This window comes from Canis lupus, chromosome 6 (assembly GCF_011100685.1).
Source record: "Canis lupus familiaris isolate Mischka breed German Shepherd chromosome 6, alternate assembly UU_Cfam_GSD_1.0, whole genome shotgun sequence".
Lineage (NCBI taxonomy): Eukaryota > Metazoa > Chordata > Mammalia > Carnivora > Canidae > Canis > Canis lupus.
Genome location: NC_049227.1, coordinates 21,968,595 through 22,389,966, shown reverse-complemented (window position 1 = coordinate 22,389,966; position 421,372 = coordinate 21,968,595). Strand labels below are relative to the sequence as shown.

Genomic DNA, 421,372 nt, shown 5'->3' with positions numbered 1-421,372 from the left:
GCTTACATTTAGTGGTGGTGGTGGTGGTGGGTAGATTCTTATGCAATAAAAAAATATATAGAACTATAAAAGAGAAAAAAACAGATATATTTGAAATACATAAAAAACTTTTAGAAGGGCAAAAGATACTATAAACAAATATCAGATTAAAAAAATACTGGCAAGGGATCCCTGGGTGGGGCAGCAGTTTGGCGCCTGCCTTTGGCCCAGGGCGCAATCCTGGAGACCTGGGATCGAATCCCACATCGGGCTCCCGGTGCATGGAGCCTGCTTCTCCCTCTGCCTGTGTCTCTGCCTCTCTCTCTCTCTCTGTGTGTGACTATCATGAATAAATAAATTTAAAAAAATACTGGCAGGACAGAAAACAAACAAGGACTAAGATCTATAACACAAACTGCTCCTATAAATTGGCAAGAAAAAGACAACCAAAAAATACACAAAGGCTATGAATAAGAACTTATGTAAGATCAACTCCAAAGGGGTACCTGGGTGGCTCAGTCGGTTAGGGGTCTGCCTTCAGCTCAGGTCAGGATCCCAGAGACCTGGGATGGAGCCCCCCACCCATAGGCTCCTTGCTCAGCGGGGAGTCTGTTTCTCCCTTTCCCTCTGCCCCCCCATGCACTCTTGCTCTCTCTCACTCATTCCCTCTCTCAAATAAATAAATAAAATATTTAAAAAGATCAACTCTAGGGGATCCCTGGGTGGCGCAGCGGTTTGGCGCCTGCCTTTGGCCCCGGGCGCGATCCTGGAGACCCGGGATCGAATCCCACATCGGGCTCCCGGTGCATGGAGCCTGCTTCTCCTTCTGCCTATGTCTCTGCCTCTCTCTCTCTCTCTGTGGGACTATCATAAATAAAAATAAAAAAAATTAATTAAAAAAAAGATCAACTCTAAACATGTGAAATGTGCTCAAAATCACGAGCAGAGAAATGTAAAAACAAGATTTTTAAAAAGTAACAAGTATATCGCTTTATGCCCATAAATTTACAAAAATTAAAAAGAAGGCCAAATAATGGCAGAATGTTGATAATTGCTGAAGCTGAGTTGTGAGTATCTGGGTGCTCATTATACTATTCTATTTGCTTTCAAGATGTTTTAAAATGTCCATAAAAAAAAAGTAAAAAGTCTAAACAAAGAAAAGTAAGAAGACTAAGCCTATTGCTGCCAGGGATCTGGGGAAAAGCACACTTTCATATGGGGTTGCTAGAAATGGAAATTGTTACAGACTTTTGTGAATGAATGCAATTTAAAAAATAATTTATTTAGCATAAAACCACATAACCCCCTTGACCTGGAAAACCCAGTCTTGGGGATCTTTCCCATAACAATAAAAGATTTTATATTAAAAAACATATTAAAATATATTTTAAAAGATTTAAAATGGTAGAGGTATAAGGGTGCTTACTGCAGCATTGTTCTTTGTGCAAACAAGGAGAAACAAAGCAAGTACTCTTCAGCTGAGAAACAGCTGACCTAGTTACAGAACATCTGCACTTCCGAGTATTATGCAGCCACTAAAAATAATAGAGTAGGTTCATTAATTCAGAATGATTTTTATGTTATATTAAGAATAGCAAAATGCAGAAAAGAGCATTATAGGAACCTATTTTTGTAAAACCATGTGTATGTATATATGTGTAAATTATTTTATTTATTTGAGAGAGAGTGAGCATGAGTGGGAAGGAGGGGCAGAAGGAGAGGGAGAAGCAGGATTCCCCTCCAAGGAGGGAGCCTGATGTGGGGCTCAATCCCAGGACTCTGAGACCACAACCTGAACTGAAGGCAGATGCTTAACTGAGCCATCCAGGTGCCCCTATATGTAAATAATTTTATACAAACATGGATAAAAATACAGAATGCAATGTATTGGTTTGTTGACAAAGATTCTATGGTACGTCAATGGGGGTATATTATACCAACAAAGAGATAGAAGTGGAAAAAAACAAATTTGAAAGCTGCTCCAAAAAATCATGTATCTATTCTCTTCACGAAATAGTCAATGTACATATGTGTGTGGGGGTGTGTGCATTCGTGTGCATATAAGTCCTTGTCCAAACAAAGCATCTGTTTATATACTATGCAGAGCGGTGTTAATCTCCATGTTTCCGTACCCTCTCAGTTCTGTCTGCAATAATTCAGCTCACTAGGATGCCTTTACAAACAAAGTAGAAGTCCTCCTTTCATCCTCTGAGTATAAAGATAATCACCATTAAAAACAGATATGACTTGGAACACTTGGGTTCCAAGTTTGGGTGGCTCAGCGGTTGAGCCTCTGCCTTCCACTCAGGTAGTGATCCTGGGGTCTGGGAATCGAGTCCTGCATCGGGCTTCCCCACAGCCATCCTGCTTCTCCCTCTGCCTTTGTCTCTCCCTCTCTGTGTCTCTCATGAACAAATAAATAAAATCTTTAAAGAAAATAGAGATGACTTCTTGCTTCCCATATTTGACCTTACTTCGTTAACCAGCCTGCAAGGAGAGTTTTATTGTTCCCATTCTACAGATGACTAAACTAAGTCCCAGAGAAGTTAATCAATTTGTCCAAGTTTACAAGGCTAGTAAGTGAAGAGGGAGTGTGATTCAAAGCTTGCTCTGCTTGACTCCTGAGTCCCAGAACTTCACCTCCGTGTTACATTTTCTTTGCCTCTGTTCTTCCCTCCATGGGTTTTTCAGAGGTTTCGCCTTGTCTAGATAAAGGAGGCCCTGGGGCAGCCGGGCCTGTTAGGAGGCGGGCAGAAGCAATCCTCATTGCTCAATGCCCAGGGAGCTCACCGACACACCACACTGAGGTTTGAGGTCAAATACCCAGCTGGGATTCTTCTGCCCAAACGTGGTCCCCAGATCTCCCCCGGGGACTCACCCACGCTCAGACTGCGTGCCCAGTTATTTCTCTATCTCTTACCCCCTTGGGTGGTGAGTAACAAACGGCCTCCCTACAGCGAAATGAGTAAGCTCCCGGCACCGGGTTTGGGAGTCGGCTGGAGCCTCCTGTCTTTGCCTCACGAGAGGCCTCTAGCGGTAGCACTGCAAACTGCAGGTTTACGATTTCACTTGTGTCACCTGCTGAAGTCAGGGGATGGGTCACCCACCAAGGGGCAGAGGAGAGGAGCCTCGTGACAGTGGGGAGAGCTGGCCCCGTTGTGCTTCTCGATATGCATGCTGATTGTGTGGCACTTCTCTGTGTATGTTTCACAGGTGTGCTGGAGTCCGTTTCTGAGAGCCGAGCGTCACATTTTTCAGAATTTTGTGAGTTGTCCATTAGTCACAACCATCGTCAAAAATTAAATTACAGGGCAGCCTGGGTGGCTCAGAGGTTTAGCGCCGTCTTCGGCCCAGGGCCTGATCTTGGATATCGAGTCCCACGTCAGGCTCCCTGCATGGAGCCTGCTTCTCCCTCTGCACCCCCCCCCACCTCTCTCATGAATAAATAAAATCTTTTTTAAAATTACATAAACCTCCAGTTAAATATGTTTAAAACAAATGTAGTAAATACTCAAAATGCATCACTTCCTATTTTACTGTCCTCTCTGTTCTGGAGATGATTCGCCTCCATGGATGGTATCTGCATGGTGGGAGTACTCTAGAATGATCGCGACTATGCATCGCCTTCCGGCTGCAAGCTGGGCAACATCACATCAGCAACTTGAAACCAGCAGGAGCAGGAGAATTTACACCACAGAAGTCAGCAGATGCTGCAAAACGGGGCTTGATTTATTGTTTCGTTGACTGCCTAGATCTAAGAAAGTGCAGAAAACACTACAGATTAAATTTCAAAGTGCTTTATGGGGCACCTGGGTGGCTCAGTTGGTTAAGCGACAGACTCTTGATCTCAGCTCAGGTCTTGATCTCAGGATCATAAATTCAAACCTTATGTTGGGCTCCACATTGAGCATGGAGCCTACTTTAAATAAATAGATAAAACTGTTTTGTGCCTGGGAATGCCATAAAAGAAGTGGGGAAATATTCTTCTGGTCTTGGAAACCTCTTTTCCGGTTTAGCAAAGATGTTCATGTCACTGAAGAACAGTGAAGTTCCAGAATATGTCTTTGCTGTGTTACTTTTCACTTCCTTGTTGTTAATGTAAATAAAAATATCAACCAATGTGCACTTCAGAACTACATTTGGAAAGGCGATTTTTGAAAATATACCAGGTCATGCAGCTGATTATACTTCCATGAAAGGTTAAAAGCAAGCAGAGAAGCAGACCTATGGATTTGTGCTCTTCTGGTCAAAGTGTGGTGGGTCTCATACATAGTAGTTGTGTGTCAAATAAAATATAAGCACATTGTAAAAGAACACTTAATTTCCCCCCAAACCCAAACCTAGCAATGGGCTCACCCACCTTTTAAGTCCTTGAAAACCACAGTGAAGAGGCACCTGTCAGGTCCTCTTCTGAGCATCAGCTTCTCTCAGAGCTCACTGGGAAGTAAGTAGTTCTTGGCCAGGACAGTTCTTAGAGTTAACTTTTCACATCCCCTGGCTGACCAGAGGTTTGGTTTTAAGTCTTTGAGTTACCGTGAGAAAGGATGAAGAATGCTGGCCTGGAGGGGAGTCCAAGACCCCTTTGTGCACCAGCCCTCCTAGTGAAAAGGTTTAGAAGTTCCAGCTTTGGCCACATCATTTTGCTTTTGTTTTTTCTCATTCGGGGCTTTGAATTGTTCCTCTGATCTCCGTTGAGGCTGTGTGGTAGTAAGAGATCTGAAGCTGCTTCCTGCTGTGCATGTGCGTAAGAGTGTATATGCATGTGAGTATGTATATGCGTGTGTGTGCACGTGTGTGTGTGGTATATGTACAGATGTGTGTGTATGCATGTGGGCAATATGTGTGTGAATGGCTGTGTAAATGCATGTGTGTATGCATGAGTGTGCGTGTGCGTGCATGAGTGTGGTTTAGAAGAATTTGTTTCTAGATAGGTCTCTGATACAAGTCCTTTGCCCCTGGAGTCATCCTTCCTCATCATGAAGATCCTGACTACAAACCTACTTGCAGCAGGAGGCAGTAGAGTGCAGCGGGCAAAAGTGTGGTTTGCCACTGGCTTCAACCAGTCCTTCCCATGCCCTCGTGATTACACACCTCTCTGAGCCAGAAGGTTTTCCAACATGCACCCTCAAGTATATGTCAAATTATTGATAAATTACATACATAACTCCCATTCTAAATTATAGATATATATGTAATAAAATATAATAAAACTGAAATTAAAAATACAGGAAATGGTGCATTAATTTACAAAATGCTTTATTGGGGATCCCTGGGTGGCTCAGCGGTTCAGCGCCTGCCTTTGGCCCAGGGTGTGATCCTGGAGTCCTGGGATCGAGTCCCATATCGGACTCCCTGCGTGGAGCCTGCTTCTCCCTCTGCCTATCTCTACCTCTCTGTCTGTGTTTTTCATGAATAAATAGATAAAATCTTTTTTAAAAAATGCTTTGTTAAAAAAACACTTTGTAGGGGGACCTGAGTGGCTCAGTGGGTAGAAAGCCTGCCTTTGGCTTAGGTCATGATCCCAGGGTCCTGGGATCAAGTCTTGCATCAGGTTCCCTGCTCCACAGGGAGCCTGCTTCTTCTCCCTCTCCCTCTGCCCGCCACTCCCCCTACTTGTGCTCTCTCACTCTCTGCCAAATAAATAAATAAAATCTTTGAAAAAAAAAAAAACAGTTTGTTGAGGTGTGATCAACCATGAGCTGCACATATGAAAAGTGCACAATTTAATACATTTTGACATATGTGAACGCCCATAAAACCCTCACGCAATCAAGAGAGCAAACATACCCATTATACACAAAAGCTTCCTGGTATCCCTTTCTTTGTTTCTCCCTACACTTCCTGCCCACCCCTCCCCAGCAACCACCGATCTGCTTTCTGTCACCATAGATTAGTTTGTATTTTGAAGAGTTTTATATAAATGGCATCAGACAGGATGTACTTTTCGCGGGGAAGGAGAGTCTGGCGTCTTTCACTCCACGTAATTATTTTGATATGATACCCATACATAGATAGTCGTGGGTGAAAAGCATTAGGGATGAAATACACTTTTTAAATTTTATTTATTTATATATTTATTGAGAGGGAGAGGGGAGGGGGAGGAGCAGAGAGACAGACAGACAGACAATCTTAAGCAGACTCCATGGCCAGCTGGGAGCCTGACGAGGGGCTTGGTTTCACGACTGTGAGATCATGACCTGAGCCAAAATCAAGAGTCAGATGCTCAACAGACTGAGCCACCCAGGCGCCTTGAAATACACTTTTAAAATCAGATTTTGTGTATTTAATGGTATAAAATACATTTTGCTCTCAGATTACAGAGATTTGATCTTAGGTTCTGGATGCTGGATTTATTTCCTTCTGCATTGAACTAATAAACAGTTTTTGTAACTCAATTTTTATTTTTTTTATTTTTTGTAACTCAATTTTTAAATTGGGAATACATTCGCCTGGTTTAAAATCTAACCAGATGCAAAACTATAAAGTGAAAAGTCCCCCTTCACCTACTGTGACCCATCCACCTAAGTTGCACTCTGCCCTCCAGTCTTTATAGGTTTCTTAGGTATCTTCAAGGTTTAGTTATGTAAATATGAGTACATAGGTACATATATATTTTTTTTTGTTTTCCTCAACTTATTATGGAAAAGATAGCATATTTGTTCACAATGATACACACTGTACTGCACTTTGCTTTTCTCATTTGATATATCTTGGAGATCTCTCCATATCAGTTTGTAGGAATGTTCTTTTTCTTTTTGTTTACAGCATCATTGTATTTCAAGTTTCGGACTTTGTTTAACCTAATGGATACTTGAGTGGTTTCCTTTTTTTTTTTTTTCTGGAAAAAAAAACACTGCATCAAATAGCTTTGTGTCTACGTCATTTCATAAGTGTGCAAGTGTATCTGTAAGGTGAATTCTCAGAAGTTGAATTGGAGAATCAGGGTATACACATTTATAATTTTGATAGTGCCCGTGTGACCTCTACAGGGGTTATGCCAATTAACACACCGTCTTACAAGAGATGAATATACCTATATCCCTATAGTCTCAACAGTGTTTATCCAACTTTTGGTTATTTTCCAATTTCAAAAATGAAAAATGATATCAGAGTGTAGTTTTAAGTTGCTTGTGTCTTCATAAGACTACAGTTAGATTGGATGTTTAGTTTTTAAATGTCTTGCTAATTGTGATGGTTTCATAACCTCATTGTCTAGTATCTCAAGGCATGAAACGTGCCAGCTGCCTGGCTTATGTAGTTTTCTTGAACTTTCTATGAGAATGGAGAAGTTGATGTGTTTCAATTTTGACCCACTGCTTACATCAAACGTGTGTTTTCTTAACTTACTTGAATCCAATTATATACCCAGAAAAGAGGAAAATTAATAGTTTAAATTGTGTTGTCACTAGATGAGGAAGATTATCCATCAAAAGGTGTACAGTACTTTTTCTTCCACTATCTCATTATCTGACAAACATTATTCAGTTAGATGTATGGGTTAACATACAAGTTCATAGACACAAAACCAATACTGTGTTTCATGGTAATGAGTAACTTTCCCTGCAGTTGCTTTTTGAATTACATGTTGACTTAGGAACTCAATTTCCTGTCTAAGAGCTGTCTATTGTCCTGGATAAGAGTGCTAAATCCTTTGCCTCATGCTTTCCAGTGTGAAGGGGGAATTGCTAGTTTATTTGCATGAGGCCAGCTGGCCATGTATATCTGCTGTGGCCTCCTCTAGTTTAGGGAGAGCAGAGGTAGGCATGGAAAACACTTTGGGGATGCATGTCTCACCTGCAGTTCTTCTTTTGGAAAAGCCTTCACAATCCCTGCAAAAGGTGAGGGATTTGGCTCAGGTCATGATCCCAGGGTCCCTGGGATCACATTTGATTCAAAGTGACCATGACTCCTTGGCCTCAGAGTAGACTAGGCAGGGATATCTGACCCCAGCTAAACCAAGTAGATCTATTCCCCTTAAAATCTGAATTAATGGAAGGAGAATTTAGGAAGCATCGGAACTGTGAGATACCATGGGATTGGGGCCAGAGCTCATGCTTTGGAACCCAAAGTCAAGGACAGTTCTAAATTATCCTTCTGGGGATGCCTGGGTGGCTCAACAATTGAGGGTCTGCCTTGGGCTCAGGTCATAAACTTGGGGTCCTGGGATTGAGTCCTTGGGCTCCCCGCAGGGATCCTGCTTTACCCTCTGTCCCATGTCTCTGCCTCTCTTTCTGTGTCTCTCATGAACAAATAAATAAAATGTTTTTTAAAAAATAAATTATCTTTTTTTCTAAAACCTCCCAGTGCTTGAGTTCCAAAGTATGGGCTTGGAAACTGATCTGCCCCTAGAGGGAGTCGGGTGGCTGGGAACCGCCTACTCCATGTTTCCATGAGATTCCTCTGATCCTGGCACTAATACACCTTTTCTTTAATTATTTAATGTCATTCAACAAATCCAGAGCATTTGGGTTATAAATATATGGGATGCTTATACATTGGTGATGGAAATGTAAAATCGTATACAACTGTGTAAGCAACACAGTCTATGGAACCCAGTTTGTCTCTATCTCCTTGGGTTAAATATTCACATATTCTGTGACAGAGTGATTTTAGTCCTTCTTCACCAAGAAAAATGCCTTCCACCCAAGAAAAACTCCTGAATATGGACAGGCATGTTCATACCAGCATTGTTCACAAGAACCGAAATCTGGATGCTCAGCAGTGGGGCAGTGGAATGAATCAATTGTGCTGTAGTCACACGATAAATAATGGTCAAGCCAAAACTATGAATGACAAGGACCTGGCACGATCCAGCTGCACATCAGTGGCATAATGTGGAGTGAAAAAGCACGCAGCTGGGACCATGTTTGTTGAGTTCAGGGCTCCGACCCCCTCACCCAGCACATGCCAGCACAGTAACTATTTCTCACATGAATGAGCACAAGGAACAGAGCATGCGTTGGGAACTGTTGATTAAACTGACCAGAGAGTGGAGACACAGTGGCTTCTTCTCCCCCATCCTGTCACTTTTCCCACCCATTTTGTCCTTTCTTTCTGCTCCCCATCCCTACTTGTTTGTTGTTGTTGTTGTTGTTTGTTTGTTTTCAGCAGATGACCCAGTCCTAGTTTTTAGATTTACTCTCATTTTTCACCGACTCTGGACCCTTTGACTCAGCCTCTGATTTGAATGGCCTGAAGTTGTGCCCCTGGCATCTGGCATTTTTAAAAATGCCAGGTGATTCTAATGTGCAACCAGGGTTGCGCATTTCCTTTGCTGGTTGGTTCTGCTTGTTTGTTTTTATATGAGTATGTGACATAACCTCAGCAAATGTGAACTAAGGGGAAGTCTGCTGCGAAAGCCTTCTGAGAGAGATTCCCTTCTCTTCGGAGGCACCCTTATATCTATATCTATATCTATATCTATATCTATATCTATATCTATATCTATAATCTATATATCTATATCCATATCTATATCTATCTATATATTTAATCTATATCTATCAATGGAATCACACAACATGTTGTCTTTTTTTTTTAAAGATTGTATTTATTTATTCATGAGAGACACAAGAAGAGAGGCAGAGACAAAGGCAGACAAAGGCAGAGACAAAGGCAGAGGAGCGGCAGTCTTCCCGTGGGGAGCCCAATGAGGGACTCGATCCCAGGCCCCAGGATGACCTGAGCCAAAGTAAGATGCTCAATCACTGAGCCACTCAGGTGCCCCGCATGTAGCCTTTTGTGTTTGGCGTCTTGCACTTAGCATATTTCCGAGGTCCATCCATGTCCTACATGTACTGATACTTCCTTTATTTTTATTGCTGAGTACTATATTCCATGTGTGGATACACCATGTTTTATTTCTCTGTTCATTAGCTGTTTCTCCCTTTAGGTTTTGTGTGAACATAGATCTTCACCTCTCTTCCATATACCCAGGAGAGGCATTGCTGGGTGGGCTAGATCATTCTTGCACTGTCCTGTGATAACTCCTGATGGCAAGCTCTCCAGATCTGTACTACACTAGGCCCTTGTCCAAACTTGATTTAGTTTTCTCCCCCAGTAAACCAGTCTGGCTTTACTTCTGAGATTCCCTCCTCATATGGAGGAACTTGCCCTAATGGTCTAAGAGAATGATGGCTTGGCACTGACGGGTTAAACCAGTTGTTCCCTTTGCTCTCCATGGGCTTCGAGATACTCTAGACTATATGGCGCACTGGGTTCTGGTGTATGCTAGTCATCTTGCCAAATTCTACTTTTCCCGAAGAACTCTGAAGAGAAAGCATATTGTTCTTTTAGTGAACACAGATTTGTAGAGAATGCAGAAGTCATAGTTTAGAGCAGATCCAGTCTGCTGCTTGTGACTCTACGGCCCACAAGCCAAGAATAGTTTTCACATTTTTAGATGATTGGGAAAAAAAAGAATAATACTTTGTGACCGACGGAAATTATATGAGTTTCAAATTTTAGTGTCCATAAGTAAAGTTTTATAGGAACACAGCCAGGTTTATTTAAGTATGGTCTATGGCTGCTTTTGCACTACAACAGCAGACTTGTGGGGGTGCCTGGTTGGCTCAGTCCTCTGAGCATCCGACTCTTGGTTTGGGCTCAGGTCATGATTTCGGGGTTGTGGGATGGAGCCCTGTGCTCAGAGGGGAGTCTGCTTCTCTCTGGCTGCCCTTCCCACCACTCTCTCTCTCTCAAATAAATAAATCTGTAAAAAACCTCCTGTTTTAATTTGGACTTGAAAACTTTGTGATGTTGAAGCACCTTTGTAGACTTCTTTACCATTTTTATTTTGTATCTTATCAGGTTTTTTTTTCCTAGTGAATAAAAGGTGGGTTTTTTTGTTTTCCTTTTTTTTTTGTTTTTTGTTTTTTGTTTTTGTTTTTTTTTTACTTTTTAAGGAGATCGTTGTATCCTAAGGGATTTTTTTTGTAAAGATTTCATTTATTTGATAGAGACAGAAGAGACAGAGACAGAAACAGAACATGAGTGGGGGGCAGAGGGAGACCGAAGAAGCAGACACCCTGCTGAACAGGCAGCTTGAAGTGGAGCTCAATGCGGGGCTTGATCCCAGAACCCTAAGATATGACCTGAGCCAAAGGCAGTTGTTTAACTGACTGAGCCACTCAGGTACCTCAAGGAAATTATCTTTTGGCCTTCTCTCTGGCGGTTAGTGCTGAGAGTATGGAGTGTGTGCTCTGGGATTGGAACACATATCTGTTATTTTAAAAAAATATATACGCAAAAAAAAAATCTAAAAAAATCACTATTTTTTAAAGATTTATTTATTCATGAGAGACAGAGAGAGAGGCAGAGACACAGGCAGAAGGAGAAGCAGGCTCCTCATAGGGAGCCCAGGACCCTGGGATCACACCCCCAGCTGAAGGCAGATGCTCAACCGCTGAGCCACCCAGGTGTCCCTAAAACAATCTTTTAAAGGAAATTATCTTTTATCTTTGATATAGACTGTGAAGGTTTTCCCCAGTTTGTCTTTCTGACCATATAGAAGTTTTAACTTCACGTCGTAAATTAGCCAATCTTTTCTCTATGGTTTCTGTGCTTTATTTCACGCTTAAAAAGACCTCCAGTTCAAGATTATGACAAAATCTATTTGAGATTTCTTTGAGTTTTGTACAATTACATTTTGCATTTAAACCTTTGTTCTCAACAAAATAAATAAATAAATAAATAAATAAATAAATAAATAAATAAATAAACCTTTGTTCTCTCTGGAGTCAATTTTGGTGTAAGGAGGTAGGGGTACAGCCTTATTTTCCCCCCAAAAGACAGATGTCCCAAATGACATTTATCAAGTAATCCACATTTCCCCCACTGATTTGAAATACCACTTATATCAAGTGCAAAATTCATGTATGTATTTGGGTCTATTCCTGACTTTCCTGTCTGTTTCATATCTGTCTACTCCTGCACTGTTACCACAGGGGTTATTGTACTTTTATAGTCTATTTAAAAATCTGTTAGTTAGCTTACTCCCCTTACTTTTACTTTCCAGAGCTTTCCTGGATATTCTTGTTTTGTTTTGAACGGCTTTATTGAGATATAACTCACATAATGTACAAGTTACCTTTTTTTTTAAGGTTATTTATTTATTTATTTATTTATTATTTATGATAGAGAGATAGAGGGAGAGAGAGAGAGAGAGAGAGAGAGAGGCAGAGACACAAGGCAGAGGGAGAAGCAGGCTCCATGCCAGGAGCCTGACCCGGGACTCAATCCCAGGACTCCAGGATCGCGCCCCCGGCCAAAGGCAGGCGCTAAACCGCTGAGCCACCCAGGGATCCCCACAAGTTACCTTTTAAAGTATCCAGTGCGATGGGCTCAGTATACTCACAGTGCAACCATCATCACAGCCAATTTTCAAACATTTTCATCACATCAAAAAATAAACCTCATACCCTTTAGCTTAATTCCCTTATACCCTGGTTCCTCTGGCCCTAAGTAATTTACTTTATACTAATTTACTTTTCATCTCTTTAGATTTTCCTATTCTTAATGTTTCATAGTAAAAGAGATTGTAGAATATGTGGTCTTTTATAACTGGTTTGTTTTACTTAGTGTAGTGGCTTCAAGGGTCATCCGTGCTGTGGCATGCATAAGTACTTTATTCTTTTCTATGGCTGAATAATACGCCATTTCATGGACAGACCACATTTTGTTTATCCAGTCATCAGTGGACATTTGGGTTGTTTCCATCTGGGAGCTACTGCGAATAATGCCGCTATGAACATTCATGTTCAAGTGTTTGTGTGCCTGTATGTTTTCAATTCTTTAGGGTATGTCTAGGAGTGGGATTGCTCATATGGTAATTCTGTTTAACTTACTGAGAAAACTCCAAACTGTTTCCCACAGCGGCTGCACCATTTTACATTTCTACCAGCAATGCACGAGAATTCCAATTTTTCCACATCCCGGCCAAGACTTGTTATCTGTTATTTGTGGGCTTTTTTTTGTTTTGCTTTGGGTTCTTTTTAGGGGGGAGGGTTGTTTTTGTTTTAATTTTAGCCAGTCTAGTGAGTGTGAAATGATTATATCATTGTAGTTTTATTTGTATTTCCCTGATGACTAATGATGTTGAGCAATTTTTTTATGTGGTTATTGGCCGTTTGTATATCTTCGTAGGAGAAATGTGTATTCAAGTTCTTTTGCTCACTTAAAAATTGGCTGTCTTTTTGTTATTGAGTTGTAAGAGTTCCATATTTTCTTGACTACTCTTTTTTCAAAGATTTTTAAAAATTATTTATTTTTAAATTTTTATTCATTTATTTATTTCAGAGAGAGAGAGAGAGAGAGAGGGCACACAAGCATGGGCAGGGGGAGGGGCAAAAGGAGAAGTAGACTCCCTGCTGAGCACAGGCCTGGGGCTCCATCTCAGGGTTCTAGGATCATGACCTGAGCTGAAGGCAGCCACCTACCTACCCACCTGAGCCACGAAGGAGCCCCATTTAAAAAAATTTTAAGTATCTCTACACCCAAAGTGGGGCTCAAACTCACCCCCAAGATCAAGAGTCACAAAGTTCACCAACTGAGCCCGCCAGGTGCCCCCTGGCTCCTCTTACAGCTGCGCTTTTCTATTTGAACTTCAGTATACTGTCTCATCAAAAATGGCCAGCAGCATTTATGTGGCTTAGCAGCAAAAACAAAACCAACCAAACAAAAACAGATGTTCAGTCTGAATCCAGGCCAACAGGTTCTGCAGATGAAATTCTTGCCAAAGCCTCTCCCCTTTTAAATGACCCCAAATAATGTGGCCAGGTAATCTATCAAGTTGATTTAAACCCTACTTGTGTGCATAAAGCAGGAATAGATTTTAGCATCGTGTTTTCCTCTTGGCTTGTGATGCTGGTGTGTGGATGGGAGTTGTTAATTACTCTCTGGCCTAATTTACTTTGGCGCTGACTCAGATTAAGGTTGGAGTAGCTCTTTCCGAGATCAGCATCCCAAAAGGGCCTGAGGTGATTACTGCTCCATCCCAGGGAGTCCTGGCTCTCCCTGGGTTCAGAACCTAACTCACACTACACCCACAGCCTGACTCACAGCAGTGGACAGGAGTGGTCGCTGGGCTTCATTAGGGAGCCATGTGGTTTCCCACACACTTCAGTCCTTGGAGGCATCTGAAAGGGAATCAAGCTTTCCTTATGCCAGTTGTCTGGTCCTTGGGGTATCTGAAAGAGAAGTAAGCACTTCTTAGATCAATATTTTCAAGGCTGATCTGTTTCAAGCCTCTGCATGGAGGCTTCGGCTGGAGAGCGACCGTTTTTTCCAGTTTCTCTGTCTCCGGGGTGGCTATGAACTTGAACTCCTGTAATAAATGGCATATATATATATATATATATCCCCGGCCCCCACTAGGACATTTGTGTAAATGTGTGATTATGATAGAGGAAGATGGAATAATGAGAGATTTAAAACTGGATACTTCTGTTACTTGTTCCTTTGCAACTGAGTTTCTTAACACTTTTTTCATTACAGCCTGCCCTTAAGGAGTGTTTTTACACTATTTTTCCTAATCATGATATTTTAATACTATGAAATTTTAATACCCCAGATATGCTATATGCTATTTATGCACTATATGTGTATCTGTGTTTTATACACAAAAAGAATATGAGTTGTGGCCCCTCTTGGGGAGATATGTCCCCCACTGGGGATACGTGCTTTTTTTTTTTTATTTGTATTTTATTTATTTATTCATGAGAAACACAGAGAGAGACAGAGGCAGAGACACATGCAGAGGGAGAAGCAGGCTCCATGCAGGGAGCCTGATGTGGGACTCGATCCCGGGACTCCAGGATCAGGCCCTGGACTGAAGGTGGTGTTAAGCCGCTGAGCCACCCGGGCTGCCTGGATACGTGCTTTTCAATAGTTCACAACAGGCTCCCCTGGCAGCCTCCACCACTTAAAAAAGCAGGCAGTCTAGCAGGTGGTTTGAGGAGTGTGAGTTAATCATGCACATTGTGTTTCACAGAAGTGGTTGGTGCATGGTGAGCGGGAAATGAGAGGCCCTGTTGTTGCCACTATCACCATATTAAGCTTGGTCACAGTGATGTTTGTAACCCCCTCTCAGACTGGGGGTTCCTGTGGTGCTTGAGGGCTGGCCTGAGGCTCAAGGCATTCCAACTTGAGCTTCTACCGGAGGTCCCACGGGGCACAGAAGGAAGGGAACTGAGCTGGGTGGAGACTGTGGCCAGGGGACAGGCCGCGATGCCGCATTTACACACGGCACGTGTTCCCCGGGTGTAGCTCCGTGTGCCAGGCAGGAACTGGTGGCGTCTGAACTTTTGATTTCTCGGAAGCTGGCAACTGGATTTCTCGTTAATCTCCTGCATTTTAGCACCGGCTCAATTGGCCATCAACAATCAGGCTATGTGGAAGGAACAAAAGAGATGAAGGCAAGTCCTACAGACTTGTCCAGGGTTAACTGCGTAGCTGGGGGTTGCATCCACATCCTTCCAAATCCAGGGGCCCTTCGGGTCACCCCAGCTCCCCTGTACGGCTCACGACCCTCCCCGCCCCACCCTTCCTGGGGGGTCCTTCAATGCCTCTTCTTCTGCTCCTGCAGCCTGAGGAAGGGGCCCCAGGCTGGGCCCCCGGGGGCTGGGGACAAGTGGGTCCATCCAGCTCCCCGCCCCGCCCCCCGGGGCCCCTGCGCGGGGGACGTGGATTGTGTCCCTGGGTGACAAGGTCGGCGGGCCCGGCCGTCCTGCCCGGGAGCCGCGAGCGGGGACGCGGCTGGGAGTCCCGAGGGTGAGATGGCGCGGCCGGGGGGCGGGGGGGCGGGCGGGCGGGCGACCTCGCGGCGGGCTCCGGCTCGGCTCGGCTCGGCTCCGCATGAAACGCCCCGTTGTCCGCGCCGCCCCTCTGACCCCGCCACGCTGGGCATTGTTCTCCGTCCGCCCGGGTCGCGGGTGGGAGGCGAGGCACGCAGGGGTTCCCGAGCCTGGCTCCGCGCCAGGCCTGCGGCCTTCGGCCCCGGGGCCAGCGGGCGGCCGCGCCCGGGCGCGGGGGGCGGGGGCGGGGCGGGGCGGGGCCGGGGCCGGGGCCGGGGCCGGGGCCGGGCGGCTCAGCAGGCGCAGCCATGGGCTCCCGCGGCTCCCACGCGGCGCGCATTCCCGACGCGGACAGCATCCGCCGGGAGACCGGCTGTGAGCGGCCGCGGGGCTCGGAGCCGGGGCGGGGGGCGTCGGGAGGGGCTCCCCGCGGGGCCGCGGACGGGGGCGGGGGCACGGGGGGGCCTCCGGGCCTCGGGCCCCGCGGGAGCGCGTCGACACGCCCCCCGCAGCCCGGCCGCGCGGCCCGGGTCCCGGGGGGCTGGGGGGCGGGGGAGGTCCCGCCCGGGGGGTGGGGAGGTCCCGGGGAGGGACCCCGGGGAAGCGGGTAGTGGGGAGCGCCCGCGGCCGTGTCACCCTCCGCCTCCGGTCCCGCAGTCTCGCAGGCCAGTCTGCTCCGCCTCTACCACCGGTTTCGGGCACTGGACAGGAACAAGAAGGGCTACCTGAGGTGAGGGACCCGGCCCCAGGACCTGCCACCTGCCCCTCTGGACCCGGTCCCCTCCTTAACCCTCCGTCCCTCTGAACTTTGACTTGACAGCCGCATGGATCTGCAGCAGATCGGGGCGCTGGCCGTGAACCCCCTGGGAGATCGCATCATAGACAGCTTCTTCCCCGACGGGTGAGGTCCCGCTGGGGGTGTGGTGGGGGAGGGCTTGGGGGAGAGTTAAGGGGAGAGGCAGGCGGAGGGCCAAGGTCACCTCCACTCCATTGTCCCCAGGAATCTGCGAGTGGATTTCCCAGGCTTTGTCAGAGTCCTGGCTCACTTTCGACCTGTCGATGATGACGACTCGAGCATGCGAGACCCCAAGGAACCTGAACCCCTCAACAGCCGAATGAACAAACTTCGCTGTGAGTTCGTGGGGACCCCTCCCCAAGCGATGCACCGCACCTCTTAGCGAGCCTGTAGATGACCTCCCCCAAGCCTCCAGCAGGGTGACCTGCTGGAAAAGAACGAGGGAACACTCAGCTTTCCCTCCTCCTCCCCTCCCTCTCTATTCTCTTCCAGTTGCATTTCAGCTCTATGACCTGGATAGAGATGGAAAGATCTCCAGGCACGAGATGCTACAGGTTGGAAGGATGCAAGAACAAGAGATGTGATATCTGACAAATGGGTTGTTGAAGGGAAGGGTTGCGGGGGGATGGGGTGGGTGACTGGGCAATGGAGGTGCAGGTCACTGGGGCATTTTTTTTTAAGATTATTTATTTATTTATTAGACACACACACACACACACACACAGACACAGGCAGAGGGAGAAGCAGGCTCCATGCAGGGAGCCTGATGTGGGGTTTGATCCAGGGTCTCCAGGATCACACCCTGGGCTGAAGGTGGCACCAAACTGCTAAGCCACCGGGGCTGCCCAGGTCACTGGGGTATTAAGTGGGAATCCAGCATTGGGTGGGGTTTAGTTGGGAAATGGATGGGGAACAGTTGGTTATGAGGTTGGAAATAGACTGGTGGTTCTTTTTTTTTTTTTTTAAGATTTTTATTTATTTATTCATGAGAGACACAGAGAGAGGGAGAGAAGCAGAGACACAGGCAGAGGGAGAAGCAGGCTCCATGCAAGGAGTCCGATATGGGATTTGATACTGGGACTCAGGATCATGCCCTGGGCCGCAGGCAGGCGCTAAACCACTGAGCAACCCAGGGATCCCTAGACCAGTGGTTCTTAACTGGAGGTGATTTTACCTCCTGAATGAGTTGGCAATATCTAGAGACATTTTTGGTTGCCACAACTGAGGGAGTGGAGTGGGCAGCACTGCTGGCATCTAGTAGGTAGAAGTCAAAAACGCTGCTAAACATCTTTCGATACACACGATAGCCCCCATTCTCCCACAACAAGGCCCCAAATGTCAACAGTATTGAGATTCAGAAACTCTGTGATAGATTTGATGAAGTGGGGGTGGTGGTGGTGGTGGAATTGGGAATAGTGGAAGGATGAGGAGGGGGATGGGGTGGAGAATGGAGGGAGGTTGAGTTGTAAGACTTAGGTTTGGGTAATGAGTTTGGGCATACTGTTGAGGTGAACGTGAGATAGAGAGACAGGTGGGGGTTTGAATGGAGAAGCAGTAGGGGAAATTATTGGGATATGGTGGGAAGTGAAAAAAAATGGTTGAGAGATAGATTACAAAAGGGGTAATAACATTTAGGATGATGTGGGCAAGGTTTGGGGGATGGGGCGAGTGTCTCCTCTTTATGGCTGTCCCCTGTATGCCTCCCAGGTCCTCCGGCTGATGGTTGGGGTGCAGGTGACAGAAGAGCAGTTGGAGAGCATCGCCGACCGCACGGTACAGGAAGCGGATGAAGATGGGGACGGGGCTGTGTCCTTCCTGGAGTTCACCAAGGTCAGAATGCCCTGAGGCCTGGGGAGTTGACTTCAGGAGTCCCTAGGACAGATGGACATGGGAAAGGAATTTGGGCAGAGGGATGGGGATCGCTAAGGAAAGGTGGGGCTTTGGGGATAGGAGAGGAGGTGGGAAGCCTAGAGGATTGAGCTCTTGACTACCACCCATCTGCCCCTGCCAGTCATTAGAGAAGATGGACATCGAGCAGAAAATGAGCATCCGGATCCTGAAGTGACCCTCTTTGTGCCGTTGGCTAGCTTACACAGACCAGCTCAGCGTGGAATTTATCTTCAGCCCCTACAGAGGCAGGGCCCGCAAAACTGTATTCATGTGTCTATGCTAAACTCTATTTAGGGCCAAGGAGAGAAAGCTGGAAGGGTGTGTACTAAATAAAGTGTAGCTTATTTGATCTCAGATTCATAAATCAGCCAGCAATCTTCTGGTTGCAAGCAACTGAAAACCCAATTTACAGTGACTTAAGTGAAAAGGGGATTTTTATGGGCTCATGTAATTAAAAAGTTTGAAAGTATCTTCAGAATATAGGAAAAGCCTGGAAGTGTCTTCAGGCACAGTTAAATTCAAAGGACTCAGTTATTAATTTCTCAATCGACTGTGTGTGTGTGTGTGTGTGTGTGTGTGTTGGGAGGAGGGCTCTTTCCTCATGGTGGATGGCCACCAGCAGCTCTCGGTTTATATCCTAGTAATCCAATGGGAAGGGATTACCTGGGCAGCCCAGGTGGCTCAGCGGTTTAGCGCTGCCTTCAGTCCAGGGTGTGATCCTGAAGACCCGGGATCGAGTCCCACATCGGGCTCCCTGCATGGATCCTGCTTCTCCCTCTGCCTGTGTCTCTGTCTCTCGTGAATAAATAAATAAAGATTTTTTTAAAAAGGAAGGGAGTACCTTCTTTCAGTAATTCCAAGCGAAGAGCCTGAGTGGGTTCTTGTCCCTAGCTCCAGGAGGCCTCGTTGCTCTCATTGACCTGGCCTGTGTCATGTGCTAACTGTTAAAGCCAAGAAATAAAGCCTGAGGACTCACGGTGGGGTAAGGAGTAGCTGTTGACAGGAAAATGAAGTGTCATTATCAGAAGAAGGGGGAATGATGCCAGTCAGGCAAAACAAGAGATATCCATTACTGTGAAGTTGACCAACTGGAGGAATTCTTGAAGTCTGACTTTTTAAATGGGTTTTCACTGATCCTGTGGGTGCATGCCAGTGTGATGGGGATGGGCAGGTGGGGACAGAGATGATCTAAAACTAATAAATAAAGACATCTGTTCCTAAGGTAGGAAACTATTCAAAGATTTGGGAATAGTTCCATTTCTTTCACCATAAGATGCTCAAGCATTGATCTATCACAGAATAGAGGGTAAAAGACACATGAAGTTGTGAGATCCTAGGTCTATAGCAAAATGCTTTGGCTCTACCAATAGGAGATGCTGTGGTGCCCTGCCTGTATCTTCTCTCTGGGCTGTGCGGGAGTTGTCTGCTCTCAACACATGGGAGTCAACTGCACCGAGGGCTTCCATCTATGTTTTCAGTGATGTCACGTGGGTAGCTTGAATCAGCTGTGGTGGGAGTATTTACACCATGGACATTGGCAAATGCAATAGGCCAGGGCTGTTCTGCTTAGGAGAGCCCGTCATTAAACATTTAGCAGCACACCGCCTGCTCGGCATTCATCATCACTATATGTGTCAGTGGCTTCTATTTTAGCCCAGCTTTATTGTATTGTAATTGGTGTACAGAAAACTGCACAGAATTGATGTGTATAATTTGATGAGTTTGGACATAGGTATATACTCATGTTCCCGTCACCACAACCAAGGTAATAAACATTTATCATCTCCAAAAATGTCCTCGTATCACTTTGATATTTGTGTGTGTGTGTGTGTGTGTGTGTGATTAGAACACTTAACATGAGATCTACTGACGTAACGAATTTTTTTTAAAGACTATATTTATTTGAGAGAGTGAGAGTGTGTGCATGAGCGGGGGAGGGGGAGGTAGAGGAAGAAGCAGACTCTCTGTTGAGCAAGGAGCCCCATGCAGGACTTGATTCCAGGATTCCGAGATCATGACCCCAGCCGAAGGGAGACATTTAATCAACTGGGCCACCCGGCACCCAACAAATTTTTGTTAAGATTTTATTTATTTATTTGAGAGAGAGAGCACAAGTGGGGAGGGGCAGAGGGCAAGGGAGAAACAAGACATCCAACTCAGCAGGGAGACTGATTCAGGGCTCGATCCCAGGACTTCAAGATCATGACCTGAGCCGAAGGCAGACGCCTAACCGACTGAGCCTCTCAGGCACCCCTGGCTTAACAAATGTTAAGTGTACAACATCAAATTGTTGACTATGGGCACAGTGCTGTGCAGATCTCTGCAATGTACTCATCTTGGATAACTGTGACTTTATCCCCGTTGAACAAGAGCTTCTCTTATGCTCTCTCCCTTCCCCTTGCTAAAGACCATTCTATTGTCTACTTCCATGGATTTGACTCTTTTAGGTGCATCACATAAGAGTCACACGGTACTCACACAGTATTTGTCTTTCTGTGACTGAAGTGTTTTGCTTAGCATAACGTCTCCCAGGCCCATTCACGGTGTAACAAATGGTAGAGTTTCCTTCTTCTTTTTTAAGACTAATATTCCAATATATGCATATACCACATTTTCTTTATTCATTCATCTAATGCCAATGGACATTTGGGTTGTGAATAATCCTGCAGTGAACACGGGAGCCCAGATATCTCTTTAAGATGGTGATTTCATTTCCTTCGGATAGATACCCAAAAGTGGGACTGCTAGATCAGATGGCAGCTCTGTTTTTTAAAATTTTTTAGGAACCCCAATGGCTTCTTTCTACAAGCACAGATGATATTCTATCCATGAGCTTTGCCTGGCATAGGCATGTACTTAGCTTATGTGAAGGACAAGTTGAAGTGTTGGGGAGTCAATGGCCATTGGGATGACAGATGGGAGATTGCTAGACAAATACCCAGTTTATTGACCCCTCAGTTTGGACAAGTTAGAGGCATGTTTTCTTACCTCTTGAAATCTCCAGCAGGTCTGAGCAACCTCCATCCCACCCCGGTTATTCACAGCACGGGGCTGCTTATTAAAGCACCCTGCACTGCACCTCCCCACCCCCTTATCTCATCCCCACTCTCCTACCACTGCTTCCTGGATCACTTCACAGATAAGCAACTGGCTCTCTGATCTTCGGCTCAGGACATTTCTGAGGAAGCCTACCTGAAGATGTACCAGACGGTCCGGAACACACGTTCACACTGCGGTTGTGGGCACTCAGAGGGGACCCTTTGAGGAAGGACTGTGTCAGATAATTTCATGGCTCCAGGCATTTGGAAGTCATGTAGAGACTACACCCTTTTGGGGGCTCTCAGAGTGTGGAATTGCCTGGGGTGGCAGATCAACCCCATTTCAACCTGATGCTTTGATATGATTCTGACAGATGAGTCTCAAAGTTGAAGGGAAGGGGGGTGGCAAAGAGAATATTTGACTCCATTGGGAGTTTTGCGATTTTTGTTAGAAGATGGCCACGTAAACAAAGACTTTCCTATTGAGGGATGTCTGTTTAGTCTTTGGCCCCGGATTAAAGATGAGAAGCAGAGGAAGGGGGGTATAAACCTCACTGAGTGGCAATTTTTTTCCAGGCACTGTGGGAGAAGATTTGTATGCAATTGACCCTTGAATGACACAGGGGTTCAGCGTATTGACCTTTACACAGTCGAATATCCACATGTAACTTTTTTTTTTTAAGATTCTATTTATTTATTCATGAGAGACACAAAGGGAGAGGCAGAGACACAGGCAGAGGGAGAAGCAGGCTCCATGCAGGGAGCCCAATGTGCGACTTTATCCCAGGACCCCAGGATCACGCCCTGAGCCAAAGGCAGACGCTCAACTACTGAGCCACCCAGGTGTTCCTCCACATGTAACTTTTGACACCTCCTCCCAAACTTAACTCATAGCCTCCTCCTGTTGACCAGAAGCCTAACTGATAACCTAAACAGTCGGATCATGCATATTTGTATGTTACATGTACTCTATACTGCATTTTTACAATAAAGTAAGCTGTAGAAAAGAAAATGTTATTGGGGCGCCTGGGTGGCTCAGTGGTTGAACATCTACCTTTGGCTCAGGTAGTGATTCCAGGGTCCTGGGATCGAGTCCCACATTAGACTCCCCGCAGGGAGCCTGCTTCTCCCTCTGCCTTTCTCTCTGTGTATCTCATGAATAAATAAATCAAATCTTAAAAAAATAAAATGTTAAGAAAATCATAAGGAAGAGAAAGTACATTTACACTACTATACTGTAAAAAAAAAATCCACATGTAAATGGACCCACGCAGTTCAAACCCATGCTGTTCGAGGACCAACTGTATGGATAGAAATAGAGGGGAGACAGGCAGAGAGCGAGAGAGAGAGAGAGAGAGAGAGAGAGAGAGAGAGGGAGGGAGAGGTGTCTTTCTTTATAGTTGGTCTTTTTTCCATTATAGTTCCTCAAATTTTCCTGATGATATATATATCTGATTAAAGTTTAGACCTTAAATTAAAACAACAACAAAAAAAAAGAATGCTTGGCTGCCTCTCTCAAGTACAGCAGGTGACTCTTGGTCTCCAGGTTGTGAGTTCAAGCCCCATGTTGGGCATAGAGATTACTTTAAAAAAAAAAGTTTTGATTCTTTGGTCCCGTTTGAGGGCTCCTGAGTCTAAGAGAAATCTAGATTTTTAGTACGTGATTTTTAAAAAAAGATTTTATTTATTCATTCATGAGAGACACAGAGAGAGAGAGGCAGAGGCAGAGGCAGAAGCAGGCTCCATGCAGGGAGCCCGATGTGGGACTCGATCCCAGGACTGTGGGATCACACCCTGAGCTGAAGGCAGACGCTCAATTGCTGAGCCACCCAGGCATCCCTTAGTACATGATTTTTATGTTGGAGGTTGAAGGACCAAACTTTTAAAACACTGAAAGCTTCTGGCCAGACTCCTAGTGACGGCTCTCTATGAGAAGTTCTCCAACATCCATTAAAAAACACTGAGCACTCCCCTGACCCACAGGCTTTCGAGAAGGCCTTCCAACCATTCCTGCCCACACCTGCTCTGTGCCAATGGTCAGTGCTTCCAGTACCAGGGGTTCCCCAACACTCTACTCCTTATTCTGGTGGATGGAGGAGTAAACTGCCCCCCTCCCTAGTATGAAAGCCCCCTAGGGATCCCTGGGTGGCGCAGCGGTTTGGCGCCTGCCTTTGGCCCGGGGCGTGATCCTGGAGACCCGGGATCGAATCCCACATCAGGCTCCCGGTGCATGGAGCCTGCTTCTCCCTCTGCCTGTGTCTCTGCCTCTCTGTCTCTCTCTGTGTGACTATCATGAATAAATAAATAAAATCTTAAAAAAAAAAAAGAAAGCCCCCTGATCCAGCCTAAGCTCAGGAGGTTGGAGACTTCTGTCATGCAGGAAGGAGGGGCATCAGGCTGCCCAGGGGAGCACAAGCTGTGTGTACCTCACTCTCTGGATACCAACTCTGGCACCGTTGCCTGGGGATATGTTTGCTGAAGTGTGTGGGGGGAACCTGGTGACACCTTTAAGGAGCCCCTGTGCTGTGAGCAGGAGTTGCTGAATTTAAGTGATTTGTTACCATCCTCAGTCTTTTTGCTACAGTACCTAGGCTCTGTGTCTTATCCACTTATTATTTGCTTATAAACAGATTCACTTAAAGTGGATACATTTGAGCTTATAAAGGAAACTGAATATCACTACTGTACATTAGGAATCAGCCCCAAGGGGCACCTGGGTGGCTCAGTGGTTGAGGGACTTGGGCTCAGGTCATGATCCTGGGGTCCTGGGATCAAGTCCCACATTGTGCTCCCCACAGGGACCCCGCTTCTCCCTCTGCCTATGTCTCTGCCTCTCTCTCTGTGTCTCTTAGGAATAAATAAATAGAATCTAATAGAAATAAAAAATAAAATTTCTATAAAAATAGAAATAAATAGAATTTAATAGAAAAAAAAAACAGCCCCAATTGCCATAAATAACTGTACAAAAGCAGCAATACATACAAAGACCCCTCCCCAAAGTGTCAAAAGGGAGATTAGCAATTGTTGGAGAGTTGTAAAAACAAATCTGCACCAAACAGAGCTTCTCTTTGGTGATCTGAAGGATGGAAGGAGGACTGAGAAAGAAATGACCTTTTCACCATGTGATTCAAGGATGTTATTTAAAGCTGAGAGGTTACTTCCAGAAATCATCCTGCGTACATGGGTTGTGTGTTCCCTCCACTGTGGGGACCCCCAGCTAAGGACCCTATAACAAAGAAGTCCTGGGCAGAGCTTGCCTCCTGTGGGGACGGTTTGGAGGCAGTCATCAGTGAGCTAGACACCCTGGCTGCTGCTCAGATTGGATTTGGTAGAGGTTGGCCATGGAAACGGAGTCCACTCGCTAGGTCAGGTCCAGGGAAATGTAGCAGGGCTTTATGACAGATAACTCATTATAGAGCTGGAGAGGTGACAAGCAATAGCTTTCTGCTGGCAGACTCTTCAGGGAGGGGCTGGAGGCAGCTCTAGCTTGTGCTTGGAAGCCTCACTTGAGAAGGGTCTCCCAGAGGGGTGTGGGGCAGGCACTGGAGCTGTCCCACTTGGGCCACCAGGGATGCTTTGAAGGGGTGTAGCCGACCTGGAATCTTCTGGACCCATGTGCATAACCATCTACATATCCTGAAGAAAAGATGGAAGTTTCTGAGCGAGCCCCTTTCCTTGCCATGGTAACTGAAACTGAGACAGTGTGTAGGGAGCTCCGAGGAGGGAAGCAAGCAGAAAGAATGAGCTAGTGGTGTTGGATAGATCTGATGATGGCTACCATCGCCTCTTTGTAACTGATCAAGAAAACAGTTAAGAAAAGAATCCCGGGGGGATGTCTGGGTGGCTCAATAGTTGTGTGTCTGCATCTCAGGTCGTGATCTCAAGGTCCCGGGATCGGGCTCCCCGCAAGGAACCTGCTTCTCCCTCTGCCTGTGTCTCTGCCTCTCTCTATATGTCTCATGAATAAATAAATAAAATCTTAAAAAAAAAAAAAATCCTGAACATGGCTCTCAAATACAAGGAAGCTCTGGGTTGTCCTCAGCCTCGCCCAGCCAACATCAATAAAACTCTCTTGATGTCTGAGAGGCAATATACGGGCTTGGTTTCTGGTCAGAGACCTACCCTACAAATCAGTGTGGCTCAGTAGAAATGACTTGAGTTTTGGAGTTTTATTAGGCCTGAGATCAAATCTGCAACCTTCTAGTTAATTACTCACTGAATGACCTTGGCTAAGTTGCTTTGCCCTTCAAGGCCTCAGCTTCTATTATCTCTGAAACAGATGATAGCAGCCACCTAGTGGAGTTGTCACATCTTGTCCTTCCCGTAACTTGCTGCCCTCCCTCACCACCAATGTCCCCCCCCACCCGCCCCAACCCCACCAACCTGCTTTACTTCACCTGAGGCCTTTTGGCCTCATCTGTAAACTAGGACCCTGATCTGTAGCAGTCAGGATTCTTCCCATTGTTAACTGGTTTATGAAGGAATAGGAATTTATTGGTTCATATAACCGAAGGAAAAGTCCAAAGGTAGACCAGACAAAGGAGAGTCTCAAATGCTCAATAATATGATCAGAAATTAATCTTTCCACTTCTTAACTCTGCTTTCCTCTGTGTTGGCTTAATTCCTAAGCAGTAATCCCAATGAAAAGAGAGCCTCTTTCTTTTTTTAAGATTTTATTTATTTATTCATAAGAGACAGACGGGGGGGGGGGGGCAGAGACACAGGCAGAGGGAGAAGCAGGCTCCATACAGGGAACCCGATGTGGGACTCAATCCTGGGACTCCAGGATCACTCCCTGGGCTAAGGCAGGTGCTAAGTCCCTGAGCCATCCAGGAATCTCCGAGAGCCTCTTTTTCTCGACAGTTGGGCCCAATGTCCCAGAAGGGAGCCTCAGTTTACTCACTGTACCCAGGTGGATGGGCCACTATGAATATCCAGGCTGGGTCACGTGCTCACTTCAGGAACTGGAGATTTTGATCTCACTTGAACCAATTGCAGCGCATGTGTGTGTTGTAGTGTGTTGATTCCCTAAAGAAAAATCATAATGCAGGTGCATGTTTGACGAATAACTATATATAAGTGGGATTTTTTTTTTTTTGGCTACAAATAACAGAATTTCCAACTAACAGTGCCTTAAACAATTAAGACTATTATCTCACATTATAAGATGTTTCTCATGGTAGGCCGTCCTAGATTGTTGAGTGGCTCAACAATTTTATCAAGAATCCAAGATCTCTTATCCTTCCATTCTTCAGTACATTGGCTTTTAATTCCCCAGTTTGTTGCCTCATGATTACAAGATGGCTGCTGTGGCTGTAGCCATCACATCCTCACAGAGGCAGTGTCTAGAACAGGTGTCTGAGTGGATGGCAAAGGCAGTTAGAGATAACCCCTTTCATGTCCTTCTCCTGGTCATTGAGGACAATCCTTCCCGGAAGTATACTCCCCTCATAGACTACCTTTCACTTGTGAGTGGTCAGCACAAGAATACCTCTAGCTGTAAGGGAGGCTGCAGAAGTGAATATCTGACATTTCAGACTCAATCATGGGAAGTGGGTTTTCCTAATAATGTGAAAAGGAGTGAATGTAATAATTTATCATCCTAATAATGTAAAAGGAGTGAAACAACAGCCATGCAGTGAGTTAGACTCTAAGTGTGACTGTGGTAGTGAACACCCCCTGGATGGCTCGTAACATCAAGAGTCTATCTGTTGCTTATGTTCCACGTTGTTAGACCTCTGCTCCACATGGCCACACGCTGCAGGGCCCGGGCTGAAGGGGCAGCCCTGTCGGGGACATGCCATTCTCATGGTAGAAGCAAAGCAGCTGCAGGACACCTGGATAAGTTTTGGCGTTGATCTGCTATACTTGGAAACTGCTATACTTGCCTACTTGGAAACCAGTGGCCGAAGGAAACCACGTTCCAACCTGAGGTTGATGGGGCAGGAACGTTTATTCCTTTCACATGGAGCCACTGCCTATCACGTGATACTCTGGTTCTCTGCTGCGTGTCAGCAAATCACCCTCAACTCAGCAGCTTAACGCAACCACCATTTTATTATAACCAGTGATTTTGTGGATCAGGGAATCGGGCAGGGTTCAGCTGGGCAACTCTTCTGCTGCGTGTGGTGTTAACTGAGGCTATTCTGTAGTATTCAGCTGGCAGATGGCCTGTAGGGGCTGATTTGACTTTACTTAAAGGTCTGGGACCTTGGTAGGGATACCTTGAAGGCTGGACTCTCCAGGTGACAACATGAAGACTCCTCCCCCGACAGGTCAGAGCTCCCACAGGCAGTGTCCCAACAGATAAGAAGTGGGAAAGCCCAGGCCTGACTCTGCCACATTACTTCTGCCAAAACGTGTCAAGAAAGAACAGTCAGAGAGCCTACAAGAGGAGGGAATACAGACTCCTTCTCTGGAGCAGAGAAGTATGAAAAAAATTACGGTCATCTTTTACTTGCCATGCATGGCTACAGGTACGGATGCAGAATCTTACAGGGAAGAGAAGGTGACTTTTTAAGGATTTTTTTGAAAAGATTATTTATACATTTATTTATTCATAAGAGACATACAGAGAGAGGCAGAGGCATAGGCAGAGGGAGAAGCAGGCTCCCTGCGGGGAGCCCGATGTGGGACTCGATCCCAGGACCTCGGGATCACACCCTGAGCCAAAGACGCTCAACCACTGAGCCACTCAGGCATCTATTTTTTTAAGGATTTAAAAAAATATTTATTTGAAAAAAAAAATTTTTTTTTTTTTGAAAAAAAATTTATTTATTTGAGACAGAGAGAGAGCTGGGGGAGGTGTAGAGGGGGAGAGGGAGAGTCCTCAAGCCACTCCCTGCTGAGCACAAAGCCCAAGGTGGCTCTATGCCGGGATCCAATGACCATGACCCGAGTGGAAATCAAGAGACCACTGCTTAACCAACTGAGCCACCCAGGAGCCCAGAAGTAGACTTTTTAAAAAAGGAATTTTGGGAGGCAGGCAAGGAGATGGGCTAGATGGATGATGGGCATTAAGGAAGGCACTTACTGTGATGGGCCCTGGGTGTTGTATGGAATCACTAAATTCTACACCTGAAACTAATACTACACTGTGTGTTAACTAACTGGAATTAAAAAAAAAAAAAACCTGAAAAAGAAAAAGAAATGGATTTTAAGATGGGCCTCACCTTAGCAATTCACATTTATGAAACGATTTATTTCTCCTGCAAAAAGCTTTGCTTCCCTTGGGTGCCCAGCTGGGGAGAGGGCTCCACGCTCATTAAAAGGCTGCCAGAGGGGCCCCTCAAAGGCTGCTGGGCTTCAGAGGCTCCTAGTCGGCTCCAGGGTGCTTGAGTCCACCCTGGGAGCCAGCCACCCGGTGGAGGTGATTCAGGGGGTCACCATCTCCTTGGTGAGTGGCTTCTCCTCACCCAGGAAGTCACGGAGCTGGGGGTGTGCGCCAGCAGAACCCGGGAGCGCAGATCCCAAAGCACCTGCTTCCAGTTCTTCTCCGGAACCAGGGCAGGTCCCTGGGGTCCGGGGCTTTACCCCTCATCCTGGGAAGGCTCCTGCGCCCAGGGACGGGGTTTGCATCATCAAGAGATGCTTGGGCCTCCTGTCACCAGCTCTGGAACTGGGGCCCGCGCCCTGCAGATCCACCCCGGCCCGGCGTGGGAACAGAAGCCCAGGGGCAAGTAGGGTGCAGGGGGCCCGCGGGTGCAGGTCCACCAGGCGGTGGAGGCAGCCTCCGCCTCATGTCGTGATGCTGATGAGTCTGGGAGCTCAGGGATGATTCCTCGGTAATAAGGAGCTCAGCTCAAAGGAGGGTGTTGGCTGGTCCAGGCAGGCAGAGGGTGGCCGGCGACGTGGCTCAATGTTTGCAACTGGAAACAAGGTTGGAGGGGGTCCCTGGGTGGCTCAGTGGTTTAGCATTTGCCTTCAGCCCAGGGCCTGATCCTGGAGACCCAGGATCGAGTCCCACGTTGGGCTCCCTGCATGGAGCCTGCTTCTCCCTCTGCCTGTGTCTCTGCTTCTCTCTGTCTATCATGAATGAATAAATAAAAATCTTAAAAAAAAAAAAAGAAAGAAAGAAACAAGGTTGGAGGGCGGTCGGAGGCTAGCAGCAGGGGCTTCCCCGGGGGCTGTTCATCCAAACACTGCAGAACAAGACACGTATCCGCAGGGCCACGGGGCGTGCTGCCATGAGACACAAATTATTAAAACATAGTTATGTTAAGTAGTTACATATTAGTACTTATCATGAAATCAAAATAATGAAAACATAGTTACGTTGAATAGTAAACTATTAAATATGACAAACGTAACTATGCTTTCATCATGTTAACATATAACTATTGAAGCTATATGTTAAGCATATAGGTTAGTTAATATTTATCATGAAACCAAAAGGATCACAACGATTGGGATACTGTTACAGAAAGATGAATGGAACAAAAAAAAGAAGTAAAAAGAAAGTACAAGGGTGCCTGGGTGGTACAGTCCGTTAAGCCTCTGGCTCTTGGTTTCTGCTCAGGTGATCCCTGTGATCTGGGGTGATGAGATGGAGCCCTGCCTTGGGCTCTGTGCTCAGCCGGGAGTCTGCTTGAGACTCTCTCTCTCGGCCCTTCCCCCCGTGCTCTCTCTCTTTCTCTCAGTTTAAATAAATAAATCTTTTAAAAAGTAAAAATATACACAAACACCTAGTACAGTACAATATCATATTACATGTTTATATATCAGACTCCCGAGTCATATCATAAAATGAAATAATAAACGGCTTAGAAAAAAAGATAAATGAATACTAATATAATCTTGAGATATCCAAGGCTTTTCTAAGAATAATCACCAAGGAAAATATTAATAGTGTTAATTATGTAGAAATTTAAAATTTCTGTATCTCCCAAGCAGCACTGAAAAGTATAAAGATGGGGTGCCTGGGTGGCTCAGTCGGTTAAGCCTCCAACTCTTTTTTTTTGAAAGATTTGATTTATTTATTCATGAGAGACACACAGAGAGAAGCAGAAACATGGGTAGAGAGAAAAACAGGCTCCCTGAACCAGAAATTTTAAAAAAGAAGTATCCACAAGGGGCGCCTGGGTGGCTCAGTTGGTTTAGTGTCTGCCTTTGGCTCAGGTCACAACCTGCTGAGCAGGGAGCCTGCTTCTTCTCCCTCTACCGTTCCTCCTGCTTGTGCTCTCTGGTATGCTCTCTCTTTCTCTGTTAAACAAACAAATAAAATCTTAAAAAAAAAAAAAGAAATATCCACAAGCATGTAAAGATGTCCAGGCTCGATGCTGATTAAATTCTACTTGAAACCATGATTCTTCTTAAAGATCAGATTTGATTTTATTAATTAAAAGCCTTAAAAACGGCTATATTCTTTGATCTAGAACTCTCATTTCTAGGAATTTATCCTAAGTAGATAATTTGAATGTGCAAAAAGGTTGACCTACCAGATTGTTCACCTAAGTATTATTTATAGCAAAGGGAAAAACCCGAGTTATTTAGTCCACTGCGCAACTGTGTAGGTGGTGCAGTGCTAGGGTGCAGCGCTAGGGGTCTCCATTTAGGAAGGGACTTGATCTTCACCTGCCTGGAGTGCTGGAGTTGACAGATTGTAGCCAGGCGGATTTTGCTTATTTGTGGGGCCCCTTTAGTGGGAAGTCTTGCTCCAGAATGCCCCCCCCCCCCGCCCCCTGCGGCTGCCAGATACATCACAGTCTGGGCTTTCCCCTGGCGGATGCTTCCTCACATTTTATGTTCTCAGGTGTTAGTCCCAGGAAACCTGTGTGCTCCTAACTCCATCTCCGTGTCTGCTTACCAGACAGCCTAGTGAGTGGGTCAGAGTTCAGTTAGAAGCAGAACCACCAAGGGTGACGCGGAGTAAGAGATCTCTTGTGGTAACTAGGAGGCAAGGTGGTGGCTTTCCTGAATCTGGTGTTGGGTGTGAAGTCAGCAGGGTTGGCATTTGGGAAGGGAAGATACACATGAAGTGGGGAAAATGCCAAGATGAATGGGAGCTCGTGAAGACAGCATGGAACCCTACAAGGACAAACTGGAATCTGCATCTGTTCCTGCCTCCCACCTTGATGATGTGGGGTAACTGATGGGAGAAGCTGGTGCCCATCACATGCACATGACCCAGGGTTTGGAGAAGTCAAAGGACACCCACAGTTGCTAGGGCAGCTGCAGGCCTGGCTGGTGCTCCACGGCAAGGGGGTGAACCAGCAGGTCAGCTTCCAGATGTGTGACTGACAACACCTCTGTACACTGACCTTCAGAGCATAATAATGGCTGCTTCTTCACTTCCAGTTGCCCACATTTTGCTCATGGCCAACGAGGGAAGGGAACTCTTAGAAATGCAGTCCCAGCTTAGCTAAGATGAAGCAGAAGGAAGCCACACAATGAGATTGGTTAAAATTAATATGATGTATTCATAAAAAAGATGGTATTTATGTATTTAAAATTATGTTGTACAGACTATTTATTGTCCTTGAGAGTTGGTATGTACAGCATGACCCTATTTGTAAAAATCTATATAAAAACAAGTGTTCTAAGGGGTTAAACTTTTAAAACAAAAAACAAAAGGCAAATTGAGTCAATTCCTCTCCTTTAAAGCCTTTAAATAGTTTCCCACTATGAAGTTTAAGTATTTCTGTATTGTTTTAAAATGATCTCTCTTTTTTTTAAAAAAAGCTTTATTTATTTAACAGAAGAAGAGAGAGAGAGAAAGCAGAGGGAGAGGGACAAGCAGACTCCCCACTGAGGGTGGAGCCAGACCTGCAGTGTAGGCGGGTAGAGAGTGAGACTCCATCCCAGGGCCCTGAGATCATGACCTGAGCTGAAATCAAGAGCTGGATGGTTAACTGATTGAGCCACCCAAGTACCCCTTAAAATTTCTCTTTAAGTGATGACCAAAGTTTTCTAATAGTTACTTTGCTCTAAACTACACCATTTGAAATGTTATATATATATTTTTTGCTAAATTGTAACTATAAAGGCATAATAGTTATGGCTACTTTTTATTGAACTAAGCCATCCACAAACATCCTGTCATTTAATTCTTACACTAAATCTAGGAGTTATATTTTTTGTTTTAGATTTTTATTTATTTATTCACAAGAGACACAGAGAGGCAGAGACATAGGCAGAGGGAGAAGTGGGCTCCCTGTAGGGAGCTCCATGTGGGATTTGATCCTAGGACCCTGGGATCATGCCCTGAGCTGAAGGCAGATGCTCAACTACTGAGCCACCCAGGCACTCCTCTATGACTTAGGTATTTTTATTAACCCCACATTATGAGTGTGAAATACTATTCCTGTAGCTAGTAAGTGGTGAAATCCATGGTCCTTGCCCTTAATCATTAAGCCATTCTGTCTATTGAGAAATTGTTGGTTTCTAATCATATAGGTGTTTCTTTTAACATTCTCAATTTTCTTCCAGTTTTATATATGAATTCTCATAATTACACTTCAGTGTAATTATGATACTGATGAGGTTCAGGGGAGGCTGCCCCCAAGTATATAAGTTTGGCATATTAATTATTTTGAATTAAACTTATTTAGGAAATAGCCAGTGCCACATCAGTCAGAATGGCTAAAATTAACAAATCAGGAAACCACAGATATTGGTGAGGATGCAGAGAAAGGGGAACCCTCTTACACTGCTGGTGGGAATGCAAACTGGTCACCTACTCTGGAAAGCAGTATGGGGATTCCTCGAAAACTTGAAAATAGAGCTACCCTACGACCCAGCAATTGCACTATTAGGTATTTACCCCAAAGATACAAATGTAGTGTTCGGAAGAGTCACCTGCACCCCAATATGTATAGCAGCAAAGTACACAATAGCCAAAATAGACCTCAGGTGTCCACTAACAGATGGGTGGATAAAGAAGATGTGGTATATATACATATACAATGGAATAGTACTCAGCCATCAAAAAATTGAAATCTTGTCATTTGCAATGACATGGAACTAGAGGGTGTTATGCTAAGTGAGATAATCAGAGAAAGACAGTTATCATATGACCTCACTCATATGTGGAATTTAAGAAACAAAACAGAGGATCATAGGGAAAGAGAGGAAAAGATAAAACAAGACAAAATCAGGGATGGCTGGGTAGCTCAGCGGTTGAGCATCTGCCTTCAGCCCAGGGTGTGATCCCAGGGTCCTGGGTTGGAGTCCCACATTGGGCTCCCCACAGGGAGCCTGCTTTTCCCTCGGCCTCTGTCTCTGCCTCTCTCTCTCTCTCTCTCTCTCTGTGTCTTTCATGAATAAATAAACGAATAAATAAATAAATCTTAAGAAAAAAAAACAAGACAAAATCAAAGGAGGGAGACAAACCATAAGAGATTCTTAATCATAGGAAACAAACTGAGGGTTTGCTGGAGGGGAAAGGGTCTGGGGATGGGGTAACCGGGTAATGGGCATTAAGGAGGGCAGGTGATGGAATGAGCACTGGGTGTGATATAAGACTGATAAATCACTGACCTCTTCCCCTGGAACTAATAATACATTATATGGTAATTAAGTGAATTTAAATTTTAAAAAATCTTTAAAAATTACACATACACACACAAAGAAACAGCCAGTGCCAGAAGGACACTCTGACCCTTGTCTGTCCCCCTGAGAGCAGGAGTAGATTCCCCATGTGGAGAGTGCCTTCCCTGCGCCTGGAGGGGAGAGACATCCGTATTGCCAGAGATGGGGCGAGAAGGCTGTAGAAACAACTCTTGTTATGTCTTGATTAATTTCCTGACCCTGAGCACAAACTGTTTTGTGTTGTCGTCTTGACAAACTCTTTGTTTCTTTGTCTGAAAGGTACCAAATTGCCCATTTTGGTAATTTCTTTGAATCTTATATTTTTATGCTCTCTCATCAGTACAAAATTAAATTTGTTTTTCTCCTGTTAATCTGTCTATGTCAATGTAATTATTAGACCAGCCAAAGAACTTAAGAGAAGAAAGGAAAAGTACTCCTGCCCTACAACACTTAAGATATCTGCTTGTCACTTCCCAGCACAAAGATAACTGACACAGGTTGTGTAATACTGAAATCTGAACTTCTTATCGAAACCCTTACCAATCTCTTTCCTGACTCTGAGCATTTTTTTCGGACTCCGTCTCAAGCAAATGACTACTTAATTAACTATTAATATTCATTAACACTGTCAGGCCAAGCAGGTGTTACAGAGATTAGCAAGACGAGCCCAATATCATGGAGCTCCTACTCTGGCAGACAATACCAAGAGTAAATACACACAAAATACAGATAAGTGCTGTACAGAAAGTAAAACAGGGTGATTTTATAGGCAGTGATTGAGGCTGGGGTGAGGCTAGTTTAGATAAGATGGTTGGTGAAGGCCTTTCCGAGGAGGTGATATTTGAGGTAGGGCCTGAAGGCTGACAACAAGTCTGTCATGGAGTGGTCAGGAGGAAGAATATTCCAGCCAAAAAGAAAAGCAAGTACAAAGGTCCTGAGGTGGGAACAGAAAGTGTTCAAGTAAGTGAGGAGAGAGGGTTGAGATATATTGAAAGAGGTGGAGGCTATATTACAGAGGCCAGTATAAAGTTTGGATTTTATTCTAAGAGACACAGGAAGCCACTGGAGAGTTTTAGGTGGGGCTGAAATAGAATGCATCATAAATTTTAAATTCGTCACCTTGGTTGCTGCGTAGAGAATGGATTAGAAGGGAGCAGAGTAAAAGTGGGTTTGATGGTTCTTCAGTACTAAAACAGAATTGCCATATGACCTGTCAATTCCAGTCCTAGGTAATAGTGACCTTAAAAATAAGAGTTTATATAGGGGTGCCTGGCTAGCTTAGTGAGTAGAGCATGAAACTCTTGGTCTCGGGGTTGTGAGTTCAAGCCCCACGTTGGGTTTGAGATTACTTCAATCAATCAACCAATCTTTAAAGAAATGAAAGTTTAGGGATGTCTGGGTGGCTCAGCGGTTGAGTGTCTGCCTTCGGCTCAAGGCGTGATCCCGGGGTCCCGGGATCGAGTCCCACATCGGGTTCCTTGCAGGGAGCCTGCTTCTCCCTCTACCTATGTCTCTGCCTCTCTGTCTGTGTCTCTCATGAATAAATAAATGAAATCTTTGAAAAAAAAAGTTTATTTTACCAGAAAAAATGGGTTTATTCGGGAATAGGAGGTACAATTCAGGACAAGCAAGCTTTGGCAAAAAACATAGGCTAGTCCAACAAATGGAGCAGAGGAATGTTATTTTTATGAAGGAGGAGGAGGAAGTTGGGTGAGGTTCTTCTGGAGGGAGGTCGCTTGGAGAAAAGCAGGAGTTCAGGGTGAAGACAGTTTCTCACTGGCTGTGTTGCAAGGGGTGGTTGATTTCTTTTAGGAGATGCGCGGTCCATCTTTTCCTGTTGGGGACTGAAACTGCTGATTCTTTGCTGGCAAGGGTTCTTCTATTGGGGCCTATAATTGACCCTCCTTCCTGTGATTGGTGGTGTGTGGTATGGTGTGAAAGCTCCCCCTTCTGGTCTCCTCGCTTTAAAGGTGAGAAGAATGGATGCGCCTACAGCATGGATGACCTTGAAAAAACTATGGCCAGTGAAAGAAGCCATCTGGAAAAGGCCACAGGTTGTGTAATTCGTTCTACAAAATGTCCAGAACAGGTAAATGCATGGGAATAAGAAAGCAGAGTTGTCGCTAGGGGCAGGAGGGAATGTATTTTGTTGATTTTTAAAAAATATTTTATTTATCTATTTGAGAGAGAGAGATTGAGTAGAGCAGGAATAGGGGGAAGGCTAAGGGAGAATGAGAGGCAGACTCCCCACTGAACAGGGAGCCTGACCTGGGGCTCAATCCCAGGACCCTGGGATCATGACCTGAGTTGAAGGTGGACACTTAACAGACTGAGCCACCCAGGCACCCCTAGGGAATGAGTTTTGATTGCTTAGTGGGTATGAGGTTTCCATTTCCATTCCATCATTCCATGATGAAAAAGTTCTGAAACTAGTTGGTGACAGTTCCACAACATTGCAAATGCATATAATGCCATTGAATTGTAAACTTTACAGTGGCTAAAATGGCAAATTATCTGTTATGTGTATTTTACCACCACAGTGATGATGATGATGATAAATTACAGAAAGTTTTATGAAAAAATGCATCTTCTCAGATCTTCTTTAGAGATTATGATTCCCCAGGTCTGGGGAATCTTATGGACATTCCATTAAAAAAAAAAGAAGAAGAAGAAGAAGAAGAGGGGCATCTGGGTGGCTCAGTGGTTGAGTATCTACCTTCAGCTCAGGTTGTGAATCTGGGGTCCTGGGATAAAGTCCTCCATCAGGCACCCCACGGGGAGCCTGTTTTTCCCTCTGCCTATGTCTCTGTGTATCTATGTTTCTCATGAGTAAGTAGATAAAATCTTAAAAAAAAAAAAAAAAGAAATAAAAGAGGGGTCACTTAGACTAGGAGAGGACAATGCAAGTTAGGCTGAGAAAGGCATGAGACCAGGGCACCTGGCTGTCTCAGTTGGTAGAGCATGCAACTCTTCATCTCAGGGTCTTGAGTTTGAGTCCACACTCAGTGTAGGGACTACAAAAGAGAGAGAGAGAGAGAGAGGGAGACATGTAACATATTTTAAGGGTAGAGACAACAAAACAGCTTAAGGTTTGAATGGGGGGGCAGTAAGGTAAAAAAAGAATAAAAAATTGTTCATAAGTTTTTGGCTTGAGCACCGGTTGGAGAATGGTGCCATTTATAGAGTTGAGAGATTCTAGAGAGGCAATAAGTTTGGAAAATGAAGTTTTGTGCAAAGTGATATCTTTTCTTGGAGAGAGTGCCCATGGCAGAGACTGCTAGATGCCTATTATAGCCCATCAATTCTCCCTTTCTTTAATCATGGAAAACTGATTTTATTTGGAGCAGCAGAATGCTTAGCTAAGTTTCCTTTGCAGTTAAGGATGGCCAATGAATAATAAGCAGGTCTTTAAAGATTTTTAGAGAGGAATATTCAGTGGAGAAGAACATCCCTCTCATCTCTTCCTTTTCTGCCTGCTTAGGATATGAGCTTCATAGCCATAATGTGAACCCGGACAACCTTGATCTTGAGGTTTGAAGTTACATGCTAAGAATCCGAGAAGGAGCCTGAATCCCAAATAACTTTGTAGAGGTGCCACACCTGTTCCAGCCTTTTACATCAGAGAGTAAACCCTAAATTGTTTAATCTGTGGTGATTGGATCTCTTACTAGAAGCTGAATATAATTTCATTTTGATACTACACCAATTATAGAAAAATATATTTCCCTAGAGTTTCCAAAGTTCGCACTTTAATTCCCAGCCTCCTTGAAACACATTGAAGAAGTGCCTAGAACTAGTTTATTCATAGTATGTAAATGAAGTACCTTAAAAAATATTTTCTGAACCTGCTTTTGGCCCAATTATCCCTAACCAACATGTGTCAGCAATATAAAACAAGCGTTTGCATTTTTAAAAAAAGAATTTATTTATTCATGAGACAGAGAGAGAGAGAGAGGCAGAGACATAGGCAGAGGGAGAAGCAGGCTCCACGCAGGGAGCCGGACGTGGGACTCGATCCCGGGACTCCAGGACCACACTCTGGGCTGGAGGCAGGCACCAAACCACTGAGCTACCCAAGGATCCCCAACGTTTGCATTTTTAATGTGTCATTTTGGTGCAATCTCCTAAATTTTGGCATTTTAAGCATCATGCTTTGGGCATTATTTAAAGATGATAACATTGAAGAGGTTGATCGCAGTTCTCTGGGTACCAAGAATTATCCTGGTTTCTGTCCCACAGTTGAGAACATAAGGCCTTCAGTGCATATGGAAACATTGTTGAGTTCTCCAGATATACTCCTTACACCCATAACAGAGAGTCTGGTACAGACTGGACATTGAGTTATTATTATTTTTTTGAACCTCTAAAAATAGTCATTTGAAAAAGTACCAGGGATACATGCAGATACTTTTATGGAGAACACCCAAAAAACTGTTGATGATGATTACTTCTGAGCAGTGGGAATGGAGGTCAGGGAAGGGGATGAGAAACTTTTGCTTTCCAAATTATACCTTTAAAAATGTTTTTTTTTGGGGGGGGGGACGCCTGAGTGGCTCAGCAGTTGAGCATCTTCCGTTGGCTCAGGGCGTGATCCCGGGATCTGAGATCGAGTCCCACATCAGGCTCCTTGTGAGGAGCCTACTTCTCCCTCTGCCTATGTCTCTGCCTCTCTCTCTGTGCCTCTCATAAATAAATAAAATCCTTTAGAAAACAAAACAACAACAACAAAAAAAGTTTTTTTTTTGTTTTTTGTTTTTTTTTTTTGTTTTTTTTTTTTTTTTTTACCATCATGGTTTTCATAGTGAGTGGGTAAGAGTGACAGTTCTAGGGGCACCTGGGTGGCTCAGTCTTTTAAGAGTCTGCCTTCGGGATCCCTGGGTGGCGCAGCGGTTTGGCGCCTGCCTTTGGCCCAGGGCGCGATCCTGGAGACCCAGGATCGAATCCCACGTCGGGCTCCCGGTGCATGGAGCCTGCTTCTCCCTCTGCCTGTGTCTCTGCCTCATTCTCTCTCTGTGACTATCACAAATAAATAAATAAAAAAAAAAAAAAAAAAAAAAGTCTGCCTTCGTCTCAGATCATGGTCCCAGGTTCCTGGGATCAAGCCCCACATTGGGCTCTGTGCCCAGCAGGGAGTCTGCTTCTCCCTCTCCCTCTGTGCTCTCTCTCTCAAATAAATAAATAAAATCTGAAAAAAAAGAAGAAAAAAAGAAAAAAGAGTGACAGTTCTAAGAGCCCAGACTGTGATGATTCAAATCCTGTTTTACCACTTATTAGCTCAGTGTCCCTGGGAAAGTTCATTTACTTTGTTTACCAAACACTTATATTACAATTAATATGTGCCACTGTTCTGGGCACTTTTGAATTTATTATTATTAAAATATAAGTGACTTAAAATGTTATAGTAGTTTCAGGTGTGCAGCATAGTGTTCCAAGCACTTTTTTTTTTTCTCTGATCCAAGCACTTTAAAAACCCATATGCAGGGCAGCCCTGGTGGCCCAGTGGTTTGGCACTGCCTTCGGCCCGGATGGGATCCTGGAGATCCAGGGTCAAGTCCCATGTCGGGCTCCCTGCATGGAGCCTGCTGCTCCCTCTGCCTGTGTCTCTGCCTCTCTCTCTCTGTGTCTCTCATAAATAAATAAAATCTTAAAAAAAAAAAAAAAAGCCATATGGAGAGCCATTTCCCTCCACCCCCATAGAAAGTAACTGAGAGCTGTTGCCAGCAGTGGGGTGAATGAACATGTCCCTTGGCTCCTGGCAAGCGTTCAGATGCCTGCAGCCACAGTTTGAGTACAACCTCATAAAAGCCTCAACCAGAAGCAGCTCCCTGATTTTTGACCCTTAGAAACCATGTAAAATGATAAATGTTTGTTGTTTTGAGCTGCTAACCTTACAGTAATTTGTTACACAGCAGTGGCTAACAAATACAACCTCCCACCTGGGAGGCTGCCTGTCTTCTTGCTTCAGTTTGAACAATGCTGCCTCAGTCTGCTTCACACTGTGGATTTCCTTCCATCCTAGGAATTCTCTTTCCTCTTTCCTGGTTCCACCATTTATTTATACACCAGACCCCTGCTTTTCTCTTTATACTTTTCATTTCTCATTTGGGTAGAGCACTTGCAGAATCCTTAAGAAAGAGTACATGGGTGATAAATTTTTTTGAGAGCTTAAATGATTGATAATGTCTTTATTCTGCTCTTGTACTTGAATGTAAGATATCAGGGCCTCTAATTTTAGGTTGAAAATATTTTTTACTCAAAAAATTTGAAAATATTGTTTCATTTTCTTCCTGGGTTCCCATGTTGCTAGTGGAGAGTATGAATCTTTGTGTGTGGCTGTTTTTTTTTTTTTTTTAACTGAAATATAGTTGCCACACAATAATACACTAGTTTCAGGTGTACAACATAGTGATTCAGCAGGTTATGCTATGTTCCTAGGTGTAGCTACCATCTGTCAAGTGTACATCATGACAAAGCCATTGACTGTATTCCCTATGCTGTGGATTTCTTAGAAGCTTGGGTCTCCCAGTCCCTTTCATGCATTTTGCCCATCCCCCCACTCTCCTCCCCACTGGCAACTGGCTGTTTTTGGTTTTGTTTTCCCTTTCTGAGAACTTTTACGAAGCATTGTAGGTTGTGATTAAGCATGTAGATTCTAGAACCAGACTCCCTGGATTCAACTCTGAATTTCCCAATCTGTTAAACCTCTCCAGGTCTCAGTTTCTTCATCTTTAGGGATAACAATAATACCTACTCATAGAGTTTGGTGAAACTGCCCTACCCCACTGATGTCACTCCTTCTTAAATGGTTTGGTGCTCTAGACCATTTCTGGAGGAGGGTCTAGAACAGGGGTCAGAAAGCTTTATCTGTAAAGAAACAGTAGGGGCACCTGGGTGGCTCAGTGGTTGAGTGTCTGCCTTTGGCTTGGGTTGTGATCCCAGGGTTCTGGGATCAAGTCTTGCATCAGGATCCCCACAGGAGCCTGCTTCTCCCTCTGCCTATGTCTCTGCCTCTCTCTCTGTGTCTCTTATGAATAAATAAAATCATAAAAAGATAAACAGATAGCAAATATTTCTGGCTTTGTGGGCTATGACAACTACTCAGCTTTTCTACTATGGTGCAAAAGCCACTACAGACAAAATGTAAATGAATGAGCGCTGATGTGTTCCAGTAAAACTATAATTACACAGTGGCGGTTAGCTTTGGCCCACTGACCACAAAGGCGGAGGAGATGGAGAAGATACCATAAAAATTAATAAAGGGAAGCCCTCATTACAGTCAAGAGGCTAGAGGGGGAAGCCATACCACTTAATGTCAATCCCAGGAAGAATTGTCAGTTACAGACCCCAATAGAAGAATATCTACCAAAGAATCATCAATTTCAGGTCCTTGTAGGGAAAAGATGCACATTGTATCTCCTGTAAGAAATGGATCACCCCTACAACTCAGCCAATGAGAAAATTGATGTCAACCTGAATTCTTGTTTTTCTCCATTGGAATTTATCTTTTATTTTTTTATTTTTTTAAAATTTTATTTATTCATGAGAGACACACAGAGAGAAGCGGAGACATAGGCAGAGGGAGAAGCGGGCTCCTGGCAGGAAGCCTGATGTGGGACTCAATCCCTGGACTGGGATCATGCCCTTAGCCAAAGGCAGACACTCAACCGCTGCCCAGCTCAACCGCTGGGCCACCCATGCATCCTCGTTGAGATTTATTTTAAAGGAACCCAAGGGTTCTTGTCAGTCAGTTAAGCATCCTACTCTTGAGCTCAGGTTTGGGAGTTCAAGCCCTCGTTGGGCCCATGCTGGGCATGGAGCCTACATAAACGACGACAACAACAACCCATCAACTTCCTCCTCCTTCTGCATAAAATAATGTTCCTCGCCTTTGCCTGTTGGACTTGCCTAAGTCTTGCTGTGGCTTGTATGTCCCCAGTTGTAATTCTGTTATCCCCAAACCCATTTTCATTGGTAAAATAACTGACAGTCATATTTTTAAGGTGAACATTATAATTATTCTCTCCCTTCTGTGCTCATTCTATTAGACCCCACAGATGTAGAGACGCCCCCTAGTGGAAGCATCTCAGACTAGGAAGTCCGACTGCCTTGTAACGGGTCTACACGGCTGTAAGTGGGTCCAACCATTCAACTGTATAAAATGCAGGGTTGAGTATTGCAATGTTAATGAGATAACTTGGATTAATCTTCTGCGATGATGGGAGCACATTGGCAATCATGTTATACCTGAATTTGCATTACGATGGGTCACGTATTCACAACATTTTACTGTACTTACACCCATGGGGAAAATACTTAGCTCTTTATATTATTTTACTATAAAGAAACAACAGCACCATGGCATTTTTATTCATTAGTTCTAGGTCTGATGACCTTCCCAGGATGCAAAGATGAAAGTTACAGTCTCATCCTGGAGGATCTGAGGAAGCAAGCAATTGATCTGCAACCTTACCTGCGTCACAACAAAGTCCTTTTTGCCAGGGGAGCTAGCAAAGACTGAAAAACAAAACGAAAGATACAATCACTTCTTGTTAAGAGGTGACGAAAAGGGCACTATATAGATTTCTGAGGGCTGGTAAATTTTATACTGTTTGGCTAAATTAACCCTTTGTAGTTACCTCCATCTGGCCTCTGTTTTCTGCTCTGGGTTCTTTCTTGGACCTGTATGTCTTGCCTGGGGGTAGGTATAGGTGAGTGGGGAGCAGCTTCCTCCTTATCTCTCATTGCCTCTTGGGGAAGGTGCCTCGAAGTGAGCTCAACACAAGTGCATCCCAAGCCTTGTCCCTCAGGAGCCAGTGAGAACCCAAATATCGTCACCATCTCCCTTTGCCGGTATCTCCATCTTTACAAGACCAGCTGCATTGGAGGAGCCTCCTAAAAACTCTTGATGGGGCATCGCTCTTGCTATTGTAGTTCCACCTGCATGAAGACCACACCTCCTGTGCAGTTACTGGGACAAGTCCTCTTCCACTGCCTGTTCTTATGACATTCTCCATCCTGGGTCCTCAGCCTGCTGGATCCCCCATCTGCCATCAACAATGTCCAGCTGATTCTTTCCTCCTTCCATTGTCAGGGACTACTGGTCCCTTCTTCCAACATTATGCTAGTATTAGTTAACATATAGCTTATTTTATTTTATTTTATTTTATTTTATTTTATTATTTTATTTTATTTTCCTTATTGAAAATTTCAGATGTGTTAAACCTTCTTGTAAAAATTTAAAATACTTCAGGGCTCCTGGGTGGCTCAATGGTTGAATGTCTGCCTTCAGCTCAGGGGGTGATCCCAGGGTCCAGGGATCGAATTCTGTATTGGGCTCCCCACAGGGAGTCTGCTTCTTCCTCTGCCTATGTCTCTGCCTCTCTCTGTGTCTCTCATGAATAAATAAATAACATTAAAATTTTTTTTTTAAATCATCCAGAAGCATGTATAGGAAAATGGTAAGAGCTCTTCCTTCACTCAACTCATTCTGGTCCCTAGAGATAACCACCATGAGTAGTTCTGTGTTCATCATTCTGGAACTATTTTTCAAAATGCAATTCAGACTAATGGATTTTTAGTACAAATATGCATAATTTAGAAAATGGTGGATTAAGGAGATCACAGCTCTGGGAATTGGGCTGACTCCATCTGCGCCTTGTATGACTTGGCAGCATGTGAACGTGACCACACTTGTTGAAACTTCACTCCTTAGGCTTCCCAATGACCACAGTCTAACTACTGTTTTTTTGTTTCCTTTGGGGGTCTTCTCTCATCTGCCCCTCCCCTAAAGGCTGGTGTTCTCTGGGGGCTCTGATCGATGGAGCACAGAATTATAGCTTCTCTTCTTCAGACTTACAAACCCACACCTACTATTGAAATGTGTGCTGAGTTAGAGCTGAGCAGGAACCAACTGTTACTGGAAGTCGAAGTAGGATGGACTAGCAGATTCTAGCCTTGTTCCAATCAGGGTCAATAGCCATGCAGAACACTACCAGTCCAAGGATTATTGCAGCCACTATTACCATTGGCATTCTGGTTGGTTAAAAAGGAGCTCAGATCTTGTTGCAGAAATAAACACCATCCACCCCAATCCCAATCACTGCTATTACCAATATCCATTAGCATCTGTGGATGGTCATGGGGCTGTTATTATATAACTGGCATGGGGAGGGGGTATTAGGAGTCTGGGTCTGAGGCAGTGGGGAAACAGGAGTGATAGGAATGAGCAAAGGATGACATGGCATCTGTGCCTGCTGGACCACTTGGAATAGATTGCAGTCTTTGTCATTAAGAGTGTAAAGGACAGGTGCTACTGAATTTTTTTTAAGTTCTTTTTTTTTTTTGCGGGGGTAAGTAGGGTGTATAAAACGCATAGAGACAGATGCATAAAGCAAGTGGACAGACAGCACAAGGAATTGTGATAAAGCAAACACCCACATAAGTAACCACCACCTAGATGAAGAGATAAATAGAACCAGCCGCCAGGAGCCCCTAGATGCTTCCTCACTTTCAAAACCCTCTCCTTCCCACCCTGTTCCTGAGTTTTTGGTAATCACTCCATTGCTTTTATTCATATATGAATCACCTTAGAGTGCATCCCTGGACCATACCATTTGATTTTGCCTGCTTTTCAACTTTATGTAGATTTATTCAAGATACATTTTTTGGAGAATGTTCTTTCACTTAACTTTACATTTATGACATTCATGCTCATTATTGAATGGGACGTTTGTGCATTCTCACTGTTCTAAAGCATTCCATTCCATTGTGTGAATCACTAACACTTATTTGTTGTTTTTTTAACCCACTCCACTGTTGAAGGACATGTGGGTTGTTTCCAGTATTTGGCTTTAGGAATATGCAGAACAGCCTTTTTTTTTTTTTTTAACTTTCTTTATGAGAGCCCTTGTGATTGTCAGGAAAACAAGCAGGGTTGCCATGAGGTAGTGATGTGGCGTAGCTCGTTCTTGCAGAGTCTACTCTCCCTGGGCAGCTTTGTGAGTATGGGGTGCTGGTACCTCAATAGACCTCATGAGGGACACTCTCAGTTCTTCCTTGATGAGGCATCCTGTGCCTTAACCTGAGGCCAAAGAGAAAAGGGACTTTGGGATTTTATACTGCAGTGGAAAACTGGTACATGAGTACATATGAGGTGCTCTTCAGACATAGGAGTAGGGTCCAGATAGGCTCAGAGGTATTGACATTTGGGCATAAGAGGGAATGTTCTAGACCTGAATCCACTCTGTCAAGATTTTCCCCGGACCTGCTAACTAGTGAGGGGGGAAGGGCTCTCATCATACCATCTGGGTGGGTGATGTGTTTCTCAGTGGGTCAGGGATAGGCAGTGACAGGTTTCCATTGGTGGTATTGGAGTAAAAGGACTTGTCCCCTTCTCAGCTGTAGCAGATGTGGCTTACCAAGATGGTCTTGGAATGGGGTACTTACAATCCATGCAGATCAGCAATGATTAGTGGTGCTTTTGCAGGGTCTGGAAGAGCCTCCCTGTGGGCAAGAACCAGGTCTGACCCTATGCATTGGCTAAATAAAACCAACTTTCCTTCCTCTTCCTCTGTGTTTCAATGGAGATTGCCTCAGGAGCTTTCCAGTATCCTGGCTTCACAGATCGAATGATGCAACCAATAGTGATTAAATGCTTATTATGTGTCAGGCACTAATTGAAGCATTTTACATGCATATGCATTTAAGGCTCAGATATCATTAGGAGTGAGATGATGTGTATCACTTAACTTTTGCTGTTTAACAAATCTCCCCAAAAGGTAGTGTCCTTTTTTTTTAAAAGATTTATTTACTTATTTGAAAGAGAGAAAGAGGGAGAGCAGGTGGAGAGGGGCAGAGAAACTAGTGCAGATCCGCAGGGGCATGAAGTGCAATGTGAGGCTCCATCTCACACCCCTGAGATTATGACCTGAGTCAAAATCAAGAGTCAGATGCTCAACAAACTGAGCCACTCAAGTGGCCCCAAAATGCAGTGCCTTAAAGCAACACACATTTATTATTTCTCATAGTTCTGTGGTTTTGCTGTGTTAAAAATAAGACAACAGGCCCCAAATGGAGTCTCTTATGCTCAGCCCCACATTACCAAATGGAGATTTAATACTTAATTTAATTATGTTTCGGCTCTCCCAGAAATGGAATTTTAAACCAGTCAGTTGGGAATTATATGGTTAGTAATAGTTAGGTAATCTGTCTGATAGACTCCTGCCCTCCTCTAAAGGAAAGTGACTTTGCTACAACCAATCTACTTTTTGTCACATAACTTCCTTGCTCTTTCTCCCTTGTGCCTATAAAAGTCTTTATGTTGTACAGCTACTCAGAGCTCCTTTCTATCTGCTAGCTGGGATAAATAAAACCAGTAAGATTAAAATTTACTCAGTTGGATTTTGTTTTTTTAAACAGCTGGGAGTTTATTCTGATTTGGGCTGGCTCAGCTGGAGGCTAGTCTAGGATAACCTTACCCACATACCTGGCAATTGGCCCAATGTCAGCTGGGGTGACAGCCACATGCTTCTCATCTACTAGCCCACATTTGTTCAACATGGTGGTGGGAAGGTTCTCAGCAGCAAGAGAGAGTAAGCCCTAATGTGCAAACACATCTTTAGCCTCTTCCTGTGTCACATTGGCTAATGTCCCATTGGTCAAAGCAAGTCACCAATTAATCTAAAACTAGATTATGTATAGAAATGACCTACTCAGTGTATGGATACGGGGTGGAAGAGAATTACAGTAGCTGTCTTTCAAACAACTTACTGTGTACTCGTATCACCCTCATTTTACTAATGAAAAAAACAGATGCTTGGAGAAGCTAAGGAAGTTGGTCATACAGCTGCTATTGGGCAGAGCTCAGTCACAAACCTAGGACAAGCAATTGCAAAATTTGTGCCTTAAGTCTTATGCTGTGTGTACTGCCTCCTTTCTCAGACCTGAGCCGTTGTATCCCAGTACACCAGCTCAGGAGAGGAGAGAGAGGAACTCACTTAAGCAGCCTCCCCCAGAGGCCACTCAGCCATAGAGCCTGGTGGGTGCCTGTCTAGCCAGATAGGCTTAGCAACTTCTCCAGCTCTGAAGAAAATAATCCTCATAAACCTGACTAGTAGTTCAGCTATTGCACTGGATGCTGTACCCTTGGACTAATCTTAGCTATGTGGGAAATAGATGGAAAGAATAAAAGATGGTTGTAGAAATGGGCCATCGTGCTACACATAAATGTGTTAGCCCAATGGGCAGTCATTAAACACCTACCACATCTGAGCTAGATCCCGATTGTTTAGGAGAAGTACAGGCAAGGGAACAGTTGTTCTCTAAAGCACATTTTCAACAATGTGTGTTAAGGGAACTTATTGACACGATGGCGTTGAATACAAGACAACAGATTTAAAATGGAATTGCTTATGCTCAGCCCACATCGCCAAACCGAGACTTCATTGAAATACAATTTTGGGCCTTCTGGAAATGGAATCTTGAAACAGTCAGTTAGAAGCCACCAGATCAGCATTCGTGAGGTCATTTGCCTGACAGACCTCTGCCCTCCCCTATGAGGAAAGTAACCTTGCAATAACCAGTCTGCATTTTGCATTGTTCTGCTCCCTTCTGCTTATATAATCTCTTGCTTATATACCTCTTCAGAGCCCCTTTCTATCTACTAGATTGGGTGCTGCTCGTTCATGATTTTTCAGTTGAATTTTGTTTTTTTTTTTAACTATGGATATTTAGGGATGCCTGGGTGGCTCAGTGGTTGAGTGTCTACCTTTGGCCTGGGTCGTGATCCTGGGGTCCTGATATCGAGTCCCGCATGAGGCTCCCCTCAAAGAGCCTGCTTCTCCCTCTGCCTGTGTCTCTGCCTATCTCCCTATGTGTCTCATGGATAAATAAATAAAATCTTAAAACACAAACAAACAATGGATATTTAGACTAGGATGAGAGACTGTCAGACTCAGAAGCTGCAAGATAGACCTTGAGATTCACAGAGGTGTGGACCCAGGAGGGCATCTTTCCATAAGACTGGTGCTACTGCCTCTTACTAGGTTGTTAGAACCTGCACCAACTTCCATCCAGTTTTGAGCACCCCCCTCTCTTTTAAATGTAAGGTCTACTCTGAAGAATGTTCTTGATGACTCTGGGAAAATGGGGTGAGCAGGCAGATTTGGGATAGAAATTAAAGGAATAAAATCCCCAAGCCCCATTTTAGATTTGCAATCAAGCCGAGAAACTCTCAGTCTCCCAGGGCTGGGGTTTAAAGGCAGGGAATAAAAGGTATTTGCAAGAAACAAAGACCCAAATTTGCATTTGAATGTGGTGCCAATCAAGGCTCATTAGCTGGAACACAACACGGCACCATTAGCGGGAAGGTAGCTTCGGCAACTGCTCATTAGTTTTGTAGATTCAAATAAGCATTCTAAGAGAGCTCCAGTGTTTGATGGGATACAGCAGCATCAATGATAGGCCACCTTTCTTCCCAGAGAAAGGCAATGTTCCCCAAGAGTAACTATAATCTCCTTTACTCTCTCTCACAGACACACACACACACACACACCCAGCCCCTCTGTATCCCCCAGGGTCTCAGGATGTCAAAATTGGAAGGACGGTAGAAACTTCTAGGTCAGGACATCACTTATGGGAGAACTGTGGTTGCAGGAGAGTAGGAACACAAAACTGGTCATCGGAGGAGTTGGGAGAGAATCTATTTATGACACATAACACCTTTCTTCATGGAAAGGAAGGACTCTTGATGGGTTGAAGACAGAATGGAAACACACAACGAGGTGAAGAGCCCTTCATGAAAACTTCAAAGGAGAGCAGACCTCTGTCTGTAGGACTGAAAACCAGGGGCCCGGTACAACTTATACTAGAAGAAACACACAGAGAAGTGGACAGGTCACAGGGACAATGTAAAGAGAAAATTCTCAGGCTTAACCCATTCTAGGCATTAAGAGAGCTCCGAGAACAATACCTGACACACTATAGGAGCTCAATAGCACAGTGGTTAACAGCCCAGGTGTCAGAATGAGGTAGATTTAGGTGCAAGTTCCGACTGTCTCATAAAGCTGCCTCCTTACCAGTCTCCTTTTTGTGCACATTAATGTCTGAGAACTGCTGAGCTAGACTGCCCTGTTTCTGATCAGTAATGCTGGTCTTCAGGAGATTGTGCCTATGGAAGGCTGACTCCCAGGGTGAGGTCCATGCCTGTGAGTGGTCTGTGACATTGTTCTTGCTAGGCAACGAGCATGTGGGCATTTCCTTTTCTTCTTTTGTAATTGAACTTTTTTTTTTCCTGGCTACCTCTGTCTTCCATGTGGTCATGTTCTTCAGGGGAGGTAGTCTCTACCCTCAAGAAGTGGCATAGTTGGTCTAAATCAACCTTGTTTTCTTGTTCCCCTTGCTTAATGGTTGCCTTTCTGACAAAGGAGACATGAGTGGAGAGTGGGCTAGGGCTCCTGGGAAGGGTTTTTCTTGTGGATCACAAGGAGCAAAAGAGGGAAGATAACCCCTCTACTGTCTCTGGATACTGTTGTGAGAAAAATGCTGCCTGGGGCTTGAGCAGCCATCTTGTGGCCAAGAGGAAGCTGATAGGTCAGCTGTGGCAGAATGGAAAAGCAGAGAGAAGCTAGACTTTACTGAATTTAATTGAGCTGCTGAATCAACCAACTCTGAGGCCTCATTTTATTATGTGAGATAATAACATTTCTTCAGTTTATTTATTTATAAGGATTTTAATCATTCATTCATGAGAGACACAGAGAAAGAGGCAGAGACACAGGCAGAGGGAGAAGCAGGCTCCTGATGTGGGACTCTATCCCAGGACCCTGGGATCACACCCTGGGATGAAGGCAGATGCTCAACCGCTGAGCCACCCAGGCATCCCCATTTCTTCAGAGTTTAAAGTTAGATTAATTGACAGGGTCTGTTTCTTGCTGCTGAATGTTCCATAGAAAGAGAGATGAAGGGGCTCCTCGGTGGCTCAGTCAGTTAAGCATCTGCCTTTGGCTCAGGTCATGATATCAGTGTCCCTTGATCAAGCCCCAGGTCAGGCTCCCTGCTTAGCAGGAAGTCTGCTTCTCCCTTTGGCTCTCATCCCACTTGTGCTCTCTCTCTCTCAAATAAATAAATAAATAAATAAATAAATAAATAAAATCTTAGAGAGAGAAAGAGGGAGCTATATACTCTGGAGGGCTGAGAAAGGGAAGAGGCTGAGGCCAGAACAGTAAGGCTAGAAACAGGAATGTCTCTCTAGGAAGAGCCCCTGTGAGTGGCCTGACCTTTAGCAGAGCTACTGACTAAAACCACAGATCATAGGAGCAAATTGTCTGCATTCCGATTCCATATCCACCACTTACTGGTCATTTCACCTTGGGCTCCTTACCTGTCAAACAAGAGCATAATAGTACTACTTTATAGGATTTAAGGAAATTAATAATGTGAAGTACCTAGCAGTGCCTATGGGTGGTATGTAACCCATGGTAAGTAGTACACAGGTATTGGCCAGGAGGTGAGTAACATCATATAACACCAGTGCCAATTTTTCCCCTTCATATGTTGTAGTTCCCCTTTGTAAAGAAACTGAACTTTTGTTTTGAGATGATTGTAGATCTATATGCAGAAAGAAAAAAAAATAGAGATCCCAAATATCATTTATTGGGTTTCTCCCAATTACAACATCTTGCAACACTATTTTTTAAGAAAATATTTATTTATTTATTTATTTATTTATTTATTTATTTATTTATTTATTTGAGAGAGAGAGAGAGAGAGAGAAAACGGTGTGGGGAGGAGAGGGGCAGAGAGAGAGAGTCAAGCAGACTCCCTACTGAGCATGGAGCCCAACTAGGGTTTGATCCCATGACCTCCTGAGATCATGACCTCAGCCAAAATCAAGAGTCAGATGTTTAACTGACTGACTTATCCAGGCACCTGCAACACGATTATACGATATCATAATCACAATATTGGTAGTTATAGTCAAGATACAGAATATTCCCATAACCACATGGATCTCTCATGTTGCCTTTTTATGGACGTACCTTACTTTCCTCCTATCTTCTCTTATTTCTCCTTAATTCCAAGCAACCACTAACGCCTTGTCCATTTCTATAATTTTGTCCTTTCAACAATATTATATAAATGGAGCCATGTAGTGTGTGACCTTTTGGGATTGGCTTTTTTCCCCTCAGCATCATTCTTTGGAGTTTTTGCCTGTATCAATAGTTCATTCTTTTTTATTGCTGACTAGTATTCCATGGTATGTTCCTGAGTTTGTTTATCCATTTATCCAGTGAAAGACATTTGGGTTATTTCCAGGTTTTGACTAACATGAATAAAGCTGCTGTAAACATTTGTGTAGAGATTTTTGTGTGAGGATAAATTTTCATTTCTCTGGGATGAATGCCCAAAGTGCAATTGCTGGGGTCATATAGCTGGTGCATGTTTAGTTTTTAAAGAAACGGCCAAACTGTTTCCAGAATGGCTGTAACATTTTACATTCTCACTAGCAATGTATATTTATTCATATCCTTGCCAACATTTGGTGTTGTCACTATTTTTTATTTTAGTCATTCTCATAGGTGTGTGATGATATCTTACTGTGGTTTTAATTTGCATTTCCCTCATGGTGAATGATATTAAACATATTTTCATGTGCTTATTTGCCATCTGTACATTCTCTTCATATAAGATGTCTCCATATCTTTTGCTGATTTTCTGATTGGATCGATTTTTGTTTGTTTCCTTTTTTTTACTATTGAGTTTTGAGAGTTCTTTATGTATTCTGGATACTAGTCCTTCACTGGATACGTGGTTTGCAAATATTTTCTTTTAATCCATTGGTACTCAGTCTATCGTTCATCCATTTAACAAGATCTCAAGACTCTACTCCAATATTTCAGAAACTGATTCTTGAAAGGGAAGAGAGGAAACTGGAACTTGGGTTTTGGATAATGAGCACTTGATAAATGCAGGTTGTTCATAAAAACAGATGGGAGCCAGGGATGCAAGGTGGAAAGGGAGAATGGAGTGAGACAGGCATCTGCATCCTCCCAGGCCCTAAGGACAGGGAATTGGGGATTATTCCTAGTGAGAGCTCCCACTTGAGGGTGCTAAGATGGACTATACTTGGGAAAACCATCTCCTGGCAGCAGCCAAGGAGAGGGGGAAAAAGTAGTAGCAGGAGTCAAAGGAAGGACCAAAACATTTCAGAAGTAGAAAAGCTACCAGGAGAAAAGCAGGCTATTCCCCTTACCTCTCAACAATAGGAACATTTATAAATCAAATACTAAGAAATACAGAAGTAGTATGTTCGGAGAAGAGTTAGATGGTTGCATTAAGCATCAAAGTTGCTTGGCCAGTTGCCTGCTTATCAGGATGGAAAACCAAGCTTGGGAAAATGGATTCTGTCCCTCATATTCTCTCAGTACAAGTGTTTCTGGGACAGAGAGAGATAGGACAGATTCTGGAACATGTTGAGAAGGAGAAATTAAAAAGCTTAAAATAGAGCCTGCAGAAGTGAGGGAAGAAAGAAATGTTGAGAAAGATCTAGCAACATGGGGGATCATCACAGCAGACTTGAAAATGTAACCTCTTGGTGGTGATGTTGGAGATGTTTCTCTCTGGAAAATGAGGGTTTCTGTAAAGTGGGGAGAGTGATTATTCAGCTGCATATGAAGAACTTCTAAAGGGGAAATAATGTCACATGTAAGGTCTTTCCTTTCCTTTCCTTTCCTTTCCTTTCCTTTCCTTTCCTTTCCTTTCCTTTCCTTTCCTTTCCTTTCCTTTCCTTCTTTCCTTTCCTTTCCTTTCCTTTCCTTTCCTTTCCTTTCCTTTCCTTTCCTTTCCTTTCCTTTCCTTTCCTTTCCTTTCCTTTCCTTTCCTCTTTCTTTCAATGATCTTTTCTTCTTGTAAAAGTCAGGCATGTTCCTACTGAGGAACAGTAGCATTGTTGAATCACTATATTGCAGACCTGAAACTAAGATAGCACTATGTGGAACTATAATTTAAAACTTAAAAAAAAAAAAAAAACTTAAAATCAGGGGCACCTGGGTGGCTCTGTGGTTGAGCATCTGCCTTTGGCTCAGGTCATGATCCTGAGGTCCTGGGATTGAGTCCTACATCAGGCTCCCCACAGGGAGCCTGCTTCTCCCTCTGCCTAAGTCTCTGCCTCTCTATGTCTCTCATGAATTTAAAAAAAAAAAATTATAAATAAATAAATAAATAAAAACTTAAAATCAAATAAGCAAAAAATTTTAAAAGTGCCAAAAAAGTGGGGAATGTTTCTTTCCTTAATAAAAACATGGAAACTACTAACAGATGTAGAAAAACAGAAGGAAGAAAAAAAATCACTCATAATTCTACTACACTAGCAAAGCTGCTTTTACACATTATTTTAGATTTTTTTTTAAAGATTTTATTTATTCATGAGAGAGAGAGAGAGAGAGGCAGAGGGAGAAGCAGGCCCCATGCAGGGAGCCCGATGCGGGACCCGATCCTGGGACTCCAGGACCATGCCCTGGACTGAAGGCAGGCACTAAACCGCTGAGCCACCCAGGGAGCCCCTATTTTAGATTACTTTTTAAACCATGCTACAAAGCTTGAATTTTATGTCCTGCTTTTTATTTTCCCTTTTCTATTATTTGACAATTTTCCTTGTTATTATGGACTTTTGGTCATTGATATTGTTAATGCTACTTCATAATCTATCAAGCGGCTGAACTGTAATTTCCTGAATAAATCTTTCCCATTAGTTGGACAATTAGCTTGTTTCCAGTTTCTGTCTATTAAAATTAATGTTTCGATGAAAGCTGCAATGAGAATATCCACAGTCACTATTCATTGAGCAGTTACCGCGCCAAGTGGTTCACATCCCTCATTTATTTCATTCTCTAAACAACCTTGCCAGGCAGACATGATTGTGGCTTGTTCCCCTTTCTTTTTATTATTAAATTATAAAAATAAAATGTGCCTCCGTAAAAGCAATTCAGGCAGAACTAAAGAGATCTAATGGGAAAGGCTTGTAATGCGTGTACAAGCCAACAAGCACCAAGGGTTGCTGGAAAACCTCTTGAAACTAGGAAGAGGCCAGAAAAGATTCCCTCCTCCCGGATTTCAGAGGGAGTATAGTCCTGCCAACACCCTGATTTCAGACTTCCAGCTTCGAGAGCTGTTAAACAATACATTCCTGGTTTTTAAGAAATATATATGTATAACGCCACCCAGCTTGTTGTACTCTGTGACAGCAGTCCTCGGAAACTAAAACACATGCAAACTTCCAAACTAGTATGGGCCAGAGCTGGAATTTAAACTCAGGTAGGTGTTACCCCAAAGCCAATGCTATTTTTAATTAATTAAGTTAAGTTAATTAATTAATTTTAAAGATTTTATTTATTTATTCATGAGAGACACACAGAAAGAGGCAGAGACATAGGCAGAGGGAGAAATGGGCTCTCTGCAGGGACTCCACCCTAGGACCCCAGGACCATGCCCTGACCCAAAGGCAGAGGTCAACCACTGAGCTACCCAGGCACCCTTATTTATTTTTTTAAGATTTTATTTATTTATTTATTTGACAGAGACAGAGAGAAAGCACAAGCAGGGGAGCGGCAGGCAGAGGGAGAGGGAGAAGCCGGCTCCCCAAGGAGCAGAGATGATTGATGCAGGACTCAATCCCAGGTTACTGGGATCAGGACCTGAGCTGAAGGCAGACGCTTAACCGACTGAGCCACCCGCGTGCCCCAGCCAGTCCTGTTTAATCAAACAGGATTTTTATTTATTTTTATTTATTTTTAATTTTTAATTTTTTTGCTTTTGAGCAAACACCTATATAGTGTAGACCCTGTGCCAGGCTCTGTCTGAAGCGCTTACCATGTATTTCTCTGAAGCAGGCAGGAGTGATTTCCTCCCGGAGTTATCTAGCAGCTTCCACCAGGGGGCAGGCCTGCACCTTTGTGTACAGAAAGGACAAGAACCCACAAGGCAGGAGGCCTGGCTTTCAGGCAGTTCCCTCTGGCCAAATTGCCCAGAGCTTTAGTTCACCAAAGCAGGGACACCACAGCCAAGGAAGGGGATGGTTATCCTAGGAGCACAGAACCTTCTGGATTCCTGAAGGAGGGAGAACCGAGCACCTGGGGGCATGGGCAGTCTGGTCTCTAGAAAGTTCTTGTTGTTAGGGTAAGGTATAACATCATGGGTTTCTCCTACAAACAGATCCTGAATCCATTCTCACTCAACGATGATGAATAAAGAGGTTAATGTTTGTGTGACAGGGACCATTTGGGGGGATGGTGGTCCAACTGTTCCCCTTTCTCTGGAATTGACTCAGCAGCCACATCTGTACCACACCGCCCCAACAGCCCTGTCCCACGTGGAGCTTGAGGTTCTGACTGTGGTGCTGTGAAGGCTGCTGTGAGGAGGAAGTTCCCCCTCCCCCTTCATTCTGCTGAGTCTGTCCTGGTCATTCAGCCCTTCCTTGGCCTCTGTAATACACCCCAGTCCCCAGCCTATACCTTTGACTTTTTACAACTCCCCTGCCCCTTTTAGGCTCAGCAGAGCTAGCATGTACTACTTACAAGAGGATAAACCTGAATTAAAAATATGAATCAAGGGGGATCCCTGGGTGGCTCAGCAGTTGAGCATCTGTCTTCGGCCCAGGGCGTGATCCTGGAGACCTGGGATCAAGTCCCACATCGGGGTCTCTGCGTGGAGCCTGCTTCTCCCTCTGCCTGTGTCTCTGCCTCTCTCTCTCTCTCTCTCTCTCTGTCTCATGAATAAATAAATAAAATCTTTAAAATATATATATATATAAATCAAGGGGCACCTGGCTGGCTCAGTCAGAGGAGCAGGTGACCCTTGAGCTCAGGCTGGTGAGTTTGAACTTGACGTTGGGTGTACAGATTACTTATATCAATAAAACTTTGAAAAAATAAAGTGAATCGAGATGGCTTCTGTGGCTAGCAGAAATAAAGGATTAAGTCTATTATTTAAAATCAAGGGAGCAAATAAAATGAAATAAAATAAAATAAATAATAAAATAAAATCAAGGGAGCAAGAAATTGGGGGTACCTGGGAGGCTCAGTGGTGGAGCATCTGCCTTTGGCTCAGATTGTGATCCCGGGGTCCTGGAATCGAGTCCTACATCGGGGTTCCTCCATGGAACCTGCTTCTCCCTCTGCTCATGTCTCTGCCTCTCTCTCTCTGTGTCTCTCATGAATAAATAAATAGAATCTTAGAAAAAAGAGAGAGCAAGAATTGGAAAATATAATAAATTCATAAGAACAACCACACATAGAAAAGAGCCTACTGCATGTGGGTTCTTCATCAATTTTTGTCAGACTGGAGGAATTAACTAGAAATAGTATCATACAAAAGTGGGGGAACAGGAAAGAGGGAGAGTGACACTGAGCTGAACTTCACCTCTTTCATAGCAACGGAGACAATACAGCTTCAGGTGGATAATTCAAGATAGAGGCATAATCTACATTATTTCGAATTACAGCATTAACGCCACTGCTAAAACAAGAAAAGGTTATCTGAGAAGTGAGAAGGGCTTGTCTACATTTTTCTATGTGTTTCTTTTTTTTTAAGGTTTTAAAAAAATTTTTATTTTTTAAAAGTTAATATGTGCATAAAAGGAAACTGAAAAACACAAAAAGCAAAGAACAAAGTCATCCATAGTCACAAGCAGTTTACAGTTTGACTTCTGGGTCCTGTGTGTGTATCTACACACACAGGTAAGTGTTTTCATGTAAGATGGTACAGTTATGTATCATGCCCTTTTTTACACACCATGAATATTTATCATGTCAAAGTCCCCAAATTACGAGTATTTTGATAACTAAGAATACACTACACCAACTCCATCTGGTTGGCAGCAGAGGGGCAGAAGGAAGTATACAGGGAGAGTTGCATGTGGATGTTTTCATATTTACATTTTTAAAAAACATTTTATTTATTTATTCATGAGAGACACACAGAGAGAGGCAGAGACACAGGCAGAGGGAGAGGCAGGCTCCATGCAGGGAGCCCGCCGTGGGACTGGATCCCAGGTCTCCAGGATCACACCCCAGGCAGACACTCAACCGCTGAGCACCCGGTCCCCCTCCCAGGCGTCCCTATATTTGCATTTAATGATAACTGTTAACGTGTATTAGTCTCTCTGTTCTATAGGAAAACATTAAGTGATTCAATGGAAACATACCTCCTTGCTAATCGAATAGTATAGATTGGATGATGAATTCTTTTAGAAGCATTATAGGTTGTGGACTCTGTTACTTTAGGTCTCCGTTTTAATTGAACATTGAGGGACTGCAGTATTTTAATTGTACTCTGCCAATAGCTTTATCTAGAGGCCTGTTGTCATTTTTGTCTTTTATATTTTTGTCACCAAGAAAGGCAGGATCACATTTTTTTTCCTATGTGTGTTGTCGCATGTTTTGCTCCCAGTCGCGTTTGCAAAAGGTCCAGGCTGGGGGCAGGTAGGCCAGGATCCAGGGGGCACGTCCTGTCCCTGGCGCCTCTGCCCGGCAGGGGGCGCGCTTCTCCAACGGGCTCCGGGCACCTGCTGCTCCCCTGCGGGTAGGATGGGAGGGGGGCGGGGGATAGCATCTCCTCGCTGTTTTAATTTGCATTCCCTCAATTGTGTGCCAGAGCGCGTGTTTTCTCCCCTGTTTCTAAGCCATTTGTATCTCTTTTCCTGCAAATTGCCTTTTTATGGAAATTCTAGCTCCTCCCGCTCAGTAATTTCTTTTTCTTAATCTGATCGCATTATTACTCAGCTCCCTCCTGCGGGCTATTTTTGGCATCCTCGATCTGCTTTAAGTTCTCCTTTCTCCTTCCTCCTGCTTCTGTACTCCCCTCTTCCTCCTCTACCTATTTGAATTTCTTGACCCCCGCGTTTTGTGCTCTGTCTCAGGGAGGCGGCGAAGGGTGCATCTCCCTGTCCTCCTGTATCTTCTCTCAGTGTGAAATAGGAAATAGCCAGTGTTGGCTCATGTGGGGCCTTTTATTCCTGAAAACTTTCTTCTCCCTTTGGGCCTTCTGCAGACCCTCTGCAGTCTCCGGTGTGGGCTTAGATTTTTGGAGCAAACGCCAAGAAAATCTGGGTGGAGGTGTCCTGCTTTTGACATAGGCCACTAAGCCTCCTCTGGTGCCAGGACTTTCAAAGCTGGCTCTCTGCTTGGGTGGAAGAAAGGTAGTGGGAGAGGAAAAGTGTATACAAATCCATAAGTAAAAGTCAAAATCAAATTTGACCATATTTGTGTGATAAACACAAATGGTTCTGGAAGGATCTGCCCCCAATACTTGTCAGTAGTTGCCTTGGGAGAGGGAGTATTCTTTCTTTGTAAAATTGTGGGTTTTTGTTGTTGTTGTTGTTGAGAGAGAGAGAGAGAGCAAGGCTAGGGACAGAGGGAGAGAGAGTCGCCAGCAGACTCCTCACTAAGCAGGGAGCCCCCTGTGGGCCTTGATCTTACCACCCTGAAATCAGGATCTGAACCAAAACCAAGAGTCTGAGGCTTAACCAACTGTGCCACCCAGGTGCCCTTGTAACACTGTTTTTCAAAATTAGGATTATGGGTGAATTTTACTTTCTCTCCCTCCTCTCAGGCATCCCCATCCTCTTAATATGTTGTTTAAATATTTTATAGAAAACATAATATGGTGAAATTCCAAGAGTAACAAAGTATGCATAATGAAAATGAAGTTTCTCTTTTAGCAGTATCCCCAAAGGCAGCTACTTTTATCACTTTTTAAAAAAGATTTTATTTATTCATGAGAGACACAGAGATACTTTTATCACTTTTTAATGTAACTTTCCAGACATATTATATGTATAATCTCTCTTCCCATCTCTCTCATCTGTGTCTGTGTCTATCTCTGTCTCTCATTATTCTTTTTATACTAGCGGGTTTATCACGTATAGACTTTTATGCCTCTAAGAGTGTATCTTCGAAATTGTTTAACATTGGAGCCCATAAAGATCCATCTCATTTAAAAAAATGGCTTTGTGGGGGCACCTGGATGGCTCAGCCATTAAGCCTTCGACTGTTGATTTCAGCTCAAGTCATGATCTCAGGGTTGTGAGACAGAGTCTTACATTAGGCCTGTGCTCAGTGGGGAGTCTGTTTGAGATTCTCTCCCTCTCCCTGTGCCCCTGACTGCCACTTGCACTCTGTCTCTAAAATAAATAAATCTTTTTAAAAAAATGGCTTTGTAATATTCTTTTACTTCTTCTTCTTCTTTTTTTTTTAGGTAGGCTCCACAACCAGCATGAACCTCACATGAACCCAACATGGGGCTTGAACTTACAACCCTGAGATCAAGACCTGAGCTGAGATCAAGAGTTGGATTCTTGTCTGACTAAGCCACCCACATGCCCCTTTTTTATACATTCCTTTTTTAAAAATATAATAATATTCTTATATAGAAACTCTGTAGCATAATGAACTTCTCTTCCCGTTGGCTGGGAAAGACTATTTTCTTTTTCTTTCTTTCTGTTTTTTTTTTTTTTTTTTTGCTATTGTAAACAATAACCCCAAAAATACCCTGAAGCAAACATCTTCACTCAGATTTGAGAGTATGTCTAGGGTAAACTTTTGAAACTGGAATTCCTGGGTCAAAAGTGTTTTTGTTTTGTTTTTGACACTTCTAATTTTTAATAGCTTATAATTTCCTTCCAAAGGAGTTGTACCAACATGCACTCATACCAGCAATGTGTGAAGGTGTCTGTGTTTATACTTCCTTTTAAAACTAGTCTTCTGTCAAGCTTTTTAATCTTGTCTATCTGGTGGGTGACACTGGTATCTCACTATGTTTCTTTAATCAGTGGCAAGGCTGACCATCTTTTTTTTTTTTTTTTCTTTTCTTTTTTCTTTTTTTAAAGTAAAATGCCCAGTGTGGAGCCCAACATGAGATTTGAACTCTTGATCCTGAGACCAAGACCTAAGCTGAGATCAAGAGTCAGATGCTTAATCCACTAAGCCACCCAGGCACCCCTCATCTTTTTACATGTTTATAACCATGTGGATTTCTTTTCTTGTGAACTACCACTCTTGGCCTTTGTCAACATTGTTTTGATGTTGTGTTGTTGGTCGTCCTCTAATTAATTTCTATTATTTATCATTTATTAGTTTATTTTAACAAGAGGGAGAGGGGAGGGGCAGAGCAGACTTCTCAACCAGTGCAGAGCTTAACGCAGTGCTTGCTCCCATGACCCTGAGATCATGACCCTGAGGTCATGACCTGAGCTGAAATCAAGAGTCAGATGCTTAACTGACTGAGCCACCCAGGTGCCCCTCCCTCTTATTAATTTTTAAAAGTCTTTTTATATTAGAAAAATTAGCTCAGGCTTTGTGAATATTTTTCCTAATTTGCAGTTTGTTTTTTGATTTTGTTTAGTATCTTTCTTTTTTTGTCCTATGGAAATTTACTTTTTTTTTTTTTTTAATTTACTGATGCTTATCGATCTTTTCTCAGGTTTGTGTCTTTCTTGGAAAGGTCTTTCTTCCAAGACTATAAAAAATTTTCCTTTCTCTCTGTATTCTAGTAGTTTCTTTTTTTTTTTAGTTTCATTTTTTTTAATTTTAATTTTTTTAGTTTTAATACTTTTGCTCTATCTTGAAATAATTTGGTATTAAGAATGAAGTAAGAACCCAGCCAACTTCCTGCCATTTTTTCTTAAAGATTTTATCTATTTATTCATGAGAGACACAGAGAGAAAGAGTGAGAGAGAGACAGAGGCAGAGACTTAGGCAGAGGGATAAGCAGGCTCCCTACAAGGAGCCTGATGCGGGACTTGATCCCAGGACCCCGGGATCATGCCCTGAGCAGAAGGCAGATGCTCAGCCACTGAGCCACCCAGGCATCCCCCCTCACTTTATTTATTTATTTATTTATTTATTTATTTATTTATTTATTTATTTTTAAAGATTTATTTATTTACTCATGAGAGACAGAAAAAGAAAGGCAGAGACATAGGCAGAGGGTGAAGCAGGCTCCCTGTAGGGAGCCTGATGCGAGATGCGATCCTGGAGCCTGGGATCATTTCCTGAGCCAAAGGCAGATGCTTGGCCGCTGAGCTACCCAGGTGACCCTCCCTCCCACCATTTTTAATCTGGATAGCTATCCAGATCTGAAACTATTTTTTGGTGACTCCATCTTTTTCCCCGAAATATCTGAAATGCCTCTTTTATCCTATATAGAGGCTCAGTGGTATGGATACCAGCAGAAACTCTTGGTGGACTAAATTCTGAGATGTTGGCCAGTTCTTCATTTTTCTTGTTGATGTTGTTGTCTTTCAAGAAGGTAGAGGAAGTATCTAGAGGAACCGTTGCCTTGGGCCAAATTCTGGCCAACCAGGCGGAACAAACTGGTGAGGGGAAGTGACAAGAGCCCTGGCAGAAAGTGTCTGTGTCATTCTAGATACTCTGTCTGCCTCCTACCACTTTGGTTAACCTCCTGGCTTCAACCAACCCAGTTGGGAACATCCCTTGTGGTCAGCATCCCTGACAACTTGGTTCTATCTCTAGCAACAGCAAGACTGACAACCAAGTTCCCCAAACACAGCCTCCTCTTTCTTGCCTTCATTTCTTTGCATATGCTCTTCCCTTCATCTGCAACACTTTCTCCCACTTTGCCTAGCTAACTCTTTACCCCCCATGTGTCAGTTCAAAGGTTGCCTCCATTGTGAAGTCTTCCCTGATATTCTAAGTTAGATGCTCCATAGTATCTCCTATCCCTTCTTAGTCTTTATTCAAGACTGAATGGAGTAGGGATTGGACAGCCATACCTTCCAGAGGCCTGATAGTCTGGAAAGTGGTCTAGGGTAGATCCCTAGTAAAGATTTCTCATAGTCTATCTACCTAGGACCAGGATAAGCTACATAATTTGTAGGGAGGGTGCAGAATGAAACTGCAGGGCCCTGTTCACCAATTACAAACTTCAACATAGTGACAGTAGAATCACTTAAACCAAATCCAGACCCTTCTGAGAGCAGAATTCTTGGAGATTGCATGGATCATATTCACGTTGCAGTGCATGGAATGTTGGGTCTCAAAAGAGTATGTATCCCTGTCCAAATGTTCGTTGAAGACAATGCTATCCTTGCAGGTTTTAGTTACACAAGCCTAAAAATCCTAAAAATTCAACTTTTGTCATTTGCAACTGAGAGTCTTAATTAATACTTAGATTTCAGACAATTGAGAAAAACAAGCTATCCAGGATTTCATGAATTAAGACTTAGGAAGGAAGCTAGCTCGAGAAAGTTGGGAAATGCTTCACAAAAGCTGATAAGAATAAAGAGGAGGAGGAAGAGGCACTCACTGAAGAAGTGTAACTACAAAAGGAGCCCTCTAACACGGTTAAATCTTAAAGCCTATTTAGTTACTTATAGTAATCTCTATACCCAATGCAGGGCTCAAACTCACAACCCTGAGATCAAGAGTCACATATTCCTCCGACTGAGCCAGGCAGGTGCCCCTAGTGAGGTGAAACATTAGAGGCCTTATCTGAAGGATGGAAAGAAGGATGAGCAACCAATGAAACAGATGAGGCAGTAAGTAACTCACTGGCAGGAGTGCTTGCCATGGATTCTGGAGGTGAAGCTACAAACAGCCAAGGACCACAAGGAGAATCCTTTGTCTATGTCAGAGTGTAATACCAAGGCAGAGGGGGGCTCCCTGATGTTGGGTTGTATAGATGGAGGAAGGAAATGAGTTTGATTGCTCTAGATACCTCACATGGGTGGAATTTATTTATTTATTTATTTATTTATTTATTTATTTATGGCAGTTGTTGTTTTGTGACTGGCTTATGTCACTTAGCATAATATCTTGGAGGTTCATCCGTACTGTAGCATGTGATAGGATTTCCTTCCTTTCTAAGGCTGAATAATATTCCATTGTATGCATGTCACACATTCGCCTATTTTTTAAAAGATTATTTATTTATTTATTTATTGAACAGAGAAAGGGAGAGAGAGAGAGAGAGAGAAAGAGAGAGAGCACGTATAACCAGAGGGAGAGGAAGAAGCAGACTGACTCTCTGCTGAGCAGAGAGCCCGATGCAGAACTGGATTCCAGTACCCTGAGATCATGACCTGAGCTGAAGGCAGTCACTTAACCAACTGAGCCACCCAGGTGCCCCCACACATTCATCTATAGATGGACATTTGGGTTGCCTCTGCTTCTTAGCTTGGTGAATACGGCTGCTATAAATATGGATGGCCAACCAGGCGGAACAAACTGGTGAGGGGAAGTGACAAGAACCCTGGCAGAAAGTGTCTGTGTCATTCTAGATACTCTGTCTGCCTCCTACCACTTTGGTTAACCTCCTGGCTTCAACCAACCCAGTTGGGAACATCCCTTGTGGTCAGCATCCCTGACAACTTGGTTCTATCTCTAGCAACAGCAAGACTGACAACCAAGTTCCCCAAACACAGCCTCCTCTTTCTTGCCTTCATTTCTTTGCATATGCTCTTCCCTTCATCTGCAACACTTTCTCCCACTTTGCTTAGCTAACTCTTTATCCCCCAAGCAGGGCAACAAAATATCACTTTGATGCCCTGCTTTCAATTCTTTTGGATATGTACTTACAAGTGGGATTTCTGGATCATAGACTAATTTTGTTTTTAATTTTTAAAGGAAGCTTCATGCTCTTTTCCATTGCAGCTGCACTATTTTAGAATCCCACCAAACAGTGCACAAGGGTTCCAATTTCTCCACATCCTCACCAACACTTGTTATTTTCTTTTTTTTTTTTTTTAATAGTAACTATCCTAATGGGTGTAAAGTAATATCTCCTTATGGCTTTGATCTGCATTTGGCTGATGATTGGTGATTTGAACATCTTTTCATATGCTTATTGGCCATTTGTGTATCCTCTTTAGAGAAATGTCTATTAGAGTCCTCACTCATTTTTAAATTGGGCATTTTATTTGTTGTTGAGCTGTATGACTTGTTTATATATGCTGAATATTAACCCCCTATCAGATATATGATTTACAAATGCTTTCTACCATTTTGTAGGGTGCGTTTTCATTCTATTTGTTATGCCCTTTGATGTACCAAAGTTTTCAAGTTTTTTTTAAGAATTTATTTATATGAGAGAGAGAGATAGCAAGAGAGAGCCTGAGTGGGGGTGGGGGAGGCAGAGGGAGAGGGAGAAGCAGACTCCCTGCTGATCAGGGAGCCCGACATGAGGCTCTATCCCAGGACCCTGGGATCATGATCTGAGCCCAAGGCAGATGCTTAACCTACTGAGCCACCCAGACACCCTGAAAATTTTCAAGTTTGATGTAGTCCCAAGCATATTTTGTTTTCTAAGAAACTGCCATAGTCATTTCCATAGTGGATGTACCATTTTAAAGTCCCACCAGCTATGTATGAGTAACCGTTGTTGTTTTTTTCTGGACTCCACATAATATTTTTTAAAGATTTTATTTATTTATTTATTTATTTATTTATTTATTTATTTGAGAAACAGAGAAACAGAGAAGGAGAGCATGCGTGAGTAGGGGCGGGAGGAGGAACAGAGGGAGAGGGACAAACTCCACGCTGAGCCCAGAACCCATCAAGGGGCTTGATCTCATGACCCAAGATTATGACCTGAGCCAAAATCAAGAGTTAGATGTTCAACCAACTGAGCTACCCAAACACTCCCGTTATCTACATTTTAGATGTGAGAAAACTAAGCTGTGGCACCTTTCTAGTGTTTAAAAAAAATCACTGGTTCAATGTCAAGGTTGAGAATCCTTCTCATCTTCTTATCTGTCATCCTGAAGCACCCCTAGCCCCTTGGTTCCAAGATGGCTAGAGTTCTAGTCATCACAGTGATAGATTGCAAAAATGGCCATTCTACTTTTTAGCTACTGCTGTCAAGAGATACAGCCTATTTCTTGACCAATCAGCATTTAGCCATGCAACTTAGTTTGGTTAATGGACAATAATAATGTTATGCATGAAGACACTTGAAAAGTGCTTGCATACGGGAGCTTTTTTTTTTTTTTTTTTTTATCCTCTTGCTGCACTCTAGATCAAACAACTTATCAATGATCAGACATATGAATGAGGCCATTCAGGATCACCCAGCCCCAGCTGACTAGCCCAGACCGGAAGAGCCAGCTGACTAGCCCACAAAATCATGATAAATGATTCTGCATTAAGTCACTAGATTTTGAGGGCCATTTACTGTGTAGCACAAACTGATTGATAGAATCACCTACAGAGAGAACAACATACAGTCCAAGGGAAAGGGACCATCTTGACACTGTTTTAAGCAGTGAGGAATGAATGTTTCCTTATGTATCATTGGCTAGGACTTCGTCCCCTGTCTACTCCTTACTAGCAATGAGAATGGAAGTACCATGATTGGCTTGGAAAAGCACTGGGACCATGCAGGGAAGAGTAGACTATCCTCCAAGTGGGATTCTGCCAAAGAACATAGAAGCCTTCTGTCTTTTCGGCAGAGCTCCACATGGAGGAGGGACAATGAGAGAAGGGGCAATGGATTTCTTGTAGGCATGCAATAAACATCTACTATAGATAGGCCCCCAGCAATTGTGTTTTCAGATTCAAACATCTACTATAGATAGGCCCCCAGCAATTGTGTTTTCAGATTCTCTTCATCCTCCCCCACCTCCAACTATGGCTGATTAGAGCAGTTATGCCCTAGGGAAGAAAGATGAGTCAATGAGAATCTCATTCCTGGAGTATTTGGAAATGACACTATTGATAGCACCTGCGAGGGATGGGAATGGTATTGGGTACACTGGGGAGATGTGAAGAGGCCATATTTCACCAGCGGGAGTTGAAAGACAGAGAAAGAGAGAAAAATGTGGTTAACATTTAAACATTTTTCTAGTTCATCATTCCTGGGGCTTGGCTAGAATGCTGGTCTTGGCTTCATGAGACACCTCTATAATTCTTATAGTAATTTCCCCTGCATTTGCTAGAGCTACCCCTAATGAGCTTCTGTCATTCACAGTAAAAGTGTTTTTAACACACTGTTCTTATGAAAAGATGCCCAACCTTACTCATAATAAGATAAATGCAAATTAAAATTACACTTAGCTACCATTTATCACTCATCGATCGGATTGGCAAAAAGAGAAAGGTCTCACTTTTTGGTAAGACTGTGAGGAAATAGGCACTGTCATCATGATTGGTGTGGGTGCAAAAGGTGGTAGCCACTGTGCAGGGCAGGCTGGCAACATCCATCAGCCAGGAAAATGCACTTACCCTTTGACTTAGCAATCCTTAGCACTGGGATTTATTGTACAGATGCATAGCCGGGAGGAAATGATGTATGTACAAGGTCATTTATTTTAAGTTTGTTTATTTATTTATTTTAAGTAATCTTTATGCCCAACGTGGGGCTCGAACACATGCCTGAGATCATAAGTCCCATGCTCTTCCAACTGAGCTGGCCAGCCACCCCTGTACAAGGTCATTTATTATAGCACCATTTGTAATAAAAAAGGTTTGGAAACAACCCAAGTATTCACCCACGAAGGACTGGTTAAACTAACTAGAAGCATCCTTACATGGAGTAAAATATAGCTGCAATAATTAATACAGGAAGGCCTGATATAGGAAGGCCTCCAGAGAGATTGTTAAGTAAAAAACAAACTGCAGAATATTGTACATAGTTGAATTCCTTTTGGATAAGGAAGGGGAGAAAGAAGAATATGTAAGAATATGTGTTCTCATTTTCTTATATTGAAATGGGGAAATCTGATAAAGGAAGTATGGACAGAAGAACAAGAAACTAAGAAATGAATAAATACGGTTTTTAATTTAATTTAATTTAATTTAATTTAATTTAATTTATTTATTCATAGAGACACACACACATACACACACACACACACACACACAGAGGCAGAGACACAGGCAGAGGGAGAAGCAGACTCCATGCAGGGAGTCCGACGTGGGACTTGATCCCGGGTCTCTAGGATCAGGCCCTGGACTGAAGGCAGTGCTAAACCGCTAAGCCACCCACATAAAGGAAGTGTGGACAGATGAACAAGAAACTAAGAAATGAATAAACACGTTTTTTAAAGAAACATGGTTATTGGGCAGCCCGGGTGGCTCAGTGGTTTAGTGCCATCTTCAGTCCAGGGCATGATCCTGGAGACCCGGGATCGAGTCCTATGTCAGACTCCCTGAATGGAGCCTGCTTCTCCCTCTGCCTGTGTCTCTCAGAAATAAATAAATAAAATCTTAAAAAAAGAAAAAAGAAACATGGTTATTTCTAAAGGGGCAAAGGGAATAGCTGGGGTAGGAGGATTACCACTTCTCAATGATAATCTTTTTTTTTTTTTAAATCATTTTGACTTTTGAAAATGTGAACACATTAACTCTTCTAAAAATGACCAGAAGGAGGGACATCTGGGTGGCTCAGTCAGTTAAGTGTCTTCCTTTAGCTCAGGTTGTGATCCCAGGGTCCTTGGATGGAGTCCTGTGTTGGGCTCTCTGCTCAGTGGGAGCCTGCTTCTTCCTCTCCTTCTGTTCCACCCCTGCTCATGCTCTCTTTCTCTCTCTCTCTCAAAAAAAAAATAAAAAATAAAAAATAAAAAATAAATAAATAAAATCTTAAAAAAAATAAAAATGAGCAGAATGAAAAGGTCATTTTTCAATGAAAATATTACATTATTTTATTCTAGTCTATCCTGCTGTCTGAAGAATTCAGGGTAGTGGGAAGAAAATGTGCACTGTAGATGCCTTGACACTTGTTTAAAAAAAAACAACACCCGAACCTGGAATGAAAAATCCCAAAGCGGAGAAGGTGTGCAATAAATATCCCTTTGACAGAATAGTTTCTTTTGTGCTTTCTACATTTGGCACTGTGGCTGCTTATGAAAACCTCCCTTCTCCAGGCTGTCCTGCATCTAAAAGCACAGTTTTTATGGATGGGCATTCTGCTTGGCCAGCTCAAGACTAAGCTGACCGGCCAAGCATTTAAAAGAATTCTAGGACAAAGAGAGATGTTATATTAAAGATTTCTTTTTAACCTGCAGGAATCAGGTGGCCTCTTACAGAAATGACAAAATCTATTTTCTCTTCCTCATATGTTCCTCCCGTTGGCACTCTCTTGGTTCTAAGAAGGAGTAAGTAAAGATTGCTGGGGAGGGGGGGACTGAGCTGGCAACTTCTCACAAATGTGGGTGGCAGGTTCTGTTAGCCTGGGGAGCTGAGTCTCATTTAGAGCTCAGTAGCACAGACTCTGGGGTCAGAATGAGCATTTGGAGTGTAGCTCTTCCCCTTGGCAACTGAGTGATCTTGAGTGCCCACTGGACTTCTCCGGGCCTCAGTTTCTATAAAAAAAAAAAGAGGGGGGTAATGATGTCACCTATCTATATCGTTATTATGAGGATTAAATGAGTCAATCCATGAAAAAAGTAACAAGGCTTAGCACGTATGAAGTCCCCAGTAAATATTAACACTAAAAGAAACTGTAATGATAGTTTTTTATTACCATGTGGCTTCAGTCAGGCTCACTAAGACAGTTGACAGGTATGGAAAAGACTGCTATTCTCCTATCTTCAACTGATTCAGTGTAATTCCACTGAAAAAAAAATTGAGGAGAGGTCTCTGGACACCAATTCAGAGTCATCTCAGATGATAAATGTAGTTCCAGTGGCTGTAGGGTGGCAGGCACTGGACTCAGCCCTGAGCAGGGTAAATTGGTGAGCGAGACAGGACTGCTTCTGTACTGTACTTGGGGGGATGGACAGGTACACAAAGTACACAATACAGGGTAAGTGCAAGGATCCGGTAGGTTCTGGATGGCAGAGGGTCATAGGTGCAGGATACCTACCTGAAAACCCAGGAATCAAGAGAGACTTCTTAGAGGCAGGATGGGAAGCAGATCCCCTCTAACCCCCCAGTGACAAAACCTCTCTCTACTAGAACAAAAATGCTACTAGTAGTGGAACTACTGTTACCAGTAACAATGACAATGATTAAGTAATGATGTCATGATGATAATAATTATGGTAATAGGATATTCAACATGATTGTGTGAAATAATAATAATTTCAGTAATTGAAATATATTTATGGTTTTTGCAAGCACATTTCAGGCATCAGCTCATTTGATCCTAACAGCTTCTTTTTGGGTCTGCTCTGGACTTGTAGGGCTTGGGCTCCCTCACCTCCCCAGAGTCCTGGACCTGCTGAGGAATGGCAAGTGAGGAAGGCATAAGACAGAGCTGTCTATCCCCACCCAGCTCAGGCTCTCTGGGGAGAAGGCATTCCCATTTTCCCTCTTCCAGACAGTGTCATGGAGGAAAGAGAAAGAGAAAATCCTCCCTTTCTAGACTTAGTCATCCCTCAGCATCCCGATTCCCCAAATGAGGAACCTGTAATGACTTTTACTGTTGCTTTAACATGGCACCAGATCACGCTGGATCTCATGATGAGACTCTTTCCTGATTTAACTTGTTCTCAGTTATTCTGGAAATATTGAAGAGACAGTCTCAGATTAATGCTAGTGGGTTCGCAGTGCTTCTCCATCACCCGATGACCCTCTTTTAACAAAGAATGAGCAGGCCTCTAACTTTCCTCCTGTGGCCCCTTGAATGAGGACGAGGACAGGACCAGAGTGGGGACCCCAAAGCCCCAAGTCTGCCTTTGGATCTGAGCCATGGTTACTGTGCCATTACTGCAGGGAGCCCCCGAGGGCCCTAATGGGGACCAAGCACCACTCTACCTGATTGCTGCCTTTGTGTACACCCTCACGCTTCATTTTCTGTTTCCTTTTCTATAACTTAGTAAACCAAACAAGAACTTTCCCTGACCTGAGTATTGGGTTTAATTGTGCTGCGTTCATTATTACACAGCGTTTTACCCACAATTACTTCCTGTTCGAGATCCTGTTTGTTACTGGGCTCCAAGAACCCACCCAGGTACTGCAGGCCTTGAGAGAAGTGAGAAGGAACCTGGAGAGGCAGCCTCCTCCCTGAGAGCAGGGCTGGACATGGGACTATGTGATGTCACAGCTACAAGCAACCTCAGCTGGTGGGAGGCTGGCCAGAGGGCTGAGAGTAAGTAGCTGGTTTGAAGAAGGTCTGCTTCTGGGCATTTATCCAAGAGAAGTGGGTGCATATGTTCACATTAGACACAACAAGGATGTTCGTAATGGAGTTTCCCAAAGTAGTCCCAAACTGGAAACATCCCAAATGGTGATTGACATTGGCTGGACAGGCAAATTGTTGGTATACTCATGCAGATTAACAACAACAACAACAAAAGAATGGATACTGACATCATAAAATGTGGACGAATCTTACAGACATGATATAGTGTGGAAAAATCCAGAAACTATGTGATTCCCATGGACATGAAGTTCAAAAATAGACAAGACTAATCTATGATCTCAGCCTTAAAAAGGAAGGAAATTCTGTACCGTGCTCCAGCATGGGTAAACTTTGAGAACATTATGCCTAGTGTAATAAGCCAGTACTATGCACTGAATGTTTGTGTACCCTGCCCCCCAATTCATCTACCGATGCCCTAATCCTCAATGTGATGGTAGATGGAAGTGGGGCCTGGGGAAGGTACTTAGGTGTAGATAACATCATAAGGATGGAGCCCCCAGTATGAGATTAATGCCTTTATAAAAAAAAGAGACATGAGATCCTTCTTTCTTTCTCTCTCTCTGTCTCTGCATGCATGCACCAAGGAAAGGCCATGTGAGGACACGACCAGAAAGAGAGCTCTCACCAAGAACTTCAACATGCTGGCATTCTCCTCTTGGATTTTTGGCTTCCAGAACCATGAGAAATAAATGTTGGTTAAGCCATTCAGTCTAAGGTAAGTTACAGCAGCCTGCAATAAGACCACCAATTACACACAGATAAATACTGTCTGATTCAACCTATGTGAATTTCTGAGAGTATTCAAAATCAGAGGCAGAAAGTTGAAATATGGTTGCCAGGAGCTGGGGCAGAGGGGAATGGGGTGCTGTTTAGTGGGTACAGAGTTTCAGTTTTGCAAGATGAAAGAAGTTCTGGAGATGGGTTGCATGACAGTGTGAATGTACTTAACACCACTGCACACTTAGAGATGGTTAATCAAAACCACAATGAGATGCCACCTCACACCTGTTAGAATGGCTGTCATCAAAAAGACAAGAGATAGGGTGGAAGGTTGGGGTGACTGGGTGATGGGCACTGAGGGGGACACTTGGCGGGATGAGCACTGGGTGTTATGCTATATGTTGGCAAATTGAACTCCAATAAAAAAAATAAATAGATTCCATTAAAAAAAAAAAAAGACCAGAGATAACAAGTATTGGTAAGGATGTGCAGAAAGGCAACCCTTGTGCACTGTTGGGAGGAATGTAAATTGGTGCAGTTATTTTGAAAAACAGTATGGAAGGTTCTCAAAAAGTTAAAAATAGAAACACCATATGATCCAGCAATTCCTTCTGGATATATATCTGAAGGAAACAAAATCAGTATCTCAAGGAGATATCTGCACCCCCATGTTCATTGCAGCATTATCTACAAGAAGGACATGGAAACAAACCAGGTGGCCGTCAATGGCTGAATACGGATGAGTGGAAAAAAACATAGTATAAATACTCACACGCACACACATGCACGCACATCCCACAATGGAATATTACTTACCCATAAAAAGAAGGAAATCCTATCCTTTGTGACAACTTGGGTGGACCTTGAGGGCATTATGCTAGATGAAATAAATCAGAGAAAGACAAATGCTAGTTGTTCTTACTTCTATGTGGAATCATGGAAAAAATGAACTGATGGAAACAGAACAGATTGGTGGTTGCCAGAAGCAAAGGATGGGGGTGATGAGGGTATGTGGTCAAAAGATACAACATTCTAGTTACAAGATAAATAAGGGGTGCCTGGGTGGCTCAGTGGTTGAGCGTCTGCTTTGGCTCAGGTCATGGTCCCAAGGTTCTGGAATTGAGTCCTGTATCAGGCTCCCCTTGGGGAGCTTGCTTCTCCCTCTGCCTATGTCTCTGCCTCTCTCTCTCTGTACCACTCATGAATAAATAAATTAAATCTTAAAAAAAAGATAAATTCGGGGGATGTAATATACATCATGATGTTATAGTTGACAGTACTATATTGTATATTTAAAAATTGCTAAGAGAGTAGATCTTAAAAAGTTCTCATCACAAGGAAAAAATTGTGCAGCTGTGTGAGATGAGTGATGTGAACTAAACTTCTTGTGGTAATCATTTTGTAATAAATGTTAAGTAATTATGTTGTATACCTAAACTAATAACTATTTTATGCCAATTATATCTCAATAAAACCGAGGAAATGCTAAAAATGGTAAGTTTATATTTCATATATTAAAACCACAATTTAAAAAAGTTCTTAGGGATCCCTGGGTGGCTCAGCGGTTTAGTGCCTGCCTTTGGCCCAGGGCATGATCCTGGAGTCCCAGGATTGAGTCCCACATCGGGCTCCCTGTATGGAGCCTGCTTCTCTCTCTGTCTGTGTCTCTCATGAATAAGTAAATAAAGTTTAAAAAATAAAGATAAAAACGTTCTTAAAATAAAATAAACCTAATTTATGATAATAGAAGTCAGACAGTGGATTTCTCTGGAGGGAATATCTCCTGAGAAAGGGCACAAGAGTTTTCTTGGGAGCTAGAACTTTTCTGTATTTTGATCTGGTGAGGTTACAATGTATACATGTATGTAACATTGGTGCAGTTTTACATACAATGCATACATGTATGTAAAAATATTTTCTGCTGCAGGCTTAAAATTAATGTACCTTGTTGTATATATGCTATACTGCAACAAAAGGTCTTTTGTTACAGGTATGTTTTCTTGGGGTTCCTGGGTGGCTCAGTCGGTTATGCAGCCGACTCTTGACTTGGACTCAGGTCATGATCTCGGGGTCATGCGCTCAGTGTGGAGTCTGCTCATCCTCTCCTTCCCTCTCTGCTCCTCCCACCCCGCTTGCCTGCATGCATGTGCTCTCTCTCAAATAAATAAATGAATAAAATATTTTTATTAAAGATTTTATTTATTTTTCTAAATGATTTTATTCCTTTATTTATTATAGAGATAGGGAAAGAGAGTACAAGCAGGGAGAAGAGCAGAAGGAGAGGGACAGGTGCATTCTGAGCTGAGTACAGAGCTGGACGTGGACGCAGGACTCTATCCCATGACCCGTGAGGCCATGACCTGAGCTGAAACCAAGAATTAGATGCTTAACCGACCGAGCCACTCAGGTACCCCATAAATAAATAAAATCTTAAAAAAGGTATCTTTTCTGGTACAGTTTTCCTATGCAGAAGCACCCCATCCTTATGAGATACGTTTCCCAGGGAATGTAAAAAAACAGCCATAGTGGTTAAAGCTCTGGAGTCAGAAGACCTGGAATCAAGCCTTAGTGCCACTTGGAAGAGTTATATAACTCTTTATAACTTAGTTTCATCTGTTTATAATGTAGGAATCATACAATGGAGCCATCAGTGCTGTAAAGTGCTTAGCACAGGATCTGATTTTATGTTAGCGTCCAAGCCACAGTAGTTTTTGTTCCTATTTGCTTTTTTATTGTGTCAAAGTAGACAAAACTGAAAATGTACCATTCTAACACCCATTGTAAGTTTACAGTGAAATATATTCACATTGTTGTGCATCACCACTATCCATCTCTAGAACTTTTTCATCTCAAGTTGAAATTCTGTATTCATTAATCCATTCACTTCCCCCTCCCCACCATTTTTTTTGTGGTGGTAAAATACATGTAATGTAACATTTATCATCTTAAGCATCTTAAGTGTATAGTTCAGTGGTATAGAGTACACTCATATCATTCTGCAACCATCCCTACCATCCCTCTCCAGAACTCTTTCCACCTTGCAGAACTGAAGCTCTATATCCCATTAAACAATAACTCTCCATTCTTTCCAACCACCATTCTACTTTCTGTGTCTCTAGGATCTTGACTACTGTAGATGCCTCATCTAAGTCAAAGCATATGGTCTTTGTCTTTTTGTAACTGGCTTGTTTCACTTAGCAAAATGTCTTCAAAGTTCATCCATGTTGTAGCAATTTTCTTCCTTTTTAAGGATGCATAATATTCCATTGTTTGTATAGACGACATTTCTTTTTTTTTTTAAGATTTTATTTATTTATTCATGAGAGAGAGAGAGAGAGACTGAGACACAGGCAGGGAGGACTTGATCCTGGGACTCCGGGATCACTCCCTGAGCCAAAGGCAGATGCTCAACCACTGAGCCACTCAGGCATCCCATATTTTTATATTTTAAAAAAGATTTTATTTTTAAGTAATCCCTATACCCAATGCGGGGCTCTAGTCTACAACCTCGAGATCAAGTGTTGTGCACTCCACTGACCAAACCAGTAGGTGCCCTTGGAGAATTTACATTTAAAGTAATTACTGATAAGAAGGGACTTAACTTTTCTCATTTTGTTTTTTGTTTTCTATATGCCTTATGACTTCTTTATTCCTTATTTCTTACATTACTGTCTTCATTTGCATTTAGCTGATTTTTTGTAGTGAAACATTTTAATTCTCTTCTCATTTCCTTTGTATATGTTCTAGAACTATTTTCTTTGTGGCTACTATGGGGATTACATTTAATATCCTAAAGTTGAAGCACTCTAATTTGAATTTGTACTAGTTTAACTTCACATACAGAACTCTGCTCCTATACAGTATCATTGCCACCTCCAATTATTGATATTGCAAAATGACATCATTATACATTGTGTGTCCAAAAATATAAAGGAATAATGTTTTTTTATGATGCATCAATCTCTTAAATTATGTAAAAAAACAAAATGTGAAGTTACAAACCAGAGTTATAATGATACTAGCCTTTAGGACTAATAATTCTTTTGTAAACAAAATGTATTAGTATTTTAAATCATGTACAAAACAAGTGGACTTATAAACCATTTATATGATAACACTAGATTTTATAATTGCCCATATATTCACTTTTTCAGAGATCTTTAGTTCTTCATTTGGCTATGAGTTACTGTCTAGTGTCCTATCATTTCAATCTACATGACTCCCTTCAGCATTTCTTGCAATGCAAGTTTAGTGATGAAGAAGACCCCAAGTTTGTTTGTTTGTTTGTTTTATGTAGGAATGTCTTAATTTCTCCCTCACAGTTGGATAGACAGTTTTGCTGATTTTAGGATGCCTGGTTGTCAGGTTGTTGTTGTTTTGTTTTGTGTTTTTCCTTCTATCACTTTGAGTATATCATTTCACTGTCTTCTGGCCTCCAAAGTTTCTGATGAGAAATCTGGTCCTAATCTTATTGAGGATTCCTTGTTTGTGATGTGTCACATCTGTCTTGCTGCTTTCAAGAATCTTTGTCTTTTGACAGTTTGATTACCATCTGTGCCAGTGTGAGTCTCGGAATTTATCTCACTTAAAGTAATTTAAGCTCGTTGGATGTCTATATTCATGAGTTTCATGAAACTTGGGAAGTTTTTAGCTGTTATTCTTCAAATAATCTTTCTGTCCTTCCTGTCTCCTTTCCCCTTTGGAGACTCCCACAATGAGTATGTTCATTTACTTATGGCACTCCACAGGTCCCTTTAGGCTTTATTCACTCTAAAAATTTTTTTTTCTTTCTGTTCCTTGATAATTTCAATTGTCCTGTCTTCAAGTTCACTGATTCTTTCATTTGTTTAATCAGATCTGTCTTTGAATCCCTTTACTGAATTTTAAAAATTTCAATGATTGTACTCTTCAGTTCTAAATTTCTTTTGGGTTCTTTTTAGGTTTCCAATTTGTCCATCATTTTATTGACTTTCTCTATGTCTTCCTTTAGTTTCTTGAACATATTTGAGATAGTTGTTTTAAAATATTTGTTTAAAAAATATTGTTTAGTAGGTTCTCCATGTGATTTTTCACTGAGATAATTTCTGTTGGTTTATATTTTTCCTTTGAATGGGCCATACTATCCCGTTTCTTAATATTAGTTTTTAATTATTATTAGTAGCAGTTCTTTTTCTTTTAAGATTTTATTTTTTGTTTTATTTTTCTAAAGGTTTTATTTATTTATTCATTAGACACACACAGAGAGAGGCAGAGACATAGGCAGAGGGAGAAGCAGGCTCCCTGCAGGGAGCCCCAGTTTGGGACTCAATCCTGGGATTTGGGGATCATGGCCTGAGCCAAAGGCAGATGCTCAACTGTTGAGCAACCCAGGCTTCCCTTAAGATTTTATTTTTAGGGCAGCCTCGGTGGCCCAGAGGTGTAGTGCCGCCTTCAGCCTGGGGCATGATCCTGGAGACCCGGGATGGAGTCTCATGTTGGGCTCCCTGCATGGAGCCTGCTTCTCCCTCTGCCTGTGTCTCTGCCTCTCTCTCTCTCTCTCTCTCTCTGTGTGTCTCTCATGAATAAATAAAATCTTTCAAAAAAATTTTTTTTTCAAAAAAAAGATTTTATTTTTAAGTAATCTCTACACACAAGGTGGAGCTCAAACCTACAGCCTCAAAATCAAGAGTCACATGTTCTACCAACTAAGCCAGTCAGGCACCCTATTATTAATAGAAGTTCTAAAGTGACCTTGAGAATTGCTTCACTTTTTCAAATTTCTGTTTTCTCACATGTCAGATGGCAATTGTGACATTTTGTCAGTTCAATAAATATTCATTGAGCTCCTCTTGTGTGGCTCCCCCAATTTTTGACACTCTTTCTAGTGAGACATGGTATCTTTTTAATGAGACACTATTTTTCTTTTTCTAAAGATTTTATTTATTTGAGAGAGAGAACGAGTAGTGGGGAGAAGCTGAGGGAGAGAGAGAGAGAGAGAGAGAGAGAGAGAGAGAGAGGCAGACTCCCTGCTGAGCGGGAAGCCCTATGTGGGGCTCAATCCCAGGACCTGGGGATCATGACCTGAGCTGAGGGCAGATGCTCAACTGCCTAAACCACACTAGTGCCCCAATGAGACACTCTTTTTTTTTTTTTTTTAAAGATTCTATTGATTTATTTGACAGACAGAGAGAGAGAGAGCATGAGAGAGCACAAGGAGGGGGAGCAATAGACAGAGGGAGAGGGAGAAGCAATCTCCCCATGGAGGAGGAAGCCTGATGCAGGGCTCAATCCAAGGACCCTGGGACATGACCTGAGCTGAAGGCAGATGCTTAACCAAATGAACCACTCCAGGTGCCTCTGAGATACTCTTTTTTGAGCCATGAATATAGGCTCTGATATTGCTTGACCACTAGCATATGCCAGAAATGACATTGTATCAGTTTCCAGGTCAGGCTTTGAAGAACCATTATCTTCCATTTTTTAAAATTTTTATTTATTTATGATAGTCACAGAGAGAGAGAGAGAGGCAGAGACACAGGCAGAGGGAGAAGCAGGCTCCATGCACCGGGAGCCCGACGTGGGATTCGATCCCGGGTCTCCAGGATCGCGCCCTGGGCCAAAGGCAGGCGCCAAACCGCTGAGCCACCCAGGGATCCCCATTATCTTCCATTTTTAATCTCTTGGAACACTCACTCTTGGAATTCAACCACCATGCTATGAGGAAGCTCAAACTGCCATGGAGAGACAAGGACCCAAGTCCCCAGTTCAAAGCCCTGGGTGAGCTCTCAACTGACAATCAACACCAACTTATCAGCCATGTGAGTGAGCATCTTGAAAGCAGTCTCTGGTCAGGCTATTACTGCTGATCCCATATAGAATAGAGATGTACTTTATTTATATTACCCAGTTTTAATGATTAATTTATTTAATGTGGAACTGTGTAAGGAAATATAATCTGCACCACATATATAATTTTGTATTTTATAGTAGCCACATTAAAAAAGTGAAAAAAAATTAAACAGGGGAAATTAATTTTAGAAATCTGCTTTAACCCAATATATCTAAAATGCTATAATTTCAACATGCAATAAAGATAAAAGTTATTTATGAAATATTTTACTTTTCATTTTAAATACTTGATATTTTGGGATGTATTTTACACCTACAATCACATCTAGTTCAGACTAGCTACATTCCAAATGCTTACTAGCCACATGTGGCTGGTGACTACTATACTGGAGAATGCAATCTTGGAATGAAAGATTTGGAAGGCAAACTACTACATCTCTGCCCCATTTTACAGAGAAGGAAAGTAAGGCACAGAAGGAGGAAGTGACTTGTCCAGGGTTATTTACTGTTGTGGATTGAGTAATAATGCCTCCCACCCCCAAAAAAACCATGTCCATGTCCTAATTCCTGGGACTTGTGAATGTTATCTTATTTGGAAAATAGTTTCTTTGCAGATGTAATTAAGTCAAGGATTTTGAGATGAAGAGATCATCCCAGATTATCTGGCTGAGCTCTAAATCCCATGACCTGTGTCCTTGTAAGGGATACACAGAGGTGATTAGACAGAGGACTTGAAGAGAGACATAGCGAGAGAAGTTCATGTGAAGATGGGGGCAAGGATGGGGTTGATGAGGCCAGAAGCCAAGGAATGCTGACAGCCACAGGAACTTGAAAGAGGCAAGGAAGAAGTCTTCTCTGAGGCCTCCAGAGGGAGTGGGGCCCTGTAGACATCTTGATTTCAGCTTTCTGGCCTCCAGAATTGTGAAAGAATAAATTTCTGTTGTTTTGAGCCTACCTGGTTTGTGATAATTCATTAAGGTACCCCCAGGAAACTAACAACAAAGGTGAAACTTGGATTTAAGAGATCTTGGACTCCATTCCTGGCCAGAGCAACATGCCTCCCCACTGCCTCTGAAATCTTTCAACTGGCCAGAATTCATTCCTTTATTAGCAGAGTTGATGGTGCAGGGGTCTGGTCACCTAGAGAGCCCCTGACAAATCTATAGGGAGCTACTGTCCTTTAGAACCATGTGGCACCATGCTGTGTTGTCACCATCTCTTACTTCATCTACTTCAATGATCTCAACCGCTTCTCCTGCTTCTACTCTATTCCCTCTTTAATCTATTTTCCATACAGTATCTGGAGTAATCTTAAAAACAACGACAACAAAAACAAACAAAAAAACCCCAAGCAAGTCATCAGGCCACTTCTCTATTCTCAACTGTCCAATAGCCTCCCATTCACTGGAATGAAATCCAAACTCCTTCCAAGTCTACGATGACCTGCTACCTAATTGATCTTGTCTTGTACCCTTTGTCTCTCCTCTTTCCACTCCAGTCACAGAGGCCTCCTTGCTACTTCTCCAACATGCCAAGCCCTCCTTCTCCTGATCCTTTTGCATTTGCTTGTTTTCTCTGTCTGGAACACTCTACCTTCAGGCAGCCCCATGGCTCACCCTCTCATTTCATTCAGGTCTTTTCCCTTTATGAGAAAGGATATCCCTGTCTGCTGTCACTTTTCATTCCTTTATCATGCTTCATTGTTCTTTATGGCATCAATTTCTACACCACCTGGTACAGATTTGTTAGTTTATTTATTAGGTTATTGTCTATCCTCCCTATTAGACTGTAAGTTCCATGAAGGCCAGACCTTCTGTCTGTTTTATTTAACAATGTGTGGAATAGCATATTGCAGGTGCTCAATAAATTTATTGCTACATGAATGAGTGAATGCATGAGTGAGAGGAGGAATGTAGATTCCGTGTAACCATATCCTGCTTCCTAGAGAAGTCAGAATCTCAAAATTTAGGTGAAATTCTACCGAATATGAACCAAAAAAGTATTTGCTTGGCTGGCTAAAAAAAAAAAAAAAAAATGCATCCAAGGGCCACCAATTTGAGACTCCTGCTCTAAGGGATCTGGGTCCAATGGCAACTATGTTTCCTCATGCTCAGATGGTATAGACCCTCCAAGAATCCAGTATTTCTTTGGGATCCACCAGCCCTTGCATCTCTAGGCTCTGGCCCCATGAGGTGCTGTTTGTTGTTACAGAGCAAAGTCAACCAGTGCACTTCGTTCAAAAGGCAGGATGTGGGCTGCAAGCTTCCAGCTCATCGGTTCAAAGGAAATCTACTTCAGCAGAGATGTCTCCTGGGATGTTTCCCCAAGCCTCCCAGATTGGCAATGGGGCCTCTTAAAGGACTAATAATAGACAGGCACGTCCAGTTTCCAAAACATGTCAACCTTAAAAGTGAAGGCTATTTTTTCCTCCTTACCTTTGAATTACTATGCAGCAGAGGGACATTCTATTATCACAGCTGCTGCTCTCCACATGCAGCCTAATAATGACTTACCACTCAGGGGCTTCCAGGTGAAATCGTCATAGTGGGACCTGAGCTTCATTAGGCAGAAGTTCTGTGTAGCTGCTTCAACTCCACCCTGCTCTCCTTCACGCCTTCATCACGAACGTACTTTGTAGTTTAGGCTGCCCTAATCTCCATTCGACAACACTGGGACTCTGGGTGCACATATTAATCACTCTGAGCCTCACTGTCTTTATCCATAATGAAAATTCTGGACTTACATGGGGTTGTTGTGGCAAGGACTAAGTAATGCAGTGGAGGTACCGAGCGCTTGATGTTTATTATTACCGAACACCTACAGGACATGGTGAGAGGCAAGGGGCAATGTCCTTTAAGCTTTCATTCACTCACTTATTCACACAGTCACTTACTCATTCAACAAACATTTACTGAGCTTCGAGGAGGTGTCAGGCATGGAGCTTGGCTCTGATGACACAATGGTGAGCAGTGCCTGCTCTCAGAAAGTAGATCTAGTGAAGGAGTTTATAGTCTAATGTAGTGCTGTGTTCCCAGACGGTGGGGTATGGGGGGTGCAGATATTGAGACACAGTAGGGCGCTACATCACACTGCGTTATCTACTCATCTACACAATTATCATTCTTTTGGTTACCTTTCCATCCTCCCGATTCCATCCAGGAGAGCGTCCCGGTGGATATGAGTGTGCCGTTAGCATCTTTCTAATATTTGTTAATGTCAGTCTCTAACAGATAAAAGAAGGCTTCAGATGCAGATGCTTTGGGCAGGTGGCAGCATCTGGAGAGATTGTACTACTACGGATATCTTTTGCCATTCAAACTAAGAAACCAGAAAGACTTTTTTTTTTTCTTTCCTTTCAGATGGTGCACAAATACGACCAGCGTTTGTGAAGATGGGTCCCCTCACCAGCCCCATTTTACAGTTGAGGAAAGTGAGTCTCTTTGGGGATGGGATGGACAGACGGTATAGGGAGCTCTCTTTTAAATGTTGGGCAAGCAAAGCCAAGAATGGCCTTTGTGGCGGAGATGTATACCTACCGATATATAAACTAAGATTGCTCCTCCCCTACCTCTGCAGTACGTGTGTGCGTCTGTGTGTGTAAGTGTGTGGAGCCACAGGCCTTTCCGAATGAGTGACAGCGGGAGCCCATCCCTCCAGGAGACGCGTGCGGAATGACCAATGGGATGGATGCGGGGTGGACGGGCACCGGTCTCTGCAGAGGCCGGGTGGAATCCGTGGCGCCCACCCTCGCCACCGCGCACCCCCACCCCGAGTCCCCGCCGGTCCTTCCGCGGGGGGCGCCCTCAAGGTGCCCGTCCCGCCCTCCGCCCCTAGTGCAACCCCGGCGCCCCGCAGCGGGGAGGCGGCGGGCTCAGGTCCGGGCATCGCAGGCTGCGGGCCCCGCGCCGCAGCGCTGCGGCTCGGAGCGCTTCGCCTCGGGGTGCCAATATGCAAAGCAGCTGGCGGCGCTGGGCGGGGCCCGGGCGCCATGCAAATGAAGGGGGCGGGGCCCGCCGTGGCCCCGCCTCCCTCCCCCGCAGCTGGGGCCAGCGGTGCCTCGCGCAGCTGGACGAGCGGCGGCAGCTGGGCGAGTGACAGCCCCAGCTCCGCGCGCCGCGGCGGCCAGAGCGGCGCAGGGGAAGCGCCCGCGGCCCCGGGCGGCAGCAGCGGCCGCCTCCTCGCGCGCCTCCCGGGCCCGCCGCCCGCGGCCCCGCGGCCCCGGGGCCGGCACCTCTCGGCTCCCGCTCCCCGCGCGCAAGATGGCTGACCCGGCTGCGGGGCCGCCGCCGAGCGAGGGCGAGGAGAGCACCGTGCGCTTCGCCCGCAAAGGCGCCCTCCGGCAGAAGAACGTGCACGAGGTGAAGAACCACAAATTCACCGCCCGCTTCTTCAAGCAGCCCACCTTCTGCAGCCACTGCACCGACTTCATCTGGTGAGAGCGCGCGGCGCAGGGCACCCTCCCGGGGCCCCGGACGCCCGGGTGCCCAGTCCTGCGCCCCCCCTCCCCCCCCCCCCCCCCCCCCCCCGGCCCCCGCCCCGGCCCCCGCCCCGGCCGCGGGGCGCCTCCTTGCCCGGTCTCCCCCCCAGCCCCCTCGGGAGCGCCCCGGGGCCGTGGCGCGGGCGCCGGCTCTGCACCTGCTCGGAGCGCGGGGTGGCCGTCCCTGGCCCCTGGGGGGGCAGCGCCTCGAGTGCCCGCTCGCCGGGCTTCCCCGTCTCCCCGCCTCCTTCCGGGCCCGCGGCGCCTGTACCCCCTCCCCTGCTTTCCGGGGGCAGCGCCCTGGGTGTCCTCTCTCTGCCTTCCCGCGGGCGCGGGGCATCCTCTGCTCCCCTCCCGTGTCTCCCGCCTGGCGCCCTGGGTTATCGATGGTTGCGCTTCCCTGCGGGCCACGGGTCCCCTTCGCGCTCCTCAGTGTCCCCTTCGCGTTTCCCCTTCGCGTCCCTGCGGGGACTTTTCTCCCCCGTCGCCCTGGGCTGGGGGAGCCTTTTCTGTCTCCCCAGTTCCCCCAGGGAACTCCACCGCCTCGGGGTCTCTCTCTCCTCCTCCGTCTGGATCCGTCTGGATGCGTCTTTATCGCTTCTCGTTCCCCGAAGGTCCTCGGGCATCTCTGTGGGCAGACCTCCCGCCTGCCCCCCACTTCCCGCGACGGAACCGCTCCCCCCATCCCGCCACCTGGTGGTCGCAGCCTCCTTTCTTCTGCCTTCCGAGGGGAGGTGGGGGTTACCGCTCAGCTGCCCCCTTCCCCCAAAGGCGGAAGACTCTTGGGCACCCGCCTGCGGCTAGGAGGTTGCACCTGGGGTAGAGAGGCCGGGGAAGGGGGGAACTAGCCGGTGGCTGGGCCCCTAGGGCTGCCTGACGTGCCTCTTTCTGCCTTTGCAGGGGCTTCGGGAAGCAAGGATTCCAGTGCCAAGGTAGGCTGTGGGGCTCCGGGAATGCCTTTTGTGGAAGAGATGGTGAAAACACTTTCTAGAAGTGACTGAGTTAGGCAGAAGGCGAAGGACAGAGTGACCTGCCAAGCTGGGACTGTACCACCGCAAAAGGGCCCTTTGAAGGGCTGTGTGTGCAGGCAGTGATGCTCCATCCAGGAAAGGCGGGTGGAGCCAGAGGCCCTACCTGCCAAGGAAGAGCGTGCACCCTTTCTCCCTTCCTGGCAGCAAAGCGTCCAGTTCTGTCTCCTGAACCTATCCCGCTTGGTCAGTCTTGCTTCTGGAGCAAGGGTCCCCAGGGGCCATTTCTGGGAGGACGCCCTCCTCTCCCTAATTCCTGCTCACTCGCCCTTGCTCATCTCGCAGAGTGAGGTTCTGTCCCTTCCCCTGCTTCACAGAAGTCTCCACAGGTGGCTGCTGCCTCTGCATATGGTGCATCCCCTGGAAGGGTGACTGTGGGTGTCCCCTGGGCCTCCTCTCTCCCAAAAAAAGGTCACTCCAGATGGGGTGCTTCTCAGACATGGGTTTAAATCGCCCTTTCTATCTTCTGGCTGCATACAGGAAGGACTCCAAGTGACTGGCAACCTGGGTCCTTGCACCTGGTTCGAGGTCCTTGACCCTAGCCAGGGATGCTCAACCTCGTGGTGACTTTTAACCGTGTGCAAGGTGGCCTTGGCCGTCTCTGGTTGTAAATTCACCCTCCAGGGTCAAGTTGCCTATGGACCTATTTAGCCTTTGGGCTGTCGAACATTTTTTGAATTTGATGTCAACCTTTAGAACCGGGAGATTTTACCCAGATACTTGAATTTTCAGCTTCCAGTTTGCGAAGATTTGGTCCCACTTTCTTGTTGGAACAGTCATTTGGAGCTATTTTCATAGACGGGGCGTACATTCACCATTTCATCCCAGTCCTTCCCAGCTGGGCTTGTTTCACCAGTTTCTGGCTCCTGTAGACATTTGAGTTTGCAACTAATGTTCTGGAAATTTTTTTTCCCTCCCCAATTTTTGGCCAGATGTGGTTGAGTTTGGGGAGAACTGTCTCATTTCTGGAGTGTGTCGTAGGGGTACATTGACTGCCCTGGGGAACTGGGTTTGATCAGAAGAAAGCATTAAGCCTTCAAGAGTCAGAGATGTGACTTAGCTGTGTCTGTGGTGTTGTAGCACTCCACCCTCCAGGGAAAAGTCAAGTGATCCCTGGTGAGTGTGGGTGGCATTGTCAGTTGTACAGGATGCTGGCAGCATGGCACTGCCGTCTCAGAAGACTTGTAGGTTCCCTCCCTCACCTGAGATCCAGGGAAGAGCTGGCTCATCCAGTGAACCTTGCAGACCTGCCCAGCCTCTCTTACCAAGGAGTAGAACCCCAGTCTCACGCTCTGCACCAGAGGACTTCCCAAATCCCTTTATTATTTTTTTCAGCTTTATATACTCTTTTTAAAATTTTATTATTATTTTAAAAATATTTATTTATTTATTTGACAGAGAGAGAGAGAGAGAGAGCACAAGCAGGGGGAACAGCAGAGGGGGAGGGAGAAGCAGGCTCCCTGCTAAGCAGGGAGCCTGATGTGGGGACTCCATCTCAGGACCCCGGGGTCATGACCAGAGCTGGAGGCAGATGCTTAATGGACTAAGCCACCCAGGCGCCCCTATTGTATTATTATTTTAATCGAAGTACAATTAATTTACAATGTTATATTAGTTTCACATCTTCCCAAATCCCTTTAAAGTAGCAATAGCTTAGAATCTGTTGCAAACAGTTAGATTGTTTCCTAGAACTTTGGCCCCTAAAGCACAATACCAGTGGCATCTTAGTGCTGGAATGTGTAGATGATCTTTGAGGTTACCTTTCACTTTCATGAATGAGTTTCTGTCTTTGTCGCTTGCTGGGATTGGGGGTGAATTTTGAACATTTTTACTGCTACTTTTCCACCTGCTCTGTAGTTACTGATGCTTGGGGCAGGCACTCTGGAATGTGTAGGTGATAACAGGAGATCCTGTTTTTCAAAACCTGGAAAGTGGTAGGAATTTTCTGGTGTAGTGAGAGTACAGCGGAATTAAACTTTCTAATCAAATATGGCAACTTTAGAGGTAGACAGTACTTACTATTTTATCAGCTTTCTTTTTCTCTTCTCCCTGAGAGGCAGTGTAGGGTAGCGGGTGTATGTACAGGCCATCAGGCAGGTCACTGTGGTTTTGAATCTTGGCTTTTGGGACTTCCCAACCATCTTATTTAGCTCAGATTCCTTGTCTATAAAATGGGTCCAATAAATAGTACTTACTTTAAAAAGTTGCTGTGTAGGGGCACTTGGGTGTTTCAATTGGTTAAACATCTGACCCTTGATTTTGGCTCAGGTCATGATCTCAGGGTCCTGAGATCGAACCCGGATGTTGGGCTCCACACTGGGTGTGGAGCCTGCTTGAAATTCTCTCTTCCTCCCCTATCCCTCCCCTGCTGCATGCACATGTACTCTCTGTTTCCCCAAAAAAAAAAAAAAAAATCTTTTAGAAAAAGTACACCTGATTAAAATGAGTTCCACATTTTATAGAGAATATGTATGGTTTTATTCCTTCAGTTAAGTCAGCAGTCCAGAGCCCAGGGTGGGTCCTAGTTTCTTCCAGTTTTCAGTTCCACCATCCAGAAGTGACACTTATCCCATAGTCCAAGATGCTAGACTATCTAGTCATCACATCTTTATTTCAGCTAGCAGGAAGGAGGAAAGCGTAAAAGAAAGGCAAAGGCCATATGCTCACTGTCACTTATGGAAGTTGCTGCAAGATACTTCTGCCTATATGCTGTTAGCTAGGACTTAAGCTTAATCACACACCACACCTAACTACAAATCACACACCCACACCTAACTACATGAATGGACAATGTAATGTTAATTTCAGGTAGCCCTCTTTTGGGCTACAAGTTAGGGCAGGGAGTTCTTCCATTTCAAAAATAGAAGGGGAGGGGCATCTGGGTGGCAAAGTCCCTTGATCATCAGACTCTTGGTTTTGGCTCAGGTCGTTGATTGCAGGATCATGGGATTGAGCTCCGTGTTTGGTTTGTGCTCAACGTGGAGTCTGCTTAAGACTCCCTCTTCCTCTGCCCCTACCTTTTTAAAAAACAAAACAAAACATTTCTTTCAATTTATTTATTCATAGAGGCACACACACAGAGAGAGAGAGGCAGAGACACAGGCAGAGGGAGATGCAGACACCACGCAGAGAGCCTGATGTGGGACTCGATCCAGGGTCTCCAGGATCACGCCCTAGGCTGCAGGCAGCGCCAAACCGCTGCGCCACCAGGGCTGCCCTTTTTTTTTTGTTTTAAGATTTTATTTATTTATTCATGAGAGACACAGAGAGAGAAGCAGAAACATAGGCAGAGGGAGAAGCAGGCTCCCTGTGGGGAGCCCAATGTGGGACTCGATCTCAAGACCCTGGGATCATGAACTGAGTCAAAGGCAGATGCTCAACCACTGAGCCACCCAGGCATCCCCTGCCCCTACCTTCTGTGCTCTCTCGCACTTTCTCTCAAATAAATCTTTAAAAAAGTAGAAGGGGAGAGGGGGTATAATTTGCACTATCTTTGGGTAGGAGGTATGTAGGATAATCCTCAGGCGGGGAACCCACAGAGTCTCCATGCTCCCTTGTGCTGTCATGGAAATTGGGGGTGCTGGGATGGGTTGAGGGAGGAAAGATGGAAAGTCTATCAACCATGGGAAATTAGGGATTTCTGTGTGCCCAGGGGAGCTTTAGACTTCCTTGTTTTTGTACTGCTAGAGGATAGAATTCTAGATTGACTGCCACATGATTTTTCCCCTTTTGTTACCACTCTATTTTCTATAAAACCATTCCGTGAGGTAGTCTATGAATGTCTGATGACAGGCACTGGGGCCGAGCGTCCCTATTAAGAAACTGACTAAATTCTAGATGAGAAGTGGGACCCCTCAGAGAAGCAAGGCAGATTTTCCTCTAAAGCATTCTTTAGAGGACACCAGAACCTTCATTTGTGCATTAATTGTAATGAAGACAAGCCTTTGGGTGGAATTAGACTCTTAACCCCAAGAAGCTTTTGCAATTTGGCAGAGAGAACTTTTTCTTTGAAAGGAAGTTACTTTAGTAGGAATAGGGAGGCAATAAAATTTAGAAATTCAGAATTAATAGCATGGGGTTGGAGTCAGAACTGGATTTGAATCTCTGCTCTGCCACCTACTTGCTGTGTAAGCTTGGGTAAGTCACCCACCCATAGTGGCCTCAGTTTCCTGACCTGTAAAATGGGGGCTAATGGTACCTACCTCATAGGGTTATGGTGAGCACCAAAGTATAAGAGAAATATCCACAGTATCTGTGACTCTAAGTGAGATGATCATTATTACTTGGTTTGTGGTAGGAAACTGTGTCAAAGTGGGACAGAGTTCATTCTGGAAGTCATTGAATGACTAGGCTGCTTTCGTGTATTTAGGTAGGTTTTATTCTCAGGTGTGTTTCTTCATAGACTTTGGGTAACACCAATGAGTGCCCTGCTCAGCGTCTGGGCCCAGCCAGCCAGGCTCATTCGGATTTTCTTTTCTCACCCTTTCCTTGTGAGAAAGATCTCAACTTGTCAGGGACTCTCTAGAAAAACCCCAACATGCTAGTTTTCTGACTATGAAGACCTAACAGGGATGATTATAATGAGTAAACCAGTGCTTCGCCTTCCTGTGTAGATCAGAAAACATGTTTTTTAACATTTTAATAGAAGTTATTCTTTAAAAACCCCAAAATGTTGGGGTGCCTGGGTGGCTCATTTGGTTAAGTGCCTGCCTTTGGCTCAGGGTCCTGGGATAGAGCCCCATGTCAGGCTCCCTGCTTTGCTCAGGGGAGAGTCTTACTCCTTCTCCTTTTGCCCCTAATCACATGTGCACGTGTGTGCTCTCTCTCTCAAATAAATAAGATCTTAAAAAAAAAAAAAAAAACAAAACCCAAAAAACCAAACCAAACCAAACCCCCAAAATGTTGCATGAATTCAACCATTGCTGTTTTCATCAACATCAACTCTATGGAATACAAGTTTATTTTAGTCTGTAGTCAACTCATATAGATTGAAATATGCTCTTATTAAAAACAACAATCAGGGGTGCCTGGATGGGTCAGTCGGTTAAGTGTCTGACTCTTGATTTCAGCTCAGGTCATGATCTTAGGGTTAGAAGACTAAGCCTTGCGTTGGGCTCTGTGCTAGGCGTGGAGCCTGCTTAGGATTCTCTCTCCCTCTCTGTCTCTCTGTTCCTTCTCCCTACTTTCTTGCTCTTTCCCCTCTCTAAAAATAGAATAAAATAAAATAAAATAACAATCAAAGCTGAATCAAAGGTTATTTTATTTTTGGCGTAGTTTTCCCTGGCAACTTACGACATGATAACCTATACTTCAGGGTGAACTTTCTCAGTAAAAGTCATAAAGAGGCCTTTTTTTTTTTTTTTTTTTTAAAGTACAATCACTAAGTCAGGCTGCAAGCTACTGAAGGTTGCTTCTATTCCATTTCCCTACCTTCTCAAAAGCAGATCCCAGAGGTTTGTGCGTGAAATTCCACTCACCTCTTAGCTTTTTCTGACTGTGTCCTGAGGGTTCTGTGTGGATAAAAGGCAGAGGCTTTTTGACTTTGTATTTGATGGTTTTTATTTTTTTTTTTTATTTTTTCCACCTGAAGTGGGATTTCGGGCCCCAAATCCCAAATGAAATAAAAATCTTTAGGTGAGTTAATGCCGGGTTTTAAAAAGGAGGGCTAGTGTGTTGGAGAGGCAACAGTAAATTCATCTTGAGCTGTAGAGCACTCAGGGCAAGCTGGAAGCTTTGTCACTGGGCAACAGAATGCCTTTCTAAGTAAATATGGAAAATACGACCTTTGGAAATGTAGTTGATATGATACACACGTTCTTAGAAACTAATTTTAAAAAATATGTTGTTTCTGAATACTAGCGATATTGCAAGTGTCTTAAAGTAACTGTCTAGAACCATATGCAGCATGTTTATGGTGTATTTGGGTCAAGAAAGAAAAAAAAAATAACAGAGAAAGTAATTGGCAGAGGATGAACCGAAGATTTGAAAATAATTTACACGTATGCTTGTTATTGGAGTCCCCCTCTATTCTTTCTCTTTTTCTGCCTAGCTTTCTGTTTCTGTTTCTGCATCTGCACACACACACACACGTGTGTAAATACACATATATGTAAATACATCAGTGTGTCACATTTTTGAGAATATGCATCTCCTTTTGATAGTTTTCAGGTATAGGTAGTTAAATTAATAGGTACAATTGAAAATCTGCTCTGATCTTTTGACTTTGCAGTCCAATTAATTTTGGGGTGGACAAAGGGATCAGGCTGTAAATAAAGTTCATCATCTCTGGCTGATGCATTAAAAAACTTGGTCTCTTATCATTTTTGGCATTTGATCTAGTATCATAGATTCTTTGACTTGACTCATCGTGTCTGTGATGTTATAGATAATTGGCACTTTTATAGAATATACAAAATCCACCATGTTTACATGTGCCATTTCAAGGTTTGATGGGTGCTTGAAAATCTGGTAGGAAATTTATATACTTACTACATGCATTTACCCATCCATCATTCCATGTATCCATCCATCCTTACAAAAAAGTAACACTCATTGAGTTCTATGTGTCAGGAACTATTTTAAATAGTGGGAATACATGGATGAATGAGATTGAGAAGATCGTAATGGCATGGAGCTTATGATGTAATGGAGAGATAAAATATTCTACGAATCATTGCACCAATATTTAATTTTACTTTTTGTGAAGTACTTTGCAAAGAATGTACAGGGTGCTGTGAGAATTTATAAGGGGATGTTAGCCTAGGCAATGGTTGGGGTGGAGTTAGGGTATTCTTTGGTCAGAGAATTAAAAACCAAAACCAAAACCAAAAGGCAAAAAACTTCCCATTCTCTGAAGTAATTGGAGAAAGTCTGAGTTGCCAGGGGGCCAGAGCTAAAAAATCTGTGTTGTGAAACTGCTCATATCCTGGATAAAGATACACAGAAGGTCTTATCTCTGTGATATTCTGTAGAGGGGATGAGTCTTGTGCCATGGTCACAAGTAGGATGAATATTTGGTAGAATTACTTTAAGACAGCTTCTCTCTCAGTTCCATGGATAATTTCATCCCCTCTTAGCTAAGACTCAGATAATGAGCTGGCTTCCTTTGTATGTAGGGGTTGCATTTTGAGGTGGCTCTTCTACAGCAGAAAAATCAGACCATTTCAGAGGTGGAGGAGCAAGTCTGAGCTGACAGGTTGAGAATAAATAAAAAGACAGAGTAAAGAAGGTCAGTGAGAGGCATCTGAGCAGACAGCCAAGTTTTTAGGGGTGCAAGATTATCCACATTGCCTCCCAGATAACCTTCCTTACCCTCCGTCCAGGTCTGATGGTCTCTGACCGTTCATTCCTTTGATTTGGGCAGTGTTTTCTCTCATTTGGAAGACAATTTGTTTGTAGTTTCACAATAAGCCCCTTTGAATCACATATAGAGAACCATCCTCGGTCATTTACTTCCCTCTTTCTGATTTCATCAAGGGGAAGGTCTTGGTTTGGTGCTAACACATCTTTAACGCCTATCTAACACAAATCTGGGCACCTAGAAAATGTTCTTTACTTTTTATCATGAAAAAACTAAAGGAAATTATGGGAACATAAGGATCTGTTAGTTTCTACTTATAAACTATCTCCTCCTCCTTCTCCCTCCCCTTTTGCCTAATGGTGAGCTCCTCCCGGTCTCCCTCTGGGGGCCCAATTTCCTACTGGTTATTACTTCTTATGAAGAGAGAAGGAGACTTCCTGGTCTTTCCTGGAAATGGCTGGTGTTGGAAGAAAGCTTGATGTAGCAGAGGATTGAAAGACACCGTGATTACAGGCTCCAATGGGGCTTAGAAGAGATAGCAGCTTTGATTCAGGATCTTTTAATATTTAATTAAATTAAATCAAATTAATTTATTTTTAAAGATTTTATTTATTTATTCATGACACACACACACACACACACACACACACACACACACACAGAAGCAGAGACACAGGCAGAGGGAGAAACAGGCTCCATGCAGGGAGCCTGATATGGGACTAGATCCCAGGTCTCCAGGATCAAGCCCTGGGCTGAAGGCGGCACTAAACTGCTGAGCCACCCGGGCTGCCCAAGATCTTTTAATATTTTAATATTAATACTGTTATTGTTGGCTAATACCTTTTCATTGTCCTTTGTCCTGCTTGTCTGTGTCTCCTGGATGTTGTCTTTTCCCTTAGCCTACATGCAGAATGTTGCCCTATTGAGTTAGAAGAGGAACTCAAAAGTGGACTAGGAGGGTTCAGATGCCCTCTGTTGAGGGCATTTGCTAAGTAGATGGAAATAAACTTAGCAATAACCATATTCTTGGGTTGGGGGGAAGCGGGATTGGGTGGGGGGAGATTCTTTCTTCTTTTGTCTTGCCATTGCCCAGTGACCAGACTTTGGGTTTCTAGGTAGGCAGTATAAATTGAATTGAGAGTGCAAGGCTCAAAAATCAGATAGGCTTGATTTCAAATCCTGCTCTGTCTCTATGACTCTGTGACCCTGGGCTGGTGAAATATGATCCTGCTTGATCCAACCATCTATCTATCCGTCCATGTACCCACTGATCCACCAATCCATTTATCTATCCACTCAGCCATTTTTCTATCCATTATTCATTCATCCGTCCATTCATTCACCCAGCCACCCATCCGTTCCCCATCCATCTGCCCATCTGTCCTTTCATTCAACAAATAATTTATTGAGTGCCTACCACATACCGGGTGCTGTTTTAGGCACTGGGACTAGAGCAGTGAACCAGAGTCCCTACCCTCCTGGAATTTACATTCTAGTGGAAGAACAGCAATTAAGAAATACAATGTATAATGTCAGGTTGCAATTGAAGAGACATAAGACACCAGCCTTGCCCTGGAAGATCTTCCTGGTCTTTTGGGGGGAGGAGAGCATGTGGCCAGTTAGTTCCGGCACATAAAGGAGAAGTGGGGCGGCATCCTTACTCCTGGGAGGGGTGGAGACGATGCCACAGAGGAGGTGACATTTGGGAACAGTCTTACAGCAGGAGTAGGAGTTCCTAGATTGACAAGCTGGGGGCTGGGGAGGGTGTTTCAGGCAGAGGGCAGCTCGAGTTGGCACACGGAAAGACAGGACAGGGCACATGCAGGGAACAGGAAGGAGGGTGTGTGGTGGAGGCGGTGGCAATTGGAGATAAACGTCATCTAGGAGGGTTTCGATTTTGTGAGGGCAGGACAGTGACTAGGAAGCGCTTGTTGTCATTGTTTTAAGGCAGGATGTGCGAGGGTGAGTGAAGTGGCCAAATATTTGAAAAAGAGTAGCATGAAGTGCATTTGAGACAACGATTGCCATGACTCAGATCCTGAAATCCCAGGCTTGTGGGGTTGGAGGGCAGGTGCCATGTACTGAAATGACCATTTAGAAGCAGAGGCGAAGGTGTGTGTGGGGGGGTGTCACCGGAGCTTGTAGGTGCCGCTGCTATTTTTCACCTCGTAGAGAGGCAATTGGATTTTTGTGTCAGTCATATTGTTGATTGTTCTATTTCGGGAGGTGGTTACTGGGTTATTTTTATGGTTCTAACAATAGGGATATCTCTCTTCACCGCATCCTTAGGCAGAGAGGGCCATGGAAATGATTTTTCCTCTGAAAGGAATCCTCCCACTCCCTTTCTCCATCTCTGCTGCTGTCACTTATCCAGCACGTGTTAATTAAGCACACACTTCATGGGTGGCCGAGAGTTTGTGCCTTAGAGACGGTAAGGTATTGGTTCCAATCTTGGTTTCTTGATACGGGACCTTGAATGTATTACTTATACTCTGAGCTTTTGTTTCTTTAGAGGTAAAAGGAAGTAATAATATCTTGTTGATAGGGCACACATCAAGTGTATCCTGAGTGCCTTGCCTGGCCTACAGTGAGCACTTGATAAATACCGGCTATTTCCACTATTTCTAGGGTTGGGCGCTGTCTTGTGCTGACTTGATAATCCTGTTGGGGAGGCCAGAGCAGTGCTCCTGAACCAAGGGCTTGATGCAAGAACGAATGCGTTCACACATTGTGGGCAACTGCATTAGGTGCGACTTAACAATGTTTCTGAGCCCAGAACTCTTAGCGGGGGTCAGAGCCGTGGTAGGAACATGGGTGAGCAACAGTGCTTTCTATGCAACAGTTTCCTGGCTTTCGATGCTTTAATTTGTGGGAAACCTCCAAAGCTGAATTGAGATCTGTGATCGTCCCATCTGCTGTCTTCATTTTGAAAATGTGTTGATGGCATTTCAACTTTAAATAGATTTCTGACCATTTCACTTTTTAAATTTTGAGTTCCCTTCATCCTCCAGATGGAATGTTTACGTGCTCTTTTGGGTTGAAGGAGAAGCTGCCAAATAATGTGGGTGAAGGTGGAGGGTGAAGTCTGTGGGACTGTTCTTGTCTTGTGATGGTGGGGTTGGTGATTTTTATGAGATAGCCCTACTCTGAAGATGTTCCTTCTCTCCCTAAAGGTGGGGGTTATTATTTAGAATTTTGGCAGTGCTGCAAATGAGAATCTTTTTTTTTTTAAAAAAGATTTTATTTATTTATTCATGAGAGACACACATTGAGAGAGAGAGAGAGAGGCAGAGACACAGGCAGAGGGAGAAGCAGGCTCCATGCAGGGAACCTGATGTGGGACTTGATCCCGGGACTTCAGGATCACATCCTGGGTTGAAGGCAGGCGCTAAACTGCTGAGCCACACAAGGATCCCCAGTGCAAAGGAAAATCTTGATAAGTTATCTGGCTTTGTTATTTTTTTAATAAAATGTGTGTGGCAAAATTTATGGTTGGGAGTATTGATGAATTCTTTCTGGGCCAAATAGTGTACTTAGGGTAGTAAGATTGGCATATAGAGTGGTAAGGGACTTCTTTGTATTTTCTTCGTCCTTCAGTTAGATATTATCTTTTGATGACTGCTTTTCTCTCCTTCCCAGGATTGAGTCTAGAATCTTTTTTTTTTTTTTTTAAGATTTATTTACTTATTTGAGAGAGAGAGAGAATGTGCAAGCAGGCAGAGGGAGAGGGAGAGACTCTTAAGCAGACTCCATGCTGAGCATGGAGTCCCAATGCAGGACCTGATCCCATGACCCTGAGATCATGATCTGAGCTGAAATCAAGAGTTGGATGCTCAGCTGACTGAGCCACCCAGGCACCCCAAGTCCAGAATCTTTTAACATGAGTTATAAGTCTTTGTCTGTCCTGGGTCCTCAGGAACCTTGCTTGTACCTCCCTTTTAATCACTTTTCACTTTCTAGCTGAAGACCCAATTGGTCTTCCTCAATCAGGATATACTCTTGCCTGCCCCAGGGCATTTGCATTTGTTCTGTCTTCAGCTTCAATTGCTCTTTCCCCTCCTCTTCCCCAACTTGCCTCCTCCTCCTTCTTCAGAACTTACCTCAATGTCACTTCTTCAGAGAAGCCTTTCCCTGATTTTCCAAATCAGGTTCCCCGTTGTACAAAACCCCTTATCAGTTTTATGTTTTATAATGATCAGTTTGAGTGTTTAGTCTTGACTGTCAGTTTCATCAGAGTAGGGGCCACATCTATCTCATTTCCTGTTGTCTCTGAGCCAAATCTGGCTTGTAGGATGTGCTCAATAAACACATATTGAATGAATGAATGGTATAGGGGAGAAATGACTAGAGAGGGAGTTATCTGATTTTTTTTAAAAGATTTTATTTATTTGAGAGAGTGAGCATGAGACAGAGCATGAGCAAAAGCAGAGGGAGAAGCAGACTCCTCTGCTGATGAGGGAACCCGATGTAGGGCTCGATCCCAAGATCCTGGGATCATGACCCAAGCCCAAGCCAGATGCTTAACTGAGCCACCCAGGTGGCCCTGATTTGGGTTTTGGTGCTAGTTTTCTTTCTTTTTTTTTTTTTTTTTTTTTTTTTTGGTGCTAGTTTTCTATGGCTTGATCTGTTATTTTTTTTTTTTTAAGATTTTATTTATTTATTCATGAGAGACACACACACACACAGAGGCAGAGACACAGGCAGAGGGAGAAGCAGGCTCCATGCAGGGAGGAGCCTGATGTGGGACTTGATCCCAGGACCCTGGGATCATGACCTGAGCCAAAGGCAGGTGCTCAACCACTGAGCCACCCAGGCATCCCCAGGCTCTGATTATTTTTGTTTGAACTCCCTTCCTCCTAGAATTGCCCTTACTAGAGCCTGTTGAGAAGTGATTTTCAGAAGTATGTGGATGATTTGGGGCACAGCCTCATGCTCTGTCCATGTTTCTCTGTGAAGATAAATAGCCCCTCCACTTAAGTCTGTGCCCTTGTTCATTATGGACCCTGGTGGACTGAAGTGAAAAGAATTTCCTCTCACATAATATATGCTGGAAGCCACCTCAGTTGCCTATCAGCAGAATAGTGGGTACCTGATGGAATGTCATATAGCAATGAACAGGAGCAACCTACAGCTACATGTAACGTAGGTGACTCTCCCAAGCATAATGTGAACTAAAAAGGCTAGACATAATACCTTCTGTATGATTCTGTTCACTGGAAGTTTAGGAGCAGGCGAAAGTAATTACAGGGGACAGAGGTTAGGATGGTGATTACCCTGGGAGGAACTGGTGGGGATTGAGAGAAGCTTCTGGGATGATTTGGCTGCTGGTTACATGGATGCATTCAGATTGTGACATTTCATTGAACTGTATACTTGTGCCTACTTTTCTGTTACTATAGTTTAATAGAATATTTAAAAAGTAAGTGTAGGGGTGCCTAGGTGGCTCAGATGGTTAAGCATCCACTTTTGGCTTGGGTCATGATCCCAGGGTCCTGGGATCGAGCCCCACTTTGGGTTCCCTGCTCAACAGGGAGTCTGCTTCTCCCTTTCCCTCTGCCTCTCCCCCTGTTTGTGCGTGTGCGCTCTCTCTCTCTGATGAATAAATAAAAAATCTTGAAAAAAAAGCAAGTGTAAATCACTGAGGCTGAACCTCAAAAATATTAGTTGGGACTTTTTTTAGTTTTACTCACAGAAGTGATATCCGTACAGAAGACAAGCACCTTCTGGACTCACCCTTTGAGGGATGGTGCCGTTTGCCTTCTTGGGGGGGACATCTGCTTATTTCACTGTTGCCCATCAGTTGCAAACTGTAGAACGAGGAAGCCAGGGCACTCTGACAAATTTCCCATCAAATAATGTAGTTCTATTAATACCCGGAACACTTGAGCTTCATAAACTGTTTTTAGGGCTTGCATTTGAAAAAGCCTATACTAGTTTAGGTATTAGTACGAATCTGTTAAAGCTGCTATAACAGATAAGCCTTAAAATCTCTGTGCTTGACAGAAAGGGATTTCTTCCTTTCTCACAGATCAGTGCAGGTGATTCTGGTCAGTTTTGCACATGGTCATTTAGGACTCCAGCTTTCTTTCCATTGGCCTAGTGGATGGGGAGACAACATGAGAAAGCATGCTCATTTCATTACCACCCCAGCCTGAAGGGACATATGGCATTTCTGCTTACCTTCTGTTGGCCAGAACTCAGGCACAGGACCATGTCAACTGCAAGGGGTGCTGGGACATGTCAGCCAGCTTGGTCTAGTAGGAAAACATATTGGTGAACACAACAAGCCCTGCTCTAGTCCCCAAAACCATGATTTCCTTTCCCTTTGGGATGATGCATCCAACTGGATCTCTCACTTGACTTCACTAAAAACAGATGTGACTTCAGTAAAACAGATGTGAAACTCTAGACCTCTTAATCTTATCAAACATATGAGAGGATGTTCGGGGAAAACCATGGTCTGTTTTGTTACAAAGAGTGAAATGAAGAAGCACTTCTCTTGTTTTTAGGTCTTAGAACAGTGTGGTTCTTGTGAGAAGTTCTATTTCTCCAGCCAGTCAGAATTCTTGGCTCTCCTGATTGCTGGTGGACATTGAAAACTCTTCTGTTTGAGTCAGCAGTCAGATCACCCTGTTCTGTTCTTTCTTTCTTTCTTTCTTTCTTTCTTTCTTTCTTTCTTTCTTTCTTTCTTTCTTTCTTTCTTTCTCTTCTTCTTTCTTTCTTTTTGAAAGATTATTTATTTATTTGGGAGAGAGAGAGTGAGCAAGCATGAACAGAGGGAGAGGGAAAAGCAGTCTCCCCACTGAGCAGGAAGCCTGATGCAAGGCCCAATCCCAGGACCTGAGATCATGAACTGAACTGAAGGCAGATACTTAACTGACTGAGCCACCCTGGTGCCCCACCCAGTTCTTTTCATTTGCTTATTTGTTCATCTCTCCTATGGAGGAATCCTTTTGTGGTTCTGCTTTTGGGTGTTTGGGCACCTAATAAACCAACTACCTGTTGTGTGCTATAAATCTCCTTAAACCTTAGTGGCTTAAAAGTACTACCATTTTATTTAGCTCTCCTTTCTGTGGGTCAGTAATTTGGGCTGGGCTCAGCTGGATGATCTTTCTGTTCGGGGCAGGGGTTAGCTCTTCTTGGCTGGGCTCTGCACATGTGGGGCCTGCACCTGAGATACCCAGGACACCGGGACTTTTCTCTCGGGGAGAGAGGCCTCTCATCTTCCAGTAGTCTAGCTGTGCTTGATTGCATGGAGGTGACTGCATTCCCAGTGCACAAAGCAGAGGCTGCAGGGCCTCTTGAAGCCTTGACTTGGAGCTTGTACACTGTCACTTGTGACATATTGGGTCAGTGAGAGCAAACTACAAGCCTGTCTGAAATAAAGGAGGAAATAGAGGAGGAAATACTCTTGCTTTTGATGGGAGAAGTTGCAAAGTATAGGTGGCATTTTGGGAGAACCTACCAGACCAATTTCGGTGTGGCCCTGGTGCTTAGCCCTATAAAATGCCCTGGAGCAGTGTGCATCTGCTCAACTGTACTTGCATCTGTGACAGATCCCAAGTGAGTGCTCACTGCTTATACCTAATAAGACGACCTACCTCATGGGAAAGTGGCAGGGCTGAATGAGATGCTCTTGTATAAAGGGCACAGCGTAGGACTTAGTGCATGTGAAACACTGAATACTACCACCATCACTACTGAATACTATCACCATCATTACCACCATCACTACTGAACACTACCACCATTACTACTGAATACTACCACCATTACTACCAGCTGTATCCTGTTGTGTACTTTGGACTGCACTGAGCACTTGAGATTCAGAACATGAGGTCTCTGACCTTGAGGAGGGGGGAGATCCTCAAAGCGACAGACATAAGGGGTGCCTGGTTGGCTCAGCTCAATGGGGAGTCTGCTTCTCCTTCTCCATCTGTTGCTCCCCCTGCTGTGCTCTCTTTTTCACTCTCTCTCAAATAAATAAATAAAATTTAAAAAAAAAGGAGAGAGAGACAGACAGACATGAGAGTGAATTTGTGTGAGCCGAGGTGGCAAGTGTGATTATAGAGCTATGATGGAGTGGGATGAGGTCAAGGGCTTGGGGTCAGAAATCAGCTCTTCCACTAAGCACATGTGGGGTCCTAGGCACCTTTGTTAGCCTCTTGAATCTGGTTTCTCATCTATGCAATAAAGATAAGGATACAGAGCCTACCTCCCAGGGCACCATGTGAATTAAATGAGGTGTGGTATGCAAAGTCATGTGATTGCTCGCTAAATGTTAGTTCTGGAAAAAAAAAGTCTCAAAAATACCCTCGGAAAATGTCCTGAAGTTATTATTCTGACTTTGTTCTCCTGTGACTCTGGCCAATGTCACTGTTGCTTTGTCTGAAAAGACACAGATTTGCATACAGGTGGCTTATGGGAAGAGTAGGTCTGGGGTACCACATGCATGAGGGGTTGAGGGAAGCAGGGAATGGGGCTGGTTGTACTGTGGTGCAGTAGTTGTAATAGAGGTCAAGGCCAGGCCTATAGCTGGAGATGGGATGGCCGTTCAGAACTGGGACTATGGACACCTGCCCCAAGTGGACATTGGCTGTGGGTTGTTCTTGGGAGGGTGGCCTGACTTTGGGCAAGGCAGCTTCCTTCAAGTGGGAACTCCCAGGGAGGATGCAGCTGTGAACGTTAGCCTTCAACTCTCCTAGCAGCCGAGGCAGTGCGTGTCATGGCCCTAGAGGTGTGAGGAGGGTCTAGGGGATGCACTGTGTTATCCCACTCCATGCTTCCAGGTCTCTCTTAGAGGTTCATTCCAATCTGTACTTTCTTGATCATTAGTAAGCCTGTGGGGTTTCCCTGGTCCTTTCACAGATCTGGTTGAGTTGCTCTCTAGATTCAGTGATTCATCTTGGCCAACGCTGGAATATTATTTACAGAGAGCCTTGATCCAAGTAGTCCTAGGAACACAAGAATGCCTTGCCCACAGTCACCCAGCTGCCAGGAAGGAGATCTGATATTCACATAGTGGACCTACCTTCCTGTGTGCCATACCCTCCTCAGTCACGAGGTGCCAGTGTGTTTTTTAAGCCTGGATACTGTGACTTCAGTGCCTTATTGCCCTTAACCCTTATTTGTATTGCCTCTCTAGTCTGGGGTGAGGTTCCTTGAATTCCTCCAAGTGTATTTTTTTAACTGGATCATCACTTATTAAGGGTCACAAAATCAATTTAGTAGGTCATGAACACCATGGAAAAATAGAATGAAAACTATCAGAATGGGTAACACTCAGGAAATATAAGTATTATTACATAAAACTATTAATTAATGTGTACATACATAGGCATGTGTGAACTGCGTCAAATGTGAAGCATTTTCACACTGTGGGTTATGGTCAGCAGAGTCTGAAAATCACTATGAAAAGTATAGAGCAGAGGCACTAGAGGCTCATTGGCCCCTGGACTGCAGAGGTTTTATTTATTTCTAGAGATGATATAGATGCATTATTTTGAATTCTTTACAATTAGAGGTTTTATTTTCATCCCGTCACCATATCCCAAGATTATTTTGATTATTACCTTTGAGCTTTCACATATCACTGATGAAAGTTATTTTCCCAAATAGAATTCTAAGTATAGGGTATGAAGTTTTTAAAATGGATTTTGGTGGAACTGCCTGGCCTGACCTGTCACTTGAGTGAAGTGCCTGAGTACTGTGTCAAGTGCTAACACAGAGCTGTCCCACTCCTGCAGAGAGAAGGAGCTGGTTGTCCTGGGGGATACTGTGGGTTGAGACAGAAGTGTTTTATGAACAGAATCGGCACAGAGGGAGGGAGGAGGAGGTGTTTAAGGGATGCACAGAGCCGTCGGGAGAAGTGGGAACAGCATGCTGGTGTGGAGGTGGGCCCTATCCCCATGGTGGCACTCTGCTGACAGCAGCCTCTAGCTGGGACTTCCAAGGGCTGAGGTCAGTATGTGTTTATATTCTTGGGTGTCTCTGATCGGTGGGGGGCTCAAATGATGGCAGGCCTCATTGTTTTTCCCCTTTGGCCTTCTCTGATTTGGGGTCCATGGCCACAGGGGGTCAGGGTGCTCCAGATGGGACAAAAAAGTCAAGTGCAAGGAAAAGAAGAAAGTCTTGTTCCTGCGTGGGTAAATGTGTATATTCTGTAACCCTGATGAGGGGCTCTCTTAGCTGGGGAGACTGGCTAGGGAATCTTCTATTTCTTAGGCATCTTCAAGTAAGGCTTTCAAATGCTGCTGGCTCAAGCCGAGATTTATTGAGTATGTACTATGTGCTGGGTAGTGTCCTAAGTGCTTTTTGTATATTAACTCACTTAATTACCACAAATGGGCCTATGAGGTTGCTCCTATTATATTCCCTTTAAGAAAATTTCCCCAAAGTTACATAGAGTTAGGGCTCAAACATAGATTTGAGTTCAGGATTGTATGAAAGGGGAGCACCTGGGTGGCTCAGTGGTTAAGTTTCTATCTTTGGCTCAGGGTGTGATCCCAGGATCCTGGGATTGAGTCCTGCATCAGGCTCCCCATGGGGAGCCCGCTTCTCCCTCTGACTATATCTCTGTCTCTCTCTCTCTCATGAATAAATAAATGAAATCTTTTTTTTTTTTTTTTTAAAGACTGTATAAAAGGAATGAGGGATGATGATGGGGAAGATGAAGGAGACAGCTGGTATCTGGGGGTTTGCAGTGAACCGGGCATTTCACAAACTTCATCCTTTTGAATCTTCACCCTCCACTAAGACTTGGCTGTGATTGTTAGTCCCATTCATAGAGGAGGAAACAGGCTTAGTGAGGATAAAGAATTTTCCTAAGAACTGCAGAGCCTAGAGGCAGAGTTCTCATGCGCTAAGGTGAAGGGCTGGGGATGGGAGAGCCCTGTGGTGGGGAAGGTCGCGAGCAGGGTGAGTGAGAACGGCAATCGGGCCAGCTCTGATGTATGTGCCCATGCCCTGGATCATGTCTCAGAGCCAGGAAAGTGTGCCTGCCACAGCACCAGTGAAACTGGCAAAATTTGATGAGATGTGGAAACTCCTTAGTGGGAGAAATATGTGCATTAAATTTTTTTGTTTTTGTTTTTGTTTGTTTGTTTTCCTCCAGTGAGGGAGTTTGCACATGGGTAGCTTTTTTTTGCCATAGCCCCAAATAAGGAATTCAGAAAGTGGCTTCTGGTCTGAGGGCTTTGGGTGCTCACGTGACCACAGTCAGCTGATTTCCCTGTGTCTGTGTTGCTGAGCTGGGAGGACGGGCTGAGAACTTTGAAAGTCCTTGTGTCATTTGGAAGGAGGGGGTCATGCACTGCAGACGTGCCCAGGGAATGATAATACTTCCAGGGACCTGTTCTCATTTATTGAGGCACTGAGCTGAATGTTCACACATGATGTCGTTGAAAGCCTATAGCACCCTAGGAGCTAAGTCTCATTTTAACTCCTTGAAGAATCTAAGCCTCAGGGACATTAAGTAACTTGCCCAGGTCTTGAAGCTAAGGGGTATTTGAAGAAGTCTGTCTGCCTCTGAAGCTGGTGGTTCATATACTCTGAGGGGAGACCCGATCAGCCTTTGGGGGGAAACACAGGTGTGGCTTACGTCACCAGGTATTTTTTTCCAAAATCCACCCAGAGGACAGTAATATGGAAGGAGTAGTAGCACCATGTGGTCCAGCTGGCATATATTTTTTAAGATTTTATTTGTTCATGAGAGACACAGAGAGCGAGGCAGAGACATAGGCAGAGGGAGACATAGGCAGTGGGATGCGGGACTCGATCCCAGGACCCGGGGATCACGACCTGAGCCAAAGGCAGATGCCCAACTGCTGAGCCCCTCAGGTGTCCCACAGCGGGCATATTTGGCCACCCCTTCATGTGTGGGGAGGTGTAAGGAAACCAGGCACGTTTCTGCCCTCAGGCAGCCTCTGGTCTCTAGGAAAGACCCAGAAATAAAAAATTCGTAACCAGTGGGAGTAACCCAGTGGGAGTAACCCAGTGGGAGAGGTGCCGCCCGAGGTGGGGACCCAGGAGGCATGTGGCTTCCCAGGCCCCTCCTGGGCAGGGTGCCGGGAAGGAGTGCAAGTTCTAGGCCATGTTTTGAGGAAGTGGAAGCAGTGAGGGAAACAGTAAGCCAGTCAGCGAGATGGGAGCGGAAGTGTGAGAGAGAAGGGACGTGGGGTTGGTGGAAGTAGTTCAAGCACTTGGGAAGGTCTGGCTTCAGAAAGAGAAGATGTGAGGGGGACAGAGAGGAGCAAAGACCTCCAGGATTCAGAAGTGAGCATGACCCTTCAAGGTGGTGAGGCCAGCAGCTCTAAGTGCTGCCAAGACAGTGGCCAAGTAGGGAAGGGACCCAGGAGGACATCTTGGGGGAGGTGGGGGAGAGGGAGGGCATGGGTGGAAATGAGCCAAAAAGGGAAAATGGGTTGGAAATAAAGTAAGTTGAGTGGCCCATTGAGAAATTTGTGTGTGTTGGTCTCTTCTTTGCTTTGGGAGGTAGGAAAAAAAGAAAAAAAGAGAGAGAGAGAAAGATCTGGACTCAAATCCTGCGAACCCCACTCAGTTTCTTATCCTTAGCACCCTCATTTTGAAAAAAGGAGTAAATGATAAGGATGGTACCTTCCTTATAGAGTTCTGAAGATCAAATATGATAAAACTTGTGTGGGGTCAGAGCAGAACTTATTATATAGCACAAAAGTAAAACTTCAGAATATTGTCTGCAGGGCACCTGGGTGGTTCAGTTGGTTAAGTGTCTGACTCTTGATTTTGGCTCAGGTCATGCATGAGCTTAGGGTCGCCAGATGGAGCCCTGGAGTCGGCTTGAGATCCTCTCCCTTTCCCTCCCCCCTTCCCCCACTTGTACATGTGAGTGTTCTCTCTTAAATAATAAATAAATAAATAAATAAATAAATAAATAAATAAATAAATAAAATCTAAAAAAAAAAAGACTATCATTAGCCACTGAGGGAGTTCTCACCGAGGTATTTGATGAGTAGGGTTTTGATGAATAGGGTTATTATCAATCACACTAGAAAATTCAAGAAGAGACAGCTTTTGGGTGAAGATGGTGAGTTCTGCATTGACTGTTGAATTTGAGATACCTGCGGTATATCCAGGTTAAGTATCCAAAGGCCATTGGGAATATGGAGAAGTCAGGGATGGAGAAGAGATTTGGGGATTATTAATATATGGCTACATTTTTCTGCAAATATCTAAATCATATCCCTCATGCTACTCAGAAGATTTTAATTGTGTAAGACTAGAACAACATGGAATTACTTTTTTTTTTCCTCTCTCTCTCTCTTAAATTTTCTTTTAATTCTTCTGTTTGCTAAGAAGAATGTCTCAGTTTGGGGCTATCATGCTTAAACATTCTTCTAATGCATGCTAATCCCCTGTTTAAATAAAAACAATGAGGCAACCTCAGGCTCAGAGCTGTGTGGTTGCCAGAGTTTAATAATTTTAATTTTCATTGTGTTTTGCATGCTTGTCTTCTGTTTGGAGCAAATGTTATTACTTTTCCAATTCTGGTTGTCTCAGACTGGATGCTTTGGTTGTAAATAACATTTAACAAGCTGTCTGAAGGTAGATGGTTCCAGGGTGAGCTTAAGCAAGGCTTCCCAAGGTCATCAAAAACTCAGGATCCTCCCAATTATTTATTTGCTATCCTTAAAGTGTCATCATGATCTCCCCTCTTGGTCCTAAGGAGGCTGTGCTAAGCTCCAAGAGTCACATCCTCACATGGCAGTGTGAAGGCAAGAAGGAAAGGGGGAACAGGACAAAGGATTTGTCTTTACCTCACGTCATACCTTGGAACATTGGCAGATGTCCTTTGACTGTAAAGGACAGGGCTGGCCCGCCAAGAATGGCAGTATGGAGGAAAGAGGAACTATGCCCTTCATTAGGTCACTGAACCACTGAATTAACTACCCTTGTTACAGTTCCATCTCTGGAAATTTTGTTATCTAACAAATAATAAATTATCTTACTACTTAAGCCTCTTCTAGATGGGTTTTCTATTACTTGCAGCTAAATGCATTGCATCTCATATAATTTCAAATCATTGCTCCAACTTACTACGAATCATTCCTTCCTTTTTTTTTTTTTTTCCCTTGGTTTGATTATATTTTTCTCTTGAGATTGGGTCCTATTTTCCTGTTTTTTTTTTTTTTTTTTTGTATGTTGGTCGGGTAATTTCAGATTGTACGCTGGATGTTGCAAATGTTACGTTGTAGACACTGGATTCAGTTGTATTTGTCCGAAGAATGTTGATATTTTTGTCTTAGTAATAAGCTATTGTCTTGATTGAACAATATACTGTCACTTGGACATCAGCTCAGATGTCAATTCTGTTTATCTTTGAGTCTTCTTTGAGACTGGCCCACTCATGCATGGTTCAAGATTCAGCCAGACACTTGGGTAGAGTTTATGCACATTTGGGGTCCTCTTCTCTTGGCTCTCTCTGCTCTTAAATTTTCTTCCTACTTTCCAGTAGCTGTGGTTAACCTGAAATCTGCCCGCTGGCTCTGCAAAGCAGAAAGACTTTTGTGTTGGAGTCTTAGCTATTGCTTGGTGCTGACTGGTCTGCTCTCCTGGTATACACTGTAAAATGGCCATTCCCTTCTTCTAGATTTCATCCCTGTTCTCCAGAATCTGATCTCTGTTGTTTACTCCTTTAAAGATTGTGTTAATGTTGTACTTGTTATTCACAGGAAGGTTGGAAACAGTTGAAATTTGCTTGAGTGTACCAGAAACAGATGCCTTCTTTCTAACATGGGAACACTGAGGCTCAGAGAGGTTAAGCCACTTCCCCAATGTCACAAAGCAAGAAAGTGGCAGAAGCTGGGCCCAAACCCAGGCTGCTAAACTCCTATCCGATTCCCTCCAGGGTACCTGGCTGTGGACTTGTGTCTCAGAATAGTCTCTGTTTGGGCTTAGTTTCATTTTGGCATGGAAAATGTCTGCCCTTTGAATGAAGCTGTGAAAGCCAGGAGGCTGAGCTGGGTGGTTTCATGGCAGCTTTGGGTCAGTTTTGTCTTCTTTCAATCCCCAGATTGGCTCCTTTAAAGGGTTGGAATCAGTGGGCTATGTTCTAGGCAGAGTTTTGGATAAAACTTTATCAGTCAGCAGCAACGAGGTGCCTGGTAATTATTTATTCGGCAATCATCTTACCAAAGTAAGTCAGTAGTAAGTTGTGGTTGTGAGAAAGGAAGTTCAGAGTTCAGTAAGTCCCCCCCTCCCTTCTTTTTTTTAAACATAAAAGAGGAAGTGACTGCTCTTTATTTTTGTACCAGCCTTGTCACTAATGGACAGGGGGTGAAAATCTTAGCTCAACTGAGGTCAAGCTTTGAACATTCCTAATAAGGGTCTCCCTTTCTCCTTTGTAGCACCACTGGTGTGAAGTATGTAACATTGAAACAATCCCCAGAGCCACAGAGAAGAAGCCTCATAAAATCGTATGCTATTTTGCCTCTAACTTTAGGAACAGAAGTGGTCCCCTCCAAAAAAATCATTTCCAATTCTCTTTCCTAACCACTCTCTCTGCTCAGTGACTTAGTTTACCCTTAGGTACTGTTTTTCAAGCTTCTTGCTGTATTTCTACAAGTATCCCCATCTTCCAGATGAAAAACACTTATGGAGCATGTATTGTATGCCAGACACCGGGTATACAGTAGTGAACAAAGCAGAGAAAATCCTTGTTCCTTTATGTGACTTACATTCTCATTGAAGGTGGACAATAAACATGTAAACAATATGGATAGTGATACCCCCTGGGAAAAAGAAAACAGAATAAATTTTTTTAAAAAAAGCAGAAACCTATTTTTTCAGGTGTGTATTTAAATGGAAAACAAAGTTGCATCTTCTTTCCCATTCCTCCACCCCTTAGTGGAGATGGGATATTTCGTAGGACTGAAACAGGATGAATCAGAATGGGCTCTTGGCCTGGTCGCCCATGTTTCATCTGGTGCCTCTGAGTTGGTGGGTTACACCTCTCCATTGCTGTAGGTCTTACCCTTCACACTCCGCACAGATTCCGCCCCTTGGGTTAGATGGAGCGGAGTGAACCTTCTGGAAAGATAGACTTGAGCCCAGAATATGAAGGGCTCTGGATGGCAGGCTAAAAAATCTTTTTGATTTTACTAATTTTAAAATTATTTTTATTTATTTATTTTTAAAAAAGATTTTATTTATTTATTCATGAGAGATACACACAGAAAGAGACACAGGCAGAGGGAGAGGCAGGCTCCATGTAGGGAGCCCAACGTGGGACTCAATCCCAGGACTCCAGGATCGTGCCCTGGGCTGAAGGCAGGTGCTAAACCGCTGAGCCACCCAGGGATCCCGATTTTTTTTTTTTTAAGATTTATTTATTTATTCTTGAGAGAGACAGACTGAGAGAGAGAGAGGCAGAGACCTAGGCAGAGGGAGAAGCAGGCTCTATGCTGGGAGCCTGATGCGGGACTCGATCCAGGATCTCAGGATCTCAGGATCACAACCTGAGCTGAAGGCAGGTGCCCAACCGCTGAACCACCCAGGTGTCCCTGTCTTTTAGGTTTTGTATTTACGTCCATCCTCTTGTTCCTGAGGTCAGAACCCCAACTTGGCCAAATTGCCCCTTGGCTTGGTGGATTCCTGCTTAATTTCTATCCTTTCTGATCTTCCTTCAGCCTTAAATCATTTCCCATCTTTTTCATACCTAAGTGTAAGTAGATAAGAGCAGCAGTTGTTAACTCTATTGATTGTAAAGTGCCTGCATTAAAAATGTTAATTATCGCCCCTGGGAAGAGATTAAGCCCCTAGGTCTCAGGCTCTTAGAAGAGCAAAAAGCCAGGTGTGCCATGGCTTCCTGTTTCTTTCTCAGGTTAAAGAGAAAAACACAGGGACACTGAAGAAGCTTCAGTCATGTGGTAATAATTATGGCCATATTTATCTCGTAAACATAGCTTCTGTTGATTTTGGAGTTGGCTAGATTTTGTGATCCGTGTGGATGATGCAGTGAGGTTGCCCTGTGTTAAAAAAAATTAAGTTTAGAAGAAATGCATGAGTGCAATATCACTACAATGAATTAAATATCATAAATAAGGTGAAATTGGCCCTTGTGATATCTAATTTAGGTCCCCTCTCCCTTCTCTGTAGGTTACTATTGGTATCTACTGTTATTTTATTTAAAAAATTATTATTTTTGAAAATATTTAATTTATTTATTCATGAGAGACACAGAGAGAGGCAGAGACACTGGCAAAGGGAGAAGCAGGCTTCCTGCAGGGAGCCCGATGCGGGACCCGATTCCAGAACCCTGGGATCATGCCCTGAGCTGAAGGCAGATGCTTAACCGCCCAACTGCCCAGGCATCCTGGTATTTACTTTTAGAACCTTTTCTGTGTTCATTTGTATCCATGCAGATTGTATGGTAGAGTTGGTGTGTGTGTTTTGCCAAGTGGTGTCACATAGCAGACATCATCCTGCCACCTGCCTTTTCACTAATCAGTGTCTCAGAGGGAAAACTCTGTTATGCTTTTAACTACTCTGTAATATTTACTGGTACAAACTCGGTCCCATTTTTGTGGCCAGTCCCTTGTTGGAGACAATTGGGATTCTTTTTTTTTTTTCTTGAGGGGTGGTGTCTGTTACAAACCATACTGCATTAAACATCCTTATACATGTCTGGCACACATGCAAATATTTTTCTAGTTACTGAGAAGTAGGATGGCTTGGCCACAGGGTATACACAATTCAGATTTGAATGCATATCACTAGGGGTTCTCCAAAGTGACTGGGCCTGGGCCTGCTCCCACCAGCAGGTTGTGTTTCTCTGTCACTGCCTCTTGCCACATTGTGATATTGCCAGGCTGTAACATTTCTGCTGATCTGATGGGAAGAAGATGACATTTCACTTTAATAGGGTATCATTTGATTACTAGTGAGGTTGAGCACCCCACTTGTATGCTCACTCTCTCTCAAACTAGTGAGGTTGAGCATCTTTTTACATATTTCCTGGAGAGTTGTATTTCATCTTCCATGAATGTCTCTCCCCTCATATATATATATATATATTTTTTTTTTTACATTTTCTTACTGATTTATAAAAATGTACTGATTGTACATTGTACTGATTTGTAAGAATTTTTACTTCAATCTCCTGGACACCAGTCCTTCATAGATTCTTTGTTACTGTTCTGTTTTCTAGATTTGCCTATACCAATTTAGCTCCTGAAGCCCAAAAAACCATTTCCACGCAATCCATTATTCCCACTTTTTTTTTTTTTACAGATTTTATTAATTTATTCATGAGAGACACAGAAAGAAGCAGAGACATAGGCAGGGGGAGAAGCAGGCTCTCCCTGCAGGGAGCCTGTGCAGAGCTCTATCCCAGGACCCCGGGATCATGACCTGAGCTGAAGGTAGCTAGCTGCTCAACCACTGAGCCACCCACGTGCCCCCATTATTCCCACTTAACAGATGAGAAACTGAGGCTTAGAGAGATTGCATGACTAAGAGTCACGACTTGTGCGGGCATGGATAAACTCAGAAATCTTGAGCAGACAGACATAGACCAAACTGCTGCAAGCCACCAGAAGACGATTTTCTATAACCTTTCACTATTACCCAGACACTTCCACTTCAGTATCTCAGGAGAAAAGTCTGTTTAATTATTCATCTCTTTTCCAAGTAATTGGTGACAAGTCCTCCAGCTGGGAGATGGAACAGGCTTTGCTGCTAAAAACATCCACCACATATAAAACAGGGGATCCAGCCCCCAAGAATGGTAATTGGAGAGCCTCTCCTAGGGGGTATTTACATGGACAGCAGCCTTTGGCTGACATGCCCTGTGAACAGAAAAGGCTGAGGACACTGATGTTGCCGTGTTCCACACCATTTGTCACTTTCAGAAATGACCTCTGTACCCTTCATTTTTTTAGATCCTTCAAAAAGATTTGAAAATCCTTTTTATCAGAGGCAAGGTCAGGGCCTCTCTATGGGATTCACAGGGAACAGTGCACTGTCCCATATTACAGGATGGGAAACAAAACTTGAACTCAGACTTTTATATAGCTGGTAGAAGCAAGCACTTCCTTATATTGTATGGCAAATGGTGATTTGAAATACTTGAACATCTATACTCTGGGACATGTACGAGCGTTAACAAGGGTTTCTATTTATTGAGCATTTATTTGGGCCAAGCACAGTTAAAAGCTGTATCTATGAATGTTCTCATTTAATTTTCACAGTAACCTATGACTTAAATAGCTTATTGTCCCCATTTTATTATAGATAACCTGGAGGTTCAGTTATTTAACTTGCTCAAGGTCATGTACTAAATAAATGCCAGAGCCACCATTCAAATTTCAAAATGTATGCTCTTATCACTACCCTTAATGTTATGATGTTAATCCATGGACCCATTTCCCCTGTATTCTCTTTAGCTCCAGAACTGGTGTTTGTCCACTAAGATTTTCACAAATGGTAACATGAGATACAGATGGGTGAGTGCACCCATCCCATATGAAGTACCAAGTGCACATGGGTTTATTTACAGCTGGTTGCAGATCTTGGAGCAGAGGCTTGAATACAACTGGTCTACCAAGGTCTTTCTAAATTTGGTTTGAGCTGCTCTGAATAAATCTCAGAAGATGGGAAAGGGGAAGGGAACTCATATTTATCGATCTTGACTCTGAAGTAGATATTCTCATTTCACAGATGGAGAAGCAGAAGTGAGGTCACTGCTCGAGGTCACTGTGGTGGATTATATTACTGAATCAGTTATTTGCTTTCTCCTTGTAAGGGGTGGTACATCCCTGCTCCTTGCAATGTGGCTTATAGTGTCCACTTACAGGAAAGATATTACTTTCCTGTTCCATTGAGGTGGGGCTTAGCCATATGACGCACACTGGCCAGTGGAATGGTGCATTGCATCTAAGAAGCTTTAAGGGCTGTTGTGTGGTTTGGCCCTTGCTCTTTCCACCTCTGCTACAAGACTGAGAAAGGGATGTTTCCTTGGCTTATAGACTCTGATACAAAAAACATATAGAGCAAAGCCCTAGAGACACAGACGATTGTAATGACATGTAGCATGAGCAAGAACTAAACTTTGTGTATCATAAGCCACTACAATTTTGGGATTGCTTGTTATTGTAGCCTTACCTAGCAAAAGCTGACTCATACAGTTATATAGTTTGTAACTTGGCTAAGGAATTTGAACTAGACCGAATTCCAAATCCTATCCATGTTCTTTTCATTATTTCAGTCTTCCTGAATATTCTGCTCATCAGTATATTTGCTATATCTGTGTGCTACGTGTCCTTTAAAAAAATATTCTTCTGTAAATGGTCTAAGTTTTGTCATTTAAACACTTTTATTTTATTAATTAAAAAAAATTTTTAGAGGCACCTGGGTGCTCAGTCGGTTAAGTATCTGCCTTTGGCTGAGATCATGATCCCAGAGTCCTGGGATCAAGCCTTGCATTTTTGGGCTTCCTTGCTCAGCAGGAAATCTACTTCTCCCTATCCTTCTGCCCTCCCCCACTTGTGCTTTCTCTATTTATTTGAGAGAGAGAGAGAGAGAGAAGGAGAGAGAGAGAGACAGCAGGAGGAGAGAGGGTCAGAGGGAGAGGGAGAAAGGAAGCAGATTCCCTGCTGAGATTGGAGCCTGAAGTTGGGCTTGGTCTCCGGATCCCTGAGATCATAGCCTGAGCTGAAACAAGAGTTGGACACTCAACCAGTTGAGACACCCAGGTGCCCCTCAGCACATTTATTTTTTATTTTTTAAAAAATTTTTTTTAAATTTTTATTTATTTATGATAGTCACAGAGAGAGAGAGAGAGAGAGAGAGAGGCAGAGACACAGGCAGAGGGAGAAGCAGGCTCCATGCACCAGGAGCCCGACGTGGGATTCGATCCCAGGTCTCCAGAATCGCGCCCTGGGCCAAAGGCAGGTGCTAAACCGCTGCGCCACCCAGGGATCCCTCAGCACATTTATTTTAAAGGAAACTTGATCACTATATGAATGGAAAAATAATATCACCACAAATATAATTAGTAACTATAACTATGAATAACTATATTATGATTATTACGAAATTCTAGGTACTCTTGGCCAACCAGGGTCCTCCCTCTTTTTTCCAGAAGGGAGTTTAGCAGATCTTAGAGTGGTGTTCAAAACACGTAAGCACCGGACTGAGACTTTCTTGTTTGATACAAATGAGAGGATTGAAAAAGAATTGAAAAGGAAACAATTTTCACCTATTGTGGTTTGGTGTGATTGAAAGCATATCTATGTTCCCACCTAAAATTCTTTTAAAAACCACCAGTGAGTGATATGTGCCTCGTGCGGGGAGTTTCCCTCCTTTCTGTTTTTATATAATAATTGTAAACACTTGTACAGCATGCGCTATGTGACACATACTCCACTACGTGCTTTACTATTTATTCCATCATTAGGTGTGGAACCAGGTTGGGGAGGTTAAGGAACTTGTCTCAGCTAGTAAGAGACAGGGTTAGGATGTAAAGCCAGATGTGCCTGAGTCTAGACCATCAGGATGAACCAGAGGTTTGTTCTTTTTTTTTTTTTTTTTTTTTTTCAGATTTTTGTTCTAATTGCTCACTTGGAACCTTTCCATGAAGCCATGAGGTGTTTCTCTTTTTTATGTGGCAAGTCAGAGCAGTTGCTGCATCGGGGCATTAGCCTGGGGCCATGTCAGGGCCTAGCTGCAGCAGTGAGTCCATCAGTACCCTGACAGGGCCACCAGGCAGAGCCACAGAGCAGGCTCTCAGGGGTTGATTCCAGCTGTCCTCATGGTCCCCTGTGCTTCTCTCTGTCTGGGCATCCTTCTTAGGGGTATGAGTTAGCTACTTCTTATATTATGGACTCCCCCCCAGACTGCAGGAGAAGTGGACAGGTCAGCTGCTGGGCAGCTAGCAAGTTACCTGGGGTTTGGCTGGCCCAGGGTGGCTTCCCTCACATATGCAGCTCTTGGATGTGTATTAGCTGGAGCAATGAGGAGACTGAGCCCCGTGTGCCTCCTCACCCAACAGACTACTCCGGCTTGTTAACGTGATGGTAGGGCAAGGTTCCATGGTTCCAAGAGCACAACCATGCGAGGGCTCTAGAGAGCTAGCTTCAGAATTGGCACATGGCCACCTCGGCTGCAGCCTCCTGGCCGGGAACAAGTCAGTGACCATCCCAGATTCATGAAGTGGAGAGTAGGTGCTATCTCTTGAGGACTGGAGCTGTAGAGTCATGTCGCAAAGGGTATGAATATAGGCAGGAGTGCAGAACTAGCTGTTTTTGTGACCTACCACACTCGCTCCCTTGCTAGCCTCTGATACCTGTGGTAAGGGACTGAAGCATGGGTGCCCTTCTCTCCACATGTCAGGCACACCAAGAGGCATGTGTAGATATTGTGGAATGATGTCCTTCAACTACTGTGCCTTCTTCCTTTTTTTTTTTTTAAGATATTTATTTATTTATTTATTTATTTATTTATTTATTTATTTATTCATGAGAGACGCACAGAGAGAGGCAAAGACACAGGCAGAGGGAGAAGCAGGTTCCCTGCGGGGAGCCCGATGTGGGACTCACCCCAGGGTCACACCCTGAGCCGAAGGCAGATGCTCAACCACTGAGCCACCCAGGTGCCCCAACCACTGTGCCTTCTTTCCGTTCCTTGAGTCGGCCAAGCTGGTTCCCACCTCAGTGCCTCTCTCTGACTCTTCCCCAGGATCGTGGCTCCATCTCATTCTTCTATTTCACCTCAGATGTCCTCTCCTCTGAGAAGCCTTCTCCTACTGTCCCCATGCAAAGTGCTCCTTTTCACACTCTCTTATCACATCATCTTTTGTTTCTTCCGTGACATCTCTGACCATTTAAAATGATTAACATGTCTCTTCCTTTTTTTTTAAATGTATTTATTTATTTTTATTTTTTTTTAAAGATTTAATTTATTCATGAGAGACACACACACACACACAGAGGCAGAGACACAGGCAGAGGAAGAAGCAGGTTCCACGCAGGGAGCCTGATGTGGACTCGATGCCGGGTCTCCAGGATCACACCCTAGGCTGAAGGCGGCGCTAAACCGCTGGGCCACCCGGGCTGCCCCCTGTATTTATTTATTTGAAGAGAGAGAGAGCAAGCACAAGTGGGTGGAGGGACAGAAGGAGAAGCAGACTCCCCATGTGGGGCTTGATCCTGGGACCCCGGGATCATGATCTGAACCAAAGGCAGACACTTAACTGACTGAGCCACCCAGAGGCCCTGCATGGTCTTTCTTCTAGAAAGCATGCTTTGGGATAGCAGAGCCCTTCCCTGTCATGCTCTCTGCTATTTTTTCAGTGCCTAGAACAGTCACTGGCTCCTAGTAGGTCAGGAGGGTGTAGTATCAGTGCCTTGAATGGCTTCCCCATGGCTCTTCTTGTGCCCAAAGGCCCTGGTGCCAGCAACCACCCTGGGCACAGGAAATAGGCCCTTGCCAGCCAACTTCTCAGGAAGAACTGGCAGGGTGCCCATGACAGCACCTTCCAGGTGGCTGCTTTCCCCCATGTCCATGTGGGCTCTCTGTGTCTCAGGCAGGGCTTTTTGGGTCACAAGTGATGGAAATTCACTCAAGCACACTTAGGCCAAGAGGCAAATTATTTAATGGCTCAATGCAAGGCCTCTGGAGCTCCACTGCTTGGGTTCAGTTTCCAGCTTTTGCCACTTCCTGGCCAGGCGACCTTTGGGAAGTTACTGAAACTCTCTGTGCCCCAGTTTCTTTGCCTACAACAAAGGGAGGAAGGGTAATAATATCAGCTATCTTTTAGAGTTTTCAGGAAAATTAAATGATTCCCTATACACAAAGTACTTACTGCCAAGCAGGTGGCAAGCAGCTCCAAGTGTGAGCCACGGTGGTTGGAGGTTCTCGTATGCAATCGGAGAGCACGAGGTCAGCTGGGCTCCGTGAGCAGTTGGACAGCAACTGGACAGCAGAACTGGAAGCCCGTCAGTGACACAGGCAGCTATGCTCTTTTAGTTTCTCTGTCTCTGGGCCACTGGCTTTTTTTGTTCTTGTACGTCTGCTTTGGTCTCCTTTCTTGCTCTGCACTTGCACTGCATCAACCATAGTCTTTCTGGCCATATTCACACTGTTTTCCAACTGGGACACATAGCATCTCTAAGATGTAATTCCGAGTTTTGGGGAAAATCTGATTGCCTCTCCTTGGGTCGGGTGCCCACGCTCTGGGCTGTTCAACTGGGGGCTGGAGGCCCACTTCTGTAGGTTTCTAAAAAGCCTGCCAGGGATGGGCAGAGACCCCAAAGATGTCAGCTAGAGGCAGCTACTCTAGTGTATCTGCTTCAAGGCTGCTCCTCTTCCTGCTTTTTGAAGCTATCCAACATATACTCCCACTCAGCCTCACCAAACTTATTATTTTTTAAATACTCCCCAGCACGCTTACTTCTAATTACACTCAATTCTTGCCTTCTGCCTCTGTAAATCACTTGGTCATTTCCTGATCTTATATTTGGCTGTCAACGAACGTGGAAACTTCACAGAATCTCTGAATCTCAAGGTTGGATGGGAAAACTGTTCTTCCATGCTTATAACAAACACACACCTACACCCACATACCCGTGTATTTACTAAAATAGTATTAGGCTAAACATTCAGTTCTACAACTTTCTGATTTCATCACCAATGTCTAGCTTTCCATGTCACAACAGACAGACATTAAAAGAAATTGGCAGCATAGAATTTCATTGTACATGAACTGAAAGTTCTTGAACCTGTCCTCAGTTTCCCAGCCTGTCTGTGTGCTTTATAAATAATGGGGCTTGCTCTCCCATCTTCCAGCGAATTAATCTGTTGCTTGGCCCCCAGCTGGACTTCTTCCTTTGCACTCCTTGCACATAAAAGCAACCCGAGTTAAACCAACAGACTCTCTTATGGCTCACTGCAGTTGGCATGTCTCAAATTGCAATTCCTCTACTATTCCTGATTAAACTTTCCAGTAAGGTGGAAAAAAAAAATGGATTCTGAAATCCCATGTAACTCTTCAACTGCATTCTGTCTATCACTGAATAGAGATCAACAGTCACATCTCATGATACAGGTTGGGGTTTACAAATGCAGATTCCTACAGGAGCCAAGCAGATACCTTAACTGAGTGAAGAATTCCAGATAAAAGAAATGGCCTATGTATTAAACCATATGGATTTTCTTCACTTATACAAATAAGTATATAATTTTTTGAAACATGCATTTTTTTTCTTGACAATTTCCCTTTCTTTCTTTCTTTCTTTCTTTCTTTCTTTCTTTCTTTCTTTCTTTCTTTCTTTCTTTCTGATAGTCACACAGAGAGAGAGAGAGAGAGGCAGAGACACAGGCAGAGGGAGAAGCAGGCTCCATGCACCGGGAGCCCGACGTGGGATTCGATCCCGGGTCTCCAGGATTGCGCCCTGAGCCAAAGGCAGGCGCTAAACCGCTGCGCCACCCAGGGATCCCAAACATGCATTTTTTTTTTTAATGCAGCTTTTCATTTTTCCCTCTTTGCATAGAGAGGTGGGTATCAAAGAATGTTTTAAGTGTATCATAGAAAATGGAATGCCTGGGTGGCTCAGTCGGTTGAACATGTGACTCTTGATTTTGGCTCAGGTCATGCATGATCTCAGGGTCGTGAGATCCAGCCCTGAGTCCGGCTCCCTGCTGGGCGTGAAGCCTTCTTGGGAGTCTCTCCCTCTGCCCCTCCCCCTATTTGCACAGGTTCTCTCTCTCTCTCTCAAAAATAAATAAAATAAAATAAAATAAATAATTGCATCATAGAGAAAGTAACAGTGGAAGTGTGATAAAGTTGGCAGCTGACAGTCTTGGTGAAGGCGAGACTGCAGGGAGTGGCAGAGACTGTGTTGAAACACAGGGAACATGTCGCTTTTCAAAGGGGTGGCCACTCCTTAGCTCAAGCCATCTGTTGACAGTGTGGGAACACAAGCCTAGTGTTGCAAGATGCTTCACTTTTTTTTTTCAAGAGAGACAGGAAGTCAGACTATTTGTGGGAAATCTCTTAATTTTGGAGTATTGGTAATTTTTCAAAACTGAAAAACAACTCACAGGCCAAACATTATGTGGGCTGCCAATTTGCAATCCCTGATGTTGGTGATATCGTTCAATTAGTCTAAAATCATTAACTAAGTTTTGGCTCCTCTGTCATACTGCTGACTCACTGAGCTTTTTTGTCTAATGAAATCCTTCAGTAATTGATAAGTATTGAATCTGAAAACCTCTTAATCCAGGCTGGGTTCCTGGACTTGGAAATTCGGCTTCTGGACCTTATGTTTGCTCGTGCTAAAGCCCTTCTGTACAAATGCTTGAGATTCTACTTCGGTCTTCTGGCATGGTCACTAGCCTTCTTGGTTATGTGTAGTTTGAAAACTTGACTCATTTGATCTTATTGCAAAAATACTGAGTGAGAACAAGAGAGAACTTCCTTTAGCAGAGCTTACCGCGGCATCTAAGGACTAAATCTCACCCTAGACATAATTTTGTTTCAACTGAAAAGAGATAAAATATTAAAAAATTAAAGATCTATATTTAAGAATAGGATTTCATCATAAAATATTGGTATTTAGGCACCTTTTGAAAGATCATGATAATTGGCAAGCCAGCGTTCTTGCTTGCACTCTGTCAGGTGCCAGGGCTGGAACCAACAGAGCTGACTCTTTCAGATGGATGTGGCTCCTCCTGTCTCTGCCTTATTTTTCACGTCCAGCCTGGCCCTGTAGGCATTTATGGTTGCAGTTCTTATAGAGGTCTCTTACCAGGTGACTTAAATTCATTGGTGGACTGATTCGTGCATGTGTGCATTAGTTTTTTGAATCCCGATGTATGTAGCAGATGCAGTGCTGAATTTGGGAGATATCATGGTGTCCAAGACAGATGCTATCCCTTCACTGATGCATTCTACAATCTACTGGGGAAGCTGGATATGGAAAAATTATGTCATTTTGCATATATGACATGAAGGCAAATTGTATTATAGTACCAGCCCACCAAATGGAGAAGATGGAGCACAATTTTCTGACTTTCCTAATATTGAGAGCAACACTGTGGAAAGCTTTGCTAGGGTCCACAGACATATTCCCTTGTCCACCAGATTGGCAGCTGTCCAAAACCAAACCAAACCAAACGAAACCGATAAAATAAAACACACACATAAAGGAAGTGAGGTTAGTGTGACAAGTCTCATTCTCCTTATGGTGGCTCTTTTGTCTGCAGAATCTACTATTTCTTTCTGTTTTCTTTTTGAAAACAGAATGACATTGGCGTACCTTGTAGTGTTTTGTTGTTGTTGTCCAGGATTCTTCTAGGGTCCTATGCAGAAGTTTGGTGATCTCTTTTGTGAGATCTCTGGGAAGTCTGCTATGAAATTCATCTGAACCAGAAGAACTGAACTCATTTAAGGGCATCTGGATATTTCACAGATGTATTTGCTCTGATTTCTCCTTTTGAAATGCTACCACTTAAAGTATTCATTTGGGGAAAGTGGTTGGCACTGGAATTTCCTTTATTCTGAGGGTGGATGGAAAAAAGGTTATCTTGTGAAAATTCCTGTCTTTAGGCTTCTTTGATTGTGAGTAATCAACTGACTCTGATTAATTTTTTAAAAGATTTTATTTATTCATTTGAGAGAGAGTGAGAGAGATCACAGAGGCAGAGGAAGAGGGAGAAGTAGACTTGCCGCTGAGCAGGGAGCCTGATGCAGTGCTCCATCCTTGGACCCGAAGATCGTGACCAGAGCCCAAGGCAGACGCTTAACTGATTGAGCCACCCAGGCACTCCGGACTCTGATTAATTTAAGCAAAAGTGAATCTATTAGGATATGGGACAGGTCAGAGATATGAAGGAAAAGGTGAAGACTTAGGCTTTAGAAAGTTCTGGAATCAGAGAAGTTCTGGGGATCTAGGAAGTGGACTGAATGGTCCATTCCTTTAAGGTAGGATAGAGAGAATGAATAATTCTGTTCAAGATGCAAAAATTCAGTGAGAAAGTTTCTGATTGGCTTAGGGTGAGTCACATGACCTGCTGAGACTTAAGGACACCACCAAGACATCCCTGCCCCTTGCCATGACACTCCTTAGGTAAAACCAAGGGTAGTAAATCCTAGGCATCAATCCCATTCATGTTCCTTGGAGTCTTCTTTTCTCAATCTAAAACCAATTATTGACTCTGAACTCTTCACCAATGGTGTGCCGTATCATCAAAGTTCCCTAAAAATTTGTCTGGGCCATTCAACTGACCCATTCAAAATTTCCCAAATATTGTTCTGTGTGAGGTCTTGGTTTTTTATTTCATCTCAGTCTTCAAGCTAAGATATCTGTGTAAGTGATAATAGAGAATGCCCACGTAACATGTAGTATTGCCAAAACACTGTTGTATGTGCCTTAGTGATGTTGGCTTATTTAAGGTTGACATTGCTTGGACACCTGGTGGCTCAGTTGGTTAAGTGTCTGCCTTTGGCTCATGGTCTCAAGGTCCTGGGATCAAGCCTGGCCTTGGGCTACCCACTCAGTGGAGAGTCTGCTTTTCCTTCTCCCTTTGCACATCCTCCTCCCCAGCTTGTGCTTTCTTTCTTTTATTAGAGTAAATAAAATCTTAAAAAAAAAAAAAAAGACTGATATTACTTGGAGACACAATTCTTGTTATCTGCAATAGTTAGGTTTGATAAAGTTGCTGCAAATACTGTCTTAGTGAATACTGAATGAAGCATCACTTCTAGGGGAATACAGGATCAGGTTCCCTTGAGCCTCTGGCCATGATGTTTCTGTCAACCAATCAATACATTACCTTGTTTTGTGTGTGTTTCTATTTTAAAGTCACCTTATTTAATATCTGTTGTTGACTAACATTGAACTCATGGCCAAGAGCACTACAGCTTATGCCTGGATGAAATTTACCTAACATTCCTATTTTCTTCAAATGATGCGCCACAACCTTCTTGCATTTAGGAACTTACCCTTGGGTGCCATTTGAAATACAAAGTTTCCAACAAAAAGCACAAAAGTGTGAAAGATGTGGTACTAAATATATCACAAAAAATAACCCTCCAAAACTCGTTTCCAATGTGAAAACTGAAACAAGAAGGTAGAGCATCGCCTTGTTCAACGGCAGCTGGGAATGTGTGTGTCGGGTGACTCAAATTTTCTGCTGCTCTGTATGTGTCCGAAAATGACCATGAAAGTACCGTGAGTATTGATTTTGGGGTTACAAGTTAGAGCAAGTAGGCGAATTGGCAAATACGGAATCTGTGAGTCATGAGTATTGACTTTAATACTATTCTCCCTATTTTACAAAAGGAAAATGGAGGTGTCGAGAGGGATTAATTAGCCTTCTGAAGGTAATGCAACCAGGGTGTAGACGGGGTTCTGAACTGTCCCTCTGTTTTCAGAGCCTGTGTTCTTAAGAGGCAAGGCAGAGTGGTTGAATGCTGTGTGGCTCCTGCTGAGAGCTGGTTTTCACACTCCAGGGGCTCTTAACAGTAGAGAATACTGAGGGCTGTGGACCGAAGTAGTAGGGAAGATGGGGTGGGAAAGTTGTTTTCTTGGGTAAGGTTGTTTTCATGAGGTGCCAAGGATGTTTGACCCTGAGGCTATGTAACAACAACAACAACAACTACTACTACTACTACTACTACTGATTCTTCTTCTCCTTCTCCTTCCTCTTCTGTAACTTCTTGAGATGAATCTTTTACAAACCAATGTCCGAATAGTCTGGGAGAAACATTTGTTTATGGCCTTTTGGATTTCCAGGAGAGAACAGTGTAATAGTTCAGAGCATAGACCCTGGGGCCCAGCTTCCTGGGTTTGAATCTTGCTTCTGCTATATATTGCCTCTGTGACCTTAGGCGAGTTACTTAACCTCTCAGTTGTCCCATCTGTAAAATGGGAATCATAATAATAACCACTTCATGGAGTTGTTGAGAAAATTAAATGAGTGTGTATATATATATGTATAATCCCATATAGGTATATGTATATCATTTAGAACAGTGCCTGGCACCTAAGATGTGCTCTAAAAGTGTTTCCTAGTAATATTATTTGTCCCAGCTTTGAGAGTCACGCTACTAGGCTTCATTGTGTGTATCCCTACCCCCACTCAAGCAATCACAGTGGAAGCTAGGTCAGCTGGCGGGCTCCTTGGTCTTTTCCACTCTGCTGGAGGGGCTGCCTGACTCACCTCTTGTGCTCACGCAATTGACAGCTAAATAGAAGGGCTCCTTCCTCTTAGCATTAGCTTAATTATAGGGGCTCCCTGGAAGGGGGTGTGTGCTCTGTGAACAAACCCCCTCCCTGCCCCCAAAAGCTGGCACCGGTACCTTAAAGGAGCATGAACATTATTTCTTGCCTCCCCTTTCACACTCACTCTTGTCTCTGTAATGCGGCGTGTATAATCTTTCATCACTGGATGGGTCCTTGGACTTTTGTATGTGTGTGTTTACTGTGCCCCGGTTTGTGTTCCAGAAGGTCTGTTTGGATCTCCGTGGGTGTCTGGCAGCCTCTGCAGGCCTTTCTGAATTATATAACTGGAGTTTTGTATTTTCTCTTCCTTACTGGAGGTTCTTTCTGTGCTATAATTTGACTCTGAGGGTACGAGAATTTTCTTTGGGATCCCCTGGCATTTCCTTATAAACAATTGCTCTGCTGTATTTTCTTCTTTAAAATAATTCTTTCTTATTGCCAAAGCAATACATGTTCATTATGGAACATACAAGATACAGAGAAGGCAAGTAATCTTACTCCCTACACATTTTGATACCTTGGTGTATAAGCTTCTTTGTCTGTCTCTGATTCTCTCTCACACACAGATGGGGGCGTGATGATTTATGAGACTACCCATTTGTCAGTTCCCGTTTCCACTACTGTTCTTTCGTGGGAGTCTGTGGGCTCCACTGTATGGCTTGACCACCCATTCCTAGCAGGTGCCTCGAGGATGGTCATCGAGGGTATTCCCATTTCTCACCATTATAAGCAGGGCTATGATAAGCATCCTGGGCCTGTACCCCTAATTAGGTCCTCAGAGCAGATTTCCAGAAGTTTTTAGGAATGGTGTTGAGAGGAGTGTTTGTCCAATCTCTTGACTCCCCCGATGTGCAGTGGGGCTCAGGCCCACGGGCCTCTGTGTCCATTTTCCCAAGGTGAATGTCAAAGGATGGGCAGGGCAGTTAATGGGACCCTCTGCTCCTGGCTTTTTCCCCAATTCCTATCCCTCTCTAACCTCCTTTTAGCTGATTTAGCTACAGCTTTCCACTCTGTTCCCTGGGATTGGTGGAAATTTTATTGTTTAAAAAATATATATTTTTAAAGATTTTATTTATTTATTCATGAGAGACACACACAGAGAGGCAGAGACACAGGCCGAGGGAAAAGCAGGCTCCCCATGGGAAGCCCAATACAGGACTCAATCCCAGGACTCTGGAATCATCATGACCTGAGCGGAAGGCAGATGCTCAACCTCTGAGCCACTCAGGCACTCCTATTGTTTAAAAAATATTAGATCATTTAAAAATTATGGTAAAGAACATAAAATTTACTGCCTTAATCATTAAAATTTTTTTTAAGAAAGGTTTTCTTTATTTGAGAGAGAGAGAGAGCATGAGAGAGTGTGAGCATAAGCAGTGGGGAGGGGCAGAGGCAGAGGGAGAAACCGACTCCCCGCTGAGCAGGAGCCTGACAGGTCTCAATCCCAGGACCCTGGGATCATGACCTGAGCCAAAGCAGACACTTAACTGACTGAGCCTTCCAGATGCCCCCTGCCTTAACCATTTTTAAGTGTACAGTGTAGATGTGTTAAGGTGTAGAGCAGATGTCTGAAGCTTTTTGCAGTCTGAAACTGTATACCCAAAGAACAACTCCCCATTGCCTCTCCTCCCAGTCTCTCGTAACTGCCATTCTATTTTGTTCTGGGAGTTTGACTGCTTTAGATATGTCATCTAAGTGGAATCATACAGTAGTTGTCTTTTTGTGAATGACTTGCTACCCTTAACATGATGTCCTTCAGGTTCATCCATATTGCAGCATGTGTCAGAATGTCCTTCTTTTTTAAGGCTGAATTCCATTGTATGGATATACATTTTGCTTATCCCTTCTTCTGTCCATGGATGCTTGAGTTGCTTTCATCTCTTGGCTATTTTGAATTATGCTGCTCTGAACATAGGTGTCCAAATATCTCTTTGAGGGCAGCCTGGGTGGCTCCGCGGTTTAGCACCTGTCTTCAGCCCAGGGTGTGATCCTGGAGACCCGGGATCAAGTCCCATGTCGGACTCCCTGCATAGAGCCTGCTTCTCCCTCTGCCTGTGTCTCTGCCTCTCTCTCTATGCCTCTCATGAATAAATAAATAAAATATTAAAAAAATATCTCTTTGAGACTCTGCTTTTGATTCTTTTGGATGTATTCTTAGATGTGGAATGGCCGAGTGGAAGTGTCTAGGGCAGACTGTTCTGGGGACCTGGCCTCTAATTGCTCCACAGCTCCAGCTGAAACCTCCATTTGCTCCCTTGGCATTTATTTGGTACCAGCCATGTTCTAGTCACCAAGTTAGGCTGTGGCGATAGAATCGCTGAGACGGGTCCCTGTCCTCATGGAGCTGATGCTTCAGGAAGACAGATAACACCCAAGTAAGTGAATTGGAAAACCAGAATGAGTTCAATTTGTGATTAATGTCCTGGGGAGCTTGAATCAGGAGAAGGTAACAGAATGAGTGCCTACTTTAGATTGGGACTCTCCCTCCCACAACCAATTGACACGGGATCAGAGAACTGTAAGATGGAAAGGAGCCAGCCATGCAGAGTTGGGGAAAATACTGTTCTGGGCCCTAGGATGAGCCATGTCAAGGTTGGAATGATTGTGAGGAGAAGATGAGGTTGGCATGATGGTGTAGCAGGGGTAGTGGATGTGGGATGGAGAGGAAAAACATTCAAGGCTGTCTTCTTGCTGCCTTTCTGTATTCTCTTTACCCAGGAAGTTGAATGCTGTTAGCCAGCAAAATGCTGCTTGGTAACCATTTCCCATTTTAATGTGTGCTGGTATCAGAGGGAAAATCCTCAAAACCCAAAATGGTACCTTCTGACCCAGGTACCACTAGTTTTGCCATAACTGCCAGTTTGTCCACCCTCCATCCCCGGCTGCTTTTTCTCTGCTCCAGCCTGTCATGGCCATCCCTGGGTTGGCCTGGACTTGACTGTCTTTATCTGTCAGGAATTACTCCTCCCGATCTGCCAAAAAGGGGCCTCTGTGTGGGGACTGGGTGGCAGGCTTGTGGTTACAAGATGCCTGGAAGGATTTCACTGGCAAGCACGTACTACATCTGTGTTGGCCCCTGCTCTTGTGCTTAGAACCTTGTGACAGCTTTTCCACAGGTTGTGCTTTTGAGAATGTAAGTGTCATAGCTGGATGACCAAGACTGGTGGGGTGAATGTGGGACCTGCAAGTGTATGAGTCCACTTCTACTGGTGGAGCATGAGTCCAGCTCTCTTATTTTTCTAGTAAATGCTATTACTGCCATTTAACATGACTGGTCATCTGTCTACCCATTCATCCATCCACCTATCTACCCATCCATCCACCTGTCCACTTGTCCATCCATCCATCCATCCATCCATCCATCCACTCTTATCTATCCATCCATTCATCCACCTACCCACTCTCTCATCCTTTCATTCGTCCATCCATCTATCCATCCACCCACTTATCCATCCACCTATTCCATCCATCATCCATTTATCCACCCCCCTCCACTCACCCATCCATTCATTCATCTATCCTTCTGTCCATCCATCCTCTATCCATATTCACCATAGTGTAATGGTTAAGAGTATAGATGTGGAGTTATCCTAAGTTGAGACCTCAGCTCTGCCACATACCAAGTATATGATATTGATTAAGAATTTTAACCTTTCTGGCCTCAGCCTCCTCAGCTATAAAATGAGATTGATATTGAAAAAAATTTTTAAAGATTTTTTTCTTTAAAACATCTTTTAAATTTAAATTCAATTAATTAACATATAGTGTATTATTAGTTTTAGAGGTAGAGTTCAGTGATTCATCAACCTTAGATATTGAAGATATTAATAGAACCTATGTCATAGCATTGTTATGAGGGATATGTAAGTCAATACACTTGTTTTCATTAGTGCTGTATGAGTGTTAGCTATTACTATTAGTACATTTATCCATCTATTTAACTATCTACTATCATAATCACTAATGCTCTTCACTAAGTATTTCTGGTTTTTGGTCTTGCAGGCCAGTGATACTTCTGGTTTCCTTTGTGGGTGAGTACGGCCGTATGAGTAGTTCTGGCCAATGAGTTGTAATCCAAAGTGATATATGTCATTTTTATGCTGGAGCATGTCACTGCTAGTTCCAGACTCTCTAGAGTGATCTTTGAGTTCAGACTTCTCTGTCACCGTGATTCTGGTTACATAGAACAGGTCCCCTAACTGGCCTGGCACAGACATGTAGTATGAGAGAAAGAGAAACCTTTGCCTATTTTGGGATGGCTTATTACTATAAGCCAGCTATCCTGTCAGTTTTTCTCTTTCTGTCTCTCTCATTTGCCATCTATGTACAATAACACTACACCTTCTTTCCTTTTTCTTTATAGTACCTCATACAATCTGGCATTTTATTATATATTTATTTATTTGTTGCTAATTATAAACAGCAAATTCCCCATGAGGACAGGGACTCAGTTGTTTGCTTCTCTGTTTAGAATGTTGCCTTGCACAGAGTAGACAATACATATTTTTTTAAATGAATAAATAAATGAATAAATAGATCTCTTTAACTTCTAGGAAGTTCTATGGAGTCCTACATTCTGTAGCTACCTTGAAAATCCTTACTGAGGGAAGTAATATTTGAAAAAGAACACACCGACCTTTCATTCTCTAATATTATTGCCTGAATTAAGAAATGATTTCCTGAGATAGACCTCACTGTCTTTCTGCAAAGCTTCTAATACTCTTATTCTATTGCAAGAAGCTTCCCTGAACCCTATGACATAGTCTTTACCCAGAATAAGGCTGTTTTTTTGCTTTGAACCATGTAGATGCTTTTGCCCTTCCTGTGACATATATCACTTGGAACAGAATGTCTTTGTAAGCCTAGCGTATCTTGGGCCACTTACTTGAAACCAGGAGAGACAATCTCTGGGACCCCTAACTATTTCTGGAAGCAAGGTAGTCTGTGCCCCATTGAAGACTTAGGAGCCTGATCACTTCCAACCATGTTTCCCACTTTGTAATTCTTAATCATGGGCTGAGAGGCAAGTTCCAGTCCCAGTACCTTCCCTGCTTCATACCTGACTCCTGACTCTCTTGATACCCTGTTGACTGTTAACTGCACACTCTAGACTTGCTTCTATTCAACACTTTCTCTTCCTCCTATGTAAAGAGGAACCCGACTTTCTTCTGGGGGATACCATCCCGCTCAGGAACAGCAGTCTTTACCTTTAAGACTCACAGTAAGTGACCATTTTGCTCTCTTGCTTCTTCTCCATTTTCATTGATAGACCACTACACACTCCCCACCATTTACTGAAGACCCTGGGACCTGAGTCATGACCATCCTCCCCACACCCATGTCTACCTTAATCTTAGGATATTTCAACATTCATGAAGGCATACCTAGGCTTGCATCAACCTAGCCTTATAATTCTTGAGCTTCCTTACTTAAAGGATCTTCAATTTCAGAGCCTCTTTAGGAAACAGAGATGTACAAAAAGACATATGCTAGGAAAGCCATTGTGCTGCTTTTAATAAGAAGATAATTGTAATTGTAAATAGCCAAACTATACAATAGGTAAATAATGTTAAAGCTTTTGGTAGAGTATCATAACTGCCATGAAAAATGCTTGTTGCATTCCTTGCGAAAATGATCATGATGTATGGCTAGATAGGAAAAAAAATCTTGTTATAATGTAAGATGTTTATCTTGATATGTGTGTATATGCCTAGGGAAAGAACTAAAGGACCATTTGGTATTCTCACATGTTTTTATATGTGTTTATCATTGAGTGGTTGAAGTTGTAAATGCTACTGTGTGTGTGTGTATTGTGTTGTTTATGTGTGTATCTGTGTTCTTCAACTTTCCCATTGAGCATGTGCTAACAGATATTATTTTTGAAAATAATAAAGACATAACTGGGAGCAGGGGTTTTCTTGGGCATTTCCCAAAGTATGTTGCCCAGTTACCTATGTTGGGCCTATCTCCAGGATGTATACGACTGTGTCAGGCATTACTATTATTAGTTCTTCCTAGAATCCTCAGTTTAAGAAGGATGAGGCATGAGACCTCAATTAGAGGAGCCAGTCAGTTATGGTGATTTTAGCTCTAGATCCAATGCCACAGTAGGAGACTGTGTTGCTCTGAATGACCTGGGTGGGTTGATGAGCATCCTAATGAAGCCATTTGTGAAAGAGAATGCTGCATGTCTGCCCATCACACTGACCCAGGGAAGGAGTTTTTACCAAAGACAGCACCGACAGTTTGCAGACTCTGACCAGAAGGGAATTTGTCAGTGTTTAGCATGGCTGGCATCCCACAACCTACCTCCTTATACAGTTAGAAGCCTTTCCAGTGGAATGTGTGAAAAACCACAGGCCCCCTGCCCACGCCCTCCCAGACCTGTATCACCAACAGCTTTCAAATGTGTACAAATTGGGAGATGGCTGGATCCCACATCCCTCTGTGACATTTGCTGGGACAAGTGTGTGTTAATAAGTGACATGGCTCCCTTGGTCTCAATGGTAAGGAAGTACACGTTACTGCGGGCCCTTGAGAAAATCTTGGTGAGGGCCTCAATGCTCAATATTAAAAAAAAAAAGATGTTATTTATTTGAGAAAGAGAGCACTAGAGAGAGATTAAGCACAAGTGGAGGGCAGAGGGAGAGGGAGAAGCAGGTTCCCCATTAAGCTTAATCCCAGGACCCTGGGATCATGACTTGAGCCTAAGGCAATTGCCCAACAGACTGAGCCACCCAGGCTCCCCGACACTCAACATTTTAATTGGTGGTAGATAGCTGTGTTGGGAAAGCTTACTTCTCTCCCCACTGCCCCTCACCCTCGCCCCACTCATCTGTCTCAATAAGAATGCTGAGAAATAGCACCCCCTTTGCTCTACTGTGTCTTATGTCCTGGACTTTAAAGACTGACTACATGGTTGGTTAAAAAAAAAACAAAACAAAACTCTGTTGCTTCAGGATGCAGTGTTGCTGATTTGGGGGATTAAGTCGTTTTAAGGTCATGAGCTTTAATTCTTACTTCACTGATTCTCAAACCTTGTTTTGCAAAGCCCCAGAGCTTTTATCTCAAGGGATGAGCATGTTATTTCCAAGACAATGTTATTTCTGTTTTCATATTAGTAAAAAAACCCCACAGAGATCTACATGGTAGTGTGATTTGTTCACTCAAAGCACTTGCATTCCCATCCATCCACTCTTCATATGAATCCCTGTGTGAGTGGGTAGTGAGGTAATTTTATTTATTTCATTCGATGTATACATATTAAGTGCCTTTTGGTATACAGCACTGAGAAGCACATCAGTTCTGATGGGAGTTTATTAATACAGTCTAAGGGGGATGTTATTGGGCCTATTCTGCAGAAGAGGAAAGGATGTCCCAGGGAGGTGACATGATTTCTTAGGTTAGATATCAAGTTAGCATCAGAACTGGACTGTTATCCAAGTGTTGTGATCTCAATCTATCACTTGTCTCAGGTTTATGTCCACAATACCATGTGAGTAGAACCAGTCTCTTAACATGAGGATGGACCAGGCATCATCCTTTTAGCCATATTGGAGATCTGCATCCCTTGATCACTCAGTCTATAGGGTAAACTTGAAATAGCCCTTGTGTTGGTTCTTGATTGTAGAGATGGTTTGATGGAGTGTAACAGGAGCCCTGCTAAAGCCTTGGATATGCTTTATCTATGGATCCCTCTTCTCTGGCCCCCTATCTGAATCTCTCCTGTTCCTCTCAGAGGGACTCCGAGCAAATCCAAATGACTAGTAAATAAAGGGAAAGGTAAGAAGGGAATATAGGAGGGAGAGGTTAGAGGAGAGAATGACACTTCAGGAGTGAGTACAAGGGAGAAGCCAGTAAACCTTGGTGGATGTGGAGTCAATATATTGGCCATGGCATGAAGGCTGTTGCCAACAACATGGCTGCCTTTTCTGGCTCTTTCTCCGTTTGCTTTTCTCAACTGTGCTGACAAGCACCATGCTTAGGCTGGTTTAACAGGGATTATACTAGGAGGATTTTCTAACATCCATGCCTGGATTACTCCTTATCTGATTTTTCAGCAGTGGCCTTCAGTGGACTCCAAGTGTACCAAGTTCAGCTCCCAAAGCAGTCCAGTGACTATTTACAAGTAGTGACTTAGGATCAATTCAGGATATATGAAAAGTGTAACTAAACCAAACCAAACAAAAAAACAACCACAAAAAGAAAAGCCATCATGTTCAATGACTGGCACTGGTAACATTTTTATGTCATTCTAGTGTTTTTCCATACATATAAATATGTGTATTCAGTTTTGTTTTTTGACAAAAATAGTATCATACCATAATATTGTTTCATCGCCTTTTTTGCACTAAGTGATGTATTGTAAATATTTACCACATCAAAATTTTTTCTACAAGGGATTTTTTTTAAAGATTTAAAAAAAATTTGGGGGGCACTTGGGTGGTTCAGTGAAGCATCTATCTTCAGCTTAGGTCATGATCAGGGTCCTGGAATCAAGCCCTGCATCAGGCTCCCTGCTCAATGGGGAGCCTGATTCTCCCTCTCCCTCTCTCCCCCTGCTCAGACTCACTCTTCTCTCAAATAATAAATAAAATCTTTAAAAAAAAAATTTCTTTTTAAGTAATCTCTACATCCACCGTGGGGCTCAAGCCCATACCCGAGATCAAGAATCACACACTCCACCAGTGAGCCAGCCAGGTGCTTCTCTACAAGGGATTTTTAATCGTTGTGTAGATTTTCATTGAATGGATATACCAAAATTTACCTAAGCAGCCCCTATTATTCAATATTATTTAAGCACTATTATTAATAACATCATTGTCTATTTATCTTTATAGATGTCTGTTTCTGAATATTTCCTAAGGTTAAGTTAGTATCCTTAGTATTAGTTAGCTTTTGCTGTGTAACAAACCATCCCACAACTTAGTAGTGTAAAACAACAGATATTTATTTAGCTCTGCAGGGGCTGCAGTTTGGGCTAGGCAGTTCTCTTGTTCTGGGCTAGAATCTGTGGATATAGGTTAGGCTCCCTCAGGCATTTGCAATCATCTGGTGCATTGCTTGGGATGATTGTGGTGTCTCATCTTTCAGCCTGCCAGCCTTGTTTATATAGCAATCACAGAGTTGTAAGAGCAGCACGAAGGTCCCTGATGCACAGACTTTTCTCCAGTTTGTACTGTGTCAAGCCTATATTTGTCCCATAGGCCAGAGCATTTGACAGTGGCCAAGCCCAGAGCTCATTTCAGAGGACATTAGCAAAGGTCATTGCCTACAGGAGGCATAAAAATATTGAGACCATGGTTTGTAGACCTATCACAGTTCCCCAAATTGCAATTTCTGAATCTAGAGCATGGCGATTTTAAAGGTTTTTGTTGCCAGATTGTTCTCCAGGGAAGTTGTCACTAATCTATACCCTCACCTGCAATACATACACTTCCAAATTCTGTTGATCACTAGATATGATCATTGCTTTCAATTTTTCCCAGAAAGTAGCATTGTGGCTTTTGAAAAATAGATGTTCATTGTAAAAAACCAAAATAATGTATGACCTTTATGACCTCTATTGTTACTATGCTCCCCAGTACTTAATTCATTCTTGCATTATTCTTTCATTATGTTATTGGGTTAAATTTATTTACATTCTATTTAGGATCTCTCAGCCTATATTCATTAGTGAAACTGGTCTGTAGTTTACTTTTTCATTCTGCTATCTTCTGCAAATTTTTGTTCTTTTCATTGAAACATCTGGGAAACTCCTTTTCTCTCTCTCTCTTTTTTTTTCTTTCATACTTAGGAAGAATCTAAATGGCAAAGGATTCATAATGTACTTTAAAGTTTGAGCAAATTTACCATGCCATTAACCTCCCTCCCACTCCCCCCCCCAAAAAAAAAACCCACAACTTTTAGGGTCTAGTGTCTTTTCTGGGATTATTTGATAATTTTTCCAATTTATTCCATGACCATTATTGATACACTTTCAAGTGTTTTCCTAAGAATAATCATTTGATTAAATTTCTAATATATTAGATTTGACCATACATATTATTCTATAGTGATTTGGAAAATCTCCTTGCCATCTGCAGTTATGACTCTTCTCATTTTTACTGAGATATTCCTTTTTTTTTTGATTTTCAAAATCTTGATGAGCTTTGCTAGAGTATTCCTGTTCTCCCCTCCGACACCCTCCTTTTAAATGTATCCTTCATTTGTTTCATGAAGTATTAATTCCTGAGTTGTCACTCTTTTCTCAGATTTATGACTTCTCAGTTTCTTGAGTTAAATGCCTTTCTATAATCTTAATTTTGTGTACTGATTTGCCAAAAGTTAGATAGTATGCTGGCATCCCATGGTAATAATTTTTTTTAAAGATTTAAAAAGGCACCTGGGTGGCTCAGTTGGTTTTGTGTCTGCCTTTGGCTCAGGTCATGATACCAGAGTCCTGGGATTAAGTCCTGCATTGGGCTCCCTGCTCAGTGGAGAGCCTGCTTCTCCCTCTCCTTCTGCCTGCTTCTCCTTCTGCTTGTGCTCACATGCTCTCTCTTTCCCTGTCAGATAAAGAAATAAAATCTTAAAAAGGTTATTTATTTATTTATTTATTTTAGAGAGAGGTAGAGGGTCCAACAGAGAGGGAGAGAGGGAATCTCAAGCAGGCTGTGCTGAGTGATAGCCCAGCATGGGGCTTGATCCCATGACCTGAGATCGTGACCTAAGTCGAAATCAAGAGTTGGACACTCAACCAGCTGGGCCATCCAGGCACCCCAATAGCGATTTTTTCAACACATCTTTATATTCTTTAAAAAACAAATTTTGCTTTCAGTATTTGGAATGTACTTTTATGTTGTGGGAGTCAGAGTTTCACGATTCTCCAGTCTTTCATGTGAAGTCAGGCAGGTCTGAGCTCAGATTCTTCTTGGCTGCTCTTAGTAAATGATGGGCCAGCTTTATATCCTCCTACAAACTTGATAATAATAATGTCAGCGTAACTCTTTTTGAATACTTAAACACAGTGCCAGGCACGTGGAATGCACATCACTGTTGGTTTTGTTATTATTAGCATACTTTTAATGAAATGCTCATCTTTGACCTGTGTGATATTTTCATGCTTTAAATTTTATCTGATATTAATATTTCTACCCACGGTCAATTTCCCATTTCTTTATTTTTATTTTGTGTCATTTTGTTTTCAGCAAGTTTCTTGTGAACCATGTATATTTGAATTTTAATTTTTTTCTCTGAATTATGAAACTTTGTCTTTTAATGTGATAATCCAACCCATTAACATTTTTGCAAGACACAGCATTTTGCAAGTTTTTACTTCTTCTCTCTTTCAGCCTACTCTTCTGCCTTTGAAGATTTTAGAGCCAAAATTTTATGAAAAAATTTAAATATATTTGATTTCCCAGGAATAGTTATTGATATTTGCATCATTTAATTTGATTCAAGAAGACTTTTTGAGACATGACTCCTAAAACTTACTTGTTTTACTATTTACCTTTTAGCTCTTTGGACCCATTTCCCCCTTACTGAGTTCACTGATAGGGTTAATTAATTCAATCAGCAGATACTTATTGAATATATACCATATGCAGGCACCATACTAGGTGCCAGGAAAAAAGTGTGCGACATAGAGCCAGTCTGTGTTTTCATCAAACCTTTACATTTACAGCATGGGAGAGACAAAAAAGAAATAAACAGAAAAATGGACTGGGGGTCAAAACAAATATAAAGGAAATAAATAAAGGACTCGAGAGAATAGTGAGTTTGTGTGGGGGCATCCCTTTAGGAAGTTCAATGAGGGAGGGCTTCTTGTGCAGGTGATATTTATGCTAGCACTTTAAGGAAAAGGTGGAATTAACTATGAGAAGAGAGTGAGAAGGGCATTGCAGGTAGAAGGACCAGTGTATGCAAAGCCCCTGAGAGAGGAAATAGACTTATTCAAATATTGCTTCCATTAAATTCTTTTTTAATATTCAACAGTTAGGGTTAGGATTAAAGCAATAAATGTAAGTTAATAAACATTAGTCTTTTGTAGATTGCCAAATGAAAGTTTGGAAAGGGCATCTGTAGGTCAGATGGAATGCTCTTCATCTGTCCATCCATCCATCCATCCATCCATCCATCCATCCATCCAACCACCCATCCAGTAAACATTTCTTGAGTGCCTGCTATGTGCCAGGCTCTGTGCAAAGTATTGACTACTTAAATAGTATAAGCATCCCCTGGAATGGAAAGCCTAGTTGTGTAAACAGGCTGAAGGGCCCACGAGGATAAAGCTTGGTGCTTCTGTTGAAGTGGGATGGATCAGGGGGGTTGGGGAGGCACGTGTGAGGAGCTCTGCAGAGCCCTGGGCAGGGAGGGGGTGGCGGGAAAGAGCTGAGAGCAACTCATGCCAGATGGCTTCATTCTTCCCCCTGAAGGAAGTGGGGACTTCGTGCTGTGATGTGATACACAAGAGCAGCGTTTCCTGTGGGTTTGCAAGGGCATTTTGAATCTAAAGACTACTGCTCGTTGATGTGTGAAAGAATTGTTTTTTTTTCTTTTTTAGACTTTGTGAAGGGATAATCGGACTGATTTTATAAGCTTCTCAGAAAGATTCTTGAGGTGAATTTAAATGCACACGTTGTATTGGGTGGAGTCCTAATCAAACACCTGCTATATCGGATGTCACCTGTTGGGGGCTTCTGCTAGGCACCTGCTGTTGGCTTGTCCAGCTGCAGCCTGGAAGCTCATGTCCTCTAGACCCTGGAATGGACCAGGTTGCTACAACTGACCAGGATAGTGGATCCTATCGGATTTAACTCTGACATCCACAGATCTTACTGTCTTCATCTGTGAGGTGAGGAGGATATTGGATCGCTTGACCTTAGAGACCCTGCCTATGTTTAAAGTTCAGTCGTTTGTTTGTTCCTTCCTCTTGGCTCCTCCTCCCACCCCTTCCTCCTCCTTCCTGCCACCCAATATTTAATTGATGCCTGCTGTATGCCAAATACAGTCCCTACCTTATGAAGCTATCTGATAGGAGAGACAGGCAAATAATTATACAGATAATAATATAATTCCAGTTATGATAAGTGCTATCAATGAAAAGAATAAGGTGGATGAGAATGGGTGTCAAGGTGATCCCTCTTATTTTGGGAGGTCAGAGAAGTGTTTCTTGGCTAAGTGAAGTTTAAATGAAAACTAGGTGAATAAAATTTAAAAAAAAAGAAAAAAAGAAAAAAAAAAGAAAACTAGGTGAAGATTGGCAAAGAAGCATTACAGCAGAAGGCACAGCATGTGCAAAGCCTCTGAGACAGAAAGGAGTATGGCAACATTGAAGAAGATAAAAATTAAAAATAAAACAATAATACTAGTAATAACTACTTAATGAGAACCTACTGCCTGCTAGGCACTATGCAGTCCTTAAGTGTGCAAGCTTTTATTTTTTTATTTTTTTATTTTTAAGTAATCTCTACACTCAACATGGGGCTCAAACTTACAACCCTGAGATCAAGAGTCATATACTTTACTGACTAGAGCCAGCTAGGTGCCCCTAAGTATGTGATCTTGATCAAGCTATTTAACTTCCTTGTTTGGCTTAAATGTCTGTAAAATGGAGTGATAAATGACTATACTTTATTGGATTGTTTTGAGGATCCAGTGAAGTAATGTCCGTGAGTCCTTAGTACTACGTCTGGACTATAATAAGTGTCCGGAAGACAATAGTTGGTACTATTTATTTTAGGAATAGTGTTGGGTGATGGGGATCCCTGGGTGGTTCAATGGTTTGGCCCTTGCCTTTGGCCTAGGGCGTGATCCTGGACTCCCAGGATCGAGTCCCACATTGGGCTTCCTGCATGGAGCCTGCTTCTCCTTCTGCCTGTGTCTCTGCCTCTCTCTGTGTGTCTCTCATGAATAAATAATATCTTAAAAAAAAGGAATAGTGTTGGGTGAGAGATAGTGCTCAGTGGGGCCCAGGACTTGTCTTTAGCCCTGCTGACAGTTTCTTTCTTGAGGTCATTCTGGAGTTTCTGCAGAAGTGGAAATCTGCCACTCAGCACAGCCAAGCATGGGAAACATTGCTTCTCCATCTGCTCCCAGGGAAGAAGGAGGTGGAGCTGACAGCTACAGGTTGGCCTTCAGGCAGCAGGGACATAGGGGTTGGCTGTGGGCATTTACAACATTGGTTGGCATTACAGAGGGCATGGAAGATCACGAATAATTATCAAAGGACAGGCAGCTTTGGGGAAACTGTGCATTCCATTCCTTAGCTCTTAGTAAGACCTGTCTATTCTCTGTTCCTTGGCCATTGGGAAGACATGGGACGTATCTTTGCAGTGTTCAGACAACCCCAGTGCCATACTGCGTGTGTGTGTGTGTGTGTGTGTAAATATTTGGAACAAGCCTTGTAAATTGCTTTTGCTCATTTGTAATTATTTTTCCATAAGAATTCCTTGTATATAATTAAGTATGGAGGAAGAAAGAAATAAAGAAGGCACAGTTATTGCTCATTGAGATTCCATCATCTAACTCAGGCAGCTTGCCCCCAGCGGACGTTTGGCCATGTTTGGAGACATTTGGTTTGTCATCACTTGGGGAGGAGATGTTTGCTGCTGGAATCTAGTGAGTAGAGGCCAGGGATGCTGCTAAACATCCAATAGCATAGGACAGCTTCGCAGCGCAGAACTAGCCAGTCCAAAATGTTAACGTTAAGAAACCTCTATATAAGTACCAATTTTGAAAAGCCAATGGGATGTGGGTATCAGTCATCACTGTTTATAGGGAAATGTGTATATGTGTGTGTATGCATGTATTGATCATAGCTGATAATAACCTCCTTTATCTTCTTTAAGTACTTTTGTCTATTATACGTTAACAAATTTATTTTGAGAGCGAGAGAGAGAGAGAGAGAGAGAGAGAGGCAAAGGGAAAGGGAGAGAGAATCTCAAGCAGGCTCCCCACTGAGCATGGATCCCAACACGGGGCTCCATCTCATAACCCTGAGATCATGACCTGAGCTGAAACCAAGAGTCAGATGCCCAAATGACTGTGCTACGCAGGCTCCCCTGTATTAAAATTGTTTTATATATATGACAAGTTTGAAATCCTGCAGATATAATAAGGTATGCGGTGGCAACAAATCTCCCCCTTTGCTGCTGCCCCCCAGACCCTCTATTCTCTTCTCTGGAGGGACAGCGCTGTTACCAGCTTTGCATGGATTAGTAAAGAGATATTCCATGTATGAATCTTTATAACCTTAGTAGTACCTTATGCACATTTTTTTAGCTTGTTGCTGTTTTTCACTTGATGATGTAACTTGGAGATCTTAGAGCACACTTAGAGCACAACTGCCATGGTCATTTTAGCAGCCGCATGGTGTTTCCTTTTGCTGATGTCCCTTGCAGCCTCCTGGTGATGGGCATTAAGGTTATTTCCAGTCCTTTGCCCTTTGATGGGCAAACAGTGCCACAGCGAATATCCTTGTACGTAACTGTGCACACACACAGGTGAGCACATCTGTAATCTGGAGCCCTGCAAATGGAAATGCTCAGGGTAAAAAGGCATGTGCATTTTCAACTTGCCTGGAGATTTCTGGCAGTGGGATCTGGTCCTGGGTGCCGTACCTTCTTCATGGTCCCATTTTGAGTCCTGCTGGACCTTCCCCTCTCCTGTGGGGTTTCTGAACTGAAAAGGGATATTCTGTATTCCCCTCTATCCTCTATCTCCTTCTCCCAGTCTTGGAACTGACTAATTTACAAGATGAACTTTTTTTTTTTCCCTAGTCAAAATGCAATTCCCAATGACGCTTTGGAAATACAAATTGTGTCTATCTTTCTGAGGCTCTGAGCTTGCGAGGGTTTGGGATGTAATTTTCCCCAATTGCTCATGGTTCATACAGCGCAGCAAGAGCCCCTCTCTCTCCAGCCAATCCTTCATGATCGATTGCACCCACCCCTTTCCCTAGTGGGCTTTTTCCGAAGGGTAAGTAGAAGGCATGGGTTCTCTTGCTTAAAAAAAAAATCGTTAGCTCCACGGGGGCGCCTGCTGCTTGATTGGGAGCGCACGGCATTTAGAGCCTGCTGGCTGCAATCTCACTTTGCAGACTGGAAGTTGTGGGGTGTTTTTATCTGCAGGAAACAGCTTTGAGCGGAAGGGGAGTGAGAGTAGATGGATAGATGAGGGAATTAGAAGAGGAGGAAGCCGTGGGAGAAATGTCTTCTTTTAAAGACAGACATGGCAGGTTTTTCCTGCCCATCTCTTTGGAATGCCAAGTAGGAATTAAATGGGAAATTGGGTTACTTTTGCCACTCCTGCCCAGGAGCCAGCCTGAGTGGGTTCCTGGGGCAGCAAGACTGTTGTCTGAGCTTTCGAGCTCCCCGCTTTGCACCCCTGGCCCTGCACCCCTCCCGCTCCCCAAAGTGTCTTTTGCAGGAATTGATGGGTAGCCTCAGATTCTCTGAAGTCCCAAAGGTTTGAGTGGCCCAAGAGCAACCCTACAGTGACCATTCCCCAGCATTGAAGGCCACAAAAGAACTCTGGCCTGGCAAATATATTCTCTTAAGTTTCCATCGCTGGTGCAAAAAGATACAGTGGCTATATGAATGTCTCATTCATCATGCTTTCCAGCTCCTGCAAATGGTACCTGGGATACAGTAGGCACGTGATAAATACTCACTCAAAAGGGAGAAAACCCAGTGGCAGACACAGGTCTAGGATTTTTTACTCCCATGGAGAGACTTGATTTTAACTCCCAGTTAGTTGATACCAGTCTCACAGAGCAGAGGTTGGAGAGGGGGTGACTCTTATCTGTGTGGACCATATTATATCCTTTCTAAGACTTGGATTTCTCTGCTGGTGATGGAAGACACCTGAGGAAGCCGTGCAAATGTATTTCTCTGCCTTAAAAAAATAGTCTTTTAATTTTGGAATGCTTTAGGTTTTAAGAAAAAGTGCAAAGTTACTACAGAGAGCTCCTGTATACCCCTCACCTGGTTTTCCCTGATGCTAATCTTATGTAACTATGGCACATTTGCTTCTGCTATTTTGTAGGGTAATCAGACTCCTTTGAGAAAGAATTCCCCGGTAATTTCAGATTGGATCTTACTCACAATAACAACAAAATGATGCTAATAGTAGTGTCTGGAGTAGAGGTTAGTATTTAGGTTAGTACTTAACTCAGTACTGTTTGCAGCCTTCCCCCCCTCCACTCCCTGCATTGACTCATTATCCAGTGTCCTATTCTCATAGTACCCATTTTATAGATGGGGAGGTCAAGGCAGAAGAGTTGGGGCAGAGGGGTCACACAGCCAGCCTTTAGCTAGTATTTACAACCTGTGTTGTCTGGTCCAGATTCTTACTTTGCTGTTATTTCCTGCACATGATCTTAGCTGTCACTTTTTGATGGCTGTGTGCTCAGAACCTGGATTCAGAGTTTCACATGTATTATTTCTAAACCCTTCCTCTCACACAGAGGTCTGTGGTGAAGAGCATCGATTTTGGTGTCCTGCTTAGGACAAAAATAACGTGGCACCGAGATTTTGTGAGTAAGGGGAGGAAGAGAATCTTCGCGCGCGTGTGTGTGTGTGTGTGTGTGTGTGTGAGAGAGAGAGAGAGAGAGAGAGAGAGAGAGGGAGGGAGGGAGGTGTGGAGATTCTGCTGGTTTCTGGCCTAGTTTTTTTCCATTTGGATTTAGACAGATCTGCGCTATACATTTGGGGACTGAATTTGCCACATCATTTCTCTCCCTGCAGCGGCAAATGATTCTCAACGCTTGGTCAGAACACGAACAGTCAGAAGTGCCTTAATTTCGAGAGTTAAAAAAGATAATACTTCAATTACTCAGCAAGCACATGCCTGGAAACTGCAAGAGGCTAAGTGGTTTCTGCCTCAGAATGAGCAGATAGCTGGGAGGGGAGTTCATGCAAGCAAAGTGGGCGCTATTTTTTGGATTGGACAGGGCTGGGGATGCTGTGGGCCAAGGCCTCGGTGGGAGGGTTTGGGGGTTGAGGATGAACTTGAACTCGTTTCCCACCCAGCGTCTCTGCAGCGTGCGGTTCTGTGTGCCTGGCATCCTTTTCTCCTTAAATGCTAGGCTCTCATTCTTTGTCTCAGCTTTAAATGTCACCCCTGCTTAGATGTCTCCTCCTCAGACAGGCCTTTTGCTGACATCCTTTCTGGAATTCCTCCTGGGTGTTTACTGGACCGTGAGCTTCATGAGGCTGGGGATCTGTCAGCTGTGTCCCGTAAGTGCCTGGAACAGTGCCAGGGGCCTATGAAACCTGTATTAAATATTCATTGAATAAATGAATGAGTTATCCTTAACAGTGTTTGTCTGTGTCTGTCCTGGAGCTTCGCACCATCTGCCTCATATTAGCTTGTCTCTCCTTGTGGATGGTCAGATTCCCCTACAAATCGTAAGCTCCATGCAGACAGGAGTGTGTCTGCTTCACCACCCAGTGCCTACAACAGGCCTGGCCTGTGGTTGAAGGGGATGGGCCCTGGGGTCAGATTATCTGCGTTCAAATTCCAGGTCCTCTGCTTACTAGCTGTGGGGTCTTCGTTTGCTACTGAGCCTCCCCATGACTCACTTTCCCAGATGTACAAAAAGGATGCTAACTGCATCTATCTCCTGGAGTTGCTGAGATGGTTCAGTGACTTAATATTGGTTAGCATGCTTCGAAGACTGCCTGGCATATATTGTTCTATAAGTACCATTATTGCTAGGGCTCAAAAAATATTTGGATTGTGACAATTGGGGGATCTTTACACAAAATGCACCTTCCCTCTTGGAGGGCTAAGATCTCCCTTCGGAAAGAGGCAAGGACAGATGGAGATTATCTGAGAGGCCCAAGAGATCCTTGAAACCAGGCTGTTGAAGAGATGCAACCTTTTATCTCTCTCTCTTCTCTTGGAAAAGGCTAGTTTCTAGCATGCCCAGTGTTTGTTTCCCCCACTGCGTTCTACATTTCTTCCTTTGCATTGAACCTGGTTTTTCTTTAAAAAAAAAAATAGCACAGCCTGGAATCTTGCTTGCTAGCTTGCTGCTGGGGTGTGGGACGAGTGCTTCCATTTAGAGAAGCAGCCGGGCTTGGAATGCGGCTGCCCGGCTGCCAGGCCGACTCTGAGGGCAGAGCTGGCCAGGAATGCACTTTGCAGTGTAAGCTGGATTTTTTTTCTCTCTCCTTACTCATTTGTGTCAGTTAAAAAAAATAAAAAAAAGCAATGCATATACTTGATTATAATTCCAAGCAGGGCAGTATAGTTACTGCATACAGTATCATAAAAAGGAAATCGCTCTCCTCTTCTAGATGCTTCATTCCCCTTCACTGCTCTTCCAGAATACAGTTACCCAGTTAGCAGGATGCCCAGTTAAATCTGAAGTTTGAAAAACAAGGAATAATTTTTTTTAGTATAAGTATATCCCAAATATTGCATAGGACACACTTATGCTACAAAATTATCCACTGTTTATATTGCAATTCAGATTCAACCAGCTGTCCTGTAGTTTTATTTGCCAAATTTACCAGCCCAAAGCCTCCATGGTTAGCAGTTTCCCGTGCTTCCTCCAAGCGTGTGCAACCATGCATACTTGGATGGACTTTCTCCTAGTGGAGTCCCCAGCACCTAGAACAGTGCTTGGTGCATTGTGGGTGCTTAATAAATATTGGTTGGATGAGTGATGGAATATCCACCTACCCATTTTTCTTTACCCAATGGGAAATGCTTAGCAATAACAATTCATACATGGCTTTTCCTTTTAGTAGTGTCTCCTGGGGATTGATACATAGAGCTGCCTCATTTATTTTCAAGAGTTTCATAGCATTTCCTTTTATGAATGCACGATAATGTATCGAACCAGTCCCCTGACTGGGTGTTGACACTGTCATTTGTCTTCTGCTATTACAAACAACGCAGTGATGAACATTCCTGTATGTATTTCCCTTTGGGGGTTTGGGTTCTTGTCCAAGGATAGATACGGCATTGAGATCTCTTGGGCAAAGGGCATGTGCTTTAAAATTAATGTTGCTGAATTGCCTACCAAAGTGGGTCTGTTCATACTTCCATTGGTCACCGTGTTTCCATACCCTTATACCAGCACAGAATACTATCAGACTTTTTCATTTTCCCAACCTCATCAGTGAGAAATTGGTGTCTCACTGGGGTATGCCTATGGGAACCTTATAGTGTTTGGAAACTCTTTATATTTCTCTGTGAACTGTCTCCTGTCTTTTGCCAATTTTTTTTTTTACTCTCACTGATTTTAACAGACTTTTATTGATTAAAGAACATGTTTTTCTTGGGTGTGTATTTTATATAGAATAGTAAGTAAAGTTGGTGTTTTAACTTTGAGAAATCGGTTTATTATGGAATTTTTTACTCTGGAGGTATTTAAAATTTTCAAATAGTCAAACTGACAAACTTCTTTCATTTATTCTACGTTTCGTGTCTTGCTTAGGGAGGCCTCCTCTTCAACAAGATTATAGAGCAATTCTCCCATATTTTCTTTTACTACTTAAACTTTTTTTTTTTTGCATTTAAATCTTTAATCCATCTGGAATTTATTTTGGTTTTAGGAGGGAGGTGAGGATCTAGCTTTATTTTCTACCAGATGGCCAGCCAGTTGTCCCAATACCATTTATTGAATAATCCATTGCTTCCCACAGAATTGAAATGCCGCCTCTATCATATATTAAATTGTGGAGGAGGGATTTTGGACTCATATTTTAACCTCCAGAGCCAGCTAGGTGGCAAGGATTTTTAGGGGATTTCAGTTGAGTCAAGGCAGAGGGCCCGACCTCAGGGAGCATGTAGGAGCAGTGGGTTGCCTGGACCAGGATGGGCTGGTGGGAGGGGACTGTGAGTTCCCAGTGCTGGGAGGGGTTTAGTTAGAACATGATTTATCAGCCTTGGTGCAGTTGACATTTTGGGCTTGATGAGCCTTCATCAGAAGCTGTCCTATGTATTGTGGGATGTTTAGCAGCATCCTTGGCCTCTACCCACTAGACGTGAGCATCAACCCTCACCCCACACTGTGACAATCAAAAATGTCTCCAGACATTGCCAAAATGTCCCTGGGGACCCCCAAATCACTTCCAGTTGAGAACCACTGCTTTATCAGGCTTGGGTTGAACAGACTCTTGATCTGGTGGATGTGAGGCCTTTTCTGGTTCTGAAATTTGGTCATCCACGATATCAAGGCTCCAGACGGCTAGGAGCCAAGAAGGGAGTGCATTTCTATCTCAGAGACCAGAGACCTCATGTTTGGTGTGAGTGTGGAGTCTGTGGGGGGAGGAGCCAATCAGACGGCCCTGAGAGGAACAGAGATTCCCACCATCTCTGCAGAGACTCTCCCAGACCTCCCCGCAACCCCAGCCTGAGCCACTCCCCCTGCCCACCTCAGCCCCAGGTAAAGGGACCTCACCCGGTCATGGATCCAGGAGCAAAGACTCTTGAGACCCAAGGTGGCTGAAGTTTTGTGATATAATAGAGTGCCAATTTGTTGCCTTCTTTCCGTGGGCTCATCTTTGGGGGCAGCGCAGAAGCCCATGTGTCAGGGGATTGGGAGAGGCAGATGAGGAGAGTGATCCCATATAGCACAGGTAGGTGTGGGAGGGAGGCGAAAAATGAGAAAGAAGTGGGCTGAAATCTCTGGCCCTGGGAGAAGGAAGAGGCAGAGAGGAACTGGTTAAGGTTTCAGCAGTGGCTCTGGAGACTGAGTCTTTAGAGGTGGATGGGATGACTCGGGACAGCGCTGCCTAGTAGAGACGATCATTGCTGACTGGCCTGGAGGAGGTAGCAGTGATTGGAAGAAGAGGTCCCATTGGGGTTTTACAGGCAGAGAATGTGGGGAGGATGGCTCTGGCATACGGACAGCTTTTGCAAAGGCACCTGTGTGGGGCATGTTGGAGTGACACCAGACCTCTCCAGGTGTGGCTCTAACACACGATGTGGCTTGTGGCAGGAGATGGGGCCTCAACTCAGGAGCACCTTGGATGCCTGGCTGAGAGGCTTGGTTTTCCCTTTACTTCAAAACATCCCTCATATTCTTAGCACAGAAAAACCATAAGATAGAAGTGTATAAAAGGAAGACAGTGATGAAAAGTGCACTGTCACACAGCGACAGTGACCACTTCCATGAACACCTCCCCATTTCTCCTGCACATATCAGTGTGCTCACTTCACATCCATGAAAATATAAGCCCTTTGAGGTCAGGGGTTCGTTTTGTTTCATGTACTGAGCCTAGATACTGGGATACTGTTGGCACTCATTACCTAATTACTTTTAAAAAAAATTGTTTATTTGAGGGGCACTTGGGCTACTCAGTTGGTTAAGTGTCTGCCTTTGGCTCAGGTCATGATCCCAAGGAGAACCTGCTTCTCCCTCTCCCGCTCCCCCTGCTTGTACTCTCTCTCTCTCTGTGTCAAATAAATAAATAAAATCTTAATAAAATGTTTTTTTTATTTGAGAGGGAGAGAGGGAAAGATAGGGAGAGAGAAAGAGAGGGAGATAATAAGCAGGAGAGGGTAGGGTAGAGGGAGAAGCAGGCTCCCCACTGAGCAGCAAGCCTGACGTGGTGCCCGAAGCAGATGCTTAACCTACTGAGCCACCCAGGTATCCCCATGCTGCAAACTTGATGTCACTTGCCCCTTCACTTCATGGGTCATGATCTACTTTCCAGTCTCAGGAGATACCTTTCTGTGACACAGGTTTTTTGTGGTCCCTCTTGGCCATATTCTCCTCTACCAGGCTCTGCTGTTTGTGAGTTCTTTCCATATTTCTTTATCACAATCGTCCTAGAAAGTTCGGGCTGCTATACAAGAACACCAGAGACTGAGTGGCTTACACAGACTTATCTGTTCTCACTGTTCTGGAGGCTGGAAGTCCCATGTGCAGGCAGGTTCTTTTCCTGGTTCATAGACGGCTGGTTTCTGGTTGTGCCCTCCCATGGGGACGGTGGAGGGTAGAGGCAGAGGAAGCAAACTTCCTGGGGTCTCTTCTTAGAAGAGCACTCATTCCATTCATGAGGGCTGTGCCCGCCTCATCACCTAATTATCAGCCGAAGCGCCGTCTCCAAATACCACTGCATTGGGGATAAGCGCTCAACTTATACATTTTAGGGAGACACAGATACTCAGCCCATACAACAGTGCTGCCTGGGGAAGAGTGTATGTTGAAATCTCTGGCCCCTTCTGAACTTTTTCTCCTGTACCACTTCCTGATACAAATGAGGCCAGCGTCACCACCTTGTTATATGGCCCCCTCCACTCTGAGGTCCCTCCTGGCTCCCACTGGCTCTGGGCTTGAGGCCACATGTTTGCTGTGATGGATAAATGACATGACCTGATGTGGAGTGTCAAGCACATCGGTTGGCATGTGGAAGGCAACACATGAACATCAGTTTCATCCTTTTGAGCAAAGTTTCCCAAGGGTCCAGGTGGGGATTGGAGCAGGCAGCAAGTTTTTTAAGACCTGACACTAATTAACATTAGATCACGGTGTGGTAAACATACTCCCTTTTCTCTTCTTTTCAAATCCTTCTGACAGGGCTGGGCAGGAAGCCTCAGATTGGTGCCAGTATGCTTTTAATAGTAGCTAACACCCCAGCCTGGTCACACTAGCACCCCAGCCCCCATCCTAACTGAGAACCACCTCATTCTGGGGCCTTTAGCAGACTACGGTGTCAAGCCAGAGTGAGCTAACATGTTTTTGCTTTAGTTATGTTTATGGTTGACTCCCAGTTATGTTAAGAGATGCTGGTTTTTCATTACACTTCCTTTTTAAAGAAGTTTTTAAATTATTATTAAAATTATATATTAGGCTTTACTGATATTTGTTAATATTCATGTAACATAAAATCACCATTTCCACCATTTACAAATGGTTTTTATTGTTTTAGTTTTCAGTGTTGTGCAAGCATCACCACCATCTAATTCCATCCTCCCCATAAGAAACTCACATCCATTGGCAGTTACTCCCCATTTCTCTTTCCATCCCTTAGCCCTTGGTGACCACTCATCCATTTTCAGTCTCTAGATTTGCCTATTCTGGACATTTCATATAAGTAGAATCACAAGGGATGCCTGGGTGGCTCAGCAGTTGAATGTCTGCCTTTGGCTCAGGGTATGATCCCGGGGTCCTGTGATTGAGTCCCGCATCGGGATCCCTGCAGGGAGACTGCTTCTCCTTCTGCCGGTGTCTCTGACACACACACACAGAGATCTCCAGACCAGGATCATACTCTGAGCCACCCAGGCGTCCCTAAATAAATAAAATCTTAAAAAAAAAAATAAATGGAATCACATGATGTGTGGTCCATTGGGCTTGGCTTCTTTCACTGAGCATATTGTTTTCAGGGTTCATCCATGTTTTAGTATGTGTCCAGGAATCCTTTTTATGGCTGAAAAATATTCCATCAAGATATATCACAGCTTGTTTATCCCTTCATCCACCAATGAACATTTAGGTTGCTTCCACCTTTGGGCCGTTATGAATAATGTCATGAGCATTCATGTACATTTTTTGTGTGCACATGTTTTCAATGCTCTTGGGTATTGACCTAAGAGTGGAGTTTCTGGGTCCTAGGATTTCTGTTTTTCAGACCATTTCCATTTTAAAGACACTCGAGGTTAAAAAGTAATCTAACTTCAATTTAGAGGAAAATGCTTATAGTATTGTGAACGGTGTGTGGAAATGGTGGATTTTGTGAAGATGGTGTGTAGTGACGGAAGAGTGGATAAGAGTGTCAACCTGGACGTGCCTCCCCCCCATGGCCTGTTTCCCGCCCATCTTCTTAGTCTTATGACCCTTCATCCCCTGGAGCCTCAGTTCAGCCAGGTTAGTCTTTTCCTTGTCCCCTAGGAGCTCCTTTCTCAAAGATGCTGCCCTTTGCCCTTCTGGGATGTGCTCCCTCTTGTGTCCCTCAAGGAGCTCAGAACTCTTGCTTAGAAAGGACAGCATAAACCTTAACTTCATCTTCCCTCTTATTTCTCACTCATAGCTTTGTTGGTGACTTTTCCCCTCCCCTATGAGCTGCTTGAAGGCAGGGTCCATATTTGAGTGGCCTCCAATGTTCCCTTCACAGGGCTGCCTTGCTTGATAGGCGCTTAAAGGACACTGGCCGACTCTTGGAGCCTCCCCTCAGGCTGGAGCCAGCCTTACTGTCCTCACTGTCTTCCTGTCTGCTCTTACTTTTGGGTTGTCCTTTACACTTCAGTTAACTTATTTCCTCCTGTTTGGGTATATTAGCCAAGGTCTTCATGTCCAAGGCGTGTGAGGGTGATATGTGTGTTTATTGAGGTTTTTTGGTTGCAAGGAACAGAAACCAACTCAAGTCAGCTAAAGTGCGAGGGGGAATCTGTAGAGGGAATGTGGGGACATTGCTGGGGACCCAGGGGGAGCTCAGTCTGGAAGATCGATGGGCTCTCCATTTCTCATTTCTCCTTCGTGTTGCCTGTATTCATTATTCTTATCTCTGTGCACACCTCGTTTCTTCCTCTGCATATTAGATGGAAGATGATGCCCTATAGATGCTGGTGTTCATCCCACTGAATCTCATCTTCTGGCCTAAAGTCTGTGAAAGAATCTGACTGGCCCAGCTTCAATCTGAGTGGCCAATGAACTAGAGCAAGGGGTGGGATCTTGTAACACCAGTGCTCTGTGTGTGTGTGTGTGTGTGTGTGTGTGTGTGTGTGTGTGTTGGGGGGAGGGAGCTAAGCCCTCCATGGTGTCCTGCATGAACCTCAGCTTCTCCTTCATGTCCAGGCTTTAGGGAAGTCATTTGTGAGTGTGGGAAAAGAGTGTGAAGTGACAAAAACAGTTAACATCAGACTTGCTAATCTTGAAAGCCCTAAATAGAGCTAGCTTAGGAGAGGGGAAGTAAGCATGAAGCTGCTGATCTGCTCCCAATTCTGGGGAGGAAGTTCTTCTAGCTTCTCTAGCTCAGTGGGAGGAAGGTTTGGAGCATCTATTGGAAGCTCCTGGCTCCTTCTCTTTGTCCTTCATCTCAGAATCCCTGCTTAGGTAATTTTGGGTTTTGGGCAATGCAAAATGAAAAGGATGCTCTGTCCCTTGTTTCTGGGCACTATTGCAACTTCTGTGGGTTTCCTTAGCTTAAATTGTGCCCCTTTTGTGTCACCTGTCAAGGGCAGAGGATGAGAACATGGAAATATTTCTAAGCCCTTTAGCCTCAGTTACTTAATCTGTACAATGGGGCCAATACAGCCCGTCATTGGCATTTATGGGTTTGACAGTTGTGGTTCCTATTCTCATTAGCTACCTGGAAGATCCTTGGCCCGGGGTCATTTTAAAGCTCTGGTTTGAATTGGATACTTGGCAAGATTTGGGAGGAGCAGATTGGTGTTGGGATATGGAGACCGTGGGCTCCAGAATGAGACCTGCTCCTGACTCTAGACACCACCACTTAGCTGGGTGACTGTGGTTAACTTCTCTGTTTCTCTTTTTCTTTATCCAGAAATGGGGATGGTAATAGTATGCAGCTCACCACGTGACATTTGGGAGATTTAAAGGAGTTAAGACATGTGCAGCCCTTAGAACAGTAAGCCCTCAATACATGCTGGCCAGCACTCTCCTACCTGGTTGATTTCCCTTGATTGGGTTTAGCCTGGCCTCCAGGGGAAGGGGGAGGAGCCTGTCTGGGGCCTGCTCTTTGCTGCACAGCTCTATGGTGGACCTCACAGGGGATGCCTAGCAGGCCTCAACCTTGGGGTGTACGTTTTCCTTGAGAATCATTTCCCAGGGCAGGTTGGGGCCTGGAAAGCCAGATGTTTGGGGTCCTGGCTACTTCCCTTTTCTCACTGTCTGTTTACCTTTAACAAGACTGATGAGAGCCATGAAGCCCCCCTGGGTGGCCCTTCTCTTTGGCCTGTTTGCACTGTGTAGTAAACAGCAGGTGCACCAGCAGCCTTTCCCCCCACCCCCTCCTATTTGCCCCACTCTCTGGGGACTCCTTAGACTAATGCAGTTTTAATGAATACACATTACTGTTTACATGGCTGAAATGAGAACCTGGCTGCTTATTTTATGCCGAGGTTTACGGCTCTGACTTTTAAAACTCTGCCTCCCTCACTCTGCTTCTGGCCACAGGGATGTTTCCTGGCAGCCCCTGTGCCCTCCCTCCAAATAAGGTATTTACTGTGAAGTCCTGCTGCCGCAGAGACACTGCCTTGCCTAGGAAGGAGTGGGGTGTGTAGAACAAAAGCAGAAGATGGATTCTTCATTTTTTTAAAAAATATTTTATTTTATTTGTTCATGAGAGACAGAGAGAGAGAGAGAGAGAGAGAGAGAGAGGCAGAGACACAGGGAAAGGGAGAAGCAGGCTCCCTGCATAGAGCAGGGAGCCCAACGTGGGACTCGATCCTGGGTCTCCAGGATCACTCTCCGGGCTGAAGGTGGTGCTAAACCACTGGGCCACCGGGGCTGCCTGGGTTCTTCATTTTTTTTAAATTTAAGAATACATTTTAAAATCCTCTAGAGCTTGCCTATTATAGAACAATGGGAGCATGGAGATGACCAAGAGGAGAAAATGAAAATCACACATCATTTCACAACTTTGGAAAAATCCAGCCATTAACATTCTGGTGTATATTCCTGTGGGTTTTAATCAATGTTTATATATATATATATATTTGAAGTTAAAATTAGAAACCCAAACTAAAACGCATTATTCTCAAATCTGCTCTTTGTCCTTTGCAACTAAGGTATTGTGAACATCTTTCCAAGTCAGGAAATACATAGATCAGTGGCATCTTTTATGAAGCACCATTGTCTCCTGTTACATGGCCATGTCTCTGATCTCTATTCAAGAAAGTTTTAATTAAGTTTTGAATAGCTATATACAGTCACTGATTCAGAATTAGAAAGGTACAAAAGAGTTTACATTGAGAAGTATGTCTCTTGCCCTTGACCCTTAGTCACTCAGGTTATGTCCCTATGAAATGTTACCAATCTCCTGTGTATACTTCTGGAAGCAGTCCATAATATACATGCAAATCATATGGATTTATCTTTCTCTTTCCAAAAGGGAAACACTTGAGTGTTAGCTTACTTTGTTTTTTTTAATTGATAAAACTTGGAGTTTGTTCTATGTCAGTACATAATGAATGTCCTCATTCTAGTGTATGATGGTGTCATGGTCCACAGCTTGGACACTCCTGATGTATTTTCCAGAATTGTGATGTATTGACTCAGAGAAACTTCCTCCATGGTTTTGTCCAGGCCCCTTGTTTATATGGCCTGGCTCTGAGTCACTAGAGAATGGATGCTGGCTCAGAGATTAGGAGGGACCATAGGTCCAGATTATGAATGGGATCGACCCAGACAGATCTGAGTGACAAGGACAAAGAGCAGAGCTGGCGAGCCACATGCCAGGTGGTGGTCACTGGCAAAAGGCCATTTGTGATTTATCTTCACTTCTCCAGATGGACCACACTTAAAACAGAGACACTGACTTTTGTTTATACCTGGTTGAAAAAAATGTTTCCTCAGAGGCCCAGAGAGATGATCAGATGTTGCTTATACTTTCTGGCATGAGGTTGATGGGTATCTGAGGGTAAGTGATCTCATAAAAACAGTTCAGAGTCAGAAAGAATTCTGTGTCCACCTTAGAAACATCCACTTGCCCCCAGTTGAAGGCATGTGATGGACTCATCAAATCATTTCACGTTAGATGTGTTCATCTTTCTTGGTGGCCTCAGGTTACTAGCCAGAATGTTTTCAGTGGGTTGAGGAAACACCTCAAGTTACTGTGATGAGAGGAACTATGGGGTCTTAATGAATGGAGTTTGTTGGGAAGGACAGTGAAAGACCCCCTGGAGCTGGGATGGGGAGTGGGAGTGGGGGGTGGGTGGGGGGTGGTGGCGTGTGTGTGTGTGTGTGTGTGTGTGTGTGTGTGTGTGAGAGCAATGAGTGTTGTGATCTTCTAAACAAGAGGGGTGATCTTACTTGGCAATGGAGCATTTCCCACACTTGGAGGGATGGCCGGGAGCCCATAGGATGTAAAGGAAACTGGGATGGTGGTAATGGGGAAGCAGAGACGATTTCTATGGGAAAACCTGGGAAGCAGTGATCTGTTCTTGGTAGATTAGGCTAAATCCATTGGAAGAAACTTACTTTATTACTTTCTCCCTAGTTCCAGTCAACTCCATGTGACCAAGTTCTCATTATTGAGTAGAATCAAGTCAAGAGTTAAATGCTCATTCTTTTATTATGTTACCTATTTTATGAGGGAGGAAATGAAGCAAATATCCAACCAAACCTGTCCATCAGGCAATTAAAAAATTATATTTATTTATTTATTTTTTCTTAAGATTTTATCTATTTATTCGAGACAGAGAGAGAGAGAGAGAGAGAGAGAGAGAGAGAGATAGGCAGAGGGAGAAGCAGGCTCCATGCAGGAAGCCTGATGTGGGACTTGATCCTGGGACTCCAGGATCACACCCTGGGCTGAAGGCAGGTGCTAAACTGCTGAGCCACCCAGGGATACCCCCAAAAATTACATTTAAAAATAACTGTTGGATCAAGTAGAGTTCAAAACTACAACTGCAGAGAGGGTATATGTGAAGAAAAATAGAGTGCTGTATAAAAACTTACGAGATCATGGGCACCAGGGTGGCTCAGTCGGGTTAGGAGTCTGCCTCTTGATCTCAGCTCAGGTTCTGATCTCAGGGTTGTGAGTTCAAGCCTTGTGCTGGGCTCCACATTGGGTGTGGAGCCTACTTAAAACGAAAAAACAAACTAAACAAAACTTATGAGATCAACCAACGCTGTGTGCTTAGTGAGACGTTCATAGTCTCAAAACATGCATGATTAAAGATCTCTGTGATGCTGTGCTTTGAACATGATTTGACTCTCCCTTATGCTGATGAACGTGTCGTGGTTCGAAAGTGTTTCTGGTCTACCTCTTTAGGACTTCCCTTTGGAGCTAGTTTTCTTTATTAAACCTCTAATGTGAGTATTTTGAAGGTGAAACATTAATTTTGCTGTTTAAATTCACATATTTTGTTTAAAAAGTCATGTAACTGTATTATCTGTCAAATGCTTTTTGAGCCTTGATATAAGTCTGATGTAAGTAAGGGCTGTAAATTGTTGAGGATCCAGAGAGACAGTTGTTTCTGAAAGAAAGTAACTATAGTTCTATTATTTTTGGAATGTTTCCTAGGATGGATCTAAATCCAAATTGAATAACACTACTTATAAAACACATCTGAGAAGAGACTATGTGAAGGTGCTTTGAATGCTGAAGTTCCTATTAGAATAGTTGTGGAAGAGTCTGGAAAAAAATCTCCAAAGTTTTCTGGAGTCTGACAAAAATACTAGATAGAGTTCCTGAAAATATTTTTATGACCCCTGCTATATAACCAGATATCTATATATTTCAAAGTGAAGCATATTTTATTAGTTTTTCTTATTACACAAAAGCAATGTGTCATCATTGCAGAAATTAAGAAAGTAGGATCAAGCAAAAAGCAAAAAAAAAAAAAAAAAAAAAAAAAAGCAGATAGGATTGTAAGTAAACCAGAATGTGTAGAGCCAATAAATAATGTCATTAAGCAATCAGGCTCCTTTGGTCTACCTAATCCACCAGCTCAGCAGGTAGTTTGACCGTAGCATAGTTCCAGAATGGCTGCAGAATCTTTGAGCCTTTAATCTACAACTCCAGGCATGAAGAATATGGACTGGTCAAAACTCTTTTCTTTGCAAAGCTTTGTCTTTTTAATTTGAAAAGAAATAGTGATTCTCTACCTAAGGAATCCATCAAGATCTTATTGGCCAGGACCAAAAAATGAGGCTAGGAGTTAGAATATCTTTATCTGGGAACATTGAACAATATTAGTGTTCTGTTAGTAAGAGAGATAGGAGGAATGGACACTGGATGCGCGGCTGCCAGTCCTGCCAGTCATGCCCCCTTAGTCTTCATCATTGTGACAAATCTGTTTCCTTCATAGCATTTTCTGAACATTGTGGTTTTATAATTATTCATTTTTACCAGACTAAGTTTTGTCTGTTTTTCCATCAGACAAGGATCGTGTCTGACTTGTAATCAGAGGTGATAAATATTTTCGAATGCTTGAATGTGCAAAGGAGTTTTCTTGTTTCCTGTTTTTGCAGAGATGGTCTGGATTTATCCAATACTGGTGGTTGGGATGGATTTTGCCAGAGTTTGGGCATTTTCACTATTCTCTGACTAAAGGAGAAGGAGGAGTTGAGGTCTCTAGAAGTTTGTTTCAGCAGCTTAGGTACCCAGAAGTGGCAGACGATGGAGGGAGCTCAGATGGAGGGTCAGCCTTGTCTTCATGCTTTCCTTCATCTTCCCGAAGCCATCCTGCCCCCTGCTCTGGAGCAGCCAGTTCACGCTGTGGGTGTGATGTTCCTCTGCTGTAGCTCTGCTCTGCCCAGCATCCCCCTTCCACTATCCCCCTTCCACCTGTGCAGTGTGCTTGGGAGTGCAGGGATTTCCATGAGATCCTGACCCTCAGAATCTTTGATTTGGGAGACAGAGGCTCACTGAGAATAGCAATTTGCTCCTGACAACTGATCTCCACCGCCCTCTCAACTCCAGCCCAGACCCCTCTCCTCCCCAGGGCATTGATGAAACTCTCCCTGAGATCCTTTCTGAGTTGTACTGTTTTATCATTGCAGTGCTATGGTGTTAAGTACATTCCCCTTGTCTTGCAACCCATCTCCAGAACTTTTTTCATCTTGCAAAACTGAACCTCTGTACCCATTAAACAACATCTCTTCATTCCTCCCTGTCTCCAGTCCCTGGCAACCACTGTTTTGCTGTCTGCATGATTTTGGCTATTCTTGGTACCTCATATAATAAATATTGGTATTTTTGTGGCTGGTTTATTTCACTTAGCATAATGATGTCACTTATGTTGGAACCTGTGTCAAAATTTACTTCCTTTCTAAGACTGCATAAGATTCTATTGTATGTACATACCACATTTTATTGAGTCATCCAATGAATATGGGTGTACAAATATATCCTTGCTTTTAAAAAGCCTTTGGGTATATACCCAGAGGTGCAATTGCTGGATCAGATGTTAATTCTATTTTTAATTTTTTGAGGAATTTCCATACAGTTTTCCATAGAGGCTGCACCAATTTACATTCTCACCAATAGTCTGTAAGGGTTCCAATTTCTTTACATCCTTACCAACATTTGGTATGGACTTTTCTTTTTTTTTTCTTTTTCTTTTTTCTTTTTATAGTAGCCATCATTTTGGATGTGAGGTAGTGTCTCCTTGTGGGTATGATTTCCCTTTCCCTGCAGATGATGTTGAACACATTTTCATGTGTTTAGTGGCCACTTGTATATCCTTTTTAGGAGGGAGAAATGTCTAATTAAGTCGACTTCCATGATTTTGCATTATTGTATCTATTGATTCAGGCAAGCCAAATGGAGTAAGCTTTGGTATTTAGACTGATTTTTGTGATTTTCTGCAAATAAATTCTGCCCCCAAATAACCTCCAACTTTCTGGAAGCAGTCAGCATGAGCACAGTTCTGAAGATAACTTTCCTTAAAAAAGGAAATTCATAAAAGTATCATGCATCTTCCTTTTTTTTTTTTTTTTTTGACACTAATGGAACAATTTAATGTAATTTCAGAGGGAAGCAGAGCTGCTGGAAAGGCTCGTGTGATGAGGGAAGGTTACCCAGTTCCGCTGTCAGGCACGGTGTGTGGGAGCAGAGAGTGGCATTCTTCGTAGGCTCTGGGGGAGAGAAGTGGGTGAGACAGCCCCTGCAGGCCCCTCAGGGCTCTGGGGAGCCTAGGGGAGGGGGATGGAAGAGGTGAGAAGTGACTGTCTTCACAGGTCCTGCAGCAATTGGTGGAGGTGTTCTGTTCCACCCAGCACATTCTCCTGCCTTCTAAGGACAGGATAATGAGGGGAGTGGCAGCGTGCCCAGGCAGCACAGGGGTTAGGAAAATCACTCTTGGACTTTGAGTCTGTCTAGGCCTTAGTTTTCTCATCTTTCAAATGGGGACATGACTAGGACTCACCTCATTGGGGCTGGGGTGGGGTTTCAATGAGGAAAGGGAGTTGAAGTGCTGGTACCTAGGAGTGATCAGGAGTTAGGATTGAGGTGCTGGAGACTTAGTCTTTGTCCTTAGGGAGATGTCGGGTCTCATGAGGAGATAGCCTGGTCCCTACAAACCATAATAATGTGAAGGGGAAGAAATAAGGCTGAGCTGTGGTGTTTGCCCTCACATTAAGAGAAGTTGAAGAAATAAGCCATTAATTCTGAACTATCATTCTTGGGCTGGCATCAAGGTGGGCTTCCCAAATGAAGGCATTTGAGTTGAAAAATTTTAAAAGATTTTATTTATTTATTTGAGAGAGACAGAGAGAGGGACAGAGAGAGAGAATGAGCAGGGGGGAGATACAGAAGGAGAGGGAGAAAGGGAGCCTGATCTGGGACTCCATCCCAGGACCCTGAGATCATGACCTGAGCCAAAGGCAGACACTTAACCCACTGAGCCACCAGCCCCCCTGAGTTGAATCTTAGTAGGCTCACTTGGGTTCCAGTCAGCAAAGGCTTAGGGACAGGGCAAGGGCAGGGACGAAGCAAAGGCTTGGGGGCTGACTGTTTGCGGTGTGAGATGTTTGGTGTTGTGATGCCTGGGTCACTGTTGGAAGATCATGCAAACCCTGAAATCCAGAGTTCAGAAAAGACACAGGCGGACTACAATGATATGTTCATAGCTCTCTGTGGACACCTAGGTGGATGTTAAAGGGTTATAAACTCCAGCCGTACAGGATCCAGGCAGGGTCCTGGTAAGAGGAGCTCCTAACAGTAATCTCTGTGCTGTTGGAATGTGAGCCTGTAACTGCCAGCTCCTCTAGTTTTTCAAGAGAATATGGATTTTATGTAAAATTTAATTTTTCCCCCTTAAAGACATAGTTCAGACCAAACTAAAGATGTCTGCAGACTGGCACTTTGTAACCTCTCACCTGTCCTCCATGAAGGGCAGTATACAAACTGTATTTGTATTTAGCAGAACTGGTTTGTTAAATCTGCATATAGTGAGAGCACAGGAAGGGCCATGATACCTTTATCTTTTATTTTTAATTACTTTTATGTTTTATTTTTTGTCCATGATACTTTTTGAATGAATCGATGTAGAAGGACATACAGTGACTGGGGAGGTCATTATGGCATAATCTCTGCAAAAACCTCGGTTGCATTTTGTATAAATGACACATTTGCTTTGACAACGCAATCTCAAAAAGAAAATCAGGAAACCACTCTTATCTTAGCCTGACTGGGTTCTACCATCATAACCCAGTGTTGCACCTTTTTGAGGCCTCTGGGAATGTGGATTGATATACAGTTATGGCTACACTAATGTCTCCATGAGCCACATTCACTGGCTAACATCGAGAGGGCAGCCATTTATTTTAGGAGCCAGTATCAGCAGGCACAGTTTAGATTTGCACAGACCTCGGGGCACTTGGGTGGCTCAGTGCTTGAGCATCTGCCTTTGGTGCAGGGCCTGATCCCGGGATCCTGGGATTGAGTCCCGCATTGGGCTCCTTGCAGGGAGCCTGCTTCTCCCTCTGCCTTTGTTTCTGCCTCTCTCTCTCTGTGTCTCTCATGAGTAAATAAATAAAATCTTTAAAAAAAAAAAAGTTACAGACCTGACTAATCTTATAAGATCTATCTGCTCTTTACAATAATCTTTTTCCCCCTTCTAACTATCTACACCTTTTAATGCTGAGGGTAGCAAGCTAATGCTGACATTTGAATCCTAAAATCTCAAAATGAGGGCACCCAGGTGATTTAGTTGGTTATTGGCTCAGGTCGTCATCCCGGGGTCCTGGGATCAAGTTTGAGTCAGGCTTCCTACTCTGCTGGGAGCCTGCTTCTCCCTCTCTTTCTGCCTGCTACTCCCTCTGCTTGTGCTCTCTGTCTCTCTGTCAAATAAATAAATAAATAAATAAATAAATAAATAAATAAAATCTTAAAAAAAAAAGATATCAGGGTGGTACAGAACCTGAAAATTCATTTATTCCAGCTAGCTCTTTGTATGAGGCAAAAATCTTAGTTATAGATGACAGAAAACTCAAACTAGCTTGGTTAAGAAGGGAATTCATTGCTTCATATAACTGAAAAGTCCAAGGGTATCTGCCTTCAGATAGAGTTCGACCCAGGGGCTCATTATGTTACCAGGTCACAGTTTCTCCCATTCCATCTCTACTTCTTCTCTGATAGCTTCATTCTCAGATAAAATAGCCTCCCCTCACTAATATGGCAAGATGGCCATGGCAGCTCCACCCACATCTCCTCTACATTCAATGGCATTTGTGGAAGAACACCTCCATCTCTTTGGTTGCATCTCGCTGGATCTGAATTGGCCTCTGGGGCTAGTAGGAAAGCAATGGTCTGATTGGCCAGCCTTGTGCACTTTCGGAATTCAGGGTGGAATTCTGTGGATGGACAGTGGGAAAGGGCTAGCTCTTCAGAAGGGTATGTGGTATTGTTATTAAAAGAAGATGAAGTAGGGGCACCCTGGTGGCTCAGTTGGTTAAGCATCTGACTCTTAATTTTGGCTCAGGTCATGATATCCGGGTCATGGGATCAAGCCCCACCTGGGTCAGCACTTAGAAGGGAGTCTGCTTGAGGTTTTCTCTCCCCATCTCCCTCTGCTCCTCATCACCCCCGTGCACTCTCCCTCTCTAAAATAAACAAATATTAAAAAAATAAAGATTAAGTAAATACTTGACTGTATCACCTAATACTTGACTCCCTTCCTAGCATGTCACTGGTAACCATCTAATCTTCAGTTACTAACAAACTGCTCCTGAAGTTTGGGCAGCTCTAGTCATGGCATCGGTTTTTCCTAATGCTGAGCTCATGTTAGCACATCTGTAGTTCCTGCCATTGTCTCTAGTCCCAACCATGATCAGCATGGTTTGGCTAGGGTGGGAGGGGAAGAGTTGCTCATTGTTGTCACAAAAAGGAAGTGGCTGATGGACACTGGAGCTTGAAGCAAGCTTTCATAATCAGGAGGAAAGAAAGGGGACCTTGGCAAGTCTTGTGGTGGCTCTTGAGGCTCTGTCTGGAAGTACCTTTCACTGCCAAACAGCTACCATTGGTCAAAGCAAGTCTCATGGCCATGGCTAACTCAAAGTGGGGTGGGCAGGTGCCCTCCTGCCATAGGCTCTGAAGGTAGCGAGAATCAGAATGGTGCATCTAGTGACCACCATACAACTGAACTTCTGTATTTCTGTGTTCTTCATGTTAACCCATTTCTGCTTCTTCTAATGAGGATAAGAAATAATTCTCTTTGAAGACTCACACAAGACTCTAATACTGATCTTTATTTTGTTACTTTCTGATAGAGCCTGATACCCCTAGATCTGGATTCTAAAATCCAAAGGCTCCACTTGCAAATCATCTGCTCCTTTAACAAGTAGGCCCCATGTAGCTTCCTTCTGGATCTAGGTAAACCTAGTAGGCAAGAGAGGTTGGTTCTTTCCTTGGACTCTTGTACAATCCATTAGATAAGACCTTCTAGGTTAACATCTGATCATTGGTTAGTACATTTTGGGTAAAGTCATCTACCCAGTTTCTAATTTATCTTAAATCCTGAGCTCTCCATGGAGGAAGAATGGAATATAGCTTCCAGAAAGAATGTTGAGATGTGGGGGAAATGAGAATGGATCAAAAGGTACCAAAAATAGGAAAGCTTTGAAATTTTCCCTTTTTGGCTATTTTTTCCTGTAAAAGCCCTGCCCAGGGTGCCTTCCATTGGGATCCCTATCCTTTGCTCTGGGACTCACTCAGCAGATCACCACCCAAGAAGAAGCATTGCTTTCTCTTTTCATTCTACAAGAAATGCCCACTGGAGCACTCTCAGGCCTGGCTAGTCATTGGGCATCTGTGGCCATGGATGTTTGCTCTCTTCCTGGGCTTGGCTCTCCTTTAATTTACAATATATGTGTTCTTGAGGTTGGCTCTTTTCCTTGGAAAGAGTGTTCATATTCTTACAGTTTCTGGTAGAGTGCCAAGGACTCTTATTATTTTTTTCTTTTTAAGATCTTATTTATTTATCCAGAGAGAGAGAGAGAGAGAATATGCAAGTGGGGGGAGATGCAGAGAGAGAGAATCTCAAGCAGACTCCGCACTCAGCACAGAGACAGACTTGGGGTTTGATCTCACAATGCTGAGATCATGACCTGAGTCAAAGTCAAGAGTCGGAGGCTCAAGTGACTGAGCCACCCAGGTGCCCCATGAAGGATTCTGTTCTTGACACTGTCTTGTCAGCGCTGCAGTGCTGCACCCCAGCATTCCCTCTCTGAGATGGTCCCATCTCTCTTCCAAACATGAAGCCTTCCTAAAAGCTGAAATAAAGGACCTCAGTCTTCCAGCCAACTCCCGGGCATTTGAATATTGCCCTGTAGGATCAGTTTAGTCATGAGTTTTCTCAAAAGCCTCGAAGTATACATTGTTGATTTATTTATTCATTGAAGTATTTATTGAATATTTCTTGTGCTCAGTGGTGGTGTAGGATGTCTGACAGCAAACACGGTTGGCACAGTCTGCCATTATGAAAGTGCTGTCTGGTACAGAATACAGATAGATAAACAGGCAGGTGCACATACAGCTCCCTCCCATGTGCTGTGGTCACGGTAAGCTCAGGATCTTGAGGTGTGCAGAGTTGGGGCCCCTGATTGCAGGTATCAGGAAGGCTTCCAGGACTAAGTGATATCGACGTCCAGCCTTAAGGATGATATGCTTAATTAAGTTAAGGAGGGTGTGGAAAGAAGAGAAGGAAGGTTCCATGCGGAGAAAATAAAGCTACAGGAGGGTTTAGGGAGCAAAATCAATTTGGCAGCGTTGGCACAGAGCATCTGTGTTTGTGTATTTTATAGAAGTAGGAGATGTGTGGTTAGGGGAAAGAAAGGCAGGATCCAATCATAGATGGCTCATGTTGTGGCCAGTTAAAGAGCATAGATCTTATTCTGAGGGTGCAGAGGTCCCCTGCCCCCTTTTTTAGTGTTACATGATTTAGTTTGCCTTTTAGAAACCACTCTAGCTGCAGTTGAGAGATGAATTTCTAGGTGGCAAGGCTATAAGGGACTTGGGTTGGGAGGCAGTTGTAATAGTCTAGACAGGCCTGGAGGATGCCTGGGTGGTGATAAGGAGGGAGAGAGGGGTCGAGGGTGGGGGGAGGGATATTTGGGGGAAGAACTGGTGATTGGTGGGGTCTAGGAGGGCTGGGAGAGGGAGGAAACGGTGATGGTTTCCAGGCTTCTGTCTAGGTGGAGGGTGGTGCCGGTCACAGAGTTGGGGACCTTGGGAAGAGGACCACGTCCCAATGAGAGGATTGAACTCATGATCCTGAGATCAAGAGTTGGATGCTCAACTGACTGAGCCACCCAGGTGCCCCGAAGAGGACAACGTTTTGAAGGAATTCTGAGTTTCCCTTGTAGGTGCCTTGCTGATGTCCGAAGGGCACAGCCTAGTTGGCCTGGAGATCTTCAGACCTGGGGCTTGGGGAGCAGATTTGGTTCAGGACAGAGTTTTGGGACTCTGTCACATATCAGTGGTTAATTGCAGTCATGGAGCATGATAAGCTTCCTCCAAATGCTCATGTAGACTATGGTCAGAGGCAAGGTGGGCCCTGGGTGGGGACATTGGCTTTGGAAATACTGCTGAAGTGTGTAGAAATGTAAGAACTTGCAGAGTTATTTCAGCAAACATATATTAAGTAAGAGCTTGTGCAAAGCACCATGGCACGTGTGCTGTGGGGATCCTCGGATGAATGCAAGTCAGGCGTTTTATGAGGCAGTGATGTCTATCAGAGGCTGTCTATAAATGCCCACAATGTAAAAGGGTCAGTGATAAGGGCTGGGAGCAAGGTAGAAAAAGAGGGCAGTAAGCTGTAGATGTGGAAAACACACCTCTGTTAGAGGGACTAGGAGGGCTTCTTGGAGAAGGTTACTTTTTTTCCCCCTACACCTGGAATAGTAACCTCAACACATGATTGTAATTTGATACTCTGGCCTGGCATTAGACATGAATAACACAGTAGTTCTCTTTTCTCACACAGCAAAACTAAGAAGAGGACTTTTGTTTCTAGTATTTAAGGACATCTTTTGTCAGATGGAGCCAGAGTTTCAGAATGGAGCAGAAGGACAGAGGAGAGATTGGCAAGAGGGCATCGTGAGTGAGGGGTGGCCCAGAGGAGAGAAAGTGTGAGGGATATTTTCAGGGAGAGTTAATTCTTTGCCATGACAGAAATCAAGGTGGCTGAAAGATATTTGTAGGAAATCATAATAGAAAGTACACTGGTCCCCCCTTATCCACAGGAGATACATTCCAAGACCCCTAGGGGATGCTTGAAATGGGGACTAGTGCCGAATGTTATATATGCGATGCTTTCCCTTCTTTATCATATGTAACTATGACAAAGTTTACTTTATTAATCAGGCACAGTAGGAGATAAACAATAACATAATAAAATGAAACACTGTGACAGTATACTGTAATAAAAGTAAAGTGAATGTCATCTCTCTCCCTCAAAATATCTCACTGTGCTGTGCTCAGCCTTCTTGTGATGATGTGAAATGATAAAATGCCCATGTGATGACATGAAGCAAGGGGAATGACAAAGGTACTGTGGCCCAGCCCTAGGTCCTATGACCTTCTAACGATACGTGTGTCGGAAGGAGGATCATCTGCTTCTGGACCCCGGGTGACCTCGGGTAGCGGAAATCAGGCAAAGCAAAACCGTGGGTAAAGGGGACTGCTGTAGTGGACAGGTCTGAATGTCATGATGCAGAGTTTGGGGTGTGTTGTGGAAGCACAGGGGAGTTATTGAACAGTTAGAATCCAGAGGCTGGTGTGGCCTCCAGAGGATGGTGGCTGAAAGTGTGAACTTTTGGACCAAACAGACCTGGAGTTGAATTTGAACTCAGCTCCTTTCTAGCTGTGTGGCCTGGGGCAGAATATTGACCTCTCTGAGCCTCAGTATTCTTAGCTGTCAAATAGGAATAAAGTGGGTACCTGGGTGGCTCAGGGGTTGAGCGCCTACCTTTGGTTCAGGGCATGATCCTGGGGTCCTGGGATTGAGTCCCACATCAGGCTTTCTGTAGGGAGCCTGCTTCTCCCTCTGCTGTGTCTCTACCTCTTTCTCTCCGTCTCTCATGAATAAATAAATAAAATCTTAAAAAAAAACAACAACAAACCAAAAAACCCCAAATAGGAATAAAGTGCCTTGTAGGTGGTTGTGAGGAATGGAGTAAGATAAGTATAGAAAGCACTCAGCAGTGACTAGAGTACAGAAATCCCTTAATATGTGTTAACATCATAGCATTTTATATACAATCAGACCCACAAAAACAGAGACTATTCTATCATCTTAGCAACTTGTTCACTTTTGTAGCCTCAGAGCGTGGGATAGCATCTGGCATATAGTAGATGCTCAGTCAATACTTCTTGGATAAAAAGTGATTGTGCCAGTTTCATTTTGAAAGGAGCCTATTTTTATGTGGAAAAGTACTTTGATACTTTGATGGAACCTATGGGAAAAGGTGAGATTCCCTTTCTTCCGGGGCCTGGATTTCCAAGAGAAGAGGCTGACCTTCTGCAAAACAGGAGAAGGTTTTTGGGGTTCTTGAGACCCCCAAAACCTGGGGGGGAGGCAGTGAGGAGCTGAGAATCTATGAGGAGGTAGGAGACAGTGTTCATGAAATGTGACCCCCACCCCCTCACCGCCATGGAAGCTCCTAAAACATCTTCTGTAACATTTACATCTGTAATGCTTCTGTCTACCATCTGCTATGGTCAAAATGGGATTTGCAGAGATTCATGTGACTGTCAGACCCCCTAGTAATTCTCCTTACACGGGAAGGCAGCTGTCTCCCAGCCAGCTGGTGTCTTCTGGATGTGGGAAGCTTTCATCTGGGGGAGGAGAGCAGTTTGAGGAAAGATGGCAGGAAACATGTGGGGGAATATTGATGGGCCAGTCTTTGGAATCCCCCAAAGCAGCTATACGTTGTGTGGGTGGGCAGGTGTTCAAGGTGGATTATGTTTTCCCACCTGAATTTATGGGGTTGCTCTTTTGAAGAGCATTTCAACAACTCGTGTGCACATTCAAGGAAAGAAGTTAAATTTGGTTTTCAGCATGTGTCTTTCTAGATTTCTTCCATCTAACTTGTTGTTGCTGTTATGTCTCCAAACGAAAACACTGAGTACTTATCATGGACCTCATGATTTTGTTAGGAATTAAGACATGCAAAGCTCTTAGTGTGGTGCCTGACACATAAAAAACATTTAGTGTTACCATTGCTCTTGGCTAGCACTGGGTTCATTTCATTCTTACAACAACATCGTGTGGTTGTTATGTGACAACATGAGAGACACACCTTGACAATATTATAGTCATATCTTGTGACTATGAGCAGATATCTGATCATACCAGAAGGAATTAGAAGCTCACAGAGGTTGATGACTTGCTCAGGATCACTCAGAAAGCCAGTGGCAGAGCTGATTGCTATGGTAACTACTTCCAAGCATCAGTGCCAAGGATGGACTTGAGGATTCCCTGTCTGCCATTGGCTGGTCTCCCAGAACACTGGGACTGTCTGGTCAGGGCAGTAAAGGAAGTCATCAATTCTTGAATAGTGCTCACTATGTCTCAGGATCAGTGAAGATGCCCTCCAAGACCCTAGTGTCCACTGTCACCTCACCATCTGAGATCTTTCACCTCCTTTGATGCTCCCAGCAGCCCCAGGAATTAACCAAGGGGGAGTTGTCTCTATCAGCTTCTGGAAGGATGCCATGATGGTCCCAAGGTTCTGGAGCTGATGGTGGAGCAAAGACCAAAATTCAATTACTGTGTTTCCAGATCAGTTCTATTCTTCTCGCAGTAGACCACAAGGCCTCCAGACGAGACAGATGGCAGACAGCTACAGGAGTTTAAAATAGACCGAGCTCACTTCTGAGGTAGACATGTGCGTGGAGAGTGAGCTGGAAGACAGGGACCCCTGTGTGGGAAAGCATTTTGGCAAAGAGGAGCCCAGAGGGGAGTGTTGAATGCGAGGGTGAGTGTAGTTAGGTGGGTGTGAGGGTGTGAGCAGGGACCTGGGTGGGAGCCAACCTGAGGCAGAGCAGGAAGGAGGGGAGAAAGAAGGTAGTTGCCAGGCAAGATGTGTGAATCACTATGGCTTCCTCCCTCCTCTCCAGCTGTGCTCTGCCATTGGTGCCACCGAGAGATGGGAGGGTCAGGTGGTCAGACAAGGATGACTGCTGTTTTGTCTTTCCCCTCTTTCTGGCCTACTGGGTCTTGGAGGCTGGATTCCCAGGAGAAGGATGACAAGGCTGCAAAGAGAGCTCATACAGACTCTTTTGGGGTGACTTTGAGGCCTATACATTCTTTATTTTTGGGCAAACAGACTCCAAGGAGTGGTCTGTAGCAACCATGTATGTGTTCTATGACCTGCCCTTCCTGCCCATTGATGAGGGACTGGGCATGGCTTCCCCTGGTTCTTTCTCTGGGGACTTGGACATCGTACTGAGAGATGCCAGCTAGCCTCCATCAGCAGCAGACTGGAAGGGTGTGCTGTCTCAGGGACTTTGCCACGCACCCCAGGAGGCAGAGAAAGCTTAGCTGCAGAGACACAGAAGTAGGAGGTGGATTCGGAGGTGGTGTAGACCAGAGAGATGGAAGTGGCTGCCTTGGTTCTTGATAGGCCCACATTGTGAAGCTAAACTACACCTACCGCCCCTGGTTTCTGTGAGGTACTGTTTCCTTATAACGGACTTCTTTCTTTGCTTGAGCTGTTTTTCATGGGATTCTGTCACTGCCAATCCTAAGTGCCCTGAGTAAGAGGCTGAGGGGATGAAGGCGCAAAAACAAACAAACAAACAAACAACCCAAAACAACAACAAAAAAAACTTGGCCATTAAGGGAATGAAGTTATGGGAATCCCCTTGGAGAGCACATTATGGGAATTATTAGGAGGCAGTTCTGATTAGAGGGGCCTTGGTGTAGCTGATGATGTGGGCCCATCTCCTGGCCATTCTCTCTTCATTCCCAGTTGTTTGTAGTGGCAGTGTGCCCAAGGGACAAAATGTGAATGATCCATAATTCTTTCTTTTTTTAAAGATGTATTTATTTATTTGAGAGAGAGAGAGCGAGAGCGTGCACGAGTGCAGCAGGGCAGGGTACAGGAAAAGAATTTCCAGCAGATTCCTTGCTGAGCATGGAGCCCGACATGGGGCTTGATCCCACAACCCTGAGATCACGACCTGAGCCAAAATCAAGAGTCGGACGCTTAACCGACTGAGCCACCCAGGCGCTCCCATGGCAGCAGAAATCTTAGATGCTCATGCAAAAACTTCAATGCAAATGTTTATGGCAGCTTTCTATTCCCTGTGTCAGTGATTGGTGGAAAGGTGAGCATGGGACACAATTTTGGCCAGTGTTAGAGAGGAGAACCTTTTTTTTCTTGTTTTTTTTTCATGCCACCCCTTCTTCCTGCCTTGGAGGCTGTCAGATGTAAAAATGATAGTTGGTGTTATGGCCACTGCCTTGTGACTATATTTTTATTTTTTATTTTTTATTTTTTTTATTTATGATAGTCACAGAGAGAGAGAGAGAGGCGCAGAGACACAGGCAGAGGGAGAAGCAGGCTCCATGCACCGGGAGCCCGACGTGGGATTCGATCCCGGGCCTCCAGGATCGCGCCCTGGGCCAAAGGCAGGCGCCAAACCGCTGCGCCACCCAGGGATCCCTTTTTTTTTTATTTTTTTTTATTTTTTATTTTTTTTATTTAGCCTTGTGACTATAACTTGGTTCCCAGAACTTTACCAGAACACTGACATCCTTGAGTCATTCTGCGGTCCCAGAAACCTCATGCTTCAAATTCGTTGTGTATGTGAGATTTATTGATAAGTTCCTTTTGTTTAAAAGGAACTTTTAAACAAAGTAGTTGTTTAGTTGTTGTAGTTGGCTGTCCTGTCAATGAAGCACAGAGCATCTACACTGATACAGTTAGCCTTCATGATTTGAGGATTTGGGAGGGAAAACAAGGTGATAGCATGTACAGTTGGGGAAAGTAATCTTTTCAAGGAGAAAAGCAATGTTTTCTCACATGAAGACTTCCAGTTCTGATATGATAGCCTGGTTTATAGAGCCTTGACTTTGAGAGTTGTGTGAACTGATATCCATCCACCCAGCCATCTATCCATCATCCATTCACCCACTCATCTGAACCCACCCACCCACTGTTCCTTCCATCCATCCATCCACCCACCCACCCATCAATCCACCCATCCATCCATCCACTCATCCATCCATCCATCCATCTTCCATTTGACATTCTTTTTATGGAACTCTCTCTCTGAGCTTTGGATTTCCTTCCTGGCTTTGCTTGATTCTGTCTGTTGTCATTTCAGTGTAAGTGCTTTCCTTTTTCTAATTAGGTCATGTATAAAGAAACAGGATTATAGGTGGTCATAGTGGGTGTGAAGGAGATTCTGTCAAAGTTTCTCTTTAGGGACACCTTGCCTTCCAAAGTGTCTAGCATTTTTAAGAGAAGTGTTGATTTTTAGACCTTGGGGGAAAAAGTGTTTCTTCAGTTTTTAGGACATTAAAAGCTCCCATTTCCCTTTATTTTACTCCCTGGAGCTTCCTTAAACATATGCAAACCCTGTCAAAAAAGGCCTGACTTTGTTGGCTGGAAAGGGCCCAGGTAATGTCTGCAGAGAAATCTTGTACGATTGTATCAGGACCACCTCCTTCTGGGAATAATAACTTGTTTTGATAATAATTTTAAGAGGAAGATATGCTTTATTTTGATTCTTAGGAATTGTGCTTTCTCACCGTTGGTCTTTGTTATAACAATCAATTCTATAAAGTATTTTCTGTTTATAAAATTTTCAACCATCTTGGACTGTGATCCACTTCAGTTTCAAAATGGAACATGTTTGCATGTGTGCTTTCTCCCCCTTGGTCTCTTTGTTACTGGAGTACTAGAGGGTGGGACATGAGCACTGGTAGATTTCTGATCGAGGCCCTTGGGGTTGTGCGTGGGGAGGAAAGAGGAGGAGGAAGAAACCAGGGAGGTAGGAGTGTGAGCCACACTCAGAAATAACCAGTTTTGATTTCATTTAGGAAATGGAGTTATTCTGTCTTGAACAAAGTTGGCTTTTCTTCTCTAAACCTGGACTTTGCTAATACTTGACTCCTTGCTTGAGTGTAGTGATGGTTGGGGACGAGGAAGGGTTTATTTGGGGTGGCAGGCACATCTGGAGCTGAAGGTCACAAACCTGGCCAAACACAGAGGCACGTGGAGGATGTGTTTATATGTACAGATTTGGAATTTCACCTTGGATCTGCCAAACTAGGAGTTGTCAGTAGTGTCTGCCTGTTAGATTGACCTGGAGGAGCTTTTAAAAGTCCCAGTGCTCTGGTCCTACCTCAAACCAATTAAATCAGAATATTTGGGGGTTGGGCAGGAACAGGAGCATTTATTAAAGACCCCCAGATAATTATAATGAGCAGCCAGGTTTGAGAGCCACTTGGGTATTTTTTTTTTTAATAAAGCCTGGTACCAAAAAATAAATAAATAAATAAAGCCCTGGTCAGTCTTCTGAACATCCCTGATTGGACCATAGCCACTTAAAATATAGGCAAGGCAAGCTCACCCCACCTTCATTACTGCAGCAAACTGCTGGCTAATGGGCACATTTGAGAAATACCAAACCACAGGGACCCAAAAGGAATATGAAATTAAAATTAAATCACACCAGCCATGGGCATACATTTCTCTTTTCCACATCAAAGATCTCATAAAAAAATTTAGAGTGTTTTAAAATGTAATTTTTTGGGTAATATATTCACATGGTTCAAGAAGTACAAGAAAGTATGAAGTTTTAAAGCCTGTTATTTATTTGTCTTCTGTTTATGCACTTCCCATCCCTTTTTTCAGTCTCCTTCCAGAAGTTTTTTCTTTCACTCCTATTGTTTTCACAGGAAAAGATGGCATGCATACTATAACCCACATTCTCTACTGCTTTTTCTGCTAATATTTGGTCAGGAGGCTCCAGGGTGGTGTAATGGCCAGCATTTGTTCGGATTTGTTGGGTATCTTCACTGATGGGCAGGGGCTCATGCCATGCCAATCTTTACATATTTGGATTATTCCACCCTCCCTTCCCACCCTGCATCTTGGAGATCTTTCTATATTAGTAACAAAAAGAGCTTCCTTACACTTGAAAAAATAGATGCAGAGTATTCCATTGTATGGATGATTCATAATTTATTAAACCAGTCCTTTAGTGGTAAACTTTAGATGATTTCCAATTTGGGGCTATTATAAACAATGCCATTAAGAATAATGTGGTAAATGTATCATTTCAGATATGTAGAAATCCATCTGTAGAACTCCCATTCAGTGTTATTTTTTGGTGAAAGAGCATTTGCCAGAGTCTAACAAACAATGAAAAATTTTGAGAAGGTATCATATTATCTAGTGTTGCTGCACCAGGAAGCTCTGTTGCAACAATTCTAGTAGCTGCAGAATTATATTAACTTCTTTCTGTTTGTGGCTTGGATAAACTATCAGGTGGGATAGGTGAAAAGTTCATGTTTGATGGTTTTAGAGGAGGTGCTTCTGGCACTGCCATTCTCCAAGGGCTATTCTTGGACCACCTGCATGCATCCCTTGGTGTTTGTTAAAAATGTAGCCCCTGGACTCTATTAGAGTCTTTGGAGTGGAGCCTAATCAGTTTTTAATAAGTTCCCCATGCGATGCTTCTGTACACTGAACTTTGAGAACCACTGTTGCAGGGGACTTGTTGTAGAGCATTGCCCTGGGAGGGAACCTCCCAAATGATTATCACCTTAGGATAATACTGGTATTATACCTGCATACTGGTTCATGCAGGACAGGCTCTCCAAATACCATGAATATCGAAAGCTCCATAATTCATTTAAGGATTTAATCTTGGCATAGGTTGAAAATAACAGTTGGTTGTCAGTCTCCAAAGGAGCATTTCCAACTTTGTCATCCAATGCCTAGGATAGCATAGAATAGGAGGAACATTATTGACAACACTGAATATAGATAACTAATTGTTGAAATCTTAATGAAATCTCTATAAACTGTAAGGCAGATGGGGCTGGATTGGGTCCACTCACTCCAGGCATCACCTCTGGAGGCAAAGATGACTTGAAACAATAGAAAGACTCTTTGTGTCTCTTCTGCTATCCTATTCCTAGACTAAGAGACCCAAGTTTGTGCGAAGAATAAAGTCAGCCCCATTCTGCTCAGGAATCACTTTTTGATATGAGCAGAAGCTTCTTAGAACCCCTAGCCTTCCTGCATTCACCCAAAGAAGTGAAGAAGTTGAGGGAGGCAGTTTACTTGTGCATTGGTTTATGTAGGGAACTGTTGGTGGTGAACCGAAGCTTGAGTGGCATAGCTTGCATAGGCAAGGTGCCGAGGAGAGACCAAAGGGTGGTGCGATTGCACCCTGGGAATCAGAGAACCAGGGTAGTGGAGGAGAGAGAAGAGTCTGTTTCAGGATAACAGAGCAGTAATGGATGAGTGCTTGCTAGAAACCTGGTGCTGTGCACATTATCCTGGCCTCCAGCCTTGGCTTAAGAAGTAGATTTGATCATCACCAAAGTGGGCAGAGAGCAAGAGTAAGGATAATCTACACAACACATCTTTTGGCAAATTCAGGGCCTGGATATACATTTGCAATGAGTAATATGAGACAATGCAGCTGCATCAACAGAGCTTTGAGGGGAAATGTTAGAATCTACATATTTGATTCTCAAACTGTCATTAATGTGTGAAAGCAACAGAAAGACAATTTTCAGATATAAAAAGGTTCTGGAAATATCTCACTGGTGAAAGAGTTATTTGAAGATGTTCTCCATCTGATTGAGAGAAGATCCAATATTAGAAACTTAACAACAAAGAAGTTATGGTATAGAGAAACTGGGATGAACACATCAAGCAATTAAATATAATATTAAATCCAAATAATCACTATAAACCTTGTATTAAAATAGATGGCATATTGTTCATCACTTGTAACAAATGTAGCATTCTAGTGTGGACAGGGGCAATAACGGAAGCTATGCACATATAGGGGCAGAGGTATACAGGAAATCTTTCTACCTTCCCCTCAATTTTCCTGTGAACCTTACACTGATGTAAAAACTAAGATCGTAATAATAAGATAGATGGCAGATGTCAAAAATATTTGTGAATGAAAGGCCATATGGTATAAAAATAACTTCATAATCTATTTGGGCTTAACATCTCAGCTTATGTTAATGATGACTGCAAAGTAGATACAGTAGGGGAGTGATGATAAGGGAAATTTACTTGATTTATTGTCTTTTTTAATGGAATTCTTAATCAGAAATTATGCCATCAACTTGCTCTGATATAAATGAAATAAAACTAGAAGTTAATAACAAAACTCAAGGACTTAAAACACTTTTTTTTAATAACTCTGGGGCATATTCAACATAGTGCTGGGGTTCTAGCCAGTTCTAAGCATTGTAGTAAGGCAAGAAAAGTTTTTTAAAAAGCATACAGATAAAGAAAGGAAGAAATAAAACTGTCCTTATTTGCAGATGACATGATTGTCTCTTCAGAAAATCCTTAAAAGAAAAAGAAAGAAAGAAAGAAAGAAAGAAAGAAAGAAAGAAAGAAAGAAAGAAAACCTACCACAACAAATAAAACCAAATTGTACTACAACTAATAAATGAGTTTGAGTTTGGCAGGTTGTAGGATACAGGATAAACATACAAAAAGGAATTGTACTTCTATATACTAGCAATGAGCACGAAAGACTTAACATAGCAAAGATATCAGTTCTCCCCAAAGTGATACACAAGTTAGACAGTGTTCCTATCAAAATCCCAACAAAATTTAGATGTAAATAAGATAATTCAGTAATTTATCTGAAAAGGCAAAGGAGCTGGAATAGCTAAAACAGTTTTGAAAAAAAAAGAATAAAGGGGGAAGAATTAGTCTTATTCTATAGCTACAGTAATCTATGTGGTGTCTATAGAGAGAACAATAGATAAATGGAACAGAATAGAGACTACAGAAATAGACTCACACGAATATGTTTAATTGATTTTTGATAAAGGCACAAAAGCAGTTCAATGGAGGAAATGAATTATCAACAATTGGTATGGGCATTTGTGTATCTATGGGTCAAAAAACGAACCTTGGCCCAAGTCTCATGCTTTATATAAAAACACACACAAAACAGATCATGGACTTAAAAGTTTTATAGTTTTACGTTTTATTTTTAGGTGATAATATAGGAGAAAACCCTTAGAATCTAGAGCCAGGCAAAGAGTTCTTAGACTTGACACCAAAAACATGAATCTTAAATGGAAAAACTGGAAAACTGGACCTCATCAAAATGTAAAACTATTGCCCTGTACAAGACACTGTTAAAAGAGAAAAGACAAACTATAGACTGGGACCAAATATTTGCAAACCACGTATCTGCAAAGAACTATTATCTAGAATATATAAAGAACACTAAAACTCAACACAACAAACCATCCAGTTGGAAAACGGGCAATAGATATAACCAGACATTTCACTGAAAAGGAGATACAGATGACAAACACACAAAAAGATATTTAATGTCACACACAGACACAGACACACAAACACACATACTCCACAATTAGACATTAGTGCACATTTATCAGAATGGCTGAAATAAAGAATACTGACAACACCAAATGCTGACAAGGATGCAGAGCAACTGGATCACTCATATATTTTTGATGGGAATGTAAAATGGGACAGCCAGTCTGGAAAATAGCTTTGCAGTTTTTTTAAAAAGCTAAAAGTGCAGTTGCGATATGACCCAGGGATTATTCTCTTGGGTATTTATCCCTGAGAAATGAAATCTTAGATGCTCATGCAAAAACTTCAATGCAAATGTTTATGGCAGCTTTCTTCCTAATATACAAAAGCTGGAATCAACCCATGTGTCTTTCAATAGGTCAATGGCTAAACGAACTGTGGTATTTCCACACCATATAATATTACTAATCAGGAATAAGAAGGAATGAACTATTGACACAAGCAGCAACCTAGATGAATCACCAGAGAATTATGCCAAGTAAAGAAAGCCAATCCCTAAAGGTTATATACTGTATGATTATAATTATGTAACATTCTTAAAATGTCAAAATTATAGGAATGGAGAACAGATTAGTGATTGCCAAGAGTGAGGAGAGGGTGGGCGGACAGAAGTGGGTGTGTCTGCAAAAGGGCACCATGAAGGATCTCGTGAAATGTTCTGTATCTTGACTGTATCAATGTCACATATCTTGGTTGTGTTGTGATGTGGTAAGTTTTGCAAGATGTTACCTTTGGGAGAGACTGGGTAAAGGATACATGAGCTCTCTCCATTATTTTTTTCATAACTGCAGTTATCTCAAGTTATCTCCATTATTTTTTATAACTACAATGATCTCAAAATAAAAAGTTTAATTAGAAAACAATAAAAATTCATTTTAGGCTATTTTAGTATCATTGATGATATAAATTATTATAGATCACAACATATGAGAGAGTGTCAAACCAGTATCCCAAATTTATGGTTTTAAGTGCTTTTAAAAATAGTAACCAATCATGGGCACCTGGGGGGCTCATTCAGTAGAGCATGCCACTCATGGTTTCATGGTTGTGAGTTCAAGCCCCATGTTGGGTTGGGTGTAGAGCTTACTTAAAATTAAAAAATTTTAAAAAAGTATTAACAACCTTTAAAATGACTATAAATTAACTAACTCTTCCACTCCCGAAGTAAGGGAGGAAAAACAAAAAAACAAGTCACCCGGTGAAAACTAAAGAAAGCAGGAGTAAGAATGTAGAACTAGAATATAGCATTAGAATATATAATATTTTACACTGCAGTGTAATATAGCATTAGAATATATAAAAAAAAAAAGCATTTTGTGGATAACTCTAAGAATTAGTCCTGGAAAACAGGATAAAGATGCAGAATTCTGACAAAGATAACACAAAAAATAAAGACATATTTTAATCTCACTTATAAACACAGAGAAAATTATCCTAAATAAAGCTTTGGCAGATCGAATCTGTGGATATTAAAAGAACAATGCATCATGGCCAGGGAAGTTTTCATTCTAGAAATACATTATGGCTTATTATTAGGAAGTCTATTAACAAATCCCATCAGTATGTCAAAGGAAAAAAAATATGATCATCTTCATAGATGCCAAAAAAGTATCAGAAAACTCAGAGAAAGAACTAAGAATAAAAATATACTTTCTTAGCCTGATAAAGACTATCTCTGGCCAACCAGTAGCCAAAAATATGCTTAATTTTGCGATACTGGAGGCATTCCCAATAAAGTCAAGAGGAAATGAAGGATGGTTGCTATCGACACTGTTATCTGTTGTTGTTTTGGCTGTTCTAGTCAATGAAACAAGAAAAGGAACATATAAATAGTAATTACATATTGGAAAAGAGAATGCCCAATTCCCATTATTCACAAATTGCATTATTATTTATTTTACAGACTGTAAAGGGGATCACTTGAAAAACCTTTACTACGAATAAGACTGTTAGGTAAGGAGGTTGATTACAAAGCATCAACCAACAGCCAGAGCCAATAACTTTCTTAGAGAGCAGCCCTAACTAGTTGGATGACATAGGGAAAAAAATAATCCGTTCAGTCTCCAGCTGCCAACTCCCTGCCCACCAGCTTCTTTCCCTCCTCTGCATGCTTGGCAGAAAGCCAGGGAAGAGAGCCGGAGCCCTCTACGACAGAAGGAAATGTGGGAACCTTGAATATTAACCACAGATTGGCAAAGCAAGCCACCTCTGCCGTGTGTCTGCAGGAAAGTGGTGATTAAAAAAGAAAAGAAAGTCACTCTTGGCACACTAGAACTTACCATGCCGTCAGAACATACCACAGTGGGGAACAGAGTGTGGGCATATTGTGTCAGGGGAAATATTTGGCATTTGTGTGGAATTAGGTTCTCGCCAGTGGCATGTTCCTTCCACAGGTGTGTGACCCTGGAGTTTGGAGAGTTGGGAATTTGCGAAGTGTTTGGAGGAAGGCAGTGGGACACCCCGGGAAGATTATGGACAGCAACTGATGCAAATTTCACTTTTGTCCTCTCTTCCAGTTTTGTGTTCCTCAACCTCCTTAGGCCTCCATTCCATTGCCTGCATAATGAAGATAATCACACCTCACTGTAGCATTAAATGTGATTTTTTTTGGGGGGGGCGGGTAAAGGAGAGAACCTCTCCAACAGCTCATTGAAAGTTAACTTTCCAGTGTCTGCCAGCACCTTGACTGCAGGTTCAAAAGAGAGGAAAGGGGGGATAAAAGTTAATTTCCTCTCTGCTGCCTTCCTGGGATCAACTAATTCCCTTGGCTCTTTAAAAACACCAAGTCTGGCCTTCATCTCCTTTTTGGAAACCAAACGTGGATCCTGGGGTTTGAAGCATCTTCTGCTCCTGGTCCGGTCCACTTGCCTCCTGCGTTCTGAGTTTTGCTGTCATTTCAGGAAAGGAGGAGAAGGAAAGGAGAAGAAATTGCTCACAAATCTCATTTCTTGAGGGGCGGTGACTGTTTCTTTCACCTTCTTCTCATACCCCCTGGAGCATCCAGGGCAGTTCCAGGGAGAGGAATGTAGTGATAAAGTCAGGCAAAGAGGGGCAGGAGAAACAGAGAAGTTCTGGTTGAGAAGATAGAATCATGGGTTCTGGTCCTTGCTGTACTATCCATCAGGGACTCATGGGAAGCCGTGCTACCTGCCCTGAAGCTTCAGAGTGTTCTCAGCTGGAAAATGAGACAAAAGATGTTATCTTGGGCCATTGTTGTAAAGCCTCAATGTGTGTGAACATGTTCTATTTAAATATATTATGCATACATACTCTATATCAGTAGCTCGAGAAACCAACAGACCTACTGCCTTTAAAAACATGAAGGTTTCTGAGATGCATCAGACATCTCAGAAATAGAGGATGCATCTTTATAGGCAAAGTTCTCCAATGGAGAGATCACAGTTTTTTTCCCGCCTTGCTATCCAACACTTGCATGAAATAGCCAGGGGCAGCTAGGAGTGCAGCCCTTTCTCCTGCCTTGTTTTCAGTGTCTTCGCTAATATCATCACACTTCACATTTATGTGTCAGGCGCTGTTCTAGGATGCCAATGAATTAATTCACTTTTCCCTTACAACACAGAGGGAAAGAGATTACACAGGGAAGGCACCAGGGTCCCCAACTTTTTGCCCCAGGTCACTGCTGTCATTTTTCTAGACAGGTAACAGCTTGGGTCCATATGGATATATAAACTGATGATAGGTTTTGCCTACCAACTCTTACCTTTTGTTTTAGATTTTATTCATTAATTTGAGAGAGAGTGAGAGAGGGATCAAAGAGAGAGAGGGAGAAGCAGGGAGCCCAATTCGGGGCTTGATCCCAGGACCCCCAGATCATGACCTGAGCTAAAGGTGGATGCTTAACCAACTGAGCCACCAGGCACCCCCCCCCCCCCAACTCTCATCTTTATATAATCTTATCTCAGGAGAGAAATTCTGGTAAACAGTGAGACTGAAGATCTCTAATCTTGCCTGAGGTCTCAGAAGGGTGCCTCTCAGGGATCTCTGGGTGGCTCAGCGGTTTAGCATCTGCCTTGGGCCCAGGGCATGATCCTGGAGTCCCGGGATTGAGTCCCACATCAGGCTCCCTTCATGGAGCCTGCTTCTCCCTCCGCCTGTGTCTCTGCCTCTCTCTCTCTCTCTCTCTCTCTTTGTGTCTCATGAATAAATAAATAAAATCTTAAAAAAAAAAAAGAAGAGTGCCTTTCCTTTTCTTTTTTTTTCAAATAATCTGTGAGAAGGATTTTTAGTGTGTCCAGAAGATGGGGTACCCACGTAGTGTTGGCATATTGTGAGAAATTTCTAACTGCTTCCAGAAGGGTTGCCTGCCTCTATTGCCTCAAAGTCTATATAATTAGAATTTCATGATGTCATTCTTGTGCTTTAATATAGCTTAAAATTATCCTTCTGTAGGTTGTGTTTCTTTCTGAAACATTTTAAATTTAGAAAATTAACTTGTTAAACTTTTTTTTTTTTTAAGTTAAATCTTTAGATTTTTTATTCACCCTGCTGTGGGGGTGTTGGAGTGACAAATGCTTGAGTCATCAAAGTCAAATGTTAGGGTACTTTGGCCCTTCTGAGGAAGCTAAGGTCCCCCATGGTCTGAAATGGTTCTCTGCTTTGCCCGCATTTCCTCTTGGCAGGACTTAGGGGTACAGGTGGGCACTGGAGTGCATGTTGTCCTCAAGCCAGATCCCCTTCCTGCTGACATCTGTCATTGGATGGCTGAAGGGAGGGCCACAGAAGGTGACAGTGTCAGGGTCAGAGGCAGGTCGCGATGGGCCAGGTTCTGGGAATTGAGTGATATCCCTCTATTACCTGTTCATAAATTCTCATGGGGTTCTAGTTTTTCGTGCAGCTCTAGGTCCATCTTCCAAAGGCCAGTTTGCCGAAATTAAGGTGAATTGGCTAGTTTCGTATCAGCATTTTCAGGAATGTCTGATTTATCTCCATTCCTGCTTCCCATCATTGCCAGCTGAGAAGAAACAGTAGGACAGAATGAGGGACAGAGGAGAGGGGGTGAAGGGAACAGGACAAGGTAGTACTGAACAAAAGGAGACAAAGTACTGAAGGGCAGAGAGGCGGATGAGGGGATAGAGTGGAGACCAAGGAACCTGGATTGAGGGGCAGAGAGCGGGCTTCTGCATGGGGCAGCAGCTCCCTCATTTCAATGACCAAAGCTCCAAGCTTTTTGACCTCCCAGCTCCCCCGAGGGGCACCCCCACAATTCTGGAAGTGAGAGCTTGATAGACTGGGTCTTTATTTCACTCAATTCCTGCTCTGTGTGGTAAAGTGTGGTGAGCCCCCGGGGGACGGGTATCCTGTTGTCAGGAGGTAATTTACCATTGATGGGGGATGATATGGAAGTGATGTATGTGATCCTTCTTTCCTTGCCACCTTTGGGACTTCTTATTAATTTCCTTCTCCCACTTGTCACAGCTGTGAAAGTCATTATTCTGATCTGATGAATGTCAGATGGCAGGGTTCCTACAACCCTTGCCAAGGGGTAGTAGGCCTTGTGTACACATAAGAGGTGTACAATAATTATCAGTTGCATGAGGAATTGTGTCTAATGTGGAATTTCTTTGGGGGAGATACTGAGGGACGTCTTGGCATCCTGGAAGTCACAGACCAGGAGCTGTAGACCTTTTGTGCTGAGAAATCCTACCAATCTGTGCATCGGGGAAGGAAAGAGAAAGCAGTGGTGTTGTGGTTAATGTTTAATAATTCGTTCTCTGATAAACAAAAACACAACCCTGATGTATAATGCTTGTTGAATGTCGATTTCCATGGTGTAGATATCCCGCCACGGTCAATTTCATGTGTTCAGACACAGAGCTGAGAAGGGACGCGTGCAGTTGGTTCAGGAGCTGGCTCTAGCACAAGAAGGGGTATGCGTGGCTCAATGAGTAGCTATAAGAATCTCACAGTGTTCTGTCCTCATCACGACTTCATGTGTGGGAACATACATCCTCTCATTTGACCCTCACAGGAACTCTGGAATCCAGGATTTATTTCCCGCTGTTACAGATGGGGCTGCTGAGGCTCAGAGGGGTTAAGTAATGTATCTGTTATTGTGATCAGCAGCAGAGTGAATCCTAGGACCCATACCCTCTCTGCTCACTTCCCTGGGCCATCGGAGGCCAAAGGATGAGTTTCATAAGGCACCTCTGAACACCAGAGAATAACAGGGCTAGCTAATTCTTCCAGGACAGTATTGGAGAGAGGCTTCATTCAGGGCCAGCTTTGCTAAAGAGGTGACCCAAGAGGCCACCTGAAGCCTGAGTAGAGGTGGGTTACCAGGTGGGCATAGTGGTGAGGGGGTACGTTATGTCTTCTCTCTAACCTCCAGTTTGCTCATCTGTAAAATGGGAATCTGAAAGTCTACCTCAAAGGATTGCTTAAAGGATTAAGTGAGATAAGCCTATAAAGCACTTAGCACCCTGCCTGACAGGTTATGATGTTGGGTTTTTACTGACAATGAACCTTTTTCCCCGAGGAGTGGTAATAGGACTACTGTTATCTAGTGAGTTATTCAGGTATAAATGCGAAGAGTTTGCACTCTTGAGACCACAGATGGACATTAGTGTTCTCTCTGGGAATCTAATGGTGGATGCTGGGAAAAAGAATGAGATGCATACCCAAAGAAGGGAAGAATTATCATCTGAGGCCCTCCTTAGAAAAGGAGGGAGAAGGATATGTTGGCTCAAGCTCAGAGGCAGGTCAGAGAATGAGCCCAGCCATCACCTACTGATCAGCAGTACTTGGTTCCATTAACTGTGACAAAGTAGTTAATGTTCTTCTGGATAGAACCCCAGAGGAGATGGATTGGCTCACTGGTCGACTTTAGCTGCTTCTCATGGACCAGGAACCTTCCTGGGGGGTCCAATTTTCCCTCCTTCTCCTCTCTCTTTCTCTTTACCTGCTTTCATTCCTTCTTATCTCTCTAGTGTTTTCCCCCAAAATATTTTTGAGCACCTAGTATATACCACTTCAATCAATATTCATTGAGAGCCTACTCTGTACCACACATGGTCCTAGGTCCTAGAGATAGAGTAGACAATTTCTCATAGAGTTTCCAAGTTAGTGGCAGAGAGGTGGTCTGGTGGGCTCAAAGCCAGTCAGGTACAAGTTGATTTAAGTAGTGGTATCTCCATCCTTGTCCCCAGTCCTAAACCCATTCTCTAGGAATATACCAGTCTTATCCCCATTTCACAGATGAGAAGCTGAGTCAACTGCCTGACGTTTCATCGTGAGGCCTGATCTCCATGAACTCTAGGAGTGTCAGAGCCACATGAGTCCAGCTAGAGCCGACTCTGGATTGTGTCTAAGCCTGGATGGAACCCAGAGCTTCTCCTTCCTTCTTCCTCTGGGCTGAGGGACCAGCCTTCTTCACTCTCCCCAGCATTTCTACCACCCATGATGCCTCAAGGAGCCTGGCCGCAGGGCGGATGTGGCCCACCCAGCTGCCTACTTCCTCGCTGCTTCTGTCTAGCACAGCATCGGCTCTTCTGATTTGAAGGTCTTTTTTTCCTGTTGATCCCTCAAGGGGAAACAGATGTGGGTGGGGAGGAGGGTAGGGCACACCCACACTCACCTAGACCCCAAAGTAACCCAGGTTCCAGACTCTTTGTGTCCCAAATGGTAATGGTGGCTCCCTTCCTAGATGTTTGGTCCACTGGACACTCCTCCCTCAAATTGTGCTCCTGCTTTTCCCCCTGGGGGATAAACTCCCTTCTGGTCCTGACCCGTTAATGGGCAGGACATCCTCCTTAAGAACTGACTTCCTGGCACGGGGCCAGCTAAAAGTCAAGCCATGTGATTAAGAGCAGGGAGTTTTGGATTCAGATTCAGACAGACCTAGTTCAAGTCTCAAGCTGTGTGGCCTCACAGAAGTTAGTTAACCTCTCTGAGTTCCTTTGTAAAATAGGAGAGTAGCTATGTGGGAAGAGCTATAGAGATAAGGTACCTGAAGGTCTCAGGTCAGAGCCGGCACACAGTAGACAGTAAGTGTTCACTGTTTCTACTAGTGAGTAGAACAGAAGGGGCCTCCAAGTGTCTGTAGGCCCCTCAAGCCTCATGCTTTCTTCTTTGAGGCTTGGCTCTGCCTTCAAGAGCGATGCCTCCCTTCATTTTCAGTTTAGCAAAGGCACCTTCTTGCTCTATACTTTTCCTCTCACCCCTCGATCTGTTTCCTACCTATTCTCTACAGGGAGCAATGACATATAAACCTCCCTTCTTTCTGCTCCCCATTTCTGTCTGTGGGCAAGACAAGTGTCTGAGCACCCCTGGTTTGTCTCTGATGAGGACAGAGTGACCATCACCCAAGGAGCACCTAGTCCCTGGGGGGCAAGCCTTGTTCTTGCCTTGTCCCCAATCCCTGCTCCCAGACCCATTGGCCTACTTGCAGTCATCCCCCATATCCCAGAAGAGCCATGGGGCAGGGTTTGGATAATAAAACACCTCTGAAGCTCAGCCATGTAGCAATCCTCTCCCTGTTGAACACCATCCTACGGGGGTTACTGAGTGTCTGTCATGTGCAGAGCACATGGAAGAAGGGAGATGAATACTGAAATACCAGCATGCTCACTCCCACACATGTAAGGTGCTTTACTATACAGCAGACCCTTGAACGTGACTTTGAACTGCCGTGGCGGGTCCACTTATATGAAGATCTTTTTTTTTTTTTTTTTGAGAAATACAGCCCAGCATTGTACATGTATGTTCTCTTCCTTACGATTTTCTTAATGACATTTCCTTTTCTCTAGCTTACTTTATTCTAAGAATACAGTATAGAATACATAAGCAAAATGTGTGTCAGTTGACTGTTTATGTTGTTGGTAAGGCTTCTGGTCAACATTATGTTTTGGGGAGTCAGAAGTTAAATGCAGAGTTTTCACTGTGCAGGGGGTCAGCGTCCCTTAACTCCCACATTGTTCAAGGGTCAACTCTACGTTCTTTCATTCATTCATCATTCATTCATCCCACGTGATTGGCAGCACTAGGCATTGTTGATCTTTTCAGTTTTTTTGCCATTCTAATGTGTGAAAAATATCTTGCATTAAATTTTATTTCCCAGATATTCGTGGAACTGGGCATGTCTTCCTTTTTTTTTTTTTAAGATTTTATTTATTTATTCATGAGAGACATAGAAAGAGAGAGGCAGAGACACAGGCAGAGGGAGAAGCAGGCTCCATGCAGGGAGCCCGACATGGGACTCAATCCCGGGATTCCGGGATCATGACCTGAGCCAAAGGCAGATGCTCAACCACTGGTGTCCCTGGGCATGTCTTCCTACGCTCGTTGCCCATTTGTATTTCTTTCTCTGGAAATTTCTTCTTCATATGGCTTTGTCCCTTTTTCTGGTGGGCTGCTTCTTATAGATTGATAGCTGTCTTTATATATTGTGGATACGAATCCCTTACCCATGATGTATGTTGAACATAGGTTCCCTCTGGTCTGTCCTGTGTCTTTCCTTTCTTTTGTCATGCAAACATTCGAGTGTGGCATCCTCCACACTGCTTCTGGCTGCTTCTCTGCGGTAGCACTTATTACACTGATTGGTGGCGAGCTGTTCACCTCCCCAGCCAGCAGACTGTGAAAAACTTGAGGGCAGGAACTACATTTTATTATTCTGTCTTTTCAGGGACTGGTACAAGGCTGGGCACAGGGTTTTGTGCCTGAATGAATTCTTTTTTCTTTTCCTCCTTCCTTCCTTCTTCTTCTTCTTTTTTTTTTTTTCCTCTGAAAACAGGTTTCATGCCTGAATGAGGGAGTGAATGAAAAAGCTGTGTGCTGCGTTCACTGCAGAGATGGGGGTGAGTCAGGGAGTGAATCACAAGCTCTTCCCTGGTTCAGCTGACATTTCAAAAGCCCTGAGCAGAGAAGCCCCCCTTATTCCAGGGGATGCTCCCCTTTCCGGATCAGGCACAGTGGGGTTCTACTGATGATCAAACTGTGTGTGTGTGTGTATGTGTGTGTGCATGTAGAGAGTTTTTCATTCTGAACTCTTGAGTCGTATCATGTTCTGTGAATGTGTGAACAGGGCTTTAAAAATCTCTGAGAGGCCCCGTGTAGGTGTGTGGGTGTTGGGGGCTGAGGAGAGAGTAAAAGAGGGAGAGAAGGAGGAGGGGGTGTTAAGACTTTTTGCAATGTATTGCTTTTGCTGCTGGAGGATGGGATGGCAGCTCTGGGGACATCCTTGTGAGCAGGCCTCCTGAAATCCCCTGATCCATGGCCACGTGATGCTTTTGCTTGTCCGTGTGGGTGGCCCATGTCCCTGTTTGCAGAAGGCACTTCCGTTTGGTTCCCTAGAGGCTTGGCTTATCCATCGTCATTTTTCTGAAGCAGTGGGGAGTGCCAGTTATGTTGCTATACTCAAATAATCTGAAATGTGTGAAAAAATAGTAAATATTTACCATACCTTGTGTGGAGCAGGTTATTGCCATGGAAATGCTTTGCACACGGATCTGGGTAATGAAGGGAGGCTGGCCCAGGAGCTCTGGGAGCATTGGGATGTGATGCCACCCTAAGTGGCAGGTGTAGGAGTGAGTGTGGTGGGTTTAGAATTACAGTGCAATTGGCTGAGGCTGCAAACCTTGGTCCCCAGTCAGCCTGTATGGAGAGGGCATGCGTTTCTCACTTAGCAGGTGCAGGGTACTGCTCTGGGTGTTCTGTGCAGGCACTTGTGCACTTTGTCTTCCTGCTGGCCCTCTGAAATGCCACCATCCTTCTGGTTTGCTGAGGCACAGAGTTTGCACAACTTCCTCGAAGATATTCAGTCAGTGAGAGACATAGCCCCGTGACTGTGGGTGTCCGTGGTCGTTAAGCCATCTCTTCCACCATGATGACTCCAGAGAAAGCTAGCTAGCCGTCCACAGGGGTTTTATTTTTCAATATTGAATCTGTCGCTGACATTTCAAAACCATAGACAACTTCCAGCCTCTTCTGAAAATGTAGACGAGTTGGCTACTGACTAGGGGCTGCCCTTGCCTGGGGGCTGCCCTTCCCAGCGGCTGCTCCCCAGCGGCCACTCTGTTTAGCAAAGGCATTGGTGCTCCCACTGGCACTGGGCAGGCCCCGCCGCAGCTGGGAGAAAGCACTGGGCATCACACTCGGGGGCTGTTTTAATTAATTGAGAATTGTCTACTGAGAGCTCCTCATCCTGTTAGAAATTATGTTTAATTTTAGCTGTTGTTTTCATTTGCCGATTAGAGCTTTTGAGATTATTTGATTTTCTTCCTGTGGTCTCAAGAGCTTGTGGGTGGTTGAGTGAAGATCTTCATGGCAGGAAAGGAAGGCTACAGCAGGAGGTGTAATGTGTTAGTGCGTTCATTCACTACTTCATTCATTCATTCAACATATTCATTGACCATTCAGTGTCAGAGTTACAACAATGAATGCTATTTGGTCTTTCCTTCAAGGAGCTGGCAATCTAACTGGGAGACAGACATGCAAAAAGGGTATTATTACACAAGAGGGTAGAGACGCCATGATTGGGGTACACCCAGGCAATTCTGAGAGTATATGAGAGGACATCTGTTCAAATCTTAGGGCTAGGTTAAGTAGACCTTCCAAGAAGAGGTGATAACTGTTGAGACTTGAGGATGGGTGGGTACAGTCAGTTAAACAAAGAATAATTGGGGGAAGAATGTGTCAGGCCAAGGGAATAGCATATATAAAGGGTAGGAGGAGGGAGCGTGGTATGTATGCATGCGTGTGTGTGTGTGTGTATGTGTGTGTGTGTGTGTCTGCGGTGCTAAAAGGTTTGGTTGTAGAGGTTAGTAGGAAGTAAAGTCAATCTGTAGGTAGTATCACACAGTTGAGCATATCTCCTGAACCAAGTTTTGCTGGGTGCAGGGCTGTCAGGTTGGTGGGGACACAGTGCCACAGGGTACTCTAGAACTGAATCTGGGGGCAGCATTAAAAGGATCCTTTTATAGCGAAGGCTAGCTTTATTGTGTGATCTAAGCACTTTTGGAAAGATTTTCCCTACTTTCCCTATTTGCTCAAAATCCTGCTTTTTAGAGTTATTCTTCTGCCTCTAAGCTTGGTTTAAAGTTAGAATGCAGTGAAATATCCCTGAGTGCTAGCTGGATTTTTCAGGTTGCAGAGGAAAGCTTGTCCAGGATACCTTAGATAGAGTGAGGGTTAACTGCAAGTATGTATGGGGAAATATGATGGAGGGGGAAATGTTCTTATCAGCCACATGGCTATTCCAAGACAGGGTACTCTCTCAGCCCTGTCAACTAGTTGAGACTGTGGATATCTTTGTAGGTACATTTTAGCTCACCAAAGCTATCTGCTTGCATTTCTTATCTTTTCACCCAAGAAGAGATGGTTGGTTTAATATGACACTGTCTGGTATGGAAAATTTATGCTGAGTCACTTCATCCAGCCATCCGACCACTTAGCCAGTCCAACCCTCCATCCATCCACCCATTCATCATCCAACCACCCGACCATCCCACCATCCATCCATTCAGCCATGCATCATTCATCCATCCACTCATCCAGTTCCATAACAGATGTTAATTGAGCACCTACTTATATACCAAACACTATGCTGGATTCCAGGAGTATAGCAATGAAGAAGACAGATACAGTCACTGCTCTCAGAATGACTCAGACTGACTCTGACTATAGAGTCAGAGGGCAGTCAGACAGTAAATGTGATGAATGCTATAAAAGGACTAAGGAAATAAAAATATCTAAGACTTAATAAATGGGATATGGGTAGGTGGGCCGAAGGGGGTGTCAAGGAAGTCCTCCTAGGCTAATTTTTGTGACCAAGGAAACTTAGTTTCATATGATGGGAGCCCCAGGGACTCTTGGAGAAAGACCCTTCTAGGGGGAATTCCTCAGAAGGGGCAATGGGTTCTGCAAGCTGTGTGCACTTCCTGGCCTACTCAGTACCCCAGGAGGTGTCTTATATCAAGACCCACGGCTAGACATTTCTCTAGTGGGAACAAGCTTACTAGCTCCATTTATGAGAGTCGGTGTAGATGGGGGAGTAAAGGAAAATGAGTGAATGAGCTTGGGAGTTGTCAGTGATGAGCACATATATTCTGAGTTGAATGGACGCTAGAACCAGAACACCTTGGTTCAACTCAGCTGCATTGCCAATGTGCAGTATTGGGCTGATTTCATGCCTTGGGTTCTTTATCTGTAGATTGGAAATAAAATACCATATCCTAGGATTACTCTGAAGGTTCAATGAGTATATGTAAGTCACTTAGAAACAATGCCAGACACAGGAAAAGGGTAGGCACTTAATAAATGCTAGCCATGAGTGGGAGTATCATGATTATTGTACAGTATCAGCCAGTCTTACCTGAGGCATAATTTTCTGACAGCTCTTTCTTTGATGGACTATAACTGTGCCCTTTTATACCATATTTGTGATATCCAGCATTCCTATCTGATTACACATTGTTGCTAGCCTCAGGCACGTTGTTCAGTGGCTCTGGCGCCCCATTCTTGCTCCCATCCCCAACACAGAGTGGTGTCTTAGCCTGGCCTAGAGTTCTGTATCTATTACTGTATCTAATTACTATATCTGGGGATATGTGTTTAATAGGGTGAGTGGAAGTATTCTCTGGAGAGTTACAGCCCCAGAAGTTAAGGCTGCCTATAATATCACAAAAGCACATGGAAAGACAAGGTCCTTGGCTCTCCAGTATTGGGTAAAAAGAAGTACTGGTCTTACCTGTCTGCTCACCTGCATTAGGTGCTGATGATAGCTTTCAGCAGGAACCAAAGAAGCATTTACTTCTCCCACCATGGGCAAGACCTTGGAGGTGTCACCTTACCCCTTCCTTTGTCACTCTGCCCTGAATTCTCCAGGAGTGATGAGAGGCTTCTGATGGAGCAGAACATGGTAGCTATGGGATGACCAAGGCCACAAAGCAGGAGCCAGGCCAGAGGTGGATTTAATTCCTGCTGAAGGGATAGTGTGCAGTGGGTTGGGATGGTCTCTGTACCACAGGGCTGAAAGGAATTTTCCTTTGATTTGAGCTTTGTTCCTACACTGACCTCTTGTGCCATGGAATCCTCCTTCATCAAATGGAAGTATCTGATACTTATTCATAGGCTGATGTCTGCATTTCTTTTTTTTTTTTTTTTGTATTTTTAAATCACCAAATATCTTTGTATTTTTTGTCACTAAAGGAATACTTCTTACAAAACAATGTATAACTATATATACGTAATCTAGATAGAAAGTCTTCTACCTTATAGAAACTACAGACTCAGGGCATCCAGGTGGCTCAGTAGACTCAGGGCATCCAGGTGGCTCAGTGGTTGAGCCTTTGGCTCAGGTCATGATGCCGGGGTCCTGGGATTGAGTCCTGCATTGGGCTCCCCACAGGGAGCCTGCTTCTCCCTCTGCCTATGTCTCTGCCTCTCTGTCTCATGAATAAATAAATAAAATCTTTATTAAAAAAAAAAGAAACTACAGTCTTAACAGGTGTATTTTGTGAAATCTTTTATTTGTAAATATAAGCAGATGTTACTAATTAACAAAAATGAAATGATATCTTACATACATTTTTACAGGTTACCTTTTTTTGCCTGTTATACCTTAGATTTTTATTTCTTATTGGCTACACGGTATTCCATCATGGTGGCCACCATATTATTATTCATATTTGTTATTTGACCAATACCCTATTGGTGGGCATTTGGATTGTTTCCATATTTTTTTCTTATGATGAGCAATTCAGCTGTAAACATTCTTGGGCACTTCAGCGATGATTTCTGTAGAATATTCTTAGAAGTACGGTTTTTAGGGCCGAGGATGTGAACATTTTCAGTGGTAGTAGAGATTGCTAAATTGCTCTCCAAAAGGTTATGCCAATTTATGCACCCTCCAACCGTGCATGAAAGTGCCTCTTAGAAATGTCTTTTAAAAGATAAAATACCTATTGTGAAGCCATGAAACACATTTCAAATAATTGCTGAAATTCTTCCAGCTGTGCCATAAGAAACTAAGTCCCAAGGAGGACTGAAAGGTCTTGGGAAATGTGGGAATTCAGTATATCAAAAGGTGACATTTTGGATCAGTGGGGAAAAGAAGGGTTTATTTAAGAAATGGTGCAGGCATAATTAGGTGGCCGAGTGGAAGGATGCCAAGTTTGATTCTTAACACATCTTGCACAAAAGCAAATTAAGGATGGAGTAAATTACTTTAAAAATCTTTAATTTTTAAAGTAAAACTAAGAAAGGAAAAGAGTAGACATTTTTTCATTTTGTAAAAATAATGTTGCCTTTGGAAAGGAGAGTGTATTCATGAACTGCTTATTTAATTAAATACTGTTAAGAGTAGACTGAGCAGGGGGCGCCTGGGTGGCTATGTCAGTGAAGTTCCAACACTTGATCTCAGCTCAGGTCTTGATCTCAGGGTCATGAGTTCAAATTCTGCATTAGGTTCCACGTGGAGCCTACTTAAAATCACAAAAAGTAGACTCAGTAAATACGGTACAGTGGTATCCAACATGAATGAAGTGGAAGTTAATAAAGAAGCACGTCTTAGGATGTACACATGTCTGAGAGACTACTGTCTAGGGCAGGGATTCCGTAACTTTTCTTCTAAATGGCACTGAATGATAAACTAGTAAACATGTAGCCCCTAAACCTGGTAAGCTCTGGGAGAACAAAGAAAAAGGAAGGAAATGTTGTTTTCTGTTTCTTTATTTTATTTTTTAAAATTGTTTTGAGAAAGTTCAGTACCCACCCAAAGCCTCAGGCGTCCCAGGAGAGAGGTGATAAAAACACATCATCAAAGCAACAGCTTCAGCCACAAGTTCTAGTACTCCACTTGGCTCTTGGCTCATTCTCTCTGCCCCTCCTCCCACCTGCGGCTTCTTCCAGTCTTTCCCTGAACCCTGACATCCGAGTCTCTCAGGCTGGTCCTGGAGGTTTTTGGTCAAGCCCCTTTCCTGCCCTTCACCTCAATATTTGTACCACCCCTTGAATCAACCCCAGAGACATCCCTTTGTACTTTTACCTTTTATTGAGCCATCACCAGGGTACTGTGGTCAATGAAATTGAGTGGACAGCCCCATTGCCCTTAAATTCAAAGCTCCATTATTCCGCACCTGCAGGGATCGCTGCTCTTAAATTTAGTATTAAAGGCTCTGGCATCAGGCGGACCTGGCTTCAAATACCAGCTCTCCCGCTTTCTAGCTGAATAACCTCACACAGGTTGTAATTCTCAATTTCCTCATCTATAAAATGGTGATAAAATGGTACTACCTCCCAGCATTGCTCAGAGGATTGCTGTGACTGTTATTATTATTGCTTAGCCCAGCACTTGGCATTTAGAAAATGCCTTATGTCTGCTATTATGGGGCCACCGTTACTTCTCCTCCTTCTCCCCCCTCTTCCCCACATGCTCCTCCTCCCTGTCCTCCTCCTTCTTTTCTATTTTAAGTGCCTCCTTACCAGCTTCTGTAGAAATAGATTGATCTAGCGTCAGGGTTTACGAGGGCTCAGTGAACTTGAGGGCTCAAGTTCACTGATTGCCTCGGAGGGCAAGCAACGTGGTGGTTCAGAGCCCGATGGTGGACCTAGGCTGCTTTCACTCCAATCCTGGTTTTGCCACTGCCTACTGCGTGCACCGTAGGCAAGTTACTTAACATGGCTGTGCCTTGTTTCCTTCATTTGTAAAATGAGGATAATAATGGAACCTACCTCACACGGTTGTCATGAAGATTAAAAGTATTAGTATTTGTGAACTCTACAAGGAGTGTCTGGCTCGTTGTAAGTGCTACATAAACGTTTGTTACAATAATGACAAACTAAATGGTCTCACTTAGATGCATCACTTACCTCTGTGGATCATGTCCAGGGCAAGGGAAACAGTATGCTGAGGACGCTGGTGTGCCATGTGCCTATGAGAAGCATTTCTCGAATTCATCGGTATTTGGCCACTCTCCATTTTGCCTTTAGAATCAACTGGCCAGTTAGGAGGGAGGAACCGAGACCCCTGAGAAGTTTGACACCGTGGGGGCAATTTCTGAATGTCTCTTCCTCTCTCCATTTGATCTTTCTCAGTCTTTCACTAATGCAACTTCAATATAGGACCAAAGAAACCAGGGGAATGTACTGTTGTTTTGTTTTTAATGGTGAGAGTAACTGATGTTTTGCAAAGGGATGGGTGAAAAAGGCAGCGCCCAGCAGAAAAGCCTTCTTGCTAAATCGATGACTTTTGTATGCGAATAGACACGAGCTTGCTTGCTGTTTAGATAGAATATTAGTGATTATCATTTCTGCAGCCAGAGTGTCCTGGGTTTGGCGCTATCTCAGATTAGAGTGTGCATTGTCTGCTGCCACTTCATCACTGGTCCCCCTTTCCATGACTTTGTATATAGAAATTGCTCCCCTAAAGGTCACCAAGAGTAAAAATACTAGCATACCTCAAACATATTATGGGTTCAGTTCCAGACCACTGCAATAAAGCAAATATTGCAGTAGAGTCAAATGGAGTTTTTGGGTTCCCAGTGCATATAAAAGTTATGTTTATACTTTACTGTTATCTGTTAAGTGTACAGAAACAACATATCTATAAAAACAATGTACCTACCTTTTAAAGATTTTATTTATTTGTTTAGAGAGAGTGCAGGTGTGGGGAGGGAAGGGAGAGGGGGAGAGAATCCCAAGCAGACCCTGCACTGAGCACAGAGCCTGACAAGGGGCTCGATCTTACAACCTCGAGAGCATGACCTCGGCTGAAATCAACAGTTGGATGCTTAACCAACTGAGCCACCCAGGGGCCCCAAAATAATGTACATACCTTAGTAAAATTTCTGCTGCTGAAAAATGCTAAGCATTGCCTGAGCTTTTCGTGAGTTGTAAGCCCTGATCTTGAGATCACCTTACTACAGTAATGAAAAACTTTGAAATATTATGAGAATTACCAAAATGTGACACAGAGACACAAAGTGAGCAAACGCTTTTGGCAAAGTGGCGCCGATAGACTTGCTCGATGCAGGGTTGCTGCAAACTTCAATTTGTACAAAACCAAGCACCCCCAACTCCTAAGTGTCTATGAAGTGCAATAAAGTGAAGAACAATAAAATGAGGTGTGCCTGTATTATTAGGTGTTTATCTCCCAAGTGCTGTGCTAAATATTGATTTGTATTTATCCTCATTTAACCTTAACAGCAGTTCCAGGTGATTCCCTCATTTTTACATAGGAGGACACCGAGATTCAGAGAATTGTGCTGAGGCAGACCCTATTGGTGCTCATGGCCTTCCTTTAATTTTTTTTTTTCTTTAGATTTTATTTATTTATTTGACAGAGAGAGCACAAGCAGGAGGAATAGCAGAGGGAGAGAGAGAAGCAGGCTCCTCACTGAGCAAGGAGCCTGATGTGGGGCTCAATCCCAGGACTCTGGGATCATGACCTGAGTGGAAGGCAGATGCTCAGCTGACTGAGCCACCCAGGTGTTCCCCAGTGGCCTTCCATTTCACTGTCTTCCTCCCTGACTCCTGCCTGGAAGCCCCTGCATCTGTTTGCCCGAGGGCTTGTTCTGTCCTTTGGTTCATTCTGTCCAGAGCATGCTAGGCTGAGGTGTGAGGGTTGGGGGATTTAATGGTCCCTGTTTCCCAACTCAGAAGCCCCACTGCCCATAACCAGTAAGAGATGGGAGTCGGCGTGGAAATGTAGCCTTGGCTTCCTGCCCCTCCGTATGTTACTTCTCAGCTCCCTACTGGAGTCCCCTGGACTCATCTCTCAGAAAAACCTGCTTCTACTTCAGTCAGCATCTTAGGATCTGCTTCTGTGGTACCCCAAGCAGTTGCCCAAGATCCTCACTAAATTCATTAGGCTTTTATGTCTTCATCCTCCTTCATCCTCCTTGTGGCCTTTGACACTATGAATGGTTGTCGCCTCAGAAAACTGCCCCTTTGTGGTTTCTGTGGTGTGACCTGGTGTGATTCTTCTTCTTCTGGTGGCGACTTTTCTTTCTCATTCACTGGCTCTTCTCCTTTCTTTGGTCTCCCCATTTTAGGTACTTACAGTGTTGCAGTATTTTAGTTGCAAATGATGGTTTTGCAACTCAAAAAATAAATTACTCGGTCATGTAATTGGGAACCTTGGGGACACTGGCCTCGGGGATTGTATGATCCAGGTAGTCAGGTGATGAGCAACCATCAGACTCTGTCCACATCATGACTCTGCTTTCCTATGTACTGTTTTATTCTCAGGCATGTTCTTCCCTAATGACGCAAAGACAATTGGTGGGTCTCCATTAATTTTCTATCAACTTAGCTGTATCAAGGGAACGGGAGTACCTCTAACCTGAGAATCTGCAGAAGTTTTCAGTACCATTTTCATTGGCACCACGGTTAAAAACAGAGACGTCAGGGGCACCTGGGTGGCTCAGTGGTTGAGTGTCTGCCTTTGGCTCAGGTCGAGATCCCGGGGTTCCGGGATCAAGTCCTGCATCAGGCTTCCCGCAGGGAGCCTGCTTTTCCCTCTGCCTGTGTCTCTGCCTCTCTCTGTGTGTGTCTCTCATGAATAAATAAATAAAATTAAAACAAAACAACACATAACAAAAAACCCCAGAGACATCAGGAAGAGGAACCAGGTGGGAGGTGGCCAGGGTTTGACCATGTGGTCTGAGTGGCACCACCAAATGGAAATGCCTAACTTAAGAGGGTGGAGAAGGCCGGAGGCTAGAACTCAGAAGTGAAGTCAGGACTGGAGATAGGAGTTCACAGAGTCTACAAGAGCAGAAATGTAGAGATGATTCATAGAGACAGAGAAGAGAAGAGTACTGGGCCCAGGGACTTGGTAGACGGACATCCGTTGTTTCTGCCTGGCCAGCATCCATTCAGTCATGTAACAGCACTTGGTTTTTCTTTGGGAATCCACTTATTCCCACTCCTGGTCCTTGTGGTTTCGGGGGAGCTAGCTCTAATCTTGGCTCTCAGCATGTTTATGTAGCCCAGCTTGGCTGACGAGGATACTGCATCCCCCTGGTGACTGGAATTGGTTTAGGGATGTACACATCTCACTGGATTTTTGCATGTGCTTTTTCTCTTCTGGAACCCCCTCTGGCATATTCTTTGATTGGTGAACTCCTACCCAGCATTTGGATCTTAACTTCTAAGGAACTTCTATCCTGATGACCCTTCTCTGCCAAGTGTGGGTTAGATTCCCTTTCTTGTGCTCCACTGGGCTTTAGCTCCTCAACCACTGTGCTTCTGACTCAGACTCTAATGACCTTTTCCATCATCTGTCTTTCGCATCAGGGCAGGGCCATGTCTGTCTTGTCTGCCATTATATCCTCAGCTGTCCAGCCTTATGTACTAGCGTCTTACAAACTGGGGCTGGAATCTAGTGCATACTCCTTCTGAGCTGTGAGAACATGGGCATGTTCCCTCAGCTCTCCACAGTTCAGTTTCTCGTCTCTAAAATGGAGATAATGGGGGTACATAGGTGGCTTGGTCAATTAAGTCTCTGACTCTCGGTTTCAGCTCAGCTCATGATCTCAGGGTCATGAGATCGAGCCTCGTGTTGGGCTGCGTGCTGGGTGTAGAGTCTGCTTAAGATTCTCTCTCTCCCTTTCCCTCTGCCCCTCCCCAAAATAAAATAAAATAAAATAAAATAAAATAAAATAAAATAAAATAAAATAAAATAAAATAAAACAAAATGGAGAGAATGATGATTTCTCCCTCACTGAGCTGCTGTGAGGAGTATGTGGTGATCTCACAGAAGTGCTCAGCCTGGTGCCTGATGCGTGCAAGCAATCAAATCAGTGCAAACTATGATTATTTCTACTTACAATGAATATTATTGTACCTTATCCAGTGTTCAGCACATATAAACTCTCAACAAATGGTAGCTCTTATTATTAGCCTAGAACAGAACCGGAAGCATGGTGGAGCTCATTGGATAGTTGAAATGTTCATTTTGAAAATTTGAAGAAACAACCAGAAAGAGCCTTTGATGCCTCTTCCTTTATTGCACATCAGTTAGGAGTAGCAAGCTCATTATTTGTCTCGAGATGGGGAGGACAGTTTCAATTGGGGGCTGGAGGCCATCCTCCTTGTGGTGGTGGAAGGTGGTCTTCTCTGATGTCACTGGGGGACCCAGGTAAGGGGAGTGTCATCAACACTTGTTTGCCCGTTTGATCTAAGGAGGTTGGCTTTGCCTCTCCTGGGGAGGAGCCTCATTAAGGTTCATGAGGGGTGTGTTTCCAAGGAGTTCCAAGGACTGCCTGGGGCTGCCGCAAAAGGCATTCAGTTTTCTCATTTTGTCTCAATTAGATGTTGGTGATGTCTACATGATGTTCCTCCTTCTTGTTAGCTGTGGGAATGGGTCATCCCCAGGCACTGCTCTTGGCTTGCACGCCACTTGACTATCATCATCACAAACCAGAGTGGCACCTTCACTTTGGTTTAATCAGACATCTGCTAGTGACAGTGTGCTAGCACTTTGTATACTTTGGGGCTGCTTTGAAGATTACAGGAGTTATAAGGCACCTGTACCTGCACTGCGAGATGTGGTAGCCAGAAGCCACCTGCGGCTACACTAACTTCAGTCTTCATCAGAGGTAAAGAAGATGACCAAATTCAGTTTCTCAGCCACACTAGCCACATTTCAAGTGGACAGTGCCATTATGGAACATTTTCATCGCTACCCCAAATTCTCCTGGATGGTGCTGGTCTAGACGAAGAGTTGGTATACCATGGCTCAGGGATCCACGGACTGAATTTATAAACAAAATTTTACGGTAACACAGCCATGCCTGGTTATTTACATATCCGAGCCCACTTTTGCACCACAAGGACAGAGGGGTGTAGTTGCGACAGCAATCATGTGGTCTCATAGAGCCTGGAATTATTGTTCTTTTATCCTTGAAGGAGTTTGCCAACCTCTGGTTTAGAACACTGCCTGGCCCTTGCTAAGGGTTCCAGTAAACGATTGCTATTTTTTATTTATATAAAGCTAACATAACTTGACTTCTCTAAGTAGCCTTTCAAAGTAGGTCTTGTTTCTTCCATCCCAGATGAGAAAACTGAGACAGGAGTTTTATAGTAGAACTTTTGGGAGGGCCAAGGCCTCCTCAGTCTTGTTTATCATTTACCTTACTACCTGGGGGCAGGGCCCAGCACATAATAGACATGCGGTATGTGTGTGGTGTGCAGTGAATGAATAAATAAATGAATAAATGGCTTCCTGAACAAAAAGAAACGTCTGATGGGCTCCATCGTAGCGATGAGGAAATGGAGACCCTTCAGAAGGGAGTTGTCTTGTCAGAAGGCGGCGTGGCGGGTGCCAGTGTAGAGCTGGGCCCTGGCTGCGGGCGTCTGTATGTTTTCTAAACCTTCTGCTCCACCACCCCGCCCCCTCTGGAAGCTGCCAAAATGCAGAGCGGGTGCCTCCCCTCTCTGTGCTGCAGCCAGACATTTGTTGAGCGTGGGCTTGTCCCCTTCTCCAGCTGCCAACGTCAGCTGCTGTGCGCTGCTCTTGGACTTGAAACTGCCTTTCTGATGCTGTGGTATCACACAACTCTGCTGCTGCGGGGCCGGGTCCTGGTGGGTCGGCCAAGTGCGAGTGACCTCTCAGCCCCTGCGGCCCAAGTGTCTGTGATTTGACAGGTTGTTACACGCAAAACTAAGAGGACCTTTGGGGGTATCTTTAGCCATAGAACCAGAGGCTGAGGGAAACTTGATTTTCAAAGCACCTTCTCAGATGGCTTCTCCTGGAAATGTCTACTTGAAGTGGCTTCCCGCTGAATTAAGTGGAAGATGCATTAAATGCATCTGGTCCATCAGTGCTTCTGCGGGTTCTTGGTTACCTGGCTTCATCATCACGTGTTTATTTTGCATGTGCTGTGGGGCTGGACTGCCTGGTTTTGAATCCTGCCTTCCAAGCCACCTGCAGCTGTGTGATCTTGGATACGTTACCTCTTCTTCCCATGCCTTGCCTTCCTCTTCTGCACAGAAAGGACAATAACGGGACCTACTGCATGGCCTTTGGGAGGATTATAGAAGGGTGCTTGGCTCATATTGGTGATGATGATGATGATGATGGTGATGATGATAATTCCCTATTCTAATCTTTCATTTCTGAGGAGGAGGGGCTGTGTCTTGCCTGCCTTGAAATCTCTCCCCAAAAATTCGGGGTCTCAATATTGACCATCTGCAGGTGCCTGGCAAGGAACTTAACGAGGGAGTTAAGCTGGGTGGGGATTCTGTGAAATGGAGAATACGGGTTGGTCTCAAAGCAAAAGCTAATACTTACTCATCCAGAGCGTGTTCATGGAGTATCTTGCACATGCCGAGCGCTGTTTTGGATAGGGGGCTGTAGCAGTGAATGAACCAGACAAAATTCCCCACCCTCTTGCACTTTACATTTTAGTAAACTCCCATCCAGCTGCCCTGTCACCACTGGAGAGTATGGGCCTGTTGTTGCTATGATTTCCAATGCTGGGGGAAGAAAAGCCAGCAGCTTGGGTTTTTAGAGATCGTAAACTCTCCTACCTTATGCGTTGGCAAGGGTTTCATTTTGTCTTCTGAAGCACAGTGCAGGTGGAAGCCAGGAGCCTGAGGGCCACCTGGTTTGCAGCCCCTTCTGTGAGAAGCTCCTCCAGTGGCTGTGGAGGTGGGGGAGGGGAGCCTCTGCTCTGCACATTGGCAGCTGGTCTGACCTCATTCAAGGTCGCTGGCACAGAGTGCCTCCCTCCTCTCCTGCATGGAGATTCTTGTGGCTTTTTCTTCCCACGGTGCAGATAATGCTGTTATGCTGCAGATTGCGGGCAGCAGGTCCGAATATTCCTTCTCTTGTCCTTCCTGTGGACAGCAGCTGGGGCTGGCTTCCCAGCCCCCCAGAAGAGCAGATGACAAGGGGGACAGGGACAGCTTCCTTGTAGTCACCTGTGGGGGAAGTGGGGGCAGAGGGTGGTGGTGGCGATGTGGAGAAAATGCAGTGGGTCGACGAAGCAGCCTTTGAAAAGACAGAGAATTAATTATCTTTGTTGCCTGACGCTCTTAAAAGTGGAGAATCGATCTAAAAGCCTGTGTGGGAAGGACTGCGAATAGGACTGAAGTGCACAGAATTTTAGGGGGCAGTTGGGAACAATTTCTAGCAGCAGAAGGTTTCTGGAGAGTGAGTGGTGGTGAGATCCTCAGGAAAATGGGAGGAACAGCCATAGAGCGACTTTCTGTTTGGTGTGCACAGTGGTGAAAGTGCTAGCTTTTCCATGTGGTTACCTGTAAGTAGGGCATGTGCTCCCTGGTTTCCCTCAGTCCCCACCACTCCCTATTGCCCTTGACCTACTTGCTCGACTCATTTATGCCACTGGTTTTGCCTTCAGAGAACTTAGGACTGGTGTCCTCTGTCTTGAGGAAAGCTGCATGACAGAGTGCCTGAGCTGGTGAGCTCCAGGCTCAAACCCACCTGTCTGATCTGGCTTCACTAGCACTGTGACTCTGGATAAGTTGCTCTATCTCTGTGATTATATACCTGTCAGGATCCCCACAGGAAACAGAAATCACTTGGGTGGCTTTAATGAAGAAAGCTTAATGATGGGATTGTTTAACATCTCTCAGGAAGAAGAAGTGAGTGGAGGAAATAGTGTGGGGCCTAAAGAGCTGCTGGTGATCCTGGGGGGATGCAACTGCTTCTCAAAGGCAGTGTCAAGACCAGAAGCAAAGGGAAGAAATACCCCAGCCTCTCTCCTCCTCTCCAGTCACCTGTTGGTCCCACCCATTAGCTGAGCCCAATGGAAACCAGGAGGCAAGGGGAACAGGTTAATTCTATAGGAGGTCAGCCTCCTTGGGCTCAGATCACAGCAGAGTCAGGTTAAGAATGGACCAGGAAGGGAAGATGAAGGGAAACCAGCACACCGATCCTCAGCTTCCTTATCTTTTTTTTTAAAAAAGATTTATTTATTTATTTATTTATTTATTTATTTATTTATTTATTTATTTATTCATGAGACACACACACACACACACACACACACACACACAGGCAGAGACACAGGCAGAGGGAGAAGCAGGCTCTGTGCAGGGAGCCCGACGTGGGACTCGATCCCAGGTCTCCAGGATCACGGCCTGGGCCAAAGGCGGTGCTAAACCGCTGCGCCACTGGGGCTGCCCAGATTCCTTATCTTGATAGTGGAGGATAACATGGCAGCCTACCTCAGAAGGTTATTGGGAGGGTGAAAGGACTCACTCAGGGACGAGTCTGGTAAATAGTAAGTGCTCAATAAATGCTGAGGCTCAATGTGGGTCTCCAGCTGTTCCTAGGAAATAAGGGTCCAGAGAAAAGAGTTCTTCCCCCTTCTTTCCCTGCACTGGTAACCTGGGATGAGTGCTTCCTTTGGGGGCAGAGTATGAGGTGGAGGTGTAGTGGGTAAGAACAAAGGCTCTGCAGTCTGATAGTTTGGGTTCTAGCGCTGTTGTCCCTTACTGACAGGTGACTTAACTTTTCATCCCTCATTTTCCTCATCTGTAAAATGGGACAATTAGTAGTTCCTATGTCATTGAATTGTGAGGATTAAATGAGTTCATCTATGTAAAGAGCTTAGGACAGTGCCTGACAGTATATCAATATTGTTAGTTATTTTTTTTTTTTTAAAGATTTTTATTTATTCATGAGAGACACAGAGAGAGGCAGAGACATAGGCAGAGGGAGAAGCAGGCTCTGTGCAGGGAGCCCAGGACTCTGGGATCACAACCTGACCCGAAGGCAGATGCTCAACTACTGAGACACCCAGGTGCCCCCCAATATTGCTAGCTATTCATGTGGTTGTTACCATTTTTCTTCTCTTCCCCTCCTCTTCTCCATCATCATCATCATCATCATCATCATCATCATCATTTATTTTTTGTTTTTTTTTTAAATTTTTATTTATTTTTGATAGTCACAGAGAGAGAGAGAGAGGCAGAGACATAGGCAGAGGGAGAAGCAGGCTCCATGCACCGGGAGCCCGACGTGGGATTCGATCCCGGGTCTCCAGGATCACGCCCTGGGCCAAAGGCAGGCGCTAAACCGCTGCGCCACCCAGGGATCCCCTCATCATCATCATTTATTGATGAGTTAACGGGTTAACTCCAAGCAAAACTGACCTATTGTCAATAGAAAATTCAACACTGGATGGAGTCCATCCCACCAGTCCTCTCTGGAGCTTCATTGATCATACCATTATCTTCTCGTCCTCCCACAGATATGATATTTCAGGGAGTGATTGATAGGCGTGTGAGTATGTACGTGGGGAAGGGTGGGCTTGTGCCTGACTCTGGGGACACAGTGCTTTGTTATGCAGAATAGCTTGCCTGTCATCCCACTACGGTCCCCTTCCTTGAAAAGTTCCAGGCTATTTTTGAAGCCCTCATGGCTCACATGTTCCTTTCTGCATCATGTCAATGCCAGTAGAGAAAAATTGGAACCTTTTGGCAGAGTATAAAGCAAAAGAGATTTCAAAGTGCATGGAGGATGAGTGTAGCTCAAGTGACAGGGTATTAAGACGTGACTAGGATGCTGAGTTTCAAGACTGCAGGCAGCTTGTGTATTTGTATTTAGACCTTGTTGGGTTTCTTGGGAAATCAGTAGAGGTGCCAAAGGTTAACGCCATCTCTAAGAAGGCATCAAAGGGTAGAAATGGCTCTTGGTCCCTCATGCTTATACATTCTGGGAGATGAGCAAAGAATGCTGGGAGTGGGGAGGGTAGCTTCCCCAAGTCCTGGGGCACAGGGTTCTGCAGATAGAAGTGCTTGGTGATGGAGGTAGCCCATCAGTGCTGGATGCCCTGGAAGCTTTGCTGCTGTTGGGAAGCCACACAGTGAAGCCCAAATGCACGTGTGTGAAAATATGGGTCTAAAGAGTGAAGGCACCAAACCCACACCTTTTGCATGTTTACCCCTCCTTTCCTACCCTCAAGGGCAGAATATGACCTTAGCGACAGGTTGACCTGAGGCCAAATCCCTCCTGTGCCTCATAATGGCTCTTTACTCTTTGGTAAGTGGCTTTTAAGATTGGGGTAATCATTCTGAGCTACCATTTCCTTATTTGATGGCCCTCACAGGGTTAGAGACCACAGTGGCCCAGGACTCCTGGGACTCACAAAGATGTGTGCTGCTGAACTGCTCTTCTGTGTTCGGTTCTCCTAGTATTCCCGAGGGGAGGATAAACAGACCTTCTTTTCATGAAGGAGGAGACAGGCATGGACTGGCTTGTCCACAGCACAATGGGGGTTAGGTAGTGGAGCCTTTGGGAGGCAGTAGGGAATAGTGGTTGGGGCTTAACCAAAGTCTGGAGTCCCGAGAACAGGTTTTTAAAATCTGTGGAAGTCTCAGTTTTTCTCAAATGTAAAATAGGGGTAATAATAGACTTGCTTTCTTTGGTTCCTTGGAGGGTTACTTGAGATAGCTCAATAAACACAGCATGTGCTCAGGATGCAGTAAGCACTCAATAAAGTATCCACTGCTATTGTTATTAGCAGGAGGGGTGATAGTAGCGGTAGTTATCGTAGCTGTGGTGGTGGTAGTAATATTATGGTTCCATCCCCCAGGACTCATGTTGGTTTGTGAGTGTTGACATCTCAGAGAACTGTGAATCTAATCTTCAATCTCTTTCTCTGCTGCACTGAAGATGGAGAGTGTTATTTTCCGATGCTTTTTTTTTTAAATAAAGATTTTATTTATTTTTTCATGAGAGACACAGAGACACAGGCAGGGAGAGAAGCAGACTCCCTGTGGGGAGCCTGATGTGGGATTTGGTTCTAGGACCCCGGGATCATGACCCGAGCCAAAGGCAGACAAGACACTCAACCACTGAGCCACTCAAGCATCCCTCTGATGCTTTTCTAGGACCACCCTGCTCTGTCCTTCTCTGGTCTATCCTATGTCCTAGGAGGTAGGCTTTGGTGCACTGTGTCTTCTGAGCTCCTTTGTTGGTTGACTTTTGTGTCAGCTAGGCCAGTGAGAGGTGGCAACCAGACACTGGTGGCAACCAGAGGGCAGGAGGAGAGAGAGCTTGAGGTACTGTCCCCCTCCACACCCTCCCTCCGTCTCTGGCCTCCCTCATCCGTGATAGTTCCTGGCAGGTGGCTCCTCTTCTTTGGTTCCAGCTCTCACTGGGCTCTTGTTACACCATTTCATTAGATTATAGCCCTAGGTGTGGTGACAGCTTTCCACAGCTGTTAGTGTCTTTAATTGAACATCTAGGGTGAATTCCATTTCCTGCTGAGACCCCCGACAGACAGATAAATCTATAAAAAAGCAATGTATTGGATTGTCTCCATTCTAAAAAATAAAGCATACAACAGTTTCAGGAAAAAGTGACAGTCTCGCAAAGTTAAACAGAGTTCCTGTATGACACAGCAGCTTCATTCCTAGGTGTTTACCTAGATAAATTATGCATCTACCCAAAGACGAATAAATGAATATTTGTAGCAGTTGTATTCATAATAGCTGGAAGCTGGGGGCAAAAAACTCCCCCAAACATCGATTAACAGATAAAGAAGTGTTGGAAGACCTGTATAATGAAATAGTACTGAGCAGTAAAAATGAGCTAAAAATGAACTAATTACCGATACCAATCACTGCATTATTAATCCTTAATAATCAAAACATTATCCTGACTGAATGAAGACAGATACAGAATAGTCCATACTGTATGATTCTGTTAATTTGTAGTAACAGAAAGCTGCTCAGGGAGTGGGGAGTGGGGTGAGGGCATTAATTGTAAAAGGGTACAGGCGAGCTTCTGGGGTGGTACAAACATTCTATATCCTGACTGTGGTGGTAATTACATGGGTGTAACTCCTCTGTCAAAACTCATCAGACTGTACATCTAGAATGGTATATTTTCTCTTGTTATTAAATGATATTTCATGAAGTTGATTAAAATTTATATTTGTTTTATTATTTTAAAATACTAGGGAAATGCAGAATTATATAAAGAAGGACAAAACCCACAAGCCCTTAAAACCAGAGATCACTGCCACTGTCAGCATATCATATGTTTCCTTCCGGATTTATTTTTTAAAGATCTTATTTATTTATTCATGAGAGACACAGAGAGAGATCGAGAGAGAGAGGCAGAGACACAGGCAGAGGGAGAAGCAGGCTCCATGCAGGGAGCCCGACGTGGAACTCGGTACTGGGTCTCCAGGATCAGGCCCTGGGCTGAAGGCAGCACTAAACCGCTGAGCCACCTGGGCTGCCCACCTTCCAGGTTTTTTTCTGTTTTTCTGTGCATAGATCTTCCACCCTGAACTGTCTTATTCAAATAAAAAAAGAAAATGAGTGGAAAGTTTCTATTATGAGGACATTTTTGCTATGACTTTACTGGGCCTTAGGGCACCTGGGATGATGGTGAGAAGGTTTTGTCCTGTATACCCAAATGTATGGAGAGGAAATGAAAATGTTTAGTCTGGGGAAGGGAGCATACTGGGGAAACAAGTGTAGGGGGGGTCATGGTCATTGGCTTCAAATCTCCACCAATCAATCAGTCTATTAAATATCACTGAGTTCCAGGGCACCTGGGTGGCTTGGTCAGTTGAGCATCTGCCTTCAGCTCAGGTTGTGACCTCAGGGTCCTGGGATAGAGCCCCATGTCACGCTCCCTGCTCAGAGCCTGCTTCTCCCTCTCCCTCTGCCTGCGACTCTGCCTGTTGTGGTCTCTCTCTGTGTCAGATAAATAATAAATAAATAAATAAAATCTTAAAAAAAATTATTGAGCTCCTATTATGTACCAGCACTAGGCATATGGTAGCAAACAAAGCATGTGGTTCTTCTGCTTGAATTGAGTTAATAGTCTAGGAGGGAAATGTATTATCATTCATAGTCCCAATAATAACAATAATTAGCAATAGCTAATATTTATGATGAATTGACTATGTGCCAGTTATTGTGTTTAAGGCTTATTTTTTCTGTGCAAGTTTTTCATATGTTGTTGTATTTAATCTCCCAGCAACTTGGTGAGTAGATACTCTTTTCATCCCCCCCCCTTTTCTAAAAAGATTTTGTTTATTTATTCATGAGAGACACAGAGTGAGAGAGAGGGGGAGGCAGAGACACAGGCAGAGGGAGAAGCAGGCTCAGGCTCCATGCAGGGAGCCTGATGTGGGACTCGATCCTAGGTCTCCAGGATCACAACCTGGGCCGAAGGCGGTGCTAAACCGCTGAGCCACCCGGGCTGCCTTCATCCCCCTTTTATTATCCAAAATCATAAGAGGTTGAGTCGAATGGGGTCGATTATTCAGTAAAGAGGTAAAGCCCAGATCAGTGGGTCAAGGAGGACTCTCTGAGAGGACATTTAATCAAAGATCTGAAGAATGATAGGAGTTAGGTAGACAAAAAGCAAGCTTCAGAGACCACAGACAGTGGCTGAGAGCTGTAGGCTGGTTAAGTGGCAGTCACAGGTTGGATTAGACAGAATTGATGAATGAAAGTGATTATGGGTGGTGAGGGAGGAGTCAAGGGTAGCTCCCAGGGTGAGTGATGTAGGCACATTCTGAGAGAGGAAGCATCAGAAGTGAGGCAGAAGAACAGATGTTGGTTTAGGGCATGTTCAGTTTCCTCTCCAAAGGGTGGGGCTGCGGAAGTAGGTGGATCGATGGTTGTGGGGCCCAGGGTGGTGGGGCTGAGAGGTACAAATGTGTGTTCACCAGCATGAATGGAGTTAAGAAGTCTCCGATTGACATGATGGCCTAGGGAGAGAGTCTTTGTAGCAGGAGATGAGAACCTGGGATAGAGTCTTGAAGAATTCCAATACCCAATGGGTGGGGTCAAGAGCAGGAGGAGAAGAAGCCAGGTAAGGGGGAAGGGGCCACAGAGGGCAGGGCCAGAGAGTTACAGGAGGCCTACTTCTGTGCATTCTTGAGAACTTTCTGATAGTAGAGCTGTCCATAGAAGAGCTCTTTTTGTCCAGGAAGTGTGCAATGAAAGCTTGATGGCCATCTCTTGGGGAAGTTGTAGGAGGGATACTTGCATCAGGATGGGGTGAGATCAAATGTCTTTGAAGTGTCTAGGGTTGTTTGGTTCTTTGTAAGCAACAGATGTGGACTCTAGTTGTCTTAAAAAAAAAAATCAATTGGAAGCGTATAGAGTACTACATTGATGCAGTACCAGGCCTTAGTACAGGGTTCAGAGTAGCTCTTGGATCTAGGTGGCAGGAATCGATGGGCAACCTTTGTGGGGAGATACTGTTTATTCAAGGACAAAATTCCCAGGAGAAAGAGTAGGATGGGCTGATCCTGAGTCACAGGGCCAAACCCTTGGCCAGGGTAGAGCTGCCACCATGACTGACAGCCCCATCAAGGACTGCAGACAATGGAGAAGGGCTGATTTCCCAAAGGAGAATCAACATGCCAGTTACCAGAAGAAGGGGCAGGGGATGCTGGGCAGGCAAAACCAACGTATACCATGTATGACACCCATGGCCTTGTCCTTGACTTGCTGATTTTTGTAGATATTCACACAGCAGGCCCACCCCCTCCTTGCAGAGTTGTAGGCCAGAACATTAAGCTTTCTGTTTGCTTTTTAGAGTGAGTTGGGGGACCGAGATTGACATGAATTTATTTATCTCTTGGCTTCAAGCCACCCAGCTCCAAAGGCACAATTTGGTGGATGTGACTCATTGTCATGTCAAGGAAGGCCTTGGCCTTGTGGCTATGTGGTCCTTCCTTCGTCAGCAAGGGTAGGAGCTGGGAGTTGGCAGACATTATAAATCACAGTTGCATCAGTGAGGAGGATGTGCCCGCCCCATGGGCACTTACTGGAAAGAAGCCCAAGTAACAGGTGTCTGTGGATAAAGGAGGCTTGTCAATTTTTTAAATCTTCTAATACTGTCTCTTACTGAGCAAACTCCTAGGTGTACTTTTCCTCATTGGGGGCTGCACTGCTTACAGGAATTAAGGGAAGAGTGAGGCACTGTATCCCACCCTGCCTCGATTCACCCAAACAGACTGATCGAATTGAGTGTTCTTAAAACCAAACTGCTGGGCGCCTGGGTGGCTCAGTGGTTGAGTGGGCTGCCTTTGGCTCCGGTTGTGATCCTGGGGTCCTGGGATCGAGACCTGTATCAAGCTCCCCACAGGGAGTTTGCTTCTCCCTTTGCCTGTGTTTCTGCCTCTGTCTCTGTGAATAAATGAGTAAATCTTAAAAACAAACAAACCCTTAATTAAAAAAAAAAAAAAGAAGAGGAGTACCTGGATGGCTCAGTGGTTGAGCATCTGCCTTTGGCTCAGGTCGTGATCCTGGGATCTGGGGATTGAGTCCTGCATCAGGGTCCCCATAGGAAGCCTGCTTCTCCCTTCGCCTATGTCTCTGTCTCTCTCTGTCTCTCTCATGAATAAATAAATACAATCTTTTAAAACACTAAAAATAAATTTAAAAAAAGAAGAGGTTTATTTAGAGATACAGGGAACACAGGCAAAAATAGGGGAACTCACTGGCCACTCTTCCACTTTTTACCTTTTGGCTTATTAGTTAGAAGTCCTTTGTTCTGAAGAAAAAAGACTCACTTCTAGTTGATTTAGGCAACGAGGGATTTTAAAACTTATTTAGACAGTCGAGGGGTGGGGATTCAGGCCTGAGTGGATCCAGGTACTTATATGTGGTCATCAAATGTCTCTTAGCTCTGCTTTTCTCTTTGTTGAACTCTCATAACAGCGCTGTCTTTGTGCTAATACTCATTCCCTACCAGCTTAGCAATACTGCTGGAAAGTACGTCCTCTTTCCTAATACTTCTAGCAAAAGTCCTGTACCCAGTTCTCACTGGGCAGCTTGAGTCACATGCCCATCCCTGAATCTACCCTGTGGCCTGGGTCCTATGTCTGACTCTGGGAGCCCGAGAGTGAGCATCATCTTTACCAGCTTGTGGGAATGGGGTGGTGGGTGGGGGAGAGGGGTCAGAGCAGGACAATTTTCCAAAGGGACAGAAACACAAAGGATGGATGCTGGTTAGACAGACAAGAGATGCCCACCACACTTGGTTTGGGGAGCAGGTCTTTTGATCTGAGCGCTTCTAGGGCTGGATATGCGTGGTGAATGAAGGGATGTTGCTATTTTCACTTAGGCCATGGCATTATGTCTTGCTGCCCCCACATTCGGGGCCTGATCAAAAAGGGGAGGCCAAGGGGTCAGGAACAGTCTCCATGTGTTATCCAAACAAGCAGGATGTTTCCTGCAACTGTCCTGCCTGGGGGGCCTATCTCCCCAGGATTGGTATAGCAGAAGGTGGGGGGCGGGGTTTCTTCTCCTGGATTTATTTACTTCTTTTTTTTTTTTTTTTTTAAGGTGGATTTATTTACTTCTGAGGCTTATTATTTACCTCTTGTTGACTCCACAGCTTTATCTTGCTTAGTTAAATAAATCTGGTAACATTATAAAGGAAAACATTCCTTTCCTGCAACTGCTGACCACGGCAAGGTTATTGCTTTTGCTTTTGTGTTCTCTCTGCTGTTCTTGGCGGTTGCTAAATGAAGTCTGTTCTTGCCTCTTCCTCTCTTACAGGAAGAAAAAATTCTCATCAGGCCTCTAGGAATTCCTTACGAGACTGGGTACAGAAATGGTAGCCTGTCCATAGGATGGAGTAAGATGCATTTGGGGGACCAGAATGAGGCCGTTCTTTGCATAGTGAGATGGAGTAGGCCTCCAGATGTGTTAGTTTGGGGACGAGCAGGAACCCCGGGGTGTGCAGATCACATACTTTTCAACATTCAAATCAGTGGGGTATTTATTTATTTATTTATTTATTTATTTATTTATTTATTTATTATAATTTTAAAAGATTTTATTTATTCATAAGAGGCACGCAGAGAGAGGCAGAGACAGAGGCAGAGGGAGAGGCAGGCTCCCTGCAGGGAGCTCAATGCAGGACTTGATCTCAGGACCCCAGGATTGCGACCTGAGCCTTCCTGAGCTGAAGGCAGACGCTCAACCACTGAGCCAGGCGCCCTCATAGAAGCTTTTAAGTGTATCTGTACTCAGCCTCTCCCTCCCACACTCTCCACTTAATCAGAACCTCTGGAGGTGGGTTTTAAAAACTCTAGGTGACTCAGTGTGCAGCCTGGGCTGCGAACCAGTGGCGTGGAGTTGCATCATATGGGGAAAACAAAAGGGACATATGTTAAAAAAAAAAAAAAAAAACCAAAAAGGAAATATAGAATGTCTCACTCCATGCATAGGTGTAGACTCAGGACACATAAGAAATTGGAGAGAATATTTGCCTCCAATAATGGAGTAATGTAGTGATTCTCATCTGTATGCTCATTTGCCATGTTTGAAGTTGAAGCCATAAGTCTGGTGTGCCGTTTTATTTTTTTTTAATTTTTAAAAAATATTTTATTTATTTATTCATGAAAATACACAGAGAGGAGAGAGAGAGAAAGGCAGAGGGAGAAGCAGGCTCCATGCAGGGAGCCTGATGTGGGACTCGATCCCAGGACCTCAGGATCACGCCCTGGGCTGAAGGCAGCGCTAAACCGCTGAGCCACCCGGCCTGCCCTGTTGTGCTGTTTTAAAAAGAAGTTTCTCATGCACACTCCAAGCTGGCTACACAGGACTGTGAGGTGGCCATCTGAGCTCGTACGCCTTGACCGTTGAGGCCAGTCACCTGTGGATCCCCACAGACTGCTCCCACTGCCCCTGGCCACAGTTGCCTTCTTTTTAACTCAGCCGTGGTGAGCGATTTCTGAATGTGAGAGTGACCAAAGGGCCAAGTCATTCATTGATCCATTTGTTGTTAATGCATCCATTCATATTTTTATTAAGAATTAGATGGGAGGCAAGCATACTCCAGGCACATTAATCCGGTCTCATCCTCATAATCCTAAATGAAGTAGGTTTTTTTTTAAAAAAAAAAGATTTTTAGTTATTTATTTGAGAGAAAGAACGGGAGAGAGAGAACATGAGCAAGGAGGAGGATCTGAGGGAGAGGGAGAAGCAGACTCCCCGCTGAGCAAGGAGCCTGGTGCAGGGCAGGATGCTAGGACCCTGGGATCATGACCTATGCCAGAGGCAGATGGTTAACAAACTAAGCCACCCAGGTGCCCCTTATTCCTATTCTGTGCTTGGGGATATTTTAGCTCAGAGATAATAGATAACCAAAGTGAGTCAGGATGACCCACTAAAACAGAGCTTGTAAACTGGAGGGACTCAGAGGTCTTTGGATGGGTTGCACAGAGCTTTAAAAAAATCCTATCTGGCAAGTGCTTGACCTCAGTGATCCCAGGGCTGCTGCTGGATGGAGCTGGGTGTCCCCGGGTTGGGTATACACTCTCTGGTTCAGCTCAGCCACCCTTCCCTGCCTGCTGTATTACACTGGCTTGCCTCACTTAGTCATAAGGCCTGGCCTCAGTAGGCATTTGAGTTGGTGACCCCTGCTTTAAAGTAGGGAGGATGAGCCAACCATTGTCTGTCCCATGGGGCTCCTGAGCTGAATTATCACGTGGAATGTGCTATTTTTATTCCAGTCTGGCCTTCAGCCTGCTGGTTGGAGCTCCTCTGCCTTACATTTCCTTTGCGGACTGCATGGCATGGATGGGTTTGTGGGATGGATATGCTTGTGGAACATATCCACACAGTAGGAAATGAATACATTATAGAGAGGGAGTGTCATCTAGCTGGGGCAGGAGTGTGGGACAGTGGAGTCAGAAGAGAGAAGAGTACAGTTATACTGTGGTGATCCTGTGAATGGATGCCAGGCTACTGTATTCAACTTTATTCTTAAGCCAGTGCTGTCCAATAAGACTTTCTTTTTTTTTCTTTTAAAGATTTTATTTATTTATTTGAGAGAGAGAGCTAGCAAAAGAGAACATGAGTAGGGGGGAAAGGGAGAAGCAGACTCCCCACTGAGCAAGGAGCTGAGTAGGGGCTCGATCCCAGGACCCTAGGATGACAACCTGAGCCAAAGGCAGATTCCCAACTGACTGAGCCACCCAGGCACCCCTCCAATAAGACTTTCTATGATGAGTGTCCAATATGGTGGTTGCTCACCACGATGACTAGTAAGCACTTAAAATGTGGTTGGTGTGAATGAGGAAATCAATTTTAAATTTTACCTAATTAATTTAAATTGGCATAGCCCCATGTGACTATTGGCTGCCATATTGGAAAGCAAACCTTTGAGCCGTAGGCAGCCAGTGAATGTGTCAGGGCAGGGAAATAATATAAAAAGTGAGTTTTCAGAGCATGAATTATTCTAAGAGTGTAGGTGGAGGGGAACAGGTAGGAATCTTACCAACAATACTAAGTATCAATTTAGCACTTACTGTGTCCATACAGTGTGCTAAGATGAACTCATTCAATCCTTGAAACAGCTCTGTGAGGAAAGTACTTTTACTAATTCTATTTTATAGACTAGGAAATGGAGACACAGCAAGGTCAATGGACTCATTCAAGGTCACAGAGCTAATAAATATCGCCCTGGTGTAGAATCCAATCTTGGCAGTAGAGCTTGTCCGGCGAACCCCTCTAACCTGGAAGGAAGTAAATAAACCTTCATTGAGCTTACTTTGTGCTCTGTGTCTGTGCGTTTGTACATGACATCCCACTTAGATTTCATAGTGACCGTGGGACACGGATAGTCTCATCTCCTTTCTGGTTATGGAAAACTTTGGCTTGTAGGGATGAGATATTAAGGAGATGCGTCCGTTTTGGGGGAGCCCAGTTAAGTCTTCATGGCGAGATTGCTTGTCTGAGTTGCTGGGGGCAGTTAGGGTGGAATCAGCGGGGAGTGTACAGGAGGATATGGCATAAAAGATGTTGCGAAGGAAGATTCAGTAGGATTTAGCAACTGACTGGATGGCGGGGGTGAGGAAAGCGGGGGAGGATTTCTTCTGGAAGAGTGAGAGAGATGACAAACACAAATGCAGTGACACCGCGTAAGTGGAGTGTGGGCTCTAGAGGAAGACAGACCTGGTTTCAAACATAAGCAGTGCCACAGACTAGCTGGACGCCCTCGGGCATGTCATTTCTTTCTGTGCCTCAGCACCCTTGTCCACACAACACAGGTCAGAACGTCCTCCTCACAGGGCTGTGACATGGCTCTGGTGCCATTGTGGGTGTGACAGCCCTCTGTGGATCAAGTGGCATGGCAATGTGGACCAGTCTTTTTTTTTTTAAGTTTTTATTTATTTATTCACAAGAGATTTATTCACAAGAGATTTATTCACAAGAGATTTATTCACAAGATTTATTCACAAGAGAAAGAGAGAGGCAGAGACACAGGCAGAGGGAGAAGCAGGGTCCCTGCAGGAGCCTGATTCAGGGCTCGATCCCAGGACCCTGGGATCACACCCTGAGCCTAAGGCAGACACTCAACTGCTGAGCCACCCAGGCATCCCTGGGCCAGTCTTCTGAATGCCAGGGAGCCAGGTGTTGGGTGGAAACGGTACCTTTGATCATGGAGATGGTTTGGGAAAGCATATGTGGGAGCTGCACTTCATCTTGGACACTGGGCAGAGTTTCATCCCTGTGAACCGGCTTCGACCCAGGAGGAAATAGGGCTCCTCCCCAGCCACTGCAAAGCAACATTTGCATCTGGTGGCTCCAACTTGAATGTTCTTTCTGCCCGGCACTTTGTATGTGTTGCCTCATTTGTGCTTTGCAACAGCCTTCTGAGAGTAGGTGCTATTATTATTATTCCCATTTTGGGGAAGAGAAACGGGCTCAGAGAGGTGTAGTGGATAGCTTCAGTTTCTAGGTGGTAAATGTAGGTCACACCTGGGTCCAGTGGATCCCACAGGCCTCTGCCTGGAACTCTTAGCAGAAGACAGGTTTTCTCCCTTGAAAACTGGCTGTTTAGGGGGCCTCCTAGACAGGTGAGCATTGAGGAAAAACCCAAGGGCCCTTCTTTTTCTTCTCCCAGCACAGATGGAATTTCTCTTGCAGGTTGATGTGGATTTAGGACAAAGATTGCTTCCAAGGGTGTCAGTTGTCCACTCTGGACCCTGATGAAAATAAGGTAGAAGGCGAGAATCAACTCTAAAGAGAAAAAATAAAATTTTGATGACTTGATTTGGTCTTCTCTTTGGATGCAATGAATAAATTATAGTGGTTAGAATTGAAAATTTGGGGTGTGTATGTGTATGTGTGTGCAGTGTGAAACAAAGTTGGGATCCCACTGCGTTTTTGGGGCAGAACTCTGGAGAAGTCTCCTGGGATTTTGACTATAGTCTTCTGCTTCTGGGAGCAATCATTAGCTGGCATATAATTTTCCTGTGGCTATTGTAGCAAGTTCCTGCAAACACAGTGGCTTCTTGTGACATAAATTTATAATCTTTTGATTCCGGGTCAGAAGTCTGAAAATGGGTCTTATGGGGGTAAAGTGAAGATGTTGGCAGGACTATATCCCTTCTGGATGCCCCAGGGGGACAATTTGTTCTGTGCCTTGTCTAGCTGCTGGAGGCCACCTACACTCCTTGGTTTGTGTTCCTTTCCAGCAACGGCATCACTGCAAACTGTGCTTCGGTTGTCACATCTTCTCCTCTGACCCTCCTGCCCCCATGCCATAAGAACCCTTATGATTACATTGGTTGCACCCGTATAATCCAGAATAATTTTCCATCTCAAGATCCTTAATTTAATCATATCTGCAAAGTCCCATTTTTCCATGCAAGGTAACAGTCACAAGTTCCAGGAATTAGGACATGGATATCTTTATATATACATATACATATACATATATATATATATATATGCAGGGACCCTGCTTCTCCCTCTGCCTGTGTCTCTGCCTCTCTCTTTCTCTCTCTGTATCTCTTGTGAATAAATAAATAAAAACTTGAATCATATATTATATATATATATATATATATATATAATATGATTTTCTTATTTATTCATTTGACACAGAGAGAGAACAAGCAAGAGGAGAGGCAGAAGGAGAGGGAGAAGCAGGCTCCCCGTTTAGCTGGGAGTCCAATGTAGGGCTTGATCCCAGGACTTGGAGATCATGACCTGAGCTGAAGGCAGCTTAACCATCTGTGCCACCCAGGTGCTCCAGGACATGGATATCTTTGATGAGTGTTGGGGGAGGCATTCTACCTACAAAGCTGGCCTGGGACCTTTATGACTTTACATGTAATAAGGGAGGGAGAGATGGACAGAGCTGGAGCTTTATCTCATTCTCTGCCAGAACTGAGTGGTAGTTTCCCCATTTAGACAGGTCATGCATGCATTCTCAGACATTTTCATTGCTAACCTGGCCCCCAGGCATTTGAGTTTGAGACTTCCTTGTATAGTCCTAACAAAGTATGGCTACAGGCCCGCTTCTGAGCACTGTAGGCTTCAGGCTTTTAACTTCTGCAGAGCAAAGAGCTTTTGAATAAACCATGAAGCATCGAGGAATTCTTGGCTCTTACCAAGGTACCTGTTTGAAAGTAGGACCTGGTGCGAGTTTCAGCAGCTCAGTAAATGTTGTCTCTTATTTAAGCAAAACCAGTTTTACCCTGAATTTGCCAAACAGAAATGAGGGGGTGTTTATTTGTATCACAAAAGGATTTAGTTTGTTCCTTTAAATAGCCAGCCCTACTACTTTTCTTTGTAGTGTTTTAGTTAATGGGAAATTTGATTTGCACAACTTTCAGAAACACATTGTGTATAGGAAGTTCCTGCACCCAGAAGCTCATCAACTTTCTAGTATGTTCTCAGCTTCTCCGTAGAGTATGCTCCATAGAGTATAGTCAAGTCACTTGGCACATTGATTCTACCTTGGTGAGGATGGATTATTTATTTTTGTGGCTAACTGGACAGCTGCCTTAAAAAGACCTTGAAAGTGGCTGGTACTCCTCCTCCTCTCTGTGGTGCTGGTCTCTGGAAGGCCAGCCAGGTGCTAAATGCCCCACGAGGTTGATTGGGCTTTCTTCTTTTCATGGTTGATGGTAATTCATTCTTTTGTTCATTCATTCATTCACAAAGGACTGGTTTCCTAAATATCACTTATGTGCCGGAATTGGAGCAGACACAGGAAAGTAGTGATGATCCCTACTCCCCCTTAAAGACACTAAGGATGATGAAGATCTTAACTGATATTTTAGGCATTTTGAAGAAAGATTCTAGACGAACAAGATGACTTGTAAATGTTGATGGCTGTGGCAGTGGCAGGAAACAACTTCCCTCAACCTTCCTGAGTCAAAGAAGAAATTAGAACCACAATAGACCACTTAGTAACTTAAAAATGGCAACTCAGTATAAGACACAGGATACCACCATAGCTATACTTGAAAGGGAGGTTTTTAGCTTTAAAATTTTTAATTCTTAATGAAGAAGAGCGGGAATAAATTAACTCAGCAGTTCATTCAAGAAGCTTGAGAAAGAACAGTAAGTAGTAGCAGCAGACGTTTGTTGAATACTCGGGATATTCCAGGCACAGTTCTGAGTGTAGATTAACTCATTTAATTCTGACAACATCCCTGTCATATGGGTGCTGTTATTATCACCATGATTTTCCAGAGAAGAAACCGAGGCACAGGGAAATAAAATAATGTACTCAAGTATTTCAGTTTGCAAAAGATGCAGGATCCAAACCTGGCCATCTGACTCCTGAATTGATACTTGTAACCAGCTTCTCTTCTCCCTCACTCTCTTCTCAAACTAACTCTTGGAATTTATATTTGCCTTGGGAATTGTCTATAGTGTTCTCCTCAATAGAGGAATTGTCTATAGTGTTCTCCTCAATAGAGGAATTGTCTATAGTGTTCTCCTCAACTTGAAGTAATACAAGTACAAATATGAATAAGTAGTATAATTAAAATAAAAATAAGCAGGGCAAATAAAAGTAGCAATGGATAATGTAGGGGAAAAACGCAGTCGAATTGAGAAATATATCTGTGTCTTTATTGGCAGAAAAGGGGACGCCTGGGTGGCTTAGTCAGTTAAGTGTCTGACTCTTGATCTCAGCTCAGCTCTTGATCCCAGGGTCATGAATTCAAGCCCTATATTGGAGCCTACTTAAAGAAAAAAGAATGCATAATGGTAGAATAATAAAATAGACAATGAAGGAGACCGACCTCTGGAAAAATTAAAAAGAGAGAGAATACCTAACAATACAATGTGAAGAAAAAGGGGCATTTCTTTATTTCCGATGAGCGGACACAGTGGATACACATTGAGGAGAACACTATAGACAATTCCCAAGGCAAAGATAAATTCCAAGAGTTAGTTTGAGAAGAGAGTGAGGGAGAAGAGAAGCTGGTAAAAGCTTAGAACAGACTCTCTGTTTTCATCCCTGTTGTTCCACATGGAAATATGAGAAGGGGGAAGAAGATAAGGAAATAAAAGAGGCATACCTATCAGAGAGGGTAAAGGAAAAATATTATAATAGGAGCTAATATGGCTCTCTACCTGGAAAACTAAAAAAAAAAAAAAAAAAAAAAAAAAAAGCAACCGAAATCCCACAAAAAACCATTAAAGTTTAAAAACAATGCTTACAAAATAAATATATTGCTTCCCTATCTGTAAACCACCACCAGTTGGAAAACAAAATGGAAAAAGTGTCCAGATACAATTGCATAAAAAAAGGATCCCTCCTCTAATACTAGATGAGAAACATGTAGGACCTGTAGAGAGAATCAAAGCCTTCACTGGGAGATGTGAAGTCAGATTTTAACAAGGGGATGCCCTGTTCCTGATAGATTCATTGCTGTACAAGTGTCAGCTGTCTAGAATTTAATTTCTAAGTTTGACACAATTTCAGTCAAAGTTCTGATGAGTGTTTCTTTGGGGGGGGGTTGATTAAATGCAATCCCAATAAGAATTCCATTGATATTTTTAAAAGCTTGATAAACTGATTCTAAAGTTCACTTGGAAGAATAAACATGCAGCGAATGCCAGGAAAATGTTGAAAGTAAGGATAATGAGAGAGGACTTGCCCTGCCAAGATATAACATATTCTAAAGAGACTATAATTAAAACCCATATTGCTATACTCCAAGACAGAGCAGGGGAACAGAACAGAAGGCCCAAAGACAGACCCCAGTGTATATAATTATTTAGCATATAATAAAATTGGCATTTGAAATCAGTGGAGAGGGATGGTTATTCAACAAGACATCTTGGGACAATTGATCACCTATTTGGAAAGAAATGGCAAAGTAGATTCCCATGCACATCAAGTGGCAAGAAATTATAGATGGATTAAAGAATTTAAAGTGCAAGACATGCCATATAAAATGTAAAAAAGAAAAGAATAATATTTATATGAAATTGGGGCATGTGGGAGGGCCTTTGGAAGCATATGTGGATTGAGTTGGACTGAGTTTTCTTTGTCCAGTTTTTTCTTTTAGTGGTCTGCAGATTATACATAATATTTCTATTCTTATTCATTTTTTAGGGAGAGAGGGAGAAAACATGAATGGGTTGGGGAGGGGCAGAGGGAGGAGGAGAGAGGGAATCTTGAGCAGACTCCCCACTGAGCAGGGAGCCTTATGTGGGGCTTGATCTCATGGCCCTGATATCATGACCTGAACTGAAATCGAGAGTCTGATGCATACCTGACTGAGCCACATAGGCTCCCTTCTTGTTCTTAATTCTACTTCTTAATTGTTAACATACATATTCAAACTTACAATGTCGTACATGGGGTTTCTCAATTACCTATAACCTTTTGAGGAATGAGACAAGACTTTTAGCACATTTCGATGATATAGCCCTCTCCCACCCCCACTTCTTATGATTTAGTTTCTTCTTTATACAAAGCAGATATGTCTTTATACAAAGCACATTAGACTTTACGCAAGCATATATAACTTTATAAATGTCTTTATACAAAGCTATATGACTTTATAAAATGTAGCACTTATTAAAACAGAAAAAGGAGTAAGCAAAGGAGAAAGAAATTGGCCTTTGGAACTGTTCTTGATCCCCAACCATGAAGATTTAAAATTTTTGTATTGTGAGAAATATCAAACATCAATTAAGGTAGACAGCTTAGTATAATGAATCCTCATGTGTCCATCACTCAGGTTCAAATATAATCAGTTATGACTAATTTTTATTCCATCTATAACCCTTCTCTTTTCTATCTCCTTCCTGTCATACTGATTTTTATTTTTTTAAAGTAGGTTCCATGCCCAGCATGGAGTCCAATGCAGGGCTTGAACTCATGACCCTGAGATCAAGAGTCAGATGCTCAACCAACCAAGCCACCTAGGTGTCCCCTGAATTATTTTTTTAAAAAAGATTTTGTTTATTTGAGAGAGAATGGGGGAGGGGCGTGAGTTAGAAGAGGGGCAGCAGAAAAGAGAGAGGGAGAGAGAGAATCTTGACCCGACTCTGCTGAGTGTGGAGCTCTAATTCACAGCTCTGAGATCATGACCTGAACCAAAACCAAGAGTCAGTTGCTTAACCAATTGAGCCATCCAGGTGCCCTCTGAATTATTTTTAATTATATCATCTTATCCATAGAGATTTCATGATGTAACTTCAAAGATAAGTATTCTTTAACAAAAAATAACCACAATATCATAATCACACCGGAAAATTTATAGTAGCAATAGCAATAATTCCCTCCCATCCTCAAAAAGTGAGTATATCCATTCTCCAGATAGTTTCAGACTAGTAGCTTATTTAAACTGAGTCCAAACAAGGTCCACATATTGCATTTAGTTGATATTTTCTTTTTTTTTTTTAAATATATTTAATTTGTTTATTCATGAGAGACACAGAAAGAGAGGCAGAGGGAGAAGCAGACTCCTTACAGGGAGCCTGATGCAAGACTTGATTCCAGGACCCAGGGATCATGATCTGAGCCGAAGGCAGATGCTCAACCACAGAGCCACCCAGGTGCCCCTAGTTGATACATTTCTTAAATCTCTTTGGGTGGGAGAGGGCTATATCATCGAAATGTGCTAAAAGTCTTGTCTCATTCCTCAAGAGGTGATAGGTAATTGAGAAACCCCATGTACGACATTGTAAGTTTGAATATGTATGTTAACAATTAAGAACTTTGAATATATAAATTGCTCCTCTGCTCTGCTCTTTTCTTCATGCAGTTTTTTTTCTTTTTGAGCAGTTTTAAATATATAGAAAGATTGATTAGGAAGTATAGAGTTCCCATATGCTCCCCCAACCCCATTCCTACCCTAGTTCTCCCTTTATTAACATTTTGCAAATGAAATAAGCCAGGTAGAGAAAGACAAATATAATCTCAGTTTTGTGTGGAATCTTCAAAAACTCAAAACCCCAAGACAAAAAAACAAAAACCAAACTCACAGACATAGAGGACAGTTTGTTGGTTGCCAGAGGCAGGGGGTGGAGGGTGGATGAAATGGATGAAGGTGGTCAAAAGAAATAAGTTCTGGGTGTGTCGTGTACAGTGTGGTGATTACAGTTAATAGCACTGTATTGTATATTTGAAAGTTACTAGGAGGGACGCCTAGGTGACTCAGTTGGTTAAGCATCATACTCTTGATTTCAGCTCTCAGGTTGTGAAATCAAGCCCTGTGTTGTTGCACTCTGCACTGAGTATGGAGCCTGCTTAAGATTCTCTCTCCCTCTCCTGTCCCTCTACCTGGCGCTCTCTCTCTCTCTCTCTCAAAAATAAATAAATAAATAAATAAATAAATAAATAAATAAATAAATAAATAAAATAAAGTTACTTGGAGAGTAGCTCTTAAAAGATCTCATCACAAGAAAAAATTTGTAACTATGTGTGGTGATGGATGTTAACTGGACATTTTGCTGATCACTTTGCAGTACATCCTAACAATGAATCATTATTTTCTATACTGAAACTAATATAATGTTACTTGTCAGTTATATCTCAATTAAAACAATAAAACAGTGTGCCTTGTAGTGTTGTTATGAATATCAAACAAATTAATATATGTAAAGCACTTTTAAAAAAATCTCGCATTAGTGTGGTAGATTTGTTACAGTTGATGATCTATAAATTTATCCACCACTGCGGTATCATGTGGAAGAGTTTAACAGCTCTCAAAGTCTCTCCTGTCCTGGGCTCCAGGGTGCGTTAGTAGGTTAAGCATCTGACTCGATTTTGGCTCGGGTAATGATCTCTGGGTTGTGAGATCAAGCCCTGTGTCATCTCTGCTTGAGATTCTTTCTCTCCTCCCTCTGTTTCCTGTGCCCACTCCCTCTGCCGGCCCTTTCTCTCTCATAAATAAATAAATAAATAAATAAATAAATAAATAAATAAATCTAAAAAGAAGAAGAAGAAGAAGAAGAAGAATTCTCTCCTGTCCTCTTTGCAATTTATTTGCTGAAGAAATTATTTGGTTATCTCATGTTCTACATTGCTGTGTATTAAAAAATTATTTTACTCACTGCCTCCTTGGGATGTTATTTAACACATGCCTCTGTCACTTGTATTTTCTGTAAATTGGTAGTTGAATTAAAATGCTTGAACTGATTCAGGTTTGATTCTTTTAGAAGGAGTACCTATGAGGTGACAGAGGTACCTCATGGTACTTTCATCAGTAGGCAGGTCGAGTCTTTTTGTGCTGCTAGCAGCCACTTACTGTTACCCAGATCCATTGTATCACTAGAGATAGTCTTGAGCTTTCCAGGCCTGTTTTCATTCAATGGCAATGTTCTTTAGAAAGATTCTGAGCCGGTTCCTACAATGTGGTACCTGTCCTCCAGGAAACCACAGTTTAGAGTTTGTAAAAGTAGATTCGAACAGCAATAACAAAAATTAGTCTTTTAAAGATTTTATTTATTTATTCATGACGGACACAGAGACGGGCAGAGACATAGGCAGGGAGAAGCAGGCTCCCTGTAGGGAGCCCGATGTGGGGCTCGATTCCAGGACCCCAGGATCATGACCTGAGCCAAAGGCAGATGCTCAACTGCTGAACCACCTAGATATCCCCCAAATGAATTTTATTTTGTATAACGTCTCTGACTGCCCATTCTCCCAAGTGGTATGATCCCCAGATCGTGAAACCATATCATAGCTGCCTTTAACTCACTGGAATTCAAATGCATGTATGTGTGGATTTGGTTGCAAACTATGAGAGTTACAAAGTAGGCATTGCAGATTTGCTCTCCGTTGGCATTGGTCCTGGGTGAGGTGGGGGCACAGGTCTGCCATTATTGCTCACTCTGTTTTTCTACGCAACCCTTCTTGTTATGCACATCTCTCTGAGTGTGAGTCTGGTGTTTAAATATATGTGCTCCTTATGCATTCTGGACCTAAACCCAAGCCGACTATGTCATGTGCTGCCCCATCTAAGAAACCACATTCTGTTTCAAAACCAGCACAAGACCCAACAGCTTAAGTAATCTTCAGGGGCGGGGAAGGGGGAGTGTAATTTTGAGCATTTGTGATCTTTTGAACCTGAGTTCAAAACCTTTAGAAGTTTAGCTGATTTGTGGGATGCAGCAGCACCATACCCGAGTTTGGCTTCAGTAAAGGGCAAGATGTGGAAGCTGAAGCCATTGTTCATTTTGCTCTAAAACCTTCCCTTGTTGCGAAGTCCAGGTTTAATGACCTTTTCCCCCCTCTTTCCCTCTCTTCCTCCTCTCCTCTCCCCTTCTTCCCTCCCTCCCTCCTCCCCTTGTTTTCTCATTGGCAGTCTGCTGTTTCGTTGTGCACAAGCGGTGCCATGAATTTGTCACCTTCTCCTGCCCAGGCGCTGACAAGGGCCCAGCCTCTGATGTAAGTAACTGACACTGAGCACCTCTCTCTGCCCACTGTCACTGTGTCCTTTTGGATAAATAAGAGTGCACTTAGACCAAAAAAAAAAAAAAAAAAAAAAAAAGATGGAGTGTTTTAATTCCAAGACAGAGAGTGGTCCCTATGGTCACGGAGACATTTTTCATTTTAATGGAAAGGACAAAACAAAACATTTGGGGAATGGGATATTATGGTACAGGAAACCAGCTAGTTCCTCTACTATGGTTTTTTTTTTTTTTTTTAATTTTTTTTTTTTTTTTTTTTTTATTCATGATAGTTACAGAGAGAGAGAGAGGCAGAGACACAGGCAGAGGGAGAAGCAGGCTCCATGCACCGGGAGCCCGATGTGGGATTCGATCCCGGGGTCTCCAGGATCGCGCCCTGGGCCAAAGGCAGGCGCCAAACCGCTGCGCCACCCAGGGATCCCTCTCTACTATGGTTTTGCTGAATGTCTTCATCTTTATGGCTGGAGCACGGAGAGTGGTGGTGAGATGCTAAATTGCTCCTGCTATTCTAAAAAGGTAGTTAGGATGGTACCTTACGATGCACCTTGTAGCTCTTTGTCAGGGAATTCTTGACACCAGGGCTGAAGAATTAGGAGGGCAATGAGTTTATCCTGCTTCCATGCATCTCAAAGCCTGGCTCCTATTGTTGAGGCAGGGGATCCTTCTGGGTGAAAACAGGCAAATAAGTTTTCTTTTCATCATTATGAACTTATTTTAATATGGATTGGAAGAATGTATCTAATAGTGGTTTTGAATTTATGGCGGGGATAGAAAATTTCCTACCCAAGTTAGGGAATTTAGGTTAAACAAAAGATAAGTTGATTTAAGGAAACTATTAAGTGAATGACCTCATGGGCTCCGTGAGGATATGGCAAAAGCCTTGGTTTAATTTTGTCCAAAGCTTGGGGTACATTTGATCACCTGCCCAACAGCCATTCCTGTTGAAAGCCCTCTCTTCTTTCTGGCAGAGGCTGCTTCACATGCTAAAAGCCGTATATGCCTGATGCTTGCATCCCAGGCTCCCCTGTAGTTAGTGACTGATCATGTGGCTCACTCTTGCTCAGTGGGATCTTGGGGAAATCTGGAGAGAGCTTCCAGGAAAGAAGCTTATCTTTCTGAGAAGAGCAGACATCCCTTCTTGTTTCCTGTTGGGTATTTTTGTGTGAGGATGCAATGCCTGGGGTCATGGCAGCACTTTTGGATTAATGAGGGAGATGTACTTAAAGTCCCAAGTATGGCAGAGTGGGAGAGTTGAAGGAACCTCGGTCATTGATGATGTTGGTGATCAACAGCTCAGCCTGCTGAGCTGACTGTGAGTTCTCTATGCCCAGACCGCATATGTGAGATAAGAATTTCCACATGGTAAAATCTCATCATTTGGGGTATTCCTTTCCATGTAGTTGAAACTGCCCTGGTAGGACTTTCCACCATGCACACTCCTCCCTTGTCCCAGTGATGAAATGCAGTCCATGTACCCTGTGTGCCACTGTCACCCCTAGTTCTTTTATTTTGTTCCGGCTTTGGTTCACTTTCCTGGAATCTTCCCCATTGGCACTGTCTTCATGACTGGCCCTGACCTTACCACTTAGACCTGACAGCTGACAGCTTGCCAGAAGTGAGTGGTGACTGCATTCGTGGACTATCATTGGCCTTCTGTAAGTGATCATCTGCCATTTCGCTGCAAATCAGGGGTGTAACAGTCACCACAGCAACGTGAATGCTCTAGAGCTCGTCCGGCAGTTCCTTTGCTTGGAAACTGGTACATGGGTTGAAGAACTCCAAGTAGCATAGATCAGTGAAAGCCCTTCCAGACTCATCTGCAGAGATGAAGATGGGACTGTTCATCATGTCCTCTCTGAGATCACTCTTCCTGGCCCTTTCAGTGCAATTCCTTTTCTCATCCCCAGGAAAGTAGAGAGGGAAGTTTTGGGGGGCACCCTGGCTCCAGTATGGAGCTCTGACTGTTACTGCAGCCCGAGGCTTGAGTCTCATTCAGGAGCCAAGAGGAGGGTGTTTCCTCTATCTTGTCTGTATTCCTTGGCTTTTTCTGTTGCCTGAGACAGAAACTCCACTCAAACTGGTTTACTTCTTTATTTATTTTTTAAAAGATTTTATTTATTTATTCATGAGAGACAAAGAGAGAGAGAGAGAGAGAGAGAGGCAGAGGGAGAAGCAGGCTCCATGCAGGGAGCCTGATGTGGGACTCGATCCCGGGACTCCAGGATCATGCCCTGGGCCAAAGGCAGGTGCTAAACCACTGAGCCACCCAGGGATCCCCTTCAAACTGGTTTATATGAAAAGGGAAATTTTGGTCCGTGAAGCAGAGACCGGCTTTGGACACAGTGAATCAAGGTGCTGAACTGGGGTCCTTTGTTCCTTCGTTGGCTAGACTTCCTGTCTTGGGTTCAGTTTTAGGAAAGTTTGCTTTGCTTCTAGGGGAGCATGATGGCTGAGATACTTATAGTTTTCTGTTCTTATCAATGCTGAAGTTCCAGTGACGAGAGTTGGCATCTCATCACACCGTGGTTTACATCTGGCCAGAAGGATGCTTGTACTGTTTGGCCAGGTCTGGTTAGGTGCCTCCTCCTGGCGAGGAAGCCCCGTGTGGCTACCCGGTGATTTAAGAATTGAGGGGGCGTGGTCCCTCAGAGAACTAGAGAAGCAGTATTATGTACTGGTTAAAAACCATAGACTACAGATGGAGCCAGCATTCCTAGGCTCAGATATATGTGTGACCTGGGGCAAAGCAAAGGACTTAAATCTCTTTGTGCCTGAGATTCCTCAGCTGGAAAATGGGTAAAATCATAGTTCCCATCTTATAACCTTGTTAGGAATGGCCAGTGTACCTATATCTGTAAAGGTGTCTGGTACACAGCAAGAGCTATGTATGTGAAGATGATGATGGCGGTGATAATGAATAACAGTGAATATATGCTGGGCAGGCAGCAAGGACAGGTGGCGTGGCTACTATGTAAGATTTAACATGCCCTTTGCCTGCTACTTGGCAGTCCTTCTTAGGAACTGTGTAGGCTCCATAAATTGTAGGAGACCCTTGTCTGCATGAATGGAGCAGTGCAGCCATTCATTGCTTTGGGTGTGGGGAGGGCAGGCAGTGCTCCCTGCAGCCAGCATGCACAGGATTTAGCAGCCAACTTGGAATGATTCTATCTCTGGACGCAGTTCCAAGAAGGTCAGTTGGCACCAAGGATGATGAATTGGTCCAGACTCCTCAGCTGGCTTGACTCAGTTCATTGACCTTTTCCTGTCCATGGCTGGAGACATGATTAAAGATCTGGTCACACCTGCTCACCAGCCTGGCTAGGCTCTCTTTTGGCTGCCTGTGAGACTCATCCAGTCATGAAGGGATGCCCTCCTCCTGTGTGACCTTGGAGGAACTGGTGTGAGCAAGCTCATGGAGCAGACAAGCACAGTCTCCATCTATGCAAAGGGAATATGCTAGACTTCATCCTCTACCCCTCTGCTATTCTAAGCCCAGTGTGAGTCAGGGAATATTCTGGATATTAGTAGAACTTGGTATAATTTATGTTCTTCTACAGATCGGTCCACATTATAGGATATCAGGCTACCTGAGGAAATGTTATGAACCAGGCTCTATCCCAGTGACTTCAGTTACTGACCCAGCCATTTAGTGCAAATGGGAGTAGACAATATATATAGGCATCGGCCAATGGAATCTCAAAACATGGCAGAGTTCCTGGGTGTTAACTTCTGGTCATCTGCAGGCATGGTCTTGGTCTTACCTGGTTGGAAACTCTCAATTCTGCTGTCTCTCAGACCTTGTAGAGAGACCATAAGACCATGCTTGCTGCCATAAGCATTACACCTGACATTCTAGTTACCCAGCACTTAGAATACTAACCACATACACAGCCTCCTGAGAGATTTTCTCAGAACAAGAAAAGAGGACTTGTCTCTTGGGGCCAGAATTAGGGTGAGTCAAGCAAGGTACTTGCCCTGGGCACAAAATTTCAGAGATTCTCGCCTGTGTCTCTGGATATGTGGTGGCAGGATGATCTAGGATGGCTTCACTCCCATGACTGGCAGTGAGCGGCTCGTCAGCCTGGGCTGCTTGGTTCTCCTCCACATAGCCTGCCATCCTCTAGCTGGCTAGCTCTGGCTTATTCACATGGTGGTTTCAGGGTTCCAAGAAGCGCAAGAGAGCATGCCCCAACACATATCATGTATGATAATGTCCCACTGGATAAAGTGTTCTCATGACCAAGCCCAGATTCAAGTGGGAAAGAAATAGACTGAACCGTTTTTGGGGGTGGTAGGGGGAAGCATCTCTGCTCAGTCTACTGTGATCCTGTTGACCTGAGTGGCCACCGCAGAACAGAATTCCTGGGGACCATCACACTGGATTTCATAAAAGATTCACAGTGTGGTTCAGAGAGTCATAGACAACCTCATAAGGGAACACAGCTCATTATTTCCCTGCCTTATGTTCCTGTATGATGTAGCCATCTCCAGCTACAGATAGGAAGCTAGACAATTAATTTATTGATCATGTCTAAAGACAGTGGTTATTAGGACTGTGGCCTCTACAGTCAGACATATCTGCGGTCAGGTCCTGACTCTGCAATTTAGTCATTAGGGGCACTGCGGGTGTATCATCTTCCTTCTCTGTGTCTCACTTTCTTTCTTTGTAAATTAGGATATTAGTACCAACCACATAAGATTGTTGTAATAATTTTTTTTTAAATCCTTAAAATGAAAACAACAACATTAACAGCAAATGGATTAAAAAGCCATTGTGTGAAAGGGCTTAGCACAGTGCCTGCCACACAGTAAGCCCTTGATACAAGTAGCTAAGGGCCTTTGATTGCTCAGTGTATCCCCTAAGCTTGAATGTACTGATAATTCTCTACAGTCCTCCACCCTAAGCGTGCCCTTATGAGATAATTACTGTCTCCGTTTCCATGCCTTGACACCAAACTTCAGAGTGTGGGGCGCAATGCTGAAAAAAGATCCTGGACTTTGGAGCCAGAAAACCTTGGTGTCAGATTCCATTGCTCTCATTTACTTACTGCTGCAGTGATCTTGGGAAAATAATTTAAGTTCTCCGATCCTTAGTTCATATCTTTAAAATGGGGGAAAATAATACCTAAATCATAGTTCTCTTTTTTGGGGGTAAATATTCAATGAGAGACTGTTTGAGTCACATCCAGAATAGTGTCTGGCACACACAAAAAAAGGCACTCAGCAAATGGCTTCTGAATTATTATTAATACCTGGATGAATCTCTCCTGCTCAAGAAGGGATACAGATTACCTTGTGACCTGCCAAGGAATAATAGCCAATGATAATAGCTAATTTTGTTGAGCAAGGGCTCTGTGCCAGGCTGTACAGAAGTTACAAAAGGATTCTTGAGCTGGTTTGTCTGAAGACACTTTCTTTAACATTTTATGGTTTTAGCAATGATTTCTTATCGTTTATAATGAAGATGCAGAATAAAACCCATTTTATGCCCTCTGTCCTCCTGATTACATCACTGGGTCAGGGCAGTTAAAAATGATGCACACTAATGTTTTATTTTATTCTATTTTGAAAAAGATTTTATTTATTTATTTTAGAGAGAGAAAGAGACCACAAGCAGGAGGAATGGCAGGGGCAGAGGGAGAAGCAGACTCCCTGCTGAGCAGAGAGACCCACACAGGGTTGGATCCCAGAACCCTGAGATCATGACCTGAGCTGAAGGCCGACGTTTAACCAACTGAGCCACCCAGACACCCTATATTTTATTTTTTAATTTGAAGAAAGATTTATTCTTTTGGAATCTCTGCACACAACGTCGGGCTTGAGCTCATGACCCCTGAGATCAAGATCACATGCTCTACTGACTGAGCCAGCCAGATGCCCTTCCTTTTGTGTTTTTAAAGCCCAGTCTTACTTTATGAAGAAATATATTAAAAATGATAAATCATGAGCTAAATGTTAAAGATTTAATAAAAGGAAAATAGAAGATTTAAAAAGAATGTATATATTAAAAAGAACACGTATATTATATATATATATAATGTATGAATATGCATAAAAATGTGTTTGAAAATCTGGTTGAAATGGATGATTTTCTAGGAAATTCTAACTTGCCAATTTTGTCTCAAGAAGCAATTGGAAACCAGAATAGGCGAGTAACCAAAAAAGAAATGAGAACGTTGCCCAAGAAACTTTACTTCTCCCAAAATTATAGGCTTCGTGGGTAAATGGTCTTAAGAGGGATGAAGGATTTCTGTGCATTTTAAACCATATCAGATTACAGAGAAAAAGGAGTTTCACAATTTTTTTTAAATTGAAAGTGAGAGAAATCCAACTCAAATTAGCAATGGGAAAGCAGATTGGCTTATGGGAAGGACACTGGGAATGGAATAAGCTTCAGGGACAAGGACCACAGACGCTGGAACTGAGACCATGATACTTGCAAGGTGCATTCTTATTATCAGCTGTATCAATTAGCTTTGCTGTGTAACAGAGCGTCCCAAAATTCAGTAGCTTGAGGCAGCAATCATATGTTTTTTTCTCATTTATTATTTTCTCTGGGCTACTTGGGTGATTCTTCTGATCTGAGTCTATGTAACTGATCTTTGCTGGGCTCTGTCAAGTGTCTTGGTCAGCCAGTGACTCAGCTGGTGCTGGATCATCTAGGATAGCCTCACTAACATGACCACCAGTTGGCAGCCTGATGGCTTGGGCCCCCTCCCCTTTTAAAAAAGATTTTATTTATTTATTTATTCATAAGAGACAGAGAGAGAGACACAGAGAGAGACAGAGAGAGAGAGAGAGGCAGAGACACAGGCAGAGGGAGAAGCAGGCTTCATGCAGGGAGCCTGATGTGGGACTCGATTCCAGGTCTCCAGGATCAGGCCCTGGGGCCCTTTGTTTCTCTTCTACATGGTCTCTTTTCCCCCAGTAGGCTAGCTTTGGCACATCCACATACTGGCCTTGGGTTCCAGGCACAGCAAGAGAGGGAAACCCCCAAAGCATAGGTGTTTTTCAAGCCTTTATTTGATTATGGCTAAAGACCAGATTCAGAGGTGGAGAAATAGACCTCATCTCTTGATAGCAGGAGCTCCAAAGTCATACTAGAAGGATGCATTTGGGGATATAGGAGTTTGTGGCCATTTGGCATTCTGGCACACTGACCCTCCTCAGCTGTGCCAGCTGTCTTATCTGCCTTTCTGAGTCTACTCATCAGAGACTGACCCATAAGTACTGCGTCACATGGGGTTCCTTTTACCCCCTGACTTCTGGTTGGTTGGGACCAGCCAGAAGGGCCAGTAGGAGATTGGAAGGTGAAGAAAGAGTGGGTTGGGTATTTATCATGGGGTCATCTTGGCTCTACCCTTTGACCAAGGGTTGCCGCTCCTCTAAAGACAGTGTTCTCTACCCAGTTCTCTTCTTGGGTTCCAGGAGCTGCTCCTTGCCCTGTCCCTTTGCTCTTATTAGCCTCTGGTTACTGTACTATCCCCTATGACTTCCCAGCACTATGTCTTCATCTTTACAAGTCCTCTTATGAAACCTCCCTTAAACTCTCTTAAATTGAGTATGTCATCTGTTTCCTTCTTAGGACCCTAACTGGTTTGTCCTTGCCTCACTTGCTTCTACTGTAGACAGGACACATCTATAAATATATCTATCAACTTGGTGATAGTTGATCTCATGGGAAGATGGAAATCCTAGGGGGAGAAGTGGGCTTTCCTTCTGCATTCAGAATCAGGGAAGGGTTCTGATTGGTTGGTCCTTTGTTGTTGGGAGAATGAACTCTTATAGTTTATCCAGCCTGGTTCATGTGACATCCCTGTAGCTCAGAGAGCAGCAGTGTCTGTTATAAGAAGGGGAGGTGGGAAACTTTGATGGGCTGGTAAAATCAATAGCTACCACCCCTTATTATTATAAGACAGCTTGATCACAATTACCAGCATCATCTAATGAAGTTGACATAAAAAAATAAACTACATGTTGCATGTCAACTATACTTAAATTTATAAAAGGTAGACTATAGCAAGTGATGAGTCTAGATTAACAATGCTAAATAAGATATTTATTTAATATTATCTATTTCTTGTTATAGACATACTGGCTCAAGTAGATTTTTTTTTAATATGAAAGAAACAGTCTAAAAACTAAAATAACAAAGTTTTGGTCAATATAACAAAATATAGGAACAAAGATAAAAATAAGCCGCAGGGACTCATGAATTCTGGAAAGTATAAATGAAGATGGTAATGGTAAGAAGTGATGGCAGATAATATCAGTTATCTAACAAATGTAAATAGATTGGAATTCTCTACTAAAAGTTGAAGACTCTCAGATTGGATAAACAATGTACAATTCTAGGCAGTGTGTAGGATGAACTTCAAATATAGGTTAAAAATAAAATGGGCAAAGATATGCTGCAAAAACACACATAAATGTAAAACATGGTCTTAGTAATACTATCAAAAGAAATAGGACTCAAGCAAAAAGCATAAGCAGGGGGAAGAAGAAAAACGTACTCTAATATATTACTGGTGAGTATGTAAGTCCGTATAATCCTTCTCGAGAGAAAATTATCAATATGTATCAAAAGCCTTAATGACTTTTTTGACATCATAATTACTAAACCTAATCTTTTTTTGACCTAAGAGTTACAATTCTAGAAATTTTTGCTGAGGAATTATTTAAGGATATGCAAATATGCTTAGCTAAAGTGATATTCATTGCATTGGTATTCATACCAACAAAAATTTCGAAACTACCTAAATGACTGCCAGTTAGGGTTTATGTAAGTAAAACATATCCATACTTGGGTGCTGCACAATTATCAAAATGTCACTATCTGGGTAGGCTGCTAAAACCTGGAAATGTTCTATGTCTTGATTGGGATGGTGCCTATACAGGTGTACACATTTTTCAAAATTCCTGAAGCTCTATGCTTAAAATCTATACCTTATTATATGCAAATTATACTTCAATAAAAAAGCCACAGTAATTAAAATGTTATTAATATGGAAACAGAGTCATTAGATATTAGTGAAAAAAGCAGACAACGAAGCACTGAGTATGGTATGATAGATCAGAAAACATAAAAATACACACACGTGTAAAAACAAAAGGCCACATTTTTAAAACATATTTTCATGGCTACTTGTCAGTTCTGCTCACTTTCTTTTCCCAGACTGTTGCCTGCAGAGCTCTAGAGATCACTTTGGGGTATTCTTTAACTGGTTTCTCCATTCTTGCTTGATTTTGGTGCCCCATTACCTCCAGCATGGACTCAGGCTTTCCACTTAATTCAGTTGAAATCAAATGCGAGTGATGGCTTGAGTGTAACTGTAAGCAATTGCAGTTGCTCCTGGATGTGCTTAATCCTACGGTCTTCCACCAGCTGGGAGCTAGCTTAGATGACCCTGGTAAGATTCTGGTCGCTGATGAGCCTTGGCCAGCTCACCTCTGGCCCCAGAGGAGGAGGGAACCTAGCTCTGCCAGTCTGAGGCCCTGCCCATTTCCTGCCTCCACACTGGTGGCAAGGAGAGAAGGCTTACCTCCTTCTGTGACATTGACTGGTCTTCTTGGCTCAGATAAGGCAACACAACTATGTACTTCTCAGAGCCTGGGTTGTTCAGTTTCCCATAACACCAACTGGGGATACCCCACAGTTCAGCTCTGAAGATGCTCCAAGCCCATCTGGCTCCTACAGGACATGAAACAGCAGTTCGGGTCGAGTATCCCTCTTGGCATCATGGGAAGATCTCACCATCACCTGGACCAAAGAAGACCCATCTGTATCTCTCAAGGATAAATAACCTCAGGTGTAATTCAGTCTAAACAGGACAGGCAGGCCATCTGTCTGTCTGTTTGATCTATTGCCTCTCTAAATCTGAAAGTGTATCATTCTGCTGAAGATACATTCTATTTACGTTATGTAACATTGCAGTCTCTAACTTCTGCATTCACACCAGAAGGGCTCAGTAATCAGGGTGTCTGTTACCAAATACCAAAAGAATGCCTTACGGGGGCGGGGAGGGGGGCTTGGAGGTACTCTGAGGGTTGGCCTGTTTAGCTTCGAGGCTAGGCTTGTCATTAAACATCCAAAGAAATGTTGTATAGGTTTTTTAAATACAGTTTCAGAGGACAGAATCAGAACTAGGGACCATCTATTTGGGATAAAGAAAAGCAGCCCAAACAAACCAATGGGTTGCTGTATAAGGATATTAACTCCCTGTCTCAGGTGAGCAAAGATCAGTTGCCATGGATGCTGTAGGGGTGATAATTGTGCTAGATGTGGGTTTCTACCACATGGGTGGCTCTTTTGCTGGTGTTGTTTGGTCGCATGTAAAGGAATCAGCCTTTGGTTAACTCAAGTTAGAAAGGAATTTATTGAAAAAGATATGATGTACTTTAGAGAATTGGAAGAAAATCTGAACAATCAGACTAGCTATATCTGATTTTGGTTCTTGTGTTGCTTTGGTTTTAAAGTCAAATTCTGGAAGAAGAGAGATTATTTGGTCAAGGTCAAGTTACCTAAGTAGCCCCTGGTTGAGGCTTCACAGTGTTCCCTCCAAGAGTGAACATAGTGTGGTTGGGATGGCTTTCAGAGGAAAAATGAGGCACTGCTACCTACCAGGAAAAAAAAAAAAAAAGAGCAGAGAGTTTTGGCAGATCAAAAAAAAATACACTGCCACTATAATCTCTAAACCCTGCTTTGCAGATTGCAGATAGGTTGAATGCTTAAAGATTATTTGAGGAGCCTACTGAAACTAGACTTCACCTGAAAAAATACAAGAGCCTGGAAATAGGTATTTTAAAGACTTTCAGGTAATTCTGATGGGTAGCTGAGTTTGGAAACCAGTGCAAGGCATATTGCATGGTGGCTCTGAAACTCGAGTGGCTGTGTTTGAATGCCACATCTGCCACTAACTGGCTGGATCATTCTGGGCTAGTGACCAGGCCTCTGCCTCAGTTTCCTCATCTGTAAAAAGAGGATAAAGTAACACCTTGCTCACGGATTCAAGTGAAGAGCAAATGAGTGAATCCACGGTATAAGGGCTTCCTACCACTCCTGCCACATAATAGGTGTTAATATTCTTACCACTAAAGGTCCTTTCAAGTCTTAAAGAGTGAGCTTCAAAAGTGCAGGCTGGTTTTTGGCATGACATGCATCCGTCTTGCTTGTCACAAAATGGAAATACACAGACACCTTGCATGGGCTGGCTGGAGGGAGAGTCTAATAAAATGCTGGTGGTGTGATAAAATGCACTTCTTTCCATGTCCGTGGAGTGAATGCCCCACGATCCCTCCGCTCCTATTGGCCGTGTGCCTGCTGTGGCTAGCGCAGTGCAGAAGCAGCGCGTAAAGGTCAGAAAGAATTGCTTCTCAATAGCCCATTGTGTCTTACTGTCATAAAGACACAGCACTTCATGCTGTGGAGGAAGAAGCAAATCCATGATGCGTGGCGTCCTGAGAACAGAAACCAACTGTTTCTCCTGTGCAGAAAGGGCAGGGCTGCCGTGATTTGAATGAGGTGCAGATGTCCTGTCTTATGAATTATTTTGGCTTCTCCTAGTTGGGGGCGGACCAGCCTCAGAGCCTGATAAAGGCGGTTGCCCAGAGATTTAGCCTGTGGAGCCTGCGGACTTGGGAGAAGTAGAGAAATCAAAAGGCAGATGACCCTAGAGAGAGGCAGCCTGCAGGGATGTGAAAGGCACAGGTCCCCAGAGTCAGAAGACCTCATTTCTAGTCTTCCTTCTGCCTTGAATTTTTTGTATTCCCAGTGGCTCCCCCTACCTCCAGTGGCCTGGAATTCTAGGATTTTTAAATGCAGTGTTTTTATTTTTATTTTTCAGTTTATTATTATTATTATTTTTAGTAATTTCTATACCCAGCATGGGGCTTGAACTCATGACCCTGGGATCAAGAGTTGCATGCTATTCTGACCTAGCCAGGCAGGGCCTCCTAAATACAGTAGTTTTAAAATACAGTGATATCCAGGAGCCAGCATTCTTAGATATAATTGTGTTTTAAGCACTTTACATATAATAACTCTCTGTTCTTCATCACACTCTAGGGATACCTTTGCTATCATCCCCATTTTACAGATGAGGAAACTGGAGTGCTGAGAGACTAAGTGACTTGCCCAAGGTCACACAACTAGTGAGTGGTAGAGCCAGGATTCAGACCCAGGCAGTCTGGCCCCCAGGACCATGTTCTTACTCAGTACTTCAAACTGCCTTATAACCTTCATAGCTCAGCTCTGTCCACCTGGACAAGTCCTCTTCTTCGAGAACTGCCTTTCCAAATATGCAGCCCCCAGAGCTCTGTGACCCCACAGCCTCTGCCCCGTTTGGTCCATCTGCATGTGGACATGTGTCCCAAGCTGGACTGATCAGATTCTCTCTTTAGGAATTTAGAATTTGGAATTAAAGGTGCTGGTTTTTGTCTGTGGGGGTCACATGGTTTTTGAAAACTGTTTATTGTACATGGAGAGTGTCAATCTTGATGAATTCCCACACAGCAGACATTTCTCTGTAACCAGAAGCCCTTCTGGATTCCCTTCTACTTCTCACACCTCTGACCCCTTCCATCAGACTAGCTACCCAGGTCAGCAGTTGTTTGCTGACTTTTTTTTCCCCATTGAACTCTTTATTGCTATTTCATTTCATTATATTTCAGAAAGAATACTTAACCTAAGATCTACCCTCTTAGCACACTCAAAAAAATTGATTGATTGATTGATTGATTGAAAGCAGAGTGGGGGGAGGGGCAGAGGGAGAGGGAGAGAAGCCCAAGCAGTCTGCACTGAGCACAGAACCTGAGGTGGGGCTTGATCTCATGACCCTGAGATCATGACCTGAGCTGAAATCAAGAGTTGGACACTCAACCCACTGAACCACCCAGGTGCCCCCCTTCTTAACATGCTTTTGAGTACACAATACAGTACTGTTAACTACAAGCACAATATTGTGCAGATCCCTAGAGCTTATTCATGTTGTTTAACTGAAACTTGATGCCGATTGATTAGTGACTCTTCCTTTCCCCCTCTCTCTAGCATCTGACAAACACCATCCCAATCTTTGGTTCTAGGAGTTTGACTGTTTTAGATGTCTCATCTAAGTGGAATTATGCAATATTTGTCTTGCTGTGTCTGGCTTAGTTCACTTGACATGATGTCCTTACAGTTCACCTCTGCCCCATATTGTAATATTTCCTTCTTTTTGAAAGCCTGAATAATATTCCAATACCACATTTTCTTTATTCAATCATCTGTTGAAGGACATTTAGGTTGCTTCCACATCTTTGCTATTGTGAATGATGTTGTAGTGAACATAGGGTACCTGTTTTGAGATCCTGACTTCATTTCTTTTGGATAAATACCCAGAAGTGGAGTTGCTGGATCATATGGTGGCTCCATCTTTTATGTTTTGAGCTCCTCCAAACGGCCTAAGGACCCGAGTAGACATTTCTCCAAAGAAGACCTGCAAATGGCCAAGAGGTACATGAAAAAAAAATGCTCAACATCACTCATGGTCAGGAAATGTGAATCAAACCCACAATGAGATACTATCTCACACTTATTAGGATCCCTATTATCAAAACAAACCCAAAAGATGGCAAGTATTGGAGGACATGGAGAAATAGGAACCCTTGAATGCTGTTGGTGGAATGCAAAATGGTGCAGCCATTGTGGAAAACAGTGTGCCTTCTTTTGGTGTCTATGCAAATAGAATTATACAGCAGACCCCTCTCTTTCCTTTTTCCTCTGCTTTCCTCAGTGTTTTGTTTGTGGCCACATGACTTTGGAAGGATGCATTCCATTCCATTTATCCAGGATTTCCAACTTCAAAGCCAGTGAGGGGTCTGGCAGATAAGTAAAGTCAAGTGTGTGATAACAGGGAGTGTCCATCTGGTGTGTGAGCACCCCATCTAAAAGGAGAAGCTGCTACTCCATGCACTTTTTTGAAAAAAATTCTTGCTTTTTAAAAGACCAAGGTCCAGATTTTTTCATTTTTCTTTTTTTTTTTTTTAAGATTTCATTTATTTATTCATGAGCGACACAGAGAGAGAGAGGCAGAGACACAGGTAGAGGGAGAAGTAGGCTCCATGCAGAAGCCCGACATGGGACTTGATTCCAGGACTCCAGTGACTTCAGAACTTCAGGCCCTGGGCCGAAGGCAGGCGCTAAACCACTGAGCCACCAGATTTTTTCATTTTTCAAGAGAAGTCTGAATCTCCTAAATTTAGATGTTGACAAATAACCTGAGATTATAGCCGTGGTGTATTTTAAGCATATTTTTGGACTGGGTTCATTCTGTGTACCACCAGGTTAAAACCTCTACATTTGTAGGTGGGAACTGTCTGTGAAAGTTCTCTCACCCCCTTCTTATAAAGGGAGAAGAGAAAAATGTGGGTTTAATCAAATGAGCCTTCTTTGGGGAGTAGAGAGGGCACAGCAGTCCAAAGCAGAGAGCCACAAAAGTAGGCAGAGGTCCCTTGACCAGGGCGGCTGGGTGGAGCTTTCAGTTGGGTAGAGCACACCACTTGCTGGAAGTTTGGACTCAGCCCTGGTAGGGAAGCAGCTGCACTGCCCTCTGCTGTTCGAGCACTCTCCAAGACCAGTGGATCGGCCTGTGTGTCTGGCAGCCACTTGTCTCTCCTGAAGGCTTTGAGAGGGGGTCATTCATCATTCTGCATAATTATCAGGTGCTTCTGCAGTCAGGGACTACACAGACTCTTTCAAGGGCTCACTTTGGCTTCCTGTGTTTGGTTTGCTACCCTCATCATCGGGCCTTGCTATTCTAAATCTTTTGAATTGGGAGAGCCAGGCCAGTTCAGGTCTCACCATTTCCAGATATTCAAAAACATTTGAAGAGTTTCTGGCATTTACTTGGCACCTTTCCCTGACTTCTGGGCTGAAATGGATTCTCCTATTTTTAAACTTTTTTTGTGTGCGTGTGGCATTTTTAGTGGTAGTTGGGGAGTGAGGACAGAGTGAAACGTTCAAGCTCAGGTTTGTGGTCTTGCATGTTAAGAGTGTGGACTCTGGGGCACCTGGATGGTTAAGCAGCTGACTCTTGCTTTGAGCTTAGGTCATGATCTCAGGGTCCTGGGTTTGAGCCCCTCATGAGGCTCTGTGCTCAGCGTGGTGTCTGCTTGAGATTCTCTCTCCCTCTCCCTCTGTCCCTCCTGCTCAAGCTCTTTCTATCTCTCAAATAAATAATAATAATAATAATAATAATAATAATAATAATAATAAAGGAGTGTGGATTCCAGAGCTGGACTGCCTGGGTTCAAAGCTAAGTTTTGTGACTCTGGCTAAGTGCCTTACTCTCGCAGTGCCCCTTTCTACATTTTCAAGATGAGGATGGGTAATGTGCCTACTTCATGTTGTATGAAAGCAAGTTGTAAGTATTAAATAAGGTAATGTATGCAAAAAGCTTAACACAGCGCCTGGCATATTATGTAAGTGCTTGACTCAGAATCTTGGACTTGACTTGGCTTATAATCCTGGCTTTCCGGTCCAGGCTCTGCTCCTTAATTCTGCACCTCAGTCCTTCCTCATGCAACTTTCTCTCTTGGCTCTTCTTCACCCTTCAACTGTGATTTTCCAGAATCCTGCTGAACCATGCTTCATTCTTGGGGCCTCATCTTTTTTTAAAAGTTTTTTTAAATTTATTCATTTGAGACAGAGAGAGAGAGCGAGAGCGAGAGTGAGAGAGAGTGCATGAGCAAGGGGGAGAGGCAGAGGCAGAGGGAGAGGGAGAAATAGGCTCCCTGCTGAGCCAGGAGCCCAACGTGGGGCTCAATTCCAGGACCTGGAGATCATGACCTGAGCTGAAAGCAGATGCTTAACCACCTGAGCCACCCAGGCGCTCCTCATGGGGCCTCCTATGTGTTCCTAGACTTGTCCTACCCTCCTGTTCTCTCCATTGTCAGTTCCTGTTGTACCTCCTGGCTAGTATTTATAGCTAACATTTATATAATGCCTATCATATGCCGTGCTGTTCTAAGTGATTTATATGCACGAACTCATTGAAACCTCACCCCATGAGAAAGATCCTCTTTTTATGCCCATCCTACAGAAGAGTTAGCTGACTTGCCAAGTCACATGACCAATAAGAAGCTGAGTCTGAGTTTGAACGTGGTCTGGCTCCCAAGCCTGCTCTTACCCACCACGATACTCTGCCACCCACTCCTCTCCATCCCCAGAGACAGGACCTCAGCCCAGGCTTCATTCATCCTCTCTGTAGCAGTAGCTTCTTGTTCTGATTCCCTGATTCCTCTCTGTCTCACCAGACAGTCACAACCACATTGCAGTGGAGTCATCTTTCCAACAACTAGATGTGATCATGTCATCATCCTTGCTGGAAACATGTTGGTAGCTTCCAGCTCACTCTTGGGGCAAAGCCGATACTGCGACGTGGCTGTTAAGCTGGGATGTCACACATCTTCCTTTTCCATGCTTGCCCATAGACAGATCTGGTGGTTCTGTTGCACTGGTGGCACAAACGCTTTGGTTTTGTATTCCTGTCATTCTCATGGAGTCCCCTTTGGAAGAGAAACCATAGGGTCACTACTGAGTAGGCCCTGCATGCTGTGGCCCTGTCGTCCCTCCAGGCCTCCCTGACCACACCCTTCCTCGCCCCTGAGCTTCCTTCCTTAGCAGCCTCTGGCCCTCCCTGCTCCCCTACACTAGGTGGTTGCACTTGCTGCTCCATGTGCTGGCCACTGCCTCCCCCTGCTTCCCCTGAGTTGAGTGAGGCTCCAGCCTGGTTGCATATCTGAATCATCTTTGGAGCTATAAAACCCAACGCTGGTTCTTGGGCCCATCCCAGACAAATAAATCAGAATCTATGATTGATTCAAAACCTCCCAATTGACTTTAATGTGCATCCAGGGTTAAGAACCTTCCTTGTTCTCCAGACCATCACCTCCTCCCTGAGACCTCCATGACCAGGTTAGTTCCTCCAGGTTTTTTACTCTTAGAGCACCACATACCTCTCTTTGCTGTCACACGTCACAGGGTGATCTTACATTGGCTTATGTGGTGACCAAAAGCTCAGATTCTGCATCCAAATCACTAGCTGTGTGACCATGGGCCAGTGACTTAATGTCTCTCTCCTCAGTAAAATGGAGATTATATATATATATATATATATATTAAAGACTTTATTTATTCATGAGAGACACAGAGAGAGAGACAGAGACATAGGCAGAGGGAGAAGCAGGCTTCCTGTAGGGAGCCTGATGCAGAACTTGATCCTGGGAACCCAGGACCACGACCTGAGCCAAAGGCAGACACTCAACCACTGAGCCACCCAGGTGCCCCAATAATAATAGATATCTTGCCCAATCAGTGAGGGTCAAATGTGCTAATTATATGTAAAGTTCTTAGAACAGTGCCTGGCATATGTTAGCTGCTACTCATACTGATACTGTTGACCCTTGAACGACATGGTTTGAACTGCATGAATACTTACATACACAGGGATTTTTTTTTTTTTTTTTGGTGGTGGATTCAGTACCATAAATGTATTTTCTCTTCCTTGTGATTTTTTAAAATAACCTTTTCTTTTCCATAGCTTACTTTATTGTTAAGAATGCAGTATAGACTATAGAATACAACGCATATACAAAGTACATGTCAATCAGCTGTTTATGTTATTGGTAAGGCTCTTGGTCACTAGGCTGTTCATAGTTAAGTGTTGGGGGAGTCAAAGTTACATGTGAGCTTTGCGCAGTGGCAGCATCATAACCAATGAGGTTTATCCGAGGCGTGATTATTGCTGATGGAAAAGTTACATGTGGATTTTCAACTGTGTGGGTGGTTGGTGCCCCTAGCCCCCACATTGTTCAAGTGTCAACTATAATTATTATCCCCAGCTGGAATCTATGAAACCCCAGTGTGGATGGGGTCGGGATATGTTCTCTGATCGCTGCAACATAGTGCTGTGCCGGGCATATCACAGCTTCTGTAACTCCTTGTGGAGCAGAGTGGTGTCCCAGTGGTGAAGGGCCAGCATATATAGAACTCATCTTCCTCAGTTCGGCTTCTTGTCTCTCTAGCCTAATGATTTAGGATCCTCATTTCTAGTGATTAGGATCATTAGAGTAAGAATCCCTATGGTCTTGAGGTGCCGGGAGTCCCAGAGGCTCCACTTGGCCCGGCAGGCATTAGCTTCGGCAGTGTCCCCCGTGTCCTTCTGCATGAAGGTTCTTCTTGCTTCTTTGAACCACAGGCTTGGGTACGCCGAGGGCTCCTGCGGCCAAGGGAGCTGTCAGGAAGCTAGGCACCATGCTCTGCACCCAGAAATCAAACTGACAGCGCCTTTGCAAGTTGAGTAACCCTGTGTCCTGGTCTTGCTTTTGGGGCAGCCCTCACTCAGCAGGGCAAGAGGGGTGTTCCTCCCTCTGTGAACTGATGGCACCCTGCAGGGAGGTGGGGCAGTGAGGGGCCAGGATGCCAGTGTGTGTTTGGGGGGTGATGGAGGATTTATTGATAACACCAGGCTGCGATCTGTTGGCAGTGTGTCTGGTCCCTGAGAGCCTGCTGTACACCCTAAGCAATGAATTCACATGACGACCTCCACAGGAAGAGGCGGGGCGACTCTGAAGATTGTCAGACCCTGAAGGCCCCCTGGGGAATGCCCTGTTCACCCCATTGTTTTCTGAAGAGGGAACTGAGACCAGAGCCTGGGGTGACTTGCCCAAGGTCACAGATGGAGTTTTCATGTTAAGTTCTAACATTTATGGGGTCTGGACACTGTGCTACAGCACAACATATAATCATGACTTCATTAATCTGCACAAACCTAGAAAGCAGGAGCATTTATTTAGTATATTCAACAGACACATAGTATTTACTGAGCACTATCTTACGAATATTAACTCATTAACTTCCCATGAGAATGCAGAGCTATCGTCATCATTCCCACTCTCAGGATGAGGGCGCTGGAGCATAGTTTAGGTAACCTGCCCAAAGTTACACAGCTAGGAAGTTGTTGGGTTGGGATTCAGTGCCAGGCAGCCTTTCTGTGCAGTGTATACTACTCTGCTGTAGTGTCTCTTCCACATGATAGCTCTTGGCTCCATTTTGCAGGTGGGAAGGTTGAGGCTCATATAGTATAAGTAACTTGCTCATGGCCATGTGGGTGGGAAGTAACAGAACTGAGATTGAATTCAGACTCTATAACTTTAGAGACTGACTCATGAGCTCTCTACTAAATTCCCTCCCATGGGGGCTAGGGTCTCATGGCTGGGGATCTGGGCTGGGGACAGGGAATGGAGGTGGAGGCAGAGCTTGAAGCCAGGCAGGTGGCAGTGGGGTGGTGTCAGCCAGGTGTCAACCTGGGTTGAAATGGGACCTCAGGCAGTGGATTAGCTCCACTTGGGGTAGAGTTCCAGCCAGGTGTCTTCTGTCTAGGTTTTACTCCCCATCCTTCAGATCCTAGCTCACACTCCACTTCTGAGGGAAGCCTCTCACACCTGTCTGCCCAGCTGTGAACCCCTCACTAAAACTCTGGAAGCACCACAATCTTCTTTGCAGGGGTCAGAAGTGTACATTTGTTTGTGCTTCTTTACCGTCTCCTCCAAACGAGCCTGGGAGCCCATAATGGCAGACCCTATGTCTGATTCTGTTCATCCAGCACCTGATACACTTGACAAATACTCGGTGAATCAGTGGATAAATAAATGAACGGCTTATTGCTTTAGTGGAAGGAATTGATGCAGGAAACCCAGACCGAATTTCAAGAGGTGGGAATGTGTGTGGGGTTTACTGGGAAAAGTTACAGCTCAGTAGACATAGGGATGCCCCTGGCCAGCAATAATTAATAATTAATAATAACAGCTAGTATTTATTGGGTGTCTGCTCTGTGTCAGGTGGCTCTTTTAAAGGTTTTATGTAATTCCCACCCCATGACAGTCCCCGGAAAATAAATATCATTGTTATCCCGGGTTCACACCAAGTATGGAGACTTTAAGCAACATGGCCAAGGGTACAGATAGGTGGAGGTAGCTTTTGAATCCAGGCAACCCCACCTAGAGCCTCACCCTTGAAATACCTTCTTCCTAAATTACCTCTTCATGGTAGACAGACTCCCTCACCTGCTGGAAGGGATGGGGCTCCTCATACTCTGCTGACTCAGGTACCAAATTGGAGCGGAATCTGCCGGTTGAATGCTTGATGTCTGGAAGCCACTTAAGGTTGCAGTTGGCTTGTAAGTGCACATAGCCTTCCAGAAGAAGGAAGGCAACTCCTGTTCGCCGTGAGAATGAGGACTCTGCTTCTACACGAGAGAGGGTCTACATTCCTCTCTGAAGCTCAAATGCATGTGTGCAGCTGCTGTTTCATATGGTCTTGTGTGGCTATACCAGTTAGGGTTAGGATCTGGCAGGAGTTACTCAGATGCCTGCAGGGGCCAGTGAGTAGTGAGTGAGGACCGTGGGGACTCACAGACTATATGCCCCACTTGAAGGATGTGGCCAGGACTCAGAGCCAGCCCATGGCTGCCACCAGGAGAGCTGGGCCACTGTCACTAGTTCTTAGCTTCTCACCAATATTCTTTGTAAATCTGAGTGAGGCAACACCCCCAGAAAATCGTGGCTCTCTGCTGCTGTGAGTCCCACCCAGAGGCCTGGAAATAGATCCCTGCAAGAGATTTGCATGCTTGCTGTTGAGGGTGGCCTACTCAGGTTAAGAACCACTGACTTAGCTACTGAATTGAGACCGTTTGTTGAGATAACATGTAAATCCTGGAAAGGAAGGCTAGCTTCAGGTTAATGGCAACTAAGAAAAGTTTAGAGAAAACAAGTTTTCTGGAAGGACATAAATGACTCAAAAATGTTTTTTAATTTTATTTACTTATTCGTAAGAGACACACAGGCAGAGACATAGACAGAGAGAGAAGCACGCTCCCCACAGGGAGCCTGATGGGGAACTCGATCCCAGGACCCCGGGATCACTCCCTGAGCCAAAGGGAGACGCTCAACTACTGAGCCATCCAGGTGCCCCAAGGACTCAAATTATATGTAAATTCATTCTCTCTCTCCCTCTCTTTCTCTCTTCTTGCCCCTGCCAGCCCTCACTTGATATCACCCACCCCACCCACCCACCCCTTTAGCTCAGCCCCGGCTCCCAGTGTTGCACTGTACCTTGTTCTGAATTCTGATTGGCCCAGTTCTTCCTTCACAAACAACATGCCACTGATCAAACTTTGGTCCACTCAGCACTGGCAGGAAGCCTGAGGCCAGATGCTCTACTGTCCACTGAGCTGATGCTGTAGGTGGAAGTCTTTCTAGAAGGACAATACATAGGGTTGGCCAAGATTGGCATTTCCAGTACAATCAGGAAATTTAGCAGGTGAGAATAACCATCAACATTTTCAAAGCAGACAGTAATGGTGGAGCAGGGGTGGCTGGCTATAAAGTGCATGCTTTCAGATGCTCAGATATTATAAACCTATGACGTATTGAAGTCGTGTGGAACTGGGGCAGGAATAGAGAGAAATCGGTGGAGCATAAGAGAAAATTTAAAAGTGAACCAAAGGATACATGAGGAATGAATGTATGAAGAGCCATTCCATACGTGTGCTGTTACAACTGGCTAAACATGAAGAAAAAAAAAAGGTCTTTTCTCAGAGCTCCTGCGAAGATGAATTTCAAGGGAAGTAGAGATTTCAGTGCAGAAAGTGAAACTGTAAGATGTTGAAGAAAAAACTGGGAAGGACTTTCTAAATATAACAGCGGGGACACAGACTGTAAAGGAAAATGGAAAAATTGGCACTTTATATAAACACACGCACACACACACACACACACACACACTTGCCTTATTGTATGTTGGAAAAAGAACAACAAAATTAAAAGGCAAGCGAAAAGCTGGGAAAATATTTACTGCCTATATCTTAGGTGAATGATTCATATCCTTACTGATTATATAGGAAACGTGTTACAACTCATTTAGAAAGAAACACACTTGAACTTAAATACAGACAAAGGCTATGGACAGAAAATTAATGAGAACAGTGAGCATGTATTAAATGTTGGTTTTCACCAGGGACTGCTGGGCAGTTTCCATGCATTCATTCATTGAACTCCCATTAGTTTAGGAAATTAGAAATTGTCTTTGTCCCACTTTCAGGCAAAAGGAGCGAACACTTAAATGGGTTAAAGAACTGGCCCCAGAATAAAAAAGCTAATAACTTCCAGCACCTGGGCGTTAGATTTGAACAGGGCTGTTAATTAGCCTCCAATATTGACATTGACTCCAGTGCAACTCTTAATGCAGGAAATCATATTTAAAACTCTCCCTGAGTTGACACGACAGGGGCTCGGGCCTTCCAATCAAACAATTACTTATTTGCAAAGGGGTGCTGGCTGGTAGGAGGCGTGGCATATATCAAATGCTTGAGCAAACTGTCAGTGGACACGAACATTTACACAGCATTATCAGCTCTATTGACTTGCTTCTCCAGGAACAAAATGAGAGATCTTCACCAAATTATAGTCTCCCCCTTTCGGCTGCGGTGAGCGTGTGTGTGTGTGTGTGTGTGTGTGTGTGTGTGTGTGTAATTACAGCTTCTCACGTGATACGCATTTCATGTTCACAAAACCTCAATCCACACCATCCCAATGAAGGCTTCCCTGCTTCTTTGTCTCTTGGGAAGCTTTTGTATTTTGTTTGCAGTCTGGGGTATGGCTGGTACTGTTGTGTTACTTGGCGTGGTGGTACCTGCTGAGAGATTTTTTTTTCGTGGCCCCTGGATAAATGCTTAAATATCCTACTTTACATCAAAACTGTACAAAGATGCGTCTGAGTAATTTAGAATATAGATACTTCCTTATCCTGCCTCACTTTCTCCCACGAAAGGTAGCATGCCACGTAGACTCTTCTGCACCTTGTTTTTTTTTTTTCATTTTCAGTTTCACTTAAAAATATACACTTAAGATTTCTCCGTATTAGTGCAGAAAACTCATTCTGTATACCTGAGCAGTATGCCACCATGTAGCTACATTATGATTTATTTAAGCAGCTCCCTACCTACGACACTTGGCTTATTTAAAATATTTTGCTGTTATAAATAATGCTGCAGTGAACAACCGTGTGTGCATTTTATTTCCTCTGTATGCAGGTTTGTCTCTGGGATAAATTCCTGTAGTGGGACAAGTGGGTCACCAGGCAAGAAGCATTTGTACTTTTGATAGGTAGCACGAAAGAGCAATTGGCCTACCCACCAGGAAGACATGTATCTGTGTCTCTGCAGCTTCTCAATGGAGACTGTTGGGATGTGCATTTTAAAATTTTATTTTAGGAGTTAGCTCTTGCACTTGAAGGTGTATTAGAAAAAACATAATTTGCACATCAATCCCACGAGTTCACACCCTTACAGAGTTTTATTTTCAAATAGGTTTATTTAAATAAAGGGCATACTGAGTTAAAAAAAATGCTAAGTACATATTATAGGTAGTATGTAGACATGCAGAATTAAGATGACTCAAGACTGAAGTTTGGGAAGTGTTGACATGATGATTGTTTTCTCCTCAGAATAATGAAATCAAGAGCTTATACTTCCTGTGTGGGGGACACTCTGCTGGGAGCCAATCTGTGAAGCCAGTCCATGAAGTGGGTAGTGTTTTTATACAGACTCAGAGAGGTTAAGTCACTTGCCTGAAGTCACACAGTTAACTCCAGAGTCCCTGTCTGTAACCTTTCCTCTGTTATGATGGTATTTCCAGCTGGGATCTTCAATTTCACCTTGCCCATCTGCCTCCTGGGAAGTGTGCCTTCAGGGGCTTTTGTGGCCTGTAAATGTCTAGGGATGACACAGTCCAAATTTATAGGTCGCTTTTATTCCCCCTCTGACTGATGTTGTTGGTGTATGTTTTCTTGGCCTCCGGGCTTCAATCCAGCTTCCCGATTCCTGCAGCTTTGCCTCAGCTCAGCCAAATTTCAGCCCACCTGTGAACAAAGCCACACAGCTCATTCAGACCGAGAAAGGCTATTTTAGGCTGTGACTTAGATGTTTAAAGATGTTTTTTTTTTTTTTTCCTCTTTGGTTTCTGATCTGTGCTTCCTTCCTCGTTAGCTGCTTGAGCCTGGAGTCAGGTGATGGACCAGAGATGCTGAGCTGGGATCTGTCCGTCCTTTGGGCCTGGGGACTTGGGTGTTCATGGTGAAGACTCTGGCTTGGGAGTGACGGTGGGGAACCCCAATCAGCCCATCACTGGCTGGTGCTGTGTTTGTGTGAGATGAAGGTTGCCATCATCTGTAACTCCCCATCAGGTGGGAGACCATCGGGGAGGCTGAGGAGCAGGGAGGCAGCCAGGTGACACACACGTGTTCCCACTCAGCTGCCTGGCAAACATGGATTCCATTCCTGACTCTTGAAATTTCTTGCTTTGTGACTTTGAACTGAACAAGTTACCTCTCTAAGCCTCAGTTTGCTCATCTGGAATACCAGGGTAATAATCTTCTGCCATTGGCCATGATGAAGATTGAATGATGTGATACAGAACACTTTGCACAGTGCTTGGCAGATAAGTCTGTGTTTGATTCGTGGTGGCATCAAAAGTCCCAATAGTTCATTATTATTTTGTTCTTGTGATTCAGCAATCTCTGGGAGCAGCATCAGAAATGGAAAGGAAACGAAGAAATCCAAGCTCACCCTGTAGAAAGCTTGATGGAACCTCCCCCACACTAGTGGGGAAAGGAAGCATGCCAGGATCTCGATTCCCAGGGTGGGAGAGATGACTAGGGATCCTGGAAATCAGGGGTTGATACTGGGGTGATGATACAGTAGATTCAAAACTATTTCTGAAGGCATTTGACACTGAGCCAAGTGAACTCATTTGGGAGGTTAGAGCATGTGTTCATATGGGGTAGGTTCTCAGCCAGTGAACTGTAGGGAGATTGGGGGGTTCTGAGAGAGATCATAAACCCAAATTTCTACAGGGGCCAGGCAGGTGGGGGGCGGGGGAAGCAGGCATGGTGTGAGACAATAGGGAGTGGCAGGGACTGCAGAGGACTGGAAGCCTTATCCATATCTGAAGGGGGCAGCCACTGCTCAGCCCCCAGGAATGGGTGTCCACTGCTGCCACAACTTGTGATTTTTCAAAAGGAGCCAGATATTTACATTTTCATCTAACATTTCATGATTATTAAATGTAGTCAATTATCTTGAATTTTTTAAAAGTACCCTATGGAGCAAATATAGCATGTTTGCAAAGTTGATAATGGCCCACAGGCTCCAGATTTTAACTTGTGAGCATTGAGGAGGACCCAGGCCAGGGATGGAGATGGGCGATAGATGGACTGGAGGGGACCCAGTGTGTTTGGCCTGGGATGGGGGGAAAGTTCTGAGTTAGAGTCTGCCTGGGTCCGCAGGCTCATCCCAGAGCTCGTCAATGGCCACAGCCTCCAAGGCATGTATTTTGGTTAAAGGCCAGGCTGGTATCTAACTGGTATGCACTGGCATTACTGTACCAGTTTTCACAATATTGAAATACTTTAAAACTGATCTGTAAATAGCCGCCAGGGCCTCTGAGCCTCTTCTTTCTGTCACTCATTCACTTCTTTCCTTGCCAGCTCCCCGCCCCCTACCTCTCCAGAGCCAGCAACTGAAGAGTTAACTCCCAGCACAGCTAAACCTGCTGTTCCTTCTGATTGGTCAGTGGGCCTTACCTGAGCCAAAGTGATTAGAAATCTCTTGATGCTCATCACTGGCTGCAGGTAACAGATGCCCCCTTAGATTGGCCATAAGCAGAGGAGACACAGAGGACACAGGAGAGTCGGATGGAATGGGAGGACAGGATGCCAGGCTCAGGAGGGACTGCGACCTGGAGCTCCATCCCTCGGGTCACATGGCCTGTTGTCTTTGTTCCTCTGTTCTTGAAGCCCACTGAAAAAATAAAAAAATAAAAAAAAGGCCACGTCAGCCCTGGAGCCCTGTGTTCCTGGCTGCCTGTGTTCCATTCACTAAACATGTGAGTCATTGGAGCCAAGCGCCTACCTCTGCACCAGTCAACCTGTGTCCGGGGGAGTGAGATGTCTCAAAGTGCAGAACCACCCCCCACCATCTCAGAGATGGCATGGGGCACATGAACAGGCATGGACAGACACCCTGTATGATTCTCCTTGAGGATCTTGGAGTCATGGGGCCCCCAGCTGTGGGACTGTGGCTTTATTCCAAGCTCTCCCAGGTAGCAGGGGGAAGGAGGGCAGAAGTGATTGGGTGAGTGGAGCTGGTGCTTACAACTCTGAGCCCTCCTGAAAGTGGAGGCGAGGGAGCCAGGTTGGAGGAGCCTCCAACAGCGTCTAAATAAACCATAAGCAAACTTTGCTCTGTTGCTTGCCCAATAGGCCTTCCTTGCTCCTGTCTGGCTCTAATCTGTCTTGCACAGTACTCTCCAAGCTACTTTCTAGAACAGCACATGCATTGCTCAGGAGCTCTCAGTGGTTAGCAGCAATGATCACAGCCCCCCAGCTGCCACCACAACTCACAGACTTCTCAGTATTCACCAGCCACTGTGTGAAATGCTGTGCTTGCCAGGGCTGGGAAGCCCGGGGCAAGTCATTGCACCCCTCAGTCCTCATCTGTGAAATGGGTGTAATAAAGTACATACTTCTAGGGATGTTATGAGGATTATATGAGTTAATGCCTGGTAAATCCCTGAAAAATAGTTCCTGGATAAGTAAATGCACAATAAATACTAACTCTAATTATTTATTGAGCACCTTCTATATGCCAAGTACAGTATATGCCCAGAGCAAAAATCCTATGTGTTTGCACCTAAGCATTGGAGAGATGGAATTAAACATGTGATTATAAGACATCGGTTTAAATGCTATGATAGAGAAGATCTGAGAAGGCAGGATATTGGTGGGTTTTTTCTATTTGTTTCTCTCTGCCATTAGAATGTGAATTCGATGAGACCAGGCATTTTGGCTCCTTGCTTACAGCTGTATCCTCAATGCCTAGGAAGACCCTGGCTCTCAGTAAGCATATGCTGGGTGAATGAGTGAAGGAAGGAAGGAAGTGCTAGTGTAGTTGGACTGGAACAGAAGAGCATAAATGAAGTCGGGGAGGGAGGAGAGAAGGGAGAGAAACTTGGTGCATCCCATCCTTAGAGCCAGGCAGAGCTGGCTGTGAATCCCAGCTCAGCAGGGGGCCAGCTGGGTGACCTGGGGAGGGGGGAAATTTGTCTCTCTCTCTAGTCTGGGCTCATTTCGGTGTTGCTAAGATGGGAATAATACTTTCCAAATGGAATATCCTGAGGACTGGAGAAAGTGCCCATGAGACATCCAGCGTACACTTGGCACATGGGCAGCTCTCAGGAAATGTTTCATTTCCCTTCCCATTCTTCCTGCCACTTGGCATCTCATCTTATTGAAGAGACATGATGGGGCGGAGAAGGTTCTTGGTAAGATCTAGTCGGAAACGCTCAAGTCTTTCTCCCTGAGATATTCCGAGGAGATGCATATACACGGAGGAAGGTAAAACCCCTCAAAGACGCCATATATGATTAGCTGGGATTTTGTCCCATATCTCAAGGTCGAGCTCATAAGGCCCTCGGAGACTCCTTTTTTTCTATACTGGGTACACCGAAGGAAATTTAAACCATAATCAGAAAAAATTCTTGGCTTCTTTAAGGTCCACATATCAGGGAACCCAGAAGAGAGCACAAGAGCCAAGAAGAGAAAGAGAACTTGCTTCAGGGTTTGGAGCAGAGCTGGCCCAGGCCACTCACCCCAAAAGCCTCAAGGCTAGATCATGGGATCTGCACCCAGCTGCCTCCCCAAGGCCGAGGGAGCCAATGGGAGAGAAAGAGAAAGATGGCAGGTGCATCTTTCTGCACCTGTGCCAGCTACGCCTTGGAATCTGACCAACTAGACCTGCTCTCCTGCTTCGAGGGGAGTAGGGAGCGAGAGATGGCCTGAGCTCCCCCTACAGGCCAACGCCAATCATGAACAGGTGTTTCCTTGGAAGAGGGTTTGAGGCACTCACTTCTCAGCTATAAGATGAACGCCCCCAAAGCCTTCAGTGACTGGAGATTTTTTTTAGTCAGGCTTATTGAGATATTGTTTTCATGCAGGGAAAATGCACCTTTTTTTACATACAGTAAAATTCAGTACAGTTTATATATAGAGAGAACATTTCAAGAAAAACACTCAACTCTTTAATAGCACACAAAATAATATCTACTTATTGTGTCTATTTATCTTCTTTTTCTTTTTTTAAAGAGTTATTTATTTATTCATGAGAGACACAGAGAGAAGCAGAGACACAGGCAGAGGGAGAAGCAGGCTCCCTGCGGGGAGTCCAATGAGGGACTAGATCCCAGGACCCAGGGATCACGTCCTGAGCCAAAGGCAGATGCTCAACCACTGAGCCACCCAGGCATCCTGTGTCTATTTATTTTCACTTGTTTATTTTCTGTTACCAGAGTATGTTTTGAATAAACATGTGACGAGCTGAACAAAGGAGGGAAGAGATGGATAGCATTATAGCAAAGACTGTTGTGTCAGATGAGCCCTGGGTGCGAATCATGGGTCCACATTCTTACCTTCTGCAGTACACTGTTTCACAGAGAAAGCAACTTTCAGGCTGGCTTTGAGAAAGAGAAGAAGGAGCTTTGTGTGGTTAGTGCAGTGACAGAAGAGAAACTCTTGAGGGAGAAAGACAGCACGCAGAGCCAGAGGAGCATGTGTGGGGGCGTGAATGAGTCCTGTGTACTGAGAACATAGTGTGTGTTTAGGACACATAGTTGAGATCATAAGGGAAATGTAGTAATTATAACACAAGAGCATATACTGCTTACAGGGTGCCAGGTGCTTCTAAGATCTCTACACGGATTAATCTGTTTATTCTTCCCAGTGGGCTAATAAGCTTATAGCATTGCTATTAACTCCATTTTATAGACAAGAAAACTGAAACACAGAGATTAAGTAACTTGCCCAAAGTCATACAGCTAAGAAGAACCCAGATAGTTAATGCTTCAAAGTCTGTACTCTGAACCTTCTTACTGCACTGCTAGGTTACGAAGGGTATGCTTGTTAGTTAGGGAACTGCATAAGCTGCTGTAACGAATAGCCCCTAAATATAGTGACTTAAGCAAGACAGAAGGGTAAGTTTTCTCTCAGGTGTCTGTCCAAAGGGACGAAGTCTGAGGCTACTAGGGTAGTTTTATCCTTTCAAAACAGCTCCAGGTTTGGATCTAAGGTGTTTGGGCCCAGGGAGGCTTGCACACATTCTTTTGCACTGAATGACCCCAAAGCATACATATCCCATTCTCCAGAACTTTATTACATGGTCACACCAAGCTGCAAGGGAGGCTGGGAAATGTAGTCTCTAATTGAGTGGCCATGCTCTCTGCTCAAACGGAAAGGTTCTATTATTAAAGGAAAGGATGGGTATTTGTTGAAAAAACTAGCAGTCTCTGCCACAACCTGCACCATTCACTGAGCTTCGAACTCTGTTCTGTAGGTGACAAGGGACTAGCAAACAGCCTTTAAGCAGCAAGGTTTTATGCTCAGACTTGGGTTTTAGGTCACTCCAGAGCACTCCAGAAGCATGCTCAGAGGATAAAGAGGGAAGAAATTGGAAAAAGGGGACCTGTTTCACTGCTGTTTCTGCAGTCCTTACTGCAGGCAGGAGTCGGTTGGGCTCCCAGGTGGAGGACTTTGGGCACAGGGATGTGCTGGGGCTGCAATGGGAGCCAGCTGCTGTCACGGTCATGCGCTCATTCAGCCACCGTTTGTCAAATGCACATCTGGGCGCAGAGCTCTGGTGATGGTCTTAATGGGCGTGAGGAATGTGGGGGCCAGGTACAGTTCTCGGTGAATTCTCCAAGATGCTGTGTGAGTCCTTGACTTGCCACACTGACACTGGTCTCTTTTGTTTGTTTCTCTTGGTCCTAGGACCCTCGGAGCAAACACAAGTTTAAGATCCACACATACTCCAGCCCCACGTTCTGTGACCACTGTGGCTCACTGCTGTATGGACTCATCCACCAGGGGATGAAATGTGACAGTAAGTACATTTGCTCAGTGGTGGCCTCTGGTAACTGGGCTGCTTCCTTATGGGCTGGGGTCCCACACATTCTCCCAAGTCCTGGGTGGGCTGGTGTGCCAGTCGTCTGTTGCTGGGAACGGAGGCTCTCAATCCAATCCAGCAGCATTTGGGGCATGCAGGGTGTGGGCTCTGCATGCATGCTGCGGCTTCAGGGAGAACAGACAGGTCCCACCTTCCCTCTGTCCATCTCGGCCTTGGTGGAGGGGTTGGAGGAGCCCTTCTGATGAGACCCAGCCTGAGCCGTGCACCTCTCTGCCCTCGCAGCCTGCATGATGAACGTGCACAAGCGCTGCGTGATGAACGTCCCTAGCCTGTGCGGCACTGACCACACGGAGCGCCGCGGCCGCATCTATATCCAGGCCCACATCGAGAGGGAAGTCCTCATCGTTGTCGGTAGGTGGCACTGGGGCTCGGGTGCCCGCGCCGCAGGTCCAACCTGTTGTGGGAAGGGAAGCTGGTGGAGGGCTGGGCAGGGCAGGGCCGGAGCAGGAAGGGGACTGCAGCACGCTGCCCTATCCCAGTCCCTCTCCACTGCAGGCACCTGAGCTGGCCGGAGCTCAGCAGGTCCCCACTCCCTTTCCTTCCCTCTCCTTTTCCTACTCTTGCTCGGGGTCTGTGAGTGTGCAGTTCTGTTTGTTAAGGTAACCAAGAAGGAATGCTTGGTGCTTCCGCAAACTTTCCCAATGGGAAGAATAGTCTTGATGACAAACAAATTCTGAGTTGTGACAACTTAGGCAAGAGGGAGGGATGCAGCGTGCATTGCCGGGGCCTTTCTGTATATTTGAAGTAATTTCTTTCTTAAACCTGATGGTGTCTACGTGGGTCCCTGTTCTCTTATTCCCTATACATTTTGCACTTCTGAAATATCTCATAATAATAATAAGAAAGGGGATTATATAGCTGGTGGGAGGGGTGCAGGAGGACGAGGGGAGGACAGGACCAGGGCGTCTCTGGGCTCCTGGAATGGAGCGTTCACAAAATACTTGGCTCTGATGTGGGAAGTTCCAGCAAAGTGGAAACCTGGCTTTGCAGGACTCGTAAATACTCAGTCATTAAGCTACAGTAAAACCCACACTCAAGCAGTGTGGTCTAAAACATTGGGAGGAATTCCCTCTCATGTGCTTGGGACACAAATTAGACTTTATAACTAATCCGTATACACGAGGTTTTGTGACTTGGCAGTTTGGGAAACTGATCACAGAAGGGATTGAGTTTGCAAAAATCGGTTGGCTTCTGAGGCCACAGATTGGTTCAGCAGCTGTGATGTGTTGAGCCCTGTGCAGGGAGGGGCTGCACTTATACCAGGTACAAGTCGAAAAATATTCCCTGTAAAATCCAATCCCTGTTTGAAACTGAGGTTCGTGATACCCAGTGAGCTCTTCGGTAACATGCATTCCACTGAATTGCTTTTTTTCTCCCCCTCTAAAAGGAAGGCAAGTGGCTGACTTCCTTCTATCCAGATGTTTGGGGGTTTCTAGGGAGAAACAGGCTTTTTCTCACTGAGCTTCCTGGTGCTGGGGTGGGGCAAAAAATGAGACTCTGCTGCCCTCTGGTGTCCTTCTCTGGGAACTGTGTTGGCTCAGGTCAGTCACTGGGGGCAGCCGACAGTTCGGAACCCATCCTGTATACATGCTCTTACTTAGTATAATGCTCTCAAAGCCCATACATTGTTCCCACCACAAAGAAAAGAAATAATAATTATGTGCTACGATAGAGGTGTTAGGTGATGCCATGGCAGTAATCATATCGCAAAACATAAATGTGTCAAATCCATACATTGTACGTAAACATACACATCGTTATGTGCCAATTATGCTTCGGTAAAAAAGCCTTCCGTGTTCTCTCTTTCATCCTCACAACAACCTGTGAAATATCTGTTATGTTCGTTTTATGAATGAAGATCCTAAGGCTCAGAGGAGTTAGGCTTCTCAGAACTTACACCGTTAGTAACCAAAACAATAAAGCAAGAGCTAACATTGGAGTGTTTTTTAAATGTGTCAATCACCGTGCTGAGCACTTATGGCAATATCTTGTTTAAATTTTTTGAGCAACTCTGGGGATCCCTGGGTGGCTCAGCGGTTTGGCACCTGCCTTCAGCCCCGATGTGATCCTGGAGTCCCTGGATCGAGTCCTGCATCAGGCTCCCTGCATGGAGCCTGCTTCTCCCTCTCCTCTGTCTCTGTCTCTGCCTCTCTCTGTGTGTCTCCCGTGAATAAATAAATAAAATCTTAAAAAATTTTTTTGAGCAACTCTAATGAGCTAAGCAGTAGTACTATCGTTCTACTCATCAGGAGGTAGGCTTAGAGAGCCACATGCTTCATCACCTAGGTCTGTGAGACTCTAACAGGTTACTTCTTAGTTTGGTCTCCCCTCTCCCCATCCACCTTATTAATTTCATTTTTGTGGTTTAACTAGGTTACCTCTTATGGGCATTTCTTGGGGAGTCTTTTTCTGATGTGCAATACAGCATCCCTTCAAATTCAAGGTCAGAGTCTTCCCCCTTCCACGCAGATCTGCCCGGGCATCTCTTGATCACAAGCTGATGATTCTCTGGCAATCCCACTCTGTGCCTATGAACTGGGGATACATAATCTCCCAGGGATGCTGTCCCAAAATGCCAGAAATAGGGTGGCTTGAAATAGCAGGAATTTATTCTGTAACTCTTCTGGAGGCTAGGAGTCTGAAATGAAAGTGTCAGCAGAGTTGGTTTGCTCTGGAATGCTCTGAGAGTGTCTGTTTCATGCCTTGCTCTTGGTTTCTGGTAATTTCCATCAGTCTTCGGTGTCCCTTGGCATCATCCCGGCCTCTGCCTTCATCATCAAATGGCATTCTTCCCTACATGTCTCTGTGTCCAAGTTTTGTCTTCTTATAAGGACACCAGTCATTGGATTATAGCTACTCAAATCTCATATGACCTCATCTTAACTTAATCACAGTCTGAAAGCTCTCATTTCCAAATAAGGTCACATTCCCAGGTACTGCGGTTGGGACATGAATATATCTTCTTTGGGGGATACGGTTTGACCCATAATGGGGGGAAGGGAGGCAAGTTGAGGCTCCATTAGAGTTAGGGGCAGAATGTCCCATCCTATGGAAGAAGAGCCCAAGACTCAGTGAGGCTGAACCACTTACCTGGTGTCATGAGCAGAGTGGGGATGAGCACCCAGGCCTCTCGACGAAAGGTCACTGTGGCCCTCGGTTGCCCCTTCACCGTGCCCAGCACAGTCTATCCTGGGCAAGGGGCTCGTTGCTTGCTTGATGATAGAGGAACCTGATGTCTGACTGCAGTTCTCTAAAAATAGAACCGAGATGGAGATTTTTGTTCAAGTGATTTATTGGGGCTGCGGGTGGGAGAAGAGGAGTAAGGGCAAAGCAAAAAAAGCTAAACAAGGGAATGGTCTCCCTTGAAGACGAGCTTCAGCCTGATTCTTCCTCTCCCTCCTGCAGGGAGTTGGTCTTTCACAGCCAGTCAGTGCTGCAGACTACACTCTGCCCCCCACCTCCCATTCATACGTTGAAGCTCTAAGCCAAGGGAATAGTGTTTGGGTGTGGGGCCTTCTCCAGGTAGTTAGGGGTTGCTGAAGTCACACTGGTGAGGTTCTGTGATGAAATAAGTGGCTTTATAAGAAGAAGAAGAGAAACAGATTTCCCTCTCTCCACCAACGTGAGGGCACAGCAAGAAAGTGGCTGTCTGCCGGCCAGGAAGAGGGCTCTCACCAGGAACCGGATTGATGTGCATCTCATATGAGACTTCCCAGCTTCCAGAACTCTGAGAAATCAGTGTTTGTTGTTTAAGTCACCTAGTCTCACCGAGCTTCCTGGACTGTCGGTCTTTGCTGCAGGCTGCTGGGGTCAGAGGCGGGAGGGTGGTGGTACCTCCGAAGCTAGGTGGCGTCTGTGTGGCCCAGGCCGATTGTCTGTACATGGGACAACTGAGCCCTTAACAGCCAACACTCAGAGCAGCTGGGGGATGAGGGCATTGGCCAGTGTGGAGGGTCTCGGACACCTGGATACCCCTCCAATCCCCCAAGCATCCTTCTGGTTTCGTGGTTGGGACTCTAGGTCCTCCTGCTTGATCCCAGCCAGATGGATCAGAGAGCGGAGAGCCCTTCCCAGCAATGCTAGTCCAGATCATCTCACTTTATCCAGACCGTAGAGGCACATTCAGTGTTAGGACTTTCCACCCACCAGTCCAGGACACTTTGCCATTTTCCCTGACTGTCTCATACTCTTTGGAAATCCCAATAATTCCAGAAGCCAGCAGGTTACAGGTCTTTCTGGAAGATTGAAGGTTTCCTCATCTCCGTTGGCTCTTGAATCCAGGCTCTGTGTGCTGTCAGGGATCTTGCAGGTCAAGGTCGTAATGGAAATCCCATCAGTTCTCCTTTTAAAAACCCATCAGTGGTTTCCCATTGCCCTTAGGACAGATGAATCTAATGTGGTGGTCTCATACTCACTTCTCTGTCTCTTCTGGTTTCCTTTTACCCCTTCATCCTGTCCAGGCTGCCCCCCACCATGGGACCTGTGCACCTTCTGTTTCCTCAGTCTGGAATGCTCATCTTTGCCCCCTTGTCTTCTTCCCACAGGTAATCCTTCCCCTTCTTGTAGACCCTCAGCTCTCCTTCACCATCAGGGAACCTTCTCCTAGCTCCGCCCTACTAGACACTCATGGTATCCTGAACTTGAACATGTGTCAGTTGCAGTGTTACATTGGGTTGACGATGTCTCTATCTCCTCCTATCTTATGGATTGAAGCTCCATAAGAGCAGGACAGTGTCTGCTTTGGTTCACACTTTCCCCAGCACCTCGTATGATGGACATCACTAAATATTTGTAGCATCAGTGGTTGTGTGTATTACTACCAGAGGGTCCTCATGGATACCGGGACTTCACAGGTGACCCCCTAATCAGTGCTTTCTGAAGTGAGGAACTGAAGTTCAGCAGATAGCCCATTTCACACACTTATTCTTGTAGGAAGGAGACCACACAAAAACTCTTAAGGACCAGGTCCCAGGTAAACAGCTGGACCCAGACCAGGACCCACTCTTTGGAGCCATGACTACTGCAATTCCCTGGATAATGTTGAAAAGACCCAGAACTGTGGGACTTGTAGAGGAATAGAAAATCATATGGACATCAAGATGCCAAGTGTTACTGTGGGAGCACACAACATGATGTCGGAAGCCCACGTCAAATATGAACAGTGCTCCTAGAGTTTATAAAGCTTGTGTCCTTACACATATTAACCCCCTTTCAATTCACTGTCTCTCTATTAACATAACAACTGGCATCTCATTATTTACATTCCCATCTACATTATGGCCATCTGCAAATCCTTAACCATACCCATATTCGTATCCATAACTATATCTCACAAAAATTTGGACTGTTTATTTATTTTTATTTTTTTATTTTTTAAAGATTTTATGTATTTATTCATGAGAGACACAGAGAGAGAGGCAGAGACATAGGTAGAGGGAGAGGCGGGCTCCCTGCGGTGAGCCTCATGTGGGACTTGATCCCAGGACCCTGAGATCACCACCTGGGCTAAAGGCAGATGCTCAATCACTGAGCCACCCAGGCATCCCTGGGACTGTTTATTTAAAAAAGCAGAATGAGCAAGTTTTTTTATCCTTCTCTTTGGGACTCCCATTCACTGCTCTCACCATTGTACTGTGCTCTACGGAACCCTGCTTAGGTGGAAGTATCTCCCAGGCGACTTAGGTCCCCCCAATATTGCAGTATTTTAATCCTTTCCAAGATCTGACATTCACACATCAAAAGAAGAAGAACAACAAAGAGACATTAAGTTCTTGACAGGCAGCTGGGAAAAGTTGAGGTTACATTTCCGCATATACCTGATTCCAAAAGAGGTTCTGAAAGCACTTTTCAGAGAAAGGAAATGGATGCTGAAGACTCACAGAAGACTCTCTTGTCATTTAAAGAACTGTTTCAGGGTAGAGGAGGTTTTTGCCATCATGGGGACTCTAACTGGGGGGGAAAGAGTATAAGAAAACCTATGGAGGTCCTCCACATTGATATTCTTCTTGGGTATCTTTCCTCTGAAATCAATATGGCAGGATATGACCAGAAGAGCAAGAGCAGAGTTAGGTGTGTGCTGTACCCTGAGGGGTGAGGTGGGACATGTGGGCCTGGCTTGGAGTGGTTAGATGTTTACAGTGTGAGAAAGGTGGCATGTTATAGGCAGAAAGGTAAGATGAGCTCAGTAAGCACAGGTATTCATTGATTTGATTGATTGATTGATTGATTCATTCATTCATTCATCATTCAGGGAGGGCTAGAGTACCAACTTGGGTCCAATGACCAATGAGCTAGTCTCCGTCCCCAGGGAGCTCACAGCCTAGTTGGGGAGATAGGCATAGATCATTGTATTGTGATGTGGCAAGCAAATATTGTGATGGTACTATGGAGGCACCCAGAGGGGCACCTGAGGTTTCCCAGAGAGGACTATGGCTGGCTTGAGCCTGTAAGATTTATAGGAATTATCTGGATGGGGAAAGCTTCATGTCAAGGTACTTGAGAAAAATAACACTGGCTACTTTTCTTGAGTGCTTGTTACATGCTTTCTATAGATCAGTCCATTAATCTTGATGGTGATCCTTTCCCGTAGGTGTTATGATCATCCCAAATTTACATGTGAGGAAACTGAGGCGCAGAGCTGGCTGAGGAACTTCCCAGCAGTCACACAGTCAGTGGTGGGTCTTGGATTTGAGCCCAGGCACTCTGGTTCCATGGCCACAGTGTCACCGTGATGCTGCATCCTGGGCGGAAGGAATAGGGTGCATGGTGCACACAGGAAGGTAGACCAGAAGCAGTAGGAGGGTGTGGGAAAGTATTAGCTGTCCAGTGTGGCTTCCTTTCCCTACATTTGGGGTACAAACTCTTCTAGAATCCATTCACTCACTCTCCCAGCCATTCACTTATTCGTTCAACAATATTGAGTTTCTACGTTTTGCCAAACATATTCTAGACCCTTGAGGGCAAGACAGGTCTCTGTCTGGATGAACCTCATAACTTGGCCAATGCCTAGAGACCCTTGAGGTCTTTCCCCACCTTTCTTCCTTCTGTTAGGAATCTCATTCTTGTCAGACTAAAATCCACTGCCTTTCAAAACCTTTTTCAAGACAGTCTGGGCCACAGAATCCTCTTCCTTAATGTGATCTCCTCTTTAAAACCTCTGAGGAGGCACCTGAGTGGCTCAGTGTTGAGTGTCTGCTTTTGGCTCAGGTCGTGATCCCAGGGTCCTGGGATCGAGTCCCCCATCAGGCTCTCCACAGGCGGCCAGCTTCTCCCTTTGCCTTTGTCTCTTCCTTTGTCTCTCTCTCTCTCTGTGTCTCTCATGAATAAACAAACAAACAAATAAATAAAATCAAACCTCTGAGGTTTGGGAGTTTGCAACACCGAGCAAGAATGACCCGAAGGCTTTCTGCTCTTTTGCACTGCCACATACTTCCACTTAGATGGCTGCCTGCTTTAAAGGTCAAGAGAAGAGGGGATGAAAGGGAAAATGTAAGGAAAGAAAATACAGATGGAATAATATCCTGAAATATTATCCAGCCATGCAATATTGGCAAGGACAGAAAATGATCATAAATTAGGCCACTTGGGCCCACTAGGGGGCAGTCTCTGCCTTCAAAGCCATTCCTCCCCAAAGGACCTCTTTCCAAAGATGCCCCTTTTACAGAATGAAATGAAACCACAGCATCATGATTGTCCATAATGGAAGGTGCCACAGAGAACAGCTCAGGCCCCCCCCCCCACCTTACCCCCATTAAACACCTGAGTCACAGAGGACCAAGGAAGAAAGTAACTTCTCAAAGCCATACATCATGGAATAGGCATAGGATCCAGTTCTTGTGCATTTCTCCCATCCCTTGTACATTACCAGTTAGTATTCCCACCCCCCCCAATGTTATGAGACATGTCCAACATGCAACAAAGGTGAAAGAATTTTACAGTGAATACCATTTGTTCACCACCTAGAATCTGCTATTGATATTTATTACCCACCACTTGCTTGATCGCTAAACCATCTTCCCTTACTCTCCATCCGTCAATTTGCTTATTTTTGACACATTTCAAAGCAAATTGAAGCCATCAATTCAGTTTCCCCTAAACACTTAAGCATGCGCATCATCGACTAGAATACCATGCTTATTTACAGGTTTTTTTTTTTTTTTTAACGGTTGAGGTAAAATTTACAAATAGTGAAGCATACACATATTCGGTGCACAGTGGCTGAGTTTTGACAAATGGATTCTGCTGTGTCACCTCAACCCCCATCAAATTAATCTTCTTTCTGGATGTCACAGCTGCCATTGAGGATCTGGTAAAAGCTGTGAACACCATCTATACTCAGAAAAATGCCCAGTGTGTGCAGACATGCATGCCCCCCATGCCTCACACCCACTTGGGAGCTGCGGGAATGGGATACCCTGGCACCTCTGATCCCTTAGACTGCATCGTAATTAATAGTGGTTGGAATTTTTTTTTTTTTTTGGAGAAACTGTAATGCAGCAGAAGAGGTTTGTAGAAAACACTTCATTGTGTGCTCAGTGGAAAGCAAATTCCCTTGAAGCAAACCCAGCAAGACACCTCTGTTAGGTTGCTCCTTACCGTTTTGGTAACAGATTAGTTGAGTTAAATCATATCTCCATCTGTGAAGCTCTGGTTTTTTTCTTTTTTCTTTTTCTTTCTTTCTTTCTTTCTTTCTTTCTTTCTTTCTTTCTTTCTTTCTTTCTTTCTTTCTTTTTTGTGCAGCTTAGACGGTTGTTTGCACACCATCTAAGGTCAAGGGATCCTTGGCCACCCTTCCTTTGAAGCCTTGTGGCTCTTGAGGTGGTAGGTGGGTGTCCTGGACACTCGAAAGGATGGAGTTGTTTTGAGACAGAGGGGACCAAACTCTTTCTACTCAGTGTCCCTTCTCCTCTTCCTTTAATGTTTACTCTCATCGGAATAACCACTGTCTGAGGCCCTCAAACCTCAGGATACGCTGCGTACACAGACTGTTTCTAAATAATTGTGCCAAAGGGAGCACCACCAGGACCTGCAGGACTGTGACTTGTCATTGCCTTTCGGGAAGGGGTCCAGCAAAATCTGTTATATATATATATATATACAGACACACACACACTTGGATTTTCAGATTTCCGATTTCAGCCTTACTGAAATAAAACATTAGCATGCAAAGAAGCAAAGTCCAGAACAGGCATGTTTATAGATACTCCGTTTGTGGTGGCAAAGAATTAGAGTCTGCCCAATTAGGGCACATCCATCTTGTGGGATATCATGCAGTTGTTGAAAATAGTGAATTAAAATGGGTGCATGGGGCTTCTATGGAGCTGATTGTATTCTGGTTTTTGATCTGGGATCTAGTCATACATGTTTTCACAAACTGTACAATTAATGATTCGTATGCTTTCCTATAGTATATTGTACTTCATATTATGCTTTTATTAAACATTCGAAATAATTAAATACAGGTTAATTAATACTTAAAAATAAGGGGATGCCTGGGTGGCTCAGCGGTTGAGCCTTTGGCTCAGGTCATGATCCTGAGGTCCTGGGATCGAGTCTCACATCAGGCTCCCCGCAGGGAGCCTGCATCTCCCTCTGCCTGTGTCTCTGCCTCTCTCTCTGTGTGTCTCCCATGAATAAATAAATAAAATCTTTTTAAAAAATTAAAAATGGGTTAGAGCTGGAGAAGGGTTGGCAAACTATGGCCTGTGGGCCAAGTGTGGCCCACTGCCTGTTTTTGTAAATAAAGTTTTATTGGGACATGGCCATGTCATTCATTTCTGTATTGACTGTGGCCACTTTGGTGATACAGTAGTGAGTTCACTGAGTGCCTGTGGCAGAGCTTGTATGGTCTGCAAAGCCTAAAATATTTACTTTCTGGCCCTCATTAGAAACATTTGCCAACCCTTGACCTGGAGGGACATCTTTGATGTATTATTAAGTGAGAAGATTAAGTTGCATAAAAATATATTTAGTATGATCTCATTTCGAAGAAATAAGCAGCCGCAACAGACACTTACTATGTGTGAAGTGATGTTTGTGTATTTTTATAAGGGTGGGAAGGAAGGTGTGGAAGGGTACAAACCAGGCTGTAAACATTGGGATCGCAGAAGGATTGGGAAGTGGGAACGGAGAGAGAGTGAGGCAGGGAAGGGGGCTCTCTGTATGTCTTAGGAACTGTTGCTCTGGTCGCGATAAACACAATCACTTTTGTAATTTTTCAAACATAAAATAAACATGGAAGGATCTCTGAATAAGAAAAAGGAATTCAAATGAAATTCTCCAGCAACAGTAGCAGTGAAAATTAAGTGGCTGATGCCAGAGGCTTTGGGGAGGACTGCTGGGGGGTGTCTCAGCTTGGGCAGAGTGGAACCCAGGCATTTTGAGGTGTTTCTGGGTCTTCACTGTCACTAGTGTGCGTCTTGCATAGCATTCATCCTACAAACTGGGCCTGATCTCTGGCCCTCGTGGCATCTGCCCTTTGACGCCTTCCTGCAGTCCTTATTAAGGGCATGTCCCTATTCAGGTCGCAGGAAGCCTGTCCTCTTCTTTCTGCTTCTCCCTGGTGGCCCACACTGACAGCCCATTCCCACGACTCTGCCTCCAGGGCTAAGTTCTCTGACCTCAAAAGCTTATACTACTCTGGTGCCTTCTGATTCTCTTTCCCATTGTGTGGTCTCCAGTGTTCCATCTGGGGGTGTTCACACCTCAGGAATTGGAAGGTGCCAGCTGCTCTAAATGTGGTCTGTGGACCAGCAGTAGCAGCAGCAGCAGCAGCATCACCTGGGGAACTGGTTAGAAATGCAGAGCCTCATGTTCCATCCAGGCCTGTAGAGTCAGAATCTGTATTTCAGCAAAATCCCAGGTGATCTGTATGCACTGGGAAGTTCCATAAACCTTGGGGCATCTGGGTGGCTCCTTGGCTTGAGTGTCTCACTCTTGATTTTGGCTCAGGCCATGATCCCAGGGTTGTGAGATTGAGCCCTGTGTGGGGCTCCATGCTAGGCATGGAGCCTGCTTAAGATTCTCTCTCTCCCTCTGTCCCTTCCTACCCTGTTTTTGCATGTGTGCTCTCTCAAAAATAAAATAAAATAAAATAAAATAAAATAAAATAAAATAAAATAAAATTCCATAACCTTTGCTCAATGACCATGAAACAGGGGGACATGTCTTGGCCACTAGATGGCAGGGATTACCCGTGCTCTGCTCTTGCACAGCGGCCACAGGTGGATGGATGTGCCTGGGATGGTTTGTGACATCCAGCCTCACCTTGGCCGTGGCATTTCAGAGGTCATGCAGCTTTGATGTCCTTTCCTCAGAGGCCACAATCCCCATTCATGGTGCCCTGGCATGGACCTGCACGCCCTGGGATGGACCTCATGAAGCTTGAACAGCTGGCATGAGCCCCCTGTGTAAAATGCTCCAGAACCTTCCTTTCCTGCTCTGCCTTTGTCTCTCACCACCCAGGGGGAGGTGGCATAGCTAGCTCTCCAGTCACCAGCCTTCTGCCTGCTTTTCTCACTGACTTGCTGCAAGTCTGTAGTAATTATGGACCTGTAGAGTCTGGCTTTGGAGCAAGGGCTTTGGAGTCAGGCCTTTGTTTGAATCCTAGCTCCCCTACTTCAACAAATATTCGTTGGGTGCCTCCTGTGTGCAGACACTGTTTACACTTATGAAAAGACAGAAAAACACCCACTCTCATGGCCCCTGCGTTCTTTCTAACGATTGGAGAGGAACAGTAATGCCAACAAAATACTTTCAGACAGCAATAAGGAGAGTAACAACAGCAGATTGAGGGTGGCCCCTGGGTCATCGGTAGAGATGATGACTTTTGGTTGAGACCTGAATGATGAGCAGGAGGGAGCCCACTCCTGAAATCCAGGGAAAGAGCATGCCAAGCAGAGGGATAGCACAGGCAAAGGCCCCGGGGGTGGGCTTATGCATTTCGGGAACTGACAGGACAGGGTCTGGCTGGAGCCTGGTGATGGGCGGTGGGGGTGGGGGGTGGGGAATGAAGCTGCCGGGCAGCCAGGGAGGCCTTGTGAGCCTAGAGGGCTTTGGGGTTTTGTTTCCTAAATGCAGGGGCACTTAGACCCTGGGAGTATTTGTGGAGTGTCACGCAACGTCACTGGGTGTAGTCCCCGCAACTAACTTATGAATTCAGTCACTTTATTTTCCTCAACCTGAAAGAATACCGAGCCTCTGGCCACCCTGTCAGCATGTGGGGGATCCAGGGTTTGCACTCTGGATCTGCCATTCGGATTCCAACACATCAAGGCATCCATTGGAGAGATATAGTTTAAGGCTCTGAGGCTGTTAAAACAGAGACACAGCGAACGTTCCAGGGGGAGAGAGGCAGGCGGGGGTTCAATGTTGGCAGTGCTGCCCTGGGGGTATAGGTTAGCATCAAGGCTGTGGGAAAGACCTCCTCATCTTTTGCCTGTTGCCTCTATGGGGTCTGAATCTTTCTTGCAGTTGTAGTCTTGATGAGGGAGGGAGCAGTATTGGCTGAAGACATCCCAGAGGGCCCCCTGGAGGAGGCAGCAGTGGTACAGGACAGTGGGTGAGGTAAGAAGGGAGGACTTATGGTTGACACTTCATGGGTGAGCGCATGACTCAGGTGCTAGGCTGGCACAAAAGGCCACAGGGGGATGCTCTTCAAGATCATAAGCGGCCTCTGTCTGAGGTTCTTTCCTGCTCTACCGCCAACAAGAAGCAGGGCAGCAACAACACTTCTGATAATAAGTGCCTGGAAAACTTACAGTCCCTAAGTTTTATGAGACATTTGGTTCTCCCTAAAGTGGCCTGAGAGATGTTATCTGCCCAGCTGAGGAGTGGAGGGCACCTGACTTGTAAATCTAACCCCTGAAGACACACTGTTCCAATCATGTACGCAGCCAGCACTTACTGAGCATTTACTGTATACCAGGTAGGTTTTTTTTTTTTTTTTTTAAGATTTATTTGTATATTTTAGAGAGAGAGCAAGTGAGAGCGTGTGCATGTGCCTGCAGTCAGGGAGAGGGGCCAAGGGGGAGAGAGAGAGAGAAAGAATAAGCATACTCCCTGCTGAGAATGGAACCTGACATGGGGCTTGATCCCAAGGCCCTGAGATAATGACCTGAGCTGAAATCAAATCGACCACTTAACCAACTGAGCCAGCCGTCCCCTGTGCCGGGTGTTTTAAGGGGACCATCTCCAGTAATGTTCACCTTGAACCTTTGAAGCTTTACCATCATTTTTCAGGGGGAAGAGGCTTGCATGTTGGTGAGGTTAAAATCGCAGAGTTATGAAGAGGCAGATCTGGGAAACCCCAGGCTCTGTGTGTGATGCCAGGGGCTGTGCTCCTAACCACTACCACTTGTTGCCTGCCTTGGTGCTCTGGGTCAGCTCAAGCTGGCTGGAATTGAGGGCATCCAGAAGGTGAGAGGGAGAGGGATGGAATAAAGTTCACAACAGCATCTTGAGAAAGCATTCTCACTTAAAAATAAAAAGGTGTTTACGGGATGCTCAGGTGACACTGGGGAACACTGCATACAAAGGGGTTTGGGTATAGGGCTGGGGCAGGGCTTCATGGCCACTTCCCACCTAGCATGGGATGCTGGGCCTTGCCAAGCCCTGCTATTCAGGGAATCAGAGCCACTCTGAGGCCCATACAACAAGAGATTTCCTGGAGGAATTAGATCTTATGCAAGCTTGGAGAAGCTGGGGACAGGAAGATCTGGAAGGTGGCAAGCGTCAGAAGACCCAGAGAAAGGGCCACGGTGGAGTTGATGGTGGATCCAAGAAGCCAGGCCCAGTGACCTGCCAGAGAGTGTATTATTAATTAACTTGGTGAAGCTTCTCCTTGTCTCATCCCTGGCTCATCTGGCACAGGTTTGCTAACAACCTGGAACTCATTTGGAGACAGTTCTTAGGTGCCCCAGAATCTTTCAGTTCCCAGGTGAGGCTTCCTCGTGCCTTCAGCCATCTGCTAATCCCCAACCTATGACCTGTGACCTGGAACACCAGCTGCCTGTCCCATCGCCAACACAGAGCCGGTGCTGTCCCCAGACCACTCTCTTATTGGAAGCGCCTCCTCATCACACAAGATGCCCTGCGTGAGGGCGATTCCGTCCAGGGGCTGCGGAGGAGAGAGTGGTTGTCGCCTCCTTTCTCCCAAATCTGTGGCTTTCAAACTTTCCGGACTGCAGCCCGCTCTGCTGTTTTACATATCACGATCGCAGGCACCCGCTCACCACCAAAACCAAGCTGTCACCAAATAATACTCACCTCTGTGTATGCCAGCTCAGCGCTCTGACGCAGTATCTTTTCTCCCGCAGCCTTCTACGCTGTTCTGTTCTGTTTTCCGTCCTTTTAAGAAATCCTTTACGAAAAATGGTCTCGACTCTCTCAATTGATTTCACCGACCACTGACCCGCGTGGCATGACCCACCATTTGAAAAGCACTGTTCGAGACAACATAATTCTCTTTCTGCATCCTGACATGGCATTCTTCTTTCTTTGAGGGGGAGGGGGGCCCTGGGCTAAGGCCAGCCACATCACACTGTTGATTTATCACAGGTTTACAGCCCATCAAACCTCTCTCACCTACCACACCAGGCGCCACTTAGCCTACCTTCTCTGTGTCCTTGTGCAGGGTTTTGGGTTTTTTTCCAGACTCGAGGTTGGGCCGATGCATGTCATCTTCTTGGATGGAGCCCTTTGCTGTAGGGCGGTGTTGAGAGTTTTGGGTATCCCATCACGCTTGTGCCAAGTGTGTCACCTCTTTGACACTGTTTTTTGTATTAGCTCTGTGCTATTTCCCCTGCCCCCTCCCCATCTTTCTGTTTCTGTTTTGTTTTAAAAGGTAGATTTCATTACTATTCAGGCATTAGTGACACCAATGGGATGTGGAGCTGATTGTCATTGAAAGGGTAGCTTGTTATCCTGGGTTCCCAAGAGGAGTGAGCATACCATGCCACCCCACACAGGGCCGCACAGAGGAGCACAGAGCTGGGGAGCTGGAGGGGGAAATGTGGGCAGGAGCCTTTCTTGTGGTTATTATGGGAAGGAACAGGTGAGGCAGGGCAAGCAAGCTTAGGACTGGCTAATTTGAGTAATAGCAGGCTCTGGGGTGTAAGCACTGTCTCTGGTTGTCTGGTGCCTGGGCCCTGGGATGGTCCACGTAGGGGAGGAGTGGCCTGGTGTGTGAGGGCTTCATAAAGGAGATGATTGGGCTGAGAGCTGGGGATTGGCTGGTTTGCTTATGAAAGGCACACTTGCCATTTCTAGGAATTGGCTGGCCCTGGAAAGAAGGGTCAGAAAGGCCCCAGATGTCAAAGCATCAGACATAGAGAAAATAAAAAGCTGTGATTAACACATTTTATTTATTTATTTATTGATTGATTGATTAACACATTTTAAACTAGAATTTAAAAAGCCAGTGTGCACTGAAGAGCTCTTGATGCAAAGCAACATCCCTGGCCCCAACCCTGGTTCTGCTCTTCAGAGTTGCACGTCTCAAAATTGAACTTACATCAGAATCACCTGGACAGTGTCCCACCCAAGAGTTTCTGAGTCAGTAGGTCTGGGGAACACCTGACAATTTGAATTTCTAACAAGTTCCCTGGGGGCTGCCGATGTGTCATCATTCTTGGGGGCCACACTTAAGAACCACCGTTTTTAACTCTTTCTCCTGGTACTTTATATTTTAATGACATGTCCTGTCATGGTTTCATTTCACTGCTTCATGGCTCTGACTTCCTGGGCAGGATTTAGCTCTCTGACACCATCCCTCTGGTCTCCCTCTCCTACTTACCTGCAGCACAGATGTATTGCCATTTTTAGTTGACCCATTCAGCCAAAAGGCACTGTTTAGGGGCATCTTGTAGATGTCAGGCACTGGACCTACTCACGGGGATTGGTCGGAGAACAAGACGAAGTCCTGCCCTCATGGAGTTCATATTCTAGTGCCGGGTTCCACAAGCTTTGTCTTATTAAGGACCAGAAAGACTCTGGAAAAATATGGTCACCATCACAACTACTCAACTCCACCATGGTGGCATGAAAGTGGCCACAGTATGTAAACTAATGGGTGAGGTGTGTTCTGATAAAACTTTGCAAAAACAGGCAGTGGGCTGGATTTGGCCTGCAGGCTGTGCTTAGATCTCTGTTGTAGTGTGTGAGACAGACAGCAAAGTAGGTAAATAAGTAAAATATACAATATGCCAGATGCTAAGTGCTAAAGAGAAAAATAAAGCAGAAAAGGAGGATGGAAAGTATGAAGGAGGGGATCGGGCTTGCAAATTTAGATATGCTGGCAGGGAAAGAGTCACTGAGATGAGGACATTTGAGTGAAGACTTTTGAAGGAGATGAAGGAAAGAGCCATGCAGTTGCCTGGCAGAAAAGCATTTCCAGGTAGAGGAAATAGCCAGTGCAAAGGTCCTGTGGCATGAGTGTGCCAGCATGCTTGAGGAAATAGCAAAGAGGCTCAAGTGTCTGAGTGGAGTAAGGCAAAGAGAGGGGAGCAAAAAATGAAGTCAGAGGGAATGGGGAGGCTGCTGCTGAGGGCTTTGTAACCCACTGTCAGGAATTTGTCTTCTACACTCAGCGCCGTGCTAATCCGTTATTGTGCCTCCGGTAATTCTTGTAGCTCCTTTAAGTTATATAGTTACAACTCCATTTCTTGTTTTCCCAACCATAGGCAGCATGTCTTGAATTTGTATCTGGTCAAGTACTTTTACAGGCATGACATCATTTCAGCCCTATGAGCCAGACTACTATTGTCCCCACTCCATAGAGGAAGAAATTGAAGCTCAGAAAGGTTCAGTGACTTGGCTAAGGTCACACAGCTAGTAAGTGCCAGAGCTGGGATTGGAACCCAAGTCTGCCTTAACGTAGCGAACTTAGCACCCACATTACACTGAGAGACAATGCTATCATCCTCCAGGGAATGGGGGACCCTGTGGCTTTTGGATCCCACAGTAAGATGGAAAACTATTGCCAAGAGGGGGTGGGTGGTGTATCAATCAAACAAAACAGCACCTGTTCTGAGAGAAGGAACAGGTTCTTTTTCTGGGGGAACTCTGACCAAGCTGCTGACAGCTCATTTATGTGATGCTGGTGCAGTTTGACATTCATAGTACAAGACTTGCATGCAATTAGCCTGAATCGTTCGAACACAGCCTCTTGAAAACATTTGGAATTTTTTCTCTGTCTGGCCTTGTGCATGAGGTAACCACGGCTTTATTTAGTTGGTCATGCATCCCGGAATAGTGCCGTCTGCATCTGTCCTCATCACCGTGGTCTGATTGAGGTCTTGTTTTCCTGGAGGGCAGATACCGTTGCGCAGACGGGCTTTGCGGGCTCCCCTCCCGCAGGATCATTTGCACAAAGGCGGTGGCAGAGCATCTCCGCTCATGAAGGGATGATTTCTCTGCGTGGAAGCTGGAGTCCTGTTTTAAGTATGGCATGCAAATGAGATGCAAATGAGGATCCCGCCTTGGTGTGGGTCAGGAGGTCAGAGCTCTGGGGGCTCCTGCCCTCCTCCTCATCCAGTGGCTGCTGAACCTGACAGTTCTTGGAACAATCATCTCTTCTGCCCACCAAAGGGCTCTTAATGAGGGCAGAAGCTGACTGCTCCTGCAGCCTCTTCAGACACCTGGTGATTGGAAGCTCAAGAGACAGGGAGCTTTCCATGGGCTGTCAGATGCCACTGACTTATCATCAGCTGCCTGCTGGGCTCTGAGACGTGCTGGGGAAGGAGGGAAATGGTGGGTAAACTGACTGTTATTGTCTTCCTCCTCCCCCTACGCAGGCAGCCACGGATGGCTGGATTGGGGCTCTCGCACCAGTGTCTGTGGTCTTTGCTGTGTGCCTGCCTCAGCTTACAGAATGAGCTTCCACGGGGATGTGGAAAAAGAGCTAAGAGCCTGCCCCCTGAGTTGAAGATCAATGACCCTTTGATTTTGTTTCTTCTTCCAATTGGACCCGCCATCTTCACCTGTAGTTTAAGAAATCCCAATCCAAGAGGCCTTTTGAAGTGAGGAAAGAAAAGTGAACCAAACTGCAGGAGATTATGGAATGCTTAGTGGAGAAAGACATGGGGGCACAGTCACAGAGAGCTAGCAGATGCAAAGGATGCTCCGTGGCATCTTTCTGCTTATTTTTCTGCTTTTGCAGGGGTGTGTGCAATGCAGTTCTCTTGGCAGAAATCATTCAAGTCTCTCCCTCTCTGTAAATATAAAATGTACAAAAACAAGGGTCTCCTGAGCGCCAGGCACAGTGCTGACTGCTTTACCCGTGTGTATACATTTGATCTCCCTTTACAGAAGGGGAAACAGAGGCACAGGGAGCTTCCTGGACTTGTCCGAGTTCTGGCTAATTAGTGGCAGGGCTGAAATTTGAGCACAGTTCTGGTTGAATCTAAAGCCCAGGCCCGTAACCACTGTGCCAGATTGAGGGTTTAGGAATTGAAATGTTGATTTCAATGGAGGGACGAATGTGCTTTATCTTTAGCTTTGTAGCAGATGTACACCTTCCTTCCTTCCTCTCCACAGGGTCCTCCTTGGCCCTAGCCTCCTCATCTATACTTCCTGGCATCAGATGGAGTTGCAAGTCCATGTTTTGGATTGTGCTGACTCTGCCCTCCCCCAGACTCATCCAGAGAAGCCCCCCAGGCTCATCACTGTCTCTGCCTGTCATTGGCTCAGGGGGCTTGTGGGCTACAGGTTCTTCTGGGTGGGATTGATGGTATAGGCAAGTCCCAAGCTTGAAATATCTTTGTTCCCCATACTTCTTTTAGCAGGGTGTCACAGACTGCGTTTCTAGGGAAGGGATTGGTGACTGGGTCTTAAATTCTGAAAGTGAACCCAAAACACCTGTTTCCATGGCCTGGCTCTATCTGGTGGGTCTTGGGCCTGGGGTACACTGGCAAAGACCAGAGTCAGCCCTCACCCAGGATCCCATTTAATGGGGAGCTTTCCCCAAATGTTCGTAGCAGATAACATGGGGTAATTGTTGTAAAGGTGCTTATGGTCAGTGCTCAACAGATGTTGAGCAACAAAAACTTAATTAAACAAGACAGACCTCATTGACAGGTGTAATACCGTTGTGGGTCCATGTTTTGTGTCATGCAGAAGATCCTGTCCTTCTGTGGCCAGTATACTTTTGGGAAGGGGAAGAGACACTGGTATGTCTTTGCTCTCCTTAGTTCCCTGAGAAAGCTCTATGAAAAAAATGCCTATCCCCTACCCACTGTTAATCTGATTTTACAGAAGAGGAAAACATAGCTCAGAGAGATGGATTTCCTTACCCAGTGCCCCACAGCTAGTGGGTGGCAGGGCTTGAATTCAAACGTGGATGTGACTGATTATAAACCAAAGCTCTTAATGCACAATGCTCCTGAGGAACATAAATATATTCCCTTTTAGACTTCCTTCCTTCATTCTTCCATTGTTCTTTGAGCCTCTCCCAAGTGGGAGGCCATGTGCCAGACGCCACAAGGGCTTTATGAAGGAGTGTGACCCTTTACACACAGTGTATCTCACAACCTATTAAGAGAGGGAGAGGAAGAGAGAGCTCACTCTAAAAGGGTGTGTGTGTGTGTGTGTGAAGTGATAACCCAGCTTGAAAGAAAGTGCTGGGGGCGGGGGTGCCTGCTGATGAGACAGGAATCCCAAAAGTCTTCACAGAGTCTGGGGCCAGGAGTTGGTTCTGGATGGGTAGGGGGAGAACCAGCACCCTGCTAGGGCTCAGCTGGGGGCTTTGTCTGTTTTGGCCTTTGAAAGATGAATAGAAGCTTTCATGGGCTTTCTCCCTCTGAAATGCACACTTCATACCCAGCCAGAAAGATCCATTCTAAACTGTGAATGGGGCCGTGCTGCTCCCCTGCTTCAGCTACTCCAAAGCTGCTTCTTAGAGCTTTTGACTGAAATCCAGGCCCCTCCCCACTGCTGTGGGAGCCTGCAGGATCTGGGTCTTTCTCTGAGTCTCTTGGCCTCTCTCTCCAGCCTCCTCTTCTCTCTGTCTCTTGCATGATGTCCTTATCCCTGACCCACCAAATGGTTTTCCTTCCTTCTTGCACCTGCTCTTCCCTCAGCCTGGATTGTTCTTCCTTGAGCTCTACCTGTGGCTGGCTTCTAGCATCCACTCAAATGTCACCTTCTTAGAAGGGCCACCCCTGAGCCTTATTCAGAGAAGCGCCTCCCTGGCCAGGCCCCCTCTATCCCATTCTCCTGTCTAAATACTTGCTTTGTACTTGTTGCCTGTATCTGTCATTATGTTGTTTCTCTGCTTATTTGCTTCTGACTTGTTCCTCTCCACTGGATGGAGGTCAGGAATCTATTTTTCATACCACCCCATGTGCGTACCATGCAACTGACACATGCAGGTGCATGATAAATGTTTCCTGAATAAGTTATTAAGTAGGTGGAGATATGGATTGAATAGATGGGTTCTCAGGCTGAAGTGACCCCATGAGTGAAGAGGTATTGGGTTTGGGTGTGTCAAGACTCTAGAATGTGGTTGTGAAGACAGATCAATGCCAGATCACAGAAGACCTTGCTCACAACTTCGAGGGATGTGGGACATTATTTAGTACTGCGAGCCATCGGAGGTGGTAACGTTCTGATCTAGATACTACTGGTGATGATTAAAAAGAAGGGTCTCAGTAGGGTCGATGGAGGTGATGCTTGCTTGAATTTAAAAAAAGTGACAGAAGAGATGGACAGATGAGAATAGCTTATGTGGGGAATTGAGAGGATGGAAGATCAGTGAAATTAGTGGCTCGGAAAGATATGTGGATAGTGAGCATGATAAGCAAGCAGGGTGAGAAGTCAGAGAGGCTGACTTGGAGGGAAAGGTGATGACCTTGGTTTTGTTTAGGCTGGGTCTGAGAGGTTTTGGGGTTGCATGGGTGTCTATGTCTAGTTGGTGGATGTGTCTATATATCTAGAGACTCTGGCATCAGTAGCGAAGCAATGGAAGCCAAAGCTGTTGTGTCAGGGAAGTGTTAGGGAGTGGTGAGTTGGACAAAGAGCATGGTTGGGACCCTGGGAAATAGAGCCACTTCAGGGGTTAGTGAAAGAAAAGGAGCCAGTGAAGGGGAACTTAAAAGTGATGCTTCTAGAGGAAGAAGGTAGCCCAGAAGAACTGGGAGGGCAAGTATGTGGTCACAGAAACCAAAACAGGAGAGTGTTCAAGAAAGTGGATGTGACCAGCCCCTTAGATGCTGCTATCTGGTGATGGTAGAGAGAGGAGGCTAAGCTTGGAAATAGGGTCACCGGATGTCGTCCTTTAACTTCAGAATTTGGACAGTGCTTGTTGACTGCCATGGTGGGAGCAAGAGCTGGGCTGCTTGATGTTAGGGAGAGCAAGTGGAAAGAGTAGTGTAGGCAACTCTTAAGAGAATGTGAGTCATGAGAGGAAGAGGCAGCTAGAGAGATGGTCATTTATGGGAGAGGCTTGAGCAGACTGTCATGTGAGTAGAAGAAGTCATGGGAAATGAAGGGCTCAAGGTGTAGGGGAAAGGAGACAGAAAATGTGCAGGAGAGGTCCTAGGCCTTGTCCTTCTACAGCTAGCTAACTGTTTGAATCCTAGCTCTGCCACATGCTGGCTGTGGGACTCCAGGCAAGTGCATCAACCTGCTGAGTCTCAGCTTCCTTATCTGCCCAGTGGAGAGAGCGCGTACCTCCCAGGGTCATGGCCAGGATGAAAGGAGAAAGCCGATCGGGGCCTTCACAGGGCCAAGTGCCCAGTGAGTTTTTGAGTTAGTGAGCATTTACCAAACTTCATTATGTACATCATCTAGATAAGACCACAGTGACACACGCCAGCCCTCAGTCCATGGTACCTAACATGCTCCAAGCTCAGAACAACACATATCACGTTTGCAGTGATCCCTTGTATAGTGGATACTGTGGTTGCTACCAGGACCCCTTTCAGACACTTCTGCTGCGAGCTGGGGGGTGTTGGCTGCTGACTGCTCACAGCTCAGTCCTCCAGGAATTGTCCCAAAGAGAGTCGCATTGTTCAAGGTTATGCCCACTTGCAGGGGGGTGGGGGCAGGCCAGTGACTGGATACGGCAGGGAGAGAGAACAAAGGCTCATACCCCACCTCAGCCTGGGGACGTGTCTGAAGGGCAGCCCCAACCACAGAGCTCCTAAAAGATGGGGTGAGGTCTCTGTTGCATCTGCACTTCCATATAACTCCTCTTTCTTGTTTTACCCTGCTTCCCTCGTTTCCGGCTAGGGCTGTTCCCAGCCATACTCCCTCAATAAAACCCCTACCCACCCTATCTCCACGTCAGGGTTTGTTTTCAGGGACCTCAACTCAAGATACCTTGTTTAACATCTGTATCTTTTCCCTAAACTATAAGCTTTTTGAAGGCACCAACTACGTCTGTCCTGTTCATCGTTCAGCCACCAGGTCTAGACATATAATAGATACTCACTGATTATATACTGAATAAGTGAATGGACAGTTTTCCCAGACACACATAAGATGAGTGCCCTGATACATACAATTTTCTAGAGTTGTGAATTACAGAACAGATTATTGACAAGTGCTTTTCTGTGGGTGTGTGAGCCTGCCTGGGCCCACCCAGTGTGAAGCCATCCCTAGCAATGGTTCTGTGTCTTCTATGAGCGATTCCCAGGTTTCCATCAGGAAATAACAGCCACAATTTATAAAATGTTCACACAAGAACATTTGGGCTGCAGTCTACATCATTTTAGGAGAGAGGGGTTGTTCCTTGGGGCCTTTAATTTTCTAGCTTTCATTATTGGAAGAGTAAAATGTATCACTTGCATTCCAAAATTGATTTTTATTTCCCGAAAGAAGCCCATAAAAATAAATAACTTCCCGGGAGGGAAAAAAGAAAAGAACTCTTTACACTGGGCAATCTGTTAAAAAAAAAAAGAGAGAAAAGAAGAGGAAGCCTGGAGGGGCAAAGTAATCTAAACATTTAGATTGTATCTTTTTTTTTTTTTTAACTTGAGACTTACTGGACTTTGAGAACCCCCATGTGATTGAGAGATCTCACTTTAAATCTACATGGGACAGATGACTGGAGTCTCCTTTGGAGTAGTGTCCCAGGATTCTCACTTTAACATCTACATGGGACAGGTGACTGGAGTCTCCTTTGGAGCAATGCCCCATGATTTGCACCTCTGGTACCTTGACCCCCCACGGTGTTGCTGTTACTGAGGAGATGATGGCCAACAATACATTAGTAATTGTAATAGTAAGCTGTACCATATAACAAATCACTCCAAATGTAGTGGGCTTGAAACAACAAACTTTGTCAGTTTTGTGGGTATCCTGGGAAGTTCTTTTGATCTGAGTTGGCTTGTCTGGGGGTGAAGGATCTAGGGTGGCCTCACACTATGGTGGTTGGCGCAGCATAAGCTGGAGAGACAGGGGTGATTTAGCCATGTGTTTCTCATCATCCAGTAGGCTAGTCCCAACTTATTCTCATGGTTGTCATCATAGGAGTCTCGAGAGCACTGAATGAGAGCCATTCAATTCAAGCCTCAATGTACAGCAATTTTTAAAAAAGATTTTACTTATTTATTGGTGGTGGGGTCGAGGGAAAGGGATAAGCAGACCCTGTGCAGAGCCTGATGCAGGGCTCTATCCCATGACCCTGAGATCATGACCTGAGCTGAAATTAAGAGTCAGACGCTTAATTGACTGAGCCTCCCAGGTGCCCCTGAACAGCACTTTTTAGGACTCTGCACCACATGGGGCTAATGTCCCAGTCGCTAAAGCAAGTTGCACAACCAAGCCCAGATTCAGAGAATGGAGAAATAGGCTTTCATTGGCATTTCACTCTGTCAACCTTAAAGAGGATTATGTAGGCAGAGAAGATACCAAGTGCTCTTATAGCTAATAAGCTGAGAATCAGAGAGGGTGAGCAACTGGCCTGAGATCACAAAGAAAGCCAAGAACCTTCTTTGTAACTTTGTAAGAGACTTTGAAAGAGAAGACTTTGTAAGAGAAGTCTTTCTTTTTTTAAAGATTTTATTTATTTATTAATGAGAGACACACACACACGGGGGGGTGGGGGGAGAGAGAGGCAGAGACACAGGCAGAGGGAGAAGCAGGCTCCATGCAGGGAGACTGACGTGGGACTCGATCCTGGGACTCCAGGATCACGCCCTGGGCTGAAGGTGGCGCTAAATCGCTGAGCCACCCAGGTTGCCCATCTTCTTTGTAACTAATCCACTGTAGGCAAGCTCAACCTGTGCTGCCACATTCTATCTCCCCTTCCTTCATTCCCTTGACTACTCTGGCTTCCAGGGGGACAGCTCCCTGGGTGGGGGGCAGGGGCGTCCTACGAACATGGTTGATCCTTCACTTAGCCTTGGAAGGCTGCTATTTTTTTTATCAGTTAGTACTCACACTTCCCTCCTCTGTGGGAGGTTCTCTGCTTGCCTCCCACAGTCCTGTCCACTCTCTGCTTTTCTCTGTGCCTTGGGAGGCCGACCCCTGCATCACCCAGGTCCTCTTGCTCTCCAGCTCCTGGTTGAATTCACCCAGAAGAAGCACCAGCCAGCGATTGTAGGATCATAGGAGAGAAATGACCTATCTCTTTCCCAGTTCCTCTGCTCTGGGCTGTGTATCTTGGCAGTACTTCTCTTCAGCTCCAGGTCTCACTGGACTCTGCTAACTGTATTTCCTTCTGTCACCCCCAGGCCTAGAAGTGGCCAGGGCATTCACCCTTGTGGGTCCCTGGTGCCTCACCATGCGCTGTTGGCCCCTTCAACCCTTACATTTGTGACAGTCCCTTGATTAAAATCTCTTGAACCATCCAAATTGGATTCTGCTTCCTGCTTGGGCATACAAGGATATACTTTCATTGGATTATGTGATCTTTTTTTTTTTTTTTTAAGATTTTATATATTTATGTCTCTCATTAAGAGACACAAACAGAGAGGCAGAGACATAGGCAGAGGGAGAAGCAGGCTTCTTGCAGGGAGCCTGATGCAGGACTTGATCTCCAGACCCTGGGATCACAACCCAAGCCAAAGGCAGACGCTCAATCACTGAGCCACCGAGGAGTCCCAGGTTATGTCTTCTTATAAGGGGAGGAAGCAATGAAGTTTGCAGCATGCAGTTTGGGAAATCAAGCATCATACTGGGCATGCTGATGGGTAGGAGTGTGTAGCCTACGAGAACGGTATTGTGGCAGGGAGAACGAGAACCCAGAGTGTGAGGGTGTGAGAATTCCCATCCCCGAGGTTTTGTTCAGGGAATTCTCAGGATTCTGGGAGGGACATGTAAGGATATTTCTGACATCACTGTTGGTGGTGGCAAAAGGCTGATCACTTCCCAAATGCCTGTTGATGGAAGAATGAATGGCTGAATAGTTTGTGGTCTGTCCATGCTCTGGTATAATAGGCAGTTGAGAAAGAATGAGTTCGCCCCAAACTGACTGATGATGGAGAAATCGGCAAGATGTCTTGTTAAGTAGGGGAAGCATTTTGCTGAGCAACACATACAGTGTGATTCCATTTTCAGAGACTAATTCTCTTGATCCATTTGTTTCCGGGTGGTAGTCTCATCAGGGGAAAGGTGGGGAAGGGTAGACACCTGGTTGCCACCTGGTTGGTTAGTTGGGAGACGGGGAGGAGGAGAACGTAGGGTGGCAGAGGATGGGGGAGGGGAACTTGGGGGAAAAATAACTAGCAAAATGAGACCATACAGATGGATTTAATTTGCTGTTCTTTTCCTTTTTTTTTTTTTTTTTTTTTTTTTTGAGATAAACATTTTGATGATTGTTTTTCAGAGGAACACCTTTTGCCTTTAAGTACAGCTTTAGTGGACTCTTCCCAAGTTTTAAAAATTTTGAATTTTCATTATTTCTTACTTTTCCTCTGGGTTATTTAAAAGTGTATGTACATATTCTTGTTGTGTTTTTGCTGTGACTTTCTAGTTTGTTTCCACTGTGGTCAGAGAACATGCATCACGTCATCCCTTTGACATTTTGGCAAATATTCCACCTGTACTCGTAAAGAACGTACATATTCCCTGGCTGTTGCACACCACACTCATATGTGTAAATTAGGTTACATTTGTTCACTGTGTTGTTCAAGCATTTGATATCTTTGCTAAGTTTTATTTTGCTGGCTTGTTCTGTCCCCGAAAGAATTATGTTTGAGTCTTATTGTGATTGTGGATTTTCTCCCTTTTATTTTTCTCAAATTTTCCTTTATATACTTGGAAGCAGTGTTATTATTATAAATTAATATTGTCACATCTCATTTTTGCCATTTAAAAATGTATCTCTTTATCCCAAGTTATGTTACTTGCCTTAAAGCCTCTTTGCCTCATATAAAGATACAAGTTTTCTTTCCATTAATGTATAATAATGTTTATTACATATGTATATAAAGATATATAAAATATATATCTGTATATCTTTATTTAAAATAAAAGTAGTTGAGTGAGTGATTCCAAGTGAAAGGAAAAAGAAGATACGTGTTTGATCATTTCCTTTCTCCTTCCTGTTTACGAATTAGTCATATACTGTTACAGTTTTCTGTTGGCTCTAGAAATTTCAGGATGCATCCTTGACTTTCTAGAGTCATTATATTACCAAGTAATCCTAGGTTTATAAACATTTTAGTTCCATTTACCTATCCAACTCTATGCATTTTAAGTTTACATGTTGTTTCAACTATACATTATTATTATTATCGTTTTGTACAATCAACATTCATTTAGATTTACTAATATGCTTATCCTTTCTGTTCTTTTTCACTCCTCCTTTCATCTGCAATCATTATCTTTCTATCTAAAGAACCCCTTTAGCATTTAGGTTAGGCCAGCTGGAAATAAGTATAAAAATACTTTTATTTCACATTCCCATCTGAAGAATGTTTTCACTGGGTATAGAATTCAAAATTGGGAGTTATTTTCATTCAGTGTTTTCAAGATATGATCCCATTGTTCTTCTTCCTCCATTTCTCTTATTTTTCTTTTTACTTCTTTGAAGGTAGTGTGTTTTTTTAAAAAAATATTTTATTTATTTATTCATGAGAGGAACACAGAAAGAGGCAGGGACACAGGCAGAGGGAGAAGCAGGCTCCATGCAGGGAGCCTGATGTGGGACTTGATCCCTGGACCCCAGGATCATGACCTGAGCTGAAGGCAGACACTCAACCACTAGGCCAACCAGGTGTCCCTCTTTTTTTTTTTTTTTTAATTTAAGTCTGGCTGCTTTTTTTATTTTCTCTTTATCTTTTGTTTTCAGCAGTTTGACCATGCTTTTCCTAGGGATGAATGCATGCATGCATGGATTTATTGTGTTTGGTGTCTGTATGCTTCTTGAATTTTTAGCTGATGTCTTTCATTAGCACTGAAAAATTCATGGTCATTCTTGGGTCTATTCTTTCTCTGCTTTTCATCCTGCGTTTTGATTACGCTATGTTAGACCTTTTCTCTGTGTCCCTCTGTCTCTGACAGTGTCTTCGATACTTTTCATCCTTTATGCTCTCTGTTTTGGTTTGGTTGTTCTCAATGACCTGTTTTCCAGGTCACTAATATGCCCTCCAGCTTTCTCATCTGCTGCCAGCCCCTTATATTGAGTTCTTAATTTTAGTTACCATATTTTAAAATAAACTTTAAATTTTAGAATGCTTTTAGTTTACAAAAAAGTTGCAGAGATAGTACAGAATTTCCTTATACCCTTCACCAGTTCCCACTATTGCTAACATCTTGCATTATCATGGTACATTTGTCAAAATGAAGACATTAACATTAATTATTACATTACTACTAAGTACACTCCAGCCTTTATTCGGGTGTCACTGTTTTTTTCTTTAATGTTATTTTTTCCCCCAGATCCCACCCAAGATACCAAACCATGTGCAGTTGTCATGTGTCCTTAGGCTTCTCTGGTTCATGACAACTTCTGTCTTTTTTTCTTTTCTTTTCATGATCTTGTTGTTTTTGAGGGGTACTATTGTAGAATATCCCTCAATTTGGGAATTACTGTGTTTTTGGTTCTGAAGTTTACTTTTTAATGAGTTATTGTTCTCTGGTAAATTTTCCCATATTGTTATCCGCCCCCTCTTTTTAAATCTTAATTGAGATTTCTTTCTTTTTCTCTTTCTTCCTCTCTCTCTTCCTTCCTTCCTTCCTTCCTTCCTTCCTTCCTTCCTTCCGGAGGTTACTTTAAAGTCCAGTGTCTGGTCACCTGTTGATCCCAGTCCAGTCATTTTGTTTGCCAAATTAAAGAACTACCCATGAGGTTCTCTTCCTCCTTGGGTTCCTACCCCATCTTGTATGGAGCCTGCTAAAGGCTTCCTGCTGTGAGGCTGACCACATCCCAAGGCCCTCTTCCTTACTGGGTCCTGACCTCTAATTTTTGTTTCTCCAGCACCACGCTTGAGACTGCCAAAAACTCTCAGTGGATGTCTCTTTTGTGTCTCAAACTTTGCATTTAAATTGGCAAAACCTCCAGGGAAAACCAATCTCTGGTGTCAGATTTGCTTCTTTGCTCTTCCCTTCTGTCTGGAAGCTTGGCTCTTAAGTCCTGATTTTGCTAGCAGTTCTCATCCCTCACCCTAGGCTTTTCTGCTTCTTTGCACTTGCCCTCTGCTCAGCTTCCCAGCCTCTTGCTTTGTGCCGAGGCCCCAACACAAAAGTAGCACATAGAATATTGGGCTCATTTTATTTCTAATTCCTTCAACATTCCAGTTCTTTGAAAAAAAAATTTTTTTTGTTTGTCTATCAGGCTTTTATAAATGCCCTCAGTGGGAATGTTGTACTTCCAGGAGCTACTCCATCATGGCCCCAAGTGGTATGATATTAGGTGGAACTGCGTAATATAAAATAGATTTTTGATTCTATAATCATGTAAAAATTGAATGTTAATGTGGATAAAGACCCGAAGGTGAATGTACAAATTAGCTTTTATTTAAGTTCAAGTAGGATCAAAGGCAACACTTATTTTGGATTCTGTTATATATGTGATTAAGTTAAAAAAATTTTTTTTCAAAAAGAGGAGGAAGGAAGAGTTTCATTGATAGAATGACGAGTGCCCATTTCCTCTGGGTCCTGTTGGAAACCTGGGGGGACCCTGAGAGCTCTGGGGAATGAATACACCTCTGTTAAGGTTGTGAAGTATATTATAGAGGTGTTGATACAGAATTATAGCCAACAATAACAACACAACAGAAACTGAATGTTAACTAGGTACCAGCCATTCTACTGATTCATTTCATTATTGCAACATCCTTATGAGACTACATTCTTATCATTAGCTCCATTCCTTAGACAAGGAGACTGAGTCACCGGGAAGTTAGGTAGTACTTAGGACACACAATGCTGAGTGGCAGAACTTATATTAAAACCCAGGAACTCTGGCTCTATGCCTGAGCTCTTTACTACCCCACTGTACTCATTTACAATGAAAGAGGCTTTAGATCAGATAAGGGTACTTGAAATCTGGGAGGTGCTGTGCTGGAGTGAGAGCTCAATCCCTAGATCCTGGGGCAAATGAAGCAGATGGCCTAAGAACACTCTGTTCTTTAATCAGTCAAGACCCTGCCTTTTCTGAGCATGCTGGATTCCCGCCTCCCAGAGAGTGGCGGTAAAGTGTGTCAGGGAAGAGTGTGGGCTCTGGAGGACTGGCAGTTCAGCACCTGGCTCGTAGTAAATTGTCATGACTGCCATCATCATTGACCAGAATAACCCAAATCACAAAACCTGTTGATTCTCTTTGGGCCTGAGACCTGGGGATACTCCCACGGCGATAGGATTCTTGGGCATTCATTCTTTCCTTCGGCCTGTACTTCACACTGTGTTTGGCTGTGGAGTCACTACTGTCCCCTATAAGACAAGTGAATGGATAAGCACAAAAAGTGTTGTATATGCTGTGCCAGACATCAATGCAAGGTGTTTTGAGAAACCCGAGGGAGGGCATCCACCCAAACAGCTATTAGAGCTCTGCAGTGGTTTTAGGGCATGCAGAGAAGGGAATATCTCATTTATCCATTTACCAGTTCATTCCTTAGACCTTTATTGACCATCTACTATGTGCCAGATGCTGTTAGTACTGGGAACACAAAAGTGACAACATAGAGGCTTTAACCTTGCAGGAAATCAGTGACTTAATCAGTGACATTTAATAATCATATATTGAGCACCTAGGAAATACATGGTCCAGAACTAGGTACCAAGTAGGAGAGAGTGATAACAAGACTGGGAGTTGGTGAGTGTGTAATAGATTGCAGGAACCTAACATGCATTATAGCTCAGAAAACCATCTCAGCCTGGTGAGATAGCAGCTACTCTTTTCAGGGAACTTTCCATGGTCATACAACTAGAAAATGGCATCACTTTGAAACCCAGGTCTGTTGGAAGCCAGGCTCTTAGCCACTGGGCAACACTCCTTCCCCAAATAGAAAGTCGCAGTCCCTTCCCTTAAAGAGCTTGTTAAATGTTATAGAACACGTAAAGCAGGTAAACACATCCCTAAAGTCTACTGTGCTACTGAACATAAGAAAGGAATGAATCCTATCGGAGGGTTGGATGAAATCAGGAAAGGCTTCAGGAAAATGGCGGCACTGAGATGGAACTGCAAGGATGAGATGGCTTTGAGCAAAGGAGGAAACGCACTGGGTAAAGAGTAGTGCACATGCTGACCTCTAGGGGGAGCTGAAATTCTCTCTCCCTTCAGGGCCGCAGTGAGGATCCGCTGTGGGCTAAGGACTAGGATGATGCTATTGGTTCTTGAACCTTAGCTAGAGGGTGTGTGGGGCTTCTAGACAGGAGAGGAGGAGTTTAGTGACATCATTATTATGACACACCCTTAAGTACTCTCCCCAGGTTTCTATTTGCAGCTTACTCTGTCTTCAGACCTCTCAATGCTCCACATGACTTGCATGGCAAAAGGGGCCTGAGCTCTCTCTTGTGGGACACACTTCTGTCTCCAAGTTGCCCTGAACACAAACAGATTAGAGGACTGGAAGCAAAAGGAACCCCCAGTTTCTGCTGCTTCTCATCTGTCCCCAGAGTTGAAAACACTGTCCACCCCAACTCGCCAGGGCTTCTATTTGTGACTAGGGTGAAGGTCCAGTAAAGAGAGTGAATATCTGTCTGGCATGGCCACTCTGCACCTATCCCATGGGATGTTGCTGGAGAACACAGTCCTGGGCACTTGGTCCTGTCTGTCGCCTTCTCAGGGAGGAGGGAGCAATTAGCAGTCCAATATGCCTGGAATTTGGGATACATGCAAGGGGGGGAAGTGGCAGGGAAGGCTGGAAAATTATGGTGGGGACAGGAACCAGTTATCATAATGGATGCATTCTGGAGGGATCATAGACATCTTCGGGCCCTGCTCTAGAGTCTCAGCTATGGTGTTATTATCATTATGAAGGTGCCTGGTTCAGCTTGCTCCTCTCTGCCTGGCTAATTGCAATTTGGATGAGGCTTAATTCTCTCTCTCTGTCTCTGTTTATTGAGGTGAAATTCACATGACGGAAACCCAATCATTTCAGAGTGAATGATTCAGTGGCATTTAATACATTTACAGTGCTGTGAAACCACCACCTCTATCTAGTTTCAAAATATCCCCCTCACTCCAAAATAAAACCCCATCCTCATGAAGCAGTTACTCCTCATTCCGCCTTGTCCTCAGCCCCTGACAACCATCCATCTGCTTCCTTTAACTCTTTTTTAAAAACTGTTTAAAACTACTCAGTACCACACGTATCTTTTACTGTAAAGAAGAAGATAATCATGCAGTGCTCTGTCATCTAGATCAGGGCTGGCTGTCAAAACATCAAATACTTCCACACCAGCTTGCAAATCATCAAGACCTCCAAGTGCCCTCTGCCTCTTTGACCTTTTGGTTGCTTCTCCATGACCCCCTGGACATGATTCAGCCATGAAAAGGTTAATGCGCAATACAGGGGGAGCCCTCACACCCACTCCAGGGCTTTGACTGTGTCCTTTCCCATGGGTAACTCTGCTTGCTAAATATTTTGGCTGTCAGCCTTGTGGTAGCTAGACTTCTAGCTGTAAAAGCCTCTCCTAATCCAAAGACTACTTCCCATTGCTTGCCTGTTTGCATCCCACCTGCCTTCAACAGTTTGACCATGTTTTAAATGTCTTAGTCTAAAGTTTGGTATTTTCCCCACCATGTTTTTTTTTTTTCTTTACACCTTGATGAATGATGTGCTGACTTTACCTAAAATGTGCCAAAGGCAACTTCTGAGATGGAAGGATGCTATTTTGGGGAGAAATATATCTAAGACATCTGAAGATAGCTTTTGCTTGTTCACTACAGGAGAGCAAGTGATGGGTTTAAGGCAGACTGCTGCTACAGAACATATGACCATAGTCACAGATTAAATAAGAGGCACACTTTGGGGGGAAAAGTCTGACCCCTGTGGGTTTTCACAGGCAGTGTGATGTCATGGTTAAGGATTCAGTCTTGAAGCCAGACAGCCTGAGCTCAGATTCCTACTGTTCTGGTACCATCTCTGTGACCTTGGATGAGTCATTTAACCTCCTCTGCTCAGTTTCCACGTAGGTAAAATGGGGAAAACATTAATATTCACATCATAAGACTTTGGGGGAGGATTACATGAGATAACATGTGTACTGAGGACAGTGCTTGGCTTATAGCAAGAGCTCATTTGCCACCAGTTATTATTTTATCTTTATTTCTATCATATTTGGGAATAAATCATTTTTTAGCTTCCTAAAAAAGAACAAAAAGAACATGGACTGGAAATCAGTAGGCAATGGTGAGTCACTGAGGATTTTTTTTGAGAGTAGGAATGACATGATAAGATCTGTGCTTTAGGAAGATTAATTTGTCTGCAGCTCATAAGCTGACCTGGAAGGAAGACAGGGTGAAGGCAGTAGGATCCATCAGGAGGCTGACGCAGTGGTCCAAGCTGCGCCGTACGATATAGCAGCCACTGGCTACAGGTGACTCCTTTAATTTAAATTAATGAACATTAAATAAGCTGAAGAACAGTTCTTGGGATGCAGTTGTCACCTTTCGAGTACTCAATAGTCACATGTGACTATTGACAGTGGACATTTCCTTGTTCCCAGGAAGTTCTGTTGGATAGTGTTGGTTGAGAGCAGTGATTCCCATACCTGAATATGCACCAGAATAACCTAGAAGGCTGTGAAAATACGGATTGCTGGGCTCTACCCTCAGACTTTCTGATTCAGGAGGTCTGGGGTGAGGCCTGGGAATTTGCATGTCCAACAAGTTCCCAGGAGATGCTGCTGCTTCTGGTCTTGAACACTGTCCCTTAGCTCCACTTTGAGAAGAGCATCCCTCAAACAGCATTTCTCAGGTCACAGTGTGAGGGAAAGAAAGTTGTTTTGAGCTTGTAGGAAATCATGTGTGTCTTATTTATATGTCCCAGCTAAAGCCCATTTGGGGTTTGGGCTCCCATCTCTTTCCAGGATTAACAGGCTGGTGATGCTCCTGGGAGTCTGTTTCATGGCGGGGGGGAGGGGGGTGGGGGGGTGGGTGGGATCTACATAGGAACTTTGGCTTTTCTGGCTGAGGGAGAAAGGTGGGACTAATTGAGAGTCTGAAGAAAAGAGGGACAAAACGGGAAATGAAGGAGTACTATATACTGCTTTCTGTATTCTTTCTAACATTCTGGAGCTCTGCTTTTAAGAGGTCTGATGGTGAGGAAGGTAGAGACAGAAGCTTCCAGAACTGAAAAGTCAAGAATTTGCTGCCTTTGTCCCTCAGTCAAACTTTGACAACCTTCTCCCTGAGGCATGAATGACTCACGTCTGGCTGCGTGGTAGGGGGTGGGAAGGAAGGGCCTCCAGGTCTGAAGGGCCTTCAGTGAAATGCAAAGTGGAAGAAATCCATCACTTAAAACCTCAACATATTACCCAGCCACAAGTGTGCCTCAAACTAGTTATTTGAACTGCAGAAATAAACATCACAGGGCTTGTTCTCAGTGAGCCAGGGTCCCCAGAGTGTTTACCTGGGTCTGAGCTGAGCTTGGAGTATCAGGCAGAGGCATAAGGTGGGACTGTGATAGACTGGAAGCAACAAAATCCTCCCACTTGGGCTGTGCATCCTTTTATAAATGGTCATCAGATGTCCATGAATGTTTGAGTACAGTTAGGACAGATCTTCCAGAACACCCCAGCAGTATTCTGCATCAGTGGGCAGATAGCTGTGATCCTCCCGAGATGGCTCTCCTCGGTGTCTCAGCTGCTCTCCTCAGATCCTCCCTGAACCTCCCGACAGCCCAGCAGCTAAGTTAACACCTGGACCAATCAGGGTCTCCAAGACTCTGTTACAGTGCTGAGGATGGCATCAGTACTAATTAGCTGGCACCTGGGCTATGCCATTTGGAAGTATTTTGAATATAATGTGTGTGTGTCTGTGTTCAGTGGTGAAGAATAGGGAAAGGTGGTGAAGATTCAATGGGTACTACAATGGCCTTGAGATAAGAATAGTTTGGCAAAATTATAGTAAAAAGAAAATGAGAAAGATGACAGTCTCCTTCAGCTTGGTTAAGACACAATGCTTTAATCATCCATCCACGCAACTCATCCATCTCTCCATCATCCATCCATCCATCCATCCATCCATCCATCCATCCATCCAGTCATCCATCCATCCATCCATCCATCCATCCATCCATCCATCCAATCCTCCATCCATCCATCCATCCATCCATCCATCCATTCCTCTATCCCTCTATTCATCCATCTGTCCATCCACCCAGCCCATCCATCTGTCCATCATCCATCCATCTATCCATCCAATCCTTCCATCCATCCATTTAGGATAAGTGAATCCAGCAGGAAAAAATCTGCCTCTTTTAGTGCTTTTGTGCCATTGAGGATGTTTGACAACACATAAGGGGGGAATATTCCCCTGCTGGGACTCTTCCTAACAGATATTTTCTTCCCCCATCGCCCCTGTATGATGGTTGAAGAAATAGAAAACTTATCTTCAAATGACAGCCCTTTCCTCTGACTGCCCCAGGGAACATGGCATGGGAATGTGGCTGCAGGTTTTAAAAAATCCATTGGATTCCATGATTCAGTGATGTGGTGAATGTAGATAGGGCTCTTCTATCAAAGCAGGAAGCCCATTGAAGAAATAAGAAAATATGTATTGTTTCTCTAGAGAAGGGAGGTAAGCTCACCCTCCTTGGAGCTGGGTAAGCTTTGTTTCAAGCCTGTGGAAATTAAACTCATCACTTAAAGAGCAGATTGTGGGCTTCTGGCCCTTGCTGCTTGGGATGTGCAAAGCTGCCAATGGACAGTTTTGATTGAATGTCCAAATAAAGCTGCCAAGTAGAGGCTCTGCAGCTCCAGGGACCCCATGTTAGTATTTATGTCACATCTTTAGAAATAATCATATTGTGAAGCAGCGCCCAAAGCTATGTCAGCAGCCACCGCAGCTGAGGGTTTGAACAGCACCTGCCTGGTGCTTCTGCTGCATGTACTCTCAGCTCAAGGGAGGGAGGCCCCTAGGCACACCATCATGGTTCTTGTCCTGAGGATGTAGGTGAAGAAGCTGTAAGCCTCAGCTGTCCTTGTTTTGTCTCAACCCCGGGGCATGTCTCCAAACAAGAAACAAAACTGGATTCTTGTATGCCTTACCCACAAACCATCTGTCCTAGGCATGAGGAAAGACCCCACAAGGCCAACCTAAGGGGAACAGATGTTCACTGGAGGCAGGGTTTATTCTTGTTTTTCCAGGCTAGTCTGAAAAGCACCTCTTCTATCTGCATCAGTCCCTGCCACCCTATGGGGATCTGGTGGTGATAATTGCCCACATCTTTGGAGAGTACCAGGTATTAAAAGAATGGGCTTGTGAGATCTCAAAGGTGATCAAATCAGAGCATCTCTGGAGAGGGGAGTGGTCTCTGGACTTCTGAGGTGAGAGTGTATAGAATCAGTGGCTGTAAAGCAGTCCTGGAAACTGTAGGACCCTGAGTGACCAGATAAATCTTTGTAGAGAACAGATGACACTGAATTGGGTTAGGGGAGTATAGAACTGCCAACTTTCCAGGTTTTTGGTTCCCAGGAGAACACAGTTAAAGAGCACAAAAGTTGTATGGTTTTGATGAATAGACTCAGAACTTGGAGAAAGCAACCGACTAAATCTTGGAGCTGCCAAGTTGTATCCAATACCAGTTTATTAAGAATAATGTGCACAGGACTGGTCTTCCATTAAGCAATGAGTCCTTTCAGATTTAGAGTAACATTTTTTTTCTTAATTAAAAAAGTTATTCATGTTCAACTGAGACCATATATTTAACTTCTCTTTCGTCCAAATTCCCACTGAATGACTAAGAGATTAAAAATGGGAAAAATTTATGAGGGCTGCAAACTAGAAAGAGAGTGTCAATCACATGCCAGAACCATTGAGGAATTTCTCTAGGATACAGTTCACACAATACTGGCTAATTTTGTCTTTTCTTTTCCACTGTCTGAGCCTCCTAATACTTTCCTATTATGTAATCTCATTGGTTGGTACTCCCAGAATGATGTTAAATTAGGGTGGGGATGGTGGGCGTTCTTAATTTAATTGTGGTCTTAATGGAAATGGAGATGCCTCTAGAGTTGTACCAGTAAGCGTGATGAGGGCCTTTGATGTATATATTATACCAAGAAAAGCATCCATCTATTTCCATTTTTCTAAAGATTAAAAGAAAAAATGATTATTGAATTTTGTCACTTTCCTTTTGTAATTTTTTTGGAGATAATTATATGTTTTTTCTTCTTTGACCTAGTTTTATACTGAATAATATTAATAGATTTTCTAAATCTATGAAGGGTTTTGTTTAGAGAGTATGTGTTCAGACTTGAGGTTTTAAAAGATCACTTTGGTGTGGGGTGTGGGGGAAGGTCTGGGTGGAGCAAGACTGTAGGCAAGAAACCAACTAAGATCTTAATTTCACCAGGAAAAAAAAAAAATGAGTGACCAAGCTATAACCAAATGAGTTAATGCTCTTTACTAATCACTCATCACCTGCCAAGGACAATAGGCTTTGGTTTCTTTATAGGCTTCAAATATAGCTTAATAATGACAATAATCCTGTGACACAATTATTGCTGCTAAGATGGTAGCTGTATGGATAATAAGAAAGGCTCAGGTACATGAAGTGATAAAGAAGTAGAATGAACAGTACATAGTCATAGGTAAGATTGCACAGGGGAAGGAGACCAAGGTGATTTCCAGATTTCTCAAGACAGCTAAGTGGCTGGTTGAGCACTCATCAAGAATGGCATTGAAAGAGAAGGAGCAGAAATGGTCATGGGAGAGAACATGGAGATAATAAGTATTATTGAACATTTTGAGTTGATATGGGGCATCTAGCACTAGGTATACATTAGGCAGTTGTGTATAATGTTCTATAGGTCAGTAAAGTGCTTTTTTTTTTTTTTTTTAAAGATTTTCTTTATTTATTTGACAGGGAGAGAGCACAGGCAGGGGGAGTGGGAGAAGGAAAGCAGGCTCCCCACTGAGCAGGAACTGCCACTCAGGGATTGATCCCAGGACCCTGAGATCGTGACCTGACTCAAAGGCAGACCCTCAACCAACTGAGCCACCCAGATGCCCCAGTAAAGTGATTTTAAGCAAAAATTAAAATCATAAGAGTAAAGCCTCATGGGAAAATATGGAAATTAAAAAACTAGCTTCTATATAATCCATGGTTCAAAGAATCTCAAGAAAAATTGAAAGTATTTTGCACCAATGAAAATATAACACATCAAAATTTATGGCATCAAGATAAAGAAGTGCTTGAAATGCAGCTTATGTTGTGGAATTCTACCAAACATTTAAAGAAGAAATAACACTTATTCTCCTAGAAAACAGGAGAGGAGGAACACTTTCTAATTTATTTTATGATACTAGCATTACCCTGATACTAAAACCAGACAAAAACAGTACAAGAAAAATAGAAATATTCCTTATGAGCATAAGTACAAAAGTCTTCAACAAAATATTAATAACTCAAATCCAGAAATATGTAAAAAGAATAATACACTCAACCAAGTGACTTTTATTCAGGGAATGCAATGCTATTTCAATAGTAAACAATCAGTTAATGTAATCCATCATAATAATCTAAAGAAGGAAAAAGCCACACAAACATATCTGTTGATGCAGAAAAACATTTGACAAAATTTAATATCCATTTATGATGAAAGTTCTCAGCATAGTGGAAATAGAAGGGAACTTCCTTGGCCTGATAAAAGACATCTACAGAAAATCTACAACATACTTAATAGTGAAAGACTGCATGCTTTCCCCATTAAGCTATGGAATAAGACAAGGATGTCCACCTTTACCAGTCTATTCACAATCATATTGGAAGATCTAGCCAGTGCAATAAGACAATAAAAATAAATTTAAAAAATTGTAAATACAGATTGGAAAGGAAAACATAAAACTAGCTGTACATTGGGATGCCTGGGTCTCAGTGGTTGAGCATCTGCCTTTGGCTTAGGTCATGATCCCAGGGTTCTGGGATCGAGCCCCACATCAGGCTTCCCATGGGGAGCCTGCTTCTCTCTCTGCTTATGTCTCTGCGTCTTTGTGTCTCTCATGAATAAATAAATAAAACCTTAAAAAAAAAAAAAACACTGGCTGTGTACACAGAAAACATGATTGTCTATGTAGAGAATCCACAACAGTCTACCAAAAAACCTTCTAGAACAAGTAAGTTTAAATAGACTGGCATATATAAGGTCAACACACAAATGTCAATTTTATTTCCATATATCAACAGTAAACAACTTGAAACTAAAACTGAAAAAAAAAACCCCACTTACAGTAACTCCAAAACAAATGAAATATTTAGATATAAATCTAGCAAAACATGTCTAGTATGTGTGCTGAAAATGACAAAACACTGAAATAAAGAATATCTAAATAGATGTAAAGATGTACTAAGTTCACAGATTGAAAGACTTGGCATGTCAGTTCTTACAGACTGAACTATAGATTTATTGTCTGTTTTAAAATAAAAAATGAAATTGAAGGAATCATAATCCTCAATCTTAAGACTTACTATATAGAGCTTCAGCAATTGAGCAGTGTGGTTTTGGCCAAACAGTGGATACATAAATGACTGGAACAGAATAGAAAGTCCATATATACCCACACAAATCTGGCCTATTGATTTTTTTTAAAGAAAAAAAGACAATGAAATGGAGGAAGAAGAGTAGTCTTTCCACAAATGATGTTGGAATGATTGGTCATCTGTAGCAAATAAAATGAACTTTGACCTTCACTTCATACCTTATATAAGAATTAGCTGAAAATAGATCATAGATCTAAATGTAGAATGTAGAGATATAAAACTTTAGAAAGCATAAGAGAAAATTTTAATGGCCTAGAGTTAGACAAAGAGTTCTACATGACACTAAAAACACGAATCAGAAAAAAATGATAGCATGAATATCATTCAAATTGAAAAAAAGAAAACTTTTGCTCTGCAAAAGACACTGCTATAGAATGAAAAGACAAGCTACAAGCTGGAAGAAAATATCTGCAAATCACATATCTGACAAAGGACTTGTATCCAAAGTAAAGAATTCTCAGACCCTTATAAGTAGGAAAACAACAGCCTCACTAAGAACAAACCAAGACTTGAACAAACATGCCACCAAAGACAATAAAAAGATAACAAATTCATTCATGAAAAGATATTCAATATCATTAGACATTAAGGAAATACAAGTTAAAGCCACAGTGAGATACCACTACACACCTATTAGAATGACTGAAATAATAATGATAATAAATACTGTGAATACAATGTGTTGGCAGGGATGCAGAGCAAGAGGAACTCTCATTCATTGCTGGTGGGAATGCAAAATGATATAGTCATTCTGGAAAACTTTTTCATGGATATGTGTGTGTGCGTGTGTGTGTGTGTAATTGCCATACAACTGTGTGTGTGTGTGTGTGTGTGAGTGAGATATGACTTAATGATCCCACTCTTAGGAGTTTATCCTTGAGAAATGAAAACTTTGTGTTCACACAAAAATCTATGAATATTTATAAAACCTTCATGTACTCAATGTCCTTCAGCAGGTGAACAGATAAACAAACAGTGTGGTACATCCATACAGTGCAATTCCACTCATCAATAAAAAGGAATTAACTACTCATACATACAACTTGGATGACTCTCAAAGGCATTATACTCAGAAAAGCCAATTTCAAAAGGTCGCATACTGTATGATTCCATTTATATACCATTCTTGAAAAGATAAAACCATAGTGATGGGAAACAGATCAGTGGTTGCCAAAGGCTGAGAGTGGGTGGATGTTGTGACTATAGAAGGGCAGTACAAGGGATTTTTTGGGGGGGTGATAGAAATGTTCTGTATCCTGGTTGTCTGGTGGTTACATGAATCTATACATGTGTTAAAATGCACAGGACTATATATCAAAAGAAAAAGTCGATTTCACGATGTGCCAATTTAAAAAATTAAATAAATGCTATACACAGAAAGTAAATGGATAAGAGATGAATGGAAGGAGGGAGGGAGAGAGAGAGAAGAGAATGAGAGTAAGAGAGAGAAGGAGGGAGGGGAAAGAGAGAGAAGGAGAAATAAAGGGAGGGAGGGTAAGAAGGAGGGAATAAGTCAATAGAAATGAAAAAGGAGCTGGCCAAAAAGAAGGCATAAGCAAGAAGGATGTCATGCTATGATATCAGGTCATTTACTTTTTAAAAAAAGATTTATTTATTTATTTGAGAGAGAGAAAGAGATTGCATTGAGTGAGGGGGACAGAGGGAGAAGGTGAGAAAGAAACCCAAGGAGACTCCCGACTGAGCACACAGTCTGGCTGGCTCGAGGCTCCATCTCACGACCCTGGGATGATGACCTGAGCTGAAACCCAAGAGTCAGATGCTTAATTGACCGTACCACCCAGGTGCCCTGCTATAATACCAAGTAATTTAAAACAACAAATTAAAATGCATAGGAACAGTGAATGCAGGAATGCCTACTGCATAAAATATAATCAGCAATATGGAAACAAATTTAAGGAGTGCTCCCAGATGATGGAGGAAGGAGATAAAGAAATGAATACAATTGTGAAAAAGTGATAGATGTAAGGTACAAAAATATTTATCCAGAGGTAAATGGTTATCAGATGTTCCTGGAAAAAAGACCACAAAAAGCACCTGTATCCAAAGCAGAGTTCAAGACAAATAATGAACTGTACACAAAGAATATTTTATTTTGTTTTTAAAGATTTTATTTATTTATTTATTCATGAGAGACACAGAGAGAGAGAGAGAGAGGCAGAGACATAGGCAGAGGGAGAAGCAGGCTTCCTGCAGTGAACCTGATGTAGGACTCGATGCCAGGATTCTAGGATCACGATCTGAGCCGAAGGCAGACACTTAACCGACTGAGCCACCCAGGGGCCCCAAAAGGAGGGTTTTAAAACCTACTTTGTCAGTCCTTGACAAATAAGACAGGTTTTAAAAAAAAGGATATAGATGACTTAAACAATTTAATTAGAGTGACTACGAGTTACCACTATCTTGAAGCCTGTGTACCTTTTAATGAGACAATCACCTTTTTTTTTCTAGTGTACACAAAGTTGGTGATATGTTAGCTTTTTTTTTTGTTAGCTTTTTTTTTTTTTAAAGATTTTATTTATCTATTCATGAGAGACACAGAGACACAGGCAGAGGGAGAAGCAGGGTCCCTGTCAGGAGCCCGATGCAGGACTTGATCCCAGGATCCCGGGATCATGACTTGAGCCAAAGGCAGATGCTCAACCACTGAGCCACCCAGGCATCTCAGTATGTTAGCTTTCAAGGGACCCTCATTAAATCTCCTCTCATGCCCACAAATTGCCCAGCCCACATTTTCATAGTAGAACTGGAAATCCATGATACAAACATATGAAATAGAAGATCATCAGGCAAATAAGAAGGAATTGGAATCTATGAGAACCTTAAGAATGGGAGCTCCCGATGTCACTTTTGCAGAGAATGGGACATGCTGTTAGTTGATTAGGGACACCCCATAGGGTGGACAGGAGGTATGGAGGACCAAGCTGTGGTTGGAGACCAGGAGTGTGTGTAGTGGCATCACGCCCCCACGTATGATGCTTTTCTCCAGGAATACTCTTTATGCCACACGTCACTGATGGTCAGAGGTATGCAGAGAGGACGCATTTGAAAAGACAAGAGGGTGAAGATGTGGAAGTCCCTGGCCAGAATGACTCCATATGGGCACGTTCAGGAGAGAATTAATACCATAGCAGTGCATAGTTGGACCAGAGCGAATGAAAGAGTTGAGGGGTCAGAGAGTTCGAGGAGATCGATAGTAAGAGGATAAAAGGTGACTGGTGAGGTTGGAGGAAGTGCCATTCCAAGTGAAGCTCCAGGTGCCTGGATCAGACTGGAGAGGCAGTCATAACAGGAAAAAGTGAATGTATCACATGTGGTTTCAAATTATCTATCCTTCCCTTAGTACTTCCTCCAGATTCATTTGTGTGAAAATCACATTGAAGGGATATTCTTTTAGCCTGGAGATTCATCTTGATAGTTCTATAATTTGATATGAATATTCCCAAAGGAGAAAGGGGCTTTACATTCCACTTGAACGCTACTGTCCTCCATAATTAGGGTCACTATAGAATCTGTTGTCCAAAGTGGAACTCTTTTGAGAATTAAGGGACAACATGTATAAACTGAGGCTGTCCCGGGCAAACTGGGGTGAATGGTCCCACTAACTATTATCCAACATCCCACTGAGTTGTGTGTGGTTTTTACCTGCATCCTGGAGACAAGGGGAACCAAGGCTCAGAGATGTCATTTAACCAAGATCACCCAGTTAGCGAGAGTCATGGCAGAAGTAGTATTCCAACCCTGGTCTGTCTGACTCCAAAGTCTTTGTGTTGCTAATTTAGTTCCCGATCTCCTCTGCACAAATGCTCCACCCTCATTTCACTTGCCATGACTTGACAGACACTGTGACGGTCCCAGCTGGAAGTCTGTCTCAACATAGATAATTAGATGTGTGATAACTGTGCCAGCAGTGACAGGAAGCCAGCTGTTTCAGGAGCTCTTGGCCATGGCACACTTGGGGTGGCTTAGATGCTGGATGTGGGTGTCCGAAGACCCCAGGCTCGCTTACTTTGCAGTTAGAACCTATCAGGTGAGGCCACAGGGGATGGCCAGTTAAGATGCCAATGGAAAGGGGATTCTGATGCATCCAAGGCTCACAGAAGCCACAGCTTCAGAGACTCTTGGAGTCAGAGGAAATTATAAGTGAATGAGAATTGAAGGGACACAGATCCAGGGGTAGACTTTAGAGTGAAGGGCCAAAGGAGCTTGTAACTTGAGAGGGTTTGGCAAGACAGATGGGGAGGGATTTGGGGTTAACCAAAGGCCCAGGTAAACTGTCAGCCACCAGGGGGGGTCCCCGGAATAGGAGAGGGGCAGGGCAGGATAGCAGAAATAGGTGGATGGCTCTATCAGTTTTGTTTTATTTTACCTGTTGAGTTTCTGCCTCCATCTCTGCTGTGATCCCGGGGCAGATGCTGAGACTGTCCATCTGATCTCAGGGAGGTCACCCTGGGTCTGTACGTTGTTCCCCAAACTGTTCTGTGATCCAGTCCATGAGTTCTTAAGCCTCACTCTGCAGACCCAGTTGCTCTATGGTCTTTGGGGAACAGCGTAGGGTCCCTAAAGGCCAGGGCAGGAGGTTCTTGGAGCCCAGAGATGCACAACTGAATTTTTTTTTAAAAAAATTTAGTTTGGGGGCGCCTGGCTGGCTCTGTCATGTCAGCATCTGCCTTTGGCTCAGGTCATGATCTCAGGGTCCTGGGATCAAGTCCCATGTCCTGCTCTCTGCTCAGCGGGCAGTTTGCCTTTCCTTCTCTCTTTACCACTCACCCTGCTCATGCTTGCTCTCTCTCTCTGTCAAAAAAAATAAATAAAATTTTCTAAAAAATTAGTTTAAATAGTGCAATTAATACAGAAATGCTTTCTCTTTGTAATAAATTCAGAATTTGACAGATAAGGCTAAAGCCAATTTTTCCCACATCCCCAAAACTGAGTTTCTATATCTCTTCCTCAGATACAATCATTACATTAAGTCAATTTGAGGTATATCCTTCTAGGTGCTTTTCTATCTATTTAAATTCATATATGACCTTGCAGGAAATTTGTTGTTGTTTTTAAAATTTTTTTAAAGGTTTTATTTTAATTCTACTTAGTTAATATAAAGTGTAATATTAGATTCTGGTGTACACTATAGGGGTACAGCACTTCCATATAGCACCCGATGCTCATCAGAAAATTTATTGTACTTTTCTCTTAAAGAGTTGGAGGGCCCTGATTTTCAACTCCTTTGATTTCGACATAAATCTCAAAACTACACAAAAGTTGCACAGTTGGTACAAGGAACACCCGTATACTCTTTACCTGATTTACCAATTGTTCCTATTTTGTCCCATTTGGTTTCTTGTCCTATTAAATGTTTTTATAAATGTATATTTTTATTTCTGAGCCACCTGAGAGTAAATTGGAGTACAGAGTTCCCATTTGCCCTAAACACTTGAGTGTATACTTCCCAGGAATGAGAACATCCTCTGACATGGGCATGGTACAGTGATCCAAATCAGGAAATGTAACATAGACCCAATGCTGTGATCTAATTCATAGTGTGGGAATCCATGTTTCCACAATCGAACCACTGGTGTGCACAGACATTTTTCTTGAAAAAAAAAAAAGCTTTTTGTTGTCATAATCTCTTTTCACCTGGCCATTTGTTCACCATGTTAGTGTGTATAGATAGTCCGTGCGATTAACATGTGTGTAATATTTCACAGTATGAATATATACAGAATATTTAGCTCTTCCCCTGTGGAGAGGAACTCAATATTTCCTATGCTTGCTCTTACAGACATTCTCAAACATAACTGAATGTTAGTGGGCATCACTTTTTTTTAATTTAAATTCAATTTGCCAACATATAGTATAACACCCAGTGCTCATCCCATCAAGTGCCCTCCTTAGTGCCCATCACCCAGATACCCCACCCCCCCCACCCACCTTCCCTTCCACAACCCTTGGTTTGTTTCCCAGAGTTAGGAGTCTCTCATGGTTTGTCTCCCTCTCTGATTTTTCCCACTCAGTTTCCCCCTCTTCCCTTATGGTCCTTTCACTATTTCTTAAATTTCCCATATGAGTGAAACCATATGATGATTGTCCTTCTCTGATTGACATATTTCACTCAGCATAATACCCATCCACATCGAAGCAAATGGTGGGTACTTGTCTTTTCTGATGTCTGAGTAAATTCCATTGTATATATAAACCACATCTTCTTTATCTATTCATCTGTCGAAGGACATTGTGACTTCTTCCACAGTTTGGCTACTGTGGACATTGCTGCTGTGAGCATTGGGGTGCAGGTGTCCTGACATTTCACTACATCAGTATCTTTGGGGTAAATACCTAGTTGTGCAATTGCTGGGTCATAGGGTAGCTCTATTTTTAACTTCTTGAGGAACCTCCACACTGTTTTCCAAAGTGACTGTGCCAGTTTGCATTCAGTGGGCATTACTTTGAACAGCTGTTCTGAGGACACGTAGGGAGGACAAGTGAGGACTCATGATGTTGAAGGAAGTGCCTTTTAAAGGAATTGATAAAGAGAAGCTTCTGGTTAGCATCCACAATGTGAGATAAAGGCTTTAGAGCAGCACAATTACTCAGACTTTTCTAATGTTGTATTTTGGGTGGTGGTGGGATGTAGAGTCGGGGGACAGAGTAAGAAAGTTCTTAAAAAAAATTCTTAGCAAAATAGGTAACAGTAGTGCTTTTTATGGATTCAGTGCTGTCTTAGGTACCTTTCAGAAGCATGCAGAAGACCCTTTGATGGAAACAGCCAGACCTTACCCCCCACCTGCTTCATGTCCAAGGCGAGCAGTGTTCTCTGGATCAGGACACTATTCTTCTGTACATTTAGCACACTTCCACCAGGGGGGAAGGTTGCTATTTCTGCCTTGTGTGAAGCATTTTGTACCATCTGGGCTGGCTGGATTTCAACAAAGATAGTAAAGAAACATTTATCAAGACAAATCAAAGTCAGTCTCGCCAAGTGTGGTCTAGAGAGATTTGCTTCCTCAGTACATTGTGGCTGGGAAACATGACTTTACTTTGAAAAGCTTCAGGAGGGACAGGCCTCTGGATCTTAGCCTGCAGCTACTGTCAACTGCTCATGATGTGGTGGTTGCAGGAGTGAGAACGCTTGAGATGTGAACACCAGCAGTCCCAGAATCAATTCCACTGCATTCCTTTCCACAGAAATTTTTCACCTCTTTAGTAGATAATAGACCCAAAAAGACAAAAAGGGAAGAAAGGATTTATGAGGGTTGGGGGAGAGATGGCGTCAGGTCTCAATCATAAATATTGATTTCAGGAGAAGTAGAGGCCCAAGGAGATGTCATTCTTAAACCATTAATTGTAAAGATTGGCTCAAAAATACATCACATACTTGTCCCAAAAAGAGCACTCTGAAGGACCTGTGAACTTGTAAACTTACAACAAAAGAAAGTTCTGGTGATGGTCCCATGATATCAGTTCATAACATAGGGGAGTGAGGTGGGAAGAGGGTGTGGGCCTTGGCAGAGAGAAGAGATGTGAGCTGTTCCCACTTGCATATGTGTTGCCAATCAACCAGACAGACAAGTTTCTGGCACTTCAGAGCGCCTCAGATCATGTTTTTATGCAGCTTACTCTGTGATAGATGTGTCATTACAAGATCCCAGCCTAGAAATTGGCACATGCTATTTTCCCCGGAAGACTCAAGAAATGAGAGAAAATTAACAGTTGGAGATTGTAGTCTATGGGGAAAATGCATGAGGATCTTAAGAAATTATATCATCTAGAAAAGCTTTACTTGATGTGCGATGTATGGACCAGAAGCAGCAGCAACACCTGGGAACGTGTTAGAAAAACAAATGAGCAGCTCTTACTCCAGAGTCACTGAATCAGAATCCCTCTGTAGAAGTGGGTTGCAGAGATAGATGTCTCACAAGCCCTGTGGGTGACTCTTATATTCTAAGGTTTGAGGAGCCTTCTGGAAAGGTTCAAGTGGAAAGGTCAGATGCATTATTCTTAAAGAAGACCCAGAAGTGGTGCTGTTTGATAGGAGTCCATTTGGGAATGGTCACGCCTTCTTTTTTTTTTTTTTAAGATTTTATTTATTCATGAGAGACAGAGAGGAGAGAGAGAGAGAGAGAGAGAGAGAGAGAGAGAGGCAGAGACACAGGCAGAGGGAGAAGCAGGCTCCATGCAGGGAGCCCGATGTGGGACTTGATCCCAGGTCTCTAGGATCACACCCCGGGCCGAAGGCAGGCACTAAACTGCTGCGCCATCCAGGGATCCCTGGTCATGTCTTCTTAACAAAAATGGACAAATATAACGAGAGGGGACACTAAGTATGAGTAATAATAATAATAAAATAGCAAAAATATAGACTGTTCCCTGGGGGCCAGTTTCTGTGCTGTGTATATTCTGGATCTGATTGTACTCTTACAACAACCCAATGAAGTATGTTTTATCTCCATCTCATTGGTAAAGAAATTGAGATCCCAAAATGTGAAGTAACTGTTAGGCAGGATGCAAAACCTGACATCTTGTAGCCTTGTACATTATGTGATGTGACTACCGATTCATTAGCGACCAACTATACTTTGAATACATTTCGTTTTCTGCATTCGTTGGAGATGGTATCAACATCTTATGTTGGCCCCATGTCCCCAATGCCTAACAGAATGCCTAATGCCTCACAGGCACCTGCTTATTAAGCTTATTGGCTGAGACAAAGTCAAAGAGGAAAAGTTTTTGCTTTTGGTGCAAGAATGAGATATAGCCTGCCTGAGAATGACACGGGAAAGAGAATTCAGCCTCTGGATAAATGGAAGGAAAGGCCATATGCTAGAGTGCAAAGTAAGTTATGGCTGGCATTCCGGGGCCCCTAGTCACTCCCCTCGCAGTCCACCCAGCCCTTTTTCTGACTTATTAATTTAGTCCCAACCCCTTCCTAGTGATAGGATCTTAGACGAGTCAGATGTCATTACTCCCACTCCCAACAACAATGGCCAGCTGCTTCGGCATTGGAAAATAAACAGAAGATCTTTGAATTTAACTGGGTCTGGATATTTTTTTTCCAGTTAAATGGAAAGAAAGAAGAGCAAGGGAGTTGAGGGTGTTTCCAAGGGAGTGATTATAATGCAATATGAACTCTAGACTGAGGGTGAGTTCAATAAAGGCAAGAGGGCCTGGGGAGAAGATTCAATAAAGATCGGCTCAACAGACTGATTTGGTGGTGTAAGACTTGTCTCAGTGGAGCACTGGGGTTAATGAACTGGAAAAATAGGAAGGGACATAGGATCGTGGGGTATGTAAAACAGAGACTGAGAAAATAGTGTGATTTCTGGGATGATAAAGTCCAGGGAAGAGGTGATTGCGATGGGGTGGAAGCAAAAGTTATAGGAGGTGAGGGGGTGCCTTATCTCCTACTTTCTGGTATTCTGTTTCTATTGTATTATTGCACTTATGGAACACTTAGGAAAAAGATGTCAAATTATAGCTGGAGTCATGTATGTCTGTCGTCTTCCTGCTTTTAATGGGATCACATTTATCATTCACTATGAAATAATTCAGATAGGCTTTATCCTGTGAAGATAATTTCCTGATATTTCTAGTTAATTGCAATGATCCTATGGTTTTCTCCTTTGACCTATACATAAAATGAATATTTAATAATAGATTTTCTATGATTGAACCATCTTTGCATTCCTGGTAGGAGTCATTGTCTATTAGCCTTCTGGCAGATCACTTGATTCAGTCTGCTAATACAATACTTTGGATTTTTCTGTCACAAGTGAGGTGGTTGGCACTGCATCCTTAAGACCTTATAACTCCCATTTTCCCGTTGCCTTCCCATGGCTACCTACAACACTGGCTTTCAAGTTGACTCCTAGCTAACTTCTTCCTATTGTCTAGGCTGATATCTTATTCCACCTCATCCTTTCTATGGCCAGTTGCGTCTACACTACTGACCTTCTGCTTCCCTTCTTCTTTAAGCTGGTGTTATTGCCTCCTTTACTCAGTGCTCTTCATTGTGGGCAGAGCCTACCTGTAATGCTGCGATATTTTCCCAGGCTTCTCTCTGGGCTGTCTGGGTGGGGGTTATGGGTGCTACGTGGATGACAGGTACACTTTGGTTTGGAGGGCAACTCTTTCACTTTTCACTTTTGCTTTCTGAATTGAGGTGAAATTCATATAACATAAAATGAACCATTAACCATTTTAAAGTGTACAATTCAATGGCATTTAGTATATTCATAGGGTTGAGCAACCATCAGCTGTATCCAGTTCCAAGAAATGTTATCCCCAGTAAAGGAAATCCCTTGTCCATTACGTAGTCCCTTCTCATTCACCCTATCCACCAGCTCCTGGCCACCACTACTCTGCTCTCTGTCTCTGTGGATTTATTGTCCTGAGTGTTTCATGTAAATGGAATCCTACAACAGATGACCTTCTGTGTCACAGTACACAGATGTTCATAGCAGAACTATTAGCAATAGCTAAAAGTAGGAACAGTCTCAATGTTCAGCTAATGAATGGATAAATAAAGTTTGATATATCCATACAAGAGGATTGTATTCAGTTGTAAATGAAGTGCTGACACATGCCACAATGTGGATGAACCTTGACAACATGCTGCTCAATGAAAAAAAAGCCGACCTTTCTTGTTGGCTTTGTGGAACAGAAGCTTAGAGAGCGTACAAGTTAATCCCGGGGGCACAGTGGGTAGCACGGTGTGAGTCAGAAATCAATTTTGAACCCATATAGAGCAGAGGCTACATCTCACTCATCTATCTTGCTTTGTATGCCTTTTCACTCTTGATGTTAATATGTTACAATTCCCATTAAATACTGTGGTGCCAAGGACTCTTCCACAGGTTCTCTAACTTTCACTGCTTGATGTTTCAACATTTCAGGGCTATTAATGCTAAAACTGCTTTTTCTGTTTCTAGTAAGAGATGCTAAAAACCTTGTACCTATGGACCCCAATGGCTTGTCAGACCCTTATGTGAAGCTGAAACTGATTCCTGACCCCAAGAGTGAGAGCAAGCAGAAGACCAAAACTATCAAGTGCTCCCTCAACCCTGAGTGGAACGAAACATTCAGATTGTAAGTTAAATACTGGCTGAGCAGGGTGGGTTGTGAAGGTTGGCTTGTGGATCACCTGAGATCACGCCCTCTCAGCTTCCATTTCGTTTCTCCTGTCCCTCCTTCCCTCTGTCCCTCCCTCCCTCTCTCCCTCCTCCCTTCCATTCCTCCCCCTCCATCTGCATTTTTGCATTGCAAGCCAAGTAAAAACTGGAACTTATTTTTTTAATAGAGTCGAGAATGTCTGTGGTGTGGGGAGTGGGTGGGATAGAAAGTAGTGTGATGTGTTGCTAGGTGAAGGCAAGTTGTGGGAGAAGCTCTGGTCTCAGTGAACAGTAGGACATAACCCATAGGATGTGACGATCCCCCCTCCGGGGTTCAGTTTGTGGATATGGATATGCTGGGGCTGCAGCCTGTTGAGAGTTCTCTGCCAACTTCCATGAGGATCTTCCCTGGCCAGTGCTCCAAGAACCTGGGGCAGCTTTTTGATGCATCTTGGCCCATAAGTGTTAGGGACATCAGCCAATATTTGTGGAGCATATCCTGGTTATAAAAAGCATTCTATTGAATGATCTCAGTTTATTGACCATTTCATCCCCATTTAACCAACGGTGCTTCAAGAGGTTAAAGAACATGGCCAGAGTCCCCTGGCAAATATGGGGTCAAAGGCAATTTGGCTTCTGACAGCCTGACTCCAGAGACTATGGCCCAGAAACATAATTCTTTGTGGGAGCCCCATCCCCTGTTTCCTCTCTCTGGGAGCACATCTCAGCTGCAGTCGAGGACATGCCTCAGAACAGGCAGTTTCCCCTGACCGGCCCCGACAAGACTACTTCCTCCATGCATGTCCTCAGCCTCATGGTGATTCACATGTGTGCAGACACTCATGCATTTATATCATTGGTATCCACATTTGCTATAGCAACTGTGGCAATATGGTTTCCTGAACATCCCGAGCCCTACTAACATGTAAGGTAGCAGAAGTAGCTAGAACTGTTTCTATCGGAGCTGGCTCAGGTTCTCCATCCTGCTAAGCCACAGGCTGTCGAACTGGAGAAGCTCTCCCTCCCTGGGGAACTTCCCAGGATGGAAACAGAATATGTTTCTTGCAACAGCTTGTAATCTTAAAAAATTCCTATCTTCGGGGCTTGTCCTCTTAAACATTTCATCTGCTTGAGAAATCACTGTAACCTAACCTCCATTGACTTCTTGTTTTTTGTGCTTTGCAGCCAACTGAAAGAATCGGACAAAGACAGAAGACTGTCTGTAGAGATTTGGGATTGGGATCTGACCAGCAGGAATGACTTCATGGGATCTTTGTCGTTTGGGATTTCTGAACTGCAGAAAGCTGGTGTTGATGGCTGGTAAGCAGGATTTTGCTTTGAAAGCTACCATACAGCTTGGTCCAGCAAACATGGGAAGAAAGATGTTTTTCTTTTTCTCCTAAAAGTGAAATACTAATGCAGAGTCACACAGAATGATGGCTGGTAGATTGGATCTGCCTCACAGATATGTTTTATATCTATGTTTGGTCCTTGTACTTAAAAAAAATCAGTGGTTCGTATTTTTAAAATCAGGACATTTTCCATAAAAATCTGGACTTTGGGGGGCGGGTACCTGGGTGGCTCAGTCGGTTAAGTGTCCAATTCTTCTTCTTCTTCTTTTTTTTTTTTAAGATTTTATTTATTTATTTGAGAGAGAGAGTGCACATGAACAGGGAGAAGGGCAGAGGGAGAGGGAGAACCTGAGCCAAAGGCAGACGCTTAACTGACTGAGTCACCCAGGTGCCCCAAGTGTGTGACCCTTGATCTCAGCTCAAGTTTTGATCTCAGGGTCGAGTTCAAGCCCTGCATTGGGGCATGGAGCCTACTTAAAAAAAAAAAAACTAGACTTCTGGCTTGCAAAGCCAGAAGTATCTGGATGTACTGGACCTAGAAGGCAACGGCTGGGAACAGGTGAGTGGTTAGTTAATGCCTCCTTCAGACAGGACACGGATTTTCTGTCTGCCATAGTCTTCACTATTTACTATTGCTTTATATACGTCCAGCTTTACACAGTTGCATGTCTTGACTGGCCCCATGGGCACTAAAATGGGTTTCACAATATACCCTAAAGATAGATGCAGTCCACGGTCAGATTCTGGCCCTGTATGAAGATGCTCCTTTGTTGGGACTGCCTACCAAGCCTGGCCACAGAGGTGCTGGGACCTTGCGGTCATGGTCAGCTGCAGTTCTCCTTTGTTCCACAGTCTTTGCTTTGTTCCCTTCCCATAGCAAAAAATCCTTGCTCAGTATTCCCAGTGAAGAGGCTGGATGAGCCCCCTTGGCACAATGGTTTGTTTCACTGTCATTTAAGTAAAAGAGTCTGAATACGTAGTCCAATCTGGTACCAGAGCTTTGGGCAAAGCAGAGATTAGTGGCTGCTCTTATCTCTTTAAGAGAAATTGTCTCCTTTCTGAATGGTTTCATTCAGGGCTTTTTCAGTTACAAGTGAAAGAAAATAAAAGTCAAACCGCTTTAGCAAGAAAGAGAATGTATCAACAGACCACATATCCTTTCCATTGTTCACCGTACAACTTCCTTGTCTCTCCTCCATATTTATCCTAGACTTTTTTGTTGTTGTTTTTTAAAGACTCATTTATTTATTTGAGAGAGAGAGAGAGAGAGTGCATGAGCACAGGGAGGGGCAGAGGGAGAGGGCTCCATCTCACCACTCTGAGATCATGACCTGTGATGAGATCAAGAGTGGGATGTTTAACTGACTGAGCCACCCAGGCACCCCTATATGTATCACAGACTTTTATTCAAATAGATACTGAGTCTCTTTCTATTCCATTCCAGCCATTAGAGATCCATCAGATATAAGATAGACCTGACCTCATGGAGCGTAACTTCTGGAAGGGGAAGAAATGACATCAATAACTGATCAATAACAGATGTGAAGGAGATTGGAAGCCAAGTGCATATAAAAATAGTAGTAGTGGGGGGCACCTGGTGGCTCAGTAGTTGAGCGGCTGCGTTTGGCTTGGGTCGTGACCTTGGGGTCCTGGGATCAGTGCTGCATTGGGCTCCCTGTGGGGAGCTTGCTTCTCCCTCAGCCTATGTCTCTGCCTCTCTCTATGTGTCTCTCATGAATAAATAAATAAAATCTAAAAAAAAAAATTTTGTAGTAGTTGGGCACCTGGCAGTCTGTTAAGCATCTGCCTTTGGGACAGGTCATGATCCCAGGGTCCTGGGATCAAGCCCCATGTCAGGCTCCCTGTTCAGTGGGGATCCTGCTTCTTCCTCTCTCTCTTCCACTCCCCCTGGGTGTGCTCTCTCTCTCTCTCTGTCAAATGAATAAATAAAAATCTTTAAAAAAATAGCAGTAGTAATAAGATGTGTTGAAGCACAGATCACAAATGGTTAACAACAGAATTCTCAAAAAATAGGTAATGAGCATTTGTCACAGTTTTCCTTAGCTCAGCTCATGAATGGGGAAACCAGGTACATGACTGGCTGATTCTGAAGGTTTGACAAGCTGATGTTGGTATGTCAAGAGACATAGGAATGTGAAGTCACTTTGCTAAGTTAGAGGTAAAATTGACTGCTAAACAGGGCAATGAAATCACAGCCTTGGAAGCAGTCTACCAGACTGGAACAACTTTTTTTTTTTTTTTTTTTTTTAAGATTTTTATTTTTAAGTGATCTCTACAGCCAACCTGATGTTTGAACTCACAACCCAGAGATCAAGAGTTGCATGCTTGATGAAGCCAGCCAGGAGTCCCCGACTAGAAGACTATCTAAAAGTTAGCTTTTGTCTTTGCAGAGCTGGGAAGCTGTCTGGGCCTTCCTGGATTGTGGATTATAAGTAACAGTACTAAGTTATAGTAATTTTAACAAGTAGTAGTGGGGAAGGAAATAACTAATTAGAAGATGTTATCGCTTGATGGTAAGAGGTCACACTGCCATCTTCTTGGCATTTTCCCAAGTGTCACATAGGCGCAAAGCTTCTCAACAAAATACTAGCAAACCAAATCCAACAATACATTAAAAAAAACCATTCACCACAATCGAGTGGGCTTTATCCTGGAGAAGCAAGGGTGGTTCAGTATTCTCAAATTAATCAGCAGGATGCATCACATTGACAAGAGAGAAGATAAAAACCATATGATCACCTCAATAGATTAAAAAAAAAAGCATTTGACAAAGTATGACATCCATTCATGATAAAAACTTGGGTAATTTTTCTTGACATATGGATGATCTGACTTTGCATGCTGCCATTAGCACTACCAGCAGATTGCGTGTTCCTTCCTCCTTAAGTCAGGCGTAAAGAGGTTAAAGACAAGGAATATATGATCCCCAGGGGGTCTTAGTGAGACAGGAGAGAGAACATAATAATAATAATTACAGCAACAATAGCTACCACTTATTGACTCTTAACTGGATGCCAGGCTCTGGGCTGATCACTTTCCAGGTGTCCTAGAGTCACACATTGATACCCAGTAACAGCCTCTTTATTTTCTATAATGCATCCAGACTTTCTTATACAGTTTTGTGACCTCCTGGTGGTGAGAAGGGGACCCTCCAGCCTGTGGTATGCCTTCTGGGCTTCACTGCTATAGAGCAGCGGATCCTCCTGCCTGGTCCTTGAACCCGTGCCTGCTGAGGTGGGATGCCCCTCCACAGCTTTGGAGCATCATTTCTGGCTTCCTGCTAGAGTCCCAGGGCCTGGCCTGTTGCCTCTTTGACCTACCCCAGGCCACTTGTGTGAGCCGTCATTTCTGTTTCCTGTGTGGGAGCAAGGAGGGCTGTCTGAGTTCTCCTTGTATCCCTCCCTGGTCTGCTGCTGTGATGTGTGGCCCTCCATGTAGGTCTCTGTGCAGGACAGAGAAGGCTGGGTGGGCAAAGCCCCTCTGCTTTTACCCTATCTTTGCTCACTTCTCGTGGTTCTTCAGGCCCAGATGGACGGGGCTCTCTCCCACAAGTGCCACTCCTTTCTGGGCTGGTGCCTGCCCTATCTACTCCCTGGAAGCAGACAGCAGAGTGCAGGGAGGGCTAAGGACTAGGCCCGTAATATCCCCACAAGCACACTTCATCATCTTTCAGTTCTCCTGCTAGTTCTATATGGAGCGTTGTTCCTAGGATCAGAGTAGCAGAGCACTGGGCAGCCCGGGGGCTCAGCGCCGCCTTCAGTCCAGGGTGTGATCCCAGAGACCGGGTCTCCGGGATCAAGTCCCACATCGGGCTCCCTGCGTGGAGCCTGCTTCTCCCTCTGCCTGTGTCTTTGCCTTTCTCAATCTCTCTCTCTCTCTCTCTCAATAAATAAATAAATCTTAAAAAAAAAAAAAAAAGGAGTAGCCGAGCACTGTGTAAAAGGACACACAGCCTGTAAGTGATGGTGCTTGAGTCTGAGTCCAGGTCTTTAGGATGCTAGGGCCTAAGCACATGCATATCCCTTTTTGCCTCCTGGTACAGGAGTTGGCAGTGGCTTAGAGGGTAGACGGGTGGGTTTTGACCTTGGCTCTCCTATGTGGATAGAAGCTTTGTGACTTCAGGTGAATCACTTTACCTCTCTGTACTACAGCCTTCTCAGTGGTTACAACTCCATTATGGCTAATTACAGTATCCGCCACCCGCCTCCTAGGAGAGTTGTGAAATTGATGAAATTATAGGAGGGAACTTTTGCTAAATAAAAGCCCTCTTTGGATTTTTCAGATAAAAGCCCCTCTTCAGATTCAGAGCCAAGATATCTATGATGCTGTCTTGATTGTAAATGCATCAAATTCTAGAAATTTGGATTCTTGTCCCTGTGGGCTCTTGGGTGAGTTACATCCCATCTCTGAGACTCAGTTTCCCCATCTGGCAGGGGATGAGCTCTCCTAGCTCTTGTGTTGCGTTAAAATTGGCAGAAAGGCAGAAGGCAGAAAGGCAGAAGGCAGCTGTGAGAGCTCCCAGATGTGGCACGCCAGCCTCAGGCCCCTCATCTGCCACTTTGCCACCAGCCCTGCGTCTGTCATCAGACCCACTCCTTTGTTTCTAATTTTATTTGTTTCTGCTGTCTCCTTTCCTTCCCCTTGTTTTCCAGGGGTTCATCTGTTTTGCTGTGCTTTATTTTTCTGCAAAGAATGAGCTCTGGGATTTACGTATAACAATTCCGTTTCAGTTTTCTTCTTTATTGTGCATTTGTGGGGTGGTTGCCTGTGAATTTCAGTTTAACATTTTGCTAATTTATTTTTCCTCTCTTAACGGACTCTGCTCTTCAAGAATAAAGAACAAGCATCGGAGGGAATAAAGATTTCCTTCGAGCTGTGATATGTTGCATTCCTTGCTCAGGCTCTGCAATTGTGTTTTTAATTTCCTTTGAAGTGTGGCTTTATTTGGGCATTTTGGAAACCATTGATGTTAGCTTTTTGTTTCATTTTTCATTATTAATGTCAAATGACAGTGTTAGTACTTTATAGTCAGAGAATATGGCCTGTACTCTTTTCGTTTCTCTTTTCTTTCCTTCTCTTTCTTCTTTTCTTTCCTTTTCTTTCTTTCTTTCTTTCTTTCTTTCTTTCTTTCTTTCTTTCTTTCTTTCTTTCTTTCTTTCTTCTTTCTTCTTTCTTTCTTTTTTTCTTTCTTTCTTTTTTTTCAGTTTAGTTTAGTTCAGTGTTACTAAGTGTTCTGTGGACACTTCAATAAAAAGATTACATTTACTACTTGTAGGGTATGCATTTCAATATTTCTTAATTCCATTTTAATATAATATCCAGATCTCTTATGCCTTCCTATTTTTTTAATTTGTTTCATTTGACCAAAATGTATGGTGCTTGCTAAGGGTCTCCTAGTAACATTTTTTTGAACATTTTCTTTCATCTCTGATGGTTTTTGCCATGTTTGTATGTGGCATCATTATTCACTACGTAGCTCTTCAAGACGTATTTTCCAAAATGACTTATATCAACACAGACTTATGTCTGTCACAGTTAATACTCTTTGCCTGTGATTTTTGCCTTGTTGTTGGCATTTCTTCAGTGAATATACATAGCAGGTAGCTGTGTGCTGAATCTTTGGGTTTGTAGAGATTTCTTTTTATATGGAGAACAATACACAAAATCTTTTAAAATGAACAAAAACAAGTAGTAAAAAATAGAACATTTGAGGCTGATAAATGTTATAGAGAGGGGTGCCTGGAGGGGCTCAGTCAGTTAAGCATCTGACTCTTGATCTCAGCTCAAGTCTTGATCTTAGTTTCATGAGTTCAAGCCCTGCATTGGCTCCACACTGGGCATGGAGCTTACTTTAAAAAAATTAAAAATAAATGTTATAGAGAAAATTGAACAAAAAACAAGGGTAGGGAATGCTGGGGGTGTTTGTGGTGGTGATACTCTGATTTATTTAAAACAATTCCCAGGAAAAGACTCACTGAAAAGGTGACACATGGCAAAGACCTGAAGGGAGGTGAGGGAGTACATATGTGGAAGTCTAGGGAGAGATTGTCCCAGATGGTGAGAACAGCAAGTGCAAAGGCCCTGAGGCAAGAGTGTCCCTGCAGGTTTGAGGGTTAAGGAATTGACCTGTATGGCTGGAGCTGGATCTGCAAAGGAAGTAGCAGTGGGAAACAAGGACTGGCAGGATGAGGGGGGCGTGGCAGATCCCATGCAAGCCTTTTAGGAACATTGTCTTCTGCCCAGAGTAAGTTGAGAAGCCAAGGAATGATGACATCTGATTGACCTTTCAACTTGTCTCCTTTGGTTGCAGAGAGGTAAATACTTCTTTCCTCGTGGATCCTGCCCATTTTCTCATGTTTAACCTGAGTTCTTTGGTTTGGTATAACAACCAGTGTGTTGTTGAGTTGAAAAAAACCCAAAAGCCAACCTGAATCCAGAAGGATTCAGAAGTCTTTCTTTTTTTCCATAGGGAAATATTATAATATTTATGGCCATAATTGCCACATTTCCAGCATGATTTTTCTGATTCTGAGGGGTTTCTTATTTTCCCATTTCATTCTTCTTATAAACAGATAACTATTATATCATTGTTACTTTAAAATTATGTTTCTTTAAGCTTTCTTTTGTTATTACTAGTAATGTCATTTTGGTCTTATTACAAGCTCCATCTCTCCCCCTAGAAAACTAAGGCTTTGGATTCAGACTTCCTGGATTGGAATCTCTGCTTCTCCATTTCCTAGCTGTGTACCCCTGGGCAAGTTACTTTGCCTCTGACTCCTTTTTCCATTTGGAGATAATAGTGGTATTTATGTCATAGAATTGTTGTGATACTAAAATAGTGTAAGTCAGTAGTAATCAGTAAGTGTTAGTGATTATCATTAATTGAATAATTATTAGAAAAACATAAATAAGAAAACAAAATATTATCCAGAATCCCACTGTCCAGGGATATCACTATTGATACTACTTAAGAGGTTTTCTTCTGTGTGTATGTATTGTGTATGTGTATATGTGTGTGTGCACTCAAGTGTGTATATGAAACAAAAAATGAAATTTTACTGTGCATACTGTGTAGCAGCCTGCATTTTTCATCTAACAATGCATATGAACACTTTTCCTTATAATTCAGTAATCTTGGGCAACATCATTTTCATGTAGCCCTATAGATCTGCCTCAACTTACAGAATCATATTCTTATTATAAGATGTGTAGTGCCTAATACCTATATAAATAATCCTACAGTAAATATACTTGCAGCAAAAACCTTTGTGCATAGCTTTAATTATTTCCTAAGAAATTCCTAATCTTGGAATCGATGGCTTTGAGAACATATGTATTATTACAGTGTTTGCCAAACTGTTCTGCAATCTTTTTCAATTTACATTCTCACCAGAGCTGTGTGATACTTTTCATTTCACCCACACTTGTCAACATCTGGTATTGTAAATTTCAAAGATAGAATGCTAAGATTATACATGTTTTGTTACTAATTATACATATTTACATAATTTCAGCATCATATATATATTGTTGAATATTTTCATTAGTATATTGCCATTTGTTTGTATTTATAAATGACTATGTCCTGATTTTTTTTTGCCTGCCATTTTCTTATTGAATTATAAGAACTTTTTATATAAGACAGATCATAATGACTTTCCTGATGTATATGTTGTGATATTCCCTCCTTTCGTGTTGTATGTTAATTTTGGTAATATGCATTTTTCTTAATGGCATATAAAGCATCAGGTCAACTCTAATCGATATAATAAATATCAGATTCAACTGCCAGAAAAATTTCTCAGGTTTGTCTTCTAATTCCCTAATTGTTATCTGAATTATGCAACCTAGTGTTTGTTGTCTCCAGTGGATTTTTAAATTTAGTAATTACATGTTTCTTCTGAAAGTGGCCTTTTCTAATCTCAGATTCTTCCCTTTTCAAAGATGCATTAGCTTCTTGAATCTCATTGAAACTATGAACTAGGTATTTTTCAGAATTTTCTGTCTTTTGGCAGTAGTTCTATTTCATGGGAGGTACTTATCTGATTTCTCATTGTTTCTCTTTATTTGACTGAGTTTTTCATACATACTGTTATTTTTCTGCATCTGCCCATCCTTATAGATGAACGAGCACAGAAATGATGAGTGTCTCAGTTTTAATTTTTCAAAATCAGATGAAGGGGAAAAGGAGTCTTTTGTAGTTTTTGAAAATTTTCTTTGTCAGAATAGGGATCCTGTTCCCTGTAGCTATTTTGGAGAGATCCACAGCTGGAAACAGCTGCCCAACAGGCAGCCCTTCTGCCCTATTGGAGGGATTTTCCCCGTATTGGTTTTGTGCAACTCAAAGTTGGAAGGAGTCCTTGCGTTTCTTTTCTAACGGACACAAGACCTAATTCAGAGGCAGTAGTGACATATACTGGTTCCAGCACACATAGTGAGGGCACCATGACATGCCCCATCCTTCCTGAATATGGATCAGAATTGGTGATTATCATCTAGTCCCTGGGGGTCTGGCCCAGAGTTGTTCATGGGGTTCTGTTGGGGGTCCCATTGACTGGTCAGGCTGGTCAGTTCCCCTTAATCTGTTGTTTCCAAAGTGGCTTAGACCATACATGGTTTAGATAGCACCTGGCTGGGGCATTAATAATCCTGAAGTGCACTCAGGCCAAGCTATCCTTTGGCTAGTGCTCCCTCAAATCTTCAGTTTACCACAAAGAGAAAGTCTTAGCAGCTGTTGCTGTACCCTTAACATTCTTCTACTTCTGCTGCTGGCTGATCTTTTATTTTCACAAGGAGGGGCAGGCAGTAGTCTCAGAGCCTTCAGTGAGCAATGCTATCTCCTTGGTCTTGGGTAACTCTGATTTGCGTCCGTTTATGTTTTTACAGTTACTTTTTACTTGTAACCTGTTGGCTTCCTTTTTAAAGTGAATATACCATTTAAAAAAAGAGACTTGATATAATGAAAAACATGAAGTGGATCATAATGTCCAGATTTAGCAAAATCCACAAAGGCAGATAACACTGGCCAACCACAGCTCCATGGTTTCTTACTATTACTTTAATTTGTGGGAGTTCCTAGAAGTCCCTGCTGTGTGGATAGCACCCTTCTTGATTGCCAATGAAAATACAGATGTTCTTTTATTTTTGTATTTCTTTGGGAAATTGGGAAGAGGACAATTGAATATTAAATGTGGAGGCGGAGAGGCGCAAATAATCCCTGTTTTGAATCACCTCTCCTATTTTTAGAAGCTGCTGAGGAAGTTTTGTGAATGGAGGGAAAAAATCATTCTGAGAACTGTGGATTTGGGTTAGAAAGTCTTTCTTTGGGAGTGAGGAGCTCCGGGATGTTTTTTCCTTCTAGCGACTCGGATGTCTTTGGAATGCCTTTTTCGTTTCTCACTCTTGTGTTATCCTTTGAGTAGACGGAAACATCTTTGTGGTTGAAAACATACTGAAGCCATATTGTTTATGAGGATAATGTCAATATGCATAATGATGTTGATGATTTCTTTTATCACTTACTAAATGCCAGGCACTGTGCTTATCATTTTACATGAGTCACCATATCACCATATCTCAGCTTCACAGTAATCCTATGAAAAAGACTTTTTTTTTTTAAAGTAATCTCTATGCCTAATGTGGGGCTCAAACTCATGACCCTGAGATTAAGAGTTGCATGCTCGGGTGCCTGGGTGGCTTAGTTGGTTAAGTGTCTGCCTTTGGCTCAGGTCATGATCTCAGGGTCCTGGGATCGAGCCCCACGTTGGGCTCCCTGCTCAGTGGGGAGCCTGCTTCTCCCTCTGCCCCACCTCCCTGCTCATGCTTTCTCTTTCTTTCTCAAATACATAAATAAAATCTTTTTTTAAAAAAAAGAGTTACATGCCCTACTGACTGAGCCAGCCAGGTGCCCCTGAAAAAACCCTCTTGTTATAATTTATAGATGAGAAAAATTGAGGCCCAGAGAGCCTAGCTAGCTTATCTACTGATCTAAGGAGGCAAGGGCAGAGGTGAGATTTGGACCCAGGCAGAGTTGGACTCCAGGGCGGTGTACTTACCCATTTAGGGATGCCATTTCTCAGGGGGTTAATACAGGAGACTTTGGGAAGGTGTGTGCAGAGAAAACAACATCATGGAGACAAGTCTATAGTTATCGAAATGCTGGTGAGTGCCAGGATGCTGGGAGAATGTGATAAGAATCCATCGACCATGGGAGATCTTCATAGCATTCTTTCAAAATAAGAAAGCACTTAGTGGACAAAAAGGAGGTAAACACATACAGTATTGAATGATAGAACTAAGAAAAGCTGTGTGTATGGAGAGAGAGATGGAGCCAGGGCCAGCACATTACATCCTATAAATGCATCCAGAACATTCATTTTTTTTTCCTGAAAACTGTGAAATAGTTACAAAATTATGTAGTATACCTGGTTACAAACATACATGTGCACACCTCCCCCAAAAGAAAAAAAAAAAAAACCCTCAACACATTTCTTTAAGATACAGATGTCTATAGTCTTCCTCTCCTTAGCCTAACCAGCAAAATAATATCAAGTATAGTCATAGAATTTATCTCATCTCCCTGTCTCCCTTTAGGTTTAAGTTGCTGAGCCAGGAGGAAGGCGAGTACTTCAATGTACCTGTGCCGCCGGAAGGAAGTGAGGGCAATGAGGAACTACGGCAGAAATTCGAGGTGAGAAGTCTTTCTTTCTATGTCAGTGGGAACTGGTTGAGTCTACTTCTGTGCCATTTTTCCCACTTATGGTGGGGTTTCTATCAAGGCCTTTCATGACCGCATGCCTTTGCAATGTTATTCTGTCTCCCAGAAAACTCCTTGGTATCCTACAAAACCCAAACCAAATGTACCCTGTTTTGTGAAGTCATTCCTGCCTCCTTGTCCTCACTTTTCCCTGAAAGTTCTCCTTCACTTCTTAGGTCTTTTTGATGGTAGCTTGGGCTGGGATGGTAGTAACGGTGAAAGAAAGAAGTGGATAGGGGAGTTCTCCATTATGGAGGCTGAGTCACTGAGGCCAAGGATAGAATCTGGATTTGGATCTATTGGTGGGTTAGTGCTGTACTGTGAACAAATGGAATCGATGATGCTACTGACTTCATAAAATACCGATGGGTATATCTTCTGAAGATGAAGAACCCTTGGCCCTAACCTTGGGCTACTATCTAGCTCTGCTTCTACCTCAGCTAAGCCCTTTCCCTTCTGTGGGACTACTAGATCCCATTTTCAGCTGTGTGAGAGTAGCTGGTGTGTAGGGCACATCCTGGTTTTACAAAGAAAATGTTTTAGGGAAGATGAGTTTGAGTTCTTTCATTACATGTGTATTGAGTGATTTTAAAGTCGTTACATAAGGGAAAACACATTATTTTGTTTGTACGAACTCAATATACTGAGTCTGATGGGAAATCATCAATTCTAGATAAATAGTGACGGCCTGCTAACTCCGAAAAAATTGCATAAAATAGCTAAAATGAAATAGATTATTGTCATAGTTATTCATCAAATAATCACACAGGCACATAAAAAAAATCGTGACCTGGTAAAGTTCTGTGAAAGAGAGGTCTGTGCTACTCTGGGAATTATGAAGGGGAGGGACAGAGAGGACAGGGAGGGTGTGATTGAGGCAACAATGGTGCAAGTTAACTGAGTAGAGAGGGGGAAAAGGAAATTCCATTCAGGGAGGACAGCTTGTGTAAAGGCCCTGAGTTATATAGCAACCATGTGAAACTTAAGGCCAGTGTGGGTAGAGGAGAGGGAGCAAATAAGGCTGAGGAAGTAGCTAGCTGGTCATCACAGTAGAAGGGCTGTGCCGGCGATGGCAAGGGCTTTAGCATTTATCCCAAGATCTGTGTTCATCTCCCCCTCAACTTGACAGAAATAGCACTTGAGCATTGACCCTTGTTGGACCCTGCACAAAAGTTAGACTGTGGTGATGGGTCTGACCCAGGGGATATCCCTTCCTGGAAATAAGTGGGATAAACACACTGGCCTTGGGCTTATCAGTCATTCTCCAGTGAACTTGATAAGTGAAGGTTATTCCTGCAGAGCTGGCTCAAGTCCAGAGGAGCTGGTAAATGGACATCCCACGCAGTAGAGCCAAGAACTGGACACTGTTGGTTAGTCCTTCCAGAGAATACCTTCCATCTCTTTGCTTCAACTTTAAAAAAATTTAAAAAAAAGATTTTATTTATTTGTTTGAGAGAGAGAAAGAGAGAGATAGCAGAGGAAGGGGCAGAGGGAGAAGCAGAGTCCTCCCTGAGCAGTGAGCCAGATGTAGGGCTGATCCCAGGACTCCAAGATCATGACCTGAGTGGAAGGCAGACACTTAACTGACTGAATCTCCCAGGCGCCCCCTTCCCTCAAGGTTTTGATGAAACTGTGCCCACTTGCTGCTGTGTTAAAAATATGCTGTTGTGGGTAAAAAAACAACAAAAAAAACAAGGCCACTCTTTTCTCATATAAAATGGAGTCTTGGGGCACCTGGGTGGCTCAGTGGTTGAGCGGCTGCCTTGGGCTCAGGGCGTGATCCTGGGGTCCAGGGATCAAGCCCTGCCAAAGGATCCCCACAGGGAGCCTGCTTTTCCCTCTGCCCATGTCTCTGCCTCTCTGTGTGTCTCTCATGAATAAATAAATAAAATCTTAAAAAATTAAAAATAAAAATAAAATGGGGTCTCAGTTGGCAAAATGCTTTCTTCCATCCTAGGGCAGCTAGGATGACATTTCAGGATGCCACGGAAAACAGTTCCTGCGTGAACATAGCGTTTTGTCTGGGCCAGTTACTGGCTTCCTTTACTTCAGTAAAGGACTGTTTTATCTGCATGCAACAAAATGCATCCGTTTATTTCTAGCAAGAGCCTGCAAACGCTTGTTTATCCCTGAATTATAATTGCTCCGTACCATAGTTGCTGATTAAAAAAATGTTTCCAACAGACCGAAAATTGTTCTCAGACACACAGAGAAATTTCAGTTGACCTTGAACGTGAGAAATGTAATCCCTGTGCAATAACCAATTAGCACCCAGAATGACTCAGAAATTACTTTCAAGCCTCTTATGTGGAGAAATTCTGAGTGACAGTAAAATCGAGCTGCTGGCATTGGGGTAATAGAATTTCATGGCAGGGTGAGCTTGGTGTGGGTACTGTCCGTGGTGTGTTTCAGAATGTCAGAGTTGGCTCGGTCTGGGGGGCTTTTGTCTGACCACGGGCTTGTCTATAGGTCAACGAAGGGAAAACTGCATCTTGGATGGTTTGGATTGGGCTTTTGGACAGTCTTCGAATTTTCTTACATAATAAAATGCTTCCTCTGTGCCATTTATTATTTTAAGTGCTCTGGAAACATCAACGTATTTAACCCTTGCAACGCCCCTGAATAGCAGATACTATTAGCATCCCCATTTTTCTTTTATGGATGAGGAAACTGAATCTCAGAGAAGTTAAGCAACATTCCCATAGCTAGCTGCTCATTATCCTAGTTTGAGTTCCCCCAGCCACATACCATAAGGATTCAAGTGCAAGGAGTTTCTTTGGGAGGTGGTCCCAGGAAGCATCATTGATGAAGGGGCAGAGAGGCCTGGGAAGGTGTGTATGATGAAGCAGGTTAGCACCGTGGGCAGCTGGGGTTTAACCTCGCCAGAGAACTCTGGGAGTAGAATGTGTGCCTCGGGGTAGGGGTGGGGGTCCCAATTGGGGCACATGAAATTGCAGTATTATCCACCAGCTTAACTTCTGTTGCCAGCTGGTGGCTGCTTTTAGGAGACTTAACTAGTCAGCGCTTGCAGCTTAACTAGCCTCTGCTTGCTCCTGCAGCTGGAGAATGAGCCCCGCAGGTAGAGCTGCAGGTGTGAGTGGTAAGGAGCCCCAGCTGTAGAGAGGAGCATGCCAGGGGGGGTCTTGGCGAGACACCTGAGCCTCCTCTGTGCAATGAAGCCTATTCCATTTGTATGGTCCCAGGGCCAGGCTGCTCAGATTTGAATCCAGCTCTGCCAGTTTCTTGCTGGGTGACTGCAGGCAAGTTACTTTATCTCTCTGAGCCTTGGGTTACCCGTCTCTAAAATGGGGGAATCACAACACTTCTTAGCTTCTAAGGATTGAATGAGAGAATGCATTTGGAACAGTGTCTGGCATGTCATAGCATTCAACTGTCAGGCCATTATTGTCATTATCAGCTTTCCCCTTGTAATAAATAAAGCTTGGGACATATTCCTTCTGGTCTTTGGGAGGGCCAGTTCAGGATCAGGAGAGATCTATGGGACTCAAAGCCTACTGAGGCCTCGCCTCTGCTGCTTGGTACTGGGGTGCCTGTAGGAGCTCCTCATAGGGCTGGGGGTTGCAGAGGAGTCTCTAGTTCAAACCAGGGCAGGTACTAATCACTCAAAATGCAGCCCTGGAGACTGGCTCCCGAGGTGCCTCTGCTGCCCTCCGGTGCAGTCTGGAAAAAGGCTGGAAAAGGGCAGTCTGGAAAAGGGCTCCTGGCTCAGAAGTGCAGTCTATTAGCTTTCTCTTTGAGCCCCGAGTTCTAGGGCTCTAAATTACAAGACATAAAAAGGCAACCATTAGTGTATTCCTGTTTCTGAAGACATATCCAGCCCAGCAAGATAGAGGATAATTTTCATTTAGGCCTCAATTTTAGAATGTTTGCTTTTTGATGGAATATTTGCTAGGCCTGAGGCTCTGGGGATCAGGGAACTTTCAGAGGGACACAGGACAGGCTTCTTGTCCTCCAAAGGTTCAGTGTGTAGGGGTCACAAACCAGACAGATAACAAGGAGGGGGGAAAGCTTGGTGTCAGACAGTAGGGCATGGTGGGGACTGTGGTAAACTTGGGGAGTCCAAGATCAAAGCCCCAGCCTGGTCATGTCCTGGTGGGAGTCCCCTTCCTGGTTCCTAGACAGCTCTCTTCTCACTGTGTCTTCCCTTGGAGGAGGAGCTGAGGGAGCCCTCTGGGACCTCTTTTATGAGAGCATTAATCCTACCCATAGGGGCTCCACCCTTATGACCTAATAGCCTCCCAAAGGCCCCATCTCCTTACACCATCACCGTTGTGGGGTAGGGTTTTAATATGTGAATTTTGGAGGAGAGGACACAAACTATAGCTTTGATAAGGGGCACAGACATTACAGTTCTATAGCCCGTACCTATGAGAAAAGGCACAGAAGCCAATTGAGATGGAGAGTGGGAAAGAGGGTTTTTGGTCCCAAATTCAGGGGAAGGAAGGTTGCTCTCAGGACTCAGGGCTAAAGCCAGTGGCCACTTGCAGCTCTTCAAAGGGCAGAAAACAAAATGTCCATGAAGCAAGGTCAGATGGAGAAACTGGGAAGTTGGATTCCCTTACTCATGCTTCTCCAGCAGAGTGTCCTGGAACCTGAGGTGTCCCCCTGAGGCCCAGAACGGGGACTGGGAGCCAGGGGATGGTCAGGATTTGGATCCTCACAGGTGTGGATGCAGTGTGTGGATCAAATGGGTCCTGAGTCAGGATTCAAAGAAGGTGGGAGATGTGGTGCTGAAGCAGGGAAGACAGCAGGATGGGGGGGAAGGAGAGAATGTGCTTGAGCCAGGATATCTTGAACAGAACCCTGGGGCCGGAGGTGAGGATTTGGGGTGATGGAAAGATATGACCCAAAAAAGGCAGTGCAACTTCTGTCTTGGGTACTTTGCTTCTTTACAGTTTACCTGATGAGCTCCTGTTTTAACCACTCACTCTCTGCCTGTAACCGACAAATGTCTGTCTCCTGATTAGATACCATTTCTCAATCTCAAACCCACATATGCCATTGCTTCCTGGGCATGAATCCTTGGCTCTCCCAGAGACACTTGAATCTCAACATATCTTACTACAAAATCACTTGACCATGTGTGTTCACGGCGGCTTTGTTAATAGCCCCAAAGAGGAAAGGATACGAATGCCCATCAAGAAGAGACTGGATGAATGTAAATAAACAATGAACGCTGCTCACCAATACAAAGGGGCAAACTAGTGATTCATGCAACAGCACGGGTGAATTTCAAGAACATGACAATGAGTGAAAGCAGCCAGATGCAAAGACTACTTATTCTGTAAAGGGAAGCATGTCAGGCTTTTTCACAGAGCTTCACCAAATGTGTGGGTTTCCCACACCAAGAAATTCTATAGTCCTCTGTGGACACCAATGGGGTGTCCGACAATTTAATTCACAGACGATACCTGGAGTTAGAGCAGACCCCACGGATTAAGGCCTTGATCCCACAAGGCTGCCCTCCCTTTAGACTCCAGTCACAAATGGTGGGTCTCCAGGTCACCCACACTTCTGTCTGACTTGCTACCAATCAGGAGTACCCATTACCTCCTTCTCAGATTTGATAATTTGCTATAATGGCTCACAGAACTCAGGGACACACTATATGAACTGGTTTATTGTATAAAAGGGTTAGGATAAAGGATTCAGATGAAAAGCTAGACGAGGAGATACATAGGGAAAGTTCTAAAAGGGGCACAGGAGCTTCCATCACCCATGGGGTTGGGATTCACCATTCTGGAAGGTTTTCAGACTCCATAGTTGAGGGATTTTTATGGAAGCTTCATCATAGAGGCATGATTGATTATTAACTCAATCTCCAGCCCTGCGATGGGGCTGAAAGCTATAAGCCTCTCATCATGATTTGGTCTGTGCAGTGACAATCCCCCATCCAGGAGCCCACCAAGAGTGTCCTCATTAGAATAAAAGATGCTCCTATCAGGAAATTTCAAGAGTTTTAGGAGCTTTGCATCAGGAACTAAGAGCAGAGACGAAATATATACCTATTCCTTATTAGGTCACACTCTGTGATTCTATTTAACGAAGTTCAAGAACAAACAAAACTGACCTATAGGAATCAAAATCAGAACAGAGATTGTGTTCATGGGAGACAGGATTGGCTGGGAAGAGACCCCGAGAACTTTTTGAGAATGATGGAAACGTTTCCTCTCTTGATTTGGGTTTGGGTTCATAAGTGCATACATTTGTCTAAATTCATAGAACTAGGGCGTCTGGGTGGCTCAGTGGTTGAGCATCTGATGCCTTTGGCTCAGGTCATAATCCCGGGATCCTAAGATTGAGTTCTGCATTGGGCTCCCCACAGGGGAGCCTATGTCTCTGTCTTTCTCTGTGTGTCTCTCATGAATAAATAAATAAACACTTTTTAAAAATTCATAGAACTATGTGTTTGAGATTTATGCATTTCAGTGTATCTACTGTAATTTTATTTATTTATTTAAGATTTTTATTTATTCATGAGAGACACGGAGAGAGAATTTTTATTTTTATTTATTGTTAAAGATTTATTTATTTGAAAGAGAGAGAGAGAGAGCTTGAGCAGGGGGAGGGGCAGAAGGAGAGAGAGAGACTCTCAAGCAGACTCTGCTGAGTACAGAGCCTGACACGGGTCTTGATCTCACAATCCTGAGATCATGACCTGAGCTGAAATCAAAAGAGTCGGACACTCAACTTACTGAGCCACGCAGGCAGCCCTCCACTGTAATTTGGAAAAGAGAAAGAAGAAAAATGGTGGACACTTTGTCAGGAGCACAAATGGTATGATGACCATGAACATGCATCCTGAGGGAGAAATAAACCTTGCAGCATAAGCCACTGTGGGGAAAGGGAAGTCTCAGCATTTCCCAAGTCAGAGTCTTCACACCCTCTTACCCATACCTCCAATTTGTCATTCCTCCACTTCTCTTCTGAGTGGAAAGTACCGCCATCCTGTCCTCCCAGGTGCTCAAGACAGAAGCTAAGGACTCGTCCCTTCATCCCTTATCCCCTTCCCAGGCTGCACCCAGCTCGGATGAGTCTACCTCCAAGTCCATCCACTTTGTTCTGTCTGCACTGCAGACACCCTTGAGGTCAGGCCCCACCATCTTGCACCTTGATGACTATGGTCATTTCTTTCTAACGGTTCCCAGACTCACCTTCAAATGGTCTTTTCACTGGACCAAGGGTGATATTCTAAATGGAATATGATCATACCATAGGCTCCTTAAAGCCTTTTTTTAAAAAAATTTATTTGAGAGAGAGTGGGGCAGACAGGGAGAAAGACTCTCAAGCAAATTCCTCACTGAGCTCAGATCCCGATGTGGAGCTTAATCCCATAACTGTGAGATCATGATCTGAGCTGAAACCAAGAGTCAGAGCTTAACCGACTGAGCCATCCAGGTGCCCCACCTTAGAGCCTCTAGATTCATACTCAGAATCAGCACTGACCTCTTGACAGGGTTGACTTGGTCCTTCTTGCCTTTGGGCTACATCCCGTGCCACATGGACCTTGCGTTTTGTGCTCCGGCCAAACTAAACAGCGTTTGATTCTTCAAGTGTGTCTTGCTCTCTACTCCCTAAATGCTGTTTCTGCGGCTGATATCAAGTTGTTGACCTGAATAACTCTAGAATATCCTTGGGATACAAGGTGTAGGACCCAGTCCCTGCTGCGGTGCACATTCTTTGAGCATCCATAGTTGTTTGTCTCTGTGATTGAGCTTCAGCATCTAGATCATAGCACATAGCAGGCACTTGATGAGTATTTTTGAATGAAAGACTCTTTTACGATATTCAAAACCCTGAAAAAATGTTTGTTGCTTCTTTGTCTTTAAAAGACTACTGAATAAAGGTGCCTGGGTGGCTCAGTCAGTTGAGCATCCAACTCTTGGTTTTGGCTCAGGTCATGATCTTGGTGTCCTGTGATCAAGCCCCATGTTGGGCTCCGTGCTCAGCATGGGGTCTGCTTCTCCCTCTCCCTCAGCCCCTCCTCCCCCTTCTCTCTCTCTGGAATAAATAAATAAAATCCTTAAAAAATGACAATTGTATAATAGGACAACTATAATAGCTGCCATTCATTGAGCACCTAGTATGTGCTAGGAATGGTGCTAAGAACTCTGAGATACATTCTCTCATGTTCTGATCTCTGTTTGTTTGAAAAAGCAACTGCAGTTTAAAAAGGTTCATTTACCAAAGATAAGTGCCCACTCTGTGTTGGGTACCGCTCTAGACATCAGGGGAAAAAACAATAGACAAAATCCTTGACTTCATGGAGCTTATGTTCTAGTGTGAGACAAGATGAGAAATTAAGAAATGAGTAAATATCAGGTTTGTAGGATGGTGATAAGGAATACAGAGAAAAATAACTAAATAAAGGGAATGGAGATTGCTGAGAGCTTCTGCATGTTGGTGTTGGAAAAGGCTGTCTTTTTTTTTTTTTTTTTTAAGGATTTTATTTGAGAGAAAGCAGAGGGAGAGGGACACGCAGACTCTGTGCTGAGCTCAGAGCCTGACATGGGACCCAGTCCCACAACCCTGAGATCATGACCTGAGCCAAAACCAGGTGGATGCTTAACTGACTGAGCCACCCAGGCACCCTGGGAAAGGCTGTCTTATCTGAAGTGAAGAAGCTGTGGGAAAGAACTCCAAGCACAGGGGACAGCAAGTGCAAAGGCCCGGGGGCAAGGATGTGTTTGGTGCTTTCAGAGAACAGCAGTGAAGCCAGGGTGATGCAAGGAGAAGAGGCCCAAAATCAGAGAAGGTACACAGGGGCTGGGTCATCTCTGGCCTTTGGCCTTTTCTCTGAGAGAGATGCTGAAGTATGGGATGTCTGGGCAGAGGAGCGTCCTCAGCTGATGACTTCCTCAGAATTATGCTGCTTATCCACACCAGCATCAGCATCAGGATTATTAGCCCTAGAGGCGACTCCAGTAACAAAGTCCTGGAGGTTGCCGCTCTCACTGCTGACCTCCTCTTCTCTCCTCATTGCTGCCATTTTATTCTTTTTTTTTTTTTTTTTTTAGATTTTATTTACTCTTTCATGAGAGACACATACACAGAGGGGCAGAGACATAGGCAGAGAGAGAAGCAGGCTCCCCGCAGGGAGTCCAATGTGGGACTCAATCCCAGGACCCCGGGATCATGACCTGAGCCAAAGGCAGATGCTCAACCACTGAGCCACCCAGTGTCCCAATTTGCTCCATTCTGAGCCACCATTCTGCTGCTCACAGCAGCAAGACCCTCCCCTGCTGCGCTGAGGACCGACATGGGCCTCACCCATCCACTTACCCACATAGCACGAAACTGTATTAGTTGTTAGGGAAGTTGCAGAGGTAGAGTCTGTGCCTTCACAGAGCTTCCAGTATGTTGGGGGAAACAAGGGAACAGTTACCATCTAGTATAAATGGGAAGTGAAATGGATGAAGGAAGCAAATAAGGACACTTAATCCAGACAGACAGTCAAGGAAGGCTTCCCTGAGGAAGTGGAAGCATGAAGCAGGCGTAACTCGGTTGGCAAAAGAGACAACAGCCATCCCCAGAGCAGCAAGAGCCGATGCAATGGGCCTGAAGTGGGAAGTGAAAGGAGAATGAATCTGGGTTATAGGGAAGGGTCCAAGAAGTGATAAGAGGCTGGAGAATCTGATCATACTGGGCCATGTAGGCCAGTGAAAAGCACCGAGATCTTTATCCCAAACCTAGTGGGTCACAACTGAAGCATTTTAAGCAGGTGGTGACTTGGTTGGGTATGAAGAAGTGGAAACTCGCTCTGGTTGCATGAAAAGCCCAGTGAGGAGGGAACCATGGTGGGTTGTCCAGGTGCAACATGATGGCAGGTGGTGGTGGTGAAAATGAAAGGCAGATGAATTCTAGAGACAGCTAAGAGGAAGAAAGGACTCTTCCTGGTGGTGGCTGATGCATGATGGATGAAAGAGAAACAGAGGCATCAAGGATGACTTCAGGGTGTCAGGCTTACGGAGCGGATGTTGGTCGTGCTCTTCATTGAGATGCTGGCCGGGGGAGGCAGCGAGCTGCAGGAACCACAACTCACGGCATGTACCTGTGGCTTCCTACAAGGGCATCCTCAAACCCTAACAATGTTTTCTGTGTGCTTCCTCTGCCAGAGAGCCAAGATCAGCCAGGGGACCAAGGCTCCAGAAGAAAAGACGACCAACACCATATCCAAACTTGACAACAATGGAAACAGAGACCGAATGAAACTGACGGATTTTAACTTCCTGATGGTGCTGGGGAAAGGAAGCTTTGGCAAGGTACGGTATGGTGTGGGGGCTGCACCCACTCCAGGACAGGTGACAAGGGAGGCACATTTGCTGTTCATGTGGTGCTACATTCCAACGAGGGAGAGGGTAAAAAGGAAATAAACACAACACTGTAGTTTATAATAAAAACCGTGAAGAAAATGAATAGCGTGCTGTGGGCCACAAACAAATCAAGAGGGGGGGCCCACTTAGACCGTCTGAGAAGGTGAGCCTTGAAGGATGAGATGCACTAGCTATTCATTCCAAGAGCAGGAATGAATGTTGCCAGCAGTGAGAATAGCAAGTGCAAAGGTCCTGAGGTAGAGAAGGGCCTGGTACCTACTAGGCACCATCAGAAGGTGTTGAGGCCAAATGTCATGAGCAGGGCGAGGTAGTAGGATGTGAGGTTGCAGAGATGGGCAGGGGCCTGATCCTGCAAAGCCTTGTGAGCTGTGATGAAGAGTTTGGATCTTACTCACAGCGCAGTGGGGAGCCATTGAAAGTTTTTAAGCAGAGGAGTGACATGATCTGATGTGCCTTTCAGAAGAGATCCCTTTTGCAGCCAAGAATGGGAACCATTCCTCTCAAACAGCAGTGGAATTGAAGGACGACCCTGGGACTCAAAGAGTGGTTCTGGAAGCTTTTATAGATACTGGGAGACACTGTTTTACTAAAGTCAAGATTGTGTTATAAGTATTCCTGAGTTGCTTAGTGTTGTTTTAAGTCTTTTAATCCCTTTGTGTGCTGCAAACATGTCTAGTATAAATCTCATACCATGAACTCAAGTGTGTGAAAAATACCAATTTCTTCTCCATCTCTGTAGCCTAAGCCCCAAATCTGGGAGTTGTCCTGGAGTTGTTCTTACCCGTGTGAAACGTATTCACGAATCCTAACAGATCCTTCTCCAAAGCAGGCCACTCATTTACTGACTTCTCTCCCTCTTCAGGTATGATTAAACCCTGTATACCACCTGGACCACCACCCTAATCTAAACCCTGTATCTAATCTAAACCCCGTATACCACCTGGACCACCGCAGAAGTTCCTAGCTGGCCTCCCTGCTTCCACTCTTGTTCCCTGTAATCAATACACTTTCCATTTAGCGGCTTGAGTCATTTTGTCAAAGTTGCATTAGGTCAAGGCACTCCCTATGATTAAAACTCTCCGATGGCTTCCCGTCACATCGGGGTAAATTTCACACTCTGTCCTGGGCTGACATCACTCTTTACAGTCTAATCCCAGTTCTCTGCCTGACAATTTCAATTTCTTGCCCCTGTCACCCATAGTGCTCTGACCACAGTGGTCTTTGGGTTTTTGAAACACACAAAGCTCCTTCCTCCTTAGAGCTCTTGTGATGCTTTTTCCTTTGTGCTTTGCCTGGCTGGTTCCTTCTTATAATTCCCATTGCAACCTAGACAACACCTCTTCTGAGAAGCCTTCCTGGACCATCTCCTCAGCTGCTCATTCATTCCCGGTTATATTCTTCTCTCTCATAACAATCATCACTAGATGGTATTCCTTTTGTTTATTGGTTCGTCTCTCTTCTAAGACCTAAGCACCTTGAGAAGAGGACCCTCTCTAACCTGTTCACTGCTGTACTTCTAGTGCCTCTGGATTGAGTCCACTCAGGGTTTGGACAGAATGCATGGATTTTCTCTGTCCATGGATCACAGGGTCATCTGCTGAGATGGAATAAGTGATCTGAATTGTGGCCCAGAGTTTGCAGAGCTTGGGCAAGAAATGAGAATGACAGTAGGAAAATACAGTAAAATTACTGAGAAGCTCTCTGAAGTTGGTAATGAAAGCAGCCATGCCTCTGTGTGATTTTTTGCCAATACTCTGAGCAGCTGGGTGTGGACATGGAGAAGTGCATGGCAGATGTGAGCTAAAGGTGAGATGAGTAGGATCAGTAAGCCATAAGGTTAATAAGGGAGTCGAGGATTCTGAGAAGAGAGTTGTTCACTGCAGATCCAATGGAGACTGCTTTGAGTATGTGCTCAGTAAAAGCATATTGAATAAATGGATAAAAGTGACATCTAGACCAGCTTGGAAAGGAAGTCAGAGGAGGAAGAGGGTCATAACCTGGGTAGGAAAGAAGGAATCTAGAAACCTAGGGATGAAAAAAACAAATGGGTGAGGTCAGAGATTTAAAGTGCTAGAAAGACCAGGGGCATTTAGATTCCAAAGATGAGTGGATTGCCTTGATGATCAGGATGGACGTGACCTAAATGAAGAAGGGGTTCTTATTACATGAGTCTGTTGGGTAGTTTTTAAAAATTACATTATATTTTTAATAAGCAGTGTGTTCATGGGGTTCATAATTAAAATTATATTGAAAGGATAAACACTGAGAAATCTGCTCCCACCCAAGTTCACACCTTTCTGTGTCCCCCTTGTTGCTACTGCCCTCCATAGGCAAACATTTTGTTCATTTCATTTGCTTATTTCTGGGTCCTGTGTGCCAATTTAACACATATAAATATGCATTTTTATTCTTGTCCTTGTTACCACAGGGGTTAGCATCTAGTACACATAGTTCTTCACCTTTATGGTCAGTTAACAATATAGGTTGGAGAGTTTTTAATTGAGAAATGGAAGTGCCAGAAGGCCTTAGAGAAAGGATGAGGGGTGGAGGTGGGGGGTGGAGAAGTAGGAGAATGGGTCATTGGGGAATGGTGAGGAAATGAGAGCGAATAGATCATATGTTTCCATGGAAACTGTTACAATAATTGAGATTTCTATTCCAGGCTGGGGATGTGGCCTCAAACAAATAGCAGATGAGAACAACAGTATGTCATGAGAGCGAGACAGAATAACAAAAGCCTCAATGGTCCTTTAAAACATAGCGTAATCCTTTGCACCACAGTTTCCAATTAATGTAGTTTTATATTTGAATGCCTACTTTGAGCATTTTGCAGTCTGGTCAGGTATATAGATCGATCCCCTTAAATAGCATAACACGGCACTCTTCTCTTTCCAAAGATGGAAGAGATTGGTCTTTGGGGTGATATCTTCATACCTCTCCCCCCCACCCAGGTCCACTGTATCAGATCTGGCCTAAGAAAAATGTGCTCTTAGGAGTTGTCATCATTTGTAGGATGCCTAGGGGGTGACACATGCCTTTTGCTAAGACCTGTGGAAAGAAAACAAGACAGAAAACGGGTGTGAAGGCCATTGAGCTCCAAACGAGTAAGCCCTGTTTCAAAAACTCTGAAACGAAGAACAATTTGGAGAGTTTATTTTCCTGAACAAGTGAGAGTATTTACCTGGAAAGGTTATCTTGACTGAGCAGGGCTTCTTGGCACATCTGGCTTACTCAGAGATAGATGCCTTCTAGAACTTTTGTAACAGAGCATTCAAATGTATTATCATTTATTATTTTTTGCTAGTTTTTCTAGTTTTATCCTTCATGCACTCTTTTATTCATTCACTCATTCATTCATTCTTACTGAGGTGTAACTGCCATATAACATTAGTTCCAGGTATATAAAACATGATGATTTGATATTTGTATATATTATGAAATGATCACCACAGTTAAAAGTCTGGTTAACATCTGTTCCCATCCATAGTTATAATTTGTTTTCTTATGATGAGTTTCATTCTCTATTTTTAGTGATCCCTTGAATCTTTGTCTTCAGCTTTACCAATCTCTACACTTTTCAAGAATTTAACCTCTGTGGGTTGTCAGGGGATTACTGGAGATAAAATTATGCTTCAGATATATAAATTGGGCAGCTTTATACTGCCCAGATTATACTGCCCAGATGTGCAGAGCATAAATACAACTCTCCACATTATAAACCTGATTCTAATCCAAAAATGCTGCCACAATAAACATTTAATTAATGTTAGTATTGCCTGCCTTCTGAGACTTCAGATGTGCTTGTGATCTATATGGCCCAAATCCTTTTTAAAAGTTATGCTGAGAAGTTTGAATGGAGACTATTATTCTTTTATATTCCTGACTCTTGCCTATGGAAGGTCCTGTGCTCATGGGGTGAGGAGCAAAGGGAGGCAGGTGTGTGCTGTGGTGGACGTAGATCTAACATAAAGAATCAAATGCAACAACACAAAAGTCGAGGTAAAAGATCTGTCATGGAAAACGGTAGTAGAAAAAATTGAAAATCGTTCAAATGTGCATCAATAACATGAAAGTTAAATGTCTAATGGTATATCCATGATATATTCAGTAGAATGAGGTCTCTCTTATCTCTGTCTGCCTTTCTGTCATCACGGAAAGATGTCTATGACACAATATTAATTAAAACAAAAGCAAATCATAGAGCATTATGATTAATGATATAAAACTTAATATACATAGAATAATTCTTCTCATGTAATATACTCACTATACCTTACTCTCAGTGAACTTTTCTCCCAATATTTTAATTGTGAAGAAGAAATTTTGAATATAGAAAAGTTGAAAGAATTATACAGCAAACATCCATAGTACCCACTACTTAGATTCTATAATTAGCATTTGACTGCTTATGCTTTATCACACTCTATCCATCTATCTTCTTTCTGGCAACCCATTTTTTAAAAGATTTTATTTATTTAAGAGAGAGAGAGAGAGCATGAAGAGGGGGAGGGAGAAGGGGAGAGAGACAAGCAGATCCCCTGCTGAGTGGGAGCCAGGCACAGGGCTCAATCCCAGGACCATGAGATCATAGCCTGAGCTGAAGTCAGATGCTTAACTGACTGAGCTACCCAGGCTCCCCACTGTCAACTCATTTTTAATGCATTTCGAAGCAAGTTGCAGACACTGGTACACTTTACCCCTAAATCCTTGCACATACATATCATTTAACCAGAATTCAATATTTGTTTTTGGTAATTTTTAAGGTAATTTACATACAACAAAATGTACAAAGCAGTGTATTATTCTATGAGTTTTTGAAAAATGCATACTTAAAAATGCACTGGGGTATAAACATTAGTCAAGAAATCACACTAGTAGATGTAATGCATGACTGTGGTAGTTGCTGTGCACTGTGAGAGCCTGTAGGGGTGAGCTTGGCCCTAACTGGAAGTCAGTGAAGACTTCCACAAGAAAGTGGCTCTTGGGCCGTATCTAAAGGATGAGTTAAGTTAACTTCGCAAAGAAAATCAAAATAAAGGGAATAAAGGAATAAAGGGGAAGTCAAAGAAAATCCCAAAAGGTCTCCTCCTGACCCCACCCTTGAGCCAGGTTTGGTTGACCTATGTGATGGCCAGGGCACCTAAGCTCCTTTAATAGTAAGGGTAGATCACCTGCCATAACCAGGAGACCCCCCAGATGTACACTGGCTCTGACACAATGGAAGCTTAATTTTCATTCATGTAGTAGTCTGAGATGGGTGTTCCTGACCTCCCTCACTCTCTCCATATGCTGGTTTAAGGGACCCAGATTCCTTCCATCTTGTATGACTCCATTAATCTCTACTGCCTTGTTTTTGTCTGCATTCAGAGGGTGGACGGGGAGAAGTATGGAGGAGGTACAAGCTGCTTCTTAAAAGTCTTGCTTTGGAAAAGTGACACCCATCACTTCTGCCTACACTCTATTAGAGAGAATTTAGTCACATGGCCATGCCTCCATGCAAGGGAAGCTGGGAGAACAATTTTGGTGGAAAGCTAGTGGCATCAACCATACTCCCTACTTTTCAGTTCTGGATGGCATTTGCTTGGAAACACCAAAGACCTCCTGACTTTTGCCCTCAGAACTCCCAGTTGATCATGATCCATAAACAGAAAACTTCAAGCTCATCTTCTAGCTGACATTTCCTTGTGTTCAAATCATGGAACATGCCAGGTGTTAGTGCTGCTTTTCCTGAAGCACAGCATAAGCCAGGAATAAATCAAGTAGGAAGAAGTCAGCAGCTTATGGGATTAAAAGGAAAAAGTGGAAAGTCCTTAGAAACTGGGTGCCCAGGTATAACATTCATGTCTTCAAAAAGTCCCATCCAGGTCTGCTGCTCTGTATGCATCCAAGAAGGTTTAAAATCAAAACCTGAGAGGTGAGACACCATTCAGCCTCCTCTCTAAGGGCTTTACTTTCCTAGAATAATGGTGACATCAGTGCCTGAGTGTCACTAAGGTTACTTGAGGGTTAGGAAGCAGCCCCTTCCAAGTACCCCTAGAGACTTTGAACACACATGTCTCTGTCCACGGTGCTGATGTCAATTCCTGTAGCTCAAAATTCAGACTGTACAACAGGATTGACTATAGCCATGACCATGTTTCCCAAATATTTATTTGTTCGTGCATTTGTTTATTTTTCCCCATATACATAGCTCCTTATTTTCTTAAATGTTTTTCTTAAAATGGTTTTAGCTAATTTCCTTCTCTTCTCTCAGCATTGCCCTAAAAAAGAATATATAAATTCATAGGCTTGATCTACCACTCATATAGTTATTTTAACATGTTCTAGGAGAATTTACTAAAAGAGAAATACCTTTGTCCTTGTATTGCTAATGGAACAAGTGCCACATTTTGAGAAAAATCGTTCCTAAAGATCTTATGTTATACAAGAATTTGGCACTTCAATTACTATTGTTATTTTTAAGAACATGAGGTCTTTTGCTTTATTTTTCTGTGCATATCTGGAAGGTACAGAAAGTATCTGATCTTTCCTGTCCTCTGTATTATTTCCTCCTGATGAGAAGTATGCTTGACATTTCCTGTATCCTTAAAAATCTTCCCTGGGGTCTTGACCTCCCTTCTCTGTCCTGTCCTCATTGAATATATCCAGAGACTGAAACTACCCTTTTGGGATTTGCGGCCTCCACTTCCTCCCCACCAACCCACACCATATCATTTTGCACTATGACTTTTACCCTCAGCAAATTCTGGAATACTGGTCTCTCAATTTTTATAAGTGATCTCCTTACTCCTTACTCTTTCCTCTCTGGATCTGAGTGCAAGGTATGGTGGCTGCTTATAGACAGCAGAGGGCAGACATGAGGGAAAGGAACTGGGGCTGAGATTGGAACCCACACCCCACCCCAAGGAGAAGTCATCACTTTTATAAACTGCTCACCAACAGATGTAATTAAGGATTTGTTCATTCAAGCAAGTATTTATTGAGCATCTGCTATGTGCCAAGCAACTCTTCTAGGTGTAGAGGAAATGGCTGTGAACATACAGACAAAAGTATCTGCCTTCATGGAACATATGTTCTATGGTGGTAGTGATGATGGTGATGATGCCCCCTAACATTGGAGTCCTTGCTATACACCAGACTCTGTTGTAAGAGCTTATATATATTGTCTCACACTTACACTATAATGTAGCTGCTGTTATCCCCATTTTACAGATGAGGAAATGAAAGACTGGAAGCTAAAATAACTTGCTAAAGTCACACAGCTAGTCAAGACAGATTGGGTTTGGTTTAGATACCTGTGATCTTGATTGCTTGATACTTAACACCTGCATTCCTAGCGCCAACAGTGGTCACCACACCACATCATAGACGTATTCTAGGAAGTTAACGGTTTTCCCTCTTATTTTCTCATTTCCCCCCTCTCTTCTTTTCCCCCCCCCCTCTCTGAGTATAAGCAGAGTTTACATACCTTGGTTTTATTCTGAGCCTCTGCCATTGGACAAAGTGCATGCCCACAGTGATGGAGGGCTCCAGATTGCCTGCTCTCCCCCATCACTATGCCTGTCAGTCACCTATCTGTGTGCAGATGCTCTTGGGACCTGTGAGCCATCACAGGGATTCCTGAGAAGGCTCATGCAATGGACTCCCCCTTCCAGCCCTGCCCCCCTACTCTGTGGACCTTGGCTGGTGGGATCCTCCAAGCCTGGGGAGGCATCTCTAATGTGTGCAGAAATTCCTTAGCTGGTTCTTTTTCAGCTCTTGACCTCCATTTCTTCTAACCTACACCCACTCTTCCACCCCTCCTCCATCTGCAATTCCACACACCCCTTCCCCGTTGTCTCTAACTTTGAGCTCATACGAATTGCCTGGGACCATGCCTTGGATTTATAGGCATTACATCATATGAATTCTCATCTCAACCCAGCATGGCAGCTACTGACATTAACCCTATCATACTTACGTGGAAATTGTAAGTCACAGAGGTTGAATAGCCTCCCCAAGACAACACAGTGGGAAGGAGGTTGGACCAGGATTTGAAAGTAGGTTTTGTGATTCCTGTTGCATCTTTCCATCTCAAACAGCATTTGTCCCTGCCTTGTGGTCCACTCATCTCCACCAAATGCTAGTCTTGTCTTTTTTGAAACAGCAATTTTAAAACTGCTACAGAGCTCCTTAATGACATATGTGGGTCCCTCCTTCTGCTGTGGAAAAAGAGCGTTTGAAAAGGGTATCTTATGTGACTACATTGGCATAAGGGCAAACATATTCATATAATACGTTAAAGCATTTTCTTCAGCCTAAAAGCCCACTTTTTTTTTCTTGTGGTTTTAAAAGACCTTAAAATGCTTTCATGAGCGCCTAAAAAGATTATGCCCCACCCCTCCCCGGCACCATGCCTCCTGTGCCTGCTAAAGTGGGTGCCGGTTGGCAGCACCAGCACCCGAGCCGTACATCCTCAGCAACCTCCATGGCTTGTCTCCCTGAAAGCCACCAGCGTGCTTAAGTAGTATGAGCTTTGGTTTGTGCACAAGAGAGCAATCCAGAGCTCCAAGCCCCAGACTACAGCATCTTCTGCTGGAACCAAGCGCAGCCCTGAGTTAAGACAGGAAGAAATTGCCTGAGGAAATTAAAAAGCAGTTTAGTTCAAACCCGTAACAAAGGCATTTCCTAAATCTTGGAGCTCCTGATGTGGGAGTCTCTCCTAATTTTAATCTCATTAGTGGTATGGAGTCACATGCACACATACATTAGACGTGGTTATATAATCCTACAGACAAAAGCACTTTCCTTTCCTTGAACCTGCTTTGCTATCTTCTTGCACCATATGGTGAGCTCCTTTATCATATGGTTCACAGGCAGCTCAAAGTCTTTGCTACCTGTTCCCTTAATCCTCTTCCAGAGAACCTTTCGACATTTGCTGTCTGATCTTGGATTCCTGCCTTCTCTTTGGTTCTCTCCCAATGGTGGCACCTTCCTCCCAGCCCCCCCAGTCTTTCATATGCAATTCTGATTGCAGCTGCGGTATTTTTGCCAACTCATCTTCCCGGATCTTGGTGAGGCCCTTCTACCTTCCTGATTTTTCCATGTCTCTCCTCTGTGCAATGACTTGCTGCTCTTCTACAGTCCCTACATTTACTCCTCAGAAGAGAGCCCATTACAGAACAAGACATTTTAGAAGGGTCCATTTTCCCCAACAAAATTAATGATGTCAGGAGAATGAAGTCTCTGGAATTCAAGTTTTATAAGCCTCTGCCCTGCTGTAAGCAGATTGTAAAGCCAGAGTGAGCAAAGGGGGTACTTATTAGAAAGATGTGGTGTGTTTCTGTGTATCTCATCAACACCCAAAGGCAGGACTGCAGCCAAAACAAGGAAGCTTCCTGGAGCCCAAAACCATGGCCTTCATCTTGGGAGCCCCCAGTCTCCCATCCCTGTTTCTTGCTAATATCTCTCTCTGTGGATATGCCTTATATCACTCCTCAATTCTCAATGCCTCGTTCCCAAGTCTAGACTCTCCTAGAAATTTAAGAGAAGCTGATAGTATAGTATAGTATAGTATAGTATAGTATAGTATATAGTATAGCTCAGAGAGCCCTATGATCCATTCGATTAGCTGTAGCCACGGGGAGGGGTGGCTTTTCCAGCTGTCTGTCAGGAAGCACAATAGGAACAGACTCTCAAAAGCAGAGGTGGTATGGGCAGTTTCTCTAAGAGAAGGAAGGAAATAGCTGGCCTGTTGGGTACACAGGCCAAAGTGGGAGTTTCTTTTAAGTCTGCATATTCTTGAACATGTTGCCTGACTCTTTGGGAAAAATAATACAAAGTTAAATCAACCCCTGCTGTTGAAAGACCAGCTAGAGCCTATTAACATGGAAACTCTGTCTCAGGTAATAATTCATGGCCACCGGTCCAATTACCGTGCTGTCACGGTTCCTGCCATCCGCCCATATCCATCTAGACTGCATCTTTATGCGCTCTTTCAGAAATTCACAGTCCTGTTAAGATGAATCCCTGGTTTCTAACAGTATAACCCATAATTTTTTCTGCAGCAAACATAATAGCAGAAACCTGTAGGTTATAATTACGCAACACCCATGGTAAAAATTGTAGATACATGAATATGGGTAGTTAGTAGGATTAAGTGTAGTTTGTTTCCATCCCCCCACAACCTGTCCAATTCCACATTATGTACTGACCTCATCAAAACCACTGCAGAGATTGATAATATAGTTTGTACATGGAGAATTTCTCTAAATGCCTTGCTCATTGAAACTTCACAATGATCTTCCAGGGTGGGTGCTGTTGTTAGATCCATTTTACAGGTGAGGAAGTAGAGGTGACACAGACAAGGAACTTGCAGATTCATGCAGGCAGTGTGGATGCAGGCTCAAACCCAAGGAGTCTGGCTCCTGAATGCATAACCATTAAGCCACAAGGCAACCTGTACTCAAAGTGCTCCATTCCTGCTTTGGAGAAACCCCGTTCTCTGTTAGCCTGTAACACCACCAGCAACGGCAGGCTTGTGCACACAGGGCAGATCAGATTATAGAGAAACAGGCTTCCTTTGTGCAACCTAATTGTTCAAATCAATGACAGAGCCTTAAGGGTTTTGCTGCATTTTCTTTTGCTAAAAGGCATCAATTATTGGTTTGTTTTCCCCAGGAACCATCTGAAGAAACAGTCAAATTAAATCTGCTTTTATTTTAACCATCTAGCTTTGTCAAATATAACATATGATTCAAAGACAATTGACTGAGCGTATATGTCACGAACATTGATTTTTGGCTCAAAAGAACCCTACAATAACTAGAGTTGATACCTATCAATTATCATTACCGATTCTATGATATCAGTAATTAGAAGCAATACAGCCCAGGGTTTGGAAATTTTTGCATTTCTTATTACAACCCAATCAAACAATTAAAATAAATTTTTTAAAATTAAATCCAACTAAACATCTTCATTGAAAATACAGGAGCTAGGCATTTCAGGCTTCAGTTTCTTATACCCCACTCCTCCCCCTCCCCAGCAGTGGCTATGAGTCACTCCTTCCTCGGCGGCGGCGTAGTGACATTTGCTTAACAATAGCAAGCCCTGAGCTGACTAGGCTAAGAGGACCTCCATTCTAAACTTCCTTTCACACTTCCTTCGGCTCTCTCTGCTAGTGGGCTGTAGTTCAACTTGATTAAATCTGAGATGCCACATGGCATTATTTTAAAAGGTTTAAATCTCAACACCTGTTAACCGGACCTCTGATCTGAAATTCCAGCTAATCTCCCCCATTATCAGCAGCCCCCTCCCACTAGAGTGGTGCCTTCATTACAGTTGAAGAGCCTGGGATGACACGTCATTATCACCCAAAGCCCACACTTTACATTAGGATTCACCCTTGGTGTTGTACATTCTGTGGGTTTGGACAAATGTATAATGACATGAATCCACCATTATAGTATCATACAGAATAGTTTCACTGCCCTAAAAATCCTCTGAGATCCGCCTATTCATCCCTCCCGCCCCCCTACCCCCTAGCAACCACTGATCTTTTTACTGTCTCCATGGTTTTGCCTTTTCCAGAATGTCATATAGTTGGAATCATACATATGTAACCATATAAAGAGATTTTATTTTAAATACGGAAAGTCTTACATAATAAATCATGAAATAACCAAGTTGTATCATCTAAGTTGGTCTGCACACTGAGCATCTCTGCTCTGATATTTTTTTGTCTGGCCAGTTTGAAGATTGTACCCACCAAGTCCTACCCAGATCCACACTATTAACTCCCAATTAACATCTTTTCCCCACTGTATCAGTTTTCAATTTTTCCTGAAGTACTTCTTCAATTAGCAAGTCTCCCCAGTTGCCAGAAATCATTTCTAGACTGTTAACTTCCAGTTTGCTGCTAGAGGCAAAGACATTTGATTCCCCCAAACCACATGACTTCATATTCGATTATGGTGACCACCATCAAAAATAAAACTTAAAACACACGTCTGGGCAGACACATGTGCACTTAGGGAAATTTGATCCAAAGTTTGAATGATAAGAGTACACTTTGGAGAGTCAAAATCGGGGCCTTCAAGATAACCTAGAGCATGTGAGGACATCTTCGCATCTGGTGAAAGTTGCACATTGGGAAAGCCCCCAAAGGCTCACAGCTCATCAGCTGTGGTGAGCACAGTGCCTTCAGTTCTTTCTGTTGGATAAGCTTTTGCAGGCCTTATGCCATCGAGTCATAGTTGTGGCCCCATGGATTCATGGACTCTTTTCGACGTTTTACCCTCACATCCAGCATGCTACAAGATTTCTGGGTTAAGGTGGATCCGCCCTCCCTTCCAGGCCACAGTTACCAAGGGTTGAGTCCCTTGAGCCACCTCTTTATTCCTGGCCCCCTCCGAGGGAGGGCTTTGGCAGGTCTGCAGCCCAAACAGTGTGGGAAGAGCTTAGTAACTAGGTATATCATCCCTCCCCCATTTGGAATTTTAGAAGGTGTCAGATGGTCTGCTGATTCCACAGGGAAGCCCTGTCTGCACTGAGCATGCAGCTCACCGAGGCAAGGTCCTCTAACCTCTGGCCGAAGAGGGCTAAGACTGTGAGACCTTGCTTTTATTCCCAACTTCGCATAGCATCTCCTGGGAAATAGATCTTGCAGAAATCTTGGTCTATTGCTTTGGCTCACTTTTAGCCTTTCTGTTTGTGTCTTCTGAAGAAGGTGAGAGTGAGCCACCATATGTACCCACAGAGGGCGTTGGAACATCCATCCCTTTTATGCTCCCTGACTCTGCTTTCCCCTTAGCTGTGTGGCTTGTTGTGTGCGGAGCCTGAGTTTTACCTGCATTCTCTCACTTGCTCTCACAATAGCCCTGTGAGGGAGGAGCTGTCATTATGCCCCTTATATGGCTAAGGGAACTGAGACTCAGCGAGGTTGGGTAATTTGCCCACCATCACACAGCAAGCGCATGACACAGTCAGGCTTTGAATTCATGATTACAGAGCTGAACCTGTACCACTGTGATTTTACAATTCTAATTAGATGCAAACTTCTAGCTCTTCAGACTGCTGGTATCACAATCTCATTCTTACCTCTAAGAGCTTGTCAGGATTCCTGTCATGTTGTAAAGATGAGGATGCTGAAGCTACCCTTCATTTCGTAACTCAGATGCACCCAGATTTCTCTCCAAATCCTACTCCTGAGTGGGTGAACACCCTTTGAAGAGCGGAGGGACAGCGTTTGCCCAGTGCTCTAGCCCCTGATTACACCACCGTCCCAGTGGCCTGCCAAGTCACCACCATGTCCTCCCCAGGGCAGATCAGGCCTGGCACAAGAAGGCCCCCAGTATTTAAAAGATTCTGATTTAATTGGTCTGGAGTGTGGCCCAGGCATCAGCTTCTAAAAGCTCGGCAGGGAATTCTAATGTGTGGCCCGCAGAAACAAGAGCTTAGTGCAAGCACACAAGGCGAATCCTAGCAAAGGATGGGGAAGGGAGGCATAGTATCTGCCTTAAAATTTAGAGCTGGGCTGATCCAAAATACCCTCTGCTGGCCTCTAGAGGGCTGGGTGCAACCCACAGGAGACAGGAACCCACAAAAAGATGGAGCCCTAAAATAAAGGAGGAAGCATGCCTTGAAGCAGACCAGCACCCAATGCCTGCCTCCAGCCTTGTGCACAAGCCCGTTCCCTCATGGGGTGGGCATGGAGGGGAGTCCGGGGGTCTGCAGTGGGCCTGATCTAGCTCTAGCTTGCTTCTCTCTCCCTGTCCCACTCCGACCTCAGCTCAAGCACCCTACTGATCCTCTTCTACCAGATTGGATTTGGGGGAGCCCAAATTTCTCTCTCTCTCTCTGTCTTTTCATTGTACCATATGAGTTCAAGTTAGAATCTTTTCCCAATCCCAACATGTTAGCTGAGCTTGCAGGTTCTGACAATGCTAGATGCTTGATTTCTCTTCCTCCTCCTCCTCCTCCTCCTCCTCCTCCTCCTCCTCCTCCTCCCCTCCCCCTTCCCCTCCTCCTCCTCCTCCTCTACCGCTCCTGCGGTAGGGATGTTGTTAAGAACATCATTCACTATAGCACTACATGTTTAAGATTCATGCAAGACATTTCTTTCAAACCTAAGTTCTAGGGGAAGCTTATTTTTCTCTTCAAAAAATGATTTCCCTTAAAGTAAATATGAACTTCTGTTATGTTTCATGTGTCTCTGGTTTCTTTGGCTTCCAGGAAGCTGAGGGAGGAAGAAAGAGAGAGAGAGAATACACACACATACACACACACTTACTGTATGGTGTATAATCATTTTTAACCACCTTTATTGAAGTATAATTTACATAACATAAAATCCACTTGTTTATGTTATATAATCTCAATGCTACCTCAAGATCTTTGTGAAATATGGGTTGGAAATAGCCATATACAAACTAAACAATGCTGAGACCTAAGTCACTGGAGATATCTAGTGACCCAGATCCAGGGCTTTTTTTAAAGCTCCTTTCCCCCCCACACAGGCTTTTTCACTCGTTTATCCAACAAATATTCCTTGAGTGTCTACTATGTGCTAGATGTTGGGAATACAGCAGTGAAGAAGTCAAACAAAAGAGCTGCTCCCATAGAACTGACATCTCGGGAGGGAGAAAGGTAAAGAGATATTGCTTATAATGTCAGGTGTGGTGAGGGCTATGAAAGCAAAACAAAGTAGAAGAAGGAGATGGAGGTGACAAACAGGGCTGTAATTTAGAGGAGGTGGTCAGGGAGGACCTCTGCAAGGAGATGAGGGAGCAAACTTGGGCATATCTGGGGGGAGAGTCCTAAGTGCGGTGGGAAGAGAGGAAGATCCTAGAAAGGTGGAGTGAACATGGACTCACTTGAGGTTTTTTTTTAAGCTTTTATTTATTTATTCATGACAGCAGAGAGAGAGAGAGAGAGAGGCAGAGACACAGGCAGAGAGAGAAGCAGGCTCCATGCAGGGAGCCTGATGTAGGATTCGATCCCGGGTTTCCAGGATCACACCTCGGGACCGAAAGTGAAGCCAAACCACTGAGCCACCCGGGATGCCCTCACTTGAGTTTTAAAGCTTTGTTGGGGAATGTGGAGAAGAGTGCACTTGTTGATTGGGTACACGTAGTGAGGAGGCAAGGAATAATTAAAAGACAATTGCAAGAGACCAGGCTCAGAATCATGGTGGCTTCGATCAGGAAGGAGGTTGGATAGGGCATACATTTTGAATGAAGAGTTGACAAAACTTGTTGATGCATTGAGTGAGGGATGTAACTGAGAGGCTCAGTTTGGCTTTGGACTTTTGGCAGGTGTCCATTGAGGCTGGGGGAATGGGGAGCAGGGTCTCTGGTCCCTAACTCTGCCTACCCTCCGCACACGGACCCAGAGTTCCCACAGGGCAAGTCTCTTAGCCAGTTAAGAACTGGACATTGGTGCTGGTGGACACAGATTACAACCAGGCCCCCGCCCCAGATCATTCTCCGAAAAGGTGAAGTTGATGATAACTATTGTAGTGGGTAGAATTGTCTTCCCCCAGAATATATGTTCAAGTCCTAACTGCAGTCCCTGTGAATGTGACCATTTTTGGACATAGGGCCTTTGCAGGTGTAATCGAGTTCCATTACCGTGAGCCCTCATTCAGTGACCGGTATCCTTAAAGGAGAACAAATCTGGACATAGACAAAGGGGCATGAGAAGGAATGCCACATGAAAACAGACAGATTTGGCGGAGGGGGGCGGGGGTTGGGGAGGACACATGTGTAAGCCAAGAATTATTGGCAACCACTGGATGCTAGGATAGAGGCAGGAGCAGATTCTCCGGGAGATCCTAGAAGGAAGCTTCTAGAAGGAAGCATCTCTGCCAATACCTTGGTTTTAGACTTCTGGCCTCCAGAACCATGAGAAAATAAAATCTTGTTGTGTTAAGCCTGCCGGTTTCTGGTTCTTTGATACGGCAGCCCCAGGAAACTAGGATAGTCACCAGGTATTAAGCGCTCGTCCTTTGCCCAGCATGGTGCTGAGTTAAAGTGTACACTTTGCTCACTTTATCCCACAAAGATCCCCCACTTCCACCAAAAGCTAAGTGTTGTTGTTGTCCCTATGTTACCAGAGGAGGAAGAGTTCAGTGAATTCCTCAGGGTCAGGCGACTAGTGTGTAGTGGCACCCCAACAGCTTCCAGGTCCTCTGACTCTAAACTCCTTGCCCTGGACGCCTGGGTGGCTCAGTCGGTTAAGCATCTGTCTTCGGCTCAGCTCATGATCCCGGGATCCTGAGATTGAGTCGTGCGAGCAGGGGGGGATCTGCTTCTCTCTCTGACCCTCACCCCACTCCTCTCTCTCTCTCTCACTTTTTCCCTCAAATAAATAAATAAAATCTTTAAAGAAAAAATAAATAAATAAGCTCTGTGCCCTAACCATTATGCAACAGTGTCCCATGGCCACGGGGACAGCCTCCAGGCACATTCTGCCATTTGGATTCACCGGTAAAGTTCAGTGCAACAAACTTTCCAGCCAGGAGTCCCTGGGCTACTTTCCCACATTTTCTCTGCTGCCACTGGAGCGTTGTTATTTATCACATCTCTCCCAGAAGATTCTTGGGTAACAGATGTGGCTTGGAGCTTGATAAGAGCGTCACTTCAACACATCCTTTCAATCTGTTTGGAATCCTCACCCTGGAGATGGAGGGACAGCTGAACAAACAGCCCACGCCCTCTCTGTTGGTATTAACCGAAGTGGAAATTCCAGAAACTTCATGAGACAATTAATGAAAAGCAAACGCTCGTTTGCACTTAAAGGAACATTTTAGAACATGACGGAACTTTACTGGTCACCCAACCCTGAGATCATGACCTGAGACGAAATCAAGAGTTGGACACTTAACTGACTGAACCACCCAGAAGCCCCTGCTATGGCAAACTATTTAAATTATTTATTAAATTACTATTGCCAAAAACTGCTTCATGCTCAGAAGTGAGGCCATGCCTGTCCTGTTTGCAGGCACATGCCTAACATTGTACCTGGCACAGAATCCCCGAACATTGTGCCTGGCACAGAATCCCTGAAAAAGATAGTGCATGGATGAACTGGAATCAGGGCTGTGGCACCAACTCACACCAAGCCCCTCTTGCAGAGTAAATGAATAGTTTGTTAGTGGTTGTATAAGAAATGGAAAAAGGAAATGACCCTTCTGTCTGTGCCCACAGGTTAGCCTGTAAGGTCCCAAGCCTCAGCAGGTGGGGTGGGTAGGAAAGAGAAGAGCAGGGCTGGGATCTGGAGCCAAATTTGAAACACTCTGGCAGTAGTAATTTAATAAATAATTTAAATAACTTCCGATAGCAGGGGCCCCTGAATGGCTCAGTCAGTTAAGTGTCCGACTCTTGATTTCGGCTCAGGTCATGATATCAAGGTTATGAGATAGAGCCTTATGTTGGGGTCTGTACTGACGGTGGAGCATGCTTAAGATTCTTTCCATCCCTCCCTCTCTCTCCTAAAAAATAAAAATAAAAAATAAAAAAAATTACCATAGCAGAGCACTGGGACTTGAGGTCCAGAGAATCAGATAGAATATGGTGAAGAGTGTGGGTTTTGGAAATGGGTGACATAGGAAGTTTCACCTCCTGGTAAAGTGACTTTGGACAAGTGACCACGCTTCCTAAGCCCTTGTCTGTGATGTGTGGATAGTAGAAGTACCCACTACACATTCATGTGAAAATTAAATGGGATCCCGAGCAGTGTAAGTAAGAAGAAGGAATGATTATCATTACCAGCCACAAACGACCCACCCATTCCCGGGCTGGCCCTCCCTCCAGCATCACCTTTATTCTTCTGGCACAAACCCTATGCCATCCCCTCTGATCACCACCTCTTGTTTAGCTGGTCTCCTCAGATGGTACCAGTGCTGCTCTGTTTGCTGGATCTCTCTGATTCTGCTAGAGACAATTGTTTGCTGTTGTCTCAGACAGTTGGGGATTAGAATCTAGAATCTGAGTTCTAGAGCTCAAGTGCTCACTTCCTGCAGTAATTCTAGGCCAAGGTTTGTGGATTCAGATAGTTTAATCCTAAAGGAACATAGTTCTCTTCCCTCCGCCTGGAATATGCCTCCTGGAATATGTCGGGCTAGTAGTGTTGATCTTTGAGGTCTTGCTTAGCCATCACTTCCCCAGAGCATCTTTCACTGACCCACAAGATCAGTTAGGTCCTCCACTTAAACACTCACGGAGCACCGTGCACTTCTCTTGCTGGTGTCTAATCATAGCTGAATTTGGTAATTACTTGTGCAGAGGGGCAGGCTTTGTGAGCTTGTCACTCTGCATCCCAAGTGCCCATCTCCGTGCCTGGCACATCCTAGACATGTAATGTTTACTGAATGAATGGATGAATTGGCCAGCCTTCCAAGTCCTGGATAAGACTGGGAAAGATGACACATTTGGAAGACAGAATGAATTCCATCTCTGTTGCTTCTCTTAATTGAAGCCTTTAAAAAAAAATTGATTGAGAAAGAGCATGCACAACCAAACCCCAGGATTATTAAACAAGCCAAGATAACAGGGGCCACACTGGCAACACTGGTTGTGTTAATGCACTTGGGTGAATATCTTCAGTCATCTATTGCTGCATGAGAAATCATCCCCCAAACTCAGAAGTTTATAACGTCACCAACTGTATATTATCTCTCATGGTTTCTGTGGGCGAGGGATTGGGAATTGGAAATGCTGGATGGTTGGTTGGCTGTGGTTTGGGGTCTCTCTTGCGGTTGCTGGAGCTGGGACAGCTGAGGCTGGAGCACCTGTGGCTGGTTGGCATGTAGTCCCAGGGCTATTCCACGTGGTCCCATTCCTTGGCCTCACCAGCATGGTGGAGCCAGGGCTCCAAAGGCAGGTGTCCCAAGAGAAACCGAGAAGCTACGACCTCAGAGACATGGGGGGCTACTTCTACTATAATCTGTTCATTGAGGCAGTTGCAAAGACCTGCCCAGGTTCAAGGTGAGAGGGCATAGACTCTGCCTCTTGACTGAGGAGTATCAAATCTTTATAAGCACCACATGCCATGAGGGAAAACGCTCTCAAAAAGGCCTCCAAGAGGGGCCAGAGAGGCTCTTACTGAAAAGGAAAGCTTGATGAGAATATTATGAAACAAAGAGAAGTTTCATTCTTACCCCCATTAATGACTGCTGAGAAGGTGTTAGGAAAATCAAGACAGAAAGAGTCCATTTTACCTATGGATACCTCCTAAACACCATATTAAATGAATGGATTTTGATTGTACCTCGGTGTTCCACAGATCAACAGATTTAGCGACTAGAATCACAAGGAGGAGAGACACTAATTAAAATACCAGGCCACAGTGCAGAGCTTCTGGTGTTTGGGAGCTCTATCATAAACAAGTACTCTTAAGGGATCTAGTAGGAGCAAGAGGCACCATCCTTATCGAGAATGGAACCTGCCTTGTTTTCGGTTGTGTACTGACCTGCTGCTATTTGGCTACCTGACATTTTAATTTTATTTTTTAAAAAATTTTAAAGATTTAATTATTTGACAGAGAGAGAGTACACGCACAAGTAGGCAGAGCAGCAGGCAGAGGGAGAGGGAAAAGCAAGCTTCCTGCTAAGCAGAGATCACCATGTGGAGGTAGATCCCAGAAGCCTGGGATCATGACCCAAGCCACCCAGGTGCCCCCACATTTTAATTTTTATTAAGAATTTGAGCCACCCCAATGATAATTTTGTCTTACAGGATCCCTAAGTTACAGAAATCTGCTTCAACTAATATCAATAAAAATGATGTCTTCATTGGAGGGATATGGAGATTTTCAATGGGAAACAGCCAAGCCTCATGAGAAATTGGGACCAGGAACCGGAAAGGAAGACCTCTGCTCTTTTCCCCCAACATCAGTTTCTTCTTTGCCTGCATGTGGTAGAAAAGCACACTCTAGGCAGATCTGTGTGTTTCTCTCTTCAGGGAGCAGGGCTGACATGGCCCATATCCTATTGCAAATTCTTTGGAGGGAGAATCTGATTGGCTCAGCTTAGGTCAGCAGCTACTCTGGTCCAATCAGCTGTGGCCAGGTGTGTCCTCTGCCCAATCAGAAGGTTCTAATAAAGAATTGGAAGAACCGAAAAGCATGCTTGGATTCACTTCCAAATTAAATTGCTGCCACTGTGATTATATAGGAACTTTTATTTTTCCTGATCTTCCTTGAAACGCATGTTCTAGCAAACAACGGGTGCCCAGCCCATCACCATTCATTCATTCATTCGTTCATTCATATCGAAGTATAGATGGCACAAAGTTTCGGTGTACAACATAGTGATTTGACAATTGTATGCATTATGCTCCGCTCACCACAATGTTACCATCCATCACCACAACGACGTTATTACAGTATTGTTGACTACATCCCCTATGTTGTACTTTTCATCCCTATGACTTACTTATTTTGTGACTGGAAGTTTGTATCTCTTAATCCCCTTCACCTGTTTCGCCCATCCTGAAGTCTCTTCCCCATCAATTTGTTCTCTGTATTTGTGGGTACTTCTGCTTTGTTTTGGTTCTTAGATTCATTATATAAGTGAAATCATATGGCATTTGTCTTTGTCTTACTTATTTCGCTTAGAACAATACTCTCTAGGTTCATCTATGTTGTCACACATGGCAAGATCTCATTTTTTTATGGCTGAGTGATATTCCACTGTGTACACACACACGCATACAATTTTCTTTATCCATTCATCCATTCGTCTCTCAGTAGACATTTAGCCATCACCTAGTTTTATACAAAAAAAAATTTTGAGAGAGAGTGAGTGAGCAAATAGGGAGGGGCAGAAAGAGAAAGAATCTTAAGCAGGCATCATGCCCAGCAGAGAGCCTGATGTGGGACTTTATCTCATGACGCTAAAATCATGATCTGGGCCGAAATCAAGAGGCAGACAACCGACTGAGCCACCCTGTCGCCCCTACAAAGAAATTTATTGAGACATAGCTGTACCAATTTATTTGTGTATTGTCTCTGGCTGCTTTCCCACTACAATGGTAGAGTTGGGTAGTTGATACAGAGACTGCCCTGCAAAGCCTACAATATTTCTCTTCACAGGAAAAGTGTGCTGACTTGTGCTCTAGAATTTGACTCAGTTCTATATCTAAGTTGTCACTAGTGTTCCATTCGTGTCCTTTCCACTCTCTTCCAACCAATACGGAGAAATTTCCTGACTTTGGCTCATTTGCATACCACTCACAAGATGTTGAGAGATGCTATCTGGTATGGATTTATTCTTCCTTCTACCCATGTTGGTTAGGACAGGGCAAAGCACCAGAGTCTTTACACATCGCTGTTGATTGACTTAAAAAGGGTGTGAAGACATAGAATTGATTATTTATTTACCACGTGACTTTAGTTTAGTGGTTGAGATTGTTTTTAGGTGGTACATAGATGTGGTACTAAATAAAATTAAATCATATCATGATAAGGTTATTCTCTCTTTATGTTTTCTTTCAGCGTTTCTAATTACTTGAACAAGAAAATCTCGTGATGACAATATGCCGTGCATAGTTCTCTAACATTTGCTAACACCATTTTTTCCTTTAACAAGAAGAACACACAGAGGCTGGCTTGGAACTGTCAGCAGCTAGCAATAGCTGGCTAGAATATCCTAGCACTGCCTTGCTTTTATTTATTTTTATGCTTATCTTCCATTTATGGCTAGTGATACTGGCTTGCCATTAATAGTGGTGATACAAAGTTTCCTTTTTCAGATAAATTTAGTTCAGTAAAAATGTGACTAGATTTTTAAAATACTGAGCGAATACCAGTTTAGGTGATAGGAAAAGATGTAAAAAAAGGCCTACGAATGACTGATTGAAGTTTGGGAAGCTTGTGTTAAAGCAGCTGACAGAGATACAAAGCAGTCCTGGTGCCCAGAGCAGAAAGAGATCCATTTGGTCTAAGTGCATCACTGAGGGTTAGAGAAGGAGGTAAATCCTTGATTTTCTGGGCAGTGAAAGACTGTAGAAGGACATTGCAGACTGTGGGGTTAGAATATTCAGATGAAAAGAAGAAGAGGATGTAGTCATGGAATTGTCTGGCTTGTGGGAGTCCCTGAAGGATTGTGTGCATTTGAGTAGCATGGTCAGAGCTGCAATTTTGGAGCAGTTGTTAGCTCCAGCAGGGTAATCTCTTTGGGCCTCAGTTTATCTGTAAAGTGGAGATAATGGGAACAGTTGTAGGATGCCCACCTGCCCCTGGTGCATGGGGAATTCCCAGCCATCTGTCCTGCTCCTCCTCCAAGCAGGGGGCTAAGATGTCCTATCATGACTGCATCGACATTCAGGATGTCTGGGGGCCCCTCCCCTGTGTCTTGGGCTTTGGGGAAGGGGATGTTTACAAATAGGATTGTTATTTGGATGATGCCGTGACCACCAGTGGTGATGGGTCACAGTGGGACTGTCCATGCTCGAAGCCGGCTCAGCACTGAGCCCCTCCTACTGTACTCCGGGGTCTCCTTAGCTGAAGACTCTTCTTTCCATCTTCAGCCCCTCTACCCATGTGTCCCTGCCTCTTCCCTGCACTTGCCCTATCCTCAGCCTTTTCTGGAACCTGGGAGCAGAACACCCCTGTCTCTACCTGACTCTGCATCTTAGAGCACTGGCTTCCTAGGGTTATAGTTTCTGCCTTGGTGAGGGTTGGGGGAGGGTAAACAGCCCTTGAGAGAGAACAGGGGAGGTGGGAAATGCACTGACAACACACAGCCCAGCATGGGCTGGTGGATCTGCCTGGGGACTGAGCAAATGCCTGGCAGGTAGGATTCGCTCAGGTTGGCAGCCCTTATTTCTGTGGTGAGGCTGGAGGGGAGAAGTTGAGAACTGTCCTATGATAGTGGAAGTGTGCTCCAGGAACTTTCTTGCTAAGTGCTCTAAATTCCTGGGTCTGAATTGCCCATGGCCACCGTGGCTGTGATGAGAAAGGAGATGGTGCGGACAGGAGATGGGGTCTCTATGTGAGCCAGTGGGGTCAGCCTGGAAGCTTCCATGCAGTCAGACTCTTACCATTAGGATAAGACCTTCAAGGAGTGTGCCAAGCTGCTCTCCTGCCTCGAAGAGCCTCCTAGGCATCCTTCTCTCTGGCCTTAGGGCTCTGTTACATTCTGTGGTTCTCCAGCTGAGTCAGGTATGAACATTTTATTGGTTTGACCACCTAAACCCCTTGAGGACTTTTTCTGTAGCTCTGGCAAGTAGAGTGTTTAAAGGCAGAGACTTAGAATCAGTTGGACCAGAGTTCAAATCCTGTCCCTGTCTCTAACTGAATTTGCTGTGTGACAGGCTTCTGACCCCTCATGAGCCTCACTTTCCTATAAGATACGGTTCTTAAATGGTACCTACCTTCTTGCAGATTCTTATGCAAAGTATTGAAAAATAACAAATGAAAAATAAAACCACTACTTGACTGGCACATTGGGAAGTGCTCAGAAGTGCTCAGAAGTGTAGTGGTGATTGATGTAATCACCTGCCAAGTATCTGATGCGGTGCTTGCGATATATGCTTATATATGCTTATACATATATGCTTATTTCATTCTGATTGCTTCTTCCTCCAGGAAGCCTTCCCAGAAGCCCCTGAGGCCTGATCAGGTCTCATGCAATGTGGTACTGTCCTGTGCCTCTTCTAAAAGGCTTCTTGAGAATAGTCCCCGCTGGCCACTGTTGCATCTGACATAGTCACAACCAGTGAAAATAATGATCAGCATGCTGGGATGGTGCCCACAGCTGCCTGGAAAGAAGCCGCAGGATAACAGGAGAGGATGTTAAAATAGTACACTAATCATCCCTGTAATGAACATCTGAAGTCTTTTCTTCCTCTGGACTGCAGGGTCAGAGAACATGCCTGCCTACTTACGGCTCTATTCCCAGTGCTTAGGAGGCTCTTAATGAATATTAAATAATTGAGTGAATAAAGGAACAAGTGGCCCAAATTCAGTTTTATCAGGAAGTCACTCATTCCTTCATTCAACAAATATTTATCAGATGTCTACTACATACCAGGCACTGTTAACACCAGTGAACAACACAAGCAAAGGTACTTTCCCTCATGTGGTTTATATTCTAGCCCTGTTGATTGGGCATTGATGCATAGCCCAAAGGGATCAATATTTGTTGCTCTTGGAACACCGCCTGCTGATTGGGTTCAGCTATTCCAAGTGTGAGGTCTATAGAAAACGTCATGCATTGATTTGGTGTCCACAGTGGACATGTGGGCAGAGCATGGAGTGGATTGGAGTGATCTATGGCTTGCCCCCACCCTTACGGGCTTACTCTCTTTCCCAGGTCATGCTCTCAGAGCGAAAAGGCACAGATGAGCTCTATGCCGTGAAGATCCTGAAGAAGGATGTTGTGATCCAGGATGACGATGTGGAATGTACGATGGTGGAGAAACGGGTGCTCGCCCTGCCTGGGAAGCCACCCTTCCTGACCCAGCTCCATTCCTGCTTCCAGACCATGGTAACTCACCCAGGGGCCTGGCCATCCATCTCCAAGGCTTTCTGGGCTTTGACCAAAGCCATCCCAGCAGCACCCACCCCAATGAGACATCTGGACTCTTTCATTCTAGAGTCAGAAAGGTGTTATGCCCAGGGAGGCTGCTGAGAAGCTCTGAGGCTGCCACTGAGAAGCTCTCCCCTAGGCAGAAGCTGTTTCAACGAAGATAAAGGAACTCTGGTGATTGATTTAATAACCAACAGAGCAGGGCCTTTCTCAGACAGCCAGAGGTGACTTGGGGACGGGAACTGAGAACTTTTGGTCTCACAATATGAGATATCACAGCAGAGCTTACAGATGGGAACAAGTGGGAAGGGCCACAGGATATTTGTTTAGATGGTTACAGTCGGTCCTCCAGACCCTGCAGATCAATGCTCGGGTACATTCTACCTGCTGTGTGGACTTCCTTAAGGGAGGGGTTTCCTGAGAACACAGCCTTCAGAGGACCCCCAGGGAGGGGGCACCCAGTGCCCTAGGCAGGGGTTTGTAAGCACCAAGCAATGGCTTCCAGGAAGAGGAGGGGACGTTTGTGCACTATCTGCTATTAACTGTGATTCCAACTCTATCTGCCAGAGCAAAGCCATCCCTTTAAGTACCCTCTTACATTTTCTCTGTTCAAATTAGACCCTGGTCTTCATACCTAAGGAGGGGGTGGCCGGCACCCACATGCAAGGAGGTACAAAGCTCATTCTTGCCTTTGTGGCTTCTGAGGGTCAGTGGCTCAGTGACTTAAAGATGCTTTTAGGGATTCTTTAAGATCATTCTGATTCTGTGCAGCTCTCACTATGCATGCTAATTTTAGAGCCCACCTCCTAGGTGAGATGGGACACTCTTGTATATTGCATTTAATTTAAAGCTTGAGACTTCCTCTCTCCTCCAACATCACCAAGTCCTGTGCTCAGTTAGATTCCACACTCCCAGCCTGGAGAGATCCAAAGCTGGGTTTAGGGTGGATTTTCTCAGGGCAGACCACACATTAAGCTTAGAACTGCCCTGTCAGAACAGGGCAGAACTAGAACTTGGCTCCTTCCCTGTTCTCAGAAGTCTCCTAATACATTTTTGGGGTCAGAGGGACCTGGATTCAGATCCTGCCTCTGTCATTTACCATTGAGTGGCCTTGAGCCGATTGTAAAATCTCTCTAGCCTCAGTTTGCTCATCTGTAAAAGAGATGAGATAAAAGTCGCTACATCCAAGGTTGCTGTGAGGAGGAAATAAGTTTATATATGAGAAGCATTTGACACCATGCTTGGTGCCAGGTCGATGCTCAGTAGATGTTACTCATTTCACAGACATTCAGCATTAGTCTTGGCTTTGACCAAGTGTTTAGGTATAGAGCTGAGTAAGCTAGGTCCTGTTTTTGTGAAGTTTGTGGTCCTGGAGCAAAGGAAACAGACATGGGATAGTCACGAAACAATACAGTAAGGGATATGACAGCAGAATCCGGAGAAGCAAGTGGGTCCCCATACTGCTCCCTCATTGCCACTATGGTGTCTGCACTTGAGGTGGTAAAATGACTTTCTGGTGGAGTCAAAGTCTAATTCCCAGAGAGCCTCCCTACCGCAGGCCAACAAGGGAGGGCACATTTTAGGCAAGTGTGTATAGTATTACTATAGTATTACCTGCAGGGACTTGGTCCACCAGCCTCTTGTTGGGGTCTGCTGGGTGATGAGGGTCCTAGAACATCCTTTACTCCACTGCAGGCAGAAGAGCTGAGGATGTTTGCCAAAGTACAGCACATGCACCCCAGTGAAAAATGGCCCTAGGTGCGCAGGGTGCCTTTGGCCAGTGCATAGATTTTATTTTATTTTTTAAAGATTTTATTTATTTATGACAGACACACAGAAAGAGGCAGAGAGATAGACAGAGGGAGAAGGGAGAAAGAGGCTCCTCGTAGGGAGCCTGATGCTGGACTCGATCCTCAGACCGGGATCATGCCTTGCACCAAAGGCAGGCGCTCAACCCCTGAGCCACCCAGGTGCCCCTGGCCACTGCATAGATTTTAGATTACATTCACCTTTTAGTTCGCTTTTAAGTTCTTGAGTGCCTCAAGGGGAATGTTTCCATTTGGTGCCGGCACACCTGTACCATCTTTTTAACATTTCCCTTTTAACACAGAGTGAGTACCAGGCTTCAGGTTCCGAGCTTTGGCAGACACCAGTTTCTAGGTCATTGGTTTGCTTTTATTTTTTATAGATATATTTTTTTCTACAGATTTCTTCTATTTATGATATGCATGGTAAAGTCTTTCAATTTTTAAAGTTTGAGGTATTATAAAACAAATACAGAAAACCACACAAAATAGATGTTTTAGTAATGAGTTATTATAAGGTTAAGTTACTCAGCCAAGCTGAGAAACAGAACTTTGGCAGCCACTCTGGAAGCTTCTTCACGTTCTAATCTCAATCTCCCAGCAAACAGTAGCTCGACTTCCTTGAGTGTCTTTACAGTTTTATCACTTGAGTCTTATCGTCTCTTAATACGATAGTTTAATCTTTCCCATTTTTAGAAACTGGCTGTGTCTTTTAAGCCTTTTAATACAGCAATTTCTCCCCCTCCATCCCTTCGTTTTATCTGTTCCTTTATCTGCTGAAGATCCTGGGCTGTTTGACCCGGAGTGTTTTCAGGCTGGATTTTGCTGATTGCGCAATCGTAGGGCTCCTGCACATGTTTTCTCCTGTCCTCTGTGTTTTCCTGCAAATTGGCAGCTGGATCTAGACACTTGGCCAGACTCAGGTCTGATCCCTTGAGGAAGAATGTAGGAGAGGCATTCAAAGGCAGATAACGTCTCGTGTCCCTCTTTCTGTGCCGTTGGCAACCACTGATGCTCACTCTGTGCCTCGGCCCATTAGTGGGGATATCCTATCCTGCCTCTTCTTTTTCATTTATTAGTTGGAATGCCTCTAGGAAGACGGGCTGCCCCTCCTCAGGTGCCTGGTCCCAGTGGAACCATTCATATAGGAAAGGCAAGATAAATGAGTGATTCTTCCTTGTTTTTGAACAGTTTGTCATGAATTGGCTCATGATAGTGCTCCAAAAGCGACTAACATTGGCTTCTAAAATAAAATTTTTGCCTAAAGGAAGAGAGTCAATCTAAAGAAGAATATTAAGTGAACAACAGGTCACATTCTACAGGGACTTGGCAGAGGTGGTGATGGGAATCCCAAAGCCAGAGTTTTAGGGAGTTGAGTGCTAAAGGCGCTCAAGAGGTAGAAGAAGCAGGACCAAACTAGATTCTCAACCCTTCTAGCCTCCTTCATTCCACATCCCCACATTGGGGGTCCCCAAGTTTACTTACTGGCATCAGTAGATCAAGAAGAGATCTTGTTCTCAAGCAAGAGGCTGGACCAAGTTGGAGTGCCATTTTCAATTTCAACTGAATGTTTTGAGAGTGGGGTATTGATGATGTGTGACTAATATTAACTCATTAATATACAATATCTTCATTGGTAGTTTACTGCTTTAAAAATGACAGAGTGGATTTGAGGTGATTCTTTTAATCTGGCACTCCCCCACTCACCTTTATTTCCATATGTTTTCTGGCATTAGACAGTAGGGGTGGGCTTTGCCTGGGAATTGTACAGTGTCCTGGGTCCCCTCATGGGGTGCCACATGCCGGTGAAGAGAGTCTGAGAGCCGAGGACACAGTTCAGTGGATTTGAGTCTTGTGTGCAGAAAGAAGCCCTGTGTTGGCAGCCCACCCATGGATGATTGTTTCCATGGGATGGGACAGATTGCCATCTTGTTGGTGCAGATCAGATGAAGTAGCTACCCTGTCTCTAAGGGTTGCGTTGTTTGGGGAAAATGTAACTTTCACTGTCAGGGTTGTGCTTGACTTGAGGAGATCCACTTGCTGCCCTGCCGGCAGAATCAGAGGTCACTGGGGACTAAGCACATGCTCCTCCCAACTCTCCTTCACTCAGTAGCACATAGTTTTATAAAGTACATATATTTTGATTTTACATAAATTAAATTTACCTCAAAGACACAATAATGCCTACTGTGCCTGAGGCACAGGGCTACACTCTTAAGCCACATGACAACCTGTAGATGGGTCCTGTCATCAACCCCATAGGATGAACGGATAGAGGCCACATAGTGAGTACATTTCAGGGCCAGGATTTGAATCCAGGCAGCCTGGCTCCCCAGAGCTCTACACTTAACTGCTGCAGTGTGAGGTATTTTGAGTGTGCTGAGTGTGACTCACAGGATTTCTAGTCCATCGAACACCCCTGGGGCAGAGCCTCCAGCAGCCAGCCTGTCTGAGCCCTGACCCCTTGCTCACCTCTCACCTGCTCAGTGATGCTCCTCAGCTTATCCCTCTCTGGTGAGGAGCCGACTCTCCATCCGAGCATCTACCATGTGTGGACTTTGAAAAACTTTCAAAGTTTTTCATTATTAGCCTTACCAGAAAAATCTTTTTTTTTAAAGATTTATTTATTCATGAGAGACACAGAGAGGCAGAGACATAGGCAGAGGGAGAAGCAGGCTCCCTGTGGGGAGCCCGATACGGAACTTGATCCCAGGACCCTGGGATCACGACCTGAGCCAAAGGCAGATATGGAACCACTGAGCCACCCAGGTGCCCCGCACCAGAAAAAATCTTGCACTGGAAAGGATTATCTATCATCTCACATTGTAGAACAGCTGAGGTTCTGGGATATGGGGTAGTTTTCCGTAGACACAGCACAGGGTCCCAGGCCTGCTGAACTCAGAGCCCAGGCTTTTGCTAATACATTAGGGTGAGTTGCCACCTAACAGGGACCATAGACACAGCAACGAGAAACAGCAGCTAGCATTGTGAGCACCTCAGGGTGGCTTGGGCATGTACTCGGCACTCCGTACCTACTCTCCCATTGTACCCTCCCAGCACCTCCCCTGGTAGATACTACTACTTTCCCTGCTTTATAGATGAGGATACTGGTAATCAGAGATGTTAAGTAACTCATGCACTGTCATACGGTAGGTAAGTGGCGGCACTGGGATTTTTTCTGCAGGTCTCCAGAACCCCAGCCTTGCTCTCCTGCCCCTGCCTGAACTCCAGGTTTCCTTTTTCTAGTTTATAAGTCATTTCCACTTTTCACAATTACATCCAGTTTTCACAAGAACACTGTAAGCAAGTGCTATTCACATTTTGGCACAAAGGAAATCAAACCTCAAAGGCTAGTATATGGTTGATAAGTGGTGGGTTTCCCCAGTGCCCCTTCACGGTGTACTTTCTGCTATGAAAGGGTCACGTATGCACCCCGCAAGGATATTGCAATGGTTGGAAAGGTTTATGGTGGCAGTGATTTTAAAATGCAGGGAGCACTGCATGTATATGAGGCAAACCATTGCTGGCATGGCTCAGGTGAGCAGGAGGGTGACATACTCCTTTTTGAGGATGGCCCATAGAGGTGGTCATCTGGCTCATGCTCACCTTCTAGAATTGCATGCCCTCTGGCCCCTTGATTGGTACCGCCCAGGAGGAGGCAGGCTGGGCCGGAATAGGCCATGTCTCTGAAGCCAGCATCCCTAAAAGTCAGATCACTCCTGCCAGTATACACAGGATACTAATGCTTATTGATTCTGTCAGCAAATATTTATTTGCTGAAATAAACGTGTCAGGACCCAGCTGCATCCTTGTGAGGGGTATGTCGGTGAACAAAAGAGATAAAGCCCCCGTTCCTTTAGAATTTACATTCCAGTGGGGGAGACAGATAATAAACCACATAAAATAATGGGGATGTAGAGATGGAGGGATTGGGTCGGAGAGATGCTATTTTTGAGAGGATGATCAAAGAAAAGTCATTCTGATAAGGATGACATTTGAGCGGAGACCAGAGCAAATGAGGGAGGGAGGCATTTGGATATCTGAAGGCAAAGTGTTCTAGACAGGAGGAAGAGTGAGTGTAAGTGCCCGAGGCGGGAACATGCTCAGCGTGTTTGAGGAGCAGAGAGGAGGCCAGTGTAGCCCGAGTGGATTGTCATTTCGTATTTTGTGACCCAGAATTCCTTTATGAATCAGCTACTTTTTCAAAGTGACAAATCTAGTCGAACATGCCGCAAATTTGATATGTTTATCTTGCTCGCAACTTCAAATTTTAAAGATGAAAGATCCTTAATAGAATTTTAAAAATTCTGAAGGTGGCCAAAATAGATAAAAGGGAAAAAGACACCCACCAATATGCAAAACAACTTTTGTCATTTTGAGAATGATGCAAGTTTCATTTCAAAAAACTTACTTAGAAAAGCAAAGTTCCATCGGAAGCATTCTCAAAAAATTGGATTAAGAGAATCTCTGACAAATATACATGCGTGGCACCACGTTAACTGAAAATGAAAGGTATTAAATTTTATTTAAGAGGTTATTCTAAATGTGTTAATACTGAATGTGCACATGGAAAAGAATCCGAAAGAGACAAATCAAAGCACTGATTTACAGAGGGGTCTGTAGATGATGGTTTTCATTTTGAATTTATGTTATTTCAGAAATGTCTGTAATAAAACAGGTTAAAAGTGTTGAATGTGCCACAAGATGGCCAAAGTTAATACCCAGGAGTAAAAGTGTAAAAGTGTAAAAGGCACCAGAAAGGAGTTGAATTTTAAAAATTGCTCATTAGATGAACTGGGGTTTAGGCAAAGTGTTCTAGAAGCATAAAGGGATGAGCATGAGCACCTCAGTCAGATAAATCTGGGTCTGTGGTTATTGGCTGTGTGACCTCTAGAAAATCACTTAACAGCTCTGAATATTGATTTCATCATCTTTAAAGTAAGCATAATCAATGAGGGTTTGGAAAGATGATGTACAGTGTGCAGAATAAACAATAGATAAAGGCTACCTGCACTAATAGAGCTGGGTTTGAGGGACACCTTGCTCATGGACACAAAAGGATTATATTCCCTCTAGTCCTTTTGCAGTTTTTCCCAGGGACAATTGTCAGCCTGGCACATTCATGCAATTTCCCAACTGCCAGTGGGCACAGGCAGTTACGTCTCCTTAGCAAAACATCTATTTTAAATGTTTTCTTTTCAATTGAACATATGCACTTCTTTTTTTTTTTTAAATAGAATTAGATTTTATGAGTCATTGAAGGACAGAAGTTACTTCCTCCCCAAATTTGCTGTCGTGGTCCAGCAAGAACTCTGTTGCAAGGCATGCTGGGAAGGGCGTCAACCCAGAATGCACACGGGGACAGGGAGGGGAAGGAGGATGATTCCACTTGAAGAGCTGGCACCTGATGGTGTGTCCATCAAGCACCGAGAGCATCCGAGGGGTCCTGGTAACTCAGGATTGGCTCAGGGTTGGCAGCAGTATCCAAGGATATGGTTTGATGTAAGGGCGTTGCTGTAGGAAGCTCTGGCAGTACTCTTGGTCGGCAATGGTTGGGTTGCAAGAAACAGAAAACCTCCTCCTCCAAACTATCACATGCTTAAAAAAGAGAGAAACAGAGAGAATTTTATTGGAAGGAAACAACCCAAAGGCAAAGATGTACCTGAGCCTCATGAAGAACTAGAACTTCAAAGCTTTCTAGAAGAGATCTCTTGTTCCTTTCTCCTTGTTTTCTTTGTCTCTTCCTGATCATAGCTTTCCTAGCCCCTTGCAGGTTGCCTATCTGCCAAAGTCCCTGAATACTAATTCATACTCATTGGAAAGAGAATCTGATTGGTTCAGCACAGACAGATGTTTGATTCCTGGCCCAGTCTGCTGGTAGTTGGCTGCTACTAACGCAACTGGAACCTTTAAGAAGGGGTTGTGTGTACAGGGAAGGGATCATTGGTGCTTGAGTCAAGTGGGAGATGCCATCCTGAGTGCCAGGAAACCAACCGGGTTGGAGCAGGACATAGCCTGCCACCAGTGGTACAAACATGGCATTGAGTGCCTCCAAGGAGAGGAAGCTGATGAGAGCTTCACAGGTGTCAGGGCTGTAGGCAACTGAAGCGTCTGAGGATCCTGAGATCAGGAAAGGACTCCGGAATGCAACCCAGGCATATAAAGTGGGCGTGAGTAGGAAGAGACACGGCGTGGTTCTCTCCGCTTCTTAATGGTGGCCTTTGCACATTCATTTAACAATTAAAAGTCTGTAAATCCAAGCAAGAGGAGAGATGGTCCTAAGCCCTTGAGAACTTCTCTCTACATGTGGAAGGGCTTGGAAAGCTGGAAAAAAGAAGCTAGAGGGGCATCCATTGCTTGATTCTGATAGTGAATCTAAGGCTAGAGGATACAGAGGAAAGACAAATTGTGTGTGATTCATGTCCTTGACCACATGCTTACTTGAGAGAGGCTCTGAGTTTGCATGGATGCGACATTCATCATCTGATATATCTTTGCAAAACCTTGTGACAGAGAAGCTATTATTACCCCTTTCAGAAGGCAGGGAAGGTTTAGTATCTGTTGCATGGTCTCAGAGTGGGGAAATGGTATATCTGGGACTTAAACCCAGAACTAGTGCATGCTATAGCTAGGGCTCGTCACCACAGCACTGTACGGTTTCTCGAGAGGAGCAGGTGCACCTGAGCAATAAGAGAAACAACTTACAGATGGAATTAATTCATTGGCCCACTTAGAAAATCATTAAAGATCATCAATAGGTAAATGCTTACTAAAACTCTCTTGAAAGCCTGGGTGCATGCTGTTAGAGTTGCCCACATCTTTGATCTTCTCTGTCTTATTGAAAGTATCTTATTAAAAGTGGCAGGCATCCCCCCGGCAGTCACATGGGCAGCATGTTACATCCCACTTTCAGCTGTCTTGGAGAAAGAATGATGATTTCTGTGAATTCTCTGCCCAACCCTGGGCCCCCCAGATAAATTCGGCACATGCCTTGCAGTTGCTGCTTTAAATCAAACGACTCTTACACTCTCGGTCCAGATGTGAGACAGCCTACCCAACCATTCCCATGATGCGGTGTGACAGGCAGACAGACATCTAGTTTGATTTACTTACTGATTGAATATGGGAAATAAAGGGCAAAGGAAATTTAAAATTAACCAAAGTCGTTTCGTGCTGAGGGGACAAGGGCCTCCTGTAACGAAAAATAACACCAATAACAATGACAATTTGGGAAAAACACTTTGAAAGTTGAGCAGACTGGCTAGGTTGAAGAGAAAGATGGTGAGCTTGCCTTTCTGAGCTTTTAATTGGAGTTGACAGTGGAACACCCACGTAGAAACGTCCTGTAGCCAGCTGGAGCTGACTGGGAGCTCAGGAGAAAGAAAGAGCATGGAAATATAAGTCAGGATGCACCAACCCAGAGAGATGAGGGTTGAAGTTTCAAGCTGTGACATGTCCTCTTTGGAAAATTGCACAAGTAGGAGATTCTCGATACGCAGTACATGCTTTCTGATTTTCACATAGTAGAGTACAGCAGATCCTAATCGAAAACTATTGCATGTGACCAGAAGAAAGATCTTTTGAGACCTTGAAATAATTTTATTGGAAGAGCAGGGAACATGGGACACCCTGGTAGCTCAGTCAGAAGAGTGTGCACACGACTCTTGATCTCAGGGTTGTGAGTTCGAGCCCCACACTGAGTGTAGAGATTACTAAAATAATAATAATAATAATAATAAATTTTAAAAATAAAAGATAAGTGGGGAGCAAAGTCAAATTTCAGGACACTACGGGGGGCATAATTATGTAAGCATCGGAGGCAGTGGGTGAGGGCCATTTAACTAGCTGACGCCCCCAGAGCTCTCTTTGCGCCTGTCACGCAATTTTTCTTGTCACATTTTATTTTAGATTATGGCTCGAGTTAACTGCATATTTGTTTTCACAAAGACTCTGAATTCTCTGAGGGCAAGGCCTGTATCTTATTCACCATTTTAATCCCTTTAACACCTAATACATGGCTTGTAAGAATAAATGTGCAACGGAAGTTCTAAAATTCACTTTGCTTAAGCTTGGCTCTAGATGAACCCCCGGCAGCGTTTTTCAAATTTTGATGTTCCTTACTTTAGAGCTACACTTGGTGGTACGCGGACAAGCTGCATTTGTTTTAAAAATAAGTCAGTTGAGGGATCGATGTAGCACAGCCAGACTGGATATAGCGTAGAGTTGATAGACTCCAGATATGCATCTATTTTTTTTGCAGACAATGAGTTTCCATCTATGTCTTGAGTATGAAGTTAAAAAAATTTTTTTAAAGATTTTATTTATTTATTCATGAGAGACACAGAGAGAGAGGCAGAGACATAGGCAGAGGGAGAAGCAGGCTCCCCCCTGCCAGAGAGCCCGATGTGGGACTGGATCCCAGGACCCCAGGATCACAACCTGAGCCGAAGGCTCACCCACTGAGCCACCCAGGAGTCCCTAGAGTTTTAAAATTTTTAAACCATGCGTTCAAGTGACAAAGTGAGTTAATGGAAATATTTTTTAAATAGGTAAATTTTTAGTAGATGAGGTGGACAGAGAGTAAAATCTTGAAGCTGGCATATAAGAAAACCAAAGTTTAAAGTTTGATGGTTTTATGCAGCCGATCGTAATCTGGTCCTACCCTACCTTGCTCCCTGCTCCTTTGTAACTCCACGCGCTCTGCTCTCCCTCTCAGCAGTAATAGCCATAAAACCAGGAGCTTCAAGGACTGGTTATGTTTTTCAAAATACACATTAAATATAAACACAAAAGTAAGAAAATAAAGCCAGACACCTCCATATGCATATTCCACCTCAAGTTATCTCGCACTACATTTCGGGAAACCTTGCTGTTTGGAAACTTCTCCGGGTCTCCCCACTCATCTGGGGAATCCTTAACATCAGACACCATGGATTATTCACAGCAGCATCTCTGGCAGCAGAATAATGCCTGGCATAGAGGGGGCATCATTAAGTGTTTGTTCAGGAAAATTGAAGGAGAGCAGGATGCCAACTGCAGTGTTTAACATGAAGTGCCGGTGTGCCCAAAGCCAGACTCAGTACAGTTCAAAGATGATGGATCTCAGGATTTCCCCACAGACAGTTCCTGGTAGAAACAAACCACACAACGTGGCATTATCTTTCGTGGCGCTCTCCCTGATGTTGGGATTCTAACTAATGAGTTTGGGGGACAAGCTGAGTTCTTCCAAGCAGAAAGCAAGCAAGCGAAATCTCTCCCTCACTTACTTTTCTCTCTGTGGCCAATGCCATCTGCTAGTTTTAAAAATAATTTTTAAAAGCAAGTGTTTTGGTTCCCTTCAACGTGCCGCAAAGACAGATGCTATTTTTAAGGCTTGTTTTCTATCCAAAAAACCCCAAAGAACCAGGGGCTGGGTGTCTGCAGTTCTGGCTGTCTCCGCTCTGCCACTAACTTGTACGTGACCTTTTTTTTTTGCAAATCTCATATGCCTTGGACACTGAGAAACAGAAGTGATAACTCTGCCCCCCTCTGCCTCTCATTATAGACGTCATACGGGTGAAGGAGCATCAGTCTGAGAAGGTCCCTTGACTTTTCAAAAACAACTGATTAACCTGTACTTCTCCCCCTGTGACCTGCCAGCTTCTGTCTTGCTGTGTGGCTGGAGCTCTTCATCCCTCCTCTCCTGTCCTGGTCTGGAAACTCTTAGAGGGGAGGACACACCCACACATCCTACAATGTCTAGCTCAGGGAGCACCTGGGTAGCTCAGTGGTTGAGCATCTGCCTTGGGCTCAGGTCGTGATCCCGGGATCTGGGATCAAGTACTGCATCAGGCTCCCCCCGGGAGCCTGCTTCTCCCTCTGCCTATGTCTCTCTCGAATAAATAAAATCTTTAAAAACAAACAAAACAAAACAAAACAATGTTTAGCTCAGAACCTTACCCACGAGGCAGCCTGATAAGAGTGTAGGCTCTGGAACAGACCTGCCTGGGCTCAGATCCCAGCTCTGCTGCTCAACAGCTGAGTGACCCTCAGTACGCTACTTATCCTTTTACAGGCTTTGATTTTCATGTCTTTAAAAGGGGGAGTGTGGAAAAATAAAAATAAAAAATAAAATAAAATAAAATAAAATAAAATAAAAAATAAAAGGGGGAGCGTGGTAATACTGCCCTGTTGGGCTGTTTAGAGAGCTAAGTGAGACAAAATATAAACACAGGTTGGCTCAGTCACATAATAAATGTTCACAAGGGTAGCTTTATTTCATAAAAGGTATCATTCCAGTTATTAGACACTCAATCCACATTGGACAAATGCATCTGTGTAAGATAAAAAGTTCCGTGCACTACAAAAAAGATTTTGTTAATGGTGGATGAAACATTTGTGATAGGGCCAACATCATGTTAGAGTACTTTTCATGGGTCGTCTTGGTTCTCTCTGGGTTCCTAGTCTCAACTTTGCAAATTTGAACAGCAAACCTCCTTTTACATTGTGACCCGGCCACATCAACCTGTAAATATAACCAAAACACACATTTCACAAAATAACACCTATGGGTACTCTGTGTGGGGTGTGCTGATAATTTCCATTCTGTTCTCTTTGATTTTTTTATTAAGTGGATCATGTGGCACCAAGGAGTGACTTGACCCAAGTGGAAGTCTCTAAGAAGAGGTGAAGCCATTTGTTCATTTAGCAGAAGCTTCTTGTTGGAAGGAGAGTGGGCAAATCTCATGGAAGCATTCCCCAAGGACCATAACACTCGTGTGTCTCACTGGGTTCAGTTATTACTATTATTATTATTAATCTCCATTTCACAGATGAGGAGACCCAGATGTTTAATAACCTTTCCAAATCATCCAGCTCTCAGGAAGCAAAGCTTGGTTCCAAATAAAGTCTGCTTGGCACCATTCTCTGGGCACCTACTATGTTTTAGTCATGGAACAGATATAGGGCTTACATAGCTGAGCAGAATATAACCCCTGCCTATGAGAGAGTTCACATCTCCCTTGAAAACATGTTTAAAGAATTCCCTGAATGGGGTGTAGATTTCTTTTTCTGGTCCCAATTCTCTTTTTTATGGATATGCCCTCCGAGGCCACTATTTCTCAAATTCTCATAATTCGTTCTCCCCATAGTCACTATGTCAGTTATCTACTACAATACCTCAAACCTCAGTGCCTTAAAACTACAGTAAACATTTACTATCTCTCAGTTTCTGCAGGGCAGAAACTCATGAGTGGCTAAGCTGGGTGGTAGTTCTAGCTTGGAAGTCTCACATGACAATGGTCAAGTTGTCAGCCAGGACTGCAGTCATCAGAAGGCTTCACTGGGGCTGGAGTGTCTAGTCCCAAGGTGGCTCCCTCCTGTAGCTGGGGAGTTGTGGCTGGCTATTGGCAGGAAGCCCTGGTTTTTTTTGCCAGATGTACCTTCTTATGGTGCTGCTTGAGCATTCCCATGACATGGCGGCCAGCTTCCCCCAAACAAGCGATCCAAGAGAGAGCAAATTGGAAGCTGCAGTATCTTTTGTGACCTAGTCATGGAAATCACACACTGTCATTTTTACAGTATTCTACTGGTTATGCAAGTCAGTCCTCTTCCTCATGGGAAGAGGCTACACAGGATGTGAATACCAGGCGGTGAAAATCATGAAGGGGCATCATGGAAGCTGATTACCTCAGTTATCTATTATCTGTAATATGATCTATGTATTTATTTTCCGTTCTTTATTACAATTAGCTTTATCCTAAACAATAATCTCCACGAAGTCACAATATTAATGTGCTAATTATATTTTCCAGTACCAACAAATACAACTTTACGGTTATTAATTAAAAAAAAACAACTGTGCCCAGTTGCATGCTTTCAGTGGCACAAATATTACACTTGGGGAAATAATGGGCTTGGCAAATAGGCACCTGTCACAGAGTCCTGGGGGTTTCAAGCATAAATCCCAGCTATTTCCGGCTTTCCTTTTGGAACCTGAGAAATACAGGATGTTGATGTTGCTGTTTGCTATCTTCTCCTAGGACCGCCTGTACTTTGTTATGGAGTACGTGAACGGGGGTGACCTCATGTACCACATCCAACAAGTTGGCCGGTTTAAGGAGCCTCATGCTGTGTAAGTACAAACTTGTGCTGTGCCTTTCCCTTGGGTTACTTAGGTGGAGCATGAGGAACCTTGGGTTTTCAGCTGGATAGGGATTGTTAACACCTTGAGCTGCTGCTTCATGAGAAATGTATGGCCAGGGATAAAGGTATTTTGCTTGATATGGGATACTTCTTTCTTTCTTTCCTGACACGAGCTAAGAACTTGAGGCTTGAAAAACTATAGCTCTTTCTTTATCTCTGATTTTTGCCCCTTGACTCCTAAGGAAGGGCCTCCTGGATTCCTTGGGCGGGGGTGGGGGGCTAGGAGGTGGGGGTGTGTGCATGATAGGTTTTGTTTATTCATTTGACAGTCTTTCTGCAGAGTATACTATGGGCCAGGCCCAGAGAACTTGTAGAAACTTGCTCAAGATCACAGAGCCAGTGTGAGACAGATCCACATTCTGACCCAGATTTTTGCTCTTGTGCTCTGCCCTACGCCACTCACCTCTTAGATGCCCTCATTCCTGGGGGATGAGGGATCAAGTTGCCTTGTGGCTGTGCCCTATGGCTCCTGGGTAAGGAGATGGATTCGGGTGTTTGGAAATGTGTTTCTCCTGCTGAGTCCATTCTGTCCCTGTCAGTCCCCAAGGCAGCCAGTCGTTTCTTTTGGGAACACGGATCTCATCATGTCCCTCCCCTGCTGTTGGTGAACAAGAACAGCAAGTCATAGGATTAGCAGAGATAACCTCTCCTGGGTGGTCAGCTAGATCTTATTGTCCTTCTAGAACGCCTCCCAGGGTTCACCATGGGCCCATCTAGTCACTCCAGAGGCTTGCTGACTCCTTGTCAGTACTACTTTGCCCCCTCCCGTCCCACATGTTAAGGTGATAAGCACTGTCTTCTGGAAGGGTTTGCATTCTCATGCTTCCAGATGGTGCCATGCCTAGATCATTTATCAGTCTTTTAAGGCATTCAGCATAATAATGGGGCCATGGGCTTGGTTTTCCTTTTACTTCTAACACCTGATTGACCACTGACCCTCATCCCCTTATCACACAAAACAGTCAGGACACTTAACATAGTTCCCTAAAGCCCTGCCTAACCCTGTGGTATAACTGGGGCTTTCTGATTCTCTCCAAATCTCCTTCCCTCTGGGCCTCCGTTAAGAGCTTACCGGTTAGGCAGGTGCTGAGCCATTCATTAATGATATAAGTTGGCCAAGGTCTTTTCTGTCACTGAGCCTCAATGCCTCCTTTAAGGGACAGGGAGGTAATCATAGGACCTACCTCCCAGGATGGTTATTAGAATTTTAATTAGATAATGACCTAAAATGATGGTACGTAGACTTGGTAAGCCTTCAGTAGATGAGCTGTTAGTATTCAGATACTTGAATTTGCCTTAGATTGAAACTATCATTCTTCAGCCAGGCCATGCTCTCCCATGGCCTCCTCCGCACGGAGCAGCCACTGAACCTCTGCCCACCCCAGTTAGTCCTACAGGCAGCCTCCTGGCTCTCTAACCCTTGTCCATATGTCCACACTCCCATACTTTGGTGTTATGAGATGTGTGGCTGACCGTCCGCGGTGGGATGTTAATGCCCCACACCTCGTTCAATATTGTATTGAATTCTGAGGGCTTGCCAGGCATACGGTGTCCTTGAATCTCTCCATTGCTTTTTTTTTTTTTTCTAATTTCAGATTTTACGCTGCAGAAATTGCCATCGGTCTGTTCTTCTTACAGAGCAAGGGCATCATTTACCGGTAAGTGAGCACCGCTACCCCTTCCATCCCCTCAGCTCCCTCAGCTCCTCCCCTCCCTGCCTCTTCTTTAACTGCTTTTAAAATTAGAATCTGTGGTGGGGGAGGAATCCTCCAGCCCTGACTTGGGCATGTGTTCTGCCAAGCAGCATCGCCCACTGCCCTGGCAAAGCTTGGGCAGCTCTGGGTGGTGGTGGAAGATCTCTGTGGACCCAGTGATAGTTCACAGCCTCAAACGTGAGACCATTTGCTGTACAAAGGGGACACTCACCAGTGGGGGCCCAGTCCTTCCTTCCCTTGCCTTTAGACCCCAAAGGGGAGCAAGCAAAGACTCTCGGCTGGCAGGATATGATGGGTCCTATTCTTATGAAATGATTCTCTTTTTTTGCTATGTAACTACAATTTAGAAATGAATCTCTGAAATGCTTGCCCTGAAAGACAGGATTAAGTTCAGGACTTGGCATTTGCCCGGTTTTGGAGGAGCAAGTGTATGATCATAGCTGTATGAGTCATACCGTTTTATATTTCACGCAAGGCAGACTACTGAGCCTGAGGCTGCTATTTGTCAGTGAGTCTGGGGTGTACAATTCTCCTTACACCACATGGATGCAAATGACATAGGCAGTGCAGGCTCGGGATGGTTGGTTATGCAAGAGAGGCTGGCAGGGCCACGGGGCTTCCAAAGGGAATTTGGCACAGGTGAGGGTCTCCCTAAAAGATCCCGAAGACCGTAAGATTCCATGCCATTCATTGATTTGTCAGACGCCTATTAAAAACCTACTATGTGCTAGGCACTCTTCTAGATGGTGTGGAGGCAGCAGGGAAGAACAAGTTCTACCTTTTTAGAACTTCTGTTGTGGTGGGAAAGAGATACCGAAGCAGCAAAGATACAGTCTGTCAAGTAGCGAGAAAAAAGGAGCAGGGGAGGGGGCTGGCATGTGCCAGGTGGTGACAGGGGTGCTGGAGAATGCACAGGGTCGGGGTCTGGCAGGTTAGGGTGACCTGGAAGTCCTGGGCATCTTGCTGCAACTGAAGGACATGGGTGGGGCTAGAAAGCATAAAATGATAAGCCCTGGTGATCTCAAGGCAGATAATGGAGGGGAGGCTGTGGGCACTGGTAGATTGGAGACATGGAAGGTGGGCACCTTGCCAGCAGCCTTCAGAGTCCAGGGCCTTTTTCTAAACTCCTTGAAGTGGTGATCTGAATCTAGCAGGGGAAGGGACAATCATTCTGAGTACAGAATCCCTATTCCACTTAGTTATTCCTGATAACGGAGGAATGAAGGTCAGGAAGAGGAGTGGTTCCACCTGGCGCATGGGCGATCTCAGTGAAGAAATAGAAAGACCAAGAAAAAGAAGAATTTAAACTGTAAATTGCATGCTCCTAGCCGTGTTTGCCCTCAACGACCCGGTATCACTGTGCAAGAGACACATCTAGGAAGACTCTTATTCCATTTCCTCTTTAATTACCATAGTGGGAGCATCTTGCGCCAAATGGAACTCTGGTGGTGGAGGGTACATGTTATCTTCCATATGACATGACCCCTAATTCAAACCAGTAACTTCAGCAGGAAGGATCATGGGGAATCATTCACTCTACATGATTTTCACCTTATGTGCTGACATTAGAACCTAAGAACCTAACTCTTGTACAGGGTGGGTCTTAGGTAGAATAGAACTGGCCACTGAGGATTGCTAAGAAATTAAATGTGGAGCTGCAAGTTTATTGAAAGAAAATCCAGTCCCAGGGGAGGGACTGGGAAAGGAAATAAAGTTTATTGTCAATTGGGTTGGGATTCAGGGCTGGGTTTCCAATCTAGTAGGGTCATGGTTTGGGGTCTGGGATCCAGAACTTTCACCATTCCAGTCATAAAATACAAATATTAGATTTCGGTGCTAAGACTTTGCCTAACTCAAAGCTCTCTTTACTAACATATTCTCCCATTCTTCCTCAACTCTTCATACTTTTTAGGGGACATTTATCAGTCTTTTAAGGCATTCAGCATCTGAATCCCTTTCATTCATGTGTAGGAACAAAGTCTATCTCCTACTATACGGATTGAAAATGCCAGATAGTCTCACAACCTCCCTGCAGCCAAGGCAGACACACAATCCAGGCTTTGACACTTGTCATACTCACACAACACTATGAATTGGAAGGTAGTGACCAAGAAATGCAGAGGCTGTAGAATCGAGAGTGGCCATAGTAATCGGCTGCATCTACTTTCTGGAGGCATGAGAGGAAGCAGTTCTTAGCAACAATATCCAGAGTCCAGCGTTAGGCTTCATGGAACAAGATGTCTGTACCCAATGGTGGCTTCTGTGACATCTTCACTGGACCAGCTCTGCATTCCAATTAAGCATCATTCCTGGCTGCCTAGCCTCTAAATCTGGTTCTCCAGCCTCCTTGGAGATTCTGTGAACTCCCAATATCTTTTTAACAATCCCTTTCCAGGTTGAAATGGTCAGAGTTGATTTTCGTTGCTCACAATCAAAAACCTTGATTGAGACAGAGTTTTTGAAATTGATAATCAAATGAAAACCAGTAAAAAAAATTACATGACAGAAGATGTGTGGTTTTATAACATCGAGATGATCTTCATGTGGTGAATTCTTTCAAAATGTTACAAATCTCTCCCTCTTTCATTTAGATCTCTAGTTGGTTGGAGAATCTTAAGTAAAAGGGATGAGGAATTATGTTAGACTTGCCCTCTCTGAGGACCATGGCTGGAGATGTTGGGTACAGGGGAGACAAAGATCCTTTCAAGCTTCATGTCTTATTTATAGATCACCATTCCTGGGATGTGTGATGATTTTGCCTTTGATGGATTTCTGAAAATGTAAGCAATTGCTCCAGTCCCTTTTGAAGCAGAAATGAGGGATTATTAGATCAAACCAAAAAATACAGTAGGCTGTCAAAAATCATATGACAATGAATATGACTGGATTGTCTCCAGCTGCATAACCAACTGGCTCTTGGCACCTGAAGCTCTTTTTTTAAAGATTTTATTTATTTACTTATTTATTTTATTTATTTAGAGGGTGGTGGAGGGGCAGGGAAGAGGAAGGGAGAATCTCAAGCACACTCCATGCTGAGTGCAGAGCCTGACATGGAGCTCAGTCTCATAACCCTCAGACCACGACCTGAGCCAGAATCGTGAGTCAGATGATTAACCAACTGAACCACCCAGGCGCCCCCTGAAGCTCCTTTACTATAATACATGAAGTTGTTATTACTTTCCTAGTTGCCCCAGCTGCTTGTTTGGGGGATTGTGGTCAAGCTGAGGGGGATGTCGTGGGTCTCTGTTAATCAATTCACATGTAGATCTGGCATGTTTAGGTGAAGCAGGTTGCTACAAAGTCCAGTTTAAGTTCTTAGCTGACATTCAGAGACCACTGTGGCTTGTAGATAAGCATGAAGGATTATTACGAGTGGTACCATGGTCAGCACCAAAGATCATGGTATTGCTGTTGGCAAATGGGATGCAAGTGGGCCTCGCCTTGGATGAACAGATCTCACAGACACAGATAGGAGATGCCAGTATGTTTTTTTCAGGTTGTATTCTCTTAGTCAAAGGTGATGACAGCAACTCAATTTGAACTAACTTGTTAAAAGAGATATTTTTTAGCTGACATTACTGAAAAGCCCAGGGAGCAGATCTGACTTTATGCCAGGATAGATCCAAGGGCTCAAATGATGTTACGAGTTTTCACTTTATCACCTTCCTGCTAGGTTCTGCTTTCTCTCTACTAGCTTATTCTCTATCTGATGACCCCTGGCACTTCTAGACTTATATTCTACCACTGAGCAATCCCAATGTAAAAAGAGTTCATCTCTTTCCTGACAGTACCAGCAAAAGTGCCAGAGCTGATGCTCAGTAGCTTTGATTAACTCATATTGGATCACATGGCCATTCCTGGAGCAATCACTGTGACCAACATTTCCAATGGCCAGGTTAGGCCCATACGTCCAGTCCACTCATGGAGCCAAAAGCTGAGGTCAGCACCACTAGTCTTACATGGCTTGATAATCAGGGAAGGATGGTCCTTTGAAGGAATATTGGATTGCTGTCATCATAAGATGATAAAATAGGCAGGGACCACAGATGTCCAGCACCTAATGAAGATGATTTAAGATAGAGATCTGAATTGAATAGTAGACCCCATTACCTCTCAGGAAATTGGACTCTATTGAGATTGAGGAAGACTGGCCCATAGATCATCACTACTTACTGATACTAAAACACCAAGTGTTGATATTAGAGTAGATGTTTGGGGAAGAGGAAAGTGTGATGATATTGGAGTAATCCAATATGCTGGGAATATGCAAGCATTTCCAAAAATAAATAAGCTCTCCTCACCAACATGGATGAAATAAAAGAATGTAAGTATAGCACATATCCTTTATGTTAAAGCTCAGATGTTACCTTCATGGAGGTGACACTTTCCTGGCATCCTGTTTACAGAAACCTACCCCAGTTACTAACTCATCGTCCTCATTTTCTTTATAGCGCCCATCAAAATCTGTAATAATCATAATAATCACACAATAAATTGTAGATATGAACATTTGTTAATTGTCTTTTTCCCTCTACTGGAATTTCATCTGAATAAGAGCAAAATGTTTGTTTATCTTGTTCACAGTATATCCCTAGCTCCAAGCATAGTGCCTGTCACAAAGGAGGTGTGCAACACTTTTTTTTTTTTGATTGAAAGAATCAATGGGAACTCTTGGGTCATGTCTTAGGAATCAGCCTAGGAGAGCTTAGAGAACTTGAAGCTAACTAAGATTCTTTCCATCTGCTTCCCCGCCCCCCCATGAACTCCAGAGATATTTGCAAAAATAGTAATAGTTTTGTGAAAAATATATCTTACTATGAAATATAAGGACTCCTGAAAGTACAAGGGCTAACTCTTGAACTGCTCCTGGATAGAAGCCTCTATGGATGCTCTGCTCCTTATTTAGCTGTCTATGGATCTCTCTCTTCTCAGAGCTGCTGTCTCATTGTGTCCTTGTGAGATGCTTGGCACAGTTGGATCTATAGAAGAAGAAAAACCCACAAGTCTGTGGACCCCTCTTTATTTACCAGATTATAAACTATTGGAGGGCAAGTGCTGGTTTATACTCCCCTCTGTGCTTCCCCAACACCTTAGCACAGTGTTTTGTGTGTCACGAGTGGCTGTTGGCTTGAAGTAAAAAACATTTGTTAAACCCTTAAATTTTTATATCTGCTGCAGTGACCTCAAACTTGACAATGTGATGCTGGATTCAGAGGGCCACATCAAGATTGCTGATTTTGGCATGTGTAAGGAAAACATCTGGGATGGGGTGACCACGAAGACATTCTGTGGCACTCCAGACTACATCGCCCCTGAGGTGAGAGCTGATGGGACCCCTAATACATGTCCTTGTTTTACTGGAGTCTCTCCTGTGCCCTAGATGACCATGTCAGAGTTGGGAAAAGTCCAGGAGGGTACCTGGCAAGCAAACCTCAGGCTAGTTCTTCTCCTGTACTCTAAATCATTCCTTTGAGATCACACATGCAAATTAATTTAGCACGCATCCAGAAGCTCAGGCCCAAAATACATCAAGGTTTGGGGGAAATTTTAAATAAAACTCAAAAAGAACCATCCACCACACATCAGGAAAATTCTTCAAGCTGCTATGGCTCATGGCCATATGATACTGCCTAATTATGACATTGAAATGTTTGTTAAGAGGAAGGAAGGAGAGACGAAGAGGGCTTTCCTGAACTGACATATGACACAGGATCTGTGTACTGATACTCAACCCTGAAAGACTTAGAATTTTTCTCTTTGTGAGTAAGATATAAATGAAAGAGAAAAGAGTTAATTCTACTGCCTCCCCCTCCCTTCCCAAAGGAAACGGTCAGTTGCAGAATGGATTTCCCCAACATGTCATGGTACAGAATCTGTGCCAGATGATAGCCTTCCTTTTTCTCTGAATTGGTGCTTAGGGAAGTGGCATTTTGCAATCTGTTACTAGATTTTTAAGGAAAGGAACTGAGGATGTGGCACAGAGTCTTGGAAATGGGTATTCTAGAATTCTTTTCTTGACTGTCAGTCACTTATTTGGAACAATGGTGATGGGAGGCCCCATGTAGCTAAATAATTTGGCACAAATTTTAAAACCTGCATACTCTTTACCAAAACAGTTCTTCTTCTAAGAACTTAGCTTGCCACACACATACTCAATGCACACGCACACAGTGAAATGATATGTGTTCAAAGTCTTTTCTTTGTTCCAGTGCTATTTTTAAATAATGAAAAATAAGAAACAACCTTCATGACTATCAATAAAAGAATGGTTAGCTAAAATATGCTACATTCACATTGAGAAGTACCATGCAGCTCTTATAAAGATCAGAGTACATCCGTATGTACTAACCTGAACAATGTCAATCAAGGAATGGACAATAGACCGAATTATTTATAGTACTAAATACCACAATAATTCAATTCAAAAGAGTAAATTAGATCTATATGTAGATATGGAAAGATTTTTGAGTCATATTGTTAAGAGAAAGAAATCAATAGTGAACAACTGTATGCCAACAAGCTGGACAACCTAGAGAAAATGGAAAAGTTTTAAAAACATGCAACTTAATAAGACTGAATCAGGAAGAAATAGAAAATCTGAATAGACCAATTACTAGTAAGGAGGTTGAATTAGTAATCAAAAATCTCCCAATGAAGAAAAGCCCAGGACTAGATTGCTTCACTGGTGAATTTTACCAAGCATCTAAAGAAGAGTTAACACCGATCTTTCTCAAATTTTCTGAAAAATCAGAGGAGGAAGACTCCAAGCTATTTTTACAACACTGGCATTATTCTAATACCAAAAACAGAAAAGGACACTACTAGAAAAGAAAACCACAGGCCAATATCCCTGATGGATATAGATACAAAATTCTCAATAAAATACTGGTCGATTGAATTCAGGAGCACATTAAAATATCATTCACCATGATCAAGTGGGATTTATCCCTGGGATACAAGGATGACTCAACATATGCAAATCAATCATTGTAATACATCGCTAATAGGATAAAAGAAAAGAATCACATCATTTCAATAGATGCAGAAAAAGCAGGGATAAGATAAGGGTGTCCATTCACACTGCTCCTATGCAGCACAGTACTAGAAGTCCTAACTAGAGCAATCAGGCAAGAAAAAAATAAAAGTATTGGAATTGGAAAGGAAAAAGTAAAAATGGTCTCTATTGGCATATGACATGATTTTATATGTAGAAAATCCTAAAGACTCAACTAAAACTGTTAGATCTAATTAATGAATTCAGTAAAGTTACAAGATACAATATTAGTATACAAATATCAGTATCATTTCTATACATTAACAACAATTTTCTGAAAATGAAATAAAGAAATGGATCCCATTTACAATAGCATCAAAAATAATAAAATAGGAATAAACTTAACTAAGAAGGTGAATCATAAGATATTCATAATCAAAACTATAAGATATTGCTGAAAGAAATTAAAGAAGATATAAATAAATGGCAAGACATCCCATGTTCATGAATTAGAAGAATGAATATTGTTAAAATGTCCATACTACCAAAAGCTATCAATAGATTCAATGCAATCTCTATCAAGTTTTCAGCTGCATCTTTGACAGAAGTACAAAAAACACTGCCCAAATTTATGTGGAGCCACAAAAGACCCTGAATAGCCAAAGAAATAAAGAAAGGGGTGCCTGAGTGGCTCAGTCGGTTAAGCGCCAGACTCTTGATTTTGGGTCAGGTCATGATCAGGATCATGAGATGGAACCCCATGTCAGGCTCCACGCTGGGAACCTGCTTAAGATTCTCTCCCTCTCCCTCCTCCCCACTCATATGCACTCTATCTTGCTATCTAAAAAAAAGAAAAAAAAAAGAAATGAGAAAGAAGAACAAAGCAGGACATTATACTATCAATTTGAAGCTATATTATATAGCTATAGTCATCAAAACAATATGGTACTGGCATAAAAACAGCTAAATAGATGAACAGAACAGAATCGAGAGCCCAGAACAAAATCTAAGCATATATAGTCAATTGTTTGACAAGAAAGCTAAGAATACTCAAAGGAGAAGACAGTCTCTTTAATAAATGGTGCTGAGATAATTGGGTGTCCATATATAAAACAATGAGACCGGACCCATATCTTACATCACTCACAACAATTAACTCAAAATGGATTAATGGCTTAAATGTAAGACCTGAAAACCATGAAACTCCTAGAAGAAAACATAGGACAAAGCTTCTTAACATGGATCTTGGTCATAATTTTTTGGATACAACATCTAAAGCCCAAACAACAAAATCAAAATAAGTGTGACCACATCAAATTAAAAATCTTTTGCACAGCAAAAGAAACCACCAACAAAGTGAGAAGAGAACCAATGGAATGGGAAAAAGTATTTGCAAACCGTATATCTGATAAGGGGCCAATATCCAAAACATATAAGGAACTCCTACAACTCAACAGCAACAAAAGAAGTAACCCAATTAAAAAATGGGCAAAGCGGGATCCCTGGGTGGCGCAGCGGTTTGGCGCTTGCCTTTGGCCCAGGGCGCGATCCTGGAGACCCGGGATCGAATCCCACATCGGGCTCCCGGTGCATGGAGCCTGCTTCTCCCTCTGCCTGTGTCTCTGCCTCTCTCTCTCTCTCTCTCTCTCTGTGACTATCATAAGTTAAAAAAAAATGGGCAAAGGATCTGAATAGACATTTCTCCAAAAATTAAAAAAAAAAAAACATTCGAAAGACCAACAGGTACATGAAAAGATGCTCAACATCACTGGTCATTAGGGACATGCAAATTAAAACCACAATGAGATTATCCCATCACACCTGTTAGGATGGCCATCATCCAAAAGATAAGGGATAGCAAGTACTGGTGAAGGTGGGGAGAAGAAGGAACGCTTGGGTGCTGTTGGTGGAAATGTGAATTGGTACGGCCATTCTGGAAAACAGTGTGGAGGATCTTCAAAAAAATTAAAAATAGAGGTACTATATGACCCAGGCATTCCACTTCTGGGAATATACCCAAAGGGAAAAGAACCCCACACATACTAACTCAAAAAAATATCTGCACTCCCATGTTTCTTGAAGCATTATTTACAAGACATGTAAACAATGCAAGTGTCCATCGATGGATAAATGGATGAAAGGAGTTGTGGTATATATACATACACAACGAACTAGTATTTGGCTATAAAATATGAGGAAATCCTACTGTTTGCTACAACATAGATGGACTGTGAAGGCATTATGCTAAGTGAAATATGTCAGAAACAGAAAGACAAATAGTGTATGATCTCACTTAGATGTGGAATCTTAAAAAGAGAAAAAAATAAAGCCAAACTCACAGAAAAAGAGATCAGACTTATGGTTCACAGAGGTGGAAGGGCGATTGTGAGAGGATGGTCAAAAGTACAAACTTCTAGCTATAAGATAAATAAGTACTAAAAATATAATGTACAGCATGATACCTATAGCAAATACTGCTGTATGATATGTAAGAAAGTTAAGAAAATAAATACTAAGAGTTCTCATCACAAGGGAGCAAACTTTTCCTTCTTCCTTTTTATGGTATCTAAATGAGACAGTGGATGTTAGTTGAACTTACCTTATTTTCACACTATATGTAAATCAAACCATCATGCTGTATGCTTTAAACTTACACAGTAATGTATGTCAGTTATTTATGGATAAAACCAGAGGAAAAATCAAGGTACAGAATGTTAAATACAGCATGATACCATATATTGAAAACAACAACAATACATGGAACACTGCTATATGAGTATGTAGAGACACAGTAAAAGCATAGAAAACCTGGAAGTTAACAGACTGATTTTATAACATTGGTTACCTCTGAGGGTAAGAGCTGTACAGAGAAATTTAGCTCAATCTGTATACTGTGTAAATTTTTCACAAGGTAAACATTTATGTATTACTTGAATAATTAAAAGTAATTTTTAAAAAAAAGTCCTTTATAGACTATTGACAGAAGAGCATTCCTGTGAAACCGTTCAAAGCCAAAATGGCATGAAGCAAAGAAGCAGGGTTTATTTTTATTTTTATTTTTATTTTATTTAATTATTTATGAGAGACACAGAGAGAGAGGCAGAGACACAGGCAGAAGAAGCAGGTTCCCTGCAGGGAGTCCCATGCAGGACTCCATCCCAGGACCCCGGGATCACGCCCTGAGCTGGAGGCAGATGCTCAACCACTGAGCCACCCAGGTGTCCCCAAAGAAGCAGTTTTATAGCAATAGCAGTTTTACATGGTAAAAAACATTTTAACGTTTTCAGACCCAAAAATTAACCTCTCTCAGGCCTTTCTGATACCTTACGACATATCTGTCTAGTGGATGCATAACAGATGCTCACACAACTCAAAGATATGGCTGCTTGGTGCCAGGTATAGTTCCTTGAGAAGGAGCTTGGCGGTGCCACTCTTGCTGCCTCCGTAATGGCTCCCTACAAACCAAACGCCGAACTCTATTTTTGCTCTTTGCCTTTATCGTAAAAGCAAAAGTCCTCTTTGGATTTCTTTCATTTAAGGAAAATAGGTACTAATGTGGGTCTTTTGTAAGGGCGAAGTAGCGGAACCCAAACTTTTATAAAGCAGGGGACACCTGTGTTAGAATGCAGTGGTGTTTGCCCTGCGTGCCCTACCTTGCTGTATTATCATTAGTACTTAGGGCATCAGACAATTCCTTGATCTGCCATGAGCTCTGTTGTCTCAGATTCAAAACTCACTGCACTTGACTGTCACCCAGGGTCCTTTTAAAAATGTAGGCTACCCAGGCATTACCCTGGATCAACTGAATCTGAATCTCTGCAGGAAGGACCCCCCTATCTGTGATTTTCCAGAACTCCCTGTGGTTGCAATGCAGGAGGCACCTGGAATTGTGTTCCTGGGGAAGCCGCTCCCTCCTCAGCCCTTTGATGGAAGGAATAATCGAGGAGGATCCGGATCTGGCTTTCACCCTGGCTTTGCCATTAACTAACCACCTCACCTTCTGGCAACTTCTTTCACCTCCCAGGCTCTATTTTCCTTTGTAAAAGGATTAACTTGTTAGGTTGTCATGAGGATCAAAGAAGACATGAAGTACTTTAAAAGTGTGAAAACACTTTCAGTAAGTGTTCTCACAGAAAGCTTCCCTCTCTTACAGTTTAATTCTCCTCAAAGGGTGTTTCTGACTTTAGGGTGGAAGCAGAGGTGGCAACAAATGGACATTCATTTTATAGCCAACTTTGCTCAGACACATTCATTGAGTAAAACAATCACCGAATGAGAAAACCTTCTAGTTACGGCTAACATTTTGAGGACGTGATGTGTGAGAGGCACACGTTTCTCTTTCGTCCTCCCAAAACCCTGTGACATAGATATTACAAAATTCCTTTAGTAGGGGAGGAAACCGAGACATCAAGAAGTTAACCTCCCCCAGGGTCATACAATTCAGAAACAGTAGTCAGGATTCAAGGTCTGGACGGTCTGACTCTCACGCCTCCACCCTGAACCTTTGCTAATACATCACCTTTTAAACCCATTAATACAGTTAGTTTTACCCACCTGTGATTTGAAAGAGGAATGGTCATATGGCTTTTCTAGACTTTGCTCTGCTCTGGCAATTTGGTACTAAGTATCAAAAACCGTAAAACTACGAATACCGTTGCAGAAGACATGAACGGACTTTTTTCCAAAGAAGATATCCAGGTGGCCAATAGACACGTGAAAAGATGCCCAACATCACTCAGCATCAGGGAAATGCAAATCAAAACTACAATGAGATACCACCTCATACCTGTCAGAATGGCTAAAATCAACAACACAAGGAAACAACAGGTGTTGGCGAGGATGTGGAGAAAGGGGAACACTCTTCCACTGTTGGTGGGAATGCAAATGGGTGCAGCCAATGTGGAAAACAGTATGGCGGTTCACCAAAAAATTAATAATAGAATTACCCTATGATGCAGTCATTGCACTAATGGATATTTACCCCCAAAATACAAGAACACTAATTCAAAGGGATACATACACTTCTGTGTGTTACAACATTATTTGCAATAGCCAAACTAAGGAAGTAGCCCTAGCATCCAAATATTATTCAGCCATAAAAAAAGAATTCCACATGTTGAAGTGTTTATGCTCATGTTAAATGCACACATGTGCACACTCTACTATATATTAATAAAAAAGACTCCAAGAGGAAATAGACCAAAGAGCTATCATAATCTTTCTCTTGATGGATGATTAGGAGTGATTTTAATTGTGTTTTCTTAGCTTGTCTGTATTTTTATTTAATTATTTATTGCTTATCTATGTTTTTAAATAAATAGTAAAATAGCAAGAGCACTATTCCATCTTTTTAACTTAAAATTTTTTAATTGGAGTAAAAATAAAATTGACCGTTGTAACAGTTTCTTAGTGTACAGTTCAGTGGTGTTAAGCGCATTCCCATTGTTGTGTAAATGATACTACTTTCGTAATGAGAAACAAAGACGGTTGAAGATGCCACACTCACTGTATTAAAATGAAAAATAACACACTGTGCTAAGTGCTTTGAAAAGGCAGTGTGACACCCACAGATGTTTTCCCCCGCCCGCAAGTCCCCCATAGATGAGATCCATCTTCCTAAGGTGGATAAGTGGGCACTATGCTCCTTGGGTCACTCCATTTGACAGTATCCCCCATCTGGGACTGTAACAGCCGATTTAATCTCTCACAGTTGGCAGATGACAGGCAAAGGAAGAACTCTCCCTCCACCTCCGAGCCCCAAGAGGCTCCACTCTTATGTAAAAGAAGTGAGTATTCAGTCTCTAGCCATGGGAAGAACCTGCCTGCCTCCCTGATGGAATGCCTTCTGTTTTCCAGATAATCGCCTATCAGCCCTATGGGAAGTCTGTGGATTGGTGGGCATTCGGAGTCCTGCTGTATGAAATGTTGGCTGGGCAGGTAATTGAATTTTAAGTGATTTTTAAGAAAGTTTCCTCCCCCACCCCCAATCTGCCTGGTTTTTTAGAAGAAAGGTGTCAGTTTGATACCAGCTCATAGATCAGAACCCCTGTGACTTCCGTGCCCTTGGGGTTACCCTAGTCTTTTGACTGTTTTTCCTCATCTTCTCCCTGGAAGCCCCCAGGTGTGGGACAGTGGTTTGGGGCAATTGGGGAGGGTCAGGCAGGAGGACCCCTGTCTTCCCACACTCCTCTGTCCCACAGGCACCCTTTGAAGGGGAGGATGAGGATGAGCTCTTCCAGTCCATCATGGAACACAATGTGGCTTACCCAAAGTCCATGTCCAAGGAAGCTGTGGCCATCTGCAAAGGGGTGAGTAAGCCCCTGGAAGCTTGCTGCCAGGACCACCAAATGCAGAGGTGAAAGGTGTGCCCTGCCTGAGGATGCCTCACCCAGGGAAGGGGTGGAATGGATACTGAACTCTACCCCTCACCCCACGTCCCTGCTGGTGCTCTTGGTGTGGACTTGCTACCGCTCAGAGCAAAGGGAGCTTTTTCCCAATCTGTACAAAAGTACCGGAGAGGTCTGGTGGCAACAGTATCTTGCTGCTGGCTGGGCTCCAGGCTCTAGCCTGCATCGGGGAATGCATATTGGATGAATGAGATAGGAAACACCACAGAGGCCTTGCCAGAGAGCTGGAACCCATGGGAAGGTGTGCGAGAGGCCTGCAGCATGGACCTGACAACCTTGCCCTGCTCTGCTGCTTATGGCTAATTGTAGCAGCGTTAAAATTCATCCTAAGAAAATACACGAAATACTGAATTTAAGGGATTCTCTGGATAAGCTGACCCAAATTTAGTGTCTTCAGACCCCCAGTCTCTCCCTCTACCCCACAAATGGCTGAAAAGCATTGTACATTTTGTACATGGCAGTGGATATAAATACAGGGCACATGTTTGCTGGTGAGGATTCTTCTGTTATGCATCTTGCATTAGGCCAGGAGGGTGAGTCCCTGGAGATCAGTGATCCTCACTTTTGGTGCCATCAGGATGACCTGATGTACTTCTTCAGATTGTACATAACCTCAAGCTCCCCCTAGACATCTGCATTTTGCAAAAGTCCCTGTGTGGCTTGAAAACCACTGCCCTTAAGCCTGTTATCCAAATGTGGTAGCATTTAACTCTAATGGAGGTGTATTAGAGCAATGCTATGAGGGCCCCCAGAGAATATGGCTGACAGATGCTGCCTTTATAAAATATTCATTCTTTCATCAGTTGGGGGGATAGGTGTGTTTTCAAGATTAGGGCATGGCCATGCCTCCCCAGTGTGTTCCCACCAGTGTATCTGAAGAAACCAGGGCAGCTGGTCCTAGATCCTTGGAGTTTTTGCAGATTTCCCACTGCCCAATCCAGCCCTGCTCTTCCTGGCCCCAGTCAGATGCTCGGTGAGCTGGCATGGGTGCAGAAAAGCTGGAAAACTCAAACAGTGTGTGATAGCTGGGTCAAACTCTTGGTCTAGAGCACCTTGTCAGCAACACCTAGATTCTCACTCTTGGTGAATCACCTAAGCTTTTGTTTCAGCTGCATAGAGTAAGATACAAATATCCCTGGGGAAACCACATGTGAATTAGTCTCAGTCCCTCAGAGAATGGAGACCCAGAGGTTCATTAGGAGCTTAAGAGCGGCTTATTAAAAAAATGAGCGGGGAAGGCACAATGTGAGGCCAGTGAGACCCCTGTAGACATATTCTCATGGGGGAGGAAGAATGAGTGGAGGTCATATACCAAGCTTTTAGTTTGTTTAATAATTGCCAACACTGAAACAGCAGGGGATTTCCCATAAACAATTAGCTTTCCAGTTTTCCTGGAAAAATCTGATCTCGCCATGCTGGTCTGTCATTCCTATAACGGATCAGCCAGCTGGTTGGGAAGCCCATGTCCCCTTAAGATAGGTCATGCCCGGGAACCCTGGGTGGCGCAGAGGTTTAGCGCCTGCCTTTGGCCCAGGGTGCGATCCTGGAGACCCGGGATCAAATCAAATCCCATGTCGGGCTCCCGGTGCATGGAGCCTGCTTCTCCCTCTGCCTATGTCTCTGCCTCTCTCTCTCTCTCTCTGTGACTATCATAAATAAATAAAAAGAATAGGAGCTGCAATTCCTTAAAAAAAAAAAAAAAAGATAGGTCATGCCCTTTCCAATTTGCAGAAATTTCCATCTTGCCTACTTCCATCTGGGTTCAAATCCTGGTCCTGGCATTATTAGCACTATGTCTGTGGGTAAGTCCCTCAACCTTGCCTGTGGATTGAGAATAATGATAGTACTCCATACAGGATTCATTGATGATTCAGTGAGTTAATACAGTGAATCCCTTAACAACAGAGCCCGGTGTTCTGATCCAAAACCCATGGGACATTATTATGATTATTATTATAATGCTGTACACTACTGTGTTAACATGCCAGGCCTCTCTTGGCATTTAAGTATGCATACACGGCGATAGGAATTTTCAGGTGAGGGTTTTGGCAGATGGAGACCCTTTGCACATCTCAATACTTCCACTTCCTCAGTATGTGGTCCTCCTTTGCACATCTGGGCTTCTGTTTCTTTAGCTCTGAAAATAGAATAATAATACTCACCGAACAGAGTTTTTTGAGAGCATTAAATCAGGCAACAGAAAGCTCCTAGTGTGGTATTGGTGCATAGTAGGTGCTTAATTAATACATGCTCAAAATCTTCCCCTTCACAACTCTGCCCTGCCTGGACAGCTGGGGGTTCTAAGTGGGTCATGGAGGAGAGAGGATTTTCCAGGTCAGCTGCATTCAGCTTCAGCTCCAATTAGCGGTTTCCCTGGTAGAGCAGATTTCTATTAATTTAGGACCCATAACCTTCAGGATTAACTGGGGTGACTCTCTTACCACTGGGTTCCAGGGCCTTTCTGAGTTGAGTGGGCTGAGTCCAGTGTGGGTCCTTTCTTCAATGCTAAGGCTCCAAAGAAGAGGTGATGCTCAAGCCAACAGCAAATGCTTCCTCCCAAACAGCGGGCCCCAGGGGATGCGTCTGGGAGGTGATCAGAGATCGGAACAGTGATTAAATCCAGCTGTCTGCATGGCTTCAAGCACATCAGCTCAGAGTGCAGTAACTGGGCGGAGACTCACATTAGTGCTGGATGATTCTGCAGTGGCTTTTCTTCACTTGGCATCCTCGTCCTTACACGGAAATTAAGCTAGGCTTTTGAAAACCGTTCCATTCTGATTGAAAAGTCCTTTATACATCCATCCCATTAAAGGACCTATTTTCTACCAGAAAAAAAAAAACAACAATTAGTATAACTTTGCTCGGATTGCCACTCCCATTTTGAACAAACGTAAAGCAGACAGAAGCCCCAGTTGGCCACACATTAGCATGAAAACAAGCAGACTGCACAGCACAGCGCAGCAAGAGCTCTAGGTTGGGCAGATCGGTTCAAAGCAGGTTCTGCTACTTAGCTGTGTGCCTCTGGGCAAATGACTACTTCTCTGGATCCAGTTTCTTATCTGGAAAATGAGGATTATAGTTGTAAAATGAAAATAAAGATGAAAGAGTAATGCCTGGCAAGGCTTTAGCACAGAGCCTGGCGCAAAGGAAGTACTCCATAACACAGAGGGCATCATTGATAATATTAGCAGTAGCGCTGGGGCGCCTGGGTGGTTGAGTCAGTTAAGCATCTGCCTCCAGCTCAGGTCATGATCTCAGGGTCCTGGGATCGAGCCCCATGTTGGGCTCCCTGCTCAGCGGCGAGTCTGCTTCTCCCTTTCCCTCTCCCTTTGTGACATCTCTTGCTCTCACTCTCTATCAAATAAATAAAAGTCTTTTAGAAAAAGAGAAAGAAAGAAAGAAAGAAAGAAAGAAAGAAAGAAAGAAAGAAAGAAAGAAAGAAAGAAAGAAAGAAAGAATATTCAAGGTAGTGCTAACCAAAACTTCGTAGCCCTTTCTTTCCTCCTATTGTAACCCTGTACAAATGTCAGTGCTTGGCCCAATGTGCTGGCCCAACCCATCCTGACCAAGCCAAGCCAAAATATCCCAGGGGAGCCCACATACGAGGATCTCTCTTATTAAAAGCCTGGGGCCCCTGGTGGCTCAGCGGTTGAGCATCTGCCTTTGGTTCAAGGCGTGATCCTGGAGTCCCGGGATCGAGTCCCACATTGAGCTCCCCACAGGGAGCCTGCTTCTCCCTCTGCCTATGTCTCTGCCTCTCTCTGTGTGTCTCTAACGAATAAATAAAGAAAACCTTTAATAAAATAAAATAAAAGCCCAAGTTTGCGAGAAGCCAGAGGTGAGATAGAGCCCTGGCTCTGCCGCTCCCCATCTCTCTGAGTCCTTGCTAGTTGCTAAACCTCTCTGCGTGTCAGTTGCCTTGTCATTGAAATGGGAAAAAGAATATACCCACCTCATCGGGTTATTGTGAGAAGCAGGTAAGATTCATGCATGTGGATTAGGTAGCCGCTTAGAAGTGCCCAGTTATTTTCCCCTGGCAGGTAAAGCATAGATGGGGAATATGTGCTTGCATGAGTGTGTGTATGTGTGTGTGTGTAGGGGGATAATTTCTGATGACAAATTGCTCTGCAAGCAGGAATCAAGCTAAGCTGAATGTCCAGCAGGGTAGGTGTGTATTGCTGGGTTCATCTCCCTGCCATGATTCACAAATCCTGGGCAGAATCTAAGGGCTCTGACATCATGGTATCAGGTCAACTCTGGGAAGCTTCTTGGTCTTGTTATATTCTAATTGCCTTTTTTTCCCCTCTTTGAGGCCTTCTTGTTGGTTTTGGCTTTTGGTTTTGGGTGGTTTTTTTTTTTTAATCAACAACTCCTCTGTCTTTGCTATCTGTGCATTTGCTCAAGTCTTGAGATCAGAGATATTTTCATGCTGCTTTGGATTCATTTACAAGAGGAAGCCTGTCTGGTTTCATCTTGGAGCATCTATTCATCTTGTTATTTAGCAGTGGCTCAGAGACCCAAAGATGGAGGGTTTTGATAATTAAGTAATTTAAATGGAACACCAAAGAAACCTCAGCGGAGTTTAGTGTAATGTGTGATACAAGCAAAATGAGCTGGGCAAGGTTTTGACTATTTAATGAGCTTTCAGAAAGTAATTACTTGAAACTTGGGTCCATTCGACTAATATTTTTTCTTCTGTTTTGTCATTTTCACAAGTGCTTTACTGAGAAATGCAAATATTATCAGAATGAATATGGCCTTTGCCTTGGTCACACTCCAGCTTTCTCAGGGTGGGAGGTGGGGGAATTTGAAGATATTGAAACTGTTCTCATTAAATGCAACAGGAATTGCATAAAACCCATTCTTAAATCAGAATGCATCGGTTGACATTTCTCACTTGAAGTTCAGGGCCACATTGAGACTTAGGTTCCATTAACCATAAAGCGATCTTGCTCTGGGACAAGTAGCAGCAGGCACTGTTGTTGGGTCTTCCGATTATAAAGACTTCACCAGGCAATTATTGCCTGGGATGGAAAGCAGAGAGTAAAAAATGAAACTCATTGTGCTTTCTTCCCTAATTTCATGGGAGTCATCATTTCTGAGCGGCTTACATGACCTCCCTCGAAGTTCATTAAATTCAGCCTTTCTCTTCTCTTGAAGCTGATGACCAAACACCCGGGCAAGCGTCTGGGTTGTGGACCTGAAGGTGAACGTGACATCAAAGAGCATGCATTTTTCCGATACATTGATTGGGAGAAACTTGAACGCAAAGAGATTCAGCCCCCGTATAAGCCAAAAGCCGTAAGTAAACCGTTCAGTCTGACTCTTGGATTCACGTGCATAACACACTTTCCCGTTGTGCGTGCCCGCGCGGTTCTGGGGGGCAGACATCGATGCCTCTATTCCCGCGTCTGTAAGTTGATGCACACAGTGGCTGGGTGCAAAAACAGAGGTCTCCATCCACACAGCCCGGCCTCTGCAGATGCCAGGAACATGGTCCCTGTCAAGCTTTTGTCTTATCGGTTCAATTATTGCACTTGTCTTCGCTGGCAACTTTTTGGGAAACGGTTGTTCGGTGAGCAGAGTTCAGATCCAGTTCTGGACGGGGGTACAGAGTCTAATTCTGCCCTCCTTCTTTCCTTGGTGGGACTGGGTCGTCATTTTCTCTTCAGCCTGACATTGAAAAGGTCATGTTGTTTATCTCCGCGGTATTTAAATTTCATTCTGAAACGTACACTACATCTGAGTCCGTAAATAAGACAGCACCACCAGCCAGCTCCCACCCGAGGAGAAACAGAATGAGGCAAGAGTTGGCATGCTCCTAAACCTACCTCTTGGAGGCTCTGAGTGTTGATACGGCTTTGAGGTAACTAACGTCTATAGGAGAAGAATAAAAGCCTCACGTTTCCCACAGTCATGTGCATGCGAGAGGGTTTTCCTTCCCCCAGAGGCTCAGCTGGGAGTACTTGTCAGCACTGGGGAGGAGGAGCTCGCAGTGAATTAATCCAAACTGCAATTCCCCAGACAGGATATTTCTTTGTTAAGATTAAGAAGAAGGGAGACCCGGTGACTTTATGATGAGCTGTGAAGCTGCCTACTGAGGCTGAAACGTGTGCACACACATTGTCATTGAAACCCGAAATTGTGAGCTCCGTGATGATAATGGTAGTTATTTTGACATTATGAATTTCTTGGCCCTTTATTATGTGCCAGGCACCACATAAAGCACTCCGTGTGTGGCATCTGATAAAATCCTCACAATGAGTTGTTGTGGACATGCTGTTCTTGCATATACTAGGAGAGGGGGTGGGGGCTCAGAGAGGTTAAGTGCTCTGTCCAGGGTCACTCAGCCAGCGTGTGATGAAGCGGGGATTCAGACTTCAGAGGGTCCCACTCCTTTCGAGGCAGATCAGAATGCCTGGGGAGCAAAGGGCACACAGGCTGAGGAAAACCTCCCTGGTGATTCTTAAATCTCCCTGGTGCTTCCCTGACGCCGCCCACATTAGCATCCCCCCTTTACAGAACCCCTTTTGTGTCCTGTGTCTCTCTGGACACTCCCTGGGATTAGGAAGCTGGGTTATTTAGAGGGAGCCAGTTCCACCTTGCAGCCCTTCTACAATGTTGCAGGACTTACAGCTTGGTGTCTAATCAGCTCCCCCAGAACTGTCATCCCTCTGGCCTGTTCTGTCACCGAGAGCCTCTTTCTCTGTGGAGCACTCTTCAGACATTTGCAGATGCTAGTCTTAGACTCCCGAATCCTGTGATTTCCAGGCCAAACACTTCCCCCAACACACACACAAACACACACACACACACCTTCCACCTATAAGCATGGCCCAAATGACGTCACCCCCAAGTGCCTAGTGTCTTCCAGGTCATCAGCTTCCATCTTAAAATACAGACACAGGATCAACCACAATATTTCCAGTAGTATCTGATCCTCAAGTGAATACAGTGGGTCCAACCAACAATCTCTTGATTATTCTAGAGCTGGTGAACTTGGCCGGATCTATTCACTTCTTTGCTCCTCTATTTCATCATCTGTGATACAGCAATGTTAATGGTCTCTGCATCAGAGGATCATCATGATTCATGAAGCACACAGTGCAGGCCAAGTACATTGTAGATGTTCTAGGAGAGTTGATAATTATTTTTGCTAGCTGTGTCAAAGGTTGATCAATGTCTCGGGTGCAGGACTTTTCAGGGGGTAGAACAGTGTCGAGTCCTGCCGATGCTGTTCCTTTTTGTTGTTGTTTTTAGGATTATATTTATTTATTTGAGAGAGAGAGAGAGATCAGGAACAGGAGGTTAGAGGCAGAGGGAGAGGGAGAAGCAGGAGCAAGGAATCTGATGCAGGAATCGATCCCAGGACCCTGGGATCATGACGTGAGCAGAAGGCAGATACTTAACCAACTGAGCAATCCAGACACCCCACTGGTGTGTTTCTCAAGACAATGTCCATGTGTGCACTTAGGGTCAGAGAGAGACACTGCCTCTGCCTGTCCTAAGCAGTATCATCACATTTATTTATTTATTTATTTAGTTAGTTAGTTAGTTAGTTAAAATATTTTATTTATTTATTCATGAGAGACACAGGGAGAGAGGCGGAGACACAGGCAGAGGGAGAAGCAGGCTCCCTGCAGGGAGCCCGATGCAGGACTCAATCCCGGACCTGGGATCACACCCTGAGCCCAAAGCAGCCGCTCAACTGCTGAACCACCCAGGCGTCCCAAGCAGTATCATCACTTTTAATGAACCATTTGGAAAAAGATCCAAATAACAGTCTGGGAGACAAGAACAGGTGCTCCGTTTAGGAAACTGGGAACTCAAAAAAAAAAAAAAAAAAAAAAAAGGAAACTGGGAACTCAGAGATGGGGCACGAAACTTACTGGGGTTTTGTGGGGCCATTCATGAGATCACAAAACGTGTCCCTCCCCTCTCCCCTCACTTGGCTGGAGGAGGAAGGCAAATATCCCCATCTCTACCAGCATGGAGCCCGGTGACAGTCTAGGGAGGGTCCATTCTTTAGTTACATACCGGTGGTTTTCAAAATGTGGCCCTCAGACCAGCAGTCTCACCTGGTAATTTGAGGACTGAGATGCTCGGGCCCCTCCTCAGAAACCCTACATCAGAAACCCTGGGGTAAATCTGATGTGAATTCAACTGTCCAGGTGAATCTGATGTGCCCCAGGCTGAGATTCTCTGCTGTGGACTTGAGTGGTAAAAGCTCAGGCAGGGATGCTGAGCCGAGGCCAGGGGAACGTGGTAAGGAGGAAAATCTGTTTGAGAGGAGGACATCATTTCTCACCTAGTCTGGGTGAGAGGGGTGGTGGCTTCCAGGAACAGGCTCAGGTGCCTTAGAAGGGTGTTATACTATCTGTTGGCAAATTGAATTTAAATTTAAAAAGTAAATTAAATTAAAATTAAAAAAAAAAAGAAAAGAAAAGAAAAGAAAAGAAAAGAAAAGAAAAGAAAAGAAAAGAAAAGAAAAGAAACCAGGCAGGTAATGGAAATAGGAGAGGGAGTGGTTGGAGACAGAGGCAGCCTGGAGAGCTGGCAAGCTACCTAAAAGGCCCAGCGGGTGCTTATCTCTAGCTGTACAGTTGTGGGATCCTGTTGACTGTTACTAATTATTGTAATATTTTTTTACATTATCCGTAATAACAGCTACCTTTTTTTCTGAGCATCTTCTACAAGCCAGGCACTGAGCTAGCCAGGTTTGCCCTGCAGGGATGCAGGGTCTTCATTCCTCCATCCTCGTCAGTATTTTCATATGAGATCTCACTATCTTTTGGTACATCAGTAATACGTTTGTAAAAATTAAACACAGTGCAGGCCAAATTAAACACATGCACAAGTCAAATGTGGCCCACAGGCTCAGTTTATAGTCTTTGGGGTCGTGATTACTCAAAGTCAGTTTGACATTTAACCAATTCCTGTTAGTACTGGTTATTTACAACAGAGTCCGTTCCGACTGGGTAAATATTTTGAAACTTCTCGCTAAGCGATAATGAATATAAAAGATCTAGCCAGGGCCTGGCTCATAGAAGATACTCAGGGAAAAAGTAGCAATTCTTATTGTAGATAATATAAAAATATCACAATAATTAGTAGCAATCAATAGGATCCTTCAACTGTTCTAGATTTGATAGGATTTCCAACCAGCCAGTGTCTTAAATTCCCTCTTGTGGGTTTAACCATGACTTTCAAAGTATAGTCATTGAACTGGGCTGTATTCTTCAAGATGTTTTTCCACCAGCTCTGAGGGGAAACAGACCCTGCCCTTGTTTCCTGAGAGTGAATTAGAAATAGTAATCATGGGGGCGCCTAGGAGGCTCAGCGGTTGAGCATCTGCCTTCCACTCAGGTCGTGATCCCAGGTCCTGGGATCGAGTTCCTGCAAGGAGCCTACTTCTCCCTCTGCCTATGTCTCTGCCTCTGTGTGTGTGTCTCATTGAATAAATAAATAAAATCTTTAAAGGAAAAAAAGAAATAATAATCATGAATATACTCCCCCCCACCCTTTCGATTTGACCTGCACATATGCCTTTTTAAGCTGTGGATGCCAGCTGTAGAGTCCTCGCCTCCACTCAAGGATTTCACATTTCCCCTTCTGCGCACCTTCATCTGGGCCCTTGGTAAGTGTGTGCAGAGTGCCATGTGCCCTGCGGGTTATTACAAGGCATGCATGCATCTTTCAGCATTCCTGATTCATGCATGCTATTAAATAGAGTGCAGCGGGAGAAAAAACCACAGAGCAAGAACAGAGATTAGATTCAAACATCAGTGAAGGGTGCTATTATTGGAGGTTCATTAACATGGGCTTTTTTTTTTTTTTTAACAAAAGTGCCAGCTTTTGTTACGGCAAGGAGCCGGTTGCAGAGCGTTGTTCATAACCACGGAGATACACTAGCTTCGGTGCATTGTAATGGACCTAAGTAATTATTTTAAATGTGCATCTGATTGTGTCACTCTTGCTTAAAGCTTTCCTTGATAGCTCTCTGCTGCCCCCAGAATAATGCCAACTGTTCCTTAGCATATATGGCTTTTGGGGTCTTCCGGGGTCCAGCATCTGCCCTCTCCCCACCTTCAGCTCCTGCCTCCCAGGAATGAGCATTTCTGAGCTTCTTGTGGTTCCTCAAACACACTGGACGTTGTCTTCCTTTCCCAGCTCTGTCTGCACACAGCCACCACCTGCGATGTCCATACCCTGCCCCGGGCTGCCTCCAGCCCCATCCCTTGTGGTGACTTGCTCCTTCCCCCTGTCCCATCAAATCAGGAGAACATTACTCCCCCAGGGAGGCTCTTCCTGATTTCTGAGAATGTATCGTCTGCTAGTGTCCTATCCACAAACTTTATTGTAATTGCTTGTTCAGTGTGATGTCTGTCTTCTTGACTAGATTGAAAGGTTGTGACTATTTTTGTCAGTGTTGATTCCCAGTGCTTAGCAGAAGGCTTAGCACCTAGCAGGCTCTTAATGATTTTTCCTGAATAAATGAATGAACCCACAAATGGCTATAAACTAAGAGGCGGCAATGCTCTATGCAGAGGAACAGACAGATCCTTTAGGGCTATGTATCAGAGCATGGGATGTTTTTCTCCTGTGCAGCAGGGCATCGCAGATACGTTGGTTGTTGTGTAAGTTAACTTCCCTGTTTCTAAAGGGCTTCATCTGGGTGCCGGGTTGCATCTCTCAGGGCACCGTGTGGTTGTGCCGTGTGCGCTGGGAGAGCGTGGTGAAGGACCCGTGATACTGTGCAAGAATCACTGGGCTTTACAGAGAGGGCTGTGGCTCCTGCAGTCTGCCATTGCACACTTGAGCACTGAAGGTGCCCTGGTGTCACCAAGCAGAACGTCTTAAACTCTACCGAGCACACATGAGTCACGTGGGGGTCTGGTTACAATATGGATTCTCATTCGGCTGGTCTAGGGTAGGGCCCGAGACCCTGCAGTTTTTTTCACATGTGCTGGGATGCTGGAGGCTACCCTTAGCGTGGCTGGGGCTAGAACACAGTCCGGCAGGCTGCTGCCAGCCACTGGGCTGAATGGCAGATCCTGTTCTAGTTGGCGTGTTGTGTAGGATGGCAAAGGCTGTATTGAAGGGGTGTGTAAGGTTTGGTACAGAGCGTGCTGGTGAATGTGGTCCAGGCCACACGACAGGCTGTTGTGGGTCAGTATGCGGTGGGTGGGTGGTGCTCGTTTGTGTGCTAGAAGGCGGCGTATGTGGCTGAGAGCGTGGTGGAGCAGTGGGTTGAGAAGCAGTGTGTTCTGGTTCCGTCCTCTCGGGTTTTTGCCAAGCGCTCCAGGTCATCTTTTCAGCAGATGTTTATTGAAGTTAGGTACCATTGTAGGTACTGGAGACACAGAGGTAAAAATAATTTCCTGCTCTTGTGGAACTTATATTTTAGATGGAGAGGGCAAATAATAAACATAGAAATCAGCAAATATGTTAGAAGTAGATAAGCATTGTGGAGGAAACCAGAGCAGAGGTGGGGATGGGGAGAGCTGGGTTGGGGAGAGGTTGAGTTTAAACAGGGTGGTTGGAAAGGCTCACTGACATTTCAGTAAAGATGGGAGGAAGGTAAGGGAGTGAGTGAGCCATGTGTATATCTCTCAGGGAGAGTGGTTTGGGCCACAGTAAAAAGTACAAAGGCCCTGAGACAGTAACTTGCCTGGCATGCTCAAGGAAAAGCACAGAATCCAAGTGCTGAGCTGAGGTGGGTGAAGGAGAGGGAGAAAAGGAGATGATCTTGGTTAAGCTACAGTAGGATCTTTGGCTTTCACCCAGCTGAGCTGGGCATACTTTGGAGGGCCTTGAGCAGAGAAATGGCATGATCAGACTTTGGGCTTTAAAAGAATCACTCTGACTGTTGTAGGTACAAGGATGAAATCAGGAAGACTAGTTCAAGGCTTCCGCAATAATCCAGGTGGGAGGCAGTGGGCACTTGGATGGGATGGAGCTGCTAGAGATCCTCCAGGTTGTGTTCATATTGGCCTACCTCAGCCCTCCCTGGTTCCTGGCACCTTGCAGATGCTCAGTAATTAACCCAGAGGGCATGAAGGAATGGATGCAGGAGAACCCCTTCAGATGGCCTGCATAATTGCTCCTCCAGCGTAACGCGTTAGCAGCTGTTGGCCCTGGCAAAAAGTAGGATGAACGAATAAAGTAGGTTGTCTTAAAAGCTGCTCGAGTTCAGAGGGCTAGCTTATGCGGCCCAGAGCAGGGCGTGGCTTTGCAGTGGGTTATATGGTGGTGCGGGAGATACCTTGTGCCAAGGGTGATAGCCAGGGAGTCCCCTTGGTCTGGACAAGCAGCTCAGAACTTGGCTGTGCTCTAATAGGGTGCATGGAGGCCCCACCGCCAGTGAGCATAGTTGCTAGCAGAATTTGTAGTATATGGTGCTTTGATGTCACCGTAGAAGGTATGCTGGCGTAGCGTGTTTAAATCAAAATGCATGATTGAGATTTTGATGGCCTTCCTATACAATTAAGAATTGCCTTAGTGAAATCTGGCAGCGTCCCCGATGCCCGGTGCAAAGCTTGCCGTGAAAACCCGGTAGAGGGTAGCCCCAGTGACTTAGCGGTTTAGCGCCGCCTTCAGCCAGGGTTGTGATCCTGGAGATCTGGGATCGAGTCCCACGTCAGGCTCGCTGCATGGAGCCTGCTTCTTCCTCTGCCTGTGTCTCTGTCTCTGTGTGTGTGTGTGTGTGTGTGTGTGTGTCTCAATAAATAAATAAAATCTTAAAAAAAAAAAAAAAAAAAAAGAAAACCCGGTAGAGGCACAAGCCTTGGGCTGGAAGCTCCAGCTGCTCCCAAGGGGCAGTCCTTGGATCAGCTTCCCCAGCTGTCAGCAGAGATGCAGCAAATTGAGGAGTGAGAGAAAAGTAACTAGGTCATGAGGACGCCCTGCTTCGTTCTAGTCCACGGAGTCTCACTACAAGGGTGTAGGGTATATGCATAGCGACCTGCCCACCCGTGAGCATGGCTCTCTTTCTGTTCTACAGTAGTAGGATCAGTTCACTCTGGGGCTAGGGCTTGAGGAGTACAGCTAGTTGAGAAGTGGATGATGCTAAAAAGAGTCCCTTTCGCTACAGCCATTCACCCCTGGCAGCCGTCAAGGATCATCAAGACATGATCCGAATGCTCCCTTCCTCCTTCCATTCCAGCCTGGGTGTCAGGCCTCACCGACTCCAACCCCTCCTGTACCAGCTAGACTGGTTCCCGTGATTTCTCTGGTTGCCTGTGCTCCACATCACTTGACAGAAAGCCCCCTACCGTTCTGAGGCATCTGCACATCCACAAAGCTTGGGGATCTTGCAGACTGAAAAAGCAGAGCCCCCGGCCCCCATAATCTACCTCGTCACAGTTGTGCATGTAATAGCATTTCCAAAACACTGCATAGGTTATCTGGTCACACATCACAGCCTGCATCCTCTGGGAGTCTAGATGCCGAACTGCTTCAGAAACTAAGTCATGCTCGGAGGACTGGGTTTCTTGGCAATCTGTCATCTGAAAACATTGTTTATGTAGCTGAGGTCAAAAGCTTCAAGTGCTACTTTAATGAGCTGCACTTCTGTTCATGTGACATTCTTTTCCAGATCTAATTGCTCTTTCCACCCTATGAGTGTCTCTAGTGTGTGTCTGAATGTGTGTTTGATGTGCTGACATTTCTGAATTGAAGCCACAAAGTGTAACCTTTGTATGTTTGCTATTAAAACTCCAAATGCAAGGCTTAAGAAAGGGGGCAAAGCTTTTGCTTAATATAATTTATTTAAAGAATAGAACCTGGCCCCCCTAGGAAGTACCAAGTGCTCAGGAGAACAATACTTTTTTGAAAATTGGAATTTGAGACATTCCTCTGAAACCCGTACTATTCACATACATTAGACAAAATATTGAGTTCTTGTCTGTGCCAGGCATTACCCCATTTAATTCTCAAAACAACTGTATGACGTAGGTGTCATTGTCACCATATTATAGATAAGGGCAAGGAGCCTGGGAAGGTTGGAACAGTTGCCCAAGGTTCAGCAGCTAGCAGATGCCAGAGCCAGGCCTTGAACCGTGGACTCTGCACTGCCTGATGTCCTCGGAAAGATTATTAGAAGCACTTGGGAGCCCCTTTTAAGGTTTGAAATTGCCCTAATGGGCAGGAGCCATGATACCACCAACGGTGTCTGTTACATAACAGAAAGAGACTAGATATTCTTAACAATTCAAATGATTTGAAATTTATTTTAAAATATTGCAACAAACAAGAAGAATATTCACACCTTTTACACTTCACTGGCAGGGTTTTAAAAGATGCAAATCTCGCCTGTTCCTTAAGGCTTTGATTTGGAGGCTGACAAAGACAGCAGACGTTGGATAACCTCTGGAAGCAGGGCATGGGCAGCATCCGAATGGAGGCACTCCAGGCGGGCTCATTAAGTGTAGACATCTCCCCACTCGGTTCTGTTTGTTCTTTCAGTTATCCAGAGTGTGAAATTTGCACAGATCCTCATCAAAATATTAGGCTACATTCAGACCCTAACAAATAGTCAAGAGTTGTTTAGGATACAGAGCCAGGAGTGGGTCTGTTTATCTCTCTTTCCATCCTTCTACTCCCCACCACCCCTGCATGGAGAACCTATTTAAACCATGGATCAAACTAGGCTCCCTTCAGATGGTGGGAATTAGACTCCTGGGCCGGGTGAAGCTCCTAGATCACTTGCCAAGTGCATGACTTTGAGCTGTCCCCGGTAGAGAAGCCAACAGTGTGAATTGAAAGGGTAGATGGGAAGGTCACATGCTGGGGAGGGCACAAAACTATTAGGACATGTCTGGCAGTAACCACTGAAGAGAACAGAAGCCAAGAAGTGGAGGAGCGCTTAGAAGTGGGTAGAGGTACCATCATTCCAGAGAGAAGCAAGGAGAAGCCGGGAGATGCGCTTCAGTGACTTACACGGGGAATATAACAGAACCAGGACGAGAAGATGGGCCCTCCGTCTAATGGATGTCGGACTTCATTAATACTATTTGCAACAGTAACAATAACATGGTTCAGGCATGTTCTATGAAATTATTCGATTTTACTAGTGAGCAGAGTCCTCTATCTACTTTATATATCTCATTTCACCCTCACAACAACCCTGTGAAATAGATACTATTACCTCCCCTGCATAGGTAAGGAAATGGGCTCAGAGAGGTTAAATAACTTGCCCATGGTCACACAGCTAGTAAGTCCGAGTGCCAATTTAATTTAAAGTCCTGTTTCTTCAACTGCAGAGCCCATATTCTTGGGTTTTGCAGTGTTTCCTCTCTCACCTCCCAGGCACAGCTGCACAGATGTGGGATTTGAACTGGTTTTGGTCTAATCTTGAGTTTGAATACTTCCCTGGTTGATGGGCTCTGTTGGGTGAATGTGCATGAAGTCCAGTTTCTTGAATTCTGCTGTCAACTCTGCTCAGATTGTGATTGTTATCACAGTGCCCCAGAAAGCTACTGACTGAAGGGTCAAACTTGAGAAGATGAGTAAATGGATCCAGGGAGACTGGGTCAAGCACAGAGAATGTGGGTGGGCTTAGAGTCAAAAGGGAGCCAAGGTGCAAACGCCAGCTTTGCTGCCTAGCAGCAAGGAACTTGACCCCTCTCAGCCTCCAAAACACAAGCTCCAATCTCAGCCAGGTCCTCCCTAAAAAAGTCCCCAAACCTCTTCTCTGAAGGTCCCCCTGACTAAAGTACCCATCCCCTTGGTCTCAGCTGATAACCCTATCTGCTAAGTCATGGGAGAAACTGAGGACCATGATGGATGGCCCTCAACTTCCTGCACCCTCCCTGCATCTGCCTAGTCATATTGACCTTGACCTCCTTCCCTCCATGCATCAGCAAACGGGTGTCCCCCAGTGTAAGACTTCCCTCTCCCCTCCTGCACTGAACCCCCATTCCCCACCCCTTTGCCCATCTCCTCTGTCCACTGTGCCTACAGATTCTCTCAGTAATAATCAAAGCTCTTATGATTACGTGCCAGAGCTGGACTCAAACTGACTTTTCAAGAACAACAAAAATACTTCTCAGGTTTCACCTGTGACTGCACCCAGGGTCTCAAGCAACATCGGAAGAAATCCTTCTCCCTATGTCCCCTGGAATAGCTTTCCTCTCTGTTGACTTCATTCTTCATGCTCAGAAAGCTTTCCTGGGCACATTGCTGCTCCAGAGTCCCAAAATCAGCGATTTCTGCTCCCCACTGCCACCAAAAAAAAAAAAAAAAAAGAGCTTCCTTTTCCTAAAATTCCCAGCAGCCCAGAACACAGTCACATTGGAAGACAGGGGGTGACATGCCGATGGCTACACAATCGCTGTGCCCAGGGGATAGCATATGCTGATTGGCCAGGCCTGGCCCCATCTACACCTGACATCCAGAGAGAGGAGAAGGGGTGGGTCCTCTGAGAAAAATCAAGCCACTATGCCCAGAAAAAGAAGGAACGCTGGTGAGTACACATAGCAGCAGATGTCCACCCGATTCTCCTAATTCATCCTCCTCAGCACATAAACATAAGTCTTTCTCCTCTTAAAAATCCCTTCCCTCAAGGCACCTGGGTGGCTCAGTCGATTAAACATCTGCCTTTGGCTCAGGTCATGATCTTGGGGTCATGGGACCAAGCCCCACATTGGGCTCCCTGCTCAATGGGAAGTCTGCTTCTCCCTCTCCCTCTGCTGCTCCAACTGCTTATTCTCTCTCTCTCTGTCAAATAAATAAATAAAATCTTAAAAAATAAAAAATCCCTTCCCTCAATCCTGGGATCACTCCTTCCCACTTCTAGGGCTACTGCCCTATCTCTTTATATAAACAAACCTTTGAAAGAGCTGCCAATTCTTGTTATGTCCACTTACTACGATCTGTTCTTTTTTTCAGTTTGATGCAATCTGGCTTCTGCTCCCACCACTCCGTGTTGACATTTCTCTCATGGAGTCGTCGATAACCTCAGGGTGGCCTCCTCTTATAGACTTGTCTTCTCTTTCTTGACCTCATCACATTATTTCTGATAATGTGTTCTGATTTTCCCTCCTTTAAACTAAACAAAACAAAACCTGAAAAAGTGAAATATGCAAGCAGCATCAGAAACTACGCAGTGAGGGGCACCTGGGTGGCTCAGTTGGTGAAGCATCTGGCTTGGGCTCAGGTCATGATCTCAGGGTCCTGGTCTCCAGCCCCCACGCCATGTCAGGCTCCCTGCTCAGCAGGGAGTCTGAGCCTCTGTATGTGTGTGTGTGTGTGTGTGTGTGTGTGTGCGCGCGTGCATGTGCTCTCACTCTCCCTCTTTCAAATAAATATATAAAATCTTTTTTAAAAATTTTAAAAAGGGGATCCCTGGGTGGCTCAGCGGTCTAGCACCTGCCTTTGGCCCAAGGTGTGGTCCTGGAGTCCCGGGATCGAGTCCCACATCGGGCTCCCTGCATGGAGCCTGCTTCTCCCTCTGACTGTGTCTCTGCCTCTCGTGTGTGTGTGTGTGTGTGTGTGTGTGTGTGTGTGTGTGTGTGTGTCTTATGAATAAATAAGTAAAATCTTTAAAAATAATAATAATAAATAAATAAAATTAAAAAAATTTTTTAAATACACGGTGAAATTAAGTCCTCTGTGCTCACCCTTGACCCTAAGCTAGGCTTCATGGTTCTCCTTCGCAGAGCACTCAGGGCCACCCAGTTCTGGCGTGACCGTCTAGGCAGGCTGTGTGCAAGCACAGAAATACCCCCACGTCACAATCAAGGACGCTAGCACGCTGTTTGGTTTCTGTGCCTTGCCTTACGCCCTTCTGTCTGGCGGAGTGTTTCTCTCAGCACCTCAAGAGCTTCTTCATTCTTTAATAGCTTCCTAGTTTCATATATCCGCAGGATAAATTCAGAGTCTCCCTTCCAGTCTTTTTACGCCGCTCTCCTTTCTCATTTATATGGCACCACGCTCACCGATTGTCCTGAAATACCAACTCTGTGAAAACTCTGATGCCATCATGTCCAGACATGTGCGTGACCCAGAAGGGGAAAGAATAATTCATTTCTTGTTTATTTACAAGTGCAGTTTCTTAAAAACAACCACAAAAGCCTCCCCCTGCCACCCTAGGGTATGAAAAACAACAACTCAAAGGTGGTATGTAATCTGCATTAAAATGTCTTTACAAGGGGCACCTGGATGGCTCAGTCAAGTCTGTTGAGCCTTAGACTCTAGATTTTGGCTGGGGTTGAGGGATGGAGCCCTGCTAGGGGCTCCGGGCTCAGTGGGAAGTCTACTAGAGTTTCTTTCTGTCCCTCTGCCCCTCTCCCTGCTCATTCTCTCTCTCTCTCTCTCTCTCTCTCTCTCTCTCTCTCTCTCTCTCTCTCTTTCTCAAATAAATAAATACATTTTTAAAACAAAGAAATGTCTTTCCAAGGCAGTGAGGTTGGGGAGGGGTGAAAATGTGTCCCTTTTGCCCCCAAACATACATCTGTCCCTCCCTTCTAACTGGGAGCCCCAGTTAAGGCCTGGTGTCACCTTGAGGCTCCTAACCGTATCCCACCAGCCTCGGCAGGAAAGATTTCAGTTTGTGTTTTAGAGGTCTGTACCTGTAGGGCAATATCCCAGGAGGGCTTGAGGTGTGGTAGGGCCCGCAGGACCCGTCTGCACCCAGAGCATGGCCATAGCCATCAGACTAGCTCCGTGGACAGAGCTGGTTCCGTCCACACCCCATGGCAGCTACCATGTCACATGTATTCTGTGCATTTTATCAAATCATCCTCACCACACGCTACAAGGTAGGTCCAGTTGACGTAACAAAAAGTTGGCGTAGGGAATTTAGCTCACCTGCTTAAAGGTTGTATAGCTGGGGATTGTTGGTGTTGGGATTGGTACCCAGGTCAGCGTTTAAATCCATGCCACACAATTGGATGTAATCTGTAAGGCAGTGAGATATAGTTAGAAAGCACTCAGGGCCACCCAGTTCTGGCGTGGTCTTCGGAATCGAACAGAACCTGACTCTGAATCTCGACTCCCCTCCTTTACCCTCCATGACCCTGACCAAATTGTTGACTTTCCAAATTATCTGCTAGGTGGGAGATAATCCTTTTCCTGGCTGTCTCCCAAACCTGTGAGAATCAAAGTTATAAAAACATAGGCAAATAAAGGGAGTGATTGCTATTTGAGGACTAGTTTATTTGAAGCCAGCTACGTGGGTTTAGGATGAATGGTGAAGAATAGATAAGAAAAACATGGCACTTTGTTCACACGGGTATATTTCGTCTCGGGTTTCTTAAAAGCACAAAGAACAAAGGAATGATTCTATAGCCTGTTTAAAGAGTAACAAACATCCATCCATCTATTCATCCAGCCATCCAGGACGCACACTAAAATGTTGCATAATGAAGGTATTGAGGTGGTGAGATAACAGAGGGTTTTTGTTGTTTATTTTCCTGGGTGCTTTCGAACGACTTGTTTGTTTTGGCAAGAAATGTACAAGGCTGATGGAAGAGTCTAGATCATTGTCAGATCCGGGATCAAATCAGAGTCAGGTACTTAAATTCCCTAAACCCGTTTGTTGTTGTACAGCAGAGACGTCATGGACTAAGTGAGATAATCCTTGTGTAGCACTTAGCACAATATCTGACTAATAATATGCACTTAATATGCACTGTCATTCATCCATCTGACAATGTTGAGTGCCTTCTGTGTGCCAGACCCTGTCCTGAGTCCTAGGAAGGCTGTGATGGGACTTCAGCTCTTGCAGGGCTTACAGTCTAGCTGGGATGCTGGTTCTCCGACAGAGAAGCAAGGAAATAAACAAGTCATTTAGATCGGGCTCTTTGGATATTTTACTTCCTGTGCAAGGGAGCAGGATGCTCCGAGGTAGAATAACAGGAGGGGAGGATTACTTTGGAGGTGATCCCAAACAGCTTCTTTGAGAAGATGGCATTTAGACCGAAATCTGGAGGAAAACAAGACATGGCATCTTATTTTTAGATAAAACAAAACAAAACAAAACAAAACATGAAACTTGCTTCCCGGCACGAAAGCCCTCTCCCTTGCTGACTTCCTTCTAACTGAACAGACACAAGAGATCAAACACCCCAATTGCAAGGAATCTTCACCTATTCGCAGTAAAGGGAGCTTTTATCTTTCTTTTCTTTCTACACTGCACTTTGTCTGACTCTGCTCGGGAGAGAAAACTTGGTCCACAGATGACTTTTCAAAATGATCCAGCGTGTGCACCGCTCTGCACTTAGCTGCCTGCTTCTCACTGGGTGGGTCCCTCCTGTGTTGTCCTGCTGCGGAGAACTGTCTGCAAGGCATGAAAAGGACCCGGAATGTCATTGAATTTGCACACTTAAAAAAGAAGAAAAAGATTCTTTTTAAAAAAAATTTATTTATTTATTTATTTATTTATTTATTTATTTGAGAGAGACCAAGAGCATGAATGGGGGGCAGGCAGAGGAGAGGGGGAAGCAGACCCCCTCCTGAGCAGGGAGCCTGACTCAGAGCTTGATCCTAGGATCCTGGGATCATGACCTGAACCTAAGACAGACACTTCACCAACTGAGCCATCCAGGAGCCCCAAGAAAAAGAGACTATTTATCTTTTTACCCAGGCTTCGTGGCTTGGGTATGTTTTCACTGCAACCTTCAAGTTTGGGTTCCTGAAGATGCCCTGCTATCTTGATGGAGGCCAGGCAGGAAGCTCCCCTGTGCCCCTTCGCCTCCCCATCATGCCTGGTTAAGCAGGAGTGCGCTCTTGTCCTGTTCTCCAGCATCTTGCTCTGTCCCTGCCCTCTTTTCGCCTCCTTCTGTCCCCTGGGCAATTGTCTTCCCTCCTCCAAAGAAGCGATGTCTTTCTTTCTGGTCACATTCAGCTTAGATGTCACCTCCTCCAGAAAGTCTTCCTGGCCCTTCTTAGGTTCCTCACTTCTGTGCTCTATGGCCCCAGTTGTCACATGGCACCATGCAGTGCCTGTGTGTGTGTGTGTGTGTGTCTGTACTGTCTGTCTGTCTCCTCTGCAAAACTAACAAGCTCCATGAGACTAGGACAGGGACCCTCTTGTGTGTCATCGTATTTCCAGTGCCTGGTACACCACCAGGCAGAAGAAGCACTTTAGCACCCAATTAGCAATAGCTCCCTCATTTTAAATGGATTTTATGGGGGTTTTCTCTTATTTAAAAAAAAAACCTGATTATTATTTAAATTTTCAAAAACACAAGCAAGCAGAAAAGATAAAGGAGAACATTAAACAATCTGTAACTTGTCCAATCTCTATGAGCATATATACAATAGCGGTGTCTGGAGCATACACATTTGCGTGTACAATTTATAGAATGGGAACATATTGTACATGGTTAGTAATTATATGACTATGTCACTTAATATTCTATATCTTTTAATTTTTAAAAGTATTTTGCATGGAAATACATCAAATAGATGTATCGTCATTTATTTAACTTTTTTGCCTATCGGTGAATAGTTGATGGCAACTCCCCCCCTCACCCTCAAACAGTTTTTTTGAGGAGCATCTTGTATCTTGGTGGGATAAATCCAGGAATACAGAAGAGGGGTCCAGAGAAAGCCTCCTGGGGGAAGTGACATCTGTCTAGGGACAAAAAGGATGCGTAGGAAATGCCCTGGTGGGGGGGGGACAGCAGGGAGGCAGGTGTTCCTGGCAGAGGAGGCAGCTCATTCCCAAGGCTGGGAGGTGACAAAGTGCATGAGCATCCTGGAAAGCCTGGACCCAAGGGTGTGTTGGGGTTTGTGGAGGGTAGGCAGTGAGGGGCTAGTGACCAGGTGACCAGGACCAAATCCAAAAGGGCCCCGTAAGTCATCCTAAAGAGCGTAGGCCCTGGGCAACGGGGAGCATTGCAGAGAAGTGACATATCCAGGTTGGCGTCTGAAAGATCCCCGTGGCTGCTGTGACTAAGCCAGCTCCACATTCGACAGCTAGACTCGGAGCTGTTATTAACACAATGAAACATAAATTAGAAAGAAGAGAAGAAGGGGGGAAAGAAAGGGCTCACATGTAACAGCTCACAGATAAGCTTTTCAAACTGTCTAGGTTCTCAGATTCAAAGGCGCAGTTGAACAAGTCGAAATCCTTACTCCCCTCTCCCACCCCAGAAAGAGGTGCCACGTGATTGAAATAACCGAGCGGAGCCGCTTTGGGTCCCGTGGCCGGGTGTCGGGAGCAGCGCCGCCGGTGGTGTGCCCTGATGACAGCGGGCTGGGTTTTCTTTGGGCCGCTAAGTGAGGCTGAAGTACCCACCGGGAGGTCCAGAGAAGCAGGCGTGGCCCTCTCTGTGTGTGTCCCTCGATCCCGCTGCCGGCCGCTCTCCAAGGACACGGCAGGCGCCGGCTCATCCCGCCTGCGCCTCCCAGGGGCTGACGTCTCCATTTAGGGAGCGCTCCTGAAGCTAATGGGCAGTGACAGCTCCATTTGAAAAACACGGAAACACTTAGGGAGGCTGTGATCGGCCAGCCCCGTAAGCTGCTTATTAGCAGGAAAATCACGCTCCCGCTGTATTGTGCCCCCTTGGTTAACCCCTGCGTTGGCAGCTCCTCCCTGCTATCTCACTTAAAGATTTCATTGTTCTCCGAGGCAGTGGGGGGGCTGGGGGGGAGGGCTCAAAGCTGCCAGAAGCTGTTTCCGTCTCCTCTCACAGCCTCTGGGGAGGCCCCAGCAGAGCTGCAGCCTTCTGGTGTGCACAGCAAATGGATGGTTTTTAAAGACAAACGGCCCCTGAAGATTCCACGTCTCGGTTCACACGCTTCCCGCATGGGCTGGTTTGGGTCCCGGCACCCAAGCCAAAGAGGAACAGGTGCAGGTGAGCCTTATCCCGTGCTCGCCCCCAGCCCCGTGGCCCCGTCCACCTGCTCTCCGCTCCAGATGACCACAGCCAGCTCCTATGTTCCCCGGGGCCTCGGCCATCCGCCTAGCTGCCGCCGCTCTTCAGTCCCCACACCCTCGCACCCCCACTGGACACTCAGGCTTATCAAACAGGACAGCAAGTGCCCGATTGCCTCCTGAAGGCGCTCTAGCCCGAGTGCCCCACTCGCCCCGAGATCAGGAGCAAGGTTGTAGGGTCACCGGCAGGTCCTCTCTTCCTGGAATACCCACTTCTGACCCATCAGCAAATCCTGCCACCCCCCCCCCCACTCCAGATGCACTTTTCTATCTCCCCCAAGGGCACCTGCCTCCGAGGTGCCATCCTCTCTCACCTCCCGGCTGACCCCCCTGCCTCTCGTCCTTCCATCAGTTTTGTACCAGCGCCAACGACCGTAGGGAAACATGAGTCAAGAGTGCCTCGGGTGCTCAGAACCCTCCAGGCCTTCTCACCAGGCAGAGATGGAAAGCGTCTGCCCTCCCTCGGCCAGCAAGGCCCTCCATCCAGCCCCTGGCCCTCTTTCTCACCGTGTCACCCCTCTGCCTCATGGTCACCGCTCTGGCCACCCTGGCCTCCCTTGGCTGTCTAATGACTCTGCCCAGCGAGCATGCCTGTCTCTGGGCCTTTGCAAATGCACTTCCCTCTGCCTGGAATGCTTTTCCTCCAGACACTCAGATGGCTCCCTCCCTCCCTTCACGGAGGGCTTGCTCAAAGCTCATCTCCTAAGAGCTATCACTTTATCGAAAATGGCATTCTCTTCACCCTGTATCACTGGCCTCACTTTATTTTTCTTAATACCATTTGCCTTCTCCGTCTGGCATTAAGACACAACCATGTACATTTGCAGTCCCACTTCTGTTTCTGTGTCTGTTGCCTTTCTTCCCCAGTAGAATACAAATTCCACGAGGCATAGATTTTTGTATAATTTACTCTTATAATAGGACCTGGTACATAGTAGATACTTACTAAATCTTTTTTTTTTTTAAGATTTTATTTATTTATTCATGAAAGACACAGAGAGAGGCAGAGACACAGGCAGAGGGAGAAGAAGCAGGCTCCATGCAGGGAGCCTGATGTGGGACTCGATCCCAGGACTCCAGGATCATGCCCTGGGCCGAAGGCAGGCACTAAACCACTGAGTCACCCAGGTGTCCTCACTAAATCTTTCTTGAATGAAAAAAAAAAAAAAAAGACGCATAAACAATGAAAGAACCTGGACAGTGATTCTGACCACACTGTATTGAGGGTCCATCGTTCCGTGAGCAAAAATTGTCTTCCAAATACCCACCATTTGCTTCAACGTGGATGGAACTGGAGGGTATTATGCTGAGTGAAGTAAGTCAGTCGGAGAAGGACAAACATTATATGTTCTCATTCATTTGGGGAATATAAATAATAGTGAAAGGGAATATAAGGGAAGGGAGAAGAAATGTGTGGGAAATATCAGAAAGGGAGACAGAACGTAAAGACTGCTAACTCTGGGAAACGAACTAGGGGTGGTAGAAGGGGAGAAGGGCGGGGGGTGGGAGTGAATGGGTGACGGGCACTGGGGTTTATTCTGTATGTTACTAAATTGAACACCAATAAAAAATAAATTAAAAAACAAAAAAACAAAAAAAAATTGTCTTCCACCAGCCAGCAGAGCAGACTGCCAAGTCTTGAGTATATGGTGGGCAGGTGCAGGGGGAGGGGGGCCACTTCTCATTTTCTGAGATCTGAAGCAAAGATACCAACATGGCTGAAAAGAATTTAGCTTGGGATAGCAAATATGTTTCTCCACGTCAGACACGAGTCTTTAAAAAATGTAAAGTTGTTTCTTCAATATTTAAAAAACTTGGGATGCCAGGGTAGCACAGCGATAAGCATCTGCCTTTGGCTCAGGGTATGATCCTGGAGTTCCAGGATCAAGTCCTGCATCGGGCTCCCTGCATGGAGCCTGCTTCTCCCTCTGCCTGTATCTCTGCCTCTGTGGATATGTGTGTGCATATCTCTCATGAATAAATAAATAAAAATCTTAAAATAAAAATTAAAAAAACAAAATTTTTTTTTTAATTTAAACTTAAACATCCTGAAAACACCCTGTCTTTGGGAGCATACACAGTCTGCAGGGAAAACAAGAATCAAATCATGCTTACAGCTAGGATGCCTTGACACTTCACTTGGTTCCAGGCACCGGGCCAGTCACACACATGATGTCCTGCAGCCTCGTGGGCTCCCTTCTGCCCCAGTGGGAACAGAGCAGGAGTTCTGAGGCCTCTGGGCACTGAGTCTCATGCACACACACACACACCCCCTCCCATACCTGTGCTTCCCTTGACCCTGGGCCTTGAAGGAGCAAAAGGGGGAGTGTGTGCTCCTTGACTTTCTCAACTTAACTTCCCTCTGCCCATGACTCAGGCTCGGTGGCAGCTCTTCACCTTCTCATCTGCCTCCCCCCAGCTGCCAAGTGTGGTGGCCCATTTTCCACAAATCCCCTGCTTGACCCCTCAGAGATATTTCAGCTCCAAAAGCGCCCCTCTCCCTGGGGATTCCCTCAGTCCCCAGCCTGTCTGGCCGTGTCCCCTCCTGGGTCTCCTCTTCCCGCCCTCTCAGTTTTAGGGGCAGTTTTCTCACTGGCAGTTGGAAATCAGATCCCCATCTCCTGGGGTGGTTATGTGAAGCCAAAAGGTAATGTATGCGAAACTCTGAGCCAATTGCCTGAAAACTGCTCTGCAGTTTTTATTACTACTACTATTATTATTATTATTATTATTATTATTATTATTATTATTATTATCTTTCTTCCACTTCCCATGTTCTGTCCTTAATTTTTTTTTCAAGACCTCTCTCCTGAGCTCCAGAATCTGTTCTTCTGATGCCCTCAGGTCATCTCCCGGAACCTCTCTGGTCCCTCAAAGTCATTGCGTCCAAACAGAAATAGCCATCTTACTGAATTTTCCCACTTTCTCTGTCTCAGGGGTTGATGCAACCACATTCTCACTGTCCTTCAAACCAGAGACCTCTTCATCCCCATCCTTGACTCCTCCTCCCTCCCCTCCCAGCCCCACCTCACTTGGTACTGTACTCCTTAGCCTAGGAACCATCCATATAGAATGGAGCCAGGAGTGTGGACTCATGTCAGAGGGACCTGGCTCACGTTGCAGCTCATGCAGTGGCTGTGTGGCCTTGAACAATTGACATCATCTCCCTGGCCTTGGTGTCTTCATTGATCCAGTGGGAATAATGCCCCCTTCATTGGGTCATGGGGAGGATTAAAGAAGATCACGTAGGTAGAGCATTCTAGGGTGCCTGACTTATAGCAAATGCATAATGAACATTAGCTGTCATAACTACTAGTACTACTTACTGCTCTATTATTAGCTTGTGGTTACCTGCTGTAGACACAGTGTTTCAAATATTTAGCTCTCGTACAAATGTTTCCTGGTGAAGAACAAAGAATGTCATATTTAGTGACTGAGTGTCTCTTCTTATTGGGTAAGAACTAGTGTGTGCGTGTGTGTACACCTGCATACATGTGCACGTGTGCGAACACACATTCGTTTCAACTCTGCCTCAGACCAAGACCTTTTCATAAATACAGACCCCAGGATGGGTGAAAAATGATGACAGTTTCCTCTCTAGACTCCAACTGCCCCACCAAGCACTGGCTTGTGTTTCAACCCACACCCTCCGTTCCCATTTGGAGAGAGAATGGCTGGGTTTGTCTGCGGGTACCTTGTGATTAGAGGTCAAGGACTTACCCAGCTAACCAGGGCCTCATGGTCAGCCAGCCATTGCAGGCACCAGAGCCAAGTCTTGGGATCTATCTCCACTGACTAGAGTTTGTAAACTCTTGGATCTCTGGAGCTGGAAACGTCTGATGTTCCTGACTGGCAGCCAGAGGACAGCGCTTGAGGGATCCACTGCTAAATATTGGGATCTCCCAGGTGATGTATTAACTGGCTCATCACTTTGTATCTGGCGCCCCATGAAACATCGCTGGTACCTTAATCCCATCTCTTTCAACAGGTGGGCTTGGCTGACTCCTTGGGATTGGGGGTCGGGGGTGGAGGGACATGCCACATGCCACCAGCCCCACCATCTCATGCCTTTGCCATGCAGCTCCTGACTGCCCAGAGGACTCCAGGGGCAGCTCATGAGCCCTAGAAACTGAAGGTCGGGAGTCCAAGGTCATGTACCAAAGGTCATGAAAATTTTGCATTTTATGTTGCTCTCATTACTGATCATTGAAACAACCTCTCTGAGGCAGTGGAGCAAGCCACGCCTCGTTTTGTTTGGTTCTGTTTTGTTTGGGTTTTTTTGTTTGTTTGTTTTCTTTCTTTCTTTTTTTTTTTTTTTTCCACCTACCACAAGTTCTTTTCTCCCCCTCTCATAGTGTGGGCGAAATGCTGAAAACTTCGACCGGTTTTTCACTCGTCATCCACCAGTCCTAACACCTCCCGACCAGGAAGTCATCAGGAATATTGACCAGTCAGAATTCGAAGGATTTTCCTTTGTTAACTCTGAATTTTTAAAACCTGAAGTCAAGAGCTAAGTAGATGTGTAGACCTCCGTCCTTCATTTCTGTCATTCAAGCTCAACGGCCGTTGTGGTGACATCTTTTCTTTCATTGCCACGTCGCATCCATGTTTTATTTGCTGATGAGACTAGAGTGACCATGTTTCAGAAACCAAATGTCCTCGGGTAGTTTGGAGCATCTCTATGAGATGGGATGATGCAGGTGGCACGTCGAAAAAGGCTGCTGCGTAATCAACACATTAGCAAAGTCCTCTTACCATTGATTTTTCCAAGCACGTCAGCTCCGCGGACCCAGTCGGGACAGAAAATGCCTGCTTTCTCTCCCTCTGTTCCATTTCACATGCTTTTCCAACGCCAAGCATCCGGTCTAGATTGTTCTACCAAAAGAATGGATCACTGGATGCTCGCAGTATTCTCTCCCTTCTGGACGGGGAGCGTGGCTTCATTCCAAGTGCATGGTTGCTTTGAGGTACAGGGGATTCCTCTATTAGGCCTGTTTGGAGGCCCCATGAGCTGTGCAAAGCACAGGCTAAAAATAACATTGTATTCTGTTGTTTTTTAGACTCAAAGTTAAGGAGATTATCTCAGCCCTTTTAAAATGCCAAGAGTGTGCTTTTAGACAGTCTCAATCTAAAAGTACCTCCAGAGGTCAGTCAAAAGGCAAACCAGCTGGGGCGCCACCTCCATGCTGTCATTTCTGATACCCTGTGTCCCTGATCGCCTTCATCCTCCAACTCCTTGCAAAGGGCATTTGGCATCACTCCCTGAAAAGACATGGTCACTCTAGCAAGGTCCCAGGGGACCATGGTTTTACATTACATTTCAAGTTTATTTGCTTTGGGGTTTTATTTCTGTTGTTGTTCAGATGCAAAAAAGAAAAAAAAACTCACTTTGTTACACATGCTTTGAAATATGTGTCCAAATGTTATTAACCACGGTCACCTGCTTTGATTTGTCAAGAAGGCGGCTCTGGAGCCTAGCAGACCCATACCCGTGCAGATGGGATTTGCCTAGGTTTGTTGCTGCCTTGGGAAAGCTAATTAAGCGTTCTGAGAAAGACACCATTTCTTGAAACATAGACGGTTGTATTCTTCACTTTGATGTTGTTTTGCAAGATGTTTGTGGAAATGTCCATTTGTATCTGGATATTTGTTATGTGCCATTTTTTTTCTAGCATCGAGATACAATAAAAAAAAAAATGAAAGAAAGAAAGAAGAAATGCTATTGCAAGAAAAACGGCTCTCTTTGAAAAATATGGACCCAAACTGCCAAGCGGGGCTCCTGAGGCTTCAGGACAGAAAGGAACTAAACCCAGAGCTTAACCTCAGACCCCCGGCTCTACCAGTCCAAGAGGCTGGGGACCGTTCAGGGACTCCTGGCAGCCTGTAATGGGATGGGATGAGCTGGCCGGGGCTTCCAATGATATCGGAGGTCAAGGCCAGAGTCACGTTTAGGGCCAGCTAGCAGCATAGCTGTGGCTCTTGATTTTCTTATCAAAATCACCACTCCTCCCAGCTTGGAATAAATATTCTTTCATGCGAGCAGGTCTGTGAGCCCCCAGAAGCCAAGGAAACCCCTTGGGTGGAAGAAATCCTGTTTCTGCCTGAGCTGATGAGGATGGCAGGTGGTTCCCCATCCTTGCCTACTGTCTCATTCTATTCCCAGGCAGCTCTACAGAGAATTATTATCAGAAGTCGAGTGATCTCCAGAAGCACCAGGGTTTCTAAGACACCATCAGGAGAACTTTACAGACTTGACAAATGTCCTTGAAGGAACACTTCTCATCTTTAAGAAACCCGAGATTTGGATTTGCACATAGGCAGGGGGTCCTGGCTCACTCCTGTCTGCCCTCTGCTTCTCCTTGCTGCAGGCTGTAGGACTGTCCTGCTGCTGCCATGGTGGTAGCCATGTAAGCCCCATGTGGGGCAAACCCCAAGTCCCAGCTGACAAGCTCAGAAAGTTAGAGAAGGAGTTAAATCGGGACAGAACCCTCCTCCCTCATTTTATTGTTGGAAAATTGGCATCTGGAGAGAGGAAGTGACTTGCCCACGGTCAGCCAGCTGGGGTACAAACCCAGGTTCTCTGACTAAGTTCAGGCCTGTTTCTGCTCTATAGCTGACATCTCTGAGCCATGCCCACCAACAGGCAAGTTATTTGAGATCCTTTGTCTGGCTTTTGGGTTACCAGGTCTTTCCTTGTACATGCTCTCAGGATGATAAAAACCATATAGAAGCATTGGGCCATTGACAGATTATTTGAGACAAGGTTAGAGAACAATGTAAGATAGGTAGGTAGATAGCTAGACATAGATAGATAGATGATAGATAGATAGATAGATAGATAGATAGATAGATAGATGATAGATAGGTAGATAGATGGTAGATAAAATATATTGTATATACACTGCACATTTTCCAAATTTCTGTCATTATTTTTCCAAAAGTTGAATTGTTTGCAGAAAGAAGTACTCAAGCCAAAGTCTCCGTTCTCCTAACACACCTTGCTGAGGGTTGCCCAGTGAAGGCTTCTGTGGAAGTGAGGGATCGTTGGTCAGAGTTCCTGCAATTTCCTTTTCTATCACCATTCTAAGTCCAAAGGAGACCAAGAAACAGAGCTTAGAGAATATGTAACCTCCGGGCAACACTTTGCAAGTTTATCCAGGAAGAAAGATTTTTCACTTCCTGTGCAGTCATTCACATATTCCACTCCCCATTCATTCATCCAGGAAGCATTCATTGAGAACCAGCTATGTGCCAGGCTCTCTGCTGGGTGGCAGGAGCACAGTGGGGGAGATGCTATCCAGGAGGGCAGCCATTAAACAAGTATTTAAAAGCATAATGTGATCTAGAGATAACCAGTTTCTGAGTTAGTCAGAGGAGGCTTCTTACAAGAAAGCAGAAGTCATCACAGGGCTTCAGGGCTCCTTTCTCTCTGCCGACCACAGTTTGAGGCTGAAAGAGGAAATGCAGCAGTGCCCTCACCCAAATTTCTGTAATAATCCTAAAATACAGTGGGTGGGGAAGGACAGGGGCTAGATGGTAGCTGAGGTGGGTTTCCTTCTGGAAGGCCAAAGGCCCAGTCTCCATGCTCAAAAAGACCATAGAATCACCAAGATTTGAGCAGAGACAGATACTCATGGGGGTGGGGGTGGGGATTGGTTTTACAGCTCATTTCCAGGTCCTGAATCTCATGTCTTAGTGAGAGTTTTCTACCCAGATTCCTGCAGGCATTATCCTTTCCAGCTCTCAGGGAGAAGCCATCCTGCCAGCACACTGCCCCCAGCTTGACACCGCCTGGTTCTTCTAGATGAGACAGGCTGAGATTTTCCAAAAGAACTTAAATTAGGGAAGAATTCTAAAAAAGGAAATTGAATAAGAAAATCTGAAGAAACCTAAACACAGTGCATGTTAGCCATAGCTAATTGTCTATCAGGGTCCAAGAATCCCTCTTGGCATTTCTTACACTACTCATGAACCTGCTCCTCTTCTAAGAAAGGGTAGGACCGCGGTCATAATGACCTTGGGGAATCAATAGGAGGCCAGTGGAATTAATAACCCTACTTGGCTGAGTGATATTCTGCTTATGTGGCTTCAGATGCTATCAACCCAAAAAAGAATGGTCTCAACAGAGAGGCCTATCCTCTCCTGCCTTCTAAAGGTAAAATTCTGGGGTACTTCCTAGGAGGATCAGCCCACAGGATGAAATCCGTTATGGCAGGTTCTATTTGGACCGTGTGGCTGTTTGAAACACGAGACCTCACCAGCACAGCAGATGCGGAAGAGCTTTGACAACTGGGGGTGGTGGTTAAGGGAACCTCCAGGGATGCCCAGAGGCAGGGAAGGCCAGATGGGGTCAATGTTCCTCGGGGGAGATCTGAAAGGCGGCAACTGCCGGTCTTCCAGCCCCAAATCTACGGGGGCGGGGGGAGCGCACAGAACCCCACAGCTCTCAGACCTCGAAGGGGCCTAACAATCCAGTCTCTGCTGGGCCTTAGAATGGACAGAGGCTGATGTGAACGACCCATAGAATCAACAGGAACAATTTCATTGCTTCACTACAGAGTGGGGTCTCTGTCTGGCTCGAGGACGAGAGGCTCATCTTTAGTCAAGTCTTCCTTCATTGACTGATTCATTCACTTAACAAATAGTTATGGACAACCTACAGGGTGCCAAGCATTATTTCTGGCAGTAGAAATACAGTAGTGAGGAAACAGGCACGGACCCTCCCCGCCTGGAGAGAGGCAGTAAATAAGACAGTGTCTGATAGTAAGTAGGTGCCATGAAGACAATTAAAAGGATGCTAAGGTATGACTTGTAGGGTCCAGAGTGCGGGTGATACTAAAGGAAGGGGTGATGTTCAAGCTTCTCTCTGAACACAGTCTGTGCCTGGGACAGGACAGGACAGGCTGACAGCGGGCAGGACAAAATGCGGTAGAATGAGCGGGGCGCAGCAGGAGATGGCCCAGCATCTAGAAAACAGCTCCATCCGCATCTTGAGCCCACTGCAGGTCTGGCGACGCTTACTGAAGTGTGTTCCTTATCACCCCCCACTCCTCACTCCCACACCCCAACACATACAACACAATTAAGTGGCAACTCCATAGGGACATTCTACCTATCTCAGGGAGCAGCCTGAAAGAAGGCATTCTCGTGGGAGGCATTTGGCAAAGGGGAACGAGCCCAGCAGTGAGAAGCCCTAATAGTTGGCTCCCATTAGGAGCTGAACTAAAGCATGGATGGCAACTGACTGGACTCCAACGAATCAGTCAGTTCTCACTGAGCCTCCCCTCTTTACCATCTGAGCCAGCACTGGCTTCAGCGAGGCAAACCCAAGCATGCTCCTCAGCTCCCCTGCAATAGAGGTCCCCCACCCCCACCCCAAGTCAGAGGGACTGAGATGAGCCCTAATTAAGAACAGCGTGGTCAGGTAAAGATCACTCCCCCACTCTGCAACCTTGGGCAAGTCACTGTATCTTCCTGCACCTGTTTTCTCCGAGGGGGTAGGGGAGGACTCTCCAGCTCCTCCTGCCCTCAGGTGGGTGGTGAGGATGGGAAAGAACGAGAGCCTGCAGGACCCTGAGCAGGTGAGAACATCATACAGATGTGAGGTGTTTTTATTAGTCCACAATTGGACATTCCCTCGAAAAGACTGACCCAAATTGTAATTAGTAACCTGGGATTAATGCCTCCCATCCCCACACCAAAAAAAAAAAAAAAAAAGAAAAGAAAAGGAAGAAATGTCGGGCTAACCAGGAGAAGAAAATTTTTGTTTTTGTTTTTGTTTTTTTTTTAATTTTTTATTGGTGTTCAATTTACTAACATACAGAATAACCCCCAATTTTTGTTTGTTTTAAGGCTGCCCTGACTGACCTTACTTTAAGCTTTGGGTTTTGTTTCTTCTAGCTTGTTGACTAGATACATGCAATGCTGTAACCGTCCTTGTAGAGAGCCTGTGGCTGACAAAGACCCAAATTCTAGTCTGAGGGTGGATTTCTGAGCATCCCTTCAAAGCCTGGCTTGCACCAGGGGACATGGGGTGGACAGTGGTCAGCTCCTCTCATCATCAGGCAGCGATCTGATGTCCCGACATGCCAATCACTCCACCTTCTTGGCAACTGAGAGGTTTGCGCCACCGTTCTCCTTTTTTAAGGAAAAAAAAAAAAAAAGGCCTCCTCGCCATAGGGGTCACTGTTGGATGATTTTCTCCTGGACGCTCTCTCCCATGACAAATTCTATGACATGTTACATGGTAGGAAGTAGTTTCCAGTTCAATTCATCTCAAAGCCAAAGAAAACAGAACACACACACATTACACACATTCTCCACTTTATGACAATCCTTAAAGCAACTCAACGTTTCCTTTCCTTCCTTAGGCCATCTCCACCCAGTTTTCTCTCCTGAAGCCAACATACAATGTGAAGTGAAAGGCAGGGGATAGTATGCGCAACGCACCTGCTAAATAACTCAGCACAGGGCTCTTTCTGACTCTGCCCATGAGATGTCATCGGCTTCCCACTAACTGGCAGGTGTGGGTCGTGTTTCCTTCGTATGCTGTGTTAATGTGTTTGCTTTCCATTTGGCAGAGAGACAAGCGAGACACCTCCAACTTCGACAAGGAGTTCACCAGACAGCCTGTGGAACTCACGCCTACTGATAAACTCTTCATCATGAACTTGGACCAAAATGAATTTGCTGGCTTCTCCTATACTAACCCAGAGTTTGTCATTAACGTGTAGGTGAATGCAGACTCCATTGTCGAGCCTGGAGTGTTAAGACTTCAGGCCACGTGTATGTATCAATTCTAGTCTTCCAGGATCCATGGTGCATATGCTGGCATTCAATATGTGGAGGGCTTGTCCTAGAGGGCTTTTCTTTGTATGTGTAGCTTGCTAGTTTGTTTTCTACATTTGAAAATGTTTAGTTTTAGAGTAAGCGCTTTATCCAATTATAGAGGTACAATTTTCCAAACTTCCAGAAACTCATCAAAAGAACAGACGATGTCAAAACTACTGTGTCTGATACCAAAATGCTTCAGTATTTGTAATTTTTAAAGTCAGAAGCTGATGTTCCTGGTAAATGTTTTTACAGTTATTCTATCATATCTTCTCTGAATGCTAAGCATGACTGGTATTTTTAAAAATTGTGAGTAAGCTTTGCAGTTACTGTGAACTATTGTCTCTTGGAGGAAATTTTTTGTTTAAGAATTGATATGATTAAACTGAGTTAATATATGCAAACTCTCTTGTTAACATGTCTGCTTTTAAATAGGCCCTGGGACAGGGGTTATAAACCGGGGAGCCATAGGCTGATGCGGCTAGCAGATGAGCTTTGTTTCACATACACATAATTTTATTTCATTGTCAACATTAAAAAATGGGATATTTCATATAAATTCTGGGGCCTTCAGATTCACTTGAAAAAATAATTGGAAGAGGGCTAGCAGCCCTGAGCCTGGTTCCCTTGTGGAAATAATTCAACCAAACTGAGAAATGGCTGTCTCCTTTAAAAGCAATGTGGGCCCTCCCTCCTCCATCAGTCTCCACCATGCCCTGTCGTCTTACGCTCTCTAGCCACTTCCCTGGTTGCTGTAGATTTGAGGCTGAAACCTCTGCCATTTGCAAATCACAGACTTAATGACCTCAATATTTTCCTCTGCCCAGAATCAGGGTTTCTGCTCAGTGATCCGTTCAGTGTGGTTTGTGTGTATTAAATCCTTATGCACAAAGCTCATAACAAAGATTTCATTTCCGGGGCACCTGGGTGGCTCAGTGGTTGAGCATCTGCCTGGGCTCAGGTCGTGATCCCGGGGTCCTGGGATCGAGTCCCACATCGGGCTCCCCATGGGGAGCTTGCTTCTCCCTCTGCCTATGTCTCTGCCTCTCTGTGTGTCTCTCGTGAAGAAATAAAATATTAAAAAAAAAAAAAGATTTCATTTCCACCTATAACAAAAGTCAGCAAGGAAGTTGCTGTCAGTACAAAGAGAAAACCTTTTTTTTTTTGAAAAATTTTTTATTTATTTAAGAAGGCACAGAGGGAAAGGAGAGAGAAACTCAAGCAGATGCCATACAGAGCATGGAGCCTGAAGTGGGGCTCGATCACACAGCCCCAAGATCACAACCTGAACTGAAACCAAGAGTCAGACACTTAACCAACTGTGCCACACAGATGCCCTGAGAAGAACACTTTTCTGTGGTCTATGAGGATGTCACTATTTGTAAATCCACTTACTTTTTACTATTTTCTCCTAATTTGACATCTGCAAAAAAAAAAGAAAGAAAGAAGCTTATGCCCTTTTCTCCACCACCATACTTGCTCAGGGAGGCCAGAATAGGAGGAAAATAAAATGAAACTCGGCATGATAAGGAGCCCCACTCTCTGAGATCAGAGTGGCACATTAATGAATCACTGGGTGTCAGCCTGATAACTTCTCTGAATGAAATCATGCTTCTATTTTCTTTTTGAAAGATGTACTAATCCAATCTATGGCACATGCCTTTGTAGCTGCTAATGCCAGTGGGTAGCACAAAAGAGCAAACCTGTCACACCAAGTACGTTGTGACTCCACAGAGTTTATTCATCTCCTGCCTCTTTGGAAAATGCCCACTAAATGGAGCAGCGGACAGATGCAGTGAATCCACTGATCCTAGGGCATTCTTTGCAGAATTTTAGAAACTCTGCCGGTTAAAATTGGGGAAAGCCAACTTAAAGTGAAGGAAGAAACTGTGTGTTCTGTGCATCACATTTAGAAAACAAAAATAAGCGGCTTTCTATAGACCTTTGATGACATGTTCCATTTAAGATGACAATATAAAAGAGCTTGCTATTGCCACTTCTGATTTTTCCCCGTCTCATGCCAGCCCCTCATATTTTCTGCCTCTGCTGGATATAAACTCATCTTTCCTTTCCTAGGTATTGAGCACTGCTCTGGGCCAGGCACAATTCTCGGTGCTGAGGATATAGAGACCAAACAAGACAGCCCAGGACTTTTTTTTTTTTTTTTAAGATTTTATTTATTTGAGAGAGAGAGAGTGCATGCAAGCACAAGTGGGTGGAGGAGGCAGAGGGAGAAGCAGACACTGCCCACGCCCTCCCCGCCTGGCTGAGCAGGGAGCCCAAATCCTGCTGGGACCCTGGGATCACAACCTGAGCCACAGACAGACACCAACTGAGCCACCCAGACACACCCAGCCCAGGACTTTCTACTAACAAGAACAAGAAGACGCAGAAGTCCCCGCCTCTCACCTTCCTAGGATCATGTCCAGCAAGAAATGAGTGGGAGCTCCTATAAAACTCCTGAAGTTTGCTCTCATTGGCTCAGCCTGGTCATGTGCACACTCTTGACCTGAGCTCTACTTCTGGGGTGGAGCTGGGAGGTTGCAAAGGGACGTTAATGGGCCAAACCTAAGTTGTATTAGTTATCTATTCCTGTATAACGAGTTGCTCCCAAACTTTGAAATAACCAATATGTATCACCTCTCGATGTCTGCAGGCAAGAAAGCTAGGTGTTGCTTACCTGGCATCACCCTTCTCCTGAAGTTACAGGCAAGCTGTCGGCCAGGGTTGCAGTAACCTGAAGGATTAACTTGGGAGGAGATGGGATTCACTTCTAAGCTTACTCACATGGCGGTTGGCAACTTCAGTTCCTCACCAGTCAGACATCCCCAGAGAACTGTCTGGACATTGCAACTGGCTTCCCCCACTGCAAATGATTCAAGGGCCCAATCTGGAAGCCATCTAATCTCAGAAGCCACTGCCCATCACACTGCTGTTTTTTATGCTTTAAGAAGCAAGTCAATAAATCCAGCCCACACTCCAGGCAAAGGCCTTACACAAGGTGAGAATCCCCAGAGGTGGGGGCCCCGGGGTGTCATCGCAGAGACTACCGACCACATATATCATGAGCTACACTTCTAGAGCAATGGGTAGAGAGCCACCTGAACCATGTGAACTGAGAATGAGCAAGGAATTTCCCTGAATAAAAATTGGAAGCTGTTCTTGGAACAAGGGGGATGTATATGCTCAGGAAGCAAACCCTAATTGTGGATTCTCTGCAGATGGGAATTTTGATCTGCCCCAAAGATCCCTTAAGTTTAGTAAGTCTGAGAAACAAGCCACTATTGACAAGTAATTCAAGGAGAGACTCAGCTGGCATTGCCCTTGGTTCACAAAGGTCCCCATTGTTTCATTGCCAAGCTCACTACCAAAGGCAAGGACCTGACTTTGACCTGATGAATTGTAGTCCTTCACCTTCAGAGATTCAGTCTTCACCAAGTTGAGTTGGTGGGAACATACACATGATAAAGAGTCTACGCCAATTGTCCAATACTGAGCAACAAACCATCTCAAAACTTAGTGTCTTAAAACTAGCCACGTATTCTGTGTTTAATGGTGGTTTTTCTGGTCTGACCACCCCAGTGTCTCTTTGATGGTCTTGCTTGTATATATTCAGTCAGATGGAGGGTCAGCTGGTGACTAGATCGTGTAGGATGGTGTTTGACAGCATCACTGGTCTACAAGAAGTTAAGTTATTTTTGCTGTCTTGGCTCTCCATGTTCTCATATGTTCCAGTTAGAACATAGGCTTCTTCATATGGCAGTTTTGAAGACTCCAAAGAATAGTGATGGGAAGCAAACTCCAGTGACAAGCACTTTTCAAGCCTCTGCTTATGTCAGGTTCACTCTTTTCCTATAAGCCAAATTCAAGGGGTGGAGAATTAGATTCCAGTTCTGGATGGGAGGCACTATAAAAACACATTATAAAAGTTAATGGACATAGGGATAGAATAATCCATAACCAATTTTGTGTCTACTACCCAGTCCCTTCACGGAACCATTCGTGAGCTTAGGGAGCATCAGAAAAATAAGGTAGATGGGAAAGAAATTTCCAGGAAACTACCTGGGCTTCCCCCCATGGTCTGGCCACATGGCATGGCCCACCAGAAGTCGGTCCTACTTGTCTCTCCAATCTCAAAGACATGGTGCCAGAGTTCAGGCTTGTCAATTGAATAGTCAGAGCCAACTTGAGAGCTGATGGCATAGGCTTTTTAAACCAATGAGGACAAAGTTCTGAAATCCTCAGATGTTATTTCTGCCATGGTTCTTTTTCTAACCTCATACACAAGCTGAGATGCTAGGAAATCAGAGAGGAATGCAAAGCAAGATAAATGGAAACCAAATCTGGGACACTCAATCCAGTACCATCTATCAATATCTAGCTCTAAAAGCCCTAAAGCCAAATATCTCAGGTCCTATATCTTTGCTGGGTTTGATCTGAAATTGCTTTGACCCACGTGGAATTCTGCTGTTTATCACTTCCTAGACATGCAATACTGGCTCTGAAAGTAAATCCTGACTTCCCAAAGCAATAAAAGTTTGAATTCTAGAGGTTTTGCTCAATGATTGAACCATACTCTCTCCACTATGGATTTTGTCCCATAAATGCAAGTCTCCCTGGCATATAGCCTGCCCAAATTAGGCCAGATGTTAGGGTAAGATTATCATGGTATTTGGAGAAGAGTCAGAAAAACATTCAATTCTGTTTTCAACAAGTCACTCTCCCCTACAAGTTCCAAGAGAGAAATAAATATAAAAAGGACAACGTCTAGCAAATAAACATTGATTACTATTTGAATATTGGACTGTATATCCCAATGGGATCGCAACTCTAAGGTGAGCTGGATTGCATAAAGAATTCCCACATATCATGTGCCTTGTATTACTCATCTATCACTGTTAACAGATTACCCCAAAACTAACATCTTAAAACAACACACGTTTCTTAGCTCGCAGTTTCTGTGGGTTGGGAATCCAGGTACAGTTTAGCTGGGTCCTCTATTTCAGGGTTCCTCATAAGCCTCAATCAGGGTGTTGGCTGGGGCTGTCACTGGCTGTGGTCTCATCTGATGGTTCAACTAGGGAAAAATCCACTTCTAAGCTCTCTCACATGGCTGTTGGCAGATTTCAGTCCCTGTGAGCTTTTTTTTCTTAAAGATTTTATTTATTCATTGATGAGAGACCAGAGAGTGATGCAGAGACACTGGCAGAGGGAGAAGCAGGCTCTCTGCAGGGAGCCTGATGCAGGTCTCGATCCCAGGACCCCAAGATCACGCCCTGAGTCGAAAGCATACACCCAACCACTGAGCAACCCAGGCATCCTAGGTCCCTGTGAGCTTTAACTGAGAGCTTCAATTCCTTGGTGGCTCTTGATTGGAGGCCACCCACAGTTTCCTTCCATGTGCACCTTTCCAAAATGGCAGATTGCTTTATCAAAGCGTACTGGCTAAGAAGACAGTCTAGCAAGTAAGATAGCAGTTCCATTCAAGTCACTGGGTCCAGCCCACACTTAGGAAGAAGGAATGACACAAGAGCAGAAATAGGCAAGGCAGAGACTAGAGAGCCATGTGAGAAGCTGTCTACCCCATAGATGGAAAGAGTTTATATAGGGTGGTATATGGGAGGGAAAAGGGGTCTTAGTACTGTGTCTAGTGAATGTGGACCTCTTTTTTTCCGAAGAGTTTGTTTGTTTATTTATTTATGTATTTATTTATTTATTTATTTTGAGAGAGAGAGAGAGAGCAAGAGAGAGCAGGAGTAGAATGAGGGGCAGAAAGATAAGCAGACTCTCCGATGGGCAGGAAACCCAACACAGGGCTCCATCCCAGGACCCTGAGATCATGACCTGAGCCAAAGGCAAAAGCTTAACCCACTGAGTGCCCCAGGCACCCCCAGTGTTCACAACCTTGACCAACCAGACCAGTCCTCCCCCTTGAGGTGAGGTGGAGGGGGAAGGGGGCCATACAGCCATCCTTGCCCTGACGAAGAGCTTCTGAGCTGGTGTGGGCAATCAGACCACCATTTATCCAAATGGAAATGACCCTTTCCTTGGATCAAAAGACTCAGGCCCCTTGTGAACAGAACAGAAATCACCATTTATGTAAGCCTGCAAGATGTAAAAGTCCTTAGTCTCAAACTAGAGGAGTCTCCTCGAGCCCATAAAGTGTGAACAACATCAGATTCACATCGCTGCCCTCGTGTAGCAGCAGAAAGCCAAGAGCAACCATGGCAACTCTAGTTGACGAGTCCCTAAAAGTCTCTGACCCCAAGATTATCTTCAGGAAGATCCACTAGGTGTGAGCAGAGAAAACCTTGAGGAGGCCTTACAGAGGAAGATGGTGAGAAGAGGGAAATATTTAAAAATCATATTCAGAGAGAGAAAAATTAATTTTCTGACTGAACAGAAAAGCAGGAAGAAAATGCCTTCAGATCCCATCCTCTCTCATCTCCTGGCTCAAACCTGGGCTTGAGGGTGATTTTCTCTTATGCTACAAAGCCTGAAATGATGTCAGGCAGTCCGTGACTGCGGGGAGAAATTATTAGAGCTGAATATGAATGAGTATCTTTCATCACTCATTCGATAATTCTCTCCTCAGGGCCGATGACTGATCAGATGGGGAACAAAACATGGGCCCTCTTCTCGTACAGCTGATGTTCTAGGAGGGATTCACATTAAATAGTGAATGAGTAACATGATCGCAGGTAGCAGCAGGTACTAAGGAAGCCCTGCTAGGAGTGGGTTGGTAGGATTGTCAGCTTTTAATTTTTTTAATTTTTTTTAGATTATTTATTTATTCATGAGAGACACACAGAGAGAGAGAGGCAGAGACACAGGCAGAGGGAGAAGCAGGCTCCATGCAGGGAGCCCAAAGTGGGACTCGATCCCAGGTCTCCAGGATCACGCCCTGGGTTGAAAGTGACATTAAACCGCTGAGCCACCCAGGCTGCCTGGATTGTCAGCTTTTTAACCCAAATGCTCAAGGAAGGCCTCCTTGAGCAGGTGGCAGTTTGAGCTCAGTGACAAGGAGCCAGAGCAAAGCACTGCAAACAGAGGCGACAGCAAAGGCCTGAGCGTGAGGCCGGCCTGCTGAAGATCCGCCCGGAGCCCAGGGAACAGGGGGCACCCAGCAGCCTGGGGAGATGAGGCTGGAGAGGGTGGCAGGGGCTGGATCTGGCAGACATTTCTAGACCTTGGTGAGAAGTCTGTGCTCTTAGTCCGGCGAGAATCCCTTGGACGCTGTATTCATTTCCCACTGCAGCTATAACAAATGAGCACAAACGGTGTGGCTTAACACAACACAAACTGTGGTCTTACAGTTCTGGAGACCTGAGGTCCAAAAATCAATCTTACTGCACTAAGGCTCCTTCTGGAGGCTCTAGGGGAGAATGTTTCCTGGTCTTCTTCACCTTCTAGAGGCCACCTACATCCTTGGCTTATGGCCCCTTGTTGCCCTCAGAGCACATCACTCCAACCTCTGTGTGCCTTGCCACATGTCCTTTTCTGTCTATGACTAGCCCCAGTGTGACACATTGAGCCCACCCAGATAGCCCAGAATCATCTCCCTAGTCCACGATTCCTAACTCATTTGCAAAGTCCCTTTTCCGCAAGAGGGGACATACTCGCAGGTCTCAGGGATCAGAACATGGACATCTCTGAAGGGCCTTTATTTCATCCTCCACAGAGACTTTCAACAAAAGAGTTGACATCTGATCTACCTTAGAGGACATGTGTGCGTAAGAGGAAGAGAAGGAAGATGAGAGCATTGCAATAGTGCGGCGAGAAAGCAGAGGTGCACTTGACCACCTCAACTGCTATCCTTGAAGAGATGAGAGGAAAAACGTAGAGAAGGATTGCGATTGATTCAGACTATCCACCCAAGGTGGCTCTACTGATTCCCAGCAGGGTGCTCTTTCAGCCATCCCAGCGTCAATATTTTTAGGAACCTCAAGGATCTGTGTGACTTTTCTGAAGAGAAGAGGTCAGGACTGGAAGGGGGAAGAAGGAGGGTAAGACCAGAGCTTTGGCTTGATGTAGTAAGTCAAAGAATGACTACCCCGAGACTTTGAATCCTAACCCTGGAATTTGTAAAAGTCACCTTCTTTTAGCCTTTATTCTTTGGGGAAATAATCTTTGCAGATATAATTACACTAAGGATCTTGAGATGAAGAGATTACCCTGTATCACCAGGGTGGGCCATAATGCCATCACCGTATCTTTATAAGAGAAAGGCAAAGGGAGACAACATAGGACCCTAGAGGGCAAAGCAGGGTGAAGATGAGGACACAAGCCAAGGAAAGCTGCCAGCTGCCAGCAGCTAGAAAGTATCAGGAGCAGGTTCTCCCCTAGGGCTTCCAGAGAGAGTGTAGCCCTGCCCACACCTTGATTTTTGACTTCTGACCTCCAGAACAGTCTGTTTCTATTTTTTTGAGATGATTCTACTAGGATAAATTTCTATTGTTTTAAGCCATACAGGTTGTGGTCATTTGATACACCTGGTATGGACAAGATTATAGCCAACAGTCTGACCCAAATGCTGGTAAAATGACCAAACTGTATTCTGGAGCCACACCTTCCAATGTGGGGTATCCCCAGGTGAGTGCAGGCAGGAATGAACTCTCTCTCCTAATTGTTCCAGGGAACAAGATGAGAAGAAAGTAAGAAGGCCTCTCTAATAGCCCGAGGACCCAAGTGACTTTAGAGCCCTTCCCCATTAGCGCTGTCCCCACCAGCAGGCACCAGGAGCAAGGACCCCGTCTGTGGGTGCAGCCCTCCTGCAGGGACCTGAAGACAGCTGTTGCTGTGTATGGTTCAGGCTCGGGGACAGCTCACCTCCCCCTCGCAATACACCCACCTGGGGCTGGCTCAAACTCCTCTATGTCTGATGCAGCAGAGAGTGGTGGAAAGCTACAGAGAATGGACAAAACTCACAGACCATCTGTTCATCTTCTGTGTTTTGTGAATTTATTTTCAAATGTTAAGCATCTGATAGCAGTTGTCAGGCATTATCTCAAAAGCTACCATTTGGGTAAAGACATCCTCTTAAAAATCCATGAGAATCACTCATCGATCAGTGATTCTCCAGGGTTTGGAAGAAAGGGTGAGTTGTATTTTCAAACAGTATCTTCAAATATTATTATGTAATTTTATAACCAGAAAAGGGAAATAAGATGTCTTGTTTCTATAATACAGATTTCAAAAAAAAATGCAGATTTCAGGAAACAAAATCTCGCTGAAAAGACTGTGTAGAAAACTGAGGAATTTCTCAATCGAGAATTACAGGCTCTGCGATGGGGGCTTATGGATATTTCCTGGCCATGGTGAGATTTTTTTTATGTTAATCAAAAAGGGACACAGTTAAAAAAAAAAAAAGGTGGATAACACCTTCAGTGTCAGAGTGTGTCACCTTGATTTAACTCATTACGTTTGGAAAGTGAGCACAGCCATCTAGGAAGGGGTGGGTCTTCCTAGGATGAGGAGAAGGGACCAACTTCTGGAGATTGCTTTGATCCTCCATGGGCTGCAGCTCAGGTCTGAGTTGGGAGGCTCTAGGGATGGGAGGTCATTGTCACTTTAAGTGTGATGGCTTCCGGTGGGAGCTTCTATTCGGAGTAGGACTGTCCTTGGATATCAGAGATGAGTCTGGAGATGCTGAGGGCAATGGAAAAAGAGGCGGTTCATTCCCCAAGTTGTGTCCCTAGACATCCATAACTAAGCCCTCTTAGCCAACATGACCATGAAAACTGAGTATTGACACTCTGGACCATGTTCCCATCTCATTGATACAACTGCAGAAAAGTTTACCTAGGTTGGAATAAAGGGGTTGCTCTAGAGAAGGTAAAATGGTGACAACTCAGACTCTGAAGCCACAGTGTTCAACTCCCAGCTCTGCCAAGTACCAGCTCATAACCTTGGGAACTTACTTAGCCATCCTTAAGATGAGAGGGACAATACTAATACTTCTCCCTCAGGATTGCTATGGAGATCAAATGAGACAGTGCCTGGGTTATGGTATGTTTTGTATATATGTTCGCTATTATTGCATTATTATAGGCGCCAGGCAAATGCATGAAGCATTCAGGAGTGAAAAACCTGAGCACTGTGAGCCAAGAGCTCTTGATCTGAAGAGTACCTTGTCCGGTCTAACATGAGCAGCCACTGGGGTGTCCTCTCCCAGAGATGACATGTAGGAATGCAGCCAAACAGTGCCATGTTTTCCCATTCCTCAAGAAAAGCTAGACATCTGGACTTTTATATAAAATGTCCTGATTTTAAAGTATGGACCACTAATTCCAATTTTTTGAAACTCTAGTCTATGCAAATAAAACATGTCCATTTGATACGTATTTCAAGCAGGCGGCTACAAGCTTAGAACCTCTAAGGTACAAGATCAATGGGTGCTCATTTTAGCCCTTTTAGGAGAATTCTAAGGGTATTTTGGGGACCTTCTATTTGGAGAACCTATTAACTAGACATTATCATTCATAATACAGTAATTTAGCATTTATAATGTGTCAAGCCCTATCCTAGGGCTTCGCTGTAATAACTCATTTATTCTTCACAACAACCCTATAAGGTAGACTATTACTTTTGCCATTTGACAGTGGAGGAAGCCGAAGTTCAGAGGTTAAGGAACTTGCCCTAGGCAAAACAGCAGATTTTGAATGCAGGCTGCCTTTAAAAATTTCGTGATGAATCACTTAAAATTTTGTGAAAGCCCACACACAATGCTGGCATGGCCAGAGCTGTCACCAAAATGTGCATTGCTGAGTGATGCTGAGATTAGCAGGACCACGAGAGAACCCAAGCAATTGGAACTCAGCAAAGCCTTACTTAGCAACTACATGGAGTTTCTTGTGTCCATTAGAAGTCAGGACTTGGCCACTAAGCTGTATTTGTGGTTAATGTGGAGCCATATTAAGTGCATAGATGATTATCAGCCCTTACAGAGCATGGGCCATGTTCCAGTCGCTCTTCTAAACACTCTGTAACTATTAATTTGCTTAATCCCAACGAGACAGATACTATTTCTATTATCCCCATTTTATGTGGAAACTGAGTCACAAAGAGATGGAGCCTTTGTCCAAGTCCACACAGCCATGAACAAAGGTAGTATTTGAATCTAGCCTGTCTGGTTCCCAAGTCTATGCTCTTAACTGCACTCTGTTCATAAATCTTCAATAATGCCCAATACCTGTGATTATATCCACTGCCGAAATGCCCATGAGCAGGAAAAAACACAAAGGGAGAGATTTCTAATCACATCACACGCAAAACTGAACATCTGCGGGGAAATGCAGTTTGCTTTATAATGATGACCATAGCTAGCTTTTACTGAGTTATTACTAGGTTCTCACCAAGGTTAAGTACATGTTAGCCTCATATAAACTGTAGAAGCTGGATGTTATTATTTTTTTAAGATTTTATTTTTTTATTTACTTGAGAGAGAGAATGAGCAGAGAGGGAGAGGCAGAAGCAGGCTCCCCAGAGAGCAGGAAGCCTGATGGGATCTCAATCCCAGGACTCCAGGATCATGACCTGAGCTGAAGGCAGATGCTTAACTGAGCCACCCAGGCGCCCCTGGAAGTTATTATTAAACCCATTTTATGGATGAGAAACCTGAGTCTCAGAGGTGCTGAGTAACCTGAATTAGGTCACACAGCTGATAAGTGATTAAGTGAGGGCTTGAATGCAGGTCTATCAGACCCTACAACCTTTGTTGTTTAAGCCCCACATTAAAATATGCAGGAACTGCTGAGTGAAGTAAGTCAGTCGGAGAAGGACAAACATTATATGTTCTCATTCATTTGGGGAATATAAATAATAGTGAAAGGGAATATAAGGGAAGGGAGAAGAAATGTGTGGGAAATATCAGAAAGGGAGACAGAACGTAAAGACTCCTAACTCTGGGAAACGAACTAGGGGTGGTAGAAGGGGAGGAGGGCGGGAGGTGGGAGTGAATGGGTGATGGGCACTGGGGGTTATTCTGTATGTTAGTAAATTGAACACCAATAAAAAATAAATTAAAAAAATAAATAAAAAATAAAAAATAAAATATGCAGGAACTTGTTTCTTCCAGAACACTTTCTGCTAAGAGAGGTGGAATAAGTAGAAACAGTATTAGTATTGGTATCTTTAATCAGCCATCCAGTAACTTCCAGGGAATTTCCAAAGAGAAATCCACATTACCAGGTAGTGTCTGAAGGGTCAAGGTTTAGGATAGAGCCTCACTAAGGGTGTCTCTCTGATACCCGACAGGCCTAGCCTTCAGACACCCTACACTCTAAAACAAGGGGACCCCATGCCCTCTCCTTCCTTCTGGCTAAATATGAAGACTGTCCTTCTGCCTTGTTTCCTCCTGGAGGGTGACTCCTACCTGGGTATTGCACTTGTATGTTGGATGTTCTTAGGTTTATAAGTGGCAAAACCCACCTCAAACTGAAGAAAACTAAAAGAAAAAGAAAGAGGCATAATGTCTTTGCTTAGGTAACTAAATAAGCCTTGGGTTGTCTGGCTTCAGGTACAAATGGATCCGGGGACTCATACAATATCAGAAAGCTGTGCCTCTCTACCTTCACCTGACTTTCTCCATAGCTCATTTTCTTGGTGCCCCAGAAGCTCCAGTCAATATCTCCAGAGCTGCTTAGCAATACGAGTGAAAGGAGAATTTATTCCCCCACTTTTTTTAAGAGAGTGAGAATGGGGGCAGCCTGGAAGAGAGGGGAACAGAAAATCTTAAGTAGACTCCATGCCCAGCTTAAGGGGCTCGATCTCACGACCCTGAGATCATGACCAGAGCTGAAGTCAAGAGTCTGAAGCTTACCCGATTGAGTCACTCAGGTGCCCCTAGACTTTATTTTATTCCAGTAGTCCCCATGAAAGTTTTAAGACTGCGTTTTACTGGCTTGGCTTGAATATCCATCTCTAATTTAATTATCTTCACCAGGGTGATAAATATTAGATTTTTAAAGCCTGGGTCACATGCTTATCCTTGGAATAATAAGGAGATAAGAGACAGTCCCTTTGGGTTACATGGGAGATAGGTGGTTTTCCAGAAGAAAAGAATGGTGTAATTTTAAAAAAAGGTGTGGAGGGAATGGGTTCTAGGAGATACCAACAACAAGTGTCTTGTAAAAGCTCATATTGTGGAGTTGCCTTCTGGATGCTAAGATTATAGGTACAGAGCCATAGTCCCTAATACCTAATGTGTTTGGGTATCCACTCTTTTTAAAAAATATTTATTTATTTATTTATTTATTTATTTATTTATTTATTTATTTATTTTAGAGAGAGACATTGAGCAAACAGGGGGAGGGGCAGAAGGAGAGAGAATCCTCAAGCCGACTCCCCACTGAGCACAGAGTCCGTCCGACAGGGGCTCGACCCCACGACCCCCAAATCATGAGTAGATTTGAAAATCAAGAGTCAGGCACCCAACCAAACTCAGCCACCCAGGCACCCCATCTACATATTTACTCTTATTGGATGGTTCTCAAACCTCCGAAGCCTATGAGAAAGGCAATAAATGTTTCTGCTAGCATATATATTGGACATTTTTCCATTCTAGAAAGAACATACCAACATTCCTCGTGATACTCTGCATCCCTCATTCTCAGTCACTGGGTTCAGGAGGAGCCGATCCACCCAAGCAGCAGGCTGTGATCTACACCCAACATGACTGGTTCTGAGATGATTATGGGATTTGATTTTTACCTGAGTTATCATGTCCTGGGCATAAAAAAAAAAAAAAAAAAAAAAGCCTATCAGAGGAAAAAACTCTTTTCTGACTAGGGTTGGTGAGAGGGCAGGCTGTTGGCTAAGATATGCTAGAAGCCGTCTTGCCACCGCAACAATAGGGCTGGTCTGAAAGTGATGCCAAATAGAGGAAACCAGAACTGAGAGATGGAGTTTGAGCCCCTGGACCCAGACATATCTTATTTCAGCCAATCAATCACATCACTTTTTTTTCTTAAATTAAGCCAATTTGAAGTAGATTTCCTTGTCACTTTCAACTAAAAATTAATGCCTAATTTCTACTATCTAGATTCAAATACAAGTTTTGCTACTCTTATAAATCATGTCATTTTGGGTAAATCAGTTAACCCCTTTGATCCTTGGTTTACTTTCTCCATGGAGTGGAGATAATTTCTCTTGCAGGCTTTCCAGGATAGTAACTGAGGTTACAGGTGATTAGTACCGAGTGTAGATCCGGGAATGCCATGTGCCCCTCATACATG

General features: G+C 44.1%; 2 protein-coding genes, 1 long non-coding RNA gene and 1 pseudogene across 5 annotated transcripts; all 4 read left to right on the top strand.

Annotated features, from left to right (window-relative positions):
- Positions 1 to 16,038: 16,038 nt before the first annotated feature.
- CHP2 (calcineurin like EF-hand protein 2) lies at positions 16,039 to 19,316 on the top strand. The gene is made up of 7 exons (XM_038538869.1): positions 16,039 to 16,145; positions 16,428 to 16,500; positions 16,591 to 16,671; positions 16,771 to 16,901; positions 17,059 to 17,120; positions 18,274 to 18,396; positions 18,578 to 19,316. Exons 1-7 carry the CDS (start codon positions 16,079 to 16,081, stop codon positions 18,629 to 18,631), a joined length of 591 nt encoding a protein of 196 aa, XP_038394797.1. The 5' UTR covers positions 16,039 to 16,078; the 3' UTR covers positions 18,632 to 19,316.
- Positions 19,317 to 34,862: 15,546 nt separating this feature from the next.
- Positions 34,863 to 59,488, top strand: LOC119872330. Of its 2 annotated transcripts, XR_005360360.1 has the most exons (4): positions 34,863 to 34,982; positions 35,993 to 36,111; positions 42,068 to 42,149; positions 59,271 to 59,488. It is a non-coding gene; the product is annotated as an uncharacterized LOC119872330 (long non-coding RNA). The 2 variants fall into 2 exon arrangements; XR_005360359.1 differs by lacking the exon at positions 42,068 to 42,149 and having other exon boundaries at positions 59,271 to 59,487.
- A 22,403-nt stretch (positions 59,489 to 81,891) lies between these two features.
- Positions 81,892 to 407,542, top strand: PRKCB (protein kinase C beta). Of its 2 annotated transcripts, none has more exons than XM_038540028.1 (17): positions 81,892 to 82,095; positions 83,041 to 83,072; positions 216,888 to 216,970; positions 246,905 to 247,016; positions 247,323 to 247,451; positions 297,142 to 297,298; positions 298,507 to 298,641; positions 309,288 to 309,384; positions 319,587 to 319,733; positions 344,104 to 344,277; positions 358,145 to 358,236; positions 359,903 to 359,965; positions 365,201 to 365,339; positions 372,873 to 372,953; positions 373,217 to 373,324; positions 378,584 to 378,724; positions 406,889 to 407,542. In XM_038540028.1, the coding sequence occupies exons 1-17, from the start codon at positions 81,923 to 81,925 to the stop codon at positions 407,039 to 407,041; spliced, it is 2,016 nt and encodes a 671-aa protein (XP_038395956.1). In that variant the 5' UTR covers positions 81,892 to 81,922; the 3' UTR covers positions 407,042 to 407,542. The 2 variants fall into 2 exon arrangements, with proteins under 2 accessions (XP_038395956.1, XP_038395955.1); XM_038540027.1 differs by having other exon boundaries at positions 400,664 to 407,542.
- Positions 234,717 to 234,901, top strand: LOC119872434 (annotated as a pseudogene).
- Positions 407,543 to 421,372: the final 13,830 nt, after the last annotated feature.

What these genes read in the sequence shown, in the direction of transcription:
- CHP2 (XM_038538869.1), top strand. Translation starts at nt 16,079, where the DNA reads ATGGGCTCCCGCGGCTCCCACGCGGCGCGCATTCCCGACGCGGACAGC. An exon ending in AACAAGAAGGGCTACCTGAG is followed by an intron (nt 16,501 to 16,590) that starts GTGAGGGACCCG and finishes TTGACTTGACAG; the next exon opens with CCGCATGGATCTGCAGCAGA. An exon ending in CCAGGCACGAGATGCTACAG is followed by an intron (nt 17,121 to 18,273) that starts GTTGGAAGGATG and finishes TATGCCTCCCAG; the next exon opens with GTCCTCCGGCTGATGGTTGG.
- PRKCB (XM_038540027.1), top strand. Translation starts at nt 81,923, where the DNA reads ATGGCTGACCCGGCTGCGGGGCCGCCGCCGAGCGAGGGCGAGGAGAGC. An exon ending in CACTGCACCGACTTCATCTG is followed by an intron (nt 82,096 to 83,040) that starts GTGAGAGCGCGC and finishes CTGCCTTTGCAG; the next exon opens with GGGCTTCGGGAAGCAAGGAT. An exon ending in CAGACTACATCGCCCCTGAG is followed by an intron (nt 365,340 to 372,872) that starts GTGAGAGCTGAT and finishes TCTGTTTTCCAG; the next exon opens with ATAATCGCCTATCAGCCCTA.